Source organism: Sarcophilus harrisii, chromosome 1, assembly GCF_902635505.1.
Source record: "Sarcophilus harrisii chromosome 1, mSarHar1.11, whole genome shotgun sequence".
NCBI classification, from domain to species: Eukaryota; Metazoa; Chordata; class Mammalia; order Dasyuromorphia; family Dasyuridae; genus Sarcophilus; species Sarcophilus harrisii.
Window position 1 is genome coordinate 21,965,895 of NC_045426.1, and position 576,716 is coordinate 22,542,610.

The 576,716-nt window shown below is 36.8% G+C and overlaps 3 long non-coding RNA genes and 2 pseudogenes across 3 annotated transcripts; 1 reads left to right on the forward strand and 4 right to left on the reverse strand.

Annotated features, from left to right (window-relative positions):
- Positions 1–9,049: 9,049 nt before the first annotated feature.
- LOC100916180 lies at positions 9,050–10,218 on the reverse strand (annotated as a pseudogene).
- Positions 10,219–12,772: 2,554 nt separating this feature from the next.
- Positions 12,773–14,126, reverse strand: LOC100924631 (annotated as a pseudogene).
- Positions 14,127–42,160: 28,034 nt separating this feature from the next.
- On the reverse strand, positions 42,161–404,774 carry LOC116419593. The gene is made up of 4 exons (XR_004229919.1): positions 404,679–404,774; positions 368,777–368,825; positions 51,162–51,211; positions 42,161–42,664 (listed from the first exon to the last, which is right to left on the reverse strand). It is a non-coding gene; the product is annotated as an uncharacterized LOC116419593 (long non-coding RNA).
- Positions 69,329–168,063, reverse strand: LOC116419686. Its single transcript, XR_004230002.1, has 5 exons — positions 167,702–168,063; positions 162,395–162,462; positions 75,268–75,316; positions 70,957–71,023; positions 69,329–69,796 (listed from the first exon to the last, which is right to left on the reverse strand). It is a non-coding gene; the product is annotated as an uncharacterized LOC116419686 (long non-coding RNA).
- Positions 99,440–112,038, forward strand: LOC116419885. The gene is made up of 3 exons (XR_004230268.1): positions 99,440–100,508; positions 111,090–111,193; positions 111,681–112,038. It is a non-coding gene; the product is annotated as an uncharacterized LOC116419885 (long non-coding RNA).
- Positions 404,775–576,716: the final 171,942 nt, after the last annotated feature.

Consider the following 576,716-nt stretch of genomic DNA (forward strand, 5'->3'; position numbering starts at 1 on the left):
CTGCCCTTCCTCTCTTCATCTCCTCTGATGTTGCGGCCAAAATGAAACCTGATATATTAAAACAGAGAGGATTCTAGAAAACAAATCCTCAAAGGAAGATACTTTTTCTTATTCAAATAAAAAGAAATAAACATCTTCTTATGTTGAAAAAATATCCAAGGTAAAAACAATGGAAAAAAAAAAAAACTATTCAAAGAAAGTAGAAAGCAAAATGTAGCCCAAATGTGGTTCCTACCAACATAAATAGTGCCCTCAAAATGCCATCCGAAGTGCCAGATTATTATCTTGTGCTCTTAACCCCTCTCTTCTCAAAACTCCTAAAGATATCGCTGCCTCCGAGCAAGCAGCCAGCCTGGGGTCTATGGATCCTCTTCATGCTTGATTTAGAGCCAGGCAAGCCTTCCATTCACACTGAAATGTAAAATTCTAGCATCAATGACACCTGGATAACTAGAAACCTTATCTACTGATAACATTGGGCACTTCCCCAAATGAGATGCCTTTAATTTATTGCAAGCTTAGTAAAATCCTACATTTGTCTGAAAAGAAGTGAAAGGAAACCAATCATGAATTCTTCTTCCCCTGTGCCAATGAAAAGCCCAGAGAATGACACATTACTTATGTCATTGCCTCCTCTTCCTCCTCCTCATCCAAAGGAAGCAACAGGAAGGCTGGGGAGCAGAGGTGGCCATCACATCATGTTGTCACAGGATATATTTAGCTTTGAGGTTACGTTGGCCGTACTAAGCTCTGTGCCAGCAAAATATGGATGTGTCCTCCTAGGTACAAAGAAATGGAAATAGGGGTGGAAAATGAAATTCGGGTGTGTGTTTAAAAGGATGGGAAGCTATTTAAAAGGGAGAAACTATTTCTGATTGAGGAAGATTTTTACAGAGGAAGCACTTTTTTTTTTCATAAAAATGTGGCCCCAAGCATAAACATCTTACAAATATAAGGAAGGTTTGGCACTCTATATGCTGAGCCACCTAGGGAAGTCATATAATTTCTGTGAATCTCAGTTTCTTCTATGAAATGGGATGCTAAGAACACATATATAAAGTGGCTTTAAATCCTTAAATTGTTATATAAATGGTATCTATTGTTATTGTGTATATATATGCACAGAGGTTTATAAATCGAATATAAATATATATTATGAATATAATATCATTGATGTGTAATATATGTCAAATAAATGTTATATAAAAGTATGTGCATATATTATAAATATTGTATTTCTATTTTATGCATATATATGTGTATAAAGGTCCATAAGTCTAATAAATATATAATTAATATAGAGGTCTTTACAAATCTAATAAGTTATACAATATAAATATTTATTAGACATATTATATTAACATTATCTACTTATTAGACTTATAGACCATTATAGTTATACATATATACACATATTACATTGGATGTATTACTACATTGTAAATATTAGACTTATAGCCTTAGTATTAGAAAAAGACATCAGAGTCTTTTAGTCTTTATTACTACTGCCTTCACCATCAAATCAACTTAGAAAATCTATCCTCTATTTAAATCATTCTAAAGGAGATTATCTAATAAGTTTTTTTTTTCCTTTAAAACTGGGTTTTCACCTCAACAAATAAATATGCATTATATATCAGCCATGGGCAGGTCATTAGCATACAAATACAAAACAGGAAATCATCTTTGCCCTTTTGCCTTCCCCTGGGAGGTACGGAACATGTTCACATACAGCTAAGTCCAACTCAAGGAAATCTGAGAAGGTAGAAAACATGAACAAATGTTGGGGTACAAAGGAGCGGAGATCAAAAAGAGTTTCACAGAGGAAATGTAACGAGTTAAAGGAAGCATTTGGAAAAAGGGATTTTGAACAGCAGAGATGATGGGGAAAGACATTGTAAGCAAGGGATGTCTTCCAGTCTCTGAAGTTGCAGTTCTTTCTCTGGATGCAGATAATATTTTTCTTTATATGTCCTTTATAGCTAATTTTAGTATTTATAATAATCAAAATAACTTATTTGTTCAAAATCATTTTTAAAACCCTGTTGCTGTTACTGAATATAATGTTCTCTTGGTTCTGCTCATTTCATTCTTTATCATTTCTTGGCAAGTCTTTCCATGTTAACTAGTAGTTTAATTAGCTTGTATTAGATGTGCACACGAACATGGTGGGGGCAGGGGAGAGCAATATTGAAAAGTAAGCTATAGCCAAGTTGGGGGGCACCCTCTCGTTCACATGAAATATTTAATTTTTTTCTAAAGACAATAGAGAATCACCCAGGATAGAGATGGAATGAGAAAAAAACCTATTTATTAAGCATACATTATGTGCCAGTTACTGTCCTAAGGACTTTACAAATACGGTATTTGAGATAATGAGATTTAAGGGAAAGGGAGGATGAAATGGTTAAGTTTGTGCCTTACGAAACTAATGTTACCTTCTGTGTGGAGATATGACTGGATGAGGAAGAGACTGGAAATTGGGAGATCGATTATATTATAAGGCAGATCTTGAGATAATCATTTTACACCTACCAGACTGACTAAAATGACCAAGGAGGGAAATGACAAATATTCAGAGGAGATGTGGAAAAATTGAGACACTAATTCTTTGTTGGTGGAATTGTGAGCTGATACAACCATTTTGGAGAATAATTTAGAATTTTGCCTAAAGAGTAATCAAACTACCTATATACTCTTTTACCTAGAGATACCACTACTTAGTCTATTTACAAAGATAAATAGAGCAAAAGGAAAAGAACCTATATTCTCTAAAATGTTGATAGCAGCTCTTTTTCTGGTGGCAAAGAACTATGATTCCTACCTATGGGAAGGACTGCACAAATTATGTTATGTGATTGTAATGGAATTCTACTGTGCTATAATAAATGATGAGCTCAATGATTTTAGGGAAAAAAAACATGGAGACTTGCAAGAAATAATGAAGAGCGAAATGAGCAGAACCAAGAGAATATTGTTTTCAGCAATAGCAATATTGTTTTAAAATGATTGGACGAATAAGTTATTTTGATTATTATAAATACCCAAATCAGCTCTAAAGGACATATGAAGACACTATCTGCATTCAGATAAATAAAAGTACATATAGAACAATTTTATACACATATGCACATCTTTAAGATGGGGGGAGGGAAGGAAAAAAGAAACTTACATCATAATTTTTCATATATTTGAAAGGAATAGCAAGTTGTGTTTAGTAGATTTGCAGTTTCATGTGCAATCATCATTTTCATTGTAACTATTTATGGAAATGCTTGTTTTAGTCCATAAGTTAAAAATAAAAATAAAAGGTAGAATTGTGACAATGCAATAAGAAAAATACAAAATAAGTGCTCCTCAAAGAAAAATGTTATTTATTTATTCTCCTTCTCTATCCTTCTCTAGGTTGTCTAATCTACGAAAGCCTCCACCACTACTTGGGATCAGTTGCAAATGAAATAAGCTTGGTTTCAATTTTCAGATACAATTCCCCAACATTGACCCAGTTTCATTCAGTACTACTTCTATTTCCCATTCCACATCTGTCATTCGAATGAATTTGAATCAAAGTACATGACTCTCGAAAACAATTATTGCCATATTACAAATATTTAGTAAAAAATACTTAGCAGATCATTTTGGACTCGGTGGTCTGAGCCATTTTTTTCAAAACTACTATATTTTACCAATTTATTTCATACATGCAACAGCCTCAAAAACAACTGGAACAATCAGTGAATATATAGAGAATTAGGTGGAAGACCAGAGCATTTGTCTTCATGTCATGTAGTCAACGCGGAAAGATACATGAGAACTATTCAACCACAATCCTTTGCCAACCATGGAGTCCACCACTTCTCAGGTGCTACATTAGGGACTGATGCTTCAATTCAATCATGTAAAAGGGAGCTATATGAAAATAAGAAGGAAATAACCTTGGAGTTTGCATATCAAATCCTATGCATAAGGTTAGAAAGAAACTAGCAGGTATCACATTATTTCATTACCTTGTTTTTGAGGTAATTAGCAAAATTATAAGTGTAATCTCATTAAGATGTTGAGGGCTATGGACAGAGCTTTTTGAATTTTAACTAAGTGATATTATGAATCAATACACCATTCCCTTTCAAATAATTTTTAAAAAATGCTTCAAATCAAATTCTGGAATCTCAGGTGAATTTTAAATAAAATCCTAGTAAAGAGATTATAGCAAAATATCATAAATATATGCTATGATCAAGTGGAATTTATATCAGGAATGTAAGACTGGTTCAGTATTAGGAAAACTATCAACATAATTGACCATATCAATAAAAATTAAATGATTATATCAATAGACATAAAACTGCCTTTGACAAAAATATAATGCCCATTTCTATTAAAAACATTATAGGGCAAATGAATCAATGGAGTCTTTTAAATTTTTGTTTCCTTTAATCTATTAATATTCTTTGAATTTCTGAAATCAATGAAAAACTGAGCATACAAGAAAATATATTTGTAAAGGCCAAATTTACTACTTCTTAAATCATTAATGCCAACAAAAATAGCATATCACTGTCATCATACATTTTAAAGTAACGATTAATCATTTAACTTTTCTCTCTTAACATAATTAATTAAACTATGTTTCTCTATATCAACATCTCTTAACAATTTTTTGAAAATAATGAAAGAAAACAGTTTACTTTAAATAAGAAATGTATTTAAACAATAAAATAACCTGAAGAGAGAATTATTTAGAATCAATTTTTTTTTTTTTTTTTAATTTTTTTATTTAATAGCCTTTTATTTACAGGATATATACATAGGTAACTTTACAGCATTAATAATTGCCAAACCTCTTGTTCCAATTTTTCACCTCTTACCACCCCACCCCCTCCCCTAAATGTCAGGATGACCAGTAGATGTTAAAATATATTAAAATATAACTTAGATACACAATAAGTATACATGACCAAAACATTATTTTGCTGTACAAAAAGAATCAGACTCTGAATTATTGTACAATTAGCTTGTGAAGGAAATCAAAAATGCAGGTGTGCATAACTATAGGGATTGGGAATTCAATGTAATGGTTTTTAGTCATCTCCCAGAGTTCTTTTTCTGGGTATAGCTAGTTCAGTTCATTACTGCTCCATTAGAAATGATTTGGTTGATCTCGTTGCTGAGGATGGCCTGATCCATCAGAACTGGTCATCATCTAGTATTGTTGTAGAAGTATATAATGATCTCCTGGTCCTGATCATTTCACTCAGCATCAGTTCGTGTAAGTCTCTCCAGGCCTTTCTGAAATCATCCTGTTGGTCATTTCTTACAGAACAGTAATATTCCATAATTTTCATATACCACAATTTATTCAGCCATTCTCCAACTGATGGACATCCATTCAGTTTCCAGTTTCAGCCACTACAAAAAGGGCTGCCACAAACATTCGTGCACATACAGGTCCCTTTCCCTTCTTTATAATCTCTTTGGGATATAATCCCAGTAGTAACACTGTTGGATCAAAGGGTATGCACAGTTTGATAACTTTTGAGCATAGATCCAAACTACTCTCCAAAATGGTTGGATTCGTTCACAACTCCACCAACAATGAATCAATGTCCCAGTTTTCCCCACATCCCTCCAACAATCATCATATTTTTTCCTGTCATCTTAGCCAATCTGACAGGTGTGTAGTGGTATCTTAGAGTTGTCTTAATTTGCATTTCTCTGATTAATAATGACTTGGAGCATCTTTTCATATGACTAGAAATAGTTTCCATTTCTTCATCTGAGAATTGTCTGTTCATATCCTTTGACCATTTTTCAATTGGAGAATGGCTTGATTTTTTATAAATTAGAGTTAATTCTCTATATATTTTGGAAATGAGGCCTTTATCAGAACCTTTGACTGTAAAAATATTTTCCAGTTTATTGCTTCCCTTCTAATCTTGTCTGCATTAGTTTTGTTTGTACAAAAACTTTTCAGTTTGGTATAATCGAAATTTTCTATTTTGTGATCAGTAATGATCTCTAGTTCTGCTTTTGGTCATAAAGACCTTCCCCTTCCACAGGTCTGAGAGGTAAACTATCCTATGTTCCTCTAATTTATTAATAATTTCATTCTTTATGCCTAGGTCATGAACCCATTTTGACCTTATCTTGGTGTACGGCATTAAGTATGGATCAATGCCTAGTTTCTGCCATATTAGTTTCCAATTTTCCCAGCAATTTTTATCAAACAGTAAGTTCTTATCCCAAAAGCTGGGATCTTTGGGTTTGTCAAAGACTAGGTTGCTATATTTGTTGACTGTTTTATCCCTTGAACCTAATCTATTCCACTGATCAACTAATCTATTCCTTAGCCAATACCAAATAGTTTTGGTAACTGCTGCTCTATAATATAATTTTAGATCTGGTACAGCTAAGCCACCATCATTTGATTTTTTTTTCATTAATTCCCTTGAAATTCTTGACCTTTTGTTTTTCCATATGAACTTTGTTGTTATTTTTTCTAGGTCATTAAAATAGTTTTTTGGGAGTCTGATTGGTATAGCGCTAAATAAATAGATTATTTTAGGTAATATTGTCATCTTTATTATATTTGCTCGCCCTATCCAAGAGCATTTAATATTTTTCCAATTGGTTAGATCAGACTTAATTTGTGTGAAAAGTGGTCTGTAATTTTGCTCATAAAGTTTCTGATTTTCCCTTGGCAGATAGATTCCTAAATATTTTATATTATCAGTAGTTACTTTAAATGGAATTTCTCTTTGTAACTCTGACTGTTGGATTTTGTTAGTGATATATAAGAATGCTGATGACTTATGTGGGTTTATTTTATAACCAGCAACTTTGCTAAAGTTGTGGATTATTTCTAATAACTTTTTAGCAGAATCTCTGGGGTTCTCTAAGTATACCATCATGTCATCGGCAAAGAGTGATAATTTGGCTTCCTCATTGCCTATTCTTATTCCTTTAATCTCTTTCTCAGCTCTTATTGCTATAGCTAGTGTTTCTAATACAATATTAAATAGTAACGGTGATAGTGGGCAACCTTGTTTCACTCCAGATCTTATTGGGAATGGTTGCAGTTTGTCTCCATTACATATGATGCTTACTGATGGTTTTAAATAGATGCTGCTGATTATTTTAAGGAAAAGTCCATTTATTCCTATACTCTCAAGTGTTTTTAATAGGAATGGATGTTGGATTTTATCAAATGCTTTTTCTGCATCTATTGAGATGATCATATGGTTTTTGTTAATTTGGTTATTAACATGGCCAATTATATTGATAGTTTTCCTAATATTGAACCAGCCCTGCATTCCTGGTATAAATCCTACTTGATCATAGTGTATTATCTTGGAGATGATTTTCTGAAGTCTTTTTGCTAATATCTTATTTAAGATTTTAGCATCAATATTCATTAGGAGATTGGTCTATAATTTTCTTTCTCTGTTTTCAGCCTACCTGGTTTAGGTATCAGTACCATGTCTGTGTCATAGAAGGAATTTGGTAGGACTCCTTCATTCCCTATTTTATCAAATAATTTATATAGCATTGGGGCCAATTGTTCTTTAAATGTTTGGTAAAATTACATGTAAATCCATCTGGTCCTGGGGATTTTTTCTTAGGGAGTTGTTTAATTGCCTGTTCTATTTCTTTTTCTGAAATGGGACTATTCAAGCAATTTACTTCTTCCTCTGTTAGTCTGGGAAGTCTGTATTTTTGGAGGTACTCATCCATTTCACTTAGGTTATCAAATTTATTGGCATAAGTTGAGCAAAATAATTCTTATTATTTCTCTAATTTCCTCTTCATTGGTGGAAAGTTCTCCCTTTTCATTTTAAGACTAATTTCATTTTCCTCCCTCCTTTTCTAATCAGATTTACTCAAAGGCTTATCTATTTTATTGGCTTTTCTATAGAACCAACTCTTAGTTTTATTAATTAGTTCAATAGTTTTTACTTTCAATATTTTTAATTTCTCCTTTTAATTTTAGAATTTCCAATTTAGTATTTGATTGGGGTTTTTAATTTGGTCTTTTTTAGTTTTTTAGTTGCAAGCCCAATTCATTAATCTTTTCTTTCTCTGTTTTATTCAAGTAAGCCTCTAAGGATATAAAATTCCTCTTATTACTGCTTTGGCTGCATCCCACAAATTTTGGTATGATGTCTCATCATTGTCATTATCTTGAGGAAATTATTAATTGTATCTATAATTTGCTGCTTCACCCAATCATTTTTAAGATGAGATTGTTTAGTTTCCAATTACTTTTGGTCTATTTCCCTAACTTTTTGTTGAATGTAGTTTTTATTGCATCATGATCTGAAAAGAAAGCATTTACTATTTCTGCTTTCTGCATTTAATTTTGAGGTCTTTATGTCCTAATATATGGTCAATTTTTGAATAGGTTCCATGAACTGCTGAGAAGAAAGTATATTCCTTCTATCTCCATTCAATTTTCTCCAAAGATCCAATATACCTAAATTTTCTAATATTCTATTTACTTCTTTAATTTCTTTCTTATTTGTTTTCTGGTTTGATTTGTCTAATTCTGAGAGTGCAAGGTTGAGATCTCCTACTATTACAGTTTTGTTGTCTATTTCTTCTTGCAACTCTCTTAACTTCTCCTTTAGGAAGTTGAGTGCCATACCACTTGGTGCATATATGTATAATATTGATATTGCTTCGTTGTTTATGCTACCCTTTAGCAGGATGTAGTTACCTTCCTTATCTCTTTTAATTAGATCAATTTTTACTTTTGCTTGATCTGAGATAAGGATGGCTACCTCTGCTTTTTTGACTTCACCTGAAGCATAATAGATTTTGCTCCAGCCTTTTACTTTTATTCTATATGCATCCCCCTGCTTTAGATGTGTTTCTTGTAAACAACATATTGTAGGGTTCTGACTTTTGATCCAGTCTGCTATCTGCCTCCTCTTTATGGGGGAGTTCATCCCATTTACATTTACGGTTAGAATTACTAAATCTGTATTTCCTGCCATCCTAATAACCCCAGATTGTGCTTTACTTATAGAATCAATTTCTTTATAATAATTCACTCCTACTGAGAAAAAATTATTTCTCTACATATAATATCTATGTACCACAAAAAGTTACAAAATTGTCCTTGATTTTACAATGATTAAAAAAAGTTGAAATTATCCAATCAAGGTAAATAAGGATTTTTTTTGGGGGGGTGGTTTTTTTGTGTCAAACAGTGAGAGCAAAATAACTTGCTGGAATATAAAGATAAAAGTTGAATGAACATGCCTTTAATGGAGAAAAGGGATATTTTCACAGAATCAATTTGTTTTTTTCTCCTCCCCATCTCCATTTGGTATTGATCAAAACACAACAGAGGCCATTTGGTAAACAAAAGTACACATTATGCCTGTGTACCTATACCAGTTCTTTATGTACAATAAAGGAATGGGGAAAGGGAATCAAAGAAGAGAGAAAACTATACTGCAGTAGTCAGGATGTGGATGAACTAAATGTTATTTTTCTAACTGTGAATGTATGTTTTTCTTGAGAGTAGATTCGCAGGTGCTCTTTTTAGTAAATGCTTCCTGTTTGCTGTTGGAATACATCCATTGTGTCCTCATCCTCAATTTCCAATTCAACATAAATGAAACATCTGTTTCATTGTTTGGTTGCCCATCAAATTGGAATCTGATCTATCTCATTGACAAATGCTGTTGTTCACAATAGGCTTTTACTAGTTTACTAAGTAAACTAGTGTGTGTTTAGTAGTTTACTAAGTAAACTAGCACACTAATGTGTGTGTCTTAAATTGCACACCAAACCATGTTGTCCTTCCACCATCAAATTAATATGGTCATTGTTTTCAGTCTTGACTCTTTCCTTTGGCTTTTCATTAGCCATGGTGAGTCTGGGAATCTCCTCAGTTACCTCTTTACAAAAGAGGCGCTGGAGTGGTCCACTCCAAGGGAAAAGGGAGAGAAGCAACAACAGTAGGAACAGAAACAAAATGAAGAAGAGGAACATGATAGTGGCGATGGTGAGGAATAGGAGAAGAAGGAAGAGGAGGAGGAGGAGGAAGAATGGAGTCTTTTTTAAAATGATGAGTAGCATCTATCTAAAATCAAGAACAAAGATTATCTGTAACAGGAATAAGCTTGAAATCTTGCCAATAAGACTGAAGTGAAACAAAGATGTCCATTATCATCCCTATTATTCAATATGGTACTAGAAATGCTAACTATAGAAATAGGACAAATTGAAGGAATAAAAATAGGCAATGAGGAAACAAAATTATCACTTTTTGCAGATGATATGATAGTATACTGAGAGAATCAACTAAAAAAACTAGTTGAAATAATTAGCAATTTCAGCAAAGTTGCAGGATATAAAATAAACCCACATAAATCATCAGCATTTTTATATACTACAAACAAAATTCAGCAACAAGAGATAGAGAAATTCTATTTAAAATAACTGCAGACAACATAAAATATTTGGGTGTCTATCTGCCAAGATAAACTCAGAGATTATATGAACATAATTATAAAATACTTTTTTACACAGACAGATCTAAACAATTGGAGAAATATTAATTGCGGGTGGGTAGACTGAGTTAATATAATAAAACCAACCCCCCATTAATTTGTTTATGCAGTGCCATACTAATCAAACTACCAAAGAATTATTGTACAGAACTAGAAAAAGTAGCCAAAAATTTATCTTGAAGAACAAAAAGTCAAGATTAAGAAAATCATCTAAAAATCTGTGAAGAAGGGTGAACTAGAAAAGTCCAGATACAAAGTCGCATTAATCAAAACAATTCGATAGTGGCTAAGAAATAGAACTGTGGATCAGGGGAGTAGATTAGGTACACAATACACAGGGGCAAATAACCATAGTAATATGGCATTTGATAAACCCAAAGAACCAAACTTTTGGAGTAAGTATTCAACATTTTTCAAAAACTACTGAAAAAGTATAAGGCATTTTGGCAGAAACTAGGTATAGATCAACATCTTATACTATATATCAAGATGAGGACAAAATGAATAATTAACCAAGACATAAAAATAATATCATAAGAAAATTAGGAGAGCATGAAAAAATGTACCTGTCAAATCTATGGATAAGTAGAGAGATAAGGACCAAAAATGAGCTAGAGGAGATCACTGGAAATAAAATAGATAATTTTTATTCATGAAATTAAAATTGCACAAACAAGATCAAGGCAGCCAAATTAGAAAAAAACCCAATAAAATGAAAAAAACTGTTTTTGCAATAAATTTCTCAACTATATAAGGAATTGAGTCAAATTTATTTTTAACAAAAAGAGCCATTTTCTCAAATGATGTTCAAAGAGTATGAACAGTCAGTTTTTAGAAGAAATACATGTTATCAATAATCACATGAAAAAATGTTCTAATTTAATTACTTATCATAGAAATGCAAATCAAAACAACTCTGAGGTACTATCTCACTTCTACCAGATTGGCTAGCATGATAGAAAAATAAAAATGCTAGAGGGAATATTGGAAAATCAGGACACTAATGCACTATTGGTAGAGTCATGAACTAATCCAACCACTCTGAAAAGCAATTTGGAACTATGCCAAAAAGGTTATAAAACTGTGCACAGTATTTGACCCAGAAATACCAATAATAAGTCTGTATATCAAACAGATCAGAATATAGGAAAGAAAATCTATTGGTACAAAAAATAATTATAGCAACTCTTTTGGTGGTGACAAAGAATTGGAAATGAAAGAGATGTCCTTTAAAGGAATGGATGAACAAGTTGTGATATATGATTAAGATGCAATAACTGTTTGGCTATAAAAAATAATGAGACTACTGGGCTTATACCCTAGAGATACTAAAGAAGGGAAAGGGACAAGTATGTGCCAAAATGTTTGTGGCAGCCCTATTTGTAGAGGCTAGAAACTGGAAAAATGAATGGATGCCCATCAATTGGAGAATGGCTGGGTAAATTGTGATATCTGAATGTTATGGAATATTATTGTTCTGTAAGAAATGACCAGCAAGATGAATACAGAGAGGATTGGCGAGACTTACATGAACTGATGCTAAGTGAAATGAGCAGAACCAGATCATTATATAACTTCAATGATACTGTATGAGGATGTATTCTGATGGAAGTGGATTTCTTCAACAAAGAGAAGATCTAATTCAGTTTCAATTGACCAATGATGGACAGAAGCAGCTACACCCAAAGAAAGAACACTGGGAAATGAATGTAAACTGTTTGCATTTTTGTTTTTCTTCCCGGGTTATTTTTACCTTCTGAATCCAATTCTTCCTGTGCAACAAGAGAACTGTTCTGCACACATATATTGTATCTAGGATATACTGTGACCTATTTAACATGTATAGGACTGCTTGCCATCTGGGGGAGGAGATGGAGGGAGGGATGAGAAAAGTCGGAACAGAAGTGAGTGGAAGGAATAATATTGTAAAAAATTATACCCTGGCATGGGTTCTGTCAATAAAAAGTTATAATTATTAAAAAAAATAATGAGCAGGATGGTTTCAGGGAAAAAAAACTTGAGAAGACTTAAATGGACTGATATAAAGTGAACAGAACCAGAAGAACTTTGTACACAGTAATAGCAATAATGTACATTGCTTGCCTTTTCAAAGACAAGGGGCAGTGAAGAAGGGGTAAGAGGGAGAAAGAGAATTTGGAACATAAAGAGTTTAAAGATGATTTTATGTGTAATAATAAAATATTTAATAAGATAAAAAAAAGTAATTCTTCTTTGCCCTGACATCTGGGTCAGGCCAAAACAATAGTTTATTATTTGAGCATTTAGCACCATCTCAGCCATAAAAAATTAAAACTCTAACACCAAAGGATGGGAGGAAGACTTCTCTATAGCATGATTAGGTGGGCTGCATCTGGAGGCCCCCAGGGCACCACAGACAGGAAGGATGGTGGCTATTCATTCATGCAATAAATTAGGAAGCAGAGAACTCAGGTGGCCGGCTGCTCATTTCTGGGCTGGCATAAGTTCATCGATGGACTGGCCCTGCTCCAAATGCTTCTCCATTTCAATGAGCAACTTCACAACATCTACCACCATCTGTACCAACTCTACTTCTGAAAAGCTCAGTTGGTTAGCATTGGAGATGTCGACAATACCACCTCCGCTGCTGTGTCCACACCCTGTTCCCCTTTTCTTCAGCCTCACCAAACTTCTCACGCTTGCTCAGGTGGATACCCACACATAGGCCTGTGCCCAGGTTGGGGGACAAGGCAGGATATAGCCCAAGTGAGAGTCTCTATGAACTCGTAGCTCTTGGTCTTAAAAAGGGTTTCAATCTGAGTGAACCAGATGCACAAATGTGTGAATACCTTCCTTTTACATGGACATAATTTTCAGGTGATCATCCTCCTTAACCCATACCAGAAAGGTCTTGTCAAGGTGCCAAATGCCCCTGCCATCAGGCCAATCTTGGCACGTGCCAGATGCCAAGAGGAGTGGGGAGACAGGCTTATTGTAGATGAAGTGGTCCCACACTCAGTCCCCACAGTCCTCTCTCTGAGTCCAGATGGGTCTCTCCATCACAAGAGCTCCATCAATCAGCTGCTGCTATTGCTGTTAGTTCATGTTCTTCAAAATATAGGACTTCCCTTTTAGGTCATCTTCCTGGCTGGCCAGAGTTCCACAGAAAGCTTCTCTATGGCGTGGCACTCGGCTCAGCTACAATGTGGGGGCAGGCAAAACCCCCAGTCAGAACACAAGAACTCAGCACAGAGTTTTAGGATCCAGGTCATCACCACCCTGAAGATGGTCAGGGTTAAGATCATTCTTTTGCTCATTATGGTAGTCCTCAATGACAGGATCAAACAAGTCCTTGAACACATCATAGCTCTTTTTATCTCCAGCCATACACAGCCCACAGTCATGATGAATGGGTGCCCTGGGTTGTCCACACCGGTCTGGATGACCTCATCCAGGGTGAAGGAACTGGAGTTTTTCACAGAGCTCTGGCATCAGCACCTTAGCTATGTGGTTGTTGTGCAAGGAAAGGTAGGGATATTCCTCCTCAGTAGGGTAGTGGAACTTCAGTTCATTGTGGCTATTGGAGAATGGCACAATGGCAGGAGGCGAGGATGTCTCAGAGAATCACAGAAGATGATATTGCCCTTGCCATGGCCTCTACACTACAATCTCAGGCCACTTTGAGCCAAAGTCAGTCACCAAAAAAAAAGTAATTTTTAACATGATTTGTGGAAAATATAAATTTCTGCTCTAAAATGTAAAGAACAAGGTAAAAAGAGTACTGGGGAAAAAAAAGATTATGAATCTTGTGAGAGTAGTTTCAAAGCTACTTCAAAAGCATACAGGATCACAGGAAATCAATAAATAAAGCAGACTCCTTCCCCACCCCTCCTTTTTTGTGTCTTGTGTTTTGTTTTTGTCTTTTTGTTTTGTTTATTTTGTTTTGTTTCTTAGTCTCGCTTCAATACTGAGGTTTTTATTTCCAGTGACAGATTCTGAATGTTGCTATGAAGCTCAATGTGACCAAATAGCATAGAATTTCAAGAGTTAAAAGAGAACCTCAATGATCATCCAAGAAGTTTTTCTTAAATGCATATGCATAAAAACCCTCAAATTTATTTCCTTTCATATTGAATAAAGTTCTGAAAGTTTTTTTGAGACCTAAGAGGTACCAATACTGTTAAGGAGAGGGAACTCACTGCCTCTAAAAGCAACCCATTCCACATTTGTAGAGTTCTCAGTATGAAGTCTCTTTTTAGAGTAAGTCTAAATTCACCTCCTTGCTCTATTCCGTTCAACTCTGTCTTCCATGGCCATGAAGTAAAAGTCTTATCTCCTCATCCACGTGACAAGGAGATTTCTACATGAGGAAAAGAAAAGTTCCCTCTAAAAGGAAACTCAACTACAGTGGCAACAGAGGCAAACTGAAGGAATCTATGAATACTTATCTCAGAAAATTCGTTCCTATGTCACTTGCACCAACATTAGCCAATTTACTACCCCAGAAATCTAGGGTGAAGATGATGGATTCATCCCCTTACAATGAAGAACAGCAAAACGGAATGTCAAATAAGATTTCATATTAGTCGACATTTCCAAAGATGCACTCATTTGGGGGCCTTATCTGAACTCCCTTTAGGGCACACTATTATGGGAATAAAGCAGGCCAAATTAAAGCTAGAACTCCGGGCATAATTTTTCCCCTGTCACATGGAGACAAGGTACTTTCATCCTGGATTTATGGTACAAGGTAACATAGACGTGCTTCGACTTTTTTGTTCCTACTTTGTACTTCCAAATTATTACCGCATACCACTGCTGCCATCATTGTAAATTTATACAGGGCCTATGGCTATCACCCTTAGGTACTTTCCAAATGATATAATCCAGATATCATTGTCTTTGAGTCCCCATTGACATCAATCTATTTTCTATTCTTCTCCCTTACTGATATTTCCTTTTGATGACTTTCATAAGATATTTAAGCTTTCATTTTTTTTAACCTAAGGTAAATCTCTTTTTAAAATTTCTTCCTTTAGTACAATTTCTCTGCATTGACTGAGGCTTATATTGCCAAATTTAGAAGTTTGTGAACTTTACTGTGAAACTGACACTTGCAGATAATAATTGGAAATGATAACTAAGAGCAGAACTGTGGCCTCCCAACTACAGACTATCGATTCTCACTACATAAAGTGCTCTTGGCCTCAGATCTTTGCTGTTAACAGTCCAGCCAATTTTTAAAAAATACTATTTTTATCCATGGCCAAAATCCCATATGATGGCTAACCTTCAAATTTCCAAAGATTTTAACTCAACACTTTGAGAACTGTTTTAAATTTCGCAAATAATGTGAATATTTTGTTTTTCTATATTAATGATTTTGCTTTGTCTTGTTTTGGGGCAATTTGTAGGCTAACATGCTGGATGGAGCTCAATTTTTCAAAGCAGGATACAGAGCTATCATCAACATGAGGTGGCTAGATCTTTGCATCAGGGAGAAAATGTTGAGTGGAAAGAGCACGCAGTCCCCCAGGCTTGCTCTTGCCCTATGAAGCTCTTTCCTGCTCACCAAAATTCCCAAGGTAAACAAGTGACAATGTCCATTAGATTTAAAACCAGCTGGGTTCTCAGATGCCATTGAATCTAACACCCTCATTTACAAATGTAGAAACTTAAGTATAAAGAAGGTGAATAATTGTTTAGGACCATACAAGTAACAACTATTTATGGCAAAATTTGAACTCAAAATCCCTGACTCAAATTCTTGTGTTTTCTAGGAACAGTAACATAGAGATTTTTTTTCCTGTGGTAAATCACATTAGGTTTTTAAATTTTATTTATTAAATATTTTCCCCAGCTTCATTCAAAAACAACTTTTTACACTTGTTTTTAAAGATTTTTGAGTTCTAGGTTCTCTCCCTTATCCCCATAATTAAAAAACCACATATGAAGTTATTAAACAAGTTGTAAACGAAAACATAGATCTCCCACCCTAATGAAAATAAAAACCCTCAAGAAAAATTAAATTAAAATAAAGGAAGAAATAGAGAGAATAGAGAATACTTCAATCTATATTCAGTTTCCATCAGTTCCTTCTCTGGGAATGGACAGGATTTTTCATCATAAAGTCCTTCAGAGTAGGTGTGGATGATTATAGCTAGGTCACATTGTTAATAATATTCTCAGAAAGCACAGCACTTTTCAAATGTATTTACTATAGTTACCCATGGAGACAGAATATTTTTAACTCTGGAGCTGTAGAACTGTCTCCTGGAAGGGTGGTCCAATGATAGCTAGAGAGCCAAAACAAAGAGGAAGAAAAAAGGGAAGCAGAAAGTCATGAGAAAAGCTAGTTCTGACTTAACAAATGGATAAAGGTTTCTTTTGAACAGCTCTTAATGCATAGGATTTTCCCCTTCTTGCTTTGAGTACTGACATGGACCAAGATACCTAAGTCATGAAAAGAATAATGCTATTTTTTTAGGCTACACAGAAAATAGTGAAATAATAATATGCTATTTCTCTCTCCCCAAAAGAATATAAGGAATAAATATTGCACGTAGGATTTAGTCAAGTCCCACTTTGGTGTCTCAGGAAAGAGTGGGGACTCAAATGCTATGCCAATAGAGTGAAAGATCTAGAAACCCCCATGATTTGGAGGAAAAGCCTAGCAAAGAACTGTGTTGGTCTCTCCCAGAGAACTTTCCTGGCTAATCCTTGAGTTGGAGAGTTGGCTGACAAGTTACCATGATTTTTGGTTATAATACCTCATAGAATGTGTCTACAAAGGCATAAATTCACCTCAGAGGAAGGAATATCGACACTGATAAAATCATGATGTTACTTGTATAACTAATAGAATAGAGAAATCTTTTGAATGAGTACTTTCAGATCTAAATCTCTAATGATGGCCCTGAAGTGGAGTGAACCAAATCCAGCCAGATGAGGAAAGAAGACCCTTTAGGAAGTAAGCGACTTTCTTTTAAGTAAGGAAAGAGATAGAGACTAGACCTAAGGTGTTACAAGTGATAATAAGGAACTCTCAGATGACCAATGACAGAGTTCAGCAATTCTTCTATAACTTATAGTGTTTTTTAATGTTAAAAATGTGCAATTCTTCTATATATAGATTCTCATAATTATCATGCTGCCCAAGAAAAATCAGGTTAAAAAGAAAAAAAAATGAGAAACAAAATTCAATCAAACAACTACAAAAAGAGTGAAAATAGTAGGTTGTGATCCACATTCAGTTCCCACAGTCCTCTCTCTGAGTCCAGATGGGTCTCTCCTTCACAAGATCATTAGAACTAGTCTGAATCATCTCATTTACAACTCAAAGGGTGACCTGGAACCTTGAGAGGTCAAGTAACTTCCTGGGGGATAGTATAGTGGGAACCAGCCAATATGTGTCTGAGGCAGGGTCTTCTTGTGTTCAAGAACACAAGATCTGTGAACCATAGTTGGTTGCTGTCCTTTATTCTTGAAGAGTACAAAAGTGATATCATTAGGTTAGAGGCAAATTATAGTGTGTTCAACTGTGGCTGATCAAACCAATATGAGCTCAGCATGCTCTGCCACAGGTTGGACTCAAACATTCCCTATGAGAGAAAATGGAGAAACAATGGAGACATATTTAGGGTAGCTTCTCTAATTTTGCACATCTCAAATTTCCTTTGGGCTAATTCCATTCTGCCCTACTCATAGATTTTCTGATGAGGGCACGCCATGTTGGGTGGTCCTATGCCAGCGTCTCCCATGTCATACAATCAATTCTAAAGTTCTTAAGACAGAACCATAAGATTTTTGGTCTTCTTGGCTTCAAGGTCAACTTTTTACCCATTATGTGCCTCTCTCTCCCCCACCCCCTCTCTCCTCTCCTCTCCTCTCCTCTCTGGACTCCTCTGGAGTCAGGACACATATATCTAAATTCAACCTGAAACACTTATGGCACCACAAGCAAGTCATTCTTTTCAAAGAGTTGCTGTCATCTCTGTAGAACATAGATAACAGTTTGGACTCAAGTTTGGAGGAGAGGACTGTTACCATGGTTTTTACAGTCATGAACAAAACATCACAACTATTTTAATGATGAATTTCCCAACTAATTCAAGGAATAATGTTCTTACCTCATCCCATCAGGTCCTTCAACTTTGTGTATTTAATCTAAGTGCCTTAAAAGTATCTATTTCTGAACTGTAACATCTTGTTCACAAGCTGAAGTCTCTCACTCACTTCAGAGCTCTCTTTGAGCATCTCAGCTTTTGCACAGTGTGTTAAAATTCAGAGTATTAAGGGGGACAGCATGGAAAGACTTAAGCGTAAAGGTGGTAGGAGCTACATCTCTTTGCCTCTGGTTCTGACTTCAGAAGAGAGGGTTAGCAAGCTTAATCTGAATTTCACAATTTAATTTTTTTATTGTCACAATTTTGGTTCCCTAAAACTCCTACTCCAATGGTCTAAAAGAACATAAAGATGACTTCAAAAGCTATCTCAGTGTCCCAATGTTTACCACTGGTAGAGAGTTTCTAACTAAAATGATTTCAAACAGGGATTGAAAAATAAATCTTGTGTGTCAATGTATATTATCCATGGGTGAAAGAAGGAAAGAAACAAGTCTCTAGTAAGCATTTACTAAGTAACTGGTACTATGGTGAATTCTAAAAATACAAATACAAACAACAACAACAACAACAACAACAAAACAATCCCTGCTCTCAAAGGAGCTTACATTCTAACCTTCTAATTTTTTATTATAGATTTTTATTTATTTTGTTTATTTATAGATATATGCATGGATAATTTTTCAGCATTGACAATTGCAAAACCTTTTGTTCCAACTTTTCCCCTCCTTCCCCCAACCCCTTCCCCCAGATGGCAGGTTGACCAATACATAATAAATTTCTAACCTTCTAATTAAGGAAGATATGAATAAATAATACACCAAAGTAGACAAAACTAGATTCTTTAATGGAGACAAGTAGGACAGGAATCTTGGGCCACCAAGAAGCATCAGAGTACTGGAGTGCCCAAGAAGGGAAGAAGGGGAAAAAGTTAAATACATTTTCCCATAGGAAAGTCCATAGAGAAGATGGGGAAGTCTTGGGAATAGCAGCAATGGACAGTGATTGTTTTACAAAATATAAGGGGGGAGAGAAGGATTTTTTCTTTCTTCAATTGCTTTCCAGTAACCCTCCTTTTAATTGGTTTTGAATGTACTAAATCATTCTTAGCTCTGGGATCTGACCTGATCAGTTCAAAGTCAGCTGTATTCAACAATGATAATAAAAGGAACTGGAAAGTGGGGGGGGGGTGGCACTGTCTTAAAATACAGAAGCCTGATATTGGGCTGAAAGGAGATTTATATTTGTCACCACTACAAGGATTCTAATGTTATGATATGTTCAATTTAATGTGCTACACATTGGAATTGAAATAACCTGGAGGAAAACCAGAAAGAGGTGTTGAGCTTGGAAATTGTGCCATCAGAGGACTAGTTGGAAGAGTTTTGTCTGGAAATGGTGAAAGGGGAGAGGGTGAAAGGAACAAGTATTTATGAAGGACCTACTGTGTGTTACACACTGTAGTAAGTGCTTTACAAATATTTTCTGATTTTACAATTATTTTCTGATTTTATCTTTACCACCATTCTAAAAGGTAGGTACTTTTATTACCTTTATTTTAGGCAAATAAATTAAGTGACTTGCCCAGATTCATACAACTAGTTAGGATTTGAGGTCTCATCTGAACTGAGATTTTCCTTACTTCAGTGCTCTGTTTTCAAAGTCATAAATTGCCTTGGTGCTGAGGACTAAGAAATAATAGTTATCATCATTACATTTTGAAAGAATCCATAGAATCCTTCATGTACAAGAAAGATTCCACTTTTTTTTGGAGGGTAACACAAGGAATGATGACTACAAGTTGCCAGGTTACAAGACTAATGCTAAATAAAATGAAAACTCCCCAAGGACACTAACAAGAGTTGTGAACTAATCCAACCATTCTGGAGAGCAATTTGGAAGTATGCCCAAAGGGCTATCAAACAGCATACCCTTTGCTCCATCAATGTTTCTACTGGCTCTGTATCCCAAAGAGATCCTAAAAAAGGGAAAAGGACCTACCTGTGCAAAGATGTTTGTAGCAGTCCATTTTGTAGTGGCAAGGAACTGGAAACTGAGTGGATGCCCATCCTTTGGAGAAGGGTTGAATAAGTTATGCTATATGGATATTATGGAATGTTATTTCTTATAGAAATGATCAGCAGGATGATTTTAGAAAAGAACTGAGGCTGAATGAAGTGAGTAGAACCAAGAGAACATCATACACAGTAACAGCGATTGTGATGGACTTCGCTCTTTTCAGAAAAGGTGATTCAGTCTAATTCGAATAGACTTGTAATAGAGAGAGCCATGTGCATGTACAGAGAGAACTATGGGCACTGAATGTGGATCAAAGCTTACTCTTTTCACCTTTTTGTTTGTTTTTATCTTTCTTGTGGTTTTCCCCTTTTTAGTCTGACTTTTCTTGCACAAAATGACAAATACGGAAATATCTTTAAAAGATATTTATTTAACTTATTTAACTGATGTCAGATTGTTTGCTTTTTGGGAAGGGATAGAGGTGAGGAGGAAGAAAAATTTGGAACACAAAGTCTTGCAGAAATGAATGCTGAAAACTATCTTTGCATGTATTTGGAAAAATAAAATATTATTGAAAATTTAAAAAAAGAAAAGAAAAGAAAAGTGCCCACGTATTAGAGATGTCCAAAAGTTCACAAGTGTTCTTTCATGGGAAATCATCCAATGAAGACAGACACCCCGTTGGAGATATGGTGAAGGGGATCTAGAGTCAGGTGGATGTTGGCTTTGATGAGATCCTTTTTCACTCTGAGAATCAGTGATTCTGTGAATGGAATGTGATTATCTGTGCCAAGGGAAGGTGGACCCATGCCCATTAATTCGTGTATCCACATTGATACACACCAGTAAATTAGAAATGCCTACAATCATGTCAGAACTGCCACAGCTGAAGTCCTAGTTTTACATTAATTTTCACCTGTGATGAATATATCTAATACTCTATAGAGAAAAATCTGACTTTTCTCCAAAATTTGCTTAACATGTTTCTTTGGTGTTTTTAATAGCATAGCAAAGATGTCTTTATAGAAGACTTAAATGGATGCCTAATTATCTCACTGTGAAAAACCATAAACACAGAAACAAAAGCAAAGATAGTAAGTAGGAGCCTTAAGGGGAGAAGTAAGAAGGAAGGAAATAATGAAAAAAATGCACTATTTCTTTCAGCACATAAGCATTAGCAGTAGGAACAAAGTGAAAGGTTTGTTCCTTTCCCCTTTTCCTTCTCACCCTCCCTCTCCACCTCCTCCTTTTCCTCCTTCTTATCTTCTATTTTTCTTCTTCCTCTTCTTTTTCTCCTCCTCCTCCTTCTCCTCTTCCTCCTCCTCCTCTTCGTCTTTTTCATCTTCTTCTCTGTCTTTCTCTTTGTCTGTCTCTGTTCTCTGTCTCTCTCTCCCTCCTTCCTTTTATTTCTCTTTCTCTATCCTATTCTCTTCCTGTCCTACCTGATTTTTTATTTCATCATAAATTTAATCACTCCCTATTTAATCACTTTAGGAAAGGAGAAAGGATGAAGGATACATTTCCTTCATTCTTTCCTCTTGGTAATTGTAATTACGTAACACTTTGTTTTGTTTAGTCTGGAAAGGGGCAAGTATATTAAGCTAACTCTACTATTTTCATAGATAGATTAGCCATTTTATGGTGAAAGAAACATGGTGCCTTTGTGGGAGAGGGAGGAAGTTGGTGAGCCTTAGGGCTCTGAGAAACCAGCAGCTTCACTGGAGTAAAGATCCCTCTACAGAACCATACATTTTTTTGAGAGAGGGAATCTTTATTTAAATTAAAACTTTTTATATACAAAACATATGCATGGGCAATTTTTCAAATCTGACCCTTGCAAAGCCTTCTGTTCCAAATTATTTCCTCCTTCCCCCAACTCCTTCCCCTAGATGGCAGGTAGTTCAATACATGTTAAATATGTTACATATATGTTAAATCCAATATAAGTAGACATATTTATACAGTTATTTTGCTGTACAAAAAAAAATCAGATCAAGAAGGAAAAAAACTGGGAAAGAAAACAAAATGCAAGCAAATAACAACAGAAATAGTGAGAATGCTACGTTGTGTTCCACATTTTGTTCCCAAAGTTCTCTCTCTGGATGTAGATGACTCTCTTCATCATTGAACAAGTGGAACTGATTTGAATCATCTCATTGTTGAAAAGAGCTACGTCCATCAGAATTGAGCATCGTATAATCTTGTTGCCATGTACAATGATTTCCAGGTTCTGCTCACTTCACTCAGCATCAGTTCATGTAAGTCTGTCCAGGGCTCTCTGAAAACATCCTGCTGATTGTTTCTCATAGAAAAATAATATTCCATAACATTTCCCAGTTTCTTGCCACTACAAAAACGGCTGCTACAAAGATTTTTGCACGTGGGGGTCCCTTTTCCTTCTTTAAGATCTCTTTGGGATATAAGCCTAGTACAAATGCTGCTGGGCCAAAAGTATACATCTTTTTCTTATCTTCTTTAGTCTGGCTGAGCATGGCCAAGAGAGAAAGGGGGGGAAAGGGAGACAGAAGGAGAGGGAGAAGAAGAAGGAATGGAGAGGGAGAGGGAGAGAGAGAGGAAGAGGGAAGGGAAAAGGAGAGAGAGGGAGACACAGAGAGAGAGAGACAGAGAGAGAAAGAGAGACAAAGAAAGAGAGAGAGAGAGAGAGAGAGAGAGAGAGAGAGAGAGAGAAGAGAGAGAGAAGAGAGAAAGAAGAGAAAAAGAGAGATTACTATGTTTCTTGGGAGTGTCTTGTAATAGGGGTCTGTGAGATCCTCTGGAGCCAGGACAAAGAATATATTTTAGAGGGAATCCTTATGGTGAGGATATGTCCTGTAGATTCATCCTGGAAATAGTATAGCTGATCTTTGACTAATGAAGACAATTCCATCATTGGGGAATTAATACAACTGTAATTTACATTCAGGGGTAGCATTACTAATATGCCAGTCTTTTAATATTCTACGCTCACATTCTTTACTAGAATATTACAAATGCTTTTCTGGGAAAGGTTTTTGGGGGTACAATTTATCCTCCCCCTTCCCGGCCTGCAACACTCAAGAATTTTTAGCAAGCAGTAGAATACTGAACTGAAGGAAATTTACTCAATAAAACAGACATGCATTGGCTACGAACATTTCTTAAGATGGGGAATATTTAATGAGCACTAGTAAGGAAGGTCTTTGGGGAAATTTTCTGACAATACAAACATGTAAATCTATCAGAAACAGATTCTATAAATTGAGTGCATATTTCTTAATAATAACCCCAAAGACTCAGACACACAAGGATTCCTACAAAGAGGATGGAAATTAGATTACAAGTCAGGACTTCTCCTAGGAGCTTGTTTTGCTAGTTTACATGATGGAAGACCTTGAGGAGAGAGAAAAGAGAGTGGAGAGAGAAAGGATAAAAAAGGGAAAAAGAAGGGGAAAAAAGAAAGAGAGGTAGAAAGGAAGAGGGAGAATGGAAGAAAAGAAAAGACAAACAGAAGAGACTGGGAAGGGAAAGCAGGAGAGAGAAAGATGAAAGAAAAAGAGAAAAGGAATGAGAAGGGAGGAAGAGAAGAGGAGAAGAAGAGGGGGAGAAAGGAAGAGAGAGTGTGGAAGAAGAAGAGAGACAAAGACAGAAACAGAGAGACAGACTAAAAGAAAAAACAGGAAAGATTAGAATAAAAAGAGAAAAGGAATGAGAAGGGAGGAAGAGAAGAGGAGAAGAAGAGGGGGAGAAAGGAAGAGAGAGTGTGGAAGAAGAAGAGGGACAAAGACAGAAACAGAGAGACAGACTAAAAGGAAAAACAGGAAAGATGAGAATAAAAAGAGAAAAGAAATGAGAAGGGAGGAAAAGAAGATGAGAAGAAAGAGAAGGGGAGAAGGAAAGAGGGAGAGAGACAGAGACAAAGAGAAGACACAGTGAGAAATAGAGATAGAGACTGGGAGGGGAAAAGGGAGAAAGGAAAGAAAAGAGAGAAGGAGGTATGAAATACAGGCTTAAATACATTAATATTCCACCAGAATGGAGAAGACAGTTCACTGATAGTAATCCAGAAGAGAGATCTGGTCTGGGGCATGGAGCCAGGAAGAAAGGATAGAGAGTTGTGTCTAAAGTTTTCTCATATAAAAAGAAAGATGCTAAAGAAAAGAGTCTATACCCTCCCTATTTTCCACACCACTTCTAACCTAATTAAGTCAAATGTAATTACTTCCCTTGCTAGAATTTCTCTAGCCTACTTATCGGGAACCCTTGATGGCTGGATAGAAAACAAAATCCTCCTTTAAAAATTCTAGACGGGATCTAACAGTCATTTGGGGACATACTACTTTTAAAGGCGCAGGCCAGTCCTGAATTAGGAAAATTCCCCTCCTCAATCCAGTTGCATGACCTAGTGCTGCTCCATTTTTCATAACCCATTGTCAATGGCAATCATATAGTTGCATATAATGTCAAACTCCTAACAATAGTTTCTCTAAACTCCCCAGACAATGGATTTAATTATAATTGCCATGTAATAATTAGAAAAGACAACCCTAGCACACATTTAGACCAACCACCTCATTCTGTTTGTGAAGAAATAGATAGGAGCTAAGAGAAATGACCAAAGACATATAAAAGGTTAGGTTTAGTTCCAGGATTAGGGCCATAATCTTTTTATTTTTTGTTTGCTTTTTCATTTTTTTTTCTTTTGCTGAGGCAATTGATATTAAGTGACTTGCCCAGGATCACACAGCTAGGAAGTGTTAAGTGTCTGAGACCACATTTGAACTCAGGTCCTCCTGACTTCGGGGCTGGTGCTCTATCCACTGTGCCCCTTAGGGCCATAATCTTCAAATATATAGTCCATGTTCTCCCCACATCTGTAATCATTTTCTTTAATCATACCTTTCTTTCTGCAATCAAAAGGAACAAATAAGATCAAGTTGTCAGAAAAACTCAAAATTTAGATGAGATCACATTTTATTTCTCATCCAGGTGATCACTCAGATCATTTTGCCATCTTGCTAACCAAACACATACTCTCCATCTCTTCTATTCTTATTTTAGGCATTGTTATTGTTCCTTAGTCATTCCAGTCATATCCAATTCTTCATGATGCCTTTTGGGGGTTTTCTTGACAGAAACACTAGAGTGCTTTGCTATTTTCTTCTCCAGTTTATTTTACAGATGAGAAACTGAGTCAGAGTTAAGTGACTTGCCCAGGGCCATACAGCTAGTGTCTGACACTGCATTTGAACTCCAGTCTTTATGACTCCTGGTCCAATTTACTATCTACTGGTTTCCCTTGTTTTAGGCATAGTATTCACAATAATCAATCATTGCACCTGGACAATGTACATCAATCAAATGTCTAATGGCTTAATCCACCATTCTTAAGACTGCCCAGACCAAAGTTCTCTTCCCTGGCCATCACTATACTTTATGTTGTCTCCCTATATTAAAACAGAAGCTCTTTAAAAAAGTATATGTTCACATATACTTGTCCCCAGCAGAGCAACGGGTGCATTAAAAGCATTAAATAGGGAATGTTTTACTTCCTACCCTTTTATACCTATGCTATTTCTCCCAATGATTTCTGATGTAGAAATTCTGGCTTTTCTAATAAAAACAGAATTCTCCAACCTTTTGTTCCATAATTCTAGAAGCATGGGGGGAAATCTTGAAAAGAAAACTATGCTTCTATAAGTAGAAAACTACTTATGAAGTAATGACTAAATACAGTTAGGAAACAATCAGAACGCTGCAGGATCAAAGATCTAGGAGAGCATTCATCTAAACAGTATTCTCTCGAGGACTCCAAACCTTCTACTATGACCTTTCTGGGGAAACATCATACTCTTGACACCGCATTTCTACCCTGTACCATACCTTGGGAATGAACTCAACCTCTGGAAAGTGGATCCTCATTGCCCCATGACTCCAGGTCAGTGAACTGAGACTATTGCTCTACATTTATCATTTCAAGGGCTAAATGGAATCTGCAGACCCTGACTTCAAGGAACTTTAAAACAAAGACAGAGAAGAATATCAAGGCTGCATTTCCAGAGTCAGAAGACTTGGGTTCAAGTTAATTTCCCTGGACTTCCCCTTTATACAATTGGCTAAGATGTGCTAGACTTGCTAATTATCTATGACTCCTTTCCTTTTGTCCTTCCACTTTAAAAAAAAATTCAATAAATTTACAAACACTTTTTGCCACTGTGTGGTTAAAATATATTTGTGTGAAGAGAGGTCACTAATGATAGTAATCCAAAAGAGAGATCTGCTCTGTGGCATGGAGCCAGAAAGAAAGGGTAGAGAGATGTGTCTAAAGCTTTCTCATTTGAGAAGAAAGGTGCTAAAAAAAGTCTATATTTCTCTACATTTTCCATACTACTTCTAGTCTAAGTTCAAAATTTAAAGTTCAAGGAAGTTATAAGAAGCTTGTAGGAAGGGATTGCGTCACATTCACTTTTTTTTGGCGTCCTTGGCACCTCAACCCTGTAGCTGCCATGTAGAAATTTCAGAAAATGGTGTTTTTTGATTGCATTTTCATGAAAGAAAGAGATGGTTTCTTTCTAAATCCTGAAATGGCTGAGGAAATAAAAATATATAGGACCCTGATAGCCCTCTAGGGGAAGGGTCCACTGGTACTCTATCCACTGCACCAATTAGCTGCTCCTATCCCCCCTTAATTCTAAAGGTTTTCCTCTTTTAATCATTTCTAATTTATTCTGCCCAAATTTGTGTGTAAATAGATATTATGTCTCGCCATTAACCTAGGAACTCTAAGAGCAGGGACTGGAGTTCGCCTTTCTTTGTAACAGCACTTATTAGACAATCAAAAACATTTATAAAGCACCTACTATGTGCCAAGCACTGTGATAAGCACCAGAGATATAGTAGATATTTAATAAATGGTAATTGACTGAGTCCAGAGAAATGGACTCATTTCATTCAATGGACTCATTTAATGAAATATTCAATCAAATATTCAAAGAACTCAATCAATGAACAAGCATTTATTAAGCACCCATGCCAGCCAATGGGGAAACAGATATAACATAGGTCACCCTCCTCTGAACATTCTCTAGATTATCAATATCTCTAACCTGTGGTGCCCAGACCTGTACACAATATTCCAGATGATCTTTGAAAAACAGGAGTGCTACCCTCCCTATTCTGGAAAGCCAGAGCTCCCTTAATACAGCCCCTACTGGCTGTCGTGCATTCCACATTGCCCTAGTGACTGATACTAAGCTTGCAGTCCACTAAAACCCCGAGATCTTTTTTTCAAATTACTGTCTAACCATTCTCTTCCACACTGTTCTTGTCAAGTTCTGAGTCTCTAAAGTAAAAGATGGCGGCTTATGAATCTCCATAGCATACATATGTTATATGTGCATTGTGTCTTTTACCATAATTGATAAGCAATATGGAATAGTGGACAGAGTGCTAGATTTGGATTCAGGAAAGTTCAAATTCTGCCTGATACTTATTAGCTACGTGACACCGGGAAAATCAGTTAATTTCTGAGCGACTAAGACAAATTGCCTAAAACTTGCCTAATGAGTTATAAATAGGTTATCTGCATTAGTAGAGAGACTTCCCATACTGGGAAATACTCCACACTGAGTGAATCACAAACCTTTCACATAATATTATAAATGATAATCTCATAAGAAAATAGAATGGCCTCAGGGTCGATAGATAGTGCAATTTACAAGAAAAGACAGATTGCTTGATGTCTTCCTGGTAATAAAGTTAGAAGTTTAGATTTGACGGAGGATGGAAAACTACCAGAGACTGTTGCGTTTTGGTGACATGGTCAAAGTGAGAAGCAGATAACGGTGGGAGCGATATTTAGAATTCTCAGAGACATCGACAGCCTTCAGCCTTCATCCAGTGGGTGGTGATAACTCCATCCCTAACGCTACTGCCTGAACAGTACGCCAGTATCCTTACTGCTCTCTCTTCTCTCTCCTGGGTTGGTCCTTGTCCAGTGGGGATTTCCTCTCTCAGAGACATCTACCTCCCTGAGAGGAAGGGAGAAAATACTTCATCCCTAATAGGAGGCTTTAGTAAATTATACCTATTCTATGTAGCATCAGGACTAATGATCACTAATGCACAAAGGATAGGAATACATTTCCCATCCATAAGGAAACAGTCCTTCCCCTAAAGAAAGTCACATTTTCTTTGAAACAATGTGCCATTCAGGCTATTTCAGGCTGGCTGTCAAAATTCAGAGCAGCGCTCATTACCTCTGCTGAGCAGTCCCTCTAGACAACTGAAGGCTTATTTGAAACATATATAATCATGAGCAGCACTGATGCCCCTGTGCAACAGGATGATTTAAAAGTGCCATGGTAGCTTTCACTCATGATACTCATTTCCGCAAGTGTATTAATTTGTGACCCAGTCCAGAACTTTGAGAGCAATCTGTATATTGATAGTTCCCAAGAAGAGACTTTAGTACTTCCAAAAGAATTTTAAATGGGAATTTGAAGTCTCAAAGTCAGTCTTTGAGGGATGTGGGGATAGGTTGTTCAATTTGATTCAACAAACCCTATGCACCAGGTAATCACTTTATATGTATTTATTGAGCACCTACTATGTGCCAGATAATCACTTAATATGTATTTATTGAGTACCTACTATATTCCAAATGTTGTGCTAAGGGGGAAAATTACAGTATCTGAGTTCAAGGAGCTTGTTATTTTCTATTGAGGAAATTCTTAATTGAATAATCAATAAGCATTTATTAACCACCTGCTATATACAGGGTGTCCTGAAAATCTCAGTGCAGAAATTTTGGGGATTTCCTGTATATTCCAGGGACTATCCCGGAGATACAAACCAATACAACAACAAAATTTATCACTCCTGGTCTTCAAGAAACTTAAATTCTTTTGAAGGAAAATAAATAGATGGATTCAGCCTTCATGAAGCACTTTATGTTTCATCTTTGACTTCTCACTTAAACTCACCCTAGATCTTCAATATGTTGTCAGATCTCTTCCTTTCAACATTTGAAATGTTTCTCCTCTAATTCTACCTCTCTTGACTCACTCAATGGGTGCCCTAGCTCTTCACCTCTCATTTGTATCATCGCAATAGCCCTCTGATTGGGCTTTGTCCCTCAGATGCCTCCTCACTGCAGTACATTTTCTATTCAGTTGCCAAATGATTTTCCTAAGGCAAACTCCAGTAGCATCTCAATACTGCCAAGATTAAATATGAAATCATCCATTTGGCATTAAATTCCAATTGGACCCTTCTGGTCTTTCCTATCTCTATTTCCAATCTTTTTTTTAGTCTTTTATACTTCCACACACTCTATGATCCACCTATGTTAGCCTCCCAGCTGTTCCTCACACAGAGCACTCCATCTCTAGATTGTGGACATTTTTGCCAGCTGTTCTCCATGTCTGGAATGGTCCTCCTCTTCATCTCTGCCTATTGGCCTCCCAGGTTTCCTTTAAGACTTAGCTGAAATCCAATCTTGTAGAGGAAGTCTTTCTTGGTTTCACTCCCCAGACCATTAGCCCCTTCCTTATATAATTACCTTCAGTTTACACTGTGTCGATCTCAGATGGTCATCTACATGTTTCCCTCCAATTAGAATAGAAGCTTCTTGGGTGATCATGGTTTTGCCTTTCTTTGCTTCTTATTGGCATAGTGCTTCGGACACAGCAAGCGCCTAATAAATGCTAATAAACTGGCATGAAGTGGCTTGAGGCGGTGGACAGAGAGCCAAGCTTGGATTCAAGAAACTTTAAATCCCACCTGTGCCTTATGCAGGTGGTGTGACTTTGGAAAATTCCCTTACCTTGTTGGTATCTCTGAGTAACTTGAAAACTATCATGGAATGCAGAGTTAGTTGAGGAAATGTGCTCCATAAATATTTTTCTACACCAGTGAAATCAGAAGCCTGGACAATCAAAGAATCAATTTTATAGAATTTTGAAGCTAGAAGGAATTCAATAAATAGTAACATAAATAATAATACCATAAAGAATACCAAAGAAAGACGAACAAATGGTCATCAACTCTCTGATTGGAAATTTCCAATGAGGCAAAACACAACTCCCAAGGCATCCCATTTTTCACTGCCTGGTACATAATTAGTACTTAATAAATGTTTTTTGACTTGACTTGTTGACTTTTGGACAGATTTACTTGTTCTTTTCAACTTCTATTCATTGTTCCTGGTTCTGGCGTTGGGGCCAAAGGAACGCCCCATCCAATCCCTCCTCCTCATGATACTTCTTCATTCTATCTACTGAAACTTCTTTATTTAAATCTAACTACCTTCAGGGACTGGCCAAATTCTCAGATAGAATAGACTCTAGCTCTATCATCGGTCTGGTCTGTATACACTTTACCTTAATAATATCCTTCCTACTTTGTGGCAAAAATGGAAATAAGATTATTCTGGCATGACCTGCTTTGCTGAAGTTCAAGTCGCTCTTTGTAAATGGCGAAACTCTCCCACATGGTCACTCACTATCACTTTACTGATACTTTCCAGAGGAGTGAAGTTAAATTCATTGGTTTGTTTATTCTGTTCTTTTTTGAAAATTGTCACGTTTATCCTGTTCAAGTCTTAGGCCAACTTTTTCCCTTCTTTACAGTCTTTCAAATATCACTGATAGTGGTTGATCAAAAACATCTGCCAGATCATTAGTTCCCATGGTTTCAATTATTATCTCAGCATAAATAACTCACAGATCTATATATTTGGTTCAAGCCTCTCTTGGGACTGTCAATCCCCCATTGCCAAACGGGACACTGGAAACTGTATGGTCTAGATGAAGGGTTCTTAAGATAAGGACAATGAACTTTTTTCTCGTTATTGGTTGGATTTTTTTTTATTATTTTGATAGCTTCAGTTCCATAGAACTCTTTTTCCTTTGTAACCTTATCTCTTTTATTATGCATATATGTATTTCAATACATTATTCTGAAAAGAAGAGGTCCATAGGCTTCATTAGATTGCCAAAGGTTAAGAAATTCTGTTTTAAAGTTATTTCACATTTATGCGTAAGACATTATCTTTCCCCCACAACTGTCCAATTAATGAATTTCCCCATTTATTCAATAGCACTCTTATCCTTCTAGTCTCCCATTTTTGTATTATCCTTGGGTCTTTACTCCATAAATCCAGTAAGTCGCCCAATCTTGCCTTTTGTAAAAAAAAAATCATAACACCTCCCTCTCTCTGTTCACACAAGCACTCCCTTAATTCAATGAATTCTTGATTGGTCCCTCTTCCTCAGGTCCCTCGAAATGCTCATAACACCCTCCATAAACCTGTCAAACTGATTTTCTGTGAGTACAGATCAAATCATGTCACTTTCCTAGTCAATTAACTGCAGTGGTTCCCAATTAATTTTTTAGGATCAAATAGATATATTTTTATTTGACATTGTGAGACTATCACTTGTCCTTAAATTATCTTTTTAGCCTCATTATCCATCTCTACTTCTTTCACTCAGTGGTCCAAACAGGATTTATTCCTTTCTCCTAACACATGGGGCTTCACTGTTAAGCGGTGGGTTTGCCCCAATTGTATCCCATACCTAGAATGTGAATACATTCCTCCTCATTTCCTCTTCAGAGAACTATTACCTTTCTTAAAGAAAAAGCTCAATGATGAATAGCTCAATGACCTTATATACCAAGACTTTACTGTTTCTTCTAATTGCTTGTGCTCTCCCTTACTCCTTTGTATATACTTACTATTCACATATTTAATCTGTGTCTATTTACATGTCTGCCCCAGTAATAAACACTTTAAGAGAATGGATTCTTTTGTCTTTGTCACCTCAAAGGCTAGCACAATGCCTAGCATATAGTAGGCAATTAATAAATGCTTCTTTGATTGATTAGTGCTTCCCCACTTGCAAGAAGGGATTTTGTTACATGATTAGAATCATCATATTCCCTTACTATTTCATTACTCATCCAATGTATTAATTCCCCATTAGCCATCTTTGTTTTTCCATTTTCAGGGCAAAGGTCATTCTCAGGGGAAGAAAAAAAGAACTGTATAATTTGAGTAGTTTTGACTTTTCTCTCGTCCAATTATCATGCCCAAGAAATGGTGCTATCAACTAGGATCATATGAGCACCAGTCTATCTTCTTTCACAAACTCTAGGAGGTTTTCCCAAATTTTCATTTCCACTCCAAGTGCCATCTCCTCAGTATTGAGAATTAAATGCAGAAGACAGTTTTCCTTTGTCTTCCCCTTCCCATCAAAAGGCTTATTCATCTTCTGAAGGCTTAAATTATTAAAGACAAATTAAGAAGTAACTAAATGGAGACTAGCATATACTAGAGAATTCAACATGGCTAAAGGCAAACCCAAGAAATGTAAGAGCAAGAGGTCTGTCATCCTTATGCAAACATATGATAAAGAGCACACGAAGAAAAGCCTGGAGCTCTGAAAAGATTTCTGAGAAATGTTCATAGAGGATGAGGGGACATCTAAATTTGATGAGAAAGCAAAGGATGAGAAGATATGATATGATAGAGAAAGAAAGGGCCAAGGAACAGCAAAGGGTGGTAAGAAGAAGCTCCCAATGCTCCCATATGGTCACTTTGTGGTTTCCAATCCATTAAAAAATCTTCAACAACTGGCATGTCTACTGTTGGAGGCACAATAGAGCCAGGGAATTTGGTGAAATGCAGAATGAGCTGAGTGACAGTGAAGAGCAATTTTCTGAGAGTAAACCAATGGGATGGTATTTGAAATGCCTGTGATACAAAAGAATAAGCATCAATCTAGAATCAATTAAAAATATGCACAGGCCAAACTAATTAATTAAATTAAAAGGGGGAAAGAAAATTGCCATAGTGTATTAAATCAAGAGCCATTACTCATTAGATAAAATAAGACAAGTTTTCAAAGAAAATAATACAGTCAACAAACATAAAGCAAGAATGTAGCAAAACAAACAAAACTGGAAACAAAGAAGAAATGTAAAGATTGGGGAATAGCTAAGCAAACCATGTCAGATGGATTATTGTAATATTTATTGGACCATAAGAAATTATGAATCTGAAAAATTCAGAGAAACCTGGAAAGAGCTGTTTGAATAAAATGGATCCAGGAGGGTGATACAATCAAGAACTAGAATGATGAAAATTTTTAAACCCTGAAAGGTGATTTGAAAAATTATTTGCAATGACAAATCTCATTCCCAGAAAGCAGCTAATAGAATATACTATTCTCTTTTCTGTAGAGCATGATAGAACTATATGTACCAAATGTTACATATATTGTGAGATTCAATGGCTTGTTGTATTGAAAGTTTGTCTGTCTGTTTGTCTGTCTGTCTGTCTGTCTCTCTCTCTCTTTTAACCAGAAAGCCAATGGAGAAGTGATATGTTACGAAATGACCTTGGTATTTATAAAGCAGCAATAAAAACAAAAAATGAAAACAAAAATTAATATAATGATTAAACATCCTCATGAACCATTTCCCCACATTTCTACCCAATAAATTTGCTTCAAAAACAATATTTTCATTTAAAGAAAACATAAGCTGTTAATCATTCAATAGATGAAGGACTATGGAATGAAAAATAAAACTTGTTTTGTTTGGCCTCCAGGGGCAGAGCTAAAAGTAATTAAATGAATGGATATTGAAGAGACACAGAATTAAACGTGATGTCAGGAAAAAAATGAAAAATACAACTTCCTAACAATGAGAGTTTACACAAAAGTAGAATAGATGGACCTTGGGAGATAGCATGCTCCCCTCTATGGAAGTCTTCAAGAAAAGGCTGTATAATCATTAGTTTGTTATGTTATAAAGAGGATTCTGATTCTGAGCTAGATAGCTATGAGGTCCTTTTCAGCTCTGAGATTGTATCAAATATTATTAAGCAACTATGTAAGGACAATATTGTAATGGACACTACAGGAATGGACACAGAGAAGTTGGCCAAAGTCCAACTCAGAAGGCTCTTTGTGTACCTTTAAAAAATATAATCCAACAAATACTCGATTAATGATAGAGACCATAGATGCCAATGGAGTTCAGAATGAGGTAAGACATGTGTTCTGTGCATCTATGACAACTTTGTGAAAATAGTGAGATTAGCACAGGGTCTTGAAGGGAAGGTAGGCTTTGGATGGTTGGTGATGAAAAGGAAGCTGCTTGGAGAAAGGTAGTGGGATGCAATAGAGGGCATTCTAGATTTGGAGTCTGGGGCTCTAGCAAAAACACTGACTAGCCTTGTATATATGAGTAAATTGTTTGGGTAAATTATCACTAGCTTTTCTAGCAATAGGAATAGAAATTTACAGTTGGAAAGGATCTTTCTGGTCCAATGGGCTAATATCTGGGGCAACTAATGCTTCAGAGGTTAAGTGGCAAGTCCAACATTAGGGTCATAAGCTGCAGAGGAGGGATTTGTACTCAATGCCCAAGGTTACAATGATTTTTTTTAAAAAAAGGAATAAATCCAGGATTTGAACCTAGGTCCTCTGTTTCCAAATCTAGTCTTCATAAAAGTGCCATAATAAATAGAATGCTAGATATAGAATCAGAAAGACCTGCATTCAAATCCTGCCTCAGCTATTTACTAACTATGTGATAGTATAATTGAAAAGTGTTTTCCACAGTGCCTGGTGCACAGTAAGCATTACATAAATGCTAGCTATCATCATCATATTATTATCATCATAATCATCATTATCATCATCATCAACAACATCATCATCATCTTGGACAAGTCAGAATGTCTCCAAGGTTCCCTTTCCTTATTTATAAAATGGGGATAATAATAGCATAGGGTTGTTATGAGGATCAGATGAAATTGTTTATGTAAGGCACTTTGCAAATCTTAATGCACTCCATAAATGCTAGCTATTCAAATCACTTTATATAGAACAGGTATAAGGAAAAAGACGAGTTCATGGAATCATAAAAGGTACCAGTGTCAGTGAGACTCTTGAGGACAAGGGCCTGAGGAAGCATCATTTACTCTTCTCTCAGTTGTCTTTTCCTTTTCAGATTATGAGAGGTCTTCCCCAATTCTGAAAATAGTTTCATCACCACCCACAAAGCCATTCCTTTGAAACCTCTGCATTGTCAAAAATAGCCTTGAGATTCCTTCAAAAGGATCCCAGTGGAGGCATTGACCAGGGTTTTCTGTCCCAAGCACCCTTCCATGGCTGTACATTCGACTTATTGCCATATCCTTGTCACTTCTTATTCTCCTTCTACTTGTTTTTGTCTCATTTAACATCCACACTTGGTACCAGCCAATGAGAGGCATTGGGTTCCAGAAAGCTCTTCCTTCCTCCTACAATTAGAGGCTCCTTTATTCCGGGGATAAATGAGAGCTTTTCAAATCAAATCATGGCTGGGTTTCACTGACAATTGGCTTTCTTTGTGGAGCCCTGTTTCTGAATGGCTGGCAAATGGTCTCGGTCAAGGGCCTGGCAATGAATTTCAACTGAACCTTTTCAGACAGAATGTAACTCCCCTGTTACCTCCTCAAATCAAATCTCTTTGAAATTGATTTGCAAATAAGATTTAACAGTTTCTCCTACCAGAGACAATCAAACAGTCATTCCTACCTATTATGTTCAAAGAAAAGCTCGGGCCCACTAATCTTATGATATGCATAAAAACATCCTATAAAAATTCAAAGGCCCATCAAGTCATCAGCAGCTTTCTAAATGGTTTCATACATTTGGGGAGACCGCTAAGGATCCTCATTCTAATTAGGAACACCTTACAGCATTTCATTTCTGATTTGAAAAAAAAATAGATGAGAAAATCTAAGCACTGATATGCCTTAGTTGGAAAAAAAATTCAGATGGCATTGAGTCAGCATCATTTTTGATTATGGGTACAGACAATTGCAGCAAATCCACTTATAGGTTAAGAATCACTGGCTAAATTCATACTGGGAAATACGGGGAATTTCTTGCTTCATCACATAAGCTGAGCTTTTAAACAAAGATCCAATGTTTCTCTCAGAAGATTAATAGGTTGACATATGGCTACCTTGTTTTTATCATTAAACTTGGCCCTTTTTCTTTTCATTTTCAAGGATTTGTGGTGAATGGTGGATATATCTGGAAACAGTCCATCTCAGTCCATCTATCATAATGTTGTCATGTCAACACATCTGTTCTCCTCTCTTTGATCTTGAATTCAAATTCTTTATGTATTATAATGTGAGTCCTTGTAACTTAATATTCAGAGTGGATTCGACAGGAGTCAAGATTGTGACATAGAAGCCAAGAGGATAGTTTGAATTTAGACTGCACTGGGTGGGCAAAGTGTTCCCAAAGAAGGAAATCATCATTCTTCTCTTCTGGTCTGAAGTATCACACTTAGTTGTAGATACCACACTGATAAACTTAGCTAAAGCCAGAGGTGGGTGAGAGACTATAAAACATGTTGAAGGAATTGAGCTATTGATGTCAGAGGACAATTCAAGAAGGAAGGAAGGGACTTGAGAGCTGTTTTCCATTTTTGAATATCTGAAAGGCCATCAATTCAGAAGGAAAAAAATGTTTTTTGTTTTTTTTGCAAGGGCACTAAGAAACAGAACTAGGATAAATAAGTGAAGGAGTGAAGGAAGAGAAATACACTAAAGGGAAAATGTCCTAACAATTGATTATTTTTCAAAAATTGAATGCATAGAAGAGAAAGCAGTAAGTAGTAGAGAGTGGAGGCAGAAACCCAGCTGAATTTGCCCACCATTCCTCTTCAAACAACATAAGAATAACACCTCAAATAAATTTCTAGAGAAGCAAAGTCAACAAAAGACCACTATGAGACAGTTTTCCAGCCTAAGAAACTTGAGGTCAGCAGGAAAGGTCTATCACACTGGGATGTGGGCAAGTTTAGAGCATCCACAATAGCATCAGCAGCACCATCAATGGCAAGCCTTAGAGGTGGCTGAGACAACAGCAGCAGCAACTTCAGGGACTCTCAGCTCAGAAATATTCATAGTCTTAGGGCCAAGAGTAATGCTAGTGTTTTCAGCTGCAGGCGAGTAAGGGTCCTTTCTGGTAAAGACCAGAGCACAGACCAGGAGAATAATGACCAGTCTTTCCCCAGATCACACCACCTTGGAAGTATCCAAAACTTGCAGACCCCTAGAACTGGCTCTGAAAACAGAAACACAAGAAGGTTGAAAGCTTTGGACAGTGCATCCCAACCCCTAGGTAAGAAGAGAAATTTAACATAAAGTCAAAGTATATTTAACATGTATTGGTCAACCTGCCATCTGGGGGAGGGGATGGGGGAAGGAGGGGAAAAATTGGAACAAAAGGTTTTGCAACTGTCAATGCTGAAAAATTACCCATGCATATATCTTGTAAATAAAAAGCTATAATAAAAAAATAAAAGAAAAAAAACCATAAAGTTCAAAGTCAAGAAATAAATGGGGGAAGGGGAAGAAAAGTAAACTGACCATAAAAATCAACTGTGATGACTGACAAGGAAGATTCAGACACAAACTCAGAAGACAATAACAATATGAAAACAGTTACAACCAAAGTCTCAAAGAGAAATATTATTTAGACAAATCCAACAAAAATTCTTAGAAGAGTTAAAAAAAAAGCAATAAGAGTAGGAGGGTGAATTTAGGAAAGGAAGTGAGACAAATGCAAGAAAATTATGAAAATAGAGACTGATAAAAGAGGCACAAAAATATTGAAGAAAACAACACCTTGAAAAGCAATTACTCTAATGGTAAAAAGAGGCACAAAAATATGGAAAAATGACAATTTAAATAGCAATTTTGCCCTAATGGTAAAAGAGGCACCAAAATTCATAAGAAAAGAATTCCTTAAAATAGACATGGACATCTGAAAGTTAATGATTCTACAAGATATCAACAAACAATGAAAATATAGAAGAAAATACTAAGTATCTCATTGGAAGAACAATTCACTTGGAAAATAGGTAGGAGAAAGAATTTAAGAATTTTTTGATTTATCTGGAAGATAAAAGAAAGAGCCTAGACCTCATATTTCAAGAAATTATCAAGAAAAGCTGCCTTGATATCCCAGGTGTAGAGAGGAAAATAGAAATAGAAAGAATCCATTATCATAACCTGAAAGAGATCCCAAAATGAAAACCCCCAAGAATATTATAGTCAAATTCCTGGACTCGCAGATTAAGGAGAAAATATTGCAATCAGTCAGACATAAATCATGGAAACATAATTGGGATCACACAGGATTTCACAGCTTATACAGTAAAGAAGCAGAGGATTTAGATTATGATATTTCAGAAAACAAAGGAGCTAGCATTACAACCAAGAATAACTTAGCCACCAAAACTGAACATAATCCTTCAGGGAGATAAATGGCTATTTAATGAAATAGAGGACTTCTAAACATTACTGAGGAGAAGACCATACTCAAGGGAAGCATAATGAGATAAACATGAAAAAGAAATCAAAAGAACTCAATAAAGTTAACTTTACATTCCTTATAGGAAAATGATACACATAATTCCTCAGAATTTTATCATCATTAGGATAGTTAGAAGCAGTCTACATAGATAAATCACAAATTTGGATCTGTCTCTGTCTCTGTCTTTCTCTCTCCTCTTCCTCCTCCTCTTCCCTTCATTCCTTCCCTCTCCTTTTCCCTCCCATTCTCTGTCTATTCAGGTCTCTCTCTCTACTCTTCCTCTTTGTTCTCTCCTCTCCCTTTCTCTCTGTCTGTCTCTGTTTTCCTTTTCCCCCACTTCTCTCTGTTCTCATCCCTTTCATTCCACTCTATTTCCCTTTCTCTCTCTTCTCTTCCCCTCTCTATCTCTTTGTCTTTCCCTCTTGCCTTCCCTTCTTTTCCCTGATCCCTTCCCCTCTGCTTCTCTCTGCATGTCTCTATGTTTCTGTCCCTTTCTCTGTATCTGTCTGTCCCCTCCCCCAGCCAAAAATGAAGGAAGGATGGAAAGAGAGAGAGTGGGTGGAAGAGAGAGAGAAAGAGAGAGAGAAAGGGAGAGAGAGAGAGAGAGAGAGAGAGAGAGAGAGATCTTTGCCTGAAGCTCTTCTTCAAGAATTGTGAGATTTGGGAATGAAAAGAGTGTTAAATATTGTTGCTCAAAACCAGTCAAGTTTTAATCCTGCTGTAATTTGATCACTGGAGTCAATAACTAACTTCTCTTTCAGAGACATAAAAAATGGGGAGTGGTTATTTGGGGAGGCAAACCTGAATTCTGAGAGATTGGAAGAGAACACTGCCTTAATGATCACCCTGAGAGTGAGTGTAATCCATCTCAGGAAATAATAATAAAATTTATGAAGGCTCTAAAATTGTTTAACTCCTTTCAGGAATCAGTGAATTATAGGGCAGTCACACCTCCAAGGACTAGCAAGAACTTGCACAAGTCCCAGGCAGTTTTGCCTCCGAGGGTATCGGCAAAAATGCTTCAATCGTTCCCTCCTGCAAAAATAAAAGATAATTTATTGTTTACCTTTCTAAGCAAGGGACGCTCTTGCCACATGCCTATATTTCTTATACTTTTGTTCTCAGTCTTTTGCCTCAAGGTCTCTCCATATTTGGAAAAGTCATGATATGTGAATCATTTTTTTTTTTGGCAAAAACACCAAGATATCAACCTTTTTACCCATTAGGTTCACAAAGAACAAGGGTAGTGCCATTGGGAAAAAAATGACTTATTTACATATGATAGAATTTTGCCCTCCAGACACTCTTACCAGGGAGAAGACAGAAAAACATATAATACCCTCATATGCTTTTTTTTTTTTTTCTGGAAACCACCTATGGCTTTTGGCAAACAGACACGTCTTGAACCGGGCAAGTTATTTTCTGTCTTGCTGAGAAATATTTAGTAATGACTTTGCAAATGAACATGCACAGAGTTGTCCACAGGAGTCATGGATCTACTTTCTGCTTTTATGTCCTTCCAGTAGGCTCCATTAGCTATCTCCTGGGTTCTTAGCCCAAAAAGGATAGCCTTTCTAAGGAAGGTTTAGGTGCTTTTCTGCTTGGAACCTGTGCATCGAGAAGCCCCAAATCCACAAGGCTGTCTCTTGGATTCTTTTGGCAGACACTGGGTCCCAATAATACTCCCCATTATTAATGATGAAATTAATATTTACTGACCCCACAAGAGTATTATGAAGATTAATTAATGGATGGCTGTAAAGTTCTCTGAAGCAGAAAAGTGCTACTTAAAATGCTCAGTAGTGATATTATAATATGCTAATAGGGGAAGAAATAGAACTTGCCCATTGCTTATACTTCCCATTTCAGAAAGTCCTTTGCAGTTTTAAAATGCCTTAACATCTTTCCCGGGGCCTTCTATACTGTATGATTGCATTGATTTATTCAACAATCAATCAAAAAGCATCTATTAAATGCCTACTATATGCTAAGTATGGGCAGCCAGATGGTAGACTAGATAGAATGTCAGGCTTGGAGTCAGGAAGATTCCTGCCTGTGAATTCAAATCCAGCCTCAGACGTGTACTAAGTGTCTGTAAACTCTTTGTCAGACATTAGGGACCCTGACTCTTAATGTAATCCTGTTTGCCTCAGTTTCCTCATCTGCAAAATGAACTGAAGAAGGAAATGGCTAACCACTTCAGTATCTTTGCCAAGAAAACTCCAAAGAAAACACAGTCAGGACAGGAAAACTGAGAAGTGGATGAACAACAACAAAATGTGCTAGATACTAAGGATTGCATGGTGATGGATAATCTGGATTTCAAGATGCTTTCAAAAGCATGGAACCTTCCCCACTCACCCCATCTCCATTCCCTGTACCATTTTAAAGATGAGGAAACTGAGGTACATATTCATTAGGGGACATGCCCAGGATAACCCAGCTAGCAAGTTTCTGATGATAGGGATAAGAATTGGAATATCATTGGCAAAGGGAATTTCCAGATGAAGAAACTTCTTCCAGCAATACTGATCAGCACCCTCTGTATATCCTCTGGCCTGAGAGAGAGTTGTGCAAAGGATGACTCGTCTACCATCAAACCAACTGAAATGAAGTGTCTACTATGTGCCTCTGGAAATAGAAAGAAATCAAAATGATTCTTCTTCTTGGAGAACAAGCATCTATTAACATCTCCTACATGGTAGGGAGTATGATTACAGTGGCTAGGAACAGAAAGGGAATCTTCAATGCTACTGATGAAGAGAATACCCAGATGCAGAAACTCCCCCTGCTGATGGGGACCAACGACTTTTCTGTAAATAATGGTCATAGAGAGCTGCCTATTCCATTAAGAAGCTAATGACTTGACTAGAAAAGTCACACAGTTAGATCCATCACTAAGCTCATGGCTTCTAAGTTATCCAAGACAGGTCTACTATTGCCCATTGCATTAACAAAAACAAAAATGGTCCCTATTCTTAAGGAGCCTATGTTCTAAAAGGAGAAAAAATATAGATCATAGACATATGTGTATGTATACACGTGTATAAGCAAATATGAACACATATACATGCAAATATGCATTTATTGAGATACATATAGACATACATATATACATATATACACATGTTTACACATATACACACTCAGAGTTGTCCTCTGTGAAAAAAGTTCAAAAATAATGAAGGAAAGAAGTATTTTAACAAAACTAAACATGGAATCCATGAGGTGGGACAGAGTTGGTAATATGCCCAATCCCTTTACTGGGGGGGGGGGTATACTCTACCCAAATCCTTTACTGTTGTTGTTGCTGCTGATTTTAAATTTTGAATTAAATTACTTCAATGAACAAAAATTTGCTACATTTCACTATTAATTGGTTGAGAAACAATTATATGACCTTTCACTAATCTCTCTGAGCCTCAGTTTTATCATCTATAAAATGAGCAAATTAAATTAGATCCTCTTAGCCCAGAAGTCACTAGTGTCATGGTGCAAAGCAGTCAGAAAGAAAAGAGTTCAAATTCTGTCTCAGATACTTACTAGCTTTGAGATCGTAGGGCAATCCCTTAATTTCCGCCCCAGTTTCTTCAACCGTAAAACGAGTACAGTAATAATATCTACCTCTCACAGTTGTTGTGAAGATCAACTGAAATAATATTTGAAAAATAATGCTTTACACAATTACTGGCACATAAAAGGTACTATATAAATGCTTATCCCTTTCCCTTGGAAAGTGTTTCTTTCCAACTGTAACATATAATAAGAAAAGTGGACTTTTAAAAAAGGGTTTTAAAGTACTTGGTATATTTTTTAAAACTCCATTTTTTTTCTCTTCCTATACCACCTAGTTATTATTATATCCATTTTCAAGCCAAGGAATTGAGTCTTGAAGAAATGGAATAACTTGTCCATGGCCACCCAATGAAAAAGTACCAGAGATTTCAAGGAGCTTTTGAGGTTATCCAGATAAACCTCCTCATTTTATATAATAAACATCATAATTATCATTATTATTATAACTAGCATTCTAATATCACAAAGGAGTCATCTGGCTCAACCCTATTATTTTACAAAAGGCTCCAAGGGCACCTAGGTGGTACAGTAGAGTACTGATCTTGAAGTCAGAAGCCCTGAATTCAAATTCAGCCTTTGACACTCACTAGCTGTGTGATCCTAGGCAAGTCACTTAACTCTGATTGCTTCCAAAAGAAAGGGGAGGGAGAGGGAGAGAAAAGGAGGGAGGCAGGCTCCAGAATTCCCAGGCATTGTAGCAGGACCATGTAGTAGAACTAAGAGTCCAAATGGAAGCCTGGACTTGGGACTCAAGCTTGTTCTACACTACAGTACACCTTCCTTTCTATGGATACCAATAATGAGTTTTTTGTTCCCAATATATGTGCTCCAGGTTCTCACTGCTCCACTCTAAAAGCAGTAATAGCATTTTCAATTTTGAAAAAGGAAAATCAACAGCCTTGTGCCAGGTCTCTGATGCTTGTTGGTTTGTTTGTTTATTGTTCTATGCCTAACACTGACCCTTTATTATTGTTGTGGTCACAGAGTCACAGGCTTTTATTTGGATAAACCTAAACTATTCCATATCCATGAAGCTTTGGAATTAAATCTGACTGCAAGTTTTCCTGAAAGATCTTTTAGGATAAACAGAAACATGCCTCAGTTGGTTTAGTCCATAGGTAATGCTAGATGCTTCCATTTGTGAAACGCATAGAGAGTGAAACAAAACCCTTGTTCAACAAAACAATAGCAGCTGGTACTTGGAAAAGGGGCAGATTAATCATCAAAAGGAGGGAATGGGGGTGGGGGAGGATCCTCCAGCATTGGGAAAGGGGCACAGAAGACAAAGCACTATGGGAATCATCCCATCAGGTGCTCTAGTACTGGGTAAAGTGACTTTGATGTCAATTTCTCTTCAGTAAAGGATGTTGAGATGTTGGGATGCTCTTCTTGGTTTGGTCAGGGTAAGTCTAGGCTTCCTCCTCAAAACTTTTATTTTCCTCCACTGTACATAAGTACTGCAGAGAACATTTTTAAATTGCTGCTCTACTTTATTAGCCTTCTTATAATGTTAAGTTAGTTTTCTAAAATAAGGGAGGGTGTAGATAGTGGGCAACCAAATATCTTATTACTTTGGTGTGGGGAAAACTATCATACAAATGGATATTTCCTCTCTATGGCATTGAGAGCTCAAATTTATTGCAATTTATTTATTTATTTATTGCATTAAGAGCTTAAATGACCACCTGGCTGGTATATGTCAGAGACAAAATCTGAAGCCAGATCTTTGCAACTGCACAGCCAGCTCTCTACATATTGGGTCTTGTCATCATGTCTCAATGGAAGTTAGAAGAGAGAATTAAAAATCAAACTTAGTGAAATCAGGTGAAGCACCGTAGCTAAAGATAGATGTTAAGACTCCTGATACACATCATTAAGCCAACTATGATAAAGAAAAGAAGCAAATAGAGTTTGAAGGTCAGGAAATCTTTAGTAATCTTCAAGCTATCTCAAAATGAAGTGGGTTAAGCTGGTAAGTAATAGGTTCTTCACTGAAGGTCTCTGAAGGAGGACTGTCCATCTGTTGTATGTAATAGTGGATTCTTATTCAGGGATGGCTTGGACTAGATGAGTATTGAGTATCTTCCTAACTCTTAAAAAATACATAATTCTAAGATCACAAAAAAAGGGATGGAGAATGAAGTTTTTATCCTAAGATACACAGAATGAATATATATATATATATATATATATATATATATATATATGACTAGTAGCAGAAAGCTGTAGGTATTTTATTCTTAAAATTATAAATGGCATTATTTCAACCAGAGGAGATCAGTGAATATCTAACCCATTATTGGGAGGCAAAAACCATTTATAGTCAGAGATTACCAGCAGTGGGCTTTATACTACGTAAAGTATTGAATCAAGCACCCTCCCTCCACAGGACACTTGCTATATAAATTACAAATATTCAGAAGTCTTGGCAAGGGGCTAATATTAATAAGAAAATGAATCCAATATTCATGAAAAGAACTTGAAAAACCACTGTTTATGCTTGAAATCCTCTGATATTTCCCATAATTATTATGTCATTACAAACACAGGGGTGAGAAACACAAAGTGGGAACGAGTAATGTTTCTGAGATGAATACATATCTAGACAATGGTCTTAAGAAAAATATCACCATGGATTCAGATCAAGAGAAATAATGCATGATCTCAAGCTGCAGAATTCCTTTCAAAAGCAAGAAAAAAATAAATTAGAATGTAAAAAAAAGTTGTGTTTTAAACAGGGAACTTGCTCAAAGGAAAGCCAAAAGTTCACAGGCCTTGACGCATTACCTTACTGTTCAGGAAGACTGAAGTTCCATGAGGTAGGGACTAGAACAATATCTCACACATAGTAGGTACTTTAAAGATTCTAAGTTGAATTGTATGCACCGGGTGTTTAACAAATATATGTTGAATGAACTGAGCAGGATATTTCCCACTTCCTAAAGGGAATATTTGAGAACTTGAGAATCATAGAACTGAATTCAAATTCTGGCTTCTCCCCCTAGAAGTGATGCATGATGTTAATCTCTGGGGACCTCCAGTTTCCTCATTTGCAAATTGAAGATCAGCTCCCTACTGTGCAAATATCTCCTTGTTTCAAATCAATTTCTCTAACTCTCTTGGAAAACACAGTTTTGGGATCAGAGATTTAGAATAAGAAGGGAACTAGGAATGACCTAGTCTAATTTCTCCACTTTACAGATAAGGAATCAGGAGCCCAGAGAAATCATATAATTTACCTGAGAAAACACAGTTGAATAGCCAAAGCTAAATTTTAAGCCAGGTAATGTAACTATTAATCCAGTGCCCTTCCTATTGGCTTATAGGGAGAAAAGGTTTTCGTTGTTTTTTTTTTTTAACACTTGCTCCCTTCTTTACTATAGGAAGGGTCTCTCTCAAACATATGCAATTTGACATATTTGAAAAAGACCTTTTCCTCTCCCCCCCAAAAATAAGTATTTTTCTGACCTTCCCCACTCCTTGGAGGACAATACAGCATCCTAGTCAGCCAGGTTTGAACCCCACCCCCATCCTTTGTCATTCATCCACATAGCCAATTAACTGTCACATCTTGAAGTTTTTTCTTCCACAACATCTCTCTTTTTCAGATCTCTTTTTCCTACTCCTACAATCTTCACCTTAATTCAGAACCTTAATGCCCTCTGGCCTAGACTAAGATTTCTAATCAATCCCTCTTCCTAACTAGAGGATTACCTCTACATAGCTGTCACCTCTACATAGTTAAAAAGTTAATTTTCTGCAATGTGAATCTGACCACAACACTCCCCTATTCAACAAACTACAGTGGCTCCCTATTACCTTTGGGATTAAATCTCATTGTTTGGCATGTGAAGCCCCCCACAACCTGACTCTATTCCCTGTCTCATAAGACATTATCCCCTTCATATATACTACTATGCAGCCAAATTGGTTTAGAAGCTCTTTATATGTGTCATTCAATTTCTCTCCTCCTCTCCTTGGCATTGAAAGCACTATCAGACAATAATTAATCAATTTTCATTCTTCTCAATTTGCTTTGCATCTGACACCAATGATCATTAGGAACAAACTGCAAACTAGAACTTTGCACACTTTTTAAGCAATATAAGTGTTAGTTATTATTATTATCACCACCACATCACTACCACCACCGTCACCACAATCATCATCAATCATCATCATGAACCCCCTGCCACCCTATCTTCCTTACTCTTCACCTTCACTCTTTTCTTTCTGGGGCTTCCTAGCATTACTTTTTCTTGGTTCTAGTCCTACTGATCTGCTTTTAGTGTCCTTTGTTGGTTCATCATCTATGTCAAAATCTCTCAGGGATATACCTGAAAGTTCTGTCTTATCCCCTTTGTTTCCCTATTTCTCCTGCCAAACACCACCAAATGCATAGGTTTTTAGTATCATCTCCAGTCATTGATCCACAGACTGATATACCCAGTTCCAATCTCTCCCCATTGGTCAGTTCCCATCACCAACTGAACATTTCACACTGAAAATCCAAGAGGTGTCTCAAACTCAATAGGCCTCAAATGAAATTGCTTCTTTTCTCTCAAATCCTATCTTCAAAACTTCATCATTTAATTCGGAGGCACCATTATCAATCTGGTATCCCAGGCTTATTATTCACTCCACATAGCTGAGCAGCAACCAACTCTTGCCATTTTAGACACCAGCAGATAAATTGTTGGACATAAGAGTCAAGAAGCCTTGAATTCTACAATGCCATATAAATGCTATCATTTTTGTTATTATTACCTTTGCAACATCTCTCACCTCAAACGCCATCTTTCCATTCAAACAACTATAATCTTTGTTCAGGTTTATGCCACTTTTCATTTAGATATTACAGTGGCCCACTAACTGCTTTCCCTGCCTTGATTTCTCCCCATTCCAGCCCACCCTATATAATGTTGCTAACATGATCTTCCTTAGACATGGACCTGAACAAGTAACTTCCTTACTCAATCAACTCCAGAGGCTTCCAGTTTTCACTAGGATCAAGTATAAACTCCTCTGTTTACTTTTAAAGTCCAGCCCAACATGCTCCCAACCTATTCTAGCCTTACTGGACATTATTGTTCCTCCCACACTCCATAATCCAGCCAAACTGGCTTTCTGTCCCTTTCTCACACACGGTTCTCTGTCTCCCATCTATCTTTCTTTGGACTGGCTTTCTCATCTGCCTGAAATAGATTTCTTCCTCCATTTTGTGGTATGGAAATAGATAAAGCTCAAGTCCTTCTGTACTTGTCCTTCCCTCATCTCAAGTTAGCCTACGTTCACTTAATCTGCATGAGGGTGTGCCAAGCTCACACAGGTAATAAGTGGGGGGGAGCTAGGATTCGAATCCAATTTGTAGTAGTTGTTCAGTTGTTTTAGTCATGTCAGATGCTTTGTGAGCCCACTTGGGATTTTCTTGGCAAAGATAATGAAGTCATTGCTCATGTCCTCCTCCAGTTCAGTCTACAGGTGAGATGCTCAGAGTCACACAGCTACTAAGTGCCAGAGATCAGACTTGAACGGAGAAAGACAAGTCTTCCTGACTCCAAGCCAGCGCTCCAAATCCAGTGCTCTTTCCACTAGATTTATGGATGGTTTCTAGAAGCTTATAATCAGGAATGGCAAAATACCATAAGTACAACAATGAACATAATACATATTGATTTTTTTTGGAGGGGGAAAGATAAGTGATTTTCTTGTTATGGGAAAGTTCCTGGGAGGAATTTTTCTGCTAATGCAGAACAACACCAACTGGGCAATTGATATTCTTCAAATGTTGCCTATGGTGCTGAAATGTTAAGTGCTTCTCGAGTACTCTCTTCAGTCCTGGAAACCATAGTTTAAGATGGACAAGGAGATGCTTGAAAATGTCCAGAGGGGGAAAACCAGAACATGAAATATCGCTCATATTTATATCATGTAATGTCTCTTCGGCCTCACTGATGACAGGATGAGAACTGAGTAGAGGGAGATCAGAGCAGGTGGAAGGTCCACAGGGACACAGATACAGAACTTGCGCAGTTCAACCCTGTCTTTTCACATATGAAACAAATAATGCTGAGAAGTTAAGGGACTTACCTAGGTCACAAAGGTAGCATAGGAACCCAAGACATGTGAGTTCTACTCATTCTTCTAGAGATGAAGGATCAAGATGGCGTGGGGCAGATGGCATGAAAGCTGGGCATTGAGGGAGATGGGGCGAGGAGGAGAAGGATGGCAGAAAATGGAGGCTAACAACAGCTGGCTGACAAGTACATGGGAGTGCGGACACAGCTCACCATCTCCTATTCAATGCTTTCCCCACTGGGAACCATTGGTTCTCCATCTCTGCCAAACAGGCTACCCACATATACACTTATGTGTGTGCATATATGTATGTGTGGATATATTTGTGTGCATATTTATGTGTATAAATATATGCATATACACACATATAGACGTAATATGTTTATGTGAATATATTTATATATACATGTGTATATATTTAAAATACAAATGTGTGTACATGCACTATATGTTTACATGTTGTGCATATGTGCACATGTATGTGTATTTACCATGTTTGTGCATGTGTGCATATGCATGTGTATTTGCCTGTGCACATGCATATATTCATTTCAAATAATGACATGTTAAAAACCTAATAGAACTCATTCATTCATTCATTATTCAATAGTTTTGTTGGGTATTAGCCACACGCCCCTTGGTTTTCACTGGCAGCTTCCATTTCCTTTCTGAGATTGAATATGCTGCTAATATAGGGCACTTGGCATTTCGCTCTTTGCCAGGGCAGATTTAGATAAGCCGGGCAGCCGTCTCTCTCAAAGCCATGTTGAATGTCATCAGGCAACTACCACGGCATCTGAACCAGCACCAGGACGGATCCCGCTCCATGTTTGGCTCTAGCTGGACCCATCTGCAGACGCTGGCTTATGCAAAGTCCTTCCTCAAGCCAACTAGAGTCACAGATCCCATCTAAAAGTACCAGTTTGAGATTAGGAGGAGGAATGGTAAGGAGCACATACAAGATGGGGGAAGCATTTCCTTACTTGGGGAAATGTTGCATCTCATCTCCATAACATAGACTGAAAGACTCGTACAATAGGTTGTAAGGGTTGGGCTACTAAGTCTCAAATTCAAATTCTATATTTCTAAAAATCTGTGATGCTAGCAACAGAAATAAATTGGTATGTTAAAGATAATAATTTTTTTTGCTTTCTCTTTTGTGATCAGTGCAAAAGTATAATTATGAAATCACTTGACTTCTTTCAACTTCACTTTCTCCATCTATAAAATGGAGATGGTAACAGTCCTTACTTCCTGTAAGGATCAAACATAATAAAATGTATAAATAGTATAGCCAATATTCATGCACATTGTAAATGTTAAATATTAAGAGGACATTACACTCTAAAGAGGGAAATTTAATCATTTCACAGAATAAAAGAATATAAATTTGGATGAGTCCTCAATGGAAATCAAGTCTGAACCATTTCCTCCTATCTGGCTTTCATCCTAATTGCTAGATTTAAACTTATGCCTAACCACTGGCTCGTCTTAGTACTTCCCTAAGAAACAAAGCATAAAACTTTCTCACGCTGAAATCAGAAAGACTCCTGTGGCCTTCTTTACCTGAAATATTCCTTTGCCACCGGATCCTCTTTTCATTGATGAGTTCCTCCTGGGAGATTCCATTTTAGGAAAAAGCCTGGGTGGGCCAGCCGGTTCTGATTCTGACTTCTGGACTTCAAAACTCTGTTCTCACATTGGGCATCTTATCAGATTTGGCACAGAGAAAGTGCTAAATAAATGTTTCCTTCCTTCTGGAAGGAGAATATCTAAGCCAGGTGCTAGGTGTGCCCTAAATATCAAGTCCCTTTTAGTCATTTTGTTCTTCCTTTTGCTATCTAAAGGCTATTCTCCTTAGTAGTAAAATAAAAACTGAGTGGCGCAGCCTTTGATTATCGTGGCCCCATTGATCCAGGCCTCCCAAACCTTTCTATTATTTCTTTGGATTGCAAGGATTCACTGAAATCCAACAAATCCATCTTGAAAACCTTCTGTTTCCCTAGCTGACTGTATTCCCCATCACATCCGCTCTACTTCATACTTGGTATGCGATATGGGAAGTCAGCAAAAGTTGGCATTTGGTTATTCCTCCCATGTAACAGACCTAGTTGAAAAGGGATATATTGGGATAACAGTCAAACATTAACATAGGCTAAGTTCCATGAGGTTCCAGTTCAGACTGCTATCAAAGGGCATTCAGTACCAAGGGCAGAGCATATCTCCTTCAAGCAGGGGCCTACCTCTTCATCAAGCAAGACTAGCCAACCATGCTTGTGTACATAAAGGCAGTATACGTTCATCTACAGGGGAACTGAAGCTCATGAATCCAGATGAGTGCTGAAAAATGGTGATTGCCAATCCCACCCCTCGTTATTGAAGTTTTATCCACAGAGAAGAGAAGGGTATAGAATGGAAAGATAATGTAGCAAGTCCCAGAAAACAGTTAAAACAGGAGAGTCAATTTGAATTTTTTTTAAAAAAAGACTGACCTGGTCTTGATAGTGCTCTAAAGCCACTGATTTCAGGAGTCGGTGGTCACCTGAAAATGGAGAAGTTTGGTAATTCAACTATAAGAAAAAAATTCAAATAAGGGTTCTGCAACAGAAGTGTAAAAAGTATGCCTGAATGAATTCCTATTTATTTGGTGAAACAGTGACTCAGAGACACTGTACCATTATTTCTGATGGACCTTCATCTCTTAATAAGGGTAATGTCACAAACATTTATGTCTACTATGTTTGACACCACTTCTAGTTATTGTGGATACAAAGACACAACAACATGCCCTCTGCCCTCGAGGTGTTTATATACAGCTTGGGAAACATTATGGGTACACATGTAAGTATATATTAAATAAGTTCGCTCTCTTCATATCTATAGATCTATGTGTGTATGTATATATATATATATATATATATATATATATATATACTGTATATATGTCTATACATGATATGTTAGAAATTCTATGTGGACATATATATATATATATATATATATATATATATCAGTAAGTATGCATTATGTATTAAAAAATCCAGGGACTAAAAAAAGGGGAATTATTTCTACATTTAATGAGGTTATATAATGTGTTTAATTTTTAAAGGTCTTATTCCACTGGTCCTCTGTACTCCAGATTCCTCTTACTAGTCATCTTTAAGTCTAAATCACTAAAGTTTTAAGTGAATTTCTCCATGAGCAGGTTCCATGCTTGTCCAGGAGGCATAGTGGATGAGAGCTCTGGAATTGAAGGCAGGAAGATCTGAGTTAAAATGAAGCTTCTGACACATACTCCTGGGCAATTTCCTCAATCTCTCTCTGTTTCCTCATCCTTAAAATGGGGATCATAATAGCATAAGATAGTATTTATAAAATACTTTATTAATCTGAAGACATGATATAAACATAACTATCATTCTCTATTGTAATTATTATAATGAATGCAAACAATCATTGTTGGTTTTCAACTATTTTATAATATTTTACTAAGATATGTTTTCCTAAACCAAATACCAACCATAGGATAGAGAAACATAGACAAATACACTGTAGGCATCTTCAAAAACCTAAAAGGATGATTTAGGGAAAAAGATTTTAGATGTATTCATCTTGTCCTTAGAGAACAAAAATGGGCCCAATGTATGGAAGAGGTCAATAAGCAGGCGGTGAATTAATGCAAGAAAAAACTCCATTATACTTAGAGTTCTCCCAAAGCAGTACGGTCTTCTGTGGGAGGTAGTGGGATTGTTCTTCCTAGACATTCTCATGAACAGTGTGGATGACAAGCCTGCTAAAGGTAGTCATCTAGGTTAGTTTAGCCAGCCCAAAGTCCTTTCTATTGTTGAGATTCTGAAATTCACTGAAAGCCTTAACCATTTTCTTCTTCCTTTTAAAAAGTCCCATCTTTACAAAACTAAAATGAAGTCCAGCTTTGATAGAGGTATTCTCTTCCACTTAACTACATATTCAGTTATGGTTTCAAATGAAAACAAAGTCCTCATACAGAAAACACATGGTAAAGGAGGTTGAAAAATAACTCATTTCTTTTGCACTTTCCTGACAGCAGCCTTGCAGGAAGTTGATAATGATCACAGAATCACAGAATTTGAGACTTAGAAGAAACTCAGCAAAGAAAGAGAAAGATCTTATATGCCATGATTTTTATTCAATTACCAAAAACCCCACAATTATTTCAGCTGCCAATGCAGTAGTTGGCAGAATATTAAATAGAGAACAACAATAGCAGGTTAGCCACTCGTCTTAGAACCATTTCTATCTGAAATCTATTGAAAACCAGATCAGATGAATAACAACAATAAAGGAAGAGATGATAAGGGTGATAATATTAACAGTTGACATTGACACAGCAGTTTAAGGTTTAAAAAGGACTTTATACTTATATCATTTGAATCTCACAGAAACCAGTGATGTAATCATATTTTCATTTTACAGGTGAGGAAACAGATTCTAAAAGAGTCATGCCATGTTTATCTAGCTTGTAAGTATCAGAGGTAATTCTAGGAGGGGACCCTATTCATTCTTCTACTTTACTACTTAAATTTAGGAGGTCCACAAATATTTGGATGTCTAAATGAGACAGGGAGGGATATGGGTTTTGAGATTTCAGGGCTGCTTGCAAATCACTAATCAACAAGTATTTAATAAGCGTCTATTAAGTGCCAGGTACTGTGTCAGACTCTTAAAATATAGACAAAAATATAGATTTAAGAAACAACAAAAATTAACAATTATGCCCAAAGAGCTTATAGTTTAATGGGGAAGAAAAGGGAAGTTTAGGAGGGAAATAAAGATGCCATCAGTCCCAAACCAATCTCTCATACTTGGTTATTACATGAAGATTCAGCCTCAGATATTTGAACTTCATACTTCAGACAAATAAAATGAAACGAGAGGAAATAGATTATGCTTTTAATTAGAAAACAGCAAAGTAGGATAATATTGTGAAGCTACCCCAGCTTTCCAAAGCCCAAGTAGAAATCTGAAAACAAGTCTATGGGTTTTCTGACCTCAATCATCCTGCCCAAGGTTCATAAAGCTTAGGAAAAGAATACTGCTCTTGAGAATGCCTGTATGACACAAAGAAACTTGCTTTTAAATATATATCTATATATTATGCGAGTGATGCTTCCTAACAAGTGCTTATGAAACTGCATAATTTCAAAGCCTGGAGTATTATATTGCACTGTTTTCCTGGGAGTTGTTCACATTTGCATATCTTTTTACACATTCTATGAAATTAATATTGCCTTTTGTATTCTGAACTTAGCTAATATAACTTGCCATTTTTGCTTTGCTTTGCTATGAGTAATATAGATTGAACACCCGGGGGGACCTGTGTTGCCTACATAAGCTTTATTCTTTCTCCGTTACATTTTTCTAATATGAATACATTAAATCAAGATTAATAAACCTTTGCAGAACAGGCCAGCCTTGCAAGAGGCAAATTGTGTAGGGGGTGAGCCAGCCCACTGAATACAGGAAACAGAGCTGGGAATACCAGAGTCAAAGGAATCCATTTGCAAGGCCATGAAACATCAGACAATATGGTGGAGTCCCCGCAATGCCCAGCAAACATCTGATGTACAAAAGAACATCAGAAACATTGCATTTGAAAAGCCTGACTCATGATAATTAGATAACTTTCTCTCTTTAGTATTTCTTTTCCAGATATTAGAAACTCAGCAAGGTTCTAGAGCTTTGGGATTTCTCATGGGGATGGAAGTTGGATAGAAAAAGGGCAGTAGGGAAGATCAAAAAAAGGGCTCCTAAGATCAAGAAAAGGGAATAAGGAAAATGAGCAATTTAGGAAGAAGAAAGGTAAACAGCAAGAAAAATTGAGCCAATTGGGGATGATGGCAGCAAGAAGTAGATGAAAGCTCACACAACAAGGAAATGGACTACTAGAGAATGAAGGTACAACATAGGGAGATAAAATAGATTTTCATCTTCTGGAACTGGAGTATAAAAAGGTATCACTATAATAATGGCACAATAACAGTAATAATAATAGAATTGATATAGTATTTATGTAGCACCTTAAAGTCTGTAAAGCATTTTACAATATTATTTCACTTGTTTCTTATTGTTCCTCTGAGACAGGTGCTAATATTATCACCATTTTACATATGAAGAAATTGAGGTAGTCACTGATTAAGGAAAAGTATAGTAGTAAATAGAGTGTGGGCTGTAGATTCAGGAAGATGAGCTTGAATTTTGTCTCAGACTCACAATTACCAGTTGTGTGACTATAAGTTAATCACTTGATCTCTCAGTGTCAGTTTCCCCATAAGGCTTTGATTTAGCTCTTCTACTTTGAAATCATGGCACTCCTTTAAAAAGGAGAATTCTTACATGAGCTTAAGACAATCCAAAAATCTCCCACTTATAATACCTTTAATACCTGAAACCTATATTGGGGGAGGCATAGGAACCCAGATATTTCTTCTAGGTTTACTTCTTCAAGAATCATCTGCCCTCTGCCTGCTATGTAGAGGGGTGACTCAAAACATTTCACTAACCAGTCTTGTTCCCAGAGAGCCACCGATCGATCACCAGAGCCACCTGTATAATGTGGCAAAAGTCACTTAATTTCTTGTGTCCTCACATAAAATGAATGGTTTGGAAACGTTGACCTCTGAATTCCTTTTCCAACTTAAGCTCTATGTTTCTCTGATCCTACCAGGTAATCTTATATGAAAAGCACATTCCTCCTCAGTTATTGACCTAGCTCTCTGAATATATTCTATGACAGCCCGAGCTGCTGAATGAATCGTCAAGAGAGCCCTCTCCATTTGTCCCAGGTACCATCAACCTCAAGAGTAAATATAGAAAGAAATCTGCTTCTTCCCCATTCCTTACTTGTTTCTCAGTAGCCATATCTTTAAACACTAGAAATACCACCCAACCTCATTTCCAATCAGCTTCATTTTTTCAAGATCTTAATAAGAAATTATTCTGTTACAATGTTGAAACAATACTAACCATGGCCCCCAGAAACAGAGACTCCAAGAGACCTAAAAACTGCACGGTCCTCTTCAATACAACAAGCATTTGTTAAATTTTTGGTAAATAAAATAAAGTTAATTTTTAAAAATCTGTTTGATAGATGCAACTTTGTGTGGCTTTTAGTGGGATTTCTAGTCACACCTTGGCCCTCTCTTGTTAAGCTTTTTTTAGTTGTTTTTTTTTTTTTTTCCAACCCAAGTGTTGGACTTTAGATTTATGCCTACTGAATTTCATCATATTGCTTCAGACTATTGTCCGGATTTCTTTGCATACTGATTCTGTCATCTAATTAACTCTATGAAATTTGTTTTATTTGCAAATCTGATAAATATGATGTCTCTATGTTCATTTAAGCTGCTCATAAAATGTTGAAAAGAAAGAGGCTAAGGACAGAGATTGACCATCATGATAAACAATCATTCAATGTCCTATTTGGAATGTTATGAACACCAGAGATTGTTTTCAGATTCCTTTTGGCATAATCTTTCATTTGTTCCCCACCCAGATCACCCAGAGCAAGAACTGATCCTTTGATTTAGTTTGTTTTAGGAGGTAGTTCACCACACCCCAAATATATTCCCAAGGAAAACAATAAATCTCACAATGTTGGAAGAAATTTAATCACACGTTGCTTACATATCACTGAGTCTCACTTTATTTCAAGAAACATCATCCTCCCTGACATGGTGGATAAGAAGTTACTTTCATTTTTAAAAATCCAGAGCTATCTTCTGGGCTTAGGAAAGTCTGTTGATTTTAAAACTCCAAATGCTTATAGGTCCTTCTTTCCTTCCAGGCTCACATCACTATCTTTGCCCCTTGCAGCCTATTACTTTTATGCCACTGGTTTAGAATTTTCTTTTTCCATGGAATATATTTCATTTTTTCCTCCTGGGTTTTTATTTTTGAACCTGATATAAAGTATTACATCCTTTCTGATAAAGTAGAGAACCAAGACACATTTCTCCAATTCCTTTCTCTCTGCCAGGAGACAAATTATTTTGCACTCACACAAGACCTGTTGATTGCCTGGAGCAGAAACACAAACATGGCGTAATCTCATCAGTTTATTAGAACATTTTTCTCATTCTCCTTGTCCATCAAAAGTGAGATAGTCTGTCCTTTGTTATTTGTGGGTTCCCCTGACTAGTCCTGCTGCTAAATGCCGCAGCAAACTAGATTGTGGGTGGGACACTTTAATAGTGGAAATAAGTCTCCATGTGTTCAGAAATCTTGTTTTGGTCAAAGATCTCTTCTTCTGCACTTTATCTCCTAACCTTCCACTTATCAAGAGTCAATATTGATAGATCTGGGGTCCCCCATCATTGTAGATAATAATCAAAGCCCATAATGCCTGTTTTCAATCTGCATGACACTTAACTATATCCTTTTATGAATCTTTCAAAAGGATACAATGCACATTCTGGAGATTCTTAACCATTTTATGCTATTGTACTCAGGGAAGTCTTGGTAATCTTATAAGTTTTTTCTCAGAATAATTTTTAAATGAATAAAATACATAGATTTATAAAGGAAATTAATTATATTCAAATAAAGATGGATTTTCCCCAATTAAGTCTATAGGATTCCTGAAATCCATTTATGAATCTCTTGGAATTAGTGAATCACAGTTTAAGAATCCCTGATACAGATATTTTGACACTGAATGGAGAGCAATGGTTGAACACATACATTGTCTATTGGTTGTTCCTTGTTGTCACTATTTGATGATGATCCTCCTTTTCTCATAATCCATCTCTGATGACATCCTTGAGATGATTTCACTTGTGAAAGGTTTTGTGCTAAGCTACTGTAGTCTACTCATGTCCATTATGGACACCTCTATCACTTACTGGCTGATGGTCAATTTCAGACCTACAGAGTCTGTGTTAGATCATTTAAAACCTAACTCATGAAGACAATTCAAATGATTTCTCATCAAGCTTCCATAATGCAGAGATTTCTCTCAAAGAAATAAATGTTTTCAGGAGGAGCAGTCATCTCAACAAATGTCTTTGCTAGAAGAACTCCAAGCTTGTTAAACCCTCCTCAACACCTTTTGCCTTGGGCTACCTGGTTATTTCAAACAAGGGTGCTTGATAAGCATTAAACAAGGAAGCACACTGAAACAGTCATGAAAGACTCTGAAGGGCAAAAATTAATGGCACAGTAGGTCAAATAACATCTTTTTGGTTCATGGCAATATAATTCTCATTCATAACACAGAAAAACATAGTCAAGAATGAAATACTTTTATCTTTGTGTACCTTGATTTTTCCTAATGTTTCTAAAATTTAAAAGCTATCCAAAAAAAGTAAACTAGAGCATTAGAAGATCACAGGTGTCCTCTTATCCCAAGACTTCAAAAAAGGTAAGATGATTATTTAGTTAGCAGGCTTATGAAAGGGATTCTGTTTTTTTTTTTTAAGCATTTTATTGATATATCTTCCCCCATCCTTTCTTCCTCCTCCCAGAATGGCATCTCTTTTAACAGGTGTTATTGAGTCTGTAGATCCCTAATGTAGATAAATTTCTGGGGTCCCTGAACCTGCATAAGAAACGAATATAACCTTATTGACCTCTAACAGATTTAGCATTTTCTTTAATTATACATGTAGAGAATAAAACATTATTCTGAGAAAAGGTCTTTAGGCTTCATCAGATGAGCAAAGGAATCTATGATTCAAAAATATTAATAACTAATGTTACAACAAAGAATCTTTTTTTTCAAAAAGAAGAGGCAAAAAGATCAGCAAAGCTGATTACATTAAAAAAAAATCCTGATACATCCAACCTTCCCCATACAATGGAGCACCCTTCACCATACATACTTACACATTTCTGCAAAAGAGTAAGGTGAAATGTTTTCTCATCTTTTCTTTATAACTGAGACTATTATTTATATTTTTATAACATTGTTTATAAATCATTTTCTGATTGTTCTTTTCGGTTACATTGTCATAGTCATTATGTATATGACTTTCTTATCTCCACTAATTTTACTTTGCATCCATTCTTAAAACATAGTAATCATCACTTCTTAAAACATAATAATAATCCAGCACATTTACCTATTCAACTTTGTTTAGTTATTTCCCTAGTTGATCAGCATATATTTTGTTTCTTTGCTATCACAAAACTAAAATAAATAGGATGATATATATCAGGTCTCTCTTTTTATCAATGAGAAGAGAAAATTAAAAACTTAAAGAGCTCTGTCTTAAAAAAAGAAATTGAACAAGTCATAAATAAGTTCCTTAAGAGAAAATCCTCAGAATCAGATGGAATTACAACTAAATTCTATCAAAGCTTTCAAGGGACAATTAATGACAATACTATCGAAATTATTTTCTTAAAATAAGTAAAGAAGGAATACTATTAAATTCTTCTTATGACAAATATGATTTTGATACTTAAACAAGGAGAGAAAAATTAAAAAAGAAAACTATAGACTAATTTCTGTAGTTACACGCAAAATTTTCTAAATAAATATATTTATTTATTTATACATGCGAAAATTTCTAAATAAGATATTAGCAAGGACATTAAAGCAATATATCACAAAAATCATATACTATGATCATATGGGTTGCAAGACTGGTTCAGTATTAGGAAAACTGTTAGCACAGTTGATTATATCAGGGTATCAATAGGTGGAGAAAAGAGCTTTGACAAAATGCAACACCATTTTTTTTTAAATTAGAAAGCATAGGAATAAATGGAGACTTTGTTGAAATGAAAGCAGTATCTATCTAAAATCAAGAGCAAGTATTACCTGCAAGAGAGACAAACTTGAATCTTTCCCAAAAAAGATCAGGATGAAGCAAGGATGTCCATTGTCATAACTATTATTCAATATTGTGCTAGAAATACTAAGTGTATCAATAAGACAATAAAAAATAAATCAAAGGAATAAAAATAGACAATGAGAAAACAAAACTATCACTCTTTTCAAATTATATGATGGTGCACTCAAAAAACACTTAGACCCAATAAGACTACTACTACTAGATCTGTATTCCAAAGAGATGAAAGAAAAGGGAAACTTCCCAATTTGTACAAAATATTTATAGAAGTTTTTTGTGGTATCAAAGAAGGGATGGGTATCAGTTGGGAAATGGCTGAACAAGTAGAGGTATATGGTTGTGATGGATTATCGTGATGTTATGAAAAAATGACAAGCAATATGGTTTCAGAAATACCTTGGAAAACATATTTACTCATGAAAAATGAAGTGAGCAGAACCAAGAGAACAATGTACACAGTAAGAGCAATATTATAAAGATGAGAAGCTGTGAAAAACTTAGCTGTGCTGATGATTAGCTGTGAAAAATTAACTGTGCTGATTAAGACAATAATCCAAGACAATTCCAAAGGACTCACAGTAGAAATGTTATCTATCTCTAGAAAGAGAACTGGTGAAATCTGAATGCAAATTGAAGCACGCTTTTTTGCTTCATTTTTTGCAACATAACTAATATGGAAAATATGTTTTGTATAACTTCATAAATATAACTGATATTGCTTGCCTTCTTTAGAAAGAGGGAAGGGTAGAAGAGAACAAGAAAATTTAGAACTAAAATAATTTTAAATGACTTTAAAAAATTTACATGTCATTGGGAAATATTTAACAAAATAAAATTATATTTTAAAAACTGATGTTTCTGTTATAGACATGTCTATCAGTGAATTTTCTATATCAAAGAGCCTGGATATTTTAGGCATATTATTTGTATGAATCTAAACTGGGAATGATTGTATTAATTCCCAGCTCAGGCAACAGTTACTTGTAAACCGTAGAGAGGGTCATTGAGAGATGGACTGGACAAAATGACTACAGCTAATCCTTCTCATTCTGAGATGCTACTGACATTCTAAATCGAGTGTTTTCTAATGGTGTTTCAGTGTATTTCCTAAACAATCAGACAACTGATTCCATATTTCACCTCTCATTCAGTTGCTTGCTGTCATGATGACAGAGCTTAAATCTAAAAACAAAACAGTTAGACATCTGTGGCATGCCATCCAGAATTAGTGCTTCAATGACAAACTTCTGTCTTAGTTTACCCCAACCTGCTATAGCTCTAGAAGATGAACAAAAAATACAATTTACTTTTTTAAAAAGTAGATAAAATGAAAACAAAGACACACTGAAAAAGGAAATGCCCAAAGCCCAAACAGAGATGTAAGAAGCCTTTCCCCTCAAGACAAGCAGCAAGAAAAACATCCCCAAGTCAACTTTTTTTTTAAAAGAGAAATTCAGCTATGGGTGGGAAAGACCCAGGACACCAGCACTGGGAAGCCACAACCATCTGGTAGCTCCCTATCTTAACTAATTATTCTTGCTAACAAGGTTCTAAAGTCAGTCATTTCTACCTGCTGAAAGAATGCAAACTCAGTCGGTACCCTCTAAAATTTGGCACCCTGCAGCAAAACCCTGGTCTAAAGCAAAAGATGAAATGCTTTCATTTTCCAAGGAGCAGGCTAAAAGATGCTGGAGGAAATACATATTTTGCCAGTGATTGCTGTTTCCTATGGCATGAGTTCAGGTAAGTAAGAACTAGGATAGCCTTTGCCCAGGGGTGCTCTAGAAACACCATTCCCAAAAAAACTCTGGTTGTCACAGGTAGTAATCTGAAAGGAGGGGAAGAAAAATCTGGAGCATCAGATGAAAAATCAATATTAATTTCTGCTAAGTTGAACAAATAAAACAACCTAGCAACCATAAGATCCAGATGATCTGAAGACTGAATTATGTTTAAAATGTCATTTTATAGTGGTCTGTTGGCTCAGTTGGTAGCCCGGGCAGACCACCGACATAGTAAAAGTTACATCATTATCCAATTAATCAGTTTTCTTCTAGGTTGGCACAGTAGGGAGCCCTCTTTAATTCTGTAGTATACACAGTCCACAAAATGTATCTTTAAAAATAAAAAAAATATGGGAGGGAGGGGAGAGAATAGATGCCACAAAATGACTAAAATGGAGAGACAAAAAGTCATGGAGATGAGAGACAGACAAAAGGACTGCCACCTTAAAAAGACACTGGGAAACCAGTGGGAAAAGAAATGTCAGAGAGCAGAGGTCACAAGAGAAAAGGTCAAGATCAAAAAGGCAAGGGCACAGACATTTCTCATCAGGAAAATGAAATCCATGGAGCAGACAAAAAAATCTGGTCAGAGCCTAAGAAGGAAAACAAAAGTCAAAGAATTAGGAAGAGATTTAATAACATATGTTCTGAAAATGACATCTACTCATAGACCTGGATGATTTCAGAGCCAAAAAGGGCTTTACAGGGCAACTGTTCCCACCCCCTCACTTTGCAAAAGTTCTTAATCTTAATTATTATATTTTAAAAATGATCTCACCTGTTTTTTGACAGGGTTCCCATTCAATTCAATTCAAATGTTTTTTTTAATTATTAAAAATTTACTCTGTTTCAATCCACTACTAAGGTCTCTGCCAGTTCTAAATCTTTCATTCAATTGCCTTATTGAGAAAGAAACAATATATGCAAAAATAAGTTGCTATAAAATGTAGTAATGCCAGGTTGTACTTCTTCTACCATGCCCTATTTCTTTACCCTGAGGTTCCACTCTAATGCTCTATAACATGTCAACAAAGTAGCCACCCACTGAGAGAAAGTCCATTCCTGCTAGAGGCATACAATTTTATTTTTGGACAGCTCCAATTGCAGGCTAAGTTTTCACTCTCTCCAGTTTCAACTGGCTTTTGGACAGTTCCAATTGTGGAATAAGTTTTCACTCTCTCCAATCTCAACTGGCATCCTTGCAGGTTCCACATCTTGTTCCTGGGCCCAAGAAGGACAAGTATTTTTATGACAACCCTTCAAATATTAGGAGACATGTATTCTGATAGGAAACCTAGCCTGAGATAAAGCTGTCAGCTCTCCAACTACTGGTGAACAGCTATCATGTTTCCTTGAATCTTCTCTTCCTAGGGCTTAGCAGAGTTTTATGCATCATGGAAACTTAACAAATGTTGTTGTTGTTGTTGAATTTAATTGTGGAACTGCTAGGAAAACAGCTAGCTTACTGACTTCCCAGAACACCTCGATACACAGTCTCTGTTCCCCTCAAGCCAACTGCTTTTTCAGAAAGGAAAGTCAAGGTCACTGATAAGTAGCTCCAAGCTCTGAAAGATGTTGAGGAGGTGAAGGAAATATTCCAAGGTGCCACAGAGGGCGTAGAAATTCAGTGTTCAGCTACCTAACTGTAACCTATACACTTGCCCCAGTGATTTTTCCAGTGGAGTAGAATAATGCTTTCCTTTTAACTCATATTTTTCTTCTACTTTCCCTTGCATTGAGCAACTTGATTGACAGTACAACCTAAGATGAAATTTAAAGACTATTTTAAGATCACAAAATCTTCATACAGCCTGAAAAAAATCATATCTTTTGAACTCTTCAGGTATTATAACTAAATGCAATATATTACAAAGCAACTTAAAATTTAGAAAGTCCTTAGAGATACTTTTTGCATGTTAATGAAGGCAGTTAAGAGGCATAGTAGATATAGTGCCAGACTTAGAGTCAGGAAAACTTTACTATTTATGTGACCCTAAAACAAGTAAAAATTTCTCTGGGTCTTACTTTTCCCTTCTATGTAATGGAAATAAGGAAATATTCTTTTTAAACCTTATAGCTCCATAAAAATACTAGCTATCTCATTTGATTGAGCCTCACAACAACCTCGTGAGATAGCAATTCCAGTTATTAAGAACACCATTTTACAATGAGGAAATAGACTAAGAGTGTCTATGACCACTCAGATGGTAAATGTCAGAATAAAGATTTGAACTCATACATACATTCCTTCAAAAAGTATTTATTACCATTACATTGAATTCCCAATCCCTATATTTTTGCCCACCTGCATTTTTGATTTCCTTCACAAGCTAATTGTACAACATTTCAGAGTCTGATTCTTTTTGTACAGCAAAATAATGTTTTGGTCATGTATACTTATTGTGTATCTAATTTATATTTTAATATATTTAACATCTACTGGTCATCCTGCCATCTGGGGGAGGGGGTGGGGGGTAAGAGGTGAAAAATTGGAACAAGAGGTTTGGCAATTGTTAATGCTGTAAAGTTACCCATGCATATAACCTGTAAATAAAAGGCTATTAAATAAAAAAGAAAAAAAAGTATTTATTAATAACTCAAAGGCAGTTAGAAAGCTGAATACAGCTTTGGATGCTATCAGTTGTGCTACTTTGGGCAACTCCTGTCTGGCACAGTTTTCCATTTGTAAAATGGAGATAATAATTGCACCTCCCTTTCAGAGTTATTGTAAAAATAAAATGAGATGATATCAACAAAGCTTTTTAAGGTGTGCAAACCTTAAAACATGTGTATATATATATATATATATATATATATATATATGTGCATGTTATTATACCTAGCTATATTATATATATATTTCATATATAACAATATATGTATATATACAATATTGTTTTATATCTATGATTTCATATTTTGTAATATGTATATAACTATTATAAAATAAAATATTCTATATATTAATATAATATATAAAACTATCATATATTTAAACCTTAACATCTCCAGATCTTGAGTTCCTTTTCTATGTAAAAGTGTTGGACTTAATGGCCTCAAAGTCCTTTCCACCTATGTAATGTATGTGTGTGCATACATATATACCCAGTACATATGCCAGTTATTACTATCATTACCTATCATGTTCCAGGCAACATGCTAGGAATTCTGGAGATCCAGAGGTTAAAACAACAACAACAACTTTGTGAACTCATGAAGTTCACATTCTATCAAGGGAAAAAAATGAGATCTTAAAAGAAATGAATACAGATTGATTTAGGGGATCAGAGAAAACAAGCGGAAGTGGGGATCAGGAGAGACTTTACCTAGAGTATAGCATTTAGGGTGAATATTGAAGGAAGATGAGTATTGAGGGCCACTTCTCCATGCTCTGTGCTGTGTATTTCTGCCACAATCAGTTCTGTTTAATAACTTTGTACTGTTTAAAAACCACCTTATCCTCTATGAGCTTACTGAGCACAGAGCTCCCTTGGTCCATTCCATGATGTACACAGACATATTCTGTGCTACAAAAACTTGCATAATGGGGCCTGTCTGGTAATGGCTGATTCCTATAAAATCCTGCTTTCAGGGTGATTTCTGAATAAGCCACCATTAGAATTGTGAGATGTATTTCATGTTGCCATAAAGAGAAATGTGAAAAACTAATGATGGTTGAAAGTCTTGGCTTTGGGTCTTGGGTTATTCTATAAAATGAAGGGGGTGGACACGATGGCTCTAAGGTCCTTTTAAATTCTACATGTGCGACTTGTAAATGTTCTATGTCCTTCTTCCTAATGACTAACTGTCCCCTCTCTTCCTTTGCCCTAATACAATGGGAGAAAATTATGTTTCCTACTGAAAATCTCTAACAAGCTGTTCCCAATAGGAATCTGGTTAGTAAATGTTGGGAAACATGGTACAGGTGACTAGCTTGAGTGCCATCGTCTTGGTGTATTCAGCTGTACCAAGAACACCCTCCAATGAGACCTCCATGGAGGGGCTGTTCAAGGCTATTGTTGAGGCTGGCTGCAGAGAGGGAGGGCAGGTGTCGGTGGCTAAATACAAGACTCCAGATTGCTCTCGATTTGTTTGCTTATGTGTGACCTCTGCAGAAATAGTTGGCTTTGGAAAAAAATAAGGCATTCTATTGCCAAGCTCTACAGAAACTCTTTTTCATCCTGAAAGATTTCTTTGCCCAGGAGTAATGGTTTAATCATTCCTTTTTGAAGAGGACCAACGAATGACATGTGGTTGCTGACTTGACTCCTGTGTGATTGGATTTAAGTGAGGCAGATTTGCAGAGAGTCTTCAACTTCACTCTCTCTTCTAGAGTAACAGAAGACCAGTGGTGGTTCAAAGATCAAGATAACCAGTGATGGTCTGTAATGCCATGGATGATCTTGGTATATTTAATTACTGATCAAACTCTTAAGAATTTCACAGAACCTTCAAGGTCACTGGAACAAATTATTCTCATTTGCCCATTCCACTGGTGGAAATGTTGAGGGTAGGCAACCTCCTAACTTAACAACAGATTTGAGGATGCCATACTCTCAACCTGAGATGGTTACCAGGCTGAGGCCATGGTGAATGGTACAGCTTCTTGGAACCACAACTAAGAGCTGGGTGACAGGGGAACCCCAAAGATGGAAAGCAGCCCTGAAAAGGGTTCTGTAGCCCTCACTCCAGAAGTGCTAGTTCTCCTTTAATAGGTCTGAGTGTTTAGCTGAGTGATGTGCCGATAAATGTTTAGCAAACAGCTCTGTGGGAAAAAAATGTGCTCAAGACATAACTTCAAGTTTAACATTAACACCTTCTTCTTCACTTTTTCTAAATCAAACAGTTAAGAAAACAATAAATACAGTCCTAATTTATAGCACTTGCCAATTTCTGAAGTATAAATATCCATCCTTAAAATTTAACAATCAGCTCTCTGGAGCTAGCTCTAACAGATCCTTTTATTTTCTTCCTGAAGGCTTCCTGTATTGGAAGGTCCTCTCTACCTTGGCAGCCTCTTCAACTGGTTGGATATTTCCTTCTGGAACTTCCTTTTTAAAGAAGAACTCCCAAGACAGCAATATTTATTCCTTCCTTCCTTCTTCTCTTAGCTTTCACTCCTTCCTTCCTCTCTTAGCTCCTCTCCAGGATTTCTCTACTATAATCCTTTTTGGCAACTCACCTCCCCCATATCTCAGCTTTTTTGTGTACTGTCTTCTCCCAAGAAAATGTAAATTACTTAATGACATGGAGAGTCCTTCTTTTTGTATCCCTAGCACTTAGTACAGTGTATGGCACAAAATCAGAATTTAATCAACACTTTTTTATATATTATATTTTATCTGTGTTCAAATCCTGTCTGTGATGTTTATTACCGATGTGACCTTACATAAATAATTTAGCCTTCTCTGGACAATGAAGAGGTTGAACTAGATGAACTGAGGCTATCTCTTGACCTATGATCTTCTGATTCCTTTTCTCAAATTAGAGAAAGACCATTTCTCAGGAGAGAAAAGAAAGGGACAAAGAAAATTATTAGTTGACTAAATTATACATTAGGCAATACGACAAAGAGAAAAAAGCACATGATGTAGAGTCAGGGAAAACTGGATTCAAATCCTGCTTCAGACATATTAGCTGTCATCCAATCTCTGAGTGTTGGAGTTTTATTTCATTTTTGGCTAGAAATTAAAAACATTGCCTTAAATAGTTCTGAAATTTTCTCGGGATATATGATCTTCTGATGACTTTTCCCAAAAAGATACATAGACCACTTGAAAATTAGAAGAGAAAAAACATGAACTGAGAGTCTCTGAAATCTGGATTCAAATCCTGCTAATGGAACTGATGTCTAAATAAATTAACCTTAGGCAAGTTATTGAATTTCCCTGTTATTATTAACTTCCCCCAGTTCTCCCATTTGTAAAATAATGGGATTAAACCTGATAAGGTTTAAGTTTCTTAGAACCCCAGATCTGTGAGATCCTAAAGCAATGTAAGACCTCTCTCTTCTCCAGATCCTTAGCCTGTTCTCCTTTTGAATGACAGCAATGAACAAGGTAGAAAATTGAAGCCTCCTCTCCCATCAATGGCCTTGCGCTAAATACTCTGAGGTATTAAGATATCATAGACCTTAATGATGTCATTCTTCTCTTCCTCATTCTTGCATCTTTTGTAGCAAACCCACCCCTACTGCTCTTCAGCTACAGATTAAACAGCAGTCAGGCTCCATCCACTGACCAGATTCAGAATCTGCCCATCGAGAAACAATATGTGATAGATATGAGAGGTTGGACACCTGACCTATTGCCTGAAGCCTGGTCATTTGCCTACTGTTCCATCAAAAGGGACTAAATCAAATGAGTTCGCTACCATTGTCAAGCCTAAAGAATAGCTGATCTGGGGAACTGAGAGTCTGAATAAAGCCTCAGAGTCAGGGGTCCATCCGGCATCTCCATGTAGATAGACGTCACTCATGAGACGAGAAGAAAGTTGCTGCTATGTTTCCCTGGCTTCTGGCTCCACAAAGCACAGCACGTCCCAGACTCTGTCTGCTCCTTTAAGCCTCCTGAGCATCAAAGCAAATCTTTCAAAGACTGTACATCCCGATGGCCTCATCTCCAGGTAGCCTGGCTCCTATCAGCGTCTCTTCGGATATTGTCAAAGAAACATCTTATGTTGGCTTGGCTGGACTCTATGCAGGGAGCCCTTCTTCTCAGCTCTTCTGAAAAGCACAGTTTGAAGAAAGAAAAAAAGAATGGAAAAAACCAAGGACCTTCAATTACTCAGCTGTAATGGGGAACAAGTAAGAGAAAAGCAAGAGGCTGAAAGTTTTCAAAGAAAAATCTCGATTTGATCTGGGAAGGATTTTCTCCATGTCAGCACTTTAAATGCCACCATAAAATGCTGACAACAATTATGTTAATGTCACTAGGGGAAAAAATTCAATCCCCCAACTAACATATTTGAAAAAAATTACCTCCTTTTCTGTTTTTAGTGGGGGGAAGAAGAGAGAACCCAACATCAGAGGCAGCTCAGTATAGAACACGTTCTTCTCTCATAAAGCTATGGTGAGGAGGATGAGAAAATACAGATAAAATGTACTGAGGAAACTAGAGAAATAAAGTCTAAATAGGTTAGGAGACACAGAGTCTTTGGTTAGAGATGGACCTCACACAGGACAACTAATCCAATCTCTCATTTTCCAGATGAGAAAACAGGCCCAGAGGTTAAGTGATTTTTTTCCCCAAGGTCAAAGCAGGAGTAACCATCAGAGGTGATTTATTTGATACATCCCCTCAGGGGCATAGTAAGGACATGAATTAGGCAAAAATTAACCACTAGTTACTTAAATCTTAAGTCAGAATGACCTTCCTATATCAAGACTCCACCTAGGGTCAGAAGATTAATCAATGGGCAAGTAAGTCTTCATTAAGCACCTATCGGTAGGAGATGACTCAGTGAAGTGCTGATCTTAGAGTCAGGAAAAACATGAGTTCAAATGTAGCCCCAGAAACTTAATAGTAGGGTGACCCTAGGCAAATAATTGAACCCTTTTTGCTTTAAACCAATGCAGAAGGCAATGCTGCCCTACTGCTCCCTCTATGTTCTAAACACAAATTTAGGCTATTTAGTTTCTTTGACAGATACTCATATGGCATAAAATCGAGGCTCTTCACCATCCTGGTCAGCCCCCTCTAAACAATCCCCAGCTTCTCAATGTCCTTCCTACAGTGCGGGATTGAGACCTGAACACAAGACTCCAAGGCAAAATATAGCAGTACCAACTTCCCTGTTATTTCTGGAAGCTGTAAACACCGAATGCATCCCATCATGTCACCAGCATTTCTGAAAAGCACAAAACACAACTGACTCCTACTGAGCCTGTGGGTCACTGAAGCCTAACATCATATCTCTATCTCTATATCTATGTGTATATATATGTATGTGGATGAGGATATGTGTATATATCTCTCTCTATACATTATATATAAACACATATGTGTACATATATAGTATATATATGTACATATATTATAGTTAGATTTCTATATATAATTTTTAGAGAAACTACTATCTAGTCACTCTTCCATCAGTTTTGGAGTAAATCTTTATTTTTTTCCCCTAGGAAATTCCATATATTTAAATTCAGTTCAAGATTTTAGCCTGTCAAGATCTTTTTGATTCTGATTCTTTTTCAGAGTGCTAACCATCCCTCCCATCTGCAATCTATGCCTTTATCCAAGCCACTGGATAAAAATATCAAACTGTACATGGCTGCATGTATATGCCTGGATTCATTCAACTGAAGATCTCCTTCCAAGATCATGTTGAATCATTAATAATCTTGGATCTCATCATTGATCATTTCCAAGTATATCTCATTGTAGGACTGTCAGACCCAGGGCTTTCCATGTTTTCTGCAGGAATACTTTGTCGGTTCTAGGGGAATTTAGTGAGCACTTTGTCCGCTGGTCTTTGTGGTCCCAGCCTCAAGGAGTTAGAATTCTACAGGAAGAAACAGCACAGACACAGATAAGCATTAAAGAATCTATGCAGAATAAACACAAAGTCATTTTAGAGGGCCAGGGGAACTCTTATAATGGGGATAATCAGGGAAGGCTGAAGACAGCACCTGAGCAGTGCTGCTGGAATACTGAGTCAGAAGCACAGAGAAATAACATTCAAGGCAGGAGATGTTCTAGGGAAAATACAGGTAGGGAATGAAGAGGAACAAAAAGGAGGCCTGTTTGACTGAAAGAAAAGAGATGGAGTAATGTGAAACCAGTTTGGAAAGATTGGTGGTAATCTTTACACCCAGATAAAAGTCTTTGTATTTTATTCCAAAGGTAATAGAGTTAATGAAATTTTTTTTAACAGTTTAGTTATTTATCAAATGTTTATTTAAAATCCAATAAAATTCTTTCTACATCATTTTTTCTTCTAATTGGATTTGAAAGAAAGAGAAGGGGAGGAATTTAGGGAGGGAGAAAGAGAGAGAGACAGTGACAGAGACACAGAGACAGAGAGAAGGAGGGAGAGAAAAAGCAGAAGAGAGAAAGAAAGAGAAAAAGAAAAAGAAGGAAGTGAGGGAGACATGAAAGGAAGAAGAAAAGAAGAAAGAAAGGAAGGAAGAAAGGAAGGAAGGAAGGAAGGAAGAGAAGGAGAGGGAGGAAAAGAGGGAGAGGGAAAAAGAGGGAGAGAAGGATGGAGGGAGGAAGGAAGGAAGGAAAAGATGGAGGAGGAAGGAAGGAAGGAAAAGATGGAGGAGAGAGGAAGGGAAGAAGAGAGGGAGGGAAGGCATGAATTATTCTTAATGAAGGCAAACTAGCTTGCTAATGGTGATTACTATTTCCTTTTCTGATGGTGACTGACCATCTCTTTAGTAATTTCATTCGGTTTTGCTAAGAATCAAAGGCCAGCTCAATGGCCTATGTTGAATGATGCCTATAGGCATATTCCTATGAATGGAATGACTCCATTCACTTCCCTTTTTTCAAAACTCAGGAAACTCAGTCATCATTTTCTGGTTCTTGACTTTTCAAATACCCCATTCAAATACTCCTCAACCACACTGATTTTCTGTACTACCCAAGAAGATAGTTCAACCGGATCTTGTGATTGAAACTCATCAAGGGCAGGTAGGGGCTATCTTACTATTTTCTTACTCATCTCAGGTGTCAACTCCCAATTAGCCATTTTTATTCTATCCCTTGTAGTCCAAAGGTCATTGACCTGGGAGAGAAAAGAGAAGCAAGATTAGAAATGAGAAGCTCAGAGTCTTCTCCCTTGTCAGTTATCATTGTCCCATCCATCCTGAGTAACAGTCTGATGGCTTCTTTGATCTTAGTCTTTTTCCCCAAAGAACTTTAAAAACCCCTCTTTTATGGTCCTCAATTTTCCTTGCCAGCCTCAGCTCATTTGGAGCTTTTTAGGATTCTGGCATGATTCTAAGAGTACCATGCCATGCTTTTGTAATTGATCCTCTGTTACCTGCCCTTGCTTCCATCTTCAGTACATGTCTTTTAAAAATCATCTTAAAGTACTATAAATGTGATCTATTTTTATATCCTTTTTTACTTCCCTTAACCCAATTTAGGATACTTTCTTCAAATGTCACAGACTCACTCCTGCTGAAATATTCCAGGTAATGTATTCCTTTCACTATTAGAGGGGCTGATTTTCTTTCTTCTCTACTCACCCACCTACCTTAATCTTATTGGTAAAAATACCAGAGTACTTCACTTAATATAAATTTATGAAGTGCTGACTATGTACTAAGTATGGAATCAAGTATTTTGCTCGATATCCCATGAGAACAAAGGGAGAGACAAATATCTCATTTTTTTTTGTTTTCATTTTTACGGAAGAAGATTGAGTCTTCAAATTATGGACTAGTGAACATACCTTTGATTCATAGCAAAATGCTAAAACATATTAAAGAAATGCTTAATGGACATCCAGAAAAGGAAGCAACAATAATAAAAGGCTGCTCTGAATCCATCAATTATAGGCTTACCCAGCTGTTTCCTTTTGTCATTGTCATTACACCTAATGAAGGGAATGCTGGATATTATTCTTGTCACATGTTTGTATTCTTGGGTATTAAATCATGCAGCCTCACAGATGGTTAGACAACCAGAGCCCAAGATTAGCCCTGAAGAGCTTGATATCTTCCTATGGAAAAGTCTTGAGGAAAGATCTCTGCCCATATCTATGTTATGATGCTTCCCTCTATTATCGGCCTACAAGTTGGCACTTTGGATCCTGTCCTGAGACCCTGTATTCCCAACTGGTAAGAGGTATACATGGCAATCTCATTCTCTAGCAACCATTCTCCAGATGTCTCTCCATCCTGTTGCCTTATGAGTAGTGTCCATCCCTCTTCCATTCCATCTTCCATCTCTTTCTGTGCAGAGAAACTGAATCAACATGTTAGCATTCCTGAAAAGGACTCACCCAACACTTAATTATGTCATGGCTTCATTCTTCAGAGCTATAACACCTCTCTACCATCCCCTACTCTTTTCCTCAATTACACTCTAAGCTCTCTGAGGCAATTTTGTTTCCTTGGTGCCTAGGAAAGGGCTTGGCATTTAGTAAATGTTCAATCAAATGTCTTCTGTCATTCATGTCATTCATTCTGCCTCACAGAATCTGTGACTAGTCCTGTGCTGTTCAACATCTTCCTGCCAGTGCTTAAATAAAAGGAATGATGAGAGAAAGACAGAGAGAGACAGAGACAGAGAGAGAAAGAGTAGTGAAAGGAAAGGAAAGAAAGGGAAGAGAAGGGAGAGAAGAAGTAGAGAGAGGAAAAGAGAGCGGAAAAGCAAAAGAAAGGGAGGGAGGAAAGGAAAGAAGGAAGGGAGGGAGGGAAGAAGAAGGGAGGAGGGAAGAAAAGAAGAAGAAAGAAGGAAGGCAGGAAGGAAGGAAGGAAGAAAGAAAGGCAGGGAGGAAGATCAAGAGGAAAGGAGGAAAAAATGGATGAAGGGAGGGAAGAAATGAAAGATGACCCTAATAAACTGCAATGAGAGACAGTGCCCTAACAGAGTCCCCTCTCTGCCCTGTATACCACATGTAGAGAAGCAGATTGATGAAGAGGAACAGATCCAGGAGAGGATGACCAAGGTGGTGAGTTGCTCAGAGACCCCATTTTATGTCTCTATTAAAGGAATTAGGGTTGGTTAGATTGGAAAAATAAAACTTAGGAAGAATATTAATGTCTGACTGAAGGACTCTTCTGTGGAAGAAGAGCTGGACTGACTGCTTTGCTTCATACAAATGAAGAAGGAACACTGGGTGAAAGTTCAAAAAGACCAAATTAGCCTCAAAGGAACAAAACGTTTGCTAAGCATTAGAGTGGTCCAGATGTAGAACAGTTGTTGTTAGCTTGAAGGTCAGTGATGGGTTTCTCTAGAGACTTTCCACTTTACCATAGGAGGCCCAACTAGACTAGGCTGAATGACCCCTTTGAAGGATGCTTTTATAAAAGGGATGTTTGTTCAGGTAGGGGTCATTCATGATAAAAATAAATATGATATAATTAGGTCACATGAGATTATTCACCAAATAAGTACTAGAAAAAGGAGCTTCCTCTTTTTTGTAAACTCTTGTTTCCTTATATTTACACCTAAAAGGAGTTTAATAAGTAATCCTTGAATTGATAGAAATTACTATTGAAATTTAGGGAAAAGAGAAAATGCTTTAACTAATGTTGCTGACTGAGAAGTTCAGAGAGAATATAAGATTCTATCAGAGTCCTTGGATGGGTTTCATTTTAAAAGATAGAAAGAAGAAGTGAAGGCTCTCTATAAAATTAGACTCAAATCAGGATGGAACTTTTGAGGTAATCTAACCCAACTTTCCAGCCAATCCAAAAGTTCTTTGTAAAATATCGTTAACAACATGGATTTAGAATTGGAAGGATTTATAGTGATGTTACTGGACTAGTTAAAGAAATGTGGAAACTAAGTTACAGACATGTGGTAAATAAGGGCCATCAAGATGGGTGATACGATTTGCCCAAAGTTAAAAAGGGAAAAGTAGAGGTACATTCATATCAGTTAAATGGGCTCTTGAAGGAGCTAAAGATTTCTCCCTTATTGAAGATCTTCCAAATGATCACTTGTCAGGGATCTGGGCCGAAATTACTTTCTTTTCAGATTGAATTCAATGGCTCTGGAGATTCAACACTGAAACTCTGTGATGCCATGAAAATTTTTCATTCTTAGTCATCCGGAGCCTTCTTAGATAGTCCCAGTGATGAAGAAAGCATGATCTTCCAAAGCAACTTAAAAAAAAGTATTTTTAATTGTTATAAAGTTCCTCTTAATTTGATGAAGTTGTTCAGACAAGTGACATTTCAAAAAGAAATCAACATGGAAGCAGTTCATATATTAATGAAATAAATTAAAAATGAAAATGACAAAGAAAATGAGATGAGGTTGTTCAGGACCCAGGGAACTGGACCTACTCCCATTTGTTTTTCAATAGTGAACATAAATCAAAACATTCTCAAAGTAGTTTCCTCATTCTATGTGTTCATGACCCTTTAGTTCTCCTGTAGGCACTTCCACAATACATCCCTGTAGGCAACAAGATTATATTCATAATAAATAATTTTGACTAACCTTAGAAACTTTACTTCTCCTTATGAGACATACATACACACACACATACACACACACACACACACACACACACACACACACAACTCCAATACACCCAAAATTCAGAAATGTAGAGACTCAACTGAGAACTTGTAAATTTCCCTATTCATTATATAGGAAATGGCACCCTAGGTATTGTTAAGCAGTGACTTGTAAATTTCACTCTCCCTTAGAAAATAAAAATAAAATGAAAGGTTCTTTTTAGCAATGACTTGTAAATTCCAATCTCCACTGCTGAAAAATAAGCTCTGATTACACTACATAGTTCATGCATCTCAAAGTGTCAAATAGTTGTTTTATTACACATTCAGGTATAGCCGGTTGGTTTTCCCACAACAGAGAATGGAATTTACAAGTTGCTATTTAAAAATACTTTTCCAAGAACATCTTTACCCTCCCCCATGCAATTTTCTTTTCTTCTTCTTTTTTTTTTCTAGGAACAGGAAATGTACAAGGTATTTCTGAACAATACCTATCATTTTCTCCCGCAACTGAGATGGAAACAATTTTAAATGTTGCTCCCGGGCTTCAGAATACTGAACATAATATTAGAAGATTCCATTTCTCTTCCATATGCTCCCAACAAACTCCTTTTACTTGGGGCCCTGCCTTTTAAAACACAGTCTCCGATAAGCATCATTAGTAGTATTTAGTTTCTATTTGTTGTTAATAAAGCATCCAGTTGGTGAGCCTAGGAGCTCTCTAGTATTCTCAAGCAATATGGTCATTAGAAATTCAGAGCCTAAGGAACTTCCACATCAAGAAAGGATTTTTTTTTCCATTTATTTAAACAAGTTTCTAAATAGTTACCTGAGACTGGAAAGACAGGGAGATTCAATATAGGCAGAGCGGCTATATTCTGTAGGGACATGATAAGAAATAAGAAAGGAGGTGGAGTCACGACCTTAATTATAAAGATGTCATAGCAATAATATTGCAATAAAATGTGCGCTATTAGAAGGTCTAAAATCCATCTCTAAGAAATACTCTCTAAACAAAAGTCAGAAACAATATACTCTAAAGTGAACCAAAGACATCTTCATGTCAGGGCAAAAGAAGGTATCAATGTACCTTGCTGTTTTGAAGGGATTTCCCCCATCGCTAAACATTCATCATGCCTCCGAAACCGTCCATTTTCACCTGGGCTGATCATTCTCCACGCAAATGGGGAGAAGAGAGAGACCCACCTAATTTCAGTGGTGACCCGCAGCAGATTGTAATTCACACTGCCAGAGATTAAAAGCTCTTTCATTACTACCCTGTGACACTGTCCTTACAGGCCGTAATTCTAGCCGGTCAAGTAGATCTTTAATTTCCAGACCTCGTCAGCACACTGATTATCTGCATTCCGCAGACATCTGCAGAAAGCAATCCGTGAGTGCATATTTCATGGCTGAATATTTTTACATAACATCAGCTGGAGTCCATCGTTGGAGCGCTCCCTCCATGTGTCACAACCCAATCCATTATTTCAATAAGTGACTTCAATTAGTCATTTTCTCCCTTACAGTCAAGACAGCTAAAACAGCATGAGCCACTCTGATGAAGTTTGTAATACAAGGCAGGGAGAGGAGTTTTTTTTAAAAAAGTGATCTAGGATAAGACAGGATGCCAACAACATCAAAAAAGAACCTCATCTCTTCCCTGCATGTTCATGAGGGAGAATGAGTGTTTCTAGGTGAGTATACAAAGAAGGTAAAGAGAAAAATCAATTACTTTATATTCTCAATGGATGATCCCAGAAAGATATTCTCCTCTTACTAGGGCATGTTAATTTTTATTAAATAATATCTTATTATGCATCATTATATTAAAACCCATGAAAATGTAAATTAAGGATTTTGTCAAGATTCCTAAATCTTAACCAAAAGTATAGACTGTAAATAAATATGAAAGAAAAATGCATCTGACTTTAAGTGTATTGGTTAGGTGCTAAATGAATTAAAAGGCATGTAACTAAAACTAATTAACCATGATCGCCTGGGGTCAAATCTTCCTTGTAGGATAAGCTTCTCTTAGAGATGGCAGAAACATTCCAGTTGAGAAAATAATGTCCCATATCGCTGGCTTTGAGGCAATTCAACTGAATAAATATTTACCGAATACCTACTATGGGGTGAGTAGTCATGCTCTAGATGTCTGCAGGTTTCAAACAGACAAGGATTACCTAATTAGAAATACCTAATATTACAGATGAGTCCCAAATGATGTATATAAATTGTGACTGAATCCCAAAGGCACATCCAAACTCACAAAATATTAGTGTTAGAAAGGACCTGCAGTCCTTTTGAAAACTGGAATTGGAATCAGAAAAGAGATTCAAAACTTATCTTTGGTACTAATCACCTGGGTGACCATGAGCCTCAGTTTCCCTCTTTGTAAAAGGAGAGAGTTGAACTAGAAGAGAGTTCAGCTGTAAATCTCTGATATAATTCTATGTCTTCAGGTCATAAGATGGTTACATTCTAGATTTCACCATTACCCACAAGTGTCTACTTGCCTAGTTAGAAACTGTGACATTCTCCTGGTTGACCATAAGCTCCTATTATTCTAGGGAATCTGTTATTCCTTCAGATGTAGGTCAAGAATCACCTTTTGCCAAAAGGTCTCCCCAAGTAATAATACACAATCTTCCTTATATTTGACTACTATACACAGAATTGTATCTATTCACTTTATACTTAAGCTATATATGGTGTGTATATGTATATATGTGTATGTATACATATATGCCATATGTATATTTAATACCTGTTATATATACACACGACTATTTTCTGCGTTAGACTGTAAGCTTCTTGAAAGCAGGGATTGTTACATTCATTATACTCGCATCCTGTGTGATTAGCAAAAGTGCCTGGCACATAGTAGATATTTAATATATGCTTGCTGATTGTTCTATCAAGCTTAACCCATAAATTGCTAGAGATGAGGAACCAAAGACCCAAATTTCCAGGCCTCATTGATGTTGGATGGCAGAAACAAAGATGTATAACTGGGTCCTCTGGTTCCAAATATAATGTTTTTTCCATTGGACCTTATTCTACTCTTCTATATGACACCTTGTAAACCTTGTGATTCCCCATATGTGTTGGGGTATCAGCAGAACACACTGCTAATATCTGAGACGGAATGGCACTCAGATCTTTTTATCTCCAGTCTCATTGTTCTATCAAATCCCAACTCCTCATTTTTTGATCATTATAGACAAGTTTTGTTTTTTTTTTTTTTTGCTACAACCCAACATTTCCCTGTTTTCTTATGCCTTACATTATTATCATTGTTCTTAGAAAAGAGTAAAAAGATCACTTCTAAAAGTTGTGATGGAAAATGTGCTTCTTCCAGAGTTTATTTCAAGGCAGCTCTTGAATTTGAGGCGTTAGTGAATTTTTTTTCATTTTCCTAATGTTGACACTGAACTTCAACTGTAGCATAAAGCAGGGTTTCTTTTACTTTTTTCCACGTGATCCTTTTTCAACCAAAAAATTTTTATACAGCCCCAAGTAGATAGGTATCTAAATCAAGCATTTATTGATAATAAATCATAATTTTGTGTCACCCACATTCAGTTATGAGACCACATATGGGGTCATGACCCACAGTTTAAGAAGCTTTAGTGTAAAGACTACTCAATTTTGCAGTAAGAAAAGCTAGATTCAGATCCTAGTTCTGCAATTTATTACGTGTGACCTTGACTAGGTCATTCATTAACTTCTCTGGACCTCAATTTTAAATGTGGGCTAGAATTATATTACCCATAAAGTCCTTCCTAGCTTTAAATCTCTCCTCTTTTTATGGAAATGCATTCATCATTTTTGGCCCCATAGATCCATTAGCAACTCTCTTTTCCCACAGTAAACTCAATGACATTCAGATGATTTTGAAATTCAGGATGTCCTGACCTTTATACCTACTAAAGTCAAATGTGTTCCATAGAAAAGATTAGACTATGAAAGAGACTCCTCTATACCAATAAGGTACCCAAATATAGTGTCTGCTTTTCTATTATCAACAGGGGTAATAATAAAGAACCTGGGTTAATGATCTTGAAAAGGTAAGCAAGAATAGATAGTAGAAAAATAGAATTTTAAGGAGGGAGAATAATAATACCTTTCTGCTTTTCTTTTTTATTGATATTTCTTGGATTAACATCACCTTATAGAAGGAAGTATTTAAGGAGCTGATATTAAGGAGTGTAATATTATCTGAAATTGAAAGTTATCTAAGAAGCCCATATAAGAAGGCTTTGTATGAGGTCATTCAAGGAAGTGGTAGTCAAAGGCTAGAATATTGTGTCCAATTTTGGAAGTGACAGTTACACAAAGTCACTGAGAAACTAGAGCATCTAGAAGAGTCCAAATGAGGCAGGAAGAGTATTGAGTTGAAGCCTGATGATCATTTCAAGGACCCCAAATGCTTAGCCTGTCAAAGAAAATGCTGGAGAGACATGAGATCTGCCTTCAACTCTACCATTTGGAAGAGGAATTAAGGTCAGCCACTCCTACTGCTTAAACCAGGACAAAACAAGGTGCCATGAGCTGAAGTTTCAAGGAGGAAATTTTAAGCTTGATTTAAGAAGAACTTTCATGATAACAATGACAGCTGTCCAAAAGCAGAATCAACTCTCTGGGAAATGGGATCTGTTTCTGCAGGGTTTCCAGCAAAGTCTAGAGGTTCCCATCCACAGATACGATTGGTCTAATTCACCTCTGGAATTCTACAATTAGTGGTTTCCAGCTTTAAGCTCTGGGTATTTTCTCTGGCTGTCCCCCTTGCCTGGAATGCAAGGGTTCCTTTCTTATCTCTCCTTATTTCTCCTATTGACTCCCTGGCTTTCTTTAAGTCCCACTTAAACTTCCATCTTTTAAAGGAAGATTTCCCAGCCCCTCTTATTTCTAGAATTTCCTCTTTGTTAATTATGCCCTTTTTACTCTGAATATATCTTGTTTATACATATTTATTTGTTTCTTTTCTCTCCACTAAACTGTGTGCTCCTTGGGAGCAGGAACTGCTTTTTGCCTCTTTTTATATCTCCAGTGCTTAGCACAGTACCTTGAACATAGCAGGAGCTTAATAATTGTTTATTGACTGACTGAGATAACTGGATTATGGGGCAATAGAAAATACGGGACCTAGAATCATGACTCCCAAATTTAAATCTCAGTTCCATTACTCACAATAGCTGAATTGGTTGAAAAGTGTATTGTTAAATATTACATACAGTTGAGCCACTTATAAGGGATCTTATAATTTTTTTAATACACCCAAGTGTGAGAAAGTGGCAAAAATCCAATAGAGATGATTCAGTGGATCTTATAGCCATTGAGCCTATTTTATGTTAAAATTACTCAAAATCCAGGGGATTTAAAAAGAAAGCCCACATCCCATTATTATAGACTTGCTCTTGGCCCACTTTTCCTTGGATTGAATTCAGCGCCTCCTTGTCAATGACTGCCAGCCCAGGAAACTAATGGAATTCCATCCATGGCAACCTGAGAAGGAAATTGTGGTCCAGACTCAACAATAACTTAGCTCACCTGGCACCTTATCCTACCAAGACATCTCAGTGTAATAATGGTAATTTAATAATGTAGCCAGCTGAAGCTCTGCACACGGTTGAAAGCAAAGGAAAATAAATGAGGCTCACACTCTGAACAGAGGGGACATTCTCCCAGAGCTGCCTGCAATGGGGAGATACCCGGTAATGAAATATCCACTCATCGCTATTCATTATGCAGGAAGGAGGCCTCAGAAGGCAATCCCTAAAGGTGACGGACTCAAAATGAGAAAAATAAATTCAGCTTCCAAGCTGAGTGCATTTTAAACGGTTCGGCAAAGCTGCCCATACATTATCCGTGGAATTGAAGTGGAAGTTTCTGTCAGGTGTCAAGAAAAGTAATTAGCTCCTCTTACCTGGGCACATGGACTATATAAATAGCTATCCTTAGCTTTATCTACTTATGCATGATCCTAAGCACAGAAACTTTATTATAACAGAGTTCAGTTTTCTGTGACTTTTGCCATAGAATAAAATATAAGTACATAAAAGTACACATATACAATATGTGTATATATATATATATATATATATGTGTGTGTGTGTGTGTGTGTGTATACACATGAATGTTTATAGCTAGATATAAGTATATATCTAGGTATACTCACACATATGCAGATATATACACGGACACATTAATATATACATATATGTATAGTGTGTATTGTCTATGTATAGAGATATGTGTGTATGTGTGTGTGTGTGTGTGTGTGTATTTGAGATGCTCAACAATCCAGCCTGCTACCTCTTGGGAAATGGCTATCTCTAACTCTTAAAAATTGACCTTGTCTATATCCCGGGAAACCTTGGAAAACGGCTTCACACAAGATGCACATGAAGAGTGAGAAGGTTCTCCTTTTCAGTAAAAATCACTGTACTTGCAAGAAATTAATTACATTTGAAGGAAAAGATTTCTCTTGATTTCTATTTAACTGTTATCTACTCAGAATGGGAAGTTTTGCCCACAAACCACCAAGGCTCTATTTGACTCTTCATTTTGCTAATTTGTTAAGCTAACAATAATTTCTTCTCTCAACCGCCTCCTCTCTCTGCTTGCAACATCAACACAACAGTGATTTTCCTCCATTGTGAGTTCTTGAGACGAGAATCCTGACAGGTAACACAATGCCATCTTTGATCATTTTTGAAACTAGTAATGAAATGTCAGAGGAAACGGTTCATTAACCTGGGGAAATGCACTTTGCATCCTCTCTGAGTCAATAAATGTTCCATGAAAGACACTTTCTGAGCACTCAGAGATCTAGAGAAAGTCACATCTTAGAATAAAATTGGGTCATTAAAGATCTGAAGATCACGAAACTTAAGCAGGTACACTGTCTACATCTTTTTCTATTGACCATAAAACTCTTGTGATTGGAGATGGTGTTTTCTATTAACAAATTTTATTTATCTTTGCTCATGTTATACACTGCTCCACCCTTGCCCCAAGTTCATGCCCACTAGACAAGAAACAACTTGAAGGCAAAGTCTATCTTCTGTTTGTATCCCCACCAACTCAAAGGGTGCCCTCCTTGTTGGAGGATCAGAGGTCACCCAGTCCTATCATTTGATATAGAACACAACAGAGAACTAAGAGATTAAAATGGCTTGTCTAGAATCATAAAGCTACAAGAAGTAAAGGAAACTGTAGGCACCAGGGTGCATAGAGCACTGGATTTAGTAATAATTAGTAAATAATTAGTAGCTGTGAGATGTCCTATGTCTGCCTCAATTCCCTCACTTGTAAATGGGGATAAAAATTGGGGGTTATTAAATAAATAAATAAGGAAATGATCATAATAATTATTAAATTAAATGGGGAATGATAATAAATAATAAACTTCCCAGGGTTTTTGTGAGAACCAAATGAGATACTATTTATAAAGTGCTATACATATGCTATTATTAATATTTGCTAACCTGGAAGTAAATTAAATAACACTTGTATCATCTATAAATAAAGTATATGATTACATAAACCTATTTCAGGAATAGCATGACTTTATTCCCAGAGGCTTCTTTTATGAAATACCTGAATGTTCCAAAAATTACTTTTTAAGTGAGATAAATAAGTTTAGACCTATGACATGATATCTATGCAATTATAGACTTTTCATATTTGAAGAATGTCTAAAATTCAATTAAAGATGTGTTCAATATATATGCCTTAGTGGAAATCATGCTGGATTTGCAATCAGGGCAGACTTGGACTTCTAATTCCATCTCTGATGCTTGCTGTGTGACCATGGCAAAGTGACAATCTCTCTGAGGATCAGTTTCAGTTTTTCAGTCTGAAAAATAGGGTGAATAGTATCTGTGGCCAACTCCTTCATAAGGTAACTGTGCAGATTCAATGAGTGAATGTTTACAAAGAGTTTTGCAAACCTTACAAAAGTTCTACAAAATGTCAATGATAGAGTAGAAAAAGTACTGGTTTGGGGAGTCCGAGGGAGTCTGATCTAACCTTTAATATGTGAGTGATCTCAGAGAAGTCATTTTACTTTGTGTAAGCTCCATTTTCTCGTCTTTAAAATGAGGGGGGTTGGACTAAATGGCCTCTTGTCTCCTTTCCAGCTGTAGAGCTGTGATCATTTACTTTAAACTCCCAAAATAGACTTTCTACCTGGGAGAAAAAAAAACATCTGAAAATTGCTTTCTCCTCTTTCCATTCATTTATCAATGTTTAGATCAGTGGTTGGCCAGTTCAGTGTCTCGGAGGGGAAGCATTCACCACCTGCCAGGTCAGTTGAAGGCAAGGAAGAGGGAACCTATTAGGGTTTTAAGTTATGGCTCCTTCTGAGCACAAAACTGGCCCACCAAGCCACAAGTCAGCACCCCTGACTCTGGACCAGACCTCCCTCTGCCCAGGGAACCCCCTCTGAGTAGAACTCAGGTTTTCTAGTTCGAGGGAATGGGATGGTTTCCTGCTGCAGGTTCATCTCAAGGGAATTCACTGCAGAAGCTGACGGTCCAGCAATTCTATTAAACTCTTTCAATTTCAGCATTTCTTTAAAGCACTCAGCAACCATACTGGTGGGGGCTATTTCAATTTCTTTGTGGATGGTGAAAAATATAAAAGAACACTTAAATGACTATTTTTAAGGAGAGTCCACAGCATGGGGCCTAATTATTGAGGTATGTGATAGATGTTATGGATTTTTACTGAAGCAAAGGGGCTTGATCTGTACAGTTCAGAAAGCAAACAGCAGCCAGGCCTGTGTGTGTGTGTGGAATATGTCAAGTCTAAATATAGGGCCAAGGATTAGCACAGGTCAGGTATTTTCTTTCTTCCTTCCACCCTGGCTCTCCATTCCAGGGATATGAATGAAATTTCTTCACCTAAAGGGATGCCCCAGGAAACAGACACATACATCCCCTTGAGATTCAAGCACCCCCAGACCATTCACCCTTTGATGGGGTCTTTCTCACATGAAAAATTCCATCAGAAGTAAAGACTGAAGTTTGAATCCTCTTTCTGTAATTTGCCACTAAGGGACCAATGGCTGACTTTATCTCAATGTATGTGTCAATTTCTCATCTGTAATAAAGGGGGATAGACTAGCCATAGTTTTTTAAATTTTAAATATATTTATACACAGTTGTTTTCATGTCCTATTCTCTCTTCCCTACCACCACAACCAACCACCACCATTAACTTGGAAGCTGCTTGAGGTCAGGGACTGTTTTTTGTCTCTTTTAGCACCGAGTCTGGCACAGTCGATATATAATAAATGCTTGCTCATCAGATGTAATGGGGATAAACTAGAACCATTCCCAATAAGATCAGGGGTGAAACAAGGTTGCCCACTATCACCATTACTTTTCGATATTGTATTAAAAATGTTAGCTTTGGCAACAAAGAGGAGAAAAAGAGATTAAAGGAATTAGAATAGATTAGGAAAAAAATCAAATTATCACTCTTTGCAGTTGATATGATGGTATACTTAGAGAATCCTGGATAATCAACTAAAAAACTACTAGAAATAATTTACAACTTTAGCAAAGTTGCAGGAAACAAAATGAATCCACATAAATCATCAGCATTTTTACATATTACCAGCAAAGTCCAGCATCAAGGGATAGAAAGAGAAATTCCATTTTAAATACTGTAGATAATATAACATTTGGGAATCTAAATGCTAAGGCAAAGTCAAGAATGATATGAACACAATTACAAAATACTTTCCACACAAATAAAGTCAGATCTAATCTTTTGGGAAAATATCATTAACAATTCAGACCATTTCCAATGATCTTATGATAGAGAACTATCTGCAACCAGAGGAAGGACAATGGGAACTGATTATTGACCACAACATAGCATTTTCACCCTTTTTGTTGTTTTCTTGCATTTTGTTTTCTTTCTCATTGCTTTTCTTTTGGATTTGATTTTTCTTGTGCAGCATGATATCTGTGGAAATATGCATTGAGAACCTGTACATGTTTAACATATATTGGATCACTTATCAACTGGGGAAGGGAGGAGAAGGGGGGGATTAGAACCTAGGCTGTTTTAGGGATGAATGTAAAAAATTATCTATGTATATATTTTGAAAATTACAAGTTATAATTTAAAAAATGCTTGCTGACTTGTTGACTTGAAAATGATCCTAACTCCCTACTTGTGCTCATATAGTTCTCCCTATAGGTTCTCTTCCCATCTATTATCCCCTTTTTTATATTTCCTTTTAAAATACAATTTCATTTTTTTCAACTAGTAAAAATCTATTTTCTTTCTCTCCCATCACCCTTCAGAAAAAAAATTAAGAAAAATCCTTGTCACATATATGCATAGCCATGCAAAACAAATTCATATGTTGCATGATGAGCCATTGTAATCACTAACTTCAAGACCAGGCTGAGTTCTCTTGTCAGAGATAAGCTGGTAAAGCTGAAAGATTCTGAACTGAATTATCTGGGCCAAAGTCTAATGTTGCTCTTGTTTTTCTCTGATCAAATCATTTAATCAACTTGAGCCTTAATTTCCTCATCTGTAAAATGAGAGGAGGTATTGGACTAAATGGCCTGAAAAGTTTCCTCTTGGTCTCTATTTGGGACTGGAACATTTTTTCCTTTAAAATAAAATTCACTCATCTCTAAGCTTTCAATCCTTAATCGATAAATAAATATTCATTAAGCATCAGGCATTTTGTTAAGCACTAAAAATACAGAAAGAGGCAAAAGACAAGCCCCTGTCCTCAGTGAGCCCAAAGTCAAATCAAGACCTTGTTCTGGTCATAAAAAGCAATGAAACTCATAAAGAATATATTTTTTAACAAAAAAAAAATACTGACTCACTTTTTTTGCAACTCATTACATACTCTTGGGATAATGTAATAAACTACACATGCGCAACATAGAGGCAGTATGCTTGAAATGGTTATATTTTTTGAATTCATACTGCCTTATTTCCACTGGGGCAAACCAATGGCCATTTTTTACACTATTATAATGTCAAACAATGTAAAGTCAAATATAAGTGATCACTTCCCAGGATTCAGTAGTTTGTTTGGGACACAATCATACATAATCCTATTTATGTGGGGGGGGGGAAGACCTAGTAGGAGGAGAAATGATGACCTATAAACTCAAGATGATTCAAGACAGATAAATTAATCAATCAGTTATTATATAATGCTCAGAAGCATTAAGTTCAGCACTTAGGAAGGGGCAATTATTCTGTGCTCTGCCCTGACTATAGTACATCTGGAATATTGGGTTCCCTTCTGGGAAGTGAAGGTCCTGTATCACCTGGAGAGTTCCCTGAGGACAATAGTCAAATTGGTGAGAGTACCAGAAATCAGAAGAGAACAGAAGACTTGGGGTGGGGTTGGGGGAAAGGTAATGTGTGAGACAGATTAGACATGTCCTATTAAACAAGGGATGGAATAACAGTAATAGTTTTTTGTTTCATATAAAGGAAAACCTCCTAAAAATAAGAAAATACAAAAGTGTAATGAATTATCTCAGGAACTACCATGAGCACCATTACTAAAAGCATTCAAGTAGATGAGCAATCAATAAATAGTATTAAGCTCCTACTATGTGCCAGTCACTGAGCTCAGTACTGGAAATACAAAAAGTGGTAAAATATAATCTCTGCCCTAAGTAGTTTACAGTCTAAAGGGGGAAATATGCTAACCAATCAATATCTATTGGATATTGACAACTTTTTAATATCAATGGATGATCATTTGTTGATGAAGCTAGAAAATAAGATTCTTGTACAGAGAAGTGCTAGACTAGTTAACTTCTGAGTTCCCTTCCCCCTCTGCCCTAGGGCATATGAGAGAGCAAATAATTCTATATATTGGTGCCATTGCTGAATCAGCCTTATCTGTCAGAAAAACAATGGTGGCTAAATCAGGATTCCATCCACTATTTTCTCAGCTCTTCCAGGACTGGAAAAGGGCAAGGATTAGGGCTAGAAACGGCCTAATTTGAGGTTAATTAAATATATATGTAGTGGTGACAAGCTTTAATCTCCAACTTGTCATGCAACTGCAAACATTGATTGCGGATGCAGCAATCTGTAATACCCGTGGAAGAAATCTTGGCCAGAATGAAATTAGCACTTTCAGCAATCTACCTAAAGTGCTCACATTTAAACTGGGTGAGAAAAGATGAAGTAAATCCCTTGTCACAGATAATGCCATCAGAAATTATAGCATATGAAAAAGAAATTTGAAGAGAATAGGTCAGCTCCAACACCCTATATAACAGATATGTTTGTATATATATGCATATGTATATAGATATTAACAGATATTTATATATAATTATGTATATAAATGCTTTAAATATGTTTCCATATACATGTGTGTAAATGTATGCAAATATATGTTTCTATATATGTGTCTATACTGATGTATATATAAAGATATATATGTATTTATATATATAATGTGTGTGCACAATACACACATATATAAATTCCATCCCTGCTCCTTATCACCCCTGTACCCATGACCAGGTCGATTAAATTTTCTAAACCTTAGTTTCCTCCTTTGTAAAATGAGGAGGTTTGAATAGAAATGGAAAAATAATCGCAACATAATTGAAATGGTAAACTGTAATGACTAAACATGGCCATAAAGAAGGGACGAGAATACATCTCCCTTTTTCTGAAGGGTGGAGGACTATGGGTATAAAACAAAGCATGTATTGTCCATTTCAGCTAATGTGTCAATTTACAGAGATGTTTTTATCCTCCTCTTTGAGGAAGAGTATATTGAGGAAATGAAGGCGATGTAAAAACTAGATTTTTTAAAAACAGCTTAAAAAAGAGAGAAAAGAGTGAACAAGATATTTTCTAATATATCCATTCTGCTAAAAGTCTATGACCTATTGCTATCATATTATACTGCCTTTCAAGAAATAGTAGGGAAAAATATGCTGATTATATTGAATAAGAAAACAAGAGCTCTCTTCAATTATTTAAGTATTAAGCACCTACTGTGTTCCAGGTACTGTGCAAAGTGCAGGGGATACTAACAGAGATTAAAAACAGCTTTTGTCCTTAAGGAGTTTACAATCTAATGGAAGAGATGAAAAGTAAATAAATATATGCAAAACAAGCTATGTAGAGTATAAATAGTGCCTGAGAAATGGGAAAAGTAAGTGTATGGAAGACTGGAACAATAGAGATATCATAGCAACTAGGTGGCTCTATGGTGCACCCTGGGCCTAGTATCAGGAGTTCGAATTCAGGCTCAAACACTATAGAAGCTGTAATCGAGTAAGTCCATTGACCTCATTTGCCTCAGTTTCTTCAAATGAGCTAGAGAAGGATATGTCAGATTATTCTATCTTTGTGAAGAAACACCACATGATGTCACAAAGAGTTGAATGTGACTGAAAATGACTAAATAACAACAAAGGATAACAGCTTTAGAGTTGAAATTTTGTAGGAATAACATAAAAATTCTGCATGTGATTGTTAAAAATCAACTACATAAGTACAAAATGAAAAGTCACCTGTATTAAAAACAGTGCATATTAAAAAATAACTACAGGTTTTAGTTTACTTCATCTAAAAGACAGTTAACACTATGGCATGGTCACTAAAATAAAAGTAAATGCAATTTTAGACTATATTAATAAAAACATGGAGAGGACAAAAAGAAGATTAAGAATTCCATTATTTTCTGCGTTGGCTGGTCCACATCTGGTATAATATTTTTATTTCCAGGGACAAACACTCAAAGGAGGCCATAATTTCATTGCTGTGGATAAGCACTTGAATGATAAGAGATTATAATTCATCTATGCCTTCTCTGCTCTATAACTCCTATCAATACTTCCCACAAAATTTCCAAAGATGTCTTCACAATGTGTTGGATCTATCTCACTTCCTCCTGACATTGCCTTGTTACCAATGAATTGCTCTGGATGTTGACTGGTTCTAAAGCTCTCGCTTTTTTCCTCTATAACATTAAGCAGATCAATTAATGTCTCTGAACCTTACCTTCCTTACTTGTAAAATAAGAACACTGGATTAAATGGCTTTCTAAGGTTTTTCCAGCAGGAAATCTATGATCAGTAATTTATAGAAGGAGAAATTTATTTTTAAAAATTTAGTCAATCAGGGTTGAGTGACTTGCTTAGGGCCACACAATTAGCATCTTGAGGCCAGATGGGAAATCAGGTTTTCCTAACTGTAGCCACTAGTGCCCTAGCCACTGAACAACTTAATTGCCCCAAAGAGAAATATTGGTAATACTAAGAGGTAGGAAACCTAGAAGGTGAAAGATAAAAAAATCATGTTACATGGGAGAACAGTTGAAGTAATTGACAGTTTATGATTAGAGTATCTAATCCAATAATCAATCAGAAAACATTAAGAGCCTACTATATGCCAAATCTACATTGGCAGAGGATGTTTTTACATATAGAGATCCTTGAATCATTAAAATCAAAGATCTAGGTTTAAAACAAGTCAGCTTAGACCTATATGTCACACCCCATTCCAAAATAAGATAAAATTGATATATGATTTGGGCATAAAGGATGATGCCATAAACAAATTAGGAGAACAAAGGACATTTACCTATCAGATCTTTGGAGAAGGGAGAAATTTATGACCAAAGAAGAACTAGAGAACATTATGAAAGGCAAAATGGACAAGTTTGATCACGTTCAAGAGAAGTACAAAGCTGGGGAAAATTTTTGCAGTCACTGTTTCTGATATTTCTAAATATATAAAGAACTGTGCCAAATTTATAAGAATACAAGTCATTTCCCTATTGATAAATAGTCAAAGGATATATACAATTTTTAGATGATGAAATCAAAGGCATCTGTAGTCATTTGAAAAAATGCTCTAAATCGCTTTTGATTAGAGAAATGAAAATTAAAACAACTATGAGGTACCATCTCATACTTCTCATATTGGCTAAGATGACAAAAAAGGTAATGATACATGTTGGAAAGGATGTGGGCAAACTGGGACACTAATGCATTGTTGGTGGAGTTTGAAATGATCCAATCATTCTAGAGAATAATTTGGAAGTATGCCCACAGGGCTATAAAACTGTGTATATCCTTTGACCCAGCAGTCCCATTATTGAGTCTGTATCCCAAGTAAATCATAAAGGAGAAAAAATGACCCACTTGTGCAAAAACGTTTGTAGCAGCTCTTTTTGTGGTAGCAAAGAATTGGAAAATAAGTAGATGCCTATCAACTGGGGAATGGTTGAACAAGTTGAGTACATGAAGATAATGGAATATTATTGTTCTATAAAAGTATGAACAAGCTGATTTTAGAAAGACCTGGAAAGATTTGCATGAATTGATGCTGAGTGAAACAAGCAGAACCAGGAATATATCGTACACAATAATAGCAAAAATGTGCGATAATGAACTAAGAAAGACTTCGTTCTTCTCAATGGTTCAGTGATCCAAAGCAATAACAATAGACTTTAGATAGAACATGCCATCTGCATCTAGAAAAAAACTGTAGAGACAATATAAATCAACAACATGCTATATTAACTTCTTTTTCTGTTTTTTTTCTCTCCCATGATTTCTTCCTTTTGTTCTGACTATTCTCTCCCAATATAATTTATAAATCAATGTGTATTAAAAATAAATAAATATTTTTAAAAGGTCTAGGTTTAAAAAAAAAGAATCTTGGGGAGGGGTGGGGTGGGGAAGGGGGCTGAGAAGTACTCCATAGCAGAGTTAACAGGTCTCTTTAGAATCTTTCATTAGAAAACCACTTATCACAGACTTTCTAGGGCTTTTTCATTCACTGCAGAGTTGACGCTCCCTCTCAATCAATAAGCATCTATTAACCATCTCCTCTATGCTTAGAAAACTCAGAGAAAAGGGTATCTAAAGACCAGTTTCAAAATATACATATCCATACTATGGCAAAACACCTAACATCTGGAACACTCCTCACTATGATGGTGTACTTCATAATGGAACTCTGTCAAATAGTTAATTAATCTGAAAGTCACTCAATCAACTGTCTTGTGATTAATAGAGTGGGTCCCCTTTCTGTGGCAGCTACTGAGCTCTATTAAAAATTAAATAGTTTTCCATCCAATGAATAGCTATTGAAAAAAGGGTTCTGATTTTAATAAGCAATTAAGTAATAGAGAAAGATCAAGTATCTATTAACTAAGAAAGAACCTATCAACTCACCTTCCAAGTCATTATTCACTCATTTATAATTTCCCTCCTGAAATCTTTAATTATTCAACTGAGAAAAAATAGTCCTGAGTAGAAGATAAATAATTCTAACAGTTCCAGAGCTTGGTTAACAAGTGTGTGATTGTGAAAATTGTGTGTGTGTGTATGTGAGTGTGTGTGAGTGTGTGTTTGTGTGTGTGTGTGTGTGTGTATGTGAGTGTGTGCTTGGGGTAGTCTTAGGGGCATCTACATTGCTCCTTTGTGCCCAATGAAGAATACATTAAGCCAGATCAATAGGCAACTAAAACCCTATATGTAAAATGTAAGGGTCTATTCACTGAAAAATTACGAACCATGCTATAGAACTTAGCCAGGTCAGAGCTAAATTAAATTATTGATCTACATCTATTTTTCTCCTTTCTGTGCAAGGATTTCCTAAATTGTTTTGTCATCTACCTAGAAAATGAATCTTTTCATTCAAAGACCAACATGTCTGCTGACCTATGACTTTCTAAAATTAACCCTCTTGTTTGCAGCAGATAGCAAGCCATTAATTTTATAATATGATTTCAGTTGATAGAGACACATATATTCTTACAGGCTCATTCGGACCCTTTTCTCCCTATCATGGGAATTGGTATAAATAATGTAATTTGTTTCTTCTGTCTTTTGGGGTCAAAGACAGAGACAGCATGGGAAAAGGGGAGAAATGAAGTAAAAAAAATTAAAAAGCTATTTCACTTAACCCTATTCCACAAGTTATTATCAAGGTGCATTCAATTGAAGAGACTAAAATACAGACAGTTGACCAAAAAAAAAAATCAATGATTTCACTTAGACCCCCTAAGCAAAGGGTGAGTCAAACAAATCTCAATGGATTTCAGTAATATTTTCAACCACTTACTACATGGTTCACCTCTTTTCATGTGTTGACCAATCTTCTGAGAGCACTTTTATAAATGTAACTCTTCGATCCTAAGAAAGCGATAAGCATGTGTCCCAAATTTAGGTTTTATTCCATTGGCTAAAATCTGAAATTCTCAAATTGCTGTGAAGAATGCTCCATTCCAAGGACCCCATGCTCACAGTAAGGAGGAAAGCAGTTCTTTGTAAAGCAAAGAGTTTTGATTTGAGGTTGTACTTAACCAGAACCTTTAGTCTCTAGAGGAAATGTTTTCACTTTCACAGAATGTCAGCCTAAGAGGTTTCTTCAATTACTCTATTGGAGGCATGGACATTCTGACTCATGTATGAGATAAAGCAGAAATTATCTTTAGGTTGCATTAAGAACATGTGTGCCAAAATACAGTAAAAAGATATTTTAGAGAGAAAATGGGGCAGGAGATATGGAAAATGCACCTCCCAACCCCAAGGAGCTAAAACAGACCAGAGCTTGACTTCATGGGGAGTTAAAACAAAAATAAATGATCCTCCTCCTTACTTTATGATACATATTAGATTCAAAGGTATAGATCTCTTCAATGCAAGGACCTCATAATCCACCAAACTTGCTTACCTAATCTCATTCTTGTCCACATTTTTCAAAATGCTAGGGACCTTCCTTTATGACACAAGGGAGGTACTTGGGCTGTGCACTCAACATGTTTGACCCCACTTAGATACCAAAGCACCTTCATTTTATTCCATTTTGATATGTTTGGTTGGGTTGGGTTTTTGGTGCAGAACTGGAACTTTATCTGTGTAATAAAATCTTGTTTAAAAACTCCTCCCAATAATGTAAATCAGCAGCTCGCTTGTGTAATTTACAGTATAGGAGCATTTTGAGATGAAATGTTTTGCCTGAGTTTATACAACTAGTAGATATGAATCCAAGTCATTCTGACATGTGGGCTGCCTCTTCATATATATATATATATATATATATATATATATATATTATACGAATATATACATACACACATATATGTATACGTGTGTATATATATTTGCATATTATATATGTATGTATGTATGTCCATATGTATATATGTATACATATGTATATATGTATACATAGATGCATATATATACACAAAGTTATTATACATATAAAATATATAGTCATATATAAAATATGTTCAATTTATAATTATTACATCAAGTAAACTATGGTATATCACATAATTTATTATATATGATATTGCCTCTCATGCTTTTAATTTTACAAATATTAAATTGTAACATCACATATAGATTTATTGCTTTCCCTTTAGAGATGGTGCAGTATAGGGGATACAGAGCTGGCTCAAAGCTAGAAGAACGACTTCCAATACCACTCGGTACATAACCCTAAGCCAGTCATATCACCTTTAATTTCTCTGAACCAATGGCAGCAAATTCAATAGAAATGGAGGCAAGCAAAATACACATACAGATCCCTGCTAGAACATGTTGACTTAGAAAACCACATGGTAATTGGCTCTAGCCCATTGAAAATATAGTATGAATTTCAATAATGCAACTACTCCAGAGGATTTCATTATTTATACTAATTTATATTAATTAAATCCCAGGTATGTTCCCTGTTTTCTTACCTATCACTTCACAATATATAATAACAGATTATTATTATAATTAATATCATTATTTTAATTATGATTAGTTAATAATTATAAATATTAACAATTAACAATTAACAATATTATTATAGCTCAGAGTCAAAGTTAGGAAGACTAAGTCAACTGGTTATGGCTAATAAGGGTGATGACACGTATGGTAATTTGAACATAGAGGACAAAACCTGATTCTGTTATTTACTATCTGTATGCCTCAGACAAGTCATAAAAACCTCATTCATTGGGTTTGATTTTCCTCTTCTAAAACTTAAGGGGTTGTAGCAGATGGTCTCTCAAGTCCTTCCACAATTCCACGATGATCTTAGTATTCTATGATCCTGCTCTAAGAAAGTCAACTCATTCTTCAGTGGCTCTTTAAGACTAGAGAGAGGGTCTTGAATTGCACTGGTAGGTGTTCTATCACTTGAAATTCCCAACAATAACAAAATCTCAAGTCCTGACTCACCCTCCAAAATATCCATATCAATTCAATTTCTTCAACAATCTCCTTTGATTTTTAATCACAGAACATCACTGGTAAGATACTAAGATCTCAGATTTTGAATGTCCTATAGCTCCAAAATCTGGCAACCAGGATCACACAAGAGCAGACACACACAAAGGACCTTTTCTGCCCCCTCAATATGGATCACTTCTGAAATTGAGTAACTTCTTGGTCTGGAGAAAGAAGTATTCAACCAAAAGCTTGAGAGGAAGATTATAGCAATTATAAGGTGATTTGATGGCAGCTACATGGAGCCATCATGTGCAGAGCACCAGGCTTGGAGTCAGGAAGACCCTTCTTCCTAAGTTCAAATCTGACCTCAGACACTTATTAGCTGTGTGACTTTGAGTAAGTAGCTTTGTCCTGTTTGTCTTAGATTCCTCATATGTAAAATGAGCTGGAGATGAAATGGCAAATCACTCCAATATCTTTGCCAAGAAAACCAAATTGGGGTTATGGAGGGTTGGACAAAACTAAAACAGTTGAACAATAATAATAACATAAATACCATCAATGGGTCTCATATCATTAGCCAGTCACATTTTTGTTGGAAGTAGGAACAATAAAGTTGCCCTATTGGTTAATCCCTCTTGAACAATTAAAATGGTCTCAAAGATCTCAAGTGTTCAATCAGAAAGGGACCTGAGCCACATACCTGTCCAAAGTCACACATTCAGCCAATCAGAGGCAGAACCACAATTAGAATTCAGGTGTCCTAATTTCCAGCCCAGTATTCTTTGCATTATATAACTCTACCTCCCCATTCTGTAAAACACAATTGTTTTTATGTTGTTTCCTCTAGGACTACAGCAGCTTGTTGATAGCAGAGACTGTGTTTTTACTTTTATTTGTATCTCCAGCACTTAGTACAATTACTCACATGTAATAATCACCCATTAAATGCGTACTAGTAAATTATGATGATAAAAAGGCCCATATCAATAAGTCTTATATTTTGTATTTTATGCACCTTCCAAAAATGCTAATTCATGTACCAATTAAAAATCTGACTTGCAAGCTACTATTAAGAAATATAACATGATGGAGTAATAAATATTTTATAATCAATAATATAAATTAGGCGCTAAGATGCTAAATTGAGCATAATTAATAAATGTTAGAGTTTAATTGGTTAAAATTATATAAATGCATATAAAGATAAACATTTTGATAAAGAATTAGCTGTTGAAAGAAGAGGTTGAAGGAAACTTTCATTTCTTGAGCTGGGGGAATTTTAATTTCTTGGCTTGGGCAAAAATGTTAATTTAAACAAAATTTCCCTCATTTTGGAGCAAGAATCAGAAACTTCAGTACCAAAGAATCACTTCAAACTTTTTTACTTTTCCAGGACCATGCAGCATCTCTAAATTTTTGCAAATCATGGAAAAGGGAAATTTACACAATGGGTTTTATTTTACAGCTCTAGGAAGTAAACAACAGAATCACCCCTTAACTGGAAAAAGGGTTGGCTGCCATGACCAGATCGATTTAAAAGATTTTCTATGGGATAAAGATTCAGTGATTCTACACGGCTAGATGCTTCTTTAATCGACTTTATCTTTCTACCATAAAATAAATGTTGGTTTAAAAATAAATGGTTCAGCCCAGGTTTTGATGAGGAAAAAATTGCTCTGGCAATCATCATGATCTCCCATGTGCCATATTCGTGTTAAGTTTTATGTTAACTAGCATATGTCTGAAGAAAAATAAGCCAGTTTTATAGAACAAAAATCCAAAGAAAGTAATTACTTAAGTATGTCATAATTGCTAGGATGTTACTAATTTGAGATGTGATCATCCTTCCCCCCCCCTTAATTCTCAAAATACCGACTAGTGAATGCTACCCTGGCCTCTTAATTGGACCCATTCCTTGCTGTGGCTGTTATTTTCTACTCCTACTACTTTATGCAGGCAATGTAGCAGAGAATAAACACATTCCTAATCCACTGGTTATGTGATAACATCTTTATCAACACTTTTTTTTTTCATACGCAGAGGGCTAAATCAATTTAGCAGTCCTTTTCTTGGTGACTTCTCACAGTTCTGAGACAAAAGCAATACACATACTTTCCAGTAATACACATGGTAGAGAAAATAGCTCCCAAAGAAATGAATGGCTCAAACAAAAATTTCAACAGTCTTCATTCAGAATGGGATGTAGTACCTTGATGCTTTGCCTATGTTTAACCAGAGAGCTGAATACTCGATAATGTCTACAAACAAGAAAAACAATCAACAAATCATTCATAGTATTTCCACTTACATTCATTTTCTCAGAAATATTTGTTTAGGAAAAGTTTTTTTTTTACTTTGGATACTAGTAAATCAAATTATGTTTCCACTTAATACATATATTTCATTCCTACAAGTCTTGAATTTTATAATTTTTTGCCCATAGAAGCTTAATAGATGCATTCACCAAAAAAGCCAATTTTAACAGACAAACCAGTTTGTTTGTCTAATCATGATATATTGCCATTATCTGTATCACACTACCTAAACCATGGGTTTCTAAAAGCCAAAGATTCTATTCTATGAAAAATAATGCATCTAGTCATTGATTGGGTGATTTTCTCCTTAGATTTAAGCTACTCCTTGTGAATAATTTAGCTAACTTGGAACATTTCATTAAATCTCAGAGCATAGAGTAAGAGATAACATTTTTGATAAATGTTTGTTAGACCCAGAGTAATATAAATAGAAAATAATAGCATACATTTGCACAGTACTTTATAGAATACAAAGCTTTTAAAAAATGCTATCTCATTTAATCCTCACAAATAGATCCATCAGGTAGTCAGGGTGATATTATCTCCATTTCATAGATAAGGGGCCTGAGGCTCATAGGGATCAACTGATTTACCCCAAACCTCATAGCTAGTAAGTAATAGAGCCAAGGCTCAAAATCAAATTTTAAGAATCGAAGGGAAGGGAAATTACTTCAATGGTTTCTATAAAGCATGAGTAACCCTAAGTATAATACCAATCCTACCTGAGTTTCAGACAGAAAAACTAACTACAAATCAGGAGAATTCTGGACTCACAGATTTCCCAGGGATGTTCCTAGAACAATCCTCACAAATACATTTTCTGATTTATAACAGCTCATACTCCCAAAGTTTCCACCCAGTCCTGTCACTCTAGCATTCATATTTGAACTCTACATTCATGTTCTGTAGGTTTTCAAGAACTATTCTGTAATCTGGTAGAAACACTAAAGTCAGTTTGTTAAGCAGGTCTTTTTCTGATTACCAGCATCATGTAGACAACTTGATGTTCCTTTATGTCCCGAGACCAAAAAAAAAAAAATGATTGTAGAAAAATGCTTTTCTTTCTTCCCTCAAAGTTCTCAGGCCTGGGAGTCATGTTAGCTAATAGCTAGTTCATAAGCCATGTTAGATCCCTGGCCTTAGAAGTCATGATTCCCCTGTGTTTTTTTTTTCCTGGCTCCCAGTTTTAAAAATACTGGTTTAAACTGATACATTTGTAACTTTAACTCTTCTACTTTCTCTAAAAGGAATTTTGTAGACTATTGGGACCCATAAATTTTTTAATCTATGCTATCAGTGAAAGTTAGTTAATTTTTTCCCACCAGTGTCCAGGTGATTTTTAGGCAATCAAATAAAGGAGGCCAACTGGGTGAGGGGGAATGAGTCCATCCTCCCAAATGACAAAGAATTAGAAAAGTGATTTTCATGTAAGAAGAACATAATATATAGAAGAATTGCACATGTTGAACATATGTTGGATTACTTGCCATCTAGGTGAAGGGGTGAGGGGAAGGGAGGGAAAAAAATTGGAACGCAAGATTTTGAAAACTTTCTTTGCATGTATTTTGAAGATCAAAAGCTTTTATTTAAAAAAAATAAAATCACTAGATTTCTATTTAAAAAGAAGAGGAAGAAGAACATAACAGATATCAACTGGATAAATTTATTTTCTACCATCTCCTCCTACACTCTGTAGCAGCAGTATTCATAAAATAGAGATTCACTAAAACCCAGGTGGCATGAGGAAGAATAAAGAGAGAAGAAGGGAACTTTGGATCTTCTATAAATTAGAATATCATCCTCAGAAAAATCTAAGGGCAGAGTCTGGTTTCCATGTTTATTCTGTCTCTGTGTGAGTATGAGTTTAAGCATGAATGTATCCTTGGTATCTGCACAATGCCTTATACCTAACGGGTGCTATTTCTATCTCTCCATATAATGTTATATATATATATATATATATATATATATATATAGTTATAGTTATAGTTATAGTCATATAGTTGTATAAATCATTCATTATACTCCCTCATCTTCAGCATCTGTTTTGTAGTAATGACATCTAAGTCTCCATATACCCTAATTTAATAAGATATAAATAGATCCACATATGTATGTATATATGTGTATATATATATATATATATATATTTAAATTAAAGTAGATGGAGACTTAGATATTCTTACTACAAAACAGATGCTGCAGGTGAGGAAGTATGAAGAATGTTTTACCAAAAAGGGAGGAGGAATAAACTTTATATCCAAATTCCTTTGGTTTCCATACTTCTCCTCATAGCTAACAATGAAAAAGGGGTCATCATTAAAAAAAAAAAAAAAAAACAAACTTGCTATAAAAAATAATCTTATTTTACAACAATAAAAAGCAAGTATATGTGATGCTATGTAGTTACAGAGCAACAGTAAGCTCCTAAACTAGGCTTTTTAGTTTAAAAATTTTGAGATTTAAAATTAAAAGCGGTAAATTCATAGGTTCCCTAACTCTTTGCATGGCAATACTCAGTTTTGTTGATCTGAGAGCTGACACTCTGGGAATGTCATTGCTAATCACCACACATGTAAATTAGTAGGAAAGGTGTCAGAGTCGCATCCATTACTAATCTCAAGTGATAAACACAACATTGTGAGCCAAACTTCTCTTCAGATTCTGATTTTTAGCACCATCTCCATGCCATGTTTCAAAGTTCACAAATGTATAAACTGCCAGCTGAGCCCGTGAAATCTAATCCTTTTACACTAACATTTGACAGCCTTATTTTAACCCAAAAAACAAATTTCCAGGTAAAAGTAAATTTTGAGAAAGGAGAGATTCTGGATATTAACATATGGCCTCAGACATTTACTAGTAAGTCATTTAGATTCTGTTTATTTAGGAGGCAGGTAGGTGAGTCAGTGGATAGAGTACCTGGACTAGAGTCAGAAATGCCTGCCTTTAAATGCAAACTCAGACATCTATTAACTATGTGAACCTAGGCATGTTATTTAACCTTTACTTATCTTGGAGGCAATTAGGTGGCTCAATGCATAAAGAACTGGGGTTGGAATCAAAATTATCTACGAGTTCAAATTCACTCATAAAGCATGGACGTTTTCTAGTAGTGTATGTGTAGAGTGTGTGTGCATCCACACAAGTGAACAACCAGACAAATTGCTTGACCTTTATTTACCTTAATCCATTGGAAAAGGAAATGGCAAACCACTCCAGATCTTTGCCAAGAACGTTCCATGGATAATGTGGTCCAAGGGGTCGTAAAGAGTTGGATATGACTATACAACAAATCTTAGACCTTCCTAAGGCTATATACCAATATTGTTTCTTTGTGGAAGTTATTGGATCAGATATACATGCATCTATACATATTTATACATACATGCATCCATACATATGTATATATATATATATTATATAATACACAAACATATATGAAATATGACTAGTCAAAACATCAGGGCCCTTTTTGCTTTAACTCCATCACGTATTTCAGTGACAAAGTTGAGTAAATAGTATGGCACTGTGGGAGAAAGGACTTTACAATTTATCAGTTCTTTCCTTTGCATTCTGAGGCTTACAATGCTTTCAGAAGAACAATCTCTTCTTCCAGAATGCCTTGGAATTTATACTGACTCTGCAATAAAAAGGAACATTAAGGGGCTTTGATTGCTTTGGGTGGCAAGATGCACTAGGCTTTCGGCAATAGAGCGGATTTAGGAAAGGAAAACACTAGATAAGACATAGGGATGAGAATTGGACTAGACCTTGGAGAGAGATGCAAATGGAGAAACTGAAAACCAGAGAGATGATTTATCCATCAGCACACAACACATAAAGAGCAGAGCAAGGATTTAAGCCCAGTTCTGGTGACTTCAAATGCAGCATTCTTTCTGCCAGGCCCTTTAATTTCCTTTACATTTTTAAAAGCATTTTCATTGTTTTTATACTTTGTAAAAAGAGCCTACATGCCCATTTTTAGTCCCATAACAACTTTGAAAAGCTTAAAACATGAGGATTAACAAGATAGATGGGACCTCAGAAATCAATGAGTCCAAATGCCAGTTTCACAGATGAGAAAACTGGGTCATGGTGTGGGAAAAGTGACTCATCCAATGTCATAAAGATAGTCAGTGACAGAACACAGATTTAAACCCAAGTCCTCTGATCTCAAATACAATGTGTGCCTGATTTCCCTTTACTAGGGGGCCTAGTTGAAAGCTGAATCCATATTTTCAGCCTCACCTAAACTGATAAACAGAGATTAATGCTTTAAACAAAAATACATTGTAGAACCATACCTCCTGCCATCTGCTAATCTAATTGGATCTATGCCCTACACCAAATGGTGAGCAAAAAGGAAACTCCAAATATCCTCTGGCTCCTAATCAATGGATCAATATGTTTAAAAACTGCAAAGAAGGAATGAGTAGAGATTCTTTCCACAGCTGGAAGTTCCATCTTACCTGACCAAAAGAAAGGATTTCACAGAGTATGGTGAACTCTCTCTAATATTGCAGGTCAGCACCTTCTGGGGTAGTTTATATTCTTAGAGAGTGTTCTGGGGGTGTTAAGAGGTTGTTTCCTGCCCAAGGTTACATATTCATTATAAGGAGGACTTAAAACCAGGTCTGCCTAACTTCAAGGATGCTTCTATATTCACTACATCATTTAAGAAAAAAACAAAAAGAAATATAATTATATATATGCACTGCTAAAAAAAAAGATGGATAAAAACTGGTCTATTTGATTGGGAAAAGGGAAAAACAAATCAGTCAACCTAACTGTTCAGCCTCAAAAAGATCAAAAAGTAAGCAGAATGATCTTTCTTTGGTCTTTTCCCCTGGGGTACACCACACACCATTGCCTCAACATCACTGCCTATTCTAGCCAAACATGCTGAAGCTAAATGAGAAAACTAGAGGGGAGAAGGCAGAAACATCCAGTTATAGGATTATTGCTCTTAAACTGGTTTTAATTGTTCACCAATTTTCACAAGATTTCTCTAGAATCATCCTGGTCAGTGTCAAGTGAAAGAAAGGAAGGAATGAAGAAAGGAAAGAAAGAAAAGAAAAGGAAGGACAATAAAAGGAATGAAGGAAAGAAAAGAAAAGAAAGGAAGGGAAGAAAAGATAATGAATGAAGGAAAGAAAATGAAGGAAGGAAGAAAGGAAGAATGGAAGGAAGGAAGGAAAAAGAAGAAAAGAAAAGAAGGAAGGACAATAAAAGGAATGAAGGGAAGAAAAGAAAAGGAAGGGAGGGAAGCAAAGATAATGAAGGAAAGAAAAGGAAGGAAAAGAAAAGAAAGGAAAGAAGGAATAAAGGAAAGAAGGAAGGAAAAGAAAAGGAAGGAAAGAAAAGAAAACGAAGAAAGGAGGGAGGGAAGGAAGGAGGGAAGGAAAAAAAGGAAGGAAAGAAAAGAAAAGGAAGGAAGAAAAGAAAATAAATAAAGGAGGGAGGGAAGGAAGGAGGGAAGGAAAAGAAAAGCAAGGAAGGAAAGAAAAGGAAGGAAGGAAGGAAAGAAGGAAGGAGGAAAGGCAGGAAGGAAGAAAAAGAAAAGGAAGGAAGGAAAAGGATGGAAGGCAAGAAGGAAAAGGAAGGAAGGAAAAGAAAAGAAATGAAGAAAGAAAAGAAAATGAAGAAGGGAAGGAAGGAAGGAAGGAAGGTAGGAAAGAGAAGGAAGGGATGGAGGGAGAGCAGGAGGAAGGAAAGATGAAGGGAAGAAAGGAGGGATATAGGCAGGAAGGAAAACACAAAGAAGGAGAAAATGAGGGAGAAGAAGGAAAGAAGAAAAGAAAGAGGGAAGGAAGAGAAGGAAGGAAGGAGAGAGAAGGGAAAGACAGAGGGAGGGGCATAATACTTAAGTGAATTGTCCAAGGAGAGAAGGAGGGACAGAGGGAGAAGAAGGAGAAAAAATTTCCAATCAACTTCTTTCAGCACTTTACAAACATCCTGTGTGTGGGGGACATCACACAATAAATACTGTCAAGTAACATTTACCTTCCAAAGCTCAAATTAATCAGAAATGACTAGACTTGGCTAGGCCCTCCTTTACTTGGTCTGCAAGCTAATTTTTATTTTCCATGCTGCCAAAAGATAATGATCACACTCCTAATCAATTAATGCAACACCTTAGCCTCCCAGTACCATAATAGTTTGTCAAAGCAATAGCAACTGGATTCCTGTCCAGTGAAAAATAGAAGAAAGACTTTAGTAACCAAAGGAGATGCTAACATACATACATACACACACACACACACACACACACACACACACACACACACAATTTCAAGAAGAACCAATTTGAAGTTCTCTTTGGGTCACCATCCACTCAAACCATTGCTTATGATACCCACTTTTACCAGTTAACCAAAGAAGACATTCATTGAAAGCAAAAAGGGCATTTAATCAAACAACAAAGCAAATAGCAAAAAAAAAAAAAAAAAAAAAACAAAAAACAAAAAAAAAAACATTACTTCAAACACACAGTGGTACAAACTCCTCCAGGTTACCACATTTCCACTGGGAAAAGACATACACAAACACATAAAAATGCCCAGATTTTCTACGAATTAGAAAGACTTATGAAAGACAAATGAAGGTGTCCGACCAAATAGTTTACCAAATTTTTGCTCAAGAATAGTGTATTCTTTGTCATAAAGAATTGTAGTATACTAGGGATGGAAAATTCACACCAGTGTGTACAATAGCAGTATAAGATTAATATAATTCAAGAGAAATCAGTATATATGTGATTTATCTGTGCTAAATTACATACAATTTGTAGCACATGTAGCTAAAACTAAGGAAAACCATTGTATTAGTGAATACAGAAAGAAAGGTTATCATCTGGAACACAATTCACTGTCTACAAAAATGAACATTTTTCAAGCTTCTTAAATATAATGGCTCATTTCTAGCTGTTTCAAGATGAGAGCTAGCCCTTCTAGCCTCTCAAGATTTCCCTGCACCAGGTCTCCAAATCTTTGCTCTATATTCATGCATATCTGCTTCTGCAACTGATCCAACATATTTATTGATTCAACATTACCAGTCCCATTTGGGTAACCAAGAGAAGAAGCCAATCTTTAATGATTCCAGCTACATTTCACAATAGACTCCAAAGGACACATGACATCATTTGCTAAAATGACCCAATCCAAGATTGAATGCATCCCGAGTCATCCATAATTGCTTAACCTTTGCTATGCTTCTTCCCATTATTTATGTACTATCATATGCATGAATGTATATCAGCCATATTTACACTTGGCAGCAACTTTTGAGAATGCATTATTCAGTTGGAATTGAAAGCTTTTTAAGATCATTTCCTGACCAAACGGACAGAAATGAAGGACAGAAAAATATGTTAGCTAAAAAAATGATGAATAAATACCTATTAGACTTTGAAGTGGTCTCCAAATAGTCTAAAGAAAAACTTGTTATTCCAGTTATTTAAAATTACACCAGACACACTACATGTGAAATTGAATTGAAAAAACTCACAGCTAAAAATGTCAGAAATCATTTTATCTTCTTATCAAAAATATTGGGTGACTATTGACTAGAGCAATTGGAAAAATATTATACCAATATGGAGAATTTGTGCAAGGAAGATCCTCACATGGTAGTCAGAAGAAGGGATACAAAGATACTTTCAAGGAGTCTATGAAGAACTTTGGAATCAATTGGGTGACATGGAAGATGTTGACAAAGAGTTGACCAGTACGGCATGGCACAGCAAGTTCTGTGCCCCATGAATTAAGCAGAAAGCAGTAGTTCAAAAGAAACATGAGATGCAGGGATTTAGCCATTCTCTACCCAAATGGTCATATGGACTATTTGGCCTTGATCTGTGGTAGATCATTCCAGGCTCATATTGCTCTGATCAGCCAGTCTTGTGTCTGGACTATAACACACTGATGTTATTTTGGACCTCTTCAAGAAGGAACGACAACATCCATTACCAGACTAATATCAGAGACCACTTAAGGATAAGAAGGAAGAATTGAACTTTAACAACCAGACAATCAGACAGAACAGGGTTAAGTATAGAGGAAAACGTCTACGGTGGGACTCTACCAGGGCTAGTTACAAAAAGATCCTGTATGATTCACTAACAATCTTTAATTTTTTTTAAGTTCATAAACCTGTAATTGTATATACATATGCAAGTGTATCAATGTGTAACATGCATCTATATGTACATCATTATGTATAGGTGTATGTGTATATATGTATTTGTGTAATATGTGTATTTGTGTATGTGTGCATTTATACATATCTGCTTCTGCAACTGATCCAACATATTTGTTGATTCAACATAACCAGTCCCAATAAAATAAATATCACAGTGACTAGAATACCAGATCTGGAGCCAGGAAGGTCTGAGTTAGAATTCAACCTCAGACACTTACTTAGTTGTGACCCCTGGCAAATTAACTCTATTTGCCTCAGTTTTCTCACGAGGAAAAGGAGGTGGAGAAGAGAATGACAAATCACTCCAGTATGAGATTACATATGTGTATAAGTACATGTATTTATACACATGTTCATAATTAACATTCATGTATGTTTATATATATGTTCATATATATACCTAAATATACATCCATGGGTATTATATTGTATAATACATACCTATATCTATGTCTCACATCACTGACTCTGTCTTTAATGGGTCAACAATCCAATAGGTTGGTACGACATAGGAACAAAGAACTTTGATACAAAGAATAGAGAAGTAAATATAAAGGAAAAGTATAGGTAAAGTGCAGGGAGAAACTTGAGAAGGAAGACAGCCTTTTTGATCAGCACTCTCAAGAAATTGCTGGTTATCTCCCCCTAGGCCACCTGGTATCCTCTCAGCTCTATGTGGCTGGTGCTTTGGCCTATGGCTTAAAAGGGACCGATTTGGAACAGGCTTCCTCTTATTCACAAATATGGTATTTAATTTCCTTTTATTTCAAATCTTATCAGGAACATTTTGCTCAGGAAGAACTATGTCTACAATTCATAAATTAATGTAAATTTCAAGTTATTAAAGTTTAAATGAACAGTTTTATTGCACATTGAATTTTTTTATTCCAGTTAAAACTTTTCAAAAGGCAACTTTGGTCAAAGTGGAAGTTGCGAAGAGTCATTAAACTCCTGTGATTTCGCCAATGTAGAGACTTCCTGGATCTCCATCTGTAACTTATAATCTTTAAAACTTGTTCAGTAGTTTCTAGTTATGTCCACCTCTCTGTGACCTCATTTAGGGTTTTCTTGGCAGAGATACTGGAGGTCAGTTTGCCATTGACTTCTCTAACTCATTGTACAGTTGAGGAAACTGAGGAAAACACTGTCCAGGGTCACAAAACTAAGAACTGAGACTGGATTTGAACTCAAATGTTCTTGACACTTTCTCCACTTAGTCACCTAGAAGTATCCTAGGGAACAGAGTAAATGATTAACTCTACCCACTGTGGACCTAGCTGCTGAAACTTGTTTGAGGTCAGATGATTTTCTCAGGATACAAGGAGTGGGATTATAAACCACACTTTCTGTAAGCAATATTGCATAGTAGATAGATTGTTGGGTTTGATTTTATTTTTTAAGAATTGAGTTTCCTTGGCTCAACCAGGTTGGAAACTCCAGGAGCTGCTCACAGGCTCAGCCTGTGAGTTCTTGATTTCTGACCTTTTTAGACAACCTAGAGCATCATCTCCCACCTCACACCTGATCCCAAGGGCTCACCCTACTAATGCCCAACTCAGTGTGGACACCCAACTGGCTTTAACCACAGCAGCTCAGAAATCCCAAGCTCAAGAATTCTGCCAAGCTCAGCCTTCCTGGTAGGGATTCCAAGCATGGGCCATCATGCCCAGCAAAGTACTGGATCTGAAAGCAGAAAGCCTTGGGTTAGAAGCCCATGTCAGACATGCAAGTTATTATGTTCCATTTTTTCTTCTATAAGAATAAAGATAGCATCTACTGCACAGAGCTGTTCTAAAGTTGCCATGAGGTAATATAGAAAGAGCATTTTGCAAATGTTAAAGCAACATAAACTACTACTGAATTATCATTATTTAAGCTTTTTATTTTCAAAACACATGCATGATAGTTTTCAACATTCACCCTTGCAAAACCTTGTATTCCAGATTTTTTCCTCCCTCCCTTGCCTCCACCTCCTCCCTTAGAATGCAAATAATCCAATATATGTTAAACATATGCGACTCTTCTATACATTTCTCCACAATTATCATGCTGCACAAGAAAAATCAGATCTGAATGGAAAAAAATGATAAAGAAAATAAAATTCAAGTAAACGTCAAGAAAAAGTAAAAATACTATATTGTGAGCCACACTCAGTCCCTACAATATCCTTTCTGGCTGCATATATCTTTCTCCATCAAAAGACCTTTGGAACTGTCCTGAATCATCTTGCTGTTGAAAAGAGCTACATCCATTAGAACTGATCATTGTATAATCTTGTTGTTGCTGTGTACAGTGCTCTTTTGGGTCTACTCATTTCACTCAGCATCACTTCACGTAAGTCTCTCCAGGCCTCTCCGAAATTATCTTGCTGATCGTTCCTTACAGAATAATAAGTGAATTATTATTTCTAATTCAAGAGCAGGACCTTAGCCCCCACACTCCTACATATACCACACAGCTTCCCACATGCACACAAATTTGTGCAAGACATCTAGATGTCACCTGACAAAAGAAAACTGGTCAAAGTTTGCGCTCACAGACATAAAATCCATATATTTAAAATTATGAGAAATTATTAGAAGTACAGTATATACATGTCCTTTAAAACTTATGTTCAAGTCTAAAGAAATGGATCTTGGCAGTTCTCCCTAGTTCTCGAGCCTGTTTAACAGAAATTAATTTTAAAATGAAATCAGTTGAAAGTGAAATAAAAGTGAGATTATTTATAGCCCAAGCTTATTCTTCAGTAATTATTGAAGGTGACACAGGTCTCTTTTATCCAAGGCAATTGGACTTGGTTTGATCGATTGTCTTCCCTTCTCATGAAAAGCTGTGATGATATGAATGGTTTTTGCTCAGATTCCAGGCTTGATGGTGCTTTATCATGGATATCTTGGTGGCCTAAATAGTGTGGGAGACAACAGCGCATAAATTCAAAGTAATAAGTATATCTGAGATAGAAAGAAAGTGAAAAGAGGTTAATGTCTCCCAACTCCTGACCCGAACTTATGACAGATTAATTAACAAAGACTTAATGATCCATCTTGAAGTGGGACCTTGTCTTCTCCTTCCAAAATCATGGCCATCTTTGAAGGATGTCTTTTTTGGAAGGGACCATTTGGCATCAGAGGGACAGTCACTGCCAGCTGAAGTGAAGGTGAGGAAAGGCAGTTTCAGATTTACTTTTTACTTCTTTTCAGGCCCAAATAAGTCAGGCAGAGTGATTGTCTCATTCATGGTTAGACTATTGCATCTCATTCAAGGTCAGCCTGGGCTTCCACCTATCCTATCCACTCCTGCTGAAATAACCTTCCTCATGCACAAGCTATTTCTTCTGGAATAGGAGTCAGTCTTTCCAGTTTAGTCTTCACATACTTCCAAATATTCCATCTAACTGTGATTCCATTTGTGAATTAATCTGTGTTCTCACTAATATTAGGCTTCTCTATCTAACAGCTCAATCAATCAACAATTAATTATTGAGCTTCTGCTATGGATCAGACATGGGCAGCTAGATGCCACAGTAGGTACAGTGCCAAACCCAGAGTCAGGAAAACTCATTTTTGTGAGTTCAAATCTGGCCTCAGATACTTCCTAACTGTGTGATCCTGGGTAAGTCATTTAACCCTGTTTGCCTCAGTTTCCCCAACTGTAAAATGAGCTGGAGAAGGAAATGACAAATTATTCTTGTCTTTGCCAAGAAATTCCCTATGGAATCATGAAGAGTTGCGTTCAACTCAATAAAAATATTATGCAAGACATCCATACTGATCTAGATGTCGCCTACTGGTCAAAGTTTGTGCTCACAGACATAAAATCCATATATTTAAAATTATGAGAACAAATAACAAAAGTACCAAATAACAAAAGTACCAGATCCCAGGAATTTGAATACAAGGATAAAATATACTCAAAAAGCTCACTCTCAGAGAGAACAGGATGCAAACAACCAACTAATTATCAAGAATAGGGACAGGAACCAGATCTATGAATCACTGGTAGAGGGATGTCCAAGAAGATAAAACTTCTTTTTACCCATGCATATTGTCACATGGGACCTTCTCTGCAAATTAAAGTCTTAAAGAATTATCCACCACACCAATCGGTTCAGTGACTTATCTAAGATTATTCAGCCAACATGTGTCAGAGGTAGGATTTGAATCTGCCTTCCTTATTCTGAGATAGGATCTTTATCAATTATACAAAATAGAAAATATATACAAAAGGAAATAAAAGGAAATTTCAATATGAGGATACTAGCAACCGGGGTGGGGGGGGGGGTGTTGGGAAACTCCCAGTCACAACCCTTGGATAACCACTTTATGTTCCCATTGTTTATATCCCTACCAGAAATCTTCTCCAATGGGAGAAATCTTCCAATGGGAAGCTTTCCTCTGATCCTCATGATGTTTTTCAGGCATGAGGCTCCCAATGGATTCTTCATGGGTTATCCCTTCTTTTCAGTATGGGTCCAAGCCTCATCCTATACAACCATAAGTCTCCTATAAAATCCTTTTGAATCACTTCTGTGAAAGTTATATACAATCATGTATTATAGCCACATAATTATGCCAGAAAGACATGAGTTCAAATTCTATCTCAGATACTACTGGTATGACCTTGGGGAAGTCACTTAACTTGTCTGCCTCAGTTTCCCCAAGTATTTGTCATGAGGATCAAATGAACATAAAACACTCAACATAGTGTCTGGCATATAGTGGGTAACATATAAATGCTAATCAATTTTTAAAAAAAAATTATTAAATGAGAGTATGTTATAACATATAAGTGCTGTATCTATTATAGCATACTTGTTCCACTAGCTCAGATCAACAGATCTATAATTATTTCTTAGGCAGTCACGGAGGTCAATAGATAGAGCTTAGACTGGCCTCAAATACCATCTAGCTGTGTGATCCTGGAGAATTCACTTAATTTCTGTTTGCTTTACTCCACCAGAGAAGGAAATGGCAAACCACTCCAGTATCTTTGCTAAGAAAACCTCATGGAGAGTACTGGTGTGTTATGGTCCATAAGGTCACTAAGAGTCAGACACGATGAAATGGTCTCCGGGCACCAAGCCAGGCTCTGGAGACATGATAACATTAATGAAGTCACCACTGCCCTCAAGAAACTTTCAGTCCATTGGGTTTCTCTGAAAAAGGTCCTTCTCTTATCTTGGAGGAGTGGGATGGTAATGATGGCGAACCATGAACACATGAACAGTTAAAGCTTATTTACTTCTGAGCATCCTTGCTTAAAGGCATTTAATAAGCTAGACTTTTCATCTGAGCTGGCCAACCCAGATCTAATCAGTGTCTGAATGAGGGGTAGGCAAGGCAGGTGGCTTCCTCCCATTCTCCTCAAAAGCAAATGAGTAGGAATGAAGGAGGTGGATCATGGGAGTAAAGCAGGTGTGGGCTCAAGATTTATTTGGCAAAAGAACAATGGGAACAAGGGATTTAAGAGAAGAATTGAACTAGTTTATCAAGGAGTTAAGATGTTGGGAAGAAAAGAGCATGTAATAGAGGAGGAATATTATCTTGGGACAGAACTGAGGGACTTGGAAGTCACACTGAACAGTGTGGAGTTTATGAAGCCAGATATGATGAAAGATCGTGATCAGGTTTTGGAGTTTCTGAATATATATATATATAGTATGTATATATATATATATAGAATATATAATGTACCATATACATACACATATATTCACATGTACATAGGTCTATGTATATGTGAAATCAGTGTCTCAATGTATAATCATATACATGCGATATATGTGGAGGTGATATCAAGATCAAGGGTTTGACTATGCTTGTGTGTAGTGGGGGTGGAGTAGAAGAGTAGGTCAATAGTTTGAGGGACCAGAGAGTCAGGAGATTTGAAGGAATATCAGCATGGGTGAGAACAAGTACAATGGAAGTTTGGGAGTCAAACATAAATTCATTTAGCAAAAAATAGAGAAAAGTCTGGGTGCCAGGTAATGGTCACCAAGATCTTGATCTGATGATAACCAAGAACTGAATGAACTTGAAATGAAGAGAGGTGATTCAAGGATGATAGGGCATCTGGGTGTGGCCACAGAGAGTAAAGGGCAATACAATTCTGCTGCCCTTCCATGGGAGTCAGGGGGTATTATGAAATGCAACCAGTATTAGGAAGAGTGGCCAGGGATGTCAAGCCATCAGGAGGAGGTCTAGTCTCAGAAGGAACAAGAAAGGAGGATATTTAAGATTAGAGGAACTTTATTAATTATGGAGCACGTATTTGAGAGGGTAGAGTGGAAAGGTCTGGATAGATCCACAAGGAACATTAGAGGATCTGACAGAAGTCGCTGGCAATGAGAGAGCAGATCAATGGCCTTGGGGAAGAGGGCTGGTTCTTCAATGGTCAGTATTATTGGGATGGGGAAAATGAGAGTGGGATATGCATGTGGTAACCCCAGAGGAATAAGTCACCAGTAGAGTAGGAGTAGTTTCAAGGTGACCACTAGGTCATAATATTGGGATCTCAAGAAGCCCCATAGCAAGCACAGGCAGGAAGAGCTATCCCCTTATCCCCTTTCTAATTCACAATTCCCTGTGATGTACTTCAGCCTGCTCCCAGTCACCAAGCACCCCTTCCTTTTCCCCACCAAAGACGTATCTCTTTCAATTCTCCGGAAATCATAGAAAATCAGAACACACACATGTTTAGTATTAGTAGAAGGTAAACTATTTGAAATCAGGGCCTACTTTTTTGTCTTTTATACCATTTCTTGGCTCATGGAAAGGTCTTTAGAAATACATGTCAAATGGAAAACAAAGAGAAATTAAAAAAAAAAAAAGAGACCCTTCCATGTAGGGGTATTTAACTTTATCTCTCAGGAAAAAGTCAACACAACTTTCTCATCTTTCCAGTATTGTTCCCCGTGAAGACACACACGAGAAATAGCATGAGGCAAAAGAAGACTAGCAAATAAGCAATGACCTTCACTTAGCCATCAGGCCTTGGATAATGTCAGGTAATCTGAAGCTCTCTCAGGAAGGCATGGGGTGAGGGAGGGGTGGGGAGGAAGGGGAAAGGAAATGGTGTTATTTATCGAGGACAATGCTCAGAACAATTTTATGGCTCTTTAGGGATTCCAGAGCTTTTAAAGAAGCCATTATTATTTGGAATCCCTCCAGAAAGCACTAAGTACTAAATATAGCACCTGTACGCAGCTAAGTCAAATCACCTGTTTATTACTCAGAGTGATGAAAACCATTTAATAAAATATTACTAACCTAGGGTGGGAAATATGACCAGCTTCTTCAACTATTGGGAGAAGGTTAGGTGGGAATGGGAGGGAGGAGGAAGAGAAGAAAAGAAAACAGAAGGAAGTGAGAAGGAAAAAAAGGAGAGGGCAAAGAAAAATGGAGAGGGGTATACATGCATCCAATGAGAGAGGCAAGACCAGAGAGGACCATGATTTTATGAATTAAAACAATTAAAGTTATTTTTTTTACTAGCCCAAAGAAGCAGACCTCCGTGGCAGAAAGACCTACATAGAAGCTTATAAATCATTACTGGAGTCTTCTACCCCAGGAGGTAAAGTGAAAAATTCTTAGGCTGCTAACTGAAATGACCCAGCTCCACAAGGGGTAATTTCCCAGAGGCCAGAATGCTAACTATATTATCATTGCTTCATAAGTGTTTGTACACTTTCCCTACTTGTTCGAGAAAAATAAAAGGGGAGGTTTGAGCTTTTAAAAGCCTACTGATTTCACATCATCTTGCTGCTTCTGCTATCGCAGCGCCCAGGACAGCCACATAGAAATATTGAGTACTCCAAGGGATGTGCCATCTCATCGATAAGGGCATTTCCTACTGAGGATGAATATCTTATCTATGTCTGTCTGCTCAGTCTGTGCATCTCTCCTTCATGTTCGCTCTAAAGCTCACCACAAGGAGGCATCTTCCAGTGTGCTGAGAGCCTTTCTTGCTGTCGCTCAAGGATACCAAATGGTCCCTGCATCAATTATCCCTCATTCTCCCCACCCAAACTTTCTCTCTCCTTCCTTTCTCTGATAACAGACTTTTCTTTAGCTGTTCTTTGCCACTTTATGGGCTCTATCTGCTCACATTTACCATAAGCCTTTCCATGGTCTTGTGGGTGATTTTCAATTATAATTGGAATATAAATATAAATGGAGTTGCAGAAGATCAGAAAAGAAAAGCCATCAATAATTTCCAATTGTAGACCTTCCCTTCTGAAGGATTGGTCCAGTCATTACCAAAAGTCATTTGGGAATGTCATTAAAGTCATTACCAAATGAATCTGTTCTTCATTAGACATTTGATAACTTGGCAAATTGTAAAAGGTTATTGGAAATATAATAGTAGATGACATTTATATAGTGCTTTGAGGTTTGCAAAGCTCTTGGCAAACACTGTCTCATTTTATCCTTACAACCAACTTGGGAGGTAGGGGTTAGTATTATCTTCTATTTTTCAGTTCAGGAAATTGAGGTAGATAAATGACATAGCCAGAGTCACACATGTGTATCTGAAGCAAAATTCAAATTTAGGTCTTTTTTTTATTCGGCCCACGGCTCTAGCCACTGTGCCATCTAGCTGCCCAGAAGGAATTTTTGTGTTGTTTGATTATAGGAACTGTGATTTTCTATTAGTATGGCACATAACTTCAAAAGAATACCCCCATAAAAATTCCTAAGTTGTTGTAAAGCCTCTGCTTGAAGACCTGGGGATGAGAGCGGAAGATTACGAAATATCTCATGTGAGACCCACAAACCAGTGGACTAAGATATTCTAGGTGTTTTTATCCATTTTTAAACAAAGACAATGAAGATCTAAGAAATTAAATTTCTTGCCCATGGTGTTGGAGGCTAAATTTGAATCTAGGTTTTCCTGATTCTTAAATGCAGTATGTGATCTATTATGTCACTGTTATGTCTTAAAGTTGGACAGAAAATATTCCCCTAGGCAGTATCATGGTATAAGAGATTGAGAATTGGCTTGAGAGCCAAGAACATAAGGCAACAAGGCAACCTGCATTTATTAATCACTTACATTGTACCAAATATCAAAAAGATATCTGGATGAGGATGCTTCATAGAAAGAGAAGGGGACTAGCTAAAGAATGCTTCCTCCAAGATGTCCTGGTTCTCTCTGTTCTGAGGTCTCTGAATGTCCAGGTCTCTCACTGGGCATTTAGAATCGACTACTATGGTTCTGCTACTCCTCTGGCTTGGGTTTTTCCATCCCCTGGCTAACCGGTTGTGGCTTACCCCTGCCAGCCAGTGAGCACCGTAAGGGCATACCAAAAAAACAAATGAATCAAAAAACCAAAACCAAAACCAAAACCAAAACTGTGCTGAGCATCCAGTACTCATTGCTTAGTAAGAGCAGGTAGGTGGCTCAGTGGTTAGTATCAGACTTTGTGCCAGGAAAATTCATGAATTCAAATCTGGCCTCAGACATTTCCTAGCAGTGTGACTCTGTGACATTTAATACTGCCTCAGTTTCCTTATCTGTAAAATGAGTGGAAGAAGGAAATGGCAGACCATTGCAATATTTTTGACAAGAAAACACCCAATAGATTCACAATTAAATTGAAATACATGAACCACCACAACAATTCCTTAATATATATTTGTCATAGTCCTGAATACAATAGGGATGGATTAAAGAATGGACCTGTGATTTTATTGAAATTAGAAACTTTCAAGTGAAAAATTCTCTCTAAAAAGGCAGCTTGACACCTTCTCTTATGCCTTATGGCCTTCTAGAGTTGCATGTAGCATTCACAGGTTAAATAACTTGTTCAGAGTCCCAAAGTTAATAATGTAAAAAAGGTGAAGAAGCCAGTCTTCTTGGCTCTAAAACAGTCTCCTTATGCACCCATCTTCTTAAACGGTGATTTGCAAATCTATATGGGGTCTTGTAGTTGAATGTGGGGATCATAAAATTATGATTTATTATCAGGAAATTTTTGATTTCTTTACCTTTTTATATACTTGGAGTCATGGAAAAATTTCTCAGGTGAAAAGGGGTCACACATGGAAAAAGTTTAACCTCTACTCTAGATCTACGTGCTTCTTAAAAAATAAACAAAACAGGAATAATATAAAACAAATAGTCTTTCTTCATTTCATTTTTATTATTTCAGCTTTAAGAAGGAGCACATAACTGCTGCAAATAAAATTAGAATTCCTTGAAGATGTTTCTTCCTTCAGAAAAAAAGTAGATATGGTCTGTGTATATACTGAGTATTCCACATTTCTTTTCTTGGCATTTAATTAGGGGTAAAGTAAAATGTTCAGGACTAGAATTTTAAGTGTTAGTTTAATAACCTTTATCCAACTCATTTCTGAATGATTTTCTCCCTCTCTGGAGAGGCGTCTAATGTCAAAAAGTAGTATTAAAGTGAGTCATGGTTACTGAAGAGGCCCAAGGAAGGCACATGACAGAATTATTAATTTGGGGAAAAAAGATGAAATATTCTTTTCCCTGTAGTGATGCTCAGCTAATATGTCTGTGAACTTTTCAAATGTGTTCTGATTTTCCACAACCAATAAACAATTTTAAGAAGGGTGTGGTAGGTAGAGGATTGCCCCTGAAGTCTCAAAGACCTGCAGTTCAAATCTCACTTTTGACTTATTCTGGTCGTTAAGTCACTTAACCTGCATGCCCCAGGTAGCTCTGTAAGACTACACGTAAGTTATAGACAAGCTGTTGACCTGAACCAATGGAGGGAGTTTCCATTTTAAGAGTACCCCTCAGAACTAAAATCACACACTTTTACTGAGATCCCTAAACAGTCAATAATGGCTTCCAGGTAGGTAGAGATTTGGAAGAAACAATTTTGGGATGGAGGAAAGAGAGGAGAGATACAGAAAGAAAAAGTGAAAATTAAAATAATTGTTTATCATTTAATGTTACTATTTTCCCCTTATATTTATGTCTTTCCTTCCCCTTCTCAAAATTCATGCAGGGTAGCAGGTAAGGGAAAACATGCAAACTTTACAAGATTATAGTCTTGAGTATGTAATTTTAAAAGTCAGGCAAACATTAAACATTATGAAATAAAAATGCTGACTTGCATTTTTGTTGTTGTTGTTTACTTGTTTCCAACTCTTTGTGACCTCATTTGAGTTTTCTTGGAAAAGATACTGGAGCAGTTTGTTATTTCCTTTTTTAGTTCATTTTACAGATGAGAAAACTGAGGCAGAGTTAAGTGACTTGTCCATGACTAACAAATAAGATTACTAATCCATGTTTCCACTGACTCCTTGGCTAGCACATTCTCCCCTATACTCTATGAATTCCCAGGTGCTATTAGTGGCCTTCAAACTTTATCAGTGATCAGCATGGCTTTATGGATCTAATGATATCATGAAGGTTTGAGCTCAAATATCACTCTGACAATCAGTAGCTAATAAGCCATTTACTTTCTTGACCCTGATTTTTCTTACCAATCAAATGAGGAAAATATGGGCAGTGGCCACTTAGCACTTCTGTGCAATTCAAATGTGATAATAAAGAGAGAGAGCATTCTGCAAGTAAAAGCTTTAGAACAATGGTGGATGGGCCAATCACATGGAAAATATAAGGGATAACCAGTGGCTGATCTGTGACCTCTTCTGATATTTTATACAATGTCAAGAGTAAGAAAAGGAGTTCCATACATGATAGTAAGGCCCCATGGAGGACTACTGGGAGAATAAGGACAAGTAACACAAGGTACCCAAACATGGATGAGTTGCAACTATGAAGGGACTATGAACTATGGAAGAGTGCCCACGTTAATTAAGCACCATTGGAGCTTCAGAGCTGAAATGTCAATTGAAGCACTTCTTCTGAGGATGAGTCTATGTCCCAGCTAGTCATCATCTTGAATTATAGTAGCTCACTCAATGGAACCTGTGTGAATTCATGAGGCTGTTCTAACCTTGAGCTACCAACTCACTACTAATTATCACACACAAAAGGTCACTGCCCATCCTCAATGCCCTTAGTATCCACTCAACATCAAAGGAAAATTATAATTTTTATATCATAATTCTCTTAGCTTGTCCACCAGCCCCCATGGATCTCCTTCCCTCAGCAACATACCACTCAAAGAACTCCACTTATTGGCTTAATGCATTTATTAAAGTCCAATAGGAAACATGATATAGTTGAGCAGGATCATTCCTCATAAAGCTAAATTTTCAAATCCCCAAGTTCAATCTTAGCTTCTGGTTCTTCCCTGTGGTGCCAGGCACAGATGTACCCAAAGGTCTTGGCAGAAGACAATGACCCTCCTTAACGTCAAAATGGAGAAGGGGAGCTAACTAATATTCTGGCCCTTGTCTAATATGTACCCAACCTAGTCAATCTGCTGGCCCTAAACATACACACACACACACACACACACACACACACACACACACACACAAATATATTATCAGATGCTTTCTTTGTGTCTTCTCTCTGTGAAGTACCCCAAGAGGATAAGCCAGTCAGAAAAAGCAAATGTTGTAAAAACACCACATGTGACCTTTTAAAAAGGCCACCAGGGAGTGCGACATCAGCAGGACTTCTGACAAACTTCCTTTAATGCAGTCTTTTCACCTCCCAACAGAATAGTGCTATTCAGTCCATCACCTCTTTTGCCCCCTCCCTCCTTCTCCTTCTCTCTCTCTCTCTCTCTCTCTCTCTCTCTCTCTCTCTCTCTCTCTCTCTCTTCTCTCACTTTGTCTCTGTCTTTGTGTGTGTGTGTGTGTGTGTGTGTGTGTGTCTTTCTCTCTGTCTCTCTTTGTCTCTCTCTGTCTCTGTTTCTCTCTCTCTCCTCTCTTTCTTTCTGTCTGTCTCTCTCTCTCTCTGGCTTTGTCTCTGTGTGTGTGTATCTCTCTCTGTCTTTCTCTCTGTCTCTCCCTCCTCTCTCTCTGTCTCTCCATCCTCTGTCTCTGTCTCTCTTCTCCTCCTTCTCTTCCTCCTCCTTTTCCTCCTCCTCCTCCTCCTCCTCCTCCTCCTCCTCCCTCCTCCTCCTCCTCCCTCCTCCTCTTTCTTCCTCCTCCTCTTCTTCCTCCTCCTCCTCCTTCTTCTCCTCCTCTTCCTTCTCCTCCTCTTCCCCCCCCTCTCTCTCACTCTCTCTGTCTCTCTCTCTCTGACTTTGTCTCTGTCTCTCTCTCTGTGTGTGTCTCTCTCTCTGACTTTGTCTCTGTCTCTCTGTGTGTGTGTGTCTCTCTTTCTTTCTGTCTACTCTCTCTCCTCTCCTCCTCCTTCGCTCTCTCTCTCTCTCTCTCTCTCGCTCTCTCGCTCTCTCGCTCTCGCTCTTGCTCTTGCTCTCACTCTCACTCTCGCTCTCTTGATCTCCTCTCTCTCTCTGTCTCTCACCTGACAATCAGAAAATCTGCAGGATAGACAGGTACCTACCATACATTGGACTATCACAGCAAGGGTTACATCCCAACATAAGAATAGGGATAAAGATTAGATCTGAGGTTTCTCTCACATACGATTCCCAGATGAAGGAACTTTCTCTACCAATACAGACTGCCACCTTCTCTACAGTGTTGCTGCAGACACAGAAAATGTCCCTTCCTTACCTACAGACAGCCATCTGTGTCAGAAATGGGGCTTGAATTCAGCTCTTACTGGATCTAAAGCAGCTCCATCTGCATTATGCTCCACTACCTCTATTTTGTCATTACTGAACTAAATCAATCCTACTTTATAGCGGCTGTAAGCATTTCAGATGCTCAGCTTCATCACATACTTGCATGGCCACAATTCAATTCAAAGGGACTTATTGAATGGCTACTAAATGTCTGGGACTGTGGTTGGTGCCTAAATAAGGCTGAATTATTCCCTTGTCTTCATGGACCTTCAGTCTTACATATACATAGAGAAATCAACATAGAGTGAAACACTCTATAAAGTACTTAGAGGGGAGCAGATCACCCCTCCAACAATTTTCTTTTTGTTCCCACTCAGGTACAGAACACAAAAAGATGTTAATCTCACTTTAAAAGCCATACAGCTATACTTAGATGAATTCCCTGGCTTCCTTCAAGTCTTTACAAAAAAAGGCTTTTCAATTTTATCATTTATATTGAATTTCATATAGTTGTCTATATATTGTTTCCCCAGTTAGAATTATAAGTTCCTCGAGGGAAGGTGCTGTTTTTGTCTTTCTTGTATCCCCAATGCTTAGTACCATTCCTGGCACAGGGCAGGTGTTTAATAAATGGCTTGATTTGGCTTAACAAATAGATAAAGGCATAGGATATGGGGACAATTTTCTATCATTATAAAGGAATGGTTGTTTTATTCGATTTTACCATCAACCACTGTTTAAATTCATTTTAGCTTGGTTCTCCTAATGAGCCCCAGAGGATGACAAAGATTTGATGAATGAGAAATGTGATATGTAAAATAAAATACTCTGTTCCACACTAGTGCCCTTAATATCACATGTAGCCCCCAAATGAACAAGTCACTGATCATTCTGTCCTCAATATTTTCCTTCTCTCAGAGAGAAAGGAATCATAAGGTGAAATGATGTTACTTAGAATATTTTTCTTCATGCCTAATTTTTTATCTTCATGATTCGCCTAAGTTTCTATTAAATGAACTTCTTTAATTTTACTTAAGAATCTACATGGTGTCGTATCTGTCTTTGTCAACATGACAGATCAGTGATCAGTGGTTCGTTTGATTGTTGGATTTCTAGGTCACTTTTTTTGTTGCCATTGAGACCACAGGATAAATAAACTTAACTTATGGAAATTTGTGTCCTTTCTTCTTCTGAGATAATTTGCAATCACACTGAAAGTAGAGAGAGAAAACTGGGGAAGCCAATTACTACTAATGCTAACGACAGGAAGCCTTTGCAGTTGAAAGCTCACCTAAGGGAGGAAGTGAAAGGAGAGAAGCCTTTCAGGTAATAGTCTTCTCAAATTTTGTCAGAATTATAATTCCTCTTTTTTTAAAAAAAAACTCCCTCCAATTCTCTTCAATTCTCATCCATTACATGGATGGGATATAAGAAAAACGTGGCAATATCCACACAGTAGAAAATATAATATAAAAACAAAAGACACTAATACATTTTTATGTAAAAACAAACAAGAACTGATTCCTGGATAATCTGTTTAAAAGTTTAATTGGTATGTCTTATTTTACATTACAAACATTTCCAGATTATACTCATTCTGTGAAAGGACTATTAAAACAAAACAATTAAATGATAGGAAAGGAAGAAAGGGAAGGAAGGAAGGAAGCAAAGAAAGAAAACACCTACTATGTGCCAGACACTAATCTAAGAGTTGAAAATTCAAATATAAGCTAAAAGAAAGACAAAATATATGTATGTGTATATATGTATTTCTCATTCTCTAATATAAATTTATCACTTCTTTTCCAGGAAGTAGAGCATATGTTTCATCTGATCCTCAGGACAAGAGTGGTCACTTTATTGATTTTAATTTTTACAGTTTTCAATGCTGTATTTATACTGTTGTTGTATAATTTTTCTCCTGATTATATTCATCAGTTTAGTCATAATTATGCATTTTCATAATACTGATATTATGGTATGAATTGTTCTGGTTCCACTCACTTCCTTTGACATCAATTCATATAAGTTTTTGTCTTTTTAAAATCACCTATTTTTTGATTTTTACAGCATGACAGTCATATTTCTATATATTCATAAAATACAGCATAAGCCATTTCTCAATCAATGGATATCCCCTTAGTTGCTACTGTTTTGCTACCTTGTAAATATTTTTATCTTATTTATGTGTAGGATCTTTTTCTCTTTCTTTGATCTCTTTTGGATATAAATCTAGCAGTGGTATGGTTGGGTCAAAGAATACACACTGTTTATAATTTTGTATGTAATTCCAAACAATCCTAGAGATAATAGTAACATTGCTAGAGTTAACTGAGATGGGTTAGAGGGGACATTGACAAGAACAAATCCACATTTTGGAAACATCAAGTAAAGGTACCCAAAATTACTTGGTGTTGATGAAATAGCATCTTTTCCTAGGTAATAAGCAAGGTTGATCCAAAAATATATATACATATATGTATGTATGTGTATACGTAAATGTCTGTCTGAATCTGTGTATATCTATGTCTCTGTGTGTGTCTTTATAATATATAGAATCTGAGTAATATAGAAATATGTATACATATTATATATATACAATAGATAAATATACATATATATGAGTATATATTCTGCCTTCTGTATTTTGTCCGTAGGATGTAAGCCCTCAGGAAGCTTACATTCTACTGCTAGGATACACTTTGGGCCTATGAACCTCTCAGGGCACTTAAATGCCACTGCTAGGATACAGAATTAGAATCAGACCTAGGTTTCAAACACAATTCTAGTAACTAGCTGCATGGCCATGGCCATGTATTCCAACATTGTCCTAAAGCCTCATTTTCCCCATCTGTCAGATGAGTAAAGCTGGCTCAAGGATTCTATAAGTAAATTCAAAGTAATTTAAGAGATGGGAAGAGAGAGTACTAGCCAGTGAGGCAGGTGGAAGGGAGTCATAGAAAGAGGAAAGTTTTTTTTTTCATACATACATACTGAATGCCCAAGAAAGGTACAATTATTTTATACATTGACTGAAAGACTAAATGGATGCTTTTCTGGGCGAACTACTCTTTGAACCCTGCTCTTACGCTCCGAAGAGAAGAATGGGACACTAAACATCTTCCCAACAGTAACACTGATGATGAAAGTACCGAGAACAATCTGAAATACCAAGAAACAACTAATATTGATAGCTGAAGTGGCAAAGACAAAGACAAAATCAGAAGGTAATGAAAAGGATCGGTTTCAATGAGCGGGGAATGTCAAGGTCACACCTCCTCCGTGCCCATCCCCACCCCTAGCACATTCTGATATTCTTTCTGAAGCTTTCTCCATAAAACACATCTCTCTTCACCCTCTTGCCTGCTGCCGTCATCTCAGAGAAAGAGAATGCTGCTCAAATGAGACCCTTTTCAGAAAATCGAATACTGTTTATAGGGCAGCACAATCGCCTTAATCATATTCATTCTGCATTCGATGCTAGCTTAACGGGCTTGGCATCTGGTGTTGCTACACACCCAGTCCACAACACAGAGCTCATTTCACATACAGCAGGACTGACCTGGGAGAAGGCATTGGATGATGGCTTCATTAAGAGTCAATATGCCCCAGCTCCGCTGCATTATTTTTATTCTAATTGGGCATTTACTGTAAGGAGGAAGGTGTCATTATTTCTATTAACCACTGTAGCATTCCACTCCCACAAAGGTCTCCTCTATTTTAAGAGCTTTGTTATTTCAACTAAATGGAATTTTGTCTAGTGAAAGGTACCTAAATGTGGGATGGATCGATCCCACTCCTCTGCTGTGATGTGGCTTTGTTGGATTTTGTCCCCCAGACAAAAAAAAAAAAAATCTTCCCTGAGCAAGCACTGTGGGCGTGAAGACAAAACAGACACTGTTCTCAAGGGGTTAACTCTAGCAGGGGAAACAGCTCATACACATGAAATAGTAAAAGTCTCCAGCCGGCACCATATCTGATCCCGAGTTCCTACCCCTACTGTCTCCTTACTTCTTGGGATAATCTTTTGCTGAGCTTGCTTAGCCCCCATTCACTAAATGTCAGGGATATCAGAGAAACAGTGAATCATGGAATTTCAGAACTGGAATGGATTTTAACATCCCATACCTGAAAAAGAAAGCCCCTCCCCAAACCTTCCCACAAATGGTCAGCCAGTGTTGGCTTAAGACTTCCTGTGCTAGTGAGCCCACTCTCTTTGTGGATGGACCATTCTACTCGGACATAGCTTTGATAATTACAAAATATAAATCTGCCTCTATTTCTGCTGGTTTCACCCCGTAGGGACAAGTGGAACATATGCAATATTTCTTCTCCATGACAGCCTATCAAATACCTGAAAGCAATTATCCTGAGCTCTCTGTTCCCCGAATTAGATACCCTCTTTCCTCTTATAGGTGTTGCTTTCTCTGTCACCCTTCTCAGAGTAAAGAAAGAATCACCCCTGATTCAGAATCACAAACTTTTAGGCTTGGAATGGGATTTCAAAGTCCATCACGTCCAGTCCTTACACATGATAAATCCTATCTGACCTCTGGTTGTAGAGAGCCACAGATAATGGGGAACTCTAGGTGAGGTATAAAGCCCTTCAGCCTAGAGAGAACCTGCTGACAATGTCTGGTTTGGCTCTCGGCCTTCCTGAGAAGTCAGGGAGCGGTGACAACCTGTGTTGTGATTGAAGCAGAGTGATACCAGGTGGCAATCTACATACAACAGCAAGTCGTTTATGTGGTCCCTGTGTGCAGCATATACTTAGTGCATGTGCAGTGTTGCTTTAGTTATATAAGGGTATGAAGATATAGAAGGGTGAGAGAATTGGGAATAAACAGACTCCATATTTCCAACATCTTCATCACTCCTCCACTAAGACGGTATATTTTGACTCCCCAACTTGGGGGCTCTAGAAAGCAGCAACATCTGGTCACCTTACCCCTGCCTGAAGACCTTAAAATCAAGGGAAATCAACTAAAGAAAGAAGCTCAGGAAGGTCTGAATTCAAATTTGGACTCAAATGCTAATTATATAACTCTGGCACATCACTTAATCTATATCTGTCTTAGTTTCCTCATCTGTAAAATGGGAATAATAATACCTTCCTGATTATTGTGAAGATCAATCGAGATAATGCTTGTAAAAAAAAGCACTTAGCACAGTGTCTGGTATATAGTAGGTAGTTAAATATTTATTCTCTCAATTGTCTCTTCCCCTTCCTTTTCCCCTATGGGGAAAGCAGCTTATGCTACCTCTGGACCCCTCTAATTAATATGGACAACTGTTTGATTTCTTTCCCTGACATAAACTGAAATTGGTTTCTTTATAAGTTCTAAGTCATTGTTGCTGGTTTTACCCTCTGGAACCACAGAATAAATCTAATCCACTTCCACATGACACATACTCAAGACTAGCTATCATGTGCCTTCCAAGCCATCTTCCTTCCAAAATAAATATGGCCAATCCCTTCAACTGATCCTCATTTTACTTCAGCTTCAGGCCCTTCATAGTCCTGGATGTCTCAGAAAAGATGCTCTCCAGTATAACTATGTCTTTCTGTTTAAAAAAATAATACTAGTATTTTTTTATTTTTCAAAATAGATGCAAAGAAAGTTTTCAACATTCATTCTTGCAAAACCTTGTATAACTATGTTTTTTTTTTAAATGGTGGCTTTAGAATTACCTAGGAGGCAGCAGGATGTGGAAGAAAGAATTTTGAATTGTGCTTCAGGGGTTTCTTACTTCATCACTGCTACCTGGATGACAGTGAGAAATTTATTTCATCTCTGAAAAAAAGCTTCATTTTAACCACAGCCTTCCTCAGTTCTCAGACTGTTTGATAGGTTGCAGGTAACATTGAAAAAGTGGTGATGGCTTTTGATGGAATTCAGAACTCTGTACATCCAGAACATGTTCTTATTTATCCAAACTTTGGGTAAATCCAATTAAGATGATGACTAGAATGAAGTAAAAGGGAAGACCTTCTGTTAAAGATTTTCTCTAGAAACTGTGACGTAAGTTGAGATATAGAAAATCCACAGTTTCCATAAACATTAACAGTAATCTATTGAGGCATTTACAATAGAAAATCAAGTTATGAAAATTCTTATGGTACCAAAAAAAAAGAAGCAAGGGAATAGAGAGAGGAAGAGAGCTGAATGAACTGTGTTCTATATATTGAGAGGCAAAGACCCATGCACTGGACAGAGATGCTATCTTAGAGGAAGGACACAGAAGAAGGAAGTTCAGATTCAGTCTTGGATTTCTACTACTGGTGCATCCCTAGGCAGTTAGTTGACTTCTCGTTTGTAATATTATAATAATGGTTCCCATTTCACAGTGCTATAATGAAGATCAAATATGATAACCAAAAAGTACTTTGAAAATCTTAAAATCTTAGATATTATTACAGATTTTATGGAATACTGTTGCACCATCAGAGAAGATAAACACGAGGAATCCAAGACATATGGAAAGTCCTGCATGAAGTAATACATAGAGAGGCTAGCAGAATCAGGAGAACAACACACCAGTGACTCCAATGATATAAACCAAAGCAACCTTCAGTGGAGGCTAATCATGTTAATGGCTTTGACCAGTCTTGGAGAGGGAGAAAAGTCTAAGTCTGAAATACTGCAAATCCTCTCAGATACAGTCTTACTATCAGTTGATCTTGCTTCCTTGTTACATTTTTTTCTGTTATAGTCAAGAGGTTAAAGGGGAAGTGATATATTTGGAAATGACTATGGTTTAATGAACAAAAACCAACAAAAAGTGAAAAAGGTAGATTTACTGAGTTCCTAAGTAAATACATAAGGTTTTTTCACAGTAGAGTTTTTTCCCCCTACTCTTAAAACTAACCCATGCTGGTGCCTTTGCTTTTTCTCCTTTATGCACCAAACTCCAATAAGCATTTAAACTACATATTGAGGACATACTTAATAAGTAATGCATTATTTCTGGGTTCTGGGATTACTATAGTTACTCAGGGATACTAAACAAAAAACTGCATTTGTACAGAAGCAGAGAAGCCAGAGATGAATGCCTAGCCTTGGAATTGTATGTAAATGAGATAAAACTATTCAGAGGTAATAAGGAATTATGGGTCAGCTATCTGGGAAATATGGCCTCTCACCACCCTGATGAAAGATGCTCAATTGTATTCTATGTTGGGCTTTTTTTTTCAGGTAACTGAACCATGAAGACAAGGTTAGAAAAGAAAAAGATAGTGTCCACTAATCATACCCTGCTTGAGGGTAAACCCCAGGGACATAATAAGGGCATGTCTGCATTGGGGGGGGTGGACAATTGGAGGAAGATCCTCTTGAATATTCCTTAGGAGTGTCCTAGAATTAAACAAAATCTATACCAACACATCTTCCTCTTTGATCCATTATAGCTGAGTATGATTAATGAAATAATGAATATGAGTTTACAGAAGCTGACTTTCAACCTTATGGAAATTAGAAAATTGAGTTATAGTTTTAGCCCTGCTACAAAGCTAGCTAGGTAACTCTCAGCATGTCAGGTCTTTTCTCTAGGTCTCAATCTTCTCAGATGCAAAAGTCAAAGAGAGGACCTGATGATTTCCAAGGTCCCATCTCCTCCTAACAATCTATTACTCTGTACTGCCACTTATTATAATGGGCAAAGGCTCATTATTACAATAATTGTTGGCATTTATAGATTTACAAACCACTTTACAAAATGTTCCATCATTTTATCCTTGCAAGTAGCCTTGGATCTAGGTGCTAATATTATCAGATGAGAAAATGGGTAAACAGAGGTTAAGTGACTTGCTTGGAGTCACAAAGCAACCTCTGGGTTCATTGTAACACCAAGTTGGCTGTAGGTTTTTCTATGATCCAACCTTTAATAATCATAATAATTTTGATCTAATATAAACATGTGTGGAATTGTGATGTGATAATAATTATAATTAAAGGTAGATTCTAGACTTTGAGCCCATCTAATTCAATTCCCTCATTCGATTGCTGAAGTACCTAAAATTTAAACAAGTTAAATAATGTGCCCAAGATCAAACAGGTTGCAAGTGGCAATGCTAGGATTTGAATCCAAATCCTCTTGTTAAATTCTTCTCCCTTCCCCATGCTGCCCATTATTATCCCTGCTATCCAACACTGGTGTTCTAATATGTAGCAACCTGCTTCATTTGCTTTGCATCCAGCATTATGGGTTGGTCACGCCATTCTAGGATTCCACAGCAAGCAATAAACAAACAATAAACAAAGGACACTTACTGGGATTGTATGATTTGTTCTGACATTTTGAAAATTGCTTCATTGCCAGAAGTCAATTCCTACAATTTCAAGCACTTTTCTGCATTTAAACCTAACAACTCAGTAACACCACCCACTCATCTCACCTTGCACAAGCAAAGCCATCCAGTGTGAAGTAACATCTTGCTCTACCAATTTCATTTCTTTATCTAGTGTGTAAGAAACGGTTCATTATTGTCAGAGATCTTGAAGAAGGACACGGGTTGAATGCATGGCAGGAAAGAAGAAGAGTCGCCTGGGGAAGATGTTGCCACATTTTAGGATACCGTAACATTCTGACTGTTTTGAGGTTGTCTATCTGCTGTCAACTGATGGCTTCTAAGCTGGGGATGGCTGGAGTCAAACAGAGAGAGGAGAGGCAGGAGGCAAAGAGAAGCTTAATTTCAAAGTAAGGGAAATGGCTTGTAAGCAAGGAGGCAGATTAGACAAGTGTGCCCTAATGGAGGAACCAAAGATAAAGTGAGGAGATCTCAATATTTATACCAATGGCTACACAGTAACCTGTGATATGCAACTATGACAAGGTAACAGCAACAATAAGGCAAGTTTCATATAGAGCAGAGCTTCAGGACTAGAACAAGGGTACTTGTCTGGTGCTTGTCCGGCTCAGAGAATACACAGTGCTGGTCAAAGCAATACCTATATGATTTTACCAGAGGATCAGAGCAGAGGATTGTTGTTATGTCAAGCTCCGAGCACAGTCTTACCTCTGGAAAATAAAGTGTCTCCTAATATCTTGACCCTGTGATATCATTCATGCATTATACTGAGGGGAAAATTACCCAGGTAGTTTACTTAGTATACCACTGACACTACTACTACTAATACTGCTACTGCCAGTGTGACTTTGGACAAGCTATAAATGTTACAAATCACTGATGATGATAGAAATGCCATCGAAAGAACTTGAAGATTTCGTAGTGAGAGAATTGGCAAAGGTGACCAAGGGAAATAAATAATATATACAATAATAAATGTTAGATGAGCCATGGGAAGACAGGGACACTGATAGTGAAGCTTTGAGATGGTCTAATCATATTGCAAGATGATTTGGAATTATGCAGAAAGAAAAGTAATAAAAGGGATCTTTCTGCCCTATGAGCCAGATATTTCCCAAGGAGGTCAAATACCAAAACATTATACATACAAAATAACAACAGCACTAATTCTTGTGGTAAGAAAAAATATCATAAACAAAGTATTTATTGGTGAAAAATTAAAGAAATAGACCTAAACATAAGGAAATATAATTGTATTATAAGTAATTGTAAAAATGAATATTATATAGGATGATACGAGAAGTCTTATATAAACCTGAAGAGAGTGAAATAAGGAGAACCAGAAAAATTCACAAGACAAAATTTGTTTTTATTATTATAGCTTTTTATTGACAGAACATATGCATGGGTAATTTTTAACACTGACCCTTGCAAACACTTCTGTTCCAACTTTTACCTTCCCTTTGCCCCCTCCCCTATGTGGCAGGCAGTCTCATACATGTTAAACATGTTAAAGTATATCTTAAATACGATATATGTGTACTTATTTACATAGTTCTCTTGTAATACAAAAAATAATAGAATACTATGCAATCATAATGACCAAGCTTAAAGAGTAAGAAATAGACATGCCTCTTTTTGTTGAAGTGAATATGGCCTTTAGGGTGAGTTATCATTATATTTGCTGTCAGTATGGTCAATATATGTGATGGATTTGATGGGCTAATTTTTTTTAATCACAGAAACCTCACTTCTGTTGTAGGAAAGTGAGTATATTCAGAAATGAAGGGAATATTTTTAAAAAGCCATCAATAAAACTTCAAATACATACTCACACAGAGAGAAAATTCAAAACTAAATTGGTGCTAGATTTCCATCCAATAAAACTTCTTGCATAGAAGCAGGTAACCCAGCTCCCATACATTTATGTCAGAAAAACCTAAAAATAGCCGCAGATTAAATAAAGATCAAGAAATCCAATGAGAGATGACAGCCAGTGACTTCTTCTTTCCTGGAATCGAACAAAAAGGCAGCAAGAGGTCCATGAGCAATAGGAAAGAGAGCCTGCCAGAGAAGCCAGCACCTGTCTACACAAACAAACAAGCTAAGAGACTCCCAAGATAGGTCAGAGACACCTGTAGCCTGCAGTCCTTCGGGGATCACACTGGAAAGCCTAAGAAATTCAAAAAGTGGCCTTTGGAAGTAAATAGGAACACTAGTCACTAATGGGATTGCAGCAGTCACAGTGAAACAACCCAGGCCAAAGGGATCTGAGGAATTGAGCATTCTGTCCTGAAGACCTAGCACTCTGAATCCCTCCAGAGAGCCCTAAAATCTACTAGTGTTTTTAACATGGACATATACACAGGAGGTGGAAGTCACCCCAGAAAAACAGATGATGCAAAGTTATACCAGCCCACCCAAAAGCACATTAGGGAATGGAGCCCAGCCCCGGCGCAGAGACCTATTTCATGAACCAAAGCTGAAGAGAGGTGAATGTAGAGAAGACTTACAATATGTAATATAAAACCAATATTAAAAACCCTAATAATTCTGTAATACATTAAAAACTCTGATCTCTCTTCAGTGATCAACATTGATTCCTGAATCATGTCCATTGTCTTATGAAGGAGAGATGCTCTACTAATACATAGAAAAAAAAGCACATTTGTGGATATGGGCAATGTGAGAACGCGTATTATAGCTATGAAGATATCAAATATCCAAAGATATTACATGCTTATTTAAAACAAGGATTTTATTCTTTTTCTTTCTACTTTCTTTCCTTCTTTCTTCCTTCCCTTCTCTTTCTCTTTTTTCCTTTCTTTAACACTTCTTTCTCTTTCCCTTCTTTCTTTCTTTTTCTTCTATCTTTCTTCCTTCTAACCTCCCTCCTTCCTTCTCTTCTTGTTCATCTCTCTTTCTTGCTCTCTACCTCCCTCCTTCTTTCTCCCTCTCCCACTCCCTTTCCCATTCTCTCTCCTTTTCCCCTTCTCTTTCTTTTTCCCCTCCAATGGATGAGGAGAAGTAGGATGAAGAAAAAGAAATACAAACAATAGAAAAAATAAAAATATATTTAACAAAAGAATTATTATATATCCAAAGATATCCAAAATCCAGTCTCAGTGAAAGAAGCAATACCATCACTGTGAGGGCTCAAAGACAGAAAAAATGGATATTTCAAAAGGATAGCATGAATAAATAGAATAAATTAAACACAAGATTTTTTAAATGAAATAAAATGTCTAGAGGAAAGAATTGGGAGTAAAATAAATCTTAAAACAGAAAATAGAAAAAAAAAGTTACGCTAATAGAATCCTTAAAAATTAGACTAAACAAAAGTTAATCACTAGAAGAAATGGGGGAAATTTTTCAACACAATCAAAAGACTGAAAAAACTGAGGAAAAGCTAAAGTATCTTATTCTCTTTTCCTTCCTCTCCCCTCTAAAAAACTTAAATCCAGAAAATAGGTCAATGTATAATTTAAGAATCTTTGGATTCCCTGAGAACAATGATTTTTAAAAATCTTGGCACAATACTTCAAGAAATCATAAATAGAAAGTACCCAGATGCATTAGAACCCAAGGTGAAGTAAAAAAAGAGAAAGAATGCAATGATCACCTCCTGAAAGAAACTCCAAATGGAAAAGTCCCAGGAATATCATTGCCAAAATGCAAAAAAAAAAAAAAAAAAAAAAGACTGCAAGCAGCCAGAGGAAAAAATAAAGCAGTTAAATTTCCTAGAATCACAGCAAAAATTCTATAAGACAGGCCAGATTCTATTATAAGCAAGGGAAGATTTTGGAATATAATAGTCCATGAGGTACAAGATAGAAGCTTATAGCCAAGAGAAACTTACTGCAAAGCTGTGTATAATCCTACAGTAGAAAAAAAATTTGAACCTTGAATGGAATATTCAATTATGTGACTTGAGAGCCAGTCTCCCTGATGAAAAGACCAGAGCTGAGTAGGAGCTTTGAAATGCAAGCAGAAGGGTCATGAGAAACCTTGAAAGATATATTTATGCACACAATTCAAAGGAAACCTGAGGGCTAACATTTTAATAGGGGGAAAAACAAGTGTCTCCTCAGAACTTTAATGTCTTCGCAGGGAATTAAGAGAGGTGAATAAGAAAAACAGAACACCTAGAAATGTTCTGAAAGCTTAAAAACAGAAATAAAAGAAATTGTAAAATGAATACCCCAGTGTGGGAAGGAGGTTAAAGGTGGGGAGAGGGGGCTTGACATTTTCTCATAAATTCAGGGCATTAGAATAATATATAACCATAGAGGAAGAAGCAGAGGGAGCAGGTAAGTGAACCAAAGGAGCAATGAAAACATAATAATAAACAAAAAATTTGATATAGAAATACATTAAATACTAAATGGAAATTAGCAAGGATAGGGGAAGAGAGAAGATTAAGAATGAGGATGATACCATGGAGTAAAGAGTTGCAAGTAAAATAAAAACCAAAAGCAAACTTTTTGATACTGAAAGGGGAATTAAAATTGAAGAATAAGAAAAAGCAAAACAAATCTGTCCATGGCCCACACTCTCTTTTCTGAAATCCCTTTTTAGGGCTAGCCCACCATAGAGTTCTCTATCATGGTATCTTTCTTCTCATCCCCCCCATCATGCCTTATGGTGTCTTTCTCCTTGTTATAGCTAACTAACTCTTTTAGGATGCTAAATCCCTCTATGGATTTAGCCAGCCAGTCAATGGAATACCCCAATCTCATGGTATATTTCTCTAATGGACTCTTGCAAGTTCATTTCCTTGGTAACCCTATTACTCTCCCAACTCTATTTTACATGTACTATTCCTTGTGTCTATTATATGCCTTCATTTTGTCTGTAAGATCTTCTAAATAAACCTACTTTTTGGCAAAGAGAATGACCATCGTGAATTCTTTACAGGACGGAACCCCAACATTCAGTGTCAATTACTCTCCTTAATCTCATCATCTGGTGCTGAACCCCTAACACATCAATTTACTGAATTAAAAAAAAACAAGGAATCAAGCAATTAGTTACTCTCTAAGCATTTATTAAGTACCTATTGTCAGTTAGTGGGCTAATTTCTGGAAATACCTAAAGGCAATAATCAGTTCTTGCTCTGGAGGAACTCACAATCCTATGGGGGAGACAAATGGCAAACAAATATGTGCAAACAAGCTATAAACAGGAAAAAAACAGGAATGAATTAACATAGGAAAGCATAGGAAAGGATGGAAAAGGCTTTGTGTAGAAGATAGGATTTTATTGGAACTTATAGGAAGCCCAGGAAGACTGAAGTAGAGCTGAGAAGTAAGAGTCTTCTAGACATGGGAGACAGCCAAGGTGATTGAGGGTCTTGTTTGTGGAACAACCAGAAGGCCAGTGTCCCTGACCCAAAGAATATGTGTGGAGGAGAAATGTAAGAAGATTAGAATGGGGAGATGGTCAGTCAGACTTTGAATTCCAGAGTATGGAAAGATACTTGGAAAAAGGAATCATGGTTTCCTACAATCTTATTGTGTTCCTCTTCCTATATCAAAATTCTCGTGCAGATGGTGGGGGTGGATGAAAAAAGAGGATCAACAGGATAAATAAAATTTTAACATCAAAGTAATTTGGAAGCCAAGCTAAAGTTACCTCTTTAATATTTGTTGAGTAAATAACTGAAAGGAACAAGCTCTGCTCATAGTTTGTGAATCCATGCTAATTTATATCACAAAGGTACCATTTCTGGATTGAATATTCCCATTCTTACAGATGAAAACAGAAAAGGGCAGTGCAGGGCAAACACAAGACCAAAAAGAATCTTAATTAATCAAACAACAAGCTTTTCGGTAGGGTTCAATTGTGTGTTCCAGGCACTGTACTAGAAACTGGAGAATAGAAAAACAACAGAGAACCATCTATTGTCCTCAAGGAACTTGTATGCTATTAGGAAGACAACATGTATATTATACAAATATATTCTTTTTTATAATAGCTTTTTATTTTTTTAAATACATGTAAAAGTTTTCAACATTCATCCTTCCAAAACTTTGTGTTCCATATTTTTCCCTTCCTTTCCCCTTCCCCCTCTTACTTAGACTGCAAGTAATCCAACATAGGTTAAACATGTGCAGTTCTTTTGAACATATTTCTACATTTATCATACTACACAAGAAAAATCAGATCAAAAAGAAAAAAACCAAGAAAAGAACAAAGGTGAAAATACTGTGTTGTGATATACATTTAATTCCCATAGTCCTCTCTCTGGGAAGAGATGGTCTCTCTCCATCATGTCTATTGGAATTGTTCTGAATCACCTCATTGATGAAAAGAGCCAAACCCATCACAGGTGATTATCACACAATCTTGCTATTGCAGAGTACAATGTTCTTTTGATGCTATTTGCTTCACTTAGCATCAGTTCATGTAAGTCTCTCCAGGCCTTTCTGAAATCAATCTTGTGTAAGTAATATTCAAAGTATATGCAAAGTAGGAAAGCAGGACAATTGTGAAAGTAAGGCAGCCAATGGCATACTCTGTACAACAGGCTAACCTTGACTGCTTGAGAGATCCCCTGCCATTCATGCCTCAGTTTTCATCATTCATCATTGGCATGAATTGCCAGCTTATAGGCTTGTAACTGATCATAATGTACCTTGTTCACCTGAGATTTTCCAGAAATAACATCACTAACAAGCAAGAGAATTTTTGTATGGAAGAAAAAATGTTTCAAACACACTAGAAGAAATCTCCAAGAAGTAGACACCATGGGCATCTAAGCATGGAGAAAGAAGCAGAAGGGAATGATTTCAATTTTCTGATGGAGCACCAAAAAAACCCACAATGGAAAAATCATTACATCCCAAAGAAAAGCATGAAAAATTGCCTTTTTGGCTGATCAGTCTAAAACATGCCCGAAGCAAATTTTTATGACCATATTATAATCTCCTGAAATTTAGCCCTGTGAGTTAGCTATAAAAATATAACTACACCAGAGCAGCCTTATGCAGTACTGAACATGGTGGAAAATGGAAGCAAATAAACTTTAATCCCCTGGATACGTTATTCCAGAACTGTAGAATCACCGAAGAAGAAGAGACATAGAAATTATCCAACTGAACCCATATTTGACTAAGTATCCTGGCTATCTGTCTACTTGTGGTAGAGGAGACACCTCCAACTGGGGATGTGGTGGGGGGTGCAGAGGGCAGGGAAGTAGATAGAGGAATGAAATATCATCGAAGGGCAGGAAAGCAAATAGAGGAATGAATTACCACAGATAAATGATAGATTTGTTTTTTGAATAAATTTCATTGATATGTTGACCACTTTCATCTTTGTCATCTGTGCCAATTTGAAAGGTATAAAGTTAAACCTTGGGTTTGGTTTAATTTGCATTTCTCTCATTTGTATTAATTTGGACGGTTCTTCCATATATATAAGTATATAATTATATGAAAGTGTGTATATATACATAATATATACACACATATATATGTTATATATACATATGCATATATGTATACATATACATAATTTAATATATAAATATATATGGGCAACTAGCTGGCACTGCAGTGGACAGAGTCCAGGTTGGTCCAAGAGTTTGAAAGACTCATCATCTTGAGTTTAAATTTATGAGATGTGTACAAACTGTATGACTCTAGATAAGTCACCTCACCCTGTTTGCCTCCATTTCCTCTTCAAAAAAATGAGGTGGAGAAGGAAATGGCAAACCATTCCAGTCAGTGTCTTCACCAAGAAAACCCCAAATAGGGTCACAAAGAGTCTGATGTGACTAAAGTAAATTGAACAATATATGTTTGTGTATATTTATATATAGATTGCTTTATATGGTTTATAGAGTTCATGGTTGGCAAAACATTTTTGTGAATTTTTAATGCCCTTTGCCCACTCACTATGATAGTCATACAATTAGTAAACAAATATTAATTGTACTGATTTTATGAAGTCCCCAGAATGAAAGGTTATCTCATGACGTCTTTAAAGAAATTATCCTAATAATCTACACAGGAAAAACCAAATGAATGAGGAATAATAATTTTCCAGACTATGCATAGTAGGCTAGCTTGCCCAACAGTCCAAATGCCTAGAAAGGCAGGAAAATCAAAAGTGAGGCAGGACAAAAACTGGATAAGAAGAAGAAAGTAGACTAAATTGCATAGGTTAAAGCTTCAATAGGACTGGATTGGGATTCAAAGGATCTGGATTTGCATCTCAGTTATGCTTACTATGTGACCTCAAGCAAAGTTGTGAGAACAACTTTGAGTAACTAAGTAATTTTGACTACTATAAATATCCCAACTAACTACAAAAGACATATGAAGGAAGTTGCTTTCTGCATCCAGAAAAAGAACTGATAAATAGAAATATGTATAGAAGGGTTTTACATATATGCATATTTGAGTCTAATGATATCCATCTGCGGAGGGGGAAGGAAGAGGGAAGAATAAAAAGAAATTGATATGATAATTTTATTATAGATTTAAAAGGAATAGCAAGCAATATAAAACATGCAGTTTCATATAGAATCATCTTTTTTCTATTGTAATACATTATGGAAATGCTTGCTTTATTTCTTAAGTTCAGAAAACAATGAATATATATATTTTTAAAATTACTGAATCTCTTTAGCCCTCAGTTTCCTCATTTGTATGTTAAAAGAGTTGGACTGGATAGTTTCCAAAGTTGTTAGTGGCTCCAGATCGAACCTCCTCTGAGTCCCAATCCAGAGCTCCTTACAGTGTAGCTTCCTTATTTTTTAAGCCAACTCAATGTGAAAGTCTAAATTGACATATTGGTACATAAAAGATTACTTATTTCAGCCCCAATGCTAGTCAACATGTGTTGTCCTTTATTCTATGTGATCTCATATTGTTCTTCAATTATTTCATCTACAATGTCTCATCTTACAAACAATTCTAGAAGATTGCATAGATAGGTTGCAAAGATAGAAATTGCAATTTCTCCTTTCCCTGCCTCAGTTTCTAATCTGTAAAGCATGGAAAATTATATCTGTACTATAATACTGTGAGCAAAGTGCTACGTATAATTAAACATATTTTATTTTTAACATATTTTGTATAACATAATACACTCAAATAACTGATGTGATTATATAATTATATTACATATAATTACAGTTAGGAAGACCATATATTTCCAATCAAAAGCTGTGGCACATGATCAGACCAAGAACATTCTTTCTGCCAATTGTTGTGGAAAGAACTTTCCCTTCAAATGTGTCCTTTCTGAGATGTCATGCATACATCCGGTACTCAGTAAATGCTTCTAGTTGCTCAATTTCAATCAGCCCTCACTCTTCACTCCCCCTCAGCTCCCATGTCCAATTGTTTGTCAGGTTTGGCTGATTCTTCGTACACATCCTCTTTCCTATCTATCTCCTTTTCTCCATACCCATGATCACTTGATTTACCTCAGGTCCTCATTTTATCTTACCTACACAACTCAATAATCTCATTGTACCTCCTCTTGCCCTCGCCACTCCACCTTCATGCAACTGCTAAAGAGATTTCCCTCAAGCACAGGTCTACTCATGTCATTTGCCTCCTCAAAAAGACTCCTTTCCACTTTTAAGATAAAATACAAACTCTTCTTTCTGTTTTTAATTATTTAAAGCTCTTTACAATCTGGTTCCAAGCTATCCATTCAGACTGACTGCACATTATTCCCTCTCAAACACTTCATGTTCTAGTAAAACTGACAGATTTGCTTTTTCCTTGTATATATTATTCTATCTCCCATTTCCATGCCTTTACTCAAACTGTCTGTCTGTCATATCTAGAATGCTGTCACCTCCACTTCTTGGAGTGCCTACTTCCCATCAAGCTCTGGTTAAGGACTATGGCCTATCAAGACTCTTTTACTAGTAATATGGAACCATGTCCAAAAGGTTATAAATCTGTGCATACTCTTTGGCCCAGATGGCCCAGAGATACCACCAGTAGGTTTTTATCCCAAAATGATATTTGTAAAAAGGGAAAAAGATCTATATGTACAAAAATATTTATAGCAGCTCTTTTTTTAGTGGCAAAGAATGGGAAATCGAGGGGATGTCCATTAATTGGGGAATGGCTGAACAAGTTGTGGTATGTGATTGTGGTGGAATTCTATGGTGCGTTAAGAAATGAGAAGCAGGTTGATTTCAGGAAAACCTAGAAAGACTTACATGAAATAATGCAAAGTGAAGTGAATTGAACCAGTAGAACATTGTACACGGTAACAGTGATATTGTTTGATGATTAACTGTGTATCTCAGCAACATAAAGATTCAAGACAATTTCAAAAGACTTATGATGAAAAATGCTATCCATTCCCAGAGAATGAACTGATGAATTTGAATGTAAATAGCACCATTTTGTTTTTTATTTACTTTATTTTGTATGTGCCATTATTTGTTTGTTTGTTTTTAGTTTGCGTTTTCTTTCACAACTTGATAAATGTGGAAATATGTTTTACATGACTGAACATATATAATCTATATCAAAGTGTGTACTATCACTCAGGGGGAGAAAGGATAAGAATCTGGAGCTCAAAATGTAAGAAAAAAGTTTAAAAATTATTTTTACATGTAACAGGAAAAATTTAAGAGAATCTTCCTTATTCCCAAATTGTTAACACTCGGTTTCCTGAAGTTACTTATATATTTTGATTTATTTTGTATTGCCTTACCTCTATATATTCTTGCCCTGGTAGAACACAAGATGCTTGAGGTAGGAATGGCTGTTTTTGTTTTTTGTATCCCTACCACAGCACAGAGCCAAGCTCATGGCTGGTGCTTACTAAATGCTTGTTGAATTGAGCTGAATTAAGCTCTTATTTAAGAAATTCTATCCAATAATAATATAAGACTATGAACCACCCAGAGAGAGAAATTACTTGCCTATGAAATCATGGCTTAACTACATCCATTAAGACCCTGCAGTCTCCCTGAAAGCAAGATAGAAATAATTAAATCATATAGAATCTCCAGTTTACCAACACATAACAGCTGTATCCATAAAAGTGAATAAATAATTCAAGCTCTTCATTTGCACAATCTGAAGTTGGCAGCATGCTGCCCGGGCAACTGAGCGATCATTCCTAGATAGGTCTGGGCTCCGAGTCTGGGACCACAGACTGCTGGTGGGCCCATATGGCCAAACTAGGCACAATTAGCGGAAGTGAAAAAAAAAGAGGCTAATTTAAGTTTACAGTCAGGAAAGTCTTACTAAAAATGAGAGCAGTGTCAAGAAGGGAAGAGAGCTGTATCGAGACATTGAGGTCTTCCTCATCACTGCAGGTCTTCCAGGAAATAATAGGTCACCCATGTCCCAGGGACACTGGAGGCAGGACCATTTTTTAGATATGGATTGGACTAATTGGCTTCCTTCAAAATCTGAGATTCTGTGTTTGTATTTAAGAATATCTTTGATCTAGGAGGCAACCCTCAACCCTGGAGTCTTATAAATCTGTTTTAGGATTTTAAAATTTAACATTTTCCAAAGCAATGTCTTAGGTCTCTGGTGAATGATCTAAATTGGATTTTAAATATAAACAAATGTTTTGATATTTTGAAAACACCTCACCTCTCTTTTATTAACATGACTTTGTCCACCTTTAGGCTCAAAAATAGTTTGAGATAAGGTTCTGATAGCCAATATCTATTCAAGATCCTCACCCTATTCTTTCTATGCCTTTACACCTCTTTATTCTCAGAATAGAAAATGCCCAACTTTGAAGCTTCATCTCCTAACTCAGTAGAAAATTTCAGAGCAGGAAAGGTGTTCAGAGAATATCTAATACTACATTTGCCAAAAAAGAATTTCCTCAACAATACACCCACATTGTCTGGTCCTCCTGAAGACCCCTCAAGGACAGGATCCCTGCCAATGATTTTCAGAAAGCTCTAATTGTTGAAAAATGGTTTTTAAAGTGTTTTTTAAAGATGTTTTTACTTTTATATCAAGTCTATATTTTCTACCCACCAGTTTTCCCAATGCTACTGGCTAGACATGCTACCTTTTCAGGTTTCTCTAATACCCAGGAGCATGAAGAGCTAAATCCCACCTCTGTGAAGTCTGTCCCTGAAAATATCAGGTGCCATGATAAATTACTAAACAGTGTGATGACCTAGACCTTGGAATCCCCACAAGATTCTGGTTAAAATGTCAGTCTTCAGAACTTAACTGAAATTTTTATTTGATATCAAGACTCATGTGGGATCTGGGATCATCTATCAGGTTTTGGATCAGCAGAGATATGGCAAGAGACCTTTCTTTCTTTAGTCTTTCCTTTAGTCAATGAAAAGAAAAAGAATTCAATGAAATGAATTCAGCAGACATTAAACACAGACCAGGCCCCAGACATTCTGTGTTATTGTTGTTTAATTCAACTGATCAGTGGTGTCAAACTCCTTGGTGACCTTGTATGGAATTTTCTTGGCAAAGATTTTCTTTGCCAAGAAAAAGACACCAAAATGATTTGCCATTTCCTTCTCCACTGGATTAAGGCAAGCAAAGATTGCATGACTCACCAGGATCACACATTTAGAACTCAGTTCTTCCCAACTTCAGCACCAGAACGCTATCCACTGAACCTTCTAAGCTGTCTGCAAGGATTGTCCTGAACATACAATGTCAAGGAATGAAACAAAAGTCCTGCTTTCTAATAAAGTAACACACTTACATCAAAGGACTTTCCCAAACAAGGAAGTTCCCAAACAAGGAAGTAATGGACTCAAGATGAAAAATGACACACACATTTTTGGACATGTATTACTTGACCAAGCAAGTCTATTTAAAGGTTCTTTTTTTAATTTTGTTTTGTTTTCAAATATATATGAAGGAGATGGGATAGAAAAATGTCTGTGAATTTAAAAAATAAAACTTAATTTACAAGTACACACAGTACCTACATTTACATCTCTGCCTATATCAAACTTCAAGTTCAAAAACCTCTTTTTTATCCTCAGAAGCAAACTAATAAAGAGATGTAGCATCTGTGAGATAATAAACTATGAGTAAACCATAAGTCCCTATTGCTGCTAATTTTATTACCATTATCATGATGATTTCTCCTCCCACCAATGTCTCAGACTTTGTATCACTTCATCCTCTAAAAGGAGAGTGCGGCATTTTATTTCCATTTTTTTTTTTTTTACTTCTTCAGGAGAAGATACCTATTTTTTTTAATCTATGTAGATCACTAAATTCAAGTTGCCCCTAGCAATGGCTTCAGATTTTGATTTCCTTTACAAACTGCCTCAGGAAGAAATGCTGTCAAGTTTCAGATCTCTTAGAACTGAACAGAAGATGAAGTGAAAAAAAATTAAATTAATAATCTAATTAGCTGCCTGGCAGCAGGACAAGAACAGGATGGGAAGCAACTACCACATAATAACCATTGTTAGCCTATTAGCTAGATTCATAGTCTGCAAGGAATAAAAGTTAGCTGACCTGGAAACAAGGGTTGTGAGAAGAGTGAAATCCATCCCCTCTCTTCCACTAAGGCTACTCAGTGTGGGAAGATTTCCAGCAGTTAAAAGGAGTATAACTTGGATTGTTTGAAAATTATTTGCCTATAGCATACATCATTGTTTAGCATTTCAGGAAGAGGGAAAAGAAAGAAGGGAGGGAGAGAATTTATAACTCAAAAAAATTTTTTAAAAGAATGTTAAAAATTGTTCCCACATATAATTTGGGGAAAATTAAATATTTTTCAAAAACTGATTTGTCTAATGAACGAATCACAGAATTTGAGAGTCAGGTGGGATCTTAGCGGCCATACCTAATGGCATGCTGGTAAATGTTTAATGCCTAGTAAATCGTTCCACATAGATTGCTCCTTCATGGCTCCCTATATCTTTAGTCAGAGGACATGAATCTGAATTTAGGGTTAGGGTTAAATTCGCCCGATTCTATCCTATGTTCCAGTTACTTTAACACATGGTGCTAAATAAATACTTATAAAGGGACTTATTGATAAAAAATAAAAATAATATGCTAGCTGATATCTTCCCTAGTATCTGATCTCTTCTAGTTCAGATCCTTAGAAGTGACTTAACATTCTGTCTTCTCCAACACCAACCTGAATGAAAGGTAGAATGCTCCAGGGATTTTAGAGTGTTTCAATATATAGTTCAGCACCTGTGGATGTGTTTGAATTCTTTGTAGGAAAAGTACGGCATAAATCCAAGGTGCTGCTGTAGCTGTTAATCACTGCCTCTTTTAGCTCTCCTGGGGTGCTGATCCTTCCCTTTATGTGCCATGTACCCACAAATATAAATTGTGGCTAATGAATCACTATACTGTACAAAAGCATGACCTGTGTGCACAGGGAGCTGGGAGAAACCATGTCTGCTGGAAATATCTCTCCCTCATTTTTCTGTCCAACTTGTCTTGTTTAAGATCTTCAAGGAAATAATGGAATTCTCACCAACAATACACACACACACACACACACACACACACACACACACTTAAAAATACCCAATCTCTTCTTGGCAAATGCATTTTAATGAGGAAAGGTTTGCATTGAACTCTTTAATTTTTGCTTAAAAAGTCTGGGGAAAGGAATTACTCTGGTGTTCACGCTTTTGGTGATCTCCAGGAAGGAGAATTAGTTTTGAACTGTGATAATTGCAGGCCCAGGGATATAATCATCCCGAGAACCACTTCTGACTTGCTTGCAAGCCCTATAAATTTTGTTTTACTGTTTCTAGTTCACTCAAAGTTGGCAAGGTATTTAATAGTGCAGCTGAAACTGAAGTTAAATCTTGGGAGGATGGAATCAGGTAAATAGGTTTCTTAATATCATTCTTTTTATTTTTTCTTTTCTGAAGAGACATAAAGATTTGAAAAGGAGGGGCAATAATAAAGTATCATGTGATTTAGAGCTGGAAAAGGCCTTAGAAATTACCTACTAATGGACTCTCAAATTTGGAAGGGTCTTCAACATCTGGACCAAACCATATCTGTAGAAATTTCCCTTAACATAACCTCTGGCAAAGTGTCATCTAAACTTCCAGTGAAGGGGAACCAATAGCCTTCTCCATTTGTCTATATCACATTTGGATAGTGTTAATTATGAGGAAAGAATGGTTTTTGGTTTGGGGTTTTATTTTCCCTTACATCAAACTCTAATTTGCCTCTTTACAACTTTGACCTAGTCTATTCAGTACATTTAATATCAATCAATGTGCATTTAATAAGTGCTTACTATGTTTCAGATTCTATGCATATAGACAAAAGAGTCTAACTTTCATCAAGGACCCTATGTTCTATCATCCAAAGAGAAGAAATTAAATCCATCTTCCATGGAAGAATCTTTCAAATATCTGAAGATGATTATCATGTCCCCATGTGACATCAACCTCCAAGACTTCTCCTTCTCAGAGTAATGTCCCTAATTTCTTCAATGGATCTTCAAATGGATGTTCTCAAGGCCTTGAACCATCCTGGTCATTCTCCTCTGGACACTTCTCAAATATTGTCTCAAAAGGGAAACGTAATATTCCCAGGAGAGAATGTAGTGGGAGCAGCTTCTTTTCATGTAGCCCAAGATCCCATCATTAGCCATTTGGGTTGCTCTACCAAACTGAATTTCCAGTCCACTAAACCCATTTTCAAATGAGCTGTTAACCAGCTAGACCTGGCCCATCTTATGATTGTGAAGTTGATTATGTTGAACCCAAGTCTAATCAAATCTCATAGTATTTGATTCAATCCAGTGTTATGACTTATGACAGCAGTTCTCAAAGGGTGACTCAGGGCCTCCTACAGGTCTTCAAGATCTTTTCTGAGTGTTCACGAAGTCGAAACTATTTTTATAATAACACAAATATGTTTTATTTTATGATATAGTAAATATCAATATGTATAACCCACATAAACAAAAGCACTTTGAAGGTTATAGCCTCAAAAATTGTAAAGATTGAAAAGATCCTGAGACCAAAAAGTATGGTCTTGGTCTTTTATGGATTCTGACTCCAGTTTCTGACAAACTGGTTAGCCTTCTCACCTTTATGTCAATGTGTAAACCCAATATACCCATTTGTTGACAGATATGGAAACTAAGACCAAGAGAGGCTAAGAATGATCAGAGTCAGATTCCAACAGCAGTAATTTGGTGTCCTTTTTTGCCTTTTTTTCTCACTACTGAGGTAAATATACTTCCTTTATTAATATTTAAGCAACAGATTGGTCTCAGGGTAGCATGAACTTTAAAATCAACAAGCTGAACATTATAAACTAAAGAGAGCAAACAAAAGGAAACTCAACCCATCTCTGGCATGTCCAAGGCATTCAAAAAGCAGCTGCTGAATGAACAAAATATGAAATCCTGAGGTGCCAATAAATTATATGTTTATTCATGGCTCTAATTGTGATCCCTTTATTAGGATCCACTTCCATTAAAATGCCATGTTCATGGCTCCTGGTATTACAGAGGCGTGCTGGGAGTCTCAAGAACTATGGAGATGTCACAAGAGCTAACAAGATCGAAGAGCTTCCTAAAGCAATCAGTGATGAGCTGAGGATTTATTTTCTGAGAAACAGTTAAAAGAAATTGGTAGGAGTTTTTCCCCAGGGGGACCACAAGAAGAATTCTTAGCCATAGCAAAACTCCAAGGACATTTCCTCAATTCATCTAGGGATTGTGACCTACATTGTTGTAGGGACTACCCACACCCAGTATAACCCCAACCATGAAGTAGTAGGACCTAACTCAACTATTATTGCTTCCTTTTATTATTCATGGAGAGATGATGGACCATTGTCAGACTATTAAATTATACAATGAAGGAGAATTCTATCCAGTTCAGTGCTAAGTAAGATTTCCAACCATTGTGACGATGGGACATTTTTAAGTGATTCCTATAATTTCATGATCCTGTCACGATCACTACCATCACCAAAAGTATAAGGTTTTGTGTGGTTTTTGCCTAAAAATCAATCTCTTTACCTCCAATATTTCTCATCTCTTGTTCATGTCCCATGTCACTGGAAAACTGATATTAGTAAATGCAGATCTGACCATGTTACTGCTCATGAACCTTCAGTGGCTTCACCTTTTCCTTATTTGGGGAGATTTCACTGGCTCCCCAAACAAATTTAATCTATTGATATTTACTATATTATTAATTAGAACATCTTAGTATTATCATTAAAACAATTTATAATACATACCTTTAAAATAAAATGAACATTCCCCCATTAGCATTTATCCATCTTGACAGTATGACTTCAATCATCTTTCTAGAGTGATTTCTTTTCCACCCTCCTTCCAAAGTCATGTATTTTTTTTTCTGTATACAATATTTCTCTGCTTTTGTATAAGCTGCCCCCCTTTGCCTGGATCATGCTATTTCTTCACTTTTTCCTCATAGAAGGATTAGCTCTCTTCAAAGCTGAGTTCTAGTGCTAACTTTTATGGAAGGCTTTTCCAGACCTTTCTAATTGCTAGAACTCTTCTTCCTACCCCAAATTATTGTACATTTACTTTATTTGAATGTGATATCTGCTTATCTGTGTACATGTGGTTTTCTCCCAGTGGAATAATAACATTATTTTTCTTATGTCATAGTATGCTCAAAGATAATATTTGACACACAACAAGTGCTTAATAAATGTTTGTTGACTTGAGATAAATTGAATTGTCCAGACCCATAATTCCATTTGTACAAAAAACTCCCATAGTGAAAACTCTCTCCATAGATACTGATTTGGAACTTATTCAAAACTAATCACCTTAGACAGTTGCCAACTGTCTCAAGAATGTAAGTGATTTCCCTAAGGTCACAGGACCCACTGGGCAGAAGAAGTAAAACTTGAAGTCAGTTCTTAGATTGCACCAGAGACCTGAAGTCAAAGGCATAAGTTCAAATCCAACCTCAAATCTTATTAGCTGTGTGACCCTAGATAAGTCACTTAATCAGGTTTGCCACAATTTCTTCATCTGTAAAATGAGTTGGAGAAGGAACTGGTAAACCTCTCCAGAACCTTTACCAAGAAAACCCTCATTGGGTCACAAATAGTCAGACATGACTGAAATGATTTAAAACAAGAAAAAAAAAACAGTTCCTCCATCTAATACATCAGGGCGACTCTCATTAATTTTAAAATAAAGAATTTGGTGACACTACACAAGATAAGTAACTACATCCTTGGAGTATCCCCAAAGTAAAAGTGAGACCATAAAATAAAATAAAAAATTCACATTTACTCTCACTAACCCATCATGACTAGAGACAGCGCTGTAGAGACGGGAAACAAGCATTTAGTAAGTACCTACTCTGTGCTAGGTACGGTACTAAGCACATTACCAATATTATCTCATTTGATCCTCACAACAACTCTGAGAGATAAGTATTGTTATTATCTCCATTTTATAGTTGAGGAAACTGAGACAGAAAGAAGTGAAATGATTTGCTAGTTTCTGAGTGCAGATTTGAACTCCAATCTTTTACTTCCACTGAATAATTCTACTAAGCAGGTAGTTTAATTAATGAAGAACAACAGTTCAAGAGATCAATAAGACTCTGGTCCTTTGCTCTAAGACTTTTCCCTACTCTTCCATCTGAAAAACAACAAAGATACTGATATTCCTTGATAATGTTTATTAGACATTTAAAAAAGCAAGGATTCAGAAGGAATATGTAGATCAATGAGATAATATGCATAAAGATGGACTTCTAAGTTGTCACGTACTATTTTAGTACCGTTGAATAACAACTGGTGTTGTTAAAATAGCAGCAGAATAAAACCATGCCCAAAAAAGTGGGCCCATGTTCTATTCTCTAAATAAATATGGTCCCAGGTTTCCTAGAGTTACCTGGCCTAGATGCTAATTTTATGGGATGGCAGCTAAATGTTTGCCAGGTAAAACTCTGCCAACAAACTTATAAGCTGGGTTAGGGGCATTTTAGGATAACAGTTTTATGCTCTGGAAACTCAGCTTTTCAGTGTCTTCTAAGCTGATTTACCTTCCATCTTGAACATATAGATGTGCAGATTATACACAATTATTTATAAAATGAATCCACAGTAACCTGGGAGCAGAGGAGACACTGTCCATTGAGAGGGACAGGAAAGGATTTATTGAAAAGAAGGCTTTGAAGTGAATTTTAGAGGAAACAAGAAATTCCAAGAAGCAGAGACAAGAAATGAGAGCATCCTGGGTATGAGAGAAAACAACACAAAGACAGATGATAGGCTGCCATGTTGGCGAGGAGGAGCAAAAAAGGCTATTCTGTCTAGACTACAGAATGATGTCTAATGGGGTTTGAAAGTTAGATTAGGTCCAACTTCTGAAAAGCTCTAAAAAGCTCAGAAGAAAAGATTATAGTTGATCTTAAAGATAATCAGGAACCATCATTCATTCATTCTGAACTATACAGTTCAAACATTTATTAAGTGCCTATTGTTTTATGACTATTATTTATTTATTGTTATTATATTACTATGTATTATGTATAATTATAATACTATATATGTATAAATTTAAGTATAAATATAATACTCTTATTACTATGTATTATTGCTTTTATTATTTTATTTGTATACTTAATTAAAATAATATTTATTATATTATTTTATTATTATTATTGCCTCCTGTATTTATTAAATGACACTGGGGATACAAAAAGAGTCAAACGGTAGCTCTTACCCTCAAGGAGCTTACTACACTCTAATAGGAGAGACTAAAGTTTATTTAATAGGGGAATAAAATTGTCAGGTTTGTTCTTTAGGAAAATCATACTAGCTGCTGTGGGGAATGAAAAGAAATAAAGGGGACAGGGAAACAAATGAGTAGAATCTTGCAATTATGTAGGCAAGACAGAAGGAGGTCATGAACTACACATGAGCAAAGAGAAGGGGATAGGTGTTAGGGGAAGAGAAGGAAAGGGATACACTAAGGAGAACATCAAGGTTGAGAACACAAGTGATTGGGTGGATAATGTTAGAAATAAGTTGGGAAAAGGGACAAGTTCGGTTCTAGAATAGAAGAGGAGATGTCTATGAGATGCAGAATCTGAAATATCTAGCAGGGAGTTCGGAAATGTGAAAGCAGAGATCAGGATAGAGACCAAAAGTCATCTGCATTAAGATGAGAATTAAATTTATGGAAGCTAACGAGGTCAGCAAATGAGAAAGTAAGAGGAGAGATGCAGGGGGAGGGTTCAGGACAGAATCTTGAGCTATACCCACAGTCACTAGTAAATCGGTTTCGTGTTTATTTAGTAAAGTCGGGTATACCAGAAACCAAAAAGTAATGATTTTTCAAAAGGTAAGTGTTTCCCTATCCTGTTCAATTTTAATGTAAGTTTCTTTCAGAGACTGTGATCGATGGAGGTGGCAGAAATTCCAGATGAGCAAGTAGAAGAGCCTTTCTTCAGTGAAAAAAGATCTCTGCGAAGTCAATTTAGTGGCACGGTGGGAAATAAATAAGCAGATATTTGGGAATGGAACCAGTTCGAAGCAGGGGGTATATGTGAAGGTGTAATATACAAACTACTGTTTACACATTCAAATCAGTTGGTGGCAGAGAAAAAATCATCACTTAAGGATAATTCCTTGACAGTCTTCTATTCTGGAGAATCATCCAGACTCTGATACATTACACATGAAGCTTAGGAAGAGGGAGGGGGACACCACGGATGCTGCGCCAATCTTGAGATTGGTAAGACTTGTGCACAAATGCTGCCTCTGATTTTTATGAGTTGTGTGACCTGGAGAAGTGACTCAACTCTCTGAGCTGTAGGCCTAGATTTCCAGACTAAGGCAGAGATGAGGGGAACTTAGTCATTATTTGGCAATATGGCAAAGCCTATGGATCCCTTCTCAGATTAATGTGCTTAAGTGCACAAAATAAAATTATAGGATTACCAAGGAAAATAATAATATTGGAATGCAATTATCTAACTAGCTTTTTATATATATATATATATATATATATATATATATATATACAGTGATATTTCTTTCTATGTATAGTGATGATTAAAAACTAGCATTTAGATAACATTTTAAGGTTTGGAAAGCATTTAACAAATACTATCTTATTTTATTTTAGTCCAGCATCTGGTGCATAGTAGATGCTTAATAAATGTTTATTGACTGATTTTCTAAACAACCCTGGGAAGTAGATAACGATATTATCCCCATTTTAAAGATTAGTAAATTGAGGCAAACCACTTATACAGGAGGCTTAGACCAAGGACCACAAGTTACTAATAATAGTTCACATGTATATCACCCTAATGTTTACAATGTACCTTACACATATGATTTCATTTTATCCCACAACAGCCTTTAAGGCAACAGCTTCTCCATTTTATAGATGAGGAAACTAAGAATGAAAGAAATTAAGTCCTAGTCACACTACTTGTGTCTTAGGCAGGATTTGCAGTGGGGTCTTTCTGGGTCCAAGTCCAGGAGCCCACCCTTTTTCTTCAAGTTTGCCTCACCTATTCAAGAATATTTACTGATCCTATGTTTTTACAAGTTTTACAAGTTTTTACAAGTACATTTACAAGTACAATACAGAGATATTCAATAAGATAGTGAAGCCAGAATGGTTCAAGCTCAAAACATTCCTAATACTTTCCTTTCTCTTTCTCGTTTTCTCTCTCTCTCTCTTTCTCCTTCCTTCCTTCCTTCCTTCCTTTCTTCCTTCCTTCCTTCCTTCCTTCCTTCCTTCCTTCCTTCCTTCCTTCCTTCCTTCCTTCCTTCCTTTCTCTTTTCTTCTTTTTTCCTTCTTCCCCTTCACTTTCTTCTTGTTTCTCTTCTTCCCTCCCTCTTTCCTTCCTTTCTTCCCTCCTTTCCTTTTTTCTTTCCCTCCTTCCTTCTTTCTTCTTACCTTCTTCCCCCCTCACTTTCTCCCTCTTTATTTCACTTCTTTTCCTCCAACTCTCCCTTCTTTCCTTCCTTTCTTTTTTCCTGCAGATTGAATTTGTCCATCTGGCCCAAGCTAGAAATAGAGCAACAACTCACAGACCCAATACCATTACTGATCAGCACTGGGGGTTGCACCTGCTCCACCTGACTTGTTGCCCACTCCCAGAGGCTCCCATTAGCAGTTGCTGGATTTATTGTGGGTACCCAACCACCTGCCTGAGTTCCAGTAATTCAGCAGCCTCAGCCTTCCTGGCAGTGGGCATTATAGATGTGTAGCACCACGTCTGATCTGACTGATATGTCTCAAGTCCACTCTTTCCCAGTGACCGGAAGTTGTGTCAGGAGGTGACAGGACAGGGTGATGAAGTAGAAAGAATAATGAAGTGTGAGAGGACAGAGACGTACTCCTGAAGTCTGTGGCCCCTCAGATTTAATACCTGCCTGATTGGAGAGAGTTTCCACTCTGGGAGTCACCTATGCTAACAGGATTGATTTAGAAGAGACTTTGCAGGACATCAAACCCAATCCTGGCCTAAGACATTGTGATGCGACCAAAGTCACAGCTACACTCAGCACTGCAGGTGAGATTTGAAGCCAGGCCCTCTGATTCTAGAGACAATACCCATTCTGCTCTATCACGGGCACATTCTGAATTCACCCAAAAAATGGAGAAGCAGCATACCCATGTGATCTTCTCATTTATCAGTTAAGTCAACAATTTTCTGAGCTGAGGATACCACCTTTTTTAATCTATATAAAGGTCATTATCCCCATTTTACAGTTGAGAAAACTAAGACCAAGTGAGTGACCTGCCTAAGGTCTGACAGTAATAAATATTTGAGGCTGGATTTATACTCAGGGCTTTCTGACTCCAAGTTCAGTGCTCTGTCCACTCTGCTACCAGCTGGTATCCAATCTAACCCATTCATTTTACAGGCAAGTAAACTGAGGCTTGTGCAATATATGCAACTCACTCAAGTTCACTAAGATAATAAGCATCTGACATAGGATTTGAACCAAGACTTCAGGCTACAGAGACAATGGTCTTCCCCTGCCATCAGAAACTAAATTTGCCTTAAAATTGATGCCTTTAGGTATATATTTACACTGCAACTATCCCGTGCTCAGCACATTAGCCAATGTGTTAAAGGCACCATCCCTTCTCTTGTTCTCACCCTGTCTTCTCCTTTCTCTCCACTCCTTCTGCCTCGTAGCGGGGGGAGCAGAAGGCTCCTGTGTTTGAGAGCCTCCTCCTCTCCCCATGGGATGTTGTTCACCTAAATGTAGTCCTTCCCTACTACCCACAGAGCCACCTGACTATCTGTCAAATACTGTTTGTTGACCCTTTCAGCCAATGCAGCTTTCCTTTTCTCTCCTGTCCAGTTCTGCAGTAGATGACTGGGATCCTGCTAGTCATCTTTTGACTCAAACTTTTATTTTAATTAAGCTGGTGCTACCAAGCACAGCCTGAATTTTAGTCCTTATTAGTATTTATTGACTGATCTTCTAAACAACCCTGGGAAGAAGATAATGATATTATCCCCATTTTAAAGATTAATAAATTGAGGCAGACCACTTGTACAGAAGGCTTAGACCTTTTCCAACAAGGAAAGAGAGGAAGGCAAGTATAGCTGAGGAACTTGTTCTTCTGCTCATAAAGGAACTTACAACCCCTGGACGTGGCTGATCCCTCTCTGGATGCAAATGGTGCCCCTTCTACACACTAAGAATCAAGAATCATAAAAGCACAGATGATTTTTAAGAGAACTACCTGTAAGTCTTTTCTGCTCTAAATCTATGTACCTGTTAATGTTATATCCCTTCCACATGCCTCAGTTTCCTCTCTGTAGTGAGGTTTCCATCTTTAGCCCTATTGATTTAAGACTCAAACTTTCTAAGCCTCAGTTCTCTCATCTATTAAAAAAAATGGATTGGCTCAGGTAATTTCTGAGATCCTCTTCAGCTCATTCTAGTTACCTCATTCAATCCCCTCCTTTTACAGTTGAACAAGTCAAAGTCCAAAGAGGTTAAATGATATATTCAACATCTCACAGTTAGTATCCAGATTTGTAACTGGCCCACTCTGTTGGGACTGTAACTCATACTGCCTCTTCCAGCATCTATTAAATACATTCTATGTGCCAAGTATTGTGCTAGATGCTGGGGAAGCAAAGTAAAATGGAAAGCGTTCCTGGCCCTAGGGAGTTTTCAGTCCATCAGAATAGATAGTATATACATATATAAATATATTATTATTTGATTTTATATATATACATACATACTTTGGAGATGGTCTGGAGTTTACAGTATATCAGGGTACATAGTATATATATATATATATATATATATATATATATATATATATATATTATTAAATGATTATATGTAAATCTACTTTGAAGATGGTCTGGAGCTTATCATCCATCAGGGTAGATAGTATATACATAATTATACATTATTATTAAGTTATTATATATAGATCTACTTTGGCAATGATCTGGACTTGAAATTTCATTCCAATGTAAAAATCTGGCAAATAATCTGGAACATATCATCTCATCTACTTGAGGCACAAAGGATTAAGTGAATTGTTAGTGTCAGAAGCCAGGAAGAATCATCTTTTTCTGAGTTCAAATCTGGCCCCAGACACTGATTAGCCATGTGTCCTAGAACAAGTCTCTTAATCCTGATTGCCTCAGTTTTCTCATCCATAAAATGAGTTAGAAAGGAAATGGCCAGCCACTTTGCTGAGAAAAACCCAAATGGGGTCCTGAAGAGTCAGATGTAACTGGAAAAACAAGTGAACAGCGATAACCACAAAGAACTGAGCATATTTAGTCTTCCAAAGGAAATCACAGAAGGGCTGATGTAAACTTTCATAAGCAATGGGCTAAAACTGAAACATACTTTAAAAATAAATCAAAGGATCTTGGGTTTGGAGCTAGAGGAGATCGGAGAGGTTACCTAATTCACACCTTCTACCAAGGGTTCCATTTTACAGATGAGGAGACTGAGACCCAAGGGGTGATGTGTCTTGGTTATGGTCACCCAGGGGTAAGTGGCAGATCTGGGATTTGATCCCAGTCCTTTTAACTCAAAGTTCACTCTGTTTAATCTGCATAAAAGACAAGGCTTTATTCTGAGGGCAAAAATATGCTGATGTTCCCTAGTGAATTTCAGAAGCTCATTTCAATTTTAAAATAAAATAAATTTCATTCTCTTTTAAACTGGACTTCAAAATACAGCGACAGCTCTGCCTCGCTGCCACCAATTTTGATCTTCACGATATTAAAATGTATCAAAATGTTAGCAATAAGAGGCTTCATTTATAATATCTGGACTATTTTAGTATTTAATTATAATACCCATTTCAGTAACAAGCTCTATGTATATCTCTCTACAAATGGAAGCTACGAATTCTGACATTTCTGGCTTTTACTGTTAATTAAAAGGTGAAAGGCCCTTTACCAGAGAATCTGCAATCCAGCTAACCAAAGGAGAATCATCAGTGTCTAGTTATTGGGAACATTTTGAAACAAGTTTTAATAAGCAAGGATGCAGAGATGGAGCAAAATGTTCTGTTAGTTCCGCTCTGAAGTCGGCCAATCCTGAAAAGTTACCATTCTCCAGGCCTTCTAGGCATCTGTCCAATTTTTCTTCTTATAGCAGATGCCGGAGAAAAGAAATGCTGTCAGAGACATCCATTTCTATAATGTTTAGAGATACAGCACGTCAACAAGACCTTGTCTTTACAGGATCTCACTTCAAGGAGCAAAATGTGTTCTCCAGATGTCCTGATTTATCCCAGGACTAAATCCTCACATCTGGGAGGGAAAGGAGTGCAAATATCCCCTTCTCAAATGGAAAAACTATAGCAGAGGGCAAGAATGAAGTTACAGTCTCCTCATCTGTAAAATGGAACTCATGGTGGAGGTGTGGATTAGGTAATCTCTCAGATCTCCTCTAGCTCTAAACTTAAGATCCTTTGATTTATTTTTAAAGTATGGCTCAGTTTTAGTCCATTGCTTATGAAAGTTTACATCAGCCCTTCTGTGATTTCCCTTGGAAGACTAAATATGCTCATTTCTTTGTGGTTATTGCTGTTCACTTGTTTTTCCAGTTACATCTGACTCTTCAGGACCCCATTTGGGTTTTTCTCGGCAAAGTGGCTGGCCATTTCCTTTCTAGCTCATTTTACGGATGAGGAAACTGAGGCAATCAGGATTAAGTGACTTGTTCTGGGACACATTGGGGGGGGGGTGGGACAGAGAAGGGTGTGCTTGATTCAACTGGGAGTCATCGGGTCCTGAGTTCTAATCTGCATTTTTCTCCTGAGGCATCTAGGTAACATCTGATAAGTAAAGAATGGAATTGTAGTCAAGAAGCCTTATATTCAAATCCTATCTCAGACCCTCACTAGTTCTGTGGCTCTGCAAAAATCATTTGATTTCTCTACTTTGGTTTCTTCATCTATAAAATGGGGATACTAATATTATATTCCTCATAAGGTCATTGTGAAGAGCAAATAAGCTAATTTATGTAGAGCATTTTGCAAATCTTGAAGGGATTTTATGCATAATATATCATATTCTTATATCCAAATATAAAATATTCATTCATTCATGTTAATATATCATATATTAAATATATGACATTCATTTGTGCATAATAAATATATAATATTTGCATGCTCTATACATGTGCATACATATATAATGTGTATATATACATATGTGTGTATAAGTTATTATGAGCTCTTTGTAAAATACCATATGAATGAACACATTATTGCCACTTATAAAATATGTAACCTTTATTCCAGCTCTAATATCCAAGAGCTTTCCTGCTTCTGTCTGTTAGCTCTTGCTTGGTCCTGCTGCTCCCCATTTTTCTGAATCTATACCCCCTTTTGAGTCCACCTGAAGCCTCACTGCTTGTGTGAAGTCCCCCTCCCCTGCTGATTCTCAGTTTCCTTTTATCTATTAAAAAAGATATGGTAACATCTGGCCTGTCAGCTTCTTGTAGCTGTGACAATAGATGAGACAAGACACAAGAAGGTTTTTGTAAGCACGACATCACCAAGAGAAGGGCACTGGAGAGGAGCTGGCAGAGAGCTGGCTGTTTACTGGCTGTTTACTCTTCCAGATCCAACCCACTTGGCAGAGATCCTCCAGGAACTGGTCATTTCCTTTCCCAGCTCATTTTACAAAAAAAGAAACTGAGGCACACAGGGTGAAGTGACTTGCTGAGGATCACACAGTTAATGAGTGTCTGAGGCCACATTTGTACTCGGGTCTTCCTGACCACATGTCCAGAGCTCCATCCTCTGTGCCGCTAGTAACCCTTAAGCTAACAGTATGAATCACAGGAGGGTGTAGGGGTGGAAGGTAAAAGGTATAACTCCAGAAGACTAGAAAAGGAGAAAAGTTATGGAGGGCTTTATACCCTGGAGAAAGGATTTTATATTTTATCTAGGTTTGGAGTTCATTGATTAAAAGAAGGACATAGTCAAGCCCGAGCTTTAGGAAGAACACTTGGACAGCTGAGTGGGGGACAGATGGGAATGGGGAAGGATTTGGAGCAAGGAGAGCCACCAGATGCTACTACAATAGTCCAGGTGGGAGGTAGTAAAGGTCTGCATCAGGGTGAGGGACGTGTCAGAGGAGAGAAGGGGGAACATTGAAGAAATGTTGGCAACAAATTGTACATGGGAGAGAGAGATGATGGATGAGGAGTCAAGTAGAACACCATACCAGGAGTGTGGGTACCTGGGATGATGGTGGGGTCCCCAGTAGTAATATGGTAAATAAAGGGAAAGGAGAAAGATAATGGGTTCAGTTTTGGACTTGTTAAATTTAAGGTGTCTATGGAACATTGAGTTTTAGATGGTCATAGACAATTAAAGATATAAAAGTACAGTTTAGCAGAGAGATTGGAGCAGGAAGAGTAGATCTGGGAATCAAGTACATAGAGATGGTAATTAAATTCATTACCAAGTGAAATACAGAGGGGGAAGAGAAGATCCTGGACGGAACCCCAAGGAACATCCATGGTTAGAGGGTGTGATTGGGAGAAGGTTCTAGCAAAGGAGATGGATAAGGAGCAGGCAGAGAGGTAGGAGGAGAAATATAAGAGAGGGAGAGACAGAGAGAGAAAGAGAGAGAGAAAAGAGACAGAGAGGCAGAGACACACAGAGAGAGGCAGAAAGAGGGAGAGGGAGAAATAAAAAGAGAAACAGAGAAGATAGAAATAGAGATAGAAAGAAAAAGACCTAGAGAGACACATGGAGACAAAGAGGCAGAGGCAGAGATAGTCAAAGAGAAAGAGAGAGAATCAGAGAGATAGAAATAGAGAGACGGACAGTCAGAAAAATAGATACAGAGAGACACAGAGAAAAGGGGGGGTCAGAAGGTGGGTCCCCACAAACCAGAGAGAAGGGAATATCAAGGAGGAAAGAGTAATCAACAATGTCAAAGGCTGCAGAAAAGATAGATGAGGATTGAGAAAAGGCCATTAGAGCTGGCAATTAAGAGATTGTTAGTAATTCTGAAGCAGTTTTGGTTGAATGATGAAACTGGAAGAAAACTTTAAAAAAGCCAAGAAAAAATTCCCAGGAAATTCAAAACCAAAGGGTCAAGAATTCCCCTTCTTTTTCCTATAGTTCAGGGTACAACCCATCCTCCTCACCTTCCACTTCAGACCTTGTGAGAAGAGAGAAGAGAAAGGGAAAAGAAAAGCTATGAAAGGAGAACAGCATAAGGGGAGAGTGGGAGTGGTTCTAGACCTGCTCATAAGTCAAGGTGGGAAAGGGTGTTTAAAATTACTCTAAGAAAAGCTGCATTATAAAGTCAACCACAAATTTCAAAAAAAAAAAAATAAATAAATAAAAAGATCCAAACTGAACAAAGAATGATGGTATTAAGGCTGTCGGTTTCTCTACCATGAAAATTGCTCCGCCGTCTCCAACAAACTAGCTGAAGATAGTAAACACCCATGTTCTACAATTAGGTAAAATTCCAACAATTTTATGAACACAAGATCTGTTCAGTTTGTTGGAAATAGACTCAAGGTGACACTCAAGATTTGTGTAATGGCCCATTACCAACAAATGGGGCTAAAATCCACTTCTTAAGGATAAGAGCATAAATAAAGGCTGATGTGAAAAATCCACAGAGGAAATATACAGTTTGGTGGAGAAATAAAATTTCTTTTTAAAAAATTGATTTGACTTGAGGAAAATTGACTGCAGCTTTAAATAAATGAACACAACTCTATTTGCTCTCTTCACTTGGAGTTATTTGGTAGAAATTTAACAAAACTGAAGCTTTTGTTAACACATGAAGTCAGAAGCCAATCAAAAATGGTCATTTACACTATGATTTCTCCAGCTCATTCATTTTTTCAGAAGGAAATTTGGAAAGAGGAACTGAATCTTTCTCTAGTCTAACGCATTTTTACTTCCCATTTACACGAAGCATATACATTTGTACATATTGTCTCCCTCACTTGTATGGGAGCTCCCTGAGCTCAACTTGACCTTGAGATGTAATTGCCTGTTTTAAAGCTGAAATAAAGGATATTTTCACATGCCGCTACTCATGTCAGACAAGGGACAATGCACTGCCTCCCTCTCTCTGGTACTGCATCATGGGAATTCTTTTTTGAGTATATGCCCCTCAAAGTGTTTACAAATCTATGACTCCAATTCTTAGCACTCCAGTCAGAAAGACAGGGGTTGAATTCTGCTTCTGGGACTTAAGGCTCTATAGTAAGTCAGAGAACCTCCCTGATGAGCCTCTCTTTTCTCATCTGCAAATTGGATTCAATGGCATCCCATTCTAGCACAAAAATGATGATGGGTAAGATCCCTGAACAATGAAGACTTTCTAACTCTTATCTACTAAGTCAAAGATGGTTTGTAACCTTCAATGGCAGAATGAGTTCCCACTTCAAGAGTTCCCACTTCCTAAAGAAATCATAGTTCCTTTGGGTTTCATTTGGAAGTTGGGTTTCAGTTGGGTTTTATTTGGGTTTCATTTAGAAGTTGGGTTTCATTTGGGTTTCATTTGGAAGTTGGGTTTCATTTGGGTTTCATTTGGAAGTTGTGGTGGCAATGGATACAAACCAGATTAGAAAAGTTTTACAAATTTATCCACTGTCACAAGTTAAAAACACATAGCAGATATATAGCTTTCATTTGAGGATGTAAAATATTGAATTATCGGTATTGTATATTTAATATATTAATATCAAACAATGCTTCTTTTTCTACTGTCACCGTACCTAAAAATCACCTGTCATAGTAAATGCAAGTCTCTAAGTAAGATGATACGACCAAAATGATAACGGGTTTGAATTATAACTAGACCTATGGAAGATTGTTGTTCTGTATTTTATTGCTTTTGATGCTTCTTTAGTAATCATCTTTCTAGCCTGTCTAAACAATTCTCTGTGCACTGACATTCACAATAACGTGTTTTCATCACCAAGTTAGGCCCTGTCATTAGATTTAGCAAAAGGCTGCATTTTGCCATCTCCAACCATTTTTCATACCTCACTGCTTTGTTGGGACAGAAATGCAATGATTTTTACATCTGTCATCTTAAGTTATATTTACTTCAATACAAGCATTAATAACAGATTACTGGAAATCTATAGCAAGCTGATGAATTAGTTCTATCCCCCATTATCCAAGACTCGTGGTTAGGAAGGCGTCTCCATATCTGTTTGCAAGATGAAAGGTGTCATTGTGACACATGACTTAATCTTCTGAAGCATAAAACCCAATATTCACTCATTATTTTATTAAATTCTACATATGCATATGTTATATTTCATATAGCATTCATTATTTGATTATTAGACCCAGGGTGACAGGGGGGTATATTAGGGTTGGAATCAGAACTCAGGTTTGATTTTTGTCTCTGACAATAGAACCCTGACTCTGGGGTCCAAGGACCTGGATTCAAATACTGCCTCACACACTCCTATCCACATGCCCTTGATCATGTTACATAACCCCTTTTGACTTCAGTTTTCTCATTTGTAAAATGAGGGGATTAGACCAGATGGATTGTTGTCCTTTGGAACACCATCTGAAATCCTGGATCCTAGCTCGTGGTGACACTGAGCAAGTAAGTCACTTAACCTTGATGTGCCATGAGCATCTCCGGAGGACTTAATCTACTAAATCGCAGATGAACTACCTTCTTCAACAATAAAGAGAACATGGGACTTTCCCACACTGCTGAAATTTCATATCTTCTGGGTATACCTTTCCAACTAAAGGGCTTATGTACAGTATCAGGTTCATGGACAGAAAAAAGCTATCAAACAAATTTTTGGTATTCTTTCTTCCTCAGCAGTCATTAAGCTTCCATATTCATCCACAACTAGATCTGTTTACTGTTCCTATAGGAAAGCATCTCTTGTTTAAAGAACTACAAGAAAATTAGCCACGTGAATGAGCTTCTAGTTCACAGTTCTAGAAAATCTGGTTTTTGAAAATATGATCCTCAAACAATAAATTAAACAACTAGACAAACATTTAATATGTGTGCAAGGGGCTATCCTAGAGTCTGAATGAAATATATACATATTCTGCTGATAATGGAATGGGCAAATATACCAGTAATTATGGTGAGAGATCCAAAAGGTTATTATGAACTTGAAAAGGAGAGGACATCAGCCATTGCTTTGAACTTGGGAGCCTAAGGAAGGCTTTATGGGTAAAGTGGGACCTGAACAGGGCTACATTGAGGGCTCCCTTGACCACAGGAGGTATCAAAAATTTTTACTGAATTCAATTAATTTGTCTCTAGATATATTTACCATTCACTGTTTTTTTGGTGCATGATATACATCCCTCATTAGGTGGGAACTTACTTGAGGGGTTAAGACTGAGCCATATTTCTCTTCGTGTTCCCCCAATCCCAGGGTATAACACCATGCTGTGTGATGGTAAACTCTTCCCATGATGGGTAAACTCTTCCCAAATATCAACTGAATTAAATATTTCCTAGACATTTTCCAAGGTAAGGGCTTTAAGGATTGACTCTGTATTACTCTGTCTCATGCGTTGCTATGTTCCAGCAAACTGGCTAAGTTGCTATTGTCTGGATGAAACATTCATACCTTTGTATAGATTGTCCCCCATAACTGAAAAGTTTTCCCTTCTTATTTCTGTCTCTTGGGCACCTTACTTTCCCCTTTGAGGATCAGCTTAAATACTACCTGCTATAAAACTCCTTTCCTCATTGTCCCCATCATCAGTAGTTTTTTTCTCTTTCCTTTTTTCCTTTATTTTTAACTTCATTTTTTAAACAACAATTTTATTTCTCTCTCACTTCCTTTCAATAGAAAATGAAAAGAAAAGAATCAAAACCATTTTAACAAATATATCAACTCAAACAAAACAAATTCCAACACTGGCTGTATGACAAAAATGCACATCTCAATCTGCACCTTGAGGTTATCACCCCTCTATCAGAGATGGGTAATATTATTCTTCATTTGTCCCCTGGAATTCTGGTTAATCATTTCACGAAGCAGAGTGATCTCTTTGTAATTTATATCTGTGAGCTCCCTCTTCTCACCCCCACCTCAAAATAAGATGTAAATTCCTTGAGTTAGGTGCTATATTGATTTTTTTTTTCTTTGTGTTCTGGGAAGTAGGGCTACCTTGTTAAATGAATTGAATATTGTTCCTCACCCCTCACCCTTCAGAGAGTATATGTTCTTTGTAGGCACCGATTATCTCATTTTTGCCTCAGTATCCCCCAGTATTAGAACATGAAGTAGATATTTAATAAATGTTTGCTGGATGGGATGCTGCTTTTTTTTGTGCAGTATAAGCTCATAGAGGCTTTGTGTCCCCACTGCTCAATGCAATTAATCAAGCAGATAATAAGCATTAATTAAGCACCTACTATGTGTCAGACACTATGTTAAACACTAGGCTTTTGAAGAAAGACAAACAACAACCCTTGACCTAAACTGACAATTGAATGGGAGAGAGAACATGCAAACTATGTATGAACAAGTTCCAGAGAGGATAAATAAAAATAATCAATAGAGGGAAGGCACTAGAATTATGAGGGATGGCCTGGCACATAGTAGGACCATAAAAACTGCTGATGAATTGAAGGACTGAGGAAAGGACAAATCATGAGGAAAGAGGGAAGGAGAAGTGATGGTTGGGCTTCTGGGCTTTGAAATCTCCTCCCATCCCCTGGTGCCATTTTTAGAGGTCACTGCCCTTTGCACTTTCAGAGTCATGTACTCATTCTCAGGCAACCACAGAACATCCAGGATGTGTCATTCTCAAAACACAGGAAAAGAAAAAAACGGTATTTACAACTAAATGATTAAAAGGGGGATGGGGACTGGGCTGGGAAGATAAACATCAAACTAAAAGAAGCCTTTTGATGCTTCTTCAATAGAGACAGTGGGATGCGCCATCCAGTAGAGTCTAATAATGGGAGGATGAAGCACTGGGTTTACTCTGTCACTAATGAGAGCTTCAAAGTCAAGTGTGAACAGGGCCCACCTCCCAACCAATACAGTATAAATCTAATGTGGACAGTTTTATGAGGGAAAGACATTATCTTTTCTCACACTCCAATTTTATTCACATAAGAAATGCTGCCCATATTGGCAATTAACTTTAAAGATTAATTAAATCCAATTGAAAGTTCAGTTGCTTCCATGGAGCACTGTGATATCGTGCAAAAGGCCTAACATACCGTGGGCGCTTAGCAAATGTTAAATAATAATTACTACAATAATAAAACTAATTTTTGACTATTTTATTTTTTTTGGCATAAAATCGGCAGTTAATCTCCTAAGTAAATTAATTCCATGTTCTGATACTGCCATTCTCAACATTTTACCTAGTCTTATCCTTAATTCTGCCTTAGGCTTTAAAGCTCACTCGAAAGTAGGAAACAGGATTCACCACCATCATCATCCCTAATAGGCAGCCTAGTACAAAGACTGAACACCAGCTGTGGAGTACTGTGCGTACGTGGAACAGTCCCTTAACCACTCTGGACCTCGGCCTATAAAATAGGTATAATTCTTCAACTATAAAATGGGAATAATAGAATCTACTTCACAAGGCTGATTGATGAAGCAATATGTGTAAAGCACTTTTCCTATCTTAAAATACTCTATAAATGCCAATGATATTTATCACTCACGGCATTTTTACGATGCTTTAAAGAAAGTATGCAAAGGGCTTGTACATCATTTCATCTGAAACCCACAACAATATCAATAGGTAGGTGCTATTATTATCACCCCTATTTTATTGAGAAGGCTACAGGGTTCAGAGACATGAAGTAATTTGTTCATAGTCACACAGCTAATATGACTCCAAGCCTATTGTTCTATTATGACACAAATTTAGGTAGAAATTTCATGTTTTTAAATTGCTTTTTTAAAAAATAATAATTGTGTGAGAGATTCCCCCCCCCACACACACACACACTCTTTTGTTAAGGGAAGATATCTGGATGTTTGCTATCTATAGTGTATGGAGTGCCCAGTGAGGAAACTTTTTCAACTAATGGAGTTCTGAAATTTAGAATCTATCAGAGCAACCTGGGATACTGAGAGGAATCCCAAGAACAGCTGGTGGTTAAACATTTATCATGACACTTCTGCCTTCCTCCAAAACTAGTTTGTATTTAACTATTTTGCAATATTTATATTATTAACTCTGTATTTAAACTCTCTATATTTTTATGTGTACTTGTCTCATCAAATAAAATATAAACGCCGCGTATGTATGGATTGCTATAATCTTTGTTCTTGTAGCCCCAGCGCCATCATAGGCATTTTTTGAAAGATGATGATTGAGTTTCCTTCCATTCATTTCTGAGCATCAGGACATAGTGGAAAAAAACACTGGTTCTAGAATCAAAGACTGGGGATTTGTGAGGAGCAATTCACTTCTCTGTGATGTTGAGCAATTCACTCATTCTCACTAGTCCTCAGTTTTTTCACATGTAAAACGGGGACATTGGATTAGATTCTCATCTGTAAAATGGGGACATTGAATTAGATAGTCCCTGAGGTTCCTTTCAGCTTCAGCTCCTTTCAGCTTCAGTTCCATGATCCAATGAACACTGTATTGTTTAGTGTCTGCCTAGGGTTATGTGTATTGATAGATTTTAATCAATAGAACTAATTTTTAAAAAGCAGATTGCTTTGGGGCATAAAACCGAGGACTCCACTTCAAAAGATAATTTTTTCAGTGGGTGTTGCTAACTCTCCAAATATCTGGATAGCTCCACCACAGGTATCTCGTTTAAAGAGGAATACCAGTTCAAACAAGAAGGGAAAATTAAACCCAAAAGAAGCCCCAATCTTACCCTAATATCTCAGTGGAAGAGAGAGAATAGAGTACACCCACAGAGGACTGAGATCAAGCACTTAATCCTCCCATAGTTTGAGAGTTATCACTGTATGGACAAACATCTAGAAATTCAGAATCTCAGCATGTGTATAAGAACTATTAAACTAATGATTAAACTTGCATAACAATGCACCAAGTAAATCAAGAGAGGTAATTATTTTCCCCGCCAAACAAACTCTGGGATGGCATATATGTAGTGTGGTGACTAGCTGCCTTTTGCTTTGGTTTACACTTTTCAAAGTCATTACTAAAATGTTTATTGTCCCTATTTGTAAAGAGTTGCTATGTATATAATGAGTTTCCCATATTCCTTAGTAAACATGTATTATTGCTGTATTTGCATATACAGGGATTATTAAACGTGAGTTATATATTTGGTTGCTTATGTACTCTATAATTGTGTGTATACAGTAATTGAAAGAAGAAAATTTGATTTTGGATTGATTTACTGTAAATTATGTTGATTACATTAAAAAATTGTCTTGGGGGGATAGAGTATATGCTATTTGTTCAGTCCATTCCTACCTTGAATTTTTCATTGTCAGAAGAGTAAATGTTCATAAGGTAGAAGGGAGGGGGAAGAGGGTGATGTAAAAAACTACCCTTTTGGTAAAATGGATAGTTGGAAGCTGAAAGGGGCATAAAAACAGCATTTGTGTACAGAAAACTCATCAAATTGACTTAAAAAGAGCAGCCTTTCATATGCTCGTTGGAGAGATAAAATATTGAAAAGAGATACAAGACTATTCTGAGGATCAGAAAACTGACCTAGAGATGAATCTGAGAATGCCCTATTTAAAGGGCCTCAGCAAAGATCTAAGTAACGATATATGTGGAACATGGTGGCTCATCAGCACATTTGTACAGTAATGCTTCTAGAATTTAAAGATCATAACTGAGGAATTATATAATTGTTTGGATACTATGAGAAAATGATATAAGGGTTCATTTCACATCATTAATCATTAAGCAAGTATTTGCTAAATACTTACATGTACCAGAAACCAAGTTAAGGTCTTAGGGATCCAAAAATAGTCCCAGTCCTTGAGAAGCTTCCATTCTAAAGAGGAGACAATACATATTTTGAGATGAATTATTGCTCACAAAGAAGCACCGATATGAGGCACTTCAAGTTTGAGAAGAATCTTTCAGAAAAGATAAATAGAAGAAAAAGCAAGGGATTAAGGTGAGCAAAAGAAGCATCATCAGAAACTGGGGACAAAAGACCTAGAAAGCAAAGAGAGAAGATGCTTCCAGCTGACATCACTGATTGATGACAAGCAGGTGTTTCAGCTGCTATACTAGGAGCCTGCTGATTGGAAAAGCAGTCTTTATTTAAGACTTGGTTGGAAAAGGGGAGGTCAGCTGAGAGTTATTCTTCTATATTTTCTTTAAGAAACCTGAAAATTAATGTATGCAGGGTTTTTTGAGCTTGCTACTATCTGGAATTAACTATATATAGCGTACAAGAAAACTCTTAGGGATTCCTGGATGCTCTCTACTGTCATTGTTGGTTTGATAGAGAGAAATAAAGGGACAAATAAGACTTGGCATCTGTTTATTGTGGCAGCTGTGTGGACAAATGGATAGAGTACTGGCCTTGGAGTTAGGAGGATCTGAGTACAAATTTGACTTTGGACACTTCCTAGCTAGGTAACTCTGAGGAAGTCTTGTCTCAGTTTCCTCATCAGAAAAATGATCTGGAAGAAAAATGACAAACTACTCTTATAGCTTCGCCAAGAAAACCCCAAATGAGATCAACGAGAGTTGGACAAGATTCAACAGATCTGTGTTACTGTCAACTGTACTTCTTGGAGAAGAAGTTGCACATTGCTTTACTTTGCTAGAAATCAAATGGAGAAAGTAGAGTATTTTTGAGTAATAAGTTGTCTGGACTTATCTACATCCCCCAAAAAACACACTCTAAGAGTTTTTCAATTTATCTGCTTGTCATCACTGAACATTTTTCCCCCAAAAGAAAGTAGTACTTGCTTGGCTTTGTATTAAGAGTGGCTGAAAGCTAAAAGCACTTCTCACCATTTTATTAGATCAAGAGCAGAAAAGGATGGCTTTTCTCCAGTAGAGTAACAAGCAGGAAAAAGAGAAGTTGTTTTGCGTGTGTGAAGATTGTTCCTGAAGGGGCCAGGAACATCAAGGTCTGCAGAATAGAACTGTGAGTGTCCCCATTATACATGTGGATCCTTAATCCTGTTCACTTTTGTTGGATTTCTGGAAGTATATGCTTCCTCTATCCCTAAACACTATTCATTTTAATGGGAAAGTATAATCTAACCATAATGGAAAGCTAAGAAATTTGGATTTTTCCGGCTTTTATCTCTTATAGAGTTAAAATTATAATTATTTTTTCCTTTTTATTATTTGGTACATAATTTCTATTTTAAAAGTAATAATATTGACATATGCGAGGCAGAGACAAAATGGCGCTATGAGCTATTTCTCAGCTCCCTACCATATTTCCTCCATAAATTTAAAAACAAAACAAAACAGATCGAGTTATTGTATGAAAACCAAATTTTAAAAAATCACACTAAGTCATTTCTTCAATCCATGATCAGATAGAAAGGTCTTCAATTACTGGGATGGGATCTAGCAAGGATTATAGCACAAACTATATTAATGTAAGAACTCAATTTGTTTTCATCCGACCTAGATAATGCTAACCATAAAATAAACAAGAAAAAAGTTAGGGAGATAAACAGAATTTTAGAAGACTTAGATATTATAGACTTCTGGAGAATACTGAATGGGAGTAGAAAGGAATATATACATATTGCTCATCTGTATATCTCACCTTCACAAAAATTAGCCATGTACTAAAGAATAAAAACCTCACAAAGACAGAAAAGAAGAAATGTTAAATACATATTTTTTCTGACCACAATGCAATAAAAATTATATTTAATGAAGAGCCTCTAGAGCACAGATTAAAAATTAGTTGGAAACCAAATAACAACCTCAAAGAATGGGCAAGTCAAAAAAAATCATAGAAACAACCAATAACTTCATTAAAGATGATTCCAAATTGTGTAACACGGCTAAAGTAGAAGTTAAGGAGAAAATTTGTATCTCTAGATATATCCAAAAAAGAGAGAATAAACAAATCATTGAATTTAGCATGCAACTGAAAAACAACTAGAAAAACATCAATTAAACACCAACATAGGAATATTATAAACATCAAAGAAGAGATTAAGAAAATTGAAAGTAGTCATTGAACACAGTAGAGGCTGTTTTTAAAAAGAATCCAATAAAATAGATAAACCACTTATAATTTTTTTTTTATTTTTTAAAGAAGATAACCAAGTTAACAGCATCAAAAAAGATAAAATCATAGCTAATGAAAAAGAAAAAAAAGCAATTGTTAGGATCTGTTTTGCCCAACTGAATGAGAATAAAACTGGGGACTTAAATGAAATGGAAAGATATTTACAAACATATAAATTGCCCAGATTATCAGAAAAGAAAATCAGAAAAAGAAAAAAAAATTGAGAATGCCCTATTTAAAGGGCCTCAGCAAAGATCTAGATATTTACTCAAATACCCCTATCTCAACAAATAAACAAAAAAGAACTCCCTAAGGATAAAAAATTTCAGGATCAAGTAGATTTAAAAATAAATTTTCCCAAACATTTAAAAAATAAGTAATTTCAATATGACATAAATTGTTTGGGGGAAAATATAAAGAAAGATTCCATCCAAATTCCTTCTACAATATGAATATAATAATAATGCCCAAATCATATGTAAACCAATTTCTCTAAGAAATATTTATGCAAAAATTTCAAATAAAATACTAGAAAGGGGATTACAATGTATCATATGATCAGGCTGCACTTATGCCAGGATTACAGGGTTGGTTCAATATTAAGAAAACTATAAGCACAATTTGTGTGTGTGTGTGTGTGTGTGTGTGTGTGTGTAAAACAAAAACACGAAAAATCCCATTATTTCAATAGGTTTTAGGAAGAAAAAATGGATAATTTTAATTACATAAAAGTATTTTTCCCCAAAACAAAACAAATGCAGCTAAAATTAAGAGAAAAGCAAGAAACTGGAAAGGGGATTCTTTGTGGCAAGTTTTTTTTGCTTGTTTTTATTTTCTTCTGAAGATTTCATTTCAAAAATATATGGGGAACCAAGTCCAATCTAAAAGAGTCATTTCTCAACTGACAAATGGTCAAAGGATATGACTAGGCAGTCTTCAGAGAATGAACTCAAAGCTATTGATAGCCATTTGCAAAAAGTTCTCTTAATCATTAACAATTTGACAAATAAAAATCATAATTCTGAGGTATGACAGCACACCCATCACAATGGCTAAGATGGAAAAAAATGAAAAATGATAAATGCTAGAAGGGATATAAAAAACAGGTGCAATAGTGAACTAGTTCAACCATTTTGGAAAGCACTTTGGAACTATCCAAAAAGCTACTGAACTGTCCTTAGTCTCAAAATGTCACCACTAGTTTATCTCAGAGACCAAAGAAAGAGAAAAAGAATACTTACTTATAAAAGCAGTTCTGTTAGTGGTAATAAAAAATTGGAAATTAAGTAGTTACCCATATATTAGAGAATGGATGAATAAATTAAGGCATAAAATATGACAAAGTGTTTTTATAAGAAATGATGAGAATTGTTTCAGAAAAACCCTTGGAAGAGCCTGAATGAACTAATGCAAAACAAAGCAAGAAGAACCAGGAGAACAATATACTCGATAATACTGCTATTAACTAATCAATCCAGTGAACCCCCACAATTCTAAAAGACTCGTGATAAAATATGCTATCCAGAATACAGATTGAAGCACATTTTTTTCCTTTTTCTTGCTTTTTAAAAAACATGGCTAGTACAGAAATTTATTTTGCATGACTATTTGTGTTTATAAAAAGTATTATTTTTCTTGCTTTCATTATGGGTAGAAGAAAAGGGAGAAGAGGGAGAAAATTTGAACCTGAAAAAGAAAAGAAAAAAGTTTCTGTGTTTAAAAAAATAAAAAAAAAAACAGCTGTAAAGAAATGGAAGGAAAATAATAAGAAAAGGGGATAGAGGAAAACACAATTATCAAAAATACTGTGGCTTTCAATAGAATGAAGTTATCCATAAAACAGAAAATTATAACAGAATGGATAAAAAAATGGATTCTAACAATATACTGTTTACAAGGAAGGTACTTGAATAATAAAGATTCATAGAGAGTCAAAAATAAGGGTTTGGCACAAAAGTGATTATGTATCAGCTGAAAAAAGTCATGAGTTACAATTACAATTTCAGAAAAGGCAACAGTAAAAATAATTTTTAAAAAGATAAACAACAAAATGAAATTTTCCTTAAAGGTGTGATAGACGATGAATTAGTATCCACACTGAACTTATATGCACCAAATGGCATAGCATTTAAATACCTTTGGGGCTGGATGCAAATGATATTTTAGGGCAAGTATCAATCAAACCTAACATTTTGTTGGGGTGCAGGACGGGGAAGAATCCAGGATGACTCTTAAGTTATAAGTCTAGGCCACCAGGAATTAAGAATGCTGGAAGGAGAAGAGGCTTGAAGGAAGAGAAGATGACTATTAAACACATCTCTGTGGCACAATTTATTAATAGATTTAGCTATTAACCAAAATGTTAATGTTTTAAACATAACTAGGGATGGTTTTCTTTTGCTTAAAATTTTCCTTGTTTTAAAAGGTAGTATTTAATAGCAGAATGAATATTGTACTTGGAATCAGTAAAACATGGGTGCAAATCCCATTTTAGACTCAACTTTCTGTGCTTCAGTTTCTTACTCTGTAAAATGAGGCAGTCAGCCTCAATGGCTTTTAAAGTATCTTCTAATTCTATAATCCTATGTTGAGTGAGTGGTACCCATAGAGCATCCAGGTAAAGATGACCAGCAAGTTTTGAGAGATAAAGACTGAAGCCTGTGATTATGATTGGTCGAATTATCTTTAAAGGCATTTATGTAAAGAAAATCATCAGACTAATTGGAACAAATGACTTAACCACAGCTAAGTACGGAGAGAGAAGAGAAGATAATCCAGGACAGAGCTTTATATGACATACACCCACACTTGGGAGCCAGGAGATATATTATCATCCCAAAAAGGAGGCTGAGAAGTAATACAGAGATAACTAGGAGGAAATCCAAAGTGTATGGTGCGATCACCTATACCAAAGGTAGAGAAAGACTGGCAGCAATGGTCAATAGTATTACAAACTGGAAGAAAGAAAAAGAAGTGTATAGGGGGTAAGAGAGGGGGTGTATTGAAAAAATACCTTTCAATTTTGTGCAGTTAAGAAATCATTGGTAACCTTGGAGACAACAGTTTCAATAGAATGGAGGAATTGGAAGCCAGAATGCAATGGGCTGAAGTGTGAGTGGGTGGTGAGAAAATGGAGGCAAGGAGAGAAGACTCTTTCCAGAAGTTTGGAATATAAGGAAAGGATGGTATAGAATAAGAGGTTAAGAAGGAAAGCTGGATCAGGTTGGAGGGGAGGAATTGGACATGTTGTTAGGCAGCAAAGAATACCAACAGAGACTCTGAAATGAGTGAAAGGAAAATAGTCAGTTCCCATTCCCCACTTTCCCCAAGAGAAGATAGGAAGGGATTTGATTTTTTTAAAAGCTTTTTATTTTTCAAAACATGTGCATGAACAATTCTTCAATATTAGCCCTTGAAAAACATTGTGTTCCAATTCCCACCCCCTTTCCCTCACGCTCTCCCCTAGATGACAAGTAGTTCAATATATATTAAATATGGTAGAAATATATGTTAAATCTAATGTATGTATACATATTTATACAATTATTATGCTGCACAAGAAAAATCACATCAAACCAGTAAAAAAAAGTAAAATAAAATGCAAGCAAGCAACAACAGAGAGAGTGAAAATGCAATGTTGTGAACCACACTCACTTCCCACAGTCCTCTCTCTCTGGTTGAAGAAGGCTCTTTTCATCACAAGATTATTGGAACTGGTCTGAATCATCTCATTGTTGAAGAGAGCCTCATAGAGATGGGATTTTATTTAACAAGAGAGAAGAACAATAATGGTAGGGAAAGAATGGAAAGATGGTGAGATTAAGGAACACAGCAATTCAGTTAGTGATGCCTTTCATGTATGGTTAGTGACTGAGGTCCTTTCTAACTCACCCATTGTGTGATTCTACAAGTTCAAGGGTATGAAGGAGGGCAGCCTCATCTCTTAAAAGGGTAACCATGCAGGTTACCATGCAGGAAGATGGAAAGGTATTGAGAAGACATCTGGGATGAAGGGGTGTTAAACATCATAGCATCAGGGACTTTTTTCTTCCTCTTTTTGATTCTTTGTTATATAAGATGGCTTTTTGAGAATGAGAGAGATATAATGGGAAATACTGGTAATCTATTAAAAATGCAAATAAATGAAATCAAAGCAACAGTCCCAAAGAGCAAAAATAATGAAATGTAACTATCCAAGGTCAAAAGCTCCGTGTGGGCAGAGATTACTTTTTCTTTCATCTTTGATTTCCCACATAACATACTTTACAAATAGCAACTGCTAAACAAATGCTTACTGCATTGGACTGGATTGGACTGAGTTGGACTGGTGAAACTTCAAGATTTAGTAATATAAGGCTAAAAGTTTTGTCAGAAAGAAGAGGAAAGGAATTTTCTCCTTTCAAATTGTCTTTAAATCGTATAGATTAGAGGGAAAGGAGAGGGGAGACTGACAGCTATGGATCAGAGAAAGTATCAATCAATCAACAAAATTAAGCACCTATTATGTGTCAGGCACTGGAGATATATAGACAAAAAGAAAATACGTCTTGCCTTGAAAGAACTTTTTTGTTGTAAAAAAAAAAATAACACATATCCATTTAATTATAGAAAAATATAGTATATAAAATAAAGAGAAATAATATGGTATAGGGCAAGGAAGAAATTAGCAGCCAAGAATAAACAAGTACCGAGTCATGAGACAAATTTTTTGATGTTCATTTCATTTCACAAATTCAACAAGCATTTATTAAACACATAATGTATACAAAGCAGTGGTGCTGGCCCATGGAAATACAAAGACAATAGAGAAACCATTCTCACCTCCAAGGAGACTAAATACTATTGGGAAGAACATTCTACACTTTGTTTCTGGTAAGTACAGCTATTCATTTCTTTGTTCCTTGATGGAGGAAGGAAAAGGGAGGGGAGGGGGAAAGGGGAGAGGAGGAGTTCTTGTGGAGGGTACAGAGCAGAGCAAAGTCATGCTGCCATAGATGAGAATCTCAGAATCCACCTTAATCAAGAAAGATGGATGTTTGCAGCATTCACTGTTCTCAGAAAAAGAATCTTTGAAAGAATTGGAAAAAAGCCTCTTTTCTCCCATCTTGAAGCCTGCTGAAGGATATTTGTAAGGAAGATCTCTAAAAGATGATGTTCATAGATAACACGCTTTCCCCATGTCACAACGACTCATGGACAAAATGGTCCCTGGAAGTCTGACTTGGTGGTCAGCTGTCAGAGCAAAATTTAATTTACCTGTAACAATAGACAAGGGATGTCAGAAGAACTGCTTGATAAAGAATCCAAAGTCTCCCTAAATGACACCCGCTGGAAGTTGCATTCACAATAACAGCCAAAGGCAGCCAGCCTCCGGTTTCTAAAGCCGATACAATAGATGAATTAAGAAAACTTTCACAAGACTCCTTTAAAAAAATAAAATTCTACCCAATTTCCTAGCTCTCACTGGTTGATCTTGCCATACATTAAGTCAGGACTTCATCAGGATTGCCACCAGAAGGGATCAGAATGACTAAGCCTCACTAGGAGCTTATGGTCATGGCTTTGTCATTTACAGAATCCCTAAAGGTGCTCCATCATTAGAAAATCTCTTCTATCCTTTTGGATTACACTTGATCTCCTTTTTATCTAATTAATTACATTTCAGGAACCAACAAGTAATTACATCTAAGCATTCTTAGGCATGGCTCCAAAAACATTAGAAGGTGCTTGGGTTTGCTTGAATTCTATTTTTTTGAAGGACAACCACATCTCCTAGAACTAGGGATAGCTGAGGGATTCATGCTTTTGTGGGAAACTCTAGCACCCTATAAAAGAGAATTAAGACAAATCACTAAAATCAGAAATCAAGGAAAGGGCTTCATTCAATTACAATATTGAAAGGGAGTTCAGAGGCCAGCCAGTCCAATCTTAAACCTGAACAAGATCCCTTCCTGAAAACTCCACGAATAAGTAGTCCCTGCTAGTAATGGTGCCCTCTACTAGTAGTGGTAACCTATGCTGGAAAACAGCAAGCATTAGGGAAAATAGAATCTGATTTACTCTTAGCTTGATGACCAATGAATTATGGGTTTGAAAGGAAATGAGGATATTTCCCAAAAGGATCACACACACACACAAAAAAAAAAAAATAGATAAGTCTAACTATATAAACATGTATAGCATATATGTACATGTACATATATATATATATATATATATATATATATATGTACTGGATCTATATAATTATACATCTAGCCAACTGAGATAGAATACAATGAGACAGGTGAGTAATAAAATGACCAAGGTGTGATATTGGCTGATGTGGTTAAGATCAATATGGGTTTTTCAGAATGAATGGACAAATTGGGGGTGGGAGGGGGGAAGAAAGAACTAAGGGCTTTTAAAAACCATTTACCAAGCTGTTCAGAGGCATGCCTATTTTGATGACTCTCCTTCAGGCCTTTGTGAACATCTGTGTACAGGCTGCTTCTAAACAAAGGGAAGCAGGGTATAAACATTTCTCAGGCCCAAAGGGGATAGGTTTTTCATAAAAGATGGAAATGCATTTAAGGACCCACTGAAAGCTCGTAAGCCACCTGATTTCCTAGGCAGTATCTCTCATCACATTAACCATAATGTAACTAAGGATGTTGTGGGTGTAATAAACCCAAAGGAAGAGATGTGGGTGAGAAGGGAGGAGAGATGGAGGAGTGATTAATGGAAATCAGGTGATGGATGGAACAAAGATTTATTTACTTCTTTTTTTTTAATTGTAAGGCGATCTCCCCCAAGTTGAATCAAAGAAACAACAAAAACGAAAGCCTATAATTTAGCAACTTGCCAATACAATAGCATGACGAGAGACATGTCAAAAGAACTGAATATGCTTTTAGTTTTCTGTAGGTGTCCTTACTCACCAAAAAAGTGGAGGAACTCAAGTGCTCCTTCTCCCCAGATCAGGATCAGCTTCTTGGTGTCCAAGAGGTGGAGTGATGGTTGGCCAGATCATGGGCAATCCTAGAGAAGCTTCAAATTGTCAGATTTAGCTGGTGTTTGGTTCCTTTACCTCATTCACTGGCAGCAGCTACTCCAAGGGAGTCTACCAGGTACATACTTTGTATTCTGTCACAAGGGAACCATAGAAGGTACAAGAGGCAGCACTAGATTAGGTAATAATGGGATCTGGATTCAAATCCCATTTCTGATGCTTACTAGCAATGTGACTTGGGTAAATCTGGATCCCGATTTCCTTCTCCAAAAAAAAAAAAAAAAGTTGGACTAGACAGTTTCTGAGATCCCTTTCAGCTGTAGATTTTCACTCTTATGATTCTTGAAACAAAATAAGAAAGAATCCTTTTCTTTAAAGGACTTGCAGTCTACTGGGTTCAAACACTTAAGAGTCAAAATATGGCTCCTCTACACACTTAATCAATTTGATTCAATAAACAGTTATTAAGCACCTACTATGTATCAGGCATTGTGCTAAGTTCTGGGGATACAAAAAGAGGCCTTCAAGACACCAGTTACATGCAGGATAAATAGAAAGTCATTATCAAAGGGAAAGCATTGGAATTAAGAAGGGTGGGGAAAAGCTTCCCTGTAGGAGGTAGAATTTTAATTGGGACTTAAAGAAAGCCAGGGAGGTCAGTTAGCCACAAAGCAAGCAAGCATCCCAGGCTTGGTGGACAGCCTCTCTAGATCTCAATTTTCTTATTTATAAAATGAAAGAAATGGATCAAATGATCTGTAACATCCCTTTCAGCTTTAAACACCAAACTGCTATGAAAAGAGGGTGGAGTATACATCTCAATGGGGTAGAGGTTGTTATTTTCCCCTCTTAGGCTTTTTTTCCCCACAGAGATAACCTAGATACCCAGTTTGGTAATATCGATGATATCCAGTTTCCTGAGTATGACTATCTGATGACTGATTAGAGTGCAGAATGTAGCTTGGGGACCTCTGTCCAATTCCACCGAAATCAGCCCATGGCACAGAAATGTTTCTTCGAATAGGAAATCAGATTTTAGCAAACCTGAGTCTGTATCACATTAAAAGAGCCTCCCATCTCTGGATTCCACCCTCCCCCCCCCCACTATGACCTCTTCTCCTTTTGATGAAATCAGTATCTGGCGTTGCCTGGGCAACTTTAAATGATGAGCTTCTTACTTTAGCGTTAGGTGGGTGCAAATCTGGCAAACAGGAGAGGGGTCAGAGCCTCTCCTCCACATTAGCCAAGATGTGCACAATGCACAGAGCTTCAGATGGGCTCATCGAAGGGAATCGAATGGAAGGAAGGTACCCTGGGCTGCTAGTCTCTGCTCCAGCTCCTTCTGCAGATCAGCCCATTGCAATGACCTGTTTATCTTGGCATCTTTGTGGATTCTGCTCCTAGCAGAATTCTTGACACCTGGAAGGGGCTTAATACTTGTTCGTTGATCAAATGATCCTATTTGAAGACTACAGAGATAGATATATACACACCTGCATTTCTATAGACAAGAACATCATACTGCTGTAATCTGGAAGCAACGATCAAGGGAGAATGAAAGGAAACATTTACCCTGTCCACAAGCAGTGGAGGAGAGAGAGGGAATTAAAAAAAAACAACCAAAAACCAAAAACCACCATGTTGCCCAAAATTCACAAAAGATGCAAATAAATAAAAATAGTTTTCTGTTTTGTTGTATCTCCCTCCTCAACCCCCCCCCACCCCCCAGAGTCTGAGAAACAGAGGGGAGCCAAGGAAATACATGGAAATAAGGTATTATTCTAAAGGAGTTAGATTTGGGAGTCAGCACAGATTGGAGTTTAAATAATCACATCTCTGACCCATCTCCTCTCTGACCCTCAATTTTCTCCCCTGAAAATTGGGTAGGATAACACTCATTCTGCCTCCATCAAAGATTTGTGAGAGAGAGGCACTTTTCCAAATCTTCAAACACCCTAAAAAAGGAGCTATGATGAGTATTACTGTACTCGGCATGAGGGCGAGACACAGCCGACTTTCTGAGTTCCATTTTCTTATCTGTAAAATGGGTGTAATAACACTTAGCCTGAGTACTTCATAGGATTGCCATGAGGGAAGCACTATATTATTTAGACTATGTCCTTCTTGAGAGTGACTGCATTTTTGTTCTTTTTTGTACCCACAGGCTGCAGCTCGGTGCCTGGTATACACAGCAGGTGCTTAATAAATGTTTGTAGAGTGACAGATAACATATGAGCTATCATTTTGATTTGGCATAGCCACCGGGGAGAGTTGTTCTGATAAAATAGGGCACAGAGAACCACTTATAACTCCAGTTCAGCATCTTACAACCCGGGAGACTAAATAATCGGCCTTTGGGAGAAACCCAGAAGCCTGAGAAGTTAAATGAATTCACTAGATTCATGTAGCCAGCATGTGTCATGAGCAGGGCTTGAATCCAGGTCTTCTTGACTACAAATGAAGTTCTCCATCAAACACACACTGACTCTCATTGTACACAGTGGGTCCTTAATAAAATGCCTGTTGAATGGAAGGATTTAGAGGGAAAAGATTTTGGAGAAAAAAAAAAGAAAGAAACTCTCAGTCCCGACTAATCATTGAGAAGGAGGCACCATTTTTCTGGAAACTTAAACAGATCCATATTAATTTTGATTGCCTTGCAGAAAAAATGGTGAATCCAGCCCCGCTGCAGGAGAATTTGAATAACTGCATATATACCTAACCATTTAAGCATGAAGGAGAAGGGAATGACTCATTTTGAATTTCCCCAATCGGACATTCAATGCCAACTCTCTGATGTTTCTCTATGGAGTGAACCTAAGTGTGGAATAATATTCTTCCCAGGGCCCCATGCACAACATGGACCAGTTCTAAAGCAAGGTAGAAGTCTGCCATTAATCAGTGGTGAGGGAGTGGGGTCGGGTCGAGGGAGAGCGGAATTTGGAGGTTATTGAGAAGGGGGATAATTGAGCCTGTCAAATATTCTTCCCTCTACTGTTAAATTCAAAATAACAAAAAAAACCTAAAAATAAATTCTAAGTCACAGCACGTCTGGTATAATCACTTGTCATTTCTAAGTTATTTGGGTTTCTTTCACTCGTGGGAGAAATATACTTTCTCATTTAAACCTCTGATGTAACAAATTCCATCGTCACTTCGCCTCTCATTCTCTTTCAATGGGTCTGCCTTCGGTAAACTACAAATAGCTCAGCTCCATTGAACAACTGATAAACCTTAAAGATATTAAACTGGGGAAGAGAACTCAAAATTCTAAATTAAGACAACCAATGGTCAATCCCCAGGCAGGAGAGAAACTCTTTAGCAATTAAATGAAAAGACAACCATGAGAGTGAAGCTTTTTTATTTCTGTACAGCAGGAAAACTGGACTCTACTAGATTTTGTTGGGAAAAGTTTCATACCGACCTATGCAATTCACAATGGGCATCATTTGGTGCATATCTTTTTGAAAGCCATGGAAAGGGGCTATAATGCAATGGTAGAAAGAGAGTTTTAGAGTCTTGAAGACTTGGACTCAAATCCTGCCTCTGACACAGAATGGTTCTGTGATTCTCAGCAAGTCTGTAGCCACCTAGAGCTCCTAGAACTCTCCCATGACAGAAATAAGTATCAACCTGGATGAGGGGACAACTCTCATTTGGGAGATCCTTGCATCTTAAGTCTAGTCTCTAACCCTCTATGGAGCAGCAGCATGGTGCACTAAAGTGAATGCTAGGCAATCATTCAATAAGCACTTATTAAACTCTTAACCAGGCTCTGTGCTAAGCACTGTTAATAGAAAGACAAAGAATTCTCAAGGAATTTAATGGTCTTGGGATCAAGAAGATTTGAATATCAATTAGGTAGTTATTAGTTGAGAGACCCTGTAGAAAGCATAGACGATTTCTCAGCCTCAGTTTCCTTATTTAGAAAATGGAAATAAAAACACGTACAACATTAACCACATAGGGTGGTATAAGGGTCAAAAGGAAAATCTATGTAATATCTTTACAATCCTAAAATGCAAAAAAAAAAAATCTACCTACATATATATATATACAGAGAGAGAGAGAGAGAGAGAGAGAGAGATGAATGTCCATTCACTGTACATATACATCTTGAATACTTATTGTAGCAGTATACTTTTCAGGGATGTATGTATTGAAAATGAGGTTGAAACATGCATTGCCAGAGCTAGCTCAGTGTTTGGGAGGCTCTGCAGGAAAGTGTTGGAGAGGAGAGAGATTATGCTAATACAGAGTTATTGTGCTGACCTCATTGTTGGATGCCTCTGAAACCTGGTTGGTATACCAGTGCCATGCCATGAAATTGAATCACTTCCATTGGAATTATCTTAGAAGATTCTGAAGATCACCTGGCAGGATAATGTTAAGGACCATGCCTAAGTGAAGGGGCAGGTCAATTCTCCGAGGACCTCCACAGCTGTGAATCAGAACACTTGAAGGAGTTGCAAAACAACCTTTGATGCTGATATTCCTTGTGGATTGGGAATGAAATAAATTGGAGACAAGGGGGAAGAGGAGAGAGGTCAGGGAATGTAACTGCCTCTCAGTCTCCTTGTATCATCATCCTCCTCTCACATGAAGAGATCCATTCTATAGATCTGAGTTAGACCTCCAGCAGCCAGTGGCCGGTGGCTCCCATAATACAACAGGATAAGATACCCAGCACTAAAGTCCTTTCTCCATCTAAATGGTCAAGCATTTAAACTCTACTACAGACAGTACAATTCCATCAGGCTGTCCACATTAGTCAAATGGCAAATGTATATTTGTTGTGATAGGGGAGCCGACATTTTTTTTTGTCCAAAAAAACCTATATTATGGAAAACTCAAACAGGGTAAGCACTCACAAGGTGATTAAAAAAAACAATACAAGTACCCTCTCAAGGTCTTTAGACCTTGAATAGATTGTATGACATGGGCGACATTGCCAAGGACCTCCCAGCATGGTGTGCCCTCATCAGAGAAGGTGCTGTGCTCTTGGAACAAAGCAGAATTGAATTAGCTCAGATGAAATATGAGATGCATAGTTAGAGAACCACCCCAAATGTTCATAGAGACATAAATGTGTTTGAGCTGTAACAGGGCATTCTGAGCTCATATTGGTCTAATAAGCCACAGTCAGACATACTAAATCAATTCTACCATAATGATATCATTTTGGTCTTCTTTGAGAATGAAGGACAACAAACAACCAATGTGTGTGTGTGTGTGTGTGTGTGTGTGTGTGTGTATATATATATATATATATATATATATATATATATATATATGAATGTATGTGTTGTATATATCATTAAATCTATTGAAATACTAATCCAAATATCCTGGATTAGTAAGTCTAATTGCTCTTCCTTATTAATTGATAAATTTATCTTGGGTTCCTCTGATCTCCCCCCCCCCAATTTTACAGGTGAAGAAAATGAGGGATAGTACAAGTGACTTTTTCAAGATCACACTGACAATAAATAGGAGAACCTGGATTTGAGTCCAGGTTTTCCAACTCCAAAAATATCCCTCTTTCTACTGTCTCATGCTGCCTCCCAGTATGACCTGGAACTACCTGCCTGTCAACTAGCCAGATTGAGCCAGAGGGTATCACTTTGCTGTATCATTTAGGATGCACTATTGAAGGGGCAAGGGGGGGGGGCTAACAATGATGAGCCAATCATAGACTCTGAAAGAAAGACCAGTCCAAACAGACCTTTCATATTGAGCTAAGCATGAGCTGCTCCCATAATAAACCAACCTCAACAATCCACTGTTTTTCTTAAAGCAAATTGTTATTTCAGTCATACTTGACCCTTTGTGATTCTATTTGGAGTTTTCGGCAAAGTTAATGGGGAGGTTTGTCATTTCCTTTTCCAGCTCATTTTATGTATGAGGAAACTATGGCAGCAAACAGGGTTAAGTGACAAGCCCAAGATCACAGAGCTAGCATGTGTCTGAAGTCAGATTTGAATTCAGGAAGATGAAGGCTTAGCATTCAATTCACCTACCCCCAAAGCAAAATAAATTGAGAGAGAAACACCACCAATTATAAAACCACATTTAAATTTGAAAAATGTCAGACCTGGGTGAGAGTAGGGTGGGCTGGAAATATTTGACCATTATTTGTAATACCATTGTGACAGCATGGTATTATAGAACATGGGTTCTTAATGTGAGGTCCATGAATTTGTCTACAAACATAAATATCCATATATGTTAATGGGCTGGAAGTTGTTCTTCATTCCTGAAAAGGACCAAAATGACATCACTATGTTAAAGCTGAGTTGAAGTGGGTCCAATTTTGTTTGATTAGACCAATATGAGCTCAGAATGAGATAAGAAGTCAGACACAAATAGTCCTTGTAAACATTTGGGATGGTTTCTCTAACTTCACACATCTCATGCTTCTTCTGGGCTAATTCATATCTGCTGTGTATGTGTTTATATGTGCACATCTGTATATGCATTTTCTTCATTGTGCAGCAACGTAAGATTTTTTGATCTTACGTGTTTTATTTTATGCATTTTTTTTTCAGTAGGGGTTTACTAGACACTCAAAAGGATCAATGATATGAAAAAAAAGTTTAAGAACAACTCCAGGTATAAAGGGGAAAAGATAAGACTTGAATCCAAGATCTGGATCCAAATTCTGCTTCTGAAACTTATGAGCTCTATGAAGATGGATATCAGTGAGGGAGTAATCATTTCCTCTCTGTGAATGTCACATAGTTTCCTACAATTTATCTACCAAGTACAGGGTTATTTATTTTTTTCCACTCATGACCCCTTTTCACTCAAAAGATATTTATGTGAACCCCAGACTTACAGGTATATAAAATAGGTATACAAAGCAAACATTTATTGATAATAAATCATAATTCCACAACCCCCATTCAGTTACAAGACCCCCATATTGGGTCACTAACCACAGTTTAAGAAGCTAGAGAGCAGTGTGGAACTATACCCAAAAAGCTAGAAAACTGTGCATACTTTTTGATCCAGCTGTCTCTCTACTAGTTCTATATCCCAAAGAGATCATAAAGGAGAGAAAAGAACCCACATATGCAAAAAGGTAACCATCCTTTTGTAGTGGCAAGGAAGTGGAGACTGAGCAAATGCCCATCAACTGGAGGATGGCTGAATAAAGTATGGAATATAAATGTTATGGAATATTACTGTTTTATAGGAAATGATCAGAAGGATGATTTCAGAAAGGTTTGGACAGATTTACATGAACTGAGGCTAAGTGAAGTGAGCAGAACCAAAAGAACATTATACACAGCAACAAGAAGATTATGTGATGATCTATTGTGATAGACTTTGCTCTTTTCAACAATGGAACCCATTTCCAATAGATTCATGATGGAGAAAGACATCTGCATCCAGAAAGAGGCCTGAATGTAGATCACAGTATAGTATATCCACTATTTTTGTTGTTTGCTTGCTTGTTTTTCTTTTTTGTTCCTTTTGATTTGATTTTTCTTGCACAGCATGATAAATGCAGAAATATTGTAGAAGAATTGCACATGTTTAATCTATATTGGATTACTTGCTTCTGGGGGACTGGAGAGAGGGAGGAGAGAAATATGGAACACAAGGTTTTGCAAGGGTGAACACTGAAAATGATCTTTGCGTGCATTTTGAAAAATAAAAAGCTATCATAAAAATAAAATAACTCTAGACAATAAAAAAGTAGCTGGGTCAGCAAATAGAATGTGATTGGTTACAATGACCCTTTAGATCTCTCCCAGCTTTTAGTTTATGATTCATAAGAAGGGCAGGAGAGCCCCACATTGACAAAATCCCAGGTCCTTCTTTATATTCACATAGTTGGTCCAATAGGATAACAAGATGCCTTACCAACTGACAGACAAGTGGTTTAATGTGCCACCACGTACAAGAACATTAACTACTTTCTAATCATCATTTAATGAGTGTCCCTGGCAGAAGGGACTACATTGTGCATCCTGTGTGTTTGTGGCAGACTTAAGAAAATACTAGTTCTCATCCATGCTTGACCATTTTCATGCAGAAGTGATGTTTCACTCCAGCATTTAACATTAGTCCAGAGTCAGCTGCAGTGAGCCTCTTTTATTCTTTCTCATAACTATCTGAGAGAAGTTGTCATGTCTTATTCTTCTGAAGGCAGACTAAACTGTCACTAGTGCAAAGAAACACCTAAGATAACATCTTTATTTATCCATTTAGTTTTCATCATGGAAAGAAAAGTCAATCAGGAACAGCAAAAACAATGGAACAAATGCATATTTTAATGGACTGTCTGAGAAAAAAATGAAATCCTGAAGATGCCCCCTGGCTTTTTAAAGATATTTATATATTTTTTTTATTTTTTTTTACAAAGAACAATATAGGTAAAGTACCCTACACAAAGCAAGAACTCAAAATTCTGGTGGGAGCAGCAGTAACTGATAATGAAGATGTGGGGAAAGAAGAAGAATTCTGAGTCAAAGGCAAATGTAAATCACTTAAGGGTAGGGACAATTTTGTCTTTTTCATTTTTATTATACTTATATATGACTTTGTTGGGCAACTAACTAATAAAGGGGAAGAGAAGGAAGGGGAAGAGAGAAGAGGAAAAGAGAGAGACATGGAGGAGAGAAGAAAAAAATGTAAGTAGACGACAGTCCAAAAGGATAATGTTCCAGGAAAGGGGGAGCAAAAGAAAAGTATTGACCATGGGAAAGAGGGCAAGCCAGTTTCCCTTTGTGGGCATCTGTCCTAACCCAGAAAATGAGGTTCATAGGATTTTCAATATATTGTTATCAGATGTTATTGAATCCACTTCCCCATTTCAAAGAAGAACTAGAAAACTGATGACCAGGAGATTCAATGATATCCTGGAGATCACACAGGTAGAGTTAGATGGAATATTTTCAGAATTTGTTTTTTTTCCCCAAACTCCAGCTGTATGAGCCTTTTTACATAAGCTATTTTAACTGGAATACAGAGAGGGAATGACCTAAAATCAATCTGGAAACATGAGGTGAGGGCAGACTATCCATGTTTTCAATGATCAAGCAGAAAAGCATTCAGTGTAACCTAGAGGTAATGGGGACTTTTGAAGCTTGATGATCAGAAAAGTGACATGGTGAGAATTTTCACTTGCAATGTAATGACCACTAATATTTATAACAAGGGCAACTAGGTGGCACAGAGGTTAGAGTTCAGGAAGACCTGAGTTCAAATATGGCCTCAGACGCTGTGACCCTGGGCAAGTCACTTAACCCTGTTTGCCTTAGTTTCCTCCTCTGTAAAATGAACTGGAGAAAGAAATGGGAAACTATTCTAGTATCCTTGTTAAGAAAACCCACAAAAGAGTCACAAAGAGTCAGATAGAATTAAAAACCAATTTAAAAAACTTACATAGTTTGTAAGAGGACACCTAGTAGATTGAATAGAAAGCCAGTTTTGGATTTAGGAAGACCTGGAGTTACTTTTAATCTCTCTGAGCCTCAGTTGCTCCCACTAAAAATGTATATAATCCTGTCATATCTAATGGATAGGTTTGCTATAAGGCTCAAATAAGATAATATATGTGATGTACTTTAAATAGATGGTCTGAATTTCTGATTTTATCTTATCCCACTAAACAATTCTTAGATTGAAATCTTTTATATATTTCTAACATTTAATTGCCCAGAGAACTGAGGTTGGATGGTATAACCAAGGGAACCCAGCTGATTTCTATTAGTTCAGAACTTGAACTCAGGTGCTCCTAATTTGGAGTCAGCCTTCTGTCCACTATATATATCCCCAGCTCTGGACTTCACCATATGAATCAGCTGCCTTCTCACCCTGGAACATCCCCCTGAGCCCTCTTTTCCCACTGGTGAGTTCTTTGTTAATTTGTCTCCTTTGTTAATTTTTTTTCTTCTTCTAGATCAATTTGGTGATACTTTCAACCAGTCTGGTCACTGCAATCATATCCCTTTTGTGTATTGTATTTCTTCATTAGGATGTAAGTTCCTTGAGGTCAGGGATCACCTTCTTTTTGCTTGTATTCATATTTCCAAAACTTAGCAAAATATCTGGCCCAAGGAAAGCATTTAATCAGTTGCCTCTCTACATTCTGCCTTTCACACAAATTTTAAAACTATATATATATATATAATCTGTCATTAGGATCCATCACAAGTACAAAACAAAAAAGCTTTTCTTTCCCTCTTCCTCTCCTATTCTCTACTCCCATACAAAGCCACAGGGATTTCTAGACTCTTTGTATAGCTCTTATTTTCTAAAAAGGCAGTTGGCCAGTATCTACTTTTATGGAAATTCCAAAACCTAATTTATTTCATGGATTACACTATCCAACGTTGATCCTGTTCTTTCTTAAGCAATGGAAGTTGCAGGCAAATGATATTGATTTATCATGTTTAACCACACAAGACATCTGTATCACTATCTATAGAACAAAACCTATTAAATGATTTAAGTGATCACATTATAGAAGGTAAAATGGGGAACACTTCACAGATCATGATCAAATATAATTATTAAGGTAGTACCTAAGAGGTACCAACATTGCATCATCCATTAGGCAGGCTGCAAAATGTAACTTGATAAGATTTCTGGTTTCACCCAAAACATTTCAGGTCTTAGCTTAACCTTATTGGGTATATAAAATTCTCACCACAGCTAGAGTATTTTGTTCAACTCTGAACACCATACTTTATTTAAGAAGGACATTGATAAGCTAGAGGGCATCTAAGGGAAGATAGGAAAGAAGGTGATTTTAAGTCCATGCCATAAGAGAGCAGTAAAGAGTAAGAGAGAAGTAAATGGACTGTTTTACCAGGAAAAGACTCAAGTCTTACGCGACTCCTTTGTCCACATTTCTAAAGAGCTTGCATATGAAAAGGGGAGATTTTCCCTGCTTGGCCCCAAAAGTCAGGACCAGGAAGTTGCCAAGAAGCAGAATTAGTCTTGATGTCACTCGAGCTCCTCAGACATAGAAAAGGATGCTTTAAGGGATAGAAGGTTCTCATTCACTAGAGTTCTACAAAGGCCAGATAACTCCAATTGGGTGATCACTACATCAGATTCCATGCAAATTCATATGTCCATATGTCTCTATTTTCTGTGTAACAATCTCACTTTACTAGCTATCTCTCAAATATTTCTGTACTCCATATACATCTCAAACCATGTTAAAAACATGGTTTTGAACCATTTGAACTATGACCTCACAATGCCAAAAAAAAAAAAAAAAAAAACCTTTCTTCTGAGTTTCCTGTCACTGTCAAGAGCACTATTATTCTTCTAAGTACTCAAACTCAATACCTTGTTCTTAACCCAAACTACTTACTCTCACTCTTACCTCACATAGCTAACCCACGGCCAAGTGTTGTTATTCCTTTCTCCTCAACTTTTCTCAAATACATCCCTTTCTCTTCACTCAACACAGCTATTACCTTTTCTCTTCCTTGATGGTCTTCTGCATCAAGTCTGTCCCTTTTCCAATCTATGCTCATTCATCTACCAAAGTGGTTTTCTTAAAGCATAGAGAGATCTGAACTCCACTGACTCCTTATTACCTCTAGAGTCAAATATCAATTCTTTATAACCTGAACCCATTCAAGTCTTATAGTGAATCTGGTCTAGCCAAAATGGTCTACTTGCTGTTTTCTCATCCATTACACTCCATTGCATCTCCATGCTTTCGTACTGAATGGCCTCCATCTCTGGATTTACTGTCATAATTGTCACAAATACAAAAAAGAAAAAAAAAAAAAGCAAAATATCTCCTCCTTCAAGTAGCTTACATTCTGCTAAGGTAAATTCAGCAAATAATTAGAAGCCATGGGAAATCTTCAACCTTCATTTTAGCAATTCATTTCAAACTTCTGTTCTAATCACACTAATATCAGATCCATTAATGAGTAGCAAAGCAGGGTTATTTGTGCTCCATTTCCCAGTTTCCCACTTATCAAGCTTTAGTGCTCCAAGCAGTTATCTAAAGATTACAAGTCACTAAACAATTTCTGATCAACACTGCTAGTGATGGGCCTGGCTGTTGGAACAGGAATATCACTCAGTGTTATTACCCTATAGAAGTAACTCAAATTCTGTTCCTACACTCTTTGCTTTGCAGCAGATCTGCAGCAGTTATTCTTAATTATGATGTTCTCTTTCCAAAGTGGATTTTATCAAAGCAGTAAATCTTGATGTCGATAAATTTTGACACACAATAAGAGTTTAATAAATGTTTGTTGAATGAATGAATGTTGATCCAAAGGAGGAGTCCCTTAAAAATTGATAAGGGCAGCTTATTCAAATAGATCAGCCATTGGGGGAAAAAAAAAAAGTCAAATTCAGTATCCTGTTAAGAGGGGAAGGATGTTACCTTTGCCCTCTCCTATCCTTACTATAGATCAACAGAACCTATTTGTTTTAATCCTAAAAATCTATAGATAAAATCTAAGGATGTAAGTAAAGATCAGATTAAAAGTTAAAGCTTGTCTCCACACATAGTGATCAGACACCACTGCTTCTGAAAACACGGCATCTTCAACAGAAAATCAGTATCCTTGATCTTGATGGTGCAATTCTACAGAGTTCTGTCTTTATGTTTCCAACCACATACGCCTGAAACTATTTAGGAATGAATTGTAAAATCACAATAGATCATAAGTGCTTGAGAATAAGGAGTCTTGCTTTTATCTTTTAAGCCTCAGGACCCTGGACAGAGCCTTGCAAACTAAGAACTTAGATAGCATTGATAGGCCTAATAGGTTTGCAAAACTGGATATACAGGGTGTCCCAGAGATCTTTTTAGTTCTATTTTAAGCTTTCATAACTATGGGATACCACAAATATTATCCCATTTGATAAACTTGGTGCAACAGGGAGAGGGAAGTCTGTAATATTATAGTTTTGGGGAACTCCTAATATGAAAATTCCTTCCTTGGGGAGGTAACATCTTATGTCTAAGATTACAAAAAAGTCAGCATCACAGGCAGGATCTGGCCAGGTTCATTTGACTAAGTAGTCAATACTCTTTCCAATGCATGATGTTGTGTCAATTCAACAATCTTAAATCTGTTCATTACGGAGGACAGCATATTATTGGAAATTAGATGCAAAGAAAAGTCACAGCAATAAAACAGCCCTCCCTAAGTTTCCAAATTGCAAGCTTCTGAGACATATTAGTCACAAATCATTAAAATCCTTAACTATATTATTTTATACTAAATGTTTCATTGTTTACTAATTGTTTTGTACTATATTTTACTAAAATGTTATTATATTTTACTAAATAAACGTTTGTTTTACTATGTGTGGGAGTTGGGACCTAATTTTATATGTGAAATTCCCATGAGAACTTATTTATGTTCTGTAATTTAGAGTGACATGGTACACTGAGAGTTCCATTGACTTGTTCAGGGTCACACAGCATCAGAGGAAACCTGAACTTAGATCTTTCTGCCTCTGACTCACTATCCACTATATAGCACTGCTTCTTTCTTAATTCTACCTTTTCTACCATCCCTTAACAACCTTTTATGTAGCAACTTCTCTAATGTATTCTGATGGTTTCTTTCTATGCTCTTCCTGCTCCACATTAGTGACTAACAATCTAGAAATCTACCATAAATCTTGTTCTCCAAGTCCAGTCCTCCACCACCATGTCTGATAGATATCTTTATCTGTATGTCCTATTGACATCTCACATGCAGCAATATCGAAATATGGAACTCATCATCTTCCCCAGAATTTGCCTATTTTTGTCAAGGGCTACTGGCATCCTCCAAGCCAACCAAATGAAAAGTCAATAAGTATTCACTAAGCACCTACTATGTGATAGCTATTTCAGAGGATTTCTGAGGATTTTCCTCTCCTAATCTTCATATATAGTCTACAACATCTCATCAATTTTACCTCCACTCTTATATATTCGTGTCTTCTCACTGAAAGGGTCACTACCAAAATTTAGGACCTAGATTACTGTCATACATTCCCCTAGATTACTGCCACATATTCCTAATTGGTCTCCTTGTTGCCCTCTTTAATCAATCAATCGATCTTCCTGTGGCACATGGCTATGCCAGTCCCTTATTTAAAAACCTCCAGGGATTCTTGATTACACAAAAGTTTTTGCACCATCCAGTTCCAACTTAACTTTCTGAGCTGATTCCACATCGCATCCTTTCATGTGTTCTGTGATGCAACTCAACAGTTTCTCAGTTCCCTCAATTAATTCAGCATTCCCTCCCCTGCCTCTCTATTTGCATAACTTCTACCTCCATCTACCTGAAATATAGCCTATCCCCAACTCTGGCCTCTCAAGCTCCTCTTCCTTCTTCAAAGCTAATTATCACCTCTTACTATCTCTGTTAAAATTTTTCTTCACATCACTTAGCACTATCTTACTCTTCAAATTACCTAGTAGTTACTTATTTGTATAGGCAGGATATAAACTCCTTGAGGGCAAAGACTAGTTCATCTAACACAGACTCTTATACACAGTAAGTGCTTAAAAACTCTTCTTGAACTTGTTTGAGGCCATTTTCCTTTCTTTCCCTCAATTGGAAGGGGGGAGGAAGGGAAAAAAACCTGCATTATTCTAAAATATCCAAATTTTTTAACCCCCGACACAAAGGGTAAACTGTATCTTGGATAGGGACACTATAAATCAGGTATTCATGCCAATTACCAACATCATGTATTCATTTGGAATCTTAATTGTGGTTAAATATTAAAAATGCCTAAAACTAATCTACACCAAGATTTATTGCTCTGACAAAACTGACTTGGAAAGGAGAATACTGTAATTAGGAATAAATGCCCTGGATCTGCAGCAAAGCAAAGCAGAGGGGAACAAGTTTTCAGCACCACCCTCAGGGTATAATTGGGTGATGCTTTATTTTTTAAGAAATGAGCTCCGTTGTAATAAAAATGTGGGAGATTTATGAGATTTTTACCAGAGAAGTTCGATTTACCCCCACTATCCCAAATAAAAGCCAATTGTAGAGTCAGCCTCCATAATGATACTCTGAGAGGCTTTATAATAGCTAAATACCCCTCCATACCTTTTGTTATTACAAACCAAACAACCAAATTATGTAGTTACAGACTTGATAAAAAGACAACTGAAAAATGGGGATTTGAAATGCAAATATCTGAAATACAAACTGAAAAGGAAAAAAAAATTCTATACATCATTTTTTTAACTTATAGAAATAGAGGAAAGTATTTTCTTCTTTAAGAAATCTATGCTAGTAGATAATTATCTATTGTAGCAGAAAAGCTTTTCCCCACCCCACCCTTCAAAAAAACAACCTGCTATAGAAAATAAACAGTATCTTAAAGTTGGCAAAGTCCTTTTATATGCTTTATCTTATTTGAGCTTATGAAGTAGGTCCTAGCTATCCATTAATCAACAAGTTTTTGTTAACTACTTACTACCTCCCAGGCACAGTGCTAAACACCAGGATCTACAGAAAAAGCAAAAAATAACCCTTCCCTTCAGGGAACATTCATTCTACTGCAGAAAAACATGTATAAATCGGAACATGCAAGATAAATACGGATTAGGAGGAATACATTCGTAGAGGGGAAAGGGCACTTATATTTGGGAGGAATGGATATTAATGATGATAAAAATAGTAATAATAATAATAATAATAATGTCATTTTGTGCTTTTTAGCATAGTGTAAGATACATAGTAGCTGCTATATAAAGGTTAGCTTTTATAATCATCATCATCATCATTATCAGTATTTTGCCCTCTGACACTGTGTCCCCATCTGTAAAATGGGTTGCACAAAATGACTTGTAAGTTTTCTTCCAATTCTAAATATAGACTCCTATGATTTTGTTTGATCCTCAAAATAATCTTGTGATATAGAAACAATGGAACATGTCATTCCCATTCAACTGCTGATTGAGTTATCCGTGGCTAAATAGTGAACTAATGTGCACCAGACACAGGTTGGCACACCATATCCATCCATAATCCTAACTTTCTTTTTAATGTACCATAATGCCCCTCTAATGATACTGGTCTTCTAAGGGGAGCTAACAATGCTTTTGTGTTTGCACGAGAGTATCCTGATTTCCCCCCCCCCCCCCCCAAAAAAAAAAAAAAAAAAAGGACTCTGAAGGAAAGCTTTTCAGAATTCAAGGTCATCTTGGGGCTGTAAAAGGGCAGTCCCACCCTAGCAAAATGACTTTATTTATGCCTTTGGGACACAGCAGAAGCTTGTTAATGATACACAAACAGAAGTCATTAAAATTTATCTCTGTAAAAACCAGACACCTTTTCAGATTCCCCATTATTATGCAGTCACAAGGTCAGACCTGTTTCCACCCACAACTCAGAGCTAAACTTGTAGCAAATATTATCAGCAACTCATGCTAAACAAATCAAATCAAGAGTGATCTGTCCAATAATCAAGAATTCTAGTACTTTATCTTAGAAAGACATCAACAAGAAGAAAAAAGAAAAAATAGAAAGGAAAAGGGGGGAGGAAAAAAAAGTAGAGGGAGAGAAGAAGGGAAGAAGGGAGGGAGGGAAGAAGGGAGGGAGAGAGAAAGAAAAGGAAGAAAGAAAAGGGGGAAGGGAGGGAGGAAGTTTCATGGCTTTCCTGAAATATCAAGGATCAGATGAATAATGTTGAATATCTCTGCTACTTACTATCTGTTTTGCTTTGACTAGGTCATCCAACCATTCAAATGAATGGGTCTAACCATGTTGCTTTTTGACCCAAGAAGATTCTTCTGCTCCTCATTACTTCTGCAATAAAAGGAAAACTTGTGCATTTGGCATTTAGAGTCCTTCAGAATGTAGTTCCAGACCTTCTTTCCAGGATAATTAGACATTATTTTCTCTCATGTGCTCTACACTTTAGTCAAACTGATCTATTTTCTGTTCTCCAGATATAACATTCCATCTGCCACCTCAGTACTTTTGTATCCTGTACCTAGAATGCTCTCCTTACTGATGTGTATCTCTTGGAGCATCTAACCTCCTTCAAAACTTAGCTCATAATCTATGTAGAATATTAAAAGATACTACATATATAAAACACATTTAATATGTACATTACACATAGTACTTAATATATAAGTACTACATAAGGGACTTCTGTTGAATCCTGTGTTGATTAGTCTTCTCAAGCTACTTTTCATTTTACACATGCACAGGTGTATATACATAAAATATAAAGTAGGTTAGGAGAATACTGGCATGTGTGTTTAAATATATGTATGTATACATGTTTTATATATACATATGGATGTGTACAAATATATATTTATATATCTATGTGATTTGTATATATGATACTCATGTATATACACATAAAATACACATATATAAAAATTTAGATACACAGCATTTACTTGTCTGTGTACATGGCTTCCTCTCTAGAAGGACAAAGTACAGACTTTTGGGTTTTTTTATGTATCCTTTTTTATCCTCTTGAACAAGAATACTATGTAATTACTTATATACATTTTGTATATTCTCACATCTGGATATATACTTTTCACTAATAAAATATAAGTTCCTTGAGTTCAGAGACTATTTTTAACTCATTTTTTTATTCTTGACTTTGTATCCCCCAATCCTAGACCAGTGCCTGACATGTAGCAGATACATAATAAATGCTTGTTGTTCCTCATCTATTGAATGAGGAAATTAAACAAGAGACTTTCTGAGATCCTTTCCAGCTCTAGAAACTGTGAATAAATCCTTGGATGAGTAAATTTGACTTTCTCAAATGTGCACTTTAGGAGAGGTGCAAAGGCTTGGACAGTTGTCCAGAAAAGTCCAGGAAGCATCACGAAAGAATTAGCTATATTTTGACCACGACAGATATCATTTTGGAGTCAACAAAATCACAAGTCAAGGGATACAAAGTCATTAGATCTTGAATATGAGATAATGAGGGACACAGGTCAGTTTGATTGAAAGTGGTGGAGCCAGAGGCAAAGGACCTAGGTTAAAAGCTCCAACTTCACCACCATGTGACTTTGAGAAACTCCTTTGGTCTCTTTGGGCTTCCATTTTCTCATTTGTAAAATAAAGGGCTTGGACTTAAAGTCCTTAAATACCTAAGACTCTCACCTTTGGGGGAACCAAAGTCACCAGTTCAGTTACAAGAAAATGAAACCATAAATGTAATCCTCACAATGGTGGTTTGCCATCCATTCTGTAATTTTTCCCTAGTGTTCACAACCAGCCACAACAAAACCTGATTTCTGGCTTTTGATCAACTGAATCCAACAGTAAACCAGGGAATTAAAGATATACAATTTACTCATCTGTTCCCTATATATAATACAGTATCACATCAATAATTTTTTATGGGTTCTCATGTGTAAAGAGCTCTGGAGACTGGCAAAGAAGTTAAGCCTTAGCATATTAACAGAACAAGATGGAAGGAATCCAGAGCAAAGCTCCTCACTATCATGGACAATAATGTTCTTGGGTTGAAATCGGAGAATGTCAGAGATGGAAGACACCTCAAGAATAATTTCTTCATTCCTTCTGTAATATCCCTGACAAAGCCTCTACTTCAAGATCAATCAGGCTTTCCCATTCACTCTGAGATAACTCCTAGGAATCTTCTCCTAACATTAAATCTACATCATTCATTCCCACTGTTACCCTTTAATATGAAATTAAACAAATCTCATCCCTTCCCATCCAGAAATACTTACTTTAAAAAAAATTTCTCTTCTTTTATAGCATACACAGGGCCAATAGTTGACTGCTACTTTCTTCAAAAGTGAATTCAGCCAAAAGTCTGAATTTTCTTTTAAGAACCAAACTTTTCCTATATAAAATTCTGTCAGTGAAAGCCCCACAAGGAAACAACCCCCACTAACTTCAAACTTCTGCAGATGACATTTTACACACAATAAGACATCCTCCATGGTCTCAGGTATTTCTTCCATAACAATAAAGAGTTGGGTAATGATTATAAGTCTCTTCTATTTTTCCTTTTGTTATCAATTTTATTATTGTCTTTGATTGACTTGAGTAAATATCATCCATCACAGACTCTTCATTTATAACCAAGAAAAGCAGTAAAACAGAATCAACACATATTTTAGATCTGGATGTAATCAACGTGGCACCTGTAGCAATCTTACCTCTGAATAGAAAAGAGAAATGTCCTCAAATATTCATCACCTGTCCTCCAGAACCAGATTACTCATTGCATTTCATTTGAGTGTTTTAATGTTGTTTTCATTTCCATCACTAAAGCCACGGGTTCATCTTTCTTCACTCTATTTCAGTTCATAAAAACCTTCGCATGAGTCTTCATATTTCTTTTATTGGTAACTTACCTGATGCAACATTGACTCCATAGGTCACAATTTGTTTGCATGTTTTCCTCTTAGATCACTTTTAGTTTAAAAAAAACTTACACTAAAATCTGAATTATTTCTTTTGCTTGATAAATAACTATTATCAATGATTTAAGAAATTTCCAAAAACGTTATCTATCTTAACAAAGTCCATTAAAGCCCATTAAATTAACAAAGTCCATTAAATGGATATATGAAATGTTTATGAAGTCAGCATAAGCTCTGATATACTTTGTTCATCCTTCATTTTGGAAAAGAACTGAGAGCATCAAAAGGTGATATCCTGATTTGTGCCTGAATTGAATTTAAATGAGACCTGAGTTGCCCAAAGTCCCAAAGTTGTTAATCTCAATCTTCCAGGGTCATAGAAGTCAAGTGACAAGGCAAAAATCAAGATGATTGATGATGGCATAGGATTCAGTGGTTGACCTTGGTGTCTTTGTTATATGACCAAGCAATAAGTGCTCCATGGCACCTGCTGCAGCTCCCTTCATGGGCCATGGGAACACATTGTTCTCATCTACCTATTCTACTCGGGGAAATCTTTACATGCTATCTTTGGCCAATTTCTCTACACCCATATGCATGATAAGTCAGAGTGGCCCTAGCTGATGGTGGGATTAGAGGTCACTCTATCTGAGACTCTCTTTCTAGCTTGCTACCTCATGTTGTGAAAAGCATTGCCAAATACCTCTAAAATTATACCTCTAATTATACTTTGACAAGTATTCAGCTATTCCCCGAGAAAACAAGAAGTCATAAAAGTATGTCTCTGGGGTCGGTCAGCCTTAGCAAAACAAAGTGGAATCCATCCCATTTCAGGAAAACATTACGCGATTCCATGGCTAAGTAGTGAAGATATGCCCTTGTATAGAAATGAATCAGAGTTTAAACATAGGATACACTTGCTAACTATTCTTACTACATTTTCCTCCCTCTCATCTTTTGCTCCTTATTTAGCAGAAGTCAAACAAATGTTTTTTCAACATATGTTCATGGATTTTTTTTTTTTGCTTCTCTACTATGTGCCAGACCAGAGTTTAGAAAAGAGACTTCTGCCTCACTAAAAGGCTCTTCATAAAACCATATGCCATCTCAAAAGGAATGGCTCATTTTTCGTGACAGGCTTTGGAAGAAAATAAAAATCATTGCCCCTGATGTTACACCCTTGAATAATTGCTATTGAACCCTTCCTACTGTACTTTTTGTTAGCTTACAAAACTAAGTACAAAATTTCCAACAGGTATCTTAAAAGTCCCTTTTAAGGGGACTTTCTGTACCATCACAACATCCCAGAAGGGTTTTTTAAAATTCACATACCCTGAGAACTCAGTCCACGACTCCACTGAACTATAATAGTCATCATCTCACATCCAAGAGATGTAGATTCAAATTATAGCCCAGGACATGCATTTTTTTTTTTACTTGGCCAGAGCAGGAATCTGTTCATCCTGACCATGCACCTTAGTAACAAAAATCTTGTTCCCTTTTCTTATTTTCAATGGAAGCCACGAGAGACTTTTGAAAAGGAGAGAAAATAAGTACATAGTTTTAAAAAAGGGAAATTCTCCCCCAAACTGAGGATAGAGAAGTTTCTGCCTTCAAAGAGCTTACTTTCTTCTGAGGAGATGAACTGAAAAAGATAATCTGAGGAGAGAAATAGAACTGACAAATAGGGATATCAGAAATTCCCTTCTTGTAAAAAGTAGCATCTTGGTTAAGCTTGGAAGGCTAAGGATCTATTACATCAATCAGTGAGCTTTCATTAAATATCTCCTATGTATCAGGCATTTTTGGAGGGATGAGACATACAAAGATAAGTATAAAATAAATCCTGATAAAAAAGCAAATTTCTGGACAAATAGACCAGCCCTACAAGACAATGAGAGACTCTGAAAATAACCCATTCCATTTTCAGAGACCTCTGTCATTCAGAATGCCCTAAAGAAACCCACGCTTCCCAACACCACAATCAGAATTTAAGATGCTGCCAAACAACAAGCTAGGGCAATCCTAAATTATTGTATCCTATATATTTTATTCAGAAGAAAACCTGTCATTTGTTTCCTTCTGTCTAAAGTCTTGACAAATAAATGGAGAAAATCTGTTCAGAATAAATCCAACACCTACTGGCAACGTGACCCTGAGCAATTCACTTAAATCCCAGTGGAATAAACTGCAAGCCAACAAGAAAGGCCCCCACTCCCAATGTGAACATCCCATGCTCTTGAAGCCTGGTGAGAACTTAGCCTTGTCTTCATCTCTGTCCATATGAATTCTATCAGATGATCTGACCTTAACTATTGAACTTCTATTGTAGGAACTGGAAAATGTCTATATATTTAACAGAAAAAATGTTTTTTGTTTAATTTTTTAACCTTAAAACATCTTTTAAAAAAGAAACATCTTGTGATTATAAGTGGTAATAATAGCTAAATTTATAGAGCATTTAGAATTTTGCAATGCAAACATTTTAGAAAATTTATCTTACTTTATCCTCACAGCACTCTTGGAAGGCAGGTAATATTATTATTATTATTATTATTATTATTACGCTCATTTTACAGATGAGGCAGAGAGAAATTAAATCATTTCCCTACTCAGGTAAATTTAAGCTGAGGTCTTCTTGACTCCATTCTAGTATTCTATTTACTGCATCCCACAATGACATCAGAACAGATACCCATCTGCATCAGTGCAGGGAGTGTTCTCACTTGGTCAGAGGGTCCTGTGTCCAGTTCTAGGGGTCATAAGCTAAATATCATTGGGAAGAGGGTGATCAAGATGGTAGAGGGCAACATAACCATGCCATACAGGGAGCCCTGAGGTTGAGGTAGGGAGTTGTCACGGGGAGCCATTAAAATGTTTCTGTTTAGCCCCCAACTTGGCAGAATTAGAAACAGTAAAAAGATCAAGATTTAAGCTGGGAGGTCAGAAGAGAAAAAAAAATCCTCCAAACTATTAAAGATATTACAAAGTGAAATAATCCTTGAGAGATGGCTAGCTCTTCCTCAAGGATCTTCAAGCAAAGGCTGGTTAAGGTCACTTGTTCAAGTAGAGATTGGATCAGATTATCCCTAAAGTCCCTCCCAATCCCTGGGAATCTAATTCTAGGAAGTACTGATAGAAATTAGTCCCACTTCATACGACTATATTAGATCTAAAAGCTGTTTTTGAAGGTAGCTATATGTAAAAGAGAATAATAATTCTGTAAATATTCATATCTCTTCAGCTTGGTAAATGGTTAACGTTTGCTGATAATGTATCAGGGTTGTTTTTTAAAAAGAAAAATTTTAAAAGAGTGGTATTCTTAAGGACCTAGTTCTTTTTCTCTCAAAGGAAAAATAGGTGATTTAACAAACATTTTACAGTGCAGTCTCTATGGAATTTTGATAAATGTTAAATGGGAAAACAAAAATATATTACTTATAATGATAATTATGTATTATATATAATATATAATATGTTTTATATTATAGTAACATAGTAATATGTAATATAATATATATAACACATATATAATATATATTACAGTTATAATATAATTGTGTTATATATAATATATTATATATAAATATATTATATAATATAATAATATAGTAATATATAATCATATATAATATATGTAATATCATTATAATATATGATGTGTAATTATAATACAATACATATATAATATTACATATTACTTATAATTATAATTGTAGTGTATGTATATGTGAGTTGGAGAGAGAGAAAGAGAGAGAGAGAGAGAGAAGATACTACATATTCTGACAAATCTAAATGGCATATGGGGAAATGCTGGCAAAAGTAACAGGTAACCTCCCACCTATTAAGAAGTCAGTTTTCCAGTCCTAAGTGAAAGTCTGTTAGGAAACAGAAAAATCAAAATTACTATTGAAGAGCTTTCAAATATGAGGTGACAAGTAGAATCCTTCAACTTGATATACTTCTCAAAAAGATCTAATCTCCCAAATCCAGAGGCAGCTATGTGGTAAAGTGGGCTTAGGGTCAGCAAGAACTGCATTCGAACCCTTTCTCAGACACTTAGTGGCTGTGTGACCCTGATCTGGTCACAGACTCAGTTTCCTCATCTGTAAGATGAAAGGGTTCCCTTCTTAATTGCCTCTAAAGTTACTTAAGGCTCTAAATCTATAATCCCATGAATAAGAGATACGGATAGTACAATGAAATGGTAGGAAATATGTACAAAGAGGGAAGGGAATTGCCCGACCTGAAATGAGCATGCTTTTAAGAGTGTTTTTAGAGTTATGGGTTTATAAACAATGCCACTTGTTTTGGCCCCAGAGTGAGACGATTGATAAAACTTATGGCTTCTCAGTTACTTAAGGAATTAGTCCGGGGCGTGGGTAAGGAAAAGCCATGGTGTGAAGGATAAAAACAAGTAGACAGGAGTCAGCAATCTAGGGCAGAAACAATCTGAAGGAAACAATTAGAAACTGGCCCATGTCCCAAATCAATAAAAGGAGGTTACTTAGGGTGGTAGGCATAATGAGTGGGTAAGGGCAACAGGAATGCAGACAGCAGAGCCTGGGGAGTGGGCTGCAGGTGGCCCTCTCTGAGGCTCGGGGACTTCTCAAAGGTCATCTGTCAGCGGCCTCTCGAAAACACGCCACCATCACCTGCTCGGACAGCTCCCCTAATCCCATGTGGATCGTCGGGAGAAGAAGCCTGCAGCTGGTACCCGGAGCAGCTGCTGCCTGCCCACACCTGGAGGAGAAAACTAGTCCTCCCTTCTCTCTCCTTGTCAGTCTTCAAGTCCGATAAACACGGGGGGGGGGGGGGGGGGGGGAAGAAAAACACTTATTAGAAAATGTGCAGTGTCCTGTGAAGAGGTTTAGAAATACAATCCCCATTAGCCCTCATGAAAGCTCTGCTAATGACTTCTCCAGCATCGGACCGAATGGGGTGTAATTCCCTAATGCGTCTGTAATTGAGTGCTGTCAATGTGATGGGATCTGTAATGATTTAAAAAAAAAAATTATATCACTTTAAAGAGAGAAGGTCGGAGAGGTTAAGTGATTAGTCCACAGTGCAGGGTTGTGGGAGAGGATGAAGACCGAAGGTTATGGGACCAAATAACTAGAGCTAGGAAGGATTTCAGTCCTTCTAAAAAAAATCTACTCATTTTACAGATGAAGTAACTGAGGCTGAGAGGGATCATGCTACATAGATTTTCAACCCCATCTTCCTGACTCACATCACTCTGCTAACCTATTATACCACAATAAGAGTCTAAGAGATTTTAAAACAGTATAAAATATTTTATTGATACCTTTTATATTTCTTGATTTTTATACCTTTGCTTGATGCCTTCATTCTCATTGCCCAATAGCATCTCCCATAGAATTCTTCTTTGTAACAAGAAGTCACCAAAATAAGCCTGCAGTATACTTTCCAATTCTGACATTTCACAAGACCATCACCTCTCTTCTAAGAGGAAAGACGTATGTTTCATCTTCTGAAGTCAACGTTGGCCAATGGCTATATCTTATCATTGTCTTTTACAATTATTTTCCTGTTCATCGTCTTAAACACTGTGCTGATTATGTTCCTGGTTGTCTCTATTTTGTGATACATTTGTGCTTTCAACTCTTGTTAATCACTGACTTCTCCATATTGTCATTTCTCATGACTACCATTCTATAATTTTCATTTAATGCAATTTCTTTAGTCATTGTCAATGGAAATCTTGTTTTCAGTTTCTCAGACCACAAAAAGTTTGATGTGGTCAGTTTTTCCTCATGTTACTACACTTTTAAGCATATCTACCTTTAATTTCTTTTTATTTTTTTTATTTCTTTTGCTGAGGTAATTGGGGTTAAGTGACTTGCCCAGCATCACCCAGCTAGGAAGTGTTAAGTGTCTGAGATCACATTTGAAATCAGGTCCTCCTAACTTCAGATCTGGTGTTCTGTCCACTGTGCCACCCTTACCTTTAATTTCCAATGGATTTCCAATAATTTCCACTCCTGTATTTGTGACCCATGGTCCCCTCTACCATCTAATTTTGAGCTATGTGATCTCTAAAATGAATAGATTTTCCCCTATCCTCTAATATGAATAGGGAAAAGGTTTATTCTTCACAGTCCTAGGGATTTTAAACAAAATACTTTGTAGCCTTGGGACAACAATACTTATACGCTCTGGAGTCCCAGATTCAAATACACCTTTTCGGAATTCCAGTCCTGAACACTTAAGGATATGTTTGCACAGGGTCATTAGAGAAATCTATTCTCCCTAAAATCAAGAGCCATCTTTTTATACCAAAATTCTGCTAAAATAAGATCTTAAGTAAAAAAAAAAGTATTGTCACTAACTCGAAATTGAGTAGGCGATGGATGATGAACATATAGCAACACATTCCTAATATGGAATTATAAAAGATCCGAGAACCATAGACAGACAGTTGGAAGGGATCTGAAAGGGTCTATAGTATAAAACATCTTCATTTTACAGTTGAAGAACCCAAGACCCCAAAAGATGGAATGATCAGCTCAAAGTTATCTGATGATACATGAGAGAGGCAGGATAAGAAGCCAGGTCCACTTATTCCAGTGCCATTGTTCTGGTCACTGAAACACATGGTCTTTCAAAGCAAAGGATTTCAAAAAAAGAACAAGTAAGCATTTTTAAAAATTCCCAGGGTAGAGTACTCCTAGTGTTTTGGTAGACAACTGGATGGGACCCATTAGAAAGTAAGCTCCTTCGGGCCAGAAGCTGTCTTTTGCATCTTCCCCAGAGTTCTATGCTTGGTACATAGTAGAACCGTAACAAGTGTTTACTGCTTTACTTATTGAAGTAAAGCATAATGTGATGCTAGGTTGGGTAAGTTTTCAATTACTTATCTACCAATAAGAACAGCTCAGCTCCTACTTAGAAACTGAAGACTTATTGAATTAATTCCCTAAAGATGGTGGAACTTACTCTCTAGAAATACAGATCCTGGTGGTTATTCCTGATATGGAGGAAAGAAGAAATTATAATTCAAATCGACAGAAAAAAGGAAGGAAACAAGCATTTATTAAGTGTCTACTATGTTTCATGAACCATCCTAAGCACTTTGCAAATATTATTTCATTTAATCCTCACAAAAATCTTGTGGGGTTATTATCCCCATTTTACAGCTGAGGAAACTGAGGCAGCTACTGAGCATTACATAAGCTAAAAAGTATCTGATTTTACCTTGGTTACCTGGTCAACAGAAGAAAAGAACATGAAATAAGGTACAATCAAAAAAGTTAAGCTTGTCTCATGGTAAAAGGGGGAAATAGCCGATGGATAGTTAGCTCAAGTGTTCTACCAGCACACTCTCTATGTTGAGAAAAAGAGAGGAATGATCCCAACAAGACAAGTGAACCCTGCCACCTCCTACCCACTGCAAACTTCTAGAAGGGCATGAACAAGCGTTACACAGGACTGACTGTGATCTGCATCATGGAAGGGAATACCTATATCTATGAACCGCAATTCCAAATATGTCTTTTGATTAGAGATAGCCTATTTTTGTCAGCCATACAATAGATTATACATATAAACATATGGAGGAGAGAGGGGAAAGGGAAGAGGGAAGAGGGAGGGAGGGAAGGAGAGAAAAAAAGGAGGAAGGGAAGAATGAGAATTAGATGGGCAGATAGTTGAATGAATGGATGGACAAATAGATAAATACATAGCTAGAGATATCAAGGACAGAGATGAGTAAATGAAAGAACAGACATATAGGAATGCAGATAGATATAGATAGATGATTAGATTAGACTAAATAGATAAGTAAACTAGATGGACATATACATATATATATATATATATAGAGAGAGAGAGAGAGAGAGAGAGAGAGAGAGAGAGAGAGGAGTGTGTGGAGGGATGAATAAATGGATGATTGGATAGATAGATAGATGGATGGATAGATGGAGGGAGGGAGGGACGGACAACATTCCTTATTACAAAACAGAGATTAAAATGGCATTAAGTGTCTCCAGAAAGGGAGAGGGTAAACAGCTACTCTTAGTAACAGAAACTATAAAGGGTCTGATTCTCCCATCTACTGCTGTTCCTCTTTTATTTTCTCTAGAGAATGCCCAGATCACAGTTTATGGAGCATGTCTGATGAAGCTCCCCTAAAATATTCGGGCCATCTGAACCTTAGAAGTAGGAAAAACATATGGGGGGAAGGGAAGAAGAAGCAGCTATAATTAAGGTTCACTGCACTCAGGTGACAGATTCATAGCAAAGTCAGAAGAAAAGTCGAGCGTGGCTAAAAATGCAAAGTATCCCATTACACATATCCATGGCAACTGCAAGGCAAGGGAAAAGCACCCCCCCACCACCACTGACTTCCCCTCAGACTAAAGAGAGTGCCAAGAGATGGCCGTCCCAAAGGAAGGTTAATGGCAGAGTGAAGAGAAGACTGAATATCTCAGGCAAGGAGGAAAATTAGAGAAACCCCTGGACAGAATTTGATCACCCTTTGCACAAGATCTGGTACCTAATACATACTTGTTGATTGATTAATAACTAACAATTACTAAATATTTTAAACTTTCCAAGGAATCCATATCCTTTTTCTACTTGGAAGCCTACTACAATACTGCAAAGCAGGTACTGCAGGCAGTATGAAGCCCATTTCACAGATGAAGTCCCAGAAGCTCTTCAGGGAGGTGAGCAACTAGTTGGCATAAAGGAGCTTGGAAGAACTAAATTCTAGACACTAACTAGCTGTGAAAGGCTGGATAAGGAAAGTTTAAGCTCTCAGCCCCATTTTTCTCATGAATAAAATGGGTATGTAGATTTTGACAATCCCTTCTAGCTTCAAATCTGATTTCATTACCCACCCATCACCACAGAACTGGAAGCTGTCAGAGGCAGGATTCAAATCCACATCTTCCCATCTCTCAGTCCAGCACTCTATCTGCCATACCCCTGAGATAAAAACTATTACAGACATCCAAATCTTTCTCCAGTGACAGATTTCTGTAAATGCCTGAACTGACTAGATATCCCCTCTGTCAGTGGCTTTCCAATTGTTAAAACTCCCCACTGTAAAATATGTTGTCTCACAGATCTTAAAAAAAAAAAAAACATTTCCAGAGTTCTTTTGTCATCAGAGTGTCCTAAGTGGTGAGACTTAGTTCTCACAAAAAATTGTTTATCTTAATTCTATAGGTATGTGTCCATTACGACGTCTTACCCTATAGCCACAGTCAGAAATGCAATCTCTCACTGAACCCAAATTACAGACCAAACCCCTTGTTGGACACTCCTTCAAAAGTCTAGGCTGGTTTATGGCCATGATAAATTGCAGGGCTGAGTTTCCCAAAATCACAGCTTCTACAAGGAGCAAACTTGATTCAAGCATCACTATTACACTACCAATCACTGTTATAGGCTGTTCCATCTTTTCAAGAAAATGGCTCAGAGCAACCTAAGGCTATTGGCGGCATTCTTCAACATACCATCACCCTCTGATTCACAGACCCACAAAATCCCCGAGTTGGAAGACGCCTCAGTTCTCATCTAGTCGGCTGCACATCTGATAAAAACTGCCCATTGCAATCCTGGTTCTATGTTCTCCACTTGAAGATCTCCAGGTACCTCCCCAGGAAGACCTATGCTACTTTTGGACAATTTTAATTGCAGTGATAAATTTTGCAACTGATAAATCTTGTCAAACCACAGTATGTTCTTATCCAGATAGCTGTCCAGACTACAGTGATATCTTGAGTCTTTAATGAAGTTCTCAATCAAGTACTTGAAGAAATGCTTGGGAATACCAAAGCTAAATTCTGAAAGAAATACCAATTATACCCTGCTATCCATTCCAATGTTCAGAATTGGATGAGACTTAGGAGGTCATGCGAACTGATGTGCATAGATCTTTGATCTGAGGGAGATTATAAACCCAGATTTTTGCCCAAAGAATACCATTTTCCCCTTTTCACATCTAGTATCTAAAGTATATGGCTCAAATATGCACAAGAGTGCTGTTTTGTAGCAGTGAAAAAGTAAGAATAAAGCTGATGTATACATACACACATACACACACACACACACTATTATAAGCTAATGTATCATTAATAAGAGTAGCATGAAAGGACCTGTGTGAATTGATGCAAAACAAAGAAAACAAACCCAGAAAAATGATGCACAGAATTAGTACAATGATGTAACACACACACACACACACACATACACACACATATGTGTGTGTGTTAAATGTCAATTCAATCCAGATTAATTACAATAAACAATGATACTGTTAAAGAAGGGAGTGGAAAAAAATCACTCTACTCTCATTAGAAAGATAGGGAAAAAAGAAAAAAGAAGGGCAGGGATATCCTGTGCTGGTCAATTAGATTATTGGTTATTTTTGCTTATTTTCTTTTTTTTTTTTACAAGAGAAGTTTGGGAAGGCAGCTGTATATTGGGAAATGATTGTGATGACAAAATAAAAGATTTTTAATAAAATTAAGTAGACAATATAGGACAGAAAAGATAGTTCATAGTCTTCCATCTATCCCCAAACAGTGTCATTGGAGAACATCCTCAAAATTCACCTAAAACATTTGTAATATGAGAAACAACATTAATGGGGTAACTACCCATTCATCCATGTTCATTAAATTTGATCCCTTTATTCAATTATGGCTGTTGAATGGCTCCAAGTAGTGCAATACTATAATCTGGAAAGAATTAAAGATGAGAATTATTCGGAGATGAGTGGAGATAGGAATGGTGGGCGTAATCCATCACAAACAAGGCATTAGAAAAAATCATAGTAAAGTATGTCATCAAGGAAATATATGATTGAAAAAGAAATGAGCTGATGAGAATGAGATACTACAAAGGATGGGCTTTGGGCTCCATTACTACCCTTATGATGTCAAGAGAAATAAAGAAAGGCCCCTAGCGATGACCATATGGGAGAGCATGGATCATAATCCCACAGGATGGATAGACAACATTGGCAGGAATATCCACATGATTTTACATTTAAGTATTCAGGTAGATCACGAGGAAGCAAAGTATCTAAATGACATTATCTTAATTAATACCCTACCCAACTCTCTTAAAAATGCCTTTACTAGGAAATAACTCAGTGTTATTTCATGTGCCTTTCATGGGACAACTTGAACAGTGTTCCTGTGTTTTTTATTAAACTATCATCATAGGTAGTCTTCTATATTATTATAGGTATGGTTTCCAACGACCTACATAGCACCGTTCTCTTCTAATTTATTCCTAGAAAAGAAAAAGAAGAAAAAACTGTCTACCAGAAGACTTTGTGCCTACTTTTTCAAGAGAAGGTAAATGCTACCTAGCCTGATGTCTCTCCCTTTTTTTTAAAAGTTTAGTTGCCTATATTCAGTGTCCTGTATTGACTAATATTAAGCTAACTTTAGAACCTATTAGCACTTACTCTATCTGCCTTCTTTAGGGTAGTCTGTGCTCAACTTGATCACTAATTGGGCTATGCTGCATTGTATCCTTTAAAAGTAATCAGGATACCAAAAATACCAAAGATAAAAACAAGAACAGAGCTCTCAAGTCACCACAACCCATTATTAAGGAAGGAAATGGGATTTGGTTTTAATTATCTACAAAAGTTATCCATGCAGAATCAATTCAATGGTTACATCTTTGTACTGCTCTGGGTGAGCAGACATAGCCCTAAGGAAAAAAAATATATATATATACTCACACATATACACAACTACATATATATTACACACACATGTGTATGTATGTGTCTGGATGTGTGCATTATATAGATGTAAATATATGTATGTATTTTATGCAAGCATCTAAATACACACAGATTTAAATATATGTGTGTCAATTTCCTATGTAAAAAAAGAATTTCAGCCTCTTATGAGAGATTTAATATAAATATTTTCCTTACCACCTAAATGTTTTTTTTTTTTTAGTCTCCTAGTGACCCCATTTGGGGTTCTTTTGGCAGAGATACTGGAGTCGTTGGTCATTTCTTTCTCCAGTTCATTTTACTGATAAAGAAACTGAGGCAAATACGATGAGTGACTTGCCCAGGGTCACACAGCTAGTAATTTCTGAAGCCCGATTTGAACTCTTTTTAACTTCAAGCCTGACCCTCTCTGGCTTTTCTTCCAGCTGCACTGTTTTGTTTATGTTTATGTTAAGTTAAACCATCTATTTTATCTTTTGTGAAACATTCTAGTCCTTGGCTTGCTAAGAAATCTCTCCATTCATTCCTATTAAATGTTATCTTTGCTCTAGCCTCAGTTCAATAAGAATCCTGTCGCTCAATGTGTTAGCTGTCTCTCCCCATTGTGTGTCATCTGCAAATTTAATAAACAAAGCATTTATACCTTTCTCCAAGTTATTGTGAAAATATTAAACAGACTTTAGATAAAAATAAGCATGGGACACTGAAAAGTCAATGCAGATCAACAAACATTTATTAAATGCTTTTTATGTAAAGGCAACTAAGTGACACAATGGGTAGAGCCCTGGAACTGGAGTCTGGAAGATCTGAGTTTAAATCTGGACTCAGACACTTACTACCTGAATGATCATGGACAAGTCATTTAACTTCTTTTTCAATGTCCTCTACTAAGTGATGCTATGAGCACCAAATGAAATAATATTAGTAGTCTTTAACACATCTTTGACACATAATTGGAGCTTTGAAATCTTATTTTCTCCCCTTTTTCTCTTCCTCATATGTGGCAAGCACTATATTAAGTACTGCAAATATAAATTCATTTTTATTTTTTAAAAGACAGTCCCTTTCCTTCAGGAGTTTACAAAGAATAATGAATTAGGAAATGGAGGGCTTAATTCATATTCTGTTTTTTATCCTTTACTATATGACTTTTGGTAAATCCCAATCTCTCTTAGAACACAGTTTCTTCATCTGTAAAAATGAAATGGCTGGACCAGATAATCTCCACATTCTCTCTTAGTTCTAAATTTATATTCTGATGATTTTATCAACCAGCCCTGGAATCGGTCTTCATTGGGGTTCCATTATTCCCCACCAAATATTTCAAGTCATAACCATGGGTTCTTTCTTGCGTCTGCTTCATCACCCATATGTGAGACTGTTGAATATGATACTAGCTTCTTGCTGGATGTTCAGCCCTCAAAATAACTTGCACTTGATCTGACACTAGGGTGTCACTGATATCTTGAGACAGATTTCACTCCAGATGGAATAACTTCTGTGTCAATCAGACCCAATTTTTAAGTCAATTTCCAGGCTTCACGGAAGAAACAAATTATTTCAGTATGCTTTTTGCTAAATTTGAAAGATTTAGTGGAAATGATCTTAATTTCCTGAACATCTCTCTAGTCCCAAAGTCATGGCCTTCTTTATAAAAGTAACTTATTATTAACAATATTTTAGCATTAAAATCCATAACTTGCTATCATATGGAACTCCCTTTGCTGCCCCTCGAAAGGTTAGAGGCTCTTTGATGAACTCTGATGTTATTTTCATACATGCTTCCTACAGAAATAAAACCTTGGTTCAGAGCAGGGTAAGCCATCAGGTGTAAGATAAAGACAAAGAATGAGTTGACTTATCAGAAAGAAGGATAAGATGTCAGAAAGCATTTGAAACGATTAGAAGGTGACTTAACATTATGCCATTTTTTAAAACCATATTTTCCTCTGAATGATATTAGCTAGCAGTTTATATGAACTTTGTATTTATTTTAACTAACCAAATGTGCATTTCCACCAAGGCTGGCGACTTTGTTTTGGAGGTTAGTTAGGAAGACCTTCCAGCTTTGGCAGCTGGGTCTCTCCATGCTGTTCATTCCTCTTTTTGCTTTTCTGTTACTCTGATATCCGTTGCTTTTACTCTGCTTCACTATAGCTCTCTAATTCACACTCAAAACCTCATTTCTCAGTTCCTGACTAGTAGATCACCTTGTTAAACTTGTAATCTGATTATTACTCAAATTCTATTTACACATCATCAATTGCCAATTAGCGTTTTGATTCTTTGTTTCTTTACAATGGAATCATTTTAAAGGGAATAGGACATAAAATCTGGGGGTGGAACTGGACCTGATTATTCCTCCCTTAATAGTGAAAGAGAGATAAACAATATATAGGCTACATGTTTCCATGGTATCCATACACAGTGTCAGGAAATATCTGGGGGCAAATCACCAGCCAAGAAGATGAGTCTTCTGTGGAGGATTTAAGGGAGGGTATAGAAAAAAGAGCAACATGCAATCAGAAGGCATGGAGGGATGATAAACTGTACCACTAGAGGAAGCATATTTATAAACTTGGGTATCCATGTAAACATCAAAGTAAATTTCCTGTGGAATTGCTATTGGACTCTGGGTTCCCTTCCTCCCCAATTTATTCTTATCCTCACAGGCTAGGATCATTCAGAAGGATCCTTGGATTCTAAGGGAAATCCTTAAGTACGACTACATTCTTGACAATTTAGACTCTGAGCCCCCACCAGTATATGGCACATTAACATTCAGCCTCTAGACTTAATTGGCTCTTAACAAAGACATTTACTCATATAGTATAGTAGGAACAATAATTACAAAACATTAATTACTTCCATGAATCCAGGGCACCCTGTACCCAAATATACATAGAAACTATTGGGAGCAGATGCAAAGCACAATATTAATTAAGGCTATGTATAGAGAGTATGAATGGTCAAGGCAACTTACAACAAGGCAACCACAAGGTCCCAAAGTCAGTGATCTATCCACAACTCTGGAGTCTACAGACTCAATGTCTTTTTTCTCTCTTGAAGTATCCTTACAAGTCAGCTTTAATTGGTGGGAGTAGTGTCTGAGCTCCTAGGTCATGGCCTTTCTACTGAATGTATCTATATACTAGACTCTCTAGTTTCACACTCAGGTGAGCCTGCTCCTTGATGACATACAATTTCTGACACTTTCTACTTAGAGTCAGAAGACTCTTTTATCTAATGTAGTGGTTCAATCTTTCAAAAGAGTAGAGATCCCTCTTGATGCTTGGCAAAAGCCTCCACACTTCTACTTCCTTGGTTGGGCTCTGATAATTCTTTTTAATATCTCATTCAGGAGAAATTACTGCAGGATGGGAAGACATAGCATCCTATTTTCTTTGATAGCTCTTCCTAATTCAGGGTTGGGTCATCTCCATGATGGCCCTCTTACTAGCTTGTATGTGTGTGTGTGTGTGTGTGTGTGTGTGTGAGATTATTTATTTATTTATTTTGCTGAGTCAATTGGGGTTAAATGACTTGCCCAGGATCACATAACTAGGAAGTATTAAGTGTTGAAGTTCAGATTTGAATTCAGGTCCTCCTGACTTCAGGGCTGGGCTCTACCCACTGCACCACCTAGCTGCCCTATATATATATATATATATCGCCACTTTCCTGGCTTTGCAAATTTAGCCACTCAAAGCTTCACACTGCATCTGTCTTTTGCCCTATAATCTACACACCTGCCCATGTCTGAAAAGGCCACAGCCTTATACCAGTTTATAATGAAATTCAGTGAACCACTAAACTGGGCTTGGGAAAAGAATTATACACCTCACCCTGAAATGACCTATGGCCTCAAACAGCTGCTCTACCCTTATTTATCTGATAGATTAAAAAAGTAGAGATTAATGAACCACACTGACACCAAGGGAAAAACTAACAAGCGTGAACCTTGGAGGGAAAAAAAATCAAACTGAGTAGAGGTGCTTTATGAGGAGAGTAGTGCCCTCCCCCTCACTCACCTCCACCCCAGACTGCTCTGCTTCTATCCTGAATCATCTGCCATCATCGGGGGAAGGAAGCCCTGTGGCAAATGAGCTCACAAATTTTACCACAACTAGCGAGGGACCAATTGCCTTGAATGGGGAAGTAAGCCCAAGAGCCCAGGGAACAGCCATTCCCTCCCAGATCACTGGCCCTGCCACAATATCAAGGGAAATAAATATGGCAGGAAAGGGCCAGCATCCCAACCAACTGCCACCCGTGAGGTAGACAAATTAGCATAGTTGAATCAGGAGAGAAAGAGAGAGAGAGAGAGAGAGAGAGAGAGAGAGAGAGAGAGAGAGAGAGAGAGAGAAAGCAGTATATAACAGGAGAATCAAATCACTACCCTCAGACCCCGACGGATATGCCCCAGGATTCTGAGTCCAAGAGCCCCCAGAATAGCAGCATTCCATGGAACAGTGTCCCTACTTTCTGCCAGATGCCATAGCCATCACCCAGGACTCGACCCTTGTGCAATTGAAATCTGGTAACTGTTTCTTCAGGTACCGTAGTCCTCATTTCCTAAGACGTCATCACTACTAAATATCTGGAAAAGAAAATTCTTGGAAACTAAGTCCTCAATACTTTCAAATGGTTCAACATCAGAAATAGATTAAGTTTAATAATGGAAATGATAGCAAAGAAGATGCATTCATTACCAATCATGGGGACTTTCCATTGACCCTACAGCTGAAATTTTTACACGTGTTCTCTCCCATTATAAGGGAGCTCCTTGAATTTGGGGAGAGTTTCTCCAGGACTGTCCCATAACTTGTGGTGGTTTGTTTGTTAGTTTTTGTTTGTTTGTTTTTAATGCTTTCTTTTTAAAAACATTTATTTATTTAAAATCCAAATAGAAAAAAAAACAGAGAAAAAAATGTTGCCATGTGCATAGCAGAACATGAGAGAATTCAAAATATGGAACAATAAATTTCCATTTCAAGAAAGCCTATATAATTAATACTATACATTGTATTCAGAGCTGTCTATCTTTTCTGTTTCCTTGTAGGTTTTCTTTTGTTCTTTGCTGTGCATTGCATACGTTATTTTTTCCTCCTTTCCTCTTCCCTATACTGATCTTCCCCAAAAAAGCTGAAATTAAGCATGGATATATTTATACTTAGATACATACAGACATATAGATATATTTACATATATGCTACATACAAATCCATGCATACATCCACATATACAAATATATACATAGATATCTATACTTATCTAAATATACGTATTCAGATATACAACTATGTAAGGCCATACTACTCATTTGTCCTTTTTCTCATCTGTCCTTTCTCATTATATTTCTATGCATAAAATATAAAAAGTTTATCTTTATTGAGTTCCTTGAAATTAATCTTTGATAATTTTGTTATGTTTCTATTGGATCTCATATGTCAAATCTTTTCCATTTTTTCCCTAAATCTACCAACTCATCATTTCCTACACTACAAAAATATTCCAACTTTATACTATCTAGTTATTTTATATAGTCTATAATAACATTGATCAATATGGCTGACCCATAGTATGGTTTCCCTATTATTCTCTTTTGATTAAATATATTTTAGCTTTAACTTTCTTTGAATCAATGATTACTATCCCTGCTTTTCTTAAAAATTCTACTCCTCATCATTATGTTTGTGTGTATCATTTATTCTTATTCGTGCTGACTACTCTACTTTACTTCTACCTGCTACCTTGTCTTGCTATTACTTAATCTACCCAATCCTCCAAGGATTCCTCCTTTATCCTCTCTTCCTATCTTCTCTTCCTTCTTTATTCTATTCCCATTAATCAACACATCCCACTGCCATTAATCTATACTCCATTCTATACCCTGCCTTATCCTATTCCTTCTTCCTTATTTCTTAACAAATTTAGAAGACTTTTATACCCTTCTAGATATATGTGTATATATATATATATATATATATATATATATATTATATATATATATAGTGTGTGTGTGTGTATTTACACACACACAAACACATATATATACATATGTGTATGTATTGCTCCCTCTTTAACCCATTTCTAATATGATTAGATTCCAGAATTACCAACCCTCCTCCCCCATCAGTTCTTGCTCTTAGACTTCATTTTTAAAACCTAATTACTTTTTAAATCTTTTCTTACTTGGTTTTGCTTTTTAGAATCCCATCATACTCAACTCTACCCTAATCTTTCTTTTAAACTATCCACTTAATGCAACCTTAGACATGTGGTTTATATTTCTATGCATAAAATATAAAAAGTTTGACTTTATTGAGTCCCTTGAAATTAATCTTTGAAAATTTTGTTATGTTTCTATTGGATCTCATATGTCAAGTTTCTATTAAGTTCAGATCTTTTGGAAACAAAATACCGAAAGTCTGGCAATTCATTGAATGACCATTTTTTTTTTCCTTTCATTCAGGATTATGCTTAAATTCGCTGGGTAAGATATTTTTGGCTGCAACCCTAGTTCTTTTGCTCTTCAATTAAATACAGTTCCAAAACCTGTAGTCTTTTAATGTAGCCCCACTAGGTCTTGTATTATTTGAATGGTGGCACTGTTATATTTGATTTTTTTTTCTTGTTGCTCATAATATTTTTTCCTTGATCTGTGGGTTTTGACATTTGGCTGTGATGCTTCTGGAGGTTTTCCTCACAGGATCTCTTTCAGGCGGTGATTAGTAGATATTTTTTATATCTACTTTCCCCTCTTGTTCTAACATTTTGGAATAATTTTCTTTAATTACTTTTGCATTATTATATCAAGATTCTTTTTTTGGTTATAGTTTTCAGATAGCCCAATTATTTGTATGTTTTCTCTTCTTGACCTGTTTCCCAGATCTATTGTTCTTCTTTTGAGACATCTTTCATTCCCTTCTGTTTCTTAATTGTTTATATTGTGTTTTATTATTTCTTGGCCCCTATAACTTTATTGGCTTCCTTTTGTCTAATTCTAGTTTTCAAGGAGTCATTTTCTTCCTTAAGACTCTGTGTCTCCTCATAAAATAGAAAAAAGAACTCAAATGTGCAAAAATGTTTGTGGCAGCTTATTTTATGGTGGAAAAGAACTGGAAAATGAGTGGATACCCATTAATTGAGGAATGGCTGAATAAGGTATGATACATGAAACTAATGAAATATTATTGTTCTATGAAAAATGATGAGCAGGCTCATTTCAGAAAAGCCTGGAAAGACTTACATAAAATGATGCTGATTGAAGAAGCAGAATCAGAAAAACATGGTACATAGAAACAGTAAGATTGTGTAATCCATGATAGACTTTGCACTTTTAAGCAACTCAGTAATTCAAGGTAATTCCAAAATTGTGAAGAGGAAGTGTCATGTGCATCAAGAAAGAAAACTATAGAGATTGAATGTAGATCAAAGCATACTATTTTCACTTTTTTTTAATTCGGATTTTTTTCCCTCTCATGGTTTTTCCTCTTTATTATTTTTCTTTTCCAACATGACTCATGGAAATATGAAAATAATAAATGTATATGTATAATCTAAAATAAATTTTAATAGATAGATTCTAGATCTCCTTTTCTAGTTGGTTTGCTTTCTTTACATAATCTTATTTTATGTTTAGTTTTTCTTCAATTTCTCTAATTTTATTTTTAAAGTCTTGTTTGAATTTATCTATGAATTCTTTTTGAACAAGTGACCATTTGATGTTACTTTTTAAAATAGGAGAGGCTTTTTTATTTCATTATCCTCTTTTGAAGGTGAACCCCAGTCTTCCTTATTCCCATACTAACTTTCAATGATTGGGTTCTTTCTTCTTTGCTTACTCATTTTGTAGCATATTGTTGGAGTAATCACCTCTACTCTTTGGGTATAGAAGATGGTGGCTCTGGCCTCTGGTCCTCTTTCAGTTCTCTCCCCTGGTCTAGAACTCAAACTCAAGAACTCCACTCTCCTGCAATTGTCCATAGTCAGCAACATCCTCGCCCCACTGCATCAGTATTCTCTGAGAACTTGTGCTGTTTATTTTTGCCCAAGGCCACATCTTGACAGCACAGCTGGGCTGGGCTTTCCTTATCAGTATATAATGCTTCTTAACAATAAATGCTTGTTAACTAACACATAGAGTCATCAGCGATATTTTTGGTTTCTCTTGTTATATTCTCTATTATCCCAAATTGTTTGATAGAATAAGCCAAGAATACTTCCAATATCCCCATCTAAAATGAGGGGGACTCAAGCCCTGGTTAGGAAGACCAAGAAACATGGCAGGAGGTCTGGATCTACTCTGAGAGATAAAATTCTGATCATGTTCATCAAGCACCAAATCCCAAAAGGTCTCTTCTGTACCACCCATTATGGGTCACTTGTTAGTCTGCTCCTTTAACTAAGCATATATTGTGAGCAGAGAACTAGAGGAGACCTGAGAGAGGTTACAGAAAAAGTCAAATAAATCAATATAAAATCACAGAATTCCTGAGGCTCAGAGTTAGAAAGAACCTTGGAAGCCATGTAGAGCAAGCTGCATCTGAGCAAGAATCCTGCCCACATCAACCTGAGAATAGTTAGCCAGACTTTTCCCAGTGCTTCTGGTATGGGAAAGCCCCCAAACCAAATACCTGGTCTCAATTCCACTGTACATATTATCTCCCTTATTAGAATAGTTAACTCAGTGAAGGCAAAGAACTGGCACATGCTTCTGTATTTGTATCCCTTGTACTTAACATGATGATTAGCAAAAACATTCCATGTTTTCCTCATGCATTCATTCATTCATTCAATTCATTTAGCCTATTCTATCTCAAGGCATCCTTTTCCCTTTTTGACTTACTCTAACTCAGGGGCTTTTACCAGGTCATGGACCCTTTTGTCAATCTGGTGAAGATGCTTTTTTGAATAAATGTCAATTGAAAATTGGTAAAAAATAAAGATGTAATTTGTTTTTCCCATCTAAGTACATGGATGCTGGGTTAAGAACCACCACTCTAATTGTTAGGAAGTTTTTCCTTATACAGAATGACATTTTTCTTTCTGAAACTTCTGATCATTAAATTAATTATTAAAGGAAATTAAATCTTATTCTTCCTCTATGGCAGCCCTACAAATCCCTAGTTGCATATCATATCATATCACTTATTTTATATCATATCACATCACATCATATCATATTCCTTTTACTTAAGTCTGATCCATTCCGGGTTTGATATTCCCAGTTTTTTCAATGATCTTTCAAAACAAAACAAAACAAAATTCAATCAACTAAAGTTGTGCCCAGTCACATGCATAAGTGTGAAATAATTAGTGACAAGGAGTCTGTATTCTCCCCCTTTTCTCCCTTCTCTATCCCCTAAAATACACACACACACATGCACACAAATACACCTCACAGGTCCAGCTTCCTGGAGACAGTGCTACACTATTTGCAAAGAAAACTCTTTCAGCAACAAATTCAAATTATTGAGACCATGTCCAGGCAGAGGTCCTGCCATTGGAACACTCACACTCTGCCTGGAGAACTGACATCATACATGAGCTTTTCAAAATGGATGAAACGCCTTATAGGGATGCATAACAGGGACCTAACAGCTACCATGGTTACCAGGCAACTGTATATGGGCTGCTCTGAAGCAAAATTCATGACCCTTGACTTTCCAAATGAGGGCCTTTATCCACAACTGATATGCATAGGACCAAGTTTGACACATCTCATCCAGCAAAGGTCAGCAGCATACATCCAGGCAATCCAACTCATCCCAGCCTCATTACACTGCCAACTTATATCATTCCTGATCACATCATAAATTTAAGTTTCTGCATATATACCCGAACGATGAAGTACAGACTATCCTGGGGCATAATTCCATGTCTCTCTGCCTGTCTCATTAGAGAGACGGATTGACTACATCCAGCCAAAGGAGAAGAGTTCTTGAAGGTTCCTATCATCCTAAAGAATCATTACACGATGGGAGAAGTTTTTGTAAACATCTTCCAAGCATCCCAAGGAGGCTGGGATCATTCACAGTGATGTATTCAACTTTTAAAATGCCATGAAAAGTGCCAGGAAGGCAAGGCCTCCTTAATTTGTGCCTGCCTCAAATGTAAAAGTGCACTCCCGGAGGTCAGCATCGTTAGTGATCTCCCTACAGAAGATAAATCTGAAGCCATCAATCGAGACTGGAGCACCACATATCCCATTGTGTCAGAGGGTTTGGAGGTACCTGGCTCCCAAGAATCATGCAATCAGTTATTAAATACCTGTGTTAATGAAGGCCAGAGATGGGATGGATCATCTAAACTGAGAGAAAATGCAAATCCTTTATCTTAGCTGTTAGCTGAAGTTTGTTCTCCAATTTTTAACGTATGCTCCAAAGGACAAGTGTTAAATTGACTAATTTCAGTTTTGTCTCTTTACCCTAACTTGTGTATGATCAGATGCTGCTAAATGACAAAATGGGCCCAAAAATTGACAAAGGAGGATTACAGAAAACAGTGGGAGGGAGAAGGGGAAGAAAACAAGAAGCCCCAGAGCCCAGGAACTCAGAATTTCAGAGTTGAGATCTCAATAGCCATCCAGTTCAATCCACACCTGAAAATGAATTCCCTCCTCAGAGTGCTCAAAAAGTAGTCAGCAAGTCACCTTTGCTTAAAGACCCCAAGGGAGGGGAGATTCCAGGCACACCTCTATTTCTGGACAGCCTTCAACAATAGGAATGGTGTTTTCTTCCTGACTTATAGGCAAGTTTGCCTTTGCTAAAGTTTTGATCCATATTACCTGGTTCTGCCCTCCGGGGCCATGTAAGATAAGATGACTTCCTCTTCCATACTGATGTCCTTGCTCAAATATTGTTACAAATCAAAACCATGATTCTCTTCTCAGTTCATCTCTTCTCCAGACTAAACATTCCTATTCTCTCAGTTCATCCTTATAAGTATGAACTCAAGGCCCTCAAAAGTATTTGCCTTACAATTTCCAAAATGATTATAAAAATTTTGAAGTCAGTAAATTTGTCCAAAGTTTGTCTCCTGATACCAATTTTCTTGTTGTTGAGTTGTTTCAATCACATCCATTTATGAACCTATTTGGAGTTTTCTTGGCAGACATATTCGATTGGTTTTTCTTTGCCATTTTCTTTTCTAGCTCATTTTACAGTAAGAAAATTGAGGAGAACAGGGATAAAAGACTTCCCAAGGTCATATAGCCAGTAAGTGTCTGATGCCAGATTTGAACTTATGAAGTTGAATCTTCCTGGTTCCAAGCTCAAGGATGTGTGCACTGTGCCCCATCTAGATGCCCTAATACTTATATCGGTCCATTATAAACAATGTTTCCTGGATCAAAGTGAAATGATAAATATTTGTGCTGTGCTGGCCAACATCCTGAACTTGAGATATTAAAGATCTGAATTTTAATTCTACCTCTGACACTTAGCAGCTGTTAAATTCTGGGAAAGTCCATTAATCCTTAACTCTTAGTTTCATTATCTCTAAAATGAATATAATAATCTGTACTATCTATCACTTAGAATCTAGTAGCTGGTACAGCAACAGGTTTCTTAACAAATGCTTGACTGATTGATAGGCTCAGATACAAAAAAGTATGTAAGGAGTTTTATAAATTTTAAAAGCCCATGTGAATATGCTTATTTATTATTATCATTCATGTTTACAATTTCCACAGAAGCGCCTAGAGAAATGTTAAAGTCATTCAAGTTCAATACATGAATACTAATAAATACAGAAAATGTGTAAATGGATCGGGATTAAGCGGTCAGATATCAGAAAAGGATATTAGCCTTGAAATTGTTTGACCCTTTCTTTTTAGGAATAAAGAAAATGAAATGCAAAAAGGGAAGTAACCTGCTCTGTTCCATAATGAAGGCACAGAAGAACTGACACTGAAAATCCTAACACCTGAGTCCCAGTCCCCTTTTCCCCCTTTGTCCAATATTTTGATATACTGTTTAACCCATCCTTCGGCTTGGGTGTGCCTGATTGGGCTCCATGGCATACACGGAAACATTCCCTGCTCAACAGAGAGGGAGATGCAACAGTTAGGAGATTCCTGTACAAGGAAGGCCCAGGAGTACCTTAAGAAAAATCCCAGGTCAATAAACTAGATAGAAGGGTAGAGTTGAGAGCCAAGAAGTGGATGGTGATGTCATAACCAGAATCAATAAAGTCCTCGGCAGGTAAGGAGAAATGAGGTCTGGGGGCAGCCTGCAGGATTTTAATGCCAGAGTAGACAACCAGGAGTTTGACAAGCTCTGCTCTAAACATCCACCTGCTGCTGCCTGTGGATTTTATAAGCAGCTAATGTGATCAATGCCAGCTTCCAGATTCCTTGGGATTTGCCTCCAATTGAGAGGTCCTATGGCTCAGGGTGATGACTGTCTAAGATCAGAACATCTCAGCTGAGATTGACAATGGGCCCTTCAGACTGAGGAATGGGAAAAGGAGGCACAATTTGAAAGCCAGATAATGGACTTTAGGGTTGGGGATTCTGGAAATCATGAAGATACTAATGACCAGGAGTTTAGAGGGTGGACAAAGGAGTGAGGGAGCAAGAGATAGGAAAGATGTCAAAAAAGGGAGACAGGCTCCCTCGTCTCCTTTCAGAGGGCACAGACTATGGGTATAGATTATTGCTTATACTATTAGATATAACACATACATTTATTACTTGTATTTAATTACTTTTACTTTCCCCTTTTAATCTTTGTTAATCAACAAGTGTTTTTAATAATAACTTTTTTCAAAATATATACAAAGATAGTTTTCAGTCTTCACCCTTGTAAAATCTTGTGTTCCAAAGTTTTCTCCCTTCTTTCTCTCCACCCCTCCCCTAGTCAGCAAGTAATCCAATATATGTTAAACATGTAATTCTTCTATACATATTTCCACAATTATTGTGCCACACAAGAAAAAATCAGATCCAAAACAAAAAAAAAAAAATGAGAAAGAAAACAAAAAGCAAGCAAACAAAAACACAAAAGGTGAAAATACTATAATCAACAAGTATTTGTTTAGCTCCTACTACATGCCAGGTACTGTGCTGGGTACTAGAGGCAAAAGTACAAAGAATGAAGTCATTCCTACTTGCAATGAGTATTTGTAAAGAGCTTAGTGCAATGCCTGGCATATCGTGGGAGTGTAAGTGCTTATTCTCTTCCTATTCTCCCTTCAAATGGAGGTGGCTTGCTGGGTAGAAGGGAGTAAGGAGGACTCTATTCTAAAAGTACAGGAGGCCCAACATGTCTCCTACAGAACTATATTTTGCATGACTTCACACATATAATGGATATCACATTATTTGCCTTCTCAATGGGGTGAGGCAGGGGACAGAGGAAGGGAGGGTATTTAGAACTCACTCTTTTTAGATGAATACTAAACATAATAATTTAAGGAAGAAAAAATGGACTAATACAAATAAAACCATTTTTTAAGAAAGTAGAAGACAGAGAATGACTTCCTTGCCCTTTTTGTCTATGGAACTGAAAACAAGTCAGTGTAGCAAAGCAATTTGCTATCATTAGTTGAAAGATATGAATGCTAGACGGCAAAGCTTCGGCTGTTCTCATTCCATCCCAATCTCCCTTACAGAGATTCCCTCAGTTCAGTCCCAGGTGTCTCCCACAGGAGGGGAAGGAAAAGGAGAAAGAGGAGAATTGGAGAAAGGAGGAGAGAGAAAGGATATGAGCATGGATTTGAGCTTCTTTCTACTGCTCCACCATCTTATGAATCCATACAATGCTTTCTACATGTCTCTAGACGGGGAACAACATTGAGCCTGTAAATGAGATAAAACATGGCACAGTGGAAATTCCTAGCTTTGCCACTTCTGAGCTAAATAACCCTGTCTCTGGGGGCTTCAGTCTCTTCGTCTGTACAATGGAGAAGTGGGGACAAAGTCACCTAAAAGATCCCTTCTATTTTAAATCTGCTATACTGTAAATGATAAAGAGGATGTTTTACACACATACTGATAACTCTGAAACAATGCAAATATCCCCAAAGAGTGACTTATTCTAAAACATAGAAGTGTGTCCTCCACTACTGTGTCATTTAATTCATAGTGCTGTTTGTCTTAGCTACAGAAGAATGAATTACTAGCATATTCAGAAAGCCTTGTACCACCTTTCCTTTCTCCATTATCATAAAAGTTCAAATTATTTATTTACGAACCAAATAATTTATCCAAGCATTTTAACAAAGCAATCACACTTAGGTTAGTTTTTATTTCAACTTGTTAGATGCAAAATGAAGTCAAATACCACCCTAGTACAAGTATTTATAGCTTCACTCAGTAATATGTAATGTACAGGATAGCATTCAGGCCTTGCATAAAATCTCTATAATTAATACAAGTGGCACAATGGCCCAAATGGGACCTTTAGTAATCCCTAGTGAGAAAGGGTAAAGGGGCATCCACCATAATTCTTCTGCAAAAAGAACTGGCAATAGAGACTAAAATTAAGACTAACCAAACAAAGAGAGGCACGGCCATGAATTCAGATGGCTGAACCACCTTTCTGGGTGTTCCATAGAGGTTGCTTAAAAGAAACATATCTCCTTTTCCATAGGGGAAAGTAGAGAAAGAAGGGAAGAGGTAGTTTCTTCCTTTTTTCTTCTTTCCTCCACTATTTATGTGAGGCACAACTTGAAAGGGTTGTGTGTGTCAGTGTGTGTGTTTTCATTTATTATAAGGAATGAATTTCTAGAGAAAAGATGATAAAAAGGAAAATATTCTAAATGAATGATATATAAAAACAAGGGATTAATAAAAATAAGCTAAAATTCTCTGTTTGGGGACTTCTGAGGGTAGAGCCAAGATGGTGGAGAAAAGTCATGAAGCTGCTCAAGCTCTCCCAATTTCCCTCAAAAACTACATGAAACCAAGCCTCTGAACAGAGTCTGATGAAATGAAACAAACTACTTTCCAGCTCAAGATATCCTGGAAAAACTTCAAGAAAGATCAGTCCTCCTAGGGTGAAAAGCATGTTTAGGCTATCTCAGATAGATTGTAGGAAAGCTAGTGACAGGGTCTTAATCACAGCGAATCAGCAACTGAGACCCTCAGTTCTGACTTAATAGAGAAGCAAATCAGTGGGACAGCCTCTAGGCTGTCTAGAAGGCAAATTCTGTGTAATCAGGCTGTTTCCTGAAAAGAACAGGCAAAGCTACTTCTTGCAATTCCAAGGAACCCCTGTGCTCAAACCCTAACCCTAACCTGCAGAGGAAGCTTGGAACAATGTTCCATTTGGTCCAAGAGCAGAACTCAACGATAAAAGGAAAAAAAAAAAAAAATAAAGGAAAAACCAAAAGGAAAGAAAATGAGCAAAAACCAGAAAAGAACCTTGATTATAGAAAGCTACTATGGTGCCAGGGAAGACCAAAACACAAACTCAAACAAGGACAAAATGTCCACAGAAGAAATCTCAAAGAGTGATATGAATTGGTTTTCAGAGCAATGTCTGAATAAAACAAGTAATTAAAAGGTAGAATTAATCAAATGGAAAAAATTACCAAAGCTAACTGAAGAAAATCACACATTAAAGACTGGAACAGGCCAAATGGAAGTTAATTACTCTGGAGATAGCAATAATCAAACTAAAAAGAATGGAAAAAATGTGAAATACTTCATTGAAAACTAGCCATCTTGGAAAATAGATCCAGAAGACACAATTTAAAAATGATTGGCCTACCTGAAGGCCATGAACAACAACAAAAAAAGGACCTGGATAGCATTATTTAAGGGATCATTAAAGAAAACTTCTCTGATATGCTAGAAACAGTGGGGGAAATACTCACTGAAAGAATCCATTGATCAAAAGAGATCCCACAAGCAAAACAACAAGGAACATTACTGCTAAACTCCAGAACTACAATCTCAAGGGGGAAAATGCTGCAAAATGTCACACAAAAACAATTCAAATATCAAGGAGCAACAATCAGGATTACCCAGGATCTGGCAGCTTCTACAATAAAGAATTGGAGAATCTGGAATACCATACTCTGGAAAGCAAAGGAGCTAGGATTACAACCAAGAATTAACTACCTAGCAAAACTCAGCATCATCTTTTAAGGGAGGTGATGGAACTTAAGTGAAGTAAGAAGCTTTCAATCATTTCTATTGGGAAAAAAAAAAAACAGAACTAAACAGAAAATTTAATCTAAAAACACGGGACTCAAGAGAAGCATAGAAAGGTAAATAGTAGGGAAATATATATTATTTAAATTATTAATTGTTAAATTGTTAATATCCCTAGATGAAAAATGATATCTGTAATTCTTGAGAACTGTATCTGACACTAAGGAAGACAGAAAGGGGCTTCACATGGACTGAGTGTGTGATTATGAATGGACTCTGATGTGGTGACATCAAAGAAAAAGACATTAAGGGGTGGGAAAAGTTCTGTACTAGGAAAAGAGGAAAGGAAAGGTATAAAGAGACAATTAGTTGACATGAAGAGATGCAAAACACCTGTTATGATGGAGGGGAAAAAGGAGGATGTTTGAGCACTGTCTGAAGCTTAATCTCATCAGTTTTGGCCCTAAGAGGAAATAACTTAATCATTCAGTTGGGTATAGAAATTTATCTAACTCTATAAAGAAGTAGGAGGAGAAGGAGGAAAAAGAAAAGGGAGGGACAGGAAAGGGAGAGCAGAAACACTAGAGAACAAGATAAGAAAAGGGGGAAAAGGGTGATAGAAGATAAGATAGTGGGTAGAGAGGGTAAAAAAGAGAAAACAAAAATATTTACAGAGGAGAAAATAGAATAAAGGGAAATAGAGAGATGTTAATCATAACTGTGAAAGTGAAAGGGATAAACTCTCCCATAAAACAGAAGCAAATAGCAGATTTAGATTAAAAAAATAAAAATGCAAAAATATATTTGTTTACAAGAAACACATTTGACACAGAGAGACACATACAGAGTAAAGGTAAAAGGCTGGAATAGAATTTATTATGCTTCAGCTAGAGTAATAAAAGCTAGAGTAGCAATTCTGATCTCAGATAAAGGAAAAGTAAAAATAGATCTTATTAAAAGAGATGAAAGAAAGCACATCTTGATAGAGGATACTATAAACAATGATGTAGTAATATTATTAAATGTATATACACCAATTGGGAGGGCAGCCAAATTCCTAGAGAAGATTTTAATTAATGCAAAAAAAAAAAAAAAAAAAACTTTCAACAAAATCCAGCATCCATTCTTATTAAAAACACTAGAGAAGGGGCAACTAGGCAATGAAGTGGATAGAGCACCAACCCTGAACTCAGAAGGAGCTGAGTTCAAATCTGATCTCAGACTCTTAACACTTCCTAGCTATGTGACCCTGGGCAAGTCATTTAACCACAATTGCCTCCACAAAAACAAAAAACAAAAAAACAAATAAAAAACACTAGAAAGCATAAGGATAGAGGGAGCTTTCCTTAAAACAATAAACAGTATCTATCTAAAACAAATAGCAAACATTATTTATAATGGAGACAAACAGACACATTCCCAATAAGATCAGGGTTGAAACAAAGATGCACATTATCACCATTATTATTCAACATTGTGCTAGAAATATTTCCTTTAGCAATAAGAAAAGGAAGAGAAATTAAAGGAATTAGAATAGGCAATGAAAAAATAAAGCTATTACTCTTTATAGATGATATGATGATATACTTAAAAAATCCTAGAAAATCCATCTAAAAACCTACTGAAAATAATTCACAGCTTTAACAAAGTTGCAGGCCACAATATAAACCTACACAAATGATCAATATTTCTATATATTACTGGCAAAGCCCATGATCAAGAGATAGAAAGAGAAATCTCATTTAAAATCACTATAGACAAAATAAAATACCTGGGGGTCTATCTGCCAAGAAAAACCCAAAACTATATGAATATAATTTCATAACACTTCTCACACAAATAAAGTCAGATCTAAATAATTGGAAAAATATCAGTTGTTCATGGATAGGCCAAGCTAATATAATAAAAATGACTAGTCTACCTAAATCGGTCTACTTAAATAGTAGTTTAGTTTAGTGACATAGCAATCAAAATGTCAAAAATTATTTTATAGAACTAGAAAAAAAATAATAAAAAAAAATTCATCTGGAAGAACAAAAGATCAAGAATATAAAGAGAATTAATGGGGAAAAAAATACAAATGATGGTGGCTTAGCATTACCAAACCTAAAACTATATTATAAAATAGCAGTCATCAAAACTAATTGTTACTGGCTAAGAAACAAATTGATGGATCAGTAAAATATATTAGATACGCACAACAAAATAATCAAGGCTTATAGACATCTAGTATTTGATAAACCCCCAAACTCCAGCTTCTGGAATAAGAACTCAGTATTTGACAAAAATTTCTGGTAAAACTGGAAAATAACATGTCAGAAACTCAACATAGACCTATATCTCACACCCCATACCAAAATAGGCTCAAAATGGGTATATGGTTTGGGCATAAAGGATGATACTATAAACAAATTAGGAGAACAAGGGATAATTTATATCAGATCTTTGGAAAAGGAAGAAATTTGTGACCAAAGAAGTAGAAAACATTATGAGAGGCAAAATGGACAATTTTGATTACATTAAATTTAAATTTTTGCACAAAGCCAACAGAAACAAGATTAAAAGGGAAGAACAAAACTGGAGAAAACCTTTACAGCCAGTATTTCTGATAAAGGTCTCATTTCTAAAATATATATGAATAGACAATTTTCAGATGATAAAATTAAAGTCATCTATAGTCATAAAAAATGCTCTAAATCACTATTGATTAAAAAAATGCAAACTAAAACAACTTTGAGATACCATCTCACACCTTCAGACTGACTAAGATGACAGGAAAAGCTAATGATAAATGTTGGAGGGGATGGGGGAAAACTGGAACACTGATACATTGTTGGTGGAGTTGTGAAATGATCGAACCATTTTCGAGAACAATCTGGAACTATGCTATCAAACTGTGCATACTCAATGACTCAGCAACTTTGTGTCTGCATCCCAAGGAGCTCATAAAGGAGGGGGAAGAACCCACATTTGCAAAAATGTTTGTAGCAGTTCTTTTTGTGGTAGCAGAGAATTGGAAAATGAGTAAATTCCCATCAATTGGGTAATGGCTGAATAAGTTGTGATACATGAAAGTAATGGAATATTATTGTTCCACAAAAAATTTTCAATAAACTGATTTTAGAAAGGCCTGGAAAGATTTGCATGAACTGATGCTGAGCAAAACAAGCACAACCAGGAACACATTGGGACACATAACAGCAAGAATGTGCAGTGATCAAATAGGAGAGACAATTCTTCTCAGTGATTCAATGATCCAAAGCAATCCCAATAGACTTTGGACAGAAAATTGGCATCTGTATCCAGAAAAAGAACTAAGGAGACTGAATGTAAATCACCACATGCTATGTTCACTTCTTTTTTCTGTTTTTGTTTTTTTTTTTTTCCCTTTTCTCTGATTTTTCTCTCCCAACGTAATTCATAAAGCAATGTGTACCAAAAATAAATAAAATTACTAAAAGCAATTTTGGGAAAAATTTAAATAAATAGTTTTTTTTTTTTAATTCTCTGTTTAAGAAGGGGAAAGAACAGGTGATTTTAAAAAATGTCATTCATGGGTCAGGTACTTAGGCTATAGATGCCAAAATGAATGGAGGAGTTTTCATTCTATTATCCAACATAATTAAGGCCTAAAAGGCCTTGAGAGGTCATATGGAACAAACTTTTTAGTTTACAGATAAGGAAAATTACTTACCCAATCACACATATAAGAAGTGCAGAAGCAGGATTCCAACCCAGAGTTTCCCACTATGAATCAACCTCTGAGGAAAACCACCATGTACATAAACAACATGCTTCAACACAAATAAATGTGAAATAAATGCTGCTTATTTAAAAAAAATAATTTTACAGGAGAAAAAAGGTACTAAACTATGATTTATTTGTTATGCAAGTTTTATTCATCCTTTTTTTCTTTTCAATGGGTAGTTGTGGAAAAGAGAAGAAATAAAAGTATATTAATTGGGAGAAATACATAATTTAAAAGAAAAATAAATAACAAAGTTATACAAAGTGAAGAATGTGCATGTATAAATCAGTGGTGGGAAACTCAAATAGAAATGGAGGACATTAAACCCTACTTCTGAATCCCTGTGGTGCATGCTGACTTAGAAAGCTACATATGAACGTTATCTAAGCTCTCTTGTATTTTTATTTATTTTGTAAAATATTTCCCCATTACATTTTAATCTGGTTCAACTACACTTGAGTGCTGGGGACTGAGAATGAGTGTTTGAGACTGATAGACTGCACAGACACAAACTATATTCTTTGATACACTGATGGATCCATAATCTCATTGATTCTTTCCCCTTCCACCAGTGTATCTAGCAAACCACTGTAAGTACCCTTATAAACATGATCTAACTTTTGGAATAAGATAACACATGAATATATGCAGTTATTTATATGTGCATAAATCTTCAATTTAATTCCATTTAAATTTAAGTGTTATTCATTAAGAAGTGTGTATATAAACCAAGCAAGGTATGTAATCCATGCCCTAAAGGTGCTTACATTCAGTGGATGGGAGAAGAAGTATACTTTATGAACAGATAAGAAAATAAATGATAGAGAAAGTGAAGACAAAAGTAATGAGGGAGAGGAGAAGAGGGGGGAAATGCCCTGGCTGGCTTGTTCCTGCCTGTCATATCTGGGGATTTCCAGTTAAGGACATGGCTATAACAAGGAACAATTTCAATAATGGAGCCTGAAGCCCAGGCAGCCATCAGAACAGTGCCTAAAATAAGCCTTGAAGTTCTAGTGAAGGTGAGGAAGGCAAGTATCCCAGACAAAGAAGTCAGGCTACATGAAGATACACAGACAGGAGAAAGGAGGTCCTATTCTAGAAACAGTGAGTTGTTGGAATATAGTGGGGTCATGTCAAGTAAGTTTAGAGAGAGATACCAGAACGAGGCTGTAAGTGGTTTAGGGGGCAATGCTGCCTGGAATTAGTGAGCCTGTATTTAAACCCCAACTGGTATGATGACTCCCTGTATGACCTTGGCCATAATCAGTGAACCTCTCCTGCCCTCAGTTTCTACATCTGAAAAATGAGCTTCTCTAAATGGTCTCTGAGGTTTCTCCTAGCTCTACATATATGAGCCCATGGTTCTGAATGCCACTCAGAGGAATCATTTTATCTCAGAAGCACAAGGAAGCCAATGGCTTGTGGCTGTTAAACCAATGAAAAATGACCCAAGCTGCTCTTCTTAAGAGCTTTCTGCCGTAACTTAGAAAATTCCATCAGGACCGGACAGGATGGGCCAGCCTGGGATCTTCATTGACGTCTTCCTGACTTGAGGAAATGTCCAATATCCACCCTTCTTTTCTAGCCTAATGAACTGTCCGTGTTTTTGCTCTTACGCCTGTGAAAAGTAGACCGAGGAGGTCTCAGAATAACACTCTGCCAACCTTGAACCAAATATGTCATTGTTGCTTTGAGTTTATTTTCTCTGTCCCATCCCCCCAGCCCCCAATAAAGTTTGGCAGTCTGAAAGTGGGAGTGACAGTGTCCTGGCTGGCCCCTTCCTGCCTGTCATCTCTGGGCACTTCCAGTTAATGGCATGGCTGTAATGAGGAGCAATTTAAATAATGGAGCCTGAAGCCCAGGCAGCCATCAGAACACAAAGCTGAGATTGCTGCCGTTTATCAACATCCTCAGCACCCAAGTCTTTGTTATTTCTGCCAATAAGGTCAAAGAACTGAAAGCGATGCTGTAAATACTGAGAAGTGTTCAGGACTGGACATTAGCTACAACAAACAACTTAGCACAATTCACTGGATGTCTAACAGAGTAGATATCAACCAAATTTCTAGCTCAGGGAACTTTCTTACTGTGTGTCAGGTGAAGAGAAACAGCATTTTCCAAAAGTCTTGGGATAGAGACAGACAGAGATAGAGATAGAGACAGATACAGAGACACTGAGAAACAGCAAGAGATACAGAAAGACGGGGACACAGAGAGACAGAGATAGAGACAGATACACACAGAGAGAAACAACTACAAGGGAGACAGAGAGAGATGGAGACAGAGAGAAATACAGAGACAGAAACACAAAGAGACAGAGAAAGAGAGACACAGAGAGACAGAAAGAAAGGGAAAATTTATATTTAAATATTTATATTTATACTGAAAGACATATTTGCATATCAAACATATATAAATCTATTTATGTCTTACGAAGATTTTGGCAAAAAGATTATATGTATTCATATGTGTATATACATATATATGTTCATTATACAGATGTGCCAGAGAGATTAAATAATTTACCCAAGATCATACAGAAAGTCAGTGATATAAAAGCGGGATTTGAATCCAGACCATCTAGCTCTCTGTATCTGGTGCTCTTTCCTCTACCTTTAATTTGATCAAAGGATTTAAATTCTACTATGGGATCGGGATACATGATGGACCTAAAGTTAGAGAATCGAGAAAAACTGTAGATTTCAAGTTATTTTTATCTCTAGAAAAAATATGTTACTAGTAATAGAGGACGGTTCATGGTAATAGTGATGGTGGTAGTGAGAGTGGCAGTGACTGTAATGGTGGAGCAGATGGTAGGAGCATTGGGAGGTGTGTTGGCTGTGGGGGAAGGGGGATGATGGCTACACTATCAATGTGGTTGTTGTCTTTGATCGATTAGACTAAGCTTCATTGGAAGGTGAGAACCATTTACAGTTTTCTATATATTCCCAATCTAAAAGAATAAAAAAAATAGCTTGCCACATAATAGAACACATAGCAGATGCTTAATTGATTGCTGTTTCCTACCATTTCATGGAAGCTCCTTTAGGATTAGAACTGTTCTATTTTCTATCCCATGTGCCTAATACAGTGCCTGGTACACAGCAGGTGGATAATAAAGAATCTACTGTGATTCACCTAGAATAAGCTTGTAAAATACTCATTGAATGATTGATTCACACGGTATAAAGAGTTCTGGCTTTGTAGTCTGAGGCTAGATTTCCAGCTTAGCTGCCTCTGTGACTCTGGGCAAGGTTGACCTTTCTGACCTATCATTTTCTCAACTGTAAAATGAAGAAATTGGACTCAGTGACGCCTAAGGTTCTGTTAAACTCCCAATCCTGTGATACTTTTGTTTCCTGACTCGGTGAATTCCAAGCCATTCTTGGCTCGGACTAGCAGGTCCTGGATGACTCATCCCTCAGAAGGACAGAGGTAGGGTAGCCTCTTGTTAGCATGTCCCCAGAGGCTCCTAGTGCCCCCAGAGTGTGAGCTAGATGGAACACAAGTCTGATGCGGTGTGGCAGCTGCTATATTCCAACAAAGCTTAAGGTAAATTTTGACACCCAGAGGTGGGTCTGTTGCAAAGAATATATCAAGCTTTAGTACAAACAATCAATTCTAATTTCTCACTGCAGACTTAGTTTGCTTCCCTTGATCAGCATCTCCTTTATACAAAAATTGCATGCTTATGATCATGAGATTAAAGTCTGACTTTTGCTCACATTATCAAGGAGGGTCAGGGAACAAAGAGAACCTGGTCATGGTCTTATGTCCATGTGCTAACAGACCCCAAATGCCTGCTGGGGAAAGGAGAACTACAAATTCTAGGATTCCATGAGCCTTTAAATATGTATGTACATTGAGTCATCTGCATTCAATTGACAGCAGATTTATTATGAGTTCCAAATATATAAATCCTAGGTTTTGCTTTATAGTTCACCTAATAATCTGATATATGTGTTCGGCATCACATCCTAAAATCAGACTCCAGCTTCTAATTATTTTTTATTTCACCCATCACTGTAACTAAAGAGGGAGAAAATCTCCAGGATAAACAAAAATGGTGGGAACTCTGAATTAAGTCACACAGTGGGTTTGCTATTCAATGCCAAGCTTAAACTTCTTCAGTAACAAAAGAAATTCAAAGTCTAGTCTGCCTCACAATTACAATAAAGAAAGTCTGTGGAAAAACTACAAATTTTAATAGTCACAATGTAATAATAATAGAGCACAATACTTAGTACATTGTTCAGTCTTTTTTTTTTTTTCAGTCATGTCCAATTACTTATAACCCTATTTGGGATTTTCTTGGCAAAAATAATGGAGTAGTAGACCATATCCTTCTCCAGCTTATTTAACAGATATTGAAACTGAGGCAAATGCGGTTAAGTGATTTGTCCAGGGTCATGAAGTTAGGAAATGTGTGAGGCCAGATTTGAACTCAGGAAAATGAGACTCCCTGGCTCCAGGTCTAAACCACCATCTGAGCACCACCCACATGCCATATGATTGTGTGTGTGTGTGTGTGTGTGTGTGTGTGTGAAAATGTAAAGACAGGAAGATTAAGATATGGCCCCACCTAAATGGTATTTCTGAAAGCTATGTAATGGCCTACAGTTGTTAACATGTTACACTTTTTCTTTAATATATCTTACATTATTTCACCCTTGAAATTAAACTCAGACTTAAAATAAATCTGGCAAATAACACTAAAAGGCAGCAGAACTCTGAGTAATCGGAGCAACCAATCCTAGTCCTAGAGAACAGATGATGAGATGAATCTCCATCCTCTTGGGGACAGAGGAGGGGGTTGAGAAGGTAGCATATGGTGGCATCTGCTGTCCTGTACAAGTTGAAGGTTTGTTTCTTTAGCTACTTTTTATTCATTTGGGAGGGGGTGGTGAATGTGTGTGTGTGCACATGTGTGTGTGCACGTGTGTGTTTTCTTATTTTTTGAGGAGGAAAAATAAATGGACAATGAGTATCAAGGTTGGGAACAGGAAGAGATATATCAGGAAATGGCATATCAAAACAAAACATTTCAATAAGCTCCCCCCCCAAAAAAAAAAAGAAGTATATGTTTTAAAAATAGAATAAACCTGGCTACATTCCAATCTTAATTAAAATTATAAATAGAAAAGCTTGATTTCTTTCCTGTGGATCACTGTGGAAGGCATTCAAGGCTCACTAGCACCCGTCTTCAACCTTACCAATCTAATCCTATAATGTGTCACTTCCTGTGCTCTAGATTCCATTTCAAATTCATCTTCCATCCTCTTCCAGCCTTACTGTGCATTTGCTCCTGCCACCTGTCCCCCCTCATGCCAGACTTGGCTCTTCTCTTCCTCCCTCTCTTCCATTCTCAAACTATTGGAACCCTACTTCCATTTGTGGCTTAATTTTGGGGGCCAATCTTCCATGCCGTGCCCTTGCACCCCACTGAAAGGGATCTTCCTCTCTTCAAAGTTTTCACAGAACTGGGCCAGGATGTCTGCCTCCTTTGCACTTATATCATCAATACCTGTGTACACATCTCTCCACCTTCCCCAAGCAGACTCTTTGCGAGCAATGTCTTTAGCATCCTACTTCTCTTTAGATTCCCAACATCGAACATCGTGCTTCACTCATAGCTCACAATTTTAAAATGCTGAACTTTTGTTCTTGAATTCACTCTCTCATAAGCAACTGCATGATGGTAACCACTGAACAACTGGTTTTATCACTCCCTTTTTTAAAAGTTCAATCCACATCATTAATATTTTTTCAATCACTTAAATCTAGATAATTACCAAAACAATCAAATCAATCCCAGAGTTGGAGTGTTTGCCTATTCTCAAGGATAACAATGACCATTTAACCGCTGGTTTCTTGAGAGCCTGTTGAAGTTATGATAAGGAGGAAACTTGGTACCGTGTTAATAGTATATTTATGAGTATGTATATAAATGTGTATAAGTGTATACTTGGAGCCGAGATTGGACGTGTGAGTTAGATTTTTGAAAACTGCAGCTCCTCATTATGGATATTCCCTCCACCAAATGGATTTCAACCCATTCATGCCTGACTTTCCTGTATCCATATTTTATCGTTATTTTCATTGTGTGATGCATTCAAATTGATCATGATCTTCCCCAATTTTTCTTACTATCCTGAATCTTTCCATGGAACACAATGGATCATCCCTTTTTCCAATCTCCTGACCAACTCATTTTCCTATCATCTAATATATTTCACTGATGATTCTTTTGTCTTTAGTTTATTTCACTTTTTTTTCTTTACTTTGTACATGTTTCAGTGCACTATCTATGCCCAAAATGATACTCATGTTTAATTTGTGACAAATTTCCCTGAAAGGGGCCAACATTTTATTCATATACAAAGAAATCTTAATGGCTCCAGTTTGGTGATACTGGAATAGCAATAGAAACATGGTGGGAGGGGTAGAAATGCACAGAGTCAGTCACAAACAATGACTTTCATTCACCTAAGGAGTGTTGTAAAATCCACTGAGCAGAAAAGGAGGCACCCCATCAGGGAGTCATAGCCAGAATTCATAGAGTACTTTACTTATGTTATCTTCCTTGACCAACTCCACAATCTTGGGAGCTCAATACTATTTTTATTTCCATTTTACTGAGGAGTAAACTGAGGCAAGTAGCTATTAAATGACTTGCTCAGGATCACACAGCTAATGTGTGAGGCTGTATTTGACTCCAGGTCTAGGATTCTATCCACTGTATCAACAACATTCACACCTTTCTGTGCCTCAGCTTCCTCCTCCCTAAAATGAGGGGGTTGGACTGAAGGAAGGTCTTTGAAGCCCCCCTCAATGGCTATGATAAGGGACAGTCAGTTCAATAATACTGATCTCTACATATATTAAAAGAGGAGATCTGTAGTTCCGTGGATAAATATTCTCCCTATAGCAGATTTATGAGATGGACAGGTACCGTAATTAACTGAGAATATAGAAGGATAGCAATCTGTATTCGTGGGGGTGTAATAAAAGTATAGATAAGCTAATAAAAGCATGGATAAATTAAAGCACATTATACAAATTAGAAATTAAGCACATATTTATAAGAAGACAAAAATATGCAAATCCAAGTCAAGGCTCTATGGCAGGATTTCTTTTTGCAGATCATAATGAGATTTTTGAGTTTTGCATGTGTTAACGATCTTACCTTTTTGAGTCAATGAGTCAACAAGCATCCATTAGGAATCTGTAATGGTTTTTAAACTGTAATGTTAGACATTGAGATATGCCAGACCTCGACACTTTCCCCCTCTTCCATTCTCAATCTTCTGGAATGTCCACCTCCATCTGGGGCTTTGAGATACATAGACCCAAAGAAAAGTCCCTACCCTCAAGGAACTTATAGCTCATCAATAAATGATATTCAGTCAATTCAAAGAGTCTGGTCTAACTATCCACACAGGAGGAAGCAAGTAGATGAAAAATGCCTTTTGTCTAGACCAGTGGTTCTCAAAGTATGGTCTAGAGAATCCTGGGGATCTCTGAAACCCTTTTAGAGGGTCTACAAATTCAAAAATAGTTTTTATTTCCAATATGGTAAATGTCTATAAATATAATCCAGATAAACAAAAACGCCTTGGAGAGATCCTCAATAATTCTTAATAGGATAAAGATACTGAAAACAAAAGTTTGAGAACCACTGGTCTAGACTACATTAGGGACTGACCTTTAAAGCCTTTCATTAATTGGCCTTCAATCAACCTCTTCAACCTTATTCTATATTATTTCTTCCTATTCTTTATAATCACCTGCCTCTAAGCCTTTGCTCAAGTAATGCCCCATGCTCCCTCCACACTTTTGCCTTTAAGAATTTCAAGTCTCAGCTAAAGTCCTTACTAAATATTTCCTTATTCCCACAAAGTATACTAAATATTTTTCCATAATCTACTGCCTTCTCATCAAAATCATCAATAAGAAATTTGTACAAATTTTGTAACGGATGTGTTAGTTCTTCCTATGTATTGTAAACTCCTTAAAGGCAGAAACTATTTCATTTTTATATCTTCTTATCCCCGGCATCTAAAACAGAGTCCTTAGCGTTTGCTTAATTAATGATAGTTTTTATTTCCATGATAGCAAGAGATCCAGGGCACAAATTCTTAACTAGAATCTTTAAATTTGTTTTTCTCTTTTTAAAAAATATTTTATAATAAAAATATTCTGAGAGAAATGTTTTCCTTTGTGATCCTACAAATTTTATTTTATACATGAAGATTCTTGAAAATCTATTCTTCCATAAGTTTCATTGGAATGCATAACAGGCTCAGGACATAAACCAAAAAACAAAAAATTGAAGAACTCTTCTAGATAAAGGTCTCTCAAATCTCTGTGGGTGACCCCAATGGGAAGAATTTATAGAAAGATAGAGACAAGCGTTCTGACAATGAAAAAGAATAGATGGGTTAAAATTTGCTCCACTGGAAAAATCATCCACACTGATGAGTTACCAATACTTGGGAATATCAATCATAGAACTATAACTATAGGTTGGTGAGGGAGTGAGTGAAAGAGGGAGGAAGAGAGGGAGGGAGGGAGGGAGTGAGGGAGGGAGGGAGGGAGTGAAGGAGTGAGGGAGTGAATACAAACCATTATGGTTCACAGCATCTAGCTGGCTACAGACCATGCTCCACATGTCATCTAGCGCCTCTCTTTTCGTTCGTTAGTTCTATTATTTGAATATCAAAACTTTATCTGGGTATCAAATTATAAAAATGTTCAAATAAGAGCTATGATGTTCAGATAAAAGACTATCTAACTGAAGAATAATTCCTTATCAGAAAGTCCTTCAACTTGTTCTGAATTCCTCTCTCTGGCTGGAACAAATCCATTTCCAAATAGCTGATGCACTAACACTGTGCCTGCCCTTCCTCCCCTATGCCCTCAGAATTATTAGAGCACAATGTAATTTGTCCTAAAATCTTTTACTTGCCCTTGGCGAATATTGGTGGGCTCTAAAAATGCTCTGCCTCCTGCTACAAAAGAGAGATGGAATCAAAATGAAAAAGAAAATTTTGAGTTTTAAAAAATGGAAAATCAATTACTGTTTTTAATAAGTAGTAATAGCTTTTGTGCCCAAAGCCAAAATAGATGCTCAATATTACAGAGCACTAATGAGTACATTTACATACAATTTCCTGAAATTTATATCCAAACACCACTGCAAGTAAAATTTAGTATCGATAAAAGTTTATAAAAATCCACTGATTTTTTTCCCCCTCTAACCATGGTGCCTTTTTACCTTTCATGATTTCATGTGTCTCTTGTCTCCTGTGCCAACTGGGTAAAATGACCATGCGAGCTTTGAAATGGATGGGAGATAACTAATGCCTAACTATGTCCCTGGGAAGGAGAAAATGAGAGAGTTTGCATTTCCTAGTGACAACCTAGGGGAACAGATGCTAGAAAAGAAAGGACTGTGTTGAAAAGGGGAGAGAAGAGGGCTGTGAAACTTCAGTGGTAGTTACAGGCTTAGTGACATCTCGTTTTCTACAGCTCCTTCAGACCTCAAACCTTATTTCAAGTCAAGACTGGGGAAAGAAGCCTCTGAAGGGGAACCATCTCCCATTGTCCCGTAAAGATTGATGTCACCCGAGGGAGTAACAGATTTCCTAGGTCTTTGGTTTGAGAAATAAAAAAAGGAAAATAGAATTCATTTGTGCAACACTGTTCTCTTGTTCAGATTTCCCAAAGAATAATAAAATAAAGGAGCTTAATCTCCTGGGTTATATTTTCAGCTGTGCATGGCAAGATGAGGGGGGAAAAATAAGGTACATGGTGACAACTGTCACCAGCATCAAAACTCCCATTTTTATGCTTCCAAAAAATTTGAAAGGAAGCTGTAGAATCTCCTTCTTGTCTGTGCTTTAAAAACAGCATCTATTTCCATTAAGCTGGGGTGTTTTAGATGGAATCCAGAGAGGGACAGTATGGATAAGATGCTTTTTCAAGGAACTTCATATTCAATGACTTAAGGTGTCTTACATGTTTAATATTTAAATGGATCGGGGATCTCAAGCATATGGACACCATATTTCCCCCACTGGTTCAGAATTCATTCTGAAGCTTTCTAATTGGTCCCCCTGCACCCAATCTCTTCTTCTCCAATCCAATCCATCTCCAATGCCATCATGACCCTTCTAGCCCAGGTCTACCCATGTTGCCCCATGGCTCTCTATTGCCACTATGACAAACTTCTAATTCTGTCCTTTGGCACTGACAACCCTTCATCATTTGGCATCAGCTACTTTTCCAGACATATCCTTTTACTTTCTCTCTCACACATGCATATTCTACGTCCCAGTTCAAGTGCCCTACTCCCAAAGAATTTTATCTCCCACTTCCTATGACTAATGCACAAGGCCCCCCTCTTACCTCCATCTTTTAGAGGACATGGCTTCTTTCAAAATTTACTCTGGGTGCCATCCCTTAGAGGAAATCTTTCCTTATCTATATCTCTATAGTCTCTTCCTCCAAATTATGTAGAAGACATTGAAGTAAATTGAGAAAAAACTGAATTCAACTTATGCCTTTGCCTTTTGTATGACTTTGAATCCCATTGATTTCCTAGGTCTGAATTTGCTCAGTTCTATATAATGAGTATGTCGAACCAGGTGCCAGCAAGCTGGATATCCATGATCCCCTACTTAGGGATTAATGACTAATTCCCCCAGAACAATAGAAACCTGTCTTTAGTCCTAGTGCCCATCACAGTGCTTGGATATGGTAAGTTCTTAACAAGTAATTGTTGACTTGAAACGTTCACATTTTCCCAAATCTTCCATCAAGGTTCCACAGACTGGAAACTTTGTTTGGGTTCTTTAATTTAAACTCAAACTAGTCATTAAAGAATCTTCATAGCCAACATTTTGACTACTTAATGTGCCTCTTAAAAGAGCTAATAGTCATAATAAGTATCATTTCTGTGGTACTTAAATGCTTACATGCTATATATATATAATTTATTTATACTATATATTTTATGGTCATATATACATACATATGTATATATGTGTGTGTATATACATATATATATCTATATATATACATACATATATATGTATATGTAAAACACACCACATTTTATCCTCACAACAAACCCAGGAGAGAGGTACTATAATTATCCCCATTTTACAGATGAGAAAACTCAAGGCAGACAAAGGTTAAATGACTTGACGAGGATTACATGGTTCATTAAGTGACTCAAGCTGTACGTGAACTAATATCTTCTTTGACTTCAGGGTAGATGCTCTTTCCATTGTGCTAAAGATACTCATTTTAAAATGAGTTTATTTATATTTTAGACTGGTTTCCCCATAATCAAAAACAGTTCTGGGTCTTCATTATGGATGCCCAGAGGCTAGATCTCAGGCCTCTACCCCAAGCCATTAGCATCAGTGGGATGCTCTTTTATAGCCTGAGGAATCATTACCAGTTTGGGACAAACATAGGCCCTTTTCACTTTCCCCACTTGGCATCTGTCTGCCTTTTAAGTCAAGCATCCCCAGTGTCTAATGAACACTGTGATTCTTCAGCTTGGTTTTGTGACAGCTAAGCATATTCCTAATTATGACAAATATCTAAAATTCCCTAAACCGATGCCAAACAAACTTAATCTTAGTTAACTGCCATTTTGTTGGAGGAGAGCCTTAAAGACTTCATGTGTATATATGTATATGTAGGCGTATGTGGACAGATATAGAGATATGTAGATATAGATATATCCCCACAAATATATATATATATGGATCATGTATGTGTACACACACATATATACATATCCATATACATATACGTATGTGTCCATGTATCCCTTACTTTTGGGGAAAGATATAAATAATAAATGTTATTTAAGCAATATATTCAAACAAAACTCATTATTTTTTCTTAAATATGTTCTTTATGCAATCTGTTTATGATGCCATTTTCTTTTCAAGTACCAGACTCAAAAAGTTGGAGCCATCTTTATCGGTTGCTAAGATTCTTGTTCACCTATGGGATAGGCTAGATGGTCCTGAAGTCCTTTCTAACTCTATGACTCTTTGACCATTTACTTTTAATTTGATCTTCCCCATAATCCCCATCATCTTCTTGTAGAAGAGGGAAGGAAGACAGCTAGGCGGTACATTAGATTGAGTACTCTTCATGGGTTCAAATCCAACCTCAGACACTTATTATTAACTTTGTGATCCTGAGAAGTCACTTACCCCTGCTTGCCTCAGTTTCCTCATCTGCAAAATGAGTTGGAAAAGGAAATTAAAAACCTCAAATGTGGTCACAAAGAGTTGGACATGACTTAAAAACTCCTCCTCAACAAGGGGCAGGCAAGTGGTGCAGTGGAATAGAGTACCAGCCCTGAAGTCAGGAGGACCTGAGTTCAAATCTGGCCTCAGACAACCTAATACTTCCTAGTTGTGTGACCCTGAGCAAAGTCACTTAACCCCATTTGCCTCAGCAGGGGGAAACAAACAAACAAACAAAAAAAGAACCCTGCTCAACAACAAAGAGGAGGGAAGAATAATTCTCATTTTATAGATGAATTGTTAAAGTCTCATAAAAGCAGTAGAGATGATTTTTCCAAGTTTACAGAGATAGTAAGTGTAAAATAAGAACTTGAACTCTGGTCTTCAGCCTCCATATAAAGAAAGTTTCTAATATAACATGGTTTGCTCGGTCATAAAATGACTGAAAATCAAAACTCCCTAAAGGCCAGAAATATCTGTGCTATATCCTTTCCCCAAGTCTTTTGGTTAGCAGAGAAAATCTCATAAAACAGTAAAAAACCAGGGCAAGGCCCATGTATTCTAAGTGCTTCTTAAATATTCATTTAATGAATTCATAATTACATCCAGTCCAATATTTAAACATTTCCATAGCTACTACTATGGAACTGATGCAGTGTTTACTCATTAGTTGCTATCCTTCTATTCTCAAACTCACTGGCCTAGATAGAAATTTCCTTTGTTCAATGAAGCACAATCTGCAACCATCTTTGTGACCAACCTTGAGTTAAGCATTCTCAGAAGGAACCATTTTGTGCCACTCTTTGCCCATCAAGAACTGCAGCCTCCATGCTATGCATCATTAGCTGCTTGGGAGGGAGTTAATTACAAATTAAATATAATTGAATTGTTGAGTTTCTCTTAGATCCCTCAAATGGAACCACAAACATGCTAATCTGTAGAGCAAAACTTACAACCAAAGAGGGATTAGACTTTTTCTGCTTGGCCCCAGCGGGAAGAACTAGAAGGAAGGAGAAAAAGTTCAGAAACAATAAGCTTTAAAGTAATTTAAAGAAAGGTTCCCTAAATACGAGATTAGACTAGATTGGATTAGATAAAGTATTTATTAAGGACTTACTAGATGCTGGACATTAAACTAAGTAATGGGAATTCAAATAAAAGGGAAAAGAAAGATAATCCTTATCCTTGAGAAGCTTCTGTTGTAATGGAAGAAGAAATAAAAGGAAGCTAGGAGTAAAATAAGAGTCAAGATTGAACCATAAGCAGAAAGGCATGGAAGGTCCAATGGGGAACTCACTAATAGGAAGAGATGTTCCCAGAGTGAGATAGTCATTTTCCCTAATGAACTAGGTAGGTTACAAGATTACATTGAGTTGTCAAATATGTACCAGCCTGCCTCTGAGCATAGGGATTCCACAGTCATAGACCCTTTAATTGGAAGCTATGTATGGTATAAGGGTTTAACCTAGACAACCACTGTCCTAGATGATCTTCCACACTAGATTTTTTTCTAAATCCTTTATTTCTTATTGTAATTTACACTTTTCAAAACTAATATTTATTTTAATGTAAATCAACAATGATAATCAGTTACAAACTATTAAAAAAGTAATTATCAGCAAGGATTAACCTTGAAACCGAATATGAAACATGTCCCAAACCGTGAAAGAAATTCACACAAGCTCATCATCACACAATGTGATAATAAAATCCTTAAACACAGGATGGTTTTTGACCCATATACTTTGAATGCTAAGAAGAAATGAAACAAGATACAAAATAGAATAGCTAGGAAGGAAAAAATGGAAAATAGACATGACCTTTAGAAAAGATACTGAGAAACCTTTTCCAAAAATTTAATATCCTGAAAATCAAAATGATCCAAATAGAAAACAATAATTCAATAAGACAATCATGAGTGGTATTAAAACAATATATAAAGATTTTAAAAAGAAGAAAGTGTAAGGCACAGAATCTCAAAAACAAGTGTCCTGGATAATAAATTTAGAAAAGGTAATCTGAGAATTATTGGAATATTTTAAAATCATGACTCCTCCCCAAAAAGGAAAAAAAAAACCTTAGATACTATATTTCAAGAAATCACAAATTAAAACTGACCAGACCTCTTAGACTGAGAAAACAAAATAAATGCAGAAAGAATTTCCTTGTTATTTTTTAAAGTAACCCCAAATGAAAACTCCCAGGAACATGGCAGCCAAAATCTAGAGCTTACAAAGAAGGAAAGAATGAAAGAAGGGAGAAAAAAGGAAAGAAGGAAGGAAAGAAGAAACGAAGGAAGGGAGGAAGGGAGGGATGGAGGGAGGGAGGAAAAAAGAGAAGGAAAAAGATAAAACACAGAAAAGTAGAAAAGAAAGGGAAAGAAAGATAATAAAAGAAAAATTAGAAAGAAAGAAGAAAAACTATGAGAAACCCAAAAGAAGATCAGATTATCAAGAAGTCAAAGTCAGGAACACAAGACTTATTGTCATTTTAAAGGAGAAGGATATTGAAATATATCATCTCCTCAAAATTAAAAGATAAATTTCTATAAACTAAAATACTCTATTTAGCAAGAAGAATCCTCCGGGGGGGAATTAAAGTTTAAATAAAGAAGAGGTTTTTCAAGCATTTCTATCTGAAAGATCAGCCTGAGTATATATTTTAAAATGGAAAAAAAAAAAAAAAACAAAACCAGGAGCCAAAAGAAATATAGAAAGGTAGAAACATTTGTTCATTGAAAAAGGCTATGTGGGATGAATTATTTACATGTTAATAAGAAAGAAATATGTTCTCAAAACCATAATAACTTCAAGAGTCATAGAGAAAGGTAAATATGATAGACAGAGGGCCTAGGAGTTATTTTATTCTATTTTCACTGTCTCAGGTAAAGATGGAAATGGAAAAGACAAGAGATTATACTGGGAAATAAAAAGTGAAGGAAAAGGAAGAAAATCACTTTAATATAATCAAGTTGTAACAGATGCAGAGAACTTAAACATAGAAGAAGGGTTGGGGGAGGAGGCATCTCATGTACCTCACTTTCATCTGAATCAGACAAAAGAAGAGTGAATACAATTACATCCACATATATTTATACACACATAAAAATAATAGTATATATATATATATATATATATATATATATATATATATACAATAGGAAAATAGGAGGGGATAGAGAATAAGGAATAAAAACCTAGGATCAAGGACATGGTAACAGGAACAGGAAGAGAAAAAGAACCCATTACATGGGAAAATGCTAATTCAATTACAAGTCACAAATGATGGGCACATTCTCTCTTTCTTTCATCACTTCTTATTGTTCAGTTGTTTTTCAGTTATATCTGACTGTGACCACATTTGGGAATTCTTGGCAAAGATAAATGCCATTTCCTTCTCCAACTCATTTTACAAATGAGGAAACTAAAGCTAACAGAGGTGACTTAGGATCACAAAGCTAGTAAATGTCTGAGGCTAGACTTGAACTCACAAAGAAGAGTCTAAACCTAGCACCCTATCCATTATGCTGCCTAGCTGTTCCATTGCTTTTTCCCCCTCCCTTCTTATTAATAAAAAGGCAGGAGACAGCAAATGAAGGGAAAATGCAGTATGAATGACATGAATTCACAAAGTAGAAGAAAATAGAAGGCATTAGGAAATAGAAGCTAACAAAATGTGACTTATAACTGAAGCATCAAGATTCAAATGTAATTACAACTAGAGACTGGAGCACAATATATTGTCTTAGCAAAATTCAAAGAAGCAGGATAGCAATCATAAACTCAGATAAGGTTACTATAGAGACATGATAAAAAGAGATAAATAGGGAAACATATTATACTTAAAGGCACCAATTGTAATAAAGCATTATCAATACTTAACATATACACACCAAATAGCATAACATTTAAAAACTTTAAGGAAAAATGAATTTAATTTCAGGAAGAAATAGATGATAAAACTATGCTATTGTGGAATTACCTCTTTTCAGACCTAAACAAGTCTAATTGGGCCAAAAAAACCCCCCACAAATAAACAAGAAGTTAAGGAATGAATAGATTTTTCAGAAAAATTAGAGATGCTATATTGCTATATCTATGGTGATTACTGAATGTAAGCAGAAATTTACAAACTTCCTAGGTACCTATGATATTTTTATAAAAATTATGAATAAATGAGGACATAAAGTGAGGTATAAAGCCTAACCCCCCAAAAAATAAAAAAGCAAAAAAGCAAATTCTAAATATTTCACTTCCTGATCACATGTATGTATCTGTGTGGGTGTGGATATGGGTGAGTATATGTGTGAATACCTATATGAAAGAAAGAGAGAGAAATATGCATTATATATGTAGGTTTATATATATATATATATATATATATATATATATATGTATTTATGTATTTATGTTTGTGTATATGTGCATATTCTTTAAAGTGTCATTGAAGAAAGAATAAAAAATTAATTAACCATTAAATAATTTCATTTTAAAGAATTGTTGAGTTCAAAAATCAAATTATACAAATGATAGAAAATAATCACAGAAAATTTCAGTGATGAAACAATACGCCAAAACTTGTGAGATGTTGTCAATTCATTGGGAGGGGGAAAAATTCTTTCTCTAAATGATTTCATCAAAAAAAAATAATAAAACAATTTAAGTGAGCATATAATAAAATAATTTAAGAACAGAAAATCAAACACCCTTAAGTAAACAAAATAGAAATTTTGAAAATTAAAACAGAGATTAATAAAACTGAAGTAAACCGTGAAACAACAAATAAAACTACCTGCTGCTATTTTAAAAATTAATAACATAGGCAAACTGTTAGCTAATTGGATTATTTTCAAAGATAGATTAAAAACCAAATTGTACCTGTCAAAAATGAAAAATGAGAATTCACATCAATTGAAGAGGCAATAAATGAAATTATCAGAAGCTATTTTACTCAATTTTATGTTTACAAAGCTGATAAGTTAGAGGAAATAGATGAATAGTCATAAAACTGGAAAATACACAGGCTACTGAAAAGAAATAAATTAAACAAATAATTATCAGAAAAAAGAAATCGAACAAAGAATAAATTAATTCCTTCCCCCTCAAAAAATTTCAGGACAAGATGGATTTCCTGGTATAATCCTATCAAACTTTTAAAGAACAATTATTATATTATAGAAACTACATGCAAAAATGGGGGGGGGGGAAAGGAATCTTCTCATCTCTTTCCATTGTATAAATATTCTCTAGATACCTAAATCACAAAACAGAGAAAGAAATGATAGACCAATATACCTAATGAATGATTTGAAAAACCTAAATATAATGAACCAGATGATAACATTAGTAATTTAAACTACATAATCATATCAAAAAACACTGAAAATATTGATAAATTCAATATTCATTACTGTTAAACAACACTAGAGAGCATAGGAATGCATGGATTTTTTCTTAATATAATAAATAACATTTATTTAAAATTAAAAGTTAGCATTATATGTAATGAAGAAAAGGTAGCATTCTTTTCAGTGGCATCAGGGATAAAGCAAGTAAGTCTTCACCATATTAATGCCTCTAAAAAGGTTGGAGATGTTAATAAGACAAGGAAGAGAAATTAAGAGACTAAAGCATAGTCCTATTTATTGCTTATTTCATATGATGTAATGATTTACTTAAAACTTAAAATGTCAAAATTAATTGAAACAATAAATTCAACAAAGTTTTACAATATAATTCATCTAAGTCATCAACAATCTACTATCTTTCCAAGAAAGTTCAAAAGGAAGAGATAGAAAGTGAAATTCCAAACAAAATAATTCTAAAAGATAGAGAATATTTGAGACTGTATCTACGAAAACATTCAAAAACCATATGAATCCAACTATAAAATCCTTTCTTGCAAAAATAAAAAAAAATTGAATAACTGGAGAAAGATCATTTGCTCATAGGTACAAAGATAATATTAATAAATATGACAATTCTACCAAAATTAATTTACTTGTTCAAGGACATATTGATAACAAAAAAAGACTTTTATAGAGTTAGAAAAAAATAATGAAATTCAAATAGAGGAAGAAAAAATCAAGAATTTCAAGATGTTCAAAAATAGAAAAGAAAAGGTACTGTATCTCAAGCAGTACTAGATTTCAAATTATACTACAAAGTAACAATCATTGAAAATGACTTGGTACTGATTTTTAAAAAGAGACATTAATCACTGGAACAAATCTGAGGCATAAAATATGGATGCAAAGACAGTAGCCTAGTTTCCAAATGTATAAAGAGGCCAGTTACTTACTCTTTGACAAAGATTGATTGAAAAAAAATAACAACATAAAGTTGTCTGGCAAAAATTAGGTAGAGACCAATATCTTACATCACATACTGAGATAAGCTTTTAATGGATACATGGGAGACATAAAAGGAGTGATTACAGGCAAATCAGAGCAGCAAGGAAGATTTATATGTAAAGGACTAACAAATGACAGAAAGAATAACAAAGAAAAAATAAAAGTTTTGATGATACAAAATTATAAAAGTTTTACACAAAGTAAATTTCTATCTGATTATAATTAGAAGGGAAACAGGTAATTGGGGAAAAAATCTTTATAGAAAGTTTCTCTGATAAAAGTCCCATAAGCCGGCATATGAAAATGAATTAACATTTCTAAGACTATGAGGCAATCCCCAATGGATTAATATTCAAAGGATAGAATCAGAAAGCTTTCAAACAGGAAGTTTTTAAAGAAACTCAAACTACTAACAAGCATATAAAAAAAAAAATATATATATATATACTCCAAATCACTAATTGATTAAAACAACTCTGAACTCCCAACTCAAAACCATCAGCACAGCAAAGATGACAAAAAAGGGAAATTGCAATGTTGAAGGGGCCACAGGAAAACAGGCACACCAGTGATGAGCTGTTAGTGAAGCTGTGAATAGATCCAGGCATATTGATCCAATAACACAAGCATTTGGCGTGGATCCTAAAGATATCAAAGAAAGAGGAAAAGGACACAAATTATTTCTAGCAACTTTTTGAAGTTACAAAAAAAATAGAAACTAAGGGGTTCCAATCAACTGGGAAATGACTAAACAAGTTATGGTATATGAATGGAATGGAATATTATTGTGCCAAAAGAAATAACAAAATGTACAGTTTCAAAAAAAAAAAACTGGGAAGATCTTTATGAAATGATACAGACTGAAGAGTAAAACTAGGGGGAAATATATATATATATATATATATAATATCATTATCAAGAAAAAAATTTAATGTCTTTAGAAACATAATAAACCAATGATAAACATTATTCCAGAGTACCAAAGATGAAACAGGCTTTCCATATTAACATGCTCTACATTGGACTTTCTTTTGCTGGATTGTATTTATTATCTATAAGGTTGTTTTTCCCCCTTTGGGGCTTGCAGAACCAAATAATAACTCCATGTCAATCTTTTTTTTAAGAAAAAGAAAGTAAATGAGCTATGAAAAAAAAAGGTAACATATACACTAGAAAAATATAAATTTTCTTCTACTGAGAATAAGAAGAAACTCTTCCAGACTTAATTGGGTAGACACAGAAGCAACTGGTAGAAGAGGGACAAAACCAGGCAGTTTCAACATAAGGAAATATCCCAAAGTGGAGTAGACTGCCTTCAGGAAGATTATACTTCCTTACTACAGAAGTTTTGAAGCAAACCTGGGATGATCACTTCTCAGGTGGTTAAGTGACTTCTTGTTCAGATTTGAGGTGGACTAACTAGACTCTGACATTCCTTCCAGTATTGAAATTCTGAGACTATAATATCAAAGCCTACATTTCAATAGCAATGGCCTTGACAATTAGATAATAATTATTATTGAAAACAATTGTTGTTGCTATTTAGCTATGTCCAACTCTCCATGACCTTATTTGGGTGTTTTGGGGGCAAAAAATATTGGAGGGGTTTGCTTCTCCAGGCCATTTTACAGAGGAGGAAATGGAGGCAAACAGGATAAAGTGACTTACTTGTCCAGGATCAAATAGCTAGTAAATGTCTCAGGCCAGAATTGAATTTGGTAAAATAAGTCATATGTCCTGACTTCAGGCCTAGACCTCTATCCACTGTGCTATCTCACTTCCCAGGAGTATAAAGCTACCATTTAATAATAATACTGGCTAGATTTCTTTCTTAAGGACCAAGCCTTAAACCAAAACTAATGTGATTCTAATTAGCCACCAACAAGTCCTAGGCCAAGCCCCATTTGGTTATTGTTTGGGTCTTCATTGACTCAGATGTCAATGTATGTAAATTGTATTTGAAATTAAATCATAATCATTTCTATTGTGGCCAGAAATCCTGAGAGTCTTCCCCTCCAGATTCATTCATTCGTTTGTTCATTCATTCATTTGTTAATTTTATTTTTATTTTTACTTAATAGTTTTTTTTACTTCTTTACATATTATTACTAACTTATTATTAATTAAGTTATTAAAATTATAATTAATAATTATTAACTAACTTAAAATTTTGGGGGACAAGGTGAAATAAGAGATTCTTTGCCTCAGTTGCTATCTAGCCTTAATCACTGAATGAGTACAGCCTCACTCAAACTGAGACCTGTTGAAGACCTTAGGTTAAAAAGACAAATGTCTCCCATTGCATCCAGGGCCATCTCCAATCATCTTGATCTGTATCTGACCACTGGATCCAGATGGCTCTGGAGGGGAAAGTGAGTCAGGGGACCTCGCACAGATTTCCCTCTTTAATTCACTTGCATATCATGGCATCCCTTCCCTGATGTCATAGTCTTCTTCAGAAATGAAGGACAAACAACAACAATTAATATTTTTACAGTACCTACTATTTTCCAGACAATATGCTAACCACTTTATAAATATTATTTCATTTGATCCTCACAACAACCCTGGGAAGTATTAACCCATTTTGCAATTAAGAAAACTGAAATATAGAAATTGACTTCCAAAAATCACATACTAAGTGTTTGATGCAAGATTTAAATTCAGGTCTTCTTGACTTCAGGTCCAGAGATGCACCACATGGATGACACTATAAATGGCAAGTATGCTTTAAGGTTTACAAACCACTTTACATAGTTATTAAATTTTATCCTCATAACAACTGTATAAGGTGGGTGCTATTATTATACCCCAAGTCACAGATGAGAAAACTAAGGCTGAGGTCAAGTGAATTGAAATTCATCTTCCTGTTTCACAGTCTAACAACTATTCACTAGTCTACTTGACTGCTTTAGGCTTTAGATGGGACTTTTCATTTCACTCTTCTTAGGAACTCCTACTCTTATTTTACTAAAGCAGGGGAGCAAATCCTCTGAAACACTGAGTATTGGAGAACTGCCTGGGCAAGTCTCTATCCTCCAGACTCAAGAAATTTATAATTTAATGAAGGAAGATATAAAGATAGTTGAAGAATGTGCTGGGGTGAGGAGAGGATAGATTAGGAGATGGTGGGATGGCATTGTCTAGGAGTGGGGAAGGCCCTCGGGCCTTAGAAGGCCTCCAAAATCATTTGCTAAGCCAAGCTCAGGTTCCTCACCCCTGGAGAATCAAAGGCAGCCAAAAGGAGTGCAGCCAGTTGGGAAATGAGGAAATGGAAGTCCTATGCTCCCAACACCAAGGTAGGTTGAGGAGTTCATGGCTCTACCCTCTAATTAGAGGGTCAGAGGCTACTGATGAAATGTGAAGACCAAGGCTGATTGAATCTTGCAAGATGATGAGATTTCCCAATGATGAGGTTCCCCAGGATGTGATGGAGAAGTCACTAGCAGACTATTAGCCTAATAGTTAAGAAGAGCTTAACTTCTCACTTCTCTTACATACTGACTGTCTTTCAATTTGGGCAAATCACTTAAGTCAACACATTGAAACTATAAATTTTATAATTTGTGTCCAGCTGAATGACTAGAGGAAGTTCACTCACTGGCCATTTCCTTACACCAATGAAATCACAAGTCCAGGAAAAAAATTGCAATAATGGCATGTTATAATAAGGAATCATAAAGATGCCATTGTTATTGTGTTTGAAAGTTGATAAAAGTACTACACAGATATTGTCTCAGACCTTCAGCACATTTTATTAAAAAAAAATTTGCTTCAGAGATTAAGTTTTTATAGCGTCAACAATCTAAACTCCAAACATCAGGGTATTACAGAAGGCCAAGTAATAATATTGTGTGTGCTTGCGTGTGTGTGTGTGTATGTGTGTGTGCGCTTGAAAGAAAATGTGGGTGTGAGAGCACAGAAGACAGCATTTTATTTTGAACTACAATTCCAGGAGCCACTTAGTATTTAAGGGCTATTTAATTTGGGGTCTACTACTTCTCTGCATCTATCATCAATCAAATGTTTTTCTTTTCTTTGGGACCCTTGTTATCTTGGATCTCCAGAAGAGATTGAAAAGTCTGAATCATCACTTCAAGCACCAAGGGGAAAAAAATGCCATGCTGGAATTACTCTCCATTATAAAGACCAAGGCTGCTCTCTTTCCCCCCCAATTCCCTCTTTCTTGTGCAATATCTCCATTTGTATCCTGTTGAAAACACTATCTTTCTGTCACTCACAATCTGTCAAGCCAGCACACTCTGGAAGGGCTTAAGAGAAACATCATTTACCTGTGGGGGGCTGAAAAAGACATTTCATCCACCAACCTTAAGTGGACATGATTATTCTAATTTTCACCTAAAGGCATATGTTATGTCAGCAGCTTCTGTTAGAGGCTAGAAGGAATGAGACTGAAGTTATCCTCACTGGTGACATAAAAGGGATCTTAGTCAAAACTCTGACATGATAGGAATTTATATCATCCTTAAAATATTCATCATTGACATTTCTGAACACAAATAGGGGCCGGGGAAGAGTACATCCCGAGAAAGAAACATTAGCTCCAAAGCCCGCCGAGGTCCTTCCTTTCATGTTTTACATTTGGTTATTTTTCCCTTCTGTTTATCAGTCACATTGGTGAGCCATTATTCTGTTCAATAAATAGATGTTATTAATTTATAAAGCTGTTGTTGAAACTCATTTGCAGAAAGATAACAATGCCCCACAGCACTTGAGAACATCATTTTTCTTACTGTACTTCATGCTGAAAAGGAATCATTTGGTTGAAAACTTTCCTATCATACTTTCCAGGAAATTCATTATCTTCATGGTCAAATTACTTAGCAATTGTTTTTTTTTAAAGCTCGTGAAGTGCCCATTCCAAATATTTTTGAAGCTTATTTACTTAGGACACATTCACAAAGAAATCTAATTTATTTTTATTTATTTATTTTTTTACGGTCACAGGGATTTGTTCTACAAAAATGGGATCGGAAACAAAGCTTTAAAAAAAAAGATTAACAATCAAGACCAATAGTTGTCAAAGAATTAATAGAAATATGACCTACAATTCCATTAAAACTTTGTCACTTGCTAACTGAACAAATGCTATATAACAACACTATTCAGAGCATATCAGGCCCTGATTATTTTCTGTTCGAGTCAAAAATAGATGATGTTGTGGACCACAAAAAATATTTTTAAAAGCTACTGCAAAGTGAGTGGTGAAACATTCAGTGCATCGCAGATCTCCTATTAATTTAGGCCCATGTGCCTGGCCATTCACAGAATTCATCTGACCTCTCAGCAATTTCTTTTAGCAATTATTTTCTTCTGTCCCAGGTTTCTGGGCATGTTGCCCACCACTCCCCTTTTTGAAATTTAGCTCCTGAAGGGACTTTGGAGCATTACAATTTGGGGGCTAATAATTTCTCTTTACTAAATAATTCCTAATACATAAGAATGCTGTCACTGAATGATATAGTAAGATAGTATGGTTACATAGAGAGAGAAAATGGGATGATACAATTTAGTGGAGAGAGGTTAAGAGATTCTATTATCAGGGTTATAGTCAAGGGATCATTGGATCAAGGCATTTGGAGCTAAAAGGGGCCTTTGCTAGAGAACTCTGGCTAACAAAGTGACAGCTGATATCTGTCGTCAAGGATGTGAAGGGCTGTCTAGGAGACGAGGAATTGATGAGACTTGTTCTATTTGGCTTCAAAGAAAAATGGCCCAACATCTGCAGAGACAGATGTAGGCTTCACACACGGAAATGTTTTCTAGCATCAGAGATGTCCAAAAGTAGAATGTTCTGCTCTGAGATATGGGGGAAAAGGAACATCCCTTTTCATTGGAGAGCTTCAAAGAAAGTATTAGTTGTCCCTTATCAAGGAGGAATTAGGTCTCCTTTCTATATGTCTTCCTCAAAGGATAGGCACTAAACCAGAGCTTTGATTTAGACAGGGACGCTTCCTCTAACTATGCATTTTAGTCTTAGAAAGTGCCTAGACTCAGAACTAAAAGGGCAAATGACTTACCCATTATCATACAGTCAATGTGTTATAAGCAGAACTGGATCCTAGAATTTACTCTATCCACTACATCATGTTGTTGCTGATAAAGTTAAACAGCACCTTGCATATGAATGAATAAATAAATGAATGAATGAGGGGAAAAAAGTATTTTTTAAAATACTAAGTGCAAAAAGAACTATACTAAGTTCCAGAGATGCCAATAGAAAAGAAAGAATCCCTGGACTGAAAAAAACTCACATTCTAATATCATATATACAATTGTTATATATACATATTGTCTCAATTAGGCCAAGAACTGTTATTCTTTTTTCTTGACAAATTATAAGAGACTGTTGACTGACTGATTTAATAAGTGTTCATTATGTGCCAGGCCCTGTGCTAAGCACTTTACCAACAATTATCTTAGTTTCTCCTTGAAACAATCCTGGGAGGGAGGTGCTTTTATAATTCCCATTTTACAGATGCAGCAAAACAGAAATTGAGTATTCCTGCAGAATATAAGCTCCCTGAGGGCTTTATCTTTGATCTCAGTCAAACTGAAATCTGTTGAAGACTTTAGCTTTAAAAGGACAAGGTCTCCCACTGTATCTGAACCATCTCCAGTTGTCTTGATCTAAACCTTGTGACTAGACCAAGATGGCTCTGCAGGGGAAAGTGAGGCAAGTAACTTTGCACAGCCCTACTTACTTAAATCCCAATTGCATGTCACTGCATCACCTCCTTAAAATCATGGTCCACTCTGAGAACAAAGGACAGACAACAACAGAACCTTAATACCTATTGCCTGAAGGCATTAACCTTTCCAAATTTCCCCAGTTATCAAAGTTTTGCCAAATCTACCTTGCCTTGATTTACCACAGTGCAGGTTACCCCACCCCATCCCTAGTTAAATGGAAATTCCTTGAGGAAAGGGAGAGTTTTGTTGGGTGGGGTTTTTTTTTTTATTTTTATTCCCTGCACAGTACCTGGCATGTATTATATACGAAAATACTCATTGAATTGAATTGAACTGAAGATAATTGAATTGAATATTGTATAAGAGATTATTTTTCAGATGCTGGTTCAAGTAAGTGGCTACTAAGATAGGATCCCGTGAATCCTGAATGTATTTTTTCTATATCCTGATTTTCATATATAGTCTCTCCCATGAAGAGTGTAAGCTTCTTGAGGGCAGAATATATTTGCACAGAGCCTGTCACACACTAAGTGCTTAATAAATACTTCTTGATAGAATGATCGGTGATTCATTGACTGCTCTTAAGAGGAAATTGGAAGGGTTAACCAATCCTTAGTTCTCTAGGAAAGCCACTTAACCTTCTTTGCTGAGAAAACCCCCAAAATGAGATCACAAAGAGCTGAACATAACTGAAATGGCTCAAAGACAATGAACACTTACTTTCCTTCTTGCCCTTGGAAGCTTCAGATCTACCTCACTTAAATCCAATTTACTTGCAAGTCAAGACATCACCCTCCAGAAGTCTTTGGCTCTCTTTGAGAATGAAGGGTAAACAAACACTTCTCCCAACTCTGACCAAAGGCCACAATTGTTAAAAAATAAACTTTTCCCTATGAGGCAAAGTCCATGGGCACTCCTCCACCTCACTCTTCTCTGGCTAGCAGTCTCCCTTCCTCCTTCTCCCTTTCTCTTCCCCCCCCGCCCTTTCTCTCTCTTTCTCTCTCTCTCTCTCTCTCTCTCTCAGAGGGCAGAAGTAAAAATTTTCATTTTCCGTTTGGCAAAATATTTTTTTTTTTTTTAACAAATTTGTTCAAATGTATTTGGTCACATTTTTTTCTTTCCATTTTCCATTATGGATAGGAGAGTTTGACTCAGCAAAAGGAAGAATTTTTAATGAGAACAAATTGAAGAAAGGAAGAAAATAAGGATTTATTAAATGCTTCCCATCTGTCAAGTTTATCTGATTTCCACAACAGCCCTGGAAGGTGAGTATTATTGATATCCCCATTTTATAGTTGAGGAAACTATGGCAGACAAGTGACTTATTCAGGATCACACAGCTAATAAGTGTCTGAAGGACACACACACACACACACACACACACACACCCTTCATCAACTTTACACTTTGGAACAAGGCTAGAATGAAGGGACCACTTCCTGGTAACCTGAATTTGCCAGGCACAGCAAGGGTTAATCAGCTAAACAAGCCTGTGGCATAGATGCCAGCTTCTCTCCAAACCCTCAGGGTTCTAAATCTTTTCTAAATAAACTGCAATTTGTAAAGAAACCCCCAAACGAAGCTGTGGAAGGAAGGAAGGAAGGAAGAGAAATCACAGAAGGATGGGGTAACATTTCACCATCTGCCTGACATGCTAATCATGTCTTAACCTTGTGAATGTTTAATTGATTGGGAGGCAGACAGCAACTGAGCAACCAAAGCTTATTCCTAGTAATAGAGGAAGGAGTCTAGCGTTAGTGTCCTTGTGAACTGATCTGAGCCCAGGAGCTGGGAGAGAAGTTCTGAGTGAGTTGGGACACCAGAGACACCATTCCCTGCAAAAACAAGCCTGGTAGTGCCACCCTAATGATACTGGCAAGAGGAAGGAGCATTGGGCAAAGAGCCTGACCAGTTGGGGTCAGGGAAGCAAGGTCTCAAGGTCGAGAAGACCTGATATCATGATCCTCTGGGAAACATCCCTGAAATGGCCGTTGGTATGGAAAATTCAAACTGGAGTTTGAATGAAGAGCAAAGCATCCAATTTTCACATTGGGGGCTTTTTTGGATTTTTGTCTTTCTTGGGGTTTTTCCCTTTTATTCAGAGTCTTCTTTCACAGCATGACTAATAGGGAAATGTATTTACCATGAATGCACATGTATTTACAAATGGCCATCAGTATAACCTATAAGGAACAGTTGAATGATATTGGGCATGCAGTATTGGATTTATAAGAAAATGTGAGTTCAAATCCTGCTTGACGAGTTGTATGACCCCAGGCATGTTACACAGTAACCTCTCTCAACCTCAGTTTCCTCATCTGCCTAATGAACATAAAAACACCTACTATACAACATTGATGGAGTATCGGATAATGAGATGTATGAAAAGCTCTATGCCATTGAGATATATTCTTTAGAATATTTCACTTGAAGGTAAGGAATGGCTTCTTCATAGTTGTATCCCCAACATCTAATGCTGAATATTATAATGAATATCTTATTTATTTATTTAAATTTTTAATGTTTATTTATTATTTAACAAACAACTTATCAGTGATCATTAGCTAATGTTACTGCTGTTTTATCATCATTATCATTGTTGTTGTTGTTATTATTATTGTCAAATGAAGCCAGATGATACAGTGGATAGAGCCCTGGGTCTGGAGTTAGGAAAATTTGACAAACTGGCCTTCAGACACTTATTAGCTGTATGATCCTGAATAAGTCACTTATCTGCCATAGTTTCCTTAACTATAAAATGGGGATATTAGTAATACTCACCTTCCAGAGCTGCTCTGGGGAATCAGATAAGCCTGACACATGGGAAGCATTTAATAAATCCTTATTTTCTTCCTTTCTTCAGTTTGTTCTCATTGAAAATTCTTCCTCTTGCTGAGTCAAACTCTCCTTCCCATAATGGAAAAGGGAAAGGGAAAAAAAATGTGATCAAGTACTTTTGAACAAATTTGTTAAAAAAATAACTATTTTGCCAAATGGAAAAAGAAAATTTGTACTTCTGCCCTCTGATGGCAGAAAGAGACAGAGACAAACAGAGAGAGAAGGGAGAGGGGGAAGCTACCTCCATTTTCTCTTCCCAAGTGAATGGGAGTCAAAAATAGAGGAATGTCCACATAATGAATGAAATTTAGCCTAGAGTCCTTATTTTCTGGACTCCAGACATTTTCACTGGCTATGTGTATGCCTGGAAGTGTCTCCTTTCTCATCACATCTGGCTTTCTTCAAGTCCCAACTAAGATCTCACCTTTTTCCAGAAGACTCTCATGATTCCCAATGCCTTTTCTCTAATAATTACTTCCAATTTATGCTGTATAACTTAGTGCAATCACAGGTCTGAAGACAAACTCTGGCAATCGCTCAGGATCATTGAAAAACCAACTCCAAAAGGCTTCGACTGGTAAGTCTGTGTCCAGTTACCTCCTACTTGTGATAAGCAGACTAAGGAAAACAAAAACTTTTATGAGATAGTTATTTATGTATTTCCTCTAACTCAGAATGAAAGGCAAAAAGAGGGTAGTAACTACTCAGGCAGAGTTTGGGTTATTCTGCTTAGCCAAATGGTTTTGAACACCTTCAAATGGTCCTTTCCAACTGAACATCCAAATCTATCTATCTTCAAAGGGCCAGAGCTACTGTGTATTTTGCTGACATACTGATCTGGATTGCCTGAATTCTACTCAGGCAATTATCACTGTCCCCAGGATAAATGGAACACCATGATCCTTCCCTTGTTTGGCGCTAGAGCCTCCACTACCTTCCCATTAAACTTCCCTTCCTCATCTCCTTTCTGTGTCTTCTTCCTTCATTATACTAGAAACTTCTAGAGGACATAGACCATCTTGTTTCATTTGTGTACAGTGCACATAGCACATAATACATAATCATAATACATAGCACATAGTACATAATAAGCACTCAATAAATGCTCCACTTATCTTTAAATATTATTATTAATAAAAAGAAGAAACATAAATTCTATCTTCAAGCACAGAGAAATTCAATGAAGTGTAACAGAAATCCCCAAAGGAATAATCACAACAATAGCTTATTTTGAAGTGAGCAGAACCATGAGGATGTTATATACAGTAACTGCAGTATTATAAGGATGAGCAACTGTGAAAGACTTGGCCACTCTGACCAAGACAATTCCAAAGGACCTATGATGAAAAATAGTATACACCTCAGAAAAAGAACTGATGAACACTGAGTACAGATTGAAGCAGGCTATTTATACTTTCTTAATTTTTCCTGTTTTCATATGTGTGTTTTCTTTTGCAACACGGCTAATATGGAAATATATTTCACATGATTTCATAATAATTATATTTCTTGCTTTCTCAAGGGGCAGCAGAGGGACAGAAGGAAGGGAAAGAATTTCAAACTTAAAATTTTCAAAAACCACATTTAAAAAAATTATATGTAATTGGAAAATATTTAATGAAATAAAAATGTATTTAAAAAATAATCCCTTCCTTTTTTTTTATTTTTAGCTTGTCCCAAACTTTTTTCCTCTACCTACTTACTCATTAGAATCAGAAATGCAAATAGTGATTTTTGTGTGTGTGCCTAAGGCAATTCTTATGGCAAAGGCAGGGATGATTATGAGACAGCTGCCAAGGAGGCCATGTCTGGGAAGCTCACCTGGGCTGCAAGAATTACCTTCGCTCAATAAGTGCTAAGCTCAGGTATTTTTCTATGCCGCAGATGAAATGGTAGTTCTAACTGTACTCTCTAATACTGAGCACTCCGAGAAACAAAAACAATATCCAGGTCATCCTCCCTAGTTACAGTTCTGATTGAAATAGCCCAGTGAGACTGTTAGACCAGGCACTGAGTTTGTGTTAGGGGTCTAATCAATCAGGGGTATTGAAATCCAAGTTTGGATTGTAGTTGCTGAAAGAGATTTAAACCAACTTTCTGCCATGTGTAAAAAAGCAAGACACAGAAAAAACATGACACAAGTAAGTTTCTTAGTGAATTTGGGGCAGAGTCAACACCAGAAGCTAGTTCTTTTCATCCCCAATTCCATTTTTTCCACTAGACTTTTTAACTAAGAGAAGTCAAAATAATCACTGAAAGATACTGAGCTGATTCCTTAGCTTAGCCCTTCATGTGGAGGAATACTTTCTATTTTCTAATGATACTAGATATTTATATTTAGGATTTTTTAAGCACTCCTGACAACAACAGCTAGCAGGTATACATATACATACATTCATACATACATATATATATATATATATATATATATATATATACATATATATATTTATATCATTCTAAAAAGTTGATTCTCACAACATCCTTGGGAGTTAGGTGTGATTACTATTCCCATTTTTCAGAAGAAGAAACTGAGAGAAACAAAAGTTAAGTAACTTGCAGCTTATTAATAGTTGAGGAAGGATTTGAATTCAAGTCCTCCTACCACAAGTTCAAAGTTTTATCTATTCTTCCACTTACAGATTGAACAATTGTGAGCCTCAAATTGGACATGGAATTTGTATTTTTGTATCCTAGTCTTTGTCTGTGGTAAAGTAAGTCTTATTCTAGTATACGTGTGTGGATATAGGAAAAAGGCCATAATCTTCTCATAGAATTAAATATTTTCACCAGGTTATGTCAGGAAGACAATCCCATCCTCAGTTCTTTCAGTTCAATTTAAGAATCAGATGATCCTAAAACTGGTTTTAGACAAGACGACTGAGTAAGGTAGGAATTCATCTAAACTTTCTCCCAAACACCTCCAAATATCTTTAAATAATGACTAATAAATTCTAGAGCAGCAGAACCCACAAAAAGATGAAATAAAACAATTTTCCAGCCCAGGACAACATAGAAGCTTAGCATGAAGCTTCCCAGGGTAAGAGTAAAGTGCAGTACAGTGCAGGGCAAGCCAAGTACAGCTCTTCTCCCAGCAAACCAGGGATAGACCTTGGAAGCCACTAAATCAATAGTAGCATCAATAGATTCTGGAGCTCTTAGTGGACAGATGGTAAAGGGTTCAAATAACTGATCATAAGGAGATTACAGAGGGTCTCTTTGATAGCACTGAGACAGAATTCTGTTGCTTTGCCCATACTCAGATCTGAATCATGATGATGAGTAGCAGTCCCAGGGATAGGAGAAGCACTAGCACATCCGAGCTTACAGCTTCAGTGAAGCACAGACCCACCTCATCTCCTAGACCGGAAACAGGCCAGAAAAATAGTTAACATCCCTCCTTAGATTATACCACTTTAGAAGAACTAAAACCTTGCAAAGTTTTATTTTAACACAAAAAAGTTAAAAATCAAATAATAGGCCGGAACATGAACAAGCTACAAAAAAAGATTCTGATGATGGAAAGTTACTATGGTGACAAGGAAGATCAAAATACACACTCAGAAGATAACAAAGTCAAAGCTTCCTACTTCCAAAGCTTCCAAGAAAAATATGAATTAGCCTCATGCTGTGGAAAAGCTTCAAAAGGATTTTGAAAATCAAGTAAGAGAGGTAGAGGAAAATTGGGAAGAGAAATGAGAATGATGCAAAAAAATCATGAAAAACAAGTCAACAGCTTGGTAAAGGACTATGCATGTATACACCACACACACACACACACACACACACACACACACATGGAGAGAGACAGACAGATAGACACACAGAGAGAAAGAGACATAGAGAAACACATAGAGAGAAACAGCACCTTAAAAATCAGACTAAGCTGGTAAAGAAAATACAAAAAGCCAATGAGGAGAAAATACCTTAAAAAGCATAATTGACTGAAGTGGCGAGAGGGAAGGACACATAAATTTACTGAAGAAAACAATTCTTTTAGAAGTAGAATTAGACAAGTGAAAAAGGAAGTGCAAAAGTTCACAGAGGAAAATAATTCCTTCAAGATTAGAATTGAGCATATAGAAGCTAATGACTTTATGAAAAATCAAGAAATAATAAAATTAAACCAAAAGAATGAAAACAATGTGAAACATCTCATTGGAAAAACAACTAACCTAAAAATAGATCCAGGAGAGATAATTTAAAATTATTGGACTAGCTGAAAGCCTTGATTTAAAAAAGAACCTAGTTATCATCTTTCAAAAAACAGTCAAGGAAATCTGCTCTGATATTCTACAACCAGAGAGTAAAAGAGAAATTGAAATAATCTACTAATCATCTCCAAAAAAAGATCCCAAAATAAAAATGCCCAGGAATATAATAGACAAATTCCAGAGCTCCCAGGTCAAAGAGAAAATATTGCAGGTATCCAGAAAGAAACAATTCAAGTATTGTGGAATCACTCGGGATAGATAATACAAAACTTAGCAGTTTCTATATTAAAAGATCAGAGAACTTGAAATATGATATTTCAGAATGCAAAGGACCTAGGATTATAACCAAAAATCATCTGCCCAGCAAACTTGATTATAATCCTTCAAGGAGAAAATGGAAACTCAATGAAATAAAGACTTTGAAGAATTTTTGATGTAAAGATCAGAGCTAAATAGAAATTCTGACTCTCAGATATAAGACTCTAGAGAAACATAGAAAATCATAAAGTACTTAATAAGATTAAAGTGTTTATATTTCTATATGGGCAGATGATACTTGTCACTCATAAGAACTTTCTCTTTGTTACTGCTTCTGACTACAACACTTTTGAGTAGGGTTTGGATGAAAGGAGAGAGAGAAATGAATGAGGGGAAATAAAATTAGCAAAAGGAATTGTTCTTTTTTACTCAATAATATTTCGTTTTTCCAATTACATGAAAAGATAGTTTCCAACATTCATTTTTATATGATTTTGAGTTCCATTTTTTCCCTTCCTTTCTTACCTTCCCTCCTCCCTCAGCCAGCAAGAAATCTGATATAGATTATACACATACAATCATTTTAAACATGTTTCCATATTTGTCATGTTGTAAAAGAAAAATCAGAGCAAAGGGGGAAAACCACAAGAAAGAAAAAACAAGTCACCAAAAATGGTAAAAATAGTATATTCTGATCTTCATTCAGTCTCCATGATTTCTCTCTGGATATGGATGGCATTTTCCATCACAAGCCTATTGAAATTGTCTTAGACTGTTATTAGCTAAACCTGTCATAGTTGATCATCACATAACCTTATTTTTACTAGTACAGAACTATGCCGAAAGATCTATTAAACCATTCATCGCCTTTGACTTAGCAATACTACTAACAGATCTGTCTCTCCAAAGACATAAAGGACAAAAAAGAAATGAGGGCAAAGAACTGGAAATTGAGGGGATTTTCATTCATTGGAGAATGGCTGAACAGATTGTGGTATTTGACTTTGATGGAATATTATTGTGCCATTAAAAACAATAAACAAGATACTCAGAAAAAAAAAAAAAAAAACACCTGGAAAGACTTCTGTGAGCTGATACAAAGTGAAATATCCTGTGTACAAAGTATTAGCAATACTGTAAGATAATCAGCTGTCAATGAAATTAACTATTCTCAGCAATATAATGATCCAAGACAACTCTGAAGAATTACGGTGAAAAATGCTATCCATACCCGGAGAAAGAACTGATGGTATCTGAATGCATAATGAAGCATACTTTTTTTTAACTTAATTTTTCTTGAGTTTTTTTTTTTTTTTTTTTGGTCTGTGTTTTCTCTCACAACATGACTATTTTGGAAATATTTTGCATGACTACTCATGTATAACCTATACTGAATTGCTTGCCTTCTGAATAGAGAGGGAGAAAGGGGAGAAAGAGAGAGAATCTGGAACTCAAGGTTTTAAAAATAAATGTTAAAAATTATTTTTACGTGAAATTGAGGAAAAATAAAATACAAATTTTTAAGAGTATTTAAAAACTGGTTTTAGGCCACTGCCTATATGGAATGATTTCAAGGATGCCCCAGGAATCATGGTTTATTGATAAGTGGGATTTCATCAGCAAGTGATGCAGATTTTCATTTCAGTTGGAAATGACTCAAAATGTAAATGCATAGCACCCTGCATTTCCACTGACACATAAATATCAAATAACAAATCTTTTCCTGAAAGCAAGTTTTAATGAGGGGAAGAGAGAGGAACAGAAGGAAGAAAAGGAAAGGAAGAGGAAATGGTTCTCTGAAGCTATCAAAGAGCATAAGTAAGGATGATAAAATTGGATGGAGTAGATATGAAAGTTGATGATTAAGCTATCAGAGAAACATCACACACTTCACATTTTTGCCTATAGTTCACTTGACCAGGTCGGCAAGAGAATAGAACTGGATTTGCATTTTCTACTAAAAAAAAAAATTGTGTATGTGCATATAGTATTTGGTAGCTACAAATCATTTATTCATTTATTTCTTTCACAAGAGTCATTAGTCTATCTCTACTATTATAATAAGAAGAATGGAGTTTTAAAGAAATGATCTGGCTTATCCCAAAGTCATACCACTAATTATTGCAGAGCTAGAACTCTTTTGACTTGACTTTATAAAAACCAAAACCTTTTGACTTGACTTCTGAACTCTAATAAGAAACTCAGTACTCTCTCCATTATCTAAAACTTCCTCTATGCTGAGAAAACCATGTAGAATTTAAACAGAAACCAAGAACAAGCATGAACACGCTCGACAACAAATAGAACCCGTAAAACATGGTCAGAAATGTATTTTCTTTTTTTAAATGTTCATATTTGTTCACTTTTTATTTTCAAAATATATGCAAAGGTAGTTTTTAATATTCACCTTGCAAAATTTTGGAATTTTTCTGCCTCCCTTTCCCTACCCCCTCTCCTAAACAACAAGTGATCCGATATATGCTAAATATGTAGAATTCTTTTATACATATTTCCACATTTATCATGCTGCACAAGGAAAATCAGATCAGAAAAAGAAAAAAATGAGAAGGAAAACAAAATGCAAGCAAACAACAACAAAAAAGGTGAAAGAACTATGTTGTGATCCACATTCAGTCTCCACAATTCTCTTTTTGGATGCAGATGACTCTCCCCCTCACAAGTCCATTGGAATTGGCCTGAATCATCCCATTGATGAAAAAAGCCAAGTCTATCAGTATTGATCATCACATAAACTTGCTGTTTTTATGTACAATGTTCTCTTGATTCTACTCACTTCACTTAGCATCAGTTCATGTATGTCTCTTCAGGCCTTTCTGGAATCATCCTGCTGATTGAGAAATGTACTTTCATATTACCATCATTTATTTTGAGATAAGCCTCTATTCACCACAATGAGTTTCTAAAAATGCTACTTTATTTCTTTTTTGAGAGTCCTGATTCCCACCTGAATTTCCATTCTCATTTCTATAATTCCTTTATTTCTCAAACCATTGCTGAGTTTTCTTTCCATCGTCTCATCATTGCTGGAGGTCTTATAGTGGTTATTCCTTTGTTTCCCCTTTTAACTTGGAGTTTAAAGTTGAGTTTTACCTTTGCATTGTGGCCCCTTTTAATTATTTATCCTTTTTTCTTTCTTTCTTTCTTTGTGAGTTCCACTGCTGATTTGTACTCTGGAAGGCTGAGCTCACATCCAATATCCTTCCCCTTGTCTTCTTGCCATCAACACCTTTTCTTCTAATTTAGATAGCATTATATCAGACCCCTATTCATTTGAAACTCAACCCATTACTACTGTCTTTTTTTTTTCTGTTTACACAACTGGACCTAGATAAAGTCAACTACTTCCTCACATTAAGAAATGAAGATTAGATGAGATTCACCAGAAATTTCAAAAGGACATGATCACAATTGAATTTACGGCCCATTTTCCTTTGGCTTGGGAGAGAGATCCCTTATTTTGGTTACCAGGCTGCTTCTAGTACTATCTTCTCTCCTCTGCTCACTTTCTCTCTTGCTTTCCACCCATTTCAATATGAGGAATAAAGTTGTGTTCATATCACTTCTAAAAAAAAAAACTATGAGGGAAAAGGACAGAATTGACTATGGTCAAAGCCAGAAATGCAGACTGGCAAGATAGGCACAATGGAAGTCAGCCAACCCTGAGGGGAGATAGGGAGATTGCGTTCATAATGCAAACTTTTATTCTTTTTTCATGAGAATTTTCCTAGTGGAGCAATGTTTCTCTTCTTTTCCTCGCATAAGTTTAATTACTTATTTATCACATATCTTGTTATTTTGAAATGGCAGGAGTGGGATCTGGGATGAGACACAACCTCTCACTCTACCATATTTTCTGAGCTTTCCCTATTCATCCTTCCAAGAAAGTGAAATTTTATGCTTGAGACAAAGATCATAAATTAAAAAAGGAAGAAGACAGTCTTGGGGTGGGCATGTGCCCCTTCCAGGTCTCTCCCTCAACATATTGGCCAATCAGATCAAGTCGTGACCAGCTGGTAGTGGGCTTGAAATGAGGGAGGTCTGAACACATGGTGTGCTACTGAACAGTCTTGCCACCTTCTGTCTCAATTCTTGATGACACAATTGGAATTTTCCTTCCTTTCTCTGACTTCTCAGCTCTATTTCAGTAATCACAGTCGTCAGCCTGATTCATAAAGAGCACCTAGTTAAACTGCACTATTGAAAGCCTTGAGATATGACATGCCTCCCTGCTAAACTGTGGCCAGGAGGAAAGTTGAGGAACAGCTCAGATAGCTACAGTTCTTTGGATTAGCATTTGCCAAACAAGTTATCATCCTGGCAACTTTTGCATGTCCACCAAAAGACTGAGTCTTGATAGGCTGCATTACTTGACCCCATCATACCATCAAAGGGTTAGTAATACTTGAATAAGACAATGAATCCAAAATTGGTAAATAAATATGACCTCAATGATTTTGTGTCTACTGGTTATTTTTGTTTAAATTATCTTACAAAAGTATATGGGAAAAACTTATTGAGTATAGGATGTATTTATTTAGAGGTGGTAAATACAATGAAAAGAGCAAGTAGTAATAGTAATGGGAGGAGGAAGAGTGGGGGGGAGGAAGAGTAGCAGCAGCAGCAGCTAGCATTTAAATAGCACCTTCTATGTGTCAAGCATTGTGCTAAGTACTTTACAAATATCTTATTTGATCTTTACAACAATTCTGGGAGGTAAGTGTTATTATTAACCCTATTTTATAGATGAGGAAACTGGGGCAAACAAAGGTTGAATAACTTGCCCAAAGTCACATGGCTAGTAAATATCTGAGGCCACATTTGTTATCAGGTCTTCTTGCCTCTGGGTCTAGCCTGGATCTACTGCACTTCCTGCCTAACACATTATATAACTGTGAACAAGTCACCCTCTGTATCTCGGTTTCTCCATCTGAAAAATTAGAGAATTAGTGGACTCTGGGATCCCTTCTGAATTCAAATTTATTATCCTGTAATCATAAAGCATGTAACTTTTCTGAGCCTCAATGTCCAAATATGTAAAATGGAAAACAATACCCTTTGTGTCAATTTACTAGATTATCTCTCTGTAGCCTTAGACATTATCTGTTGATTACCCTCTTCTCCTTGATACCCTTTCTTCATGTCACCCCTTTGTACCTATCTAATCCCTCCTTCTCAGTCCTTTACTGGATCTTCAACCAAGCCATGTCCAACAACTGCAGGTATGCCCACAGGCCTTGGTACTGGGCCCTATTTTTTTTCCTATGTTATTTCCCTTGGTAGTCTTAGAAGCTTCCATGAACTTAATTATCATCTGTATATTGATAATTCCCAAATCTACTTATCTAGCCCTAACCTCTCTACTGATCTTTATTCTAACATCTCCAATTGACTATTAGATGTCTCAAATTGGATGTTTTATAGATATCTTAACTTCAATATATCCAAAAACTAAATTCATTATCTTCTCCCAGAACCTTTCCACCTTCCAAAGTTCCCTATTAATGTTGAGGGTACTATCAGTCAACATTAATTAAACACCTACTGTGTGTCAGGCACTATTTTATACTAACCACTAGGGATACAAAGAAAGGTGAAAGTCTCCACTCTCAAGCCACTCCCAGTTTAGTGGGGGAAGACAATAGGTAAACAACTACATATAAGATGACTAGGAATAATTGATTGAAAAAAGTATCAAAATTAAGAGGGATTGGAGAAAGGTTCTTATAAAGGAGGAACTTTAGCTGGGACTTCAGGCTTAAGGAACAAAGAGTGAAAAATCCTGCAGTTGGGATATGGAGTGCCTTGTGAGAAGAACAATAAAAGGTCAGTGCCATTGGCTATAAGAGTAAACAGAAGAGTTTAAACAATAAGAAGATGGAAAAAGTGGTTGGGATAGGCTATTGAGGGCTTTAAACTATGCTTCCTGTTCCTCAGGCACACAATCTCAGAGTCATCCCTTACTGTTCAGTCCCCATTTCCAAGTTGTGGCCAAGGCCTGTCGATTTCACTCTGGAACATCTCTCCTGTAGATTTTACCTCTGCTCTACCTCCTACCGATTTCACCTCTGAAGCATCTCCTGTAGTTTTCACTTTCACAGCATTTCCTGTAGATTTCACCACTGCATTATCTCCTGTAGATTACACCTCTGCAGCATCGCCCTTGTAAATTTCATTTTCACAGCATTTCCTTAGATTTCACCCCTACTATATAGCCTGTAGATTACACTTATGCAGTATCTCCTACAGATTTCACCTCTGCAGCATCTCCTGTAGTTTTCACTTCAACAGCATTTCTTGTAGATTTTACCATTGCAGCATCTCCTGTAGATTACACCTCTGCTGCATCTCCTACAGATTTCACCTCTGCAGCATCTCTCTTGTAAATTTCACTTCCACAGCATTTCCTGTAGATTTCACCCCTACGATATATCCTGTAGATTACACTTATGCAGTATCTCCTATAGATCTCACCTCTACAGTATCTATCTCCCTTATAGATTTCACCTCCATGGCATCTTCTGTAGATTTCACTTCTGCAGTATCTCCTGTAGATTACACTTTTGTAGTAACTCCTATAGATTTCACCTCTGTAGCATCTCTCCAATATTTCTCCTTCTCTCCTCTAACACTGTCCCCACTCTGGTACAGACCTTCACTACCTTAAACCTGGAGTAGTGAAATACAGCTGGGGAAGGTATGTGCCTCAAGTCTCTCTCCACTTTGATCCATCCTCTCTTGGCTGTCTCAATGATTTTCCTAAAGCATAGGTCTGATTATGTCACTCTACTACTCTGCATATTCCAGTGGTTCCCTATCACCTCCAGTATTAAATATAAAATCTTTTGGTTGGTGTTCAAATTCCTTCAATTTTTTTTTACTTCACTAATCTTTTTATGCTTTACACCTTGCCCATATATTAAGTAATTGGCATCCTTGCTGTGATTATGCATTTTAGCTGGTTGTCCTCCATACTTGGGTTTCTTTTTCTTTTCTTCTTTATCTCTCTGCCTCCCTGGATTCCTTGAAATTCTATCTAGAAGGTTTTCTTGAACCTCTTTCTCACTAAAGCCTTCCCACTCTTGACTATTAGGTTCATCCCATCTATATCTCATTGGTATATAGTTGTTAGCCTGTTGTCGCTATTAAACTATGAGCTTCTTGAGACCAGGAAATGTGTTTTGGAAATTTTGGTGAGTTGGATTTTTTCCATCTGTTTCTTAATATACCCAGTACTTAGCACAGTGCCCAACACAAAGCAGATACTTATATGCTGGCCGATTCTCTTATAGATTTAGACTGAGCATGGATTTCTAGATTGAAGAGATGAACTCAGATAAAAAGTCTTAAAAGGATGAAATCATAGAAAACCCAAGATATTGGATGGAGTTAGAAGTGATGTGATTCTTTTGTCAATGGTCAGAGACTAAAAACTGACTTCATATTTTTCTTCCATTTTCTCTGCCAATGAAATTAAGAGTGGAAAGAGAAGAACACCACCCAACCAGAGGATTTTAGCAAGGAACTGAAACCTAAGGTAAGCTAATAATAATAATATAATGGTCAGAATACCTAGCCACCTTTGAATAGTTTGTCATGAAATAGTGAAATGCTCAGCTACTAAAAAGGCTTGTCATTGTGATCTCTAAATCATCATCTGGGAATTTTGGAAAACTGGAAAACAAAAACAGCATCCTCAGATAGGAAACAAGCAAAATTAACTCGATTTTCCAAAAACAAAGGGAACAGAGTTTGTAAACCATGGACAATAAGCTTTCCTTCCAATTTCTAGAAAAAAAACCTTACAGCATACTATTGAAAAGATAGTTTGCTGTGGAATAGATGGAGGGAAAAACTATGCATTATGAGTATAATGGGATATCATTGTGCAATAAGAAAGAGTGATTATGAGTGATCCAGAGAAATTTGGGAAGATACATATTAATGGCTGCAGAAAACAATGTATACAATAATCATAACCATGTAAATACAAAAATCACTAAATGGAAGTTGAACTCCAGGTCACCAAAAAACCAATGAAGACCACAGAGAACACATTAAAAAACCATGGAACCCTTTATCAAACTGGAACACTAAGTATAGGATATCTCTAGCTGTGTTGCAGAGAAAAAGGAATAAAAATACATGCACTTTGAGTTGTTTTTAATAGTAATGAAGGGTTTGGGGTGAGCATTCTCCATTCTCTCCCTTAGTCTGTCCTGTCACATAAAAAAAGTGTGTGTGTTGTGTGTGTGTGTGTGTGTGTGTGTGTGTGTATGTGTGTGTGTGTGCTGGCTTGCTGGAATAATGATTCAGTTAGTAACAATGGAAGCCTTCCAACCTGCCTCTGTCCCCATCCTCAAGGCCAGTAGAATTCATTAATTCCAGTACTTATGCTAATAGCAGCTGATGTTTCTATAGCCCTTTAAGGTGCACAAAAATTATTTTTATCATTCCTATTTAAAGGCTGAGCAAAGTCCAGCTCAAATATCCCATCATACATGAGGATCTTTTCTGACGCACTGCCCTCCCCAGCTGGGAGAACCGTCCTCTAAATTGCTTTACCCATCTTTTAAACAATTCAAAGGGCATGTATTTTTCTTTGCTTTCATTTTTCTCTTCATTTCTCTGGAGCCTCTCAAAGTACTCGGTACATAGGAGCTGTTTCATAAATGCTTGTTAAGTGATTGACTAACTGTTGTCATCTATTCCAAAATCCTATTCCTGGCTCCTCTGAGATTTGATGGTGGATGAACAGTCTTAAGTGGGAATGACTCCAAAAAACATCCTCAATGTATTATAAAATGGGGTTCAAGCTAGCTAAATTCCAATGTCATTACCAGATTGGCCCCAAAGGGATTAGATTTTGTTCTCTTTCTTTCTTTTTGCCAAGTCATTCTCAAAAATTAATCTACCGAGTTAAAGAAGGGCTGCCATCTGTTTCAGAGGAAGGAATACCCACACCCACAAAATTATAGACCTTTGAAGAACTGAGGATGTAGGAGTCTGTATGTTTTAGGGAAATCTGCTTCTAATGACACTCAAGTAGGAGACTTCTTCACTGTGGGGAATTCATACTAATACATCCATGATTTAGTAAGTCAATGCTAGAAAACGAACTGAGACACAAAGAGGTTAAATGATTTGTCTCAGAGTCACACAGCTAAAGACCAACCAATCAATTTATCACTAAGTATTTTTTTAAAGTACTTACTATATACCAGGTATTGTATTAGTCAATAAAAATAAAAAGCCAAAAATCAGACAGTATCTACCCTCAAAGAGCTAATATTCTATCTCGGGTTATAACTTCTCTGTGTGTGTATATATCTGTATGAATATGAATACATGTACATGTGTGAGTGTATATATACATTTATGCAAATATGGCTATTTATTGGCCATTGGCAATCTGCCAATCTGGGAATTTAACTAATTTGAATCCCAGTTTATAACATAATGAGGTGCTCTTTGGAGTTATTCCTGCTTAAAGAACCTGGCAGGCTCTCCACCCACTATCAAGTCTCTGAGGAGCCAGGTTGGCTTGTGCACCAGAAGGGACAGGGTTTTAGTGTAGATGAGATCAGTTAATCAATCATTCAACCATAATATACATATGCATTTTTTCATATTATATTTATGAACATGCAGAATAAATGCAGTGATTTTGTGAGGGAGACACTGAAAAATGGAGATTGAAAAGGTCTCATGTGGAAGGGTGCTGAGCCAGGAATATAGAATAAATAGAGATCCTCTCAACTTCCTTTTAGCTATTGTATTTCTTTTAAATAATGTACATTTTTCCAGAGGCATCTTTCAGTCATGGGCGGTCTTATTCTCCCAAGTCTCAGTGATAATTTTGTTTAAATGTCTTTTCTTGAGTTAAGATTGCTAGTTCATCATGTTCACTAACTCTGTTTTGAATACCTGGGCTGAGTTTAATGAAGAGGGTTGGACCAGATGGATTCCAAGGTCTCTCCCAGCTCCAAATCATATCCACATCTTCCTACTCTTATAAAAAATGTACTCAAAAGTAGGCTCTGCTTTTTCTTTATCTAGGATGCATGGAGGAAATAGCTAAGAACAATATCAAAAGGAAGAGAGGAAAATGAGGGAAATACAAAATCAATGCACCATTAAAGTGTGTGGTACCTCGACACTGGCTTCTTTCTTCCATTGTGTGTCCCCAGTAAGGGGGCATACCCCCAGTAAGTGAGCTTTCTACATGATATTCAATCTCTACTTAAAAACTATTCCGGGAAAATATCCCTCTTTGACCTCCTCCCAAGGTCACTTACAGTATCTATTAACTAAAGGTCAAAAGCAATGAAGCACATATGATGAATCCCCTGCCCTTGGGACATAGCATCAATGAGTTCCCTTCCCCAGAGCCTCAAAGTCTCAACTTAAAGTTACATTTAAATCATAGCTAGGCAGTGTGTACATGTTTAGTTAATTAATATCATTTTCTTCAAAAATTTTCTCCTTCTCTTTAAAAGACATGAGAAGATGAAAAAGATGAATGTCTTTCATGAACATATTTTAAAACGGAACAAGTAGGAGTCAATCATTGCTAGATTAGATCTGCTGTTGTCTGGAAAGAAAGAAATGCAGTGAAGGAGGATAGCATGGGACAGAGGAAAGTTTCCTAACTTAAATTAATCAATTTGGGAGTCTGCCAATAGTCTGCCAGCTATTGTGTGTGACAAGAGAAAAATCTCTGAAATTTTCTGTCTCGTTTTCTCTATCTTTAAGATAAGGGCATTGGACCTAGTGATCTCAAAAGTTTCTTGCAGCCAGGCAGCACAACCAATGGAGCGCTAAACCTGGAATCAGGAAGAACTGAGTTCAAATGTGATCTCAGACACTAACTGTGTGATTCTGTATAAGTCACTTAACTGCTTTCTGCCTCAATTTCCTTAATTATAAAATGGGAATAATAATATCACTTATCTCCTAGGATTGTTATAAGTACAAAAAAAGATAATAATTATAAAACACTTAGTACAGTACCTAGTATAGAGTAAGTGTGGCAGAAATATTAACTATAATTTTATTTATATTCCTTCTCCAATATGTGGCCATCCTGTCCCTGTATTATTATTTTAGAGCTTTAAGTGTTGAACCATCAAAAAAGGAATCCAATGGGTCACTTCCAAAATATAAAGTGGTTGAGCTACCTCAAACATAATTTTATTTAGCTGAAAAATATGCCAGTGTGCAAATTAGACAATTTGGGTACATAAAGTCAAGTGTTCTTAATTAAATGAGCAAGTAATGAATCAGAATATTAACACCAGTCATTAAATAAAATTGCATCTAAATTGAATGTACTGAAGAGTTTCCAGAATAGGAAGATAATAATTCAACTTCCAAGAAAGCTTTCAATATTTGATTTAGAAAGTGTATCTGGAATAGGATTGTCATCATTTGTTTTAAAATGTCTTTATATAAATATATAAATATACATATGTATGTATGTTTACACACATACATATACATATGTTTGTGTGTATCTTTATATATAAGCATAGATATATACACATATATATATATACACATAAATAAATATATATATATATAAAGAATCTTAGGAAAAGCAGAGAGAGAACAAGACAAAAGGTTGGGCTGCTTTTCTATCCCTTTCAACATCACTCTAAAATAAATCAGGCTATCTTCTCGGTGATGGGAGACACATCATTTCATTCACCCAAAAGAGGTCACTGCACTTAGGGCTCCCAGGCCGAATTCAGCTCACTGAATCAAAGAGACAAAGGAAAGAACAAAGAATCAGACATCACTCTCTCTCCAGATTCTTCAAATGAATGGTAAAAAAAAAAAAAAAAATCATTTTACTTTGTAAGAAATGCAATGTCCCAAATACAATTTGCAAGGGTATGGGCACGGTTCTCAAAAAGAAAGTTCTTGAGCATTGTATAATAAAGGAGTCCTAGAAGATGTTGGGCATGGCATTCAGAATGTCCTCCTGTAGTAGAATGGTACCACAATCCAAAATATGGCTAAATCATGTAACTTTTCCTAGTGATGGGAAAGAGAAATCAAAGACTGAGAACTGGAAGGGAACTTGCAAGTCATTGCCCAGCTTCTTAAATTATGGTTCACAACCCCATATAGAGTCTCATAATTAAATGTGAGTCACAAAATTATGATTTATTATCAGTAAATGTCTGATTTGTATACATGTTTTATATGCCTATATACCTGGAACCATATAAAAATTTTGTAGATGATGAAAGGTCACAAGTGGAAAAAGTTAATTTACCCTGATCTAAGATAGCTTGCTCAATTGACAAAGAAGGAAACTCTGACCTAGAGATGTATCTGATTTATATATCCAAGGGTACACAGCAATGGGGGCAGCTAAATTTCTATTTCAGATACTAGCTGTGTGATCTTGGGCATGTCATTTAACTTTAATTGAGATAATAAAAGCACCTATTTCCCAGAGATGCTATGAAGGTTGGATCTCATATGTACATACATGCATGTATACATACATACATACACACACATATATATATATATATATATATATATATATATACACATACATACACATATATGGTATGGTGCAGCTTCTGGGGGAGATGTAGCAATAACCCTAAGCTACTTGGCCTTAGGAGTGATGTAGGTGGAAATAATATATTTCTTCCTATAGGTTATCCTGCCCCAGCTTATTCTATATAACCAGGATGCCATGGCTACAAATATTGATGGCTGTCAGCTAACAAATTCTGTTGATAACAGAGTTTCTGAGACTAATGAGCAACAATAATAAGATATTTAAAATTGATGGAGGGGAGAACAAAATTGAGTGTCCACCACTTGACCTACTGACATTTTAGGCCTAAAAACACACCTCTGGAAGATCTCCCCACTTCCATCTCTGCCCAGAGAATTATGGGCATTGTACCTGTGCACAAAGGCCACTCCTCAACTCTACCTCTAAGCCATAAAATTAGCATATCAGTGACATGAACCACCTGGTTTCTCTAACTTTTTCCTATAAATTTGTTTTCTTGACCCTTGTTCTTTGCTAACTTCTTTTGGAATTTAGCCCCCATTAACTGGTATTACAATTATAATAAACTTTGCCTCTTGACTTGGAGAACCTACAAATTCTTTTGAGAAACCTCGCAACACCGGTTTGGAACACTAACAATATAGATATCAATATGTATACAAATATTAGTTATTGTTGTTTTTGTTATTAAAGTAGCAGAGTCAGATCTTGAATTAAGTCCTCTGTCTACAAACCCAGCAATTTTGGTCTATACCATTGATGCTTTCCACTCCAAGCATTAATTTGAAGTTAACTAATTGGCTAACTTGTAAAAAGGTAGAAAGTTAATGTCCAGAATGGGAAATAAGCCACCATCCCTGCTTGGAAAAATGCTACTTAAAAACCTGTTCCCCTATGCTCAAAAAGTTATCAAACTCTCCAGCTTTGACCCAGCGGTGTTTCTACTAGGTTTATATCCCAGAGATCTTAAAGGAGGGAAAGGGACCCACATGTGCAAAAATGTTTGTGGCAGCCCTGTTTGTAGTGGCTAGAAACTGGAAACTGAGTGGATGCCCATCAATTGGAGAATGGCTGAATAAGTTGTGGTATATGAATGTTATGGAATATTATTGTTCTGTACGAAACGATCAGGAGGATAATTTCAGAAAGGCCTGGAGAGACTTATATGAACTGATGCTGAGTGAAATGAGCAGAACCAGGAGATCATTGTAAACGGCAACAAGATTATATGATGATCAATTCTGATGGACAGGGCTCTTTTCAACAATGAGATGATTCAAACTAGTTCCACTTGTTCAGTAATGAAGAGAGCCATATGCACTCAGAGAGAGGATTGTGGGTACTGAATGTGGATCACAACATAACCTTTTCATTCTCTCCGTTGTTATTTGCTAGCATTTTATTATCTTTCTCAAGTTTTTTTTTTTTTTTTTTAACCTTCTTGATCCAGTGTTTCTTGTTCAGCAAGTTAACTGTATAAATATGTATACATATATTGGATTTAACATATATTTTAACATTTCACATATATTGGACTATCTGCCATCTAGGGGAGGGGGTGAGGGAACGGAGAGGGATATTTGGAACACAAGGTTTTACAAGAGTCCATGTTGAAAAATTACCCATGCATATGTTTTGTCAATAAAAAGCTTTAATAATTTAAAAAAAACCCATTCCCTACCATCCCCCAAAGAGACAATATGTCCTTTAAGACCCTGTTTATGGATCCATTGTGGGTTGCAAGAATAGAGTTTTTAAAGGGGGTTTTACATCCCAACTAATGAAATGGAAAGAGTGAAATCAGGTTTTGACATTCACTTCTGTCACTCCAGATTCTCTTTCACCTCATTAGGTACTTTGGTTTAGTCTGGCTGCCTTTTGGAATCATTCTGGGCTTGGATTATAATGATGGCTATCTATAAATGTTCTCCTTTCTCACCTTGACCTCCAAGAAAGAACCCCTAGTTTCCTTTACAATCTATGACAGGCCCCATTTACTACACGAGGCCCATCCTTACTGGTCCCTTCAGTATCAAAGCTTATGACCCCTTGAAAATGACTTTGTATTGTTTCATAAATACACTCTACTTTTTTCCTAGATACATATTATGTACCCCCCTGTACAATAAAAGGTCTTTGAGATCAGTGATTTTTTTTTTGTTATTATTGCCTTTGTTTCTCCAGTGCCAAGAATGTTGTGGAAACTTAATAATTATTGAATTCAATTAAAAGTTGAATTAAATGAGATCATTAAAAAAACATAACAAAAGTTTCATTTAGATCTTTCAAAATAAAATTATATAATTTAATCCAAAAGTAGGAATTCTTAGTCTGAGGTCCATGAACTTTTTTAAAAAATTTGATCACGAGACAGCAAGATAATTGGTTTCCTTTATAAAATATATGCATTATTTTAAGCATTTTAAAATATTATACTGAAAAGGCATCCATAGGTATTACCACACACACTAAAAGAGTCCATCCTCTGTTTTACAGTAAGACTAAACATTTTATTACTTAATATTTTATTCAGTAAAGTGGACAGCCTAGCATAAGGCTTCTTAAATCACTGAAAGGCATTATCTTCAACAGGTTTTCATATAAATTTCAATTTAATGAAAGGTAATAGGAGCTTGTTCTCACCAGTGCAGGCAAAGAGGTAAACAGAGCCCCGGCAGCTTTCTCAAAGATAGAAGGGGCTCTTTTTGGCCAGAGGGCTATGCCTTGATTTATAAATCATTACCACACTTAGATTATGTTTGTAAAGAATTTAGTGTAGTGCCTGGCACATAGTAGTTGCTTAATAAATGTTCCATATCATTTCTTCCCTTCCCCACTTACCAAACCCTTCATCCAAACCTCCTAATCCCACCTGAGATCATGCCTGTTCTTCTCATCACCCAGATTGCCAAATTCGGAATCATTTTTCACTCAAGTCTCTTCTTGTCCTCTTATGAGCAATCAATTGCCAAACCCTCTTGGCTTTTGTAGGATCACATTTCTCACATGCATCCCCTTCTCACCATCCCCATCATTTCCACCCTAGTTAAATCCCTCTCCACTTGAAGAGGTTCCTCTTCAGTGTTCTTCCTTCTCCAATCCATTCTCCATACAGCTGATGAAACAATCTTCCTAAAGTACAGATATGGCCTATGATCTATCATTTTCAGTGATCTTTAGGATAAAATAAAAACTCCTTTCCCTAAAGCCTTCTATAAGCTGCCTCAAGAGGCCTATTTCACATCAATCCCCTACATAAACTGATCTATCCCCCAATTTGGGCATTTTTTGTTCCCATCCTCATGCCTTCATATAAACTACCTGCCATGGTGGGCATGTACTTCCTCCTTTTCTCCCTCCCTCTACATCCACATTTCTCATAATTCTTATCTTTCTTCAAACTTAGCTCAGCTTCTATGTCTTCCATGAAACCTTTCCCACTCTACTTATTCCTATTCTCTTTCCTCCACTGTATCCCAATAGTATACCATGGCATAGGGGTTCTTTAACTGGGGCTCATGAATTTGTATTTTAAATGGTTCAATATAATATAATAAGTATATTTGAATATAATTGGTTTCCTTCATAGATTAATATATTTTATTTTATGCACTACAGTTCTAGGGATTCAAATCTCTGGAATCTCTGTCTCTCTTTTTGACTCTCTCTCTCTCACACACACTAAGAATCCCAGGACAAGTAGAATATAAGCTCTTTGAAAGCAAATATTATTTAATTATTTTTCTTTATGTCCCAGAGTATCTTTTACATAGTTAGAAATGATAGGAAATATTTGTTGAATTGAAATTTAAAAATTAAACAATAAAATATTTGTTCAGGTACTGAAAATTTAAACTTATCTTGCTATCAGTTGGCAAAATTCTCCTCACACATTCAGAGTCCCACCTTGACCTAATCACAGAATTTCAGAATTGGAGCAGAGCCTCAACGGTCATCAGCTTAAGCCATGCCTGGAGAAAAATAGCTGCTCTAGCATCCTAGTCCTTATTGGATGACCTCCATTGAAGTTCAAGATTTCAGTGGCTTTTTCAACTTTCATGTCACTCTCATACTAAACTTGTGGTTGACTAAAACTACAAACCTTTTTCAGACCAACTGTTATCTAGCCATGTTTTTTTCCTCTTGTACTTGTGGAGATCACTTTTTATTTTACAGCAAATATGAGACTATATATTTATTTCTTATTAAGTTTCATTTTCTTGGATTCAGACCAGTGTTCTAGACTGTCAAGATGATTTTGGATCTTCATTATCTCATTTTCCATATTAACTATCCCTACCAAATTGATGATGTGAAGAAATGGATAAGGATGCCATTTATTTCTTTATCCAAGTCATTAATAAAAATAATAAATAGAACTTGGCTAACCAACAACAGATCCTTGAACTATTCTATTGGAGAAACACAATTACAGGTGAACAAGGAGCTCATACATTGTGTCATATCCTTGGGACCTCCCAACCCTCATTAAACTACTCCTAAATTTATCTAATTGTACTATTGTCTAAAACAAACTTTTTTTACAAGGATACCATGAGATACTAGATCAAATACTGACTTGGGTTCAAAGGGATAGTTTTAGAGGTTGGACAGATCATTCATTAGTTTCTCCTGCTCTTTCCTCAATATTTACCAGAGAATAGATCTCTAAATGGATGTTGACAAAGTTAAGTATTGTATTTGTCTGAAATGAAACATTATTATTTTCCCCAAAGTCTTCCTCATCCCAACTTTCCTGTTATTATTGAGGGCACTACCATTCAACTACTCAGCTTAGATTTTTATTTAACTCACATACCCAATCTGCTATCAAATCTTGTTATTTTTGCTCTTGCCACATCTTTCGTATCTATCTTCATTCCACTCACACAGATGCCATCTTGGCACCAACCATCATCACTACACTCCAAGCTATTACAATACTATTTTTGCCTTTTGGAGGCAGTATGGTTTCTCGGACAAAAGACACAGATTGAGGAGATAGCAGGCAACCCCTTGGGCAGGAGCTTAGTAGGACAGCAAAAAGAAGTTGGAGGGAGGGAGACCTATTGCCCAGGCCTGTGAACTGAGGAGTCAGTTCTATGTCTTCCAGCATCTCCACCTGGAACAGTTTGAAACTGGAGATAGTGGTGAAAAATAGAAAGATCTCCATTTAGACCAGGCCTGCCCCTGGGCACATGTGCTTCCCTGAAGAAAAGGGCACAAAAGCCTTGTTTGTTCAGAAGGTCCCTTTCTCATCCAGGAAGTTGGTTGGATTGAAGCATTCTGGGTCCTTCAACTGCATCAAGTCTCAGTGTACAAAAACCAAGAGTGAGATGATGTGGGGACCATTGTACAGGAAGTAACCATAAAAATGGGTGTCCCAAGGGATGGCTCAGCTTAGGCCCAGGAGTAAGATGCTGATGAATCTCCAAATCTCACACATGACTATATTGACATAGAGTAGGCCCTGTCCTGATGCCCCACACAGTGTGTCTCCTTTTGAACTTTTTTTGTCACTTTAGAATACCTGAGCAAGCTTAGTCACCAATAGTGAAGGGTAGTATAGTTGTGGTCTCCATGCCCTGGAAGAATGAATTGTGGATCACTACTACTAGTGCAGCCATGTAGAAGAGCCTCCTGCTTTTTCTTGTGTATCTGATTTAGCAAACAGTCAATGAACTCATGGCTCTCCCAGCTTCCTTTCTGCTGTTTTCACATCTGATTATAAATGAAGGCCCACAGAAACTCACAGTTGTGGAAAATCCATTGAGATGAGAAGGACCAGGAACCCAACCCATAACATAAGGAAACATGCTGTACATTTGACCCTACTGGGAATTCATGAACTTGATGTTGTCATTCTGTAAATTCAGGTATGTTTTGAAATCAGGGTTGCCATAGTTATTCAAAATCACCAGGTGGATGACAGGAAACATAGCATTGCATAGCAGCTGGAAGGATATAAATGGAGCCTCGAAGATGTGACCAAGTTCAATAATACTTTTCTAACCAGTCTACCTGACTTAGTTATATACTCACTGCAATCCATCTTTCACACAGCTCTGCCAAAGTGACCTTCCCAAAATACAAATCTATGGCTCCCTATTGCCATCAGCATTAAAAATCATCACAAACAAATTTTCTGATGACGAAATTGAAACCATTTCTGGTCTTATGAAAAGGTGTTCCAAATCACGACTGATCAGAGAAATGCAACTTAAGACAACTTTGAGGTACCACTACACACTTCTCAGACTGGCTAAGATGACAGGAAAAGGTAATGATGAATGTTGCAGGAGATGAAGGAAAACTGGGATGCTAATCATTGTTGGTGGAGTTGTGAAGTGATCCAAAATTCTGGAGAGCAATATGGAACAATGCCCAAAGGACTATCAAACCATGAATATCCTTTGATCCAGCAGTGTTACTACTGGGCCTGTATCCCAAAGAGATCTAAAAGGAGGGAAAGGGATCCCGTATGTGCAACAATGCTTGTGGCAGGTCTCTTTGTAGTGGCAAGAAAATGGAAACTGAGTGGATGCCCATCAATTGGAGAATGGCTGAATAAGTTATGGTCTATGAATGTTATGAAATATTATTGTCCTGTAAGAAATGACCAACAGGATGATTTCAGAGAGGCCTGGATAGATTTACATGAACTGATGCTAAGTGAAGTGAGCAGAACCAGGAGATCATTGTGCATGGCAACAAGAAGACTGTATGATGATCAATTCTGATGGACGTAACTCTTTCCAACAATGAGGTGATTCAGGTCAGTTCCAATCGTTTTGTAATGAAAAGAGTCATCTACACCCAGAGAGAGGTCTCTGGGAACTAAATGTGGATCAAAACATAGTATTTTCATTCTTTTTGTTGTTATTTGTGTATATTTTGTTTTCTTTCTCATTTTTTTTCTTTTTGATCTGATTTTTCTTGTACAGAATAATACATGTAAAATTATGTATAAAAGAATTGCATGTTTAGCATATGTTGGATTACTTGCCATCTAGGGGAGGAAGAGTGGGGAAGGGGGGGAATTTAGAACTCAAGGTTTTGCAAGGGTGAATGGTGAAAATTATCATATGTTTTGAAAATAAAAAGCTTTAATAAAAAAGAAAGAGAATGACAGATTTGAGTCTCAAAATAAATTATAGAACTATGTATAGATTTGGAAAATACATTTTTCAATCAGCAGGATAATTCCAGAAAGGCCTGGAGAGACTTAGATGAACTGATACTAAGTGAAGTGAGTAGAACCAAGGGAACATGGTACACAGCAACAACACGCATATGTGATAATCAACTCTGATGGATGTGGCTGTTTTCAGTAATGAGGTGATTCAGGCCAATTCCAATGGACTTGTGATAGGGAGAGTCTTCTGCATCCAAAAAGAGGAGTGTAGGGACTGAATGTGGATCACAATATAGTATTTTCATCTTTTTTGTTATTATTTGGTTGCTTTTTGTTTTCTTTCTCATTTTTTCCTTTTTGATCTGATTTTTCTTGTCCAGAATGATAATTGTGGAAATATATATAGAAGAATTGGATGTCTTTAACATATATTAGATTACTGGCATCTAGGGCAGGGGAGTAAGGAAAAGGGGAGAACAATTTGAAATGCAAGGTTTTTCAAGGGTCAATGTTGAAAAATTATCCATGCATATGTTTTGAAAATAAAAAGCTTTAATAAAATAAAAAAACTGATACCTGTTGTTTTAACATAATCTTCATTTCCTAATATATTGTCTCCCTTCTGCCACTTAGAAAGTCATCTTTCAGAATAAAATGAAGAAATTTATACAATAGCCTTGTTCAAGAATATATGTATTGTTCCACACCCATGATCCCCCATCACTGCAAAGAAGAGAGGGAGTTCATTTCACTTTTTCAAACATTTCAAACACTTTTTTTAAAACATTTCAAAGTTAAATTGATCATTATGATGATATGGTACTCATTTTCTCTATTTTATTGTTGTTCTTTTCATTTACATTGCTGTAGTCCCTGACCCGTCATATAGTGGAGTGAACAACTAAGAGTAAGGGAGACTTATGTCTGAATTAAGGTTCAGATATTTACTCTGTGACTGTGGGAAAGCCATCTAATCTCCTTTACCCTCGGGTTTCCTCATCTGTAAAATAGGAATTGTAAGAGCATCTATCTAGCAGAATGGATGGGAGGATCAAATGTAAAGTACTTAACAAATGTTAACGCTCTAAATATTATCTATCATTGTTCTTCCTTTTGTTATTAAATTGTTTTCCTAATTTTGTACATTTCCCTTTGAAGGAATTTCCAAACTTCTATTCTCCATATTTATTTCTTACCAGCCTCAGCTTTTTCCGAGCAACAGCACTGTTTAGACACTATTCCTGCAATCTCATTTCCCATTTGGGGGTTTATTCCCCTTACCAATTTTTGCTTCCATCTTACCTATTTTTTAATTTCAAATTTGGTGATGGATTTGTTCCCTGAGAATTCACATTAAATTAAATTTAATTACTTCCATTTTCCCTGCTCATCAAAATTGCAAAGATGATTTTTTGAGCCCATTGAGGAGACTTTACATTTATCCTTAGGTACTGCCATTTTATTAGCTCTGGACTGTCAGCATCATAATCAAATGAAAGAGAAGAATGCTTAGAGTGAGTGGATGTGTTCCTTTCTCCTTTATCTAACTTTTAAACATTGTTATATATATATATTTCATCTGTAACCTACTGAAGTGTATAATTCAGTTTAAAAGCAAAATCCAGCAGGCGTGATTCATGCCTGTCACATAGGATAAAATTGATCCCAATCCCACAGTGCTTGACTCCATCAATTTTACATTTATATTGAGCCTAGCAGTTTACAAAGCACATTCACACCTATTAACTCATTTTATCGTCATAACAACCTTGTGAAAAGCCTGAAATTCATCATTTATAAGGTGCCCATTTGTGAGCACTGGTTCGCAAGAAGCCCAGGGTCAAGATAATACACTACTGACCTGGAATCAAGAGACTTCCTTGGAGTGCCAGCTTTTACACTTATTAACCACATAGAAAAAAAATCACCATCTCTGGACCTCAGTTTTTTTATCTGTAAAGTTGAACTAGATGACATCAGAGAAACTGAAACTCTCCTCTCTGAATCTGTGGCCCTTTGACATATGTTATATCTATCTGTCAAGGTTGATGAGTGAAAATCAGTCAGTCAACACACTTTTATTAAGTGGCTACTATGGGCCAGGCACTATGTAAGGAAAAGGAATATAAAGAAAGGTAAAAGCTAAGTCCCTGCCCTCAAAAAGGTCATAATCTAATAGGAGAGATAACATACAAACAATTTTGTACAAACAAGCTGTGGACAAAAAATACTGGAGAAAAACACAATAGAATTCATAAAAATCAGGAAAAGTTTCCCATAGGAAGTGGGATTTCAGCAGGGACTTGAAGGCAGCCAAGGAGGCCAGAGGCAGAGATAAGGAGCAGGAGAATTCCAGTACTTTGTAGCCTTAAACTTTAACATGCTTATATAGACATGAATTGCTATAGACAATTTTTAAAAAAATAAGTCACATTGTATAAGAGTAATCTTTTTCAATTTCAACTTTTAATAGTAATTGTTTTAATTATTTGAAATTCCATAAGTTGTATACTGGTCATGCAATTCAGCTGGCCACTTGGACCATTGACAGTTGGCTGTTGGTACCTTTGTTCTCACCCTCGGATGAGCTAGATCTAGTCACGGCTTTCCTATTAATAATCTGAATCACGGGAGGCAGAAGCAGTGTAAAGCATACAGCCAGGAAGCCAAGGTAGTGCTCTACCACTTGCTTACCAGCTGTGTAACCCAGGGCAACAAACTTAATCTCTCAGAGATCCAGGCAAGTTTCTAAAACTACAAATAGAGAACAGCAAACTAATTTGGATTGGCAAGAATTTCTTCACTGAGCATTCACCAGAACACTGAAATCAAAGATAAACAACTACTACTTCCCCACCCCAGCCCCACTAAAAAAATACATATATATGTATATGACATATAATATAAATATAATATATTACATATATGTATATATGTGTATATATATATATTTATATTAGAGTTACTGTATATATACACACAAAGTAGCTCTAAGACCAATAATAATCTAGTGGGAAGAATAAAAGTGTGGGGAGAGACTGTGTGAAACCAATTTACAAGATCTATGGTGGACAGATCAATAAAAAGGAAAAAAAAAAAAAAACAGAGCATCAGGGAAACATTTTAAAAGCACACAAGAGGGCCAGCTAAATGGCACAGTATATAGAACACTGGCCTTGTAGTCAAGAGTTCAAATCCAACCTTGAACACGCTGACAGTTATTTACTAGCTGTGTGATCCTGGGCAAGATATTTAACCCCAATTGTCTTGAGAAAAAACAAAAACAAAAACAAACAAATATAAGCACAAAAAATCACATGGGGACAGAAATAAATAGGATGACTTTGTTACTATAGTGTTATAATTAATGTATACATATATTTTAATATATATTAATTATATTAATAATAAATATTAAATAATATATATTTAATACATATATTAATATATACATATATACATGTTAAATTGTATCTTTTATGTATATAAAATATAATCAGATAGATATCTGTATTAAGTACATGTTGTTGTTGGGGTAGTTGGGTGGCCTAGAGGATAGAGTACTGAGCCTAGAGTTCAAATCCAGCCTCAGATATTTACTAGCTGTATAATCCTGGGCAAGTCACTTAACTCTTATTTACTTCAGTTTCCTCTATAAGCATATATATATATATATATTACATCAATTTTACATAAATACATAAATAATATATACATATACATATAATATACAAATATATATGATGAATATATAAATATATTAGAGAAGGAAATGGCAAATCACCACAGTCTCTTTGCCAAGAAAGTCCCAAATGGGAGCATGAAAAGTTGGACACAACTGAAATTACTCAACAACATTCCTTTACTTCCAGGAAAAAAAAAGAGTTGATTATGTTTAATTTTTGGATTAAATTATGTTTAATTGATAATCTTGTAAGCATTCTAGGGAAATTTGCAATAGAAGAGAGGGTGAGAAATCTTAAAGGCAAAGGAATGAACCTCTAACTGTGGGATTTCAGAAGATCATTGGGTCCGAGGGACCTCAGTCAAGATCCCATGGCTTTAAGCAGGAGAGATGATCCTAGAGGGTGTGTAGTCCCCTGAGTAGCTCTAAACCACAGCCAAGATAAGAAGCTAAAAAGGCAGCCAACGACTCAGCCCGAGGCTCACATCTGTCCTCAACAACTAGAGAAGGAAATTACCTCCTACTCATCCCCCACGCCAGCCTCATAGAGTGTTTTTGACAAATCCCTGGACCCTCCAAAGCTGTACTGCCCCCACCTCCCATCCTCAGCAACACCTCCTAACCATCTGCCCCTTCTGCCTTGGTTGTTCCTAGCAGGAGGCAATGAGAACACAAGGATCTGTCTGCAGTAAACATCTTTCAGAGTCCCCCGACAAACACAGATTCCCGTGAAAATCAAGATGCAGACAGTCATACATACATCCAACCCGCTGGCAGAACATCACCACCACTTACAGGGAATCTTAAACTCCTAGGGAGCTATCTCAGTCACCTACTGACTTGTCCAAGATCATGCAGCTAGTATGCTATCTAAGGCAGAATCTTGGTCTTCCTGAATACAAGTCCCAATTCAGCACAATATGCATCAATAGCACTAGCTCCCATAATGTTGATAAAAGGAATAAAAACTGCTGACAGAGCCAAAGACTGTGATGTACTTTGAAATAAAACTCCATCTGGGACATCAGGAAAGGCTTCCCAGAAAAGGTGACATTTTAGCTGAGTGTTGAAGGAAGGTTAGACTATCTCGAGACAGAGGTCATCATGGTGGCCGTCTTCAATTATACAAAAGCTGTCATATGCAAGACAGGCCAGACTTCTCTTTGGATCCAAAGGGCACAGCCAAGAGCAATGAGGGACAGTTACCAGGGGATAAATTTAGGTTCGATAGAGGAAAAAGCTTCCTAATAATTACAGCCATCCATAATTAGAATGGGCTGACAGAGGAGGGAGTAGGTTTCCTTTCATTGAAGAACTTCAAGAAAAGCCTAGAAGTCCATGTGCCAGATCTACTTGAGTGAGAATCACTATTGAAAAAATAAATGGAATAAAAAGTGAATAAAATGATTTTAGAATGAATGAATGAAATGAAAAATGAATAAAAACAATTATAAAATGAATTAATGAAATAAAAATGAGCAAAATGATTGTAGGATGAATGAAATGAAAAATAAACAAAATTCAGAATGAATGAATGCATGAAATTTAAAAATGATCAAGGTAATTATAGAATGAATGAAATGAAAAATGGACAAAACAATTATAGAATGAATTAACGAAATAAAAATGAGCAAAATGATTATAGGATGAATGAAATGAAAAATGAACAAAACGATTATAGAATGAATGAATGAATGAAATGAAAAATGAACAAAATGATTGTAGAATTAATAAATAAAAGAGGATTTTTTTTCCTCTTTCCTACAGCAGATGATCTTTTTCTCTAAGTATTTAGGAACTTAGATTGGGGAAATGTGTGAATGATGGTCTGTGGAAAAATGAAAACTTCTACTTTTGTTACTCACAAATGTGAGGGTTTACCTGTTTTGTTTTTTTTTAATCTCTTAATATGCACAAGGCACTCACAGTCACATTCATTTGCACATGTGCTACTCACTGAAGATGAAGAACCAGATACAACAGAGGCTCTGCCCTCATGAGCTTTCAGTCTACTAGTAAGGAGTGATTACACAAGTAACTCTGATAGGGGAGTAAGATGTGCAAAAGAGAGTTCTAAGCAAAGCATTCAGAGAAAGGTGAGGAGAGGAGCAATCCTATTAACCTTTGAGAAGGAAAGTATGGGAGAATCAGGGAAAGCTTTACAGAAAGTCTTAATCTGAACTGAAAGGAGTCCATCTTCAGGAAGAGGAGACATGAGCAAAGGCACAAAGATAGATGCGGACATAAAAAGAGCAAATGGAAAGTGACCCAGTTTGTCTGCATAAAATACATACAATAGATATTGTGAAAAATTGTGTCATTCAATAAGGCTGGAAAGGAGGGTTGAAGCCAGTTTGGATAGCCTTGAATGCCAGAATCAAGAATCTATTCTTTCTTTGGTAATTAGAAGCCAGAGAACGCTTTAGATTGAAAGAATGTCTAAATCATAACATTTATATGAGGGTGATTAACCAATAGTGGGGAGAAGAAGGATGAACTGGAGGCAAGAAGATGAGTTAGGAGGCTAGAAGAGATACACAGATGAAGGGAAAAAGAACTAGATAAACATATAGAGGAATGGGAAAGGGAACAAGCTTTTATTAAGCACCTACTGTGTCCAGTCAATGTACTAAGCATTTTACCAATATGCTTCATTTGATCCTCAAGATGACTTTGCAAAACAGGTACTATTATTATTCCCATTTTTAGTTATGGAAACAGAGGAAAATATCAGTTAAGTAATGTGCCCCAAAGTCACAGAATTAGTAAGTTTCTGAAATCAAATTTGAACTCAGGACTTCCAGACTCCAGTTCAGTGCTCTACACTGTGCTACCTAACTGCTTAGAGGGATAGATAGATAGATGAATGGACAGATGGACGAATGAACATGCTGGGTAGGTAGATACATATAGACAGACAGAAGAGTTTTAAAAGCCATACTATGTACAAGGCATTGCTTTAGGCACTGGAAATAGAAATAAAAAGATGATAGTTCCTGCCTTTAGAGGACTTACATTTATTTTTTTTTTATTTGAAGAACCTCTTTTTTAATAGTACTTTATTTTTGCTGATATATGCTAAGATAGTTTTCAACATTCACCTTTGTAAAACTTTGTGTTCCAAATTTTTCTCCTTCTGTCCTCCTACCCAAGACAGTAAGCAATCCAAAATAGATTAACCATGTTTTAAACATATTTTCATATTTATCATGCTGTACAAGAAAAATCAAATTAAAAGGGAAAAAATACAAGAAAGAAAATAAAAAAAACAAGCAAGCAAATAAACAAAAAGGTGAAAATACTATGCTTTGATTCACCTTCAGTCTCCAGAGTTCTCTCTCTGGTTTCAGATGGCACTTTCCATCACAAGCCTATTGGAATTAGAGTTTACATTTTGCACACATATAAGAGAGCTGTTAAGAGAAAAGAAGGGAATATTCAGGCAATACTGTGGAGAACACAGTGGGATTGCATGGGAGTCTGCTTCTAGGCAAGCTAGCTATAAGATCATCCTAGAGAGACAGGAGCTCCAAGGGTGATGTCTAAGGTTGAGTTGAAGAAAGTGGTTAGAGATGAGGAGGATGGCCTGAGTATAAGAAAATGGTAACAGATGCCTGATAAAAACCTAAGGAGGCCCAATTCCAGGCAAGGAATAATAAAGCTTCTCTATCAGAACTCAGGAACACTGGTAAACCAGCTTTGCAGAGTGTCAATGAAGGACAAAACAAAGCTCTATGTGGCAGTGGAGAGGAGAGGAGAGATGAAGAGAGATGTAGGACTGGATAATGGACTGAATGTGAGCAAAGAGGGAGAAGAGAGAAAAGGATCTGAGATAAGTACAAGTACTGAGATCAGCCTGGGAGGGCACTGCTACCACCAATGGATATAATGGAGAGAGAAAAGAGGCAAGTTTGGGGGGAAAGATGCAGAATTGTTAACCATTAATGCTCTGCCCCTTGACAGCCATTTTAAAAAAATGTATGTGTATTCCACAGAACATCCTCAAGTCATATGTAAGTTTCTTGAGGGTGAAGGACCCAAAAATATAAGTAGGTTTCTAATACAATGGTAATATAAAGCAAAGGAGAAAGAGGAAATAGAGAAAGCTGAAAGATGGGTTTGAAGCAAGGAAAGAAGAAAGGAAGGCGAGAAAAAGTAAGAGGGGAGAACAAAGGAGGGAAAGAGAAGGAAAGCTAAATGCCATTCAGAATCAGAATTAATTATGGGATATATTCACCATTGTGGGACTGGTGCTAGCTTCCAGACATAATTAAACCATGATTAATACAATACAAATACCCTGCCACATAATCTAAGAGTTCATCACACACAAAACAACTAGGGAGACTTCCCTCAAAACCCCTAAACTGCCACCTTTTGGTTAAGGAGGAAGGATTAACTCTAATTGTCAGGGCAAAAGCAAGGCCTAAAAGTAGCAACTTTTAAATTTCAAATATGGGAAGCACTTAACTGCTAAATGTCCCTTTGCAATTTGGCCTAGTCTTTCTAAAACCAATTATTTGTGTTTCATCTTTTCTTCAAATGTTAAAAAAATGTGAAATGAAACTTGTAATCCACTTTCCATGTGAATGGAACGTGGACTCTTGCCTTCCATCTGTGACTTCTTCTTGCAAATTTGATTTAAAATTGTTTTGCTTTTCTTTCCTCCAGATAGATCTTCTGCATCTGCTGGTATTTTCTATTTTGCTACTCCCAACTTGTCCCCAATTGCATCTCTCTTAATTTGGGGTCTGCACACTGATGTCTCATCAGTCATAAGTGCTATGTTTCATTGAACACTAACAAACCACAATTTAGACAGGGCGAAAGGGGTAATTCACGGAACACAGGAAATCTTTCCTGATTACCCCCTTCCCAATGATATCTTTTAATATTAATACAATATGTGTTTAATGAATTACAAAATAATGGCTCTTTCACAAGAAATCCGAACAGAAAGGATAGAGAAGCAGGGAAAGTAATAAGCTGGTTCTCTACCTGGGAACATGAAAATACTTTATTTAAGAGGCATTATTTCAATTGGCATGTTTTTTTGGTCCAAACAAAAGAGGAAAGATTAGTAAGTGGGGGGGGGGGGGGAGAATCTAAAAGAAGTTTGTATTCTAACCTATTCAATCAAAATGTTTTCACAAAAATATATATATATATATATATATCAAAACCCACCTTATTTCAGGCCTGCGAACACTTCCAATTCCAGTATTCCTGCTACAATAAAGCCCCAAATTATTATACTTTTGTAGTTGAAAACAGTTCAAGAAAGAAAGAATTTTTTTTAAAAAAGGAAGATTTAAATGTTTTTGATTTTTGTTGTTGTTACCTACTTTCTCTAATGGATACAAAGGTACCATACATAAAGATTCACTGAATGCTTCACTGTGTGGATAATCTTCAAATTACCCAGCATGTAGGAGGTATATAGCAGTAGGTTCTGAATGCATTTTTTTAAAAAATTGAATAATAAACCACTCAACTATAAAAAATATAGTTTAGAGTTGCTTCAAATAGTTTTACTAGTTTCAATTTGACTAACATCAGTCTTTCTTCAAGATTAAATAGCAAATACAAAATTCTTTCTACCTTTGATATCCCTGGGTTACATGCTCAGCAAATGGGAATTCTGGGACCATCGTATGCAGATTTTTATTACTTTTTTCAAATTATTCCAAAGGTGTTTTTCACATTTGTTGATCAAAGTCATATCTCTACCAATTTTGTAATGATAAAAGAGAGTTCCTCATACCAAGAAAATCACACAGGTCTCCTCCATATTCTTATCTTTATAAGTCTAAGAACAATGAAAAAGCTTTCTCATTGGAGGATCCAGTTTGTACAAAGTGAGGCAGCAAATAGAGTATTATATGTGAAGTAATGAAGACCTAGTCCTCTAAGACATACTAGTTATGTAATCCTGGGAAAATCCCTTAATTTCTATTTGCTTCAATTTCTTCATCTGTGAAGTGAGGAAGATAATAGCAGCTGCCTTTGAAAGTTCTTCTGTGGATAAGATAATGAAAGCAATAGTACCTGGCAAACCTTAACGGTTGTCATTAGTATCCAGAATTTTACAGCTGTGGCAAAGGGAGGATTTTTATTAGAAATCTCCTTGACTCTGAATGAGAGCCCTTTGTCTGCTATTTAGAGAAAACTGATAAATGTCTTCAAGCAGGGGTGTGCTGGAACCAGCTCTAGCCATTCAGAGAGAGCCAAAAGTTAACTTTTCAGTCAAATCAGGACTTGGTGTTTTATTGTCTTTAACAGGCCTCAGTTGGACTGAGATAAGATCTATTCAACAATTAAGGATAGGTAAGAAATGAAGCAAAGAGTAGCTTTCTTTTACCTAGTCCAAAAAATAAAAATCAATCTAGGAGGAGAAGACTGGGGATTTCTAGCCAAAATAGAAACGATTGTTATTTACATTTACTCTAAGCCAATCAGGATGCAAATAATGACCAACTAGGGCTTGACCTGGGACCTATTGTTGGCTAATAATTGAGAGTAAGAGTGATTTGGATTTAAAGGCAGGTTTTTTTAAACTGTGTAGCTTGAGAACTTTTTATCTGACCTTGGTATACAGGTATAAAAGCAGATATAAAAATCAAATATTTATTGATAATAAATCATAATTTCCCCACATCCTCACATCATTCTGTTGTGAGATCCCATAGAGGGTCACAAATGACAGTTTAAGGAGCTGGCATTTAAAGCATGGTCCTTAAGAAAGAAATCTAGCTGGTTTACCAGAATAGATAGATATAGATATAGATATAGATATAGATATAGATATAGATATAGAGATGGATATAGAGATGGATATAGAGATGTAGATATAGATTGTGTGTGTGTGTGTGTGTGTGTGTGTGTGTGTTTTGGGGAGGGGGAGTTCAGAGATCACTATTTTCATTCTTTTGGGTAAAGCACCCATAGGCAATTTAAGCAAGTGATGGAAGAAATGTTAATGGCCCTGATTAAATTTAAAAGGGTGTGGTGTATGTGTTTTCCACAGAGCTGATTGTTAAACAATTGCCAGAACATTCAGAAAGCAGGGTTGGGACAGTGCCTCTTGTTTGTGTTCCAAGACACAAGAACTAGTTATAAAAAACTCTTCTTGACATAGGGAGATTGAAATATTATCTTGTCTTTCATAATGGTCTGTTTTTCGTTCCACAATCTGGGCCAGCTCACTTTCCATCTCTATCTCTGTGTCTCTGCAGACACCGAAGGAAGCATTCAAAATCACAACCAAGACACCAGTTTATGCTTCTTTACTCTGTTGATTTCCAACCACTTAACCACTAAGGATTTTAAGAGACTTTTTTCTAGATGGAACAGAATAATATACTCGACATGTTATAGAAAGAGAAACATGTCTTGGGAGAGGGGGAAGAAACAAGCTAGTTTAAAAAATTATATCTTGGGAAATGGAAGGTTATCCAGGACAAGTTTTTCTTCCTTTCTAATGTATGTTCTACTTGAAAGTCACTCAAAAGATTTTCTTGGGTTCATAAATATCAACCCTTTACATAAGTCCTATTCTTAAAAATGATATTCTTATTTAAGACCTGTATTATCCAGCTGTGACCTGTGCAGAGTCTAAGGTCCACATGGGTGGACGTGAATGGTCCTGTACTCAACATTATTCTCTGAGCATCTTTCTAATTCTGCCTCGATCCCAATAACTGTGACCAACCAAGATGCTCGAAGGCTTCCAGATCGGGGCTGACAATCTCAGAAAATATCTGCCTCCCTGGGAATTTCTTGAGACCAGTTGTGTGTTCCCTGACTGTGGGATCCGATTGGTATCACCCAGCTAACCTTGGGGTGGGGGGAAGCAAGCATCCAGAACAGCTTACTCCAAGGAGGAAATGGCTGCCAGCATTAAACTTTGATCTCATTGTTGAATTGAGAAAATGAAAAGATGACTTCTGATATCCAAACAGCAAAAAAAAAAAAAAAAAAAAATGCTCGTTTCCAGGCTGGCTTTTGTTCTGGCCGGTGAAGCCTGAAATAATAAGCATGTCCTGCTTTGTAACTGTATTGTGCAGGAATGAATGCAAATGGATGAGAATTTTTCAGGGCGCTTTAGCTGAGGAGTGAATGGGTCAAGTCTTCCTGGTGTATGTGCTCCTCTTCAGGAGTAAGTCAGGTTCTTAGCAATCTCACACCATGAAGACACTATTAGCAAAGACAACTTTCTTTACTTTAAAATTGCAAAGAGTATCTGGGGGAGGGAAAATGGAAAGATGAAGGCCACGGAGATTATGAAAAGCAGCACGCTTTGAGAGAGGAAGGTTGGGTCTGAACCATACTTTCAAACTCATTTAATCAGGGTCCATCACTGCTTCTTGGAAAAAAGGGAAATGTAATAACCACTCCACAGAGATCTCAAAAGGATAATGGAAACTAATTAAGGACAACAAGGACTATTTAGAGGTGGACAGAGCACTGGACCTGGAGTCAGGAAGATTCATCTTCCTAAATTTAAATCTGGCCTTGGACACTGTGTGACTGACTCTGGGAAAGTCACGTTATCCTGTCTGCCTCAGTTTCCTCATGTATAAAATAAGCTAGAGAAGGAAATGACAAATTACTCCAATATCTCTGCCAAGAAAACCTGAAATGGGATCACCAAGAGCCAGACAGGACGGAAAATTGAACAAAAACATAAAAAAGTAAAACATAAGAAGCAAATTTGTTAACAAAATACTCTCCTGGGTTTCTTTTAATATTTAGCTCAAGTTATTGGAGACCTTTCTGCATCCTCTCCCCATCCCCTAAACTGCTAATTTCTCTGAGGTTACTTTCTATCCCTTCTATATTGAGTTGACGTTAGTTAAGTACTAATTGACACATGGGATGTCCCTTCTTAGAATATAAGATTCTTGAGGGCAAGCACTAATTCTGTCTTTCTTAGTATCCTTAGTGTTTAACATAGCACCTAGAAAATAAACAGTAAGCATGTAATAAATGCTTATTAATCATGTTTTAGGCATTGAAAAAATAAAAACAAAAGTGAAAGCAGCTTCTGCCTTCAAGGAGGTTACAGTCCCCACGTACAGGAATATGCAAAATAAATATAAAGCTATGGACAAGTGGAGAAAGCAGGGAGCAGCCCCACCAATAAGACTCTGAAGGGAACCAAGGAAGCCAGAGAAGATGGGTTGTGATCTGCACTATGGAGAGAGAGTTCAGATCAGATAGATCAGGAGTACTGTGGAGATGAGCACTATCACAATCAATGTTGCTGTCCTAGATCTGGAATCTCTTTCATGATCCTGACCTTCCAGAAACCCAGAGTCACTTCCCATGTTCAGAGTCTAGTCCAATGGCTTCTACTTTGTATCAAGGCTCTTGGGGGATAAAGGAGGAGAAAGGGAGGAACAATGAAAAAAAGAATCCTAGAGGACACTTATGTGATCATAGAGAGCTCTAACAAGTAGGGGGATATGGGAACCAACATTTATTAAGCACTTACTGTATGCTGGACATTGTGTTTGGTACTGGGGAGGTAAATCCTGTGAAATAAAGATCTCAAAAGGGGTTTCCATTTTAATGAGAGATGATAAGTATGAAAGTAAATGTGTGTGCAAAGTGCAAAGATATATACATAAAGGCACACCCACTCTGCCTTTCTAGGTGTTCCCTTTTCTCTAATTATCAACAGTTATTCAGTGTATTCTGCACACTCTTTCCCCCACGATTGTAAACTCCTGGAGGGCAGGGACAGACAGATTTTTAGCCCTTTTGTATATCCCCAGGGCTTCTAATGCTCGATCCAAAGCAGGTGCTTTTTAAAAGAAACTGCTGATTTTCACTCAGGGCAGATAAGAGAAAACACCAAGATATACAAAGGAGTTGGGGAGGGAGGGCTCTGGAGGCCTGGGAATCCAGAGCTGGGGGCTTGGGCTCTTGTCTTGAAGGAAGAGAGGGATTCTGAGGAGGGGATGGGGAGAGAGGGCATGCCAGGCCTGAGACTGCCAGTGAAAAAGCCTGGAGGTGGGAGATGGGAGTGCCATGGGATCATTTTCTCTGAACCACAATCAACCAATCAACAAGCACTTATTAAGCACTTACTATTTATCAGGCATTGAGCTCATTTCTGGAGCTACAAAGAAAGGTATTGCCCTCAAGAAGCTAATATTCTAAAAGGGAAACAATATGCCAACAACAAGGAATTACCCTGGAAGGTCACCTTAGAGGAGGAGGAAGGTGGGATGATGAAAGGCCTCCAGTAGCACTTTATCAGAGGCAGCTAGTTGGCTTAGAGAAAATGTTGAATGAGTCAGGAAGATCTGAGTTCAAATTCTGCATCAGACTCTAACTGCATGACACTGGCCAAGTCACTTAGCTGCCTGCCTCAGTTTCCTCATCTATAAAATGGGAATCATATAGCACCTACCTCCAGGGTTGTAATGAGGATCAAAAGAGAGAATATTTTTTAAGTCTGAATAAATGCTAATTTCATTCCCTTCCTCTATCCTGTCCAATGCACTCTTTAGCTGTCCCAAGGAAACATAACACATTGGCTGCTTTCTTCTGCCAGCCACCTTCATCCCTTGCCCTGTAGACACACACACACTCACACACACTCATGCACATGCACACTTACACAAATGCACACACACCCCCCCTCATGTACCCATATATACACAGTCATGAACATATACTCAATCACAACTCTGACACATGCACACACGTGTGCACACACATATGCACACATTTTTTCTACTCTAGCTCTGGAAACAATAATCAAACCTTCACTGCCATTCCCAGAAAACATTCCTCAGTCACTGCCCTATATTTAACTACATCAAACTTCCCACTCTAAAACACCCCTCCCTGACCCTCAATTTCCTATTTTCATATAAACTCCTTGAGGGCAAAAGTTGTAGTTGTTTATTTTGTTTCTCTGGTATTTATCTTACTGCCTAGCACATAGTAAACTCTTAAAAGATGTTTTTTCCTTCATGTGTTCTTTTATTCATTCTTTCATTCAACAGAAGGGGGTTGCTTAGTCCTAAACCAGGAAGATTAGATTTCATTTTTCCCCAGTTAGTTATGCACAAAGGCTTTTCTCATTCTCCCAAACATTTCTTCCACTCCACTTCCACATTGACCTAAAGAACGGGCTTCTGGGAAAATCTGACAGCCTCAGACCCAGACTTTCAGATCATCCACACGCTCATTGTTTCAGGTGGTGTTATTGCACCTGGAGTTTCACTGACATGGGGAATTTCATGATAAGAAGACTCCGTTAACTGAGATCTGCACCAACTCCCCAAATGATAAGTGTCGGGGAGTTGTTAAGGGCACTGATTTGTTTGGGAATGACAAGTCAGAATGTGTCAGAGCTGGGGCTTGAAATCAGCTCTTCAAGATTTCAAAGCTAGCTCTCTCTCCAGTGCAACACTCTTAAAACAGTTCATACATCCATTTAAAGAGATCATACACATTTAAAATTAAAAAAAAGCAAGGTGTAAGCAAATGCAGAATAAATAGGAAGTTAAAACTCATTAGTGCACTCTCCTTTATAGAGATCAGGAAGAAAACTGATGTTGGAATCCCATAGGGAGTATTATATCCACATTATATGGATGTATATCCATATATATATATATATATATATATATATATATATGCTTTTCATTTGTAAGAGTACAAAAAATGGGGGAATCCTTATCTTGCCCAACTTTTTAAAAGCAATTTACCAAAATTTTGGAAAAATAACAACTTTCATTTTTTTATTAAAAAATATGGATATTTCTTACCCAATATTCCCCTCTTTCAGAGATGGGCTCTCTGTGACCTGCCTCTAAATAGAGGGTGTCCCCATATTGGGAAGAGTTAAATCCACAGGAAGCCCCGCTATAGCTGAAAGAGTTAATAGATAGCTTGCCTGATTGCCTTACACATAAACACAGCCAGGTAGGTGGCCCTAAAGTGGAATACCCAGTGATCTGTCTGGCCTAAAAGGAACACACATTTCAGTGTAAGTGAACACCCCTGGCAGCTTTGCTCTGGAGAAGATAGTGTGGGTGTGTTGCAGGTCTTAAAAGAAGCATATTCACAAAGCCCAGCTGGCAAGCTTACAGAAAGGCAGCCCACACTTGGCTCCTGTCCAATGCCATTTGCTTTTCATTTGTAAGAGTACAAAAAATGGGGGAACCCTTATCTTGCCCAACTTTTTAAAAGCAATTTACCAAAAATTTGGAAAAATAACAACTTTCATTTTTTATTAAAAAAAAAATGCCAAACATGGCTCAAGAGACATCATTTTGCAGGTCAGCAGCCCAGTAAGACAAAAAATGTTTTAGTGAGAGGGCCTTGAAGGAAATCACCTGATCCCACTTCCTTAATTTCTGATGTATATAGTTTTAATTTCATTTTTTTAGCTTTTGTTCATGGAGAGACCGTGAACCTCCCTCCCATTTCCTATTCTCAGAAGAAATTCTCCATTATCCCAAGGGCTAATTATACAACTTGTACATTTTCCAAGCTCTGAGGTCTCCTTCCTTCTGTTTCTTGCTTCTTGGGTCATTTCACCAATTATTGGTGTCTCTGCCAGAAGGGGACTGGGGTAAGGAAAAAGGTTAACTAAGTCAATTTGGGGACTCATTAGTAGCTCTGATGAGTCTTGGCTGAAAGGCCTTAGAAAATGAAACATAGAATAATCAGGAGGTATCAGAGGATGAATACAGGAGCCTGGCAAGGCACTGAACCAATAATATCAGGAGTGTTAAGTGCTCAGAGGGAGCAAAGGTTGATAAGAAATTAAGAGAAAACAAAAAGAATCTTTGTAGTATGTTAGAGAAATAGGAAAGATCCTCTTAAAAGCATAGGACTGAAGCTTGAGGTGGCTGGACAATAATAATTAGTGACTAAAAGAAGGCAGAAGAGTTTTTAGGTGAAACAAGACATTTTTTTTCTTTTTCCCATGGATTTTCTTAATGGTGAAATCTGTGGATATCACTTTCTTCTCCTTATTAATATTGTGGCCGGAGTTATTTCCCTTGCTTTTTATAATTTAATATTAGGAAAGGGAAAGGCCTTTACTCTGTTTTAGATCTCCAGCACCTTGCCTCTCTGTCTTGCCTCCTCCTTGCCTCCAATGGCAAGGAAAAAAATGGAAACTCACTGAGAGCAGGAATTGTTCTACTTGCCATTCAATGTTGTAATTGTTGAGTTTTTAGTCATGTGAGCTCATCATGAACTCTTTCAGGTTTTTTTTTTTTTTTTTTTTTTTTTTTTTTGGAAAAGGTATTGGAAGGGTATTTCCTTCTCCAACTTATTTTACAGATGAGGAAACTCAGGCAATCAGAGTGAGATGTTCAGGGTTATACGGCTAGAAAGTACCTGAAACTAGATTCGAATTCAGGTCTTCCTGACTTGAATTCCTGGAGCTCTATCAACTGTGCCAAAGGACCTGGTACACAGTAATAACTTAATAAAGGTTTGTTGATAGATTGACTGACTACTGGATTTCTTCTTTTGCTGCTATTTTCTCTACCAAAAAGGGAAATATTTGTACTGGAAAGGACAGAACAAAAAGAATTAGTGGGTAGCTGGCTCCCAACATAACAAGGATAGAATAAAAGGGTTCCTATTACAAGAAGTAGTTAAATTACAGTCCAGGCAAGTGAAAGAACTAATATGGTTTTTGAATGTTTGGAGGGGAGGTAACACAGACATAGAGAAGCCCCAAAGTTTCCCAAAAAAAGAGAAGACCCTTTCAAAAGTATCTTACCCTCCCCTTTGAAAAAAGGAAGTAGATGGAATCTGCAAACACCAGGCCAGTGAAATCCTCTTCAAATTTTGGAAAATAATTCATTTTAAATAATAAACATTTATTTAACACCTACTATGTGCCAGGTGCTGTGATAAGCAGTGGAAATATAAAGGAGGGCAAAAGGCAATCCTTGCTCTCAAGGAACCCACAGATTGACAAAGGATAACATGCCAACAATGAAAGATAAACAAGTTATATAAAGAATAAATTAGAGATAATCACAGAGCATCATGAGAGACCAAAAGGATTTTTTGCAGAAAGTGGGATTTTTTTCCTGAGACTTGATGGAAGCCAGAAGGCAGAGATGAGGAAGGAGAGCTTTTCAGGCACATAAAGACAGGGTGAAGAAAACAAGAAAAACGGAGTCCCTGTATTGCAGAACCCATAAATGTAAGACTGGAAAGGTAGGAGGGGGGCCTTTGCTTCATTAAGGCATTGGACCAGATGTTCTCTGAGATCCTGGATAGAAAGATAATGGATGTTAATCTGTCCAAATCTGTCATTTCTTCTCTGTAAGGAACTTCCCACAGAAAACCTCTTTCCTCTGTAATTTGGCTCTTTTTAAAAAGTAGCTTGGAAAGATTAAACACTTCACCCATGGTTATGTATGCAGTGGGTGCCAGAGGAAGCATATTAACCTAGCTCTTCCTACTTCCCAGCTGATCCCATCCATGGCTATATTCTGCCTCACTGACCCTAGTGTGGGCAAATCTGAGAAAGATATAGCATTATCATTATTACAATGATTTCCCTCAATGCTTCTTTACTTGACAGTAGTTGCCTAATCCTAGAGTGATGTCTCTTCAGAAGAAGATAGGCTGTCAGAATTAAGATTTCGGGCATAAATACAGCTTTTCCTGAAGAGACAACTAGAAGATATTTCTAGGAAAAGCAAGGAAGAATAGGACTAAAGAGCTGTATCTACATTTTTTCCAAATAAAGAGTATAGGAAGGATGAAAACAATGAGAAAATAGCAGAAAAAAAAAAAACCCCACAGGATTAAAAACCACAAAACTAACCAGAATCAACAAAAAGCAGAATAAAGGCAAGAGTTAATGCAATGAAGATCTTAAACTCATTACATACCCAAATTTAAATCTGATTGTGAATTTATCTTGTATTACTTCTTATTTAGTGGCTCACAGTGATGCTGGAATAACTTAATTTAGGGAGTAATTTGGGGCAACCACTCCTATCTTCTCTGATAATGGGAGAAAGGGAAAAATAATGAGAAGGGAAACATAAGCACAGAGGACCAGAGTAGGATCACTTTTCCAAAAGAAAACAAAGATTTAATCACATCACTGATACACTCAAGGGTCTGGTTTTAGGAGGGGATGGTTAGACAATGCCACTTTCTCAGTAATGGAGCTGGTCCGTAATTAGTTTAGACTCTGGAGGCTGGTATCATTAAAAAGATGATGACTGGACACTTGCCACCATCAAGATAATGTTTCTTAATAAAATTAGCTCCGTTCAATTGCATAATTTGGCTCCTGCCTATGGTTAGCCACCAAAGAGCTTCTGGGATACTTGGGACATCAGTATTAAAAATAGCAACAACTTCCAACGATTTACCAAAGGGTAAGCATAATAAGTTAATGGCCATTTGTTCTAGTAGTCTTTCTATCTGAACTTCATTGAAAATAAAATGTAGTTGTCCTCCTTTGTTTTTGAAGAGGACCAAAATGACATCACTAGGTTAGAGTCGAGTTACTGTACGTCCAACTGAGGCTGATCAGACCAAGATGAGCTTGGAACGTTCTGCCACAAGTCGGACACAAATAGTCCCTATGAACATTTGGGGTGGACGCTCCAATTTTGTGCATCTCACATTTCCTTTGGGCTGATTCAATTCTGCCTTGCTCATAGAGCACAACCCCTTCTCTGGTCCGGGAACGTCACGTTGGGTGGTCCTGTGCCATGTCTCCCATATCCAATTCTCAAGTTTTTAAGAGACACCTTGAGGATGTCCTTGTGCTGCTTTTTCTGACCACAGACCACCTGCTCTGTGTGAGTTCTAGAAATGCAACAATAAGTACTAGAGGTTCTAAACAGTCACACTGCATGATCCTTTGGGTCCAGACTTAAGCTTTCATTGGTGTAAGCAACTTGAAGTGAATAAACTACTTTTCTATCAATGTCGACTGGAAACTGCCCTGAAGTTTATGTTTTCAGAGCAGGCTCGCATGGATAGAATAAGGAGGGCTGGTGAATTTGGATGGGAAGAACATATAAGTGGTTTCCTTTTTAATTCTATGTATTTCACCTTATGCATTTAAAAGCATTATTTTAAGGAGGAATCCCTTTTAGGTGGAAGCAATTGGGTTAAAGATTTGCCTGGAGTCACTCACACAAATACACAAACACACACACACACACACACACACACACACACAGGTCAATTGCCTAAGTCAAGTGTCCGAAGTCATATTTGAACTCAGATCCTTCTAACTCCAGGGCTGATGCTCTATCCACTGAGCCATCTAGCGGCCTCCTTTTAAAATATGGAATCATGTTTATTAATAAGTAATATACAGATGCTGAAGTTTAATTTAGAATCTACAAATATAAGATTAAAGAATGATTATTATTATACTCCACCTGCATTCATGACTATTTAAAGTCAGGCAGTTAAAGAGCAGTAGTTATCATTCAAAAACAAGTATATTTCTGAAGTGATCAAGAGAAGGGATCCATTGGTTTTACCAACTGCTATTAAGGGCCATGAAGCAACAAAGCTTAAGAACTTCCATCTAAAGAACACTGAGAAATTCTAGGACTTACCCAAGATCACACAGTCAGTATATGTCAGGAGGCAGGATTTGAATCCAGGTGTGCCTGCCTTCCAAATCCATATTTTCTCTGAGGTACCTCAGTGCCTTTAGCACTGGATGGATGGATGGACAAATGGACAAATGAATGAATGAATGAATACTTTTGGAGATGAATGGATGGATGGATGGGCAGAATGAATAAATGCTTTTGTGTTTGCAAAGTGTTTTACATCGACTTTCCTAACCATCCTGTGAGATTAGAACTATAGAAATTAATTGCCCCATTTTAGAGATTAAGAAAACCAAGACTTAGAGGGATTCCATGATTTGCCCACAAGTACTGAGCTATTAAGTAAGAAAGGTGGAATTTGAATCCACATCTTGCTCATTCTGTGTCTGCCTTCTATCCACTAAGCCTTCTGAATTAGGTAGTGACTACAGCAAGATACTGTTTCCAGAGCTGTTTCTCTTATTTTTTTTTCCTTCTGGAGGAGAAGACGGGGGTTGGTAAATACACCCTCTGAGGGACTCCTGTTCCTTGTAAGTTTCTTAAACTACAAGCATTAACAGCAGTGTGGTCTTCTGGAGATGCTATCTGCACGTGTAGCTGTCTGGAGCGGACAGAATCAATGAATGACCTGCATACTTCTTCTAAGAGGGAAATGTGTGGAAACCACAAGGCATGCTCTTGGGGGATCTGTGGCCGTGTGCAGCTCTTGCCTGCTCCTGGGTCCATAAGGGCAACTCTCTTACAGTTCAATTCAGCTCAATTAAATTCAAAGCCTACTATGCACAAGGCATATAGGACCCAAGGACTTAAAGACAAGGTTATGTCTCTTAAGGAACATAAAATCTGATTCTGATAAAAGGGAACTAGATATTTAAACAAAATGATGACAGGGAAATGCAAAACATGGAGATGAAGGAGTCTGGACAGAGCCATGAGGTACAGACTCACAGGACCTAGAACTTGGAGAGATCTTTAGTCCAGCACCTACATTTTGTAGGTAAGGAAATGGAGGTAAAATATTTTGCCCAAACTAACATGGAGATTAAACCAGATACCCTATCTCTAGACTTGTACCAGGCTCTTCCTCAGTAGAATGGGAAGGTAATCAGCACTGATTAGACACCTACCATGTGTCAGGTTTTGTGCTAAGTGCTTTACAAATATCTGTAAAATTATATTTTATAAGCATTAGACCATCACAACAACCCTGGAAGGTAGATGCTATTATCTTTATTTTACAGATTAGGAAATGTAATGTTCTTCTTTTCTAAATTATAATGTTCTCTGTGAGCAGGTTTCCTGGGGGGGGCTTCTGGAGGCAGCCTTAGTTTTGGTTCCATGTAATAATCACCTCAAATGCAGCCAGCTGTTACAAGGTCAGTCCTTTATTGTTTCCTTCAAAATAGCCTGGCAAGTTTCCTTGGTTCTGAGAGCTCTTGTTGGTAGTCCTTTAGCTCTTCCAGCTTCTGCCTCTAGCTCAACTCCAATTCCTGGCTTCTCAGTCTCACAACTGACTCCTCACGGAGGCTTGTCTTTTTATATACTCTTTTAAAGATGTGAACTAAAAGATTGACTCCTCCTCCGAGAGTGGGATTGTGGGAGCTGTGACTTGTGAATTTCCTCCACTGAACTTGTAAATCACCTGACTGAATCCTGACTTATGAATCTCAAATGCTAATGTATGAACTAATGTGTGAACTCTTAAAGGTGTGAAAGGTATGAACTCAACTAGAGAACTGCTAAGCACGATGCTAACATTAGACAACTGACATCACTGACTATTACTCCTTGATATTTAAAGCAACTTGCAGTATTTTTATCCTGAGATTATACAACAATGTTCTTTGGGGTTTTCCTTTTGGGATCTCTTTCTGAAGGCAATGGTTGGATTCTTTCAATGAATATTTTCCCCTCTGTCTCTAGAATATCAGGGCAGTTTTTCTTAATGATTTCTTGAAGAATGCTATCCAGGATCATTTTTTTGGTCATGGCCTTTAGATAGGCCAATACTTTTTTAAACTATTTCTTCTAGATCTATTTTCCAGCTTGGCTATTTTTTCATTCTTTTTAGTTTGTTTGACTGGTTCTTGCTGTCTCTCATAGTCATTAGCTTCCATTTGCCTCATTCTAGTTTTTAATGTGTGATTTTCTTCAGTTGGCTTTAGTATCTCTTTTTCTCTTTGGTTAATTTTAGTTTTAAAGGTGTATTCTTCAGTGGATTTTTTTCCCTTTTGACCAATTGTATTTTTTAAGAACGTGTTTTCTTCAATTAATTTTTTCCCTTCCTTTTCCAAGCTATTGACTATCTTTTGCATACCTCTCATTTATCTTCTCATTTTCTTCTACTTCTCTTATTTGCCTTTTAAAGTCTTTTATGAACACTTCTGAGAAGCCTCTTTGGGCTTGAGACCAATTCATACCACTCTTTTAGATTTCCTCTGTGGATATTTTGTTCTCATCTGAGTTGGTGTTTTGGTTTTCCTTGTCATCATAGTAGCTTTCTAATGCTCAAAATTGTTTACTGTTTCTTGCTCATTTTCTTTGCTTTTCTTTTGGTATTTCCCTCCTTTGTGAGTTTTATATTCAAGCTCTGCTCCCAGGATAAAGGGAGCACTGCACGCTTTGCCTGCTCTGTTCAGGAAACAACTTGGTTTCCCAGAGTTTGCCTTGGGAACTGGGACTCAAAGCTGCCCCATTGATCTGCTGCTCTACTGAGCCAAGACTGAGGATCTTAGAAGCTAAGTTGCTCTGATTAAGATCCCCTTACTGGCATTTCTACAATCTTTCTAAGCTGGGCTGAACAGCCTTTTCATCCCAGGGAGACTGATTTTTCTTGAAGTTTTTCCAATCTATCTTGAGCTGGAAAGTAGTTTTATTTTGTCATTCATTCTCTATTCAGAAACTTGGTTTCAAATGGTTTTCAAGGGAAACTGGGAGAGTTCAAGGAGCTTCCTGGCTTTACTCCACCATTTTTGACTCCGCCCCAGAAACCATCATACTATTTCTTAATGATATCTTTTACTCCTTTTCTTCTTTGGCCCCCTCCATTTGATCTGTACTAGGAATATCTAAGCTTCCCTTCAGTGCTGTCTTTGTTTTTATGTATTTACATCTATAAGTCTAGAGACAGAAATAGATAACACACTGAAAGGCAATTATATTGTGTCTTGCTCCCATGTATCAATAGCAATATGGGCTTTTGCTTTCAAAAGAATCCTTAGCATCAATAAAAGAGCATTATCATTACTCAAAAGCTATCCAGCTACTTTCAATCTTTTGTTCAATTCTGAGCTAATAGTGTTCCATTGAACTGTTCCGGTTACACATACTAATAGAAAAGTTCTAAAGGGCGTCCAACCAATTCATGTTGAAATTTTGGTAATAGATATTCTTCATCCACTTGGTCTTCGGTGTGTGTATTTATGTATCTCATGTATTTGCTCACTTTTAGAGTAACTATATTTCTTCTGGGAGATTCTGTATTGAATTGGGGCTCCATGCAATTATATCATTCATCCACAAAGAGCACCTCCCCATATACAAAGGATCCTTCCTTGAACTAGACTTTGTGCTGACTCTCTTCTATCACAGTGACAAAAGCTTGTATCTCCTTGTTTTATGCCATACCTAATATTTCTTTTAGATTAGTCGCTGAACAGAATTACATTTTTTAAAAAGAATCTTGAGTGATTCTGATTAAGGATGGGAGACAGCTTTTGGAAAAGTGCCTAGAAGGTGACTTTTTTTTTTTTTTTACTAAATCAAAAATTGTTTTTCATCATCAACAAACACAATGGGACTTTATGTTTTCCATATCCTTCAATTAATTAGGAAGTGTAAAGATATGGTCAATTGTTGTACTTTCCTGAAAAATATGCTTGTTTCCTCATTAATAATTTTTTCAATTTATATATATCTGGCTCTCAGAGAAATATTATATAGCCTCATGTTGATAGTTATTTGTAGAGGGCCGCAGATAGTAGGGGAACTCTGGGTAAGGTGTAAAACCCTTCACCCCAGAAGAAATACACTGACAATATCTGGTTTGGCTCCCCATTTCCCTTTAGTGTCCATCTCCCTTCCTGAGAAGTCTGGGAGGGCATGATCACCTCCCTTTGGTGTTCTCACTTTTTTTCTGAGAAGTCAGGGAGGGCATTACCAACACACTCCATTTTTGACCATCCTGGTGGCTCTTCTGCCTCCTTCATTCCTCCACTAAGACCAAGACTGGTCCCAAGATCCTCCAGAGAGCTAATCCAGACACTACATTTTGACACCCAAAGTGGGCCTCCAGAAGGACATTATTACATTTATTGATATTCTCTTAATCACCTTAAATGCTATTAATAATGTTTGAGATTTTTTTCAATGCCTTTCATACCTTACTCAAGTTTCAGATACCTTATATAATATTAATGTTCTCACAATTGCATCATCTTCAACACTGATCTTGTCTATGTACATTTGCTCCAATCTGATGGAGCTTCCTATTGCTTTTTTTCTCACTAGTATTACCTTGACCCACCTCTATAAATATTTCTTGGACTGGGATGTTGCAGTTTAAGTGATTCCATTATCTTTGAGGAACAAAAGCCTACTAAGTTTTTTTTTTTTTTTCCTGTAAATCTTTTCCATTTTTTTTTCTTTTTAGTCATGTTAGTATTCTCATCCTTGAATAACCTTGAGATAGCTTTGCTTTGTTGTATGTCTTGCCAAACTTTCTTTAAATTAGTTTTATTGCTTCTCTCTGTTTATTAGATAATACTGTTTATAATCATCCATCATCCTTCTATTTAAGATTTTACAAATGAGTTCATATTGTAACCCAGTTTTGACTTGGTTAGTTATTTGGAAACTCAGATGTTTGCTGACTAAGGTGCTTTCTGGATTTTGTTTGTTTGTTTGTTTGTTTGTTTCACTTATCATGACAATTAACTGACATAACTTCTAGGTACAATGACTCAGTGTCATTTTGGATTTCCATTCCCATTTTTTTTCTTTTCAATTACTTTTTAAAATAGTTCAGAATTAAGCTGTTTCAATTGAATACCATTTTTTTTTATTATTGCTTCTCTTCAGTTTTTACTTATTCTGATCTCAGCTTTAATGATTTGAGGCTCTAACTATACACAGAGAGCAGACTCAGGGATGTCCCACATCAAATAATCTTTTCAAATACAATCGACTTGGCTCCTCATTCTGTAATTTGCTGTTTGTTTTTGGTGGCTTGCAATTCCTTCTACAAACGAAGCGTTCATGATAGAAAAGGATATATTCTTTGGAATATACAATTCTTTGATTTTTCTCATTCCCTGTTTTTTTCAATCATAGATGATACAAGAATAAAGAGTCAACATTGAAGAGCACACTAATGAGCTGTTGGTAGTTAGGAATGGTCCAAATGATGAAGGAACCAATTTGGGATTATATAAGGAGATTCATTGTGCTGTTCATACCATCTGACCCAGCCCTCTTACCACTGCAAAGATACCATTCAAAAAATCAGACAGGAAGAATTACCAAATCCACATTATACCAAAATATTTTCCACATCCCTTTGTGAAATAGTGAAAAATAGGGAAAGAAGAGGATGATCATCCATCAGGCACGGGCTATAGGAATTGAGATGTATACATATAATGGAAACATATTCCATAATTCCAATTCCAATTACAACTCTTTAGCTGACGCATAATCCTTAAATAATTCAGTCAACTAACATTCCTTTATCTAGATTTCTTCGATTTTTAGAAAGATAATATTAATCATTAAAAATAATTCAATGTGAAAGCTTAAAGGTTCTTTAGAGGACATCTGGGCATACCTCCCAGACTCCCAGGAATGGTTCTACAACGTTCTTTTGACAAATGTGAATTCAACCTCCGCTTGAACATTTTTCATGACAGGGAGGTCACTACTTTACAAGACAGTCCTTTCTACGTTTAGACAGTTCTAAATGTTAAAAAAGAAAAAGATTCACTCTTAAATCAAGCAGAAATCTCTGTGACTTCCAGCCATAACTCCTAATTGTCTCCACTAAAGTAACACAGAAGAAAAAGAAGTTTAATCCTTCCACCACAGGAGACTTTTAAATATTTTAAGAGAATATCATGGATCTTCTAAGTCTTTTCTCCAGGCTAAACAACCTTAGCTCCTTTGTTTGTTATTCATATTACAATAACTTATAGATGCCTCATCAGAGAGTGAGAGCAAGAGCAAGAGAGTGTGAGAGAGAGAAAGAACACTCAAGAGCACAGTAGATTAGAATGAATGCTAATGGGAAGATCTGAATTCAAATCTTACTTAAGATACTTACCACTCATATGATAATGGGCAAAAAACTTGACTTCTTAACTCCATCTGTGAATGGTGATATAATATATACTATACTATATATATAGTATAATATATATATAGATATAATATATATAGATATATAATATATAGATATAATATATACTATAATACTTTCCTCAGAGATCTACTATGATGATTAACTGAAATATTATAGTTGATATATTTTACAAGACTTAAATTGCTACTTAAATGTTAAGTACTATTCTTACTATCATCCTGCTGAACTTCAATCATGTCATGAATTAGTAGATATTAAGTAATGATAGCTGACATACAGAGATATAGATATGTGTATATATATATATGTCTTTCATTTTGAAAAATTAAATTGAAATGTTTTGAAAAATGTATGATTTCATCTGCTTCCAAAAAAACTTGTAAAATGGGTGCTGTTTTAATCCCATTTGACATATAAGGAAACTGAAGCTAAGATTGTGGAAGGGACTTTTTCAATATCATAAAAGAAAGAAATATCTGAATCAGGATTTGAAATTAGGGTTTCCTACTTTTGAATTGAACAGTTTAATCTACTGCACCATTTTGACTTTCCAAAATCATTTCAATCAATGATAAGAATGCCTGTATTTCCCTGGAGTTTAATCAAAGATAATGTGGTATAATGGAGAGGTTTATTTCTATCTTTGTGTCCCAAGCACTGTGACTAGCACCCAGCAAGTGCTTAATAAATGCTTCTTGACTGATTCATAAATTTAAAAATAGTCCAGAGTTTTTTCAGCTGTTTATCATATTCTTTTCTTTTTATTCTTTGTTCTTGCTTTGTACCATTTCTGATTTTATCTCTAATGAATCAAAAGTCTAACAGTACACAGCCAACAGGCTCAAGATAATATGTTCAAGCTCAGATTTGGAGGTTTTCATTAGAAGGTAGCTTGCATCAGTGGAAATACTATTGAAACAAAGATCCAAGAAAAATCCTTGCTACCTGTGTGATCTTGGGCAAATCTCAATCTCAGTTTCCTCATCTGTAAAATGAGGGGTTGTATCAACCTATGGAATGACATTAGATGTGCTGAGTTTCAGTTTCAGTAGTTTGCTCATTGCTATTATGTCCCAGGATTGATTTGGCTATCTATGAAATCATGGTAAAGGTTTTGCAAACTTTATAGTGCAATATCTTTCAGGAAGGCTAGACTAGCATTCCTTACTTCCAATCAGGGAAGGCTTTTTAAAACAAACATTTAAAAGAAGCTAGAGATATAAAAGAACAAACATTTAAAAGGAAAAAAAAATTTAAAAGAAGCTAAAGAAACCAAAGTCTGCAGAGCAGGACATTTCAAAACAATTTTCCTATTGTAAAATGATGTACCTCTGCTTACCCAAGATGATGTAATTATATCAAAAATATTTTATAGAGTTGAAAAAATAGTAACAAAGTTCATCTGGGAGAAGGAAAGTTCAAGTATATCAAGGGAATCAATGAAAAAATGCAAAGGAAAGTGGTCTAGCCATACCAGATAAGCAATTTTATAAAGTAGCAATTATTCAAACAATCTAGTATTGACTCAGAAATAGAAAGGTAGATCAGCGGAAAAAATTAGGTTCAAATTACTATAATAAATGTCCAAAGCAATCTAACACATGATAAAACCAAAGATCTAAGCTTTTAGAATAAAAACTGTTGGGAAAACTAGAAAACATTATGGCAGAAACAAAGTATAGACCAAATTCTCACACCATCTACTAAGATGAGGTTAAAATGGGTACATGATTGAAGCCTAAAGAATGATATTAAAAGAACAAGGGATAGTTTATTTGTCAGATTTATAGATAATAAAAGAATTTAGGACCAAAGTAGATATAGAGATATTACAAAAAATAAATGGACAATTTTTGAATATATAAAATTTATAAAACTAAAATTTTACAATCAAAACCAATGAAACCAAAATTTTAAGGAAAACAGAAAATGGGGGGGGGTAAAATTGAGTCAAATGTATAAAAATAAAAGTCATTTCCTAATTGATAAATGATCAAAGGACATGAACAGTCAGTTTTCAGACAAAAATAACAAAGTTATCTATAGGTATATAAAAAAATGTTCTAAATCACTATTGATTAGACAAATGCAAATTAAAACAACTCTGAGGTACCATCCCATACCTATCAGATTGGCCAATATGACCAAAAAGAAAAATGTTGGATTTTGGAGGGGCTGTGAGAAAACTAGGACACTAATTTGCTGTTGGAGAATTTGTGAATTGATCCACTTTTCTGGAGAACAATTTGGAATTAGGTTCAATAGGCTATAAAACTATGCATACCTTTTGATTCAGCAGATACACTACTATGTTTCTCCCAAACACTTCCAAAATAAGGGGAAAGCACCCGATTTTACAAAAACTATTTTAGCAGTTCTTTTTGTGGTGGCTAAGAATAGGAAATCGGAGGGATGCTCATCAATTGGTGAATGGCTAAGCATTCTGTGGTGTATGATTAAAATGGAAAACATGCTACACATACACACACATCATCACCATCATCATCCTGATTGAAGAAATGATAAGCATGATGATCTCAGAAATACCCAGAAAGACTTAAATGAATTGATGCATGGTGAAGTGAACAAACCTAGAATAATGCCATATACAGTAACAGAAATATTGTTTGATGAACTGGGAATAACTTAACTATTCTCAGCAAAACAATAATCCAAAACAATCCCAAAGGAATAATGATGAAGCATAATGTCTGCTTCTAGAGAAAGAACTGAAGGATGCTATTTTCTACTTTCTTTCATTTTTTTCTTTTGAGTCTTATTTGTACAAAATGATTAATATGGAATGTTTTACATAATTGCACATGTTTAACTTATATCTGATTGCTCTCTCAGGGAGGAGAGAGGAAGGGAGGAATAGAATTTGGACCTAAAAACTTTAAATAAAAATGTTTTTTAAAGCCATGTGATAGCAAAAAGAATCAATAAATATATTTTAATTTAAAAAATAATAATGAAGATATAATTAATCACAAAGAGTTTTTGGATAGACACGACTTTAAATGATACCATTAGCTTTAAGTGGAGTTTGAATAGAAGAGGCAGATGGGAAACCAGTCACCACCACTGAAAGACAGCCATTTTAGGGGAACTAGAATTTTTTTTTAATAGAATTCATTTGAATAAAGTACCTGAAAATTACATCCTTCACTTACAAATCAAAAGCAAACTGAATATTCATCTAGTCACTATTCACTGACATTGTAACAAGAAATATCTCTAAAAAGAGAAAAGACAATGAGTTCTTTTTCTTTCCACTGCCAAAAGAAAAATGGGGAATTGGGGGCAGGCAGAGGAGGAGGAGGGGGAGGAGCAAGGGGTAGCAGTAGGAAGTGACAAATTTCACTCTATTCCCACCAAAGTAGAAAAGTCTTACTAAGAGACATCCTTGTGGAACAAATCACATTCAGCAATGCTTTGGAATCAAAGGGCTTTTACCTCTGCACTACTATAGGATGGGAGGCCCTGAGAAAGAGCCTCAGTTTCCCCATATGCACCAATAACCACATAAGGGAAGCATAGGAAAATTTTAAAACACCAAGTATGACTTGGAGCTGTGATTCCATCAGGGCAGCGAGGGCCTCATACATGAAGATTGGCAAAGGAAACGAGGAATTCTTTTTTTTTTTTTTTTTTTTTTTGTATCATGGACCCTGTGGGCAATCTGGGGAAGTTTTAGTGACCCCTTCTCATAAGAATATTTTTAAATGCATAATATAAAATACATAGGATTACCAAGGAAACCAAGTTATTGCAATTTTCCCCCATCCAAATTCACGGTCTTGAAAACTAATAATCCCAGGTAAAGAACTTGCCTGAGGCAAGAATACTTAATCAATTTGTCTAAGGTCCCACAGACAACATCTTTGAAGAACAGGACTGAAACTCAAGTCTTTCTGGCTCAGAAAGCTGCTCTCTATCAGCTATCCACACTGCTTCTCAGTGCTATATAAATATTAGCTATTGATTACCTGCCTGCCTGCTGAAATCCACAGAATAAGGACTATCTCCAAAGTGGGTATTTCTAAGAGCCCATTGGGAATCATGTCTTTGGGCATATCCCTTCAGCTCTCCAGATCTCGGTTTCCCTATTTGTAAAGTGAAAGAGTGAACCTGGATGGCCTCTGAAGTTCTGTCCAACTCAAGCTTCTGGGTCCCTGAGTACACTGATCCTTTTCTTCACAACCGCTCACTAGAAAATGTATATCCTTGTCCAACGGCTAATAATCCCTCCACATTCTGGCTGGACAAAGCAGGAGAGGGGTGATCCAGTGGTGACTATCTGAATGCCCAAAGCCTTTACAATGACTCTTTTCTGTTTATTCTCTTCTGGTCTGTTCATGGACAGAACTTAATCAAGAAACTCTAAGTTCAAATTTTATTTCAAACATTTACTAGCTGTGTGACCCTGGCAAGTAATTTAACCTCCATTTGCCTCAGTGGGGAAAATAATAGCACCTCCCTCCCAAGATTTTTGTGTAGATAAGAATAACATAATATTTATAAAGTGCTTAGTACAGTGCCTGTACATAGTAGGCACTACATAAATGCTAGTGATGATGCTGATTATTATCATATAGTAGAATTATTATTACATGATATAATATTATAATAATAGCTATCATTTATGTAATGCTTCAAAGTTTGCAAAGCACTTTTTGTATTTCTGCATTTGGTCTCATTTGATACATGCTGTTATTTGGATTTGTTTCCTCTCATAGAATATGAGCTTCTTGGGGGTACGAATCTATTAATTCTTTGTATCCTCAGAGGCCGGCACATAGTCTAACAAACAGCAAGAGCTTAATGCATGCTTGTGGATTAATCAGTCAACAAGCTTGATTCTGCTACATAATAAAATGAGAAGAATGGTAAAGTAGACAGAGTAATGGGTCTAGGATCTGAAGGTCTGGATTCTAATCCCACCACAATATTTGAAATCCCATCCTATGCTAAATCACTGATCCTATAAGCGCTACTCTTGTAGGTAAGTTTGCATGTCCAGGCAACTGGTGAGGATGACAGGACCCAAAGGAGGCCTGATTTAACAGGCAGTTCATTTACAGAACTTGTTATTTTTGCTATTACCAAGATGGATGCTAGGAGGGGGTAAGGGAAGAGGGTTACATTCAAGAAGGACCAATGGCGTACCTATGGAGGGAACTGGACTAGAGAATTAAACCCTATTCTAGGTCAGTGAATTCATAGTCTAAATTCAGCTGACAGTCAAGACAGTTCAGCATGAGGAAAGGTTCAAAAAGATTTCGAAGGAAACAGAGATGGAATTCTTTCTTGTAGGAAACAATATTTATCAACTAACGGTAGATCAAAGTTTGGGCTGGCAGCTGAGAGCTTGGACATTACCAGCAGTGACAACTCATTAGCTCTGCTTCATCTGACAGCCACAAAAAATTGTTGAAAAATTTCCATCATATTATGGAACTGAATGTCAGAATCTCAGAGCTGGAAGGAGCTGTCCAGTCTTTTAAGTCCAAATCATTACTGCAAAAGAACTCTCTCAATAATATACCTGACAAATGGTCACTCAGTATTTGCTTGGAACCTTCAAAATGAGGGAAAACTGGGTACTTTCTGGGATATCATTTCATATCACAATAGCTCTAAATGATTTTTTAAATTTAAAATTAAAATTTAATTTTAAAAAATATTTAAATTTAAATTTATTTTAAAAAATTTTGTTTTATTAGAGCTGTAAGATGCAATGGCTCAGTGGAAAGAAAGAAAAGTATTGAGGAAAAATGACTTGGGTTCACTTCTGATCAACATATATAGCCCATGGGACCCAGAAGAAGCCATCTAATGCTCTGTGCCTTGAATGATAATTTCAGGCTGCCAGTCATAGAATACCTTCTGGATCTGCATGACAAGGTGTTTTTTCCCCTGATACTGATGAATTTTCTTATAATCTAAAAATTTAACACTGACCTTTAACATAACGAAGTACGTTTATCAATAACTATTTACATTAAAATAAATCTCAACACAGAAAGCATCTTGACAATTTTTCATTTGCTTTTTCTCAGCCACCCTCTGGGTCCTTTGTCCAATTTTATTCCCCTTTCCTCAACAGAGCTAGAATCTGGAAGATATAAGATTCTATCACTGAGCTTATACTGCACAGAAGTCATAGATGAGAAGAAAGTCCCCCCACCCCCACATACTCCAAAATTTTTGTGATGGTGAAGAATTGGAAATAAAGTAAATGCCCATTCATTGGGAAATAACTCAAAACAATGCGGTACCTTACTGGGCTATAAAAATGAGTAATATGTAATGAATACAGAAAACCTAAAAAGAACTTTGTGAACTGATACAAAAGAAAGTGAGCAGAACCAGTGTATGAACTGATGCAAATTATCAAAAAAATTGAAAAGGTAGTGGCAGCTAGGTGACACAGTGAGACAGTACCAGTTCTGAAGTCAGGAGGACCTCAGTTCAAATCTGGTCTCAGACACTCCACACTTCCTAGCTGTGTGACCCTAGGCAAGTCACTTAACCCCAATTGACTCAGCAAATAAATAAATAAATAAAAATGAAAAGGTAAAGCCTACAGATATTAGAATAATACTATTGAGATTCAGAAAGGATGTAAACAGGTTGGGGTCATAGAGTGGTCTCACAAGGTGTCTCAAAAGAATTTCCAGGTTTGAACCCATCTCCAAGGCAAAGGGCAATAATAAACAATGTTTATAAAACTATCCTAAAACCAGAAGATTTTTAGAATCACTAATAGACAGATTATTAGAACAGTGGCACTCTAAGGTAAGGGGACCTCAGGATCACTGCTATATTTCTCCTAGAAGCTGTACTCCATCAATATTATATATCATAATAATATAATAGTCATGTAACATAGATAGCATTTAGACAGTGCTCTAAAATTTACAAGTGCTTTACATATGTTTAGTCTGCCACTTCTGTAGGACTTTAGAGATTGCCAAATTTTTATTTTATAAATATTATCTCATTTTGTCTTCACCGCAATTCTAGGTATTAGGTGTTATCATCATCTATTTTACAAGTGGAGAAACAGGCACAGAAAGTTAATTGGATTGCTTAGAGTCACAGACATCTCAAGGGCAGGATTTGAACTCATTTCCTTTCAATTTTTTTTTTGCCTTCTGTTTTTATGTTGTCACAATTTTCTATAGTATCTCTACCAGAGAGCCTTTCCATATAATAAATATTTTTTCAAAGACAACAAAGGAGGAAAAATACACTAGCACAACTGATCAGAACATGGAAAAAAAAAAAACTGTGCCTCCAACCTCCAAGAAGGGATAGTTCATGGATGTCCTCTCATATTTCTTCATTCATTTGAGTCTCACTTGATCTTTATTCCTTTATTACGTTCACTTTTCAAAAAGACAACTGGGATTAAGTGGCTTGCCTTGGTTTGTACAGTTAGCAAGTACTCACTCTTATCTTTGAACTCAGGTCCTCTTGATTCCAGAATCAGCAGTACTCTATCACCTGGACTACCTAGCTTCCACTTCACTCACCTTTGAATTTTTTTTAATGTGATTGCTCTTTTATTTACCTTCTTGTGGTCTCTCCCACTGGACTGTAAAATCTTTGAGGGCAGGGATAATCTTTTGCCTTTCTTTATATCTATAGTGCTTAGCACTACATATAACCTTGCATATAACAGGAGCTTAATAAATGCTTGTTGACTATACAGAAACATTACAACAAGCATCAGAAGTAGAATTAGGAAAAAAAGTAGGACTAGTAATCATTGATCTTAGACAAAGTCAAACTTAAAGCTTCAATCAAGAGAAAAGTCTACATTATATTCCAAAAATATTAATATTATTTTAGTTGCTTGTTTATATATGGGTAAATGCCTATGTGTGTATACAGACACACACACACACACACACACACACATATATATATATATATATATACATATATACACACATATATATGTATGTGTGTGTCTGAGTATATATGCATATGTATGCATATAGGTCTATGTATGTATTAGTATATAAATATATGAATATGTGTGTGGGTCTGTGGGTGGGTATGAATATGTGTATAAAAAATTTATATATACAAATATATCTGTGCTTAACCATAGCCTGCTTGGGGGAAGTGAGAGAATGAAATGGGAAAGAAAAAAATAAGAGAACAAAAGAATGACCTACAAGGAAGGAAAGAAAAGATGAACACTCATGAATATAATTTCTTCTATTATAAATGCTTTCTTGAAATGGAAAGTTATTGTTATAAATTTTGAGTCCTCCCTGATATTCTGCTGGGCACATGACAATGTTTTAATTTGTTTTGTAATTTTCTTTTTCTTTCTTTTTTTATTCCTTTTTTTCTTATTTTGTATTTAGTTCAATAAATAATTTTTTAAATAAAAATTTTAAAAAATGCTTGTTGACTTATGTCACAGTTCTCTTTTATTGTCCTGACTCAGTTTCCCTAATTATCCTGACTCAGTTTCCCTAAATTGTCCTGCTTCAGTTTATACTTGCTCAGTCCTGCAAAACCATCCCTCCTTCTTAATCAGAATATTCCATAAGGATAAAAGTTCTTATGTTTTAGAATATCAGAATGCCTCTCCCCATCCCAAGCTATCAGAATAGCAGATACTATCTTATCAAGATGCCTTTCCCTATCTCCGAGGCTTACCCCACCCTGTCAGAGTCCCATTCCGGCTCTCAGCACTCTGATTCCACCCCTGCCTCAGTCTACTCCTTGAGTCTGAGCCATATGTATACAGGTCATTGAGAACTCACAATGTTTGCTGGATTCTTGGAGACCATTGTCTCATTCAGCCCTGGGACCAAACTATGGTTCCATTGGATCCCAGTAAATCTCTCCCTTTTAAATAAATTATTAAATACTCTCTAATCTCTATCTTGCCTCAGTTTCCCCAGCATTTCATTGATAAACTCTTGTTGACCAACAGAAATGGGCACGGAGAAAGATATAATGAATGAAGTTATCCTTTTTATTGATGTGAACAATTGCAGGTAAGAACAAGGAAAATCCCATACTAGTTCACTGAGAAAAACATCTGGGTAATGTGAAACATCAGGGGACCATCTTATTTGGAAATGTCATTTCCAGCTTTAATTACTGCACCCTAATAATGTGCGCGTGTCTCTGGCAATCTGGACCAAACACATGGAATCTGGGTCATGTTCCTCCCTTCCAGGAGGTAAGCAGACACACTGAATAGAACCCAAATAGTCACTTAACGAGCAATCAATGACAGATGAAATCTCTCCTTGTCTTTGTTAATAGCATTTCCAAAATCTCCCTCCTCATAATTTTCTTCAACAAAAACATCTTCCCCCTGTCCTGCTATCTCCCCAATATCGCCTCTTCACCTGCTTTCAGACAAAGCCTTCCCAACCCTCCCGAATCCATTTCAGAGAGACAGGAAGCTTCAAATGTATTATTTCAGCAGACTCTCAGAGGTGCCAGTCAGAACAGGGCCACCTGCTCAGAGGCATATTTTTAATAAAGGTAACAATAGGACCGCCTGCCCAGGGGAAAATTTACAAGGCTGTCTCTGTTACTTCCGCCTGTTGCGATACTTTATGCGAGAAGAATGAACTAACTCTTTGCGAAATTCAGACACCAATAATGGACTCCTCATCCTTCAAGGGAAGACTTGTCTGCTCCTTTCATTCAGAACAGAAAAAGACAAGAGTCATAGGGACAAATACGTCTGAGTTACTTGTTGTGGGTCTATCAGATAAAGGAAGGCTGAATCAAAGGGAAATGTTTGATGGGTTCATTTGAATGTCAATATTCTTGCAGACACAGGCAGAAGCAGTGGAAATGCTTCTCAGAACAAACAGGTAACATAAAAAGGTGTTTTTATGATAGTCATAAATCCCTTTCTAGTGTCCTCCTCCTCTCCCAATCCCAGAGGACCAAGATTTGGGAATGGAACACAACATTATGGAATGGAATCCATTCGTGGGTGATCACAGAAAGGATGTTAGAGGCCATTGGGCAGAATTCCTGTACCTTACAGATAGGTAAACTGAGACCTAATAGCTAGGTAACACAGCTAGGAAATAGCTACCTCAGATCTTGTAAATAGACTCCAGGACTCTAAATGCTTCCTCTTCCGTGTATATCATTCAAGAAAAATGTCAGGGCTGGAAGAATTAATCAGCTAGTCCCAGACTTCTTTTTTTCAATTTTTTTAAAAAAAATTTTTATTATGACTTTTTATTTACAATATATATGCATAGGTAATTTTTCAGCACTGACCCTTGCAAAACTTTTTGTTCCAATTTTTCCCCTCCTTCCCCCACCCCTTCCCCCAGATGGCAGGTAGACCAATAAATGTTAAATGTGTTAAAGTATATGTTAAATACAATATATGTATACATGTCCATACGGTTATTTTGCTGCACAATAAGAATCATAGTCCCAGACTTCTTAAAGTTTTTCCATTCACAACTCCTTGCCAGTTGAGAAATTTTTACATGACCCGGGTATATAGGTATGTAAAATAGGTATATAAATCAAAGATTTATTTATAATAAATCATAATTTCATAACCTCCCACATTCAATAAGGAGATCCATACGTGGTTATGAACCACAGTTTAAGAAGCTGGGATCAAGTCCAACCTCCTCAATGAACAGGTGAGGAAAGCGGAGGGTCCCCGAAATAGTTGACTTGACCAAGCTCATAAAACTAATGTATATCTGAGGCGCTATTTGAATCCAAGTCCTCGGAACCCAGAGGAGCCGGTGTGCTGCAGAGGAAATCAACTGAGTGATCATTCAATAAATATGAGGCAGATGTGCAACATAAATGAAGAGCCAGACTTGGCAGTCAGGAAGCCCTACTTCTGATACACCTAGAAGCTCTGCGACCTATTGAGTAAATCAATCAGTTTCCCAGTGGCCCCAAGCAGGTGGCTCATACTCCAAACTATGGCCAATTAGCCGGAAGAATGGCCCTTATCTGGGATTATCTGCAGTGAAGAAAAGCGAGGTAAGGACCAGACTACAGTGCTGGGCACTGGGAATATAAAGACAAAATGAAATTTCTTGCCATCGGGGAGCTTACATTATACTTGGAAATGGACCAACGTAATGGCAATCTCTCTGGCTTCCAAATCGGGGGCCAGACCCTGGGTCTCATTGCCCAGGTCTGCCTCCGCATGAGGCTGATTCTGGAGGAGATCTTTCCCTGTCTCAGTTTCCTCATCTCTAAAATGAAAGAATCAGGGTTTCTATTGTCCTATGTCTCTTAAAATAAAATTATTTTTTCTTGTTGTTGGAAGAAGAATCACAGTGCTAAGAGAAAATCGCCTAAGCGGCTGCCTGAAATTTTGAACCCTCTCTCAACATTAGCTGGCTCGCTTATCCCAACGGCTCATTCTCTGGTAAACCTGCAGATGTATTATAGCCTCTCTCTACTTAAACCACTCAGCTTCCTGTTTGCTATTCAGGTTTCATGCAGATCAGCTCATTCTCAACCAGCAAATGACCAATCAGCCTTCCCCTCTTCGCCCTGACTCTTCTCCCTCAGCTTTGTCACAAAAGCAGAGCAATTTCTCAGAACTAGACAAATCCTTTCTCAACTTTTCACAGAAATGGTTCATTTAAACATTACCTTAAAAACCTTCTCTTGCATAAGAAAAAAAAAAAAAAAAAACTGACTCCAAAGTTCAATTATATGCAGAGTTAAGATAGGATGGAGGTGGGTCTGGATGATATTTCTCCCCCTATGTGGGTTCCATTCTTAAGAAAATGCCAAGCTATTCTTTCTTTAAGCTTCCTTTTCCCCATGGAAACTAGAAGGTTAGTTGGCTGAGTCAATGGTGAGGTCAGGAAAAAAGTTTCCAATTTTCATGACTGCTTTTAGATATCAAATAACAAGAGAAGTCTGCTAGAGATGTGTCCCGGAAAAGTGAAAGTCAACCGAACATTTGTGAATCCTAGTATGATAGAATGCACACTGGCACTTGGGCAAGCTGCCTTTAGGGGTCATCAGAGAATGTGCCCTTCCTTGCCAACACAGCCTTGAAAAGATGTGACAAAAATGTCCGACAATAAAAAGACAGAGTGGAGCCCCTAACACATTTTCAAAAAGGAAATCATTATGGAGTGGTCAAAAAATAGAATAAGCAAAAGTTCCAACTCAAAGAAATAAATAATATGTAATAAAAAATCCAAGAAATGCAATCAGAATGAAAAAATAATTAAAAGCACTTCAGAAACACTGCTGAAACCACCCATCAACAAAACTAACAAACACATGGAAGAAGAGAAAGGAACACTGGGCATCCTTCCAAAAATGCATTTGTATTGGGAGAGAAGGAAGAAGACAAGATGATATTAAAACTCAGCTTGGAAATGACCATTAGAAATATAAGTAGAACTATGGATTCACTTAAGAAATATAATTGACTTTATTGCTGTTGAGTCATTTCAGTCATTTGTGACCGGCTCTATGACTCCATTTGGGATTCTCTTATTAAAGATAAAGAGTGGTTTGCCATTTCCTTCTGCAGCTCGTTTTACAAATGAGAAAACTGAGGCAAGCAGTTAAGGGTCACACAGCTAGTGTTTGAGGCCAGATTTAAATTCAGGTCCGAAGTCCAGGTCTGGTATGTTATCCACTGCACCATTTCCCAGCCCTATAATTGACCTACAAGAAGATAAGGAGCAAAAATAAGTTGAAAAAAACAAGATAATCATCAAAATACTCAATGACTTTATTATTAAATTATATGTGCACTTTGTTTACACATATTATGTATATTTTGCAAACCTTTAAGCATCATACAAAACCTGAGTTATCGATGCAGCCCTAAAGCTATGAAGAAATAGTGTTTGATACCATTCTTCAAGAAGTCCTACAAACAAATGTTCCAAAATCAATGAAATCAAAGGATATATTGCAGATAAAAAGAATTCACAGGAAGTCAATGAGGATGAAACCCAGTTTCAACTCAGTCAGACATTTCCCCTCTAAACTCTGATAATACAATGAGAAAAAATGATTTTACAAGTTTATAAGAATTTATAAGAATATATAAGAAATATATATATTATATAATAAGAATTATACAAATTTATAAGAAACAACTCAAATTGCACAAGATATCACCCAAGAGAAGGAATGGCAATGCTTAAATATATAACACTGAAAAACAAGGGATCAATTTGGCTTCTTAACAAAACAAGCTACTCAGTTAAATTGGGAGAATTTTTGAATATAAATGATGGTTACTTAGGAAACTTAGAAAATTTCAAGAATAAATAGAGATAATACCAAGTCTTGAAATAGATTTAAATATGGAAATCCAATAAAAGGTAACAAGGTCAATCTAAAGAAATATTTACTATGAATGACTAATAAGTGATGAAATGTAAATTTTACAGAAAGATCCATTAGAATGATGTAAGTGGAAGGAGATGAACAACTGCAAGACAAATATTCTTGAAGAGATTTTAAAAATAAAAAGAAACTTTTTTAAAAAAATGTTACAAAAGGAAAAGATGATGGAATATCATCCATTACCATGGAGAAGCTAAAAATGATTTGGCATTCAATAATTTCAAGAAATTATAAGAGACAAAATAAATATATTTCATTATACAAAATGTTCTAATATGGCAACAAAAATGGATTTAGAACAAAAGAAAAGAAATAAAGTAGGGAAAAGTCTTTGCAATGAGCATTTCTGATAAAATTATGACATCCCAGATCTATAATAGATTAACACTAAGAGAAAGAGTGAATTCTCCGGTGGAATGATGGATAGAAACAAGAATTTCATAAGATCTTAGATTTCCAAGTAGGAGGGAATAGAGAAGTCAACTAGTCTAATGCTTTTATTTTGCAGATGGGGAGACTGAGGCTCAGAGGAGTGGTGATTCTTGCAAGCTCCTAAAGGAAGTATTCAAACTCAGGTCTTTACTGCACCATAAATGTTGTTATTGTTACATAGAAAAAGTGCTGAGAGTTTTTAAGAAGCAGCAAAATGCATATTAAAGCAACTTTAATAAATTAGACGACCAGTTTATTGGCCAAAATAGTGAAAGATGATAAAATTAAATGCTGGAAAGCCTAAGGATAAACAGGAATGTTCTTATACTGCTAGTGGGACTGTAGATTGGAGAAAAGAATAATGAATCATTAAAAAAAGTTACAAAAATGCTTCAACCCTTTAAGCCATTGGTACCATTACTAGAACTATGCCCTGAAGTCATCTGTAGAGTCAGGGGAATGAATACAGAGTAAAAAGACCTATATATCCAAAAATATTGCTTCTTTTTGTCATTTCAATCATGTCCTACTCTTTGTGACCCCATTTGGAATGGTTTGCCATTTCCTTTTTTGACTCATTTTACAAATGAGTAAACTGAGGCAAACACTGACTTGCTGAGGGTCATAAAGCTACTAGATGTCTGAGGCCAGATTTGAATAAGTCTTCCTGACTCCAGGTCTGGTGTTTTAACCGCTGCACCACCTAGTTTCCTAAAATATTGCTAGCCCCACTATTTGTAGTCTTAAAAAAAATGAGAAATAATGCGTTCAGGGCTGACCATACTTGTATCAACATAATAGCTAGCATTTTAAGGACTTTAAGGTTTTTAAAAACACTTCATAAATATTATTTAATCTTCACAACAACCCTCGCTGATATACTATTATTATCATTATTATCCCCATTTTACAGATGAGGAAGCTGAGGAACAGATTTGTCCAGAGTCCCACTGAAATTGTGTGACTGAAAATGGATCTGAATTAAGTTCTTTCTGATTCCAAATGCAATCAACTACACCAACTAACATTCTTTACTAGATTATTATTGTTCCATAGGAAATGAAAAATATCTAAAGCATAATGAAATATAGGGCAGCTAGGTGACGCAATGGGGGTAGAATGCTGGATCTGGAATCAGGAAGAATTATCTTCCCAGATTCAAATCTGGCCTAAGATTCTTCTTAGCTGTGTGACCCTGGGCATGTCACTGAATCCTATTTTCCTCCATTTCCTCCTCTGCAAAATAACCCAGAGAAAGAAATGGCAAACTGCTCCAATACCCTTGACAAGAAAACCCAAAATGGAGAATAGGACACATCTGAAAACAACTCAACTACAAAAATAACAAAATATGGAAAATTATAGCAAGTTAAAAAAAAGATGTCAAAGAATATTGCCAGAAGTGTGCATAGAATCAACAACTAAAACTACAAGTAACATACAATGTTACTTTGTCCAATCTTCCCATTTTACAGATAAGAAAATTATGTGATTTCCTAGAGATGACACAGCTAATAAGAGTCAGATGTGGGATTTAAACTCGGGTCCCTTAAAGCTATAGCAGCAAAAGAAACCATAAGTAGTCATGGAAACAAACACTGATCTTTCTTATAGCCTTGGTTGCCATTATTCTTCAATAGTACATATATTGTTGCTGTTTTCACAATTATACCTTCATTTCCTATTTCTATTACATTCTCTTGTTTGTTTTTCTTATTTTATTTATTTTTATTCTTATGTAATGCATCTGAATGTTTGAACCGTGTTCATGGAAGATAAAAAACAAATGTATTAATTAGGATAAAGGAAGAAGGAAGACAATGCTTTGGACAGCAAGACAGAGAACTGGATTCAATGGAGGAGCTGGCAGTAACTGGATTTATATGGGCAAATCACTTGACTTTTGCATCACATCCAGTTCCTCATCTGTCAAATGAAGAGGTGAATGAAAAGTTTAGTGTTAAAATGGATTGGATGCTGTATTTGAAATCAGGAAAATGTGGGTTCGGTTCCACTTTAGACTCAGTTCTATTAATTTAATAAATTAAAGAATCCTAAATCTTTATCTTCTCCCTAAGTTTTTGTTTGCTCTTGTAAGAAGAGAGGGTTGGATTTGATAGGTTTAAAGATCTTTTTTAACTCTAGATTCATGATTTGTTGATCATAGCACTTACCAAATCATTTCCAGCTCTAAAATTCATTAATTACAGATCCTTTAGGGAATCACTGTGCTTCAGTACTTGTAAAAGACAAATGCCCATGAATCCTTTTGTCAAAAAAGGATTAATTCTAAATATTGTATAAAAATGAATAGTGATATATCCCATTTTCCTAAAGCAAGACAAAAACTTGTCATTTAAAAAGGGAAGGTCTTAGCCACGGCCTAAGTCATCATTTTATGGTGACATTATAACTAGGTATTTCATAGGTCAATAAAAATAAATGTCAGGGTTTGCTAGATGGTGCAGTGAATAAAGCACTTGCCTGGGAACAAGAGGACCTGAGTTCAAATCCAGCTGCAGACTCTGGGCAAGTCACTTAACTCTAATTGCCTCACCAAAAAATGAATAAACGTTCAAGTTGAAATAACAATCATTCTTTAGAAAATAAAATTTATAGCAGAGCAGAAAAATAAAAAGGCAGAATCCTTAAGATTCCAACTTAAATCCTAAAAAGTCATTATCCTCATTCTTGTATCCAAGTCAATAGCACACATGTGACAAATTCACATCCCTTTCTTCCCCAAAGACTGTAGGCATTAGGATTTACTTACCAAAGCCAAAACATATTAACCAGCCCAGGGGTCATGGGAATAATGACATACTGGGAAAAATTAATTAAACTAGAACTACTCTGATGCCTTTCAACACCTAAGACAGTTATGATTCTCTTTTCCTGATCCTAATAATGGCACAAGGCCCATTCAATTCAGAGACTTGCAAGATGGTATTCAACATGGCTCTGCATGGGTGGGCGTGTGGGCTCCTGATAAATAAATGACCTTTCTTCCCACCAACATCTTCCTTTAATCCTTCCTCTTCCTGTCCATTAATTTTCTCAACTCAAAACTGAATCCTTCCTTTTCCCCTACACATATGTTCCCAAATACCAGCATGTGACTTTGGCCAAACCATTTAACATCCACAGGTCTCAGTTTCCTCAGCTGGAGAACCAGAGAGTTGCACTAAAACTCCAAGATCCTTTTTATCTCAAGACGGATGATTCCGTGAATTAATGTAAAGTAATAATACAGCACAGTTGTAAATGATTAGCTTAATAATACCTGCCAAACAAGTAATTTTCTAATTTTGTTTCTTTTTCATTCCTGCATATTTCCTAGGGGGGAAACAGATTGATTAAAAAAAAAAAAAAAAAACAAGAATATCAGTGAGTCAGGAAATCTTATTTACTTAATTCTAAAATGAGAGATTGATGAAGATACATCATTTGCTTCCTATAAGAAGCACTGGTTAACTGACCAATGGAACATAAACATACAGATTATATAGAATATATACCTATAGATAAACACACACATATATAACAAAGAGCCATATATCCCAACCCAATTCTTTCCATTTCTACCCATAAAGTACCCCACATATACTGTAAGATATATAATTTCTTATGAAAATATTTTACTGAATTTGATTAAAAATAGTAAAACTATATGTAAGATTTCTTTGGCAGAGAAAACCCTAGGGTGAGTCCTACTTGGTAGAACTCATAAATATTTATATACATTGAATATTCTTGTTGTTTCCAAGGGCCAAACAATTTATATAATCATTTTCTAGAATAATAAATCATTATGCTCAATTAAGCTCCAATGGCTCCCTATTACCTCCAAGATGAAATACAGAATTCTTCCTCTGAAATTTGATATTTAGGCCTCCATGACTTGGATTTAGCTTATCTATCTTTATTATATATTATTCCATGTCATGTATTCTATGGTCCAGCTAATGTTATAGTTAATGTCTTGGCCTATTTCCCACATGATTTTCTTGACACAGACTCACCTTCCATAACTGAAATGAACGCCTTACTTATCTCCCTGTCTTTGATTCCTGGTCCTCTTAGTAATCCCTAGGGAATTAAATGGCTAGAACGCTGGAACTGAAATCAGAAAGATCTGTGTTCAAATCACACTTACAAGGTGTGTGAATAGGAAAATCATTTAACCTGTGTCAGCCTCAGTCTTCTAATCTGCAAATTAGAGATGATAATAGAACTTACCCTACAGACTTGTTGTAAGGCTCAAATGAGATACGATATGTAAAACTTCTGTAAATTTTAAAGATATATGTATATGTGTATATACATATATATATATGTATATATATATAATCCATACATACATACATACATACATACCAGTGCCTGCCTTTATAACAATACAATTCAGGGAAGACAGGGCTGGACTTGGACACAAAAGAGTTATTTAAAACCCCAGCTCCATCACTTTCTTTTCATGGGTCCAAGTCCCATCAGTTTCCTTATCTCTAAGACAAAGGGATTGGATTGGTGGTCCCTTAATCTATAGTGGCTCTAGATCTGTGATTCTCCCTGATGGATTGAGAGCCACAGCTGAAATTTCATTCTATAATCATTCTATATGTGATTCATATTGCAGAGCAACTCAAATGCCTAACCCCGTCTTAGAGAGATTTAAAAACTAAGCATGGAAAGAGAAGAATTACCTGAGATGCATTTCTGAGCCCCTATTTTGTTGGGTTTGTTGAATGAGAAAATGTAGCTTTTCTATTTAAAATAATAAGACATTGTTAGACAGTGATATGTGCTATTACGGTGATAACATTGGTGTGAACCATATTATCTTTTTTTTTTTTTTTTTTTTTTTTTTTTTTTTTTTTTTTTTTGGCTATTGACTAGCTTTTTCTTAAACTTTTTATTTCCTTGGAATAAGGTGATTTGAAGGACTGGATATATTGTATTACCCATCACCTTAAAAGTGAGCATAGTGAGAAGAGGCGGTATTTGACAGTCACCCTTTGCTTACCATTCATGGCCCCAGAAGCTGAACTATTAAGGACCTGCCTTAGTGGTCATTGGATCTAACTAAGACTTCAAGAATAATTCTTTCTGCTACAGAACCAAAAGGATTTTGTTAAAGAACTCTACCAAGTAGTGACCTACTATTTCCCAAAAGGGACCCCTTTACTTGGGAAACAGAGACAAAGTCATTTCTTAAAGCAAATTTAAGTTGGCCCTTTTACAAGTCCCCATGGCTCTCAAAAAAGCCTTTACCTTCTGTGAGTCTGTTTTCTCATCTGTAAAAGGAGCCAGTTGGACTAAATTGGAGACTCTTGGGAAACATATTTCAATATAATGTTTCCTTTCTAGTCTCGTATGTTTTATTTTATGCATTATGCTCAAAGGCATCAACAGTAGGCCAAAGGGATCCCATGCAAAGGGACTTCTGGTCTAAGGGGAACTAGGGAGTGCCATAGTGCTCAGAGATGGGGCTTGATAGGGCTGGCCATGATGTAAAGCAAAATATGACTCCATTCAATCAGGAACAAAACAAACAATGAGAATTACTCCTTTCTTAATCCCTTTCCTATCTCCTAGTTTGTAAAAGGAAAAAGGGGGAAAGCCTTCCGAGCAGTCAAACATCTGCTTGTATCCTCCCAGCATTACCTTGCGAAAGGGAAGTCAAGCAAAAACGTAAGCAAAAGTGGATTTGGATATTTCTTATTTTGCTGACTATGACGATGGGGCTGGCAATCAATGTCTCTTACATACAAATTAACAACCTGCCATCTGTCAAGGGCTCAGATAATCACAGGGCTTAGTGCACAATATGCTTATTAGAATGTGGCCTGACAAAAAGAAAAAAAACACAGCCTAATCTGAACTGTAAAATCTATGATCTCATTGCAAATGACAGTTTGACAAGCTATTATTCTGCATTTTGGCTTCCACGGCATGAGTGATTTTATGCATACATAATTCCATTAGTTATACTATCAACTGCCTATAGAAGCTTCCTTTAAACTACAAAATTCGCTGGGTCATATGGCTTCCAAACTAATCCTTTAGCAAATAGTTCTACCCTTGCAAAGGTCTACACAGTTACCTCATCAGCCAATTGGGCATGAATCATTAAGCAAGGATGTCTTGCTACCAGTGATTTCCCATGGCTCTCGAGGACAGATAGAAGGAAACCTATTAAAACAATACACATGTGCATACATCCCAGTTAAATCAGATGACAGTTTGGAAACATGTAATACAGGAAATGCTCTTGCCACGGAATCCATGTCATCCCCCATTGCGACACCTGCTAACGAACATCATTAATATTGCCTACTTTTATGTCATGTGGACATTTCCTTATGAAAGCCCCCTGTGTCTTCATGCTGAATAGTAAACATCTCTGCAGTTGTCAATCGTGAAGAACCTTCAAACCAAAATTCATCTCCCCTGGTTATCCAGAAAATGGAGGGGCTGACATACATGAATCCATTGATCCTTCAGGTTGTAATGAGGGTTTTATTGCTAGGATGTACGATCTACCTGGAGGTGATTTAAAGGCAAATCTCTTGTGTCTAAAACACATGCTTAAGAGAGAAATGGATTAATTAAATCTCAAGACAAAATGTTCTGTTGAGGTGACAAAACAAAACAGATTTTTTAAAAAACATATAAGCAATTATACTACCTGGGGAGCTTAAGGGAGATAATAACTATATAATACGCCAAGCAACCAGAGCTGCAAATTAGTCTTTATTTTAAACTGAGCGTATTTTCTATGATTTCCACGTTTCTGTTTCATTTCATTGTTTGGGGGAGGGATGGGGATGGTATATTTTTCTGTCATGTTGGCTCAATACATGCAAATCGGTGTGCCAAGCTTCCATAGTAGCAAAGGATCAGGGGAGCCGATTGTTACCCTTGTAAATGGTGGGATATGAATTTTAAGAACTGGGTGATGGATTTCCAGGCCACACAATAGAAAAAAAAAAAAAAAAAAAAAAAAAACTTCTTCCGTAATGAAACTATCACAGCTGTTCCCAGAAGGTAAGAAAAATCAGATCAGCATTTATGCAAGGCCTTTAAGTATATAAAAAAAAATGCTATTTGCGCTATTGTGTTTAGAATCATATTTACAAACCAGCAAGGAATTTGCTGTTCTTGCTACCAATTCTCACTCATAAGTAAATGAGACTGGGGAGAAAATCAACGCAGACAAGGGAAGACACAGACAGTATCTACGGTAGGAATGTGCGCCAGTCTCAGGAATATCAATTTACTTATCCCTTCTCCCTCCCTCCCTTTCTCCCAACCTTTGAAATTTGAACAATTCTACATCTGTTTTTATCTCTGCCATGTTACAATTACCTTCACTGACACTAATCATTTGAAAGAAAATTCTTCTTTCGTCCCTTGTCCCAAAATCTAAATTGGATCTGTTCAGGAAAGTTACCATGAAAGAAATGTTTACTGAAAGGATGAGATCCCAGAATAGGATTATTCATAGAATTAAGGGCCTAACAGGTCGGTGATGAATGGATGAATCGATTAGATTACAGAAGCAATAAATTGCCAGGATCACTCATTTCATAGTCTATGACTTAGGGCAACCTACTCTTACTCCTGCTCTATGGGCAAAATTCTGGTCTCTGTTTGAATGGTTTTAAAGGTTGCAAAACACGTAAGAAACACTGAATTCACAATGTCTCAGTGAAAAGATAGAACAGACAAGCTTTATTATAAATATTCTCTATTACCAATGAGGAAATGGAGATTCAGTGAGGAAGCCTGAGCCATGGTCAGACAGTTGGTGTCAGAGGTGGGACTGGAACCAACTTCTTGACTTCAGTAAGTCAAGATGCCTGTCTTAGAGAGTTAACTTTGAGGGTCCATACCTGACACTTGATGATCTAAGAAATATGTCAGAACAGAAATTGGACCTGTGAATTCAATGGTATAAGAAAGGACCATTGAGGCACTTTTTCTACCTTCCTTTCTCAGTAATTTATGGTCATTGAGAGTTGCCTAGGGAACTTTATTAAGTTAAATGATTTTATCTAGTAGGGTCATAGGCAGTTTGAGTGAATCAAAGTCTTCCTAGGCCCAAGGCCAACTTTCTGCCCATTAAGCCATCCTGCTTCTCAGAGAGAAGAGATGAAGACTAGAAAATGACAAAATTCTATAATACAAGTAAACAAATTTGAACTTCATAGATCATACCATCACATATATTTGAAAAATAGTTCATGCATATATAGAAGATATATATTTATTAAATTGAACATCTCTTTGGAACTCACTAGAATCTATGTCTCTTACACACATGAAGCAATTAAGAAGTTTTTGAATTAAACTGAATTGAATTGAAATAAAAGTAGTAGAACAAACAGCAAAACATTGTGTTGGGACTGGATTGCCAATTGACTGTGTCAATCTATGCTTTGTATCAATTAATAAGGATCAAATTGACAATATTTGGGTGCATTTATAGATTTTTAGACTCCTTTACAATGTCATTGGCCCATATGTTAAGAATTGCTATTTTTAAAATATCTGCTATTTCATCATTGTGAGTACTACTGTCACCAATTTAGATCACAAACCCTGCCCAGCCCCCTTCGGGGACAGTTTCCTGAGCAGCTGGGGTCAAAGATTGATCACCTGGTGGCCATCGTTTTTATGAAGAACCTCTGTCAATATAGCCAGGTCAGCCCCCAGACAGAGGAGGAATCCATCATCAGCCCATACTCAGGGCTTTTCCAATGTGATCAAACTTCCTAGACCTCAGAGTCACCTCCCTAGAACAATGAGTTTATTAATTAGTGAATTAGCAAGCATTTATTAGGTACCTATCACATTTTAGGAGCTCAGTAGGAACATTTTCATATAAATGTGTATGTGTCCATATATATATATATATATATATATATATATAGACACATACATACACATATGTATGTGGATACACACACACACACACACCTCTATATATACACACACACAAAACATCTTAATAGTGACATAAACTCATGTTTATTTAGCCTATTACAGTTTCAAAGCACTTTTCTCAATAATGAAGGAAATGTTAGTATTACCATCCCATTTTACAGATGATATAGTCAAGAAGCCAAAGAGTTTGATAAATTGCCTACTGCCTCAGAGCCGGTCAGTTTGAAGGCTTGGACTTCAGACCAAGTATTCTGATTCCCAGCCCAGTGGTTCTTCTGGATTATATGAAAGAGCTTCTCAAGTTCACATGAGATTAAAACTACCAGAGGAAAGTTCAAAACAACCCCCCACCAGATATGGCCAATAAAACTTGTGGAATACTAGAAGGGGTATTGCTTCAGAAACCAGAGTTCTTGGGTTTCATAGCCTTTTTCTAAAACTTACTATCAGTGCCTCAATTTCCTCATCTGTAAAACAGGAGCATTAGGCTAGATGTATCCTGCCATGAGTTCTGGCTCTCAACCTATGATCCCATGAAATGGACCATTTGTTAAGATCCTAATGACAGTATGAGTCCTCAGGAAGCTCTCCTACTGGTAGAGTTGCCATGAATACCCAGAAGGAAATAGCAAGCAAGAGACCTTTAGAAGTAACAACCAGGGACAGGGGTCCCTTAAGAGGTCTCATCTGAGCTGTGTTTTGAAGGAAACTTTCCATATTCATTCCCCATTCCAAATTATCTCATTAGAAAGATTTTAGGAAGGGTCAATAGGTCTCCTTTTATTTCACTGAAAGGGCAGCAATAACCGTTCCTGTTATAGAGACAGAGCCTGAAAAGAGTGGGCCTTGTCCTAAGATAAAATCATCAGAAAACACATCAAATACACAACTACAGAGGGGAAAAAAGGCAAAAATAAAAATAAAAAGCATGGGATTATGAAACATTATTCTTCTAAGGCAATAGATCTAAATATTTAGATTCTGTTTTTATTTCCCACAGAACATTTACAGAGTTCTAAACATCCTGGCTGTTGTTGTTGTTGTTGTTGTTGTTGTTGTTGTTGCTGTTGTTGTTGTTGTTGTTGTTATTTAGATTTACATCCAATGACATTTACAATTTACATTTACAATTGCTAGCAAAATCACTGGTAAAAGGAAAAAAAACTACATTATCTTAATTTGATTACTGAGAGGTTAAAGAGGTAGGAAAAGAAAGAAAAGCAAAGCTTAAAAAAAAAAAAAAAAAAAAAAAAAAAAACAACTCTTCTTGTCCTCTGCCCCAGTTTTGATTTGGGAAAATTACTGTATTTCTGGCCCCCCTGAAACACAGCAAGGATCTGGCAATTTCCAACATTCCCATCCCAACTGCCTCTCAACCCCCAAACCGTAAGTCAACTGTTATTTTAAAAATTAAATACAGAGACATTAAAAGAAAAGAAAATCATAAAGCTAGGAACAAAATACAGCCTATCTAAGGGTGAATGACTAGGTATTTGTGAAAAACATTTCATTCTGAGCCCAAGGAAGACACCCTAGAATAACAGGAACGTTTACATTAAACGAGCCACAAAATATAGTTGTAGTAACAATTGACATTAAGGAGTATATTCTAAGTGCCACTGGCAGGATGAGAGAGAATCCCTGGCTGGTGGAAGGGGAGAAGCCGAGAAGGAGAAAATTCAGAATTGGTGGGGAAGATGGTGGGGGGAATGGGAATCTTTGATAATCAAAGAAATCTCCTCCTCTTTCTTCTGCCTACAGTCACCTTCTGGTGAAACTGCCGCCATACATTTAGTTCTCTGTAATATTCTCAGCCCTAGCAAGATCAGAGAAAATTATTTATTCCACCCCCACGCCTGCTACATCAGAGCACCATCCTCTGGGACCCAGGATTTCTGAATTGCTTTTGGCCATCTGATATTGCAGTGATGAAGTCTTGCCTAGAATAAGCCAGTAAAAAAAAAATCAAAATAAGTACATTAATGCTGGGATTCAAAGTCTATTGACTTTCCCTTGAGGTATAAGTGGGGAAAAAAAGACTGGGCACCAAAGTTCCAAAGTTATTTAAGGATACCGCTGCATTTCTTCCCCCTTTACCAGTCAAAGTAACTTCTAAAAACATTTTTCAATAAAAATGATTTCTTTTGATGCTCTTCCATTCAAAAGTCTATTTTTTCCTCCCTTTAAATGCAAGCTAGTATTTAGCATCTCTCTTTTTCAAACTCTAATCTTCAGACTGGGGCTATGCTGGAGGACCCTTTCTCTGTGGCCAGTGGCCAAGCTCCATCCCCCACTGTTCCTGTCCTCCTTTCGGCTTCCCTGGGGAAAAGATGACTAACTGGATGTTCTCCCAAAGCAGGGAAAATACCACCCTCTCTTTGGAGGCTCTAGTTCGCAGTTATAACACTCATTACCGGTCTGAAAATATGTAACAACTGTTTTCCCTTATGTTTCTAACTGCTTTCTTTTCACTTATGAGTAATTCCTCACAACACCGGGTGAGGGGGTATATATTAGCTTACCCACTTTGTGGATGGGTAAGCGGAGACAAAGAAAGTCCCAAAGAGTCCCAAAGACATTCAAAATCAAACCCTTCCCTCCCCAATCTCCAAGATCACAGGATTGTAGAAATAGAGACATGGAGGTGGAATTTGGCCAATGCCTTCATTTGACAGATGAGGAAAAGGAGGGCCAAGAACAATAAAACGTCTTGTCCAGTGTCACACAGGTGAGAAGGCAAGGTAGGATTTGAACTTGGATCCTCTGCTTTCAAGTCTATTGATTTTTTTTCCCCATTTTACTATGATACCTTAAAGAAACCATTGACGGGGCAGCTAGGTGGTGCAGTGGATAGAGCACCAGCCCTTAAGCTGGAGGACCTGAGTGCAAATCTGGTCTCAGATACTTAACATTTCCTTGATGTGTGACCATGGGCAAGTCACTTAACTCCAATTGCTTCAGCAAGAAAAAAAATTGGAGATCTGCTCTGCATTTCATGTATTCATTTAGTAAATAACAAGTGCTTACTGTATTCATGGTATCATGAAAAAGACACCAATATCCAGACCTGACCCAGTCTAGTTTTTAGTATAGAACCTGGGCACACAGTAGGCATTTAATAAATGTTTATTGATTAATTGATCGAAGAGCTGATAGTCTAGTAGGAGAGAGCAGACAAGTACAAGAGTAATTACAATAGATGGTAGCCTAACAGTGGAAGGAAGGTGTCAGGATAGCCTACTTCGGGACAGAGCAAGTCAAGTTATATTTTGTTAAGAACTGAATGGAGAGTATAGAGCAATGAACACCAGACAAAACTCTGGGAAATGTCCACATTTAGGGATGTAAAACTGATCATCCAGAGGGGACGAGAGAGGCAGTAAGAGGGAACGAGAGAGGCAGTAAGAGGGAAGAAAACAACTAAGAAAGTTCGGTGTCACAGAAGACAAAAAAGGGAAATTGTGTCAAAAAGAAAGTCATGAAAAGCAGGGACCCAAAAAGGGGAGACACTGAAAAGGACACAGAGGTAAAAGAGCGAATCGGAAGTAATGGCTGGTTTTCAGGGGAGGTGAATCAGGATTGTCTCCTGGCTGCTCCAGAACAAGAAGGCATTGGGGGCTTTCTCTTGGACTGTCTGCCATACCTAGAATGTTCCCCCCTTCACTCCTTTAAGTCCCAACTTGAATCCCACCTTCTAAAGGAAGTTTTCCCCAACACTTCACAACTCCAGCCTCCCCTCTCTTACTTTGTTTGCCTCTGTTCTCTTCTCTGTAAAATGGGAATAATGATTTAGAATCATTTTGAGGATCAAATGGAATAATGAATGCAAAGCCTTTGTGGGATCTTAGCCATGGAGAGTTCAATGGCTGCTTAATATCATCCTTTATCGTGTGGGAAGTCAGCCTGAAGTTCAACCTTCTACTCACTGTTTGTACACCCTAACAACAGTCTGGCAAAACCACTGGGGGCATAAACAGCTGCAGCCCGACAAATACCTGGCAGCTGGGAACAGGCTAGAACTTAAATCAGGTAACAGGAGAAGGGTAATTTCATATCATTTCTTTTCTCCTTCCAGCTAAACAACCCCAAATTCAAAATAAAGCCGACCAACTCCCACAAGTCAGGAAACAAGCCTCTGAGGCACAGAAAACTTACTTAGAGGCCAGTGAAAGAGCCCACTGGACCTAGAGTAAAAAAACCCTGAGTTCAAATCCTGCCTTGGATAATTATTAGCTTTGTGGCTTTGGACAAGTCATTTAAATTCTATCTGCCTCAGTTTCCTTATCTGTAAAAATGGGAAAATAACAGCACTCACCCACTTTCAGTGTGGTGAGGATCAAGTGGAATAATAACTGCCAAGAGCTTATCACTTTTTTCATAGTAAATACATTGTCAAATATCAGGTATTATTATTTTGTTAATGTATATTCTTCACAAAATCTCAGCACTGGAAAAGACCTCAGAGACCACCGAGTCCAATAGAACCCAAATCCCTTTAACGAGATTGCCAGCAAGCAGCTTTCTCAAAGACCTCCACCAAGGAGGACATTCACGCCCCCTAAAACCGACTCTGCCACCTTGGGTCAGATCAATTAGAGCTAATTGATCTAATTGATTTTCTTTTTGCTGGGAAATATTTTGCTTTGTTTTATTTTGGCCTCTTCCACCCAGTGGTCATGGGTCAGCCGATGAGGATCAATTGGATGACCCTGTGGAGAAAATAGAAAGAGAAAACACCAACCTGTGAACAAGAGAGTTCCGGATGTAAATGTTTAGCCGCGTTTTAAAAGATGCCTGCAAAACAGGGCAAACCCTAAGAGAGGTTATGCTAAGCACACTTCACTACTTTAACAGCAGATGACAACAGATAAAATAAATATACATTCTTCACTTAAAGTGAGGAAGCAAGCTGCCTCTGCTCAATGAGGAATATGCACGGAGGTATTTATACAGAGCATTTTGTCGCCTTAATTTGAGCAGAGAAGTGGGTCAGGAAGCACTTTCTTGCCATGGCGGCTGATAATAAAGTGTGATGAAAGAGATATTTGGGAAGCAGATAACTCAATGGAAACTGGCAAGCCATTTTTTCAATACTTAATCATCCTCACCTCCGTCTCTTCTTCAGCTGCACATTCTGTACTTAGCATTTCCAGATGCAGCGCTCTCTGCCCCGATTGTGTTTATTCAGAAGCTACAATAAACATGACTTTTTATTAAATGCAAATGTCACCATGAAGGAGAATTAACTATTGCCTTTAGACAACCTCTCATCAGTTGGAGCATTAAAATGCCAAGCAGGAGGTGGGATTTATTAGATGTGTTTGTAGCAGAAGCACACCTGAAACGTAATGAGACACCCTCCATGGCAAGTGGGCAAAGCCATGGGCAGTTGAGACAGAGCTCCAAATGCCGAGCTTGGGGGGGGGACCCCCAAGGGAAAGAACCAGTTGGTGGGTATAGCAGCACATCCGGGCAGGCATTTGATGATGATGATAATGATGTCTCCACACTATAACTGTTTGTGTCTTATCTCCAACTTAAAGGATCAGATTTCTCACTTATTTCCAACCAGATCATTCTTAAATCCTCTTTCTTATCAGTCAGTGAGCAACATGATTCATTAAGGTTCTAATCAAATCAGAAAAAATTAGGAAGAATATAAAATGCAAGCAAACAACAACAAAAAAGAGTGAAAATGCTATGTTGTGATCCACACTCAGTTCCCACAGTCCTCTCTCTGGGTGGAGATGGCTCTTCCCATCACAAAGCCATCAGAACTGGCCTGAATCATTGTGGAAAAGAGCCACAGCCATCAGAATTGATCATCACATAATCTTGTTGTTGCCATGTACAATGATCTCCTGGTCCTGCTCCCTTCACTCAGCATCAGTTCATATAAGTCTCTCCGGGACCCTCTGAAATCATTCTGCTGGTCATTTCTTACACGACAATAATATTCCATAACATTCATAGACCATAACTTATTCATTCATTCTACAACTGAGGAGCAATGAGCATCTACTCAGTTTCCAGTTTCTTACCACTACAAAGAGGGCTCCCACAAACATTTTTACACATGTGGGTCCTTTTCCCCTCCTTTAAGATCTCTTTGGGATATAAGTATTTGGTGTTTTCTTAACAAAGATACTGGAAGGTTTGCCATTTCCTTCTCTAGACCATTTTACATATGAGGAAACCGAGGCAAATTTGGTTAAGTGACTTGCTCTGGGTCACACAGCTAGTAAGTCTCTGAGATGTATCTCAACTCAGGAAGGTGAGTCAGCCTGACTCCAGGTTTGGAGCTCTATGCACTTTGGCACCATCACATGACCCAAGCTCCACGATTAAGGAACTGTGATCCCACCATCTCTATAACAAAGTGTCCGAATTCATTGTAGCAATCTAGTCTATGAGGACCAAAGAAATTTTTTTCAGCAAACCTAGGCTATGTTTGTCTTCCTGGTGGTTGGCACAGTGCCTGGCATCTAGTAGGCACTTAATAAATGTTTCTCGGATGAATGAATACAGGAACCCATTCTTTAGGACCAAGCCCATTTTTTTGTAATTTTGCAACATCCATTTTCAATTGTTTTGTGACTATCAGTCTTTCCATTTACATTGTTTTAGTTGTGTAAGTGGATTTATTTATGAATAATTTCGCTGACCAAAGATTTTACCTGTGGGGATGTGATCAATCAATCCGTCAGCAGGGCTTTATTTAACACCTATTTTGTGAAAGGCACTGTGTTCACCAGTGGAGATAAAAAGACAAAAGGGAAACAGTTTCTGTCTTCATCTAGCAGGTCTTAACAAGATGAGAAAGCATCACCCATTATGATTCTAGAAGTGGACAATTTCCAAGTCAGTCAATCAATAGAAAAAAGTCAACAAGCATTTATTAAGCACTTACTATAGCCCAATCTAGCTAGCTTCAAGGAAGTTTATCACACAGAGATAATTTGCTACTCCAGAAGCAGAATGGACGCGCTGTGGCAAGAAATAGCCTCTCCCTCCCCTGAGATCTTCAAGCACAGGCTAGAAAGGTGCTGGGTCAAAGACTCTATGTTAGGGATACTTGGTCAGGCAGAAGTTAGACCAGATGGATTCTGGGGTCATTTCTAACTCTGACATTTTCTGGTTCTACTTAGCAATCAGGTCAGAAATTCCGGAGCAATCAACTCCTTCAACCAGCAATTGAGGAGTAGGTCAGCAGAAGGAATACCCACATTAATGAAATCAGGAGACATGCTGAAGTGCCCGAGCACTTGAAGAATTTTTGCCGGTGTTAATTCTGATGAAAATTGGGGTAAGACTTTCAGAAATGAACAGGATTGGGTATTTCCATCAAAAAATTGTAGGACTCTTAACAGGATGGCAGAGAACTCAGGGTAACCATTCAACTGGTCACAAGATGAGATTTCAGAGCCTGCTTAGTCCATAGAATAAGAGGGATAGATTGAGTTCATGTTCTATGAAGACTGATGACCATGTTTTGTTTTACTTTTCCCCCTTAAATCCCAGTTAATGTCCTACTATTTCTTCCTGTTACATGCTTCACATTTAAAACCCAGTGTTTTCTAGGATGCTGCCAAATCATAATAGCTGGTATTGAAGGGGAGCTAAGCCCTTCACATGTATTATCTCAGCAAACAATAAAACTAGCATTCACATATTGCTTTATATGAGTAACCTCAGTTGATCATTACCACCAGCCTTTAGAGTTACCATTTTACAGATGAGAAAATGAAGGGAAACTAAGGTTAAGTGACTTGCCCAGGATCACACAGCTTGTAAGTATCTGGATTTGTAAGTATGAATAAGCAAGTAAGATCTGTAATAAGAGGCTGAATCTGAATCCAGGTTTTTCTGACTCCAAGCCCAGTACCCTATCCATTGTGTCATCTACCTTCCTGTTAGGTAGAAGATTTGTTCTTCCTAACATCCATGTTACTTAAGTGCTATTATTATTCCCATTTCATAGATGGAAAAGAGAGGTTAAATTTAGATTGTAAAGTGCTCAAGGGCAGGGCCCCTCTTGTTTCCTTTTGTATAATAAATGCTTTATGACCTAGTGACAAAACAACAGTTAGCAAACATGTAAAATGGCTTTAGAATCCAGTTGTCCTGACTCCAAATCATAATGAAGATGGAACAGAGTCCATATCAAGTATCTCACATTAAGGCGCAACAACAATATTACTGACTCTGGAGGCTATTATTGTTACTATACTGTCAAAGTGCCTGACTCCAATATTCGACCACCATTGCTAATGGTATCAATATCTAATTTTCCAAATGGTAGCCAGGAACTAAATCTGAATATCTATACTCTGAGCCATGAAGGTAGGGTACATATTTTGTCTAAAACTGGCATTACACACAGTAGGCACTTGATAAATGTTAACTAAAATAAGAATGAATGAATTCCTCATGTTGATAAGACATAATCAGTTTAATTCATATTGCCTTGAAATTAGGTAAAGAAACACAAATCTCCAATTCTAGCAATTTATGTTGGCAACTTGGGATGAATCCTCAGCAATTCTTGGATATCTCCAAAGAAGTAGTTTTACTGATCCAAGAAAGTCTAAGGAAACAAGTGAACCATATGTCTTAAAATCACTCAAAGGCCATCTGAAAGGAAACTGAGACAGTCGCAGGGGCAACCAAGTTCCTTTGGGCATTTCTCTTCCAGAATTATTTTGATTGACAGTTGGAAATGGTTAAAAAGCGAGCAATCACAAGGCAGATTTTTCCCCCTTTGATATCTCTTACATCAATGAAGATATAATGAAAACATAATCCACATGAGAGCCTGCTGAAGAATAGACTTAGCAGGGATAGCTGTTTATAAACGCTTGAAGGCGTCTTTGGAAGAGCAAATAGAATGATCCTGTACTGCTTTCAATTCGATTCAATAAGCATTTATCAAGCACCTACTATGTGTTTATTAGGTATTATCCTCTATTTTGGCAGTACAAAGACAAACCCGAAAAGAGTAGCCTTCAAGAAACTTTTTTCTACTAGGGAAGAGGGAGAATATCTCACACACACACATATGTATTAAAAATGTGTGTATATGTATATATATATATATACATATACACACATACATATATACACACAGATGTACATGCATATGTATACACATATATACATATATATAAACATATGTATATACATATGTATATGTGTGTATGTTTAAATTTAGATTGCAACTGCTTGAGTAGGGACCATCTTTTTATTTCTTTTTTATCCCCATATATAAAAATTATGTATGTATATCTTTATGCTTCTCTGTGTATATATAAACATATAATATAGCCTGTAATTATATATATATGTATATATACATGTGTTTTATATTCTTTCTGTATATATATATACATGTATGCATGTATGTGGGTATACACAAATAGAAATGAGTAAACACCAAATGAGAAACAGGTCAGTGTGACAGTCAGCAAGTTGGCTTCAAAGTCAAGACCCCCTGCATCCCAGGCTTGCCCCTGACAAATACTGACAATTTGAACCTGGACAAATCCCTCTCAACGATCCAGGCTGCTTGATAAGACTAAGTTGTAGAGATGGCACCAGCCTTCCATGATAGAAGGAGTTTCCCTATATTCCCTATAGAATCATAGTTTTCTAAGTACAAAATATAAACTAAATAATGAGGGGGGCAGGATGAAGTCTAATGGCCAAGGATATCAAGAAGGCTCACAGAGGACATGGCACGCAAGGTGGATTTTGCCAGGAATGGGGAATTCCAAGAGGTAGAGGTGAGATTCCAAGAGATAGGCACGAGAGTCTCCAGGATGTCCAACGAAAAAGTCTGGCCAGCCAGGCCAAGAAACAAATCATCTTGTAAGAGTAACCCCAAGTCAGCTAGTTTGGCTGGGCCAGCTTGGGGGTAACTGTCACCTCTCACTTGATACTATATGCTCAAGGCTGTGATGCTCCTTCCAATAAGACGGGGAAAGCAGGACTTCCACGTCCAAGGTCATCATTGATTTGTGGATGTTAATGAACTGAAAGTGTCTGCTTAGAAAAATGAATCCTCTCAGAGGCATGTCCATAACTGCTTGATGGCCCGCTTCGTAAGCACAAGATGCCCCAACATATACAGTCCTGGGTAAATGTTAACGGGTTTGCTGGGGGTGAGTTCAAGAGAAATTAGAGCTGAATCAGAAATTCAGAACATCACAAACTTGAGAACTAGGCAGCCATGAGCTCATGGTCACCTGTGCAGAGGAACGAGCCCTGGAGCTCTGGAAATGATTCCAGAATCCAGCCAAGGCAAGGCAAATAGAGCAAAGACCAATTCCTTTGGAACAGGCTCAATAGTATCCACGAGGGCAAGTCAGATTCCTTTATTTTTGAGAGACCTGGAGAAAGATGGTAATCCTGGAATCAGGAAACCTGAGTTCAAATCCCACCTCAAACATTTGGTTGTATTATCCTATCCTATCGACCCCCTCAGGCCTTCATTTACTTGTGAGAACAGGAAAGGAAGCTCTAGAGGCAAGAAAAGCCTTGGAGAAGATGAAATGATGGCTATTTACAAAAAGCTGCAGGATCCACCACAGCCAAGTGGATCTCTTGAGCTCAGCCACTCAGGTGAGTTTACTAATGTGGTGAACCTGCATAGGAATGGAGGGCTCCTAGCTTTCTTAAATGGAAAACAATAAGACCATGTCAGAAAAACAGAACAGATGAAGGATTTCTTGCCAATCCATATTGACACTAAGACCATAGACTTCCAATTTGGATACCATGACCCACTGTCTAAAAATCGAATAGGTCAAAGAAAAGTCATGAGAAGAAGAGGGAGTCATGGATCCCAACCTCAGAGATGTAAAATACCTCAGAGACTTAGATCAAAGCCTTATTTCAAAGATAAGGAAAGTGAGAGCCAGTGAGATTAAATAATTCCAAAAAACATCAAAGGCACAATTTGAAACTATATCCTCAAACCCCCAAATCAGCTCTCTTTCCAATCTGTAGGAATATATTACACTAATGAGATAACATATTGTCAGATTATTATTTCAGTTTCTAATTAATATTATAGAAATCAAAATAGTTAAAATCATTTGAAACATCTTGATTTTACTCTCTGACTATTCATCTTGAAAAATTATTCTTTTCTCATAAGATCATTTCATTTCCTCTTAGAACTCTTCAGCTTGCTAAACTATTGTTTTCTCCATATTAATAATGTTTCCCATTGGTTTGAAAGAAAAAAATGATAAATCCTCCATCAACTTCTCATAGTTTCTTTTCCTATATAGATCCACCAAATCAAATAGACTATCCAACTAAGTTCATATGGGGGGGGGGGTGAATATCACTTAGAATTTAATTTAAGATTTACTTGATAGCATTTGAAATAAGTCTGAATTCTTAGGAACCTTTCAGGTAAAGAGCATGCTTGCCTCAGGTTAATGCTATAAGTATCGATTTGCAAGTTAACTCTGAAAAGCATAAAATGACCCAATAATGCAGGATGAGCATAAACAAGTAAGGAAATACGACCACAATGCAATAAAGAAGAAATGCAGATCGACATATACTTCTCCACAAAACAAAGAAAAAGCAGACAAATCTCATAGTGGGTTCACTGATCCTTCAGCACACAGAACAACAAAAGGAAAAAAAAAACACTCATTTCCCTTTAATCATAAAGTGGTACCCGTCCCTCTCCCTTCAAACAGAAAGCGGCACCTGAAGACTGGATTTGATATATATTTAGATGGAGTTGTTTACAAAAATTCTTTTATAATTGAGCACATTCAACTGAACCACAAAATATTTATAGAAGATAATATAAGTTGAAATCATAGGAATGGAGAGTTTTTTGAAACCATGCCTGGAACTGAACAAATGCTATTTTGAAAACGAATGGGACCAACAAATGTTGATTTAGAAACACACAGTGGTGCTTAAATACAGCCCAGGAAATTGCAATTCCAATACTGACTTACATAGGGAAGAAGGACCCAACCACGTCTAGTCCATGAAAAGAATCCAAGACACAACGGTTTGCTTTGAACATGCCAGGTGACAAGTTAAGATATCATCAGAGGCACCATATGCCCTAATGTCCCTTCTGTGATCTTACCTAAGTTCTGTGACACACAGAACTCAGGGTGCTGGGAGGAACACTGACAAGGGACTCCTTGAGAGTGCCAAATGTCTTCTCCCCCAAAGGAAATGAGGAGAATCATTTTTGCCTTGGAGTGACAGGGCAGTGAGATCATGGCATTCAATTGTGGACATGTATGGCACAAGGCAGGAAGCATCAGCAATTTCTATCTCTATCCTGGACTTTGGGAGCTGAGCCTGGATAGGACCATGTCAGGTTGTCCCACAGTCCTTCTGGTCATTCCCCTTTAAGCATTGCCCTTTTTGTGCTATGAACCTCCAAAGGAGCTATAGATAGAAGTCCGAGGTTGCTTGATTGTGCTAGAATCAAGAAAACTTGGGTTCATATTTACTATCTGGATAACAAGTGCAAGTCAATTCACTCCTATGCACCTCAAGTTTCATTTAGGAAATGAAATGGTTGGATTCAATAGCCTCTAAGGTGGTTCCCAGTTCTAGATCTAAGATCTAATTATCCTGTATCTTCCTTATTTCATGCTAGAGAGTAAAGAAAACTTAGGAACACTGGAGAAAAGACAATCTGGAACCAGAAAGAATATGCAGGGGTGAAACTAATCCTGAAGGTGGTCTTCCCTTAGCAACTCTGAAGACAAAAGAGGCAGCATTTTTTTTAAAAGGAATTTAAAACCAAGAGAGTTTTGCCCGGTCAAAATCTTGAGCATCGTTGCAAAGCTAAGCCTGCATTGGGAGAAAATAAATTTTTCTAAGTATGTGTGTGCCCTTAACTGTAAAAGGAATAATACAAATTAACAGGATGACTGGGAGCCAATGAATTTTAATTGCCGCCTTGCTTTTGTTCAAACTTTTAACTAGTTTGGACAGGTGCTGCTACTTTTTAATGGGCAATTCTGACCTATTATCCCAGCTTCAAGGAGCTACACATGAAAAAACGCTGATGGTGACTCAAGAAGATGAGTGAGCCGCAGCCAACTTTAATCCACCAATGGTGCTCCCTCCATGCAGTGACCCAGCTCATCTATTTCAACAGCCCACGGACACGAAGACCAAATGAGAAGCAGCCTTTTTATTCAATTGGCAACAGGTCAGGGTTCGAAACTGTGATTTCACAAACGTCTGATAAAGGATGTCATTGGGTTTTGATTGATTTGTATTATTAACCTCTCTCTGGAGAGCCTTTTAATTTGAATTAGTTTAAGTGTGCTCGGTGTCTCTGTAATGCCCACTGTCCCTAGGTTGGTTTCTGCCAGGAAATTGCTGCTATTGGGATGATGCATTCTGTGGTCTGGTCCAGGATAAATACTCTAAATAAATAAATGGTGAGATAAGTATGTTAACTACTGGAGACAGCGTTCTCCCTCTTCTCCAAAAAACTCAGGAGATCGATCTGATAAAAATAGCAGTTTGTTCTCTTCTGAACTAACGATGGATAAAACTGCTGTGAAATCTGTATCAGTTTCTGAAGTGTGCCTAACTTAATAAAGAGAGAGACAGAAAGAATACAGAGAGAGTAAAGGACAGAGGAGGGAGGGAGGGAGGGAAGGAAGAAAAAAGGGAGATAGGAAGGGAAAGAAAGAAGAAAGGAAAGGAAGGAGGGAGGGAAGGAAGGAGAAAAGGCGGGAAGAAGAAAGGAAGGAAGGAAGAAAGAAAGGAAGGAAGGAAGGGAGGGAGGGAGGAAGGGAGAGAAGGAGGGAGGAAGGGAGAGAGGGAGGGAGGGAGGAACAAACGAACGAAGGAGGTAGAGAGGAAGGAAGGGAGAGAGGAAGGAAAGAAAGGAGAGAGGGATAGAGGGAGGGAGGGAAGAGAGAAAAAGAAGTTAGTAGAGAAGAAGGGAAAGGATAGATGGAAGGATGGATGAAAGGAAAGAGAGAAAGAAATAGGGAAGGAAAATAAAAGGGAATGAAGGGAGGGAAGGAGGGAGGAGGAATGGGAGAAAAGAAAAAAGGAGAGGAAAATAAACTCTTCCAAGTCAATAATGGCAAACGTTTTCTAAATCAGTTTCTCTAATACCAACACAGCTCCCAAAGTCTTCTATAATATTTATGGGCAATTTCTCAATTTTATACCCAGTTACTTCTGTCCTACTCTTCCAAAAAGATAAACCTGCCTGAATAAAGGAAAGGAGACATTTTTAGATTAGATAACCTGGACAATCCAGCCCCAAAGCGCATGATTACCAGTCTTGTAAGAGAAGCTTTTTTTTTTTTTTTTTTTTATGTAAGGCAAAGCAATAACTTCATCTATTGCCAAGAGAAACATTAAAGACCATAAGATAATGGAGGGCAAATAAGGAATGGAGAGGAGGGCATAAGGGAAGAAGAAACAAACTCTATTTCAACAGCTACTAGTTTGCAGACATAACATTTACAGAATTAGCAAGTTTGCCTTTAAAAACAAAGAGGGGAATAATTTCATTGTTTTTTGTGGTCATCCATCTACACAAATAATGAGGGGATGTGAATAAAAATAAATTCCTTTCTGAGTCTACTCATGAATGAATTCTTCCTTTCCTCTTTATGTTGCTACATTTCATTGCACCTGCTGATAGTATAAGGAAAAATAACAAGCTTAGGCAACAATAGGAATCTTAATGGACCTCAGGGCACTGTCACTCAGAAGTGATAACTACAAAAACATGCCTTCAAGTTTGCTTGTGGTTCATGTGGTAAATTAAATCAAATTTCTAAAGTCTTTTTTTGAAGGGGAACAAAGAAAGAAAGATTATTTCCCCTACCTACTCCTCCTCCCACCCACACATACATAAAAAATATCATTTTCCCAACTACTTTTGATTCTTCCAGTTTTATGACACATATAATAATCCTTTGGGGATTTTAATTGAAGCAAATTGGAAAGTTTGACATCCTCTCATGAGTAAGTACAAAGGGACAATCTCTTGCATCAATACCTGCATTTGTGAGATGAAAGGGCTGGACTCTGTAACTTCTAAGTTCCTTTCCAGGTATGGGTATGTGGATGTATATGTATAGATGTATGTGTATATATGTATGTAGATATACACATGTACACATATACATACATACGTACACACACACACATTTATATACCTTAATAGAAAGAGAGAGAGAGCAGCAAATATATAAATAGTATAGCAAACACGAGAAATGACTAAGAAACTCAGAGATCTTTTAAGACCTTTTAAGGTCTTTTTAGACCTAGGGAGCATTGGATGAATAAAATACATACTCTAAGATGCTAGAAAGAAAATCCAGGCACTCTTTGGTGGTCATCACTTCAGTGGACAAACACAGTAAATGAGGATCATAGGATCTGAGATTTAGGAATGGAAGGGTCCAAAGTTCATTCCCTTCTTTTTTTGAGGTGAAGAAAATGAGGTTGAGAAGTACTACTCAAGGTGAACTAACTTGCCCCAATTCAAACCAGAAATTAATGGCCAACTGGGATTCAAATGCAAAGCTTATGATTCCCAATTTCACATTTCTTCTAACCTAAAGAGATGGATCACTAGACATGAAGCATTTGAAAGGGCTTAGGAGACCACACAATAAGTTATGTCTTACAGTTTTGTTGTATACAAAATGATTCAAGCAAGGATACCCATTTTGGATTTTCAAATCAAAGTGATTGACTTGGATGACATATATATTTTTTGCTGAGGCAATTGGGGTTAAATGACTTGCCCAGGGTCACACAGCTAGGAACTGTTGTGTCTTGAGATCAGATGTGAATTCAGGTCCTCTTGACTTCAGGGTTGGTGCTCTATCCATTACTCCACCTAGCTGCCCCTTAGATGACATTTTGAAACCAATTTTAAAGGGCTTCTGCCCTATCTCTCCATGGGATATTTTTATGTCTTCCAGAAAGTGGATAAAAATCATTATAGTAGACAGTGTGGTATCATGGTAAAAACACTAGATTTGGAGACTACGAATCTCGGTACCAATCCTGGATTTGTCACTTCCTATCTGTATGATCTTAGGCAAAACTTTGGTATACCAGTTACTTTGTCCACAAAACAAAGAAGTTGGACTAGATGGTATTAAGACACCTTCCAATTATTCCATCAGGGAATATTCATTAAAAGCTTATTATCTGACAGTTTGGTGCTGAGTACTAGAAATACAAAGGGAGAGGGGAATCTCTGACCTCAAGAAGCTCATATTCTATAGGTAAGACAACAAGAAAATAACTTGCTATATCCAGTATAAGATAAATTCAGAGTGAATGGACAATCACCTCAGTATCTGACACTGTCAGTAATGAGAAAGGCCTCCTGCAGAAAATGAGGTTTAGTTTGAATCTTCAGAATGGAGGTGAGAATGGAAAGCATTCCAGAAATTGGAGACAGACTGTAAAAGACATGGAGGCCGAAAATAAGGGTATTTATTATATGTGAACAAAGAAAGTAGGTCCAGATAACTGGCTTGTAGAGTGTGGGGAAAGGGATAGTGGTAAGAAGACCAAAAAAGGAGGAAGGAGTTAACTTTATATTGATCCTAGAAGCAAAGGGAAATCAGTGGAGTTGAATGAATAGGGCAGAATAGAAAAAAATCCATATTTCTCACTCTAAATTTAACTATGAACTTTCTTTTTCTAAAGCAGCTATTTTATCATGGACTTTAAACAATGATATGAAATTGAGAGGGTAACAGTCTCAAAAAGCTGAACTTCAGTCTTGGCTCCATCATAGTTAGTGCCATGACCTGGAACATCTGAATTTTAGACAAACTGAAAGAATCTCAAAATGTTAAGAATCCTTAGAAGCTGTTTAGCTTAGAAAGCACTAGGCCTAAAACTCTCCCTACACTTAAAACTGCCACCACGAAATCATTGATAACCAACTTCTAGGTTATAGCAATGAGAAACCCAGAACCTCCCAAGGTTCCCACTACATTCCAAGATAGCTCTCATCGATTGGAAGTTTGTCATTAGATCAGTTCCTTATTTTCTACCCATAATTCTTAATTCTGTCTTCTGCGGTTAAGCAAAAATGAGTTAACTTTTCTAAAACTCAGTTTACCTATGTGTCAAAGAAATATGATGAAATCCTTCCTTTATATCAGGGGTCCTCAAACTTTTTAAATAGGGGGGCAGTTCACTGTTCCTCAGACTGTTGGAGGGCCGGACTATAGTAAAAACAAAAACTTTGTTTTGTGGGCCTTTAAATACAGAAACTTCATAGCCCTGGGTGAGGGCTATATATAAAGTTTATATCAAAGAGATGCAGTGAAAACCAAATAGAAGGATGTATGCAGGCTCTCTGGGACAGTATTTCCCAAATGAATTTAGCCAGTGAACTTCTCTGAACTGAAAATATTTAGATGAAAACCAGAAAAGCTAGTCTGAGTCAATCAATTAATCAAAAAGGACAATTAGGCATCTATTATAGGCCAACCTAAGAAGGATAAAAAGATAAGGGAACAAAGGAGGGATCAAAATAATTCTGTATTCATATTGGACATCTTACACAAATAACAAGGATTTTTGAAACACAAGTCCTCCTCTGAAATCTCTCTCAAAGGCCTCATTTGACATATAGAGGTATCCTTGAATTCTCAAAAATCCTGTCAACCAAGTAAAGTTTGTAATCAGTAGAGAAAATTTTAAGGTCATGGGCCAGGATTCGAAGGCAGCCCAATATTTGGCACATTTGAAAATATTTGGGGAAAAGTTTAGGCTTGAGCTATTGAGATATTAAATGATATGAGCTATTAAATAATGCCACAGGCGCATTGGATTCTCAAGTTAGATTTGCACACGTGGCAATTTGATAATCATGCACTGGTTGTTCCATTTATAGCTGATTAAGACAAAAGACTATGGTTTTCAGATACTAGAGTTCAAAAGGTCTTTGTAGGTATCTACTCCCTCAGGTATATACTTTCTAAGGTTTAGTGCATAACTTCTTCTAATTGACCAATTAATCCAAAGCTAAGTATATTTCAACCCAAGGCTATACATCACTCTACTGGTGTCTGATATTTAATTATGCAGAGTTGGAGGGTTTTTGTTTTGTTTTGGTTTGGTTTTTTTCATTTTTATATCTGGCTCTCCCCCATCTCCCCAAACATACAGCACAGCAGCTGACATATACATGGCCCTTAATAAGTACTTATTGAATAAGGCAATGTCCAAATATTTAACTGGAAAAGAAAGGACTACGGTGGGGGAGGAGGTATACTAACTGTCTTCAAGTAGCTGAAGGGCCGCCATACAGACAAAGGATTCACTTTGTTTTATTTGGCTCTTGAGGCCCAGGAGGAATGGATGAGAAAGATAAAGAAGTCAATTTGGGGTCCATAGCAGGAAAGTCCTCCTAATGATGAGAGTCATTCAAAAGTGGATTGGGCTGCCTTGAGATGTCCAATCTTAGGAGATGTTCAAGCCTAAACCCATGAAAACTTGTTGGGTGTATTCTGGGAGAATCTGTAACTTATGGTATTTTTAATGCAGTCTCAAAAATCCAGATTCAAATCCCGTCTTGGATACTTTGGATCTGCAAATCACTTAACTTGTCTCAGCCTCTGTTTTCTTATCTATAAAATGAAGATACCTCATAGGGCTGTTATAAAGATAAAATGAGATAACATATATAAAGCTTTTTGTAAACTTTAATGTGCTATATAAATGCTAGCTATTATTAATTCATTATATTAATGGGAAAATATCATTTGCACAGTGCTCTCTCATGGAAATCATTCAATCCATAAGCATTTATTAAGCACCCCAAACAGAGAAAGTCCTTAATACATACTTAATGGCTGTTGAATATAGGCCAGGAATTGTGCTAGAGGCTGGTGATATTGATACAGAGAATGAAACAATGTCCACTTGCAAACAGCTTTCATTGTAAGTGGGAAGAAAATAAACACCTTCTCAAATCCCTATTCACAGAGATGTGGGACAGGAAGGTTCACAGAACAGAGTCTGGAAAACTGCTACAAGGAATACAAAGTACTCAATGACTATAATGGTTACTGTTATTATTTTTTAAACTTCAATATTTCAAAAGACCTGTAATACCATCAATTCAAGCATTTCTTTTGCTGTAGACATCATATATCACACATTCCTAGATAAATTCTATCTAAACTTGTCATGAGAGAGAGGGCTGTTGGGAACCATTTTATTAATATAGGAACCATTATTAATATAGGCAATTCTACCAGTGCAGACTGGTATCTTCTCTATAAAAGTCTCAACGACTTACCTGGGGAGACTATGGGGTTAGGTGACAACTAAAGTCATCAAGTCAATTACATGTCATTATTAGACCTGATCATAGGTATTTCTGGCTCAGAAGTCACCTCTCTATTCACTGTACAATACTACTTTTATAAATTTGATATTTTATCATGTACTCATACAAAAATGCTTTGATCGATTTCATTCAAATAATAATTTGCTCTAGATAGTTTATGCAAAGAATTATGCTAGGTGATATTCCCTCCCTAGAATTCTAAATCTGTAAAGTCTCTTTATCTAGAATCCTGGAACTTTGGGGTTGAAAAGGACCCAAAAAGCCATCAGTTCCAAATGGTTTCTATATAATGGAGCTCTATCAATAAGAAAGCCAGCAATGACCTTCCAGCTTTTACTTGAAAACCTCTAGGAAAAGGGAGCCTATTGCCTCTTTAGGAACCCCTGGATGCCCTTTTACCCTCCCAACTCTGAGAATCTGTACTCCTATGGTATTTTAAGTACCTTAATCTATTTTTAAAAATAAATTGTCCATCCATGTGAAAAAGAGAAGCAAGGTAGGAAAGGATAAAAAGGCTCTCTACCACATGCAAACATTTCATTTACCATCCTCTATTTCAAGATTTTGCCTTGCAGCTCACATGTCTTTCCCGTGAATTGTGTTTTTATCCATTCTAGGGAATACTTTTAGACTATTGAAATATTGACCTTTCCACCTAACTCACTAGTCAGAGTTTCAGAAAGTTTTCCATCAAGCACAGCCTACTAGGCAGGTGTTTTCTCCTGGATTAGCTGATACCCAATCCCAGCACTCCCTTCACTGAGCTTTCCAGCCCTTTCAGCTACAAAGCAGTGGCCAAGAATCCGTTTCTCATTAGAATTTCCCAAATTTTCACATACTATTTCAGATAATTGTAGGGTACAAAGTGAAACAAAAAACTGAGAAAGATCGAGAGACAAATAAGCTTTAGATATAAAGAACAAAAGAATCAAATGGAAAGCAAATCAAATGACAGGTAGAAATTGAATGAGATATTCTGGATTTCTGAAGATTATGGATCCCACAAAAAGGGCACCCCAATAATTCAAACCCTCTGACCTAAACTCAAAGTCCAAGTCTAATTTCTCTCCTAATTTATTTCCTCTCCCTTCCCCCCACGCTATCTCTGTCTTTCTCTCCCTTTCCTTTCTCCCTCTTCCCTTTTCTTTCCCTGTTCCTCTTTCCCTCCCTCTCTCTGTCTCTCTCTCCATCATTCCACCATTTACCAGTACCTGGAAAATATCCTAATACTCTCTTATGGGTTATAGGCTTGGAGCCAAATCACTACTCTAGACCATTCTGAGCCTGCTTTACTTCAACACACAACTACGATTACTTCAGAGTATTTCACCTCACTTCGAAAGCTTTTCTTGTTTATTGCTAAAAAGGATCAACCAGGAAAATGCCTTGGAATTTAGACTATTTCTTAAGAGAAGGACCCATAAATATAACAATCCAACCCTCTCATTTTACACATGGAGGAACTAAGAATAACTTACTTGAGATAACCCAAGTAGCAAAGAGGCAGAACTGAGATTTAACAGCCAGCCTTTTCATTCTCAATCAAGTGTTCTTTCTCCTCAAATTTGCTGTTCTAACTTTGCATGTCTTCCCCTTTGCATTTATTAGGATCAACAAAAACAGTGTTAACGTAGGGAAAACCAGGAAAAGCTTAGTTAAACTGGTTGGAGTCTAACGTTCATATGGGCAGAATCCTCATGTGAGTCTGTTTCAATTCCCAAAGGCAAAGTGTCACCACCCTCCCCATTCCCCACCACTACCACCTTTATCCTGTCGAGGTGGGATACAATTATGTGAACTACCCAGGTAACAATATGAGAGAAATACAAAAAGTGGGACATACACCCCCTAGGGATGAATTAGAACAGTTGTCTCTGCACATTAAGAAAATGTTACCATTACACATAAAGGTAAAAAGGGCTTCTAACTTAGTCCCATTTTCTTTTTCATAGACAGAAATAATTTTTTTTTTGAAAATACCATTTCTTGAAAAGCATCAACACCTTTCCAAATAGTTATTTCCCTGCAATGACTTATTTATAAAATCTATTATGTGTACTGATATAAAACAGACCACTGTTTGGGACTTGCTTATAACTCTTTGTTTATAATGAGAAGTGTGAGCTTGTGTTATGTCTTGGTGATGCACAGTTCCTATTTAAAAGGTTAACTTGATTCCCTAGCATTTACATCAGAAACTAAATGTCTTCTTCACTCCTGCTAGACACATTCTTTTTTAGAAAAAATTGTGCTGATGTCTTGTGGTTTTTATACTGTAGTATTATTCTAGCATCTCCTTCTCTGCACCTCAACAGAATTTTTATTTGTTAAAAAAAATCAAGCAAAATCAATAGAAAAAGGGACTGTTTGATAGTGTCTGCACTATTCTATATCTCAAGTTCCCCACATCTCTTCCAAGAGAAGGGACATACACTTCATAAATATTCTCAGGAGCAAGACTGGTCATCACTTTTAATCTGAAGTCACTTGACTTTAAGTGTTGTTTTCATGTTAATAAGATGCTATGGGTATTATTCTCTATTTTAATCTTGCTTTCTTCATTCCATCCAAGTTTATATGGATGTTCCCATGTTCCTCTCACTATCACATAATGACCCATTTTTATTGCCCAGAAATATTTCTTTACCTTTATAAACCAAGTATGGAGACGTAGAAAGTCACTGACTGTTCAACAGGTACTCACTTGTTTTTGAGTTTCTCAAGAGCATAAAAGGGCTGCTATGAATATTTTGGCATATAAAAGACCTTTATTACCATCATTAATATCCTTAGAGTATGTTCTCAGTGGTTCTCAAAGTATTATCTAATCTCTTCAACTGACCAATTTTTTAGGTTTCAGTTAAGATTTCAATTTTGTTACAGTTAATTGTCTGACTCTTCATGACTCCTTTTGGGGTTTTCTTGGCAGAGAATCTGAACTGGTTTGCCATTTTCTTCTCCAGTTCATTTCTCAGATGAGGAAAATAAGGTAAACAGAGTTAAGTGACTTGCCCAGAATCACAACTATAAACTAACACTACATTTGAAGTCAGGGCTTCCTGACTGCAGGCCCAGCACTTTCTCCACTAAACCACTTAAACTGACCTAGAAATCCATGCCAAGTGATTGTGATGACTGCATTACAGAGTAACCTGAAGTTTGGAAGTGCTATTCTCCTTCCCTTCCTTCTTTTTCCTTATTATTTCCCTTGAGATGCTTGATCTTTTGTTCCTTCAAATGAATTGCTATATTGTCCTTTATATGCATCCCCTTGTTAGTGAAGTTATCATTATATCTAACCTCGTTTACTGACAAATCTTCAGATAATTATCATACTTTATTTAAGGAGTATTTTTAAATTGCATCTAGGCAAATCTTGAGTATGTTTTGGCAGTCTGACTCCCATATTTATAAACATTTTGCAGTTATTTTGAATAAAACTTCCATTTCTATTACTTTCTCTAGAATTTTTGTTGTTACTAGATAGAAATGCTGCTAAATGTAAATTTATTTTGTATCCTGCTAATATACCAAAGCTATTAATTGTAAATTACTTTCTTTGTTCACTAGAATTTCTAAGTAAACCATTGTTCTCCTCTTGATTATTTTATCCATAATTTCTTTTTACTATTATTGATATTTCTAGCTCTTGGAGAACTATGTCAAATAGCATCAGGAAAGGACATATCTTTGCTTTATACATGTGATTATTGGAAAAGTTTCCAGTGTTTCCCCATTACATATAATACTAGCTTTAGATTTTATATAGATGTTTTCTGTCATATGACAAAAAGGTTCTCTGATGAGGTTTTCTAGAGTCTCTAAGTAGCAGTTAATTTTGTACTTCTCCAAAGACTTTTTCTGCATCCAATGATATAATCATGTAATTTGAGATGTTTGGGTTTTTAAAAACATGATTAATTATGTTAATTTTCCTAATATTGATCCCTGCTATAAATACTTTGAGATCAAAATAGGAATTTTGTAAACATCCTTCTGTCATCTTTCTGCCAGAATTTTATTTTTAAATTTTTAATTCATATTCATTGGTGAGATTGGTTTATAATTCTCTTTCTTTGCTTTGCTCTTCCCTAGTTTAGGTAATCAGATTATATTTAAGATTATTAAATCAATTTACATTTAAGATTTAAGAGGGGTTTTTTGCACTTCTATCTTTAGTGTCATCTTCTTTAAAATCATAAGTTGCTTATACCACTGTGATGCAGTCTATTACCATAGACCCTCCTTTTCCCTCCCCTCATTTTCTTTACTATTACAAGGTTTTCTAATTTACTTAAATTCTCAATGTTAATTCAATAAACATTTATTAAAAGCCTTCCATATACTAGGCAAAGTGTTAAGAACTAAGGATACAAATAAGAAAAAAGAGATAGTCCCAGCCTTCGAGGAGTTCACAGTCTAATGGATGAAGATAATATATAAAAGGAAACTGGAAGGGGAAGGGGGAAAAGACCAATGAATACCCTTCCTGAGTCATTTTTCATGGTGATGAGCTTTCAGTAATCTGTTTATTCTGGTAGAAGGGAAATTGTAGGAGAAGAGGCAGGAATATTGCTCCATGGAGTTGAAGAAGAACAGAGCTTCTGATGGAGAATGGAGTTACCCAAAAGGTTGAAAACTCTCCAAATAGGCTTTGGGAGGATTATACTGCTCTACCCTCCAGTCCCCTAGTCACAGGGGAGAGGTCACTAAGAATGAGTGGAGAGGATGAGAGTGAATCTACAAGAGTCATTTTTCAAGGTGAAAATTCAGGTGATCAACTTATCCTGGGGGCATGTTGTTCTATGGTAGAAGCTAAGCTTTCTTTGCTTTGTCCTCTCTTTTCCCTTCCAGTTTGAACTTTATCTTCTGATTCATGGTTTATACATTTACTTGTTCTGTCTTTATTCTTTCTATGTCCCTCCTGGGGCTAAAGCTTTTTTTCTTGCAGCTTTGCTCTTAGAAATATCAATTCACAGGGATAACAATATCAGATGGAAACCTTGCTGCATGGTAGGGGTTGCCATGTGCCCCCAAATTTGTGACCCAGACCTTTCTATTGCCTTCTCTCACAGCTAGAATCCAATCCCAAAGCAATAACATTCCTCCGCCGGTCCTATATCTTCTCTTCCTTGAATAATAACTGTCCCAGGTACGCACACACACACACACACACACACACACACACCTTCTACATTAGACTTCAGATATATTCTTGTCAGTTATACAATTATTTCAAAATAATTTAAAACTCAAAATCATGTGCATATAAAACCCTTGTTTATATAATTAACAGTGCAGACTTTGAACACATATAGTATATTAATGACTTTGATATGTAATAATAGGGTAAAATTATTCGTATAAGAATGTTTAAAGAATATTTCTTATACTTTCTACTACAAAAGCTCTCTACTACAAGACTAAAAATCTCTTTGACATTTCTCCTCAACACTTTAAACTTCCACCCGTATGATACTTCCAAGTTCTGCAGGCACTTTCTATTAGGCTGTGACCCACAATATGAGGCCTAAATGGATTTTTCATGTTTAGACCAGCGACCATAAAAAGTCAACACTGCTCACATGACTGATACGTTTGCCTTTAACAAAACAACCTGGGCCAAAAATTATTAGAAAACATACCGGCAGCCCCAGTGGACTTTGAAGCAATGTAATTAGGTAGTCCTACACTACGTTTTGTCAAAAATTTCTGACAACCTAATAACCAGATTGTCATCAGAAAGACATTGAAAAATGATGCTGTGTTTGCACCCGCATTAAAATATTGGAGTTTTTCTGGAGCTCTTTTGTCCTGTAAAAATCCCATTAGGATTCATTCCATTGGTCTGGAATGATGGTTAAATGAATCTGTTTCACTTGAGAAATAGTAACCCCAGAGAATTGACTTTTGTTTTTTATGTAAAGACCAAAAAGAACCCTACTGTGAAACACCTCTCTTAATTCTAGGCACTCTACTCCTTCACATCCTAAAAGAACTTTGAGAAAGACCTTAAATATTGTTTTTCAAGAAAGTGAGAGCTAATGTATTTGACCTCCCAAAGGAGGAGGATGTGTTCTGGCCCTCAAGTCAAATCTTCTCATGTTACGACTTTGAAAATGAGATAGGGCTACAGTTAAGAATTCTTCACACCCACATGCACACAATTAAATATAAGACACGGGGTAGAGTAATATATAGCCTTGGGTTTAAAAATAGTTACCTTTAGATTAATTGGTCAATTAGAAGAAGTTATCCGCTAAACATTGTAAAGAATAAGCCTCAGGGAATAGATGCATACAAAGACCCTTGAACTCTAATATCTGAAAACTTCCCTAAATTATCTCATTTAAAATCTAGAAATATCCAGTACAAATCAAGAATGTCAAATATCCACAAATGGAATTTTATATTGTGTGTCTAGTCAGTAATAAATAAATGACATTATCTTTGTTCACAATTAATCTTAAACTCAATTAACACGTTCTAGGAAATTATCGTGGCAATTTGAGGCCTCAGATGGCTAAGCCAGAAGCAAGAGATTTAGAAAAAACTAGGGAACTTTCACAATATTGTGATAGTCAATCTTTGCTACTAGTATATAAACAGCAAACGCTTTTTTAAAAAAGTCATTATATACAACTGGATTCATTTTACTTCGAATGTGTGATGATGTTTTGTTAGAATCGACGTTCCTTGAGGAAGGTACTATTCCATGCGTGCCTTTCTATGCTAAGTGCCCACCATATAGCGGACTCATTGAATTCTCTTGTTGAATTGAACTGCCAATAATAAAGAAAATCAACTTCTGTCCTCTCAACAACCAATATGTTAAATAGTTCCTGCATACATACTTGATCACCCACAAGTCTATTCTGCTAAGGCCATAGTTTGATTTTATTCAGGGCCTCCTAGAGATACTGCATTTAGAAATACATGTTTCTACCTTATTTTCATCCATATTCAGGGTGTCCCAAAAGTCTTGCTGCAATTTTAAGTTTTAATAGCTTAAGTGTTAATAGTTTAAACCTCTACTAGGATTTTTCAGACACATTCTACAATAATACTATGTCTACATGGAACTACTGTATAAATGTTTTGATTTTCCATGGGAGAAAAACCCTAGTATCAAAAAAAAAAAAAAATAGATAAATGATTGTAAAGAGTGGAATGATTACCTGAATTGGGTCTGCCATGTCAGAGTCCAAATGCAATGTTATTATAAAGAGTTTAAAACTATATCTATCATATCTACCAATGAGATTACAGATCTTTTACATTGCCAGCCTTTGCCGTAAATGTCTTTTATTCCCTCCTGATCCATCTCTATCTTCTTTAATCCTTGCTGCCTTCTCCTTCAAGAAGCCGTTCGTGGTCCCATTCTGCCAGGCTTTTCCCTTCCATCTTCTTCAGCAGGATCTTGTACATACAAACATGTGACCTTCCTTGTTAGAAGGTAAACTCCTTGAGAGCAGGAATTATTTTAGCTTTTTTCTTTATGAGAAAAATTATAATATATTTATATATTTTTTATATATAATTATATATTATATATAATATAATTATAATAAGAAGTGGGGATGAATCAGTGGAGCTCTACTTGACACCAGCTTGGGACCCTCCAGGCTTATTTCTTAAACTAACAATTTTACTGTGTTATTGTAAAAGTTAAATTTCATGATTTTGGTCTAGATCTGTGACTTTATCAATGTAAGGAATTTCCTGTACTGATGCAGATTGGCTTCTACCATTGATTACAGTTAGAGAGAGTGGCCAAAAGCACCGAGTGGGTTCGACGGACTTGCCTGCGGCTTCAGAGTCACTCCATGTCAAAGAAAAGATTTGAACCCAGGAGTTCATGACTCCCAGCCCCGACCTTCATATCCTCTGCCTTGCTGCCTTTGAGATTACTAGTTAACTGCATCAAATGTTACTTCAAAATAACAATGATAAATCTTTGCTGTGGCTTATGTTGCCTTCTTATTAAAGTAATATTTTTATTATATTATATTTAATTATTTATATATTTACATATATATTTATAGTAAATATATTTAATTAATATAATATAATATATATTATAAAGTAATAATATTATTAAAGTAATTCCATCCTGTTTGTCCACACTGGCACTGGCTGTTTAACTGGCACATTTCTAGGGAGCGGGCCAATCGCCCCTTTACACAGTTTCTGGCATGCTATCACACACAATTAACTGACAGTGATGATAATGACAACCGTAATGACATTGCTGCTGATGAACGCCGGCATCAACATCCCCTCCCGGCCACCGCTACCCCCCTTAGAATTCTCAGCAAAACCTGTATCTCTTTCCAGCCAGCCAGGTGAATCAGAAGGCGATCCTTGCTGAACTGACAGGGGTAGCCAACAGTATTCACAGAGGCAGATCAGACACTCCCAAACCAGGGAAGACTCTGACATCTCAATTGTTGCAATGGCATCATACCTACCACTTCTAGCAAAACCTCTCCTTTTGGGGAAATATAATCACATTTGCTCTTATTCATAACTCTCTCAATATGGATAGGACTTTGGGTATCAAACCCCATGGGCTCATGGGCAATGACAACCCTGAGCTGTGCATTCACATTAAATAAAATACTCATTGGAAAAGGGGGAAATGCTGCTTGTTTCCTTGAGATGAGAAGATTGAAACGGACCCAGTGGGAAGGCTTCCATGTTTCAACTAAGGACTGCCCAAAAGAAGACTCCAGAGGGAAACAGGAACTAAAGACACATTGGTATCCCCTTAGTGAAAAATAAGCATAAATATACATTTTATTTAAAAAAAAAAAACTGGCAGGTAAGTGGTCTGGAGAATAGAGTGTGGGTCTGGAGTCAGGAAGGCTCATTTTCCTGAGTTCAAATCTGGCCTCAAACACTTGCTAGCTGGATGATCCTAGGCAAGTCACTTAAACTCCGTCTGCCTTAGTTTCCTCATCTATAAAATGGGGCAGCTAGATGGCACAGTAGAGTGCCAGGCCTCTTCATGAGTTCAACTCTGGCTTCAGACATTTCCTAGCTGTGTGACTCTGGGAAAGTCAATTAACCCTATTTGCTTTAGCTTCCTCATCTATCAAATAAGCTGGAAAAGGAAATGGCAAATCCCTCCTATATCCTTGCCAAGAAAAGCCCAATTGGAAACAGAATCAGACATGGTTGAAATGCCTAAATAACAACTGAAAATTTAGGGACCACTCTACATCAGCCTATTCAGAAATAATGTTAAGCTCATGAATCTCTGGTTTTCTGTGTTGCAGTTCTATGCAAAAGTTCTGGGTTATTAAATGAGAATGCAAAATCTGCCTTCTTTGAGATCAGCAACTATAGAATGAATTTTCACCAGATTGAGATGATCAGAAGATAAATTTAACCCTAAAAGGGAACTTAAAGTGCATCTATCCAAACTGCTGCATTTTGCAAATGAGGAAATGGAATGCAAGACAAATAGAAAACTGGGAGAGCTGGCCTTCAGACCCAAGCCTCTGACCCAATCAAGATACACTCGTACAGAGGGCTTGGGAGCCCCATCAGGAGGAAACTGCTTTCTTGTGATGACAGAGGCAAGGTAACCTAAATGAGAGACAACTAGACTTTGAATCACCTTAGGTCAACATCCCTCTCAGCTCAGTAGTACTGCCTCTTACATCAAGGGTTTCCTTGCCTTCTCTCCACTTATTTGTATTTAATTTGTATAGACTTTGCTTTGAGTTATATGTCCATTCATTGTTTCCCTTGATAAGGTAAAAGCAGGGACTTCTCTTTTACAGTGGTAGCACCTCACCCAATGGAGGCATTTAGGAAATATCAGACCTGAGTTCAGTTCTCATCTCTAACACACAGTACTTGTGTCATCTTGGTGGAGTCACTCTTGGTTTTCCCATATGTAAAGTAAGGGGTGGGGAGTTGGACTAAAATGCTTCTAAGATCTCTTAGTTCTAAATCCATAATCTTATAATCATTTCAGCCAGATGAGAACCTATAATCCCACCATAGATTCCATGATATGATGATTTCAATCCATCAGACACCAACTACCAGTGGAAGGCCATTGAAGTCATTAAGCCTTATAAATAAAGAGGAATTAATGACAAGTCTTATAAATAAAAAGGAATTTGTGGCTGAAAGAACTGAAAATGGTCCCTACCCTCAAGGAGGTTACATTACACTGGACCAAAAATAAATAAATAAATAAAAATTCAAGATAAAATTTTTAAAAAGAGATGTTTCTTATCAGTTCGGACATATTGGAAGAATCAAGCCACTGTTTGATGGGAAAGGAGAGTCACAACTGTTGGTTTACAGCACATCATCTCATCTCTGCATATTTCATTCCTCAATTCAATTATATTTTTTTCAGTAGGAAAAGGCTTAAGTAGGCATGCTTTTTTAAAGTTTTGTGTAGTCTATGTTTATGAGATTTCTTTTGTAGCATTTATGGATTCATTCTGCGACAAGGTTAAGGAGGAGCAAAGCAATTTATCGTTCTTGCATTTGTTTTTATCGGGAAAAGTAAGAGTGTCTGGAAGGGACATACTGACCCGAACAATAAAGAATTTATACTGGAAATATTGGGGGCTTGCTGCCTATTTTCAGTGATGGAGAAGATTGATTTGAACCACCCTCTTACAAAACATAAAAGGAACTTCATTAAAGTCTCTGTTAAGGAAAACAGAGGTCAAGAAGCCAACGGCAATCGTTATCACAAGCACTCAATTTCTGATAGGCTGGAGTAATTAGCCCGCTCTGTCTGGAAGTCATTCAGACTTAGACCTACGTGGGCAAGTGGGTATTAGCATTAAAAGACAAACCCGTTACATTGACATTCAGCAGCATTTTCCCTTTCAAAGGTTTTTACATCCATATCTCAAAAAAAAAAAAAAAAAAACACAGGCAAAGTAGATTGGCATTTACAAATGGATTTTTCATTTGTACTCACATGTCCTAGGTAAAAACCTTTTATTAATACAATAGAGTTCCAGTCCCAAAAGACATTTCCAAAGACAAATCCAAAATTGTGGATTAAGTTTGATCATCCTCAAATATTTACTAAACATATACCGTACCCAAATACTCAAAGGCACTAGGATTTCGGCAAATAGGGGAGCCCCAAAGGAAGGAATTCCTTCCACTGTTCCTGATCCATAGATGCCTCAGTATATATGATCTAGGATCCCGAAGAACACAAAAGTTAAAGGACTTCTCTGTTGAAATCACACAACTAATGAGAGCTAAGGAATGGCTTGGAGCCTGGGTGACCTTTCTCACTATCAACTATTAGGGGAGGCTAGAATATCCTTGAACGTACTATATACAAAGTTTTATATCAGAAAAATCCTCTGTGATTTCTTCTAGGTCTCAAGATATGATTCTATAAACCTATGGCACTTGACTAAATTGTCCTAATATTAAAGTATCTACATCATCAGAGTAACATGTGTACTTCCAAATGTAGACAATGAGACCCATTTGCAAAGGGACAAAATCCAAAATCCTTTCAAATTCAAATATACCAACACATTTACTGAGGGAATTATTATTTACCAAGGTATTACATGAATGAACATAATAGTACAAGAAGCTTTATCCACCCTTGGAACTTGTGTTCACAGTTGGGTAATAAGACATATAAGATTTATTATATTTATTTATTATAATACATATGTCATATAGAAAATGCATATGCACGCAGAAATGACCGCTCGGTCAGTAATTAGTGGCAAACATTTAGATCTATACAGCAGTGACTAATGAGGAAAGAGAATGCGATCACAGAACCAGACTAAAAGAGACTTCAGAAGATCAGTGGGTATACAGAAGAGAAAACTGAATCCAGACAGTGATTTGCTCAATGTCATATAAGCAAGTCAGCAGCAAGTATTTATTAAGCACCCACTATGTACCAGGCACTGTGCTAAGCACTGGGGGGAGAGTTCCTGCCCTCCAGTAGCTCACACACTAATGGGTGCATAATTTAGTACATGGCTCAAGTATCTACAAATGGTGAGTGACAATAAGCTTTGCAAAGTAAGGGGCCAAAGCAGAAAGTATTTATCATTTGCTTCCTATAGTATGTGCCATGCACTATGCTAAGTGCTAGAAAATAAATCAGAGTTGGGACAGAATCAAACTGAGACTCTCAGATCAATAACAAAATCACTTTGGCCACCAGACGTGTTCCAAATCCTCTGCTCTGCTATTGTACAAAATTCAAAATTTGTTTCTAAGTTTGACATTTAAACTTAAAATCAGGGTTACAAGGGCTGCCCATCAATTGGAGAACAAATTGTGGTAGGTAATTATGATGGAATACTACTGCGCTCTAAGAAATGATGAGCAGGATACTCAGAAAAGCCTGGAAAGACTTACACAAGCTGATGCAAAGTGAAATGTACAAAATAACAGCATATTGCAAGATGGTCAACTGTGAAGGACTTAGTTATTCTCAGCAAAACAATGATCCAAGACAACTCTGAAGCCCTTCTGAGGAAAAATGTTAACCATATCCACAGAAAGAACTGATGGTGATTGAATACAGAGTGAAGCATTAAAAAAAATTCAGGGCTACGGCTCAATTTGTATTTTAGCTCGGTCTATGATGATATTTCAAATTTCTTAGAAGAATTTTTTTTTACCCTTATAAATCCCTTTGTTCCCTAATCCTGTCACCAGAGGCGAAACTCAGACTACTGCTAGTCAGAGTTATTATTTCAACAAGTACCAGTTGGGGATGATACCATCCTTTCTGCATTTTCTTTTACCTTTATAATCCCAGAGAGAAGCTGATAAATAGTAGAAACTTAAATAAATGCTTTTTCATTGGTTAAATACAAAGGACTTTGTTAATGTAATATGCTGCAAAATATCCCGTATATGGGTATTTAAGGATTTAGGAACAGCGCTCATCATCCCTCATAGAATTTAAGCTTCCAACCTATCCCCACCTAGCACAGTGTCTGGAACACAGTAAGAACTTGCTTGCTGATTGCAATGCTTAGTCGAGTGGTCAGGAGAAGGGATTTCCTTTTGTCTAATGGTCCATGGCTACCCCATCATAATATGGCATAAATGTATTCATCCAGATCTTCCCAAGAGGTATGTACAGATAGCTACAGATGCCAGGTAAGCCAGTAGCTAAGAATTTTATCCTCTGGAATAGGATGGAGTGCCTGAGGAAGAAGGTACCTGGTCATCAGTAGCCACTGTTCTTGACAAGCTCCCACTGGGGCATGGTTTCTGTGAGATATTCCAACTACAGACTTGCTTGTGATGAATGGTCAGTCTTCCCCTTCAGAGTTGCTAAAGGATGCCACGATAGGGCCTCTTATCTCAAATTTTGCCACAGAATATAGGCAACTTGCAAATTTGAAAATAAGAGTCCATCTGACCTGCCTTGATTTGTATTTCAAGCGGATTTGCAGTGTCTTAAGCTCTTATTGAGTAGTAATGTCACATTATAAAGGCTGCAATTTCACTAGCAGTGCCATCTTCCAAACCCCACAGCTGCTGAAGACATGGCAGAGTGAGCTGGCAAGTGATCCAGGAGAGGAGAAGCATGGCACCTATTTCTAACACTGGGGAGCCATGTGGGCTCCAGATTGTAGATATCTTGTATTCAGGCCTGTTTCCCCACTCAAGCCCTTCTGCCCCAGGGTTCCATACTAGATACAGACTCAAGAAAAAATACATTTAAATCTTAATTGTGACTAACTATTTGACTATTTACAGGATTATGGAAGTCACTTGGCTACTCTGTTTCTGTTCAGCTTAAAATGGGGATAATAATAAATGTAGCAGCCAACTCAAGTGGGGCTCCAATGACAAATCAGGCCTTGCAAACTCTGAAGTCCTGTGTGAATAATGGCTATGGGTATTACTATTCTCACCTGACAACCACACCCACTGTTAACCCCAAACAATGAATATCATTTTTAAATACTTTTCAGAAACTCCTTTTAGTTTAAAAAAAAAGATTTCAAGAATTCTCCTAGTTATTTCTACAACGAACCAGAAAAACAAAGTGGTAGGTGAAAATAAGTATCTAAAGACTAATAAAAGCTGCTGTGTTGAAAAAAATAGATCTGGGGTAGGGGAGAGGTGGATATATAGACAAAGATTCACTTTTATTTGAAAAATAACATGGGGCATTCAACCTCAGTCACCCCAGAGAAGGATGCAGAAGTGTATAGTTTCCTTTAGTTTGGAGCCAAGTTGTGTACAACAAGGAGAGCTAGGGGTAGTTAGAAATGATCATGGGTTCTAGGAAGTGGTTTAGAGTCAAGTGATTCTGGAAGAAGACTGACAAGGGCAGAGAAACATAAGAGATGAACCAATTAGTCAGCATGGACAGTCACTGCAAGCAGGAAATGGAAATCCAAAGTATTAGCAAGTCACCATGATTATAAGCCAACCTTACTTACATTCTCTGTCCATTGCCCTCCATCTCCTACCTCTGAGTTTATACACAGATTGGCCCCATTCCTAAAATTCCTCAACTCTGGCCCCAGAATCCCTCCCGTCAAGGTTCAGCTCAGGAGTCACCCCCTATAAGAACTCCTTCCTGACTCCCCCAGTCTTAAAAAAGAGATTTTTATACTAACCTGTTTTGGGGTTGTTGCTTTGTTCTGCCATTCTATGCTAGGCACTCCGGACAAGGCCTGGCATGGAGTAGGTACTTAATAAATGCTAGCTGAGTGGAAGGGAAGTGAATTGCAGTCAGTATATTATGAGTGGCTCTTCCGGTCTGCCTACCTACTGGAAATAGATTTGCCCGGTATCAGCTGGTGCAGACAGAGTGTGATTACCCACTGGGCACTCAATATATGTTTGTGGGTAGTGCTATCTGTGAAGGAAAATGAGCTCATTGAGGATCTTTAATGGCCAATAAATATAATATAGTGTCTTCTAGATATTTTGATGAAAGACAATAACTGGCTATTTTTTGCCCTTAATTTTCTCTACCAAATGGTGACATTTTTTGCTCAAAAGATATTACACTTTCCATATCTATCAGGAACTACTGAAGATTGACCATAAAGGAGAGTCGGCCATGAATACCCAGGGAGCTTTATGTATCTGAGGTCCCCAATTGTTGTAAAAGAAAAAAAAGTCATATGTGACTTTTTATCAAGTCACATATAAGATATGGGGTACAGTCATTCTGGAGAACCTCTAATAATCCTTTCCTCCCTCTGATGAGTACAGGAAAGAAGCTGTTAACACAGGGATCCCTTTTTATATTTTCCAATGAAAGGCTCATAGAAAGACAAAATAGAATTGTTTTGAGTTCTGAGATAAATTTCACACCTGGGGAGGAGAGAACTTCAGGCCAAAATTTCCTGCATCTCTATTGCCTTCTAAATATGAAATGCTACTTCATGATGAGAAGGGAGGAACTAAAATGGAAAAAAATAATAAAAAATAATTTCAAAGATATTTTTTTTTACTCAGCTTAAGTCATTCTGATGAGTCCTCAGAAAAAGAAGTTTTGCAAAAGGCAGGGTTAAGTCCAGACACAGCAGCCTCCTTGCAGAAATAGAATCCAGATCTCTTGACTCTGTCTCAGTATTCTTCTCAAATATGTTGCCAAACAAATATATTGCAATAGAATAGGGACTGAATGTGACCTTGATCAGCTGGATCAGGCACTGTGCTACATGGGAGAGATTTTTGTAAAAAAAGGCAAAATAGTTCCAAGCCTCAAGGAGTATACATACTAATATCAGGGGAGAAGGGGGACAACAAATAAATAACTAGGTAAATTACATACATACATATATATATATATATATATATATATAAAATATTAAACTATATAATAGCTCACATCACATTATATATTATTATGTATCATATTTATGTGCATATATTATATTAAATTATACATCGATATGTGTATGTTTATATGTGTGTGTGTGTGTGTGTGTGTGTGTGTAAGGTAAAGACTGTACTAGCAGCTACAATGATCAAGAAGGGTCTACTGTGGAAGTTGAGATTCGAACTGAGTCTCTAAGAAAGCCAGAAATGTTAAGAGGCAGGGGGAAAGAGGGAGAGCATTCCGTAAATGGGCTCTGTTCACCCAGATTCACAATCTTGATTTTTTCCATCTCATGCCAAATCTAGCTAGTCCAATCTTAATGATTCCCTCTCTACATCTCCTCCTCCATCCCCTTCTCCAGCTCACACTACAACCATAGTAAACTGGGGATCTCATCACCTCATCTGAAGTGCTAGAAGAGCACTCTAATCCATCTCACTGCACCTACTTTGTCCCCTCCCCAATTCATCATCCACACAACAGACAAATTAATATATATATATATATATATATATATTTTTTTTGCTGAAGCAATTGGAGTTAAGTGACTTGCCTAGGGGGTCACACAGCTAGGAAATATTGTGTCTGAGGTCGGATTTGAACTCAGGTCGGATTTGAATTCAGGTCCTCCTGACTTCAGGGCCAATGCTTTATCCACTGTGCCATCTAGCTGTTCCTCAAACTTATATTCTTAATACACAAGAAAGTCTTCTTGTGACTTGTGACTATGCCATCCCTCTCCTCAAGAAACTTTATTGCCTCCCTAATGGTTCTATGATAAAAATATAAGAACCTCACTTTGACATTTAACATCTTTCACAGCCAGTCTGATTAAGTATTTTCCCCTCTGATGTACTATATTTTGCTCAGTAGTACCTTGTTCTTCAGTCATTTCAGTTCTATTCAACTCTTCATGAGTTCATTTTGAGTTTTTTTGGCAAACTTGCTGGAATGGTTTGTTATTTCCTTCTTTAACTCATTTTATAGATGAGAAATCTGAGGCAAATAGAGTTAAATCACTTGCCCAGAGTCACACAGCTAGTAATTGTCTGAAGCTGAATATAAACTCAGAAGGATATCTTACTTTACTGACTCCAAACCTGGCTCTCTATCCACTGCACCCGCACGCTGTCCCTCAACTTCACTTAGAAGACACTAAATTCATACGATCATAGAATTAGACATGGAAGGGACCTCAAAGCTATTAGACCCAACCTTATTTTAAAGATGAGGAAACTGAGGTCAAGGAAGGATAACTGATCTATCCAGGTCATATAGGAAGTAAATATCAGAAGTAGAATTTGAATATAAAACCTCCAATTCCAGAGCTGGTATTCTATCACACCACACCTTTCTACCATACCTCTAGTCCCTCTCATCACTTTTGCCATGCTCCAATGCTCTGAGATGCTCAAAACTTAGACCCTCATCCCTGAAAAGCACATCACTCTCAAACTCTACTGTTTTTCCAATCACATCTCAGCACAAAGCTGTCTTGGGGGTTCAGACCCTTTGCTCACAAGCCTATGAGTTAGATGATACAAATATCATTAAATCTGAGGTTATGAGAGGCTGACTCTCCTCAACCAACAATTAATTAGACATCTAGTATCAAAGACAGGATTCCAGTACATATTCCCTACCACCAAGCCTGGTACTTTCCCCACTATCCTCCACTACCTCCAAGGTCATTCATCACTAAGAATACATTATAGCAATCAGACCACATGAATATATGAGTTCAAATATGTCCTTTGGAAATATTAACGCTTTTTCTTAAGCTTCTCCATCAGCTATCCATGCAACAAGAACTTATTGATTCCCTACTGGGTGCTCAGTTGTCGTAGTCACAAAAGCCCATGTGGAAATTAGGAAATCATTAAATGTTAACACTGGAAAGGATCTTAAGGACAACTGAAGCCAAATCCTTGATTTTAGAGTTGAGAAAATGAGATACTAAGGAGTTAAATGCCCGATAATAAACAGCAGACCTACAAAATCTGACTCTAGGTCTAGCCCTCTTTCTACTGTCCCATATTACCTAATATTTGGTTCCTGCCTTTAATGAGTTCATTATATATTTTAGGAGACAAAACTGAAACTTTTACGAAGTAACAGCATATAATTTCTCAATCGAGCAGCAATCAATTATTGAAAACTTAGTGTATGACAGACATTTAAAGATAATAAAATAGTTCCTTCTTTCAAGAAATTTATATTCTTTTAGTGGAGAAAGACACATAATGATAACTAAGATACAAAAGTTGTTGAGATAAATCCAGAGGCAGGTTCAAGGAAATTATGCAGAGAAATTTATAGAAGAAAATCAAGCTTCATGCTGTGATTCCAAAAAAAAAATCAGTAAAAGTTCATGAAAGATCAAGATCACTGGGGACTGACTCAAGTAGTTAATCAGGGCTACATGGAGAAGATAATAGGTAAACTGAGCCTTGAAGGTTGAGGGGATTTGAAGAAGCAAAGAGAAAGAAAATAGGCATTCAATGTTGAGGAAATGGCATGGGAAAAATATATATGGTATAGATAGCAGCCACCAATAAAGGTGATTTTGAGAGAACTTTAGTTGAGTCTCTGTAGTACCAGGGAAACTAGGAGCCAGAGAGACTTGTGTTCAAATCCCATCTCCAACACTTAGTAATTACTATTAATAAAGTCACTTTATTTTCTGTTTGCCAGTTTCCTAATGATAAAACTCACATTTAAGATTTGTTAAGGATCAAATGAGACAATATTTTTAAAGCACTTAGCATAGTGTCTAGCACATAGTAAATGCTATATAAATGCTAACTTTTATCACAGTTGTTATTGTTGTCAGTTATTAATACATGCTAAACACTCTGACTCCAAGCAAAACACTTAACTCCTCAGTGCTCCAGTAACCTTCCAAGATTAAGTTTCAAATCAAGTATTTCTGGTCTTTATTGGTAAAGAGAATATGATATGATGAGGAGGGTGGGAGCATGTCAAAGTGAGGAATAAAAGTAAATTGATTCTAGAACCCCTTCCAGTTCCTAATGTATTATTATTACACATTCACTAATAATCAGATAATCAGAGATATTATCTGATCAATGAATAGACAGAGATATATAACTATAATATTTCCCTCAGAGTTGTTATGAGAATCAAATATAAGATACATGAAGAATTTTGCAAATCTTAAAACATTATACAAATGCATTTTATTATTATTATCATCATCAATATCATGCGGGGAAATCTGATGGTCCGAAATTGGATTGGGAGAGAAGAAATAAGCCAACCAGATAAGAAACTGTTGCAATAGTGCAGACTAAGGATGATGAGAACCTGGGCTAAGGTGGTAATTATGTAAATAATCCAGAAACATAATGAAGAAAAAATAAATGGGAATTGATTGCAGTATGGATAAAAAAAGGGAAGAATAAGACAGGATTGCAAAGTTTTCCAACTGAGAAAAATTAAAAGTATTGCTCTCATTGACAGAAATAAAGAAGTAAGAAAAAAAATCAATGAAGCAGAAAACTTAGATTTAAATCTTGAGTCTGCAATTAGATATGTACCCATAGAGAAGTCACTTTCACCTCTCTGTAGAGGGCAGAAGAATGTCATGGAAAAAACACTGGAGTTATAATTAGGAGATTTGGGTTCAAATCTGAATTATGCTACCAACAATATATATGAGCTTAGGTGAGATCTGAACCTGTTCAAATCAGTGGGGTTTTTTAAATTTTAAAATGATAGTGAGGCAGGGGGCTATGTTCAAGTAAAGAACAAGAATAAATCACTTCTAGAACCCCTTCCATGTTGGGATCCTATGGTCCTTTGGTTTATCAGATAAATGATTCTTCTAGCTGATTTCTAAGGTTCCTTTCAACTTTCTTTCTATTATCCTATAATAATCAATAAAGTAGGAATAAATAATACTTGTACTCCCGGGATGACTGTGAGACAAGCACTTTGTAAATTTCCAAGTGCTATACTGATGTTAGCTATTATGGCAGTAAGGATGGAGAGATGATGAGTTCAGCTATAGGTGGGGTGAGCTGTAGGTAAGCTATGAAATAAAAAGCTCCAAGTAGTTGGCAATACAAGAATGAAATTTAGAGGAAAAGGTTGGGATTAGAGATAAGAGAGTTTAGAGGCATCCATATCCAGGTTACTTGATCTAAATCTGATTAACTATGAGGCAACATTAAAGTTGGGAAATGATTGTTTCTGCCTAATTTCCCAGACAGAAAACTGAACAACTCAAAGCTGAGGCTGTTCTAATCATCACATTAAAAGAATTGAAAATATTAGTGTTTTGCTTGCAGTCCTTTATCAGAAAAATAAAAGACAAGTGTTTTTTTTTAATATACAGCATTAATTTATTTCTTTCATTTAAATGCTTAGGCTACAGATAAATAAATTGTTCCTTATAAATGTACACTGATTTATATAAAATTTATACAAATATAAAGTTAATCTGTAAAACTTAATACTGCATAACTTTGGGGATTGTTTTTGTCCTGAATTATATCAATTTGCTGCAAAAGCTATCATGTTTTTGTTTTTTGCTTTTGTCTTTTTCTCAATGTGTGTGCCCCTGTGATGACCCTGAAAAATAACTATTATTTTGAAACTAACTACTCATAATATGAAGGACACAGTACAGAATACTAAGATAGTAAGAAAGCCTACAGGCAGCAATCAGCAAATGAAGATAACCATTTCCTTCTTAGGAAATAGCAACCAATACCAGGAGACTAGAAATTGAGTGTCAGCCTCAGCTTATACAAAACTGACAGAGGAGGTCTACAGAGATAGACAGAGGAGCAAAAAAAAAACTTTCAAAAAAGATATATATATATATATATATATATATATATATATATATTCTAAGAGAAGAGATATTATTAAGGTCTGCTCTTTGGAGTAAGAATTCTGGTCCCTCAATTGTGTCAGCACCTTGGACAGCAATCGTGGGACTTTGAAAGCCTGAGAACTGGAGACCCCTCAGCACTTATTTACACAATGATCAGCTACTAGACTACAATGACATTATATGCTCAGGCCAAGGTTAATTTGTGGCTGATTTAAAGAGGAAGAATAGTACATTTCACTTAGCAGAGACTGCAAACTGAGTGCTATGTTGGCTCTGTGTGGGTGTTTTAGGTACCTTTGGAAAATTACTAGGATCCAGGTAAATCTTCAGAATTCAGGAAGGGTGTGACTGAATTATAGGGTTAAATAGGAGATTTCTCTGCTGTGGACTGATAGACTTGTGAATCTCTCCTAGGATTCTGACCTTGGAGAAGGCAGCTATGTATCTGCTCAAATTAGCTGCTCCTAATACCTTCCTACTGGCTAAGCATTAGTCTTTTGGTATTAATAAAGTTTGTGGTAATAAGGTCCATCTAGGATAGTCTTGACTGCATCTCTTATGTATCAACCACCAGAAACTATGTAATATCAATCTTGGAGTGTCACAGGATTGGAGAAGGTAGAAGGCTATTACTTTTTCTTAAAAAAAAAAGTGGGCCTAGTAATCAATAGAAGTAATTTGACTCCAAGTTGAATCTGACAAATTTTATAACTTTTTTTTAAATGAAGGACTAGATTAGTTAAGTCTAGAAAAAGCAAGCAATGTTTTTATTAATCTTTTGCTAAATTAAATATCCTTCAACTCTGAGACTCTTTTTTCCAATGAAATCAAAACAGGTTAAAGCATTACTTCTCTAACAAGAGATAATTTTGCAAGGTAGTTTCCAAGTAGAGAACAGGGGAAGAAGACAACAGGTGTTTTGAACTTATAACAGCAACAACAACATTAAGAAATTTTGTGATACTAAGAAATTATTTCTTTCTATATATTGGTAATAGAATGCACAAGGTCCAAAAAGGAGAATAATGACAAAAAGATATTAATCTGTAAGCCTTACTCAAATCATATAGTCAATTTTCATTTCTAACTCCCATATGCATAAGCCTCCCACAGTTTTTCTAGAAAGACTTTCTTAAGAATTTTGAACACTCAACAAAACAAAATATATAACACAGGCAATGTAAACAGCTTTATGTTGATGCCAAAATTTCAAACTGCCCACTTTCACTTCCATACGCTTCAACTCTCCCAGTAAAACATGACAGAAAAGACACTTTTGTCTTTGTATTCTCAGTGCTTGAAACAAGTAGGTGGCACTTAGCACGTGTTTAATAAATGTCTGCTGATTGATTAATTGATCAGTTGATCTTATTGGATAATTCCTTTTTCATCTACTTTACTTTGAAGAACCAAGAATCTTCCCTATCTTAAAAGTGCCATCTTGAAGCTTCCAAGGAAGTTTATTCCTCTAAAATGTGTCGTATTTAACATGCATACATATGGAATATTCAAGATTGAGGGAAATCTTCATATGTCCATTGTCAGAACTCTTCATTGCTGAGCCCACTGGACTGGGCCCAGAGAATCAGAATTAGAAGAGAAGAGAAGGCTCAGATGATCATCTTTTCTAACCAGCACCTGATCAATAATTCATATTTCATAGTAAAGAATGAGAGTGGCTAAAACAAATGGTAATGAAATCATTTTTTCATGCAATTAGATAATAGTTAATTATTGTATCCTTTCTGCTCACAGAACAGCCTCAAACACTGATAAGGGACACAACATAGGGGGAATCTTTGAGGATTTTCGTTTATTTTTGTGAATTCCTCCACATCTCAGTGGCTTTTGATTGGACAGCAAGTTTTACACTTAGATGGGGCATCTCAATTGAATGGACAAATTAAAAGAGCATTTATCAAGCATTTATCTCCTTTTTCAAGTGGTTTTAGATCTAATATGGCATGTACTAAGTATAGACATGTATCTATACTTTCACAGTTTCCAAATCCAAATGAAAGTAGGAGAAATGGAATGTCTACAGCTCAGTTCTAAAATTCTGAGATCATAGTTGAAGACCAATATTTTCAGATCCATGGTTGGACCAAATCATCACTATTAGCTCCAAAAGTTTCTTAGGATTTGGGTCCAAAAGCCATCATAATCAAGATTTTTCACTCCCATAAGTAACTAAACATTTGAATAGCAAAATTCTCTTGCTATCATCTGAGAAATCGTCCCAAGAACTACAAAATTTTGTGGCATAAACTTGGCCTAAGAGTTTTTATTTTAAATGAGATTTCCTTCCATCCCTAACTAAACCGTACGATAATCAGAAAACCACTTCTCAAAGTAGGAGGTGGGGTGGAAATCTCAGGGTCCAATTCATGTCCCAAAGAGAATCCTTTCTTCAACATAACCCCATCAGTAGTCATCTAGTCTTTGCCTGAAGATGTCCAATGGCAGGGAATTCACTATTTTCTAAGCTTCATTCCACCTTTGGTTAGCCTGAATGTGTATAAAGTCTTTCCTTGCATTAAGTTTAACTTTCACACATTATAACTAGACTAATCCCTTTTACACAAGATGGGCTTTCAAATATGTCAAGGTAGTTATCATGCTCCACCTCAAGTCCCAAATCTTAATTTCAAACAAATTCTGGCCTCATGAGATTTCTAAACCCACAGTTAAGGCCTCCTTGAAGCCCATTCTCAGCACTTATTTTTATAGCTCACATTTCCACCCAAAAAAGGCTTCTCTAATTTCCCCATAAAATTACATTCCTTTTCAAAATGACTATTGAACATTTCAGTCCCAAAGGTGGACCTGTCACAAAGTTAGGAGTAACTGAAAATACAAGCTAAATCAAACCAGGTTTCCAACCTTAACTAAAGCAATCACTACCACAATAACTATAATAAAAATGATAGCAGAAAACCCCAAATTGCCAAGAATATAACTGATGATGAAAACAAATGTAAAATTACAGCATATTTCACCCCAGCCACCAAAGGCTCTCGATAAAAACTACAACCCTATAATTCCTCACAATGAATTCTTTAAATTAAAATACTTCATGCGGAACAGAAATTAAACCATGAATCAAAGAACAATACTGTACTGTTGTATGCTTACAAATATACCTAGCAAAAAGGAAACAATTGCATTTTTTCCATGTTAAAACCAACCCAACTGTAATGTTTCACAGCATGTTGGCTCCAATACTTTTCCTGTAACTTCATGCTTAAGGAGTTTATTTTCTTTTCCTCCACTAAACACTCTACAGTGACCAACATAGAGCAGTTCAAGATAAGAATGTCTGGATTTATAGATATAAAACTGAAAGGGATGAAACCACATGATTTTTTTATAGATGTGGAATATAAGACAAGGAAAGGTTAAGGTAACAATAATAATAATAACAACTATAGCTAATATTTACATAGCACCTAGCACTTTAGATAGCATTTATACCTCGTGCTAAGTGATTTGAAATTATTATATATACAACACTGGGGATGTAGGTGCTATTGTTATCCTTTACCATTGAGGAAACTGAGGCAAATGGGTTAAGTAAAATACAGTAAATGCCTGAGGCCTGATTTAAATTCAGGTTTTCCTGACTCCAGGTCTTATCCACTAGAACACTTAGCTTGCCCAGAGTCATATGGCTCATAAATATCTGCACAAGATTTGAATCTATGTTTTCCTGATTCCAAATCTAGTCTCTTATCCACTATATTATTCTGTCTGTCGTGGGTTTGAATCCCAGCTCAACCATTTGCATAAATCACATTATCTCCTTAAGCCTCAGTTTCCTCATCTGTAAAATGGTGAGAGTCTTCACCCTGAAGATCCCTAGCACCAGCTGTGTCTAAGATATTTCTGGTTGGTTCCCTTTATTCTGCCAACCTGGTAAGTCCACATGGCTACATGCACCAAGGCATGAGGTGACACTGATCAAACTGTTACTAGAACACTCTCTGTGATCTGCTGCATTTGGCCCCCTAGCTTTATCTGACTCTCTATCTGAGGCATTGACCGCACATTCCCAGTCTCCTACCTTGCATTAATCTTGGCAAATCTGACTTCCCAGGGATAGCTTAAGTGCTGAGGACAAAGCCAACATCAGCAATCAGGGCCGCCATTCGGCCAGGCTCAGCACATCGCCTCCTCCCCTCCTGCTTCCCCCTCACTACCACTAGACACTTTTGTGGGGAATAAGCAAACGGCTCTGGAAGCTGTCCTGGAAGCTCTTGTTTTAAGCCGAGTGTTTAAATCTCTGAATAAAAGAAAAAAATCAATATCATAAGGCAATGTTTGTCAAGGCCATATAATAAATACATTTACCTCTACAGATGGTTTTCAATGGGTTCCACTTCTTTGCTGAGTTTCAAAGCTACAAAGAGATAAAAACGAAGGCATTCGGTTACATGTCAGTATAAATGGAGCATGTGCTCATCATGTCTATGAGTAGAAATTCTTTATGCCATGGAACTGTTAACCAAAGCAGTCAGGGATACATCTTGGCTCTCTTTTCTCTTTTACATAAGGATAAGAAAAGACACAGCACATAAACATACCAGTTTTCAAGGGGAAGGTACAAAATATGGGAAGGAAAGAAGTACTCACTTAACACCATAAGAAATGCCTCAAAACGCATCTCTTTGGGGGGCAGCTAGGTGATGCAGTGCATAGTGCGCCAGTCCTGAAGTTCAAATCCTGCCTTAGACTCTTAACACTTCCTAGCTGTGTAACCCTGAGCAAGTCACTTAACCCCAATTCCCTCAGTTAAAAAAAAAGCATCTCTTTTAACTGAGAGGAGATGAGCTATAGGTATAGCATGAGGTATTCATCTTCAAACAAACACATGTTGATTTCCTTTACTTGACTTATTTGTTATGAAAAATTCTACTCTGGTGGAGTGGACAGTGACATTTTACAGATGAGGAAACTGAGGCTTAAGGAGATAAGGTGACATTAACAAACCCGCAATAAAACATTTAATAAGAAAGAGATGACTTTTACTGAGTTGGACGGGGAGAAGGCTATATTAGAAAATTAAGTTGATAGAAAGTCAAGAGACCAATTAATTAAAAAAAATAAAACATAGGGATAAAAAGCAAGTTAAGATAAAGTAAAATATTATTTCCTTTTCTTTGGACCAGAGTCTTTCTTATATGATAGAATTCCTGATTGACTACAAAAGATTTACTTATGGTGGCCCCACTCTCAAAGGTCACTTAAGGTATAGTTCTCTCTGACACAAAGAGCCACAATTGGATTGGAGGGATGGGAAAAGGGATAAGGGCTTTGGCTCAAGGTCCTGAAATATGCAGGGAGATGACAGCACTTAACTATTCCTTCAGGGACACACAAACAAGTGTAATACCTGGTGAAGAAGAAAAATTAGTTAAAATAGTAAAAGTGCCAGATGGCAAGGCTTCCTCCCCCAGCTGATGCCCCCTGGGTGAGCTCCTTCTCTCCCTGCCACACAACAATCATATCCTCAAGATTTCTATGCAAAGGAGCAAGGAAATGGGGATATTTTTTCTATTCTCCCCAACTGAATTCATCTTAAAAAGATGATTTGAGAGCACTTTTCATGCTAGTTATGACTGTTCTGATACATACCTGTCATATATAATTTTGCATCATAATTATTTATGAATACTTTCTATCACCTTCCCAAGCTGTGAATTCCATGAAAACAGAGACTGTATCTTAGTAGAAATTTGTATCTCTTCCAAACTCTCAGAATCACACAGTAGAAGCCACTAATAAATGTTTGTTGAATTAAAATCAAATGTATAGACAAGTACACACACACATACACACACACTTATCTAAGGGGAGTTTCATTTTCTGTGTATAAGGAGGCCTTTTAACAGTCTAGTGAAGCCCAATGACCACTTCTCAGAGTGTTTTTAAATGCATAAAATAAAACAGGGTCACAAGAAAAACTAAAAGCTAGTTAAAAAAAAATGTCATTTGTGGCCTATCCAGGTTCACAGACCCATGAAATCTATCCACAGAAGGAGGTCCAAAGGTCTCAAGAATCTCTGACTTATCAAATATGAAGAATTTTCTCTTAAAAGGACTATACCAACCAAAGAAATGAATTTGGTAGCCTGGAATTTCAAGACAAATTCATGACTTTGGAATATAATTCCTTCACTCTCCCTGCTTTCTATTGCAAACCCGTTCCTGGCTTTTGAGCAAATGAACCCAGAAACTAGGTTTGAGTTCTGGCTGGCCAGTAAATTCATTGTGTGACCCTGGGTCAGATGCTTCACACAGACAGGCTCTAGCCCCCCTCATTTTCCTTTTTTTATGAAATTGGAAGAGAGGTAAGACTGAGAAAGATACATTTTAAATTTCCTTCTGGTTCTAAAACTCCAGCTCTGATGAAACTTAAGACTGAAGGGCTATGGGAAAAATGATTTCTAAACTCTAAATCTCCTAGCAGACAATATGTCAGCTGCCGCTAAGTTGGAATTCAGGAAAACATTTTTATGTCTCTCCCCACTAATTCAAGAGAACAGAGTTCTTGGTGGTTCCTGATGGGTGCCATTTAGTAGAGTGATTTTATTAATTCTAGTAATAGAAGGTCCCACTTTGCTATATTTAGAACAGGTTCAAATAGATGAGTCCTAGACCATACCTCACTTAGAGATTCTCAGGCTTCAACCTCTTTTTGTTTTCAACAAACCTGCTCTTGAAATTCAATATAATTGTAAGTGTACTCTTGGTTACATAAAGTAGAAAGCAGACTGTGTATCTTTTTTTTAATACACATTTGTCATCTGGCAAATTCTTCCTACCAAACACAATATGAGCTACATTAAACTCATCAAAACCATATGGGTAAAATTTTCCTTTGAAATACAGATGAACCTGGAGAAAGAGGTAATTTTAAAACATATGATATAGAGAAAGAGAAGTCTTAGGCTCCTATCCCATCCCCCCAATAAAAGCAACTCTCCCTAGGGAGAGGACAAAGAGAGCTGACCCATGATTTCTTTGGTATTACAAATAATGAAATGAGGAAATTCCTCATAAAATTCAGATCAACAATTGCTCTTTGCTGGATAGTCTTAAGGATCGTGAATCTTTAAGTGAATGATTAAGTGATTTTTTCCAGAGCCAATCTTATTCAAGTCTCTGTACCATTATTCAGGGTCTCCCCCAATTCCAGAATGGCCCCCTTACTCCCTTTCTTCTACTTCTCTCTAGCTGACCAGTCCTTCAGGCTGACTCAGTTAAAACCATGCTTACTGAGGAGAATGATAAAAGGAAAGGGAAGAAACCTGCATTAAGTGTTTACTATGTATTATCAGGTTCTGTGCTAAGCACTTCACAAATATGATTTCATTGGCTCATGGCTCTACAGTTGGGAAGGGCTTCAGAAGCCATCAGGTCCCATCCTTTCCCTCCCAATGAGGGAACTGAGAACCCAGGTTCTCCACCTCAAAAGTTAGAGCTGGCTCCCCAGTGTCCTTCTGGATGAAGTCTTCTCTGACCACTTGAGCAGCAAAGACCTCTCCCTTCTCATAATATTAATTTTTCCCTTATTCATTTGTCCTCTGGATATGTTTTTATTATTTTTACATATTGTTGCACAATTGTTATCTAGCACCATTCAGTTTCTCTTCTACTATTAATACTAACACTATTCAACTACTGCTAATAGTATTGCAACTATTAACAGTACTTCTAATTCTTCTATATATCTAAACATGCACACATCTCATCTAAGAAGGTGCTGTGCTCTACGAGCAAAGCAGAGTTGAATTAGCTCAGAAGACACAGGAAGTGCTCAAAGTTAGAAAAGCCACCCCAAATATGCAAAGGAACTATTTCTGTCCAACCTATAGCAGAGCATTCCGAACTCATACTGGTCTGATCAACCACAGTCAGACACACTGTAATTCGACTCTAACATAGTTACCATTTTGATCCTCTTTGAGAATGAAGGGCAACAACCTATCCTCAATAAATAGGATACATTATATAAATATAAAATAAGATATATATAATATAATATCCTATATTATAACAAATCAGAAATACCGATGTCTGCCCAATTTTACTGTATAGGCTCTAATGCTGATCACAAAGACTACCACTGTAGGTAAACCATGATGATACAGAAAATGGACAGGAAATGGGAATGTTTTCATTACATTCCAGGAATGCATCAATATAAAAACTGGAAATGGATCTTCTTCATTATAGGCAAGGACTTCTCATCAGTAATATTCTGAGCTCTTAGTTACCCAACAATGTATTACAAATCAATGCAGGACAATTATAAAAAAGAACTTCATCCTAAACCCAGATTCAGTGAAATGAGTGGAGAATTTAGAAATGATGAAATTCAAAGAAAGTACAAGATGATGCTGAAAATCTGCACTTAATATCAGCGTTAGAGGTGCCATCTACTAATGAAACAGAGAGCAAAAATAATGCTAATTCGTGGAATGATCTTGAAAATGAAATAGGAATACCAAAAAGTTCTTTTTAAGTTTGATAATGCAAACAGAATAGACTGACTATATCAAAATAAGTGAAATTTTTAAAAATTGATATCTAACTATAACTATCAGGGTTAAATACATTCATCCCACAATATTTACTATAGAGTAGAAGAACATTTCAGGACCAGCCCACAAGAGTATATGTTGTAGCCATTGCCACAGCAAGGCACCATTGCCATAGTAGGAAAAAAGGGGGAGCTGTTTAAGATTGAGTGAAGAGACAAAAAGATTCTACCAATATCTCGGATTAGAACAATTTCTTTTATTTCAAGGCCTTTAGCTGCAGCTGGCATTGATAAACCAATCTATAACTCTGCCCTTAGTCTCTGCTTAGAGCAAATTAAGGAGCAGCAAGAAACAGGACTTATTTCTGCTTTCGGTTCTACCCCATGTTTATTTTCTAGCCTCCATGTTCCTAATCTTAGATCCTACAGTCTGTATCTACTTCCTGCCCTCATGGCAGATAGTCACTATCACTAAATAGCATCTCACTCTTTTTTTTAGTTAACATTATTATTATTATTATTAGATAATAATTTTGAAATCACAACAATCTTTAGGCAGTTATGACAAATAAGGGAACTTCACTAGCTATTCAACACACGATGAACTACATTAAATTATTCACAACTTCATGAATAAAACTAATTTTGAAATACAAAGAAACATTTTCCTCTCCCCTTTTTTGTTCCAAACAATAGCATGGCCCCAATATGGAGGCCCCATGACCCAAAGACCAAGTCAAAGATATCCTAGGACAGCATGGTAGCAAAAAATAATTTCTATTAAAGGTGATAAAGATCAAAGAGAAGAGTTCATGTTTTCAAGAGCAGGGGAAGTTTGTAAGTTTGCATACACACACACACAAACACACACACACACACACACACACACTGATCTGTATAGAAACTTTAACAAACCAAGTGTTGTGTTCCTTTTAATTCAGGCTGAATTATGTACACAGCCTACAGAATCATGTGGCTCTCTGGGCAGTTATGACAAATAAGGGAATTCTATTGGCCACTAAACACAAGATGAGCTACATTAAATTCATCAAAACCATATGGGTAAAATTGCCTTGAAATAAAGATGAACTTAGAGGAAGAGGTAATTTGGAAACATGTGACATAGCAGCAGAAGCCTGAGCTTCTTCTTCCCACTACTCACAGATTTTGTATTTGGTTTTTTAAGTCTTTCACAATTATTTACCTACCAAATACAAGAAATAAGTCTTGTTCTCTGGAATAAAAGCTAGAGATGTTAATCCCAGCTGGGTTTTTATGCTCCCTTCCATGGTAATCAAAAACGATTTAGGGTCACCTTCCTTTAGATAATGGTCAATTTACTACTCATAAATTCTTAAATTCTCTTTCCAAATATCTGGGAAAACCAAGCAAGTGGAGACTGAGAGAGAAAAAGTCCCAGAAAAATATGCTAATGAAAGAAAAATTAAATATGTGGAATTATATGATTACTTGAAGGTTACTTTAAAGCCTCCCCCAAAAGAGAGCAATAACAACCAGAATAAAAAACCCAAGACTTATACTTCTAAAATAATTTGAGCAACTATACTACATATCCATGTTATCTAACCTCAGCAGAACTTCAATACTATAGTCCTTTTTAGTCATCCCAAATTGATTCTCTACTGTATACAAAACAGGGCCCTCTACATCTTTTTTCCTTATTGTCTCCAAGTTGCTAAGTCCACTCTCTTGCTTCCCAGCTCTGAGTAAGTGACCTCATCTCATATTTTACTGACAAAATTGAAGCAATCCAACTCCACTTCCCTACTTTCCATAACTAAATCGAAGTTTTCACTCAGCTCTTTTTCCCTCCCTCCTTCCCTAAAAGAATATCCCTCCTTGTTTTCAAGGTGCCTTTTCTCTACTGCTCTCAGGCTTTGTGGTCCAAGTGGGAAAACACTTCACCTGGCTTCAAATCTCAACTCCAATGCTTCCTACTCTAGGCAAGTCACCTCATCACCCAGGACCTGGTTTGTAAAAATCAGAGAATTGGAAGAGATGGGCTCTGATCTCCCTTCAACTCTGAGTCTCTGATCCCCCTACCTTCTTTTCAGGTTTTACTCCATTAACTCTCCTTGTTTCCTCTTTCATCTATTCAAACACTGGCAGATACTGTGCCAAGTGATGATGGTACAAAGACAAAAAAGAAGCAGCACTTGCCCTCTAGGAGCTTCCACTCTATTTCCTGCCCACTGACATCAGCATCATAGCTTACATTCGTGCAGTACTTCAATGGGCCCATTCAGAGCTTTCCAGTGAGAAGGGTATGTCTGGTATTAAACTTTCAAATGCTCAAATGGATCTGTGATTTCCTGGATACAAATGATGCCTTCAGTGGGGCATCTCACAACTGACCCATGCCTGCCTATTCTGTATATATCCTGGTCCTCCCATAAATCTGCTCAGTTTAGGGCTTGGGCGATAGGGAAGGGAGGAGAGGGATCCAGCCAATCTGCTAGAAGCCGTCCTCAATTTTCCAGTGAAGGATACCACCTTACAATGGGCAAAGTGAGGTTTAAAAAGTGTAGTGATTTAATATGTATACATATAATGTATTTGACATATACTTTAACATATTTAACATGTATGGGACCAACTGCCATCTAGGGGAGGGGTAGGGGAAAGGAGGGGAAAAGTTGAAACAGAAGTTTTTGTAAGGGTCAATCTTGAAAAATTACCCATGCATATGTTTTGCATATAAAAAGCTATAATAAAAAAAGAAAAATAAATTAATTTTAAAAAGTGTAGTTATTTGCCCCATATTATACCTCCTCCTAAGGGATGGCAACAGTTCTAAAACTATTATCTTTCCACTGAAACACACATGATCACTGGAAACAAAATGTTTCCTTAGGACCTCATACTTTATGGGGTGTTTTCTCAGTATTTTCTTTTCTTTCAAAAATAAACTTTCAGAAAGAAGTTGACATTCATCGTCTCCATTTCCTCACTACCAACTTATTTTTCTAACCCCTTACAATATGACTTCAGGTTCATATTCAGCTGAACTGCTTGTTCTTCATTCACCAATAATCATCATGAAATCCAATGGTCTTTCTTCAATTCTTATCATCGAAGTATTGCCTTGTTTTGGTTTTCCCATTCTCAAACCACATTCAAGACTTTTAATTAATTAATGTGTTCTAATCCATTATCTTCTCCACCTATTCCAACTCAGACCTAACATGTGGATATTTCTCTTTCTGATCCATCTTTATCACTAACTGTCTCTGCCCCCATCTCAATGTCTCTGTGTGTCTCTGTCTCTCTCTGTGTCTGTCTGCCTTTCACACATACATATTCCTCACCCACACACACTCCCACCGGTAGAAGAATGCTTCAGTATTTGCCAGAAGTGGAAAAACAAAACCATCAATTTGACAAGTAAGTCTCAGAAAATTATTAAGTGACCTTTGAAGAAGAGAATAACAATCAGCCACTAGGATCTGTCTTTTCATATTCTGAGTCACCCATGAATTGAATTCTGGGAATTCTCGATGGTGATGGCCAGCCTATGTCATGTTGTGGCTTTGCTTGACCATCCAGACACAAGGCTCAAGAATGCCTTGTCTCCGCTAGCCCCAAGAGGGAGAAATGATGACAGTGTGACATTTGTGCTCCATTGTCCTAACATGACATCTACATGTTTTCTCAGAGCCAGATGACATTTCAAACCAAACAGCTGCTCTCTGCCCTTCCACCCACCCCGTAGAGCTGAGGAGATTTAGAGAGGACATGACCATTACCTTCAAACATCTGAAGAACTTCCACATGTCAGAGAAATTAAGACTTGGTCGATTTGGACCCAGGCCAGAATCCAAAACAAATGCTTATAACTTCTGAACTACAAAGTGGATGGAGAACTGGACTTGGAGTCAAGAAGGTTCAAATCGAGCCTCAGACATTTACTGCAAGGCCTTTAATCTCTGTCAGTTCCAGTTTCCTTCCTCATCTATAAAATAAAGATTCTGTCATCTACCTCCCAGGATTATTGAGCAGATCACATGACCTAATTTACATTAAATAGTCTGCAAAACATGAAATGTTGCAAAAATAACTATTCTTACTCAATAATTAAGAAAATTTTTGTTAAGTTCCTACTCTGTGCCAGATATTGTGCTTCATTATTATTAATAATGATAATATTAATATTGTTAATAACAATTTAAACTGATCAAAATAGGAATAAGCTGACTGCCTAAAGAGTGAAGAGTTCCCTCCCCCTCATTTTAGGTTCTCATACAAAGGCTTGATGGTCACTTCTTAGGCAAACTGGGCACTATTTTTCAGGTACAACTTAGACTATGTAACCCCTGGCATCCCCTCCAACTCCGAGATTCCATAATCACTTCTTCACCTTTACCTCTCTCCTGACAAGTATATTCTAATAACACAATCTAGAAAAAGCAGGATTATTGTTTAGTGCCCTGCATTTAACTCAATAATTATCAAAAATATTAGCTTAATGAATTTGGGAGAGAACCTTGGGAAATAAGGAATTAAGGTCAAGTCTATACAATCACTAAATTTCTCTGAACTCCAGTATCCACATCGTTAAAATAGGAATAATAAAGTATGCTCTCTCTAACTCACAGGGTTGTTCTGTATATCAAACACATAATGAATATGAAAAGGTTCTTTTTTTAACTTAAAGTGAGAAACAGGTAGCACAGTGGACTGAAAACTAATCTTGGAGTCAGTAAAACTCACCTTCTAGTCCTGTCTCTCATATCTGTGGGTTCTTTGATAATGGGTAAGTTATATAAACTCTTGAGTTCCCAACAAACAAAACTATAATTGATTTGCCAATCTACACTGGTGGATGGCCCTTATAGCCTAGCACAGTGAAACAAGAAGTCTGCACCTCCTCTTCTCCAAAATTAATTTAAGCCATATTTTGATAGAACCTATTATTTACTTCTGGTGAGTAATTTCCTCTATCAGTGGAGATTGGAAACTTCAATTTATATTCTAAGAAAGTTGCCTAGGGCACTGAGAGATTAAATGACTTCATTTGAGACAATAACAACCAGTATATGTCAAAGGTGGGACTCAAGCCATTATGGCACACTGACATTTTTATCATCAATATCATCACCACCATCATCATCATCTTTTCTTATTATTACTCCTATTATCAAGCATGATATATGCTCCCTCAAGAACTTATAATTTTGTCGGAGACCGAAATCTCTCTATACTATGGCTGATTATCCTGGAGATCATTTCATGATATATCGGAATTTTGGTTTTCAAAAAGTAATATTAATAATGAGTTGGTTGACTTAATGTTTCATTCTTTCCATCAGCTGCATTCATGACATGTAGACTGAGTCTGAAAATTAATTCTGATCATCCTGACAGACCTATTCTGGAAACTTGGAAAGAATTGCAGAACCTCTAAGCTAGAAAGTAAAGCAGAGACCAATTAGTCCAAGCCATTCTTAAGCAAGAATCATCTCTATGGTATCCCCAACAAATGGTCAGCTAGATTGGGAGGAAGCTCACCCATCTTGTAAAGCAGTCCATTCCTATTGTGGATGACTGATAATTTGGAAATTTCTCAAGGAGAAATCAGGTATCATTTGCTCCCATTCACTGCCCCTAGTTCCATCCTCCAGAATAAAGCAGAACTAGTCTAATCCTTCAGGAACATTTGGTTACTCATCTACCACCAAGTGTGTTTGGTCAATGCAACACCTATGCCCCGAGCCCCTGCTGACCAGAACTGCTGCACGTGTCCTAGCCAGTCCAAGTTTGTAGTGACCATGGTTACTGCTGTTTTCTGGCTACCCAAAGTCACCTTTCTCACATCCCTGCCAAGACATTTTCATTTAGCCACTACAGTCAGGGAGCAAAAAAGTTTTAGGGATGGGAGGAAAGTCAGAAGCTACACAGTTCAGGCTGTTTGCTAACTCTACCCCACACGTGGCAAAGTCCATTCAGCCTGACTTTGGGTCTTCTTAGAGGCTCGCTTACCCAGGGCAGACCCCTGGGTAGGACATGGGCTTCACCTCCAGCCCAGCAGCCATGGCTGCTCCAATCATTTTTAACCAAGGCTGTTCCATCAGCCACAGGGCATCCCCCGGGGCCCAGAAGCATCCTATGCTACTCCTGGATTCCTGCCCAATGCCCCCACAGCCTGGCTGCATCACTGCTGTGTGTGCGTCTGGCCAGTCCATCCTCTGAACTCTCCATCTGGAAGATCTGTTGGCTTCCATTCCCTTTATTTCTAATCTGACTAATGCTGTTGGCCTGGGAAATTCAGAAAGGACTGAAGGTCATCTTCTTTCTCCGCTTATCAGCTGGGTGGCTGCAGGGGCAGAACAAGTTGGCACTGAGCCCAATGCCAGGAAATAAACGAGCGTCCCTGATCACTCTACTCTATTCAGTCTTTCTTCCAGAGTCCCAATCAGTTCTCCTCTGCTTGGAACATTCCACCAACCTTTGGAACCTACGGATGCTGCCCATTACAGCATCATACCCTACAGGGGGGTATTTAATAAATACTGGTTGATGAAAATGTCCACAAGCACATCCAAGTGCCTCCTGGCACCTGTGGTTTTCCAATAAGATCAGATTTGTCATCCAGGAAATAGCAATAAGATTTCTCCACTGGTGTATACAAGAGCACTGTCCTGGATAAACATCTGGCAAAGGTTATGGTTCTGAACCAAGTTTATAGAAAGAAAGCATATATCTCCTTGGGGGGAAATTAAATTCTAATCTGAATAAAATGAAGGAAGAAGGAAGGAAAGGGTAAATGGATTAATGTAAAAAAAAGAGAAGAAAATTAATAAACCCCCCAAAAAAGGGAGAAGAGAAGGAAGAGATGACTCCCTCTGCTCAATAATGAGCTGTCAGAAGAACAACAGGCATTAGGGTGGAGGAAAAGAAGGGGGGAAAAAAGAGATGGGACAGAACAGCCACCGCTGGGAATTCTGATGCCAGGACAGCCTCCAGACCAGCCACTTAATATGTTTGACAGGCAAATCTGAAAGGCTTTGGGAGAGAAAGGTCTCAATTCCACTGTGTTTTTATGACTTGAACTCTGGTGACATACCAAAATGTACTATTTTTCTAAAAGTAAATTGACAGATACAATGGAAAATCTGACTAAATTCTTTCCCCTTTGCCTTCATTATCTCTGGCCCTCATCCACCGTCCTATTGCAGGCTAAATTGGATTTTGGATTGCTGGGACTGTGTAACTGCAATTAATTAACAATAGAAACATAATATTTATATCCAAGCTTAACAACATCTGACATTTAAACAATTCTACCAGTCAGGCAAATTCCATTCGACAAATTTTTATTTTAATGAACATGACAGGGCACAGTTTACACAATAGGCCAAATGGCAAAAGACAGTTGAGTGTTTTGGCAGGTGGTTTAAAGGCCTGGCCATATCAAGCTGGAGGAGAAAAAGGGAAAGGACCCTGGGGACTATGGGCTAAAAGAAGAAGAATTAAAGTTCCAAGTTCCTGACCCTCTTCTCACAGACCAAGGACATGCATTCCTGACTTCTGTCTCTTCACATCCCTCCAGAAAAATCCTGCACAAAACATTTCTCCTACTTCAGTGTCGGTCCAGAACTGTGCCCCTTCCCACCCACTGGGGAGAGTGAATCATGTAATCAAGTATTTTAGTGATTACTATGTATGGGGCAACATATTGAAAGACCAGCTTGCAAAGCCAAATATGAAAGCATCTATGACCTTGGAAAGCATACAGTTTAGCTGTTGGAGATAGATAGATAGACAGACAGACACATAGACAGGTAGGTAGATAGACAGGCAGACAGACAGACAGATAGACAGACAAAAATAAAATAGACCATCGGGTGATTAAAAGATAGGTGGGTAGATAGATAAATGATAGGCAGTCAATGATAAGATGACTAATAGGAGATACACAAATATGAGATAAAGAGAAGGGAGAGGAGGGAGGAAGGGGATAGGAGAAAGAGAAAGAGTAAAAGAGAGAAAGAAAGAGAGAGAGTGCCAATCACTGAGGAAAAAAGGCAAAACAAAGCATTTCTGCTGCTGTGGAACTTATATTCTATGACATCTGAAATAGAATATAGGAAATGGGAAAAAAACTTATTTATAAAACTCAAATCATCAGCCTACCAATCAATATTTATTAAGTATCTACTATGATTCAGGAAGAGGAAGCATGGTGCAATGGGTAGAGATCTGGTTCCCATCCTTTCTGACACCTCCTGGATGTGTGACATTAAGCAGGCCCCTGAACGAAACGTTCAGGGCCCTGGACCAGTGGGTCAAATTCAAATAGAATCAAGGGGGATCATTAATCTGTATATAAGGATCCCTGTGGGCTATATACTGACTTTGTTTTAAATTGTAATGCAATTTACTTATTGTTGTATTTTGATTTATCTTTTTAAATATTTCCCCATTACATTTTAATTTGGTTCAGGCTACACTCAGCCCCATGTTTGGGATCTAGACTAGAAATTACAGAGGAGGTGCTGACCTGCATTGGTAAAGGGGCATTCCTCCTCTGGGAGTCCCCAACTTGATGGGATCACAGGACCAGTGCCCACCCAGGCCCTCTTCCTAGCTACATGTGCCAGGCAATGTTGGAGTTAGTTATTATTACTTTTCACCTTAATATGTAGGTGAGTCTTTCCTTCACATTCTCCCAGTTTCCAGGTAGACTTGCACACCCCAGTATCTAGAAACAGGCAAACTGAGAGGAGGAAGCTGGAACTGTAAAGGAACATGAATGTCACAAGATTTGTTGCTCCAAGAAAAATCTAGAGCCTGAACTGCTTGATGACCAACATTTAAGAGGTGTATTAGAAAAAAGTGACATGGACAGTGGGTCTGCAGAGTTCCAGGGAGGGGGTCCCTTTGCTTGCTGGAGGAGGGCTCTCTTTTTTGAGAATTCATAAGTCAGAAGCCAGGGCCACTGGGCAATGGAGCCCCTAGAGAGCTCAGTTCACATAATAAGGTGTAGAGGGCATATACCACTTAATACTGGGCAAGATTCTAGGGAGATCTCAATTAGCCATCCCTTAAAAAAAAGTTCCTGACCCTGAATCCTCTGAACTATGTAACAAGCCAGTCCTGACACACTGATATAGTATACTGTACCATCCTATGACTGTGACATTATGTATATTTGGGGGGAAGAGATGGGGTGGGATCAATACTCATTGACCAGTCACTCTAAGATATATTCATTCCCTTTGGAAAAGTAAAACTGTGACATCAGCCATTGACAGGACTCCGGGGAGACCAGACATAGAGACCATTGATCCTTTACCTGGACAATATATAGGCCACTTGGGACTTAGTATTGTACCTGGGGAAATGACAATATCAAGCACTAAAAGTATTCCAAATGACAATGTGAACATAGTTTCCTTTTAGGTCGCGAAATTTGGAGATAATCCTTGTGAAGTTAGGTATGGACTTTGCTTCATTTTTTGTAGATTAACTGGGACTGGGTCCTCCTTGCAATAGGAACAAAGGAAAAGGCCAAAATGTTGTAAAGGGATGAAAAGAAGTTGTCCCTGGAGGAAGGATGACCAAATCACAAGTGCTGTTGTGTCCAGACTCATAAGACATGGCACTGGAGAGGGAGGGAAGGAGAGACACAGAGAGGATGGAGGAGATAGAAGGGGAGAGACAAAGAGATAAGAGAGAAGAAGGCCAGAGAGCAATGCTGGAAACAAGGATGATGTTAGTGGGTCAGTGACTCAATTCTTACAAGTTTCCACCTAAGAAAAGAGAATGATCAATGCAATGGGAGCACACCCATAAACTAGAACACAGTTTCTTTGTTTAAAATCTGTGCCATGTATATATGTATCTATCCTATCTATATATCTATATATGGATACATATATATCAGAAGGGCCTTTTTCTTGGTAGAAAAGGGAAAAAAAACATCTCTGCCCCTATTCACTTAAATCAGAGTTTACTAAAACGTGACATGAGGCACAAATGAACAGAATCCCTTAGTTTTAAGCACCTTTGAGGGCAGTCTGTACCAGAATGGCTACAGTAAATTCAGAACCCAAAGGAGTTAACAGGCTTCTCATTGTAAACAACGGCATTTGGCTAAACGAAAGTTCCATCAATGTGTAATAACCAAATTCAAAGGAGCACAAAGTAAAGGGTTATATGATTTCTGTGGCTTCAGTAATGGCTAATCTAATAACAGTAAATGGAGGTTTACTGTTGATTCCTTTTGCTTCTGTTTCATAAATTAGATAAAGCAATCTGGCAGTTATGGGGCTTGAGAGTTCCATTTGCCTAAGTGATTCTAAGGCCACCTCAAAACCTAACAAAGTCATGACTTGAAAAACAGTAGAATTCTAGCTCACGTCTCATTATGACACTGCTGCCTTTAACCAATGTTAAGCAAAAAGCTTCCTGTTAGCTAAAACAAGCTCGATGACTATCTAGAGAATCACACAATCTGGAAAATGGTGTCAATGACATATCATAATCTGATATTCACCCGAATCGAGGTTGTGAAACTCAAAATATCAGGGGAGTCAGAGATGATTTTTCCTCCAATCCTGAACTCAAGGGCAGCTGATTCCCTCTACTTAATGGCTTTTCATAGCACATTTCCAATTTTTTAAAACAACATATTGATCTAGAATACTAAAAGCATTTTCTTCCCTAGGAAGGAAGCTCTACCTACTGTGGGATGTGTGTCCAAAGACAAGGAAGGTGATGACTCATTAGTAATCCCAAATGCTAAAATAAACATGGCCTTGCTAGAGAGAACTGCTTAAATTGTTCCTATCATCTAAACCAGAGGGTTCCTTATCAATTAATCAATCATCAGGGATTTATTAGTGTATACCAGACATGGTGCTAGATGCTTGACATATACCAAGCAAAAAAAAATGAAACAATTCCTGTTTTCAAGGAGTTTGCATTCTACTCCTGAAGATATAAACATATTTATATAAAGCATACAGAGGATAAGCACATGCAGAATAAATTTAAAATATCTTGAGGTTTTAAGAGACAGAGAACACCAGAAATTAGAGGGATGGAGGTGATTGATCAGGAGAGACTATGTAGAAGTTTGCTTGAACTACCTTTTGAAAGAAGTAAGGGACTCAATATGGGAAGAAAGTACATTCTGTTAATGTGGGATGACCAGAAAAAAGGCATGGAGATGAGAGATGGGAGATTCTGGGATTTTGAAAGTCAAGTAAGAGTTTATATTTTACCCTAAAGGCAGTAAGAAGCCTGAGCAGTTTACTGAGTACAGGAGTTAGAACATATTAAGATTGGTGCTTATGGAAAACCACTTTGGTAGTCATGTGGAAGATGGATCAGAGCTGGGAGAGAGCAAAGGTAGGAGAACAGGTAGAAGTCTCATAATAGCAATATTTGGAAACTGATTAAATATATGGGGTGAGGGAAAGTGAGAGATCAAAACATTCATATTGTCACCCCAAGAGATAAGAAGATTGATTGTTGATGATGATGATGATGATGATAAGAAATAGTATTTTAAGTTTTGTGTCCTCTATAGGACAATGAAAGTTCAACTGAAGACACGAACTCTACAAAAGGCAAAGGCCAAAAGAAAGATCTCATATAACCCAAAATATTTGCAATAGCATTTGGGACAGAACAATAAACAAAATGGCTACTTATTGATTAGGTTAAGCTGAACAAATTGTACTATATGAACAGGACTACAGCATAAAAATAACAAATACAAAGAGTTCAGATAAATATGGAAAGACTTGTATGAAATGATTAAAACAAAGTAAGCAATGGCAGGAACATAATATAAACCACATTTTAAAAAAAGCAAAGTTGAAACCTGTGTTATAATGATGAAATTCACCTCCCTCTCCCTCTCCTTAGAGAGGAAGAAGACTTCAAGTATGGGATGTTGAAGATGCTATCAGATTAAGTCAGTTTTGCTTAATTGGTTTGTTTCTCTGTGATAAGAGACTTACCAGAAAATTTGCTTGTAAGAGTCCAAGAACTTCCGACAATTAGAAGCAAAATTACAGAAAATGGAGTCAAACACACAGATGCCCCAAAACAGAATGCTGATAACACTTTCTCTTTTGGTAATCTCATTTGGTGAAAATCAAATAAAGTAACTCAAAGTGACTATCAACCTCCGACCTAGATGGGGATTACATAAGTGACTTCCTCCTAAACTTGACTCCTACAATATAAGCCATCACAACCACAAGGTTGTGATTGTTTCAGGGTTTTTCATCTAATTAACCAAATCAGAAGACCCTTTTTTTAAAATCTCCAAAATAAAAACTCAAGAAATTTAAAAAACAAAGCCCTCTATATCTCTGTGGCACATCTTTCACAAGATGAACTAACTAAAATTATTCTTAATTATTATCCAAAAATCCCAAAATTTGAGCATTAGGAAGGGACTTCAGTTGATCAGTGCTAAGCATAGTGCCTAGAATATAATTAAGTGCTTAATGAAATGCTTGTTGACTTGACATAACCTCAGGAATCATCCTAGAACTGGGGTTAGAATCAAGATTTGAATTCAAATCTAGCTTCAGATACTTCCTATTTGGGAGATCCTGAGCATGTTAGTTAACCTCTGTTTTCCTTAACTATACTGTGTGGCTAATAAGAGTACCTATATCCTAGGGATGTTGTCGAGATACAAATGAGATCTTTATATAAGAGTTTAATATGGCACCCAGCACATAGAAAGTGTTATATTAATGATCATTCCCTTCCCCTTCTCTACCTGCCCTCACCTTAAGTTAACCCATATGCCAAAAGAATCCTCACTATAACCTACCTGACAAGGAGCATCACGTCTTTGCATTAATCATATTAAATTATTAAAGTATTTCCATATTTTGGCAGACCACGGGATAATCAATCTAGAACTAGATGAGACTTTACAGATGAGGAAACTGAGACCTAAAGAAATTCTTAAGATAATAGAGGTGGAGCTTAAACAGACATTAGAGGGCATAGAATAGAATGTTCATTTTATGGATGAGGAAATTGAGGCTGACAGAGGCCACAGAGCTATGAAGTATCTGAGGCAGGATTCGAATTCTAATACTCCTGACTTCAGGGAATGTAGTATTCTAAATGCTACACAACCTATGTGCTTCTGGTTGAATGACTTAACCAAGGTTACACATGTAGTTAAGTATCAGAGGTCAGATGTCAACTGAGGTCCTTCCATCAATGTATGTGCTCTCTTCAATGGTACCATTTGCAACATATCCACATCTTCTCACCTTATGAAACTACTATTTAAATCAATCAACCAGCACACACTGATTAGGCACCTACTGTGCTCCAAGCCCTTAATATAGGATCACCCTGATATAATATAAATTCTCCAATGAGAATGTACTATGGGTCTTTCTATACATATTATGAAGATATGAATAAAAGTGACAACAAAATAAACCTATAGAATGAAACACGATTATGGACATGGCAATAATAAGAGAATTTATTTTGTCTGACTTTGTTTTGCAGTAGGAAGGAAAGGAAGAGAGATGAAAAGAAATGCTTGTTAACTAAAAAAAATAAAATTTATTAAAAAAGAAATAAAACAAAGATACCAATGGAAAACATGAGGTCATCCATCAATTATCTCTTCTCTTACCACATGACTAATTCACCCCTTTTTCTTTTCACATCTCTCCTTAATGACATCCTTTTGGCCACTTGTTCTAAGCAATTCTTCACTGGTAATAAGTTACAGCCTATTCTTGCCCACAATGGGCCTCTCCATTCACTGCCCTTTGGGTCACCCACATCTTTAATTCTTCACAGACTGTATTGCTACATGACTAACAAGATATGAGAGCATCCCCGGAAGAACACTGTTGTCAAAAAGAACAGCCTTCATTTGTGGCCATTAAAAGCAGCACACAGTTTCTCAATGGCAATCCAGACTGCTCTTCTCCTGTTCAACTCTGAGCCTAATTCATCGTACATTTACAGTCTTTATACATCAATATACCTTTACTTCAAATCTTAAGATGTATTCTGACTATACTAGTTTAATTGCATGGGTTATGTTTAAATTATGCTTTGACAGCAATGAATAGTTGTAGCACACACAACACCCAGAAAATAAATTTATTGAGGGCATCAGTATATCTAAATTATCAAAAATAGTTGGCATATGATTTTTAAAAGAGAAAACAGTGTATCAACTACATGCCTCAAACAGTGTAATTAAGAAGAAAAAAATGTTCTTTTCTCTAATATTTTGTCAGAACATCATTATTTGTTATTGTAGGAAATTTTTTTGGATAATTACTCATCAGACAATATGTAACTTTTCCTTCATGGGTTCTTCAATAAACTGGATTGAATGGAAAATGGAAACAGGATTTATTCATGAAGATGCCTACCTCTTTTAGTTATTTCCTTTCAACCCAGAGTGTGATATTTGGTTCCTTTCCCCAAACCAGAATTCATCTGCAAAATGTGACATCAATAAAACTGGTATATTCATATAAATGAGGGCATAATCTGGTCCTCAAAAGGCAAGAACATGGTTAGAGATCAGAAACAATGGGACATCTCTGCAATGACATTAGCTAGCTAGTCATTCCATTTATGTATTTTTAACAAGTGCTCAAGAGGATGGAGAAGTCAAACAATGAACTAGTACAATCTTGGGCTTCATTTAGAGAAACAGGCCATCTAGAATCTGGAAAGATAGAGTCCCACTGTGCTCTTCCCTAGTCAGGCTTCAAATACAATTAAATTCTGAATACCATGCAATAAAATCCATCCAGAGGAAAGTAATCAAAAGGATGAGAGGCCTGGAAATCATCTCTTATGCTGAACAACTAATGGAACTATGCTTATTTAGCCTGAAAATGTTTTTTAAAAGAATAAGTGAAAATAGGATAGGTGATTTCCAGTATTTAGGAACTCTAATATAAAACTAGTTTAGGTTCAAATCTAAGGTCCTACGTTCCTTGCGCAAATTATTCTACTCGATGAGACTCATTTCCTCCCTCTGTAAAATAAGACATCTGGGTGAGGTGACCTCTAAGGTCGCCTTCTGGATCAAAATCCATCGAGGGGCCTTAAGAGCAAAATTAAGGCAAACTCTCAGATCCTTATTTTCTCCAAACACAAATAATTCCCATAGTATCCAACTCAAAGAGTTATTGTGAACATCAAATGAGTATACTGATAAAGGAATTTACAAAGAATCAAGCAATAAATACATGTCAACTCTTACTAGCATCCTCTCATTCTTCTTATCTTTTTCAATAGGACTATGATGGAAACATTCTGGGACAAGTTACTATTTTATTGTTAATTCTTTTATACTTAATGTTTCACAGACTACAGCACAAATAGATAAAATAAGCTGCTTTTTTTGTAACTGAATAAAGCCATTGTGATAGAGGCTTATGGGAAGTATTTTTGGGACAGCCCCAGAAGCAGACAAGGACAACAAGAATGAAACTTATTTCATCCTTAGTGCCACAAATGTATGGAAGAATTCTATTTTTTGAAAGTTTTCATTTTAGGTAGATTGGAGATCATGACATGAAAACATGCATTAAAAACATTTTTGAATGTTTATGGAGCAATGTGAAGTCTGGGGGGTTGTGGGCAATATTCCTGTCTGTGATAATGGCTTGGTAACCATCCAGCTTATTTGTTGAATTATCAAGGCTACTTTGGGGCCTGTATTTATAGTGCAGGGATTTAGCCTGCGTTAGCTTTTGAATCAAAGTAAGCTTTTGTTGTATAATTTGAGCCATTGGGTTGTGTCTTGTAAGAGATTTGGAAGGTCCTAAATTTTACTGCCTGCAGTATCATTACACAGCTTCTAATGTTTCCTTCCCAACTCACATTGATCAGTGAGCATAAGATCTTTATGACTAACTGTCCTACCCAAAACAAAAAGGAGCCAGTCTGGCTATTGCCGTTCCAGCTTTCCGAGACGTGCCTACTGTAGGTGATCTAGGTTGTAGGAGTTTGACTGAAGTCTTCCTATGACAGACTGCGGTTGCTTTAGTAGTAGCTAGAATATAAATGCCCTAAGACATCATCTCTAAGCTAAGTTTTATGGGAGTAAGGGAAAGAGAGATCTGGATTCAGTTAAGTACCTACTAAGTGTCAGGCAAATAACCTGACACAACTAGAACTGCTGCCTCTCCATCTTTGGGAACCCCATCTCCCTGGGGCCAGACACCAGCTACATGCAAGGAACTAAACCATTCCACTCATGAGAAATCCCCTCCCCATACATGTACATGTATGTGTGCACACACACGTACACACATCACTTGCCCAGCACTACCCCACACGCAGTTCATCATCCACATCCAAAAACCATAAAACATTAGAGTTAAAAGTCTAATTCAGCCCCTTCATGTTATGGAAAAGAAAGGAATCACTATCCACATTCACACAGCTTCAAGTTAACATCCCTTCCAGCCCTCAATCTATAATCCTATGAACTTGGACTAGACAATCCAAAGGTTATCAGAGATGCCAAAACAAGCTATTTCCAATGAGCAGGAGATTTGATGCCCATCCAGGTTCTTCAGGAGTATTAAGATGAAGTTTTGACTTTAGGGACTTTAGGGCCAATGACCTTTCCACTAATGCAAAGAATCTTGGATGGAGGAGGTTCAAAAGCCCAGCTCTGACATTCTCTGAGTGGTCATTGTTTTTAGTAGGACCATAAATTTAGAGTTAAATGAAGCCATAAAGGCCATTAAGTTTACAATCCCCATTTTACAGACAAGGAAACTGAGGCAAAAGGAAATAACTTACCTTAAGACCCACAGGTAATCAGTGGTAAATCCCAGTTTTCAAACTTAGATCTTTTGACTTCAAATCTCATGCTCCTTCCATACATGAATGCTCTATCAAACAGGCTCTTACCTTCCTACACTTCTGCTACAACTTCCTAAAGAATAGAATAGGAATGACCAGTAGAAATGACCGAGAGGTAGATTTATCACAGAATCATGGATAATTAAATTTGGAAGGGATTTAAGAGAGTCTGTTCCAACCCGGATTTGAGGAAAAATCCTTTCTGCACTATATCTGAGAAGAAGGGATCCAGTCATTGTTTAAAATCCATTTAGACCGAAAGAAAAGAAAAATGTTGAACAATTCAAACTGCCCAAAGGCAGAATATATTGGCTGCCTCTGCAGGCTCCATCTCATTACAGGTTCTCAAGCAGTGAATGGCCACTTGTTGGACCCATGGTAGAGCTATGAGTTGTACTAGAAGGCTGGTGCAGTCCATTACAGACCTGACAGTCTGGGATTCTGCGAGCTTCAGAATTAGGCATTGCGTTGATGTTTATCCAAACTGAAAGCCTGTGTCCCAAATCGTGAGGAGAAGGGGTGAGATGGGAGGGCAAAATAGAAAGAGGCGCCAAAAAACACCGACCTGCCGTATACAATTCTCTTTATATACTCCAGACAGTTGTCAAGATACCAACACATGGGGATACTCTAATTGGATTTGAAAAAATGCAACTGCAGTGGCAGCTGGGCTAGAAAACTTTAAAACCCAACTGCTTGTGTCATTGTTTACCTGGTTCAGAGAAGCCTGTTTAACTGCACATTCGTGTGTTTAAAATAAGCCAGGAAGTAAAAGAATGCTTTACTAAGCTTCCAAGAACCATAGGGGATAAAAAGCCTATACTGCATTATTCTCCCCAAAGATTGGTAGTGATGGACCAAGAGATCTTGGAGACCCACATAGTCAATCATCCTCCATCCATGTCTTCTCCACTCTCCTTCCATCCATGATCACTGATATATTCTAGAGAAACAATGACAAGATCAAACAGAGACTCCCCTCAAGGAGTTAATAACCCAATTTGTCCCTAATATCTGACTGAATATCAAAATAAAAGAAAGAATTTCATTCATTTTTTTCTCTTTAAAAATAAATGGACACAGCCAAAAGTTAAACTGACATAAAACTATGATAAAGATGTATGTATGTATATTTTCAAAGAAATTTGCATTAAAAATATAGTATCATTATGGGTGCTTATTAATGCCATAAATAAAATTTTGGTACTGTCATATTGAGAAAACATTATATCCCTTTAAATACATCTGTTGAGTATAGGAATCTACCATCTTGTTTTAAATATCAAATTGGATATTGGATGAAATGGATATATTCTTGGCAAGAGATAGGAGAATGATACAGAGTCTCCCCAAACCCTTACTCTCATTCTCTGAGATGGCTTCCTTCCCTCAGTTTATCTTCCTGATGGCAGTTCTGGAGTATCTAGAGAGAAATTACTACCAAGGAGTCATGACTCAAATTCTTTCAGAATCCTACAACCCAGTTGTAGAGGAAATGCATTCTCCTACTCACCATTGCTGGTGTTTCCCATTTATACAAAAATCATTCAGCATGCTGATATTGACCCAAATTTATAAAACATTTATCTAACAAGAAGGCAAAAGCAATAATGATACCTTTACTTGATAAAATGCAGTTGCAGAACTAAATAAAACAAAACAGAACAGTCTACCCATAAACTTGGGTCACACTCAACTACCAATGCACTCACTGTCCTTAAAGGAGAATAAGTCTATGTAGAAACCTAGCAGGGAAGCACATGTGTGATAAAAGCTGTGGGAACTCACCCCTCTGTCCTGCAGGCCTTGTTTGGCCCCTTCAGGAACAACAGACACACATGACATCACTTCTCTGCTACTTCTTTCCTTCTGGTCCTTTTCATTGTCCACTGAGCAAAGCCCCTCTTCTGCTATTGAGCTATTTCCACTCAAGGACACCCTCATCAGGTGAGGGTGAGAATTGTAAACCCTTTCAGTGAAAAGATGTTCTTTCCCAGGATAGATTAATGCAAAGTTCCTTAAACTAGCTCCTTAGAAAAATGCATACAAATATAACCCACTCAAATGAACAGAACTGTATTTTGCCCTATAAGATAGGGCAAAATGTCAGGTTATTATTAAAGCAAAGTGAAGCTCACAAGAAAATTCTCTGGACAATACAGACAAGCCCAACCAGCTCTTTACTCAACAGGATTCTGCTTTATCCATGGCAAAGGAGAGCTTTACTTTATAGTAAAATAAATGCAAATGTATCTTTTCTTCTCTTTTTCTCTTCCAAACAAATAAGGTGATAAAGAACAATCAGACACTTCTGAAATCTCATCTCTTTCCAGGTAGAGGTGGCAATGGAGGGCAATAGCTCAAAAACGCAGAAAAATTCAACTCTCTTTTAATGAGCTTCCCAATCACTGTTTCAGCTAATCATAAGAACAATGATGCTCAACCAAACAGCAGGCTCTCATCTTCCTATCTCCCACTGGGTTCTACCCACTCAGCTACCTCCAGCTGAGTTTGCCACACTACCCTCAATCAAGTACTTCAAGTGGTCAGGAGTTCACCTATACCTTGTGGATTAAATTCAAGAAATCCACATTTATTTTAGTTATAAATCCAACAATCCTTATTAAGTCTCCCCACCATGGTATATAGTTGTTTGATTTATCACTTGGCTGTAAGCTATCCAACTCTAAAAACATTGCCTGCAAATAAGTTAAGAGACCACAGTGGCCTGGGGTCTTCAAAAAGGTGCTCTCAGGACATCCATCTAAGGGACAAACCCCCTATCTGGTTCTCCTAACAGTCTATGTCTCTCCACATTTTGTCTGAGAAAAAGTGGTTCCTTACTAGCTGTGTGACCCTCAGCAAGTCACTGAAAAGAAGGAAGGAAGGAAGGAAGGAAGGAAGGAAGGAAGGAAGGAAGGAAGGAAGGAAGGAAGGAAGAAAGGAAGGAAGGAAGGAAGGAAGGAGAGGGAGGAAGGAAAGGAGGGAAGAAGGGAGGGAGGGAGGGAGGGAGGGAGAGAAGGAGGAAGGAAGGGAGAGAGGGAGGGAGGGAGGGAGGAGAGAGGAGGAAGGAGAGAGGGAGGAAGAAAGGGAGAAAGGTATTGAAGGGAGGGAGGGAGAGAGGGAGGAAGGGAGGGAGGAAGGGAGGGAGGGAGGGAATAAGGAAGGGAGGGAATAAGGAAGGGAGGAAGGAAGAGAGGAAGGGAGGGAAGGAGGGAAGGAAGAAGGAAGAAAGGAAGGAAAAGAGGAAGGGAGGGAGGGAAGGAGGGAGGAAGGAAGGAAGGAAGAGAGGGAAGGAGGGAGGAAAGGGAGGAACAGAGGAAACATTCTTCATAAATAGACTTTATCAGTTTTTTAAAAATACAAAGGTTCTTGTTCTGCCCCTTTCGGTAACCAATCTGTTCACACAGAAAAGGGGCAGTACATTATATATATATATTGAATCATTTATAAAGAATACTTTGGGCTACAATCCTATGGAGTGAGTCTAATCTAGAATTCCCTTCAAGAAGGTTTAGTTACCACAAATGCTAGAAAGATTTCATTGTAACATATTCATTTCCAGGGTATGGATCCTCGGAATGCTGGTGTAGTGAGGATTCATCACATCAAAAATACAAGTTAAGAGTATAAATTATTGAATTTAACAACCATCAACAAACTCAAACATTTCAATGTACAGGAAACAAAAAAGAAGATTTTATATGAAACCATGAACTTTTGTTACATGCTGTAGCTGATTTTCAAGAACTTATTTCATCATTATTTGAGAGGATTCTGTTGTGATGGATAAAAAACTTTCCCCAGAATTTGAAAGACTGCCTATCTCCAACCCTGCTGGAAGTGTGACCTTGTAGACGTCATGTAATTTCTCAGAAAACTCTCTAAAATCATCAGAGATTAATAGATGATTTACACTGTGAGAGGGAGTTTTCTCACCAGAAGTAAGAAATGTCCAGATCATAAGGCTGAGTAAAAAATGTAAAAATCATTTAATTAATGTTTATGGTGATCACAAGGTAAGGATTTTAATACAATGCAGGTCCTAGCAAATAAATAATCAAGAACCATTTATTAAGAACCTATTTGGTGAACACCCTGTAGCAAAATAAGGTCGAAATGGGTTCATGCTTTAGGTATAAAGGGTGATACTTATAATTAAGTGAACAAGGGATAGTACACCTCTCAGATTTATGGAGAAGGAAATAATTTATGGTCAAAGAAGAACTAGAGAACATTATGAAATCCAAAAGGGATAATTCTGATTATATTAAATTTAAAAGGTTTTGTACAAACAAAACCAATGCAGCCAAGATTTGAAGGGAAGCAGAAAACTGGGGAAAATTTTTACATCCGAGGGTTCTGATGCCTCATTTCTAAAAAAAAAAATAGAGAACTGACTCAAATTTATAAGGATACAAGCTATTCTCCAATTGATAAGTGGTCAAAGGATATGAACAGACAATTTTCAGATGAATAAATTGAAACCATTAGTAGTCATATTTAAAAAAATGCCCTAAATCAATACTGATCAAAGAAATGCAAATTAAGACAATTCTGAGGTACTACTTCACACATCTCAGATTGGCTAAGATGACAGGAAAAGATAATGATAAATGTTAGAAGGATGCGGGAAAACTAGGACACTGGTACATTATTGGTGGAATTGTGAACTGAGTCAACCATTCTAAAGAACAATTTAGAATTATGTCCAAAAGAGTTATTAAACTGTGCATACCTTTTGATCCAGCAGTGTTTCTGCTGGGCTTGTATCCCAAAGAGACCTTAAAAAAGGGAAAGGGACCCACTTGTGCAAAAATGTTTGTGGCAGCCCTTTTCATAGAGGTAAGAAACTGGAAACTGAGTGGATGCTCATCAGCTGGAGAATGGCTGTAAGATCATTTGTCAGTAATGTCTGCCTCTTATGACTGAACTTGTGGTTTTCTTGGCAAAGAGTCTTGAGTGGTTTGCCATTTCCTTCTCAAGCTAATTTCACAGATAAGAAAACTGAGGCAAACATGACTAAGTGACTTGCCCAGAATCATACAGCTAGTAATCGTCAGAGGCTAGAGCTGAACTCATCTTCCTGACTCCAGGACTGGCAATCTAGCCACTAATTTAGAGACTGTTTATTCCAATCACCTCCTCATGAAGATGACAAAAAAATATCCAACATGCTAAGTGAATAATCCAAGATCACAGAATGATGCAATACAGCTCCAGGATTAGAACACAGGTCCCCTGATTCTGAATCCAAATATTCTTTCCACTGTATTATCCTGACTTCTTCCCATGAGCTCTCTATATCCTAACTCCTCTCCCCTGCTGTTACTAAACTAGGAAAGATAAAAGGGACAAAGATGGTAATGGTAATGGTGGGAGAGAGATATATTTGCCCACTATTGGGCACAACTTTGGGCAGCAATCTCATAAGGAAAGAGAGAAACAACAGAAGGAGAGAAAATGCATTGGGAAAGAATTTGGCCCAGTTTAGGAGGCCCATGCTCCATTTCCTAATCATCCTGGAACTATCATATGATGGTTATCCTCCTGTATGGCAGGTGCAGTGCCCATTGCCTGTGGAACATTAACACAGCATAGTCTTCCAACTACCAAGTCTACCGATAACTCAAGCCCGATATGTCCCTGGACAAAATATTTTTCTTGTAGGTTGTATGAGGTACAAAGAATCTGACACTTTCCCAGAGAGAATTCTTAATAAAAAGAGATTGGAGGAGGATGGGGGTGTCCAATTAAAATGCATTTCTTGTTATGTAATCCTTGAAATAAAACTGTTGTTTACTCTGCTTTGATATTCAAGCTTTTCTTTGATGACAAACATTAATATTCATAATTTTCTGATGTTGGACTAATGAGAATCTTAAGTGTTTATGAGAAGTCATTTAAATATTATAGTTCTGGAGATTAGTTTGTTTTCTCATTTATGTTCCTCCAACTTTAACCAAAATCGACTCTCTGCACTATAACTTCTATCCCTATTCTTCAATGTTCTCAGTGAACTTGACACAGATTCAAACCGTGATCTATGAATTTATTTCATACTTCAAATGACAATTAAGAGGCTTCATGGAAATAATCCAGGGGGGCCATATGTCAATCATTGTCTTTTCATGAGAAAAAAAAAAACAACAACAAAGTAGATACACAAAAGTAGCATACCTGGGTGATCACCTTCTCCATAGACCAGAACCTTATCTATGAAGCACAGACTGATTAATTAGCATTAACCAAATGGGTCTTTATGTCAATCGACCTTGAAGGAGATCCTATGAATGGTACAGCTTAGGGCTGAGGGAGCCCTGAGTTTTTAAAGATTATTCCAGCTTAGAACCTACAAACTGGAAAGTTTTAGAGTTTTAGTGAAAGAAATGCTAGATCAAAGGGCACAGATGGAATATATAGGGAACACAAAATGTCGACATATAAGTAAATATGTACAAAATACACATAAGGAGATGACATTTGAGGCTTTCAAGGAAACTAGAGAAACTAAGAAAAAGGAGAGCATTCCAAGCTTGGGGAACAGCTGGTGAAAAGTCATGGGGAAGGAACAGGAGATGATGTTTCACATGAGGAACAGGAAGAAAATCAGTCTGGTTAGATCATAAAGTAAATGAAGGAGACAAATATATGGGGAGCATGGGAAGGTAGGAGGAGCCCTGAAGATTTTTACATTGATGGAGGGTGGGGAGTAGAATGACATATAAATGGAAGATCCATTTACAGTACGATATGTACTCACAATAAGTAAATACAAAATGAATATAAATTACAAAGTCATTGCCATGGATGGTCCCATTACTCACTCAAATGCATAGCTTGGAAGTAAATCTGTTGTCCCAGATACCATCATTTCTTGACAATTATTCCCATCGGAAGCTCAGAGCTAGGTCTCCAAGCAAACACTCCACTCCAGTCACCAATGAGATAAGTATAAATGATTATATTTTTTAGGTCCCTTCATCTTGAGATTTGCCATTTTGCGATTAGATCTTTGGGTCTCACTTGATCTCCAGCATATCCAGTACCAATATGCTGTTTTATCCGTTAGAAACACCATAAAACTTTTTTTTTTAATAGTGAGGACATAGGAGGCATGGTTTGGTCCAGCACCAAATAAAAATTTCATTCTCATCACATATACAAACTTCAGTGATTAAAGTACTGCAATCCATACTCTTTCCCAATCTGTGCCCAACTAAAATATGCGTACATTAAACCCTCATCAGGGAACCCTGGAGTCTCAATATTATCTATGATAGGTTTTAGCTCTAAGAGCACTGGGTCCAAGAAAATGCAAGATCTACTGAAATTTAATGGTAATCTGGCTGTTAATAAAAAGAGGGAAATCCATAACAAGGAATACTAATAAACACGTATAAAAAGACTCTCAGAGAGTTTATAAATTCCAGAATTTCATCAACATGTTCCAAGTTGCTTTTTGCAAGCACAGTCTTTCAGGATTGGGTTGTTGGGTTTTTTTTTCAGTCCCACTTATTTAGCATGAAAGAGATTTCTTGCATGCTCATAAAATACCTTTAAAACTGTATTAAACCTCCAAGCAAAAGTCTCCAGCGATCCCTTTCTCTGGATCTAACATAGAAGGAAAATAAAGCTACCACACTGTGAAATGACCTCCTGGTGAGTACAGCAGTCCAGGAAATAGGAGAAAAAATAGAATTATGATGCCAGGCAATATAAATTCAGGCCAAAAACACTCTTGGACACAGGATATAAGTTTTTAAATATATATAGTTAGATATATCCATTAAGCATGGGCCATGTTTCCTCTCCACAGCAGGGGTAGGGAGAAAGGTTTAAAAGTTTTAAGAGAACATGAAATGCCCCAAATGCCCCCAAAATGAAGCAAATCAAATTTGCTTAATTATTATGCCCAGAAATGGAGAAAGAAAAGGGAGGAGGGTGGGAAGAGCCCTGTTGAAAGTAAGAACAATATCTATAATAGGATGCCTATTGGGAAGGTCTTTGTTTCAAAGGTTTCTGAAGTGGAATTTAACAACCCTGCTAAGGCAAGAATGGTTCTATTATTTGATCTCAAGAACTATTTAAACCTCTTCTAGGAGGCTGGGTGCCTTCAAGCAGATAACTCCATTTCTTTGGAAACTGGTGGGGGGTTTTTTGGTTATTGTTTTATTTTTTGTTAAGGCTTCTAAGTTATGTGGCCACAAGGAAGCAGAGACAAAAGTAACCCTTTAAAAAAAAAAAGGAAAAAACAGCCTAAGGTGAAGACTGACTCTTAGGTCCAGGACCTCCATAGCAAGGCTTAAGGTCTGTTCAGGTAAACCATCCAAGTATTTCAACCATCTTCTCCCAGAATTCTGGCAGTGCAGTGCAGTGGAAAGAGCCCCTGATTTGAAATTAAAAACAAAGCAAAAACAAAACAACAACAACAACAACAACAACAAACTTGTGCTTGAATCCTGGAAAAAGATGAACTTTAACCTGACAAGGCTTCATTTCTAAAACAAAGGAACTGACTTTATATGGTCTTGTTCAATTTAACTAACTTACTTGGGAACTCAGTTTTCTCATCTGTAAAATAGAGGTAGGTGAGGATTAATTATATGACTTATGAGTTTCCTTTCTGTCTCCAGACCTATGATACTATGAGTCCACTTGAGTCATCTCTATACCTGCTCAGGAATGGTGTAGACCAACAACATCCCTTCCCTCTCTGCTCAGAGAGTTTGTAATTGCCTCCAGCTCCCTGTTGTACAGAATACTTTTACAACCTTGGGTAAATTGGCCAACCACTAATCATTGCCTTGCTCCTTTGTTTTTCATATCATGTTCATGGCTTCCAGAATTTATTCCACATTAGTTTATTAGAAAACCATCCATCCACATCCAATAACAAGGAAATGAAGTAACCATGAACAAGTGAAATGGACAGATTTCACTCAAGGAAAAAAAAATGATACAGATTCCTGCTCTTAAAAATAGATATTCCAGGATATTTTAAGGCTACCAGATTTTTCCATCCACTTCAAGGAGACACATTTGCATAGGCTGGCATATATTTTTATATCCATGCTGCTTAAATTTACATACTGGAGTCCTAAACCTCATAGATATACAACAAACAAAATATTAATAGGTGATAATGACAGCTCCAGAGTGTATGGCATCCATTTTCATCTATAAGTTTTCTGATTTATAGCTGGAAGGGACTTCCAAGGTCATTTATGCCAAACATCTCATTTTCAGATGAGGAAACTAAGCATATTAGGTTAAATGTCCTGCCCAAAAGTCACAAGGAAAGCAAATACATGATATTTAGAAAGGAAAACGAGTTTACAATTCATCCAGCCCAATCACCCCTTTTAATCAAGAAGCATAGAAAGCAAAATGAATTCACACAGCATTCATGTTCAGGGCCAACATCTGAACCCAGGGCCAGTGGGTGTCAAATCTAGTCCTTTTTTCTGCAGGAGATAGGTGGTGGGTCCACCGATCCCTCCAGAAGCTAATTCACTTGTTCAAGGTCAGCCAAGTAGCAGAACCAAATCTTCTAACTCCATTGACTACTAATGGTCAAAGTATCAGAAGGGGTCATAGATGTAAATGAGTCCAGTCCTTAACCTACCTAAAATTTAGTTCAACTCAACAGGTACCAATTAAATACCGATTAGTGAGACAATATGGAGAAGGGATTAGTGGGCTTGGCTTGAAGTCAAGAAGACCCAAATTCAAGAACTACTGCTGATACATGCTGGCTGTTTGGCTCTGGGCCAGTTACTTCTTCACCTTTCTAGGTAATTGTCTAAAACTTTACATATAGAAAAGGTGATGTCCAGCATTGGTAGAGGGTCTTTCCTCAAGGGGAGTGCCTTCTATCAAAGAAAACATAGGTACGATCCCTATTCTTATCTCTGTGAGAATTTGCTAATGAAATGCATCCTATGGTAGGTCATTTTTTAAATAGTATTTTATTTTTTCCAATTGGTAGGTCATTTTGTAAAGCCAATAATTACGAACTCAATTAGTGTTAGGTAATGAGTTTCCACATGAGTTTAATATGGAGAGGCAGAGTGCCATAGAATGCTTAACTTGAGGCTATAAGATCTGAATCCAAATCTCGCCTCTGTCACTTACTTACCTGTCACAGTCCCACCGAAGGTCAGTTTCTCTATCGACAAAATGAGAATAATAATACCCGCATGCCTGTATCACAGAGCGGCTGCCGGACTCAAATGAGAAAACATGGAATGCACCTTGTAAACCTTCCAGCATTATTACAAATGTCAGCTATTATTATTATTACTTTAGAACAGGGAACAACTGCCCGACATATTGAAATCAATTTCCCACATCCCATGGGACAAAGATATTGGAACGGTCAAAGAGACGCCAGCCCTCAAAGGCCAGGGGAGAGAATGACCTCAAAGAATCACAGGCTTTAGAGCTCAAGGATTTTCACTGCCTCCTGGATGATAGAGGGGAAATAACCTATAATGGTTCAAATCTAAAGGTCACAGTTCTAGATTAAAAGAGAAAATTGAGGAGCAAGGTACCTTATCTGTACAATGAACGTGATGGGCTGGATAATCTCCAGAGTCCTTTCCAACCCTAATATTCTAAGTAAGGACACGTGGGTGGGAGCCCAAGAGCTCTGATGAATGCTCACTCAGGTTCATTAGTCTATCTTCTGGTTTCTTGACCCTGGACAATGCGGAGTAAAATCTGCCTTTCCCAAGCATGGCTTGTGAACTGCCCCCAGGACCATTCAGCCAGAGATGCACACAATTATTACTCTATTATGCAATTATGCAGAAATAATCTCTTCTGCAGGAGAGTGGAGGATCATTTAATTATCTCTGTGTACACAGAAGTAGCTCTGTTAATGTCCTACCAAGTGCAGTTACGGCAGAAATTGCACTGAATTTGGAAGTGGGTAACCCAGGTTTGAATCCGGATTTAATCACAGGGCAAATCACTTAACTCCTCCAGGTTTCAGCATCCCCCTCTGGAAAATGAAGGGAGTAAAGGGAGAGAAGAGATGGTCGGGAAGGTGCCCTTAATCCTAACTATTATCCTAGAACAAGATCCTAATTTTAATTGGAAATCATCCACACCTATGATCCAGGGTTTTTATTTTGGAGATTTATTTTCTTCTCTTTGCATCTAAGGCATCCCAAGCCTTGATCCCAGAACTACAGATTATGGGAGTTGGATGGGGCAAGGCCATAACATTCAATTCAATCCCCACTATAAAATCCTAAATAAAGAATGCCCAGACCCAATTTGAAGACCATCAAAAAGGGGGAACCTCTCAAACAAGATCCTCTTGCTTTTGCAAAGTCCCAATTGTTCTTCCCTGAAATCAAGCCAAATTGCCTTGTTTGAAATGGCCTCCACAAATGTGGTCCTCAAGAGCCAGTAAAATTACTCTGCTCCCTTCTCCATGTTGTAAAGACAAATATCACTCCCTGCCAATCCACCAAGGCTTTTGTTCTGGAATCTAAATATGATTAAATATTTCCACTCAATTCAATTCAACATCCATTTATTAAGCACCTGCTATATTCCAGACACTGTGCTAAATGTTAGGGATACAAAAAGAGTCAAAACAAAGTTCAAGACAGTGACATGAAAACAGAAGGACCCATGGCCTTTCACCATTCTAATTGCTTTTCAAAACACTCTCCAGCTCATCAATGTCCTTCTTAAACTCTGATACCCATAAAGCATTTATTAATCACCTACTGTGTATCAAGCAATCATTGTACTAAGTGCTGAAGTCTTCAGGTTGCTTTCTCTACCTCACCAATGTCCTTCTAAAAATGTCATTCACCAAACTGATCACCATATCGTAAATGAGAGATCTAGGATCATTTTATTTTAATTTTGCTGTTTCATTATAATATTTCCTCTATAATCTAATTATTCTGTTTTATGCTACAGTCAATCAATCAACATCTATTAAGCACCTTCTACATGCCTTTACTGCTGGTCCTTAACCTCCCTCAATTATACCACATTTCCTTACAAAATGGGCTATCAGCTCTGAAAAAGGACAGTCCTTTTGCAAAATCACAGTAAACTTACTTTCTTTCCTGGAAAATACTGCACCAGGGACCTCTATATTCATATTATCAAGAGGACAAAACTAGGAAGAGCAAATCATAAGGAGAGTTACTCCCCAAAACAATGTTTCTTCACTCTTTTAATTGTCTGGACCCTCTAGGCAGACTGGGGAGATCCTTTGAACTTCTTGGAATCATAAAGGCACAAAGTAAGACACAGGATTACACAGGAAATTAGTTCTTAATTCTATAAGCATTTATTAAGTGCTTACTATGTGCCAGGAGTTGTGACAAACAATCCTTTTGTTGTTCAGAAATACAACTCTGAAAATATTGAGAAAACAAAACAAAACAAGTTTACAGCCCCGACTGGTGTTAAGAATGCTGGCCCAAACTGACTTCAATGGAGCAGAGGGCTTCCTGGGGATGTTTATCTACCTATCCCCTAAGCTCCTTATCCTTCTTGAGAGTTTGCTTATCTATAAAATGAGGATAATAACACTCTTACAACTTAAGTGCTTTGTAAACCTTAAAACATATCAGTACAAGCTGTTTCCATATATGAGCTCTTTGATCTGAAAAAATAACCAAAAAATATCCTTGTTTTCATACCCCAAAATGCTCCTTTCTTTTCCATTCCCAAATGCATTCCTTGTGTTTAAAAGATTCATAGAAGTATGAGGTCATAGCTTCAAGGTCAAGGGGTCCAAATACACATTTTACAGATAAGGAAACTGAGGCAAACAGAGAGGTTAAGTGGCTTGCCCAGGATCACACAGCTAGGACTAGTACTCTGACCTTCCTGGTCTCCTTTAGGTCCCAACTAAAATCCTATTTTACAGGAAGCTTCCTTCAAGCCCTTTTAATTCTAGTGCCCTCCCTCTGTTATTTATTTTGTATTTATTTATATTATATATAACTTGCTTTGTAGATCTTTTTGCACATTGTCTCTCTCATTAGATGTTGACTGTCATCTCCCCAGTGCTTAGCACAGTGTCTGGCCCATAGTAGGTGCCTAACAGATATTTTTTGATTGATTGATCATTTAATTGACAAGGAGAGGAATGAGACATCCTAATATAGGGAACTTCCAGAGGAGGAAATTCTCTCCACTGATGCAGGTCAAAACTTCTCCAACTCAAAGTCCTGGAGCAACTAGTCTCAATGTGGGGTTCAAAGACATAAGCTTTACAAGTGTTTTTTGTTTGTAATTTTTTAACAGGAGGTGGGGGGGGGAGGGAGAAAGAAAAAAGAATCAATTGTATGTTAAAATACGTATTTTAATTTTTAAAATCTAAATGAAATATTAAATATGTGTATCTATGTACATATGTTTTGTGTGTAGAATAAAAATGTATGTAGAAATATATTTAGATATTATACATTTATACTCATATATTTATTTTGTATAAATTTATATTATTTCTATACATTTTTATTTTTATAATTTCTATATGTGTGTATATATATATATATTTATACATATATGTGTTTGTATATTTTCTTTTTTTGAGAAATCCTAGCTCTGAGAGCTATCTGGGTTAAGGCCAGGATGTGACTGAGGCAGGACACCTTAGGTAATAGATAACAAGAGGCCCAAAATAATCCTAGGGTGCGGATGGGGGAGGGGAGGGCCGAGACTGGTCTTAGGAGCAATGAACTTGCAGCTGCTTCTGAGCTAGCCGGGTCCAGGACTACATCTCCCAGCAGGCACTGCGCACGGCCAAACCGTGTAGTATTTGTTCAGGGTCCTGAAGTGGAGTGGGCATGGGGAGCAGAGGCAGGAACTACATCTCCCAGCAGGCACCACGGCCAGCTCCCGAAGAATTGAGGTCAGTAACTGGGAGCAGGAAGAGGGTAGTAAGGAGGAGGCCCTCTGGCGAAGACTGTCCACTTGGGCTAAAATAAAGGCTTCCCGGGGTGGGCAGTTTAGCCGCACTCCAGTCCAGGGACGTGTCCTCCTGAAGATGAGTGACGTCACCCTAGGGTCACCACCTGTATTCCAAAAATAACATGCCCTGGCGTGGAACAGCAAGCATTTATTAAGCACCCACGGTGTGCAGAGTCCTGTGCTAACCTCCCGAGGTGATCTCAGTCAGAGAACCTAGGGTCTCACGTCCCACCCATAAGGGGAAGGACTTCAGAGATTTAAATCGAGCTGTCATTGACAGATGAGGACGCGGAGGACCGTGGGACTTTGTGGTCACCCTTTGCCTGTGTATCCTCAACGCTTCTCACAGCCCGGCACACAGCAGGCGCTTAATAAGTGCTGCAGACCCTTGCTCCAATTTGCCGGACCTCAGTTTCTTACACCTAGTCTCTGACTCCCGTTGCATCCTCAGTGCTTCTCACAGTGGCCGGCACACAGCAGGCGCCTAAAAAGTGTGCCCGCCTGACCAGACGCCCCCCTTCCCAGCTCCAGATGTACCAGGTTCGGCCCCGAGTTCTAATTCCCGCTGGTCAGTGCCCTGCTGCGCACAACAAAGGCTTACACGAGGGACCGCTACGGTCGTGCAAGGCCGAGCTCGGACAAGGCGGGGCGGGGGTCTTTGCTCCGCGACGATCTCCCAACACCTCTCGGGGGATGCTCGGAGAGACCCCGGCCCCTTAGGGAAGGGGAAAGAAAGGAGACTGGACAGCTTAGCTGTGCATCCCCCACCCCAACCTTCGATCCTCTGAGCGCTGGGAAGTGGAGGAGGGCCTCATGGGGGGAGGAGAAAGGCGCCCCCGCACCGGGACTCCCAGGGAAGCGGGGAGGGAGGCTCACCCGAAGCCGGGATGGGCAGGGGAAGGTCCGGGGCTCCGAACGCACGCACTCACGCACGCTCCTGGACTACGGGGACTACAACTCCCAGCGATGCTAGGGGCAAGGCCCGGAGAGTAGCAGGCGGATAAGCCAATAGGAACAGAGAATGTCTCTATGTGGCCCAATCAGAAGGTAGTACTCGAAGTGACCACCCAAAATATTTTTAAAAGTCTGTCAAGGAATAGAAAACCTGAAATCTCAGGCTCCAGAGACCGTAGGTACGAGGTGCTGGGTGCCTGCAGGGGATTTGTGACCACGGGCCCCTGTCTGGGAGTGAAAACAATATAGTGATAAATAAGCACTAGGAAGTGATCAAAGTAGGCAATATTTGAAAAGCAGGAAACAAGCTGTTAGGTGGATTTGGAATCAGGAAGACCCAAGTTCAAATTCAGCATCGGACACGTCAGCTGAGTGATCCTGGGCAAGTCTCAACTTCTGACTGCCTCAGTTTCCTCACCTGTAAAGTGGGAATAACAATAGCATCTATCTCGTAGTTGCTATGGGGATTAAATGAGATAATAATTGTAAAGTGCTCGGCACATAGTGAGGACTTATCATTTTTATTATTACCAATATGGATAATCGGCACATGATAAGGGCTTATCTATTACTATGATCATCATTGATTTTTTTTTATTATAACTTTTTATTGACAGAGCCCATGCCTGGGTAATTTTTTACAACATTATCCCTTGCACTCACTTCTGTTCTGATTTTTCCCCTCCCTCCCTCCACCCCCTCCCCCAGATGGCAAGCAGTCCTATACATGTTAAATAGGTCACAGTAGATCTTGGATACAATCTATGTGTGCAGAACCGAACAGTTTTCTTGTTGCTCAGGGAGAATAGGATTTAGAAGGGATAAATAACCCGGGAAGAAGAACAAAAATACAAAAGTTTACATTCATTTCCTAGTGTTCTTTCTTTGGGTGTAGCTGCTTCTGTCCATCCTTGATGATCACCATTGATAATAATGATCATTATAAAGCACCTAGCAGAGTAAGAACTTATTTCTTGTTGTGTTGTTGTTATAATTATTATTACCGACAATGATAATAATAAGAACATAATAAGGACTTACCTTACCTATTATTATCATCATTAATAATAATGATCACTGTAAAGTGCCTCATATAATAAGGGCTTATTTATTATTGTTACTGTTGTAATTATTACCAATAATGATCATTGGCATATAAGGACTTATCTATTATTATTACCAACAGTAACGATAACTATAAAATACCTGGCCTATGGTAAGGACTTACCTCTTATTGTTGTTATTGTTAGTGATATAAAATAAGGATTTACTTATTGTTATAATTACCATTGATAATAATAACTAAAACACCTGGCGCATAATAAGTGCTACATAAATACATATATACATACATACATACATAATAAGCGCTATTTCTCAGTATTATAATATTTATAAAATATTTCACAAACCCTATATACATAAATGCTTCTCTCTCCACATTAGGCAATACTCCTTCTGCTTGATAAGTCCTTACTCCGCCCCAGGATTCACCTGTCCCAGGTGCTACAGAGCAGGACACACCCCTTCCCCCTCTACTACTGCCCCCGGGTTCCAATTCTGCCTTGGACATTTTCTATTTGTGGAACCATCATTAAAACACTTAATTTCTCTGAGCATTTGTTTCCTTATTATACAATCGGTTTGATAATACCTGTAAAAGTCCGGTTAACGGGTTTTCTATCAGATGCTTACTATGTGCTTACTAAACTGAGCACTAAAAATGCCAAACCAAGGAAAAAGAAAAAAACACACAGCCTGATCCCGGCCCTCAAGGAGATCCCATTTTAATAGTGGAAGAGGACTAATTACTACGAAGATGAACAAGAGTACCCCTGTGGGGACTGACCTGTCTATTTCTTCCTGGTTCACATTGGGGAAAGAGTCGCCAGGGCAGAGCTGGAGGGCTGTGAAAGCGTGGTGATCTATTGTGGCCAGTCCTAAGCAGAGCCAGGAAGGGAGAAACACCCCCTCACGTGCCACCCAAATGGCATTTCCTGTAGTCGTAGATGAAAAGGAAGAAGGGTATGATAGGGAAGTAATGATGGCGGTGGGTCCCGAGATTTCCTTAGGTGAGAGCGGAGAGGATGAAGGAAGGGGAACTAGTTAGATACTTTTGCAATAATTTGAGAAAGAAGAGAGAAAAGCCCAAGAAGGAAGAGGATGCTGGGACTTCCCCACAATAGGAAGAATTTGGGGAGATAGATAGGATAGGGGAACTGACAAAATGTGTGTGGCCAGGAGGAAGAAGAGATGATCAGCAAATTTATGCAATGTGGTGCCATTGAAAGAAAGAGGGGATGATGGGGAGGAGGGCAGAGAATATGATGATGTGCCAGTTACTTGGAGGATAGTCAGATAAATGACCACATTAGAACAAACAACTTATTAATGATGTAAAAGAAAGTATTATAAAGATAAAAGACTCTATATTCAATTATAATCACCTAAGATATAGCTATTTAAAAAAGCTATCAATTCTTACCATCACTTCTTTTCTTCTCCTCCACTCCCTTACTTTCCTCATAGAAAATAAATAAGAATAGAAATATTAACCCTATCAGAGTTGTAACTAGGGTGGAGGCAACTGGAACTCTGCCTTAGGGCACTAAAATGTACAAACTAAGACCCATACACACACAAACTGTCCTTGTGTGGAGAAAAAATGTATTCTAATATTTAAGAAAAGATTTAAATTGGTACTTGACTGGGTTTGACAAAGTCAAAACAATCCCTGTTATAGGGAGTCTGACACTGCTGGACCACTTGAGCTCAGGAGTTTTGAGCTACAAGAGGTCTAAAGCAGATCCCCACTAAGTTTGTCACCAATATGGTGAGCCCTAGGAATAGCAGGGGTCACCAGACTACCCAAGGAATGAATTAGTTGCCAATCAGCAACTGCCCATGAGTGAATTCTGCACTTCCAGCCTAGACAAGAAAGGGAGTTCCAAATAATAATTATTAGTGATAATTTTTATTCATAATCATAAAAAGGAGCATAGTTATTCTACATATTCAATTGATGGAAAATAATCTGAATCCTGACTGTTCACTCATTTTCATACAGTTTCTCGTTATCTTTCCAAAAACATGACTTCCAAAATGGAAGTTGATTTTTTTGAATCCATCTTTTCTGTTTGTTGTTTAATCATTTTCAGTTGTGTTCATCTCTTTGTGACCCTCCCCTTGGGGGGATTTCTTGGCAAAGATAACTGGAATGGATTTCTTTCTCCAGAAAAAGGTCAAATGTGGATTCAACCCCACAAAAAGATTAAAGAGGAATTTCAGCTCTAAAACCATAAAGGTAACATAATAGATAATGGTGATATCTAAAGTTTAATCATTCCTGTATATTATTGAGGTAGAACAAAGATATAGGTCATGAGAGCTGAGGAGATGACTCAAAAGGGGAAAAGAGGTGTTTGAGGGGAAATCAATATTTATATTGAAATCCCCAGATATTAATACAGAGGGTAAGCAGGAGAGAAAGATTGTAAGCCAGGTTCTCAACTCCTCAAGAAATTGTGATACTAGTAGTGATAGATGTCAATTTGGAGGCTACAGTTGGTCAGGAAATATTAATCTGTATTGACTTCCCTTATTCCCCCCTTTTCCTAGATATTTGACCAGTCATACATTTTTGTAAAAACTAGCTCTCTCTTTTCAACTTTGATTAATCACAAGCTTTGCCAAGTAATAGAAGTATCACAGGATCATAAATTAAAACTTTTTAAATTTAATTTTTATTTGAATTACATATAAAAATTGGTAACATTTGGTTATTACATTTTGAATTCCAAATTTTCTCCAACCTTTTCCCTCTCCCCCTCCTTAAGAAAGCAAACAATTTTATATGGATTATACATGCAAAGTCATGCAAAAGTATTTCCATGTTAGCTATGTAGCAAAAGAAAACAGAAATCAAAAAAAAAAAAAAGAAAAGAAAAGAAAAGACAGAAAAAGAAAAAGAAAGAAACAAAGAAAAGAAATGCCAAGAAAAATAAAGTTAAAAAAAGTATATTTCAATCTGCATTCAGACTATCAATCTTTTCTCTGGAAGTGGATAGCCCTTTATTTCCATATTAACCATGTAAGCAAAAGAAAACACCCCCCCTCCCTAAAAAATTAAAAAAAAAACCATCACCTTTGGAATTTTGTTCATTATATTCCTCAGAATAGCTAAATCGTTCATAATTGATCACCATACAATATTTCTATTTTATTATGTATAATATTCTCCTGGTTCTGCTCACTTCACTTTGTATCAGGTCATATAAGTCTATCCAGATTTTTCTGAAAGAGTCCTGCTTCATTATTTCTTATAGCAAAGCAGTATTCCATCACCATTATATATCCCAATATATTCAATTATTTCCCAATTGATATGTATCCTCCAAATTTCTGGTTCTTTGCCACCACAAAAAATAGCTGGCATAAAAATTTTATACCTAAAGACTTTTTTTTTTCCTTTTTCTTTAATCAATTGAATACAAATCTAGTAGAAGAATTTCTGAGAGTCAAAGCCTATTCACAGCTTTTTAGCTCTTTGGGTATCATTCCAAATTGTTCTCCAGAATGTTTGGACCAGTTCACATATTCCCCCAATGATGCATTAGTTTCCTTATTTTCCCATAACCCCTCCAGTTTTATTCTCTCATTTGCCTGAAGCTCTGTTATCCTTGGTGATTTGAGAATCAGAGAGAACAGGTCCTGATGGATCATTTTCAGTTTATAAGTCATCACTTTGCTTATGATTTTTATTTAAACCATGTCCCCATTTTGATATAGTTTTAGATACATTATGAGATGTTGTTCTATATTTAGTTACTATCAAGCTGCTTTCCAGTTTTCTCAGAAATTACAGTTAAATAGTGAATTCTTGTCCCAGAAGGATGGATCTATTAGATTATTTTAGTCTTTTACTTCTGTATTGCATACTTAATCTATTCCACTGGTCCATCACTGTATTTCTAAGCTAATAAGAGATTCTTTTGAGGATTACTACTTTGTAATCAAATTCAAGATCTGATACAGCTGGGTCACTTTCCTTCACATTTTTTCCATTGATTTTCTTGATATTCTTGACCTTTTCTTCTTCCAGATGAATTTTGTTATTATTTTTTCTAGTTCTATAAAATGATTTTTGAAGTATAGTATGGCATGAATAAATAAAATAATTTAAGGACAATTATCATTTTTATTGTATTGGCTCAACCTATACATGAACAACTCATCTTTTCCCAATTGTTTAATTGTGATTTAATACACATGAAAAATAATTTGTAATTCTGTCCATATTCTTTTTGGGTTTGCCTTAGCAGGCAGACCCCCAAGTATTTTATATTATCTACAGTAATTTTAAATGGAATTTCTCTTTTTATTTCTTCTTCTTGGATTTAGTTGGTAATATATAAAATGCCAATGACTTATGTGGGTTTATTTCATATGCTGCAAGTATACTGAAGTTGTTAATTATTTCAATTAGTTTTTAATTGATTCTCTTCATATATCATCATATCATCTCGAAATAGAGTGACAGATCAGACCCCCAATCACTTTTTTCTACCCTGGAACTATGGCCAATGCTCCTGCTTACTACAGCCTCACACTCTAGTGTGTTAGTGCTCCTCTTTCCACTGGGATATTGACCTGGAATCACTTATGGGCAAAGCAACAGAGTCCTGCACTCAATGCTATCAAAGGTTCCCTTGTAATCTCCCAACCAGCTGTATGATTCCTTTATTGTCTTTGGACTGAGAGCTTCTACAGCTGCTGGTGCACTAGTTCCAAGGCTTGCCACAGCCTAACTATGCTGTACTCTGGATCAGCCACCATTCTGGTGAGATAGAGCTTTCCTGTTGACCTCCCAACTTGTCTTGGGCTGGAAAATTGTTTCACCTGACCTTTTGTCACTTTACAACTCCAGAATTTGATTTGAGGTATTATTTTTAAGTTGCTTAGAGGAGAATTTGGAAGAGTTCAGGTGAATTCCTGCCTTTTCTCCTCCATCTTCAAGATCATAATGGCTCTTAGAACATATCTACCTCATTTTGTAGATGGGGAAACTGAGACCTAGGGTCTCGTTAATTTGCCCAAAATTACACAGGCAGTGATAGAGAAAAAAATTTAACTGAGCTTCTCTAGCTCCAAACCAATATTTCTTCCACTGTAAGTCTATAGCTGATCATATCATACCCTTCCTCTGCTCCATTAAGGCAAAAAAACTCAGGAGCTCCCTATCTCTCCAAAATCAAAGAAGCACTCTCCTGGGTCCTATTCAAAGCACTTCACAACCTGCCCCTCTTACATTTCTAGCCTTTCTATTCCTTCCTTCCCCTTAGCAATAAGAATACAACTTAATTCTGCAAAGTAGTAAAGGGCATGCAGGCTATTCCTCACGCATGATATATCATCTCCAGACTCCAGGAATTCATCTTGGCTGTCCTCCATGCCTGGAATTGTCTCCTTCCTCATATTTGCCTCTTGGCTTTCCTCAAGTCACAACTAAAAGTCTATTTCCTAGAAAAATTCTTTCCTATATCTCTTAATGCTAGTATCTTCCCTTTGTTGAAATTCTCCACCTTATCCTCTGTGTGTATATAATAGATAAACAGATGGATAGGTAGATAGGAGGATAGATAGATGATAGACAGAAATAGATAGATAGAGAGATAGGTAGATAGAAAGGATGATAGACGATAGACAGAAATAGATAGATAGATAGGATAGATAGAAGGAAGATAGATGATAGAAATAGATATATGGATAGATAGATAGATAGATAGAAAGATGATATATTGTGTTTGTATACACACACTAACATATATATGGTTTCTCATTTTTATGTTGTCTTGCCATTAGCTGGTTTCATCAGATTAAGCAATGTCTTTTTTTTTTTCTGTATACCATCTTCACTTACTTTTCTCTCCCCTTCTTATCAGACCCAGTTCATTACATGCAGAAGATTACTCCAAAGCCTTAGATCTTTGATCCGCTCTGATGTTTAAAACCCCACAGAGAGGAGCAAGACATCCTGGGAAGTACCCTGGCTTGAAGCTCTGTTTTCCTTGGTGACTTGACAATCAAAGAGAACAGATCCTAATGGATCATGGTCAGTTTACGGGTCATCACATCCATCCCATACCCATCTTTGGGTATGTAGCCTTTGAGCACAGGAAAGCAGTGGTGACACTGAAAATATTTATTGGTGAAACAGCAGGGCTCTGATCCATGTTGATTGACTAATTTTGTGCAGAGGGATTAAAACTCCTGTTCAGGCTTCTCACTTAATCTTCTTCCCATTTGGGATTGTTTCCTATAATATACCATTCTTTCTATTTTTTATATGTGTTGACTCATCTCAGCAGTCCCAGCTTCTGAGAAGCTGATCGGCATGAGAGATTTTAACACATGTCAGCAGCCTTATAAAATGTGGGGAAAATCATTGGGTCATGTGGAATTAGAAATCTCTCCCCTTTCTTAAATGTGTCAAATGCAAGCCTGCAATTGCTCCATCTTTTGCTTACCAATTGAAAGAAAACTGTTATCAATGGCCCTGGTAGCCAAACATTTAAGGATATTGACATATAGTATATACTCTATATGATTTATCACCAAAACTTGCTTTTGGCTCCCTTAAAGGTCTCACCTGAATTCTCTAGAAGAACAAATACAGCAGCAGAGAGGGCCAAAAGAATATTAAGGTGCTTGTCTCAAATTCAGGATTCTAGGAAGTGGCCACTTAGTTAAACAATGGGTGAATGACTATGTGACATGGCTTTGAGCAGGGGTTAGGGACCTGGCTCTGTGGACATGACAGAGGGATGTCATCAGGACAGGTATGTCTAGAAGAATATGACTTCAATGAGTGACTCGTAGAAAGGAGCAAACCACTTGTCATCAAGTAAATAAAGGAGGCAATTGATGTGATAGAACTTTATAGCCCCAAACGTCTCTAGGGATCAAATTCAGTAAGCATTTATTAAGTGCTTTGCCAGCTTTGTGCCATCAGGATAAAAAGATGAGACACAAAATTTTGTGCCCTCGAGGAGTTAGTGTTCTTGGGGTGGAACATAAACATAGATAAATTAATGCAAACTGTTTACAAAATAAGCAGTTTGAAAGAGAGAGGCACTGGCAACTAGGAGAGTCAGAGAAAATCTTCCCTAGAAGGGGATATTTAAAATGAGCTGTGTGTAAGACAAGGAATGAGGACAGAAGGCATCTTAGGCACAGAAGGCAGCTTGGACAAAGGCATGGAGAGAGGAAATGGAATATTGTTTAGGGAGAACAGCAATTAGGACAGTTTTTTAGAACCTCAAGTGTGCAAAGGGTGAATCGTGTGCAGTGAGCTTGAAATAGTTTTGGGACTAGTGCTAACTAGTAAAGCGCTTTAAATGCCAAGCACAGGCTGCCTTCCTTCAAGGCAGCTTCAGCATCATTCTCACCATCTGGCTCCTATCAAGTCAACTCCTTCTTTGATGGAACCCTAGGGAGCATCTAAGGGCCATCTCCCGCACTCAAAGCTCTGCTCTTTATTTCTATTGTCAGGATAAGTCTTTGAAAAGCAGCGGTGGTTGAAATGAGGTTCTAATAACTTCAACCAAAAGAACAATGTTACCTATTAATTAATAACAGTAACAACAAACCTTTTTCAAGCAGATTCCCCTTAATCCTAACAACTAACCCTATGATAAAAGTATCAAAGTTATTTTTATGTCCATTTAACAGATGAGGAAACAGACTCAGAGAAGGGAGGGGGCTTGCCCATTGTTACATAGAGTGTTGGGGTCAACATTGGAAACTATACCTCTCCAGGCTCCCATGTTATATGTTTTGGGAAATTTAAAGTCCAGACTAGATAGCTCCCCTTATACCATTAGTGATTCCCAGGCAGAGAAGAAGATGACAAGAAGAAAAATACTATAAGATTCTTAATATGGGAGATACTGGGCTCATACAACAGACTTTTTAGTCGCCTTCCAGAATGTGGCCAGAATACATTCTCTTCAAGCACTAAGATAATTCAGTGTATAGTGCTAGATGTATATTCAAGGAACACCTGAGTTCAAATCCTACCTCAAACAGCTCCTAACTCCATGATCCTGAAATATTATCTGCAAATTGCTCAACACAGTCCACCATAGTAACTATTATTATTAGAGGGCATGTCAAACAATGGAGCAGCAGGGAATATTTAACCTCATTCTATCCTTTCATTTTAATCCCCAATCTCAGTAATACCCTTGTTGTTCTCTAATATATTGATTCATTGCATCCCATTTTGCTTCAGATATTTGGGGATCTGATCAGCCAATATGTGTCTGGAAGTTCATTTAGCCAACATTTAACCATACCCACTCGCAATAACCGTTACTCCTTTTTTTCTGTTGACCACTTCCTTTTAGTGGTCACAGTTACAGAGGTTAAGCTAAATTCGTCTTCCAGAATGTCATCTTCCCAGAGCATCTGTGAGAGAAAAAAATATTTTTTGTTATCTATTATAAGAAAGGAAGCTACTGATTATGCACTTCTGCATCCTGTTGTAGGGGACAGTTGGGATTGGGACAGGAGAGTAGTCAGGGATGAAAAATCATGTCTCACTGAATGATATATTGAGGAACCTGGAGTTCCAAAGACCTAGGAATGAATCCTACCTCAATAAATCATTCAGTCTCTCTTAGAGCTACGTTATATATGTGTTGGTTAATAAATAATAATAAAATAATAGTCTATATTAGGAAATTCAGAAAGGTTTGGGGTTACCCCAAAACGTAGATGGGCCCTGGGAATCATTTTCTCTATCTTCATTTTATGGATTGGAGAAATTGAGTCCAAGTAAGACTGAGCTGTTCAACATTACATAGGTTAAGAAGCCACAGAGGATTTTGCCATTCAGCCCATTGTTTTTTGCCATTGAATAATGCTGCTTCTTATAAAGAAACCACTACATTTATCCCTTCTTCATCACAGGGATTAAGGACATGGAGCCCCTGTGATCTGGAAAATCCACATAAAATTTTTTGCCCCTCCCTTCATACCAAAAAAAAAAAAAAAAGTCTGGATTTTTTTCTTTTTCTTTTATGGGATATTTACAGTACCTTTTTATAGAATGTGAATTGATATTTTAAATTGTATTTCATTTATTTTTGCTGAGGCAATTGAGGTTAAGTGACTTGCCCAGGGTCACACAACTAGGAAGTATTAAGTGTTTGATTTGAACTCAGGTTCTACTGACTTCAAGGCCAGCACTCTATCCACTACACTATCTAGTTGCTCCAAGTATGGATTGATATCACATAATACTGCACATATATTTTACGAATTTCTGAGTTTCTAAACTTTTTCTTTGCCGGCAACACGTGTTGTCTGCAGCTTCCACACAATGCTCACAAAAGGCCCATTTGTTTTCTTATGCCAATCTATAATATCTGTAGAAAGGATTCTTGTGTTTTCCTTTTTAACATATGCCCATGACTTCAAATACCTTCTCTGGTTCCTGGCTTAATAATAATAACAGTCAACATTTACATAATACTTTCAGATTTGCAAAATGATTTACATATTATCTCCTTTGATCCTCACTGTAATCCTGGGAGGGAAGAGCTATCCTCTTCATTTCACAGACAATCATTGTAAGGGTGCATACCCAAAATGCCTCAGGCAGAGTTTCCCTGGGGAAAATGCTGGAGAGAAGATGACAGCTCTCCACCTGGAGGATACTAAGAAGCTACTTCTAGGAGAACCATGATAATGTGAAAGGCCAGTGCTTTTGTGAGACTGTGGACCAGGTGGAGACAGTCTAGACCTGGTTCCAGTTGACTAACCAAGTGATGAAGTCATTCAAAATGTCTTTCAGCTTCTTCTTCTTTACCTCTGTGCTCTAAGATCTCAGTGACCAGTGAGGAGAGTGGGAGGTTATGAAGGCTCCATTTTATTGTTCCAGGGCCCTAGTTTCTCAGCCACAGCGTTATCTATGCCCTGGGGAGCAAAGAGACCTTTAGCAATGACTTCTGAAACCCCAACATAATGATAACTGGAGACACATGTTCATACTTATGTCATGTCTCATATAGATGTGAACATGATGGGAGATTAGTGCTGTGTAAAACAGCAGAATTTTAAGCCTAATTTCCCTGGTATTGGGGAAAATGCTTGCTTGTTTGCTCTTATTATATCTGTAAAGGAAATATCTCTTGTCAAAGCTAATACAATGTTAAGAGGTCAGATGGTTTTGAGAGTCTTACTCACTGGTTCTCTGACAATGAAGAAAAGGCAGCCCATGGGGACTTCAGCTGCTGGCAGGAGAGAAAAGCCAGCCCTGAGTTCCTGGGGGTTCCCTGGAATCCAGAGGGGAAGATAAAGCTCATTTGGACTGAGAATGAATCAGAGAATCTACCTTAGATCATCATCATCATCATTCACCATCCAATGACAATGCATTTAAAGTCTGCAAAATAATCTTTATATATTGTCTCATTTAACCCTCGCATTCTCCTTGAGAGGCAGGTGCTATCATTATCTCAATTTTACAGATTAGGAAACTGAGGCTGAGCAAGGTTGAGTAACTTGCCCAGCATCACCCAGCCAATAAATGTCAGGACTCAAACTTGGGACTTCCTGACCCTAACTCCAGAGCTCTATCCACTGCTCCAACATTTCTTCCTAGTCCTTCAGATCAGGCTATCCTCTGAGCCCTCGCTTCACTTGGTTCTGCTTCCATATGGACACCCATTGGACAGATTTTTTTTATCCTAGTAAGATTGTTTTTCCTGAACATGTGCTAGTTGCCCCTAGGAATCCCCATCTGTTGGCCCCATCCACACAGAAGACAGGGATGCAGCAAACTGGAGGAAAGCTTCATCAAAAACTCTCTCCAAAAAAAAGAACCCCATTTCTTTAGATACACTAGATCTTTTTTTTTTTTTTTTTTTAATAGCCTTTTATTTACAGGATATATACATGGGTAACTTTACAGCATTAACAATTGCCAAACCTCTTGTTCCAATTTTTCACCTCTTACCCCCCCCACCCCCTCCCCTAAATGGCAGGATGACCAGTAGATGTTAAATATATTAAAATATAACTTAGATACATAGATACACTAGATCTTAAATGCGATGCAATTTCTGAAAAGGAACTAATGCATTTTTACTTGTAAGTAGAAGTTGGATTATTTAATTCTGGCATTATAGAAAAACTGTTCAACTTCTCCATAAAAAGTGCATTACCAAATATTGCTTCTGGATAAGCTCCATGTACTATGCAAATTCCCCAGACTGCTGTCCATTCTGTCTCATTCAGGCTTCATCTCCCAATCAGACAAAGTGCTGGCAGGGGAAGGAAGAAGAGGTTCAATGCGGTTTTGATCTAAGGCACAGGAACTTGCTGCTTAAACTTATAATAACAAGCTGACTTTTCCAAGTTAAAGCAAACTTTACTTCTTAAATGTTTCTCTACAAGAAAAGACAGTAAGCATTACCTAACGGTCAGGGTGCTGACCTCTCAGTCAGGGAGATTTCGATTCAAATTCTGCCACTGGTACTTATCAGCTGGGTGACTTTCTGAGCCTCAGTTTAATCACCTGTAAAACGGGGATAGTAATACCTACTTCACTGGGTTGTCATGAAGCTCAAATGTCAGAGACAGAGATAGAGACAGACAGAAAGAGGAAGAGAGAGAGAGAGAGAGAAACACACAGAGAGAAAAATGGGTTGGTGGATGATGGATGGATGAATAGAGATAGAGAGATATGGATGGAAAGATAGAGTGATAGGATAGACATATGTATGGATGGATGGATGAGGAGATAGATGGACAGACATAGGAAGGATAGACATAAATAAAAGTAATAAATTGACAAATAGATAAGACTGATTGGATAGATAAATGCATGGGTGGATGGATGGATGGATGGATGAATGGATAGATAATAGATAGATAAGTAGATACATGATGGCTGGATGGATGGATGTGTAGATGGATCAAATAGACGGGGGGATAGAAATATCTAAAAATCTATTTCTATGCATACCTAAATCTATCTATTTGTCTGAGGAAAGAAAACTAGCTTTGGAAGAAGATGACCTGAATTTGAATCTCTACTTTGCTGTATTTACTAGAAATCTCTCTGAGTCCTCATCTATAAAATGTAGTGATTAAGCTAAATGACTTCTAAAGTCCCTTCTATTCTGATTCTATGACCATAGGTTCTTAAGTGCTCTCCAAACTTTAAGTCACAATTTGAACTTAGGTTCTATGACTCTCAAGTGTGGTGCTTTTCTTTTTTAATCATGTTAATAGCTTGTTATCTTTAAACCAGAAGGACCAGAATTTAAGAAAACCTGAAGGACCAACCTCTGTCAATTAATATAGTACTTTTTTTTTTTTTTTTTTACAAATTAGGCAAAGAAAGGAGATATGATGAAAAAGATTATTTCATAATAAAATGATAATACTACTTGTAATTGTATTTCAAGTGCACTTATAAAGGGTAGAAATTATAGCGAAATTATTTTATAAAAAAGAATGTCACTTGGTATATCTTGCTCTTCTAGTGATGTGAGGAATGTCTTCTCTTTCTTTAAAGAATTCAGTCCATTTTAGGAACATGTATTTTTAAAATCTTCCGTCCTCTAAAATCTTCTATAACTTGCTAGTCTCTCCTCAAAAATCTTCTATAGCTCCTTAGTATATCTAGGACAAAAAACAAAATACTCCACCTGACAATTAAAGACCTCTACAATCTGACTCTCATATTTCTTCCCTTCTCACATTTTATTCTTTTCTAATTGAACTGCTAGTAGTTGCTTATGCATACCACTTTATCTCCTATGTTTTTGTATAGGTCCATTTCTTTTTTTTTAATTTTCAAAAAATATTCATGAATAATTTTTAATATTAACCCTTGCAAATAACACCTTGTGTTCCAATCCCTACCTTCTCCACACTCCTTCCCCTAGGTAACAAGTAATCCAACATATATTAAACATGGTAAAATACATGTTAAATCCAATATATGCATAAATATTCATACAATTATCTTGTTGCACAAAAAGCATCAAATCAAAAAGGGAAAAAATGAGTAAGAAAACAAAATGCAAGCAAACAATAACAAAAAAGTAAAAATGTTATGTTGTGATCCACACTCAGTTTCCACAGTCCTCTCTCTGGATGCAGATGGCTCTCTTCATCACAAGATTATTGGAACTAGTCTGAATCATCTCATTGTTGAAAAGAGCCATGTCCATCAGAATTGATCATTGTATAATCTTGTTGTTCCAGGTACAAGGATGTTCTGGTTCTGCTCATTTCCCTCAGCATCAGTTCCTGTCAGTCTCTCCAGGTATCTCTAAAATCATCCTGCTGATTGTTTCTTATAGAGAAGTAATATTCCATCACATTCATATGCCATAACTTATTCAGCCATTCTCCAGCTGATGAGCATCCATTCAGTTTCCAGTTTCTTGCCACTACAAGGTTCATTTTTTAAGACCATACCTCACAGGGGTATCCTGAGGCTCAAATGAAGTAACATATGCCAAGTTCTTTATAAACCTTAAAACACTATGCAAAAACTGACAATTTGAATTATTTGTAACATATTTATGGTAATCATAATTAGCAACAATACACTAATTAGCATTTTATTAGTATTATCATAGATCTTACATTGGAATCTTTCAAGGCAACAAATCCAACTCCCTCTTTTTATAGATGATGAGATATTAAATCATTTGATAGAAAACTTACAAGGAATAATGACATAACTCAAACCCAGGGCTTGTGACTCCAAGACTATCTATGCTGGACCATGTTGTTATTCAGCATACCCACCCTACCTATGGGCATTTCCTGGCAAAGATAGGGATTGGTTTGCTATTTCTTTCTCCAGTGGATTGAGGCAGAAAGAGACTCACACAGCTAACATTTGAGGCTGGATTTGACTTCAGGTTCAATGCTCTATCCACCTAAGTACCCCTCCATCGCACCATATTGCTTCTTAATGGTAGTGCCACCATGTCTGCTGTTTCATGGAATCCGTGGCTTTATCAAAGCTTAGTTGAATTGCTCCCTTCTACATAAGACTCACCCTGACTTCCCCTACATATTAAATCCCTCCATTTGAAATTTCTCTGTATTCCCCGGTATTTTCCTCATACACATGGCTGACTTCTCTTTGTCTTCTTATTCCTGGCTCTTGCTGGGTACAGAATAGGTGCCTAATAAATGCTTGCTGAATTGAATTAAAATATTTTCCCCCTATTTTGATAACAGGATATTATTATGATACAAACATCTTGCCTGAGTGGCATCTATAATTAGCAACCCTCCCCCCCATTTTTCCCCCTAGAATTTCCCATCACTCCCCTCCCCAGGAGTGCACACAGACCAGAGAGGTGTAGTGAACAGAAGCTTAGCTCGGTGTTATTGGGTGTACCATGGAAAGCTGTGATTAGATGTGCCTCACTGATTCATCCATGAATCCTTTCACAGCTTTTCTTCCTCCAGAATGCTAATGAACGTGCACGCAAAACATATGGGCAGGTTTTTCTTTCTTATCTTGGTAAAGGCATAAAGCAGTTAAAATAATTCGCGCTCAAATATCGCTTAGATAGAAGCAGACGTTGAATTTTCTGCATTAGCTAAGAGGAGCAGTTCATGCAGCCTTCTCCAGGGACCCACAAGGTCCTTTTATACACATTAATTAATTAAGCACCAAAACCCCTATCAGGTAAAAGTTAATAAAACCCAGGAGATCAGAGTGCCCTGACCTTTCCCAGCAGAGCTGACACAGCTGTTTCTATCCCTAAATGAGAAGGAAACCACCAGTCATGGTTAAGGTGCCCCCGGTGAGTAGACAGTGCAAATGAACTTGGTTGAAAGTAAAAGTGGTTTAGGGAAAAAGCCTACTTTGGAACAACCTTAATCTAGTAGGGATTTTTATCACATGGAAATTAAACAGAACATAAATTGTAAATATATATTCTGCCCTGGCCTTGATTTGGTATTTCGGGGTCACTAAAGCATACTGAAAATGGAAATCTGATTGCTTTGGAACCAAGCACGGGAGCTGCTTTTGACCTTTAGAAGGTTTATGATGTATATGCTCACAAAATAAACAAAATAATTTCTAAGTAAATTCGTCGAGTGCACCTGACCTTTGAAACAGCACAGATCATTTTAATCAGATTTGTACAATGTTAATCTCTTCCAGCCACCATCTCTCTACATTAAAAAAAAAAAGCCATAAAGAGCATTTCTACAAGAAAGGAATTTTTCTAACTGGAGAGAACATAGAAATATGTTTCCTTCTCTGAAAGCAAAATAAAGCAGAGCACATGGCATCTCTCTAAGCCGTTGAATAATAAATAATAGTATTTAAAATGTAAATCAAGGATTGGTATGGCCAACATGTTCAACACTGAATGGGCAAACTCTTTGAATTCCACCGGGCTGGCCCTTAGAAGGCAGCTGGGATTATTTGCAGTTCTTGAGACTCTACTTCATTTACAATTTCATCAAACCTCCTCTGGAACTAATTTCCCCCAATCCACACGTACAGGTTAAGTAGGTCTATACTCCTCAAACTAAAGCTCACAACCCCCTTTTCCCAGGGATTTTTTTTTAAATCATCAAATCATAAAAAGCTCAAAGCAAAGGAATGTACTAAAATGATGGATTAAGCCTGAAAATATCTCTCCCCAAAGTGGAATGCGTTCTCCAGCAAAAGTATTCAACATCAGTAGGGAGAGAGCTACAATCCTAAGCAACGAGACCCATCAGCTGCTACTTAGACAAATGGGTATCTAGAGAAGGTGTGGCCTTCTGAATAGGAACCATTTCTCACAAGTCCTTATACAAGAGAGAACACTAGATGAGAGACATATACATATTGATCAGTCATTTTTCAATAATGTCTGACTCTCCATGATCCCATTTGGGGTTTTCTTGACAAAGATACTAGAATGGTTTGCCATTTCCTTCTCCAGCTCATTTTATAGATGAGGAAACTGAAGCAAACAGAAAAGTGACTTGTTTACCCAATCACACAGCTAGTTAAGTGACTGAGCCAGATTTGAACTCAGAAAGATGAGTCTTCTGGACGTACAACTTGGCACTCTATCCATTGTACTCTCTATCCAACCTGGAAAAATAGGCATTTAATAAATGTTGATTGACTCCAGCATGAAACAAAAAATTACAATTTGAAGGAAGACAATTATATTGAAAGTTATCAAAAAATTTTTAAGTATATGGACCCTTCATTGACAATATTGGAATCCGTTCTGGGAGTGATGTTTTCAGAAGGACATTGGTCAGGTGGAAGGGATAGAAAAGAGGAGAAAAAGAATAATGCTCTGCTTTATTTCTTTTATTTATTCTTTTTTGAGATCATGCATTATGAAGATAAATTGAAGGAATTGAGTGTATTACATATATGGGAATCAAAGGAACAGCCTTGGATTCAGAATGTCCTGTTTTAGGTTTTATAATTTTGGGTGAGTAACTTATCTTTAGAAAATAAGATCTAAAGATCCAAACCTACTCTCTTAGACTATTGAGTTTAATAGAAGTGTTGATGATCATATTGGTGGAGGGGATTTTCACAATGGGACCCACTCCTTTACCAATGAAATCACAGGTCTTCACTTCCCAAAAAAACCCTTCTATTAAAGTTCTGCTCCAGGACCTTCTCATAGTTTAAAGATGATTATGGTCCTTGAAGACAACATGCTCTAGCAGGTACTATAAGAAGGAGGACAGGGAAGAGAATAAGCATTCATATAGTGCCTACTGAGAGCCAGACACTGTGCTAAGGACTTCACAGATCTGATCTTATCTGTTCTACTAAGCTGAGAATGCTTTGAATATAGACCCATTAATGACCGAGGTGTTCTGTCATCTGAAAACCAGCTGACATAATTTTTAAGAAGCATATTCCTAAATTAACTAGAGAATGAGGAGGGATTGAGATTTATGCTTTAGCAAGACAGAAATCTATCTCATTAATTGGTCAATCAATAAACAATTATTTATGAAGCATCTACTATATATTAAGCACTGTATTAAGTGCTAGAGATATAAAAACAAAAAATAATTAAATAGTCTGTGCCTTCAGGGAGTTTCCATTTTGATCCATAAATTAGGAAGAGGTTGTAATGTGTTTTAGTGGACACATGGACTATGGCTCTTAGAAACATTGAAAGGAGATGTAAGGATGAAGAGAGCTCCCCAAATGCCTGCATCACAGGAAGAATCCAAATAGGTCATTGTTTTTGCTTCCTTAAACAGTCTTTTTCTCACTTGCATTTGGGGCTTCAAATCTGAATATACTAATAGCGACTGCTATCAAAACAATCTGTTGTCTTACAAATTGATGGATGGATTTTGAAAGAGCCTCCTTTCTCACTAAACAGGGACAAGGGAATGTATGACATTGACAACTGTCCCAGCAACTTTTTCTAAATCACTGGCTAAGGAACAGGAGAAGGACATCGATGGACTGGTCAATGATGGGCAAGGTCAGACTTAAATAATGTCTTGAAGAAAAGGTTGGAGTTAGGTAGGTGTAACATGAAATAATGATACAAGTTATTATCCGGGTGACTACAAGCAAATGAAGCTACCTCTGGGGCCTCAATTTTTTTTATCTGTAAAATAAAAGGGTTGGAGTAAATGATCTCCTAGCCCCTTCTAATTCCCTATGACCCTATAATCATGCTTTAAGAACAGCTCACTGCTCAGAGTGAAGAGAATATATTTGAGAAACAGACAAAAAGTTAAAATGATTCTGGGGAAAAACTAATTTATGAAGGGCCTTGAAAAACAAGCAGAGGATTTTAAGATCAGATTCATAAGATTTTTAGAGCTGTAAAGGAACATCAGGATAAATTAGGCCAACCTTTTCAGATGAGGGCAGAAATTGTAAATGATTTGTCCAAGGTCACATAGCTATTAGCTACTTAATAGAAAAAGTGGTGGGGAAGTGAGGAGGAGGGGAGTTCCCATTTCATTGCACAAATTGGACAGAATATAAAATAGACGGCCTTGGAAAGCTTAAATAGGGGAGCAATGTGGTGTTTAAGGAAGAATCTTTTAACTGCCAAGTGCAGCAGCAATGAGACAATGTTGGAAAATGAAATCAGTTAGAATGGAATCCCTTAGTCCAGCTAAAAGACCTGGATCAATATGGTCAGAGGAGAAGGAATTCTTAGTGACACAAAGAAAAAGCATTGTATTAGTACTGAGATGATCTGAACTCAAATCTTGACTCTGCCCCTTACTCTTTTGGTGTCTTTGGGCAAACTCAACCTCACTGTGTCTTAGTTCCAGGTAAGTGGCTGGGTAATGTCAACGATTCCCCCAACCCCTTTCCTCATCCTTATGCCTTTGCTGCTGCCACAACACAGCTGGGAAGCAAGTAAGTAAGTTAGAGCAAGAAAAATTATTTTTTATTAAAGCTTTTTATTTTCAAAACATATGCATGGAAAAATTTTCAACATTGACTTTTGCAAAACCTTGCATTCCAAATATTCTCCCTTCCCTCACCCCCTCCCCTAGAGGGCAAGTAATCCAATATATGTTAAACATATCTTCTATATGTATTTCCACATTTATCATGCTGTACAAGAAAAATCATATCAAAAAGGAAAAAATGAGAAAGAAAACATGCAAAAAAGCAAGCAAACAACAACAACAAAAAGTGAAAATACTATATTACTAATACACTTTCCCATAGTCCTCTCTCTGGGTGCAGATGGCTCTCTTCATCACAAGACCATTGGAACAGGTCTGAATCCTCTCACTGTTGAAAAGAACCACGTCCATCAGAACTGGTCATCATATAATCTTGTTGTTTCCCTGTACAATGATCTCCTGGTTCTGTTCATTTCACTTAACATCAATCAGTTCCTGTAAGTCCAGGCCTCTCTGAAACCATTCTGCTCATCGTTTCTTACAGAACAATAATATTCCACAGCATTCATATACTGTAACTTACTCAGCCATTCTCCAATTGATGAGCATCCAATCACTTTCCAGTTTCTTGTCACTACGAAAAGATCTACCACAAACATTTTGGCACATATACGTCCCTTTCCCTTCTTTAACATTTCTTTGGGATATAAGCCCAATAAAAATACTCCTGGATCAAAGGGTATGCACAGTTTGATAACTCTTTGGGCATAGTTTCAAATAGAGCAAACAAATTTAGAGCAAATAGACTTGAGCCACCTCCATAGTTTTTGCTGGGATGTCTCACATAGAGGTTCTTGCTTATATTCTACTCTCATGGAAAAATCTACAGCAGGACTAGCAAAGGGGAGATACATAAACATTTTAAATTTATACTTGCATTATCAATATCAATCAACAAAATAAACAAGCCCTAATGTATATATGCTGATTTCTAAGATATAAATACTCACAATGATAATTGCATTGTGGCAATTCCTTCCATCAATATATATTAGCTACTCCTCTATTAATTTTTTTATTTATTTGTATATAGAGCTGCCTTGGGTCTTTAATGGTATTAAGAAAATTTAACAATTGGCTTTTCAATTGGATATGCCTTCAGTTAATCCCTGAAGTAGTTTAGCTTTTCTTTAGTGACAGGTCAGGATGCATGTCACTCTGTATTATTATTATTATTATTTTAATTTTAGAATAATATTAATAATACTGTTTTAATGATATTTGAATAATATAACAGCAAATAGTTCTACAACACATCAAGATTTTCAAAGAACTTTACATATATAATTTCATTTGATCCCCACCACAATCCTGGAAGATAGAGGCTGTTAATATCCTCTTCATTTTATAGATAAGGAAACTGCAGCCATGAAAACTTAGACAATTTGCCCAAAGTTCCACAGCTAATAAGTGGCTGAGGCAGGAGGAAACCTAAAAGAGGCCGAGGGCTGTGGCCATTATGCTGCCTTTGGAAGGCCTTCGTCTTCTACATCACAAAATAATTCTGGGATCTCAAAGGCTGGGGATAAGACATGGTGTCTTGGTGCTAGCAGAGGGATGTAAATTATTAGTCAAGAATCCATTTCCCATTTGAGAAGCCCCATATGTACTCTGTGCAATAAGTCAATGGAAGAACTAGGTAGCCCTAAATTCCATGATTGGAGGGGAATGCAAGTACTAATGATTATAAAATATGAATTCAGTCACTACTGGTCAAAACGTATTCTTTATCTACTTCCTCTCCCTGTCATACTACCAGTAGATTATGTTTTTCTTAGCAGGAAAACAGTAGGACTTATACAGAAACAGAAGTCAACACACAAACCCCAGGATCTTCAGAAGAAAAATAAAAAGCAGAGGAAAGAGAAAGTTCTTTTGTTGAGATCAGTAGCTGGCAATGTCAGCCCCCCAGGTCTCTACAGCTCCAGAAGCCTTGCGATCTCTCTGGCAGCTTGAGAGTTAGCCCTGGAGGACTGGTTTTAAGTGCCCTTCTAAGCCATTGCCTATAGTAAAAGGGTCAGGGAAATAATCATCCATCCCTCTTGTCACACAAGTTCATGGAGTCATCTCAAATCTTCTCTCTCCTTTTCTCTACCCATCCAGTCAGCCATTAAGTCATGTTCAGTGTACCTTGGGTAGCCTGAATTCTCTTATCTATTGCCCCCTCCTCATATTGTTTGAGGTCAGATATTCACAGAGAAAACTATTCAATTCAATCCAGAAAACATTTAATTGGCATCCAGGATGTGTGATGTGTAAGGCAATCTGTCAGATATTAGAGATTGAAATGCCAGAAAGACACAATTCCTATACTCAGGCAGTATCATGGATGTAGATAAATGTAGATATACATTTAAAGTTCTGGGCTCCCTAACCAAATCCCACATTCACTGGCAGTTAGGGTCCCCAGAGCTAACCTATAATACCATTCCAACTCCCTCAGGATTCTAGGAATAGTCCTGAAGTACTGGAAGTCAGTCAGTCTCTCTCTCTCTCTCTCTCTCTCTCTGTCTCTGTCTCTCTGTCTCTCTCTGTCTCTCTGTCTCTCTCTCCCCCCCCCTCTTTCTCTCTCTCTCTCTCTCTAAAAAAGAAATTAGTTTATTTTCCCCCAATTACATTTGAATACATTTTAAAATATTTTCCTTTCAGTTTTGAGTTCCAAATTCTATTCCTTCTTCTCTCTCCTTTTTCCTTCCTGAGAACAGTAAGCAAGCAGGATATAAGTTATACATGTGTAATCATGTAAAACATTTCCATATGATCCATTTTGCATCAGAAGATTCAAATAAAAGAAGAAGAATGGAAGGGAAGAAAGTGAAATAGCATGCTTCGGTCTGTATTCAAAAGTTCTTTCTCTTTAATGCTCTCAGATCAAACCCCTATTTAAGGTTGCAGAACATTGTAGGAGATATTCTCAAAGTGCCTAGTGCAGTGCTTGCCATATTGTAGGTGCTTAATAAATGCTTCTTCCCTTCTGTCAATACCCATAGCTATTGATTATTGCCCAATATTATCTAACTAGTGATAGTTTCTTGATATCAGTGAAAGAGAGAGAGAGAGAGAGAGAGAGAGAGAGAGAGAGAGAGAGAGAGAGGAGAGAGAAAGGAAAGAAAGAGAAAGATTTGCCCCCTTTGTGCCTGTTATTCTCACGTTTGATCCTGGGTTCTGGCTAAGTAGCTACAGAAAGATCTTTTGTTCACTACTCATTCAGCAGACAGGAAAGGCCAAGAATATTTGTACGTGCTCAAAATTGGAGGCTGAATCCCTTCTTCACCTACTCTCACAGATTTCCAGAAGCAAGTTCCCTAAGCATAATTGTGGTCTACCACCAGACAGTAAACATTACACGTGTCCAAATGACTGGACACCCTGTTGGCCAGTCCCTCATTTGTTCAAAGTTGCATATGAAATGATTCAAGGTGATCTCTGGGCCTCAGGAAGAGCAATGGGTATCCTGGAAAAGGAAAGCTCCTGAATGACAGACATTTGGGTGTCATATAGGAGTCCATCTCTGAGGTGAATCCTCAGGGGAAAATAGGGCTTCTAGGAGAGAAAAGAAGAAAGGACATTCTAGGCTTGGGGGGGGAGTGTTAAGGGGAGATAGGGAATGTGACAAGAACTTATACAAAGACACAGGAAGGGGAGAAATACTGTTGGGTGTGGTAGCAATGTGAAATTATTCTAGAGACTCATATTCTGAAGGGATTTAAGTATATTTTATCCCAGAAATAATAAGTAGCCATAGAAGTATCTTGGATAGTGGAGTGATGTTGTAAACCTGCTGCTTTAGGAACAATAATTTTTTTAATAACTTTTTATTGACAAAACCCATCCCAGGGTAATTTTTTTTATTTAATAGCCTTTTATTTACAGGATATATGCATGGGTAACTTTACAGCATTAACAATTGCCAAACCTCTTGTTCCATTTTTTCACCTCTTACCCCCCACCCCCTCCCCCAGATGGCAGGACGACCAGTAGATGTTAAGTACATTAAAATATAAATTAGATACCCAATAAGTATACATGACCAAAATGTTATTTTGCTGTACAAAAAGAATCAGACTCTGAAATATTGTACAATTAGCTTGTGAAGGAAATAAAAAATGCAGGTGGGCATAAATATAGGGATTGGGAATTCAATGTGATGGTTTTTAGTCATCTCCCAGAGTTCTTTTTCTGGGCATAGCTAGTTCAGTTCATTACTGCTCCATTGGAAATGATTTGGTTGATCTCGTTGCTGAGGATGGCCTGGTCCATCAGAACTGGTCATCATACAGTATTGTTGTTGAAGTATATAATGATCTCCTGGTCCTGCTTGTTTCACTCAGCATCAGTTCGTGTAAGTCCCAGGGTAATTTTTTACAACATTATCCCTTGCACTCACTTCTGTTCTGATTTTTCCCCTCCCTCCCTCCACCCCCTCCCCCAGATGGCAAGCAGTCCTATACATGGTAAATAGGTTACAGTATATCTTAGATACAATATATGTGAGCTGAACCGAACAGTTCTCTTGTTCCTCAGAGAGAATTAGATTCAGAAGGTAAAAATAACCCGGGAAGAAAAACAAAAATGCAAGCAGTTTACATTCATATCCCAGTGTTCTTTCTTTGGGTGTAGCTGCTTCTGTCCATCCTTGATCAATTGAAACTGAGTTAGATCTTCTCTTTGTTGAAAAAATCCACTTCCATCAGAATACATCCTCATACAGTATCATTGTTGACATATATAATGATCTCCTGGTTCTGCTCATTTCACTCAGCATCAGTTCATGTAAGTCACGCCAATCCTCTCTGTATTCATCCTGCTGGTCATTTCTTACAGAACAATAATATTCCATAACATTCATATACCACAATTCACCCAACCATTCTCCAATTGAAGGACATCCATTCATTTTCCAGTTTCTAGCCACTACAAAGAGGGCTGCCACAAACATTTTGGCACATATAGGTCCCTTTATCTTCTTTAGTATCTTTTTAGGGTATAAGCCCAGTAGAAACCCTGCTGGATCAAAGGGTATGCACAGTTTGATAATTTTTTGAGCATAGAGGAACAATAATTTTGACAGCTGTGAGGAAGATGGATTTAGGGGAGGAATGACTAGAGTCAGGGAGGACAAGTGGTAGGTTACAACAATAGCCCAAAATGAGAAATGATAAGAACTTGAACTTGAGTGGTGGCCTTGTGAGTAGAGAGAATTCAGTGAAAACCATTTATTTAGTGCTTATTATGTGCCTAGAACTGTGCTAAGTATCAGATAAAGGAAACTGATAATGGGATGAGAGAAAGGAGAAGAGGAAAGTATCCAACATGAGAGCATGGTTTAAAATAGAAGTATAGCCTCTTGAGAAGTGAAGAGGTTTCTGAACTGGGCACTCTCCTTCAATGAGCATTCTGGGAGGAGAATCCTATCAGAGGCAGGGGTTGCAAAGGAGGGAGGTAGGAAAAAAGGTCCCTGTGTCTGGGGTGCTTTCAGCAGAGCAGATAAGACACAGATTCAGGTGAATTAAGAAGGGTCTCTGTGAGATGCAAATTGAAGAATTATGTGAGGAGTAAAGAAGGTCCTTACTGAAAAGTGGATCATGGGAAGTTTCTTAAATAAAGTTTCCTTTCAGTTGGGTTTAAAGATATGATGAGATGGGGTGGGAGGGATGGACCAGTAATAAGCAAAAGTAAGTGAACCTACCTGTGTTCACCTCTCACCTGGACTACTGTAGCAGCCTCCTGTTGGCCTTCCTCCCTCAAGTATCTCACTTAAATCCATCTTCCTCACAACTGTCAAAAGTTATCTTACTTATAGCACCAGGTTGACACCATCGTTTTCTGTCCAAGATACTTCTATGATGACCTATTATTTCTGGAATAACACATTTAAAACCCTCCAGAATAATTCCACAGTACCCCTTTTCCCCCAATACACAACATGACTCCTGCCTTTTCTGTGTCTTTGGAAGGCAGGCAAGAGAAAGTAGCCTGTTTGGCTAGAATGGAGAATTCATGAAAACAGTGATATGAATGAAGAGGAGCCGACTTTTCTAGAGCACTTGAAGGTTTATATAATATTGTACATGCATCATCTCCTTGTTGCCTCACAAAAATTTTGGGAGATGAGCATTACAAGGAGGATTTTACCCATTTCACAGATAAGAAAACTGAGGCTCAGAGAAGAGCACCTTTCCCATAGTCACACAGCTACTAAAGATCAGAGGCAAGATTTGAACTCAAGTATTTCTTTACTATCAGTCTGTCAACTCACTTTCTACTCTACCATTGTAATGATGGAGAAACTGAAAAAGGATAAACATTAGAGAGTTTTAATATTTTATTGGAGACTTTAGATTAATTGATTGCTTTGGACTCACATCTCAAAGAATCCAGCAGTAAATGAAGAATTCCAGCATTTTTATAAGACTCCAGCTATCAGGGAAACAAAGGCAGGGGTAGAGAGAGCACTGGTGAGTGGGAATTTCCAGGAACGGGCCATAAATTTGGTTCCAGCAGGTTGGGGATAAGGGCCATAAATTCTGTTAAGTTGGGAGTGAAGAAGGTGGTCAAACTAGAGACAGGAAGTCTGCAACAAGAGATATGCTTTCCTATCTCTAAATAAACTATCTGCAATTTATGGCTTTATGAAATGCTAATGGTCAGGACTCCCGGCTCTTATTTATATCAGTCTTAATGGTCAGGAAAAAAACGGGGGGGGGAACATAGCATACTAACTCAGTGAAATTGAGATATTATTATTCAGGGAAACTAATGCAGGAAAACTAATGCAGGAAAGCCGAGGTATTATAATTCAAGGAAACCGAGGCAGAACAATTCAAGGAAACTGAGGTAGAACAATTAAAGGAAACTGGCATAACACTATATCTAATAAAAGTTAGTGTCTAAGCTGGTAAATCCATTTCCTGGGTCCCTTAGATTTGTTCCAAAATCCTAGGTTTAGGACAGTTTAAGGTTGAACAGGACTCAATGTCCATTTTAAAGATCTACCACCATGACAAGATTGATGCAGCTGATCAAATGATATCTGTCAGCTTCTTAAAAGGGAGGGTGAAAGGTAGGAGAAGAAAATAAAGGAGAGAGGAGAGGAGGGGACAACCTGGAGTAGAGGAGATAGATAATAGACAATTAATTAAAAGGTGAGTGAAAGAAAGGGCAAAAGTGTGTGAGATGGGTGCCGGATTCCCTTTCCCAAATTAACTAATCAGAGACATATTCAGGTACAAAGGCAAAGCATTCATTTAGTCCCTGCAGGAAGAGGCTCAGGCAAGCACACCTGGCAGCCATCCCAGCTCCCACCATGTGCTCATGGAACCTGACAAGCTTCAGACTTGTTGGGATTTAAATAGCAAAAGACATGAGCCTTTTCATTGGATAGACTAAAAGGACATAACCAATCTTGACCAATGGTCACCAACATTGTCTGCTTTCTGTAGGTCACATAACTTCCTGAAACTTCACTGACTTAAGATCTGACCTTCCAGCTCTGGGAATAGGTATGTGACTTAGGCCTAGTCTCAAAAACTGAGAAAACTTCACCTAATCACTCCCATTAAAAAGAAAGAAGGAAAAAGAAGAAAATAGAAGGAAGAGAAAGAGAAAAAGAAAGGAAGGAAAAAGGAAGAAAGGAGAAAGGGAGGAAGGGTGGGAGGAAGGAAGGAAGAAAAGGACAAAAAGGAAGGAGGAAATGGAAGAAAGAAGAGAGAAAGCAAGGAAGAAAAAAGGAAGAAAGGAGGCAGGAAAAGTAAGAAAAAAGAAAGAAAGAAACAAAGAGAAGAAGGGTGGAAGATAGGAAAGAAGGGAAGGAAGGAAAGAAGGGAGAAAAGAAGGAAGGATAGAAGGAAGGAAGGAAGAAAGGAAGGAAGGGAGGAAGGAAGGGAAGAAGGAAGGCAGGCATGCTTTGGAATTGATTTGACTGCCCTAATCCATCCTTAAATTCCTATGTTCTTTTATTCAGATATTCACTGAGCACATTAAAAAAAAAGACCCAGAATAGGCTGCTTTTGTCCCTGGAAGCTCAAACCATGTGCAGTGGTCACAGTTTAAGTTCTAGGTCAGAAGGCCCAGAACTGGAAGTCTTATTTTTGACTACCTCTGGAATCCTGTAAAAGTCACTTAACCCCTTAGAGATGTTCCCTCATCTGTAAAAAAGTGTGAGGATGTCTACAGTTCTTTCTTCTCAGGGTTATTTTGAAAAATAAATGCTATAATGCATGTAAAGTGTTTTGTAAATGTACTTTAAGCTAAATGTCACCTCTTTCTTTGGGACAGGGAAATAGCCACTGATAAGGCAGGTAGGTAGGGACCAGACAATGGAGACCCATAAATGCCAGGTAAAGAAGGTTCAGCTTTCTTCTCTCTATGACGGGGACCCACTGACCATTTATAAAGGTTAAACACTTACTATTAAGATGTCTTTTCAAAAGGAGCCTGGAACCAGCAGGGAAGTGGTTTTGTGTTGTTTGTAAAACCGTTGATGGCTTTGGGGACCACAGATTGGCTGCCATAAAGGGTCCTTCATAATCTTATGTGCTAAATTAGCACACATATAAATCTGATTTCGAGATCATGGAGCCTAAATATGCAACTCATTTTCTCTCTCTGAACATAATAGAACTACTTATCTCTTCAGAAGAAACTTTGGGAATGCATGGAAGTCAATTGTCCTAAACCCCATAAAGGTAGAAGGACCCATTCTGAACCTGATCACTCCCATCGGTGCCTTCTGTTTTGTGTAGCCAGCACTTTGTCCGCTCACTTGTCATTTTTATTTTTAGGTTACAGTCCACTTGACCTTGATTTACATCACAGAGTTGGTGAGATGCAAATTTTTGAAAGAGATTACATAATGCAATATAATTATTCCATAAAAGCGATTCTTCTGAGTTGTAGCCTTAACTTTTCTATTTCTTCTATATACATTCATTTGTAGAGTATAGGAACATAGTTATAAAGTTGGAGTTAAGGAGTCCAGACTTGTTCTGTATCAGGTCAAGAAACTTAGCCCTAGAAATGAACAACAACAAGAAGATAGGTGAGAGATCCAAAATGATGCAGAGGTTAGAGCTTAGACTTGGAATCAGATCCTATGTCACCTTGAACAAGTCACTTTCCTTATGTTTGCCTCAGTTCCTTCATCTATAAAATGGGACTAATGGTAATTCCCAGGGTTGTTGTGAACATCAAATGAGATCACTGTTAAGTGCTGAGCATAGTCCCTGGCACATGGTAAGCATTTAATAAATATTTCTTCTCTTTCCCCTGTCCCTTCACTTTATAGTGGTAGCTTTATTTTTAAAATAATTTTAATTAAAATTTTTAATTTTAATTCATTTAATCTTAATTTAAAATTCATTGATTGGTTTTTAATTATTTAATTAATTTTAATAAATTAAAATTTTAACTTATAATTTAATTTAATTGCAGAGCAAGGATTTGAATCCACGTCATTTACATACATGCACTGCACATGCATGCATCAGATAACATATAAATGTTATATGTGTGCACGGGTATATCTATATTGTATGTATTGCACATCTATACATAAAAATGTGTCTTGTATGCCTATATGTGTGTGTTTGCATGCCCATGAGTGTCATATGCACATGCTTGTTTATATATGTGTGTACACATATACATGCACACACATATAGGTGCCTATGTATATACAAACACATGTATGTATATATTTGTGTATACTTATATGTATACGTGTGTATGTGTATTCACTATCTCACTATATCCACTGTATCACACTGTCCAGTTGGTGTTTGCAAATATATCTTTTTTTTATTTGCAAATTTATTCTTTTAATTTTCTTCCTTCTTCCACCCCTTCTTTCTCCACTGAGAAAGCAAGAAATATGAAATGCATTATATATATGAAATCATGTGAAACATTTCCACATTAATCACTTTTATGGGAAAAAGTAAGTAGGAAAAAACATCACATACATTTTTAACCATGGTCAACAGAACAGGTTCCATAAGAATGTCAGTCTCTTTCGGCCCGGAGACTGAAACAATCCCCAAAATACAGGTACCTCTTTCTAAGTTTTCCCAAATCAATTAATGTCGTTCCCATCACATTGGGCCCTAAGGAAATAGAGGTGATGTTTGACTGAAAACTTTCCCAGCAAGAAGGAAATCAGAAAAGTTGAGGACATTTGTCAAAGGGCCTTTTTATTTAAAAATTGTAACAGAATGAAATGTAATGTTTGAAACCAAAATAAGCAGGTTTTCCATCCAAAGGGGCCGCTTCCAGGTACAGATTCACAAAAACACAGAAATAGGAGGCCGATCAGGACTCACCCAGCATCCTTCACTCAGGAAAACATTCTAGCACACAGCAGTTTCTCATGTGCAGCCCAATCTCATCTAAGATGCCCCAGGTCACGGAACTTCTAGTGCAGAGACTACCTAATTAGATAAGGCAAATAGGAATTTTCTCCTTAATATGATGACTAAGTTTTTTTTTTTTTTCCTTCTTTAATGTCATTCCATTATTCAAGTTGATACTCCCTGTATACATAAAATCTCTTCCTTATAAGATTGAAATATTTGAAAAGTATCAGCAAATTGCTAAGAAGTCTTTATTTGGCCAAATCATAATTAGTTAGTCTTTTGGCCTCTCATGTAAAGGATGGAGACCACCTTTGACCTTACACCTGAGTTTTCAATGAGGAATTGTTTTCCAAGGCCTTATTGAAATGTAATTTTATACCTTATGGAAGACAGGAAGGGATCTGAAAGAAGAGATAGGAGGAGGAGGTCACTGGATCAGAGATTCAGAGCTGAAAGGAGCCTTAGAGGCACTCTCATTCAATCTCAAAATGAGACAGACTCATTTTATGGTAAAAGACTAAAGCTAGAGTGGTAAGGGACTTTCCCAAAATCGCACAGAAAATGGCAGAGAAGAACTCAGGTCTCATTCTAGTATCAACTGCTAAAGACCCAGAAACCAATATGGTGGAAATGACATCAGAGGAGGAGCATTCCCATTCCCATTGACTTTGTGGGCTTCACCCTAAGGTCCTTGGAATATTTCCAATCTGACGTGCAGCTGAATTCTCCCATTGTTATCTCCTCAATTAGAATAGATGTTCTTTGAGGGCTGGCTCTGTCTTACTTTTCTATAATTCTCAGTGCTTAGTACAGGGCCTTTGTACAGTACATACTAAGTATCTAATATATATCTCATTCATTCATTTATTAATAACATTCATCCCAATCAGTCCTCTTTCCACTGTGGCTGAAACAAAATGAGGACATTAATAACCCCAAAAAGGTTATCAAAAGGTTATTAGTTATCTAAAAACTTATTCCCTCTAGACTTTGCTACCATGTTTCAGCTGCCTTCTCCCTCTTTCCCTGCAGCCCCTTTCTCCCATTGGTGAGTTTGTCTCTCAGCCTCCATTTTGAGAAAGGGACCAGACCAGCCTTGATTCATTATTATCTGTTTATGACTCCCTTCCCCTCTACTTTTCAATTCTTGTTTATGGGTTGTCTCCCCCCTTTAGAATATAAGATCCCTGAGAAAAGGAATTGATTTTGTTTGTATTGATATTCCCAGAACTCAGCACTATGCCTAGCATCTAATTATTATTTAATAAAATTCTTTTGACTCATTAACTTATCGGGGGCTATGATAATAATTACCTATACATGTATTTGCTATCTCTTCTCTAGAAAATCTTTATGAGAATAATGTACACACCTATAGAAGGTGAAAAGATGCATATATTATAAAGGAACAGTCAGGAGTTCCCGAGCAATTTTTAACTGCAGATCAAATCTTCGGGGACATATAACTTAGTAGAAGGTATGGAACAGTGATTCCCCATCTGCATCCGGGTAGCAAATGACTGAGGATCCATTGTGAAGGGCCTTTGAATCCCTATATGCTTCAAGGTCTGAATTTTCTCAATCAACAGGGACTATATGTACAACTACAGTTATGCAGGGGTCCGTATACATAGTACCCTAAAAATGTTTGTTGGTTGATTATTTGTTGATCCTTATATCCCAATATGTGAACTACTAAGAGACAGCATAGATTCCTAATACACATTATAATTTTTTTCTTACTTTTTTTTGTTATTTGTTTGTTTGTTTTTTGCTGAGGCACTTGGGATTAAGTGACTTGCCCAGGGTTACACAGCTAAAAAGTGTTATGTACCTGAGACTGATTGAACTCAGGTCCTCCTGACTTCAGGGCTGGTACTCTATCCGCTGTGCCACCTAGCTGCCCCTTACATATTATATTTTGATGTAAATATATAAAACTATTTGACATGGATGAAAAAGGGAGCTATTATTAAATGCATCCTGTTGCCAGATTCTGATGATATCAATTTAATGAATAAACATGGAATTTATATCTTGACAAAAGAGATTAAAATATATTTGTAAGCATAAGGGAACATATTTGAAGGAAACCTTTCTCTATCAGTGTAGCTCAGCAACCTAGAGTCTTCCACAATTCCTCAAAGACCTGAGAGTCACACATCCAATATATATCAGAAGCAGCACTTGAACCGAGGACTTCCTGGCTTTGAGGTCAACTTTCTATCCACTATGCCACATTGCATCTGCATATTTTTTGGTATATAAATATGTTTATATGTATGTGTATATATATATGGAGGGGAGAGAGTGAGAGAGAGTGTGAGTGAGTATAAGGGGTGTACAGATAATAGATATAAAGAGAAAAAATGCAAAATACTTAACTCCCAGGTAGATAGGGCAGGGATACAATAAGAGCTGGGATGGATCAGGAAAAGCCTTATGCAGAATCTTTTGCTTAAGCTAAGACTAGAAGGAAGAAAAGAATTCTCTGGGGCAGAAGTGAGCAGGGAATGGATTCTAGTCTGTGCAAAGATGATGAAAAATCAGATTGAGGACCAGAAAGAAAGTCAGTGTAATTGGAGCACAAAGTATGGACTGAGTATAATATATAATGAGGCTGGCCAGTTAGGTTGGAGTCAGTTTAGGTAGAACGTTAAAAGCCCAAAAGAAGAATTTATATTTGATCCAAGAGAATGGGGAGGCCTGAGAGTTTATTGAGTAGTTAGGTAACACAGTCAGATCTGTTCTCAAGGAATGTCACTTCACAGCCATGTAGAGCATGGAATGGAGTGGGGAAAGAGGAAAGATGGGAAACCCAATTAGGAGTCTATGGTAATAATCTACGTGAGAGGTGATGAAGACTTGGACTGGGGGTTGATACAAGAGTAAAGAGGGAAGGTCAGATTCAGGAAATGTGTAGGTAGAAACAACTGATTCAACGTGTGGGGTGAGTAGAGTAAAAAGCCAAGCTTAACAAGAGATTATGAACCTGGGACCCTGAATGTTGGTGCCTTCAACAGAAATAGAGAAGTTGGAAAGAGGGAGGGTTTGGGGGGGAAAGAGAAAGAGTTCAGTTTTAGACTGTTGAGTTTGACACGTCTCCAGGAGATCCAGTTTGAAATATAGATACATAAAACTGTACTTCTGTGGATAACAACCCCACTAATAGCAACATCCTGAGAGCTTTATATCTAGGCAAATAACAAGTATCTATATATTTCATTGTCCCTTGAAAGTGAAGATGCTGTGATTAATCACGCATAACTCCGTCATGCCCTATTAGCATCTGTTCAGTGAAAGTGTTATTTACAGTTTGAAAACGGTTAGGGGCTTGGCCTATTCTCCTTGAGGTTTCCCAATGCCTTTACTGAAATACAGTTACAACATATTTGATTGCTCTAAGGTAGAAGAAGCAGAATCATAACTAGGAATCTTTATGCCCTGGGCAAGCAATGTGAAACCGGGCTTCTGCTGTGGGGTGGGAAAATTGGGATAGTGTGAGGGAACAGCTCAAATCAACTTGCTATCTTATATCTTCTCATTTAACTCATCCTCTGTAATAACTGTTCATATTCTGCCAATATACTCTAAGATCTGCTGATGCTCTATAAATTAATCACCTTGGGACAAAGCCCCAGCTTCCCTGATCTAGTTATGGCTCAGGGGTCAGAGCTTGCTTGTCCTTAGTCTCACATTCACCTTCAGTGAAGTACCTTTCCATCTGACAGAGAAACATCTTCTAAAAATAGCAAAGTAGACTGGGTTACCCATAAATCCTTACTCTGAGGACTAACCTAAACCATGTATAGCCCAAAGTGAAGCCTCGTTGTTTGCATGTTCATGCTTGTGTGCACACAGATAATTGAATGCAAAAAGCTGTCCTGTATAAGCTCTTATCTTTCCTCATAAAATCTAATTAGTTTAATTCTTTTCTGTAATGTACTTAGATATAGAAACGTACATTTTTTTCTACTTATGTCCTATTCTGATGTCTCATTCATTAATTTTACAAGCATTTATTAAGTGTCTACTGTGTGCCAATCACTCTGCCAAGCACTAAGAGGACAAAGATAAAAATAAAACAGTCCTTACCCTGAAGGAAAACAATTCACAACATCCGTGAGTAGCTTCTGGCAGGTCTCTGCATAGACTTGAATGCCTGACTTATTTATCTATCTGTCCATTCATCTCTCTCTTCCCATCTATCTATCTATCTATCTATCTATTATCTACCAATCAATCTACCTATCTACCTATATATCATCTGTCTCTATCATCCATCTATCATCTGTTCATCATTGACCTCTTTATCATCTATTATCTATCACCTATCTATCATCTGTCATCTGTCTCTATCATCTATCTACCACTGATCTCCTTAGCACCTATTATCTATAATATATCTATTTCCACCATTTATATTTAGCATCTATCTTTCTATCTACCTACATAATTGTACTTGACTCAGTGAATAAGGTGCTGGGCTTGGGCAAACTTCAAATCCTTGGTACTCAGAAAGACCTGAGTTCAATTTTAGTCTCAGATACTTACTAGTTGGTGTGGTCCTGGACAAGTCACTTATACTCTGTTTACCTCCATTTCCTCAACTGTAAAATAATAGTGCCTATCTACAGAGTTGTTGTGAGGATCAAATGAGAACTTCATTGTAAAAGCCTGATGCAGACTGAGTGCTGGATAAAGAAGAGCCTGACTAGGTTTGGAGAAACTTGTCTCTACAGGGTTGGCTGCCAGGTGATGGATTATTTTGTCAAAAGCATTTCAAAATGAAAAAAAAAATCCATTAGCCAGCAACACATTATTTTGCACCAAGAGGATAACAATCGGCCTAAGTGGGGCAAAGGACTTGGAGTCAGTATCCAAATTCTGATTTGGGGACCAGGGTTCAAATCTTGCTTCTGTTACTATGTACTTGAATGATTGGATATTCATAAAAGTTTTGAGCTTCAATTTCCTCATCAGCAAAATCAATAAATTGTACTCAATGACCTTTAAGTTCTCTTTTCCTCTGAATCATTGATCCTGGAATAGAGAAGTATGTAAGTAGAGAGATAAAAGATTAGACTGATAACTGGACAGAAACAGATGATAGTTAAAGATAAAGATGGAAACAGACTACAGAGAAAGAGAAATAAATAGGTAGAGAGATGACAGAAACAGATGGATAGACAGATAGAAATAGAAATGAATGATAGATACATATTTGTTATTGTTCGCTTATTTCAATCATGCCTGACTTTTACTGAATCATTGGATATTTTCTTGGCAGATACTAGAGTAGTTTTTGTCATATCCTTTTTCCAGCTTATTTTACAGATGAGGAAACTGAAGCAAACAGGTTAAGTGACTTGCCTAGGATAACACAGCTAGTAAGTGTGTGAGGGCCGATTTGAATTCAGGTCTTCCTCATTCCAGATCTAGCACTCTATCCATGATACCACCAAGAAAGAAAAAGAAAGAGAGAAAGAAAGAAAGAAAGAAAGAAAGAAAGAAAGAAAGAAAGAAAGAAAGAGAGAGAGAAGAAAAATGAGAAAAAAGAGGAAGGAAGAAAGAGAAAGAAAGAAGGAAGAGAAAGGAAGGAAGGAAGGAAAGAAGGAAGGAAGGAAGCAAGGAAAAAGGAAGGAAGGAAGGAAAAAGGAAGGAAGGAAGAGAGAAGAAAAAAAGAAAGAGAAAAGGAGAGAAAGAAGAGAAAGAGAAAGAAAAGAAGGAAAGAACAGAAAATAGAAAAAAGAAAGAAAAAGACAGAAAGATAGAAAGAAAAAGAGAAAGAAACAAAGAAAGAAAAGAAAATTCATTAGCCAACAACATTTATTATTTTGCCTATTTTAGAAATTGTGTTAAAAGCTGGGGATTCAGTCCCAAAATAAGAGAATCTTTGCCCTCACCAACCTCACATTGTACTGGAAGATGTGGTATTACCCATAGATGATATTTTTGACCTGCCAACAGCAGTAAATAAGCTCAGAGCTTTTCCGGGAATGGCAGTGGAATTCATAAAGTGATCCCCACCTTTTAATTCAATTCCTTCTGACATTCCCTCAGGGGAAAGTTCTTTCTCCAGTCAAGACTCCCTGGTTAATTGGGGGTCCAACTCACAATCACAGCTTCCTCAGCAACATATGTGAAATTTCTTGGCCCAGACTCCCAAGTCCATTTCCATCTAACATATACAAAAGGAACAAAACCTGCAATCTAAGTGGATAAATAACATCAGTCTGCCCCAACTTGAATCTCTTTCATGGCCAGATGAGGAGGACTTCCTACCTCGCTTAGATGTTGTAAGAGAGCTCCTATTTGAGAAGTTTCCTATGTGAGAGTGAGTCCACCTGCTTTGAGCAAATGGGAATTAGGTGAAATGACTGAAATACCCATACTCTTGGACCCAGAGGTTCTGTCAGACTCAAAGGGGACAAAAGATTGACAAGAAAGGACCAATATGCACTGAACTATTTATAGAAGCATTTTGTTGAATTAGCAAACAACTGAAAACAAAATAGACATCCAAAAGTCAACAAGCTTTTTTAAACACTTATTATGTGCCAAGGATTATGCTTAGTGTAATTAGGAATGACTAAACAAGTTATGGTACATCAAGTAATACAATTTCATTGTGTAAGGAATAATGAATATCATGCAGAGAGAAGTATGGGAAGATTTCTGTGAACTGATGCCAAATGAAGTAAAATAAAACAAAACAAAACAGGGAAATAATATACACTGTAACCACAACAACATCAATCTAAAGGACATCAACAAAACAGACGAAACTGAAGTCTGGCTTCAAAGAAGAGATATTAACTCCATCTCTTTTTTCAGGGATTGAGAGGGTCTATAGGGGACTCTGTAAATAAAATAAAACTTGGTGAAAGTCTTGGTTTGTTTTGCTGAACTCTATGGTGTCCTCCCTACCATCTTCATTTTCTTTGTGATGAGGGAGGACTTTCTGGGAGGCAGAATGTGTGAAATAGAGGTTATATAAGCACAATTATATTAAAATTATAAAAGAACTTTGAGGCCCTTGCTTGAAAAGATACAAGACTATACTTTCTCTATTTCAAATCTTCATATGGATTATTTGCACCTGACCTATGGTAGAGCCTTATGAGCTCACATTGGTCTGTTAAGCCACAGTTGGACACACTATACTTTGATCCCGATATAGTGATGTCATATTGGTCTTTGATCACAAAGGACAGCAATCAGACAAGGTTGCATTATTCTAGTCCTGAGTAGTATGTACTAAAGAGTTGTTGGAAGAAAGGAAGTGGGTATAAAGAGATGAAAGCAGCATGGTAAACAGAGGCCATCAGCTATCATAATTCCTTCTGAAAGGTTTTCTTTGCTTCACAGATGCCTAGCACACTTACAGGTACTCAGTAAAACCACTGACTACAAAATGATGCTGTTGATGGCACTTCCATTCATTCCCACCAATTATCTATGGTCTTCCAGCTGATTTCCTAGCATCATAATAGCATTCAATTTTCTTGCAAGTAGAATCAGGGCACACAGGTACAAATGCTTCACTAAAGCTAAAATAGACCTTACCTCCCACTAGACATTTTTCCCTCCCTGAAGTTGCAACAGAAAAAACATGACACAATTTTTGAATGGAATTCTGCTCCTTGTGGCCAAGGAAAACAATGGTCACCATTCTCCCAACACCACCTTTTAATTGTAGGGATGATTTTTCAGTAGACTAAAGGATGATCTGTCATTGTTCATTTCCAATGAATCTTAGAACATCAGAATTTGGGGATCTATTAAGAATCCCTGAGTCCAACATGATAATCTCCTACAAGCATTTATTAAGCACCTTTTATGTGCAGGCTTCTAATTAGACTCTTGAGATACAAGGCAAAACAACACCCACCCACCCCCGGCCCCCAAATAGTTCTTGCTCTCAAAGACCTTTCGTTCTACCCAGGTAAAATGTATAAACAGATAAATATACCCAAATATTCAAATGGATCCATGATCCATCTTATGCTGGTATTCCCTCCGATGACATAAATTGTTACATATTTATTTCTGCTCATTCTTTGAGACTCTTGTCCATGAATTTCCATAAGTTCACCACAATGGCTTCTCTCTGAATGGGATTTCCAGTGACATCATGAGAATGCCAAGGGAGCCCATGGATTGTTCCAGGCCTTTGATATGCTGTTTTTACTTTAGAATAGAAGCTCAGAGCTTTTTAGCTTTTATTTGCATCTCCAGTGCTTAGCACAATTTTTGGCACATAGGAACCACTTTAATAAATTAAGTTTTCTCTCTCTGTGAGTGTCTCTCTGATTCTTCTCTTTCTTTCTTTTCTCTCTGTTCTCTCTCTGTCTCTTTCTTGCTCTCGCTCTCGCTCTTGCTCTCTCTTTCTGTCCCTGTCTCTCTGTGTGAGTTTCTTTGTCTCTCTCTCATTCCCTCTTCCCTCATTTTTGCCTCATTCTTATCACATCTCATCACATCAACAACCCACCTTCTTTTTTATTGCATTTCCTTGATGTTATATTCTTGTCTTCTGGATTGTGTTTGTAGTCTTGTTCACTTTGTTCACCTCCACTGGGCACCTCTATGTATAACATATATTTTCAATTCTTCAGAGATTGCCATGTCTATGCCTGTCACAGTCATGCAATAACAAATAATGATTATATCCATGATTATTTGAGAAGGGAGAAAGTGTTAGCAGCCAGTGGGATCAATAAAAGCTTCCTGAGCCTTCAAGAAAATGAAAGGTTTTTACTAAGGTGGGGAAACAGACATGGAGAGGGGAAATCATTTACCCTAAGTTACGTAGCTCTTCAGAGGCAGAGCTAAGACTAAAATCTGAATGGCTCTTTTACTGCTTTACTTTTCTGATGAAGTTGCAAATTTTCAGGGTTTGTATGCTTATTTTGGAGCAGTTAGATGACCCACTGGATAGACCATTAGGCCTGAATTCAGCAAGATCATCTTCATGAGTTCAAATCTGGCCTCAGACACCAGATAGGTAAGCCTGGGTAAGTAAGTTAACCCTATTTGCCTCAGTTTTCTCGTTTGTAAAATGAGCTAGAGAAGGAAATAGTAAACCATTCAGTACCTTTGGCAAGAAAACTCCAAATGGACTCACAAATAATCAGACATGACTGAAAAACGACTAAACAACAAAAATGTATATTTTCCTCTTTCAGTAAGCTTGATTTCTCCCCATACTTGTATGATAATTTTCCAGTTCTTGAAAATTTATAAACTAATTTTTGCTTGATAAAGTACATAGGTGAACTGAACCTTGTTGGCCTTATGTTTACTAACCAAGTCATATACCTTCTTTCACATGGTTTCTGATACTGAATACTCCCATTATTTTTTGAATCATCTTTTCTTCCTTTTCACATTAAAGATAAATTGAGAAAACAAGTTCACAATTGAAGACTTTTTAAATTAATTGGTTTGATGGCACTTCTATTAGCAAGATCATTTGTTCTTTCTGAATCTTAGCCTGCTCAGTTCTCCAAGCTATTGATAGAAACATTTTTCATTTTCATTGGGTTTCCCAGTTAGAACCTACTTTGGGGGCTGCTTTTATTCTTTCTGTTAGTCTCACCTGGCAAAAAGAATGTAAAGATGAAAGAGAATTAGCTAACTTTCCTCAATCATCAGCTATTCTTCTGAGCCTCAATTTCTTTATCTGTAAAGGGGGAAAGAAAAAGTACATTTTGCTTCTATTGTACTTTAGAGTTAACAAAAAGCTTTCTACATAAAAACTCCATAAAACAGATGTTTTGAGTGTTATTTCTATTTTAATGAGGAATGTTATACTTAGGTTAAATAATTTGCTTACTGTCCCCCAGCTGTTAAGCATAGGATGTTATTCTTTTCTGTTGTTCAGCTCTTCATGACCCCATTTGGTGTTTTGTTAGCAGAGATAATGAAATGGGTCACTTTCTTTAGTTCATTTGACAGATGAAGAACTTGAGGTAAACAAGTTTAATTTTCTTGCTCAGAATCACCTAGCTAGTAAGTATCTGAGGCCAGACTTGAACTTGGGAAGATGAGTCTGCCTGACTCCAATTTGGCACGATGCCTAGTTTGTTCTAATCGTATAGCATCCTGTTGAGTCACCCAAGCATGGAAAGAACTATAGGTCAATCTATAGGTCAATCTCCTTTCCCTTATAGTACAATGTTAAAAACAAGCAAACAACAAAAACAACTAGATATGGAGTCAGAGGACTTATGTTCATATCCTGGATCTAACCTGACTTTTGTAAAAATGGATAAGGCACTTAACCTCTCTGATCTTCAGGATCCTTATCTATAAGATGAAGGGGATCCACCTAAGATGATCTCCCAAGTCCTTTTCAGGCCTAATTCTATGATCATATTAACCTAGTTTGCACAGTCCACATGATTCACAGTACTAAACAAGGGCCAGGTTCATGTTTGTTCCTCCTCCTCATAGCTTTTTTGCCTTGGGATTCATCATTTTTTCTTACGAAGCTCTCAACTTGAACTGTCTTTTTCTCAGACACGAATTTATTTCATTTGGTTCAGAGATTCTTGTTTCCTAGATATTAACATGGTAGCTACCCATATAAGTCGCTACAACTGCCCATTTAACTTAGGGACTGTTCACCATCTTTCAGGAAAATATTCTCTATGATTACCAATATCGCCAATATTTCCTGCTTCCACCTGCAATCACCATCACTCATTTCTTTTATTTCATTCCCTGCTATCATTTTGTTGGAAAAGTATCACAGCTCTTTTAGATAAACTCCATTGAAACCACTTGAACTCCATCGATTTTAAACTCTTAGAAGTGAGGGACTATTGTTTTAGCTCTGTCCTTCCCAATATCTTGCACAATACTGGGCAGTAAATGTACATTTAATTAATAAATGCTTATTAAAGCAGAAATTCCCATGTTGAGTTTGCTTAAAATAAAACACATTTAATACGAAAATAATGACAGAGAGAAATCATACTACCCCTTATTTATAGAGAACTTTAAGGCTCATGAAGCATTTTATCGATATTATTTCATTTAAAAAACCATATATGTCACATCCAAAAATAATAAATGAACAATGACTTTCCAAAGCTATTCCAAATTGACCCAAATACTACAGGTTCATTTATGTTGTATGGTTTTAATGGAGATATGTCAAAGAAAAAACATGTGTTCTTTTGGTTTGGCAGAAGTCCTTCATAATTATCTAATGGATTTTCAAAAAGTGAACATAGGAGGTTAGCTTTTTATCCTCTTAGTTGAAGCAATACTCAATTAAGTAAATAAGGCATTTGAACTTAAATTTGAACCTTCCTAAGGCAAAACATGTTATTGGATTTCAATGACATGAAAATTACCTGTTTGGTATTTTTTTTTTTTCAGTATTCTCATTTTTTAAAAAATTATATATGTCTTCTTACTACTTCATTATTAAAACAAATCAACCTCATGCAAAAATTATGACCATTGAATGCAGAATATATCCTTGCTTAGCTATAGAGGTATTACTGTTGGCTAATTTAATTTCCTTTTACATGGGGACAGGAATTTGATGTCTGATTTCATTGATGTAGGAACTCCCAAGTGAGAAAATGCCTTCTACCAATGCAAGTTGGCACCTTCTCCATAACTAACATTTTGGGGGAGCTGCCCCTAGCTTTGAGAAGTTAAATGACTAACCCAGAATCACACATTTTAGTTTATATCCGTGTCAGGACTGATTCTGGACACTTCCTGAGCCCCCAGCCAATGCTTTATTCATGATGCTACCTTATAGCTCTAGACCTCCTCCCATAACCTGAAATATAAAATTGTGTTTCTTTAAAAATCTGTCTTGGAAAGAAAAGCAAACTGTCAACAGCTATATCAAAAAAAAATTTCTCCTAGTTACTAAGAGAAGAAATTAAGTGAAAATAATTCTCAGATTTTACCTTACACTCATCAAAATGGCAAAGACCATAAAAGATGTAAATAGTCAATGGAGAGGGCCAAATATGGAGAGATAGGCAGACTTAATTGACTCAATCATTCTGTAACATTATCTATATAATATTATATATGTCTAAATACATTATATATATATATATATCCTAAAAATTCAATAAATTGTTCCTATCCTATGATTAGGAAATAAATATATTTGGGTATGGATATATGAATGTATACCTACTGGATATAAAAGACAGGAAGAATACAGATAGATATATTGATGTGAATTTATATATATGCATATATATATATACATATATGATAAATTGAATATCTGACTGTCATAAAGTATAACTGTGAAAGGAAATAACAAAAGAAAGGAAAATACAAATATAAAGAATATTTATATATTGTTATTGCTATTAAATCATTTTTAGTCATGTCTGAATTTTTGTGATTCCATTTAGAATTTTGGATTTTTATTTGTTGTTGTTTGGCAAAGAGAATGGAGTGGTTTGCCATTTCCTTCTCCAGTTCCTTTTACAGATGTGGAAATTGATGTAAACTAAGATAAATGACTTGTCTAGGATCATATAGAGAGTAAATGTCTGAGACTAGATGTGAATTTGGGAGGATTATTCTTCTTGACTCCATGCCCAGCACTGAGCCATCTAGTTTCTCTTTGGAAAGACCTTTATTATTTTTTTCCTCAATTGACCATAGATTTAGAGCTGAAAGAGATCTTAGAAATCATTTAATTCACATCCTTCCTTTTACAGATAAGGAAACAAACTGAGGGGTTTTAAGCCATTCACTCAAGATCATTCAGATGGAGTCTGAGGTAAAATGTGATCTTTAGTTTTTCTGACTCTCTGCCCAGAGTACCACATCTAGCTGTCTTGGAAAAGCCATTGTCCATGAACCAGGAATCAAACTTGAGTCTTTTATTGGACTGCTGAGAATTGTACCCCTGAACTGACCCACCAAATATCATCTAATAGATAATTTAGATCCAAGTAATACAAAACAAAGCTGTGTTCTTATTAAAATTGCTCTCTTTTGCTCAATTATCATCATTTTCTCATGTCAAGATTGGTGATGTTTTATTGCTTTCAGTGTCTAATAACCATCTCATTCCTTGGAAAAGTGACTTGAAATGGCAACGTGATCTTTGTCGAGAGATATCTTCATGTTTACGGCTGCCTAACTTCTATTTTCCTAATTTAGTCAAAGATTGAAGACATTTTTAATTCTTCATTGAAACGCCAAATTGTTTTAAAGGATTATTTGTAAGATCCTTCCTAGAGTAGCAGGTTTTTTTTTCTTTCACATTTACAATCTGACACTGCAGGCTGTTCAATTTGTTGTGAGACATAAGGCTGAAGAGTCACATTAATCAGTAATTCTAAAATTGTGGTGTTCTTTTATTCTCCTTTTTAAATTTGCATGATAAAAAGTACATCTGTAGTATTTCTGTTATAAATAAAATGCTTCCCATTTTAACAATTATGAAATTACTTTTACATCTTTCATGATAAAAGAACTTTCTAGAGAGAATCAAATTGTCCCAGGTAGATCATGGGACTTTTTATCAGATTCTCCTTCATCTGCAGGTTGAGATATAATATTGAAGACTGATGGGGTAGAAAAGATGCTCCAACTAAAATTGTTGATTTCTCAAAGAGAGACAGGCATTTTTTTCTTCTAGTCCTAAAAGTAGAGGGAGCAGGTAGCTATCTATTTACCATATTTAGGGGAAATAATACAGTGGAAATAGCATAAACTTAGAGTGATAGTACCTGAGTTCAAATCCCAGCTCTACCCCTTCCTACCTGTGTGTCATTGAGAAAGTCTTTTAAATTTTCTGGACATCTATAACCTGAGGACATTAGATTATATGAGCTTCAATAGCCCTTACAATTCTAACTGTATGATCCTTGCCCTTACCCAAAATAATCTGACTCAAATGTTCCATCCACCTCCATGTGACTTAGAATTTCTGCTACTAGTTTATTTTTTGAGTGCAACAATGGAAGCTGGGCTAGTTGGACAGAGAAATTATCACATAAATTTCTCTTAAAATTATTATTTCTTCTCCCTTCCACTGTCTCTCCCCAAACAACAGCCATCCCAAATCCTCTTTCACAATAAATGCACATATTCCAGCAGAACATATTTTTCATATTAGCAAAGTCCAAACATATATGTTCCATTGTGTATTTCAATTTCATCGACTATCACAGGAAGTGGGTGTTATGACTCATCTTTAGCATTGTAGACTTCTTGTTTATCATTGCATTAATCAGAGTTCTAAAATCTTTCAAAGTTGTTTTTCTCTTTAATGTTATTGTATAAATTGTTCTCCTAGTTCTGTTCCCTTCATTATCTATCAAATCACAGAGATCTTCCATAGGTCCCTCTGAAAATCCCATTTTTTCATTTTTTAAATGACATACTAATGCTGCATTATATTCATATGCCACAATTTGCTTAGCCATTCCCCAATTAGTGGATATCCCTTTAGAGTTCACGTTTTTCCAAGCTATAAAAAGAATTATTCCATATATTTTTGTACACTTTTGTCCTTTTCCTCTATCATTTATCCCTTTGGTATAGAGACATAATATGGGTATCACTGGGCCAAAGGATATCCTCACTTCAGTAACTTTTTGAGCACAGTTCCAAATTGCTTTCCAGGAAGGGTAGACCAAGTCACAGCTCCACCCAGGATGCATTATTGTGCTTTTTTCCTACAAACTTGCACTGTTTTTTGATTTTAATTTTTCTCTCATCATTTTTGCCAATCTAAAGAATTCATTAAACGAACCTCAATGCTATCAAAATCCAACAAAGGAGAATTTAAAAAATACACACACACACACACACACACACACACACACACACACAAAGTTTGGTGTAGAAATATAGGGGGGAAAGCAACGATGAAAGGAGTAAAGGAAGTATAAGAGGAATATTAAACTCAGGGAAGACATAATCACAGGAAAAATAAATTTCTTTTGCAAGAGGTTGAGTGTAAAGGGTAAATTAAAAGGGCAAAAAGGGTAGGAACCAATTAATAGGATCTGATTGAGGTAGAGAAAGAAGAGGCAATGGAGTAGAAACAGATTAATAGAAAAATATAACTAGTGTTGATCATATTGTTTCTTTTTACATCATTTTTTTCTTTGTAAAGAGGCAAAAACATAAGACATTATCATGGAGGGAAATACACAATGAACCATCATTATTGTAAATGTGAATAGGATTTGCTCACCCATAAAATGGAAGAGGATAATAAGATGTATTAAAAACCAAATCCAACAATATGTGTTTCCAAGAAATACTCTTGAAGCATAAAGAGTCATGTCAGGCAAAAGCAGAATTTATATTTTAGTCGAATTTTTTAAAGGTAGGAATTACAATCATGATTTCTAGTATGACAAAAATAAGAGAAATAATGATTTAAAAAGATAAACAAGAAAATGCATTATGTTTAGAAGCACCAGAGATACTGAAGTAATATCAATACTTAATATGCACATAGACAAAATGGCATAACATTTCAATACTTAAAAGAATAAGGTGATAAAAATAAAAGAAGAAATAGACTATAAAACTTAATCTAACCAAAAGACAGACAGGAAAGAAGTTAAGAGTTTGAATGGAATTTTTATTAATAGATATAATGGATCACAGGTACTTGCTGAGTAAGAAGAAGGATTATATCTGTGTCTCAGCTGTACCTTTATTTGTGCCAGGGTATAGAAAACTCATGAATAAATACAAAAAACCCTCAGAATATTAAATCCTTTATTTACCATGTCATAAGAATTCTAAACAATAAAGTTCCTTTGAAGAAAGGATTGAAACTTAAGTGGAAATAATTTACTTCATCCTAAATAATTGCTAGCCCATAGCATAAATCATAGAAACATTAGATAATTTCATCTAAGAAATTGACAACAATGAGGAAATATATCAAAACTTAGGTAACATAGCCAAGGCAAATCTTAGGAGAATTTTGTGGCTCTACACTTTCATGAACCAAAGATTAAAAAGATACCTCAATGAACTGGGCATTCAAATTAAAAAAAAAAACAACAGATAAATAGACAAGAGACAAAGTAAATAATCTCAACTAAATCCCAAAATAAAAATTAGTCAAAAAAAATTAACAGAATTGAAATAATATATCCATTAAACTTGATAAATAAAACAGAGTTGATTTTTTAAAAAAATAGTATATGAGCTCAGCCAATAGTTAACATGATTAAAAAAACAGATGAAACCAAAATGTCAATAAAAAAGTAAAAAAAGAGAACTTAAATTAAATGAAGAAATAAAGGATATAATTTAAAACATTTTGTCCAATTATATGCCAACAAAACTGATAACTTAAATGACAGATGAATATCTTTAAAATGCAAAATATGCAAATTAATATAAGAAATAGAGAATTTAAATAATCTAGATTCACAAAAGAAATTAAGTAAACTATGAATGAACAAAATTAAAAAACAAATATCCAGGACCAGATGAAGATTCAAATGAATTCTATCAAACATTCAAAGAAGAATTAATTTGAATATGATAAAAACCTATTTTTTTTAAAAAATAGGAAAAGAAAGGATCTTACCAAATTTTTTCTATAATACAAATATATTAATGATAATTAAACCAAAAAGACAAATTTGAGCAAGATTATTAGAGACCAATAACCCTAATTAATATCAAAGCCTAAAACTGAATATAATAGAAGCAGAGGATAAAAAAGATTAAACATTCTGACTATATCCCAGAAATACAGATTTTATTCAAAATAATTACCAAATATTTAAAACATTTCAAACACTCTGTACTATTTGTATGTCAGCTTCTTAAAGAGAGGGACTATTTTCACTATTTTCACCTTTGTTAATATCCCCAGCACTTAATATGGTGCCTTGCACATAATAGGCAGTTAATAAACACTTGTTGATTGATCTTGACAACCAAGATAGCGAAAGGAACTCATGGCTACAATTACAAAATACTTTTCACACAAGTAAATAAGAGCCACAATAATTGTAGAAATATTCATTGCTTCTGGACAAGCTGAGGCAATATAATAAAAATGATAATGCTTTCTAAAATAATTTAATTATTTGGTGCCATACCAAACAATTATAAGCATACTAGAGGTAAAAAAAAAAAAAAAGTAATCATTTATAAGAACAAAATGTCAAGAATCTCAAAGGAAATAATGGGGGAAAAGTAAAAAAGAAGGAGCCTAGAAGTATCAGATACTAAACTATATAAAAAGTATTAATCATAAAGATGATTTGATATTGGTTTAAAAAAAGAAAAGCGAATGGACAATCACTGGAACCTGTTAGGTATACAACATATCAAAGCAAATGAACCTCAGAATTTGGGTTAATGTTCAGTAAACCAAAAGACCCTAGGTACTGGGTTGAGGGGAAAAAACAAGCATTAAGTTATTTATTATTATGTCAAGCCCTGTGCTAAGTGAATTATAAATATCTCATTTGATCTTCTCAACAACCCTGGGAGGCAGAGATTTTATTAGACCATTTTCAGCTGAGGAAAATGAAGCAGATTATTAAGTAACTTGCTCAGAATCATGTGACTAGAAAGGGTTTGAGGCTATATTTGACTTCAGGTCTTCCTGACTCAAAGTCCAGTATTATACCACCTAGCTATATGGGGTAAAGATTTAGTATTTAACAAAAATTTTTGGAAAAACAAAAAAGTAATCTGGTAGAAATAAAGTTCAGATCAACATCTCACACCATACAACTCAATAAGTTCCTAATGTCTATATGACCTCAGTATAAAAGGTAAGAACATAAATTTGAGGAGCACAAATAGAGAGGTTTTTCTATATTTATGGTTAGGGGAAGACTTCTTTTTCAAAACAATGAGAAGATATGAAAAGGTAAGATGGGCAATTCTGATTACACAAAATTTTTAAAGATTTTCCACAGACAATTGTTACAATCAAAATTATAAATCAAATGAATACATTAGAAAAAAAAATCTGCAGCAAATATCTCTGATAAGGATCTTATATTCAAAATATAGGGGAAATCATTTAAATATATAAGAACAACTGTAATTCTCCAAAAAATAAATATGTGGTCAAGATATAAACATGCAGTTCACAACTATGTAAAAATGCCTCAGATCATTAATAAAAAATATAAATTAGAAAAACTCCAAAGTTTCTGAACTCTTTAGATTAGCAAAATGGCAAAAAAGGATAAATTACAATAGTTAGGGAAGGTATGGAAGGAAAAGTGTGCTAATGTAGTATTTATTGTGTTGTGGATTGGACCAACAATTTTGCAAAGAGCAAAAGTTTTGTTTCCTCATTACCTACTTTAATTCCTTCTATTTCTTTTCCCTCTCATTGCAAAAGCCAACATGTCTAGTAAACTATTGGATAATAGTGATGATAATGAGCAACCTTGTTTCACTCCTGATCTTATTGGGACTACTTCTAGCTTATTCTCATTACATATAATAATGATATGTTAGATAGATGCTACTTATCATTTTAAGGAAAAATCCATTTATTCTTATGTTCTTTATTATTTTTGGAATGGGTATTGTGTTTTGTCAGAAACTTTTCCCACATTTGTTGAGATAATCATATGATTTCTGTTAGTTTTGTTATTGATATGTTTAATTATGCTGATAGTTTTCCTAATATTGAACGAGCCCTGTTTATAATATCCCACTTGTGGACCAACAGCTCTAGAAAGTAATTGGAATTATACCTAAAATGTTCCAGCAATACTACTACTAACCATATATAATACCCCAACCAAAAGAGAACAAAAGAGGGAATAGGTACAAAACTATTCATAGCAGCATGTTTTGTTGTAACAAAACAGAAATGAACAAAATTAAGGTGACGCCTGTCAATTGGGGAAGGGTATATGATAAAGAGATATGGTTAAGTGTTAAGATATAATGAAAAAAGATGGATTCAAAGAAACCTTGAAAAACTTATAATCAAATCCAGGAGGCCAGTTGATACAATATTGTAAAGAAAAACAACTTTGAAAGACCTAAAACTCTGATCCAAACAAATGTGACTCCAGAAATGGAAGATAAAGCACATTCACTTACCAACCCTTGATGAAGAAGCAGTAGGGCAGAGATGTATGACAAAAATCAAATTTCATAAACTGCCAATGTATATTTGACTATGTATAAATCTTACAAAGAATTTTTTAAAATCTGAAGACAGAAGAATGGGGGAGAGGAGAAAGTAGGCTAGTCATAATGATAAGCAAAAAGGGTCAATGAGTCATTTTAAAAATTCACAAAATAGAAGAGAAGATAAATCAGAGAAAGAGAAAAGCAGGGCATTTTTGAACCTTAACATGTTGAATTTATTATACACATTAATAAAAATCATCAAGATCATGCCACATGAGAGTTAAAAGAAACTGATAAAGCCTGGAGAAGAAAAGACTTGAAGATCTGGGGTTATGCTACATAGAGATATTTAAATATGTGAAGATCTGTCATGTGGAAAAGTGATGATCCTTTTATTGTTGACCCCAAAAGGAAAGAATGACAGTGGGCAGAAGGACCAAGAGATGAGTTTAGTCTTCTTATTAGGAAAACTGTAGGAAACATGATAATTTATCCAAAAATGAAACGGATTGCCTTGGGGTATCAGAGGATCATAGATTTAAGCTGATTTTTCAACCTCTTCATTTAACAAATGAGAGAAGTGGGGTACAATGAAATTAAATCAACATTCTTCGAGCTAGTAAGTAACAGCTGCGATTTCCAGCCAAGTTCTCCACCTCCAAACTTACATTTTTTGTCTGTGTCATGATGTCAGGCTCTCCCTTGGGAGAGGTTTTCAAGTGAAGGCTGAATCACCACTTGCCAGGGTTAGAATAGGGGGAATTTTTGTCCACATGTGGGATGGACAAATAGCCTCCAAATCAAGTCAATGAACATTTATTAAATGCCATATGAGTTGGGCACTTAGCTAAATACCGCATGTACAAATAAAGGCAAAATCATTTTTATCCTTCAAGCAGGTCACAGTCCAATGGTAGAGATAAAAGGTGAACAGCTGTTTGCAAAAGCAATCTATACAAGATAAAGTAGAAATAATCTCCAAAGAAAGGCCCTAAAATCTAGGAGGTACAGGAAGAGTTTTTTTTTTTTTTTTGTTTTGTTTTGTTTACAGAAGATGGAATTTATAGGAAGCCAGGGAAGCAGGGAAGAAAGGAGAGAGAATTCCAGGTATAGGAGACATCCAGTTGAAATGTATGGAAATGAAAGATCAGAATTATTATCATAGAACACATGGAAGGGAGTAGAGTATAAGAAGGATGGAAATGTAAGAAAGACCTAGATTTTGAAGAATTTTAAGATCAAAAACAAAAGACTTTATATTTGATCCCATAGATAATAGGAAGAAGTCATTGTAGTTGGCTGAAGAACAGGGTGACATGGTCAGATTGGTATTCTTAAGAAAATTGCTTTGATAGATGGGTAAAGCATAGATTGGAATGGGGAGAGACTTGAAGAAGGACGACCAATTAAGACATCTTCCAATTCTGAACTTCTATTATTCTAAATATTTTTTGCTTTTGATGATTAATAGTAATGATTTTGCTTCAAAGCTTCATTCTAATTCTCAGGTTAGTCAAAATCTTACATGTGTGCTAGGCTAACATCTTAAAAGAGGATCAAGTCACTTATCTATATATGTAGGACAAAAAGAACACAAATCAACAATTGGTAGAATAAAAGTTCTCAAGAAAAGACTTTTTTTAGAGTCACTTCACAAAGTAGCCATTGTTTGGGCTGTATCAGTATCAATGGCTATAGGATACCTACTCACAAATTGAAATTTGTGTAAATTATGTATATGCCAGAGATGGCAAAAATATAGTGAAGTGAAATTAACTTTCTGGATATATTGGTACCACAAAATTCTAGGCAATTTATATGCACCATTGACTAATATATGGTCTAATCCAGCTTAAAAACTACATTATAGAAAACATTGAACTATTCAACTCCCCCAAGAATAATGAAATCAAGTATTTATACTTTAATTTGGAGAAAAATAATTACCTTGGAATATCTGTTTACCAAGAAAATCACCTTTTTTTTTAAGAGTAGAAATATTTGTTCTTAAATTGTATGAGCAATGTCTCATTCTTTGTGATCTTATTTGGGGTTTTCTTGGCAGAGATGCTAGAGTGTTTTGTTTGTTTGTTGTTTGTTTTGCTATTTTCTTGTCTAATTCATTTACAGATGAGGAAATTGAGGCAAATAGATTAATATTATTAAGTAAATGTCTAGTAGTATTCATGGGCATCTTCTTTAATACTTGAAAGAATCTGTAGTAGAATGAGATCTGGCTTTGGAGCCAGAGGACCTGGGTTCAGATTTTACTTTTGAGACTCACTTCCCAATCACGGGCAAATCACCTCAGTTCCCTGGGTTTCATGGGAGCCTCAGATTGTACATATATAGCATAAGAGAAATGTATTGCAAGGCTCTGAGGCCCCCTCAAGATTTTTGATCCTAAAATTATGCTTTCAACTATGTGGGTGCTTTCCCCATTGAAACAGATCCCAATCCCTCCATGCCTTAGTTGATGGTCTTCATGGACCACCTTCTTCTAAGGAGCATTTTGTAATTTAGGGATGCAACTCTTCAGATGATATATGCCTAGTCCATCATTGAGTCTGTACTTAGTCATTCATACTTGTAGCACCCCGTAGGTCTTATGATCCACTGAAAAAAAGCATTGAGAACTGAATCTCACCTTCATTCCATATAAGATATTACACTAGGATTTTGATAGATAGTATCTTATTTATTTCTTACAAAACAAGAATAGTGATAATCATCATTACCCACAGACTAAATGTAATAAGGAATTAAAATAAGGAGTTAGCAAAATCTAAAGAGGGAAAAGTTGAAACTGCTGAGGTCTTTAAAAATCTTCACCTAAAGAAAACTCCAGAAATTAGGTCTAATAATGAAGCAGGTAGCAAAAATAGTGCTGAAGGCTCAAGTGATGCTGAATAGGAGATGGGCTTACTTAGAATATAAGTCTCTACAAATGCTAGCTATTATTGTTATAGTTATTTTTTATATTTTAGTTTGATTGAATGAAACTAACAGTCCAATTATTTTTAAAAGATGTTGTCTACTCTATCAAGAAGGAATACATATCTCAGGAAATACATAAAAAATTTTCCACTTGTTCATAATAATAAATGCAGTAGCTGTTATCATGGTAAGAACTATAGGAGAAAAGGTGGATCTTTCAAAGATTATCCATAAGTACAGGTATCAAAAATCACCATAACAGAAGTAAAATGAGGGCGTAAACAACACTTCTCCTTCTGACTGAACATTTCCATTGAGGTGCTTCAAGAATATTCTTCTTCCTGATTTCTCTGGCTTTCTTCAAATCTCATCTAAAATCCCATCTTCTAAAAAGGCCTTTCCTTTTACTTATTAATTCTAATGCCTTCCCTTTGTTTACTGTTTCCAATTTATCCTGTATGTAGCATGTTTGTAAGTGGTGTTTCTTCTATTAAACTATGTGCTCCTTGAGAGCACTATTTTTGCCTTTTCTTTTCCTTTCTTTTGCCTTTCTTTGTATTTCTAAGGCTTAATATAATGCCTGGCACATAATAGATACTTAATCAATGTTTACTCAGATACCAAAAATCTACAGAAAAGTAGATAGATAAGATATAGATATAGCTAGATGACACATTAAATATAAAATTTGAATGTAATATTGTTCAAATAACAACAACAAAAATAAGGGATGAAAATCAGAAAACAAAAGCAAAGAAGAAATTCTAGATACCTTAATTAGCAAATGAAAACAAATGTTTAAAGATCAAGGTTAAGCAGAATCAAAACAATATAAAGAACAAACTAAACAATCCAACATCAATTAAAAACAAACAAACACTTTTCTACAAATGCTTCCTAAGTAAGGGAATTAAAGTTAAGAACTAAAGCTTAAAGAAGGAAAGATACAAAAAAGTTCTGGCTAGCTATTTGGCCATAGGAGTTATTTGCTCTCTACCCTTAATGACTGGATGGGTGTGACCTCAAGCAAACTGAGACCTGTTGAAGACCTTAGCTGAAAAAGTTGGAGGTGTCCCATTTCATGAGGGCCATCTCTAGTCATCCTGCTCTATATGTCGGTATGACTCTGGAGGGGAAAGTGATACAGGTGACCTTGTCCAGCCCTCCTTCACTTACATCCAACTCACTTGCACGTCATGGCATCACCTCACCTCCCTGATGTTATGGTCCTCCACGAGAATGAAGGACAAACAACGACAACCCCATAATGAAAACAGAAATTGGGTCAAATGACAAGTAGAGAGTTCAGATACTAATTATATAATAGATAAAAAAGTTCTATCACAAGAGGTAACAATCTCTGGCTTTTCTACAGTAATGAAATTGACAGGACAGGATGTGATTTGTAATTATTGGTTTGAACATTTCACAATGATGCATGAATTCTTAGCAAATCACTTTATTAGTTTCCTCTCAAATGAAAGACTGAATCCACCTTTTTTTTTTTAATAGAAAGCAAACTTTTCAAAAATGGACCAATCTTCACATATTTTATATACTGCATTCATGTGACTTGCCCTTGGTCATTTAGAATCTGCATTCAAATCCAGATCTACTTGACTCAATCTAATATGCCTGAAGAACATGTCTTTCACTAGCCCAAAGTGCATGAAAATATTTTAATACACTTGTTGAAAGTGTATTCATCATATTTATAGCTTCAGAAAATTTGAGAGGTCATCTAGGGTCTAGATTTTCAACTTTAGAGATGGGAAAGTTGAGGTCCATAAATTCATCTGCCTAAGGTCACACAAGGAGTAAAGCGCAGAACCAGGATGCCAATCCTCATCTGGGACTTCAAATGAAGACTTGGGCTTGAGCACAGATCTGCTAGTTCCTAATCCAACCTCCTTTCTATTAAGTTACAGTGTTAAAACAAAATCTCCTAGTATGTCTCTTTTGAGACTCAACTTGCCTATAGCTCATAGAGAATTAGTTGTTCTTAAGGATAAACAATCAGAAGCCTTGCTTCCACAAGCAAGGAGCTCATTAACAAAGCATGCATCAGATCTGGAAGCTGCTTCTTAGGGAAATCTTTGAGAAAAAGAAATCAGACAGGTATTTGAGCCCTTATCCATTCACTAATGAACTAGCAAATGATTTTGTAGAATGGTTAACACCGTTAAGACTGAATGGAGCTGAAACCAGCGATGAGACCACCATGCATACAGCCTAACAGCTCCCATAGGCAAGCCTGAAGATCAGGGGGGGAAACCTGGATAATGTGAATTTTAATGTCAACTATGAAGAGATTTCATTTTTCATTGGCCAATCTAGGTCAGCAATAGACCTTTATATATTTACTGGCATTAAAGGGCTACAGAGGGAATTTGCTTTAAAAAAAGATTGCATACTATATATTCTCTTTATTTTATAATGCCAACATATCATTCACCTGCTCATATTTATCTTTAATATGTGGATATTCAAAAACTAAGAGATTCAAGTCAGCTTTTCATTGACTGTATTAACAAGACATTGCCAGTCTCAGTAAACATTTACAGAATAGTAGCAAAAAATTGGTTTTCCATCACATCTGGATTTAACAACATCCCTATTTTTTGAGTAGAAACTAACTCAAATTTTCTTCAACTGCCATTTCTTTCTTCCTGCCTCTTGTTCTCTCTACCTTCTTCTTCTCCCTTATGATTTTTTTCTCTGTGTGTCTCTTTCTATCCCTCTCATATGGTATTCAAAATCTTTCAAAAAGAATTTATTAAGCACCTACCATATACCAAGCATTGTGCTAGGTGCAAAAATCATGAAAACAAAAATAAAATTGTCCCTGCCCTTCAAGGAGTTTACATTCTATTCTATCTGTCTCTGTCTCTTTCTCAGTCAGTTTGTCTGGCTGGCTGGCTGTCTCTATATGTGTGTGTGTATTTATATATATATATATATATATATATATATATATATATATATATATATATACATATATACATACATATAGTGTGTATGTATATATGTGCACAAACTAAATGCAAAAAATTCCATTAGATTATACACACACACACACACACACACATATATACATACATACATATATATATATATATATATATATATATATATATATATATATATTACCTGTTGCTATTTTACTAATTTTTTAATCCTGTCCAACTCTTCATGACCCCTTTTGGGATTTTCTTGGCAGAGATACTGGAATGATTCACCATTTCCTTCTCAGACCACTTTACAAATGAGGAAATTGGAGCAAACATGATTAAGTGACTTGCCCAAGCTAATAAGTATTTGAGACCAGATTTCAACCGAAGATGAGTCTTCCTGATCCCAGCTTCTATGTACTATTTAAAATAAAATCCTGATTGTGTCCATATAGGAGATTTAATATCAAGAAGATGCTACTTCAGTACCATTGCCTTCAAGACTATAATTCAATTTCACTCAATACATTCATTAAATGCTCATTATATACCAGACACTAACCAGTGTCAGCAGTGCTAAAGTAAAAAAGAAAGTAGTCCTGTCTTTGAGGAGTTTCTACCTTCTAAAAAAGGGTCAAAACAAATCTTGAAGCCATGATATTTGAAGTTAAATTAAATTGAACTTGAAGAGTCCATAGTGAATAGTAATAGTGAGGGAATATGCAGTATTGGAGAGACAGCTAGATGGCACAGTGGGATGGGGTACTTGGCCTAAAGTCAAAAAGATCTGAGTTCAAATTCAGTTTGATTTAATGACATAAGTCATCTGTGAGGATGATACCCACGTCCCAGGGTTGTAGCGAGGATCATATTTGTGAGGCATTTTGCATACCTTATAGTACTACATAAACTCTGGATGTTATTATGTATTGGACAGGATGCAGCATTAGAAATGGGAGACCCTGGATTTGAATCTCAAGTCTGTTATTTAATACCAAGTGATTGGAGGCAAATCTCATCATCTCTGGACCTCAGTTTCCTTTGAGGAAAAAAGAGGGGGTTGAAATCAAAGGCCATGAAGGTCTTTTCTTCCTCTAAAGCTGATGAACCTATTAGGCATTGTCTAAATAAGATTGCTCAGAGGCCACTTTACCGGTATGTGGCACATATTTCACATCCTTGCCACAGTCTTACAAGCAGACCTTGGGGAAATGGATGGATGTTTCAGTCTTACTTGAGTCAATTCCCCTTAATCCATGTTTTCATCATTTGAAAGCAGCAAGAAAACTTTATTTAAAACCTTAAAATTAAAAAACCATTCAGTTTTTTTCCCTTCTCAATCTGCTCTGATATTTACAGGATTAAATCCTCCAGAATCCAGTGGATATTTGCTCCAGAGAGATTTCAAGAGGCAGGGGTTAAGATCTCAGTCTTCTAAAAACTCCTGGTTGATTCATTCATGCTGAATAGAATAGACTGTTCAGGAAGCCTCAATACATGCCATCTGTAGGAGGGTGATTCAGCATTCAGAAGGGAAAACTGTCATTCAGGGAATGGTTCTTTCTTTTTAATTAAAGGCCTAGGGATATTGACTATTTAATAATGTACCATTTGAATTCAACTTACATATGAGACGAGCAGGAAATTATGTCCATCTTGCTTCATCTCCCTTCCCCCTACACCAGCTTTTTAACCTTCTCAGCCCACATAACTTCAATATTAAAATAAAGTCTACATCTTTCAATCCTGTCCAAGGGATATAGCACTCTATGAGGTGTTAAATATATACTATGTTCTTATAGCACTAATGGAATCAGACCAGAATGAAGGTTTTAATGAGCCAAAGTCTTCATGAGTTATCCATAAGCTGATCCTGATGGCAGATACATTTAAAACATAAAACCATTATTGGTGAGATACATATAGTCCCCTTTTGATATTTTCAGGTTCACTGTGACTCTTTGGGGAGCTGTTGGTTCTTTGTCCTTGAACAGGACCACTGACATCAGGAAAGTATCTTGACTTGCAAGTGAATTGGATCTAAACGAGGCAAGCTTGTGCAAAGTCACAATCTTACTCTCTCCTCTGGAGCCATCTGGGTCCAATGGCAAGACATGGATCAGAAAGACTAGACATGCTCCTAAATGTAATCTGGAGGTCTCGGGACCAGCCTTGGTTTCAGCAGAATAATCACCACAAGAATAGTCAAGAATGAAGTCCAAAGTCTTTTTTATCTCCTTCACAGTCTATTTCCTTCACCTGGGGCCTCACTAGCCTTCTGAGGGACCTTCAGATAGGCCTTGGTCTCAGTGGAGAAGTAAAGGAGGATAGGCCTGCCACCACAAAGGTCTCTGTCTCAAGTCTCTTCTAGTCCTCCTCTAGGTCTGACTCTGACCTCTTAAATACTTTATTACAATTAAATCAATTTATCATACTGAGTAAGTCAATCATTATATCACTAGGGAACCATTATTTATTGTAAGATTAAATCAATCATACTGAACTATAGAAGTATTAATCCCCATGCTAAACTAGATAGCCATTGTTTTATCAATTCCACTGAGTTAACATCTTTTGTAACAAGCCTTACCTCAAGTATATTTCTCCAGAGTTCTGACCCATTACACCTAAATGCAGTGGAAGACCTTGGCCCTTTTTAAGCTAAGGCCTTTTCCATCTTTCCCTTTGTCTGAAGCAGCACCCATCTAGAGATTAAGGTGAGAAATGAGACAAAAAACAGCCTCTTTTAACCACTCAAAAAATAAGAATTTAGGAGGGTCAGACCCTCAAGATTTCTGTCCAGAACAGAAACAATCAATTATTTGTGGAGTGAGCTGTTCATTTCATGACTGGAGCTCCCATATGATAATTCTATAGCAATAAAATCCATTTGAGGTCAGAAATCTTTGGATATTAGACTTTCTCCCTAGTAGTTATCTATGACATTCTTGTTCGGATATGAGTTAAACTAGAAAGCCACTAAAATCCTATCCTAATTAGAATTTGGGAATTCAAATTCCTGATCTCCTTTTTCTGAAAGCGATTACAAAAATCTCTAATAGAAGAGTAGAAGAGCAGTCCCAGATCTTCAGTGTTGGATCAGCTATAGTTGGTTTCCCTGCCTCAAATCTCTCCCCATCATTTCCTACCTGGATGCTCTCTGAGTATCATGATCTCCAGAAATTCATCATTCTGTAACATGAAATCAGTTATGTAATTCACAGCCCTTCAGATCATTTTCCACCCTGCTTCCAGGACTTAATCCTTCTACCTTGAAAGTTTCTTTATGTATGTGTATATTGTCTTCCTCCATTAGATTGTAAGCTCCCTGAAGGCAGGTGCCTTCTTTTCTTTTTCTTTTCTTCTTTCTTTTTTTTCCTTTTTTATCCTAATGCCTAGCACAGTGCCTAGAACATTGTAGGTACTTCATAAATTTAATAATCTCTAATTCTGACCCCCTACTCCAGTCTATTTTCTACTCAGTGGTCAAAATGGTCTTGCTAAAGTACAGGTCTGACCATGGCACTCCAACACATTCAATATGCTCCAGTGGCTATTGTGTCAAAGATCAAATATAAAATCCTCTTCATAACGTGTCTCCTAACTTTCCAATCTCCTTCTGTCTCAGACATCTTCACATGCTATGTCATCCAATAACACCAGTTTCCTTGCTATTCCTTACACAACACACTACAACTCCCAACTCGATTTATTTTCAATGAGTTTTCACCCTAATCCAGCCCCCTCCCTCACAATCTTCAAGTTCCTGCTAAAATGCTATCGTCTGCAAGACCTTCCCATTGTCCCCTAACTGTAGCTCCTCTCTGTTGATCATTTTCAATTTATCCAGTGTATATATTGTTTGTACATAATTATTTGCATATTGCCTCTCCCATTAGACTACATAAGCTCCTTGCAGGCAAGGATGGTCTTTTGCTTCTTTTGTATTCTTAATACAGTGCTTGGTACAGAGTAGGTACTTAATAAATATTTATGGATTGGCTGAACCCATTCCTTCATGGCCCATCTTCTTTCACTTTGGGACAGTTCAAATGTCTTGAAGATTTTTCTGACATCAAATACAAAAAATACTCCAAGATACCTACCATATTTCTACTACATGTTCCACTACTACTACCAGCAAGAACTGAGAAAAGTTTCAAGTGATTTTGTGAGCTCCTGGAGAGCACAGAAGTACTTTGACCTCTTTTTATGTCCCAGCATTGAGCACAGTGCTTAGTACATAGTAGGTGCTTAATAAATGTTTAACTGACAGACTTTTAAAAAAAGTACTTAGAAGTTTGCCCCATATGCCAACTGAATTAAAAAAAAAAAAAACTCTTACCAATCCAAAGCCAAATTGGAAAAACCCCATGAGGTAAGTATTGAAGCACAGACTATTTAATCTCTTTATTAATGATCTGAAGCACAAAGTGAATTACACATTAGCCTTATTTGCAGAAAATCATAAATAGTACAACACAGATCGATAATACAGAATACACTGAAGACCTCGGAGAAGCTTAGGAGTGGAAGTGTGATGAGTTCAATTTATAAGAATATCCAACAAGATACATTGGGGAAAAAGCATTTGAAGCATGAGTATAAACAATGAGAATTCAGCTAAAGAGCAATAAGGCAGAAAAAGATTTAGGGGTGATCGTGAGGAACAAATCCATATGTGTTTACAGGACACCATTGGGAGCATGAAGAGGAAACAGCATAGGGTTGTAGATATGGAGGACTAGTACAACTAATGCCGAATGGAATGAGCCGAGGCAGGGCTCTATGTCATTACTAGCGACCTTGTGACCTTCCAATTTCACATGACAAACACTATAACTATATGTTCCATGTTGAGAAAAATGTATAGCTTTGACTCTGCACTCTTAGAAGCAAAGGATGTCAAAAATCAATCAGAGTAAATGGAAAGAAAGATGATTCTCATTGACAGCTGAAACAAGGATTTCATATTACAACTCATTTGGTATCTAGGGATACTGGGTCCACAATATACCAAAATGAGGGAAGGTCTACTGTGTCAAAACAAAATCTGCCCATACATTTTTAAAAAAAGCACCAATAGTCCTACACAACCAAAGACTAATAGTTTAAATAAATAGAAGCATTGTTACGGAAATTGGGCTTTGGATGGAGGAGGGGTAGTGGAGTTGTAAAGGACTGAAATTAATTGTAGGAAAGAAATACATTATTCAAAAAAGTGAACTATGGTAAGAGAAAAACAGTTTTAAATGTTCTACATAGAAATGGCCTGTTATCTCAACAGTGGTAGACCTTGTAAAATAAACCACAAAGACATATGACTAAAACAGAGTGAAGAAGCAAAATAATAAAAATAAAAACTTCTCATTATACATAATGAGTACAAGATGGAGAAAGAACAAAGCAAGGAAACCAATTCTTGTGTAATTACTATGGCTTAGAAGCTTGCTTCTGGAGAGGAGGAAGGGAGAGAAAGAGGGAAGGGAAGAAGGGAGGGAGAAAGGGACAAAGACAGAAACATAGAGACAGAAGCAGAGGAAGAAACAGAGAGACAGACAGAAGGAGGGAGAGGAAGACAAGGAAAGAGAAGAGAGAGACAGAGGAGAGAAGTGAAGAGAAATAGAAGGGGAAGGGAAGAAGTAAGTGAAGAGAAAGACAGAGGAAAGGAAGGAAGGAAGGAAGGAAGGAAGGAAGGAAGGAAGGAAAGAAGGAAGGAAGGAAGGAAGGAAGGAAGGAAGGAAGGAAGGAAGAGAGGGAGGGAGGGAAGGAAGGAGGGAGGGAGGGAGAGGATAACTATTTAATCTACATCTGCTAAGAATCTGGCATTTTACTAAGCACTTTACAATATCTGATCCTCACAACCATTCTTAGAAATATATACTATTATTATCATCCCCGTTCCACAACTGAGGAAACTGACTTGTCCAGGGTTACCCAGCTAATAAGTGTCTGAGATGAGATTTGAACTCAGGCTTTCCTGGCTCCTGGCCCAGAGCTTTTATCCATTATGCATCTAGCTTTTGTCAAACACTAGCTAGGTATCATATGCTATGTTAAACACTAAAGGTACAAAAAAAAAAAAAAAAGACAAGAAGTCCATCTCGGTCATCAAAGAGCACGTGGTCTAACAAGAGACACATACAGAGAATAAATGGGAAGGCCCCTGAGGGGCAGGCATTGGTGGCCCCTCCTTTCTAATGGAAAGGGGAATGAAGAGTTTGGAAAGGACCTCTTGCAGAAAGAAGAATTTCGAACTTCCTTCATTGCAGAGGTGGGGAACGTCGGATGGGAAATGCTTCCTACCGGACCAGGCTCAGCAGCTGGTGCTATATTCATTGTTTTATGTTGAGTTACTTTTTTCCTCCTTGTCTTTTCAGTCTTCATCACAAAGGGTGACTCCCCAGATAAGGCAATAGGGAGGATTTGTTTGAAAACAAAGGTAAAAGAAAAGGAAAAACAACATAATCCACAAAAATACCTATGTACAGATATAGAGCAAAGAAAACAGAAAAGAGAGCCAGTACATCTTCATCACAGGATGGTCATGAACACAAGGTTGCCTGGTGGTGAAATTCAGGTTTGGTCCCTGGGAGCAGATGATGGAACGGACTTCCCTCCTCTCAGAAACTGAATGAAAAGTGCCAAGATACAGGCTGCAGAGGCCCTGAGTTCTAATCTTGCCCCTGGATCTCCCCATCTGGGTGATTTGGGACAATTCATATTACCTGAGCAAATCTTCAATGTCTTCATCTGTGAAATGGAACCATTAGACTACATGACCTTTAAAGTCTCTTCTACTTAGGGGGCACATTTGATGCAATGCTGGGCCTGGAGTCAGGAAGTTCTGAATGCAAATCCCACCTCAGTCATGTGACTCTAAGCAGATCATTTGACCTCTGTCTGCCTCAGTTTACTCAACCATAAGATGGAGTAATAATAGCACCTACTTCCCAAGGTTGTGAGGATCAAATAAGAAGATATTTGTAAAGTACTTAGCACAGTCCCTGGCACATAGTAGGTACTTAATAATTACTTGTTCTCTTTCCTTCCTCAGGAGACAAACTGGTATTGCCTACACTACTTGACAGTCATTTGCCAGTCAATTTTACTTAGTTTCTTCATCTAGAAAACAAGAGAGCTAGACACCACGGGCTCTAAAGTCTGACTTCTTTTGTCTTTCTTTGTTGGAAGGGATAGATTTTATGAAGTGTTAAAAATTGGGGGGAAATGGTATTGAGACTTTTTAAAAAAGAAAAAATGCTCTCCAAACCCAAAGGCACAATAGCCCTAGGAATCATATAAGTGACAAGTGAACAGAAACAATTTTTATTACAACTCCCAACTCACCTCAAATGAAAAAAAGATCTATACTTTTTAGTACAAAGAAAGAAGCCCCCTAAGAATAAAAATCAGTATTAGACAATATATGGTAGCATCAAATAGCCATAATCAAAGGTGAGAGGTCATCGGGGTCAAAGGACCTCACAAGATCAGAAGGATTTGACTACATAAGAGATGTGATGGAAGAAATTACAGGAAGGGAAACAGTGTAATTAGGACTCAAGGACTGTCTTCATGCCTTCATGTACCAATAAAGAAGAGCCTGGTTTAACTGGAAGACTTAACAGACAGGTAATCTTGGTTGTCCAACATTCCTAAAAAGCTTAAACTCTTCCAGTCTCCTTAAAAACGAATTGAGTGAGAAAGAACAGAAAAGTGAGAAAAAATCTGTAGGTTGGACACACCGGATATTTTGCCATGGGAGAAAATGGGTGGAGCACTTACTCTCATTTTTCCATTCCGCATTTCCACCAATTGGTTTTACATTGAGTAGCCAACATCCAAGGGCACAGAAAAAAATGTTCTGAATATCTGACTTATATTCCTGGCATCAGATGTTTGAAAATAAATGACTATGAAATCTGCCTATAGGTAGGACATGTCATGGGCAATCATTCTTTCAATTTAAACTACAAGGACATATGCTTTTAAAAGTTCGAATGAAAGGTTCTTAATGGCATTATGCACCATGTAAAGTAATTACCCAATCATGTATATGGGCTTGTTAGCCTTCTCTATTAACTAATATGCGTCTAAAGAAAAGACCATACCCAGAAAGAAGAAACTGCTCTGTAGACTTAGAGAGATCTGGTCCCTGCTCTGCCCCAAAGCCTCTAACTGGACTCCATTGCCCTAAGAATTATTCCGACTTTTCATATTGGCTTTCAAGTGGTTTCGTTATCTGTCCCCAGATGATATTCCCATGCTCTATAATCATAAAACTGCTCCAACTAGACCAGGCTTTCCCTTAATGGCACGTGAAGACAGCTGGTCATAGTACTACTGATCACACTATTTCCTTTTCTGGTGTATATTCTGTCACATCTCTTAGGTAGCTCTTAGTGTCATTCTTATCCAGTAGAGTCCTTTGACCCCAATGACCTCTCACATTTGGTTACGGCTATTTGAAGTCACCATATATTGTCTTATGTTGATTTTTCATTAGGTGACTTTTCAATAGATGATAAAAATAAGAAAGTTGTCAGATGTATACATACATATATGTATACATATACACACATATATATGTGTGTATGTATGTATATATATACATACATACACACACATATACATGTACTTGTATACATCCAAAAATAGCTCTATAAGTAGGGCTCAAGGTCTATGCACATAGATATATACAAATGTTACATTATAATATTGCCATATTATATCATATATAAAATACAATATATAATATACATATGATACATTATATTACATATGACATCTACTCATATATATATATGTATAAGTGTGGTTGTATACATTCTATATTCACATATACCTTGAACCCAAGCTATACAGTTTTTAACTAATCAATCTATATGTGTTATATACATACACATATATGTAATATATATGTTTATACATAAATATATAGCTTGATCTCAAGGTCTTGAGAATACATACTCATACATAGGCACATATATACATCCATGTACACATCCACATGTTCACATGTGTATACATATGTACACACATATACTCACATAGTCTTTGAGTATAAAGATTAAGTGGAAACAAGTTATGGTTACCATTTTAAGCTGTTAGGAAATTGTTTAGAAGCCAATTTAGCTAAAACATGGGGTGCCCAAAAGTGAGTAGGAATATTGGGAGTCACATTGGATAGGCTTTTAGTTCCAGGCTGAGAAGTTTATGTTTAATTCTAAGGCAATAGTAAGACACTAACGTTTTTCAGTAAAGGATAGATATGGTTTGGAGAACATTCATTTGGCACTTCTATAAAGGAGAATTGGAAAGGGAAAAGACTGTAAAAAACAAGATTATTGTGATAGCCATGGCAATGGTTCAAGAAAGGTTGATGAGGGCTTGAAATACAATAGAATTCATCTGAGTTTATAAAAGGAGCCAGATCCAAGAAACATTGTGATTGTAGAGTAGACAAGATTTGGAATGTAAATGGTGAGGGAGTAGGAAAAGTCAAGCATGGTTCAGATGGCCAACCTGGACGTGGATGGACAGAGATACTCTTGACAGAAATGGAGAAGTTGAGGGATTGGTTGAGTGTTAGTTTCATTTTGGAAATTTTGGGTTTTATATGTCTTGGGACATCCATTCTAGTTAGCAATACAGGGCTGTAGTCCAAGAGTAACATTAGATTATGTAGATTTTGGAGTCATCTGAGGATAAATGACATTTGAAGGAGTGGGAGCTGATGAGATCACCAAGAAAGAGAGCATGCATAAAGAAAGAAGACTCAAACTGAACCTTTGGAAATGGAAAAGTTGCATAGGAATAGAATGCGCAAGACTTGGTATCTAGCTGGATGTGGGGGATGAAAAGAGAGAGAAAGGAAAAAAAGAGAGACAAGAGACAAAGAGAGGCAGAGACAGAGACAGAGATAGACTTAGAAACAAAGACAGAGAAAAAAGGAGGAAAAGGATAAGAAAGAATAAGAAGAGGAGATAGAGGAAGAGGAGGAAAAGGGAGGAAGGGTGGGAGGGAGGGAAGGAGAGAGGAAAGGGGAGAGGAGAATGAGTTCAATGCAATATGTTTTGAACTGAAGCTCTTTTCTACACTATCTATGCACTCATTCTCCATCCTGTGAGACAGCAACCAAGAGTCATGGAATTGAAGGATGCAAAGAACCTTAAGAAGTTAACTGACTTAGCTGCCTGATTTATGTAAGCTCAAGTTGGTTAATAAGTATTTATTAAGCACTTACTGTATACTAGGCATGATGCTAAGCACAAATCTATCTAGAAGGTCCACAAGAAACCTGCTTTAAATGCAGCCTAGAATGGTTCTAGCAAAGTTGCAGCCTCTTTCTCACTCAGTCACATTTCCAAGGTCAAAATTATCAAAAGGAATTTTTGACTAACTGCGCCTTCTCCATTTAATCTGAGGCTTCTTATTATTTTTCTAATAGGATTGTTAATAATTTACAATGCACAAAAATGAAAATCAGCGCTCCAAAGAAACATGTCCCTCCTCACACCAAATGAGCATTTGCCTTCACTATAAGGGACTGTCAGTCAGACTACACCTTTCTCATTTTCTGCACCAAAAATACATTCAACTTCATTTATTCCCTGTCTCTTCTATGGCCCAAATTTCTATTTAATTTCAGCTAGTTGCTGACTAATGGCCAGAGGGCTGCCCCACTTTAGGGAAGCCAGGGTCTGAAAACAATTTGCTGTCATTCTAGCAACACCTGTCCTAGCTTGGGGACCTCGATTGATTTACAAAGAGTCCGTGTTTGATAAGCCTGCAGGGCAATTTTCTGATCCAAGAGGTAGAATGACAGGGCTGGACCTGTTGTCCTCCAAAGGCCCAGGTCCTAAACCTTTTTTATGTCTTTGGCAGTCTGAGGAACCCTACAGATCCCTTCTCAGAGTGATGCTTTTAAATGAATGAAATAAAATACACAGGCTAACAAAGTAAACCAATTACACTGAAATGTAGTTATCAAAATATATTTACAAATAAGATCATGGATCCCAGATTAACACCCCCTTGTTCACTGAATCTTCTAAGTATAAACCTGCATTGTTATGATAAGTCACATAAGGTTTACAAGTGCCCTCTTCTCAATGACCAGGAGAAGGAGATAATACAAGAAATACTATTTCCATTTTTCTTGCTAAGAAAACCGTGGCTAGGAGGGGTTAAATGTCTATCCTGTAGTCACTCAGTCAGGCCACATCAGACTGGATCGTCAAGGCTAAAACTCCATACTACACCATGCTAAAGGGGAATCCAACAAACATCAAGGTAGCATTTTAAGTCATTTCCACCCATTCTTAAATCAATGAACCAGGGTAGAGAGAATGCTAGCCTGGGGTCAGGAAGACCTGTATACAAATTCTGCTTCAGACACTTACTGCTCATATAATTTTGGCCAAGTCACTTTACCTTGGTCTACTTCAATTTTCTGATCTATAAAATGGAAATAATAATAATTAATAATAGTAGATGAGAAATACTTATGTGAAGCACTTTATAAACTTAAAAATACCAGTTGCTGTTGCTGTATTTTATATGATTACTATGTGCCAGGCACCATCCCAACTGCTGAAGATACAAAGATTAAAAATGAAACAGTCCCTACCTTTAAGGAACTTACATTCTCTTTGAGAGAGATCAGTGGCAGAAATAATTAAAAAGGAAAGAGGGAAAGAAATGCTTATTCAAATGGACAGTATAACAAGATGGCCATCTAAGGACCAACAAATCTGGAATCCCTAAAGTAGAAGGAGCCCCAATGGTCAGAATCTAGCTGATCATCACCCATCCTTACCCCAACCCTTCCAATTTAACCAAGTAATGAGGGGCAGGGCAGTCACAAAGGAAGAATGAGGGGATGGGAGGGGAATCGGGAAAGATACTCAATATCACAAAATCTCCAAGATTCTGCCCAGTGCCTGGCACATGGTAGATGCTTAATAAATGTTTGGGGATTGATTGAACATCTAGTCTAACCTCTTTCAGAGTAAGAATCTCTTGTGTGACATACTAGACAAGTAGTCAGCCAGCCTTGGTTTGAAGACTACATGGGAGTACATTTGAAGCCCACTGTCTCTCACTGAAATTCATGCTTTTTGGAGATAGTTCAAATTGTTGGAGAGCTTTTCCTGACACAAACTTAAATCTGCTTTTTGGAAACTTCCGTTCATTGTCTTTCATTTTGCTCTCACTGCCCAGCAGGACCAGCCTAACAGCTCATCCACATGACAGCCCTTCAAACACTTCATCTCTATCTCCTAAATATTAAAAGAGAAAGTTTTTGTTTCCTTTAAAAAGCTGTATTAATTTTTTGTCACTTCCTATACCATCCCTGTCACAAGATCTCCTTTGAAACACAGTGCAGTCAAGCAAAACAAAAGGACACAGTGACCATATATCATTTAATACCCACAGTCCACTATCTCTATAATCTATCAACTTCCAACTAATTGCCTTATAGGGTAAGCAAGCCTTTCTGGCTAAGGCAGTGGGGCATTCTGAGGGAAAGATAGGAAGCAACATATGTTAGGTAAATCAAACCACCATAACCACCTTGACTGCCAGATCCCTTTAGGACCCAATGGAGCCAGCCCAGGACTCTGAACCCAAGAGCCTTCAGGAGTACATATGCCTCCAGCCCAATGTCCCTAGCTTTTCTGACAGGGTAAGCCATCCCTACATAGATACAACATAGTGACTGCTCCTACAGATGCTCCAACTGTTGAAAACCATGAAAGGAACGTTCTTGACAGCAAAGTCTTTGGCCCCGTCAAATGATTCAACATCAGAAATGAATATCATTTTATAAGTGCAAATAGCATTAAAGAAGTATTAATAGCTACTTTGCATCCTAAGGATCGTGGAACTTTTCCATGTGATTTGCAACAAAATCTTCCATAAGTATTGTTCTATCAGTTAGAATGTGAGTTTGAAAGAAGGGAACTTGTTTTTATTTGTAAGCCCAGAAATTAGCATAATTTGCACAGAGTAAGCAAAGTAAATAATAAACATTTAATTCATTTATTCATGCTTCATCAATAGTCTTTTAGATTGAAGAGTTATGTTTACATTGATCTGAATTCTGATGTTATCTAGTGTTGAGTTCTTTCACTGCCATAAATTTCCTTTCATTACATTCCATCCTCCGTAAAGTCTTCAAAGCGATTTTCCTAAAGCCCAAGGAGCACCATATCACCTGATATTCAACCACAGTGGACCTCCATCATTTCCAAAATTCAAGATAAAATCATCTTTGGTGTTCAGAGCCCTTCATTACCTACCTACACACAATACACTTATAACTTTTCAGATTTCTTACAGTTTACACTGTCCCTCAACTTGTTCTAGTCACTCCAGTAGTTTCAGTGATTGTCCCTTTTAATTAGATCTATTTTTGTTTTTGCTTTGTCTGAAATCATAATTGATATCCCTATATTTTTCACTTCAGTTGAAGCACAATAGATTCTCCTCCAGCCTCTTATTTTAACTCTATGTGTGCCTCTGTGTTTCAAATACAACTTGAAGGGTATTTTAAGGATTTTTTGCAGGTATTTAAAGGAATTTTTTTAGGAAACAAATATAAAAAGGAAGAAATTTTAAGTACATCCCTTTAAGATTGAAATAAAAATTACATTCAGTAGAGTCATGGAATTATAAATTAAAATTTTATTGAAAACTAAATAACCCAATCCTAAAGAATGAGTGGGTCAAAGAATAAATCATAGAAATAATCAATAATTTCATTAAAGAGAATGACAACAATGGGACAATATTAGAAAATTAGAAAAATGGTACAAAATAGAAAAAAACATGCTACCAAAGGAACACTGAAGGGAAAATTTTTTTTCTCTAAAGGCATATATCAATATAGGAAGAAAGAGCAAGTCAATGAATTCATCATGCAACTAAAAATGCCAAAAAGGACAAATTTTAAGTCCCTAGTTAAACACCAAAATTGAAATCCTGAACAATAAAGAGAAATTAATAAATTACCAATAAATAAAACTAGGAACTGGCTATAAAATAGATAAGCCATTGGTTAATTAATTTGATTTAAAAAAAGAAATAAAGAAGTAAAACAAATTACTAGTACTGAAAATGAAAAAAAGAGTGAATCTGCTACCAATGAAGTCATGAAATCAAAGAAGTTATTAGGAGTAAAATCTTTTTTTACCAATTAATTGCTAAGAAAACTGACAATCTAAGTGAAATGTATGATTATTTAGAAAAATACAAACTACTCAATTTAACAAAAGAGAAAATCTAATATTTAAATAAGCCTATCTAAAAAAGGAATTGAACAGTCATCAATGAACTCCCTAAGAAAAAATCCACAGCACTAGATATATTCACAAGTGATTTCTATGAAATATTTAAGAAACAATCAATTCCAATATTCTATCAATTATTTGAAAAAAATAAGTAAAGGAAGTCTTATTATATTCCTTCTATGACACAAATATCATTTTGATACCTAAACCAGGAAAAGCAAAAACAGAGAAAGAAAATTATAGATCAATTTCCTTTAATGAATCCAGTTTGAAAATTATAAATATTAGCAAGATTATAGTAATATATCATAAGGATCATATGTTATAACTAGGTGGAATTTATATAAAAATGCAGGGCTAATTCAATATTAGGAAAACTATCATCATATCAGCGGTATTAGGAAAACAATCAACCATATCAATAACAAAAACAACAAAACTGTGTGATTATATCAACAGATGCAGGAAACCTTTGACAAAATACAATACCCATTCATACAAACACACATGAATACATGCACACACACACAGATACACACAAAAAACATAGGAATAGAGTTTTTATTAGAATGATAAATAATATCTATCTAAAACCAAGCACAAACATTATCTGTAATGGGAATAAACTTATAGCCTTACCAATAAGAACAGAAATGAAATAAGGACATCCATTTTTCATCACTTTTATTCAATAATACTAGAAAATGCTATCTATAGCAATAAGACAAGAAAAAGAAACTGAAAGAATAAAAATAGGCAATGAAAAGACAAAACTATCATTCTTTGTAGATAATATGATTATATAATTAAAGGACCTCAGATAATCAGTTTTTTTTTAAAAAAAACTGGTTGAAATAACAAAAATTTTAGTAAAGTTGCAGTAACTCCACATAAATTATAAACATTGGTACACACACTCACACACACACACATATATAAAACCAACAAAATAGCAGCAAAAGGAAGAGAAATTCCATTTAAATAAATATAAACAATATAAAATATTTGGGAATCTACCTGCCAATACAATTACAAAATACTTTTTTCCCATGAATAAAGACATATTTAAATACTGGAGAAATATTAAAAGTTCTTGGCTAGGCTAAGGCTAGGCTTGGCTAAGGCTATAATAAAACATGAGAATTCCATTCAAGTTAATTTATTTTTTCAGTGTCATATCAATAAAACTATGAAAGAATTACTTTATAGATCTAGAAAAAATAATAAAATTCATCTGGAAAAACAAAAGATCAAAAATATCAAAAGAATCAATGGAAAAAAATGTAAACGAAAGCAACCTAGCAGTTCAGATTTCAAACTATATAACAAAGCAACAGGCATGAAAACAATCTGATTCTGGCTTAAATAGAGTAGTAGTTCAGTGGAATAAATTTTGTATATTATATACAGGAGTAAAGGATCAGTTACATCCAGAGATTCAAGCTATGGGGATGAGACTTCAATATCTGACAAAAACTGCCCAAAAAAACTGGAAAAGAGTTTGGCAGAAATTAGATACAGACCAACATCTTATACTGTATGCCAAGATAAGGTCAAAATGGACAAATGATTTAGACATTAAAAGGTGATATTAAATAATTAAAAGAGCATGAGGAAATACACCTGTCAGATCTAGATATAAGGAAAGATTTGATCACCAAAAAAGAGGAAAAATAAAGATCACGGGAAGTGAAATAGATCATGTTTATTACATGAAATTTTAAAAAACTTTAGCATAAACAAAACTAATGCAGTTAAAATTAGAAGGAATATAGGAAACGGGGGAAATATTTTACAGCAGGGTTTTCTGATAAAGAACTCATTTCTCAAATACATATGGAAAATACATATAGGACACTGAGCCAAATTTATTTTTTTTTTAAAGTGAGTCATTACCCAGCTGATAAATGATCAAAGTACATGAATGGGCAGTTTTTGAAAGAAGAAATCAAAGCGATCAATTATCACAACAAAAAATTTCTAAATTGTTACTGATTAGAGAAATGCAAATGAAAATAACTCTGAACTGCTACCTCACATCTATCAGATTGGCACTGTAGATCAAGGTAATGATCCAAAATGATTCCAAAAGATCCATGATGAAAAGTGGTATCCACAAAGTGATGAAGGCTAAATGCAGATTGAAGCATATTTTTCAACTTTATTTATTTTTCTTGTTTTACTTTTCATCTGAATTTTCTTTTGCAACATAGCTAATATTAAAACATGTTTTGCATGATTTCACATGTATAATTGATATCAAATTGCTTACTTTCTCAAGGAAAGAGAAGAAGCAGGAGAGAGAAAATTTGAAACTCAAATTTTAAAAAAATTATTGTTAAAAATTTTATGTGTAAGTGGAAAATATTTAAAATAAATATATGTATTTATAAAAAGAATTGGACCAGTTGACAAGTCCATCAATAATGCATTAGTTCTCTGATATGCCAAAAGAAGAAACTGTTTAAAGTAATGATCAGGGAAACAAAGCCATGACCTGGTTCAAAGGGAAGCAGAGAGTTTCCAGTCATCCAAGAAGTTTAAGCTTTACCAAAAATTTAGGATACTCTATACCTGATTCTTTCAGAACTCTGACTTTCTCAGAAGAGTCTAGACTTGTTAATAAAACTTACCTATCAGTTGAACTGAACAAGTTTTGTATTGTTAGTGATCATCCATCTGAGCAGAATTTGCTATTTTTAAGACCATAGAATTGTGATGACTGTGTTTAGCACCCAGAGTATATTAAAATCAGCCGGAGTCAGAATAAGAGAAAATCTTTGATCTTTATTCTTTGTGGAAGTGAAGGGGAATGGCAATATGAAGTAAGAGCACTCACAACAGGAACCCAGCCAGCAGTGCCCCTGCCTCTCTCACTCCACCCACCAAATCATCTGCAATCTCCTAGACAACACACCCAACTTGCACAGAGACTGGGCAGGACCATCTTTTTCCAAGCATATATTAATAGAGTATTGTCCAATTGCTAATCAGTCTCAAGTGCTTGGGAACTCAGTGCAATGAGAGCTTCAAGAGTTTCAGCCCATAACTGTACAATATTTCAGAGTCTGATTCTTTTTGTACAGCAAAATAACGGTTTGGTCATGTATACTTATTGTGTATCTAATTTATATTTTAATATATTTAACATCTACAAAAAAAATGTTTCAGCCCATTACATAGAATCAAAGAATTCCTTTTCCTTTTCTTTTTCCTTCCCTTCCTTTCTTCCTTCTTTCTTTCCTTCCTTCCTTCCTTCCTTCCTTCCTTCCTTCCTTTTTTTTTTTTTTTTTTTTTTTTTTTTGCTGAGGCAATTGGGATTAAGTGACTTGACCAGGGCCATACAGGTAGAAAGGTGTAAGTATCTGAGGCCAAACTTGAATTCAGATTCTCCTGGCTTCAGGGCTGGTGCTCTATCCACTGCACTGACTAGCTGCTGTTGAATCACAGAATTTCATAGTGGAAAGAGACCCCAGACACTACTATCTAGTCCAAAATATTCTACAAAATGAATTCCCTCTACAATATACCCAGCAAAGCAGTTTGTTGAGTCTTTGCTTGGAGACCTCTGGGGTGTGTGACCCAATCATCTCACAGGGCAGCCCTGCATATTTTCAATAATTTGATTTTTCAAAAGTTTTTTTCTGACACTAAACCTCAATTCAACTCTGTAGCTTCTACCCATTGCGTTAGCAGAATAAATCTAATCTGCTTTCCAAGGGACAACTCTTCAAATGCTGAAAATGTTACCATAACTCTCATCATTTTTTCTCCAAGTTAACATCACTAATTCCATCAAGTGATTTTCATGTGGTCTGATTTTCCTTCCTTCATAATCTACCTAATTTGTATCTGAAAACTTTAATATTACAGTCAATCTAAACACTCAGTCAATCCATAAATTTCTATGAAAGTGGGTCGCACACAAGGAATGGGTATCATCAATCTATCATTTTTCTATTCCAATTTGACCTTGATCACCTCTATACATTGGCATACGCATCCATCATTCAGCTTTTGACCTCTAGTGAGAGAAGCCCACTTCCACTCCCTCTTAAGTCACTTCTTTCACTTTTGGTCTGCACAAATTATGCAAGAAGATTTTCCTTAAGTCAATCCTAAATTTGATTCTTTCCAATTTCCTTTCAATCTCCTACTCCTTGGACTAAGAAAACAATTCTAATCCTTCTTCCTTGTGGCAGTCCTTCAAATATCTGAAGAAAATCACACCCCTCTTTATTTGTTTCTTCTTCAAGCTAAGCATTGCCAGAGCTTTCAACTGACTGATACTGCTTCCATTATTGCCAGTGTCCCAATCATGGACTTCTCAAAGTCTTTGTTTTTTCATCCAAAAAGAGATGGTTCAAACTGGATAACACCTGGGCTTTCAGTTTGAGAGTTTTAATCCTTCCATAATGGCAGAAAGGTTTCCGACTTACCTTCAGTTGATATAGTCACAGAAAGCAAAGAGTCGATACAGAAGAAATGAGGTGTTCATAGCTGAAGAATGACTCACCCCTGAGGAGACATCCTATCTAATACATGGAGATTCAGTTCAAGAGACTTGAAACCCAGTTAAAGGAGCAAAGATGCATACTCCCAAGAGAAATGGATAGAGAATAGAAGCTACTTAAGGGAGAAAGTAGCTTTCAAGATCAGGACCTCTAAGAGAGTGGACTAAGGAGAGATCTAACAATTAAGAATCAAGCTATTAAGAGGGAGAAGACCCTCAGAGACTATTTGGCTAGCCATTAAAGATACTGCTTCCAGGAGCCTGCTGTTTCCAGGACTCCACTGGCAGAAAAAGACTTCTGGATCCTGAAATATCAGCATAGCTTTGGCCACATATATTGATTACACATATGTGCATCACTGCCATTGTACTCTGGGTTAGTGTCTACTTTTCCTACAGATGTTATGAGTACTAATGAGAGAGTGTAACTGAGATTTATGAGTAGATACTTTGTAGCTCCTGTTCTTTCCATGTCATCTTATGTGAAGACCGCGTTAGCACCCTGGATACCTTAGAATCAGCTGGAGTCAGGATAAGCAAAAGTCCTTGGTCTTTATTCTTGGTCATTAAAGGTAGAAGAGAATTGGATGGACACAGAATCTCCACAACCTCCTGCTTCCTTGTCTACCATCAAAGTGACCCTGGCTCGTCTTACTCCACCCCCTAGTCCCTCCTACAATTCTCTGTATATACCAATTATGGAGCCAGCACAGGATAGTAGAAAGGGCCATTTTCCAAGCATATGCTTATAGAGTATTATCCAATTGGTATTTAGCCTTAAATGCTCAGTTGTCCAACCTCAGTGCATCAACTCAATAGTTTCAGCCCTTTACAATCTTAGGAAATGTATTTATTGATTAATTATGTCTCCTGGCTAACTGTGACTGGAAAGCACACCATTGGGGGCCTATAAGCTATAGTTTTAAGAATGTATACCCAGGGTATAGGGTACCTTAGAATCCCAAATAGTAGTCACACTCTGGGGATCTTAGTACAAGATGAGAAAGTAGAGGAGATAGCTTAGAGAGTAAGTAGGTAGTGTAAGGTTTTGAATCCAGATTCTCTGGTTCCAAATCCAGGGACCTTTCTACCATCTCACACTGGGATTATATATATATATATATATATATATATATATATATATATTCTTAACAATATTCGACAAATACATCAATTTAACAATATTTTCTATCTCTGTATGTATTTCAAATTTCTGAGTACAGACTTTTATAGAACACTACAGATTCAATTCAATTCAGCCCAATTCAAAAGACAGGCAAAGAAAAAATGCCTATTGTGTGCAAAGTCCAGTTCTAGATAGGCACTGAGAATTTCTTTTAAAAAATAAATAAAATAAGCTTAAAAGGAAAATAATTCTTGTCCTCAAGGATCATGCATTCTACTGGTAGGAAATGAAGAATATATAATAAGTAATTATAAAGCATATACAAAATAAACATGAGTTGATTCGTGTTCTTCATCGACCTCATGGTAGCAAAACATTATCACTCCATGCTTGAAACTCTGTTTTTAAAATGATGGGGGGAGAGAAGGGTCGGGAGGGTAAACTTGTAGCAACAACAACAAAAAAATTCTGATTCTTATGAAAATAACAGCAAGGATCTTGCCTGCCAGGAATTATAATTGACATTTTCCATTCTGGTGGCCAGAAGCCTTTCCCCAGAAGAGCAAATTATTCATTCCATGGGAAGATTGTGACGGCTAAATTTTCACAAAACAGATGAAGAGGTGGTTTATTGCAAGGGCCAAGGCCTGGTTTTTCTCCCTAAACCATACGCAGTTTTAATTCCCTGCTATTAAGGGAGAAAAACAAATGCAGATACGCAGAGCAAAAACGGGTGTCTGTTTTTCGTTAATCGGTTTCTGAAATTCAACTAAGCATGAAATCTCATTTTTGAAGGGAAGCTAAGTATAGGCTGAGAGGACACGTACAGCCCTCCTCATTCAAGGTCTTTTTTTGTTCACCAGGGTCCTACCCTTTTCTTGTTTCCACCCAACTGGTTGCTACTTAGCACACAAAAATGAGAGATTTTCTGTCCATAATCCTTTGCAATGGCACAAGACTTTAATCTCTATCTGGGCCTTAGCAGCTTCACCTCCCACCTCATTGAGCTAAGCGCTTATGAAAGTTGGGTGATTGCTGCCAAGGGAAATTTGAGAAGCTATTGGAACTGGGTTGAACAGGAATTGGCATTTGTTTTTCCATTCAGTTCACTTTTCTGTGGAAGAATTTCTTTCCTAAAAGAAATAATCCTAGATATACCATACAGGGTCAGAGAAGGCAAGCAACAATGATAAAAGGCCAAAGGTAGGTTTAGGCAGACAAATGGCCAACTCATCATTCCCACCTTATCATTTGCCCTCTGATAAAGGGTTAATTGTCTAGCCTGAAGCATTCCTGCTACTCCAGAAATCAGTTTTCCTATTCTTGTGACTCCTTGGATCTGGGTGTTCTGAAAATGTGCTAGAATTTTTTACCCAGTCTGGTCTTTGGATCATCTTTGTTTAATTCCTGCTTGACACCCACTCTTTAGACATAATAATACTATTTAGAGCTGGAAGAAATTTCCAAAGATCATCTAGTCCAGTCCCTACTTTTGAGGGCTAGTTGAGAGCATCAAGAGGGTAAGTGTCTCATGACTTGTCCAAGATCACACAACTGGGAAATGTACTCCTGTGAAACATTTCACTTAAATACCAGGATCAGTTTATTAGTCCTGTTCGAAATAGAATCAGGATCCTTACATATATCTGTGAGTGATATCAAAAAGTCAGTATTGTTTATTCATAAATTATATTTACACATATGTGTACATGGGGAAGGGAAGAGAAGGCAGAAGGGAAAGGAAGGGAAGGGAAGGGAAGGAAACAACAATAACATCTCTCATTTACAAATTTTCAAGGTTATACAGACATGGTTTGGATTTTCTGGCTTCTTCAAATCTCAGCTAAAATCCCTCCTTCTGAAAGAATCCCCATCCTTTTTAAAAAGAAATATTTCATTTTTAATTTAATGAACAAAACAAGAATAAATGCCTTCAGTCTGAAACTCTCTATCCTCCACATAGCTGATTTACACAGAGTTGTCTCTCTTCTAGTACTTGAGCTCCTTAAGAGAAAAGATTTTTTTTTTTTTTTGCTTTTGAATCCTTAGTACTTGCAGCAATACACTAGACATAGTAGGTATTTGATAAATTTTTGTTGACTTGACCTTATTTAAGTTCTGATTCTAACGTGTACCTTGTGTTACTTAAATTCTATGTTCTAGCTCAGTGATGTCAAACCCAAATACAAATGAAGTCCCTGCATCATGTGTAAGAATCCCTGAAAACTCACATTGACCTAAAAAAATCACATATTAATATTATCTACACTTTATGGTATTTTTTATTTTCTTAAACAATAGTTTAATCTGGTTCAAGCCACTTTGGAATTCATTCATCCTGGGGCCATTTTGTTTGAGGTCTCTGCTATAGGCAACTCTCAAGAATTATTAACTAACTTGCCTTATTAGAAGGATTTTCCTCATCTGGGAGTCCCCTATGTCATTGAAATCACAAGTGCAGTCCATTCTCTATCCCATTACCTTACTTCGAAGTGCTATTTTTATGAGTACAGATAAAGAAGAGGTGAAGCCTATTTTTATCCAGTATCACACAGCTAGCAATTGCTGGACCAGAACTCTGTTCCCACCTCTTCCTGGGTCCAAATCAGCATTCTAGACACTATAGCCAATGGTCCATTGGACCAAGTGTTTATCCCACTGCATGAAGTCAAGCCATGGGAAGAGATACAAAAGTAAAGCAATTATAGACAGATATAACTGTTGCCTCCAAAGAAAGTGATGTACATTTGTAGGCTTCTAATTGCCATTCAACTGAGATGGAAGAAAACAAATTAGAACATATCCTGGAAAGCAAGTGAGAAAAGATGCTTCACTCTGCTATCACAGAGACCAAGGCAGCTCAGAAGTCTAGAGTTCCAGAGCCTCAGCTTTTCTGGAAGTGAGCATGGACCTGTGAGGGATCCCTTTTGCGCCCAGCCTTGGCAAGAAAAAGAGATTGTCTCAAAACAACAGCAGCAACAAAAACCACAATAAATTTGTTATCACTTCTACTTTGAGAGAAATGAGATGAGATAAGATGAGATGAGGATACAAGGAGGATACAATGAAGATACTCCAAGGATACAATTCATATGAAAAGCTTTGTAAAGCTTAAAATGTGACAAGTAAATATTAACTGTTGCACAATGATTGGAACAATATTAGCTGAAAGGATAACAGCAAAAAGAGAGAGGTGGCTGTTGTAATTATAATGGCTAAAGGGACTTTCATAAACCTCCGGTTTCTGCCATACTCAATAAATATCAGTGGCTCCCTATTATATTTAGGAATAAATAAAAACTCTTCTATTTGGCATTTAAAGTCTTTAATGACCTGGCTCCAACCTACCTTTTGATTTTTATTATATTGATTTGAGGTACCACTACACAGCTCTCAGATTGGCTAAGGTGATAGGAAAAGATGATAAATGTTGGAGGGGATATGGGAAAATGGGACACTAATATATTGTTGGTGGAGTTGTGAATGGATCCAACCATTCTGGAAAACAATTTGGAACTAGCCTAAAGGACTATCAAACTGTGCATAACCTTTTATCCAGCAATGTCTCTAGTAGTTCTGTTTTTTCAAAGAGATCACAAAAAAGTGAAAAGGACCCACATATGGCAAGGCACTGGAAACTGAGTGAATGTCCATCAGGTGGGAATGGCTGAATAAATTATGACATTATTAACCTATATTAGATTATTTGCTGTTTACAGGAAGGGAGTGGGGGAAAGAGAGTGAGGAAAAATTTGAAACACAAAGTTTTGGAAGGATGAATGCTGAAAACTATCTTTGTATATATTTTGAAAATAAATATTATTAATTATTTTTCAATTTAAAAATCACTTCTTTCCTTCAAAACCCAGTTCCATCTTCATCTTCAATGTAAAGCTTTTCATACTTTTCATGTATTTAAATATATATTATATATGTACATATTGTTTACTCTGTATGTACATATTGTTTACTCTGTATGTGCATATTGTTTACTCAATAAAACAAACAGCATTTCATTGAGTGCAAATCTTAGTCAATGTTAACATATAGTGAGGATTTGAAGTTTTTTTTAAAATCACTGTTAAAATATATTACTTGAGGCAGGTAGTATGGATTTTTTTTTTCATTTTAGAGGTGAGGAGACTGAGATATAGAGAACTAAATGTCTTTGCAAAAATGATGCTAGTGTCAGAGTGTGGGTTTAATTCAGTACTTCTGGCAGTTGACCATGGCTACTATTGACATACAAGAAAATCCCTTTATTTCCTTAGAAACTTGAAGGAAGAGCTTGAGGATATGGCCATCCTTCCATGTACTTAAATCAATCCATGTGACTCAAAGCAACTTACTGTGTTCAAGCATTGTATCCTCTCTAGGGCTTCTTACATCTTTTCCACTCATGACCCCTTTTCACCTGAAGAATTTTTATGTGACCTTGGGTATATAGATATGTAAAATAGGTATATATATATCAAACATTTGCTGATAACAAATCATAATCAATTCAGTTACTAAACCCCCATATGGGGTCTCAAACCACAGTTTAAGAAGTTGGGTTTAAGCAAGCTGATTCACCTAGGGCAAAAACGGATCAATGAGATCAGTTTTTAAGGGACAGAGAAGTCAAAATATGTAGCCAGCCAGAAAAGCGTATGGGGGGGGAAAGTGAAGGGACAAATATGAACACAATAAATATTCATTCAGCTCCTACTGTGTGATTCTATGCTAAGTAAAGAAAGAGATACAATTTTGATAAGACAATACTTCTGCACTCAATGTTTTACTGAATCACACTGATTCTTCCTACACATTGTCCAATCAATCAATCAACATTTATTAAATTATTACTGTGATGGTGGAGGGAGAAGAGAAGGCAGTGATGTAACAGATGGATGTATATATTAGCCAAGTCCTTTTAAATGTTAAATTATTGATTTTAAACTTATTATTAAACATCAACAAAATTACTTAAACTTGGTTTGAAACTATTTATGTTTAAATAAATGAATTTCAAGTCATAAAATGCCGTCCTTGTCATTCTACTCTTTCTAAATTTTATCTCCCACTCATATTCAGCTTTATCTATTTGCAATCAGTACAGATTCTGTCTCTCTAGTTCTGCTTTTTCCATTTTGCATTATTTCATAACAGTCTTTCCAGATCTTCTTTATATTCCTCACATATCGAATTTAATTGCATTGTAGTATTCCATTACATTAATGTACCACAATTTATTTAACCATTCTCTTCTTGTTGGACATTTAGATTGCTTCCAGTTTTTCTCTTTGCTATTACAAATAAAGCAACTATAAATATCCTTGAACAGATAGCTCTTCTTTCATTCTTGCTAAGACTCTCAAGGTATATTTCCTCCAGTGGAATTATTAGAATGTACTAATATTTTTGTTACTTTTGATGGGTACTATCAGTTTGCTTTCCAAAGACATTCAACTAGCTTGAGATTTTACCAGCACCTGTTGCTAATCTAGAATTTATGGTGTCTTTCTTGATATGCATTAGCAGTTTCTATAATAGGAGTTTCCTAAACTATAGAAATCTTGAATGAGAATCCCTAAAAAATTCATTTATGAAAAGGATGTATATTTTTCATTTTTTAATGTTAACTTGGCCAATATTGTGCAGGGCTTCAGTTTTCTTTAAATCTGGCAACTAGGTGATTCAGTGAATAAAGTTTCAAGTCTGGAGACAGGAAGAAGCAAGACATTTGCTGATTTGTGACCCTGGGCAAGTCATTTAACCCTGTTTGCCTCAGTTTCCTCATCTGTAAAATGAGCTGGAGAAGGGAATGACAAATTTTTTCAGTATCATGACCAAGAAAACCCCAACTAGGATCATGAAGAGTTAAACACTATTGAACAACAACTAAATATACATAATATGGGATTTATTTTTCCCTAAGCAGCTTTGAAAGACCTCAGCTATGAATGTTTCTTGACCAGATGCTTTTTGCACAGTACTTTTTGAAGCTAGATCTTATTTATTTTTCTGAGATTGACTTATTTAAATTAATAACTGGCATATCAATTTTAGTCATATGTATTTTGAGATCATCATCTTAAATTCTCTATTCTCTTATTTGTTGACTTGTAGCTATATATAATATTCCCTAACGATACTCATAATTTCTTTTGTATTTTTTTGTTCTCTCTCCTTCATTAATCTTGTTGATTTACATTTTTTCTCTCATTTTTTTGATGAATTTTGTTAATGGTTTGTCAATTTTATTGCTCTTTTTGAAAAGCTGGCCCCTGGTTCTATTTATCAATCCAATTATTCTTTCATTTATCATTCTATTTGTTGCTGCTTTTCACTTTATAATCTTTCTCTCTTTTTTAAACTTTCCTTTGGGCTATTCTTTGTTCCATTCCTAGTGTCTTTTAGTGCAGTCTTAATTCATTTATTTTTCTTTCTATCTTATTAATGTAGGCATTCAGCCATATAAATTTGCCTCTAAAAACATCATTAGCTATATCTCATAGATCTTGATGTGAATTGTTATTATTGTCATTTTCTTTGAAATATTCTGTTACTATTTTTCTGATTTATTCTTAAACTTAACCATTGTTGAATAGGCTTTTCCCATTTCTATGTAGATTTAAATGTTATCTATGCTATGTCCATACATCTAGCAATGTGTCATTTAATTTGGGTGAGTAACCCTTCCAACTCATGTTTTTTGTTTTTTTTTTAATTCTAATTTTATTGCTTTGTGACCTGAAAATTCAGCATATATCATTTCTGTCATTCTGAATTTGTGTTGGGATTCTCTATAACTTGGTATTTGAAAAATTTTAGTGAGTATTCCACGTGTACTTGAAAAAAGTATAATCTCTCTGCTCCTGCCATTTAGTGACATAGAGTCAGAGTTAGGATATAATCAGTTCTTACTAGTTTATTACCTAAGTTTAAAAATATTTTTTTCATTGTTAACAATTTTGTTTGATATAATTTTCTTATAGTCTAGTATTAGAAAGTCTTTTCTATTATTATGGTCTTGCCTATTCCTTCTCCTTTGTATCTGATCCTTCTTTTTAAAGAAAATGATTATCTTTTTGTTTTACATGACTTTGATTCTCTCTCCTCTTCTCCAGGCTCTTTTTATCATTGTGGTTTTCAGGTAGTCCAATGATTCTTAAATGATCTCTCCTAGATCCATTTGCCAGGTCAGATATTTTTCCAATAAAGTATTTTACATTTTCTTCTATTTTTTTTTTTTTTTGGGAAGGGGAAGATTGTTTGAAATTCTTGAAGTCTCATTGAGTCATTCATTTCCATTTGTCCAATTATTAATTTTAGTGAATTATTTTCTTCAGTAAGCTTTTTTAAATCTTCTTTTGCATTTGGCCAATTGTACTTTTGAAGGAGTTACTTTGCCCATTGGCTTTTTTTTCCATTTCACCAATTCTGTTTCTCAAGAAGCTGTTTTCTTTTTCCATTTTACCAAATTATTTTTTAAGAAATTGTTTTCTTCAGTATTTTTTCCCATTTCACCAAATGTATTTTTAAGGTATTATTTTCTTCAGTCAATTCTGTTTTCTTTTCCAAATTCTCCAGCAAAATTCTCATTTCCTTTCCCCATTTTTCTTCTCTCTTTTAACATCCTTTTTGAATTCTTCCAAGAGAGCCTTTTGAGTTGCAACCCAGCTCATATTCTCCTTTGAGGTTTCATCTGGAGGTATTTTGCCTTTAGCATCCTTAGGGTTTGAGGTCTGTCTTCCTTGTCTCCAAAATAATTATCTATTGTCAGGGCTCTTTTTGCTTTTTTCCTCATTTTGAAGGGTTGAGGTCTGCTCCTAGGGCACAAGGGACATTGTCCCAATCTTCCTCTATGAAGGAGATAGGGGATTCACATTGAAATGGGGCCATTGCTATAGGTTTCCTCCCCCAACTGTGTGGGTCTCCTCAAGCCCCTCATCTTATGCTGGAGTACGGGGACTCACAATTTGCCCTTTATAGTTGCATTGGAAGTCTCACAGCTAGTCTGCTGATCCACTGGCCTTCTGAACCAGGACAGAGTAGCCACCATTGGTGTATTTTGGCTAAGAGCCTCCCATTAGACTTCCCCCTGTGGGGACTCTCTATCCTGGGGTCTCCCCAAGTTGAATCTGTGCTGGGCTGTGTCCCTCCTGCCCAATTGAGGCAGACCTTTCCTGAAGTCCTTCCAAGATATCTTATGTTGGAAATTTGTTACAGTTTAAATATTTGGGAGTTCTATCACTCTAATATCCATTCAGAGGCTTGATTTGATATTGATCTGAGGAAAGCCAGGAAAAACTCAGGCAATGTCCTGTCTACTCTCTGCCATCTTGGCTCTGCGCCACCCTCACCCCCAAAGAGGCATTGAAAAACTAATATTTCCTTTGTAAACTTAACTACTGAATTTTTTGGTACACATACATTAAAAATTGCTATCTACTTGTTATTAATTTTCCTTTTCACCTTTTTATAACACCTTTATCTGTCATTTTCAGTGTTTTCTCATTTGAAGTTCACATTATTAGATATTATGATCATCATTTTTGCTTTGTTAGTACTTGTAGTTACATGATATATTTTAGAGCCCATCAATTTCAAGTTAGATCTATATTTTTGTGTGTTTCATCTAAAGAACAAATTACAGGTTTTGTTTCTTAATGCACTCAACACATTTTTTTCCCTTTTTTATTATTGTCCAATCATTGCAGTAGTAACCAACTTTTCATGATCCCATTTGGGATTTTCTTGGAAAAGATACTGATGTAGTTTACCACATCCTTCTCCAGCCAATTTTACAGAGTAAGAAACTGAGGTAAATGGAACTAAATGACTTGCTCAAGGTCACAAGTCAGCATGTATCTGAGGACAGATCTGAAATAAGGAAGATGAATCTTCTTGACTCCAAGCCTGGGACTCTAACCACTATGCAACCTAGCTACTCCTTTTTTTTTTTCTTTTATGAGAGACTGTCATCCACATTTATTCTTATGTGTAAAATTTGATTTTTCTTATGAAAATTTCTTACTCCTCTTGATGCTATGTACATATAGGAAATACAATTTTAATCTATGTCTTTTTCAGCTGTTAAAAGTAATATGCAATAATACCAATAGCTTACATTTATATATTATCTCATTTGTAGTAGGATATATCTTCCTCAGTTTATTAGGGAGATATTTTGTTGTTGTGATTCTAAATCATTTTAGTAAATATTATTGTTTTGGGTTAATCATGTCAATAAAATCTATTGGTGGCAAATTGAGAAATAGTTTTAAGAGTACCGACCAAGTACTTTGGTCAAGAGTACTTGACCAAAAGATAGTAACTTTTTGGAGGACCCAGCCTGTAAGAGTTGGGGAGAAATCCCAGAGAGAGACCTATATGTACAAAATCTTAACCAACACAGAACAGCTGAAAGATCTTATTAAATAGTCTTCTATTTTGTTCTAGCTCCATGATTTTTCTTCCATTGTTTTTGAGAAGTTAACTGGTATTTTAAAATGCAAAATCTTTTTTTTTTTATTTGTTTCTAGCACTTTGAAGATTTGTTCCTATGTCTTCATAATTCTTCAGTTGGCCAATTTTATGTCTTTAAAGTATCATAATTAGCATTTTCCTACACTGAGCTCCTATGTTGGCTTTCTAACTATAGTGTTTCCTGATAAAAGATGTCTCTTCTCCCTCTTTTTTGTATTCTTTCTTAGGTGCCAACTAACATGAAGTGTTTCTTTTAGTTTGTCTTCTTATTTGGCCTGGTGTATCCATTATTGGTTTTTAAAGTTCCATTATATCCTGAGTTTGTTTCAGGTTTGTTTCATTTTTGTCTATTGATTTTTGCTCATCTTTATTTGTCCTGCTATTTGTAATTTCTATTTATGGTTTTATTCTTGGACATTGCTTTAATTGGCTCCTAATGATTCCATTGTTTTTCTGTCTGTGAGCAATGCACTCACTTATGCATTCTTTTATGAATTTCTTAAATGAAATAGAATTATCCTTCAATTCCTTAATATAACTATTAGTCATTTTAATTTGTCCTTTTTAAATCTTATCCTATGTTTCAGCTTGTGTTTCTAGACATAATTTGTCCCTTCAGTCTTTCACATTACCAAATTTCTTAATTGAATCATTAAAAAAAACTTTTCTTTTTCTATTTGGAAATGAGAGTGATAAAAGGAAAGGCATAGAAATAATCAGCCTACAGATTTTCATAGAAGCTGCTCATGGAAGAGCAAAATGCCAATGCTCCTGACTGTAGAACAGAAGCTGGAAATCAGAGTTATTGCTATTTGTTTAAGTTAAACAAATAATTATTAATCACCAATTAATGCAGGTATAATGCTAGATGTTGGAGAGAAAGAGACAATGATGAAAACTGAGTCTGTTCTCAAATACCTTGCCTTCTACATCTTCTCAATAAAAATGTATTGCAGATAAATAGGAAAAATACATACACACACCTATCACAAAATAAATTCAAAATATCTACAAAACCATTTGTATTCAGCTAAATACAAAATATATGCAGTTGCTAATGACTCTGATTTACTTTGTACTTATTATTCATTAGTTTTATTCTTTTTTTTTTTAAATTAACAGTATTTATTTTTTCTTCCTCCTACTGGGGGAAAAAAGGAAAGAAAACTTTTTAATTAATATGTATACTCACAAAACAAATTCTTATGTTGAGTGTGTCCAAAAATGTGTGCTTTAATTCGCACATTTCCTCTTTCATCTCTTTGTTAGGAAGTGGATAGCATTATTCATAATCAATCTCTTAGAATCATAGTTGATCATTATCTTGTCCAGAGTCCAGAATTCTTCATTTCTTGAATTTAGTAACTTTTGGGGCATAATTCCAAATTGTTTTCCAGAAAGGCTGAACTGATTCACATCTCTACCAACAGTACATCAATATGCTTATTTTCCTCCAAACCATCCAACATTTGTCATTTTCATTTTTTGTCAGCTGGTTTATCTGATGGATGTGAGATAGAACTCACAGAGTTACTTTAATTTGCATTTCTCCAATTATTAGTGATTTGGAACATTTTTCTTATATGTATAGATTATTTGAATTATTTTCTCTTAAAGATGGATTACTTGTCTTCTAAGGGAGGAGGTGGGAGAAAAGGAAGGGGAAAAAACATTGTAATACAAGGTTTTGCAAGGGTGAATGTTAAAAATTATCTATGCATGTGTTTTGATAATAAGCTTTATTTAAAAAAAACTAAAAGACTGCTTTTTATATCTATTGAATAGAATATACTTATCTTAAAATTTTAAATCTTGAACATAAAAATTTTGTCAGAGAAACTTAATATAAAATTTGTCTTCCCATTTCATCTCTTCTGATCTTAGCTACATTTTGATTTATTTAAAGTAATTAATTTTATGTAATCAAAATTTTCCATTTACTTTTCTGTGATGCTGTCTATTCCCAGTTTGGTCATGAATTCTTACACTAACCTTAGATCTTACATACAAAATCCTTTCCTCCTTGACCCTCTATTTTGATATAAAATTATTTTCACCCTGAATAGCATGCCCAGGAGAACAGGCGATCCTTCATTGTTGTTTTTGGATTCTCGGTGCCTAAGGCTCCACCAGTTTGGGCACCAGGAAAGTCTCTTTTTACAGAAGGTGAGATTTTAGTAAAGATGGGAAGGAGGCCAGGAGGCTCAGGAGAGGAGGAAGAATATTCCAAAGGTGAGAGAAGCCCCTGAACTTCAGTAATGGGTTGGAGGGTCTTAATCAAGACTCACTTCAGAGCCCAGGGTCCCTGGATCTAGGAGGAGAAGAGGAAGAAGGTGGGAGGAAACTGGTCCAGTTCTGTGCAATGACATCATGCCATAGAAATATGATTTCCTTTGTTCCTTTGTGAGAATTGTCAGGGTCCTTGCTACACAACAATATTATACACAATATGTGCTTAATAGATGCTTATTACTTTCTCACATGATTTATTGAAAAATGAGTGCAACAAAATTGGAAAGATCCAGGAACTAACAACTGGGAAACTCAGTTAGCCTTGAAGGAAGCTAGAAATTATAAGTAATGCAAAGTATAGAAGATCACAGGTAGGAGGAAGAATCTGTTAGACATACAGGCAAAAGATATAAGGTCATATATGGAAATCAGGAAATATTCTAATTTAAGTAACACACGGTAAGTAGACAGGCATTAATTAAACACCTACTGTACTCAAGGCAATGAATTGGCAGAGCAAATATAGCACCAGACCTGGTGTTGAGTGTTCAAATCTGGCCTCAGACACTTGTGATCCTGGCAAGTCTGTTGACCTCAGTTTCCTCATCTGTAAAATGAAATAGATAAGGAAATAGCCAGCTATTCCAATGTCTTTTCCAAGAAAACCCCAAATAGGGTCATGAAGAGTCAGAAAATACTGGAAAACAACTGAACAACCAGACACTATGCCAGGAATACAAAGAAGGGCAAAAACCAAAAACCAAAAAACTGGTTCCTGCCCTTACAGAGCTCTAAGAGGAAACACTGGGGACAGTGGTCTGCCTGGTTTGCTGGCAGTTTCTCATGTACATATGATCTTGCAACTTCTGTAGTTTGGGAAGAGGATAGTTGGCAATAGTTATTGGCTCCTGGAACTCCAGAAGTGATTTGTCAGCTCAGTGACTTGCTGAATACTAGACCATTATCCCAAGAATTTAGTATTAGTAACTAGTGGAGGCTAAAGCTGTGACAATATTAACAATAAAAATGCTTTAAACTTTGCAAAGCACTCCATAAATATGAGGGAACTGAAGCACAGTCCCGCAGGAATGGATCCAAACTTTAGTCTTCCTAACATCAAGGACTACACTCTGTCCACTACTCTATACCATTTCCCAAAAATCTAAGTGTTCAGCTCTGTAGTTTCTGAAGCCAAGAGCATGAGAGGAGGTACCTAACTCGAAGTGGGAACTGCAGAGAGGTTTGGTGAGTAAGAATTATCCATCGACCAGTGGATGCTCATGTTGGGGGATGGCATGCAAAAAGGAGGAAATATATTTTACTAGTAGTCTATGAGTCCAGAAAACTGAGGAGAGACTGGCGATGGTGGTAGAGAAAGGTCAGGGTAAGGATTAAGAATAGGCAAAGAAAAGATGAGGCAGAAGGAGAAATTGCAATGAAGAGGGCAGAATTCAGAGTTCTAGAACATGGAAGTGATATTCAGATTAAGGGTGTGACCTTATCTGTTTATAACTAAGATGGTTATGGGAGTCCAAAAGATTGATAAACTGGCTGGTCAAGCCATTCAAGAGGATACTATCATGCCTGTTGTCATCTCCAACTCTAAGAACTGGGGTCAGGGTACAAGGGAAGCCTTTGAGCTATGTATTGAGCTCATTGGGAAAACAAAAAGAATTTGGTAAACAAGATGGAATAAGTAATGGTGTCAAGAAATCCATCTGGAAGGGGGAGGGAGGGAAGCAAAGTTGTAGTAAATAGAAAATTGGGCTTGGAATCAGTAGGACCTGGGTGGATCATGTCATAGTTACTTCCTATTATAATTGTGTCATGTTGGACAAGTTCTTGAATCTCTCTGTAAAACAATTGCCTCATCTATTAAATGAAGGGGTTGGACTTAATCTCTGAGCTCCTTTCCATCCCTATGATCCTATGTTGGAATACACGGGAGCCATCTGACAGTGATTGCTGGAGATCCAACCCAGGACTGCAAAATGGATCTCCTCTTGTGAGAGGATGATACAAGGAGACTGAGAGGCAGTTGCTATTCTCTAACATCTCTGAGAGGCCGTTGCATTGTGTGACCTCCCTCCTCTTCCCTCTGCCTTCAATTTATCTCATTCCCAGTCCACAACATCTGTGTCAGCAAAGGCTGCCCTGCAATTTCTTCAGATGCTATGATCCACAGCTGTGTAGGCTCTCGGAGAATTGACCTGCCCCTTAATGGTGTAAGACCAATGAATGAACCTTTTCCTCCTCTTTAGCCTTGTGATTCAAGAAACATGAATAAAGGAGTATAAAAAAAGTATGCTTGAGAGGTTGGTCAGGGAGACAGTCTTCAGAAGGAATACCTCTGTCATGATAGAAGATGGAAAGAGTAGAACATGAAGAGGCTATAACGAAAGGAGTGTTTGGTAATAATACAGAAATTTAAGGTGTGAGGGAAGAGGACAGTAGGGAGCATGGAGGAAGAGACCTGAAGAAATTGGGGATGAGAGTACAAAATAAGACAGGGAAAGGCTTTTCACCTCAAACAATCTCAGATAAATAAATAAATCTCAATAAAACATAACCAAGGGTTACTATGTGAGATAAGCACATGAAATGTTATAGGAGAATGTGAAGGGTGAAGATAAATGCTTATCAGTCACTTGGACCAATGGAGAAGACAGAAACTGCCAAGAAGGGATGACATGAACTCAATATCAACTTCTGAAAGATTTGCTTGTCTTATTGTCAGTGATACAAAGTGAGCTAAAATGTGGATGACAACTGTTGTCAGAGACGTAAATAGTATGTTTCACACCTGGGTCAAGTTTTGCAAAGCAAGACGAGCAAATAGCCAAAAAGCTGCCTCAAAGCAACTTTTTTAAGAAAATTCATTTTGAAGGCAAGGAGAAAGAAGAGGAAAAGAACACCAGCTCCTATAGGAAGAGATTCCATGACATAGCAAGGGTACTAGAGGAGCAGAGAAAAGGGGGACAGAGTAGCTCACCTGGGCAGTAGGAGCCAGGGGGAGGAAGATCATTGTGAGTAGCATCATATCTTGAATAATTATTCTTACTAACTAAATGCTGTTCCATTTCCCTTTATTTGGTTTTCCCTTTTCTAATGCATCATCCCTAAAGCTACTAAAATGACATCCCTAACTAATGCCCAGGTCACTCCCCTGCTTAATAAGCATTAGTGGCTTTCCATTGCCTTTAGAATTAAATGCAAACTCCTTTGTTTGGCACTTAAAATACTCCTTAAAAAAACAAACCTCCAAAACCTGGCTCCAACCTACCTTTCCAGACTTATTATTATGCTGCTTCAACTGAGATAAGAAAGAAAAAAAAATCAAGGATAACAATCATGATCTCAAACAAAGTAAAAATGCGAACTAATTAAAAAAGATAATTAGGGGAAACTACATTTTGCTAAAAGGTACCATAAGACAATGAGGTAATATCAATACTAAACATATGTACACCAAATGGAAGAGAATCTAATTTCTTAAAGGCACAAATAAAACAAATGCAGCCAAAATTAGAAGGAAAGTAGAAAATGGGGGGGGGGGGTTGAGGTGAGGGAGATGGCAGATCTTTTAACAGCAACTTTCTCCACTAAAGACATTTCTCAAATACATAAGGAACTGAACCACATTTATAAAGATAAAAGCCTATTAACCAATTAATAAATGTATCAAAGGATACAGAAAGACAATTTTCAGAAGAAAAAATCAAGGTTATCTGTATTCGTATAAAAAATGGCCCAAATCACTATCAAAAAGAGAAATGCAAAATAAAACAGCTCTGCGGTACCACCTCACAGTTATCACATTGGCTAACATGACAGAAAAGGAAAATGACAAATGTTGGAAGATATATGGAAAAAATAGAGACATTAATGCATTGTTGATTCAATTGTGAATTGGTTCATCCATTCTGGAGAACAATTTGACACTATATCCAAAGAATTATTAAATGGTGCATATTATCTGTCCTAACAATACCACTACCAAATTTTTATCCTAGAGAGATCATAGAAAAAGGAAAAGGACTTATATGTAGCAAAAAAAAATTATAGTAGCTCTTTTTGTGGTGGCAAAGATTTAGAATTTGAGGAGAAGAATATCAATTGGAGAATATGTAGCATATGAACAACTTAGAATAGTATTGCAGTATAGGAAATTATGAACAGGATGATTCCCAAAAAACCTGGGAATACTTATATAAACTAATATAAAGAGAAATTAGCAAAACCAGAAGAACATAATATACAGAAAAAGCAATATTGTAATAATCGTCAATTGAAAAATACTTAGCTTCTCTGATGAATACAATGACCCAAGACAATTCTGAAATACACATTATGAAAAATGCTATCCACCTACAATGAGAAAAGTGATGAACTCCGAGTAGAAAACGAAGTAAAATATACTCACTAGCTCCATTTTTCTTGCTTTTCTGCAATGTAGCTAGTGTAGAACTGTCTTGCATATTTCACATGTATAATTAATATATTACTTTCTCAATAGGAAGGGGAAGGCCTAGAAGAAGGATAGAATTTGAACCTCAACTTTTTTTTTTTATTTAATAGCCTTTTATTTACAGGTTATATGCATGGGTAACTTTACAGCGTTAACAATTGCCAAACCTCTTGTTCCAATTTTTCACCTCTTACCCCCTCCCCCCTCCCCTAGATGGCAGGATGACCAGTAGATGTTAAATACATTAAAATATAAATTAGATACACAATAAGTATACATGACCAAAACATTATTTTGCTGTATAAAAAGAATCAGACTCTGAAATATTGTACAATTAGTTTGTGAAGGAAATCAAAAATTCAGGTGGGCATAAATATAGGGATTGGGAATTCAATGTAATCGTTTTTAGTCATCTCCCAGAGTTCTTTCTCTGGGCGTAGCTGGTTCAGTTCATTACTGCTCCATTGGAAATGATTTGGTTGATCTCATTGCTGAGGATGGCCAGGTCCATCAGAACTGGTCATCATTCTAGTATTGTTGTTGAAGTATATAATGATCTCCTGGTCCTGCTCATTTCACTCAGCATCAGTTCGTGTAAGTCTCTCCAGGCCTTTCTGAAATCATCCTGTTGGTCATTTCTTACAGAACAGTAATATTCCATAATATTCATATACCACAATTTATTCAGCCATTCTCCAACTGATGGACATCCATTCAGTTTCCAGTTTCTAGTCACTACAAAAAGGGCTGCCACAAACATTCGTGCACATATAGGTCCCTTTCCCTTCTTTATAATCTCTTTGGGATATAAACCCAGTAGTAACACTGCTGGATCAAAGGGTATGCACAGTTTGATAACTTTTTGAGCATAATTCCAAACTACTCTCCAAAATGGTTGGATTCATTCACAACTCCACCAACAATGCATCAATGTCCCAGTTTTCCCGCATCCCCTCCAACAATCATCATTATTTTTTCCTGTCATCTTAGCCAATCTGACAGGTGTGTAGTGGTATCTTAGAGTTGTCTTAATTTGCATTTCTCTGATTAATAATGACTTGGAGCATCTTTTCATATGACTAGAAATAGTTTCAATTTCTTCATCTGAGAATTGTCTGTTCATATCCTTTGACCATTTTTCAATTGGAGAATGGCTTGATTTTTTATAAATTAGAGTTAATTCTCTATATATTTTGGAAATGAGGCCTTTATCAGAACCTTTGACTGTAAAAATATTTTCCCAGTTTATTGCTTCCCTTCTAATCTTGTCTGCATTAGTTTTGTTTGTACAAAAACTTTTCAGTTTGGTATAATCGAAATTTTCTATTTTGTGATCAGTAATGATCTCTAGTTCTGCTTTGGTCATAAAGACCTTCCCCTTCCACAGGTCTGAGAGGTAAACTATCCTATGTTCCTCTAATTTATTAATAATTTCATTCTTTATGCCTAGGTCATGAACCCATTTTGACCTTATCTTGGTGTACGGCGTTAAGTATGGATCAATGCCTAGTTTCTGCCATATTAGTTTCCAATTTTCCCAGCAATTTTTATCAAACAGTAAGTTCTTATCCCAAAAGCTGGGATCTTTGGGTTTGTCAAAGACTAGGTTGCTATAGTTGTTGACTGTTTTATCCCTTGAACCTAATCTATTCCACTGATCAACTAATCTATTCCTTAGCCAATACCAAATAGTTTTGGTAACTGCTGCTCTATAATATAATTTTAGATCTGGTACAGCTAAGCCACCATCATTTGATTTTTTTTTCATTAATTCCCTTGAAATTCTTGACCTTTTGTTTTTCCATATGAATTTTGTTGTTATTTTTTCTAGGTCATTAAAATAGTTTTTTGGGAGTCTGGTATAGCGCTAAATAAATAGATTAGTTTAGGTCATGTTGTCATCTTTATTATATTTGCTCACCTTATCCAAGAGCATTTAATATTTTTTCAATTGTGAACCTCAACTTTTAAATGAATGTTAAAAAAGCACAAATCTTCCTTTCATCTGAATGTCTGTGACAATTATAAGTATCTTAGGAGAGTGTATGACTGACTCCTTGTTTGGCTCTTCATTTTGTGTTAATACTCTATAACTCAGTGAACAAAGTTATAATTTTAAATGATAAAGGAGAAGATTTCAGAGAAACCTAGGAATACTTTTAGGAACTGATACATTGTGAAATGAGCTGAATCAGAACAACTCATTAAAAACTTCAAAAGATTGAAGAACTCTGATCAAAGCAACTATTAACCATGATTCTAAAAGACAAATGATGAAACATTCTCCTGACTTCCTGACATAGGTGATAGACTTAGGCTGAAGAATAATAACCACATTTTGGAAACATGGTCGATGTAAGAATGATTTTTGTTACAGTGGTTTCTTTTTTCCTTCACCACCTCCTCAACTCAGTGATGGCAAGGGAGATAGATGGAGAGAGAAAAAAAAAAAAGGATTCTGATGGATTGAAAAAAAAAATAAAATAAATAAAATGAGTTGGATTTGATCTGTCAGCTCTTTGATAATACTACCCTAATTCCAGCTGTTTCTAAGACAGATTTCCTAAAAGAATTTTCACCAAATAAACTATAATACAAAATTTCCTCCATAGAGAACAAAGGTTAAAAAAATGGCCGTATTAGCTATGTTATGTCTGCTGTCCTTCATGGGCAAGATCATTAGAGTCCTTGTGGACCAGGTAGCTAATGAAAGGTTAACCCTCCTTTGTTTTTTATTGAAAACATCACTATGTTCATGTGTTCATTACTTGCCCTTTCAGTGATTTCATCAATAAGACTAGGGGGGAGGGGAGGGACAGGAATCAATCGAGCTCTCTCCCTCTCTCTTTCCCCACCTCCTCTTCCTTCTTCTTTGTTCTCTTCTCTTCTCTTCTCTTCTCTTCTTTCTCTTCTCTTCTCTTCTCTTCTCTTCTCTTCTCTTCTCTTCTCTTCTCTTCTCTTCTCTTCTCTCTCTCTCTCTCTCTCTCTCTCTCTCTCTCTCTCGTCTCTTCTCTCTCTCTCTCTCCTCTCTTGTCTCTTCTCTCTGTCTCTCTCTCTGTCTCTCTCTCTCTGTCTCTCTCTCTGTCTCTCTCTCTGTCTCTGTCTCTCTCTCATACACACCCACACCCACACAATCTGTTCATCATTTTTTTCAACTTTAAAATGGAGGTAATAATAGCACCTACTTCCCAGAGTAGTTGTGAAGCTGTCATAATAAAGGAATTATAAAATGTTTAGCACTGTGCCTGGCACACACTATATCAATATTAGCCACTAATGTAGTTGTTATTTAATAGCCTTATCTCATCTTCCCAATTACAGGTTCTCTTTGATTTATTTAATGCATGCAAGTCATGTCCCTGCTAGTAGAATACAGGCTCCCTGCAGGCAATAAATAAGTCTTACTTTTTTATTTAGTTACAGCAGCACTTAGCACAGTGCCTGGAACTCAGTATTCATTGAACTGAATATTTATCGAGTTGAATTTAAACGTTTATTCAACTTCATCAATAATTATTTTTACACTTGGAAAAGAACAAGATCAAATAAAAATCATAATATGTTATTTGCAAATAAATCTTTGTGGCTACAATGGAAGAGGGAGCTGTTAGGTGGCACTATAGTGCACAGAACACCAGGCTTGGAGTCAGGAAGACTGATCTGGAGTTCAAATACAGCCTCAGATACTAGCTATGTCTGTGCAATTCATTTAATGCTATTTGCCTCAATTTCCTCATCTATAAAACAAAGATAATAATAGCACCTAGAACCCAGAATTGTAGTGAGGATCAAGTGACAACATATTTGTAAAGTGCTTTGCAAATTATAAAGCCATATATACATGATAGCTATTATTGCTCATTATTAAATCACATCCATCATAATGGCCAGCTAAGTGGTACAGTGGATAGAGTTCTGGATCTGGAGTAAGGAAGGCATTTTCCTGAATGCAAATGTGATGTTAAATACTTACTAGGTATATGACCCTGGGTAAGTCATTTAACCCTTACTGCCTCAGTTTCCTTAACAGTAAAAGCATTTGGAGAAGGGAGTGACAAACCACTCCGACATCTTTGCCAAGAAGGAGCCTAATGGGTTTATGAAGAGTCAGTCTTGACTGAAAACAACTGAACTATAATAACAATGCAAAAGTCATCACTCATGGAAGTTTTTCAAAAATCACACTTGCTTTTACCAGGATAGAAATCAAGGATTCAGTGAGCACTGGAAAATATCTGTCTCATGAGACTAATTTTTAGATCTTTCATAATATTAAAGATGCTTGGAGTCAGCAAGCCTCAGAAGGCTTAAGGTCAAACCTATCTCTGACACATAGTGATTATATGGTCATGGAAAAGTCATTTAAAAGTTTAATGCCCTGGGGCAACTGTCCAAGACTCTAAACTACAAAGTGGGTACTGATCAACATATGTAGCCATTACTCTGGTTGGGCCCCTATATTTGCTCACCTAGATTATTACAGCAGTTTCTAACTAGTCTCCCCATCTCGGTCCTCCCCATTCCAGTCCGTACATCACACTGCTGCCAAAATGATTTAATTACATTACCAATTTGATGATCTGATTCCCCCAATCAATCAAATTCATTGGCTTCCTATTTCCCCTGAGATAAATCACAAACCCCTCTGTTTAGTTTTTAAAGTTCTTCACAAACTGAAAAAAACTCTTTCCAACCAGCCCAAACCTTTCAGGCCACATCTGAATCAGACTTGCTTCTGTGTGTGTCTGTCTGTCTTTGTTTCTCTGTTTCTGGCTCTCTCTTGTGTCTTTGTCTTTCTGTCTCTCTTCTTCTTCTCTTCCTTTCTCTTTCTCCCTCTCTCTTTCACTCCTTCCTTCTCTTTCTCTTTCCCTCCTTCCCTCTCTCCTCCTCTTTCTGTCCCTGTGTCTCCTCTTCTCTCTTCCTGCCTTCCTCCCTTTCTCTCTCTTCCTCTCTTTCCCTCACCCTTCTCTCTCCCTCCTCTCTTCCTCTTTCTTTCCCTCCATTTTTCTCTCTTCTTCTCTCCTCCCTTCCTCCTCTTTCTCTTCTTCTCTCTTTCCCTCCCTCTTTCCCCCTTTCTCTCTTCTTTCTCTCCTTCTCTCTCTCTCTCCTTCTATCTCTTATCTTTTGCCTTTACCTGACCATCCTCATGGCTAGAATGTCCTCCATCCTCTCCTGTGCCTCATTGACTCCTTACTATTCTTTTAAGTTGCAGTTCTTCACCTAAACTAAGCCTTTCCTGAGCCCCACAACCATTGGTGCCCTTCCTCCAAACTGCCTTGCTCAACTGTAATCACTTTCTATTTGTTTGTATTTATTCTCTATATTTATACACGTACTTATTAATTCTCTCATTAGAATAAGAGCTCCTTCAGAGGAGAATTTCATTCTTTGTTTTTGTAACCCTAACACTTAGCATGGTACCTGCAACACAGTAGCCACGGATGCTTATTGACTTGACTAATAAGTAATTAATAAATGATTGTTGATTGGTAGATTGATTGTAAAGGGAACTCCCTACACGAATGAAATCATAGATCCAGACAATATACATATAGGTATAATTGTATGTATGTGTACAATCCATGGGGTTTTCTTGGCAAAGATACGTGTGTTATTTGCCATTTCCTTTACCAGTGGAATAAGGCAAACAGGTTAAAGTGACTTTCTCAGAATCACAAGCTTGTAAGTGTGTGAGGTCACTCAGGCTTTTCTCACTCCAGAGCTACAGAGCTCTAACTATTTAGCAATCTAGCTTCTTCATATGTATGTGTCATGCATAGATGTATACATGGGTACAAACATATGTATAGATATATACTGAAACATCTGTGAATAAACAAATAATCCTTAAGCAAATTTCTATTGGGAATGGAGAGAAAAGTTCAAACTTCTGAATTTATCAGCAAGAAGAATTCCAGGTGAAGAAATGACTTACCTTCCGGCCTAATTATTATCTTGGAGAATTGCCCAGAGCATTGAATGATAAGTGACTAATATAAGTTCACATCACTAGGAGTTTTAAGAGGCAGAGAACATAAGCCCAGACTCTCCTGCCAGCAACGTTGGCTATCTATCCACTAGGGCATTTTCATCTCCTAGATGTCTGCATTCATTCTTCAAAGCAGTGTAGGAAAAAAAAATCAACACAGGAATGGATTTCAACTTCTGCCAATAATGAGCCCTATTTCCAAATACATTTCCAAAAGAATTTCATCTTAAAAGTTTTGATAAGAAGCTTGCAGACTGGGGAGTAATTTGTTAATGACGGTGCCATCGATTTGCTCCAAAAGCAATGGGGAAGGGGATATTTTATCAAAATTCTTTGTGCAGCTAGTCTTTCATAGCTTTTCAGAAACATTGAAACTGCTCTTGATAGGAAAAGTACCTCTGTTTACTGGAGAACTAAGGGAAGCAAATTGGAAAACATCCTGCTGGCAAGCCCACATTCACGAGAGGATGCTATCTATGCATGGTTCTATTTACATTGCTTCTTCAAACCGTGGAAAATATTTTCTTGTATTTAAACACTGTGTCAAGATCTCGACTCAATGTGATGGAAATGATGCAGCACGGAAGAGCTCCTCATGTTGTTATGGCAACTTCTCTGGGAATCGTCTTTTTTCGTGATTGAACAATTGCTAATTTTCTTGCTTTGCAAAGAAACCCTAAGTCCTTTTCTCCTGAGACTCGGACAGGTATCAAGGGAAAATTGCCGAGCATAGTGATAGAAACAATAACAAGAGTCTCGTGGGCTGAATGACATTGAATTTTGTTTAGGATTTTCATGTATGGTTTCTCAGTTCATCATCCTCCCCAGCACGCTCTTTGAGTCCGGGGCTTCCGTAAACTTTAGCACCAAAGAGACTTGTTGGAAATTTGCATTATTTCTAAAATCCAATATGATGCAAGCAGGAAATACAAAAGCCACTTATGCATTATTTTATTTTTTAAAATAATCTTTATTGATGACTTTTATTGGCACAGTATTTAATTATTAACAGACATTATCTTCTCCTATCAGAAATGAACAGTCCCTTGCAAAAAAGAAAAACAGTTAAGGAAAACTAACTAATATAGTGATAAAATTTGACAATGAATTTATGCAATGTTCTGTTCCCTTTTCACTGACCTCTCTGCTGAAAGAAAGGAGGTGTATTTAATTATCTACTTTCTGGGATGATTTTTTAATTACTCAGTTATCTGGAGTTCAGTTTCCTTTTAGCACTCTTTCATTTATATTGTTGTAGTTACTAACAATGTTGTTCTTTAGGTTCTTGGTTCTGTATCAGTTCACACAAGACTTCCCATTTTTCTCCGAATTTCTCACAGTCATTTCTTATGAGACAATAGATTCCATTCTAGTGTGTTTATATTTAAATATTCACTGACCATTGATGGTCCGCTTTGTTTCCAATTCTTTGGAATTTACCACAAAAAGTGATGCTATGAATATTTTGCTATATATATATTGAACCTTTCTGCCTTTCTCCTTTATAGTCCTGCTGGGTCAGAGAATATGAAGAATTTAATCAATTTATCACATCCTTACAAATTAATATTCATAACGATTAGAACAATGTCCAGATCCACCTAACATGTGCTTATACTTCTGCTTTCCTACTTCCCCTCCAATATTGACTTTCTATATTTTTGCTTTCCAAGTTCCCCTCCAATACTGACGATTCTATATTTCTGCTTTCCTACTTCCCCTCTAATACTGACCATTCTTACTTTTTATCCCATAAGGTGAAATTTGAGAATTGTTCTGTTCATTTTTGTTGTTATTGATTTGGAGCATGATTTTCTGTGAACATTTATGGTTTGCAATTATTCTTTTGAAAACTTTTCACTTATATTCTTTGACTACTTGTCTGTTGGTTAACTGCTTTGTCCTAGAAATGTGTCAAATCTATCATGTATATCAGACTGTAATCAGAAAAAATTGTGTTGCAAGAATTTTTTTTTGCTTAGTAGTTCTTATTCTTTATTCATTTATTTGGTTTGTACAAAAGCCTTTCAATTTTATATGATCTAAATTCTTTTTTTGTCTTTTATAATCCCTTTTTGCCTTTAACAAGAATCTTCCCTTAGCCATACTTGTGAAGTGTACTTTTCTCTATTCTTCTCTCATTTTTAAAAAATGATATTACCTTTTATAGTCAAGTTACATATATATATATATATATATATATATATATATATATATATATATATATATATATATATATAATTTATGGTGATTCTACTATTAGCCTAATTTCTGACAAATTGCTTTTCAGTTCTTATCCTATAGGGAGTATACTCCCCAGAATCAAAGAGTCATGGAATCACAGAATTTGGAAGTCAGAAGAGGCCTCCATGACTATGTAGTTCAACATGGACACCTAAAAATTTCCCATTAGGCCACATTCCCAAAGCTATAATACAGCTTTACTTAAAAACCAACAAGTAGCCTGAAAATGAGGCTCCCTTCCAAGTCCATCCATTTTGGACAGCTCTAATTGTAAAAAAGTGTTTCCTGAATAGGCCCTTTGTCATTTTTCATCTGTTGCTCATGGTTTGACCACCAGAAGCCAAAAAGAACAATTCTTTTCTCTCCAGACCTTCAAATATTCAAAGACAGCTCTCTGATTGCTCTAGATGTTCTTTTCTCCAAGTCAAATTTGCCAGATTCTTTCAACTCATCCTTGTATGTCATTGATTCAAGGTTCTTCACCATCCTGAGTACTTCCAGTTTTATTCAGTGTCCCCTTAAATAGTGGTAACATTTAGGAGTGTAATATTCTAGAGTTATCTAAAATACTTTCCCTGGGACAGACTGCCCATACATTTAGACAACCCAGATAGAGATCCATATCTTACCTGGGCAGCACACATCTGTAATTTTAAATGTGTATTTATACCTTGTTTTTGTTGTTGCTACTGTTGTTTGTTTGGTTTTTTTTTTTTCATGAGTTGCCATGGCCAAAAAAATTATCACCAAATGATCAGATTACATGGGATAAGATTCTTTATACTTTACCAGGTTAGTCCTAAAAAAAAACAGGTATTCAACATTTTGGAAATTCAATATTTTTCCATCATGGCAGAAATTGACAGAATTTGTATTCTTCTGACATAGGTTTCACAAGCCTGGAGTTAGTTCTACATCTTGATGAGGCTTCAAAATAGATAGAAGGATACAAGAATCAATCATACAAGATTGATGATTTCTATACCCCAAAAGATATGTTTTCATCAATGTAAATATTTCCTCCAATGAAGATTACTGCTTATCCTTGTCTACCAATTTTGTTTGACTCTTATATAGCCACAAAATTTGGCACAAGGGGCTCTATCTAGAAAACTGGGAGCCTTCCTTGACTTCTCCTGGCATCCTAATATACACAAATATATATGCCAAAAAAAGTCTTTCCACTTGATGATAAAGTTATTTCAGGGAAGGGATACAATAAAAGAAAAAAGGTCATAGGTATAATGCCTAATAGAGCCAAACCCCTCAAACCTTTTTTGAGTGGTGTTAGCAGAAAGCTATAAGCCAGCAGAATACCAAGGAGATTTCTATTTATTAGTGACAGTTCCCTATTGTCACTTAAGTTCTATAAATAAACTTGTATTATAAACTTAAAAAAAACCAGTGATGTCCCAAAGTAAACACAATGTTTCTGATGAGGTCTGACAAGAGTATAGTACATTTTCTATTCCTGGAAGTTCCCCTCTTTTCATGCATCCCAAGTTTACACTCATTTTTTTCATTGCTACATCACACCACTGGCTCATACTGAGCTTGTAGTCCACTAAAATCTCCAGATCTTTTTGAGAGTAACTGCTGTCTCTCCAAAGCTCCCATCATCTTCTGCTTATGATGTTGATTATTTTTTCATCCAAGTGCAAGACTTTCATTCTGCTCCTATTGAAATCCATCTTATTAGCTACAGCCCAATGCTTAAGTCTTTCAAGATCTTTTCAGATCCCGACTTCAATCCAACGTTCTGGCTACTCTTTTCAACTGTGTGCCATCTGTGCATTTAATTAGAATCCAATCTATACCTTTATCCGAGGCATTGATAAAAATGTTAATCAGCACAAAGCACAGCAAAGATTCCCCAGGGTCTTCCACTGGACAGTTACTGCCATGTTGACAATGAGACATTGACAAGCATCCTTTGTGTCTGGACATCTAACCCGATCTGAATCCCTCTGAGGATATTATCATCTAATCCGTAGTTCTCCATCTTCTCTCAAACAATAGCATGAGATGCTATCTCAAAAACTTTGCAGAAATCTAGACAAACTATCCACAGAATTCTCTCCATTTACTCATTTAATACCTTTGCCAAAAAAGAAGAAATTACTCATGATCATACTTTTCACTGGTTTCATTCCATCACATCGCACATTAACTCATGGTTTGTGTTTAAGAAATGCTGGTCCATTATTTTTAATTGTGTTCTGGTTCTTGCCTATCTGATCTATTCCACTGAATCTCTGCTATTTTTAACCAGTACCAAATATTTTTAATGTTAATTCATTATTTTATGTATATGTCCTATCATTTGGAAAAATTGTAGCATTTGGAAGAGGTGAAGAGCCTAAAAACTTTGAAATAATTTTTATCTTTCTAGAGTACTCTAAAAGACTCTCTAACATTTCTGATTAGAATAATAACGAATAAGAAACTCCAATCTGTGGAGAACTTCCAACAATTCTAGTATAAAGTCTGCTTTTGTAGGGGAAAACAAAAGTACAAGTGGCCAGCCCTGAAATCAGGATAACCTGGGTTTAAATCTGGTCTCAGACACTTAACACTAGCTGTGTGACCCCGGGCAAGTCCCTTAATCCCAACTGCCTCAGCAAAAAAAAAGATACATGATACATCCCTTGTCTTAAGGAAGTTATCTTAGTTTGAGGACTGGGGAAGAAAGACAATAAGAAAACCAGATACTAACGTATTCCATACTAAGCATATGATATAGACATGGAGTGATTAATCACTAGACCCAAAGATTTTGGGAACTGGAAGGAATACCAGTGACTGCTCCTAATTCTCTTCATGGATAGAGCTAATTCCTCTTCTGCCTGCTCATCCTTGAAATATGTTTTTAGAAGCTTTTTTTTTATTTTTGAGGCAATTGGGGTTAATTGACTCGCACAAAGTCACAGCTTTTAAGTGTCTAAGATTGAATTTGAATTCAGATCCTTCTGATTTGAGGACCAGTGCTCTATCCACTGTGCAACCTAGATGCCCTAGCCCTTTGAATTCTTAAAGACAATGATGTTTTCCTTGTCTCTTCTTCTTCAGGTTAAATATTCCCAGTTCTTTGAATTTATCATTTTATGACATGAACTCAAAGCCCTTCCCAATCCTAGGTTCCTTCTCTAGATCCTCTCCAAGCTCTCCATATCCTTAAAATATGATGCCAAAATCGACATATGCAACCATATTCCAACAAAAGCGTTAAGACTTGCAGAAGCTTATCTTGGGTAACGATCATTATAAGATGTAATGAAAATAATTAGAATAATTGATATTTACACAGGATTTTTGAGTTTACAAAGCATTTTACAGATAATTTCTGCCTCTGTATTTACTGAGGCTCATTTACTTTTCACAATAACCCGGGGAGGTAGGTATCAGTTAATCACCAAGTATTTTTAAAATATCTATCAATTAATCAACAAGCATCTGTTAAGCTCCTATTTTATTTTAGATACTATGGTAGAGAAAAGAAGTACAAAGGCAAAACTGAGATAGTCCAGCCCTCAAGAACTTTTATTCTACCAACAAAGATGAGATGTTCACAGATAAATGAATAGAGGACAGATACTAAAAATCCACAGTGATTGGGTAGAAGACTACAAATTGGGGAAATTGGAAGGGGGGAGAAGGTCTTTTGCTTAAGCTGAGCTGTGAAATGGCCCAGGGGCTCCAAAAAATGGGGATGAGAAAAGAGGGAATGCCAGGGATATCTTTTGTAAAGGTGTTCAGGTAATAGAAATGTCCTCTAAGGGAAGCAGCAAGCATGTCAGGTACAAGGCACTAGGCATACAAATATGAAAGGGATTTCCCTTTACCCTCCCGGGCACATTCTATTAGGGGAGATATAAACAAAGAAATAAATAAATACAGTATTATTTGGGTGGGCAAGACACAAGGAGGGAAACCAACATTGGAAGAATCAAGAAAGATATCCTGAAGTGGAAAGGGAAAGTAACATTGGAAGAATCAAGAAAGATATCCTAAGCCTTAAAGGAAGCATTGGGGTTCCAAGAAGCAAAGGTAAAGGGCATTTCAGATAAGTAGGATCATCCCCTTTTATAAATGCAGAAACTGAGGCTCAGAGGAGTCAAATGACTTGCCAAATGTCACAGAGTTGGCAAGAATTCTCAGTGGGTTTTAAAAGTAGAGCTTTTGACTTCAAACTTAGTTCTTTTTACTATGAAAAAAAATCTTGTGCAAGAGTAATTATTTTTAACCCAACTTGTAAGTAGATTTTAATATATTCCATTGAAAATTATTTTTCCAAAATAACCAAACCAGAGTGAAATGTTCTCAAGCAGTTATAGAACAGTCAGAAATAGTCATTAGGCAAGTCAAGAGACAGAGGTATAGAAATCCTGGACCCATCTCCTTAAGTGACAGGCTTGTTGACAGATGACATGACAACTTCCCACACCTCAGCCTTCAACCACACTTGTAAATATCAACATCAACTGCATGGCCTCTTACATAAATGTCTCACACTCTACGATCTCAAGACCTGAAACTCAGCTTGTTTTTTTTTTTCCCTCCAAGACATGTAGAATCCACGTTTTGAAGGCTTGCCCCAAGTTCATTTTAATAACTAATGTAAGTGTTCCCCAAGCATTCCCTCTCTTCATTCTTCTTGTTTCTCATAAATATTGGTAGTTTTAAGAAAACAATTATCATCCTTTTTACTCTAAGTCTCAAATATATAAGTAGGGTCATCAGTAGCTAATTCTATTTATATTTAGGCAGTCATTTTACCAGTTGAGAACAATGGAATCATTCATAAAATGAGTCTAAGTCTCAAGCAAGTAATATAATCTCTCTGTGTATTTAAGACAGTTTCCAGTACATAGTAGGTGCTTAATAAATGCTCATTTACTGGCTGAATGAATCTCAGGGAGTTTTTTTTTGGGGGGGAGGGTTTGCAAAATTCATTAGCACAGAGATTTCCCAGTGTGGGAAATCCCTCTGAGGAACAGATTACTATTTGTCTAACATGGGCTTATAGCAGCAAAAGATATAAGCCAAGAAGGGGCTTTAATGGTCAATTACTTCACCACCCTCATTTTACAAATGAGAAACTTGAGCCCAGACTGGGGAGTTGACTTACCCAGCATCAAATTCCTGCACCCTCTGGATCTGCCAGATATTACCAGCCAGTCTAACACTGAACCCTCCCTTCTATATCTTACCTCTCCCTAGTATTAGAATAAGAGCCTGTTGAGAGCAGGGACTTTTTAAAAACTTTTCTATTTATATCTTTTTCTCTGTGTCTGGCACATTGTAAGTGCTTAATAAAATATTTAACATTTATCCATCCCTCTATCCACTCATCCATCAATCTATCCATTCATCCATCCATCTACCCATCCATCCATCTATCCATCTATCTATTCATCCATTCATTTATCTATCCATCTATCCAACCATTCACTCATTTATTCAACCATTCATTAATTAACAGAGTAAATTGCAAAGCTGAAATTGAAACTGAAGTCCTCTAACTCCAAAGCTGCTCTTTTTTTACTGCCTTACTGTGTGAGAGAGTTCCTGGAGTCCCAGAGATGGCTGACCCAGGGTCACATTGCTGGTAAATGAGGTTTCAATCCAGCTCTTCTTTGACTCATAGCCCAGCACTCTGCCCATTCTGTCAAACTCCCTTTCCCTTACTTTCTCTCTCATCTACTAAATGGAGCTTATAATTCTTATTCTTCTACCTCAAAAAAGAAAAATAAAATGAGATTTTTATAGATTATATATATATATATATATGCATATGTATATAAATGTATAAAATTTTTAGAATTATGAAGGACTATTCAAATTAACAGATTTATGTAGCCCTTCAAAATAAAAACAATTTCATTTTCTCTTGACATAAGGCAAAGAAATATTATTATTCTCATTTTAGGGATGAGACAATTTTGATTCAGAGAGTTTGAATGATTTACTTGGGATCACACAGCTTAGAAGTAGCAGAGACCTTCTTCTCCTTATTCCTACTGTCATGTTGCCCCTTGCAGCCCACGCTGCTTACAATAATGTAATTATTTTTAAATGCTTAGCATCACCGTGCCTTGTGCATAATCTATGTTTAGAAAATATTTGTTAAATGATAAATGATAAAGTATACCTGTCTAACTACTGTTTGTCAATCATCAGTCTCTTTGCTCAATAGGTTAACCTGTGGACAAGAATACACCAATTGTGTAAATACACAGCTGTCTCACAGGGATAATAGTGTATTTTGTAGATCTCAAAGAATAGACTGAGTGTTCCTCAAATCTGTTGTTGTTGTCATTTATCCTTTATTCTTGACGAGGACCATGACAACAGGAAAATGATATTATGATGTGCAAGTGACTTGGATTTAGGCGAGGGAGGGCTGGGCAAGGTTCTCTGTCTTATTGTCCTCTTCCGAGCCATTTGAGTCTAGTGACCAAATGTAGATCAGGATGACTGGAGATGGCCCTAGGAGCAGTGGGAGTCCTTGGCCTTTTTTTTTAACAGGTCTCAAAAATCTAAGTACAATTTAAAATGTAAGTTTGAAGAGATGAAAACTGCATTTAGACTTTTTAGAACAACCTGCATTTTAAAATAGATTATGTTTTCTTGTAATTTTGAGATGAAGTGAAGCCTCAAACTCTACTAATTTGTTTTTTTTTCTTAATTTGTAATTAGAAACTCCTTGTCTTGGCTTCATTTTCATTTGCAGCATTGTCTCACATTAATTTTCTGGACATGCACTGAAATTAATAGACTGAATCTAACCACCTTTACAGAGCTGATTTCTTGTGTTTTGGTTCTGCAAGGAAAGAAAATGGGTGTTATCCTCAGGGGGGAAAGCATATGTGATGGGCATTAGTAACTTGTGACCAGTTAGCCTTTTGGCATACATGGTTTAGACCGAAACAGTTTCTTTGAAGAAAAATAAATCCCAAACCTCTTTTCTAGAGCTCTAGTGAAAAATTCATAGAGGAAGAAAGAAGGTATGTTGATAGAATGGAGCTGAAAGGGTCTAAGCTGCAGAAGATAAAGGTTGTGCAAGTTGGTTCCTTGGTTAAAAGAGAAATGGATGGATGGATGGATGGATGGATAGATAGATAGATAGATGAGATAGATATAGATACATGATAGATAGATGGCATAGACAGATGGATGGATGATAGGTGATGGATAGATAAATAGATGAATAAATAGATGCATAGATAGATAGATAGATAGACAGATATTGTGATGAAATTGTTTTGTATAATGGATAAGGAATTGTGCAAAAGCCAAAAAGACCTGAAGTTCAAATCCTGTCTTTCTGGTACATAATGAATGTACTTTCTCTCTTCTTCTTCTCCCCCACCCAATACTCTTTCTTCCTTCTCTCTCCCTCTCTATTTCCTTCCCTCTTTCTCCCTTCCTCCCTCTTTCCTCCCTCCCTCCTTCTCTTCCTCCCTCCCTTTCTCTCTCTTTCCTTCCCATATAACCAAACCTGAGGGATTATAGTGGTTAACATACTACTCATAATATATCACCTAATGTGTAACTACCAAAATCAGTCACCAGTTACTATTTCCCCAGCCTCATTTAATCAATTAACATTCATTAGCTTTTACAAAGGGATGGTTACTGAGAAGGTGAAACAAGAACTATAGCACAAGATCCTCCCTCTTTTCTCTATCCAGTACCTGGGGAGAGGGAACCCATATATCAACTAATGAGTAGCCTGACTCATTGATTTCATACCTACTATGTGCCAGATTTTATACTATATATTGAGACTGTATGTGTGTGTGTGTACATACACAGAGACAGCCATATATATATCTTTACACATATATACATACAGATATATGTTTATGTATTTTGGGAAATAGATAATAGTTTCTAGAAAACTCTGGACCTAGAATCAGGAAGCCCTGAGTTCAAATGCAGGCTCAGACACTAACCATATGACTTTAGAAAAGTCACTTAACCCTGTTTGCTTCAGGGTAAAGAGTTTTCCTTCATGTTAAAATGGGGATAATAACAGCATCTATTTCACAGGGTTGCTGTGAAGAGCAAATGTAGTAACAACTGTAAAGTGCTCAGTGCCTGGCACAATGGCACATAGTAGGCACTTAATAAATGCTCACTCCTTTCCTTTCTTCCCTCCCCATCAAGGAAATAAAGGGTTAAGTGAGAAGTGAAGCCAAACAATAAGATGAGAAAGACTAAAATGTTGAACCGGTATTTTCTTTCAGCTTTCTTAAGAAAAAAAAAAGGCTAGGTGAGATAAATATTAATGAGTTTCTGAGACTATAAGAAACAGAATTAATAAGAGGCAGGTAAAAGAACACTTATACAATTTAAATATTTATAAATCAGCCGAGCTGGATGAGATTCATTGGAACATATTCGAGGAGCTGACCGAGGAAGGCCGCCTCCAAAGTATTGCTCTTTGTTGCTGGGAACTCGTGTCGCTGGGAAATTCATGGAGGCTGATTTAGTATCAAGCTCAAAGAACAAAAAGGAGATCCAGGAATGGGAGGCTGGTTAGTGTGCCCAAACTACCAGTCAAAATCCTAAATGAAATAATACATCAACCCATAAGCACCTTGAGGAAAATAACATAGTAAGTGATAGCAGCTGTGGTTCATAAAAAATAGGTCCTGTCAAACTCATTTAATCCATTGGGGGATATGCTAAGAAATTTGGTGGAAGTAAAGGATGGTATTGACAGAGTAATTTAGGGTGGGAGAGCAGATGCTGCCAGGCAATCCATTTTGTACTGGTCTTGCTGGAATAGCGACTGCCACCCTCAACACCCTTCAGGAAGGAAGGACAATTACACACGAACATTTAATGTGTCAGCGTCAGCTTCAGTGTTGTATTCAACGTTCATTCCCCATGGGACAAATATTGTGGAATTTAGTTTAGAGATAGATTCAGTGGGAACATAAAATACCAACTAAAAGACAAATTAGCCAAGGGAGAGACATTAATAGTACTAGAATGAGGTTCTTTAAAAGACAAGTTATATATAGCTTAAATTATCAGGATAATTCAAGCAAAAAACTTATACTTCTTTACCCAATGCCTACCCTGGCTTTGCCATACCCCATCTCTAGGTTACCTTTACCAACTTCTCTTTATTCTCTCATTCAAGTGCTCCTAAAGGGTGTGAAATCACTCTTTGCCACCAACTTGCCAACTGGATCCATTACAAACTAATTTCAAAGAGACTCCCCCAACTGCATGGCAATTTTCATTCCTCCCTGAATGACTTTTAATTACATTCCAAATCTCTTCTCTCCTCAAGTCACTTAGATTATACTTTCCTATTCTTCCTTCTTACCAGAACATCCTTCTTCTTCATCCAGAAAATTACAGCTTTTTGTTATTAGCTCCCTCTTCTGCCCATAATCCATGCTTCAAAATCCCTCTTGATCATCCCCCAATCTCTTCTTCTTTGCTTCTATCTCCTAGAAAAAGGTGATCTTTTTCCTTGTTAAGGCCATACTTCTATTTTTGCCCTTTATTTCATCTGAGTAAGTTACTTCTCCTTTTATCTCACTTTTGTTTTCATTAAAATGAGTAATTGAATTGTATGATCTTTAAGACCCATTCTCACTCTCAGTCCATAATACTTTGGATCCTCCAGGAACTTGTGTTTTCAGTCATTCCTTCTCTCTCTTCTTCAACACCATATCCAATGTCTCTTCCTCCAAACATATTCATGGCTTCCACATCCTTACAACCCTTCCCTTGACTATTCCCCCAAATATTAACCAAATGAAATAATATTTGAAAAGCACTTAGCATAGTGCCTGGTAAACCTGTCGAGTTTTTAACCCTATATTTCTTCTTTAAATATCTGAATTCTTGGAAAAACTCGGAATTTCATCCTTGAGAGTTTCCTTTTCTCCTGGCCTGATTTCCACAGCAGCATTTTATTCCAAAGGACCTTCTCTGTCCTTTCTCAAAATTCTTCAAAATTTATTTTTTCCAAAATTGATGGCACATATCAGATTTTACTCACCTTTCCTCTTTTCTATCACCATCTCTAAGAGAAAGCAATTACTTCCTCTTACTGCTTCCATCATATCCACCTTAACAAGTTCCTTTCAGAGATTGAGAATTAGAACCAGCACAAAATTTCTCCTTGTTAGTGGCTACAACTTTTGAAGGATGAATTAACATCAGGGCAAGGCAAGAGGTTATTAGTTATTTTGCTTTTTTACAGAGAGAGTTCCAGCAGATTTCTAAGTAATTGAAGTCTTCCATCATTAATGGAAGTTATTCTTCCTTATCTGGCTTATGAGCTATTTCTTTGACATTTCAAGTTCTTCTTTCCATCCATGTGTTCTATTATAAAGACCACATGATGACAAAATCATGTTAGCTCTTCCTAGAATAAAGAGATGAAGGTGATAGCTTGTTTGAAAAGCATCAAAGAGATCCATCTTACTGGATCACAGAGCACATGACAAATTAGTCAGATCTGTTGGCTAGGCCCTTCCTGCCAACAAAAGATCACAAATAAAAAGCTAAAAAAGGAGATCAGAGACCATTGAATCATACCCTCTCACTTGATAGATGAAGAGACTGAGGTTTAAAGTGCTCAGATGACTTGTACAGGGTCATACAGTTAGTGTCTTAAGTAAGATTACAACTTGGGTCTTTCAAACCCCAAATCCATTTTTTCCATAGCAATCTATCTCTCTCAATCTTTTTTTTTTTTTTTTGAGTCAGTCCGCACTTAAAATCATAGCTTACAAGTTTCTACCAACACGTTTATATTTAGTAACTAACTAGAGGATATGTTACTTCAAAACAAAAGACATTTAAGCAAAAAGAATAGCAGATAAAATGAGAGAAAAAAGAATTCTCCCTAGACATATGTATGGTACTCTCTTATAGTTTACCTTACCACCAATACACAGAAAGAATTCAATTTGGGTGGGAAGTCAGGTCTGACATTGTATCACATGTAGGAGCTTAACTATACTGGAACCTTTGTGAATAGTACCCCATTAGGTGACCTCATTATAGTGTGGTAAAAAGTTTTTAGTTTTTTTAATATTTCTCAAGTAATTGAATGCTTTGGATATGGGAAAACTGCCTGAGATTTTCTTTCTGTGCCATTTGGGACATCTCTTTTCAAATGTGAGTCCTCAGAAAAGTTGCTTGGAATTCAAAGCTTTTTTTGAGTCAGTGCCTACTAAAAATCATAGCTTACAAGCTTCCACTAACACAGTCATATTTAGTGATTAACTAGGGATAAGTTAGTACAAAACAAAAGACATTTAATCAAAAAGCGTAGCAGATAAAATGGGGGGGGGGAAAGAATTCTCCCCACACACATATAGATTACTCTCTCATAGTTTATTTTACCACTAATATATAGAAAGAACTCAGAATCCCAGAGAATATATATTAAGAGGCACATATGTATGTCTGGGCAACATACCAACTCTCAATTCTGAGGATGCAGAGCTGCTGTTATCCTAAAGTGATGTTATCAATATGCTGAACATCGTATTTCTACTCTTCATTGGGTATCACATCATCTCTGCTGTGTGTCTGTGGAACATCTAACAGATCTTCATCTAACAGACTTTAGCTTTTGAGGGTCATCCAATGATTATTCCCTTCTGTTAGGGTGCTGTCGAGTCCATAACCAAGGCTAGGAACTACACACTAAACAAGAGCAGCCAACAAAGTTGAGCCAGAGCACCCCAGACTAAGACTGAATCTATTCTTTTAACTTTCTCTGTCTGGTGCTGATACATAGTCCATGTTATCTGACATTAAACAAGAAATTCCTTGTAATTGATTTTCTACTATGTGGATATTGGGACCCTAAAATATGTTTTGGGATCCCTGCCCCTTGCTCCCCAAAAGCAACCCACAGCAGTTATGGGGAGGCTGAGGCTGTCAAGCCTAACTCCCTCCCCCCCCCAAGATTCTAATCAACTGGAAAGCAAACTAAATTGAGCAAGAGAAAAGCTAAGTGAAGAAGACAATGCTATCACTTTCTACGTCCCCCATTTATCTCTTTATATATATAATAAAGTTAAAAAACAATAAAACCTTGCTTTGATACTATTTTCCAATCAACTGCCAGAGCTCCCCCTCTTTCTCCATTTAAATACAAAATCATGGTGGAGAAGGAAAGAGAAAGGAGCATTCTCCAGTATTTCCCTCTGTCAATCAGCATTGACTATAGCAGAGTTTAATAACCAACTAAAATATCTCTGGATGGCCCATGACTGACAGCTCAGTCAGACAGAAATATTGGTCCAAGCCTGTAGCTTCATAGTCAGCAACTCAGGCAGGAGGGTCTGTATTAATACAGAACTGCCATTAAGTGGAAACTATGGCTGACTTATTCTTTGTGTTATAATCTAGAGTTTCTTAATTTTGTGTGTGTGTTGTGGGCCCTCCCTGGAAGTTTGATCAAGCCTGAGAACCCCTTCTCCAAATACTGTTTTAAAGGCATAAACTAAAATACAGAAGATTACAAAGGAAACCAATTATATTGAATGAAATTCAAAAATAAAGTTCATGGTCTCCAGATTAAGAACCACTATGTTGGATAAATTGTCATTTATTGATGCCCTGTGTTTACATGTACACACACACACACACAGAGAGAGAGAGAGGGAGAGAGAGAGAGGAGTCTTCTTCTGACACTTCTCCAAGTGAAGTCCTCTCAATCCCAGCAAGAAATTTTTCACTTTCAAATTCTGATTATGTTCTCCCACCGAACCCACTAGACCTTCTTCTATCTAATCTTATGGCCCTGATTTCAGAACAGATTGGCTTCTGCTCCATTTAGATCGCATTCAATTTTGTATACTCCTTCAGGGTTTACTAATCCTAATAGTAACAGCCTACAAAAGAAAAGGACCCATCCCCTACATTTTAAATGCAATTCAGCACATCATTAATGGGACTATTGTGAACACTTGAAAAGAAACTGGTGATTTCTATGACCTAGGATAGATTCATTAAAAAGAAGTCACGCCAATTTAACTTCATGTCATTTCTTGGGCAGTTTACTAGACTGGTAGAAGAGGTCATAAAGCACATTTGTAGATGAGCAAGACATTTGAAGAAAAAAATATCTCTCATTATATTCTGCAGAATACATGGAAAGATGTCCACTGTGCCTTAGTAGAAAGGAGGATTAAGAAGTGATTAAATGCCTGGGTCTAAAGAGTAGTAATTAAAGAAAGGATCACTTCAAGAATGGAGATCTCTAGTGGAGAATTGCAAGTGTGATCTCTTGATCTTTTTATTTGTCTCTACAATGTTGTAAGGATTGAGGTAGATGGGTTGGATTTGGTAGAATGTCACCCACAAACAGGAGCACATGAAGAATCTTGCTATAGGAAATCCCTCAATCACTTGAACTCCATATAGGACCTTCTCTGTGATAGTAGGAACCACTTTTGATGAGTGTCTCCTTATTTCTTGCCTCTTTCTCTCTACCCGCCCCCACCATCTCATTTGATATTAATTCTCAGTAGATCAATAAAACATGGCTATCCCTCGTGTATTTCAAGGAACTTCATAAAATTTTGGCACAGACATGCAGGACACCTTGTCAGAGGTGACTGTGTCTACTACTATATAGAAAAGCCTTATTCCATTAAGATTCACAAGGTCAAAGACAGAAGGAACAATGTAAATGAGACAAAGGCAGAGAATGTTGGGGGAAAGAAGTTGCTCTATCCAGTCAAGAATAAAAATATAGCTAGACCTGAAGAGCACTAGTGATACAAATTGCATGAATTCTGGCAAAATCGACCTACTGCTGGTCTACCTTGGAACTGAAATCCTATACCCATACCTCAGACATCAGTTCTTGGAAGCCTCCTTAAACTTTGGGAATCCATTCTTTTATGCCTTTGGCTCTTTGGCTATATCACTCATCTTCTGGTTAATAAACTTGGCTTTTTTGTACAGCATTTCTAACTCTTCCACATGCTTCCCATTTGCAGCACACCCTTTTGCGAAGGCTTCATTTTGATGAGGTGCAAGAATTGGGGTGGGAGATCCCCTCTGGTGGGAGCTGCAGGTCCTATGCAAAAGAATTCGCAAACCTGACATCTGTGGCAAAATGAATTTTATTTCCCCTAAGAAGCCTGCTTGCTAGGAAGTCAGCCTTCTTAGTGGGTAGGGAATATAGCAAAAGTGGGTTACACTGAGAAGAAATCTTCACCAGAGGGCATGTCCTGTTTAGGATGTCTGCAAAGATTCAGGGTTCAGAGTTGTCTCTCATTATCCATCTGAGGCATGGGGCTTCAATTCAATTCAAAATTGAATCAAGATTACTTAACTGGGAGTATGAGCCACTGGGAAGAGTTTGAGCCATTCAGTAGAAGACTATCAAGCTGAAATCTCCAATTGAATGAGACCACTTAATTTATAAAGGATGTAGTATGGGAAAGATGTGCTTTTTCCAGAGGAGAGCTTGAGACCCTGAATCACCCTTCTTTTTTTTTGATGCTTCTATATACTTTATTAATTTTTATTTATTATTTTAATAGCTTTTTATTTACAAGTTATATGCATGGGTAATTTTATAGCACTGACAACTGCCAAACCCTTTGTTCCAATTTTTCCCTTCCTTCCCCCCACCCCATCCCCCAGATGGCAGTATGGCCAATACATATTAAATATATTAAAGGATAAATTAAATACAACATATGTATACATGTCCGAACTGTTATTTTGCTGTATAAAAAGAATCAGACTCTGAAATATTGTACAATTAGCCTGTGAAGGAAATCCAAAATGCAGGCAGGCAAAAATATGGGGATTGGGAATTCAATGTAATGGTACTTGGTCATCTCCCAGAGTTCTTTCGCTGAGTATAGCTGGTTCAGTTAATTACTGCTCCATTGGAACTGATTTGGTTCATCTCATTGCTAAAGATGGCTAGGTCCATCAGAATTGATCATCATATAGTATTGTTGTTGAAGTATATAATGATCTCTTGGTCCTGCTCATTTCACTCAGCATCAGTTCATGTAAGTCTCTCCAGGCCTTTCTGAAATCATCTTGTTGGTCATTTCTTACTGAACTATATATGAAATATATTCCATAATATTCATATACCGTAATTTATTCAGCCATTCTCCAGTTGATGGGCATCTACTCAGTTGCCAGTTTCTGGCCACTACAAAGAGGACTGCCACAAACACCGAATCACCCTTCTTTCACAGATTAAAGGGGACACAGTTTCAGGGGCCCCCCAAAAGGTTAAAGGGGACACAATTTACATCAATTTGACCAATGCCACAGAATTCATCTGGTTACAGATCTCAGCCCTAATCAGGAGAACAATGCAATCCTAAGACTTTCTAGGTAAGTTTTGATTCCTTAATAACAGGGGCTCTGGAAATCTTGGAAAACATTCTCTAGCATTAACTATCAGATCTAGGCTCCCAGAATTCCACACATCAGAGGGAATTGGGCTAAACTGTGCTTTCTTTCAAATTCTATTCTGATATTTCCTCTAGGAGTTATTAATAAGAGCAATATTCTTCCAAGGAGAGATTCTGGAGTACAATTGATACCTCATCCTTCCCAGCCAGTTTCTCAAAATCTTTTAAGTGATGGTCAATAGGACACCTAACTGATTCAACTATGTTGAATAAACACACAATTTTGCTTGACAGAGAAGGAAAGATTTAATAATGACTAGCAAGCCTGTGGACTTTGATGAAATTTCTAGCTCAGCAAAAACATGCAAATCCATCAAAAATGACTCCTGCAAATTGAGGATATAATTCTCAACAGTAACCCTAAAGATCCAGACATATAAGCATTCTTCCAAAACTATATAATGCTGGATTACTGATCAATACCTGTCATAAGCCCATCCACTAGAGAAAAGCTGAATAGAGGAAGAATCGAGTTCTCCAGAAATTGCTAGAGAAAACTTACATGCAAGATATCATTTCTCCTTCCCTTCAATTTGCCCCACTGTATAATTCAATTCATTAAGCCTTTATTAAACACTTTCTATGTGTAGTAGGCACTCAGGATTCAGTGACAAAAGGAGTCCTGGCTCTCAAGGAGTGTACAGTCTATTGGAGGACATAACATATACACAAATATTGTAAAAACATTACAAGTACCAGAAACCAGAGGGATGGGGGAAGGAAGGAAGAATAAATCTTTGTTGAGGTTAGAAGGCCCTCTACACAATCAAGGAATCAATTGTCTTACCCCCATGATATACTAAACAAACAACATCAAGCTTCACTGATGAAAGATTCAATAAATACATTTTGGTTGCAACTCAATATAGTCTCCAGCCTCCTAGATGTTGCCTCCAGTTGCCAGCATTCCAAATGGATTAGTCTGCCCTGAGTCCTGTTCATTTATTGATTTATTCTTGCCCAAGATTTCTGTTCCTTCAGGAGCCATGACCATTTTGCTCACTGAACTCCCAGTTTACCTTTGGGATGCTATACTTCCTCTCCAACTGCCTTTCCCCCAGCTGCCTTCCTTTCTCCTTTTCCACTTCCCATTTGTGCTTTATCTTTTCTAGTACAATGTGAGCTCCTTAAGAGAAAGGATTGTCTTGTTTTATTATATTTATATTCCCAGAACTTCACATAATATTTGGAACAAATTCAATAAATGCTTTATCTGCCCATTAATCAATAAGCATTTATTAAGCACCTTATATGTCAGCCACTGTGCTCATCTTTGAATTAGGGTTTCTAACTTTCTATCCACTATTGTCTATTTAAAATGTTTCAATTTGGGAAAAAGATTGAGTTTAAATAAGTTTGTGGTTTGAAGGAGTCTATTTAGACCATTTGGCCCTTGTATTTTTCCACCAACTTTATTTTTCAAGAGATGATAGTTCCCTAGGTGACATTTTAATCTGCATATAGGCTCCTGGGATCAAGAAAGAGTGTCATGGTATAGTGGATAGAGTGCTGGATTTTGGTTTAAATCCTCCCTCAGGAGCTCACTCACTATATAATCTTAAGCAAGTGACTTCATCTCTCTGAATCTCAATTTCTTCATCTCAGTGGGCTCTGTTATTCCTTCAGGCTCTAAATCTATGATTCTATGAGCCTATGGCCATATATTGGGAGTTCTGGGGAGAGAAATTCTTGAATGAACCTGGCTTACAAGTCTCTTTAGTAAAAAGAAACTTTCCAAGTATAAAACTGGGAGGTGGGAGGACTTACAACAAGTAGCTCTGATAAAATCCTCATTTCTCAAATATGTAGAGAACTGAGGAAAATTTATGAAAATTCAAGTCATTTCCCAAATGATAAATCTCCAAAGGATATGAACAGTCAATTTTCAGACAAAGAAATCAAAGCTATATATAGGCATATGAAAAAAAATCTCTAAATCACAATTTATTAGAGAAATGTGAGTTAAAACAACTCTGAGATACCACCTTACGCCTCTCAGATTGGGGCTAACATAACAAAAAAGGAAAATGACAAATGTTGTAAGGGATATGGGAACACTGGAACGTTAATTCACTATTGGAAGAGTTGTGAATTGATCCAACCATTCTGGAGTATAATTTGGAACTAGGCTCAAAAGTGCTCCATTTGATCCAGTAAATACCACTTTTAGGTCTATATCCCAAAGCCATCCAAAAAAGGGAAAAAGACCTATTTGTATGAAAATATTTATAGCAGCTCTTTTAGTGATGGGTAAGAATTGGAAATCCAAGGGATGACCATCAATTGGGAAATGGCTAAACCAGCTGTGATATATATTTCTATGACATTATTGTACTCTAAAAAATGACAAGCAGGATGATTTCAGGAAAACCTGGAAAGATTTATATGAATTGATGCATAGTGAAGTGAACAGAATGAGAAGAACATTTTGCTTAGTAATAGCAACACAGTTCAATGAAGAACTGTGAATGACTCAGCAATGCAATGATCCAAGACACTTCTAAAGAACTAATGATGACGCATACTAAATACTTCCAGAAAAGAACTGGTATTGTCTGTATACAGAATGAAGCATGTTACTTTTCACTTTCATTTTTCATTTGAGTCTTCTGTATATAATGACTAATATGGAAATATACACAATTGCATATAAAGAACCTATATCTGATTGCTTACTGTCTCAGGGAGAAGGAGAGGGGAAAAGAATAGAATTTGAAACTTAAAGCTTTAAATAATTAAAACAAAACAGAAAAGGGGGAAACTAGGTGGCAGAGTGGTTAGAGCACCAGGCCTGAAGTAGGAAGACCTGAGTTCAAATCTGACCTCAGACATTTAACACTTTCAAGTTGTATGACCCTGGGCACATCACTTAATAATTACCTCAGCAAAAAACAGGAAAAAAAAAACAGAAAAAATAGAAGCAAAAAAAGTATCATTCCACATCTTTATCAGACCTACTTGTTCATGAAACTGGAGAAACTCATTAGAATTACATATTGGATAACAAATTCAGTACCTGGTACATAGTAAGTGCTTAATAAATACCTATTGATTGACTGAGTAGCTGAGGTTTCCAAAGCAAATCCCAGGGAACTTGACAGCACAAATGTACTTTGCATTTTGGGGTACTCATAGTATCTAATAACATGGAGTTCTCATCATATTAAGGACCTTCAGCAAGTTAGTTGTTTTGTGAACTTCTGTTGCCTTTTTGTCACTGACTGAACATCCCACAGGCCCTCAAGAAAAAAATCTTTTCAATGGGCTCTTTCAGAAGAAACTATCTGCAAAGACCAGAAATGTAGGCTTCCCCTATACTAATATATTGATATTTTTAAAGTCACTCATGATGAGAAATTGCTGTATAATTCTTAGTTTTTTAGCTAAAGATTGCATTTGCTTCAGAGTATTTGGTCATATCTCAGAATTAACAGTTATTGTTATGTCCATGAAAAAACAGGCTCACTAATAACATTGTTGGTGAAGTTATGAGTTGGCCCAGTGGATCTAGAAACCATTGCAGAATGCTTTGAAGAAAATGACTAAAATACCCATTCCTTTTGATCCGGAGATTCCAAGTATATCTGCCAAGGAAGTAAATAATAGAAATAAAAGCCTAAGGTGCCCCAAAACATTCATATTTGTCCTTTTATAACATAAAGTAATTGGAAACAGGAAATACGCACAAAGACTGCAACTAAGTGAATAAAAACAAACAAAAAAAAAACACAAAACAAAACTAAACAATGAACCAAACTATTGAAATTGAATGTTTGGAAATTATACTGGCTAAGCTTTCCAAAGAACAGATATAAGGATGTACTTTTCCTTCTTCTTCAGTGTAGGGAACAATAGAATGTTTCATATAATATTGGATTTGGTCAATATATTTGTTACATTTACTGAATTGCTTTTTTTCCTCCATTATTTTATTCTTTATTATAAGGCATGGCTCTCCGGGAAGGGGGTGGTATATCAATAAATAGGTGATGAAAAAAACAAAAAGATAGTAATAAATTTTTAAAAGTTTTTGTTAAAATCTAGAAACAAAATTCTCAGGAAACTTTAAAGCTGCTGGTGATGATTCAAACCAATTTGAGAATCTTGAGAGCCATAGATGATGCATTTCTCCTGCCTTCTCTCTGATTGAGAAGGCTCCAATTATGTTCACAAGTGGCCACTTAGCATCCTCTGCATTAGATTCAAGTCTGTTTGTGAATTATGGTACTCCATCATGATTTAGAACTTCTTGCATAACCCAAAGCTCCTGAGCTGAGGATGAGTTCATTCACTCCACTAAGCAAATGAAAAGTAAGATTTCCCTCATCCTTTAGCACTTTTTCATGAGGTGGAGACTTACCAATGTTTGAAGAGGCTGAATAAATGGGGACATATTATCTGCAATATTGGAGTCTCTTCAATACACCTAGCGTGTTTACTTGAGCTAGACACCAACAATCTTTACTGGGTACACATTAACAAGTGGGCAGATTAGATAAGATGATCTGTGAGCTCCCTCCTAGCTCTAAGATTCTGTGTACTCCCACAGATGAGCTTGTAGTGAGCTGTTATGAAATGGGTTATTTAGAATCCTAGCAGAATCTTCTTCAGTAGAGATTCCCCAAGCAAAGGTTGGACTTACTTGTCAGGTCAGTTGTAGAGGACATTCTATCGGCATTTGAATTGGAACAGGTAACTTATAAGCTATCCTTCAATTCTGAGATTCTAGGACTGGAGCTGTAAACAGAATGGGGTAACTGAGGCTTTGACTCAGGGTGCTGAATATAGAGGGCACTGAGTGATCTTGCAGACCTTCAGTAGCACAAAAACAACAGAAGTAACGCTTTCACTTAATTATCTAGTTATTAAAAATAATTAAAATAGGAAGTTGCTAAATAATAGGATGAGATGAACATTTTCCCTACCACCATGACTTCCAAGAAGTGGATTCATGTCATTGGCTCAAGGTTTCCGGTCCATAATCCTCTTCTTCCCCCAACCCAAATGAGGGAACATTTGATTTGCCACACGTATCTCTAATTGAATGTGTTATTTTTTGGTTGCACCCCCCCAATCATAAGCTCTGGTCATGAGGCAGCACCGGGGACTGTTCTACCTATCCAAACTGGTATCCCTTGCTTTTCCCCTTCCTCCCCTTCCTATGGGTACATTATGCAGATACTGAAGGAAGTTGCAGAATTAAGGCAGAAAAGCTTGTGAGAATTAAAGCAACCTTCAAGGCTTAGTATTATTGCTTTGAAAGAATCTAGTGCCTCATAACAATCCAGTCAGAGCATAAAATTCTGGAGTTCCTCCAACACACCAGAAAATTAAACTTGTAGTACATAAGGCAGGAACGTTTTTTCCCACTCAGTTTTACTTTTTTAACCCAAATTGTGAATTTTATCTTTGTAGAGATCCTGATGAGGAATTTCTTGAAATGAAAATTGGTCCCTGCTCTGAGAACTTATTCTCGAAGAGAAATTGCCTGAAAGGTTTAGTGACATCTGTAAGTTCTCACAGTTAATAAGTATGACCACTCAGATTTGAACTAATGACTTCTTTCTCTGAGGCTGAATTGTCTATCCATGATGCCTTATTGCCTCTTGAAAATGACATTTTCATTGTTGATTCCAGTATGCTGAGATCAATGAACAAATCTGTTCTGGAAACCAGAATGTGTTCCCACCCTCACCCAAGTCACACACATAAGTGATAGCTGAACCCAAGAATTAGATAGCTACTGGATCTGACTAGATCTGCTACAGCGAATACAAAAACACCAATCAGAGGATATATCTGGCCCCAGATCCAGATAACCAGCCAAGCAGGACACATTGGTGCGCAGAAGAGTGGCAATAGACTATTCCACCTTCTCTCAAGGTTTTGTGTCCACCCTTCACCCAGCTCCAAACTGAGAGTCCTAAGGTCCAAATCTGATGACGTCACTCCCTTGCTGAGAGCCAAACACAACAATCCAGATGTGGGCTAACCAAGGTAGATCAGATTGCCTCTTCCTTATTCCAGGGCCTTATGCCTCCCTTTTTGCAACCTGATAGCTGGTGCCTTCTTAACTGCTATATCACAAAGGTGACTCCTTTAGACCTTGAAGTTCATCCAAACTTCCAGACCCTTTTCAGAAAAGCTACTGTCTAAACATTCCTCCCCCATCTTCTGCTATTAAAGTGAGACTTTTGGAACCCATTTTTGTGACTTTAAATTGATTCCTAGTAAATTTCAATGTTTTAGATTCAATCTGATGTTCTAGCCTGGCAAGACCTTTATGAATCCTGACAATCCTGTAGTAAGTTAGCTGTCTCTCCCATATTTGTGTCATGTACAAATCTGATAAGCTTGCCATCTCTGCCTTTATCCAAGTCATTTACAAAAACATTGCACGGCCCAAGGCCAAGTACAGACTCTTGGAACACTCTACTTGAGATCTTCTAGATTGACATTGGACCACTACTAATTACTCTTTGGGTCTAGTCATCCAAATCAATCCAACTGAACTATCATATGGCCCAATCTCTCCATCTTTTCAAAAAGAATAACCTGAGAGACTTTATTAGATGATTCATTCATATCTAGATAAATTTCATCTATCTTTTGCATCCCCATGTTCTACCATTCTGGTAATGAATCAAAAAAAAATTGAGGCTATTCTGATATGGTCTGTTCTCAATGAAGCCGTGCTGGCGTGCTGGCTCTTTGTCACTACAGACTTCCTTTCTAGACAGACGCCAACTCTGTCTTTCATTTTATATTCTATAATTTTGCCAGAAATAGATGTAACGCTCTCTGGCCTTTGTTGCTTGGATTGCATTTTCTTCTTTTTGTGGAAATCAGGATATTTGTTCTCCTGTTCTCAGAATACTTCTTCTGCCCTCTACAGTCTTTCAAAGTTCACTGACAATGACTCAGTACTCACATCTGCCATTTCTTTCAGAACCCCAGGATGTAGTTTATCTGGGTCAGATGATGAGTATTAAAAGACATAAGGTGCTCTCTTACCATCTCCCTGTGCGTCACACTTTTTGAATCCATGTTCATCATTTTGGTTCTCTCCTTTCCAGTTCATAGTCCAAGGCCATGATCCATGACCCAAGGAAGCACAGATACTGGGATCATTCTGCTTGAGACCTGTCAAGCTGACATTGGGCCACTTCTCTTTGAGTCCAGCTATCCAAATAGTTCCAAACTAGGCAAATTGTATTATTATCAGGCCCACATCTCTCCATCGTTTCCATAGAATAATATAATGGGTCTTATCAGATACTCATTAATATCAAATGGCAGTTTATTTCTATTTTCAGCATCCCCATATTCCCAGTTGGAATGGTTCCCCAGTCCAAAAGTAATTCTCTGAACCGAGAAAAATGAAGCAAACTAAGAAATAAATAGCTCTGCCTTCTCTCTATCTCCAGTTTTCGTTATCCATTCACTCTGAACAATGATCACTGTTTTTCTTTGACTTTCTCCTTTACTGGGATGTTGCTAATAAGCCTAAACCTTTTTGTTGGTCTTTGCTTTCTTCTCCAAGCTCAGCTCATTCTGGGCTCTAGATCTTCTCTCATTATTCTTTTCTAAATTTTACTGTGAAAAATAAACATCTCTTTAAGACTTCATATTGTTTACTGGTACCAAAATATGGGAGGGAGGGGAATGGCAAACTACAATGCTGTTTGTGAATATATGGCAGTAAAATTAAAATATATTTGTGAAATTGAAATATATTTTCTTTTCAAAAATATTATTTGATTTTTCTCAATTACATGTAAAACAATTTTTAAAATTTGAGTCTTTTTAAATTTTGAGTTCCAATTTCTCGCCTTTTCTCTCCTCTCTTCTCTTTGAGAAGGAAAGCAATTAGATAATAAGTTATACACATGCAGTCATGCAAAACATATTTCCATATTAGGTTAAGTTGTGAAAGAAAACACAGACCAGAAAAAACCCACAAAAATAGAGTGAAAAATAGTATTCTTTAATCTATACTCAGACTCCATCAGTTTTTTTCTCTGGAGATGGATAACATTTTTTCATCATAAGTCCTTAGGAATTGTTTTGAATAGTTGTATTACTGAGAATATCTACAACAGTCACAGTTGACCCTCTCAGTATTGCTGGTTCTGGTCTTTTGATTCTGGTTAGTGAATGTAAGTCTTTAAAGATTTTTCTGTAAACATCTTGCTTTTCATTTCTTATAGCATAATAATATTCCATCATAATCACATAGCAGAATTTTGTTTGTTCATTCCCCAAATGAGGGCCATCCCCTGAATTTCTCATTCTTTGCCATCACAAAAAGAACTATTGTAAATATTTTTTGCAAATATAGGTTATTTTCCATTTTAAAAAATCTCTTTGGGATATATACCTACTAGTGTTATCGCTGGTTCAAAGGGTATGCACAGTTTTTGTAGCTCTTTGAGCACAGTGCAAATTGTTCTATAGAATGGTTGAATTAGTTTACAACTCTACTTTCAATGTTTTAGTGTCTTATTTTTCCCCACGTTCTCTCTAGCATTTCTCATTTTCCTTTTCTGTCATATAAGTCAATCTGATTAATGTGGGGTAGATCCTTGAGTTGCTTTAATTTGCATTTCTCTAATCAATAGTGAATTCAAGTATTTTTTCATATGACCATAGATAGTTTTCATAATTTCTTCTAAAAATACCTGTTTATATACTTTGGCCATTTACTAATTGAGAAATGACTTACATTCTTATAAATCTGACTCAGTTCTCTATACATTTGAGAAATGAGGACTTTATCAGAGAAACTTACCGTAGATATTTTTCTACCTTTATCATTACTGTGTATTTCCCTTCATCCTATTCCCCTCCATTCATCCTGCTCTCTCTTTCTCCTTTTCCATCCTCATAGGTGTTTCTTGCAATTCACCCACCCTTTTATCAACTCCTCCTTCTCTAATTCTCTTTTTCTTTTCCTTTCTTATAGGACATGTTCATGGAAAACTAGTAGCTTTGATGTGAGGGCTGCTTTATGCTTTTGATGTCTCCCTAATCTATGTAGCATGTAGCATGGCCAACAGCTACATCTGATAAAACATTTCAGCAGATGGACCAAACTAGACTAAGAGTAACCAAGGGGCTTAGTTAGAGGAATGTGTCTACCCTAAGCATGTAAAGACTTCCCCTAGTAGAATAGGTAGATGAGAACAATTTGTTCCAAAGTCATGAAAGCAGTTAAAGTTATTGCGGGTGGGTGCTATAGAGTACGTAGAGCCAGATTCCAAGATTATCCACTACATCCTAGACCATCACCAGTCATCTTGACTCTGTCCTGCCACTGGACTGTGATGACTTTGGAAAAGATTGAGATTGATGACTTTGTACAGTTCTGCTTCACTTAAAGATAATTCACACTCAAATAAAAAAAATACCACCTATACCATTTTACCATTTTTACCTCTCAAAGTGTGGAGAGGCAAGTGACAAAGGAGCAGGTGTGGATACACTGGGAACTGTTGTCACAACCTGAACAGAGGTAGTCCAAGACATGGGGTTATCTTCTCACAGGAAGCAGCAGTAAGATTCAGAAGCATTTGAACAGCCTTTTAAGGATCTCACTCTCACCTCCTGATAGGAGGAAGCGGCTAGAAGAGGTGCCTTGAAAATTATCTGCTTATCCAATCCCGCTCTGATTACTGTGGCAGGTGGAGATTCCATACTGAAGTTGAATAAAGTTAGAGAATCTTCTCCAAATGTTTATATGAATTGTGTCTCCAGCCTGTGGTAGAGCATTCTGAGTTCATATTGGTCTGATCAGCCACAGTCAAATACTCTATAACTTGACTCTAACACAATGGTGTCATTTTTGTTCTCTCTGAGAGTGAAGGACAACAATCAAGGGTAAAACAGATTTCTATACCTGAGTGTTTATATTAATCCTTTCTTGATCCAATTCCAGTGAGAGTAAGAGTCATCTTGTCCTCCAATGTAAAAGCTCTTTTGGTCCTCTTTTATGTGAAATAATTCACCCTATTCTACCTGTTCCTTCCTTCTCCCAGTTCATTACTCTTTCTCAACTCTTAATTTTATTTTTTTGGGGGGGAAATCATCCCCATCATATTCAACTCACACCCACACCCTCTGGCAATGTATACTCCTTCAAAATGCCCCAATTATGAGAAAGTTCTTAGGAATTAAATGTATCACCTTCCCACATAGAACTGTTAGCAATTTAACTTTATTGAATTCCTTATAATTCCACTTTTATATTTACCTTTTTTCTTCCCTTCTCTTGAGTCTTGTATTTGAACATTAAATTTTCTATTCAGCTCTACTCTTTTCATCAAGAATGCTCAAAGACCCTCTATTTCATTGAATATCACTTTTTCCCTGAAGGACTATACTCAGTTTTGCTGGGCTGGTGCTTCTTGGTTATGATCAGAGCTCCTTTGCCCTTCAGAATATCATATTTCAAACCTTTCAATCCTTTAATGTAGAAGCTACTAAATCTTGTATAACTATGACAGTGGCTCCATGAAATCTGAATTTTTCTTTTTGGCAGTTTGCAATATTTTCTCCTTAATCTGGGAATTCTGGGATTTGGCTATAATATTACTGGGAGTTTTCATTTTGGAATCTCTTTCAAGTCATAATTAGTGAATTTTTTTCAGTTTCCATTTTACCTCTGGTTATAAAATATCAAAACTATTTTTCTTTGATAAGTCTTTAAAAGACAATGTTTAGGCTCTTTTTAAAATCCTAGACTTCAAGTAGTTTAATAATTCTTCAGTGATCTTATCTTAATCAGTTATATTTCCAATGAGATAGTTCACATTTTCTTGTTTTTTTTCATTCTTTTGATTTTTGTTTAGTTATTTCTCTATGAACCATTGCATCATTAGCTTCCACTTGGTTGATTCTAAATTTTAAGCAATTATTTTCTCCAGGGAGCTTTTATGCCTTCTTTTCAATGAGCTTGTTTGTACTTCCTTTTCCATTTGGCCAATTTTACTTTTTAAGTAGTTCTTTGCTTCAATGAATTTTTGTACATTTTTTTACATGTGGTGAATTCTGCTTTTTAAGGAGTTATTCTCTTTAGTGGATTTTTGTGCCTCTTTTAGCATTTGACTTATTCTCTTTTATGGTGTTACTTTCTGCAGTATTTTTTATTTGCCTCCTTTACCACGCTGTTGACTCTTTTTTTCCCTCATGATTTTCATGCATCACTCTCATTTCTTTTTCCAATTACTATCTTTTTAGTTTGGTTTTTAAAATTCTTGTCTGAGTTCTAGGAATTGTTTTGAGTCTGAGAGCAATTCACATTTTTTTCCCCTTTGAGGCTTTGGATACAACAATTTGACTTTGGTTTTCTTCCTTTGACTTTATGTTCTGAACTTCCCTGTCACTGTAACTTTCTATGATCAGGCTTTTTTCTTCTTCTTTTTTCTTTTTGCTCATTTTGCCATCTATTTCTTCACCTAGAACTTTATGCTAAAGTGGGTCTCTGCTGCTGGGGTGAAGGGAGCACTGTCCCAATTTTCAGGTTCTTTCTGAAGCTATTTTCAGACCATGTTCTGGGGGTCTGTAAGTTTTCAGTTCTTCCAAGGTGGTTTGCTCTAAGGAAAGTGTGTTTATTACTCTCCTGGCCTGTCTCTGCTCTGTGAACACTCATGTGCATTGTTTTCCATCTTGGAATTGTGATCAGGGTCTCCACTACAATGTAGCTGCAAGCTCTGATATTCTACTGCTCTTCCTTATCCTAGGATTGCCATCCAGATTCACATGTGGGCAATGTAACAGAATCGTTCACGCAGTGCCAGCAAAAGGATCTCTGCAATCTCCTGTCTGATACCCTTTCTGTGTGTGAGCTGAGAGCTCTAGAAGCCACTACTACAAGGTAAAACCTACTATTATCTTGCCTGGACATTGTTTGTACTGGAGAGTGCTGTGCTTTCTCCCATTGTGACAGACCCTTCCTGCCAACCTCCTATGTTTTGTTGGGCTAGAAAATTGTTTCTTCCAATACTTTTGTGGGTTCTTCTGCTCCAGAATTTGTTTCAAGGAATTATTTTAAAGTTGTTTGGAGGGAAAGTGGGGAGAGCTCAGGGGAGTGCCTGCTTTTTCTCTACATCTTGGTTTCCCCCCTCCCTCATTCTTATGATTATCTTCCATTCCTTCTATTTCCATAAGCTCACCTTGCTTCCACATCCAATCAGGATGAGTCCATACCTTTTTGAAAGTTTTCTTGGTTGGTAAGTTCCTTGTAGTGGTTAGTGACAGCAAATACAAGTTGTCAAAAAAAAAGGAGAGAGGAAGATCTCACTTCCCTCAGCCCTGAGTAGACCACACCTAGAATTCTGCTTTCAGTTCTGGGCAACATTTTAAGTATGGTCACAAGTAAGAGTATATTCATATGAAGGGGAGTCAACATGAAAGTGGCAAGGAACACAAGAAAAAGTGTCATAATGGAGATTATGGAACCAAGGCATAGGTCTAGAGAAAGAATAAAGGGAAGGGGAAGCATGATATTATAATTTCCTTCAAATGGTGTCATATAGAGTTAGATTTGGATGCCTTGATCCTAGAGTTAAGAGTGAGGAGTAGTGGATGGGGGCAACAGGAAAATAAATTTTCAATTCAGAAAACAAACATTTACATTAAGCACCCACCCATGTGGCATCCGGTATACTGTGTTGGGGAATACACACAAAAAAACCTATGCAATCCCTCAAGGAGCTTGCATTCTGCTGTGAAAAATACAACATGGCCATAGATACATTAAGAACAAAGAAATTTGAGAAGGAAAAGGATATTTACATTAGAGTAGGGAGAAGAGCAGATTTGATAAAAGAAAAACTTCCAAGAGTTAGAGCTAGAGTCACACTGGATTTAACAATAGTATGCTTAATATATAATAATATAGTATATAATAATAGTATGCCAGTTTTAACAACTGGCTCTCTGATGGGGTTTTACAAAACTCTCAAATTTAATCTACACGATTAACATTTTCTCCATCATTTTCTTAAATCTTGGAACAGCTAGGTAGCACAGTATATAGAGAGCCATGTCTAGAGTTAAGAAGACCTGAGTTCAAATCCAAATTCAGACACCACTAGCTGTGGACAAGCTACTTAATCCTGTTTGCCTCAGTTTCCTTATTTATGAAATGAATTGGAGAAGGAAATGGCAAATCACTCCAATATCTTTGTCAAGAAAACCTCAAATAGGGTCATGAAGAAACATGACTGAAATAACAAGATTTTCTCCATCACTTTCTTAAATCTGGACAATCAAGAAAATAATCAATAGAGCCCTTGATTCCTAACATTTCTCAATTTCTGAGGAGGAAATGTTCATCTTGAAAATTGAACAAGAAACTCTTGTGAGCTACTTGGAGCTGGTTCCACCCTTGACAATTTTCCAAAAATAGAACTGTCTTAAGAAGTAATGAGTTCCCATCTCTGAAAGTCTTCAAATAAAGACATCCAGAAGTTGTATTCAATGACATCTGAAGTCTTTTCCAACTCTGACATTCTCTGATTCTGGTATTCTGGGGTCTCATTTGTTGAAAGGTCCTGCACAGGGTCAGGCAAATGAAGGTTTGCAAGTAACATGGCAATATATCTGAGCCTTTCAAAAATTAAAATTCTTATGTTGCCACTTACTACTGATGGAACCCAGTGCATGTCATTTAGGTTCTTTGTGCCTTAGTTTCCTTATCTGAGCAGATTGAATTAGATTATTTTTAGAGTTCTCCCTAGTTTATTCAGCAGAGAACTACAGTCAGCTCTCTCTGACTGAGCTTCAAGGGAGAAATAAGGAAAATGAATAATAAAAATGTTATTATTTTGTTAAAGCATATATTTATGTCATTTCCTTTTAGCAAACTGTGAATATTTTGACATTTATGGTTTTATGTATAATTTCATTCCTAATTTTACTTGTCTATATGAAGGTTTTATTGAGATTATTGTTAAGTTTATTATAAGACAAATTTTAATATATAAATAAAATGAATGATTTAAAACCAAGAAGCATCCACACTTGTTTCTATATGGAGTCACAGAGTATTTTTTCCCTATCCTTGAATATGGGATATAGCTGATATTGTCAGGATTTACAATACTGGAAACTACATGATGAAGATACAACTGATTTAAAAGAAAAAGAATAAATAGCCAAACCAATGAATGAATGAATGTATAAATAAGTAAAATAGATGAATGGATAGATGGATGGATAGAAAGAAGGAAGGAAGGAAGGAAGGAAGGAAGGAAGGAAGGAAGGAAGGAAGGAAGGAAGGGAGGAAGGGAGAAAAGGAGGGAAGGAAGGAAGGAAGGAAGGAAGGAAGGAAGGAAGGAAGGAAGGAAGGAAGGAAGGGAGAAAAGGAAAGAAGGAAGGAAAGAAAGATATGTGGATTTTTGTGTAGATAGATAGATGACAGAGGAATCAAATTAGGTTAACCCAATACTATGATACTGTGGCCCTTTCTCTCTTCCCTTTTCTCTCTGTTTCTGTCTCTTGTTTATCTCTCCCTGCCTCTTCCTGCCAGATTCTTTTTCTGTTCCTCCTCCCCCATCTCCTCTACCCCTCTCTCTTTGTATGTGTGTCTGTCTCTTTCTGTCTATCTCTCTCTCCCCCATTCTTCCATTTTTCTTTTATGCTGTCTGTGTCTCCATTTTCCTCTCTTTTTTCTCTCTTCCTCTTTCTCTGTCTTTCTCTCTCTGTATATCTGTCTGCCTCTGTTTCTGCTTGTCTCTTTCTCTTTCTTTCTTCCTCCCTCCCTCTCTTTCTTCCTCTTCCTCCATCTACCTCATTTGTCTGATTCCCACCTTTCCCAGGAATAATAAAGGTATAATAAAAGCACAGAACTCTTGCCTTGGCAGAGTTATCAAGGCCTTAGGCTGGTACAAACAGAGAAGGTGCAGAAGGCAATAATCCTATTCTATAAGCAAGGGTGATAATGTCACAAAATGGAAAAAATTACTACAGAGTGAGTTGCCTTTAGGCAGTAGGGCTGGCCACATTGAAGGAAAAAACAACATAACTGGGAAGTCAGGAAATTATTTCAGTCAATGGGATTGGAAGAAGCCACATCTTACAACTAGAAGGAGACAGAAGCTTTTCATCTAATTCTTATGCTTTATTACTTTGAGACAATTTATGCTGCTCTTACCTTTGGAGGGAAGGGGACTGACTGAATTGGTGAATCTGGAATCAGAGAAGCCATGTTCCAAACCCAGCCTTCTCTGGGACACAATTTCCACATCTATAAAATGAGCAATACTGAGGGTCCCTTCTAATTCTAGATTCATGATTCTCTGGCTTTTCCTTCCCCTTCCCCTTTGTTCCATATTGTCTTTACTGCCCTTTGATCATCACAATCCCGAGGCTGATGCCTGGAGTGATATATCCTGAGAACCTGGTACAGTGTCTAGCACATAGTAAAACTTCAAAAAAAAAAAGCTTTTTGGCTGATAGATGTAAATCTGAATTTCTAAGTCTTTTAGCTTTAATCAATCAACCAGAACTTATTAATAGATCTCTATATGCCAGGTGCTTTGCCAGGTAGGGGTGATACAAAGACAATTCTATTCTCAAAGAATGGACAGGAGTTCATGGCATCATAGATCTAAAACAGCATGAACATACACACATACTATATAAACTAAATAGATGGAGGGAGGTCCTGATGATTAGGACAAGCCTTATGCAGAAAACTAAGCTTGAGTTAAATCTTAAAGGAAAGCTTAGATTCTGAAAGATAAAGGGGAAGAGTGAGCATATTCCAGGCATGGAGTCAGCCAGAATAAAGGGATGGAGGTGAGAGATGCAATGTCACATATGAACAATAGGAAGCAGGTCATTTAGTCTGGATCATAGTGTGAGTGGGAAGGGGTTATGGGTAATAAGGTTAAAAAAGCAGGTTTGGGGGCAAGTTACAAGAATTTCCAAGCAAGGCAAAAAAACAAACAAACAAAAAAAAAAACCAACCCATATTCTATTTTTTATCACTGATAGAAGCAGCAGTGATCATTCAATGGAAAAGACCAGGAAGAAACAGAAGAGGAAATATATCACAGAAGAAAATATATAAAATAATAGGAAAGCATGTAATGAGGCACTTGTTGACAGAGGTGCAAAAATGTGAGGCTGTTTCACCTGGAATTGTCAAATTCCGTATTTGCACATCAAGTTTACATTGATTGGGTTCAAAAATTTCATTTCATGGTGATAATAAATGGGTCTGAAATTACCATTCTCTCACTGCACAGCTGAGTGCCGGAGGAGGCTTTCCAAGGTGCTGTTAACATGCAGAGAGTGAAGCCTTTTGCTAGTAACTGACTTTGTAACACGCCCTCGTGGCGTTAACAGAGCTCATTTTTTACACCTCTCAGAAAGGGAAGGGGGCTAAGATGACGCCAAAACTTGGAGAGCAAAAGGATTTTTGAATCAGAAAGGACTTTAAGAATTATTCAGTCCAACTCTTCTTCCTGAGACTTGGAATCTAAAAATCAGAGAGATAAAGTAGCTTGCCTGGGTTACCCAGAGAATCACTATCACAGTCAAGATGGCGACCTAGGTCTTTGGTTCCAAATTCAGTGGGCTTTTTCTTTTCTTTTCTTTTCTTTTTGTTTGTTTGTTTGGGGTGTGTGTGTGTGTGTGTGTGTGTGTGTGTGTGTGTGTGTTACATTATATCATATAGTTGTAAAGTCAATTGGGTTCTTGGGTAGATTTTTGCTGTTAGTATTGCCCCATACCTGCAATTTTATTTGGAGGAAAGATCTCAAGTGGTGAAACTCCTTCTGCTGATGCATCACCTCATTGGAGATATAGATACACTAGACTAGGCAGCTTGAATTGGCTAATATAGCACCCCTAGTGTTGGTGGGTGATCGTTATAAATCACAAATGGTGCAAGGCAGGTGTTGTCTCTAGGGAAGGGTCTTCTCAACTTTTCTTTATCCTTATTGTAGCACAGTGTTTGGCCATGAATTCCTTTAGATTAATCTGAAAATAAGGAAATTTAAGACTGGTAACTGGCCCAAGTATTATTTAAGTAGCAGACCATCACTAGAACACAAAAATCCTAATTTCTACTCTAGTGTTCTAGCCATTTTACTGATTGAGCCAGATGGCCCCTGACAATATTTCCAAGTTCACAATATGATCCCACACTCACTGACTCCATTTCCTAACCATCCATTTACTCCACAACCTGTGGTTGCCTGGTTTCTATTCCATCATTCTCCCAGCAGTCCTGGAGAAAATTCCACACCTCTGAAGGTTGGCATCTTCAGACAAATCCCTTTTTATTCCTTGATAGTTACAGCTTTGATATGTAGTCTAATCTAAAGAGCAGGTACTGCCCATTTAGAGCTATTCCTACCTCTGAGCAGAACACGGTTTCCAAAAGTGGTGAAAGTGTCTAGTATATTATTGGTCTCCAATCAGAAAATGGTTCAAAAACACAGTGGCAATTCCAAGACCATATCTTAGAGCTTCTTATTAGAGCCAGAGATTTCATTGACCTTATCTTCTAATGTTCATCTTTATAAGAATTATAAATCTTTAGAACTCAAAAAGACCTTGGCATTCATCTAGTTTATCCTTTCATTCCAAAGTCTTAGAAACAAGTTTAGTGCCTTGCTCAAGGTCATGTAGCCATGTGGCACCATGGATAAATTCTGGACCAAGATAAGAGTCTTCCTGACTCATCTTCATGACTTTAAATTCATCCTCAAGCATTTAAAAGCTGTGTGACCCTGGGCAGGTCACTTAACCCTGTTTGACTCAATTTTTTATCTATCAAGTTGACTGGGGAAGGGAATGGCAAGTATTTTAGTATCCCTGCCAAGAAAACTCCAAATGGAGTCAAAAAATGTTGGACATGATTTAAAATAACAGAACAACAACCACAACTTCCAAGGCTGTGGCAATTCCTAGTTGGGTAATCTTCCTCCTATAGAGAATCTCTCCGACAGAAAGATTATAACATACAGCAGAATGTTATAATACAACAAGTGCTGGATTTATGCTTAGGAGTTTATGTAGTAAGCTCTCATTAAACCTTTTCTCATTCATTTAAGGATGAATAAGATTTCATTAGGTGGAGATGAGAATAGAGGGCATTATAGGCAAAAAGAATGGCTATCAAAGGACCTTGGTTCAGATTCCAATTCTACTACCTGTCAGCTATGTGACCTTATACACATCATTTCACTATTCTCTGCCTCAGTTTCTTTATCTGCAAGATAAAAAGGTCAGACTGTTCTTTAAAAATCCTCTTAGAACTAAGGTCCTGTGACCTATCTCTGTGTCTCTGTGAATTTATATCATGTAATAAAGAATAAACAAAACCACTGTACTCTCTTCCCATTTCTATTCACTCCACTTATGTTTTAAATCCCAGTTCTCATTGTACCCCTTGTCTTTCACCCATACCTTTATTCTAAATTTATTGTGTACTTTCTTTGACCTGGGCACTATGCCAGACACAGAGGAAGATGCAAAGATAAATAAAACACTATCTCTTCCTTTATGGAGAATTTTAGTCTTGTAGAGAAAATAAAGTAGTACATTCACAAAGATGCATAATATGAGACAGAGGATGAGTTGTACACTAGGGAAGGTAGAACAAATTCTTGTGAGTTCAAAAAAAAGGGGGGATCAATTCTAGATGAAACTATATCAGGGAAAGCCTCCTAGAGGAGATGCATTTTAGTGTTGTATTGATGTCCTCTACATCTAGCCTGCCATAGCCATCCCCCACCCCCAACAGAATATAGTTTTCTGATTATCTTCATGCTCTGCCCAGGCACTCCAGCTCACTTCCACACTCCACTTCTGGAGTGTACTGGATATAGCAAGAAAATTAACACTAGCATTCCTGGAAATGGTGTGTTAATGAATTATATTATGGCACCATTCACTTTCCGTTTTACTTCTCAGACCAAAACACCTCTCCAATCTCCCAGTATTCTCCTACACGTTTTCTTCTATTAGAATGCAAACTCCTTAAAGTCAATAAATGCTTTCCTTTCTATAGTTGAATAGTGAGACAACTAAGCTGTATAATGGATAGAATCCTGTAACTGGAGTAAAAAAGACCCAAGTTCAAATCCTTTCTCAGATACTTAATAGTCGTGTGGTTGATCACCTAATCTCTTAAGACTCTCAGCTTCCTTCTCCATAAAATGAAGATAATTTCTAAGGCACAGGTCCAACTATGTCACCTCTTTAATTCAATAAATTCCAATTTATCACTTCCAAGCTCAAGTGCAAAAATCCTCCACTAGGCATTTAAAGCCCTGTGAAACTCAATCCCTTGCCACCTCTCCAGTCTCTTACATCTTATTCCCCTATACAAACTCTTCAATCCAGTGATAGATACTGGCCTCATGGCCATTCCATGAATAAAACTTCTTGTCTTCGGGATTTTCTCTCTCTGTTCCCCATACCTGCAATATTCTCCCTTTTCATGCCCTGGTTTCATTCAAGTCCCAAATAAAATTTTATCTTCTACTGTAAGAATCCTTTCCCAACCCTTCTTAATTCCAGTGCTTTCCCTTCTGTTAATTATTTTCTATTTATCCTGCATACAGCTTCTTTATATATATATTATGTTTATATATGGTATGTCTTTCCCATTAGTTGTAAGCTCCTTAAAGGCAAGGATTGCTTTTTGCCTCTGTATCCCCAGTGCTTAGTACAGTGCCTGGCATATAGTAGGCACTTAATAAATATTTATTGACTAGTTGACAAATGAGAGGCCCTGCGTATACAGGCTGGTTATAAATACCAAGTGAAAACAACATATTTAAAATGCTATATAAACACTAGCTATTATTATTTCTACTGCTTAACAAAATGCATGGAATATAAATGCTTAACAGATTTTTTTTCATTCATTCATTCGTTCAAGGATGAATAGGACTTCACTAGACAGAGATGAGATGACATGGCAGCCACAAGGAGAAGGGACAGCATATCAGGTATTTAAGCCACGATGAGAAATCTATTTTGACTGCAGCGCCTTGCACATAGTAGGCTTTTAATCAATGTCAACAGCAACAACAGGCATCTGTTTGATTGAATGAGCTTGAATCCATTGGATTGTATGGGAAGGGTAACACTTTATAACAAAGCTGAAAAGGTATTTAGAGCCAAGCTGTGTAGCCCTTGAATGCCAGGCTAAGGAGACTATGTTTTATTATACAGCCAGTAGTTGAGGAAACTCTGAAGGTTTTTGAATAAGGAAGTTACATGATATGAGCTGCACATTAGGAAGATTTATCTGTCAGCTATTGTTGAATAGATTAAAAGAAAGTGAGAGAGATTGGAGGCAGGGAGACTGGTTAGGAGGCTTTTGAATTCATCCAGTAATGATGACCTGAATTATGTTGATGGCAATAGAACTAAGAAGATGGGTGGTAGGTGAGAGAGGAGAAACATTACAGAGGGAGAATTAATGGGACTTGATGTCAGATCCACTTTCAGGGGTAAAGGAGATGAACGCATCAAAGATGGTTCAGGTTTTGAGCACGGGTACCTGAAAGAATGATGGTGTCATTAACATAAATGGAGAAGTCAGAAGAAATAAAGGGCTTTGGGGGACAACCAGGCCATACTGATGGCACAGGTACAACAAATCAACAGAAACCTTACTGGCTGAGCTGGTTAGTTGTACTCTGGACATGTAAATCTAGCCACTAGCAGCAAAAGACCCTCTATCTGATCCTGCTAGGAAGATAGCCAAATGCCATAAGCTCTCTGACCTTCAATTTCATATTTATAAAATGAGGAAAGTCTAGATGGCCACCGAGCTCCTTTCTATCTCCAGATCTATGAGCTCACAACTGACTCTGTGTGTTAATGCCTTGTTCTAGCCCTCTGGATCTCTCTTACTGAACACTGACTCTACTTAACCCCTCAGCCCCCACATTTTTCATCCTTATAGATCCCGCAGTGTATTTCATATCCTATAAAGACTCTCTTTAACACTCAGCCAACACTTTCCAAGCTGTCATGTGACATTTTGGCAATTCCACTAATCTGCCACAGAGAAAAAGGGATGAGTTCCACTTGAGCCATTTTAGACTCAAAATGCCATCAAGAAAAACTATTGGAAAGGTCCAATACTCAGCTAGAAATACATATGTGGATGTACAAGTAGAAATAAATTTGGGGTTCCCATTCATAGGAATTACAAACAGAAGAAAGTCTAAAAACAGAGACCATAAAAATGAAAAACAATAGAAATAGGAAAAAAATTAAAAGAAAGTATGGTCAGAGAAGGAGGAGAACCAGAAGAATGGAGTGCCATAGAAACCAAGGGAGAGGAGTGTTTTCAGGATGAAGAAGTGATCAATAATCTTGAAGATGAAAACTGAGAAAAGGCACTAAATCTAGTGACTGGAGATCAAATTTCAAATTTGAAGCCAGACTACCACAGGTAAAGGAGTGACTGGATCTGATGGTTAGAAAATAGAGGCATTGAGTGAAGGACCAAAGCTCTTGAGGTGGACTTAATCTCAGAGTCCATCGAGTTCAACCATCTCATTTCTTTGATGTGATCACAGAGACTAAGTTATTAAGGTCACAAAGGAAGCAAATATCAGGATTCAAATGGGCTCAAAAGAACTTTTTAGCCAGGGCAACTCTAGAAGAAAAAAAACTAGTAAGTTATAGAGGAGTTGAAATCTATATCAGTAGAAAGAACTGACACATCAATAAAATTCCTTGTTGATATGTGAGAGTCCTCTTCAGCTCAAAGGGATCTGGGGCTTGGAGCAGACCAGCAGTTCAATATGAGTGTGTTATGTTGGTCACAAAAGCTAAAGCAATCATGGGCCATTAATGTTGATAATAGTATCTAAAACTAAGGAAGTGATCATCCCAATGTACTCAGCCTTAGATAGCCCACATCTAGGGTATTGAATTCTTCTCAAGACAGCTAGATGTCCCAGTGGGTCTGGAGTCAAAAGATGTAGACATTTTAGTAGCTGTGTCATTTAAGTAATTTAAACTTCTAGCCTTGGTTTCCTCAACTATAAAAATGAGATAATAACAACAATCATTCTCAGAGTTGTGGTGAAAATCGTATGAGATATATTTAGAAAATGCTTAGTATGGTGCCTGATACTGATGCTTGATAAATGTTTATTGCCTTCTTTTATTCCCCTTTACAATCACAGTTTAGGAAAGGCATTAATAAGGTAAAGGAAGTCAGAGAAAGGCAACAAAAGATGCTTTTTAGGATGCTAGATGGAACCTTAGAAGCTATCGATTGTAATTTTCTTATCTTATAGATGAGGAAACTGAGGTAAACAAAGGTTAAAAAACTTGTCCAGAATTACACAGTTGATGTCTGATCCAGAATTCAAATGGACATGTTTCTGCCTCTAAATCTACAGACTCCTTCTAGTAAATCTTTGTTGTATATTGAAGGAATGACTGACCTTCTAAAGCACTCTAGGACCTAAGTGTAGGCTTTCTAGGCACAGGACAGATAAGTATAGAAGAGATGAGAACATGGGGTGGATTCTTGCCTTTCAGTACTCTCCAACCAGTCTATGTAAAGGAATCTATTTTCCACCTACACTCCTGGCAAACACTTCAGGTTTCTCCTGGGTTTTTTTTTTGGGTCTTTGCAGACACAGCATGGCTTCCAAGTTGCTTATGTGACAGTTCCCAAGTCTTCAGAGGCTCTAAACTTAGCTGCTGTATGTGGGAAGCCCAGCGGCTCCCAAAGATGCCCACCATGTACAGGACAGCTAATGAGGAAGAAAACAGCAAGGGATACAATGGAATTATTCCCAGTTAAAAAGAAGACATCTGAAGGCCCCCGAAAAAGTTGGACTTTTCAATAAGAATAATTATTTTCATGAAATCTTGTGCCTTAAAAAGAAGGGTTTCGGAATCAAAACTGGAAGAAGAGGGAAAACCTGGTCTTCCAAAAGGAATTCAGGCAAGTAGGCATTTTACGGAGAGTTGGGACCTCATGAAGGACTTTGGAACAACTCACAAACCCAGTGGAAAAATTGTAAATGGAGCAGCTTGCAAGAACCGTTAACACTGCAAACCCAGGCTCTCTACAGGAGCTCAGGGACCCTCTGGTGAGGAAAAGAAAAGCCTCCCATGGAGTCAAGAGAAAGAGTTATTCCTGCTTCAGCAAACATTCCCAGCCAGGATAAGATTGTCTGCAATAATGAGAGAGATATGGGCTTCCTGCCAGAGCAATGACTCACAGCCTTTGCCTCTACCTTTGAGGCAAGCAATGGGGAGAAAATATCTGACTTACACCAAGGAGAGGGGAGAAATCTGAGAAAGAAATTTGAATTCATTAATCAAGCAATCAATAAGCATTTAATAAGGACCTACTATATATGTCCAGTATTGGGCTGGGTGCTGACAAATAAAATAATAAAGACTTAAGCTCAGAAAGCTTATATTCAATCGGGAGGGACAACATGTACACATAAGCCCTTATCTCAGACTAAGTACATATGAAATACATTTCTACATAAATGCATTTAATTATACTTATTGTTTTTTTTTTATTTCAATTACCAATTTTTTTCTCTCTCTACCTTTTGGATACCCATCAAAAGACAAGCAATAAGATATCCATTACACACACATTAACATGCAAAATATATCTACATTATTAATCATGTTGCCAAAAGAAGCCAAGAAAAATAAAGTGGGGGAAATGCGTCAATCTACACTCATAGTTCACTAGTTTTTTCTCTCTGGAAGGGGATATCATTTTTCATCATGAGTCCTTTGGAAATGCCATGCATCATTGTATTGAGCAAAGTCACTCTTTCATAATTGATCATTGTTATAATAAGGCTGTTATTGTGTGCCATGTTCTCCTAATTCTGCTCATTTCCCTTTGTATCAGTTCCTATAAGTCTTCCTAGAATTTTCTGAAGCCATCCTCTTTGTCATCTCTAATAACACAGTAGTATTCCATCCTGATCATTTATATATTTGTTTAAGACCAAACTTGTCATTTCATTGGTATAAGAAACTCCAATGAAGAAATCACATGTGCCAGTGTAGAACAGCAACTTGCTTATAAATTATCATCTTATGCATTGTTGGTGGAGTTGTGAATGAATCCAACCATTTTGGAGAGTAGTTTGGAACTATGCTCAGAAAGTTATCAAACTGTGCATACCCTTTGATCCAGCAGTGTTACTACTGGGCTTATATCCCAAAGAGATTATAAAGAAGGGAAAGGGACCTGTATGTGCACGAATGTTTGTGGCAGCCCTTTTTGTAGTGGCTAGAAACTGGAAACTGAATGGATGTCCATCAATTGGAGATGGCTGAATAAATTGTGGTATATGAAAATTATGGAATATTACTGTTCTGTAAGAAATGACCAACAGGATGATTTCATAAAGGCCTGGAGAGACTTACACGAACTGATGCTGAGTGAAATGAGCAGGACCAGGAGATCATTATATACTTCAACAACAATACTATATGATGACCAGTTCTGATGGACCAGGCCATCCTCAGCAATGAGATCAACCAAATCATTTCCAATGGAGCAGTAATGAACTGAACCAACTATGCCCAGAGAAAGAACTTTGGGAGATAACTAAAAACCATTACATTGAATTCCCAATCCCTATATTTATGCCCACCTGCATTTTTGATTTCCTTCACAAGCTAATTGTACAATATTTCAGAGTCTGATTCTTTTTATACAGCAAAATAATGTTTTGGTCATGTACACTTATTGTGTATCTAATTTATATTTTAATGTATTTAACATCTACTGGTCATCCTGCCATCTAGGGGAGGGGGTGGGGGGTAAGAGGTGAAAAATTGGAACAAGAGGTTTGGCAATTGTTAATGCTGTAAAGTTACCCATGTATATATCCTGTAAATAAAAGGCTATTAAATAAATAAATAAATAAATTATCATCTTAGAAAGCTACCTGGGGCACTGAAAATTAAGTGGCTTAATGGCTAGTCTGTGTAGAGATAGAAATCAACTCAATTTTTTCTTGACTCTGAAACCATGGAATCACTATGGGACATTGCTTCCCATGCAAAACACATCATAATTTTTGGAAGAAACATTAGTAGCTGGAAGGAAAGAAATGACATTAGAAAAGACTTCATGTAGGAGGAGAAAACTTAAGAAAAGTGGCAGTCATGAGTTTACAGCATTGTATAGGGAGGGAAGTTGAGGTAGAGAGGTTGGGCAGAGTATAGGGGAATAAGACCTTGTTTTCCTTCTAGTAATGACAATAGTAGAAGGGAAGTATATACCCAAACACTTCCCCATCCCTGACTCCTATTCTACTCCATCCCAACCTCAGAAAAACAGCTCAATTTTCTACTTATTTGTATATATTCCTGGTGCTTCCAAAAGCAAGAAAAACACCTTGGCTATCTCTGTTGACCCAGAATATGGATAAGCAAACTGGAATATTATGGCTGCATTTTAATAACAGAAATTCATGGCATAAAAAATTTCAAAGTTGGAACTATCTTAGAGATCATCTTATCTAATTCCCTGATTTTATAGAAAAGAAAACTGAACAGTTAAATGATTTAGCTAAGCCTAAAAGAGCAAAATCCGGGTGTTCCATCTCCAATCTAGCAATATTTCTACTGTGCCACAAGCTAAGACATTTAAAGGTCTCTGTGACCTACACTGTCAGTTACGGTCACTGAGGTGATTGGTTTTAACCATTTTTCTTTGTTATAATGAAAGACTTTCTGGCTAGTGAATAGAAGTGGATGTGAGTTATATCCAGAAATGACTGTGACATAAAAACAAAAAGCAACACAATATGAATTGGAAAAGAATCCATGCAACCAAATGGTCCATAGTGAATGATTTAAAATGACTCTGATAACCAGGCCCCATTATTTACTTTCATGTTCTCTGTGTGTGCAAAGGCAAATTTCTACTTTTATATATTGTATTCTCTGAGCAGAAGCTAGGCTGTTGAGCTTGAAGTCAGAAAGATCTAAGTGCAAATCCTGCTTTGGACACTTAACAGCTCAACTCAAGACAAGTCATTTAAGTTCTGTGTGCCTTAGTTTACACAACGGTAAAATAGGAGTAAAAAAATAGCACTTCCTCACAGGGTTATTGCGAGGATCAAATGTGAGGACATGTGGAAATTGACTTGGAAATTTTAAAGTGCTCTAGCCAGGATTTAGAAGAGAATGTGGGGAATAAGTTACAACAGCAGAAGAATCTGGGAATCACTGATTCCCATAGCTAGAAAAAACTTTGGGAGCCATTAAGTCTAGCCTAGAACTGAAAAATACCCTTTTCTCATATATTTGACAAGGGGGCATCCAGCCCCAAGCCAGTGAAGAGTAACTAGCATCCTCTGCAGGCAAGGCATTCTGGTATTGAACAACTCTAATTGTTAGCAAGATTTTGCTCTTCTCAAGCCTAGATTTCTCTCTTGGAGACTGCCCTTTGCTCTTTCTTCTGGGCCTCAAAAGAGTAAGCCTTCTACAAATGAGAAGTCAAATACCTGAGGGCAACTTTCAGCTATCTCCTCCACCATGACCCCCATATATGAACTGTTTATTTTCTTTTCTTTTTATGTTTTTTTTAAATTTTCTCTAAACAAAACAACCCAGTTTCTTCAGCAGATTCTTGTATAGCATGATTTCAAGACCATTCAGTAAGTCAATGAACAGTTATTTAGCACCTACAAGGTGATGGAGCCAGAAAGCACTGGGGTTATAAATGAAAGGTAAAAATGGTGAATGATTTTAAAAAGAAAAGTAAAAGCCCTGCCCTCTGGGAGCTTACAGTCCAATTCAGGAAAGAACTTGCAACGAATTACATACAGAGTTGATACAGATAAATTGGAAAGCATCAATAGAAGATATTAGATATCAATAGAAATAATAGAATATTCTAATTAGAAAAGATTTGCCTGGAGAAAGTGAGATTTTTAACAGGGACTCCAAGGGATCTAGGAAGCAAAGTAAGGAAGGAGATCTGTTTAGTCATCTTCAATGGTTTCCTACTCTTCATGACCATTTGGGTTTTTCTTGGCAGTGATACTAGGCTGATTTACCCTTTCCTTCTCCCACTCATTTTTACTGATAAGAAACTGAGGCAAACATGCTTAACTGACTTGTCCAGGGTCACCTTGCTAGTAAGTGTCTGAGATTGGATTTAAATTCAAGAAGATGTATCTTCCTGATTCCCAACCCAGTGCTCTATCCATTGCACCATGGGGAAATGCTGCCCATGGGAAGGAAAGCATTCCATGCCTGGAGGACAGCCATAGAATATGTCCAGAGCTGATAGATGGAGAGTTTAATTCAAGCAACCGTAAAAAAGTCATCCATTTTTGGTGTCTTCATGACTACTTTAGATGGTCAATTCGAAGTCCTTCCTAAAACATGGTAGCCACAACCAAGTGGACTATTCTGGATGTGGACTGACCAGGCTATAAATTGGGGGTGGGTGTTCCAGGAGGCACAGACATGGAAATGACCCACACTGAAGCTATCTGAGCTCTGTGGAAATTCCAAATCACAAGGCTTCCCTTCCTCTGTATTCTGGTTGCAGCCACAAGATGTGTCGGACTAATCATTTTTGTTGGGCTGAGCCCGGAGAACTCCTGCTCTTGCTTCTAAAATAAGGTATTTTCAAGATATGCTGAAATCCTCCTGCATTACTATCTCCCTGTCATAATTTCTTCCTGGGTTGTCTTTAAAATAAGAAACTTCAAAAGAACCATCTTAAAGAAAATGAATACTTAAGAAACTTTATCCTTCTTTGTGCAATTGCCAGGAAGAATTTCTACCCTTCACAAAAACCTGAAAATGTCACACACACACACATACACACACACACACGTGTATGTGTGTCTATAGGTACATATGTATACATAGATTGCATGTGTATACATTAAAAGTATTCATAAATGAATGCATGTGTGTGCATATGTGCATGTGTGTATTGTACATATGTGTATGTATACAAATATTCTTACCAATCCAATGCTAAAAAAAAATCTTCATTTTGGTTTATCAAGTATTAAGAGCCTACTATGTGGGGCAGCTAGATGGTGCAGTAGATAGAGCACCAGTTCTGAAGTCAGGAGGACTGGAGTTCAAATCCGATCCCAAACACTTAATAACTGTGTGATCATAGGTAGATCACTTCACCCCTACTGCCTAGCCAAAAAAACAAGACAAAGAGTCTATATGCAGAATTCATTCTGCACATTCACAAGCTACCCTTTTGTGGAGGTGGGAGGTCTATAGATGTAACACATGACACCTATTTTTCAGACCTTTTCCCCCAAAGTATTGATTACAGTTGTGTTTTATTGTTTTAGTTGTTGTTTCCCTCTCTCAAAAATTCTATTTGCCATATCCTACACAAGGAATAGGAGGAAAGTTGCAATAACTATGTTTATGTACAAAATGGAAAATATCAGTACAAACTTACTTTAAGATAAAGGAAGCCTACATTGTGACAAGCACTATGCTAACAACTTCTTAGAGATAAATAGATAAAAATGTAACATTATTTGCCCTCAATGAGCTTACTTTCTACTGGGGAGAAGTAACATGATCAAAGCCAGATGAAAAGATTAACAATATAAAATATTATATATAATATGTAACATAATTATATATAATAATTATATAGTATGATATTATTATAATATATACTATATAACAATATAACAAGCTAATGAAATATTAACAAAATGAAATAATATGAATAACAAAATAATTTTGAGGTGAAGTAAAATAATTTAAAGTAAAGTAATTTTTAATACTATTGAAATGGGCCTCCTATCAGACCGAGAATGGGTGACTCCTGAGCTGAGCCTTGGGAATCCTAAAAGTTGATGGTGAGAAACCATCTGGATTATTCTGTTATTTCTCCCAGGTTAGCCTTTATTGATGGGCATTGTGCTAAACTCTGGGGGTACAAGAAAGGGCAAAAAAGTGGCAAACCCTGCCCTATTGGAGAAGTTCACATTCTACTGAAGATAATATGAAAACAATGATATAAATACAAGTTACATACAGTTAAAATAGGAAAAATCCCAGAGGCACTTATGGGCAGGAGACCGAACTCCAGAGTGTGACTGAGCCAGGTTAAAAGTAATTGGGAAATTTTAGTAAAATGAATTAAAATACAACATAATGTTAATTTGTGGTTTCCTAAGTCATAATGTGATGACTCCTCCCATCCATTTCTATGAGTTTGACAATACTGATCTAGGCTAACTACCTGCATTTTTATAGATGTAGTTAGATGGCTGTAAACAGAAGTAGATGGCAGTAAATAGAAGATCAGAAAGACCTGAGTTCAAATCTTGTTTCAGACACTTATTATCTGGGTGACTCTGGGCAAGTCACTTAATTTCTTCCTAACTCAGTTTCCTCAATTGTAAAATGACCAAAATCTCCCAGGTTTGTTGTGAGAACCAAATGAAATGTTTGTAACGTATTTAGCATAATGCCTGGTGCACAGTAGGTACTTAATAAATCTCTGTCCCTTCCCTTCCCCCTTACAGGGGGATGAGGAGAATTCCCAGGTTCTCAGATTTCCCATGGTCATATAGGTACTAGAGCCAAGTTTTGACCTCAGCCCCTTCCACTTCTTAATCCTATGATCTACCTCTCAAAATCCCATTTCCATCAAAACTCAGCTCAAACTACCTTTTACATGACATCTAATTCCACCTACTATCAATGACTCAGTCACCTAAAATGCTTTTTAAAATAATTTTATGCATAATTGCTAGGTACTTACATACAGAAAACTCTTTGACCCAATTTGAGTCTGAGTTTCCTCATCTGCAAAGTGAGGGAAGTCAGACTAATGACCTCTGTCATCACTTGCAGTTCTGAGTTTATGATTCCAGGCACTTAGGGATATGTGCTGCCCTCTCTCACCCTGACCAAATATAAGTTTTTTGAGGATAGGGAATGTTTCATTTTCAACTTGGTGTTGTCAGTGCCTATTGCAGAAGAAGCAATTGTTTCTTGGCTGGCTGATGAAAAGGACAAATGGCCCCTTATCAAAAGCCCATGGCTCCCCTACCTCTTTAAATTCCTAATCTGCACAGAACAAAGAAACCCACCAAGAGTGCTGAGTTTTGATCACATTTGTATTTTATTGTTGTTTTTGTTATTGTTTTCCTTTTTTAAGTCCTATATGGTTGAAAATCTGTATCATATCTAAAATTTACATCTAACTCATCTCATCTACTACCATAATAAAATAATTTGAAATCAAAAGATCTAGGTACAAATTCTGGCTTGACCATTTATTATCTCTAGAATATTAGACAAGTCACATCTTCACTTCTCTAGTCTTGAGTTTTTTCTGTGAAACTCAGAGAAGGGAAAGGAAGTCCAACTAGATGATCTCCAAGGTCATTTCTAGAACCCTTTACATCAGGCTAGGTACAAGCCCAAGTGATCATCAATAACTTTGGCTCCCAGGCGGCCAGTGGTGGTATGACCAACCATTCCCCTCCCAGGGATCATTCCAGCACCATGTTGTTGCCTTTATGTCAATTTCGCTGAATCCCTGGCACAAATGGGGTGTGAAAAAAAGTGAAGAAATAATTGTAACTGAGGGCTGAGTAACTTCTATTTACATTTCTATTCCATCTAAAGCTTTATTTACCAGCAAAACCAGCCCCTCTTCTTTCAAGGCAGTGAAGAATAAAGGTTTGTCAAAATGAACTGAAGAAACTTCTAAACATATGACACTACCATCAATTATCCTTATATCACAAGACACAAGGAACGTCTAGTAGTATTTAAAATTTATGTCCTATGGAAACATCCATTAATACAGTGCCAATATAAAAGTTTGCAAATGAAACACTCTCAAGAGTGTCTATATAATTAGATGTAACCATGACCTTAGAAAGGCAGCAAGGGATAGTGGGTAAAAGGGTGGCCTTGGGGTCAAGAATACATGTGTTTAGATCCTATCTCTGACACATGTGAGCTGTGTAACCAGCTCAAATTCCCAGACAAATCTCTAAGACTATAGGTTACAGAAGAGTTTTTGAGCTGCATCAGCAAAAGGAGTTGCCTATAAATTAAACCCCAAATCTTCCCAGAACAAGAAAACTTGATCATTTCAGTGGTAGGGTTGTGGAATTAGATGAACTTGTGGGAAGTATTCCAAACCTTAGATGACTAAAAATCCATAGCTATCTAAATTTTACATTTAGCTCATCTCATCTTTATGATAAAATAATTTAGAGTCAAAGGAGCTAGTTTCAAATTCTGGCTTAAATATTTACTATCTCTGGGACTTTAGACAAACCACATCATCACTTCTCTAATCTTTAGCTTCTTCTTTTCTAAAACTGGGGAAGAAAGGGAAGTCCAGCTAGAAGATTTTTAAGGTCACTTCTAGCTCTAAATCTATGAACCTATAAGTTGGATTCCTCTTCTATGTCAGACCCCAATAGTCTTTGACATATAAAACCTTGATACCAGTCCATTTTTTGCCCTGAACAAAAATCTAGAAGCAGTGAGAGATTATTTAAGTGCAACTGTTTTGTGCTTCAGCAATACAAGATGTCTTTATGGTGAGTATTCTTTTCACCAATGATAATCAACATCCTTCTACATCTTGGTATGCATTCTTTTATTCATTCATTCATTCATTTATTTATCTATCCATTCATTCATTCATTTACTTATTTATTCATTCATTCATTCGTTTGGTATTTTTTTGTTTGTTTGTTGCTGAGGCAATTGGGGTTAAGCAACTTGCCCAGGATCACACAGCCAGGAAGTGTTAAGTATCTGAGGTCACATTTGAACTCAGGTCTTCCTGACTTCAGGGCTGGTGCTCTATCCACTGCACCACCTACCTGCCCCATAGTAGGCATTCTTGGAGCATTGCAGAGAACGAAAAATTCATCCACAGTGACCATCCTGGTGATGAAGCTCTCCTAAATAAGTTCCATTTATCTTTTTGGATAATAAGGAAAGCCATTCCAACTTGGAAGGACCCATCTGAATTTATGCTCCACATAAAGAGCCTTTGAGAATCCAGGATCCCATCTATCTCACAATAAATTATTGAAACAGGTCCTACTATGAATAATCTGAATCAGTGGATGCAATTTCTGCACTGGGAGTTTCTTATACAAATGAAATCACATGTCTGGACAAAAGTCAGGGTATCATAGGACTTGGAACTGAAGGTAAACCTAGAGAACATTTGGCCTAACAATTCAATTTATTTTATAGGAAAAGAAAATTAGGGACATAGTACCTGAGTTCAAATTCTATTTCTGATACTTATCTACATGACATTGGACAGGTGAGTCACTACCTCCTTGGGCTTCTCTCTCCTCATTTATAAACTGGAGGTATTGCGTAAGAGGGTCTTTGAGTTCTCCTCTAGCTCTTAAAACTGTGTATCTATAATACCCCCAATTTAATGAACCAAAAACAATAAAAATAATGTATATTTTCATGATGTTTTAAGACATACAATGAATTTTCTTCATCATTACCTTATGAGAAAAATCATAGAAATATTATTCTTGCCATTTTATGGGAGAGAAAACTAAAGCTCTATGAATCTATGTAAAAGTTAGTGTTCATCTGGAGTGGGATTTGGAATCCCTTATTCCCTGCCTCCATGTCCAACGCTCTGTCCGTGGTCATACGTAACCAGGGAATTTTCTTACTAGAACTGTTCTCAAACTATCTCACAAAATGTGAGATGGAAATCAAGAGATAATGATAATAGATAACATCTATATTACTATTAATGTGCTTAGCACACAGGCTGTGTTCCACAATTTACAATTATTATCTCATTTGATCCTCACAATAATTATAGGAGGTAGGTACTATTCTTATTTTCATTTTACAGGCAAGAAACCTAAGGCAAGGAGAGATTAAGTGATTTGTCCAGGATGACCCAGCTAGTAAAATCTTCCTAACTCTAGTCCCAGAATTCAATGCACTCTGCCACCTACTACCAAAATAAAGGGAAAATAAATCTTCAGTAAATAGATTTAATGGGAATTTTGAACCTTTCAAGTCTATGCATCTGTGAAGAATTTTTCACTATATCTCATGTATTGAATGCAGTGACCTTGAGTAAATGAAGGGAGTACCTACACTGGACTGGCTTCATCCATTCATCCTAGGAAAGGATCAAGTCACCAAATTTTGATATTGGAAAGGACCTACGAGACCATCTTATCTAGCCCATATCTGAACAAGGATAGTTTCTATGACATCCCCTAATCAAAGTCATTCAGCCTTGTTTGATGACTTGCAGAAACCACCAACTCCCAAAACATCCAGTTTCATTTTTATACCCAGTTCTCTTTATTGTTTTTTTCCTTCCTTCAAGTCTAAAAATGTTCTTTTGTAACTTGTACTCATTGACCCTGAATGTGCCCAAACACTTCTAATCTCTCTTCTAGAATTACTTCTTTTAAGCACTTGAAGACAGCCATCATGGCCCTATTGAGTTTCTTCTTCTTCAGGCTGACCATCCTCAAGTTACTTCAGCCTCACCTTCCATGATGAGCTCGAGACCATTCCCCACTTTGTTTTGTCTCCTCTGCACATACTTAGGCATATTTTCCTTTTCCTAAAAAGTGCTGTCCAGAACTGGACATGATAAAAAAGATTGATTTTTGTTGTTTATTCCATTTAGACTGAAGTAGCCACTATCTATATTGTTTTCCTGGTTTTGATGATGATAATGCATAACTTCAAATAAATCTTCTGATGCTTCTCTGCATTCATATTAATTATATCTCACATGGAGTGATGAGCCATTAAATTCATAATACCACAATTTACCTAGCCATTCCTCACCGAGAACTGTCTACTTCACTTCCAGTTCTTGGCAAAATATTGCTAGACATAATTTGGTGTAAATGGGGCCACTTTTTTTTTTTTTAATCACTGATCTCCTTAGATTACATGCCTAGCAATGAGATCTCTGGATCAAATGGTGTGGACATTTTTATCACTCTCTTTGATCAATTCCAGAAGACTTATACCAATTCACAATGCTTTAGTGGAAGGGAACTGTCTTTTTACAGCCCCATGCACCAATGACTATTACTATCAATTGACATCTGCCAATTTTCCTTTCATGGGAGTCTTATAAGTAATATACTGCAGCCTACTTACCTGGGCCATTTCGCTTTAGCTACCTAAAATTCTGAAATGTTTATAAATATCATTTGGGGCAAGATAGAATGAGGGTTCAGGACTTGTGATTTTATTGGGGTAGAGTCCCCAGTGGAAACTGGCCTGTACCAATACTAATGTACCAAACTGGTAATGGATCAGTTTTACTCTGATAATAAGCACTTTCATGATACCACTACTTATGTTCTTAGAGAAAAAAACTGGGGCAATAAGAACTTATGACTTATCTAAGATCATATTATGTGGAAGGTCTTGAATCCAGCTCATGCTGACTCAGAGTAAATCCCCTATCTACTATAAAAGACTGCCTCTCTGTGCACATTCTCATTCTCTCTCTCTCTCTCTCTCTCTCTCTCTCTCTCTCTCTGTGTGTGTGTGTGTGTGTGTGTGTGTGTCTGTCTCTTCCTCTCTCTCTCTTTCTCTTGCTGTCTCTGTTTCTTTCTCTCTATCTCTCCCTCTTTCTTCCCGCTCTCTTTCTTTCTCTATGTCTCTCTCTTTCTTTCTGTTTCTCTCTTTTTGTCTTTCTGTATCTCCCTCTCTCTTTCTTCTCCCCCTCTCTTTCTCTGTTGATGTCTCTCTCCTTCTCTGTCTCTTCTCTATCTCCCTTCCCCCCCTCTCTTTTCTCTCTCTCTCTCTCTCTCTCTCTCACACACACACACACACATGACACTAAAATTCAAGCCACCATCAGAGATATGGATATATGCTTATAGGCTAATCACTGATAATATAACCTAATGGTTTTCCTCAACATATGGACAGTTATCTTTTGGGATAAGAAAGTAAATTTAAGCAAAATTCATTGTTTTTTTAATATTTCTCTTAGTATGGACATAGTACAGTACAGATATGTTTGTTAGTCTCAGAAATGGCAAAGCAAAAACAAATACAATTTATCACTTTGTCAAGCATAATGACCAGCATTGTAATGTTCCATCAGCCCCAGATGAGGACATGAGCCACCAGTTAACTAACAATCCTGAGACTGGTAACCAAAAAGATCAATTCTGAAAGAAAGTGCTTATTCTGTTAGGAAGTTGTCTACTTTCAAGGGAGTCCACAAGTATTTATTAAGCACTTATCATGTGCCAAGTGTTGTGTTAAATGCTGGGGATATAAAGAAAGGTTAAGACAATATCCTGCCCTCAAGGAGCTCACTCACTTTCTGGTACAGAAAACAAGAAGTGCTCATCTTCATACAGAGGATAGATACAGTGCAAATGAGGGGTCATGCCTGAGTGAATGCACTAGCTGTAAGAGAAAACAGGAAAGAACTCCTGCAAAACCTGTGATTCCAGTCATAACAACGAATCCAGCTTCCAATGTAAAGATAGGGTACATGAATCCAATTGGGGGTGTCAATTCTCTCTGATTGATGAAGCTATTCTGGTAATATTCTTTGAACAAATTGTAGCTACATACAATCACACTATACACACACACACACACACACACACACACACACACAAAACCATAACTCTTTTTTGTAGGACTAGTAATTTCTCTCCCCTCAATTTTTCTTGGGGTGACTAGGTGACAAAGTAGACAGAGTGAGCACTGTGTTTGGAAACAAGACCTGAGTTGAAGTCCAGCCACAGACACTTATCAGCTGAAGTACTCTAGGCAAGTAGCTTAACCCTGTTTGCCTGAGTTTCCTTATCTGTACAATGAACAGGAGAGCAAATGGCAAACCATTCTTCTATCTTTGCTAAAAAAAAAAAAAAGAAAAAAAAGTAAAACAAATGCAGTCACAAAGAGTCAATCATGACTCCAAATGACTGAATGACAATGTTCTTGCTGTACTTTTTTTTACCCTCATGACATTATAATTCTGGAGGCCCAGGATCAATCTGCTCTTCCTGCCTAAAGTCTCTCTACTCTTTAATCTGTTTTCCACAAAACTTCCAAATTAATAGTTTTCCCCCCACTTTTTAACTGAAGCTTTTTATTTTCAAAACATATGCAAGGATAATTTTTCATCACTGACTTGCAAAATCTTGTGTTCCCATTTCCCCTTCTCTTTCCCCCACCCCCTCCCCTAGATGGCACAAATTAATAGTTCTAAAGGGTAGGTCTGGCCAAGTACTTCCTCTGCTCAAGAAGCTTCAATGGTTCCCTTTGGCTTCTAGGATAAATACAAACATCTGTGTTTGACATTGAGATCCCTCCATCACCTGGCTCTGGTCCAACTCAACTGGGCCTCCTTCTGCTCCTCATATATAAAAAGATGCTCCATTTTCCATCTCTGGGCCTTTATAGGGAGTGTTCCCTCTATCTGGTATGTAGCCTATCATCTCTGCTTCTTAATATCTCTAGCTTCCTTCCTTCTTCCAGCTAACTCCTATCCCAAGTGAGATCATTACTCATCCCCAATTACTATTATCCTTCCCCCTCAAAAAGGTCTTTGTATTTACTCCGGATCCACTCTCCTGATTCCCACGGCATCCCCCTTTTACCGTCTTAGATCCAACCAACCTGCACTCATTCCATGTATATTTCTATGTGCAATGCTGCCTCCCTCAATGGAATAAGTTACTTGTGAGCAGGGATTGTTTCCCCAATATCTACTCCAGTGCTTAATAGCATGGTAGGGACTTAAATGATTGTGGGTTGATTTGCTTTCATTAATGTGTGTATATTATTTTCCTCCAAAAAGACTATAAGCCCCTTGCAGGCAGGGGCTATTTCACCTCTGTATTTGAATGCCTGGTACCCAATGCAACACCTTGTACATAGACTGCTATGGTAGGTGTTGTGTAATGAATGATCAGCACAGGAACACACAAACACACATATATATGTGTGGATACAGAGATGTGGAAAGTTCAATAAAGCATCTGTTTGCACAAAAGACCACAAAGAACTCTCCACTGGAACACAACATCCAGAATCCTCCCCTTTTCATTCGCCATGGCACAGCCACAGCCAAGAGAGAAAAGACAGCTGCCAAATGACCAGATCCCATCGCCAATGGGAGATCATTGAGCAAATGTCAGACACAGAAGAGCAGAGAGTGGCGAACATTTGACGGCATTATTCCAAAAGGAGAAATCAGAAAGCCAAGTAAGCAATTCTTGACCTTTCAGAAGCAATTGGGAGGAAAATACAAAGAAACAATTCTGTGACCTTAATGAGGGAACACTGTGAGAAGTGTAATGGGCTATTTGTGCCCAACTCAAAAGCACCAGATAATCTAAGCCCATTCCAGACCATTCTCTGGAGTGGCAGAGAAGGGGTGTGGTGGCCCAGGCTTCTGGGATATTGGAAAAATAAAGCAAGAAGGAGAAAATACTAAGGAGTTCCCCTCATCCCCAGGTGAGTCCTAAGCCCCCCAGGGAGTCCATGAACTGAAATCACTGTGATTATAGGTACAGTTGTTTTCCAGAAAACAAAAAGATGCTTGGTGCTTCTAAAAATGAAGCTGGTTTTTGGCAGGGGACTGAAACTGAATTTTTTTAATTTACTTTTTTTTCAGGCAGCTAATTCATTATGTTGACTACATGATTCATTGTTGAGGCTGAGAGCTGGGATTGGGAAAAGCTGACAATGAACCCTCTCCAAAAGGGAACTGAAGTACCCAGAGACATAGGGGTTCCCCTATCACATTCAAGCAAGAGCTGGATGGCCACTTGTCAATTTTATGAAAGGGGATCATTTTTTCTATTCAGTTATGGATTAGACCTTTCCAATGTTTGATTCTGTAATTCTTCAATCACACCTGCAAAATGAAGAACGAATTTGCAGGTAACATCATAGTGGGCTTTATGCATTGAAGGAATTATAGGATGATACATATGGGGCCAGAAAGAACCTGCAAGGTCATTCAGTCAACCGTATCACTTTACAGAGACAGGCGCCACAGTACACAGACAGCCAGGTCGGAAGTCAGGAAGATATGAGTTCAAATCCAATCTCAGACACTTACTAGATATTTGATTCCAGGAAAGTCATTTCACCCTGCTTACCTCAGTTTTCTCATATGTAAAAATGAGCTGGAGAAGAAAATGGGAAATCATTCCAGTATCTTTTCCAAGAAAATTCCCAGCACAGTCATGAAGTCTCAGATGCACCTGAAGTGACAGAACAACAACTATAAATCATTTTACAGACCAGTTAAAAGACTTACAAAAGAAATAAAGATCAGAACTAGGATTTGAACCAAGAACCGGATTCCAGAACTAGGAACTTCCTGTTCCATGGAACTGCCTCCCACTTAGAGGGAGAATGTCATCTGCAAAAGAGACTAGACATGCTTTATGTGGCTCTCAAAGGAAAGAATCAGGAGTCCAAGAGCCAGAAATTACAAATGGGCCCACAAGAATAATAATAACTGGGACATTATTAATGCTTTGTTTTTTACTTACATCAATTCCTTTTGAATTTCACAACTGTCCTGAGACGTAGAAACAGATATCATGATGGCTTCCGGTCCATCAGTGTTGGCCCCAAATGGAAATGGGATGGGATAGGTTTCCCCTTCATGGAGGTCTTCCAGCTAGAGAAATCTGGGATTCTGTGCAGGGGGGATGGCTGATAGAACAATAGCCTTGCATGCCCCAGTCCTGGGATAATTACCATTGCTACATGTATCTGTCTTTCATCATTGATTTCACAGGAGCATTTAATATGCCAAGGATGTCCATATTCTCATTGTGTAATACTACATTATCACAATGGCTTTCATGGGGCCATTACAGTCTACTACATCAATGATCCGTGGATTCTCTGAGTTTACAGGGTCAAATACACTTGCAAACAAGGATTTTTTCCACCCTCCATTCCATTACTTATTCCTCATTAGGTTTTTTCCTTCCCCCCCCCCCCCCCCCCCCCCCCCCCCCCCCGCCACTGATATAATGATTAGCCCTTTCTATTCCCGGAAATTTCATTGTATTTATTTAAATGTGGACATAAAGTATTCCTATTCAACCCCTCTCCCCAACAATTGGAGGTTCCCTAAGGAGCAGAGACTGCTTCATGATTTTCTTTCTCTCCCTAACATTTTGCATATAGTAGGAGCTTAATCAAGGTTTATTGAATTTGGATCATGAGACCAAAGATTTAGAACTGGAAGAGATCTCAAAGATCATCTCACTTACAGTAACACCCTAGATCCCACAGGTAAGAATCATCATTTGACACACAGCAGGGCTCTTTCCGTAGTAATACATGAATCAACAAAAGAAGAAAGTATAATCCCTAGTATGTTTGAATAACACTAAAAAGACTACTAATTAAACCCACTCCACCAGAGAAAGTTTCCGACTGGATCCTGAATGTTCCCTTCAACTCAGACCGTTGAATATCATTATCACGATCTATGTTTTCATAAATAAAAGTGAAAATTTAGGCCAAATTGTGTAGGATTGTTGCTTCTTTTAATATTCATTATTTGGGGGAAATTGATGTAACTTCCATATATCTTAGTTTAAATATTTGGATACTTTTTAAATTGGTTTTGTAAAAACTAATAGTACAAAAAATGAAAAATAAAAGAATAAAAAATGAATTTTATCATATTGCTAGGTTTTTTTTAAAAAATAGCATCCTCCTCACATGTGCAAAAATGTTTATGATAGCCCTTTTTGTAGTGGCTAGAAACTGGAAACTGAGTGGATGCCCATCAGTTGGGGAATGGATGAATAAATTGTGGTATATGAATGTTATGGAATATTATTGTTCTGTGAGAAATGACTAGAAGGATGATTTCAGAGAGGCCTGGAGAGACTTACATGAACTGATGCTAAGTGAAGGAACAGAACCAGGAGATCATTATACATGGCAACAAGACTATACAATGATCAGTTCTGATGGGCATGGCTCTCTTCAACAATGCGATGATTCAAACCAGTTCCAATTGTTCAATGATAGTGATAAAGAAAGCCATATATATATATCCAGAGAGAGGCCTATGGGAACTGAGTGTGGACCAGAATATGGCATTTTCACATTTTCTATTGATATTTGCTTGCATTTTATTTGCCTTCTCAGGTTTTTTTTTTCTCGATCTGATTTTTCTTATGCAGCAAGATAACTATATAAATATGTATACATATATTCGATTTAACATATTTTTAACATATTTAACATGTATTGGACTACCTGATATCTAGGGGAGGGGGTGGAGGGAAGGAGGGAAAAATTTAGAACAGAAAGTTTTGCAAAGCTCAATGTTGAAAAATTACCCATGCATATGTTTTGTAAATAAAAAGCTTTAATTTAAAAAAAGAGAAAAAATAGTGTCCTCTTCTGTTGCTATACTGTGGCTTTTAGATAATCCTGGAGTCTCAGAGACCACTCTAGTAGAGTATAATCTCTGACTGATTCCATAAAACTGGAAAAGATTTGGTACAGATGTGACAAGGAATATATATAAGGCTTGGACTAATAGCTACATTTGGGGAAGCTCATCATCAAGTTGGCTACAGGGGAATAGATTCGCCAAGACCATCCATTAAGACAAAGAGATATTGTGATTTTTAAAAAAAGTTTTCAACATTGGAAGAAAATAGAATACTGTCTGTAATGAAAGACCTGAGCATTTTTAGTTGACTTGCCTAACAGATGGAAAGATTTGTCTAACACGGAGGAGAGATGAGGAGGGATCACTAGGTACCTAGCAAACTGAAAATAGCCTCGGCCACCTGTGGTATACCAAGATTAGAATCCACAGATGCTGGAATCACAAAGAAAGAAACATGTAAGTAAATTTGAAGGCTGGGATGATCCTCCAGGGAAGAAAAGGTGAATTTTCTCCTTCTGAGCAACTCTGCCCTTATAGATTTTTTAAAAGACATCTAACTCTACACATGCAAGCTCCTGTTTCATACATCCCTCTAGACCATGACTGAAGAGCTCTCAATTCAATTCCCATCTCAGCGACCACTTTGCCATCTGATCCTGGGCAAACTGCCAAGATTCTCTGAGTCTCCCCCATTCCTTTTTCATTATAATGGGGAACTTTATGCCATTCCATTCAGGCAACCAACCAAATATATGGAGGAGTCTTGAGTTTGTTTGTTTTTAACTGCATGGTAAATGGTCTCCAACCATTCAAGTAAGAAGGCAAAGCTCAGAACTGTTTATGTCATTGATTCCTCTTCCCTTTGGTAGCCAGCCACCATCTTTCTGACCTTTTCCTCTTATCTCAGCACTCCTCTCACTCAGGGATTTCACAAGGAAAACTCTTCCACTCTGGAGGATTTCAAGGGATCTAGAAAAGGAAAAGTAGCTCAAAGATTGTGTGGTTAGGATACCAAAGAGTATGAGGGGAGTATAAGATAAAGTAGCAGTCTTCAGGACCTTATAATTATTATCTTCAATTAATGAATCAAAATCAAACTTATTAAGCACCTACTATATTTCTAGTGCTCGATGTGCCAAGTGCTCAGGATAAAAAGACAAAATCCAACCATTCTGTGTCCTACTAGGGGGAAACAACACAATTACAATATCTGCCTTTTCTATAGAGTTGTAATATTTGCAAAATACTTTACATATAGGACCAAATGAGACAATATATTAGATGTAGATGCTATTATTATCTTCAGTCCCTTCCCAGAAAAGTTTCTTTTTAAAAAAAGGAAATAAAATTACTCTAGCTGTGCAAGGTAAAGGATCATCTTAGATGATTCTAGAAAGTTGACAACTATAGAGGGAAAATAACTTCAGGCTAAGATGGCCGTGGCCCTTCCAAGACTGTACATTGAATTAACTATTAGACATGCTACAGAACGCTAACAGGCCCCAGAGTTGTTAGAAACATTAATTGGGAATTTCCAGCTTATACAAAAGGCCTTACTCACGATCCTTCACTTTGATTTCTTAAGGCCCTCTCTTGACTTTTCACATATTTTGTAATTACTTATCTGTTTACAAGTTGCCTTGCCAGCAGAATAGAAGCTCCTTGAGGGTAGCAATGATTGAGTTTTTGTTTTGGTTTGGTTTGGTTTGGTTTAGTTTTTTTTAAAAGCACTTGGTGAATAGTTAGTCCTCAATAGATGCTTTGTTGAATGAAATCCCAGCTAATAGAGTTGTAGAGATTCCAAATTGGGAAAAAATAGCAGTTATAAAATCCAGTCAGTTCATTTTATGCTGTCCACTTGTAAGATGCAATATGGTTTAGGTTAAACCTGGTCTAACAGGTTATTAGGAAGCAGACGTATAAAGATAGAAACTATTTATCAAAAGATGGACTATTGTTCCTGAAAATTCTGGTGTTGTGTTTAGTGAGGGAAACTAGGAGTGTATATGGAGATGGAGAAACAGAAAGAGAGAAGAGGGGTCTTAGTATTAAGAGATTTCAAGCTCCAATCACCTCTGAGGCCATCAATTCTAACCCTCTCCCTTTTATAGAGGAAGGAAGAAGAAAATGAAAATGAAAATTGAAAATGAAATGGATCCCAAATTCCCATAATCTTTGTGTTGCAGTATTTATTTTTGAATTGACTTCTTTGACCTGGTGTAGAGAAAGCTTTTAGGTGACCTCAGAGAGATGCAGGATTTTAAGTCAACCCCATTAAGTGCCATACAATGAAGTCAAGTGCCTATACAGAGAAGACAAGCTGGGATCCAGCAGAGGATGGAGCCCAGCCAGAGGTCGTTCTCATCAAGACTGTACCGCAACCGTGGAATGCAAACAACCTTATTTCACACTAAACAACCAAACATGTGGAATCATTCTGACGCAGTGACCAAAGGGCAAATTACATTTGGATGCACATGAACAGCTGCTATTGACTCCAATGGTACACGCTGCTGTGGAGCCAAGGATGGGATTTGGCCCGTGGGCTGGGGAAGGAAACTCTGGGAACCCATTTCAAATGTAACCAGATGTTTTCACTGTGAGAATAAAGGAAAGAAGGCTGAAAGACACATTTGTGTATTAATGGTACGAGACTGGGGTATGGTCAACTCAAATGAAGCCTTCACAGTTGGCCCCTGTGGCTTCTTTTGGAATTCTCTCATCCTTTTTATTTCATTTAAGCAAGGTTTAGTAACTATACCACTGTGTGTGTGTGTGTGTGTGTGTGTGTGTGTGTTTTAGCAAAATTGTCCTTTCTAAAGTTACTTTCAAAATGAAATCATTTTTACATCCTGATGATTATATGTGGCTCTAACATACAGAAAGCAGATATGGTTTCAGTTCAACAGATTTAAGAAGCAATTAATTGCACCTGAACAAGGTGCAGGAGATACCCAGACAAAGACTAGAGAGTCTCTGCCTTCATGGAGTTTATATCCTGCTGGCTCTGAAGGAACCTCTGGTCCCAGCTGTGCTGACCCACAAATAATAATAGGAGGACGATTTAGTCAGTAAGCATTTTAAGAGTTTCCTAAGTGTCAAGCACCACTCCAAGAGCTAGGGATACAAAGAAAAGCAAAAAAGAAACATCTATTGTAATGGAAGTGACAACATGCAAATATCTATGCGCGCATGTGCACACACACACACACACATACACACAAGACACACACACTGTATTATTGTTCAGTTGTGTCCTATTATCTATGACCCCATTTGGGATTCCCTTGGCAAAGAGTGGTTTGCCATTTTCTTCTCCAGCTCATTTTATGGATGAGGAAACTGAGGCAATCAGGGTAAGTGACTTGGGCCAGGGTCATACAGATAAGAACTAAATCAGGCCAGATTTGAACTTGTGAGGATGAGTCTGATTTCTTCTGATTTTTCTTCTGATTTTGAGCCTAATGCTCTATCAAGCCCAGATATTGTACATGATAATAGTAATAACATGGAAGGAAAGTTGGGAGGGAAAGCATGAGTAATAGGAGTGGGGGGGGGGGTCCAGGAAAGGCTTCCTACAGAAGGTGAGATTTGAACTGAATCCTGAAGAAGCCAGGAAAGCCAGAAGCTAGATATGAAGAGGGAGAGCAGGGATAGGGCCAGAGTTAGGAGTGGCCTAATAATTCAGTAAGAGAGAACATGGATGGGCTTAAAGAATGAGGAAACTGGAAGGATCAGATGGGGTCAGGTATGAAGAACTTTAAATGCCAAAGAGAGTTTGTCTTTGATCTCGGAAGAAACAGAGTCAATGGAGTTTATTGAAGGGTACAGAGAATAGGGAAGGGATAAGATTATATCTGGGCAGAGGTTGGTTTAGAATGGGGAGAGATTTGACACGAGGGAGACTTAGCAAAAGGGAACTGCAATCCACCATGCTTGAGGGAAAGGGATTCACACCAGTAGAGAAGCTGTATGAGGGGACAGAAGGGGACCCAGGACTGAGATATCATGAAGGTAAGTTGTTTGTGGTATAAAGAATATGGCACTTGTTGTCAAAGAGAGTTCAAATCCAGCCTCAGATATTGTGTGATTTTGTTTGCCTCTGTTTCCTCATCTGTCAAATGAGCTGGAGAAGGAAATGGCAGACCACTCCAGTATCTTTGCCAAGAAAATCCCAAATGTAGTCACAAAGCACCGACTAAAACAATCTAACAGTAATAATTATGTGACCCAGATGAAGACACAGGAAGGGAGACAAAGAACGAGTATCCACAAAGGAAACAAGAATATCATGATAATCTAATGAGGAAAGAGTTCACAGGATGAAGTGTTCACAGCATCCCATGTGCACTTACTGGTGAGAAGTCAAGAAGGGTCCAGATTAAGAGGAATACATTTCCAGAGCACTTTCTATGAGTGATCTTATTTAAGCCTCAGAACTGCCCCAAAAGGCGTGTACTAGGGGAATTATTATTGTCATTTTATAGAAAAGGAAGTGGAAAATCAGGGAAGTTGAGCTAGCTGCCTGTGACTTGAGCCAAGAGACCAGATTACAACCCAAGTTTTCCCCATAGGTCCCAGAGCACTGTGTCCTATGCGACCCTGCACACAACACCAACGACTAATTGACAAGTTAAAAATTCCACCACCCAACCCGTTTCTTGGTCTAAAAGATGCCAGAAATTGAGTCTGATGGATTTCCCCACTGCCCTTTGATTGAAATGGTTATTTTGACATCTTGATGGCACTTCCTCAACACTTCAGATTGAATGATGGAAGGGCCAAGTACTAAATTACGGAGCTTATTAGCAGTGACCTAAATACTTACCTTGGAAAATCTACTACCCTTTTATTTTCCTGGGATGAAGACTTATGGATAAATGTCAGGCTGTAGAATAAGTTCTATGAAGAGAAAATTAATAGGACTTCTTAGAATAATGTTCAACCAAATCCCTGGGAACCAAGCACAGTTGAAAGGCATAGCATGGCAGCTCTGAACATGGAACAGCTCTACCAGACAACCATCCCCCCGTTATGTTCCATTCAATTAAAAAAAAAAACATTAATTACGTTAGAATTTATTTTGTATGAAGTGCTGTTCTAGGTGCTAGAAATACAATACCAGAGTGGTTCAAGTCCTTCCAACAGCTCTGGAGCCAGATTCAATTCCCCCATTGATGAATATTCCCTGTGTAAGGTTGGACAGATCCCTTAGTTTCCCCGAGTTTACCCCTTCTGTAAAATGAGAGTGAGCACTTTGAATTCTCTTCCATTTCTAAATTTGGGATCTTGTTATTAATAATAGAATGGAATCAACTTGTGGGAAGAGCAAGGACTTTCATTTTTTTTCTGCATCCCCAGTGCCTAACAAAGAGTAATTATAATAATAGATGACATTTATACGAGCCCTTTAAGTTTTTCAAAGTGCTTTCCATATTTGATAACTTGATATCAAAAACTCTTTGAGGAAGTTGTTATGATAATTTCCATTTTATATTTGAGGCAAGGTTAAGTGACTTACCTAAGCTTACACAGCTAATAAGGGACAGAGACAGGATTTGAAATCAGATTTTCCTGACCTTCAGCTCATTACCCTCTCATTCTACTCCATTTAACTGCCCAAATGCTTAATTTGAGAATTATCATTCACTCATGTTTGACTCTTCATGACTCCCTTTTTGGGTTTTCTTGGCAAAGATACTAGAGTGGCTTGTCACTTCCTTTTCCAGTTCATTTTACACATGAGAAAACTGAGGCAAATAGAGTTAAGAAGTTTGCTCATGGTCATGTAGCTAGTAAGTGTCTGAAGATGGATTTGAACTCCCGACTCCAGCTCTGTACTCTATCCACTGCACTAACAGATGTTTACTAAATAGCTTGCTGAAAAAACCAAATAACTCCTATCTTCAGGGAACTTGCATTCTACTGGATGGCATTCAACATTTACACAAATAAACAAATTCAAGGTAATTTCCAGAGGGAAAAACCAGTAATAATTTGGGGAAAGAAATCAGGTTCTTAAAAGAAATGCCAAAGCATTACCTTGTAATCTGACACTATGGAAAAGGAAAAATGATCCAATGGAACGAGAACTACTCTTGGGAATTCAAAAGAACCGAGTTCAAAGTCTGCCTCTGATATATATATATATAACTTGTGTGAATGTGAAACCTCAGTTTACTCATCTGTAAATTGGAGATGTTGCACTAGGTACTTCTGAAGACTTTTCCCACTCTAGACCTATGAGGTTCTGGGAGAGAAAACTTCAAGAGACTCTATATTGCTTATACTGATGCAGGGATCCAATCAGTAGCAATCCATCTCATCTGTTGCCTTTGATCCTGGGTTGTGCCCTTTCAGAAAACAACAGTATATTAAAAAGCAGGTCCTCTCACACAACTTGAAGCTTTTTGTTCTAGGAAATACATCCAGTCATTCTGTGACCAAGCGAGCAGCCTCTAATGGAGTCCATGTGTAGCTTTTGTACTCAAATGACAAGCATTCTTCCCTTTGGTTCCTTTGCTTTTGATTTCCTGGTTCTTTTTAAAATATCAATGGGTTATCTTGAGGGGATCCTTTAAGCAGTTGTTTTTGACTCTTCCTCTTCTTTTTGCCATCTCTTCCTAGGCAGATCCCCCTCCCCATTTTTCAAATGCAGCAACACCATCTACTTTCCCCCCCTCAACCCTCCAGTACCGCCCCCATCCTGCCACTAATTACAGAGCAAAACAAATCTTTCCCATCTGGAGATTGGCATTTCCAGTGTGTGTTCCTTGAAAAATATCGTTCACCATCGGCAATGAGTGATTGAACATTAAGGGAAACTGGAGCCCGGATGCTTTTCAAATGCTCAAGTGTCTGTTCTCCTAGCTGTCACGGAAGCCAGTTAACCCCCTCCATTGCTCATCCCTGCCTTGTTCATCAGGAGCTGATGTTCAGGGAACCAACCTGACCCCTGGCCTACTAAGTCCATCAACTACAACAAAGGCAAGACTAACTCACCAGTCTTAACAGTACAGGTGAACAAATGGGACTTTGCAAGGAAGCCCTTCCTTCTGTTTGAGAGAGAAAGGCAAGATTCAAACACAAATGAATTCAAACATAGTTCGTCAAAGATTCATTAAGTGCCTACTGTATGCAAGGAGTTATACTAGGGACTGGAGAGGTACAAATACAAAATTAAAACAGTTCCTGAATTTATCTTCTCTTGAGGAAGGGGGTATCATGTGGACATAGGTAAGAAAACATAATGTATATAGAAGTTATAGTAAAATGGAGGGGTGGGTGCCCTCTCTCAGATGATGTAATCTGGAAGGTCAAGGATATAATTACAAGGAATAAATGAAGTATCTAACTGACTGAAGAGAAGAATCTCTACCTTGATTCTTTTATGGGTTACATTTCACAAATGCATCTCTTATTGAGTCAAGAAGGGAATAACATGATTTGCTTTAAAGACAAATCAGTCATTATTCTGGGGACTTAAAATAGCAAATATCCTCTGACAAACTCTTGGCAGTCAAAACTCAAAGCACTTGAAATCCTTGAAATGGAAAGGAATGGACTTTTTTCATTTTCTTCCCATCCTTACCCCATGGGTCATGGCTTTTAGTAGATGAAAGAGGAAAATATTACCTTCCAACAGTTTAAGGGTAGGAGAGTTTTTAGGCTGGTAGATTGCTCTGGAAGAGATCTTAGGTAAAAAGAGATAGTGAAGATTTTTTCTTCTCTAACCCCATATCTTGGCCATGTTTCTTTGAACCAGAGCTACTTGACCAATAGAAAGATTCTGCATCAAAAGGGGAACACAAATGCCATCCACACAAATATGAACATAGAGAGGTAATTCCCCAGAAAAGGAAGGAGCTTCAAGGAACTGTCTCTGATAATAGAGTAAAACTGTAGAGAGGAAAAGACCCTCTGAACCTAGTTTGAGGAGCCTAAGAAGGAAGTGTTACAGTACTAGGAAGTATTATCTTTCTCACACATGTGTCTTAGATATATGCCTTTCTACCATTGCACTCAAGATCTGATCCCATTTTTCTCATAGATGCTATGTATATTTTTGGAAGATTCTACCGATATTTATAGGGTAAAGTTTTTGTAATTATTGAAATTATGTTTTTTGAGTAAATGTCTTTGATAAGAGCTAAAAGGCTATTGACTGATTAGTAAGAGGAAGCACACCAATAGGGGCTTATGCAGTATACTGCTAGGATTACAGATCTTGATAAACGGATATAATAGCTGTCCTCTGGGAATGCAATTCTCAAATGCAAGTGTGATTTTGGTGTAAAGAGAGTAGCCTAGAGTAGATATTAGAAGATAAATTAGTTTCAAGGGGAGAGACTGCCAATAATTGGGGAGACCAGAAAAACAACCTATACAGGAAGTGGCACCTTGAGTTGTGCTCTTCAAAAAGCTAAAAAATAAGCAAAGTGAAGGTAAGGAAGGAGATCTAGGTAGATAGGACAGCTATGCCAAGGTATAAGAGTAGGAAACATAATGCTGTATTTGGAGGGAAGGCAATTAAGTTATTTTGGCCATAATGGAAATTGTATGCAAACCAAGAACCATCACTCAATTTGGAAGGGATCATCTCACTTCTTGAGGAAATCACAAAATTATATATATAAGAAATAAAGGATTTCAAAGGCTATACAGTCCAATATCCTAATTTTACAGATTAAAAAAAAACTGAGACCCAGAGAGACAAACTGCCTAAAGTCATGTAGGTATTAAGTGTCAGAGAAAGAATTCGAATTCCTGTTTTCTAATTTTAGAACCAGAGTTTCTTTACTATGTCATGCTGAATCCACAGTTTGCAAGGGTCTATCTCCATTGGATCTTCCTCTCTCCTTTACACACACACACACACACACACACACACACACATAAACACTCTGAATCAAGAGCCAAAATCCATTGTATGACATCATAATAAAGCTAGAGCTTAGAATCATAAGATTAAAAATAGGAATGAACCAAGTTGACATCAGCGATGATCAACAATGAGCCTAATTGACCCCATTCCCTTGCTACAGCTCTGAAAAGTTTCCATGCAAAAAGACAATTCCCTGGTTAGATAAAAGAAAAAGTAATTAGACATGAATAAGCTATATAATGAATGTTATGTATGTGGATGGATTCATGCCAGTGATAATCTCGCACATATTCCTATCTCCTAAGTAATGTGCTACAGCTTCCTTCATCTAAAACATCTTTACTGATCCTTGTGAAAAAGGAAGGTGGGGAATATGATCTGTCATTCCTATGTCACCAAGAGGCATTGGGAAATCACATGATAAGCCTGCTGTCATCTAAGTGAGACCCACTTTTTGCAACAATCTAGATCACTTTGACAATGTGTTGTTATTATTTTTTCAGATAGTAAAGCATCCTTTCTACAAGTGCCCCAAATGTGTCAAAATAACTCACTAAATGGCACCCACAGTCATTCGATTCTAGAGCTAAAAGGAAGTTTAGAGATCTCCTTGTCCAACCCCACCATTTTACAGGCACAGAAACTGAGGCAGAGAAGGATGGAATGATTTAACTAAGATTAAAAAGAGAATAAGTAGTTGAGTAGACTCATTGATTGAATTCAGAGCTCATTCTCAGAGCTGTATATCAGTCAGTTGGTCGGTTGGTCAACAAGCTTCTAAGGTTTTACTAGCTCATTTATCAAAAAGGACAGCAACAGGGCCCGACCTCAAGGCACTTTTGTTCCAATGGGAGCAATAATAAGCAAATGGCTAACCTATAGAAGATATGGGCAGATTAGGCAGTAGACCATCTAAGAAGGGAAATGCATCAGCAGCTGAGATGCTGGGAAAAACTAGACAGAAAGGAGATCTTAACTCCATCTCCCAACTCTTCTTGGTTTCCTGGATTCCTTTCAGTCCCAACTCAAGTCCTACCTCCTTCAAGAAGCCTATTCTGACCACCCTTAACACTAATGTCTTCCCTTCATAATGATTTCTAATGTATCCTATAGACATCTTGTTAGTTCATAGTTATTTGTGGGTTATCTTTTCCACAAAACTTTAGGGTCCTTGAGAGCAGAGACATTTTTCTATCCCAAAATCTGAGCATTCTACTTGACCCCAGCACTTGGTGTGACCTAAATCAATGTTTGTTGACTTATCTGGATTTAATTTGCAAAAAGTGGGACCTGAGCTGAATCTTGAATGGGGCCAGTTGTTAATAGGGAAAGATGACCAGGGTTAGCTGACATCCACAGGAGCACATCTTTTCCTACCTTCACTCTGAGGATTGTCTTCCCTGAGCATTCCACTTATTGGCCTTTTTCTTTAACCAAGGTTCATGACCATGGGGCCATATCCCTATAGTGCCCACCCTTTCCGCCTCAATCCCCTCTCCCAAGAACATGAGTGAAACCCTCACTCGACCATCAATAGACCATTCTCTTCAACATAAACATACAATAATGAAATTAATACCCCTCTCCAAACACATGCTGGATTATCCTTCATGTTGTCTTAATATGGCAGCTGTCTTTCAAAACTGTTGTAGTCTCAGGTGAAAAGTCTAAAGATGATCCTGTTTATGCTTTTAAAATACATATATAATAAATTATATAAAGGTTAGTGTTTCTATTATTCTCTATGGTTTGAAAAAAAATCAGCTTTAAATATATAGCTCATTTGAGCTTCACAACAGCTCTAGGAAATGTTACCCTCATTGATGTACCATGAGGTTTAATGACTTGCCCAATGTCACACAGCTAGAATGGATCTGAGACATGAATTAAACTCTGGTCTTCCTGAATCTGAATCTTCTCTATTTACTACACTACCTTACCTTCCTTCAATATGGTTTTTATCTTGTCAGCAAAATTATCCTAGAAACTATTAAGAGAAGACCAATGCCAGAGGAACAATAATAAAACACCCAGAGCTTGAAGGAGTTTTAGAAATCCTCCAGTCCAGCTGTCTCATTTCCTACATGAGCAAACTGAATCCTGGAGAGATTAATTTCCTCATGATCAAGCAATAGTCAGTTTGCTCAAATTAGTGGCAAAACTTGAACTAGAAATACACCTTGGTCAATGCAGATGTCATCAGAAAAGTAGTTGACCTTTGTATGATCTGGCAGACTGATTTCAATTATAGGATCAGAGATTTTCATCTACCATTTTCCTAAGGATCACATCACATAGGAATCTTCTAAATTTACTTTGAAAAAGTGGTGACATAATTCACTTCAATTGTAGCCACCAATGATTTCCCTTCATATTTTGCTAGTGGAATTTCCCTTGTCACTGTCTAATGGTTGTCATCTAGCAAACTTGGATTCTACCCATGCTGCTCTCACTTTCCCATCATCAAGATTCCTTAATGGAAGCATCCTCTATGCTCCTCCTCACTGATGAGATCAAGGTTTTGGAAGAAGAATTCCAAATGCGACTCCAAGAAATGAATCTTGAATGAGATGTTACATCCATAACTTTAGAAATTTTTAAAAAGATAAGTGAATTATTTTTGCTTGACTATACGTATTTATAGAAGTGTGGATAGTGAAATTTTTAAAAAAGAGAAGTGAAAAGAAGTGTTGGGACGTCTAAAATGAAAAGAAGTTCAAAAAGGATCACAATAAGGAAAATGTTAGAACTACCATGTTAAATTTAATATATACTTTTAACATTTTGCTTATAATAACGATTCATAGTTTCTTTGTTTAAGGAAATGTTCACATTTGCTGATTGTAAAGTTCATAATAATAATAGACAAAAAAGAAAGATGCCATTTGAAATACAAAAAAGAGACAATTTCTTGCTAATTTTTTGACTTATAGTTTCTGAAAAAAAGTCTTTTTAGTAACTTTTTTTTAAAAAATGGTCCCCATGTAACTCATTCAGTTTCATTCAATTTTTCTTCTAACTGTTCATTTCCCTTATATGAGGACCCACAGATATCATCTGATTCAACCTCACCAGTTTTAGAAATTGATTTTTTCCAGTAAAGAAACCATTGTACCATTCCTACCCACCCCGTTGACACCATTTTTCATTAAACTAAATTTAATCTGCAATCATGGTAAGAAAACATGTTCAGAACTAACCAGTGGTTGGCTTACCATATTTTGCTTTTCTGGAAGCAGTTCATTTCTCTGAGGTCAGTGTTCCTTAGCAGAGAGGGTTTCCTATTTCCTCTCTCTGCTGGCACATTCACAAATAAAGCAGCAATATTTGAAATACCCAAATAGTAATTCTACTGGGGAGAGCAATCACTTCCTATTCCTCCATTGAATACTGCCAATTTATCTTGTAGACTGAGAATAGGGATTGTGTGTATCTTTCTAAGCATAGTGCCTAGCATGTGGAAGGTGCTTAATAAATGTTTATTGACTGTCTCCATACTTATGGCAAAAATCTTTTTCATAGTTCATGCTGTTTAAGAGAAGTTTCTTGTTTTAAATATTGTTTGATGTCCTCTTGTAGGGAATTTCATCCTTTTACTTGAGGATGTTTGGTTTGTTTTTCTATTAAGATCCCAAACAAGGTCATGTGGACTAACTTGAGTTTTTAAATGATGACTGAGAATAGAAAGTTGATTTCATAGGGGAGAGACCAACTTGTTGATCTCATATTGTTATACTGAGTCTTCTGATTAGAAGTGGAATCATAATGTCTTTTTTCTCTATCCAAATATCAAATTTTTGGTCCCAAGGGGACAAATAAATAGTTCTTCACTATAGAAATTATGGCCAACATTTAGACTTAGAAGTAAAAACCTCTGATATTTTCATTAAACAAAATTTATAATGAGTACAATGGTCTTTTTTTTTCTCTCTACATTATGGGAATCATAAACAGTATGTGAGAATAACTAAGGATGGGGCCTAGTACTCAGTGGGTCTTTAATAAATGTTTATTGTCTGAGAAACATATATCCAGCCACTCAGTAATCTAATACGAGTATTACAAGCAAAGGTGTGCTGGTAAATGTTTAATCACTGGCTCTCCAAGTTTAAGGTTAACCTGCGTTCAGTAGCCTAACACAAGGGATACAAATAAGGGTGTGTTGGTAAATGTTTAATCACTGGCTCCCTAGGTTTGAATTTAATCTTCATTATTAACATTTTTCTCATATTTAGTAAGTCCAGACAAACAACAAAACAATAAATCAAACCTGAATTTGTAGTATTTGCTGAATTTTGAGATATAAATCCACATACTGAAAATTTAACTATCAGAGAGACTGGGACCAGATACCCCTAGATAGAGCACAAATCCATGCACCATATTCTCACTCCATAACCCAAATGGAGTTTCTATGCTTTTCTTCACTAGAGAAGTAAAGTTTCATCTCTGAGACATAAAAAGGTTCCTCCCCTCACAGATAGCAAACAAAGCTTGGATGATAGATACACCTAAGAATAATTCCTGTGAATTTGTATAACAAACTACAAAGCCCCTTGAGAAAACAGAAATGGAAATATATTCCTGACTTAGTTTCCCTGCATGACCAGACATGCATGAACATATCTCAGCCTGTCTTGTCACACAGTATGTATGTTAGAACTTCACATGGCATTAAAAATAAGCTACCCAATGTCTCTTCACTGATCGGAGGATCTCATCCCTATACCCAGCAAACCAAATGAAATTTTATTATCATATCATATTATATAGTTAATATAAAATGAATATCATTTACTCATACTAAATAAGAGATTTCATTCAAAGTTCTGAATACAGAATCCAAAAATACAAATCGAACAGCAAGTAATTGTTAGATAACAGAATGGAAGTTGAACAGGATATTCAGAGTAAATAAAATCTATCAGGTAGACCTATGCTGACCTGATCTATAATAACAATAGCACAAAAAATGCAGAAGCCCCTGCAGGGATGGTAAGAGACAAATCACCACTGTAGGAAGTCCCTCTTTGCCCCCCCCCCAGGCATTCCTGGCCAGTACAGGTTATAATGGCTATCTTCTGTGTTCACTTAGTTAAATTTTTGTGTTGTGTCCCTGTTGGCAAACTTCCTGGGGGTATGGGCACATAAAACTAGAAGAAGGAATGAGTTCATAATGACCTCAGCAGCCCCTGGGCACAGCTTTTGCCGCCCACTTGATGCTATCTTCTGGGAGCAATTTCTTTTCCATCAGGATATGTCACTGAGAAAAAGGGGAGAGGCCCTGTCAGTGAATAAGATTGAGCTATTTGATGTTTGCTTTGTCTAAAAGCCAAAAATGACTGTGATTTGGGCACGTTTTTTAAGGAGATAACTAGAGTAAGAAGGTAAGTCCAGGCAGAATGAACAACACAAGAAGGGGATAATGCTGATATACTGATACTTAAAATACCTGTGCTAATGAGCAAGATCAAAATGTTGCCTGTTGTATTTGGTTTTCCCTTACTAGGGAGCCTCCTTTATGAAATTGTGATTTCCAAGATTACCATGGCAACATGTCTGGGAGATGCTGTGAAGGGAGGCACCAAGGGTTTGCCCCAAGCTGAGTCTGGTCAATGGTGCTCACGCATGATTTAGTTGGTGAGATACCTCTCCCCTGAGGGAAGCAGCCACCTCATCACAGAAAATTTGGGCCCTTCCAGCTGCCAACAAGAATCAGGAATTCAGGACATTTCTCCTACAGGATGAATCCTGGGACAGTCTTAACTATATCTCAAAGTGATGAGAAATAAGTGCTTAAAAGTTTATAGAATATTTAAACACATGATATTGGTTTAGCCTTTTGGCATTCCTGGGAGGGAGTTCTTCAAGGAATAATTTTCTCCATTTTACAGATAAGAAAACTGAGGTTCAGAGGGACTAAAGCACTTGCCTTGCTTCACCCTATTATAAAGTATCCAGAGAGGATTTGAACTTAGATCTTCTGTCTGATCAATTCCTTTGTGGATTTATCAGACTATTGACTCTTTTTCTCACTGAATCCTCAAAACAATTGTTTGATATTTTTATCCCCATGTAATAGAGGACACTGAGACTCTGGGAAGTGAGTGATTGACTGGCTCAAGATCATGCAGTTAGTAAATTCGACGGTTGGGATTTGAACCTGAAACTTCCTCAGCCCAATTGCAACACTCTCCAGTTTGTCGTATCATCTCTCCTGAAATTGTGTTGTCTTGATTACTGTTTATCGACAAGCTGCTAGATGGATGACACAAATAGCAACTCTTTTAGGCAATAATTGGTCAACACTTGGAGTTACTTTAAGTTCCTGAAGATAATAAAATGGCAATTCTTCTAAATTAGGCTATAATTTAAATGCTTTGCTAAATTGTTCTAACTTCCATGATTGTTCCAAGGAGTAAGGTTTTTACTTACTTGAAAAATTTGCAAAATTTTAAAGGCTGTAATTTTAAAAATAAAATCAATTTCTGATTGCCAAAATCATAGAAATATCCTTTGATCATTTACCCTTTCTGGTGTTACACGGACTTGTAAATCCAAAGTCATTGGTCATATGTTCCTGCAGATTTTATTATCAGAATCAGCAAACACAGGAACTCTCATTACTAGAGCAGCAGCCCAGGGCCTCTCCATATGACTGTTTCCAAGCCTGATTCAAACTCTTCTCAAAGCCCAGGGTGCCTCATGAAGTCCCCTATTATGATTGCCATTATGGTGACCTTCATTTTGCTGTGCTTGCCCAGTCACCCCAATGCAAAGCCAATCTTCTCACTTCTTATTGGGGGCTTTCTCAGAGGGAAAACTTCTCTGTTTTCCCCAGTACAAAGGAGAAGTCAGAGGGAGGGGAGGGAAGAGCCTCAGATGCTGGGGTCCAATTGTTTTTGTTTTTAAGAAATATCTGAACACTTAAGATCAGCTCCTTTGGATCAAGAGACAGAAGGTCCAGATGTGAAGTCCTCACCCCAGGCCTCCTGAAAATCTCAAGGCAGGAGTAGGCTGGAAATCTACCCAGAGTATTGTAGGAATTATCTTCAGGACCCAAGGGCCCACCCTTCAAGCTCTGCATTCCCTTTACAGCTCCTTTTGGTTAGCAAGAAAAAAAAAGAGTTTTTTTTCTTCCAAATTAGGCTATAATTTAAGTGCTTTGCTAAGTTGTTCTAACTTTCATGATTGCTCCAATGAGTAAAATTTTTACTTGGAAATTTTGCAAAAATTTCAAGAGCTGTAATTTTAAAAATCGATCAAATTCTCATTTCCAAAATCATACAAATATCCTTTGATCACTCACCCTCTCTCGTCTTACATGGATTTGTAAATTCAAAGTTATTGGTCATTTGGGATTTGGAATCATTATCTAACGAGTGATCCTTATAGTCATTTCATAGAACACATAATAAGCTAGAAGTATCTTATCTAGGTCAGCCCTCTTACTTTATCTCTCAGTAAATAATTCAGGGCCCAGATGTTATATGATTGACTCAAGGTCAAGCTTAGTTAAGTGGCAGAGGGAAGATTCAAACCCAGATCCTCTGACTCCAAAAATCAATATTCCTTGCAAGATGATTGATTTATAGTTATATTCTTTGGACAGAAAATTCAATCAAATTTAAAGGAAAAGATCAATTTAGTGTGAGAAATATTCATCAAATGATAAACAAAAACAGAAAAATCCCTGACCCTTCACACCTGACATGCAGAGAAGTCCCAGTAGAAAGTTAGTTCAGGGGGCAGGAATAAAGAAAAACTTGGGGAAATTGGGCAAAGTTTTGGTAGAGCTATTAAGTGAGATTCGAAGGTTAGGATTTTTATGAGGCAGAGGTCCAAGCATCAGGAACAATATGAGCAAAGGTATAGTGGTGGGATGAGCCCTCTGGCTGGGGCATAGAGTATGAAACAGTGTGAAATCAATCCAGAAGCATAGGTTGGAACCCATTCTGGATAGGGTTTTTAAATGCCGAACAGAGGAGTTTGGATTGAGATACCTAGATAAAGGTCTTTGCAAACC